The sequence below is a fragment of the Rhipicephalus microplus genome, chromosome 6, assembly GCF_043290135.1.
Source record: "Rhipicephalus microplus isolate Deutch F79 chromosome 6, USDA_Rmic, whole genome shotgun sequence".
Classification (NCBI taxonomy): domain Eukaryota; kingdom Metazoa; phylum Arthropoda; class Arachnida; order Ixodida; family Ixodidae; genus Rhipicephalus; species Rhipicephalus microplus.
In genome coordinates, this window is record NC_134705.1 from 174,147,135 (window position 1) to 174,703,781 (window position 556,647).

Sequence of the window (556,647 nt, forward strand, 5' to 3'; positions counted from 1 at the left end):
AGATTGCTACGCTCGATAGTCCTCCGCAACCCTCTCTGCCCAACCCAGGATGGCCTCCTGGACGTCGGGTTTCAAGCTGCGCATGGCAGCCTCCCACTGCTCCTCATTACTAATTAGTTTTCGAAGGGACGGTGGAGGGGGGTGCTTAGGGCACCCCCACATGATATGATTAAGATTTGCTTTCTGTGCGGAGCAATATTTACAGGAGGAGGACGGGTAAAGAGAAGGGTACATGAGGTGAAGAATGTAAGGAGAAGGAAAGGTGTGAGTCTGCAGCTGTCGCCACAGTACTTCGCGCCTTCGTATGGATTTCGACGTTAGCGGCGGTAAGGATAAACGACCAAGGCGGTAGTGACTACAGATGTCGTGAAATGTTAAAAGGCGATCCCGCGCAGCAAACGGTGCCGTTGTCGAAACGGGGCCTGGCTCTTCCAGCGCCTGCGCCCGGAACGTAAATCCTCGGGCGCTGGCGTGAGCCGCCTCGTTACCGGCAAGGCCCGCGTGCGCGGGAGTCCATATTAAAGCCGTGTCTTGTTGCGGGGGATGGGCCAAAAGGAGGGAGAGGGCTGTTTTGGACACCCTACCCGCTCCAAAATTGTAGATGGCAGTTTTTGAATCACTAATAATAAGTGAATAATTTGGAACTGTAAGGGCCAGAGCTATGGCTGCTTCTTCCGCCTCCTCAGAAGAGGAAGCAGAAATAGAAGCAGCAGCAGATATCTGACCTAGCGAATTCACAACTGAGAGGGCGAAAAAAGGACGAGTACTGTATTCGGCAGCGTCAACGTAGAGCACTTCTTTAGAAGTAGAAAATCGTTTTTCGAGAGTTTTTGCACGCTGTCGTCGACGTTGCTCGTGGTGCACAGGGTGCATGTTTTTAGGGAGCGGCGGAATGAGTAGATTCTTGTGTATTTCACGCGGAATAGTGTGTTTGGCGTTAGTGGTTGGAGTTGGCCTGATACTGAGGGTATCGAGTATGTATCTTCCGGTCTGTGTGTTGGAAAGACGAGCATATTGTGAAGTTAAGTGTGCTTCAATAAGTTCAGTTAAGGTGTTCAATGTGCCTGTCTCCATGAGCCGTGCGGTGGACGTTCGAATGGGGACTCCGAGAGCGAATTTGTAGATTTTACGTAACAAAGTGTCTACGTTATTTTGTTCTCTTCTCAGAAGGAACAGATAAGGGAGAGAATAAGTCACTTTATTGAGGACGAAGGCTTGGATGAGGCGGAGGAGCTCTGCCTCTCGTAGCCCGCCATGCTTATTAGATATCCTGCCTATAAGGCGTAGAGTGTGGTCCACAGTTGTTTGAAGTGCTTTAATGGTGTGTGTGTTTAGTCGATTTCGTTGTATGTGTAGTCCAAGCACCCTGAGTCTGTCAACTTTAGGCACGGGTGTATTGTTCAGTGTTATTTGTATATCAGAGATGTGCTTTTCAGAGCCCCGATGGGCAGGAAGGAGGAGCAGTTCAGATTTAGTGGGTGAACAGGTCAGATTCATGTTACCCGCACAAACCACCACCCTGTCAGCAGCAGTCTGCAGAGTTTCCTGAATGTGACCATCGGAGCCGCCTGTCATCCAGAGGGTAATATCATCTGCATAAAGTGAAAATTTGAGATCTGATATGGATCTCAGCGTTCGAGCCAGCGGCATCATCGCGATGTTAAAAAGGAAAGGTGATAACACTGATCCTTGAGGTGTGCCGAAACTCCCCAAGGAGTAAGAACAAGAGTGTTCAGACCCAATGTAAATAGTTGCCGTACGGTTCGAAAGGAACGCAGATATGTAATCATGAATCTTTTTACCAACGCCTATAGCGCTCAGTTCACTCAATATGGCAGTGTGGCTGACGTTGTTAAAAGCCCCATGGAGATCGAGACTGAGAATTGCTTGAGTATCGAGGCTAGAGTTAGGGATAATGATGTCATGCTTCAGTCGAAGCATGACATCTTGACTGGAAAGGGATTTACGGAAGCCTATCATTTCGTGAGGGTATAAGTTGTGGTCTTCTATAAATTTGCTAAGGCGGTTGAGGATTACATGTTCAAGTGTTTTTCCGATGCATGAAGTGAGGGAAATCGGACGTAGGTTGGCTGTGTTTATGGGCTTACCAGGTTTTGGTATGAAAATAACTCTGGCGTCCTTCCACGCAGCCGGCAAGGTAGAAGTGTCGAAGCAGTGGTTAAAAAATTTAGTGAGGGCTATAATTGAGTTTTCATCTAAGTTGCGGAGAAGTTTATTATTGACGAGGTCAGGGCCTGGTGCAGATGAGGTGCGAAGGTTCGCAAGCGCGTGTCTAACCTCAGCCTCCGTTATGGGGCTACTGAGATCATCATTTGGTTGTCCGATATAGTCAGGTGCATCGTATCGATACGCGCTGGGTAGGTGTTTGTCACGAAGATCATTAAAAAGAGTGTTTAAGTTACCTTTGTGCGAGTGAAGTAGTTTGTTAATGTGATGATTATTTGCGGTACGTGATATGGTAGGGTCTAATAAATGCCGCAGGAGCTGCCATGTCATCTTGCTGTCTAGGTGGCCATGCATGCTTTCGCATTTCTGGGTCCATTGTTGACAAGCAAGCTGTATGGCATAGTCCTGAATTTGCAAATCGAGTCTCGCAATTCTCAGTCTCAGTCGGCGATTGTGTCGCCTCTTCTTCCAGCGTTTGAGGAGAGATTGCTTAGCTTCCCACATGTGAAGAAGTCGGGTGTCAACTATTGTAAAAGGCGTATCAGGTGGTAACATGGTGGTATGCGTTTTTGTGTCAGTGTGCAATTGCTGTACCCATTCCGAGATATCATCTATCTCAGTAGGCGCCGAGCAGTGACGGGCCTCGCGAAACTTGTTCCAGTTAATAAGGCTCAGGCGCTTGGGAGCTAAAGGTTTGTGTCGGAAGTGTATGGTAGTTTGAATAATGTAGTGGTCACTACCGAAGTTAATGTTCAGGTTGGTCCATGTGACAAAGTGAACGCGATGGCTGAGTGTAAGATCGGGAGATGTATCTTTAGCTACACTATTACCTAATCTAGTGGGCATGTCTATATTGTTGTGGAGGGTGAGGCGGTGATCCTGTATGTGAACCCACAAAGCCCTACCCTTGGGTGTAGAAACAGAGTGGCCCCATACTTGATTTGGTGCATTAAAATCACCAAGTATTAGGAGAGGGTGATGTTTCGCGGCCGCAATGGCTCGGGCAAAGAGAGTATTGAAGCGATGTTTCGCCTGTGGCCTACTATAGACGTTTAATACGTATAAAGGCGATTCTTGAGTTTTACAAGGAAGGACCTCCAAAAAGTTGTGCTCCACATCGACGCCGTCGAAATTAGAGTGAGTTACCGTCAAATGTTTTTGCGTTAATATTGCAGTATCGGGAGAATTTAGAGATTTAGTTTGGTGTACACTGTAACCGGGAAAAGTTATGTTTCCGTGGGTCTCTTGTAGGGCAATGACTGCAGGGGGTTTGGGGCAGGAGGCCAAATATTGTTGAAGAGTCGCTTTCTTTTTGCGGAACCCCCTGCAGTTCCATTGCCATACTACAAAGTTCGAGCGATTAGGGTTTGCAGCCATTGTCGGGAGGGGGTGTAGGAGAGAAGGCGGGTACGGCTATATTTGGATTATTGGCCGTGACGGCCGCAATCCATGCAGTGGTCTGCTGCATTTGAGTTTGTACAAAATCTAGAAACTTGTCAAGTTTGTCATTTATGGCAGCTTGGCCCGTCTCCTGAGCTGTGAATCTGCTCTCTATGTGAGAAATCTTACTTTCAATGACGGCGAATTTCTTCTGTGTTTTATTTTCGAGGGCGTTTATCCTATCGTTAAGAGTTAGAACTGTGTCGCTGAGAGATTCTTCTTCGCGTGGTGTGGCAGGGGTTTTGCGCTTATTTGAGGGTGGCAGCTGGGAGGTGTCTCGAGGCATTGTAGTGTCCATGTCAGTAGGAGGAAGAGGTATCGTGGGTTCAACAGCAGGGGGCGATTGAGCAGGAATGAAAGATCGTGGTTCGGAATGCTGCGAAAGATTGCTAAGGGGCATTCGGGATTGTAGCTCGAGCTTTAACTTTTGAATTTCTGCCTTGAGGCTAGCGTTTTCAGCTAGAACTTTTTCTAGGCTAATGTTTTGAGATAAGGAGCAGTTAGAGGAAGCTGCCTGTGCCCAGCTTACCTTTAATGGGTTTGGCAGATGACTGGTGGAATGGGGGTTCGTTGACTGGGTCGGGAAGTCAAGTTCTTTGGGAGTCGAGTTTGGGCCCCGCCTCTTGCTCTTGCTGCGACCCCGCTGTGGGCCACGCTCTTGCGAGCGATTAAGGCTCGGTGTCCGGGATGATGGAACTTCTGAGGGCTTAGGTGTCTGGTATTTAGGTGTCTTAGTCTTGTAACGCTGTTTGCACAATGGGGAACCGGTGATGTGAGCTCCACCACACACGACACAGACGGGTTCACATTCATGGTCCATTGAGGAATCCTTCAGTCCGCACTTGTGACAGATTGCATCGGGAGTAGAGGGGCAGACATCCTGGCGATGTCCAATTTTTCGGCAACGGGTGCAGGCTTCCACCTTCAGTCGGAATGGGCGGCAGCGAAGCGTGCAGCCTTCGTAGTTGATGTAAAAAGGGACGTGCGTGCCACGGAAAACAACCAAGATGGTTTCGGTGGTGCTCAGTCGGCGAGCGGCCCCAATGGTCATGGCTGGATTACATCTTTGGAGGGTTGGAAGGATTTCCTCGTCAGCGTAATCCAGAGGGAGATGAAACCTTCCACGACAAGAATCTACAGGGTCGGCAACGTGGGTGACGACTTCGTAGGGGACTCCGTTGAACTTTAAGGTCCGGATGTTGTGGTATAAATCTGCTCGGTCCATGCTTGACGTACTCACGAGCACTGTGTGACTGGTGGGATTGACCCTGATTTGATCAGGGCTGCTGATGGGAAGTCCAACTGCTTTGAGAACGAGTTGTCGTAAGACACAGGGGTGCAACTTGGTACAGTCGAGACCCCCGCGTATCCGAAGAATCACCTTGTAGTCCGCATCGGGCAGTGGTGGAGGTTTAGGCTCCCATGAAGATGGTTTCTTCAGATCCGCTGCGCAGGTGTCAGCCGATGAACCAGTGGGACGAAGGTCAGCATGTAGAGCACGCCATGAGCGAGCGGCGTCGCCTCCAGCAGCGACGCCCGCTGCGACGCTGGCCGCGTCGCGCTGGGCGCCTCCACTCATACTAGGCCGGCGGTTAGGCCTAGCGCGGAAGCGGTCGAGCTGAACAATAAACAGTCAGCACTGTTCTCAAGGAGCATTATCACATCCCAACAAGGTGTCGAATGGGTGCCAGGTCCACTTACAGTTGGTGTGATGTGTGATCCAGGGTCCAAGGACCTGAAGAGGTGGTCATAACACGGTAAGTAGCCGGAGCCAAACGTACACACGTCAGCGTTTGATCGGGCTGAATGAATTAATCTTTTTAGCTGTAATACCTATTGTGTGACGCTAACATGCTGGAGAGATAAAATTTGGCTGCTGCAAGCTGTATAGGAAAGACACCCTCTATACCCAATGAGACAGATTCTCAAGGGAGGATGAAGGCTTAAGGTGATGAAATTTAACTAGGGTTGTAGCTGGAACCAACGTTTCGACAAAAGGACTTGCATTTCTCCTTGCAAACACAAGCCTTCCTGCCGAAATGTCGGCTCCAGTGACATCCCGTGTTCTGTTTTCTAATTGTACCCCTATATACTTATACGATTAAGCATGCAGCTCAAGGTGGTCCTGCCGTGTTTTTCTTCCTGTGCTTGGTTCTTCCAGATCGCTAAGGAGTTCATGATGTAGCACTCTTGACAGGAAACTGGCAGGCACAGAGTTGGCCTTGATATTGCTACTGTTAATGATTATTGAACAGCTACTTACAGTTATCAACATAATGAATTCATGTTGACAGTATCAGTGGGAAAGGACAGCTTATTAAGTTTGTCACATGCAGGTGCTACCTCGTAAACTTTAAGGATGAAGTTGGTCCCACCTTCTCACCCACATAAAAAAAAAGAAAACGGGCAAAAGAAAATTTTGGCAGGCACAGTGTGGATGGAAATAAACATAAACAATGTGGCATCTACATTCGCTGCCATTTCGCTTCCTTTTCACACGGTTGTTGCCAGAATGTTAATGAAAAGCGCCTAGAGTCATCCATGATACAATCGAAAACCATTCTGGCATCTTTTTATTGCCACAAAGGTCAGACCTTGATGAAGAAAGCACTCTATGCTGTCCACACTTCTTCCCACTCCTCTTGTATGTGTTGCACATCTGACTGTAATACAAGAAACTAGAGTTGTTGCACTTACGTAAGGCAAGATGAGAAATAATGAGCGGCAGGATACATATATGTCTGGCCCCAAAGAGGCCCTTTCGAACGCCTAGTGCGAGACCTTTTTCGTGTTTTGCACGAGTTTTGCGCCTTTCGCTCATTGCGTCTGTCGTCGTGCCACGTCAACTTCCAAACCGAACCTCCTGGGAGGCTGCCACGCGCAGCACGGAACTTGACAACCAACTCCTGGCTGTTCATAGCAACGTTGGTCCAGAGGGCCCGGGACATCGCCGAGAGACTCCAGCTCCCGGCACCATCCTGGGCGGAGCAACCCAGCTGGCTGAGCTAGCGCCTCCGGTCCTGTCCAGTCTCTGTCGCCTTTGGACTCACTCGCTCGCTTCTGGTTCAGGACCCCTTGTCTTCAGCATCGTGCTCGCGTACAGAACAGAAACGTGAGCAGCGGCAAGCGCTTCTTCCCGTAGACGCGCGGCCGTCACCGCGTGCTTAAAGGACGTGCCAGCTCTTTGCGCGCCTGGTCAAGCCTGATCACACGTACCCGTTGCAGGGTGTCAGAGCGTAGCTTTCTGAAGCGGCGCCATCTCCCTATGAAGAGAGAGGGCGCGCGGCTTCCAGAAGCTGTGCTTCCACAGAACACCTAAATACTACTCTTTCTCTACGCTGTGAGAAGCCCCGTCAAAAAAGTCAAAAGCCCCGTCAAAAAAGTCAAGCGCTCACGGGCTGCACAACTTATCTAGGTGGTGTTGGCTGCACCCTCTCTTCCATGAGGAGCCGGCATGATCGAGGCGAGGGCCCCCACGCATAGCTTTTTTTTTTTTTTTTTTTGCAGCTGTGTTCGCACTCGGAGGGTCTTGTCCGAGTGCATTTCGCGTCCTCCAGAACGCATGCTCTCGGAAGGGACCTACAGCAGAATCCTTATAGCTTTCGCTTTCGTTATTGCTTCAATGCTGCGCATCTTTGGATTATTCTACTCGTTGCAATCGCAATGAGAACAGTGCCAAATCTACGCCTTCGGCCCGTAACACCATTTGCGCGAACAAGCTAGCTTGCCAGTCAACTAAACAAAGCAAAACTCGCTGTCTAATTCGTTGCAAACGCTATCTGCTGCTTGCCTTATGCGTTGATGTTCGTGTTATCGCTTATCTCCGATCTGTTCAAGTTTGTATAGTCAGCTGTGGCCTGGTACGATTCACGAAGACGACGGCATTTTCTCTTAAAAAGCGGTTGAATTCGTGCCCGCGCTAGTAGCCGATCGCTGACGTCACGTACCGGATGGCCAGTGACTCGGTACTATTTCTTTGATCGGAGTCGGGCATCCCGACGGGGCTTCTAGCGTGCCTTCTGAAGTGTGCGAAGGTGCAGGCGGGCGCGTGCGCTGAAGCTGCTGCGTCATTACATAGACGCAGCAAAAAAAAACCATCATATCCGCGTCTCAGGGCCGATCCACTTGCAAGTGCGACGAAATTTGAGCCTGCACGCGTTCATTCTACGCCTGTCACATCCACGCAGAGATGCAAGTTGGGCTGGTGCGAAAAACCAAAAAGAGTAACGGAAAAGATGAAGACAACAGACGGCACCGCATTAAGCAGAAGGTATGTTTGTTTGGTACGCTATATAGTTTCCTGTGACAGCTTTTCGGCAGTGATCATCCGACATGCGCCGCATTATACATATAGGCCTCCGTGTGAAAGTTCGAGAAAAGTTATACTTTTACAGCGTATAAACGCGCGCACATCACGCAGAGCACGTGTACTTGGCAACGTCATCCGAGTTCTGGCCATGTGCTTCTGCAGGATTTCGTCTTGAGAGGCCCAAATAACCATGTTTCATCTCGACTGGCGGAAAAAGTGGAGAACTGGTGTAGCTTGGGTAGGGGACGTGCCGATGTGGTTTGAGTTTTGCAACTCGCTGCCGACGCCCATTGTTTTGGCACTGCAGCTGCGAAGTGCGGAAAGCTTGAGCATGTACAGGTTCCGTAAGCACCCGATCGATACACTCGAGCTTCTTGTGTTCGTGCCCATGACACCGGTTGGCGTTTCATTGCCCCCACAATAATGCTCATCGAGCCTTGGTAGCTCTTTCTGGTAAGACTCGGCGCTTTCCTGTCAAAAATGCGCACTTCACGTTCATATCACGGTACCATCGTCCGGGGGCTTCGCTAAGGTGGGGGCGGGCTGGGGGGTCCAAACCTCCCTTTTTTTCCAATTTATACACAATTAAGCATACGCACAAACATGCATAAAGTATGGTTGAACCCTCCCCCCCCCCCCAAAAAAAAAAAAATTCTGGCGACGCCCCCGCTGTCGTCTTATTCCCGAAAGTGTCGGTCACGAGGCCTGGAAGCAAGGAAAAAAACTTGGAGGACGCCCTTGAGCTTTGCCTGCAAGAGTGGTGCGCGATAGTGTAATCGGGCCCTGTGCGTCTGCTCAATCGACAGCATCGCCCACGACCGCTTGCAGCTGCAGTCTAGCCCGACCGTGCTGTGATAGAAACACCGTCTTAGTCCTTGTTACACAGGCAGCTTAGAGGACACCCGACACCAAATTTGGAAACGCGAGATGCTTGTGCTGTTTGATAGTCCTGCTTGCGCGGCCACCTGTGGCCGATTATTAGTGGCAAGCGTAGCCTAGAATATATTTTAATTCGGTTTTAAAGTAAGACTGCGTGCTCTTCCGAGTAGTCAGGTGCAATCGACATTTTCCGTGGTTTTACGTAGACCGGTACTTCCCTTGTGACGTTGCAGGGTCAGCATTTGAGGGGCGCGCACAAAACCCCGATTGACACCCGGCGAGAACTATTGTTCGTCACCCCTCCCACTCTGTTGTCGGGCTGCTCTCAAGGTGATTTTCGCTTCTTAGTGCTTACGTCAGGAATGCTTTTCTTTTTTCTGGGGGGGGGGGGGGGACATGCTCAACTCACATCGTTTCATTCTTCCCCCTATTTGAAAACAGTCTCAGACGCAGCTCTGCTGTGGGGCGCTAGTTTCTTACGGTAGCTGCCTTAACAAAGGACGCTCTTGCGCTGTGTAACATCGGTGAGCGGGTGGTTGGCGCTAACCGTGGTTAACCATGGTCGTACCTTCGGTTTAACTTTACCTTACTTAGCTACACCACGGACGGTCGTGAGCTACCGCCGGCACTGCCACGTGAGCAGACGCTCCGCAAATCAAATGCGAAACTTTACAACCTGAGTCCGGCTGTAAGCACGTTTCGCGCTATTAGTCTACTGGAATTCAGTGCTGACCTTCCGCGACAGTTCAAAATGTCTACAGCTCGTGCATTGCATGCTGTGGGAGCAACTTCATCAGGTACGTACAATCGCGATTGAAAGAAACGCGAACAGCGGAAAGCCTTGCTTTCGATTCAGTCGAACTGCGGCATGCCTTGGCTGTGGCAAGACATAATTTGTGAACCGGCGTCAACGTAGAGCTAGAATCTCACTCAAACTTGAAACTTGCGCTCATGCACCGCATGTGTTAATTATTTGTCAATCATGCTGGGCACTCAGAATAAACACGCGTTGCGAAAGTGCCAGCGAAAACAAGATTTTATAAGGCTACGGTGAGGCTGGCTGAAAGCACAGATTCACCTATAGTGACAGTCAAGGCACGTAGCAGTCTGACTGTGTCGAAAGCCACGCTTTCGGTAACGTTCACATCTCTTTACATCGCAATAGCGCGCCGTTACAATTGTGTAAAACGCGCGCAGTGCGTGCATCCACGCGTGAGTCCTAATATATCCCATTAGATGCGAAGCAGCTATTTCACTAGCCTGTGTAACGATGTCCCTCCGTCCGCACCGCTCCCCTCGCTGCAGGTGTTGGAGCGGTGCCAAGTAGCTCACGCCCTCCTAGCAGTGCGCGGAGACGCCTTTCCCTCACCTGCCGCGTGTCGGCTCTCTCTCGTTTCACCCTCTCCACCGCTCGAGCCCACTCTTCCCGTGGGCATCATCTCGCATCATCTCACCCAACGTTGATCTCACCCACGCCACATACCTCCATCTGTCGGCGAGAAGCTGTGAGCCAGCAGGTGCCCGCGCCTCGAGAATCTCGCGGCGCCGACTATGTGGACAGTGCGCCGCTGCTTGCCGCGTGATCGCGCCGTTGAGCACGATGCCGACGCGGCATGCTTCCCGCTAGGGTGCGCGTACCTTTCCCGGCTGTCGCCTGCGTTGCGAGGGTTAGCGAAGCCGATCGCGTGAACGAATGACGATGTCAACACCGACGAGGTGCGAGTCAAGAAGCCGAACGCAAGCGTCGGCAGTGGAAGACCAGCGACACCGATGAGGAGGGAGTCAAAAACACTGATTGCGTTCGAGAATACAGACGTCGCGCGGATAACACCGACGAGACGCGGGCCAAGGAAGCCTAGCGCAAGCGTCTTCAACGCGTACGTCCCGCCTCCCGTGTATATAGCGTTTTAAACAAACGTTTACTCGAGTAAACGCTACACTGAGTTTCGCTTCAAACCGTTCTTCCGACACCCACGTCGACGCCCGTTTCAACCGTGTCAACGCCGTGCACACCGCTGCTGCTTCGCATCCCAGCAAGGTTCCCTTGAGGGGAGATGGTACATGGTTTTTATTGGCATGCGGCCTGCGAAAGAGCACGGCAATGATTTCGTGCCGCATACGACAGACATACTGCACGCAAATAGCTGCTGTAAAGCGGGACAGCTAGCGCCACGCTTGAATAAACGCAATAGGCACCGTTCAGTCAAGTTTTTTCAGTCGGACTGCAGCGCCAGAATACATAGCCTAGCGGATAAGCGGAGCCTAGCGTCTCGCGCCCTGCATCTGTTGGCGGTGTTGCGAAGCGCGCCTCCGACGACGTTACGAAGGGCGCCACGAATCTCAACGCTGCAACCACTGTTTCGAAAGACGGCGACGCCAACACGGTCCCGAAGGCGCCACTGCTTCGAACTTCGCCGGGAAGGTCAACAGCCGTTTGGTAGCGTAGGTTTCTCAGCTCGCGACTGCTTCTGCGCAGAGCTGATAGACGAGCGGACGAGACGACGGTGAATTAAACAAGGCTTATGTACAGCATATATACGGAGGCGTTACAAATTCGGCACTGGGGCCCTATAGCTCAGAGACTCGGCCAGCCGAGCTCTCTCCTCTCTAACACATAGCTCTACTCGCGACGCGCCGCAGGGCTTCCTTTATATGCACAGGGTGGATTCTTTGAGTAACCAAACGTCCAACCAGAAGCGGCGCTGGTCGTGAGGTCAGAATCCCCCAATGGAGTCGCTGCTGGGCCGCGCCATTCTCATCGAAGCTGGAGCCGCTACGTTGCACGTGGCTGCACCCAAGGACGAGTGACGTCGCCCTCGCTGGCTGAGGCACTGTGCGTGCGCGGCAGAGAGGCACCGCCGCGTGATGACGCCGTTGAGTTGTTCGCGTCAGACGGGCTCGCGGGCTGGCCTTGACACAGATTGACTTTTTCAGAGGCCGTTCGCTGTGGACTCGCGGGCAGAACAGCGGATTGTGCCCGGGATACACTGGGGACGCGAACACGTGTCTGTTTTTTTGCGTGCTCCTAACGGCGAATGCCAAAGACTTTGAGACGGGGCAGTGTGAGCAACGCAGCTCCCTCTGGTCAGTGTGCGGTGCCTGTAAGTATACTTATTCGTACACTTTCACCGGGGCTAGTTGTTCTCGGTGTTTTTCATTGCGCATGGAAATCTGTGCGATCGAAAAACACTGCACCGGCACGATTCCCGCGTTGTGTTGTAATCGTAGCAGAGAGCGCAGAATAACATCTTGCGCCGGTGGTTTTTCGCATCTATAGAGACGGCGCAGTACGTGGAGCCTAGACGACATCTTGAAGCTGGTAGCGGCGTGAATCGGGCGCATTCTCGTATCCTAAAGTACCGGAGACGCCGCTTGCCGTGTTGATTCGGGGCCCCGGATTATAGTGCTTAGAATATTCTTGGCCCAGGCACACGTTTTGGCAGTTCGGGCGTCTCGGTGCGAGAGTGCACCGGCAGCGTATAGGCGTCTGGGTGCAAGATAGACGTGCTTAGAATTTCGTTTCGTTCAGAGGCAAACGCGGGGATGTATGCAGCTCTTTGCTGGTTGCTTTTCGTTACACCATGCAGTCTCAACAGTGCATGGGATGCGCCAGCTTTTTTTTAAAGTGTTTTCAAGCAATGTTGTCTCCCTGTGGTAGAGCACCTGCTCAATATGCAGAAGGCCTGGGTTCAGTTCTCACTGGAACTGAATATAACAGCTTCCGCTGTTATTCGATCATAACTCGGGTCACGCGCAGTTGTCCGCCGCCGCCGGTGTCCGTAACCACGATAGAAAAAAAAAAAAAAGAAAGTTAGCACCGATGACACAGTGAGGCTCGAACCCGGAAACGCTGGGTGCCAGCCGAGTAGTCTATCACTGAGCAACGCCGGAGTTTTTTTTTTCCCTTCATTACACTTTCAATACATTTTATACATATATATATATACATATGCCACGCATCACCCACCAGCGTGCGTAAGGGTGGCTGTATTCACGTATGAGCGTTAACGCTTTCAACAAATAAACTACGCGTTTCATCGCTTGCCCCTCCGTGTTCCAGCACTTTTCTTAGCTTCGTTACGTGTTTAACAAAAAGGGCGCTAACCGATCACGCTTGGGGCTCAGCATTTTGTACATACATACGTGACCTCCATATGCTATGAAGACCTAGAAGCATGAAGAGGTCATACGGGACACAATTTCCTTGAACAGGCAGAAAACGAATACCGTAGGCGTCGATTGGTAGCTCCTTCTTCAAAGTTCTCTGCAGTACATCCCAGTAGTAGTAGTAGTAGTATCCAAATAAAATACAGCGTTCCAACAGTCAATAAAAACGTGTTCTACAGTTTATGGTTTGTTACATAAAATACAGTTCACTCCCCACGGCACAAACATACCTCGTTGTTCAAGCCATGTTTTCACAGGTAGTGTGCCCGTGTGAAGTTTAAATAAAAATGTTTTAACCCCAGGTTGGACTAACATCTTTTTGACGTGTTTCAGGCATATGCATATCAGCCAATGGAACATGGGGGGCACCAGCCCCCCCACTGAGAAAAGTTGGGGCGGCTGAGCCCCCCCCCCCCCCCCCCCATTTGATAGTGGCAACTCTTGTTGTGCGCTGGGGAGGGGAAACCAACAAGTAAAGTGAACTTTTCCGTCACAACAGTAGTCGCTCAATTATGTTCTTACAGGAGAATGAAAATATTACGAGGCAATGTTACGAGATAGGAAAATTTTGCCAACATTTCCTCTGTGATGATTTTCCTTGTGAGCTCTTTGCGGTGCGGGTCGCCTATGCGACGTCTTTGTGTCTTGTGCTGTAGTATTGCAGAGCAGGCAAGCGCTGATCAGGGCCCTATAATATTACATCACTTGTTCATGCTTTTATTCTGCCGTGACTTATTGATGAAGTTACGGGTGGGAACGAGCAAACTATTCAAAGGCTGGTCAAAGCATTTGCTGCTTCCGGATAATAATTTTCTTCAAAAAGAATATATCGTCACCGCTGCTCTGTCGAAAATGTTGCAAGCCGATCATTGTGATGAATAGTTTTGGATGCGGAAATCGTGCCAAGGGCGCCATTTCTCAGTTAAAATGTGATTGAACTTTGTGGTACCTAGGAAAGTGAGTCGTGTCACCACCGTATATGCAAATTAATACCAAATTGTGAGCGCATCTTGAAGCTCTTTCTTGCATCTTTCTGTAGTCGTTTACTGGGCACGTTGCTTAAATATTGCATAAAAAAATCTACTTATTAGAAACCTATAGGAATACCTCGCATAAAAAGCGCGATACTTCATAAGGACCGTTGTCCATAGTGGAGACAACGAATCCTGAATAGCTCCCGGTAACATAACATGAATTATTGTACGAATGAAAGGATCTTGCTGATCTCTTAAGAACAAGAATCTACTGATCACCTGTTTCAAGAACAGGTGACTTAACCCCAGCCGACCTTCTCTGACAATATACGAAAAGATTGGTCCTAGACGTTCGCTCATACGTCGTCATCCAGACAAATGTTGCGAAAATCCTATGAAACCGCTGAATATTACTTCTTGTGCAGTAAAGAACCCGGAGAACCTACCATATTTTAGCTGCCACAAAAACGTTACATACCGTGGATCTCGCGAATATTGACAAATCCCGCCCACCTCAGCATGAAGTCACGGATGACATTTCATTCGCCTTGTCTCTTCAAAACTACGTATTCTCCCTATATCTATCTAGAGGTACTCCTAAAGGTATTTGTTGGGTACAGTGCTCCGCTGCAGTTTCTGAAAGACAGTAGGAGTCTGCTGCCACGAGCCATGCCATAACCCAGAGCTTTTGTCTCTATTCAATAAACTGCCAGTTTGGTCACAATACCTCTGCGTGATCTGCAGTGCTGTTCTCACACTTTCCTTGTCAGTACATATAAATGCAACATCATCAGCATAGGCAAGCACTCATACATCACAGGATTGCAGCTGGAAACCTCTCAATTGATGACTGTTAACCCTATACAGGGGCTCTAAAACAAAGCAAAAAGCAATGATGACATATCTGGCATCCCTGTCGCACAGATGATTTAACATCAATGCACTCTGTTAGTTCCCCATTTATAACCAAACTGCTGGTACAGTTCTGATATGCCATTCGAACCCCTTTGCATAGAATAGAATCGAGGCCAGCATGTTCTAATATATCAAAAAGTATGACGTGACACACCATATCGAAGGCTTTTGAAAAATCAACTTGTATCATCACTACTCTTCTTAAATCAACACCACAGTATTCTAGAATACTCCTCGCTGCATGTATGTTTGTAAATTTCTACCTTTAATTCCACAGTTCTAATGTGGTCCTACTTAATCCTTAATTACACTTTTTCCGATGGAGGCGGAAAAATTGTAGGCCTGTGTGCTCAAATTTGGGTGCACGTTAAAGAACCCCAGGTGGTCGAAATTTCCGGAGCCCTCCACTACGGCGTCTCTCATAATCATATGGTGGTTTTGGGACATTAAACCCCACATATCAATCATCAATCACACTTTGCACCCTACTAGCCAAGACTTTCATAAAAACTTTGTAATCCACACTTGTTAATGTTTAGGCTCCGTTCACTGTTTTACGCTGTGTTTCATCAGTAGACTTCGGAATCGGCTCCGTGTGTGCTCGTGCAAAAGAAGGTGGTAAGCGCCCCCTTCGAAAAGCCTCGGCAAATACTTGTTGCAGAATTACAGCATAGTGCGGCTTAAATGCTTTATAAAAGACAGCTGTTAAGCCGTCTGGACCGGGAGACTTCCCGGGTTTCGGGTCATCTATAGCTTTCACCACTTCTTTCATGGTAATTTCTCTTTCTAATAAATCCATTTGTTCGCTTTCCAGTTGTGGTACTTCAGGTAAAAAATCATGCAGAAAGTTCGAATTGCACGGTTTGTGCAAAGTGAAGAGCTTTCTATAGTAATCTACGAACCCTAGTTTGATTGCATTTTGGTTCCTCGCTATAGCGCCCGCATACTCTATTTAACCTATTTCTTTACTACGCGCATAAGTCTTCTCGTCTGAGAGGGCACGATTGTTTGGCACCTGTCCTACAAGAAGTTTCTCAGATCCAGCGCAAACCATCGCTCCTTCCAAATTTTCGTGTTTTATAGCTTTCAATTTTGTCTTGGTTTCCCTTATTTCGCTTATGAACCCAGGACTACTTGTTTCTTCAAGTATTAAACTGTCTAGATGTGATTGCAAACATCTTTATTCCCTACGCGTCTGAAACTTTATTTGGCTTCCTCTTTCTATTGCTTCGATTTTAATGCATTGTTTGAAGCTTTCCCATTCTTCGAACTTATCCTGCTCCCTTTAAGCAACGAAATATTTGCTTTTACCCTTCAAGAGTTAAATGAATTCTTTATCATGTAACAGCTTTTCATTAAACTTCCAAAGTTCCCACTCAACTTTCTTTTTAGTCTTGGTCCCTATCTCGAACATGACCAAACTGTGATCAGTATACAATATTTGTTTCACCATGTAGTTTCTGCAGCTGGATGCTAGGTCTGAGGTCACATATAAGCTCGGTCAAGCCGAGCATGACTGCTACCTTGGAAGTGAGTGAAGTCTCCCACCGACAGCTGTGTAAGCCACATCGACCATAGCAACATTGCCAATTAAATACACTGCACCGGCATCACTTACGCGTGTTACAGTAGAACAGTCATCGGCTTCAAACACACAATTGAAGTCCCCAAGCAGTATTGTTGCTCTATCAAAGTCTAACATGGGCGAGATATCTTGAAAGAACTGCAAGCGTTCCTTTGGCAACGTAGGTGCATAAACACGCACCACAGGGAAGGCACACCCGGCAAACTTGAAATCACAACTCACAGATCTACTGTGGTCACAAGACACCACTTTTTCTAGCGTAATGCCGATCGAGTTCTTCAGGAGGAGAGAACATCCAGCGGAGGAGCCAACAGCATGACTCACGCACACATAGTAGTAGGCACAGAAAGGAGCAAGCATTCTGTCAGTATTACTCTCACTCTCAACCTTTGTTTCCTGAACCGCGAGCACATCTAAGTCCAGATCAAGCGCCAGACGCTTTAGCTGATACTGCCTGCGTCTAGCCCATAATCCTCGGACATTCAGAGCGGCCACACGAATGAATTGATCAGGCGCTCTCATTTGTGTTTTGAAATAACGCCGGGAGCCTAGCGCATACCGACGACGCTGACAGGCAGTATTCTTCCCTCGCCAGAGCATGCCGTGAGTTTGCGATGCTGCTTGGGTGCGGGAAACGTACTTCCCCTTCTTGCCAGTTGCCTTCTTCCATTCGCAGTAAAGCGGTCGCTCCTCGCATTCGTATCTTCTTCACGACATCTCTTCACAAGTGCTGGGTCCACATCCGTTTTGCAGAAGCGCTATGATTTCCTCCACAGCTGCCCTCTTTGCTCTGATCCATGTCTTTTTTCTGTTCAGGCGCTTCTGTTGATGTAGTGCCTCCTACCTTTGGGTTATCGTTGTTCTTGACTGATGCGCCTCGATGCGCTGCTCGCTGAAGCAGCGACGAACGCGTCTCCGAGAATCCATCCGAAGGCACATCAGCTTTAGGTTTAGCGCTCTCCTTTTTGGGCACCGGTTTTAGGCCTCCTGCGGCGCCGTTAGCATTCCTGCTGCACAACTGCTACCCTGGCTTGCTTTGGTAATTTTTTTGGTTGATGGCGAAGCCAGCTCTTCCGCTTCTACTTCATCCATTAAGTCATCAAAATCATGTCGGTTTGGCGTGGCACCTATTCGGTCATTTCAGCGACGCAGGTGGCGCCATGCAGCCGTGCTCCGAAGCTGTCACATGGTGATGATTTGCGACGCAATTGGGTCTCTCAGTTAGTCATGAACCTATGATTGCGTTTTCACGCTCTGCGACGCAGACGTGCACGCTTGCGAGATCACCGTCTCGTCCGTCATTCCGACGCACTGTTGCGCCGTCTATAGTCGCTGGAATGGTAAAATCACTGTAGCATAGGTGCGTACACAATCTTGCCGTTCGTGACTGTCACAAACGACTCCAACTTTAGGATCATTCGCGGGTCCCATCTTCCAAGGAAGGGCGCTCTTGTGTTGGGGGGACGACATCCTGCGACTAACGACCCAGCGTGGTGCCGGCTCGTCTTCCCTGCACCTGTACCGAAAGGGGCACGGGCGGTCTAGAAAAAGAAAATTACCTCTAAATGGGACGGGAGCACGCGTACGCCTTTGAAAAGGTTCGGACTGCATCGGAATAGGCAGTTGACGTACAGCCAGCAAGAAGTGCGGTCGTCGGTGTCGCGAGTCTCGCGTAGGCGGTGAGCATGGAGTGACCCGCGCAACGTATTGAGATGGCTGCGATTCCGGGCACCCTCGTCGTCTACCAAGCCGGCGAGATCTTCAGCGACACCCCGTCAACTCCCCTACGTGCACCAAGAGCTGGCCTGGTATGGAACTTTTTATTGTGACTTTTTTTAGCTGTTAATTAATTATAACCAGCCTTTTTTAAATATTTGTATAATTGTGAGCGCTGCGTCGCACGTAGAAATTCAAAAGCGCGACCGTAATCTTTTTTATGTAATTTCTTTTGTATCTCCTTTGATTTCTATCATGTAATTAGATTATTAACATTTCACGTATTTGTGTTTTTTTGCACCTCTTGTAGTGTTCGTTCAGAACATAGTTTGTTACATAGCTGTTCTTTCCATCGCGCATCAGTGTTATTTCTCTCTGTTATTTTTGTCAAGTCCTGCCTTTGCCCTCGTTTCAATTAAATACTTGTTTGTCTATAATCAAATCTCCGTGTCTATTCTGAGTGCGTCGGTCAGGCCCACATATCACCACACGTGCAACCCCGCACTGGTCGACCAACCTGCAAACAAATTTGAAATGTACCACTTCGAGGCCTTTCAGGCATCGCAGGCCGAAGCGTAAAGTGGAAGCCTGCGAGTCTGCCGCACGTCAATGTTGGATCGGCGGGGCCTCACCCGAAGTATGTGACAGTGACCGAACGCGCGGCTTATGGTACACCGCGGCGTCCTGCAATCACGTCAGATATGCCCTTTCATTCGACAGCGTATACAGGTGGGTGCTCTGCCGGGCACCACAACCAAAACTGCTCTACCTTGAAACTTGAAAAGGTGCGGCAACTCGTCTGCAGCGATACCCTCAGGAAGGGTCATATGAGCGACGCAGGTTGTCATTCAGCCTGTTCAAATCCTGGTACGCTCCACTCCTCTAGCTTGAATTCTTTCAGGTCACCATACTCGCTCAAAACCTTTTAGATAGCCTTGTTAGGCACGTCGAAAGATACCCAGAGCACCTTCACTGTTATCTCCTGCTTCACAGGGTCAATCATCGAACAGTAGCGGCCTTTCACATGAATCACACTAGTGCTCAAAAGCATGTTTTTCGCTTCTGAAGTACGTAGCTTGAGCGTCGAAAAGTGACTCATCTGGTTAGGCCCAATGCCACTTACTGCTTTGATGACACCCAGCTTTCCAGTAGTGCTCAGAAATCCTCAATCCTGTAGGATCCTCCTTTGACGTCACAACGCAGAAAAACACATGGTTTCGTTGTTTCATCCTTTGGTAAAGTTGGCAGAACAAACTTGTAGCCCGCAGGCGAGCCAGAACATCGAACACCGCGGCCAGGTTAGTTATAACTAAATTTAGTTATAACTAAACTAGCTATAACAAACTTTCACTGCTTTTGCAGAGAAAGATTGAGGCAATGCACGGAAACAATGATCATGGGTCGAGTGGTGGTCGTTTGTTAACGCACTTGTACCACAGGACAGACAGAAGCCTCCGAATTCAGCGAAGCAGCAGCAAACTTGTCTGCTAATGGTCTCCAAATTGGCCAACTTTCAAAAGCCCATTGGCTGGTTTGATGCTGTGCCTGATTGGGCTTCTCGCCACTGTGCAGTAGAAGCGATAGCATGAAAAGCAACTTCCTCCCACTTGAGAACAAGGGTGGCATCTTTCGAGATCATCGGGGAAAGAAAGGATCGTGCCGCTGCGGTTGTGGGATATCGCACAGCTAACTTTCTGTTATTATCGTGCAAATTGAAAAAGAAGCTATTTTGAAGCATGTCCCGTAATTAAAAATATGGGGACTATCGTTTGAGCATAAGTGCTGCTTCTGCAATATGTTTCACTTTGAAGCAGCTGACCAATTTTACTGGTCTAGTTGCATGATTGGCATCGACTCAAAAAATTCGGCTCAATCAACACGTAAAGGCAACTGTAAATAACAAAGCTGTAATGAAGAACGCCATGATGCATGTTGGCATCTTGAGACCATGTTAAACATCACACTTGAAATATTTTGCAGAAGCACTCTCACCTTCCTTATTTCCCTTATGTTGGAGTGCTCTGTGAACACAGGTGAAATTAGGTGGTAAAGGTACACATACTGTCATATTTACACACACTCAATTCGTATCTACCTCTAATATGCTGATGAGAAATCGCTCTGTTGATAATTCTGCACCAATTCCCTTTCAGTACATCCGACGCTAACACATTTATCATCCAGTGGTAACACTTTCTGTCAGAGGTACTTATTACAGGCTTCATATGCCAGCTGCAGAACTTAAATACAATAATTAAAAACCAACTAGTCCTAAGTATTTTGGAAGTTGCATTTCTTCTACAGTAGGCCCTGCGTTCTGTTCACCCTCTTCTGTCCTTTCTTGGTAGTTACCATAGAGTTTCCTTAAATTAACTAGAGGGCACTCTGGCGCTGCAATTGTTCAGCGACCATGGGAATGATGGGCAGTACACACATTTGCCTAGTCTTCGTACTTGCAGGTGGCAAATCGTACTTATGGCTTCGTTTATTGCTGTTTCGGTTTTGTTTTGAAAGAAAGATTCAACCCTTTTGAACTTTGTGACCCGATTTGGAAAGGTAAGTCTAAGAGAATAAGATGGTGAAGCGCAACCGCTGAACATTTGCTAATATTTGTTTCGTAAGAAAGCAACTCCAAGCCACACGAACACACACGGAGCCAAAAGCAGGCCAGAAGTACGAGTATTAGACAACTGTGTGTACTATCCATCATTCCCATGCTCGCCGAAGCGCGGTGCGTTGCAGCTCCCGTAGACACTAGCGCCAGAGTTCCCTCTAGTGTATATTAGAAAACTCTATGGTAGTTACGAGTCTTTCATTCCAGTAAACATGTACTAGATAGACCAGTTACGAGTATTACTACATTAACTCTCTTTTATAGTGGGCCCTTACCTTACTTTCCATTTTTTCTAATGACATACTGTTCTGTTTTTTTATTTTGACCCGTGCTTTTATGGTTACACATCTTTGTCTTCCAATTTCTATTAAAAAGTATGGCCAAGCTACACGTCTCTGTAAGCTGATGCTGCCTTCCGTTCCCCCTTCACTAATGACACCCTTTTCTGTCCATCTTTCCCTCACTGATGGTTACGCATAATCTTGTATTCCGGTATTACTAAGTGATATCTCTCCCGGAGTTATAGTTGGGTACAACTCGAGAAGGCATTTTTATTTCTCGGGAGGATGCCGACAAGCTTGCACCAATCGGCGCACCCTCTAATCTGCGTTCTTAAAGTGTATGGTCGATGACCTTGCTGTCGGAAGACATCGTCAAGCACACTCAAACCTCAGTATAGCAAACACGGACTCAAAAAAATTTCGGTTGTAACAAAGTAAATGAGAAACAGTCTTGCAATACAGTGCTAGAAATAAATTTTGTAACTAATTTTTGGATATAACAAACTTTTTCTTGCAAGATGCAACTTCGTTATAATGAGATTTGAGTGTACACAAGGGTGACTACTTCTCGAGTGTCGCGGGCAACAGGCTGCTGCGCTTCGGTCACCTACGTGAAGCCTCTCCTGCCTTTATCAGCAGCATCTGATCATATAACTCGGGAAAGCACACGCACGCTTCCACAACTACGCAAAAAGTCGACACTCCACCACAATGGGTACATCAGGTAACTTTACCATTTTATTTAGAAACAGCGCAGAACCAAGGACAGAAGCAAAAAAAGAATGGCATGACTGAAACATGTTCTGCTACAAGGCTACATATAGTAGCAAATAAACAAGAAAGGGTGGGGAGAGGAGAACATTTGAAATATGCAGTTCCATACTGTTCAGGCACAAATACATTGAAGCAGAACTGCTAGCCGTCCTAGTCGGAACATATTCATCTTTTAGCCGCTAAGTGCGAAGTAAGCAAGGGCAAATGAAGGAATAGACATGGACAAGTGCAATCTAAGGACTGGTTTATTTTTCAAAATGCACGTGCTCAAGTACCCAACATAATCTGAGCTATCGAGTAGAAAAAAAAAAAAATCCCTCGCGTGTATAACAATAACCTGTGATTACAACATCTCAGGTTAGCGCGTCCACATTGTTTGCTAGATGTGCATGCGACATATTCTATAGCCGCAGGCACATTGGTCCGAACATTATAATTGCACGTGACTGTTATACGTGCGAATGATGTGTCTCTTTAACAAGATCGCACTTGTGGTGTTGTGTACTTGAGCAGATGCACTTTCAACAATAAAGCAGTCGTTGGATTGCGCTCAACCATGTGTACTCCTTCTTTCGTCCTCCTTTCTTTCGTGCAAAGTGGCCAAAAAAAACACACCTTCAAATGCAAGACAAATGGAATTTACACTTATGCGCTGTCTAAAGTGATCGCTCACTTAAAAACAATGCAAAAATGAATTTTTGCACAGAAACACTAGCCAATGCCAGTATGAGCGTAATCCCATTCACAGCATCTTGTCAGGGACTTTCTTCGCAACAATGCAGGAGGTAGTTGTAGTTTTCAGCAGCATGCATAAAAATTATAGAGGAAAAGCCGAGGATGATTCCTATGCGCAGAAGCTACCTGAAACATAATCTGGGCCTACAGCTAAATCTCGGTCATGTGAACAGATATTGACATGAGAAAGCCGACCATGTCATTACAAAAGCGCGCGCTGAATTTTTGCCAAGGCACTCCCGTGGAGTAAGTTTCTGTATACCTGCATTTGTTGCATTAGAGTTTAGATGCACAAGAATTGCAGCAATGGACGATTACGGGGTGCCTTGACTATCTGCTACACCATATGATAACTGCACCACACAGAATGCTGTGTTAATGCTGTGTTGCATGGTTGCCGATTACAGTAAACATCTGGTGATCTATTTCGGATGTAATGGTTACCGTGAAAAACACATTGACCACACTCGAGCACTGTGAAGTCAAATTCTACACTTTCGCAGAAACAATGGTAGTAGGAACTCCTTCGGACAACATTTTCAGTGCTCTTAAATGTCCAACAGTTTAAATACTAGACAAACCGTTAACACTGAGTACAGTACTGAACAAGGTCACAACAGGGACCCTTCATTGAAGGTTCGTTAACCTCCACACTGTTGTGGCTTCGCTCCAAAAGGAACCAAAAAAGAAAGCAACACAAAGGAAGGACAGTATAAGAAGGATGCTACGCACGCAAACATATATGCTTGAGGGGAGATGTGTACATGGCAAGGTGGTCAGGAACACATGCCTACGTATATTCGCAGTAATTAAAAAATAGCGTACAGAGCTTATTCAGCAAGCAAAAGAAAAAATGCAGCTCCCGACGTTATCTTTTACAACCCAAAAATTTTTGCCAACTGGCCTTGCTCTTCACAAAATTCGTAACATGCAACCCCCTCAGGATAAAAAATGGAGGGCTAGTTGTTAACTATCAATGTGGGCTAGTATGTAATATGAGTCTTCAGTCGTAGCTTACATACCTTATTCCCAGCCACACACTTGCTACACCACACAGTTATTCGCAAATTTACTTCGCTAGGCTTGAAACCATGGTATTTGTGGATTAGATTAGTTGTGCACATCCTACCATTATCAAATCTACTTTTCAGATCAAGCACAACAACTGGTTTCTTATAATGGTACACTTATTGGCTCAAATGCTTAGAAGAAGAACGAGCCAACAAGTACACATGTGGCTATGCTATAATAATGTCAATAGAGCAACTGCGCATGAAGCAGTTACAAAGACGTTTCTTACAAAAGGTGGCAGGCTGTTTTCCTGTCGTCCACCCTGTGCTCTCTTGAGCAGTAAATTTTTCGACAGACAATGCCCTGCTCTGCTTTCACGAACAAGCATGCAGCTCAGTGTGGCTGGCCTGACATCTAAGACACTGTCGTCACACGACATCATACGACACTTTGGAGCGCCGAGTCAACAGCATGCCAATCAACACTAGCATGCAGTGGGCAAAAGTGGCTAGCCTCGTTTTCTGTGCTGAAAAAAAAGCTCAGCACTACGTTCGGCTATCTACGCTGATAGGACCACGGACCATTCAATATTTCTCCGGCCTCCTGCGTGTTGCCATTCCCGTCCGTCGCGGCCTTTCTACCTCCACTGTAGCCTTATCTTTGCAGTGGCGCTTCCGACTAGGTTCCACGTCCGGTAAGGCAACGTGTCCATTCCGACGCTTGCTGCTGGGAGCGGTGGTATCCCTAGCGGCGTTATTACCCTTTCTGCCGCATCGAGGTCGCGTCATCTTTTGAAGCGCGTCCGCTCCGTCGGACTGGTTGAGTTCGCCGTCTCCGCCACTCGAAGAACTGCTTGCCACCTGCTCTCGGAGGCGACTAACTTCCTCCAGCACGTCGGCGAACTCACGGTGCTGCTCCAGCAGCTTGCGGTCTTGCTCGGCGAGACGGCTACCATGTTCCGCAATCAGCTGTGCCTGGTCATGCATCCGTTTCTCCTGATCGCACAGCTTTTTAGATTGCGCGGTCAGCTGCGGGTGGAGGACAAAACAAGTATCGACTAAGTCCATTCATTTATTCTTTGTCCTCCCTTTTTTTTTTCTATTCAAAAGTTTGTCAGTTTTCTTTTACTTATTTTTTTAACAGAAAACCAATAGGGTCAGGACTAAAGGCACTGGCCTGCATCTGGCTGAGGCCCTGACTCCTGTACGATCTGTACTTCGGTGAAGCAACATAACAAAACAAAAGAACAGCATGAGTACACACTTGAATATGATCGTTCTGGGTAATAGTAAAAATATATCTGAATATTCAAAATTTCAAATATTTTTTTTCTAATAGTGCATGCTGTTAAATTCGATTCGCACTGGAATTTCGCTATTTGAACTTCTTGAAGACAATCCGCCCTTTTCACGATGCCACGGCGGATGCACCCTTCTCTAGCATCTCCTCGTTTTAGAGGCTTTTGTTCTAGCAATACAGTTTCTCCCAGTCCCTACCAAATCTCTACCAATACGGCAGAAGGCAGCCTAGGAAAATGGAAAAGGCAGATTTCATCCGGTTGGCAGTGAGTGGCCCCTTCAGATTTTCAATGTGCTTCACACAATCACACACAGATATTGCGGCAAAGCTGTCTTTTAGGCTCTACTATGATCTAATGTATTGGCTGAAGAAAACGCTGGTTGAAACACGGAGATGATAGAGGTGGGGCTAAATTAATGTCATTTTGGACCTGAAATTTGGGCAGCAAGTCCAAAAAATTGAACTCCAATGATTTTTAGCATCCGAAATTTCAGATGTTCTTATATACTGACACCTATGAGGCAGATATGGAGCTCTGTACTCAAAAGGAGCACACCCTTGTCCACCACATGAGTCGGACTCCGCAAAAGTTAAATGAGGAGGAGAGGCCGCAGAGACTGTGTCTGCTTTTGACGTGTAAAGTGTTGTCGGCAACACTTTCATTACACGGAAGCATGCACATAAGTACGATTCGGTACATAAATACATCGCCTCATTCTTGATAAGGCAACTATGAAGCGCCACTCTGCCAGTGCCTCATCAATCGAGCCAAAAGAGACACTTTCATGTAGCTATCTCATATGAGTATGCTTAGAAATCCTCTCAAATTTTTTTTTCTGCTGTTCCGCTTCGTAGTATTCGACAAATATCCTATCCGATTTGATTCACACTAGAAATATTACCATTTGCCCGACTCTACACATTAGTCTATAGACAAAAGTATCGGGCATTCATTTATTTACTTGCAGAAGTACTCAGGCCGCATGTCTCAAGCAGGAGGAAGAGTATGCAAGCATGACAAACGACAATGCACAGTGAAAGTGAAACAAATGGCAACAATAACAGATTTGAAAATGACAAAGAAGATCACAAAAAAAAAAGAAAGAAAAAGGTACCATGACTGAGTGAAAATACAGAAACAGAGAACATGTTATGAAGTGAACTGAAACATCTCAAGTTCTAATTAGACAGGAAAAAAAAAAATTGAGTACAGAAAGGTTTAAAGAGGAGTGTTGAATAGTGTTGTGAACAGCAAACAGTAGGCGACAGATTATTAAGGCAATGGCCCTAGATGCCTATTCAAACTGGTTGCCCGTGAAGGTATCAATACGATGTGATGAGAGAAATCGGCCATTAGGCGATGGTGTCCTCATATGACGCCACAGGATGCCAAATTATGTGACATCACTGCAACATCACTCGCTGCTCAAAAGGTGTTTAATTTTCTGGCTGCGATGTTTCGAGAAGAGGTGACAATCTGCTGCTGAAGGGTTTCACGTTTGAACTATGACTTTCGCTTTTGTTGTGAACAGACTGGATAGCGACCTCTCGCATTATAACCGTGATCAATTTACAATCGAGTGAACGCCTTAAAACCTACTATCTGAGAGTACAGTCCCTCCTCACCTTGGACTTCAACTCGGTCAGAGACTTGCGAAGGCTCAAGTTGGCTGCGCGTGCTTGTTTCAGCTCCTCTGTCAAGCTCGAGTGTGCTGCCGCATGCACACATGGCTTCTGCACCCGCCCCAGGATGGAGGTTGCAGCTGCTGTACAAAATGAGAGGAGACCCGCCGTTTGCGTTTATGAGGCAACACTGTCATTTACAATATATGCAGTGTTACAAAAATGTAGAATTCCTCTGGGGCGCAATCTTGTACACATTCTCTGCTGGAATGTTCTAGCACACCATGCAATGGGCCCAGAACAGACGGAGGCACTGTTCCGTCCATTAGAATAAATATGGAACGGTCACCGAACGACTTCGATAGGATCAACGCAGAACTGTTCTAGCCGGAGAAGTGAATGATACTGCTTTGTGTCTGGCCTCATCCCACGCAATAGTTAGTGAAAATGGCCACCAGCGAATGTCCCGTGAAATCTGAACGCCACCTGGAGCTAAATCAAAAAATCAACACAAATAATTTGTTGAAATCACTGCACCCCTTAATTTCAAGCTTTGAAAAACAATGCATTAAATTTTGATACTCAGCCATAATTCTACAGTCCTGTATGTGTTGAAAACATGAATTTTTTACGTGGTCTCCAGCATCTACTCAAAGCATTAAACATCCTTCTGTGGCACTTCCCCTTCACCTATTAGCTGCATGCCCCCCCCCCCCCACCCCCTCAATTCGTGACATTGCTTTCCATACCGCCACGGAAAATGTACGAGATTGTGCCCCTTGTGAGTGAATATTGCGAAGTGTCCGATGCAAAAGTGTGCTCTGGTAGACAGCTTCAAGTGCGATGTGAAAAGCCTAGTCTTCAAGATTCTGCCAGACTGTTCCCTCCCCTTTTCCAATAAGGCCTGCATTGGAGGAAAGTACAGCACTAAGCATGGGGCATTTATTTCAACGATCAGTCACACAAGTATTTGCATTCACAATTGATGTTTTTCTTGGGGTGAAGTTAAAGGGCCAGTAACCAGCCTCACTGTCCAAAATCTCTAATGAATAAATAACTGTGCACTTTTACAATGAGAACATGCTGCTGCAAGAACATTTGCGAATAAGTGCTGTAATAAGAAAGTTACAAGGTCTAGAATGATCAGACATGACTGGTTTCAGTTTCTTACTCGCCCTTTCCACTCTTTTCTCGTAGCGGAGAGGAGTAGGGGAAGCCTTTTGTCGCGACTACACCTACTTCGGCAACGTAATGTGATGTCGGCGACACGTCGTCAAAGTGCAGCCAACGACCAAATCGGGCTTTCTTCACGTGTCATAGCAGCGCTGGGAGGAAGCGTGTTGCGAGGAGTACAAGGCACTGGTCAGGTATGCACCTTTCCCTTAGCAGTAAAGTAGCAAGACAGCTTTTCAACTCAGAGGCTCTCGGCAGACTCTGACTCTACAAAACGGAAGAGGTCAGGGCAGGAAAATGAAAATGCGGACTTTGTGATCAAAACTGCATCACCGCAGGGGCAAAGGATCAATAGAGAAGCTCAGCGGTGCGTTATGTTGCCCATGGCCAATATTTTGTCACTGTGTGCACGTGCAGGATCGGACCAAGAAAGAAAGCACTCGCAGCATTTCCCAATTGGCAGATGAAGCCTGCCAAGCAAGTCAGTCAAAAGCTTGCCAATAGTAAGGCTTCAGGTGGGTGGGGTGTATATTGACGCTATAATGTTAAAGAGCTCGTTTCAGAGGAATTGTGGTGTCGGTGCTGACTGTGATAAAAAGAAAAATCGGTGTTGCCCATGGGCAAAAACTCAAGCTGGATGCAAATAAATAAATAAATAGTAAGAAACTTTCTATCCAGAAAACGTTCGAACCCAGGCTTTCGGCATGGCAAACAGGTGTTCTACCAGGGAGGCACAGCAATTCTTGAAACTGGCCGATAAAAAAAATGGTATGAGAATGTCGTGTACTGATAGGGGTCTCCTTAAGCGTGCAATATTGCATGGCACAATCGCACGAGTGGGTAACTTAAAGCCGCCCACCCATTACAAAGGGTGCAGCTGTGACAGGACACCTTTACAGACATGTAGCAGGTTGGTACTTCACTGATTTGCAAAAGGTGTAGGGCCCTTTGCAACCCTACTTGCTGAAAGCAATCCAGAATAAAGATAGATTTACCGGCGCTAGAAAAGACAGAACATTTAGGAAGGACAAGCACACACAAAGTGCTGGTAAATCTATCTTAAGGGGAGATGCTACTCGACGACACTTTTTTTTTAATATTCACCCAGAACTATGAAACTTGAGCTATTTATGGAGCTTTTTATGCTGATTTCAAATATATAATTAGTTTTCTTGCAAGTTGCACACTTTTAGCTCTGCAACATGAGAAAGCGAAAACCTTAACCCTTTTGCCCCCCCCCCCCCTCTTTTCATCTCTAAACTTCTGTAATATTTTATCATTCATAGTTCATAATACTTCAAATAAAGTGTAGAGTGCAAATAACTAGTTAGGAAGCACATACAAAATATGTAAAATGCGTGAAAAATAATAGACGTAAAAAGTCCATATTTCACCTACCCTAGTAAAGGTATACATACAATTTTCATTATACAATAAAATATTGAAATTTAAACCAGATAATTGCATTTTTCATACTTTCAGAAAAACTTGCGCAAAATTTCATGCACATCCGAGCACTAGAAGTGCTTAAAAAAGGAGGGGCACATTGGAAAAAAATGGCAAAATTTGTGTTTTGAGAAAAATGAGTTTTAAAGTTAAAATTGAGTTTTTACTTATGAAAGATATCATTAAATCAGATGAAATTTGCACACCAAAAAGAACGATCCTTCTTGTTGTGGCCACTGCGACAAAAATGCGCCAGCACCACGAGTTTGTCCCTCTCAGCTTTTTCGAGCCGACTCTTCGCAGACATTTCGCTCATAGACGGCCATGAAACGCTTGCCAAACTTCGCTTCATCTGGCAGAGCCTTGTGCCAACTGCAAGCTAGGAAGAAGTTTGACAGGACTGCGAAATCCAAACTAAGTCCAGTGTCATGCCATTTTGCAGCCATGTTTGTGCCACATACCGTCGTACATAATGGCAATGTCGTCCCTGCTAAGTTCTCTCACTGTGAGCTCTTCCGACCTCTCAAGATTGGCGCTGACGTCATCCATTGCCGCATCACGAACTTTCCGGCTGACGAGTGTGAATGACTTTTGATGCATTGGCTTTTGCAAGCCAAAAACTCCCGCAAATCTGACCAGCTGCTCGTAGCCTATTCCTACAGAGCACGCGCACAACGGCTTTCACTTGCGAGCAATGCCTTTTTTCATTCATAACGGAGATAATTACACGAGAAAAGCATTGTTCAGCTGCACTGCTCAACAAGACATGGACCCCGCAAATAGGTTTACAGCGCAGGCGCGCAGCGGCCAATGGCGGTTTCCGATTCGTACCATGTGATGAGCCAGTCGCGGCGCTCGAAAAACGCGCAGAAGAGTGCTTTTTTTTTTATTTCTTGCTCTGCATCAGCAAGAGAAACTGTTGGTATTTGAAGAGTGAGGCTCGACTCTTTTCGACTCATGCGATCGACAATGGCGAGCGGCGTCGCGCATTATTGGCGGCAAGGTGCTCGAAGACTGCACACTCTGGACCTTTTAACAGGCACCTTGTGCCTTGTGCTCTTTAGATGCAATTTTAAAGCGTTTACAGTTAATTCTCGGCCTGTATTATTTTTTTCATAACAGTAGAGGTACTAATCTTATCAAAACAGGCGAAAATAAAAAATCGGTAATTTTGAAAAAAAAAAAGCTCGCGTTTTTCGACCCGAATCTCCCCTTAATCATAAACCAACTCGCTTAAGCAACAGTCTAGCGATGTTTAATTCCAGGATAGTTTGAAACGACCAACGGCCAACGCACAAATGTTCCTTTCCTTGCCACACAATTGAAGTCAATGTGCACAGTGCCCCTAATTAGGCGAGCTCGAGCGTCCTCCATGTTTCTTTGCTCGAGTTTTCCGAACTGTTTGTAAAGTGCGATAATAGCAAGAAGAGGGAAAGTTGCAGTCAGAGTTGAACTGGCAACGCAAAGCTGTTGCTTCTGGAACTGCAGTCAAACCCGCACATACTGAACTTGCAAAGAAAAAAAAAAAGAAAGTTGTTACAGTTTCACCACAAGGCTGAAGCCATGACTGCGACCGCAAGAAATTGGAATGTCACACGAAGATTTACAAGCAGTTCAAAACTGGCAGCGCACCGCTAAAGCACAAAGGACACTCAAAAGAACGCAGAGGCATGCACAGGACAAGCAAGAACTAACAACTGTCACATTTGTGACGCGAAAGTGCACCGCAAGCATCGACTATGCAGAGCCCGACACTCCTGAACATTTTTCTTTTGAACAGCAGCATGTAGAGTGACCCCACCGAATGTCATGCCACACGGCGACGCCTTGCGTAAGGTGTGCCCGGCACTTCTTTTTTTCTTTCTATCTTTTTCTGCATCACCAGTAGGGTACAAAAAGGAGCCGGTTTTGCGTGCACGTCTAATGGCAGGGATGTCCCGACGACACCTGACATCCCCGACATTAAGGTTTGTTGAAGAAAGAAAATTGAAAAAAAAAATGCAAAAGAAGTATATTGCAAAGAGATTTTATTTCTCATGTGTGCACCATTTGGAAAACTTGAGCGATTAAGGACAGACTGGTGAATGTAACAGTTACACAAGTGGAAAGCGGGCTTGTAGACTCCTTCAGACCAGACCGGATCTCAAGTTGAAGTGTGGAGCGCCAATAAGAATCCATCCTTAATTAACGGGGCGAAAGCTTTCGTGGGCCTGTCACAGTGTTGACGTTTAGAACAAGGTCAGTGAAAAGTGCCGAAAGACCCAAATGGAGTTGAAAACAACTTGGGACCGCAGAGGAGGAATAAACCAGCTGTTGAGTTGGCTGAGCCTGGACCTCCCGCGCGGGGACGTTGAGGTCCTGCTTCTCCGTCACCTCGTGGGCTTGGTAACCCTAAGTTGGTCGTCGAGTTGAGAGCTGCGCAGTGTGACATGCCATCTCGATGAAAGTGTCTCAACTTCAATGGGATGGTATTGGGATTTACATTACCATAGCATGTGTGATAGTGAGGCTACCGGGGTCTTCAAAAAAAAAAAAAAAAAAGATTTTGGGGCCTGTGTGGTGCTAACAAGGCATCGCATCAAGTGCCTTCGTGCTTTACAGAGTAACTCATGAGTGATATACAGAAAATTCCAGGAGCCTCGGCCCGACCAAAAAAGTCGGAGCAAGCGAAGCGTGGCATGTCCGTGCCCAACCTACCACTTTTCTTACTGTCATAGAGATGTTCCTTCCTAACCTTTTTCTTCCTCTATGCCGGGAAGAGGACTTTCATCCACGTGAAGCAACAGTTCGGTTGCTAGAGGCAACGACGACGGCCACGCGTCCGAATCCAGGCAGCAATGAGAACATGACCACGTGAAATGACCAGTGGCCCTGGTAAATGATCAGATTGCCATATCAGATATGGCTGACTGCCAACGAGCCCACCGTTCGAGATTGGAGAAAGGCGCACCTTTCAGAGCCACATTTTTCTACACTTGCCAGTATCGGGTCTTCCGCACATGCTGCTGCCATCATAGTAATTTGCAACTCATAACCAGCTCCGCTTAAAAAAAGAAAAAAACTCCTTAAACACTGCAATCCATGAAAGATGAGAGTGTTCTGCGCAAAGGTAAAGGAAAATATCAAGGTGTGTTATAGTGCTGTGAGAAGGAAGTCTTAGGGGCAATAAAAAAAAAATGAAAACAGACTCAAGGAGGAATAAAAATAGGACGTCTGTGCGATGAGAAATAAACTTAATCAAAGAACTGTAGCTCGATGACACGACGGTCAAGAGGCTCAAATTAATTCAAGTACCTTGTTTCAACGGCAGACGAAGGCAGCGAGGAAAGTGAGATGACCAGCAGAACCCAGGCAGGATGCAAGAGTTGGAAAGATGTTTCAGGAGTTCTGTGCGACAAGAAGATGGGAGCCGTGTCGAGAGGGTAGGTTTGCAAGGAAGCTGAACGACCAACAGCGCTGACTCCAGCGTGGTCTAATGCGCAGTAGAATCTCGATGATACGATTGCGGTTGATGCGAATTTCGCGATGATAGAAATTTTAAGGTTGTTTTGGATGGACTATATTATATAAAATACACCGTGATTCGGTGTTATACGAATGGTTTCCCCAGCCATGCTGCGAGGCCGGCGCGAAAAAAATCGGTGCGAGACCAATTTTTTCGTCACGCAATAGCATAGTATCACCTTTTTGCTTCACGGCTTTGGCTTCATTGGCTGCTCTATCGCTCTATCTCTCAAACCACGTGATGTCAACAACCAGAACCAGCCACAAATCAACATGGCAGCGAAGGCATCGGCGGTAGGTGGTGTCGGCGCTATCGCGAACTACCCGCGTGGCCATAGAGTTAAGCGGCACATCAAAGCTCACAACCTTGACAAGGACGCGGTCGTCGAGAGCCTGGTTTGGATTACGATCGCTGATAACACCAGAAGTAGAAGAAGGCGCAGCAGCCGCGAGTCTGCTTGCCCAAACTTGTCTTGCTTTTGCACTGCCGGCTGAATTCGTCGCCGCTGCTGTGTCCGCTTGTGTCATTTCGGCTGGCTAGTCTTCCGAAATAACGTTAGTAAAGGTGTGAACTGTTTCTTTTCAGTGCTTTGTATGAATAATTATAACTCGGTACGAACTTCAGTGCTCAGGAAACGGGCAAAACGGAATGAATTCTCAAGTGGCGATGGCGGCGGCGCGGGTGGCATGTATACGAGGGGCAGAACCAATGTGAACGCTTTTGGCAGGCGCGGACGTGGTTTTCCGGCCGCGCTGGCATTCTCGCTTCAATTCGAAAATGCGAATTCTTCAAAACTCATTTTTTGTGTCGACTTCGCGGCGCGGTTTTCCGGCTGCTAAAGCGAGAAAGCAAGTGAATTTCCGATGAGTTTGGCCACTTTCGCTCGCTCAGATGTCAACTGTGAATGCGCTGCGCCAGCAGCATGAGCGAGGAAACCACGGCACTTAATTAGGAGACTGTGAAGGCAGGAAAGCTAAATCACAGACTTTTTTCAGCAAGGTGTAGTTGCCAATAAACTTCTTGTTCATTATTTTTATCAGTTTCAAGTTGTTTTTGGATCACACGAATTCGAACTGATACGAATATTCTGCGCGCTCCCTTTGAATTCGTATCATCCAGATTCTACTGTAGTTGATCCTAGTTACAATGGACCATAATACTACCCGCGGAAATGGTTTACTTATATTCAAGGTTTGCTCTATGCAATGACACATTTCGAAATGGTGGAACTTCGCATGCACTGTTGTCTCTACTGTTCGACTTACGGGATGTGGGGCCGATTTCAAAAACTTCACAATAATTTGATATTAAAAAGCCTCTAAGCCACCTAGAGGTGGGAAGTGTGCACGAACCCATAACAATTACGTAGACGTGCGAATTCGCTGCAATAACGTAAATCGCCGCAATAATAGCATTACAAGCATTTCATGAACGATATGTGGCCCTTTGCTTGTTTAGCTTTCTCTCGCTACGCTCTGTTCGTTGGTTCGTCTCCTCCTTGCTGAGCATGCAAGGAAGATAAGCAGGGAGTGCGCGTAGGCGACTAACAAGTTCTTTCTGCTGCTGATGTGACCAGATTCTCGGGGTGGCATCACAGCCAACGCTGAGGCGATACTGAAAAGCCTGGAGAGGAGTGCGAGATGTTTTTTCCAATTTCATTTTGTGCTTGACACTGCCGATTGAAACAGAACTCTGCACACGTGTACATGACATGCAATATATATATATATCGCAGGTAGTTCAGGCCCCCTTAGGACGAATAAATATCTAAATACAGATTCCAAGGGTATTTTCAAGCACTAAAAGTTCATGCTGGAGCCCAGCTGTCCACAGTTTTTCGGGCTCTGGCTGCTAGGAAACTGGCAGGTCACAGTAATTCACACAGCCCTGTTCGCATTTCTTTCTATCCCCCCCTGCCCACTTCATGTATTTATATAGCCAGTCAATGATAATGCATGTTGCAAAGGGTTATGCGAGTAGCATTTCTATCAACTTCCATGCCAAACACTGGTCAAGAAGAACTGCTGTGGCCACCGCCCAAACGGTTGGTGGCTCACCCAGCTCCGAGCTGCGTGGTACTGTTGCGGTGACAGCACATGGTCCGTGGTGTCCAGCACCGATGAAACTGAGGGTGGGCTTCATGGGCCCCACGTGGAGCTTGAGCCCCGGAGCGATGCGCTCATCAAAGTGTTCCATGGCCATGGACGAGATATCGCGCAACTCCTGCAGGATCTCGTGCGCACGCGGAGGTGTCGTCGTGCACCCATGACCGGCCCCTTTCACCAGGCGCAAAACCCTGAAGATCTCGTCGATTACCTGTTGCGAGAAACACAAGATGGGCAACGGTTAGGTATCACGATGTGATGCAGCAGTTATACTCTGTATGGCTAGAAATCAGCAAACAGCAAATGCTGATATGAAATGATGCAGGCTGCTTAATTTTTTTTTAGGCTGCCTTATTCTGAAACCCATTTAAAGTTTAGTCCCTTTATAAGAGGCATGCTCCGGGCAGCAATTATTGTCGTTTATATCGGATGCCTCTTATAAGCAGGGTACCTCATAAGCATTTTTTTATCAACCTGTATTTTACTGTAGACACACTGATGTCTCTTATACCCAATTTGTCTCTTATATCAGTGTCTCTTATAAGGGGGTTCTATTGTAACTAATTAACATCCGGGGTTTTACGTCCCACAACCATGATACGATTAAGAGGGGTGCCGTAGTGGAGGGCTCCAGAAATCTCGACTATTTGGGGTTCTTTAACATGCACTGACGTTACACAGCCCATTGGCCTATAGCACTTCACCTCCATTTAAAATGCAGGTGTCGCTGTCGAGACTGAACCTATGACCTTTATGTCAGCAGCCGAGCGCCATAAACGCAACACCACCACGGCGGACTATTCGGAAACTTATGGGAACGTCACTTAACATGTAGAGTGTCCCATGCGTAATTCGGTATTTATCGGCCTCTGCTGCCACGTCTTTCCAGGCCTCAATCTCTATTCCACTATAGAAACAAGCAGCCAACTCTTAAAAGGGCAAGAAAGAAAAGGCTAAATATAACGCATATGCAGCCACACTTTGCTTCTCCGCACTATATTATATATTTTTTTTATCTACCTTTTTCCCATTTGTTTTAACTTTTACACCCTCCCTGTTCTGGCTTATGCTCAGAATCACATGTGTTGAGTCTTGCCTTCACAGCCACCGGCGAAAGAATGTGGCTCACAGACTGTGTTTTCGAGACCTCTTTTTTATTTGTTTCTTGGCAGATTTATTATGCTGGAAATGGGCAGATTACGGTTTTCCCCTGCCTTTTGGTACCTAGCAGATTTCGCAAAACTGATACACGGGTGCCCCGAAGTCCTTTAGACAAGGGGACATGTTTCAAAAAGGCGTTTGGGCGCAGTGACACATGACAAAAAAATAACTCCTTTCCGGCAAAGATCCTTTTCAGTAAAGCGAATCCCGCATCGACTTTTCGGTCCGGAAAGGAGTACTCTCAAACGCCCACATGACGTCACTAGCACCGCATTGGCAGCGGCAGTTGCCGTGTCTGGTGCCGTGCGTCATCAAGGCAACTCCTTTCTGTAAATGGTCCCTTTTGGCGACAAAAGAGGTTTACATCAAAGTGCTTTACTTTTTCCTGTGTGTAACGGGTATAATTTGCTAAACACGCCTTTCATTCTTTCAGAGAGGGAAAGTACTAGGGTGCTTGGCAGGAAGGTTCACCTTGCCAGGGATGAAGCAGCACAAGTTCATGTCCATGTACTTCATGAACGTCATGCTGAGTAGGGATAGACGCGTCTCGATGCTGGTCAGTATCTCGCAGTGGCGTGCGAGTGGGTGAGTGCGGCGCTCGGACTCTCGCCGTGGAAGCTGTTTCTTGACGGCTTTGAGACACTGCGCGTGGAACCGCTCGGCCCGGAAGAATCCCTGGTTCAACAGCCTCTGGCAGCAGCTGTTGAAGTGGCGGCTCACCTGTGTGGGACGACATTTGCCCGACACTGGTTAGCGCTTCACACACAGCTGCACACCTTAAGAACAATATCGCACGAGTGCCAACCCCAGGACATGGTAGTCTCCAATATCACTGAAAAGCAATGAGACCAGCGACACAACGATTGGCCTCACACTGGCTTTTTGAAGAAATCATCACGTTGATAAGGCTGGCAGTGCGCATGCACCATTATGTGAACAGTGGTGCTCGTGCACAAGTATGCTCTCTGCATTTGAGCGAACCTCAGTAATTCTTGCATATATTAGATGCTACTGTGTCCAGGTGTCAACACTTGCGTGACGTTATTAAGGAACTGCAGAGGTACACATATACAAGAAAACTGACCACTGATGGAGGGACCTCCTGTGCGAGTAAAATGCGTACAAGAACAGCAATTAAATAAACATGCTTTATACATGTTATGTCTACGGTAGCTGGAATAAGAAGCGTACATAAAAACATAAAATGGGGTGTATTATCAAAAGGAAGGCACTTGCGTGTGGCACGGTCCAAGCAATGTTGCCCGTTAAAGCGCTGCCTATCGAGTCCCCTGAGAACCATAAACGGGGAGTGGATCACTAAGGAGCAGGCGCTGAGGGTCGGGTGGCCTGTGCGCGGTGTCAAGAGTCCGGCAGCACACAAAGAGACAAGGGGGCCAGCCAAGCGCATCTTTGCCATTGACTGTAAGGTGGGAATATGCAGTCTACACACATTGTAAAACGTAACTCCTGTCTACAGTGCTCTGTTAGACATAGCAATTTTATCCCCCCTAGTTTCGCACTTGGTAATGTTCTGAAGGGTGTCGCAGCTTCGTTGACTTTCGCTGGGCAGGTCCCGTATTGTCTAGATGAGCAGGAAGTGTTGGTTCACTGGCATTTTGTTCGTTTGTCAATAGCCAGGCCGTGCTGAAGAACGCGAGAAATGGTACCGTTGAACTATCCAAGATTGCAGGCCAACCTGCTTTTTACGATGGCTGGGACCACTCGGGCTTCTTTTGAAACTAGTGAGCGAGCCCTGGTTGCCCTTTGTGGAGTTTCCAGCAATGCAGGGCGTCTTCATTATCTCGTGTGTCTTTTGTAGATGGTTCTGGCAGAACGGCTGATATGTGTGTTCGCAACTTGTGAGAAAACGTAAGCTTTGTTGTTGTCTGCCCTGTTATATTGTGCACTGTTGTGTGTTGTTTGAAAAGAAAGCGTGCAATGCGCCGCTGTAATGACCCTGAAGCCCCTTGCCAAAGCACGTTCTAGATCCCCCTCGTAGCGTACAGCCTGTCCGATTGTAGCTGGGTGGTATGGAGCAGACGTTATCATTGTGATGCAGCTGTCAATAGATTATTTGTATTTCGTCTGACACAAAAGCTGTTACGTTGTCTGAAACAACTTTGTGGAACAACCTGAAGGTTGTGAACGCTAACGCAGGGCATCGATGACAACTGCCCTTGTCTATGCTCAGGCATACATACGTTTGCACTCGCTGGTTGTTCGAGTATCAGTTCTGGCGAGTAACATGTTCTTTGCTGGTGCGCCACTGATGATAATGTCATATAAGTCGACGCACCTTTGGAATATGGCCAAGGCTGCTGCTACACCAAAGGGTAGAAGGCTGTACAGTCCTTTTGTATTAAGTGTGAGCACCTCAGAAGTTTTGCCGCTCACCTTCAATTGTTAATATGCCTGCATGAGGTGCAGGGGGCTGAATATTTTTCTGCCCCGTAGTGTACTGAAAACTTCCTGCAGTGTTGGCAGAGGGTACGAAGACGATTTTGTCGCCAAGTTCACGGTGAACTGGTAGTCTCCACAAAGATGTAGGCCTCCGTTCTTCTTCCTCCTTGCAACCAGAAGTGTGGCCCAGTCTGAATGCTGTGTGGGCGCCATAATGCCTTGTCGCTCCAGCTTGTCGAGCTCCTTCTCGTAAGCAGGTCGCAAGGCAAACAGCACTGACCTTCAATGCACTCAAATTTCTCTTGTCTGACATCAAGGTTACAAAAAGTGCTTGGAGAGTTATTTTATTCGTATGAGTTTTCGCCCACCAGACAGATCTCTGTTGAAGATGTTTACCTTTAAAACAGCATAAATCACTTTATATGCTAGGTTTCATACCTGTGAATGTGGATATCCGTGTAAATATAAAATGAGGCTGTTGCCACTATTCCACGCAAATCGGCAATATATATGATGCACTTTGTCCACAATATGTATGTGTTTGTCGATTTGTTGTTTTCCTCACATACTAAAATACTGATATGATTGATATGTGAGGTTTAACATTCCCAAACCACCATATGATTATGAGAGATGCCGTAGTGGAGAGCTCCGGAAATTTTGACCACCTGGGGTTCTTTAATGTACACGTAAATCTGAGCACACAGGCCTACAGCATTTTCGCCTCCATCGAAAATGCGTACTAAAATACTGTCCGACAATAGATTCTTACTTGGAACTTGTGAATCTGAAACTGCCACTGTTATGTAATGTAAATGCTTTGTGTGGTGGTCAAGATGGACGAATGAAAGCTACAAAGAAGTATGTACGTTTATGGGCCAGAAGGTACTTACTTCATAGCATGCAGTGCAGCACGTCTGTCTGCTATCATTCTAAGGTGGTAGCTCACATGTCACTGCAACCATAGCTGTCTGCAGAGTGGGTAAAATGAGTATTGTTGAGACAACTGCAATGACTATGCAGACAAGGCTGTCAAACACCACATGAAGACTGCTACATTTCAATTCTACTGCGTGATAGGCACTGCGCAGTAGCTTGATTGCCTGACTTGTGCACTCAATTTGTATCTGTAGTAACCTCAACCTAACTTCTCGACATGCAACTCCAAATCGGCCGTGGCTTGAGGTTGTCTTCATGAAAACTTGTGCGTCAATAAATTGCATAAATGACAGTTTTAAGTCCGCAACTGCACAGAGAGTGTTGGCTGGCCACTCATTATGTAACTGTCGTAGATTTGACAGAAAAAGTTGAATACTGAAAGGAATCTACAGTCATGCAGTTCCAATTTGGACAAAAATCATTGATGTGACCATCAAGGCAGTAAAGGCACTTTTGCTCTTTCAAACTCAACTCACTTGGACAACATATAGCACCACGCGTGCAAGAGATTTCGCTTCCTCTCGGCTGTATAGTTATTCCTGTAACTCCCCTTCAGCTTTTTATGATGAAATGAAGATGCTATAAGGAAAACTTCTATGATAGTTCTCATGTGAAGAACAGTAAAGACCAACATTACGCTTCATCTTAAACACACCAGTAATACAGCCTATGCCATAGCACAAAATTTGTTTTGAAGCATTACAAGAGTTAACAGGATCACGTGGCCTAGCATATGCTTCACTCGACTAGACAGCCATATTTCAACAAGCTTATTAGCCATTTGGTTTCTCACGTAGCATTGAACGAACTCTCCTGGAGGAGGTCAATTTGGAGGGGGGGGGGGGGAGATAGAAAATTTATGAGAATGGCGTCGAGAACTCAAGCCTTCAGCTCTCCAAGGAGCATGAACTCGAAGGCACCATTTCCAATTTGAAAATTGCAGGTGATATTGAAGAAACGATCAACGATGGAGGGGTACTGTTTTCGATTATTTCTGGAAAACACCACACATAAAAAAAATCGTAAGGAATTGAATCTGAGCATCGTCAAAACAGATCTCTGGGACATTCAAAGGGGTGTGCTTCACTATTCTTAATGAAAGACGCGCTCTTTCGCCCACGAGAGTGTTTTCTTGCCTGCGCGTTCCTCTACACAAGGGCTTTTGGACACATGGTGCTGCTGCTGCTATCTCCATTCTAGCGCATGTCCAGAGACAACAGGGACCTAGGCCGACCGCGATCTTATCTGAAATCGGGCTGCCGTGTCCACACGACAAAAACAGCAAGCAAACACTACAAATAAGCCGAGATTTGTTCACGCCTACATAGCGACGAAACACTCCAATCACGCATATGCGACGAAAAGCGTCGCAGAAGGAATCGCGTCCCTTCGTAAGCAGTTCGTAGCAAGAACAATGGCTATCCGATGCATCGCAGTGTGCAACACGATGACGGGACACCCGAGAACACTTCACGTAGGCTACGCGTTTCAAGCCACTGGAATGTGTTCCAGTGGCTTGAACTAACTTGCACCCCCGCCCCACGCCTTCCAACACAAAATGCTGCAAAAAAAAAAGGGGGGGGGGGGAGGCAAGACGAGAATGAGCTCACCCTTCGATAGACACTGATCTCGTCGTAAGACAAGTAGCCCAGAATGTGGTCCATGATCTCGACCGGTAGGCTTTCCACCGTGAAAGATTGGTCGCGACGGGAAGGTTCTGGCTCCATCTTGGTCCCGCGGCGCTGCCTCTTTGGCCGGACCGAATCTGTGCTCGCGTCTATCGTGCCCGCTGCTGTCTCAGTACATGCTCCGTTTCCTATCGGAAGGAGAGCGTGGCCGGTGTGTGCACGACGACGACGGCGTCGTTCGCCCACAGATGCGGACGATGCAGCGACGGCGACGAAAGCCTCGCAAGCTCTCGCTGGCCGCACGCCCGATGCGGAGGCCACCGCTGCTACGGGTACAAGCGGTGGCGAGAGGCTGCTAGAGGAAATCGTGGGAACCGAAAGCAAAGGGGAGAGCGGCACGGCTGAAACAACCTTTGACGCGCTTAGCCCGAAAATTTAACCCCTGAAATGTCACAATCGCTTGCGTATTGTTGCATCATATATTAATTATTTAATTATTAATTATTAATCTATCAATAAATAATTTTATTTTTGTGAAAATTGTTTTTATGAAAATCATCAGTTTTACTAGAGCTTTACTATGCTGCCTAAGTAACGTAAACACTGATTGTTTTCGAAACGTTTTTGACATCGAAAATTGTTAAAAATTGTAGATACTATGCATAGATGTATGAAAAAATAACTTTTTTGGATGGATGGATGGATTGATATGGCTGTACCCTTTAGACTGGGTGACGAGTCGACTAGTCTGACGCGGGGAGTTTTGCAACTTACCTAGTCTAGAAACGTGCATTTTACGGACTAATGATGTAACAGTTGGACTGAAAAGCTATGAGTTTTATACTCTTAACTCTAAAGTAAAACTTTGAATTACTAAAACACATCCGTGGTCTTGACTGTTTTTACACGCTTAGCTTGTTCAAAACTGAAGGCAGGCCAACTCTGCTGGGAGCGCGAGCCATTCCTCAGGCATCTTTCCAGAGGAGTACAGTGTACCTATTCTAGTACACTGTACAGAGGAGTACAGTGTATTCTAGTACACTGTACAGAGGAGTACAGTGAATTCTAGTACACTGTACAGAGGAGGCGTTGCCTAACAACGCCTCCTAGATTTCCTGTGCCTGCCGGATTATCGGCGGTCACTTGGGAAGTGGCGGTCGTCGGAACTACGGTAGTGGCGCCACTCAAGTAGCGGTGTCTTCAAATAAATTTTTACGTTTTTGGAGCTTATATGCAACAAAAATAACGTTAAAAAGTTTTAAAAAGGCGTAAACGTAATTTTGATTAACCCTACGCAAGTCACGCTGCGATTCAGCAAGCAGCTTTTTAATTACAAGGTATCCTCTGAAATTATAATTCACTACTGCATGTACCAAACGCCAAAACTGCCAATATCCAAAGCCAAGTACAAAAACCTTACTCCTACGTAGGCAGCGCCGCCACAGTCGACTGCTGTTTCGCGCTTATCCGGCAGGCACACAAAATCTAGAAGGCTTTCCATAAAATCACAAAAAATTGCGCGTTTCGAGGCTTAATAATTGATCACATGACCTTTAAGATTAGCAACCAAAGCATCATCTCGTACTTAAAGCAACGAATGACAAAGGTACTTTTGCGTGAACATTATGATTAAATCTAACACGAAGTCCAAGTACACTTTAGCGAAGTTTTTGTTTAAGTGTAATAGTGCAAGGGTAGCGTCTGTGATCGAGAGTTAGCAAAACGCGTCCGGGCGCGCAGCGCGCGTTTTGTTAAAACTTCGCGATGTTTCCACGGCAGAGACGCGTGCGGAAAAGTGACCATGGTGAGCTCTTCTTTCCTTCCAAAACTGCTCGCTTAGCTCGTTTAACCAAAGCGAAAGCACTCTCACGCATTGGTTAGTCTGTCTTGCTTTACAGTTCGCTAGTTTTGCGTACTTTTCATCTGATGTCAACTGCCAAGATGGCGGCGGCGTGCGCACTCTTTTGAAAAAAGTTTCTTTTTCTTCAGTGCGTGTAACACAGACAGCTGTTTTAATCACGTTCCTTTTGTCTAACCTTCACCGCTTGCGTTTTGCGTAGCCGACTCACAATGGTCACACCTGTTGCAAGGCTAGCTTCGGCCGGAAACTCGTCCCGTAAGTTGCGGTTCTCTACCGAAGATGCGTTGAAACTCGATTTCAGTCACTTGGAAGTGTGGCAGCTTAGGCTAGTTGGTATGGCATGACGATAGTTATAGCGCGAGAATAAAACGACGACACAGAGACAAGAAGGACACGAAAGACACGAACGCTTGCGTCTTTCGTGTCCTTCTTGTCTCTGTGTCGTCGTTTTGTTCTCGCGCTATAACTATCGTCGATTTCAATCACGTACCTCAACACGGTAACGATTCGTTTTTTTTTTTTTTTGCGACGCCGATTCCGCAATGCAACTCCCACTTCGAAATTGACTCTATAGCCGCGGTCTTCTTCCGTTTCTCTACGTAGAGCCTAAGTGACGCAGGCAAGGAAAGCTGTAGGATTCGCTTCGCAACGAATGTTGGAGACATATGAATTACGTATCGTATGTTGCCGTACTTGCTTCGTTCTTCGCACCGAACGAGACAATGCTCGATTCGTTAGGCAAAAGCTCGATACGGTCTCCGAATCAAATAGTTGCATTCGTTTATACGGGCACTTTTTTTCCCCTGTGGTTTATAAATGTTTCAAATTATCAAATGCGACCGATCGCGCATTTGTTAAATGTGTCATAGGTTTCATTGACGGCGCCTACGAAAAGGCGCGCAGTGTAGCACTTGCTGTGTTGTCCGGGGAGCTTTTCGTCAGAACTGCTACTGTACACACTCGTCTTGAGTTTTGAAGCCGCAATCAAATGGTTTTCATTCATTTATTATTATTATTATTATTTGCACCTGACACTTCGTTTGTGTACATTACACCACAAAATATAATTGCAACAACCTGTGAGTGTTGAAACACTGCAATGACCGTCTAACAAATTAACAGAATTTATTTAGGCACCATTTCATTGAACTTCTGTGGCTCATTGTGTACTTTGTTTAAGAACAAAGTATCATCAATGACGTCCACATGCCGTACACATACGGCAAGTATATAAAAAAGGGGGGGGGGGTGCATCTTTTACTCGCTCTTTCTGTGGTCTCGGTAGTCTGCACGAAGTACAGTCAAGCTTTTGCAATCAAATAATCTTTATAACAGAGGCATCCTTACTTCCCAGTTGTATTGTACACATGCAACCTCAACATTGGAGGGATTTGCCGGAGGGAGTATCTTGAAGGTTCAAGGGCCTTTTCTTGTTGTATAGGAGGGTTGCACATGGGCGTGGCCCACGAGATGGCGCCAGCGTCAATAAGGCAGCGTATCCATCTTTGTGGTCTCTTTCCTGGCCGCCGCCCGCAAGCAGTTGCAGAAAGTACACTCATGGGTGTCTGTGCGAGATTCCTGGGGTCATAATGGTAAACTGTGCCATATTTGGTTGCTACAATCACTCGAGTAAACCTGGTCATGAGAATGCATGTGATGTCGGCTTTTTTTCCATACCTAAAGGGATTGTAAACTAATCAAAAAGGTTTGGATGGCTCAGCCACACACTATACTGTGTGTGCGTTAATTCATTTCATTTTCGGTAAGTCTTCAGAGCCTATGCAACATCATGGAGGTTTGCTTTTGTGGGGAAAATCTTTGGTTTTCGCAACGTGCTATGAAGCTTTGTTTAAGCAGCAGGAGACGAGCGCGCACTACGTCCGTGATCGCTGCTTATCAGCGGTATCATTCAGGTGGGTGCGGGGTGTTACTGATTTGGGTGCGTTAAGAAACAGTCAGCGACGCAGTGCAGGCATGCCGCAGTGTATTCTCGTTTACCCATGCTTTGACGAGAGCGCACTGCATCGCATACTGTTTGAGAGAATGGTCAGCTAAGCACATAAACGGTGATATCACATTAACGTCGATCAGTTACAATGATAACCGTATGTAATCTCTGGGTTACAACTGCCCGACACGCGTCGTTGGACCCTGCAGAAAAAATCATTTTTGATCGCAAGTGGCTTGGACTCAACCACGAACGAACTATGCCAATTGTATCCCATAACATGCCCTTGCAAACGGTGAAGCCCTTCCACACAAAGAATTCATGAAGCGGCACCACCGCGGTGACCAAAATTATTCGTCCAAGCACAGAGCAAAGGAAACCAGTCACGTTGCCGACGACGACGCGATGGCTGTCTCCGAGGTCTCTAACTCGGTGCTGTTCAATCCATCCGCTAGTCACATATTTGTGGACGTTCATCAATTTATGGGGTTTTAGCTTGTCCCTTGTTGCGAAGCTTGTGCCTGCAAACAAGGTGATAGCTTGTGCCGTCAACAAGGTGGTCCTTAATGTTCTTGAGCACAATGCGGGAATAACACTACACATCACACAGCTTTATCACTGCTGAAGTCTAACGGGTCGATATCCACCGCAAAGATGAACCTTATGTTCGTAGCGAAGTTTCGCCGGACCTCTGAAGTCACGCGCGTAAGCACTCACTCACATTTCACCACGTTGGTACCGTACGCAGCGGCACGCTCACAGCCTCTCGCTGCCGGTTGCTGCGTCAAAAAGGGCGCGCCCAGACCACGGACGTAGCGGTTGAGGCAAATGCCGCTAGTGCCTCAAGTGGATTAAGTCACGTGCAACCCTCCTATAGGCATGCCACTGTAATTGAGAACTTGCCTAATTTAATTAGAGTTCTGCGTGTTACCTGTAGAATGTACAGTCGTCGTACAGAATGTGAAGTCGGCCCCCACACGTTGACGTAATAGAGAGGAAGTGCGCTGTGACGAACTTTTGTCGCCCCTAAAGGGGAAACCTGCGCACGCCTGCGCTCAAGACAAATCTGCTCGGACGTCGCTACAACTTTCATTGCCCTTCCTATAAAGCTACATCTGATCTGGAGGCGCTTGCGATGGGCTTCGGTCTTGAGATTGCGCGTTTAGGTACACGTCGGAAGCGAATGAAACTATATTCTAAATGTATGCCGTGTCCGACCATTTGTGCAGAGTGTCCTAGCATACAGAGGAATCCCAAAAGAAGTTTGTCATATATAGCCTCGAAATTTGGTGACTGTACTTTGTCAGCATTCATGCATTATCAGTACTCCTATGAGCTTCATTAGTCTTAGGCTAATGTAATTTGTGGAAGCAGAGTGCTGTATTTTATTGTTGAAGTGCATATTCAAATTTTTTTTTAAAGGAAATCCTCAGAGGAAGATTCTTGGCGACATTGAGAACACCATATCCAACGAGGCAAGTATTGTAAATATTGTGAGTTGGTTCTCCTGTATTCAGTTTTACTTTTATAAGCATCGAATGTCTGCACTTGCCAAGACCTTTTTGGTGTGTCGAAGGAAGCTGTACTGGGAATTGTTGTGAATGAAGCGCAAGCATTCAAACGAGGAGGAAGGGTAGTGGACATTGCTAGCAGCGGCATTGCAGTACCACATTGTAGATTGGTCGTATAACATTTTTTGGATATCTAATTGCATTTCTCTACACTCGATCTTGTGTTATGTTACCATTTCATCAAGGCTTATGAAAGGCACTTGCCTGCCTAATAGACAAACGATTTTTTAACGTTCCCATTTAATTCTGAACAACCTTTGAATGATATAACTTCTATTACTATGCTGGTCTGTATTTTTTCCTAGTTTCAAACTTTGCCTAGTTGTTAACGATGTTTTTGTATATGCCTGCAGTATAACGATTTGTATTTTCCTACTGTGTTTAACCTTGTTAGTAATCGTATCGTCCTACATTTCGGTGCTTGGATATCGCGAAGTCCCTGTGACTACTCTGTATATTTCATTAGTGAAACTAATTGTTATGGCATTTGAATTAAGTTCAGTTGTGATCATACATATGTAAGGCACTTTGATACTATTTCATACTGGTGTTATTGCACTTTTGAGGAGGACCCTTTAGCAGTTGATTTATTTAAAAGATTTTCTGTGTTCATACACGCATAAAAACTATCTACTGTCATGAGGTCTCCTATCGTGCTGTTGAATGAAACACATTTCCCAAGGCCCGTGTGCTCAGATTTGGGCGCACGTTAAAGAACCCCAGGTGGTCAAAATTTCCGGAGCCCTCCACTACGGCGTCTCTCATAATCATATGGTGGTTTTGGGACGTTAAACCCCACAAATCAATCAATCAAACACATTTCCCAGACCACAGGAGTTCAGGTGTGCCGATCCAAGGGTTTTCGATTATGATATTTCTTGAGTTGATTTATGTTTCTAGTATAGACCAATATGCAGCAGGTTGAAAATGTTGAACCATTTTGCTCATTGTGATTTGTTCACAGATAGGTGCCTGTCAGTAATTTGTAGTTTTCTGCCAAATTTAACAATCATTTGCACAGTGGTCTGTCTGACCAATGTCCAACTGTTGTCAGGAAAGTCCAAGGACAAAGGTCGTACAAAAACAGAAAATTGTACATACCAAGTATTGATCCTAGCTTCCATCAAAGCAGTCACCAAGGCTATCTAGGTATACGCAATTGCGAATATTTCCTGAGGTCTTGGAAAGAAGCAAGAAAATCTAAATGTGTTGCTTGTGTGCTCCTTTGATGCCTGCGATGTTTTGATGAAGCTTTTCTTTCAGTTGCCTTCTCACTGGCAGAAAGAAAAAAAAACATAGCTTTTTTATTTGTCTTGCCTGGACCTCAAGGGTTTTCTCAAGCATAAAGGAACTGATAACTACCCAGAACTATAAATGAGATGACTCTGCTGATTGAAAAATTGTTTGTCGCACTGACTCAAACCAACCCTATTTTTTTTCTTTAGAGGTTGATTTAAATTTTTATTCCTTCATTGAAAGTCGCGAAAAACGATCTATGGTGCCTCTGGTGGAAAATACCCGACCGATTCAATGTACCTGTCCACGTGACCGTTGAATCCTGTGCGCGGTCGAAGATTATTTTGTTAGTACTGAAATAGTGTTGCTTTCCCTATATTACAAGCTATTGCTCCATAAAAATTTACATGGAGGTCTGAGTTCATATTATGCATTAGTTAAAGTGGTGCTGGCTTCACATGACGTAATGATCCCATGCTCATCAACACATCTTGATCAACTTTTCAGCATCCTCATTCAATTGCGAGCGCAGTTTCAAGGTCGCTAAGATATTGGAGCTACATAGTTTTGATACCAACACTTTGCTCAGAAATGGCGTGCACTGCTACTCAGCATGACTGCACATACTATGCGTATTGACATTTTCGTTGACTTGACTTGGCTCGTGTATCGAAAGAGTAACGACGCCGGGGTAAGCTACCCGAGACTCAGGTGCAGAGAACCTTGGATGCAGGCACATGCAACATGGTACAGATACAGGGAAGGTCTACAATGCCACATCATCTCATTGTAACAGCTTGTTATTTTCACGAATAGTTGAAAATCTCAAAATAAGGATGGTCAAGCACAGTCACAGGAACTCCTGCGAAAGCAGGACGACAACTGCTGCCACGAATTGCGAGAAGGGCCGGTGGCGTCGCTGATTGTCAACGTAGCTGGAGGAAGAGTACATCTGTGTCTAGGGCCTTTAAAATAGATAAATACTGCTTGTAAAATGCCTATGTACTGTTTTAACTACTGCAGCTACGAGCACTAAGAAGGGTGACCTTTCTGTCGCGCAGTACTAAAAATGGGTTGATTAAAAAAGTCTTTAGTCAGTCCCTTTAACACAGAATACAATGCCCACTTTTTGCTCACAATTGGGATCCATTGTGTGACTGACCTTAACTCACGTGACAATGACCCAGACAATGCGTTGCGAAGCACAGCCCTGCAACATAGTTAGCCCGGAAACATAACTAAAGTCATGTCAAGTAAGAACACATACCAAGTAACGTAACGTTTGTTTGTTTTTACTGTTTTAAACGTGGAAAATAAACCATTGCCCTGATAGTTTTTTGACAAAGGTTGTATTGACGCCTGCACTTGTCACGTACATTTCAGCTGATAACGGTCTGCCATGGTGGCGTAGCGTTTACGGTGCTTAGCTGCCGACTTGAGGGTCAGAGGTTCGAACCCAGCCGTGGCGGTCGAATTTCTGTGGAAGCGAAATGCTAGAGGCCCGCGTACTGGCCGATGCAAGCACACGTCAAAGAATGCCAGGTGGTCAGAATTTCCGGAGCCCTCCACTACAGCGTCCCTCGATGATACCTTGGTTTTGGTTATAAAAAACCCGGATATTTGAACTATTAACGGTGCTTCATGGGTGCAGCCTGCAAAGAGAAGGACCAGCAGCAGACATCAGATGCAGGGAAAACCAGCGGCGGCGGTGGCCACCCCGTCTGTGCAACCAGCTCCAGGGATGCCGGAACTGGGGGTGAGCCCCATCAAGAGACGTTCCTCGGGTCGGTCTGGGAAAAGGCCCAGCAGTGCTGCCTCGGCACATGTTGTCACGTCGACTCCCGGCCACATGCCGTCCCAGCCAATGCTTCCAGGTAAGTCGGGCCTTAACTTGACATTTCAATTTATGCCATTTCAAAAAGCCATACAGTTTTAGATACATGTTTTCTTCAGAGGGATGCTGTCTTCTCCTCGGAAATTTTGTAGGGGTGGACGTTTTGAGCGAGGCAAAAATATCAAGTTTAATATGGAGCAGAAAGGTTGGCAAGTTGGAAGTGACGCGCGCTTCGAAAATCGGTGTGAACACGGCAGATACGCTAGTACTGACTTCAATAGAAGCACTGGACAAGGGCACAGTGCGAGCTCTGGCTAACAATTGAAGTTTGTTGAAGCAAAAATGAAATTGTGAAAAACTGACACCATGCATGCACTGGAGCTTTGGGTCGTGTTGAAAAATGGCCAAGCATGAGTTTTTTTTTTTCCATAGAACAGTCATTATGTTACAGTAAAAGCTCGTTAATTCGACACCTGTTAATTCGGATAATTCGGACGGCTTTATTGGTCCCGGCCAAAGTGCATGTTAATCTATGGGACCAAACCTTCGTTATTTCGTCGGAATTCGGCTCCGAACCGCTTAATTCAGACAAATGCTGATGGCTGCTGCTACACAAAAGTGTGATAAAGCAGTGCTGGCACCACTGGAGTGAAACCGAAACCTGAGTGGCATCGCCATCATCATCAACTAGTGGGGGCGATCGCAGCGTCGCCGAATGTCGGCGTCTTCTTTCTTCTCCACTCAGCGCCTCCGACGCCATTTTCCCTTGTGTTGTCGTGTCGGAACCATCTCTTCTTGCGGAGTTCTCTTTTTCTTCCATTGTGGCCGTATTTGCATGCCACCACCATCGTGTGCTACAGTGATGGCAACGCCGAAGAAGCGGCAGAACTACGACGCGAAGCACTTGGCGACTAAAGTGGAAATTTTGGAAGCACTGAAGAACGGCGAATCGCGACAGCAGGTTATGACCAAGTACAACGTGAAGTGGAGCACGTTGGGAACGTACGGAAAAATGAACAACAGATTCGACAAGCCTTCGAAAGCGAGAAGTTTCATGCCTCTAGAAAGCGGTTACGAACAGCAGCTCATCCCCAGCTCGAAGAAGCTTTGCTCTGGTGGATTACTGACTGTCGCAACGCGCATCTTCCTTTGAGCGGACCTCTCATCATGGCGCAAGGTGAGAAGTACGTTGCAATGATAAACATTGAATCGTTCAAAGCGTCAGAAGGGTGGTTTGCGAGGTTTCGAGAGAGACGCGAACTTGTCTTCAGGAGTGTGTGCGGCGAAAAGGCCAGTGTTGACGAAAGCGTGACCACCAAGTGGAGAAATGTGAAGCTGCTGGAGCACGTCGCCGCATATGAACCACGTGACGTGTTCAATGCAGATGAAACTGCTCTATTTTTCAGAGCTCTGCCCGACAAGACGGTGACTTTCAAAGGGGACGCGTGCATTGGTGGCAAGAAGTGCAAGCAAAGGATAACTGTGCTTCTTGCCGCCAATATGACTGGCACGGAGCGCTTGCCACTACTTGTCGTCGGGAAGGCGCTTAAGCCACGTTGTTTTAAGAACGTCAAAAGCCTTCCTGTCGAGTACACAGTGAACAGGAAGGCATGAATGACATCGGACATTTTTCGCGGCTGGCTGCAGCAGTTGGACCGGCACTTCACGTCGAAGGACCGCAAGATAATTTTGGTTGTTGACAACTGCAGTGCCCATAACTGTACAGTCGAACTGAAGAGCATCAAAGTAGTTTTTTTGCCCCCCAACACTACGTCTGCTCTTCAGCCGATGGACCAGGGTATCATTCATTCACTCTGTGTAGTCAAAGTACCGCAAGCACCTGCTAGAGCGAATGATCCTATGCTCAGAAGCTGGAAAGTTGTATCAAGTGGACTTACTCGGCGCAGTGCACATCATCGCCCACGTGTGGAAAAACACTCCGCCGCAAGTCATCGCCAACTGTTTTTGGCACAGCGGTTTTGTGAGGCCCGAGCATGCAGCAGTAGCTGACGATGGCATCGAGGAGGTGTCAGCCGAGTCCACCGACAATGACTGCCAGACTTTCGATGCTGTCCTTCCCACAGATGTGACCTTTCAGGACTACATCGCGATTGATCATGGTGTCGCCACGAGTGGTCTCCTGACCGATCAAGAGATTATTAATGATGTCACGGGCGCACATGAAGACCATGATTCCGACGAAGAATCATGCGAGGAGACACAGCCCCGACCTCATCGCACCTCACGGGAAGTCTCGGAGGCGCTGTTAATATTAGATGACGCTTGCCTGAACACTCCCGACAGCTTGCGTGCTGTTGGCCATTTGGAACAGGTAAGAAAAATTGTGATGTCAGCCGGAATCTGTGCGAAAATGCAGACGACAATTACAAAATACTTCAATAAATAAAAGTATGCTTCTGCAGCTTGATTTTAAATGTTGTTTTCCCTGTTCATTTATTAATTCGGCATTCGGTTAATTCGGAGAGTTTTTCCGGTCTCGTGAAATCTGAATTAACGAGCTTTTACTGTATAGTGCGAAGACAAAAAGGCTCATGAACTTTGGAAACTGTTCTACGTCCAAGTGTTGGACGATTATTTGCATATGTATCTGTCTGTCTGCCTGCTAGATTATAAGGTACGCACGGTTTGTGACTTGATTCACATGACACTAAAATATCGCATGATTTCCCTGTAACCACCTTGATTTAAGCACCTGACGATTTTCATTTTTTAATAGCGAAGTTGTGTAGCACATCATCTTGATGGGTATGTGCCACTGTGTGGCCTACCAAAATAGTATCGTCATCATAACTAGTATATGCCACAAGGTAAATTCCACTATACATGAATACGGTAAAAGTTGGCCCAACAAATGGTTGTGAAGTTACTGCAGTCAGCCGAGGACCTCTAGTGCGCAGAATGAGAGAATTCTCGAGAACGGGAAAGGCAACGGTGGCTGTTGGAAGGATTTGTTGCGATGGAAGACCTACACCAATGAAAACCTGCCTGCAGATCTATGAAAGGTGTGAACGCTTGGCTTCAGCGCTACTTTCTGTCTCGAGTTTGGACAACTCTCTTTTGACTGTCTGCGAATCAAACCTCTGTGCGCTGAGAATCAAACAGCCTAGCATTGCCTAGCTGAAGCCTCGCAACAACCTATATGCACCCTAGAACCTTTGTCACATCATTATCATCAGCCTGACTATGTCCACTGCAGGACAAAGGCCTCTCTCATGTTCTGCCAGTCAACTCGGTCCTGTGCTTGCTGCTGCCAATATATACCCGCAGACTTCTTAATCTCATCCGCCCACCTAACCTTCTGTCTCCCCCTAACCCGATTGCCTTCTCTGGGAATCCAGTTATTTACCCTTAATGACCAGCGGTTATCCTTTCTACGCGCTACATGCTCGGCCCATGTCCATTTTCTCTTCTTAATTTCAGCTACGATATCCTTAACCCCCGTTTGTTCCCTAATCCACTCTGCTCTCTTCTTGTCTCTTAAGGTTACGCCTACCATTTTTCTTTCCATTGCTCGCTGCGTCGTCCTCAATTCAAGCTGAACCCTCTTTGTAAGTCTCCAGGTTTCTGCTCCGTAGCTAAGCACAGGCAAGATACAGCTGTTATATACCTTCCTCTTGAGGGATAGCGGCAATCTACCTGTCATAATTTGAGAGTGCTTGCCAAATGTGCTTTTGATCTCGTGGTTCGGCTCCGCAGTTATTACCTGCCCTAAGTAGACATAGTCTCTTACAACTTGAAGTGGACTATTACTTATCTCGAAGTGCTGCTCTCTTTTGAGGTTGTTGTAAATTACTTTCGTTTTCTGCAGATTAATTTTAAGACCCACCTTTCTGCTCTCCTTGTCCAACTCTGTAATCATGAGTTGCAATTCGTCGCCTGAGTTACTCAGCAATGCAATGTCATTGGCGAAGCGCAGGTTACTAAGGTACTCTCCATTAACTCTTATCCCTAACTGTTCCCATTCTAGGCTTCTGTAAACCTCCTATAAGCACGCGGTAAATAGCATTGGGGAGATTGTGTCCCCCTGCCTTATACCCTTCTTGATTGGTATTCTGTTGTTGTCTTTATGAAGCACTATGGTAGCAGTTGATCCACTATAGATTTCTTCCAGGATGTTTATATATTCTTCATCGACACCCTGATACCGAAGTGTCGCATAGTTAAAGCCTATAAGCAGTGAGTGCGTGTGATCATGATGATTGAAAAGCGATGTTGCCTATATATATATGGTTAATTTTTTCTGGAATAAACATTGTTGCAAGTTAGCGGCTGTCCCATCTTTCTCTGTCTGTGTTTTTCATGCGCTAGAAAACTACAGTCAGGCGTACCAAGACGCCCAAAATTCCACGTTACTATGCTTCATTTCTATTTCATCGGGACCCTTTCTATGTCTTCCTCGGGAGCCAGCGGCAAGCATTGCGTTCATCGCTGCTGCAGTTTGCAAATCCCTGTGTCGGAAGAAGATTCTGCCGCAGGATGTTAAAGCATTGTTTGAGGGTTTCTTGCCTTCTGCGAACCATGGAATTCGCTTATGCAAGATCCAAAAGTCTGAATGGCGTCGTCTGGCCCGTCTGCATAGAAAACTTCTAATAGCACAAGCGAGCACCACAGGGGATCATTCTATAATCGGTAGTCGACTTCGAGAGTGTTCAAAGCAGATTGACCGCATGACTGAATCCTTGTGGGAGTTCCAGCTCCGGCAACTTAGACGACTACTACCTTCACTACTTTCAACTGGGAAGTTCCTTCAGGATGCACAGCACACCCTTGCGTCGGAGCCAAGCTTCACTGTAGAGAAGAGCATTGCTTCAAAACTTCTCACGCTCATCAGACAGGACGCGGTGTATTGTGTGTTGGATGGTGTCGATGCCTTGAAATTGAATATGCCCCCTGTACCAAAGGTGTCTATCCGTAAAACGTGTAGCTTCTTTTTTGAAAAACAACCACCTCTGCATATTTTGTGCTGACAATGAAGGTGGTCTTGCAGTTCTGACTCGAGGTTCCTTTAGCACAAAAGCCCTTGATGCTGTCATGAAAGTTTTTAAACCATGTAAAAATTTGTAGATTCCGAAAGGAAAAGTTAAGAAGCTCTGTAAAGGGCTTCGTTTAGACAGTATCTTTAAAGATACAAGTGCTAGTAAAAGCGATTGCCTTGACGTGTTCTTTAGCGTGAAAATACACTAGGTAGACAGGCGCACCTTTCCAGGCCATTGTGTCGGAAAACAGCACCTGGAAAAAGTGTATTGCCTTCTTCCTCCAAAAAATGCGAAACGTGTCAACAGTTGACGATCCGTTCCTTGTTAAAAATGCTGATGTTCTGGATTACCTCAGATCGTCATCCCATAAGTACATTAGTGCTTTTTCTGTAGACACTGCAGATATGTTCTGTTCCCTGCCACTCGCTAGTCTGCTTTCTTGCGTTGATTGGTATTGATCGCTTCAGAATTGATTCTTTCATGAACATTACCAGAATGAAAGACAGGGAATTTTTAGAAATTTTTCGTTTTTATCTACGGTCCAGTTTTATCCTATGGGAAGGGCAACGTTACATACTGAAGCACAAAATATGCATCAGCTCCTGTATTGCCCCGATTCTCAGCGATTTATTGTTAGCGGAACTTGACAAGAACTTGTGTCACCGACTCGCAGATTTTAAGACGAAAACTTTTTCGGTATGTCGATGATCTTTAAAATTTTTTTACTTCAGTGTTGACTCTTTTGATTCCTTAGCAACTAACGCGTTTTCCTTCATACGCGAGGGCTTATCCCTTCTAGTTGTATCACGAATTGCAGCGGGACCGCAGTATTCGCTCTCTGGAAATCGGGCTTTTATTTCCTGACAAAGGCGTCCACTGGAGTTGCGACCCTCGCGCCAAAAAGCCACTGCTTCCATATCAGTCGGTAGTCTAAGTTGCTGAAGGGGGGAATAGGGAAGACTTGTTTGCTCAGTGCCCTACCCAAGTCATGTCCCGAGTGCATGAGCGAAAGTTTCAACGAACGAATCGGCCGTCTTCAGTCCGCAGGTTACCCTACGCATGTGCTCGTCAGCGTAGCGGAGGTTTTCTCAATTTTAGCTTATCAAAAAACACTCGCGGCAGACAGTTCTTGGCTGATGCGAGAAAAGTCGCAGTCACACCGTATATCCACGGGTTACCACGCGGATATACGAACGTAGCGTTTTCCACTCCCAAAAAAATTGCGGAGTCTGTAGAGACTAACCAGACCTGCCTCATCGAACAAGCAGGAATGCAAAATGAAGCATAAAAATAGGTTTATAGAGTGCATTGGTGCAGTGTGTACAAGCTTCCATTGACATGTGATGAAAATTATGTGGGTCAAAATGGGCGGCACATGAATGAATGTTTAAAGAAACACCGCTACTATGTAAAAGAAAAAAACAAAAGATGTGTTTAGAAACAAAACAAAAGGTGTTTTTACAGTGCAAGTGATGTCCCTATCATGTGCATGCCGATTTTTCATGAGTGGTCAATTGTCGATACGAGCAGAGGTCGGCTGACCCGCGAAATAATCGAGACTGAAATGATTGATAGGCTGGCAGATAACAGTATTTATAAACCGTCGATTGCCCTTTGGTGTAAGAAGTTCGTTTACCTACGTAAGGATATGTCAATTTGCAAAATACATGTCTTCGTGGTGATTAAAATGCAATGTTGCCTATATATATGGTTACCTTTTTCTGGAATAAGCATTGCTGCAAGTTAGTGCCTGTTTTGTCTTTCTCTGTCGGTGTTTTTTCGTGTGCTAGAACATACTACAGTCGATACAAATCTTTAATTAACGGGGGGGATTAACCCATTGATAGTACTACTTGCAGTATTGCTGCCATGTGCGTCTGAATGGGTGACCAAGCAGGCAAAATATGACCTAATTTGAGAATCAAATTTGCTTTGTTATTTATTTACAACAATGCTGATTTGTTTGAACTCTAGGCTCCATTCCACGGAAGTTGGGCCTAGACAAATTTTATTCTTTTTTTGCGTGTGTGTTAGTGGAATTGCCTGTGTGTGACATGATGGAAAACTTCACACTAATTTGTTCTTGAATTGTTGTTTTACCAGAGTAAATGATGGGCATCTGCAATCACAGGGATGTCGCTCGTTCGCTTTTGATTCTCGCATACTTTCCCGTTGTAAACGGCCATGGTTTCATTTTGTCTTGTTGCAGTGACACGGCCAGAAGAGCCAGCACCCGACGACGGTTCACTTGATCTAGGTTGCAGTGCTGATGCATGCTCACACCTGTTTGACACGACCATGGCATCGAGCCGGGAGTCGCGCACAAGCTCTTCACCACCACGAAGCCGCCGGGTATGTGCATTATTTCACAAGTGAATGGCAAACATGTACTCTCTGGAACCTGCTTTTCGTACGAAACAACGAAACGCACATTAGACCCTTTTGGTACTGTGCACATGTGCTGCCTCGCGCTCATAACTTTTTGCACGTTGCCCAGATGTACTGTACACGTGGATCGAAACAGGGCAATTTAGAGCTAAGTAATGCACGTACTCTGAAACCTCGCTATAAAAAATATATATATATAGTAACGAAGTAGATGTGGAATAGCCTTGCAAGAGATATAGTGTAAAGAATATACCTTTATAAAAAATTTTCAAATATAGCAAGCTTATATTTGTGTAATATGCAACTTCGTTATAATGAGGTTTGAGTGTTTCCACATATATATGGTGGTTTCGGGACGTTAAACCCTACAAATCAATCAAGTGTTTCCACTGTCCTCAGTTCATGAAATATCAGAGTAATTTTGACTCGGAGCGCATAGGTCAGAGCGGAAAATATCTTTAGTTTTTATAAAACTAATTTTGGACAACATGTTGGGGTAATGTTGACAAATTGCGCATACCAGCCCTGATGAGCTCAAAATTTGGGTGTCGCATTTGAATCCGTGAGTACTGTACCTTCTCCCAACCAGTGGCAACACCTAGCTGTTGTGCTTCGAGTGGAGGGGGCGGACATAGTTGCATGTGCAGGGGCTTGTCTTTTACGCGTGTTCACTTTGAGAGCGCCGAGTCTGCGTTTTCTGCGTCTTGGCGCAAGCAAACTGCGCTTGGACACGTCGTTTGCAGAAGTGACTAGCTGACATCAGTTGGGCTATTTGCGCTGCAGGAAAGCTAGCCTTACAGTTTCGAAAAGGGGCTTTCGAGGTGGCCATTCCAAGTGAGGCGATGGAATGGATACCAAGGGATGGGATATGTAGTCGTAGATGGAGTGACTAAATCAGAAAGATTGCATTTTGCAGTCACAAAATGGAACCAGCGTGCACAGGATATATCAAATTGGGGACACGAAAATAGGCTGAAAATGACGATGATGAAGATGAAAATGATATAACAGACATGGAATTCAGAACTTGAGGTTATGATTGGTTTGTTGTCCAAACCTACGTACCTAATCTCCTCAATATGGTATCCTAGAGAGAACAGTGTCGGAGCGTGCAGTAAATTGTCGAGCTAATTGTTGAAACGTCTGGGGAAAGCGCCATGCTGGGAAAAAAAAGCTGGCGAAGTTTACAGGAATCGCTCATTAGTAGGATGTTTACGCTTTTCATTGCTGGGCGAGTGTTTTTGGCACTGTTGCACACTCTATTGGTTTTATGTATTTTTGTGGAGCTGTGCGAATAGCAAAATTTTGGGTGCGAAGTGAATCGGATATTGAAATGGGAGTGCAAATCGAATATTTAAAATATATTTTTAGACTATTTTTTAAAATATTTTTGAGTGAAAAACAGAAACAAGGTTGCAGGGGATCCCTAAGCATATTGTTACGAGGCTGGTCTGATGAAGCACTGGAAAGGTGCTGCTAAATCATGTTCTCTAGATGTCCTATAAAGGACGTGAAGATGTGGAGCTCCATTTCGCGGTAGCCTTTTACTGATTCTCATATATTTATCGCACACAATGAAAAAGAAAAAAATAACAAAGGTCCGAGTATGCAGGCCCTGTGCCAGGCAGCCGAGTTCTCTACCACTGAGCCTGTGCTTGAAATTCCCCCCGGCTCTACACACGTGTCACTCTGGGCAAAGAGTCGGGTGAACAGATGCAATACAGCGCGGTCAAAGAGCAACATAACAACCAGGCATCGCACAACGATAATTGCCTAACGAGTGAGGTGGTTAGTAGAGCTTCCCACTCATTACACTGGGTTCAGCCATAATTCGTCGTCATCCTCAGTCACAGCATGACGCCTTACGCATCGGCACATGATGCCTTACAGGCGCGCAGTGGGTACCTCGCTTTTCTGTCGAACGATGAACCATTTCTCAATGCGTAGAAAATTGCAATAAATGGTGCTGAGGGTACCTTGCAAGTGTAACCACAGTAACAGTTGTTGCCCCTGGAGAGTTTCCCACAGGCTATCGAATTAAAAGCTGGTCTTCAAGCTTTCACTGTGACTGTGATGTGTGTTCTGCGCAGGCCTGGAATGTTTTCACATGCGGGGCATGTTATACTAGGGGCTAGTCATGCGCCGTCGCCGTCCGCAGCCTCCCCTCCTTCTCTCAACACAGCGCGCCCTGCGCTTGCTTCTCCCCTCCGCGTGCCGCGCGACCTTTAGTTTTACATGCGCCAGCTCTATGCTAACGGGCGCAGGCCGGATCCGGCGCTCGCTATAAGTATCCGAGTGCGCGCCGCCCTTCGTCGGTTGGTTTGTGTGGGCGCTCCACGTCCGATGTCGCTGGTGAAAATGTATGCTGCTGGCAATTGCGAGCGATGTCGGACGAGGGCCGGTTATCGTGTGAAATACGCCGAGGTATATGTCATGTCGATGTACCTCGCGCCCAACCCATCGCGTGCCGCCGTGGAGAAGTATGTCGACGAAGCCGTGGAAGAATACCTGAAACAATGACCGCAACGACGACCCTTCGTGATAGTTGGAGACTTCAACTTCGACGTTATCGAGGTCGACTACATAGAGTCGCGGCACTCGCTGAAACGAGCAACGCACGACGGCAAACATCATCCGACCACTGTTTGCGGGTCGTGTATCGACCACGTCTTTGCAAATTTCGACCTTGGACCGCTGCAACCAGACCCACTCACCCTTCACTTTACGGACCATAAACCCATCTTGCTCAAAATACCCAAAGCGTCTCATCAATAAACATCGTCTTTTGCAGCATACGTGCGTGCGTGTTCACTCGTGTTCACTCATAACACGCATGTCGCAAATTACAAACCACATTTATCGCAGTTCAACATATATGCTCCGCATGCTAACCAGTGTTCCCACTCGAAACTGCGGTCATTTTTTCTCTTTTCTCTTTTTTGAAGTAAATTCGCTTTTGCAATACATTGCCAATGGTCCTTCTTTGTGAGGACTGGATGTAGTATTCTGACGTGTTGGTTCAATCTTTCACAGGGTATGCGACATGTTGACAGCCCCGAGCTGTCGGTCCAGAAAGTCAGGCGAACGTACTCCCGCGGGGAAAGGCCTGCAAGGATTGCCGTCAGGCTGTTCGAAGACCCGGACGTCTCCGACCGCACAGAAGAAGACCAAGAGAACTTCTTTGAGCTGCTCGAAGAGCCACCGGTCAAGAAGACCAGGGCACCCAAGCCTAAGGCTCAGAAAGAGAATAATGTAAGTGGGTCATGTGGTGCAGGTGCTGTTTTACCTGCTCCTAAAATAGCCTATAATGTTTCTGAAAAACAGTGTAGGAATTACACACAGAATCAGAGGCACGGAAAAGGCACCCTTGAAAGCAACTGTCTTTACTTTGAATGACAGAATGCTGAGCTGGTTGGTACAGATTCATGATGAAATAATTTGCTTCTTTTATCTCCTATGCATTCCTTGTGAGACGGCGAAAAAATTCAACATTTTAAATAATGCGGTAGCCAAGAAATGTGTCCCTGAATGATCACACAGAGCTCTACCTCGGAAGAGTTCGTTCACGAACACGAAAGAGAAACTATGGCTTGTTTTAGATGGACAGACTGCACTCTCAGAACTCAAATGCTATAAGTTTTATTATCACAAGTTCATTATTACCAGAGAAAATGAAAGTTAAAAGTCTCATTTAGGAATTTCGTGGGAAAATGTTCGCGCATGACATCGAAAGTTTCAAAACGTACCTTTTGTATTTCCATGACATTGACTCAATGAAATTTTTTGAAACTTCGTATGCCATGTCTATGGCACCCACAGATGACAATGTATTTTATGTTTATCGATTAGAAGCTACATACTCATCAAAATATATGGCCTCACAGTGTTTGGTGCGGAAATCTAAAGTCGGCGTCTCGACTCGCCTTTGCTTTTCGCGCCTCTTCTAACTTGCAAACCGTCGTGTGGTGGCAAGAGTGGTGTTTTTGGGATTGTGAAAACTGTGCTTTACTCATACGCGAAAAATGGTTTTGCTTTTTAGTGTCCTTTTAAAGACTTACGGTCCGTAATGGAAGTCTAGCATTCCCCTTTGCACCCACGCCAGAACGAGACACTTTACAAACTCCTTGGTGGCCCTGTGGCAATTCACCTAGGAAAACTCGACGTACAGTCGGGTCTAATACGAGTTGCAACGTGTTGCCCGTGCTCAAAGTGGCGCCAACACTGCAATGTGGCATCGACGCAGGGAAAATTACTGAAGTAGACGCTGCTTTAGTTACTAGTATTTTATAAACCAATTTAAGATTCGCCGCTGTAATTGTTGAGGCCTGGGGCCTCTAACATCGCCCCCCCATGTTGCAACTCCTATTGAGCCCAACTGTACCTTCTTGGCATTTACCGTAGTGTCAGTTTGCAGCATATGGGGCAAGGATGTTGCGAGACCAACACAAGAAAAGGGGATTCTGATACAAAGCTGTCTGTATATTCCTTGTCGGGACTGGACAGCACAAACAGTAGTTGTGTAAAAACGTATAAGCATGTTTGTACTAAGCAACCTTGTCAACAATGACAGCAACTACCTTACTTGACGCCGTCTTCTTGTAGCAAAGAGTTGAGCTGGCAATCGTGCATCAAAGTAAACTTGGTAAGATCAGGGAGATGTAGATTACCTCGTGAGTGCCAGTGATGAACAAGCAAGTGCTTCGCGAATTATGATGAAAATCAACTTCTGCCGCCTGTGCGAGGGAAGTGTTGATAAAAATAACAATCAAGTTTCGCGTGCCTTCATTGCAATCGCATGGCAAAACCAAAACCACGAAGGGCTGTTGCCTGTTGCATTAACGCTATAAATCAGTTCTGTTTATCTGTTTTAGAAAGTAGCACAATCATTTTGAATGCCTCTCGTAAGCCCTAGTAGGTGTTGGCACCTCTCAGTAGGCATACATTGTCATTACGACGCAAATTTCATACGAACAATACCGCGGGACTGCAATCTGTCACTGTACATGTACGGCAAAAACACTTGATACCGCCACTGTACCCTATACCATCTGTCAACACAAACTTTGGAACATAGTTGCCATTGTATCCAGAAGCTGTAGACTTCTTTTGACCAGCTCGGAATCTTTCGACGCGAATTTGAGTTTCAGTCCAGGAGAATCTTTGCATTGTGCTTTCATTGAAATACGGTACTTCCACCCCATAAATCAAGCGTCGGCCGTTTGTTTTTATCTCTTGTCTCATATATGTTCATCATTTGGCTGGGTCAAACTTTAGCTGGTTATCTCGAGTTCTGACTCCCCCTCCCCCTCTCTGTCTATCTCTCAAATCTTCACCTCGTGCAAAGTAGTCACGAAAACCGGCCTGATCCTTGTCACTGTTTTCCACCATACACTCAGATGCATGTTCAGATGTCCTGCTCCTAACAAAAGACTTGTTCTTTCTGCTTTTTTTTTATTCTTTCCAGAAGGAGTTCGAGGAGTGGGCAGACAAGATGGCGGCGGAGTTCGAGGAAATCGAAAAGTTCGAGTTGTGTTTCAACTAATACTCGCCACTGTCACAGCTGCACCCGGTTCATTGGGTTGTTTGCGCGAGACGTGCGGAAGGGAGGAAGCGAGGTACTGGGCAACACAGGTGCAAACTCTCAACTGGCATTTTCATCGAAATTCGCGGCCATTTTCGAGCATTTTCTGCTGCGAAAAGCAAGAAATGGGACAAAGACAGAAAATTTAACGAAGGCATACTTATTTATCACTGCCTTTTCCCGCAAACGAACTCCGCGAAGTGTACTACGCAGAGGCTCATCATTATTTTTCTGTCGCTGAAGTTGACAGCTGACCAGAGAAGGCATCTGGGGTAGTTCTGTTATTTATTTTATTTACTTATTTATGGTACCTTATAGACCTCGGATTAGTCTGCAAGGAGGCAGTACAAACACGGAATTTTGCTACCTGATATGCATAAACAGCAGTGTAATCTAGAGTGAATAATAGTAAGTGCAGCCCTAAAGTTAATAATTAGTTAAATTAGCATTAGTAAAAACAAGAACACAAAAGGCACAACGTTTAATAAGTGATTATTCACACAAGGTATTTTCTGCAAAGTTGTGTAGTTTAGCTATTATGAAATGTTATGCACTGTTACAGTTTACATGAGGAAAATAAAAAAAAAGGCTGTTGATACAACGGTGCTACGAGTTATCAGTGTAGGAATAAAAACATTACAATAAGACAGAGAGCACACTGTGATGATGGCAATAAGTTACACGGTAAAACGTCTTGGTTGAGTGCTCGTTTCTCTTAAGAAAATGCAAGTGTCCGGCAACATTAGTCAGCGCCTGTAATGCTGACATACCCTACCGAAGTATGCTGCGTGCGCTAAGGATAGTTCAGGCTCTTGGAATCTATTATTCGTGTGTTCCATCATTCTGGGCAACACAACTTTCCATAGCCCTTGCCGGTCAGCTGCCAGTGTTGTCAAAACAAAACAATGCGTAGTTGCATCTTTGTAGCACATGTCGCCGAACTGACTGATGGGAACATGCAGGTGCGCGGCATATTTTTGGTGAAGAGGTTTTGTTGCATGTCGCGTCATCCATACGAGAAACAATGTAGACAAAAACGGCCTTGGATTAAATCTGCTCAGACAAGCGGTAAACGAAGGCTTGTATTATTTGTGATGCGAGACCAGGGAAGGTGAAGAAAATGTTTTAAGTGTTTGTAACATTCTCTGGCCTGTTATCACGCAACCAAAGGTGAGGGCTGATAATAAACTCTTAAGAAAAAATTGCAGTTATTAAATCGGTGGCACTTTTTACCGTTCCATTTCAAAATGGATGCTAATTAAGTGCATTCGTTTGTCTAAACTGATGTCCCATTTAATGAACATATCAATGTTGAAACTTTTATGAACATTCACTGGTCTGTTAACATGAACCGAAGGTGAAAGCTGATAATAAACTTGGAACAGAAGTAGCAATAATCTCATTGGTGGCATTTATTACTTCTCTGTTTCAAAAGGTATGCTAATTATGTTCATTTGAGCGTACAAATCCATATGCCTTTGATTGGAACTACCAGCTGAAAGTTTGCACTTGTTATGACAGTGCCCTACTTTATTGTGAGAGTTCCTCCAGCAACATGCAGGAATTCATGAGAAAGTGTTCATTGACAGAGGCAGGTACATAACACATTAATTTTAATTGCCTTCAGCACTGTCACATAAATGTACACCAAATGCATGTATTTTTTTTTTGTCGATTGGTCACACAAGATATAACTGTTTTTGTGCGAATTGCAATGTGGCCACAAACTGTAGTATTTATTACTTCATTTACGTGTATTAAGGCAATACTTTGTGTTTTTATTGCTCGTGTAGAATGAAAGTTCCACAACTATGGGTCTTCCTGCATTTACAGTTTTTTTCAATTGTTGTACATACATTAGAGGGAATAATTTATATTTTTTATATAACTGACGAAGAGTCAGTCTGTGTTGTCTCTTTTGCCGGACATTGATGCAGATGAGTCATTAGAAAAATGCATATCGCACTGGCAAGTACGCCGCTCGTTGTATTGTGTGTGTTCGTTCTCTGAATGGGAAGTAATAAAACGTTTTGACCATGTGCTACTACTACTAACGGCGTGCGTAAGGGTGAGTCATTCATTCATAACGATCGCGCAACAACTTTCCAGAATGCGTGCAAACCGTCGGAACGTTGTGAGGCAAGTGCCGTTCCAGTGGCGCACCGATTGATCCTTGTCTCTGCTAAGAAATTTGCGGCGCGAGTTCCGAGAAGTAGCGAATACACACGCCGCAACTCTTTCCTGTGGCCTTCGCAGGCCTTGGCCCGCTGCTCTCCCCGTGCGATGGGCCGAACCAACTCTAAACCACTCCCCTCGGAACCGGCCAGAACCCTCCCCGCTTCTCGGTAACGCCTGTAAGGTTCCCACGAAACGCAGCGTCGACGGCACGTTTCGGTGACGTCGCGACGTGATTCATAGCGCGCCTTTTATGGGCATGGACGCGGGAACGCGCTCGTAAAGACTGATAAAGTCTCGCGATCGAGAGTTTTTGAGCACGCGGTATAACCTTGCCAAATATTAGCTTATCTAGAGTCTCCAACGTAGTGTTAAAACGGTGCCTTGATTAAACCGGTAAAAATTAAGTGCGAAACTGTCAAATCTTCGTATAAATGCGCGCAACAAAATCTGATGATGCGTGTTGCGTCAACGCAAGTTTCGGTGACGAGAGTGGTAAAAGTTGGTCACGTGGCATTACGCGTTTCGTTTTGGTTTATTTTTAGGTGAGCGGATGATGTCACCGCTTGGTCAGAATTTCGGCAGGGCTTCCCTCAACCTTCGGGCAGTGTGGATGACTCATCCTTTCGTTTGGTGCCACAGCGGGAACACCACGAGCGACTTGGCTCCGTAGTCGTCGTCTGCTTGCGCCCGCCCACGAACGCTAGCACGCATCCAGCAGCTATTCAATCGTGGTCTGTGTCGAAGGTGTCGTCGCCATGTACTGCGCGACGAGCGAGTCGGCCGATCTGCGGCTCTCGGTCGCCGATATCCTGTCGTCGATGGCCAATGGAGTACCCGAACCACCGGCAACGACTACGGTGAGTGATAGGACGGCGATAGGCCGCTCCGTGTGTAGCGGATACGCGCGCTCGTGCGCCCGTCGATGTCGTTACTTTCACCGTCTGCTACGGGCGCTAGGGCTAAGCGAAGCGCGCCGTCGACTACGGGACTTGTTTGTTGCGTGCGCGTGCTGCAACGCCCAGCGCGGCATCTCGCACGCCCTAGATTGGAGGTTGCCGATTCGGCGGGCTTGTGCTCGCTGCCCCGCAACGACCGATTCTCGTCGGGAAACGGCGCTTTCGTTTCGCGGGGCTTGACGTGAAGACGCGTCTGTGACCTTATGACACGGAAGTCTCCTTTCGAGAGACGAGCGCGCTTTTTGGGTGTTGGTCGCCGTGTCTCGAGTGGGCAGGTCCGTACCTGTTTGGTGCGGCTCGTCGGCTTGCTGCGCTCCGTGTGTGCATTAGTGCCGCTAAGTAACGCTTGTGTGAAGTCCGTTTTCCCTGCTCTTTTCCCTGTCATGTGTGGCGCCCCGACGCGTGGACACTTGATTGGTATTTGGGGTCTGTGTTTTGGTTACCGTTCGTCATCCGTCATATGCTTGCGTTGTATGTACGTACGTAAGTACCCGACATACAGCCACTTCGCGTTCCGACTCGTCTGAAACGTTGTCTTGCGTGACTGCGCGTGTGCGTTCGAGCGCGTGCGGATATAGAAATTTATGCTTATCCGTACTTTCGCATAGCTCAGCTGGTGGCATGCAGTTTTCGCGTTGGCCGCAAAGCGCTTTCGAGTCGCCTTGCATTTGTACCCTTGACATTTCGTGACGTGCGCGAAATTCAATTGATCATTTTTTGTTCGCACTTCGTGCCTGGCTCGTTGACATTTGGATTTCTCGTTTTTTTTGACGTTTAACGGAACGGTTTTTGAGCTCCTTCTGCGCGATGTTTCAGAATAGGGCGAAGGCGAATATCACGCCTGGAGTCTGCTAGCTTCGCGCTTGGCTGCACCGATGATCTTGAAGACATTTGCTGGCTGTCATTGCAAAGCGAATTTATGGTGATCACATCTCCGTTACGTCACTCTGTGTGATTTCGCCCTTGCGATGGCACAAACGTGATGACTCCTTGGCACACAACTAATTACTGGGCATAATAAGCGGGCATCCTAATTACTGGGCATAATAAGAGAATATGGGTATTATCCACTCATAGGTTGTGTATGCATGTACCAATTTTGATAATTCCAGGTCGTTTTGAGATCTTCTTGATGACTACTGCTGCCTAGGTTCTCTGGTTGAATGTTTCTCCTCTCTTTAGTGGTTTTCACCTCGTGGCTTACGGGGAGATTAAGCACACATTTTCTTCCGGACTTCTCGGTATATACTGTGCCATTTTCTAAAAAATAGTGTGTTGTCATCTCCCCACCGGTTTTACACGCTAGACACAACTCATCTTGGATAAACCTTTTTTCTACTGCGGTATTAAACAACTATCTTCCGGGTTACTGTACAACTCTTCTTGCTTTATTTATTTATGAGCCTTCCTTTATATTTTTTTCATTGTTTATCTTTTTTTGTCTTTAATTAATAAGTACCTGTCTAATTGAAGCTCTCCTCATTTCTTTTTCTTTCTTGGTATCGATGCCCACATTGAGTATAATTAAGTTTCCTGCCAGCGGGAAACCACATTTTCCCCATATAAACACTTCTGCACCTTTGCATCTCGCCAGCCTGCCATCTTTTTTTGTGTTTATCAGTCCATGTCTCGTATTTCACTGGTACCACAGACTCCCCTGAACACGTAAACAGCCTAAAAGACCAACACGAAAGCTCTCTCTGCTTGCTTCCCATGCTTCTCCTTAAACTTTGCGCTTTCGTGGTAGGGCCATTCGATTCTACCTTTCACCTACCGCATGCCCGCCTGTCATCCTTGTGACCAAACTCCACGTTTCACTTTATATGTCAGGCGTTGACATCGGCAATCTATTAATGAGCTTGAATATTGCGATAACAAATGATGAACATCTGTACTACGCCTGAAATACACACGTACTTTATTGATAAGTAAAGATTACTTTATGTTTTGGGAAAAAAGATCACAGGCACGACCTCTTGAGCTTTAAGAAAGTGTACGTGCAAAATGTCAGCTTCACTAATGGACATTCTTCAAAGAACAATGACATTGTGTTTCTTGAATGCAAACAATACTGCAAACTAAACAACACAAGTCAGTGTTTTAAACATCTGCAACACCAAACTAGCATACTTTGGGTGTGAAATTAAACATAAGCGTTGCCTTTAATTTGTGCTCATATTTTTATTTCACACTTAGAAAAACATAAAAAACGAGCTTGTTTATCGCTATACTCGGCGTCAACTTTTCTTGGCATCGGAGCGAAGGCTACAGAGCCAAATCGCGGTCGTCCTACCGCCAGAAAATGTAGTTTTTGCGGTCATCCTACCGCCAGAAATGTAGTGAAATATTGAAGTTCCCCCTTTTATTTTCTACGTGGAGCTATTAGACACTGGACGCAGCTGCCACCATTAAGATAGTCGTATTTATTTACTTCAATTTATTCGTTGTGTCCTCGCGTTTTTTGAACGCGCGAGAAAGTTCCGCCTTTTTACGTGCGCCTCAAACGCTAAGCCGTGTCTGCGTCTATGAAACGCTGATGGTGCGTCCCCGTCACTTCTCATAGCGTTACGAGACGCGCGCCAAAACGGACTGCTTCGCGTAGTGCTTGCCACATGTGCTGAAGCTCCGCCTTCGTAGCTTTCCCTTCAGTGCCAAGAAAAGTTGTCGCCGAGTATAACTGTACCAAGCACAACTCAAGTGAGACTAAAGAACAACAACAACAACAACAAAAAAAAACAAGTGCAACATGAATATTGTCATTAGACTCATTACTAGTGTAGCTGCTGGGTCAGTCACGCATGATGTCATTCTTAGTAGCCAACCTTTTCTGACCAAATATAAATAGGAGCTCTAATAATTTACAGGCCAACTTAGTACCAGTGTTCAGTGACTCACGAAAGGTGCAGGTGACCATTATACAAGCCAGACTGGATTGCAAACAGCGAAGCAGTGGTGGCATTAAGTTTATGCTTTGTTCAAGTGAATGAAAGCATGGCAATTGGTACATAATAATAAGTGTTCGATCACGAGAGGAACAAGAAGGGCAGAACAACTGCTGACCAAAAAGATGCCAGCATATGCAACTTTAAGTTGTTACGAACACCACATACGTAACCATTATGTCCCGCTCAACCATTATGTTTTTTGTTCTTTTTTAATGCTACACCAGACATATGTTGTGAGAAAGGTTGTGTAAAAACAGTTACACAACATGCTCATGAGTGCGTGTGGGCTCACGAGTTCAACTAGCCGTTTTGCCAGTGTCTTCAAAACATTGTACACTAGCCCCTTGTACATTATGAAAAATTATTCATTTAACTATACCTAAGGCGAACCTACAAAGAGAACCTACAAAGAGTTCCCTCAACTCAACCTTGCTTGATATTCGAGGTACCGTCATGGCATAAGTTGCTCAGTGGGATTTCTAACAACCTTAATCTCATTTGGAGCCTATTTCAGAAGCGTAAACTTGTGTGTTTTTGTGTTTGTGCCTATGTTTATAAACCAAAACAGCTGAACTAGATCGTTGATTTCATGAGCACAGTTGCATTGGTCAATAAAGCATGTTAATGCCCAGTTCTAGAAACTACGCTTTCATTCGCCTGTGCCATTTTGGATGTGTGCAACTGTTCAAGTAATTAATCGAATAGCGTTCCGTCCGATTTGGTACTCGGATCAAATTGTGAATGTTGAAAATGCTGAACATTTCTCAAATAATGTGCACCGATGTAAATAATCTCAACGGAACGAAACTTTGGAACATGGAAAGGTAACATTTCATATTTTAACGAACCATTTACCGAGATGCACTCAGCCCGAAGCTTTGCGCTACTTTCAACGCTACATCGATGAAAGATTGGAGGCGTTTTGCTAAACAAATCCAGTGCCGCCGAAGCGACAGAATCGTCGATTCACTATACTCATCACGCCATTTAAGATAACTCTGACTAATGATTATTGCTTATTATTTATATATCAATTTTATTTTAATTCTCCTGTCGAAATGCTAAATTCACTGCTGTATTTCAATCTGCTGTTACAAAATATTTCTGAGGCTCTGGTTACTGCCTATGAGCTTGCACTGGTTTGTGTAAATGGGGTATTATTTAATCAATTAAAAGTAAATAAAAATAATACATATTTGTGAAACTGGTAAGTGCATGAAGACGATAATGCTGACGAATGAATATTGCTTATTATATTATTTATGTCAGTTTTTTTCTGAATGCTTCTGACGAAATGCCAAATTCACTGCTGTTTCAATCTGCAGTTACCAAATATTTCTAAGACTGTAGTTGTTACTGTGTATGAGCTCACCTTAGTTTTGTCTAAAAATGTGGTGTTTTTTTATCAGTTATAAGTAAATAAAAGTCGCATATATTTATGAAGCTGACAAGTGCATGAAGACGGGAACAAGAAGACGGCACACAGAGTACAGACCCTATAGCTTGGAGCCAGCCTCTGATTCAGGAATACATGTTTCTTTCTGAAAACTTCTCAATATTTGTTTAGAATGAAGGGTGGAATTCTCGGGCGCTCTTGAACATGCTTGCATCGCTGTTTTGGGGCTGCTTTGGTTGCCTTACTATTCAATTCGGTTTTTCAAATTCCCTATTCGCACACACCTACCATAAAATGCCGAGAATAGGATAGGATAACCCAACAAGATTATCCTATTCTCCTATCCCTCGTCTACCCTACGGTGAAAGATAATCCGACAAGATTTGGGGGGGGGGGGGGGGGGGGAATGCTTGCTGGGTCCCGGACCGGTCATTGGTGCTTATTTGGCGCTTATTTCAGATCTCCCGGAAAAGCGGGGGGGGGGGGGGGGGCACTTGCTTGGCATTTTACAGTAGTCCAATTCTTTCTCGGCGGCAGTTTTCACCATCGAAACACAATCTGTGTTACCTTGTAGAACTGTAGACATGTAGAACTTTTGGGCAGTGTTTTAAGGAGTTAGGCCGATTTTTAAAGCATAAAGAGAAGAAGCCTTAGGTGTAGCTACTTTTTGAAGGTGTTCGTATTTCGATTGCAAGACTGCCTATATGTTTACAAGTATTGTCGCTGTCATCCTCTGCTTAAATTTTTAATTTTTAATGGTACTCATTCTCATTCATAATACTCGTTCTACAGTATGATGCATCACTTGACTTGTGCACCAGTGTTAGCATGGCTCGCTTTCCAGGCTGAAACTAGCAGTGACCCAAATATTCAAAGCTCAAGCGAGTCTCCAGTTGTGACGCATGGAACATAGGTGCACACTCAAGCAGTGCCACCGCAATGTGTGTTTGTCTAAATATTCTGGATAGCGAATCGAATAATAACCACATTTTTGATGAAAAAAATATTTCAAGGCGTCATATCCACAGAAATGAATGCAAAATTGATGCACGGTATTGGCATGGTATGCGACAGAGAAAAACTGAGAGCTTGCATATTGCAGCCGGCTGCGTTGTTCTGCGAAAACACTCTTTACCGGCTGTGATGCGACCATTCGCACTCTCGAACGAGCTACGCGTTTGCATGAAATCTGCTTGTTTTGTTCCTATAGTGCTCCCATTTGTGGCTGTAATGCTGAAGTTGACCGGTTTTTAAAGAATACGAGAATCTTGGGAGTGTTAACTGCATTGAAGCGCGGTTCGGTGTTTGAAAAGAATTCCATCTGCTTCTGGCATTGTTAGATGCCTGTTAAGCTTTTATCTCGACTCTCTATCTCTGTGCAAGATCAACACAAGATCGAACATCGTTTTACTGCAGCAGGGGAGGGCTACTGATCAGGGGTTCGTTTTCTGTACCTGATCAAACAAACAGGCACTGAAGCCTAGGAAAGTGTGGGATCATTACTTGTGCTGTTTAGTTCTAGTGTGGTAGTTATATTATAAATTAAAAGACGTTTAAGTACGGTGAGACAACTTGCCGCAGATATATTGGGACCGAATCTGCAACCTTCGGATAACGCGTCCGATGCTCTCTCTACCAAAGCCCGATCGTGCTCTTTATTCGGTATTTCAGGACACGTAAAACCCGCTAACCGGCAGCAGCAGTACTATACGAACTTTCACCGCACTCGGATATATGCTATACAGCAAGCAACGTTTTTGTTTTCCAGCAGCCTCAAGTTAGCGTCCGCTACGACGCCGATTCAGACGGGCCCATTCTTTTCGGGGTTTGGGGTGCACCGGGCCGGTCGCGTCGGGTGGGTTGATTGGGAGAGGAGGAAAGAAGCGACGCGACGACGCGGGGTCTCTTTGGAGCCCAGCGTCGGGCGGTGGCTCGGCCACCGGGGTTGTTGGGGCGCCGTTATAAAGTGGGTGGAGAGAAGAGGGGAGAGTTGGCCTCGAAACTATAGTCGGGCCGTGTGCCACCGTCCGGGGTCGGTCGGTCGGTCGCCAGCCTCGCCCCCCCCCTTTCCTCTCCCTTTGAGCGAGTTAGGAGGGAAAGGGGATGGATGGTGAAGCGTCGTGGGTCGGGGCGACACCCCACCGAAATTTGCCTCTCAGCTGGCGTTGCTATTTAGGGGGTTCATCCTCTCTCTCTCTCTCCTGGGCCGAGCCTGAACGCCTGCGCCACCACCACTACCACCACCGAGCTAGCGACAGAATTCTAGCCGTCCCGTCCCGAACTCTGTTTGGGTGGGAGAGAAGAGGGGTAACGGGAGGCCTTGCGGAAAAGGACGCTGTTGGATAAGGCGGGGGGGAGATATTATTGATGGGGGAAGGCGCTAAGGAGACGCTAACGGGAGAGAAGGGTAGCGGGTCCCGTGCCGGGCTTTCTGCCGCCGCTGCTTAGCGTTACTTTGTCCGCGCTTTTTTCGGTGTCGTTTATTTCTTCTCTTCCTTGCTTTCTCTGGCGCTCTGCTCCGCGATGGCTTCCCGAGCCGTCCGGCCTCCTCTTCCACTCTCTCTCTCTCTTTATTATTCTCATCTCTCTCTCTCTCTCTCGCTTTATTACCATACTCTTTTATTTCCACGCGTCGCCAGTGTTTGGATGTTCGGGCGGCGGGGGTTCCGCTAGGAAGGAGCTCGCGCGCATGCATCATGGATTAGCCGCTGTCTCGATGCATGTGTGTGCGCGCGCGCTGGGTGGGTGAAGACCCGTTTGGAATGTGGAGCTTTTTGTCGGCGGCGACGGGCTGAATACGACTCGTACAGAAAAAAGAAAAAGTGTAAACGAAACAAGTACAGGAACGATAAACGATTCTTTCTCGTTTTTTTCTTCTTCCTTTTTTTTCTTTTTAAATTCAGAAGGGATTTCTGTAGGGTGTCTGGTGGCGTGGACCGTTAACCCAGGCGCTGTGGAAGGATGGCAGGGGGAAGGGGGGGGGGGGTTAGAGAGAGGCGGCCACTGGTCCGTGTCGCGCGGTGAGAGGTTGTTCCCCTGGCCGCGTTCTCGTTGGGACGCCGAGAACGAGATGGCGTGCGCTTAGAAGAGGGCCTCCCCCCCCCCCCCCTTCTCATACCCCATCTTGATCGTAAAGGCCCTCGGGGAGCGGGCTAGGGGTCAGAATTGAGGGGAAGGGCAGGGCGACTGCGGTGAAATTTGCCCCGTCTCAATCCCCCACCCCCCTCCCTAATGTAAAGCGCCCTGCTCGCGCCTGTTTGTGTGTTTGTGCGTGTTGCTGCAACGTGCCATCGACGACGAGAAAGGGTGCATGGTGTCCTTCGATGATCGCTTGGGAGAGAGAGAGAGACGCACTCTTTCTCCTTCGCCGTGCGACGTTAATTAGTACGGCAGTTTCGCTCGTTAACGTTGTTTCCTGCGTGAAATTGCCTGCCTCAGCGTCCAGTCCCCGATTCGAACAAGCCGGCTTCCCCTGCGCCGCTAGACTTAGGGAGCACAAGGTTGCGCTGTTTTCGGTGCCGGATGGCGCGTTAGTTACCGCGCTTGAGTACTATTTAGCGTAGTTCAATTCCTTTGCTCTAATGACCCAGAATAGGGCACTACACGGCGGAAAGGAAAGGGCAAGTAACAACGCCGTGTTCGTTGAATCACCAGTTAAGAAAGAGCATGATCATTACTTCCTTCCAAAATTGAAAGCAGATCCTGTGCGTCTGTCGCAGTGCGAAGGAGTGATAGTGCGATGCAGTGGTGCAGGATGGAACTGCAGCACTGTTCGGAGTGCATAGGACAAATATACGTAACGGTTGTGACCGAAATACATGAAATGTTGTACGACAGATTCGTGCCACGCCCTCCTCTGCGCGCGCGCAACGCGGACCTTTCAGGCGGTAAGGCTCCCCGTGGAGCACATCAAGCACCGACAACTCTTCCTTGGTTAGGACCCGAGTCTAGCCGCCCGTATTCTAGAACTTTCCTTCACTCAACGCTTCACCTTCTCTTCGCCTTCGCGGCGAGTCACTGCATATCAGCAATAATAGGGTGCTGCGATTCTTGAGTAGCGCAGCGTCATTTTCAGCCGAGTGGTGGCGCAGTGGTCAACTCTGTCAAGTGAAGGGTGAAAGTCGAGTAGAGGAGCGTTTGTGAATACGGGGTCAGTCGCAAAAAAAAAAAAAAAAGACGGTGTCGTACACAAACCTAAGTTGGCGGGCGATGCATGAAGGATCTTGTAAAGTGGTCTATGCAGGTGTCTTATTTTACGTGAGACCCACGGGGCACCGCCTTCCTGGGCTGATACGCGGTATTTGTTTTCTTACTTTTGTATGTCGTGGCGTGGATTGATAAGGTCACGAAACGTCGAAAGCACCGGCCCACTTGTTTTCATGCGTCCACCGTAGCAGTGTTTGTTTAGTTTCTAAAGAAGGCTAACATGCACATACAGTTCAGTACGAAGGCACCGAAACCCGTCTGTAGAATAGTCTATACAACAGGTTCCTAGCCAGTATTTCTTTTCCAGGAAAAAAAAAAGGGGGGGGGGGGGGGGTCGGGTGGCACTTGTTGAACGCTTTTAAAAGCGCCTATTGTTATTATTTGCTCTCGGAAAAACAGTCTCCTCCATCCGAATGACGGGGGGGGGGGGGGGTTAAGGTGCCCCCCCTCCTTTTTCCTCGATACGGGCCTGCTATTGACTATTTTACGGATGGATTTCAGTGCTGCTGTTTGGGCCGCTAAACTACTTTGTGCTCTGCATCTTTAGACAGTTACCGTGATACCGGAATCGAAGTGCGCATGCGCAGATACGTACGTTACCCGTACCGCTTATCGTACGCGCGGTATTTTTCAGATTTATCGTTACCGTGGTAGCGTAGGTGTACGTAAACATGGCGGTGCTCTCGGACGCCCAGTTCGAAGTGATTTTTGGCGTAGTTGTTGAAAGAATTCACCTTTTTTTCAAAAACGACCGTTCGAAGTGGCTTCGCTTGCCTTCAGTTAGCTTTGACGACCGATTACTACAGATAAGTTGGCGTAGTTTTTTGTGATAGCTTCCCATTTTGAACGCGTCTAGGCCTAACTACAAGATCGATGTAAACAAATGGGCAACCTAACTTTTTTTCGCGTTTGGTGCGTGGTTCATATTTATTTGCTTTTATTAGTAGTAAAATAAACTTGTTACAATGCTTCGTGCGGCGGCGTAGGCAAACATTCTCGTTTTCTTTTTCTTTTCACTGTCTTTAACTTATTAACCATCCGATAGGTGGCTTCACCGGCCCAGCTATAGGGCACGTAAACCACGTAAACGCTATGGCGCTGTCCACAACGAACGTCTGCTGCACGGTAACGCCATTCCCTTAACCTACGCTATCACGCTAACCGTAAACTCTAACTGTATATTAACAGCAAAACGAACGGTGTTACGGTAGACGCGTACGCATGAAAACGGTAGGGTTGGTGCGCGCGACCTTTCATGGCCTTGTCATAATTACACGTCGCGATGTACAAAAACGAGAAAAAACCTCGGCTTGACGGCACAAGATGGCGGTGCCCATACCATGCAGGTGAAATCGTCTAGACGGTCCCTAAAATACGCAGCGCACTGCGGTCAGGTGGTGTGCGTCGCGTAAAACTCTTGCAGACCTGCGGCAGTTTCCTATATATATATGTACTGGTCCAGTGTTCATTGTTCACGATCAAGCCGGATGCCTCCTCTCTATTTATCCAGCTGCGTTTAACCGAGGCCACCTGGAAAACTGCGACGAAATCCGTGACGTCAAGTGGCTGCTCCGGCGCGAAGAATCTCAATTACCATATCGCACCGTCCTGGTGCAACTGTTTAGTAGATAATCTTTTAAAGGTGCATGCCCTGTGGTTACATTGCTGGCGCGTTTTTTCTTTTCTTTTCAATCCTTTCTTTGGCCTCACAACTGTTACAAACTGTTAGTTTTTGCAAGGTATCGGAACAGACTAATAACTGTACCCATTGTTCGAGTAACGGTGCGAATGTTTACATTCGTACCCGTTTCAATACAATCGAGATATGAAATACAATTAAGCAAAGACGTACGGCCTCGAAGGAGCGCACGGGGCACGCGAGAAATGCATCGTCGACGTTATTTACAAAGTCCATTTGGTGGCGCTGTATAATGAATTGGAATGGATGATAGATGTGTCGCCATCAAATGCCGATGGCCTCGAGTGTTCTTTAGCTTAACATCTGCCTGAACCACACGTGAGAACCACGAACGGTGCTTGCCCTCAACGTCGTGAAATACAGGCCTTTTTGAAGGATTCTCTAGTGTGAAACTCTCAATTCCGCGATCATTTTGTAGCGATGGGCGTAATGGTGGCGCATGTATTTGTGTTTGCCGCTTTAAACGTTCGCATAATTCGTGGTTGCTTCAGACAATATTTTTGCGTGTTTTTTTTTTATTTTTACGCTGCATTATCGGGGGTTCTGGAGCAGTGTTCCCCTTCACCTCGCCATCTCGTGGGCTAGAATTGGGTGGGGGAGAGGGAAATATTCTGGAGATATTAGGACATGATGATGAAATGAACACGGTGGTTTGAGTCGCAATTGCAAGCTTCTTAAAGGGTCCTGCAACGCTTATTCAGCGTGGTCGGTAAATGTGGCCGACCGGTAGTCGAGGCTCTCTCGAGAGCACGCGAGCCAAACATTATACATAGCGCAAAACGCGACATGAAATTTGTGATTAGTTCTCAATCAGCTGGAAATCACTCCCTCTTCTCTCTGTAAAAGATGTCATACACGCACATTAGCGCGCCATAAGCGCATTCCGCGGCCATTGGCTGATTTGGGCGTCGAGAGTTCCATAGTTATTGAGGCCGCCGCGGGGTGTCACCGCGTGTTAGTGCGCTCTAGAGTTACTGTATGTGCTACTTTTAGCTAGAGGTAGCATATAAAGTAGCTCTAGTGCGCTCTAGAGTGCCTTTATGCCCCCTCGCTCGCGATCGCACTTGAAGCGTCGGCCGTTCGAAGGAAAGAAAAAAAAAGTGCTCAAGGGCATGACGCGTGCTGACGAAAGGATGTAGCTCCTTGCCCTCTTTATACCCCACCCCCCGTCCTCCCTGCTTAGCTTTTTTGTGCGTTTGCATGGTACAGAAGGGGACAGAAAGTGCTCGAAGTGCGCAACAACTCTGCTAGTGCTTGACGTATTCTGAACATTTTTGCGACGGCCCACTCGTGAGGTGATGCGCTGCTTTATCGAAGGCATTCGACGACTGTTTGGAAAAGTGTTGCTTTGCGTCCCTTTGAGGCGCCCGGAACGTCGCGAACACCTAGTGACCCGAGGCTCCCAAACAACACTAATAACACTTACCACACGTACACCTTACCAAAACATTACCACGCGCACGACACAATTAAAGGTATTTCGTTTAGTAAAGGCTTGGGAGTGTTTTGTGGCGATTTTTCGGCAGCCTCTATGTCTTCCGTTGGCGCGACCCGGTTTCGCCGCAGAAGTGGCATTGCGTGGAAAATCGAGTGAGGGCTATATGCGATGATCTCGGGAGAGATCGTGGGTTGGGTGTGTGAATGTATTGTCGTGTAGAGCCCGAAGTAATCTATCCCGCTCTCTAGGTTGTCACTTTTGTGCGGGAGGATATATTAGCGCATGCGGATTGCCACGTGAAACGGCGCATCAATGCGAAATATACGATAGAGCGTTAATTTCGGATGGAGATTATACAGCTTTCGTGAAGCAAATGAGCTTCCGTATTTCCGTAGTCTTCTCTAAATGCCACGACTGTATAGCTAACGTTGGTATACTGTTCACTGATACTTTTCCGCCGCGGTAGCAGTTAAAGGTCCTGACCCAAAAGTTGTGGGTTGGATCCCGGTTATGGGTTTTCTTTTTGATGGACACGGAATGCTATAGAACTGTGCGATGCCAGTGCACCGTATGGTCATAATTTTCGGAGCCCTCCACTACGGCGTCAATCCTAATCATATCGTGTTTTGGGAACATAAAACATCCATTATTATTATTATTATTATTATTATTATTATTATTATTATTATTATTATTATTATTATTATTATTATTATTATTATCGGCTGAGACAAGAAATTTATAGCCAATAGTTTTATAACGAACATGGTATTGTGTTGGTGGTGGTAGTAAACATTTAATAAGCCGATATTTACTAAGAGCTTTTGAGGGAAACCAGCCCCTATTGGGTCACTGCCCTTACAATACAATTTGGAGTTGCTCGTGGCCGCCGTCCTAGCATTCCGGACCATATATGACTTGCTGGGTCTGAAGATCCCAGCAGCTGAGCAGGGCCGCCTCCCATCGAAGTTGATGTGACGCCCTGAATGTTTTTTTTTCTAGGGGGGAGGGAGGTGAGGTTGCGGAAGGGGTTGACGTATTACGCGTAGAGACTTGTGATCCGGAAAACTCTATAGCGTACTAACTACAACTCTAATCTCTTTTTTTTTTCGCCGGTTCATGTGAGCGTTGCCGGACAGATTTCGTGTATATATATATACATAGAGTAACTGTATTATGATCCGACAGTTACTCTGTATATGTATACATATACAAGCGTCACCTGCCAGTCATGCGAGGTGTGTTTACACCTGCAAGACCGCTTCCTGGTAACGCGGGGTCGGTGTTCTTCGCCTGCCAGGTACGTGACTTCGTTCGGCACGCGTTTATAATTACGAGACGACAAAAAGTTTGATTCGTCCTGCTGACGGGAGTATATAGTTTTGGGTCGGCGGACGCTCGTCGTTTGGGATGACGGGTACGATTTATCGCCCGACTCTATCTACGCTTTGGTACTACACCGTTCGTTCCTATATATACCGGGTGTTCAAAATTAAGCTTTATGATTTTTTTAAAATTAGGCGCTCGAAGGCACGTGAGAACCACTTGTGCAAATAAGTTAAGCGGCCAGGGGGACAGAAAGTTAGATGATAATTATCGCTGTCAGCAGCCCAATTAACTAAAATTTAATAATTAACTTTTTACTGGCTGCGGTAAGTTGGCATGTTTATATTGAAAAAATGTAGGCAGTGGTGTTTGTACACAGTTTCAGTTGGAAGATTTTTTCTAGCACGCCTGTGTTCCGAGATATCCGGCTCCAAAGTTTAATTGTCTTTCGCACGATTACGCATGCAAGAGGGTGAGGGTCCGCGCAAAGCTCCTCCCTAAAGTGACGCATCTGTTGCGTGTGGTGTTTAGTGTGTGAAGAGGGTGGAAGCGTAGGCATAGGTGATAGCAATTACCCTTGCCCTCTTCGGCCGGCGAAATCAAAATGTGACAGCGCGGTGCGCCATGAGCCTTACGCATGATCCTGATGAACGCGATAACAGGAGACCATTTTTCGCGACGTTTTTTCGTGACTTTAGATCACACTGAGACATCTTCTTGTGAACGCGTTAGCAGGACCGTCCTGCACTAGGGTGCCTCCGGTTAGAGCACAGCGTCTCTGCATTGAAGGTCTACCAAGGAAATCCACGTGGAGTCCTTTCGAGCTAATATGGCTGCTTCTGGCGTGAGGTATTCTACCAAAGTAAAAGTAGACGTGGTGCTTGCAATGGCTGAAATGAATGGCAACGCTTCGTTAGCAATGGAGCTTTACGCGTCTCGCCACCCACACCGTCCCCTTCCAACAAGGCCCACTTTCACAAACCTGTTTCGACGCTTCTGCACAACAGGCTCTGTCCACCTTCCGAGACGGACCAGGAAGGCAATCGTCGATGAAGACTTTGAAATCGACGTTGTCGCGTGCGTAACCTCGATGCCAGAGCTCAGCATCCGACAGATTGCCGATCAGTGCGGTCGCAGCATCGGAACAGTCACAAATGTTTTAAGAAAGCACAAGTTCCATCCATATCACGTTTACCTTCATCAGGACCTAAATGAGGCGGACTTTGAAAGGCGAGTTGACTTCTGCAATTGGGGCCTCATCAAAACTGATCAAGAAAATGACTTTTTGCACAGAATAATTTGGACTGATGAAGCTCGGTTTTGCCGAAATGGAAGTGTTAATCTTCACAACGCCCATTATTGGGCACAAGAAAACCCACACTGGCTGAGGCAGCACAAGCATCAAGTTCGCTGGAGTGTGAATGTGTGGTGCGGCATACTCGGGGACAGGATCATCGGACCTCACTTTTTTGAGGACAACTTGAACGGAAAGATGTACACAGAAGAAATATTAGGTGTTGTCATTGATGATCTTGTCTGCAGTCTTTCCCTGAATGACCTGCGCCAAGTATGGTTTCAGCACGATGGAGCACCACCACATTTTTCTACCAGGGCGAAGAACTGGTTGGACAGACGTTTTCCACAACAGTGGATTGGGCGCGCAGGAGCGATGTTTTGGCCACCAAGATCACCTGACCTTTCTCCGCTCGACTTTTTCCTTTGGGGCTACGTTAAAGATCGAGTTTACGTAACAGAGCCCAGCGATGTTAATGACATGAAGGACAGGATAACATCTGCCTGTGCGAGTATTCCTGCAGAAGTACTGCGCCGAGTCATCGAGTCGACGCGACAGCGGTTCATGCTTTGCGTTGCTGCCGAAGGCAGGCATTTTGAACACTTTTTGGGGCATTGACGTCTTGAGAGGTGAAGAGTTTCGATGAGATTTGTGCATGACCGAAATATGCTTATGTAGCAGCAGGAAATATGCGTTAGCAAGGATAAAACTGTTTCAGTTATTATTGGTGGAGTTGTTGCTCTTGTTTCAATAAAAGTTACAGTACTCGGACATCAGCAGTCACGCTATTCGCGTAGCCCAGGCAACGACCACGCATGCTTCTCTAGTGATTATTACGCACGCGCACTGGCATCCAGATTCTCCGCTCGCACCATTATCTCGGCATGGTATCTGCCACTATCGTTAGAGGCTCTGCAGTTGCGTGTTACGACACTGGTTGCAAGCGTTCTTCGATTTTTGATTTCGCCGGCCGAAGAGGGCAAGGGTAATTGCTATCACCTATGCCTACGCTTCCACCCTCTTCACACACTAAACACCACACGCAACAGATGCGTCACTTTAGGGAGGAGCTTTGCGCGGACCCTCACCCTCTTGCATGCGTAATCGTGCGAAAGACAATTAAACTTTGGAGCCGGATATCTCGGAACACAGGCGTGCTAGAAAAAATCTTCCAACTGAAACTGTGTACAAACACCACTGCCTACATTTTTTCAATATAAACATGCCAACTTACCGCAGCCAGTAAAAAGTTAATTATTAAATTTTAGTTAATTGGGCTGCTGACAGCGATAATTATCATCTAACTTTCTGTCCCCCTGGCCGCTTAACTTATTTGCACAAGTGGTTCTCACGTGCCTTCGAGCGCCTAATTTTAAAAAAATCATAAAGCTTAATTTTGAACACCCGGTATATATATATATATATATATATATATATATATATATATATATATATATATATATATATATATATATATATATATATATATATATTGACGCAAGGTGAACGCAGTATTCAAACTACGCGCACTAGTTCATGCGCCCCTCCAAGAGATCAGCGGCTTTATGATCAAACAAGAAAAGGCCGTGACGGCGCGCGCTTCCTCAGCACGGGATTTTGATGAAGAAGTGGACCACCACTCGAGGGTTTTTCTCTCTCGGAGATTGATCCCTTTTTGCTTATCGCCTGTTACAGACGCCGCTACTTTTCGGGCACAAGTTCGTCCCAATAAACAGTTATTCGTACACCATTTGGATTGTACGTAACAATATATATATATATATATATATATATATATATATATTCGTTGCTCATTATTTTAAGCGTATACGCACCCTGGCGCTTTCGACTGTGGGATTGTTGAACTCCTGATGAGTTTCGTGCCAAATGTTTTCAAAAGTTGCGTCTGTCGCACGGACATTCCTCGGCCAAGCGCGACGACCTGCCGGGGGTGCTTGACCGATCCGGATCGCTAGGGACTCGAACCCTTGCGTAATTTTATTTATTTACTTTATTTATTTACAGTATACTGCGGTCACAATGGACCATGCAGGTGGGAAAATATACAGTTTCAAATTTTTACAAGCACAAATGGAGGCACACAAGCTCACAGAAAAGGGAAACAAATCAATCTTATACGGCATATCTAGAATTATTACCAGCGCAGCCTGTCAGGATCAGGACGGACCGGACAGTGACATCGGAGCGGTATTCTGTTTCGAAATTTCCTGGAAGGCAGGGTCGATTACTATACAGTCTGCGGTGTCCGTCAGTGACATTTGACCGCGATGACCCCACGGGGATGAAATGGGGGTGCTAGAATTCGACCACGTTGTCAAACTTCTTTAGCCGGGGAAATTTTTAACCAGTCAGAGCGGCAGCCTTTTGGGCCATTCAGAGTTGACCAGTGGCGTGGAATCGGACGATGTCCCGGATTGAGAATAAACGAAGGCATCATTGGGTGTTGAAGTTGCTTCAATTACAGTAAACTTATTTCAATAAGTCAATCGATTGGCTGTGGTCAAGTGCTCGTCGCATATATACGTAAAAAAATGGGCAAATAATCGTACACCGGTCATTTCCAGCGTCGTTACAGTTTAGCTAGCACACTCTGTTCCAGTTTTCACGTAGCCGTCAGAATGGACAGGTCAGGGAAGACAGCTTTGGAAACGAATACGATGCTGGCTGTACAGTTCGGTCTGCTGTTGAAGGGAACACGTCAATATTTTTGAACAACAATATATATGAACAACGTCAATATTTTTGGCCTTCTAACAGCCGAGTGTATAGGAAAACAATCTTAGGGCACGTCTCTATAGTCTGTCGAGATGAGTGAAAAGTGTCAACCACCGGTAGCCCTGTGCAAATCTTCGTCACTGTCCTTCTGCAAGAGAGCGAAATTCAAACGTGCTGAGCACGCTGGTGTTCTCTTTAACAGTGAACCCGTCTGTACATCGCCGTCCGAACGAGACGGCGCTTCTGAGTGGAATATTGAATTTCGCCTATCTAAATGGTAGTCTGCCAAGGGGCAGACGCTTTCTTACGCTCTTAATGGAAGTTGCGGTATGCTTCTCTTAGGGTTGCCCGCTAAAGAAGTCGAGAAGCTGCAGTTGTCTTTGTTTTGTCTTGGCTTTCTCTTGTCGAAGAGAACTGGCGCAGCTTTGCACAGACGTAAAGGTCATTCGGATGTGTTATATTCAGGAGACGTGATCCTGATCCTATATCTTCTATGCTGTCAGCGTAGACGTCGGTGTCTACGATGTTGATCGGCACCGCAATTTCGCCCGCTGTTGTTGAATTCGGTCGGAGACATGTCGTGTGGCTATATATACGTCGCATTCCGTTGTATACGAAATTTGTGGAAGAAATCGGGGCTTCGAAGGACACCCGTCTGGTCGGGAAGATTTGTTGAATAAAGAGGCGAGATTGCCGACCACAAGAAGGAAATGTGCTGGGAAGTTTCGGCCCCCGGTCATTGTATAATCTCTTGATTGTGAACAAAGTCGCCGTACCCTAGACCGAAACGGCAATACATTTTTCTCTTGTGGTCGGCGTCCTCCGTCTCGTTATTCTAAGTTTGTGAAAAGGGACCCGCGAAAACTGTGCATTCCAATCGCATCGTTTCGTTTGATCGCAGATTAGGCGAAATGATGAAAGTCGACAAGTTTTCGAAGGTACGACGTTTTTCTCTGAAGATGCGACAGGCCAGAAGAACAATTTCCATGGACCGTGCATTTATCTCGTGGTCACAGTGGGGCTTGTAGTACAGACAAGATCCCATTAGCGGCTCTGACAGCGTACTGAATAGTCAAGTAGATCGTCCGTGAGAACGGTAACAACGGAAGAGTTTTTATTTTTTTTTTCCGACAGTTTAGGCCAGAGTCTGACCCTCGTCAGATATATATATATATATATATTGCGTGTTTGGCACACTATTAATGAGATCTAACAGACAATAATGCCAAGGAAAGCATAAGGGAAGCATGTTAGACTGAATTGTAATGCATATTGTAGATTTGAAGAATGTGGGTGAAAAGATAACTTGCCGTGGGCAGGAACCGAACCTGCGACCTTCGAGTGACGCTTCCGACGCTACGCCAAGTGTCTGGCTGGTTTAGAACATGACGCAACATTCACGCCTATATCAACTACGAATCGTCTGCGTACCAGCAGAAGCTATCGAAAAATACGACGTCAAGATGGCAGCGCCACCTGTGTCAACTTCGCGCGTACCGATGCGCCCCATCTTAAGTGATGAGTGGTTATTTTGGTGTTGCAGGGGAGAAATTTACTATTTCAAGCTGAAATCAGTTATGTCTGTACGACGTTCCTTTAAAGCAGTACAGTTTTTTTTTTTTTTACAGAAGTTGACACGGGTAGTGCTGCTGTCTTGACGTCGCATTTTTTTCGATAGCTTCTGTTGGTACGCACAGGATTCATTAGTGATAAGCGTGAATTGCGTCATGTTCTAAACCAGCAAGACACTGGGCGTAGATATATTAAGCTTCGGAACTGTTCGAGCCAGCGCGATCTAGAACTCGAAAAATAAAAAAAAAATAAAAAAAAGCCGCGGCGTCTTTTGAAGTTTGGGCACGAAGTTCAAGAAATGCTTTGACCTTAATTTTCTCTTCGATAATGAACTTTGGCGAATGAACTAGAACTCTCGAAGAGTAATTTACCAATGCGAAACGATCCAGTGTGTAGCTTTAGCGTTTATTTTTAAAGCAGCGTTCAACTTGATATTTTCGTTTTTTTTATTCGAATTTGTATCGCCGCATTTAATACCCATGCCTTTTAACGACTACGATTCTCTCCGCTTCGTTTCCGTAAATACTTGAAAATGTCATTAACCTACTTTGACACCTCCGTACCAATTAGCGCTTCCGCAAGCTCTTTATCGCAAAGCTCCTAGAAGGTTACCGTTTTCCTGTGCGGGTCTTCGGTGTTTACGTTGGAATTATTCCAATGCGACGTATATTATGGCCGCAGCAGGCGCGCAGCTGGCCTTATTGAGAATATTGTGCTCCCGTGATGTTTTTGTCCACTTGCCAGCAGTCACGGGTCTTTCGCGTTAGTGGCGCCACCTTGCGGCGCTGCGCTACACCTCACTGCGGGCTAGACGTAACCTCCGAGATTGCGGGCGCGCGGCAGCATACAAGTCACTTATACAACGGTTCATTGTGGGTGAGAGCCCTTTTTCCAAGGCTCCACTGGCTCGGCGGTCCTCCAGTTGGCTCCCCCAAGGTCCAAGCGGGGCAATCGTGCCTGCCACGACCACGTTTGTATTGGGCGCGTCTGTCCTGTAACCTGTGGCGGGTCGCTCGGGTCAGCGGTAGGTTTTATGTGCATCAGTGTTGCTGGAATATCTCAACACCGTGGGCACGCGTTGGGATATCGCTCCGGTTATGTGACCCGAACCTAATGCTGATTCGGAAATGTATTGTTCTGCAGGTGGCGCCAGTCTCGCGCTTGGTGTCTGTCAGAATTTCTTGTGGGAAGGCGCCCCGATGCGGCGATTTATTCTTTGTGACGACTGAATGGCGAAGGCCATCTTTTTTTTTTTTTTTTCTCGGTCGTAGTGTCACAAGCTGTAGCTATAGGCCGTTCGCAGAAATTTTTTTGCGGGGGCTGTTTGTGTACAACGGCTAACTTCAGAAACTGGTGGTCGATGTGAAAGCGTATACATACTTTAATATCAATCGAAAACATTTAGCATGAACAAATTTCGGGTTCTGTTAGAACCGCCCTCAACTCCCCCCTACAGTTACGGGCCTTGCGATACAGTGCCCAGCACAGGGGGATTAGGCAGAAATTTTTTTTCGGGAGTAGGTGGGGGGGGGGGGGGTGCGGACTTCTAATCTGAAGTGGGTCGAGGCAGGCATACGTGTTCGAGTGTCATATCAGGGTCTGCATGCCGTGCCAAAACAAAAACAAAAAAAAATCGGTTGTGGGGCACTGGTGTGTGGTGTACCACACCCTGGCTGCGCCAATGGTTCCGGCGAGCTTATTCTGTTCACCGGTCGAATCGTTACGTCTATACGTTTTAGTTGCTTCCAGACTCGCCATTTGCGTGGGAAACGACGGCTCCCGTCGGGCCGTGTCGTAGTCGTCTCTCTCTGCCTTACTGATACCCGAGCCACCGGTTGGGGCGCCTCGAGTCGGATATCGTCGCGGTCGAGGAACGTTACACCTTTGGTTCCGCGCTTCGTTTTTCATTCTTCGGATGTGTATATTCGCCGAATCTAAGCCCGACGTGACTCAGCCGTCGTGCTATGCCTGACATCTATACTGCGGCACGAGGTTGGCTCGAGCTTGCTTTCGTATGGGGCCTCCTTATATGGCAGTCAAGCCGATCGAGTCTCGGTTTAAAGGGACACTACAGAGGAACTTGGCAGTGGCTTCCTTTAGACTGACAAACTGCACTCTGAGAACTCTGACGGCACATGTTTGACTATCATAAGTTCATTATGAGCGAATGAAATAATTGAGGTTTCATTTTTTCAGTTCCGCGCGTGACGTAAAAAAAACTTCAAAATGTATTTTCGTGGCGCTGGCTAGATGAAATGTTCTGAAACTTCGTATGCTAAGTCTATGGTACCCACAGAATAGAGTGTACTACATTTTATCAATTGCAAGCCACGTATAGGACCAAGTGGACGCTTTTGAAATCTCCGACGTCACGGTGTTCGGTGCGGGAATCTCACGGTGGCGTCGCCACACTCACTTTTCTTTGCGCGCGTTTTTGTCGTTTCCTGAGCGTCGTGTCGTGATAAGAATGGTGTTTTCGGGTTTTTGAAGTCGTACTTTACTTGTACTCGGAAAATCGTTTCTCTCTTTAGTGTCTCTTCAAGCAACACCGCTCCTGACCTGCCTGTCGAAGTCATTCCGTATTTATCGAATCTCCCTGTTTCACTATACAGTCGTGTTCACTTTTATGGAACGTTCTTGGGGGGCGGTGCCGGAATGTCTGTACAGTAAGAAGGGAAATGATGCTTAGCGCTCGCCGTTAGAAGGGGCAAAGTTTCGTTAGACCCCCTACTCCCCCTCCCCACTTTTTTTTGTCGAGTCCGAAGGACACGCTACGCAATCGGGTGGGATGTGGGGAGCTTACAGCACTTCATTCGTTTGTCTCGCCCTTTCCAGTGTTGCCCGCCCACTGGCCTCGTGGTTTCGCCTCCTTACGTTCTTTCCATGGCCGCTTTCGTCTATACCGGATGTTGCTGCGTGCCTGTTCACAAAAAAAAATCACAGTGATTATGTCTGAGCAGTTCGTTAAGACACGCACGTTGAGTAAGGTCCACGCTCAACTCCTGTGCCACCGATAGACGAACGTGAACCCGCGCATAGCTTGGTAGTTTGCTTTTTTTCCTCGGTAATTTATTTTGTAGAACATTAGGTCTATCTATATCCGCTTCACCCGACGGCCTGTTCTGTCCGGCACGCGAGATCTTCGGGAGATCTCGCCGGGCAGCGTTCCAAGTCGCCTCGTTCTCGTGGACCTTTCTTCATTAGTCGGCGACGCTGTCGTGTCCTCGAGCCACATAGTAGGTCGATTCATTCATGTTTTCGACCGAGTCGCAACGGACGCAAACGACGTGTGGTGCAGTCCACACGATTACGCCTTGGGCTATGGTGTATATAAGTGGCGCCTGTATATAAAGAAAGAAAGAAAGAAAGAAAGAAAGAAAGAAAGAAAGAAAGAAAGAAAGAAAAAAAAGTCGCGATTTACGATCTGAGCAGCTTTCGAGACATCCTTTCCGGCAAGCATATTCCTGTCCGTATAGCCTATACCACTCGCACGCTGCGAAGTCCCGTAGATCGAGTATGGAGAGCGGCCTGTGCGTAGCCTTGTTTGACCAGCTAGCTGACAACCGGAAATGAGACTTCGTGCAGTGCCAATTATAATTCGCGGTTCACAAGTAGAACGTCACGCCCTTAATCTGCATAACACGGTGCGCGTGCTGTGCAAGGACGTGAAAGTGATGAAGTGCTTAACTGTGTACTCTCTGGAACACACGTGTTCTATATAGTTCGCTAGTCTAAATGTATAGGGAAGATGTGGTGCGACGTGGTACAGACTGTGCGACGTCAGTGCGTGGCGATGAACAACACCGACGCTTTTATTTATTTATTTATTTATTTATTTATTTATTTATTTATTTATTTATTTATTTATCACATACTGCGGACCAAGTATGGTCCATGCAGGAGAGGACAATACAGTTCAAAATTCTTCTACATACATACACTTCCGCTGCAGTATACATTCACTGCAGAACAAAATTCATGTACATTAAGAATTCGCGAAAAACAAGGGACAAATACAGGCAAAGAAGCAGACTTAAGCGACAAGAAAAGGGTATAGTTTCATCTAGGCGTGTCGAGCATAGGGGAATCATGGGGCAGAGCATTCCAATCAGAGACAGTTCTCGGGAAAAATGAATACTTGTAAATGTTAGTGCGTGCAAATATAGGAGTAATGCTACGACTATAACTTCCTCGCACACTTCCAACGCCTCCTAAATTTCCCGTGCCTGCCGGATAAGCGCAAAACGCCGGTCATCTATGGCGGCGCTGCCTGCGTAGGAATAAGGGTTTTTTGTGCTTAGCCTTTGAGATCGGCAATTTTGGCGTTTGCTACTGATTTCAGAGGATGCCTTCTATTAAAGTTGCTTGTTGAATAACGTCACTTACGTAGGGTTAACTATAATTACGTTTACGCTTTTTAAAACTTTCTTATGTTATTTCTGTTGCATATAAGCTCCGAAAACGTAAAAACCTATTTGAAGACACCCCCCACTTGAGTGGCGCCACCACCGTAGTTCCGACGGCCGCCGCTTCCCAAGTGACCGCCGATAATCCGGCAGGCACGGGAAATCTAGGAGGCGTTCACACTGTATACACAGCGAATGCAGCGTTCGCACCGCCTCGAAAGCACAGCTGTGCCTCTGGCGGTGGCCGCTGGCTTCATTATGAAACTGAGGCGCTGAGTTTTCGGGACCAGTTCATTTATTTATTTTATTTCATTTATTCAACCTTAAGGGCCCGAAGGCATTACATAAGGGGGGGTTGTACATCCAGGTTGTAAGTTCCTAAGCAATGGAACAATATGAGGGTACGCACTGATTACAATGAATGAGCAAATAAAGAACACAAGCGGAATACAACACGCATAACAAAACATAAAAAATATAATAGGCGATAAATAACTTCTGGAAGTTCAGTAGAACAATTATAAGCGCAATAGTCAATGTGCTGTTAGGACATCGTATTTGGGATTTTGGAAAAGAGTTAGTTTTTCGCCAAATGTTGAGCGGTCCCTGCAAGAAACAATGTTATCCATAAGAAGCATCGAATGAATCTTGACTTGAGCAAAGTTTGTCTCGCTTCTTCAAGCGAATTTATGCGACTTCGTCGAGATTATCTTCGACCGATTTGTCGCTTTACGAATTCAGTGATTTATTTATTTTATTTATTTATTTACATAATACTGCAGGCCCAGTGAAGGGCCCAAGCAGGAGGGACGTATTTACAAAGCTCATAATAAGGACAACAGAAGATCAAGAACATGAAAAGCGCGAAGAATAAGGACATAACTCAAACAATGAATAAGAAAGACATTTAACAATTTAACAATACAGGTCAAGATACAATATGTTCAATTGAGTCTATGCTATTTATGAATAATGCTGGTAATTGATTCCATTCGGTTACGGTGCGCGGGAAAGGGGAGAACTTGAAAATGTTAGGTTCTAGCATTGAATGGCGTTAGATGAGGTGGCACGACCGTCGGCGGGATCTTGTTTTGGGGTGTGCAAAAGCCAAGTATACTCCTTTTGCACCCCTCTACCGACACCCACGTGAGGTGTGCCGCTACGGGCTCTGCTGCGTTTGATGGATGAGGGTTTACCTATGTAGAATACGTTTTTGGCCGACAGAGGCCGGTATAAAACGCAGTAAAGCAAAAAAAAAAAAGCCGCATTAACGTCCGAATCAGGTTTGCCAACCTTCCCGTTTTGCTCGCTACGAGCGACCAAGGCGTTGTACTGCGCGGCACGAGAACGCGGGGGTTCGATTCCTGCGGCTTATAAGGCGGCTGTATTTCGAGGCAGGGCAGCGCGCGAAAACGCCCACAGACCTATATGTATTTCAGCTGAATGTTAAGCACTTCTCGGGTTGAAATGTGTGGGTGAGCTGCTTTTAAAAAGCTCGTGTTCGCCATTCCTCACCAGTTATATCCGCACTCCAGTGTTGCTCGTCCTCCTTCCTCACCAGGGTCAAATTTACTGCGATGCGTGTGCCCCCCCGCTACTGCGCGTGTCGCAATCATATATTTATCTTCAGTGCGTAAAACTCTCGTTTTAGTGTTTAATGATTGATTTGTGGGGTTTAACGTCCCAAAAGCACCATACGATTATGAGAGACGCCGTAGTGGAGGGCTCCGGAAATTTCGGCCACCTGGGGTTCTTTAACGTGCACCCAAATCTGAGCACACGGGCCTACAACATTTCCGCCTCCATCGGAAATGCAGCCGCCGCAGCCGGGATTTGTACCCGCCACCTGCGGGTCAGCAGCCGAGTACCTTAGCCACTAGACCACCTCGGCGGGGCGTTTTAGTGTTTAATCACTCAATTTTAACCATTACTCCAAAGGGAAAGCACACAATCGCCACACCAAAGTTCCCTCTGTATCGTGTAAAATTTGGTGAGCAAACTATACGCACTCGCCTTTCCTCCAACGAGTGCCCGGAGGGAGGAGAACCGTTGGAACGTGTCATTTCTTTGGTATGTATATAGTACGTATAGTACAGCCTATAAAGTTACACGCGCGCAGATTTGCCAGCTCATGCTAGAGGAGCCTCTCTTGGCAGCGTTCCCGAGTTCGTTGTGTTTCTTCTTTGTTTTTGTTTTTTTTTTGCGTGACATATAGCAAGCATCGGAAGAAGGGGGGAGGGGGGGGGGGGGGGCTCGAGTAACTTTCATTCATGCTGCGGGGGTACCATTAAGGAAAAAAGACCGCTCCCATAGCTCTCCCGTGTGTACTCGTAGAGAAAAAAATAAACAACTATCGCTGAAGAAAGTCGCACGCACCCATTTTTCGGCGTCCGACACGCCTCTCCACGGCACTCCCCTTTCCTGCCGCCGTATGAAAGCTACATAGGTTTCACCTCGGTGCCTTGAGAACCGTGCGCGTAAGTTACGCTCGGCGTTCCTATTGGATGTTGTCACGACTGTAACGCGTAGGCCTAGCGCATCTGCTGGGCTCTGCACTAAACGCGTAGCTCGTTACACACGACACTCCCACGCGCATGCGCACGTGTGGCCGCGCGCGCTTTTCGAACGCTTATGTCGCGGAAGATGGAGAGAAGGAAAGAGTTGTGCATGAGGTGTGTGTGTGTTAACGGTGTGACTAAGTCACTAGAGAAGCAGATGTGCCTCGGAAGGCGAGTAACGGACGAACCCCCCCCCCCCTTCTCGACCTCCTCCTCCTCCTTGTTGTTCTCACTGGTGACTAAGCCTGAGTGTCCCCCCTCAAGTGGCTACCACATGCCCGTGTAACACTCACCCCCCCCCCCCTTTCCCCACCTTCACTTCTATATACGCGACGCCTCCTCCTCCCGTTTCAGCGGCGGCTGCTTCCTGTGTATTGCGCGCGTCGTAGTCACCATTCCTGAGTCACTCGCGAGGCCTTGTTCGAGGAGGCTGTGTGGATGGTGACTTCTCGGAAATCGCCGAGAAAAGCCTGAAATCTCTTCTTCGCGGTGGCCGCCTTCTCCGTCTTCGTGTGGCGCCGTCGCCGCACAATCGCCTGCCTGCACGAGAGCCACTTCCTGTCCTCGGCGTCGACGCCGAGGTCCCGACTCCGCGGCGCCTTCCGGGGTTGAGTCGACGACGCGGCGTTATAGCTCTGTACGCTGCGCGAGGATGCGGTGCTGTGTGTCTCGTGACCGTGTTGCACCGCCTCTGCTCTTTCTTTTTTTTTTCTTTTTTGGTTCGAGGAATGTAACCCGTTATCTACTTTTTTATGTTTTTTTTTATCCGAACAAGAACTTGGTCTTTGAGCATCCGCATCCCGTCAGATCATATGGTACTTTGACCTTGGTACATCGAAGGATGCTTCAGATGAGTCTGTTCTGCATGACGCACTCCTGTTTTATGGCTATCGTCAGCCATATCGTCTGTATTTAAATGTGATTCCTAATTATCTCCTATTCTCTTTTCCTAATTTTCTTGCCTTTTTCTTGATTTTTTAAATATTTTCATTAGGCTTTTTCTGATTCGTTTAATGCGCTCGTAAACCAGCATTCGATTTGCGGAGTTGCTACGAGATTATTATTATTATTATTATTATTATTATTATTATTATTATTATTATTATTATTATTATTATTATTATTATTATTATTATTATTATTGTTGTTGTTGTTGTTGTTGTTGTTGTTGTTGTTATTATTATTATTGTTATTATTATTATTGTTATTATTATTATTATATTGTTGTTGTTGTGGTTATAATATGGTTGCACCATGACCCCTACACGTGGCGCATTCTTTGTTTGAAGTCCGGGTGGCTCGCTACTACAGTCGCGCGCGACAGCTGAGCCAAAAGGTCGTGGGTTCGACTCCAGCTGCGGCGGTCGCAATACGATGGACTGAGCTAAATGAATAGAGGTGCGTTTACAGTGCGATATTAGTGCACGTCAAAGGAACACCAGATGGCCGAAGTTCTCCGGAGCCCTCCACTATACCGCGTCTTTCATAATCGTGCCGTGTGTGGTTTCGGGACCGTATATAGACTCCAGACATTATTATTATTACTGCCATGCCTTCTTCGCGGAATACATCCTCCCATCAGCCCCGCCGCCACGGTGGTATAGTGGCTAAAGTACTCGGCTGCCGACCCGCAGGTCGCGGGTTTGAATCCCGGCTGCGGCGGCTGCATTTCCGATGGAGGTGGAAATGTTGTAGGCCCATGTGCTCAGATTTTGGGTGCACGGCAAAAAGAACCCCAGGTGGTCGAAATTTCCGGAGACTCCTCCACTACGGCGTCTCTCATAATCATATGGTGGCTTTGGGACGTTAAACCCCACATGTAGATCAATCATTACATCATCCCCTGTCTCGTGACGTCATATCCTCAACAGTGTGGCCTGTAGAGCGTCCAATTGTCTACTTTACTCGGGTTGTTTACGACGCCTGTTAAACGTGTGACGACTACTAAACTAACGCCCGCCCACTCGGAGTTGGTGTGGCACGCTTCGTAATTGGGATCGGCCTGTATATGAGTGCGTATATGAGTCATCGCTGTCGTCTGCTCTCTTGGATGTCAAGTAGTCTTCTGTGTGGTCTGGTTTAAACGCCAGACAGTTAAAGTATAGTTCACTACTGACGCGCTAAAGTGTCGGGGTTGTAGTATACGCATTCGGGAAGCGTCGTTCGTCGTTCGCCTCGGTGGCTGATTCGGCACTGGAACGATCTTCTGCGAGACGTGATGCATGCCCGTTTGAATAAGTGTTTCAAACAGGCGGTCCGCATTCGTCTCGGCCCGCTCACGACTGTATTCGTCCCTTATTTTTTATTTCTTTAATATAAGCATGTTGACTAGCTACATAGCCACATACAAGGAGGAGGCATAAACTTTATTCAAAACCAACAATTTCAATAGCCCGGCTTCCCACGCGAGGATGTCGAAGTCTTGCCTCTGCGCAGTTTTTACTTTTCGTGGGCCGCGTCCCGTATGGTCATCAAGTGCAATGTTTTTTTTTTTCTAAGAGAACCCATGGGGACATAGAGTGGGCAGGTACAGATGTGGTCGAGTGTCATTTTGTGTTTTGTATACCTATAGGCCAACTCTACAATGATCAACTCTATATTTCAGAATCTGCTTCCAGGTTTCAGCAAATCTGGAAGTCAGTATCGATGCCAGGGATGTGGTGGAGGATGGGCAATGCACCGCCGTCATACCTCCTCTTAATTTTCATTGCATTTCCGTTTATCTTTTGAGAACAATTACTATTTGCAGCCTCCTTATCGACATTTTCTTTTACGCCGCTTGTTTCTTCCTTTTATTTCTCTCTCTCTCTATTCTATATATATAAGGAAAACAAGTGTATACTTAAGGGCTCGTTTTTGCGTGTTTTGACACAATAATAATATTAATGAGATCTAACAGATTGGTTCCTGCCCACGGCAAGTATATATATATATATATATATATATATATATATATATATATATATATATATATATATATATATATGAGACACACAAAGTGCAGAACGCCTGTGGAATGGGGTATATACGTAAATAGCGATCCCCCAACAATCGTAAATAAGTTTCAATTGTTCTCCCGTTTGATTCGACAGCGAAAGTGTGCACCTGTGTGCGGAAACGACGTGCACGCCTTTCTCTAGGCTAAAACGAATCGCCTCTGCAACAGATGGCGTTATTGCGGCTGTGTGTTGCTGTATATAAGAAGCGGCGTATACATATATCGCCATAACAAAACGCAAAGTTTTTTGTTTCTTTTTTTTTGTTTTCGTCCGCGTTAAAATGCGGTCATCACGACCCCCCGAATCGAACCCGCGACCTCGGGCACTGCCAACTTCCGGGCCGGGTTCCCATTCCCGAAGTTACGCAATCGGGATGAATGGCGGCCGCGCATGAGACGAATTGTTTGTAAATAACTCGGTCCTTTGTGTATTCGCCTTGCACGACTCGAAGACCAGAGCCACCTTTTGCTTCTCGATCGACGTATTCGGCCTCCTCCTCCTCCCGATTTAAGTCCTCTGCAACTCGGGGAGCGATTTTCGATCAATCAATCAATCAATCAATCATTTTATTTCCTTTAGATAAGGTGGAGGACAGGACTAAAAGCTCAAGAGCTTGACGAGGTCCTGACCCCGTTCACAAGTTGACAAAGCAGCAGGAATGGCAATCGTGCACAACAAATATGAAATAAACATATAAGTATAACATCACAAAATGAAACACAAAGTTTATGAAAACAGTGCTAAGATAAAAAGAAAGTAGTTCAAATGTATGGTCATGAAGTGGTATGAACATGAAAAGCAATGATAAAAAGGAAAGAATGGACATAAATTCTGAGAGATGTATCATTGAGGATAATGTATCGATTCGCGGTGTCCATCTAGTGGACGTGTCCACTTCGGCGGAAGTGCGTTCGGTTACACTCGACAAAGTGGCCAGCCGTGACGTCATGCCACTCTTCACCACGTCGACGCACCGAATCCGCCTGCAGCACAATCTCAGCGCCAGTGTAGAATGAAAGTGGGCGAAATGTATACTATCAACAGCAGAAGTTTTGCAGGACGTGAAATGTTCGATAAAGCTGCATTGATGCTTTGTCTGGCAATGTAATTTCGAAATAAATGTTTCATACTGCACTCCGCGATCCGACCTATTCGGTGACCACCAGCTTGATTAGCAGCATTAAGCGCTGATGTAGCAGAAATTCGCATTTGCCCCGCCGCGGTGGCCTAGTGGCTAAGGTACTCGGCTGCTGACCCGGGATCGAGTCCCGGCTGCGGCGGCTGCATTTCTCGATGGAGGCGGAAATGTTGTAGGCCCGCCTGCTCAGATTTGGGTGCACGTTAAAGAACCCTGCAGGTGGTCGAAATTTCCGGAGTCCCTCACTACGGAGCCCTCTGATGAACGCAGCGCGCGCGACACCGCCCTCGCGATGCAGTGCGTACGTTCCGCGAGATTAGATTAGATTTGTGAGGTTTAACGTCCCAAAACCACCATATGATTATGAGAGACGCCGTAGTGGAGGGCTCCGGAAATTTCGACCACCTGGGGTTCTTTAACGGGCGCCCAAATCTGAGCACACGGGCCTACAACATTTCCGCCTCCATCGGAAATGCAGCCGCCGCAGCCGGGATTTGAACCCGCGACCTGCGGGTCAGCAGCCGAGTACCTTAGCCACTAGACCACCGCGGCGGGGCAACGTTCCGCGAGAGGCCATGCGCAAAGATATGTGCGGCGGTGTCACGACGCCTTTTCTTATCGCCAAACGGCGTCTTTGCCTTTCTGTCTCTTTTTTTTACCCCTGAAGTCCTGAGTGTGTCGTAAGCGTGGCAAGCGGCACGTATGTATCGGACGCCAACTTTCCTCGAGAGAAATCGCGCTTTCCTGAAGTATATAAGAATGGCGTTTATACAAATGTAATCGGGTCATCAGGTATGTTCTTATCAGAATGAGACGTGCGTTAAATGTATCGTCTCTGCGGACGCTTTCCGTCTTCTATTTCATTCGTGCTCGTTCACCACGGTGTTCCAGTGGTTGCGGCTTGCAGTATTGGGCTGCTGACCCGAAGGTCTCGGGATCGAATGCCGGCCACGGCAGCCGGATTTCGATGGAAGCGAAGTGCTCGAGATCCGTCCTAGACTTAGGTGTGCGTTAAAGTCGAAGCTTCCGGAGCCCTTCACTATACGGCGTTCCTCATAATCATATCGCGGATCTGGAACGTAAAACCCCAACATTTATCATTATCGTTGCCGTTTCAGACGTTTTCGAAGACTGTCCTTTCACGCTGACATGAAATAGACCCTTTTCAAAATTCTGCGCAGCCGTTAAAGAACCGCAGCTGGTCGAAATTTCCGGAGCTCTCCACTACGGCGTCTCTCATAATCATATGGTGGTTTTGGGACGTTAAACCACACATATCAATCAAAATTCAGCGCCGCCTATCGAACGAACCCGGAAACACCTTTTTTCCGCCCTTCTCGAAAATCGATCGTTCCGAACGAAATGAATGTGTTAAGTTCGCTGTTTGTTGTTCCTTGCTGTGTGTGTGTGTGTGTGTGTGTGTGTGTGTGTGTGTGTGTGTGTGTGTGTGTGTGTGTGTGTGTGTGTGTGTGTGTGTGTGTGTGTGTGTGTGCTCGGTATTGCGTGCGTGTGTATAGACTCCGTTGTTGCTGCCCTTTTCTGTTATACGTATACCGTCTGCGTCGCAGCTGAATCTTCCGTATATCTCACCGTGCTCCGGGCGTCAAATATCGGCGCCTCTGCGTCGATTATTGTCGAGCTTTTCGGCGTGTGAGAACCTCGACGCCGCGAGATTTGAGCGCGCGCGGGATGCGGCGTTCTCTCGCCGCGGAGCTTTTTATATTCTCCATTGCTTTGATCGAGGAATTGGGTTCTCACGGGTCCGCCGTGGTCTTCACCAGAGAAGAACGTAGGAGCGCCGGAGAAGGAGTCGAGTCCGGCCGTGTTTCCGCCTTGTCTTGTTCACCCAATGGACGCTCATTGGCGTATACCGTCCAAACGCGGTGCACGTCCTGCAGGAAGGCAAGTGGTGTCCGTGTGCGCTACAGGGAGCGCTCATCGGCGTCGCTGGGACATACAGGGCCCGCCAGGGGTGCTATTCTGGACGCTGTACGATTCCGCTATATTGTCAAATTTTGTAATGGCGGCATTTTAACCCAATCAGAGACGTTGTAGCAGCTCATTTGGCCAATTAGCATCGACCAATGACGTAACCTGACAACATGGAGGAATTCGACAATGTCCAGAATAGCACCACTGCTTGCACGAGTGGACAAGATATGGCGGAAAATCCATGTTGCCAGACTGAATTTTTCTAATGCTTCTATTGTTCACATTTAGTGTCTCCTCGACGTCTCAATTCTCTACGAATTCTTTGTTTTATTAATTAATTTATTTATTATATCGTTGAACAGATGTCCCTTGTTTACCAGTCTGTCTGTGTCAACGTGGGCCAGTTGTTATTAGCGTGCCAGTTGATAATCGTTGTCCCTTATCTTTCATCCATTGTTCGTTGATCGACCCCGCGTGGCCTTTTCCCGGTGTACATTATCGCGATCCTAATCGCTGCATTGTTTTGCTTTTAATTAAAAAAAAACGATCCTCGTGTCGTGCGTTACATCCAGTACACGCAGAAACACCGTTGCAGTGTTAAATACGAAGATGACTTGGCTGATGTCGCTGAAGCCGCCATGTTAAGGTGCCGACCTGACGGAGCGCGCAGCTTGTGACGTCACGTTAAATGTTGTGCGGGAAATTTCGTGCTGGTTACGTCGTTATAAATGCATCTGAAGGCCGGGCACGTTCTATAGCGGCATCGTATCACTGAATAATGATTAACCGTCACGTGACTTCACCTGCCCGGACGTCATTCAAGCCGCTATGTTGGAGCGCCACCACGTTAAGAACCTTCGTTCATGTCGTCACGTGAAGGCTGTCAATAGAACGTCGAAATCCGTTGAAGAAAAGGTTGGCTGTGTATGTGTGTGCTTCTCTGCAAATGTCGAAAGACGATAGTCTTCTCTATGGAGGCGCTGCATGCGTCAGATATGGACGCCATCTGGCAATAATGTCGGTAAACGAAAGCAGCTTTTTGTAAAACGCAGAGCCACTGGTAGGTGGCAGCACCGTATCGTCTTAGCAAAGTGTAGGAAACACCCGATCTTTCTTGCATAGCGCCGCAATGTAAGCGCAGCTTAAAAAAAAAAACACTAGTCTTTAGAATTACGCATCCATGTATTTTCTAGTAAAGGAACAGACCATTTATTACATATTGATGTTGCGCCTATGCGTAATATATGTTTTTTGATCTACAATGTTCACAAGTGTGAACGCAGCCACCAGGTCAAGATAACTGGGCGTTGAGCAAAGGATTATCGAGTGACAGACAGACAGATAGACAGACCAAAGCTTTTGCATTCAAGTAAATGCCACTGAAGACTATATCGTATTTAGAAAACGCCCGCCTTTAGAACTTCTTGCTTATTTTGCAGTCACCGACCCTATTCTATTGTCTGCTGTTGTGTGTGCGCGCGCGCTATTCTTCAAACCCGCTTTACCAGTTTGCTAACGTTTTACGGTCGTCTTGGCGCTCGACTTGGCTTGTCACGTCAAGTTTAGCCAGCCCAGGAGTTGGCTGGTGTGATACAATGAAAATATAACGGAACCTAAATCATTGTCTTCGTGTAAGAAAAGTGATCCATTTAAAGGCGCGCCGCTAGAATTTATTTATTTTTTTTTGCGATGGCAACGTGCTGCAGCGGCTATATCTGCGTTGCGTTTACGTTGCGGTCAAGACTGAAATCTGCAGGCAAGGTGGCCGCTAAGAATGACGTGCGAGTTCACAAACAGCGCCAGTTTGTTGACTTCCCTCCGTGCTGGTGTTTTGTTCTCTGATTTAGATAAGAATAGTCTTGTGCGTCTTCGCAAGAACTATCTAGAGTTTTACGTGTGGCTTCGCATGTGTGTTATTTATTTATTTTTCATTTATTTATTTATTTATTTATTTTGAAACTCTTTGCCCTCAAGGAGACTATAGGCGCAAACAAACAAACGTGCCTCTAATTGTGGTTGCACGAAGCGTCGCAAGATGTCGGTACCGTCGACCAATAACCCGGCGTTATACCACACAAGCTAAAGGCTGCATGCGCTACATGAACTGTTTTTTGCATCACCGACCGTGGCACGTTATTTGTCCAACAAGAAAAGTGCCCCGCCGTGGTGGTCTAGTGGCTAAGGTACTCGGCTGCTGACCCGCAGGTCGCGGGATCGAATCCCGGCTGCGGCGGCTGCATTTCCGATGGAGGCGGAAATGTTGTAGGCCCGTGTGCTCAGATTTAGGTGCACGTTAAAGAACCCCAGGTGGTCTAAATTTTCGGAGCCCTCCACTACGGCGTCTCTCATAATCATATAGTGGTTTTGGGACGTTAAACCCAACATATCAGAAAAACGCGCAATAAATCTGTCACTCTAGGAAATGCATCGCGAAGCAGTAGCAGCGTAAGAGAAGGAAGATCAAAAAAAAAAAAAAAGTGTAGAAGAGAAGAGGGCGATAGAGGGAGAGAGTACGTCACGGAAACGTTACGTGGTTTCCTCGGTTTACGGGGAGGACGGTGGAAGTGACTCCTCTTGCTGACACACGCTTGCTGGCTGGCGCGGAAAGGGGGCGTTAGTTGTGGCGTTATTGCAGTGAAGCTCGTCTCCTGGAGGTTTGAAACACGGGGCTGCTCCGTTGATCGATGTACCTATTCGAAGGTTTGGTTATATGTGGGTGGGTGGGAGGGGGGGGGGGATTTTAGCGGGCGCTTTGCGTCTTCCGGTGGAGTCGCGCTGTCCCGTATGAATTCTCCTGAGACTACTACTCCGAGGCGAAAGACCAGTTCTTTTCGACTGCTGACTTCAAGTAGCGCGTTCGATCCTGCGATGGTCTCATCTCTATTTAGGCAAAAAGCTGAAGACCCGTGTGGTGTGTGAAGTCGGTACACGCTAAACGACTCAACATAGTCAAAATCTCCGGGGCCTTTCAGTAACTATATATGGCGCCTGTCCTAATCATAGCGTGGTTTTGACACGTAAAACTACAGTGAATATTCTTCGTAGCAGCAGCAGCAGCAGCAGCAGCAGTAGTAGTAGTAGTAGTAGTAGTAGTAGTAGTAGTAGTAGTATCAGCAGCAGTGATAGTAGTAGTAGTGTGACATGTTCTTCTCCCTCCATCAGTCGATTGCTTGGTTCCGCCTCCCCAACCCCGACGATTGATTTCTGTGACTAATGTGGTTTCGCACTGCTTCCAGGATCAGTTGACCAGGCGATGACGTTGATCATACGATCACATGATATCTCGTAGCGTAGTGTGTAGCGATAAATTATGGTGATCTGTGACGTCATACGATGACGTCACGCATGATATTTCGAATCGCGTCGCGTCCATCCTGACGGCTTCTTTTCGCATTTTCATGACGCACCTTGAGTTTTCGTTTCATTCACACTTGCGCTACCGCAAAAAGAGGAATATGCCAATTAGCGGATTTAAATGTTCGACAGAGACTGCTGCGGCGCACGAGCCACCCCCACACAGAAAGGGCTGCTGCGCCGCACGGAAGTGACGTCATGCATTTTCCGGTTAGGCGCTTTGTTTGAATAGTTGGGAGTGTTTTGCGGTACGTCTAGACGTAACGATAGAAGCAGTAAATGTTACGTCCAAATGTAAAAGTAAAAAAAAATGTTAGGTGCAGCGTGACAACAATACAAAGCCGGCTTGTTAGTCGTTCCGAACTGATTGGCAGCTATGGCGTAGTACTAAATATTTGTATAACTTTTTACGCGAAACCGTACTGAGGTATTCCAATGAAAAACGCGTTTTTAGAAAGAGGCATGAATCAACAACTTCTTTTAAGAAACCTCTAATACTTGCCTTCATGTGACCAGATGCTACCACAAATTCTGGCAACCGTCTTCCAAGCCTAAGCTGTATAACAGTACGTATGAATGGGTCTCGATTATTTCGGAAAAACATAAACCGATTAACTAACTGACGAAGGTACAAATGACACAGACCAAGTCCTCCAGAGCGAACCCGTCTGAATAAGTTAGTTCTATTTGTTCGCTCCCAAGAAGAACCCCACAAGAAAACAGCAAATATTCGATGAAGCTTCTGTAAATTCACTCGTGAACAATGCATTACCTGAAGGACATACGAGAGCTTACTGACTAAAAATACGTTACAAAATGTCGCTCTGGCGAAAATTGATAGCTGGAAACCTATATAGAGCATTATACCGTGTAGGCCCAGGCCAAAATGTCTTAAGCCTTGTAAAAAAAATGGAGGTAACACCTGGAGCGAAATCCATTTTCTTTAAGTTGCACACTGGGACCTTGCCCGTGAAAACATGGATGCAAGAAAAAGGCTTATTCGTTCTTTGGGGTGTTGATTGCCTTCTCTGCAAAAAGCCGGAAACAATTGAACATGTTTTCCTGGACTGCGGGGATGCAGTGTTTTTCTGGGATGTTCTCCAAAGGACTTTGAAAAAGGATCTGCCTCTCGATGCCTACGGCATCAGATTTCTACCAGCATCAAATGAAGAAGGAATACCTTTCGACCTAGTTATGTTACTGGGCCTGCACGGTATATGGCAATCTATAATGGCGGTGCGCCATGATGATGTTAATGCACGTCTGGTTAGGCAATATTTCTTTCAATCTGTCTGTTCGTTCGTGGAAGCACAAAAGGTTCAACAAGAGGTGCCCGAATGGCTTCATCAAGTAGAAAGCCTTCTACAGATGAAGGAATTTTAAAAAGCCTGTTAAATATGATGCTTTTTACCTCTTTTTTGTTTCATGTTTCTACTTTGTTTGATGTATATATGTTTGTGAATGTTGTATGTAAACAGGCAATAAAGAAAGAAAAAAGGCAGCTATGGCGTAGTAGTTTAAAGCAGCGCAACAAGAATTGACGAGGTCGGTGGTTCGAGCCTTATTGCAGTCTTTATTGGAACCAAGCAATCTTTTTTTTTTTTTGTTCGCGCATGTATTGTTTTAGCATTTGTGCATCCTCATCGGCCTCCCGTCAGCCTGACTTGCTGCTGGTGGTGTTCCTATCCACATGCCCTTTAATATTGGATGTTTCATGACTCCCGCAGAATTGGCTATATTTATGATAAAGTGCTTTGCAAATTGTTGCTCTTAATCGGCGAGATGCAAAAGGACACGAAAAACTCAAATGCAGCTGGCTGCATTGGTTTCTCCGGCGCACGTGTCAGGAATGTTGATTCCATGGTTTATCAAAGTTTTGATGACAGAAAGGCGCTCTGCAACATAGTCTTAGGAAATTTTTTTTTATCTCGCTCAGTGTACCATCACCTGGCAAGGTAACCGGCAGGCCGCTTCAAAATACTGACGTGCCACCGCAATGGTCTAGGCGATCAGCACTAGTTAAACGATGCCCAAGGGGAAGTGCCGACGGCGTTAGCCCAACTAACTATACAAAACAGCTTGTCTGCCTTGCTGAATAACACGCACGGGCTGTGACAGCACGGGATCATTTACGTAGCAACGAATGAGAACGGCCGTACGTGTTCGCGCTTGAAAAAAAAAAGAAGCCGGCAATGCAGTAGCTTTGGCCTTCGGAGATCACAGGCTTTGTAAGAACACTACAATAAAGTTGTTCCCATCCTTCGTAAGAACGCTTCGCAGACGCACTGTGGTTTCATGCATGTGCGTCCGGTCAGTCACACGTGAACTGTGTAAAAAACATTTATTTCATCGCCGACCTTGCCCTTCGCGACCAGCAAAACTCGGACGCAAGGACAATTCCCCCTTTGACAACACCGCGCTTGGCATTGCAATCTAGAAAATGCAGTACGTCCAACAGCAATAATCCGCACTTCATACTGAGAAACTTCATGGCGCACACACTCAGATGAAGCTGCGGCGCGGTGGACGGCCGTGCTAGGTCCAATCTCCAAGTTCAACTATAGGCATCCAGCGATCACATGAAGCATCGAAGACACAGTGTCTCCGGTCCTCCTTGGGGACCGGCCTAAGCCATGGCCACGATTTTGTCGGAGTTTTCACCACCAACACACATCGCAGGCAGCTACCATCTCGCACTGTTCACCTTTCGCAGGCGCAGCGCCAATGGCGCCCTCTGTATTTAAAAAAAAACTTGTAATATGTGTTTAATTGACAGATATAGATTGATTGACTTGCCAAACACCTCCTAAGTAAAATTTTTGTAGGTTTAGCACGTTATAAATTAATAATTTATACATTTAAATAGCTTTAGATAACATTTTTTTTAAAGTGACGTCACTTACATGCGACGCAGAAGCCACTTCTGTGTGGGGCTGGCTCTAGGGCTGGCTGCTTCGCCGCGCGGCGCAGGAGACGCTGCCTTTTTTTTTTTCGCTCAATTTGTGCAGCTTTTTTTTTTTGAATAAAAAGTTATCATTCTTTCAAACTATAGAGTGGATATATTTTATTACCTTCCGCAAAAAAGAGATAGCTTAAAGTTCGTTTCACTGTCTTCTGAAAAGATAATCAGAGAGGATAATAAAATGAAAGCTGAAACACAAATGTCACAGCGCTAACATGTGTAGCCATCTAACGTCAAGTACCGCAACTACCATCAGTATAGCATTGCCTCCGAGATGGCGCGCCGGTGCAATCTGAGGCCATGAGATTACCAGTAGTTGCCGTTGGTTCCTTGCGAAGGCAATTTTTAAGAGCGAAGCGCCTTAGGCCGTCGGTCGTTCCCTCCTCCGTATATATGTATGTATGTAGCCACCTCCAGATTATGACTTCTTCAATAGATGACGTTGTGTGTATACGTCCTTGGGAATAGTATTACTAGATGGCGTTAGTGGTTTTCACAACAAGGTGACGTCACAACATACCCACGGAGTGAATAATTTGGGCGAAGCGCCCGTCCGTTTGTCCGTCCGTCTGTTGGTGCATGCTTCCATCCGTCCGTCCGTGCATCTGTCCGTCCGGACTGATGGATGGACGGATGGACACACGAACGGACGGACGCTTCACCCCACTCATCATCATTCACGTCGTGGATATTGTGTGGTTTTTCATTAATGACGAGTGTAGTTGTCACCGATAATTTTGGTACAAAACTTTATGACTGCTGTATTTGGGATTGCTATATTGAATCCCGGCCGCGACGCCGGCAGTTTCAATGGAGGCGAGAATGATCGAGGCCAGTGTGCTCTTAAGATTTAGGTCACGTTAAATAATCCTAAATAGTCAAATTTGCTTGAGTGCTCTTCTACGACGTTCCTTGTAATAGTGTCGTGGTTATGGCCCGTAAAACCATAGATATTATCTGCATGTTATACCGCCATTTCCCAGTTTTTGTTTTTTTTTTCATTCCTCCTGCAATACGACGTTGAATTTACATGCACGCTCGATAAAGAAGACGATTGGGGAACGCGTGTTTGCCAAGCTGTTCAAAGGGAGAAGACGATGACGTTGGCATGTCGCGCGCGCCACGTTCCAGAAGCGTCTTCGTCATCAACCACGCAGATCGCCGCTTTTCGAATCCTCGTCCCGCAGTGACACGACGAGGTCTCGGAAGAAGCGTTGCATGTCCTACTTGACCCAGTGTTTCTTCTGCGTATACTTCTCGACGAAGAATGGCTACGACGGACGTGGCGATGGCGTCCCGTACCACCGTCGATGTTCCAGTGGCATTCGCTGCCGAGGAACTGTGCCTCAGAGAGGGGGCCGGTCGTTTCTCTACCTTCCTTGGCTGCTCACCGTGGTTGTGGTGGAACTTGCACGGTGGTGGCTGCGGTCTCTCTCGTGGCCACCCCGTCCAGTCCTTCCCCGGCTCTTCGCCATCTCGCCACCACGATCGCCGCTGCCGAGGGAGTCGCATTCGCGACCAACGACAGTGCTTCGATGTCCCGTCCACCGTGTCCAGTCCGCCAGGAGTGCCCCGACCTTCCCCTGCTGCCTTACATCTGGGCGCGATGGCTGCTGCAGCCACGGGGTATGCACCCGCGACCTATGGACCACGCGTCTGTTCTGGCAGCGGCAAGACGGCCATCGAATGCGCCGGGAACATTACGGTCGAGTCATCCTGCTCGCCCTTGGAGCCTCGAGTGCGGGGCCCCTTGCAGGTGGTTGGGACGAAGAAGCAGTTATCTGATGGCGATTCATCGAAGGCCCCTTTCGGTCCTATAGAGGGTAAGGCGGTGCCATTTCTCCAGGATCGACGGTCGACTTCTTGGAGGACCTTCATCGGCGTTCGGTGGTACTTCATCGGAGGCCTTCATGGTTTTAGCGGAGGGCCCTTCAAGGTGGCGGTGGACCTTCTGGTGGTCGAGACAGTCTAGTCTTCCTGCTCGCCCTTGGAGCCTCAAGTTCGGGGGCTTCTTGCAGGTGGTCAGAGTTGTCGTCTAACGATCGTCCGTCCAAGGTCTCTTTCTGCCCTGCGGTAAGACGGGGCCATTTCTGCAGAATAACGGTCGCCTTTTTGATGGACTTCAGTCGGTGTCCGGTGGCAGTTCATATCGCAGGCCTTCCAGGTCTCCGCGGAGAGCCCTTCAACGTGGCGGAGGACCTCCTGGTGGACATTGACGCGAACGTTAGCTAGCGGTAGCCTGTTCGTGATAGATTTTCGCCACCTGACATCAACTGGCGCCCCCCACCCGCCGGGTCTTTCATAATCGACGTTTATTCTCTGATTTCTTTATTTTTCCTTCTTAATTTATTTGTGCTGTATTATCGAAATATACTTAAACTGCGAGCGAACGCTTGTCTTGCATCTTTTTTTTTTTCATGCACAGTACTGTCTCATAGTTTTGGCGCTTCACCATACTGAAAATCTCCTTAAATTTAAAGCTCTGGTAATATATTTAGCAAAAGTGGTGTCGCCACCCGGGTAATTCGTTTGAAGTGCCTCGCTGTGTTCCTCGCTACTATTCGGAAATTTATTGCGAACATCGCCATAAAGAATGGTAACATTATATAGCAGTGTTCGTAATTGTCCGCCCCTTTTTGAGTCTTAATCCCGTTTGAAGACTACAGTTATGCTTACTGCTACAGGTAATTTTTTTCAGTAACTAAGGACAGGACCATACTTTTCAACTTTTCCGATCGTGCACCGATTAGATTTTCTATTTATTAGAGAGTATGAGAATGGGGGGGGGTGGGGGGGGGTCAAGCCACGTGGTCCTCTAGCTGCGTTGCCGAACTATATGTGTCCCTGGTGTTCGGATCATTTTTTTTTCGTTATGTCAGATGCCAGCTTGCACCAGATAGCCCAAAATGCTTCGCTAATGCGCATTGGCGTATATCATAGGGGTGGAGGGCCGGGGGGTCCGGACTTTCCCTGTGTTCGTGCAGGGAGGACACCCCTTGCATGTGCCCCCCCCCCCTGCCGCCTGAGATTTAGCTTCGAGCGTCATATATTTCTCTTCACAGTTCGCTACAGCGCATTCGACTTTTTAAAACGGGTTAAAATAGAACAATGCAATTGTTCGGTCTTGGAGCTCATGTTCATTTTTAAAATTTTTGTTTCAAGACATCGTAGAAAAAGTAGAGGAGGATGCATATAACCAGTATTTAAAAAAAACTAAATGGGCATCCGCGATCAATTTGTATCACAAGAAAGCCATGCGGATTCAGGCCACTGCTAATGCGTTCACTAAGTGAACATTCGTTGAGTATACGCGAATCATGTATACGAACGTTCACAATAATGTTTCGTGCCACTTAGTATATGCATACTGGTATGACACTGTGTTTTCTTCAGCAAATGGTCGATCTTGTAACAAACGGTGGGCAGTGTAGCGCGTGACCCGTGATCGGTGTATACGCGTATAAAGTCGCCGTTGCATTGTGTATTGTCTCGAAGTATAGCTCGAGACGCATGCAGGCGGTGGTGGCATGGCAGCTTGGAAACAGGCGACGCACGAGCGAGTAAGTGCGTGTCACGACGCTGTCTGCGATAGCTGCACAGCCTTTACAGAGTAAATAGTGAATTGTTTGCCCCCCCCCCCCTCCGCCCCTTCCACGGTGCCCGACCTTTCTCGGGGATATGTAACAATAGCGCCGGTGGCAATGCTCGCGGCTCCTTTTGAGAAACGACAAATCTCGATATACAAGGTGCACGGTCGGTTGCCTTCGATGATAGTGCGTTGCACCTCATTGCGTGTATAGTATGTTATGCGGTTGCGCCAAGCGATAGCGCCCAACCTGCCGCCACGTGCGCGCAAGCATGTTCCACGCGGCGCGGGGCCGTTATACTATCTATCTATCTATCTATCTATCTATCTATCTATCTATCTATCTATCTATCTATCTATCTATCTATCTATCTATCTATCTATTTGTCTCTGTCCGTCTATCTATCTATCTATCTATCTATCTATCTATTTGTCTCTGTCCGTCTATCTATCTATCTATCTATCTATCTATCTATTTGTCTCTATCTATCTATCTATCTATCTATCTATCTATCTATCTATCTATCTATCTATCTATATATCTATCTGTCTGTCTGTCTGTCTGTCTCTCTCTGTGTGTCTAATTTATCGAATCTATCTGTCTAATTTTACAGATATTGCCTAATATACGAATACGCTCAACTTGCATGGCGAAGAAGAATGGCGATTTGGGCTAGTTGGTTTGAATTCATAGTAATAAGGGCTACAGCGCGAGCACGAATGCCTCGACTTTGTCTGTTTCTTCTAGCACATTCGTGCTCGCGCTGTAGCCCTTATTGCATGGCGAAGTTTTGCAAGGAAATGCTTCTAATTGAGAAACAGGTCACATCTTTGACGCAAAGGCGAAACAATGAATGCGATAGCAACCAACTTGAATGTCACGTGAAGAATGACAGATCGAAACATACCCCGCGTTGCTCACACACAAAGGACTCGCGAACCATACGCGCATGTACGAATGAACGCGAATAGGTGTCTCAGTTGTTACTTCGGTGTGTCTGAAAAGCGCACCATTCTGGCTAACGGAGAGTGTGCAGTGAGTGCAGTGACCTTTGTGCGCCCGGTAACTACTGCAGAATCGTTCCGGTGAAAGCCCAAGGCGTACGATTCTCCCCACGGCGAGATAAGCGCGCGCACGCCTGAGCGTATACCCCTCTCCTCTCCGCGGGGTAAAGTACCCTTGAGAGAGGAACGCATCAGCGCGCGTCGCCGCGTCGTGACGATCTGGCGACGCGTGCTCATTGCGCCATCTCGCTGCTTATGCGGGAAACGTGATAGTTCCTCCGAGATCATCATCGCCAGCGGTAAGTGGTAAATATAAATAGGTTGCCATTTCAACGTTGAAAGAGGTACTTCATTGTGGCAGTGGCTAACGCCACGCACTCACAAATCAGATTTCGATCGTTCGATTGGATCTGCACGCCGATGTCTTTTTCTGGATTATTTTTCTTTCTTGCGTCTTCATATATATATATATATATATATATATATATATATATATATATATATATGCCTAAGGGCTCGTTTTTCCATGTTTTGGCACAATATTATTGAGATCTAACAGACAATAATGCCAAGGAATGTATAGGGGAAGTTATTAGAACAATTGGAATGTAAATAAGAAGAAAGAAAAGTGGGTGAAGAAATAACCAGCCGTGAGCAGGAATCGAGCCTACGACCTTCGAATAACGCGTTCGATGCTCTAACCACTGAGCTATCACAGCGGCCTTCCCTCCACCCACTTTTTTTGGAGTTTATATGTGAATTTAGAAGTGGGAGTGGGAGTCAGCGCCCTCTGTAGCCAAGCGGCGAGTGTGTAACACCCTTTTATGCGCATGGGTGGCGTCACGTAGCACGTGAACTTATTACGAGCTGGCAGCCGACCAATAGTCCCTCGTATACAACCTAATGACACCAAGTCTGCCAGTACGAGACTCTCGTTAATGAATAAGGGAAAGAAGTGTATACCTAAGGGCTCGTTTTTCCGTGTTATGGCACAATATTAATGAGATCTAACAGACAATAATGCCAAGGAATGTATAGGGGAAGTTATTAGAACAATTGGAATGTAAATAAGAAGAATAGTGGGTGAAAAAATAACCAGCCGTCAGCAGGAATCGAACCTACGACCTTCGAATAAGGCGTTCGAATATATATATATATATATATATATATATATATATATATATATATATATATATATATATATATATATATATATATATATATATATATATATATATATATATATATATATATACGGTGAATGACAGCAGTCCCCAACGTCGACGCCGGCGGCAAAGTTCAGTCCAGAGTGTCCACACATGCTATCTCAATAAAAACAAAAAGGTCGACCCTTTGTGCAACACCTTCAGCATCAGTTTTGAGCGCCACAAACCGCCGACATTGCACGAGAGGAAACTGGCAGGTATATCTCCACAAAGGGATGCCCTTTGCATCATAATCGAGGAAGTGCTTTGTCGCAGTGTAAAATTCGTCATGGGTCGGGGACTCTGAGAAGAGTATACCTATCAGACATAAGTTTTGTTTAATTAAAAACGGTCATCAGAATACAAACAGTTAAATAACAAAGAAAGCGTCTGCAGCCCCTTGTGTATTATTCTACTTTGACAGCTACCACTCGTGATCCACAGCAGGCCTGCTTCCGTCATTCTGTCGACTTCGTCATGCACCTTATCACTAGAAGTTACGCAACTAAGGAAGTTTCGCTTGACGCGTTGTCGCGTGATATACTGTCGATGTTGTACATTCTACCTAAAGGTATAGCATCTACAGTAACTCTAATGTCACCAAATCATGGACATGCGGGCAAATGTACAGGGACTACCACACGTCACTTCCCATCCATCTCCCCATGCATCTCTCCTCTATACAAACGACGTAATCACAGGCACCCACACTATCGTAAAACATCGCAAACGATCGCAAGGAAAACACGGGAGAACCTCGATACCGCTGTTTGTGCATATTTCACTCTGGGTGTAAGAAACGGATGTTTCCTTTTTTTAATTTTTTTTCTAATCGCCGTATTCTTTTTTATTATTATTATTATTATTATTATTATTATTATTATTATTATTATTATTATTATTATTATTATTATTATTATTATTATTATTATTATTATTAATTTCCTGATGTATTGGTGACCGGCTTCGGCGGCCGTCGCTCTTTTGGGGGCCATGCTTTTCCTGTCGTGTTTACACTCGCCACATACCATGACGGCGGTGGGTTGGTATATTTGCTTCGCCTTGCCACGGTCTTCTTGTTGGTCGCCGCTGTGATATTCGAAGAGGACGTTGCCCCGCCGATAGCATTCGCGCGCCGTATACTCCGCGTGTTTTCACCGCCTGTGTTCTCGTGGGTCCGGTATGGTTCTTGCGATGGCCCGAAGGGGGCGCTACGCTCGCTATACATGCGCGACTCGTTGCCGAAGGTAACGACACCACCTCTATATTCATCATCGCGATTACCTCAGCCGCCTTCATCTTAACGCTCTTCATCTTGTACGTGGACGCTATTATAGGCGTTGTCGAATTTCGCCATTGTGGTCGATTCTGTTTGGCTCTCAAGGAATTCTACATAGTCTCTTGCATGGGTTTTGAAATTTGGGCAATATGCCGTAATTTGAATTGACAGCTTCCACTATAGGTTGCAGGTGAAAACACCAGTCAGAGAGGTGACGGTGATTTGGTACTTTTACTCCTTGGATGGGCAGCTGTAGTGAAACGCTAGCGCGTACAAAAAAAAAAAAAAAAACACCGTAAAACAAGAACTCACGAGTATTGAGAACTGGGGGGGGGGGGGAGGGGTAACCTCATCAATGTGCACATGCGAGCACTTATGGCATATCAGTGAGCATGTTGTAGAAGAGACGAGAAAAAAAAAAGAGATAAATGCATTTGGCTGTCACCGAACCGTGCTCCAGTCGTCCGAGATGAACCTCCCAAGGCTGATGTCGGACGATTGGAGCATGGTTCGGTAAACGCGACACCCACACCACCTCGCGGATGCTGCTCGCGAGGTGTCGCCACAGAACACCAACGTGTGGTGTCGCGTTTACACCGGCTACCCTTTCTTTCTTTTTTCTGTCTCTCTCTCTTTCCGCGAAATCGAATTCGCCCGCGTCTGGCCATTTATCTTTTGCATGTTTGCTTTCTTCTTCTTCTGCCAGAATGCCGTACGGTGTAATACGATGCGGCTAACTTTTTTTTCTTTCTCATTTAATGCTTTGCTCGTCCGCACTGGTTCTGGTCGACCGGAGCCTCGTTTCGTTCCCTCGCGTCGCTGATGATGCAATGACGTCGCGATGCTCTGAAAGTAATAATAATAGTGAAGAGGACGACACGATACACACTAAGCGCGGGCTGCAGGGATCATCGGACGCGAGGTATACCGCGCACGTGATGTCGAGCTGCTGCAAGCGGTCGAGCTTCGCCGTCTCGCCTGCAGCTGACAGCTGCTGCGCCGTCCACCACCGCTTCTTTTGTCTCTTGTTATGACGCGTTTTGTTTTCTCTATTTGGCTTTTCGTGCGTATATATACTTTTTTCTTTTTCGTCCATCCTTTGTCTATATGCCTCGGAACGTTCAGGTAACCCGAAGAAAAGGACTCGGCCGCAGTTGCCGAGTGGGCCGCCCGGTTCGGATTCGACATGTTTTGATCGTTTCGATTTTTTTTTTTTTTACGGAATATACTTTCGGGGAAAAAAAAAAGTTGAGATCCGGTGCATTGGAGAAGGTGTTCGGCTATTATATAGCCCGGTTGTTTGTCTCTCTGTGGCCTGGCAGGTCGTGTGTCTCAGCCTGCCAGTCTTCCTCCTCCTCCTCCTCCTCCTCCTCCTCCTCCTCCTCCTCCTCCACTTTTGTTTTGAGCGAGATTCACGTGCACGCTAGCTGGAAGCTTCCTTCTACTGCGAGCCATCGGCTCTGACACCTGCGGTTGTTTTTGTCACCCTCCTTCGCCCCCCCCCCCCCCTCCCCGCGCCTTTCAGCCAGTGTCCGGTGCAACGCTCCCTGCGTCGTGTCTAGTGTCGCGCACATCGTGCACGGGATGAGGAGTGAGGAGAGTCGTCTGCGTGTTTGACTCCCTACTCGAGTCATTACACCCCTTAATTCTATGCAACGCGCGAAAACATAAAAGTGAAGATCGACAACGTTGCTGCTTGAATACTGCCGTGTTTTTTTTTTCTTGTTTCGCCAGGTATTTTTTTTTTCATCAAAAATACCGCAAATGATTTTGCAGTTACAGCTCGTTCAGAAAAAAAAAAGGCAATGACATTCCGGTACCTGTGCGCTGTACAATATGAAACGGAACATTCAAATTGTCTTCGAAGAGCTGTAGTGACTGGCATGCCCCTCACCTTCCTTTTGTTTTTAATTTTTATGATGTCAGCTTATTGGATCACGATTCCATAAGAAACCTCTCTCAACAATACAAGGTTTAAAAACGGTTTCAATGATTTTCATCATCATCATCATCAGACCCACTACGCTCACTGCAGGGCAAATGCCTCTCCCATGATCCGCCAATCAACCCCGTCTTGTGCTTTCCATTGCCATGTTATGCCTGCAAACTTTTCAATCTCATCTGCCCACGTAACTTTCTGTCTCCCCTTCGTGCGTTTGCCTTTCCTGGGAAACCAGTCAGTCACCCTTAACGACCAGCAGTTATCCTTCCTTCATTCTACGTGCCCGGCCCATTCTTATATAGCATATCTAACTCAGTTGCCCGTGTACGAATGCAGGTCCTCCTCTTGAAAACGTTGGCTTCAGCGGTATTTCCATGTTCATCGATTTTCTTCGGCAAGGCCTGTGTTCTCAGATTTGGGTGCACGTAAAAGAACCCCAGGTGGTCGAAATTTCCGGAGCCCTCCACTACGGCGTCTCTCATAATCATCAGTGGTTTTGGGACGTTAAACCCCACATATCAATCAATCATTTTCTTCGGCAACGTTGAAAGGCACACCTATGCCCTATTACCGTTGCCTGTGACTGGCCGCCTTGCCGATGACGCACCCTCAGCTTCGAGGGAAGAAGACTCTGCGAACGTTGCCTGTTAATTGCGCAACCTTGGCGTAGAATTGCGCCATATATCGCTAACGATCGCCCATTGTTCTTTTTTCCACGGACGCTGTACAGTTGCTGGGGAAAAAAAAAACAAAGAAAGTGGTACAAGTGGCCGACGGTGGCTTATTAGTTATATCGCAATGTGCAGTGTTCCTTGGCGAGACAAAGCGCGCCTTGGTACTCTCTGAATGCAGCGGTATTGTTGCTGCGCTGGCGCAGACAGTAGTTGAAAGCCGGGTTACCTACCTATCTACCTACTTGCCTACCTGCCTGCCTGTGCCTACCTACCTACCCACCTACATATACCTAACTGCCGGTGCCTACTTACCTACCTTCCTACCCCGTATCTGCCTTTGCCTACCTACCCACCTACCTAGCCCCGCCGTGGTGGTCTAGTGGCTAAGGCACTCGGCTGCTGACCCGCAGGTCGCGGGTTCGAATGCCGGCTGCGGCGGCTGCATTTCCGATGGAGGCGGAAATGTTGTACGCCCGTGTGCTCAGATTTGGGTGCACGTTAAAGAACCCCAGGTGGTCAAAATTTCCGGAGTCCTCCACTACGGCGTCTCTCATAATCATATGGTGGTTTTGGGACATTAAACCTCACATATCAATCAATCAATCAATCAACCTACCTACCTACCTACCTACCTACCTACCTACCTACCTACCTACCTACCTACCTACCTACCTACCCACCCACCCACCCACCCACCCACCCTAGTATTACGGCCAGCGATTTTGTTCCATGGTGAGCAGCTCCTGTTACAGCTTTATACAGCTTGACACTGAAAATTGAAAGATACGATATGCCGCAGCTGAAACTGATAGAAGACCACGGCCTTACTCCACGAAGCACATTACGTCACCCACGCCATGGCAAATTGGCGGCTGCCAGCGGTGGACTGAGTCCGTAACTGGCGACTTTTAGAGCCTATTTTGGAATGAAATATTATTTTACAGTCCTTTTGTCATATATTTACAGATACAACAGATTCTCTATACTTCTATATATTTCGCAGAAAACCGCAATTTGGTATGTGACCGTGGCACGACCTCTTTCAGAGGCTGATAAATGAAGTGACGACCGTGGAAATTTCTCGGCGTATACAACGCCTCCGGCTGTTATATCGCATTCTTAAAAAAAAGTTTCCCTCTGTTCCAAAATCCGAGCGCCCTGCGATACGTAATAACTTCGCGGGCGTCTTTGACATGATTCACTTTAAAAAACAGCGCCAATAACGAGGGACAAGAGAAAGAAGGAGACAGACAGCGGCACTGCTGCTGTCTCCTTCTTTCTCTTGTCCCTCGTTATCGGCGCTGTTTTTTTAAAGTGAATCATGTCGTACCAACTCGCCCAAGCAACCACGGTTAGCGTCTTTGACAGCCATATCGCGGCGCAGTTGCAGGCGCTGCCTCAGAGTCGCCCGTCATTCGTATACATAGGAAGAGCTCGGCTAACGATCTCGCACCGTCATCGTCGTCAGGCCCCTTTGTCGCGGGGTCAGCGAAACGCGAGCTGACGTTCTCTAGACGGACCGCCAAATAAACACCGTGGTGTGCACTTGTTTCGCGGCACGCTGGTGCTAAAAGGCTCGTGTTTCGAAGGTATGCGTACATAGCGTCAATGTATACCTATATAATGTGTAGCCGATGTAGCAGCAGGACAATGCCTAATATATATATATATATATATATATATATATATATATATATATATATATATATATATATATATATATATATATATATATATATATATATATATATATATATATATATATATATCCATGTGGCCACCATTGTTTCAAGCCGTGCACGAGCCTCAGGTCTCTCACGACGTCGTCTCTTCTTCACTGTTTTTGGCGTTCGACGAAGGAGCTTTCCGTTACGTGACCACGTGACACGGATGGCAGAGAAAACACGTGCCTCACTTTTCTTTTTTTTATTACGAGAAGCGTGACATGAAGAGGGTGTTGCGGTTTAGATCCTATAGATGTACCTGTTGCTTTACGACGCAGGTGACTGAGATATCCACAGGACGGGATAGGTATATCCATAGGACGATCTTCTACTTCTCGTGTGCCAAATAGCGCGCGTATATATATAGGATTCTCCTTTGAAGGGGCTCATGACACGGTCAGCCAACAATTTGTGCTTTTTTAGCGAGAACTAGAAGTAGATGCTCTATTATGCGTCCACAGATATGAAAAGGCCAGCGTGAAAGATTAATTCGTTGAAAAAGAGGCGTACACCTGCCGTTATCCGGCGACCTCGGTGAAGTCACGTGCCCCGCCGCGGTGGTCTAGTGGCTAAGGTACTCGGCTGCTGACCCGCAGGTCGTGGGATCAAATCCCGGCTGTGGCGGCTGCATTTCCAATGAAGGCGGGTATTTTGTAGGCCCGTGTACTCAGATTCAAGTGGGTGCACGTTAAAGAACCCAAGGTGGTCGAAATTTCCGGAGCCCTCCACTACGGTGTCTCTCATAATCATATAGTGGTTTTGGGACGTTAAACCCCACAAGTCAATCAATCAATCAATCAATCGGTGAAGTCACGTGCAGCAAGGAGCGCTGCTGTCGTTTTCTACCGTTGTTTCAGCCGTCTGCGAATCGTTCACTTTCGGTGCCAAGCTGGAAAAAGATCAAATGTCTCGATTTCACGCGCTGTGAACCACGGAACAATATGTACAAAGAAAAAAAAGTCAGTTTCGCCGCAAGGGTGGAAGCAATTAATGCGATTGTAACATCTTTGGAATGTAACGCTGATAACGGCAAGCAGATCAAAACGGGCAGCGCGCTGCTTACGCACAAATTACGCACGGAAACGACACAAACGTGACGAGAGCTAACGAACAACGTTTAACAGCTCGACACTTAACGCGCTGTTTAAACAAAAAAAAAAAACGACGCACCAGACGTAATCACAGATACGGGTATAAGTGCAAACTAACAAAGTGTCCCAGTCGTTACTTCGCGGTGTTTGAAAAGCGCGCTCTTTTAGAACACGGAGCCTGTGCAGCGAGTAAAGTGATCTTTGGGTGGGTGCCCCGCAGCCTAACGCAATCGTTCTGGGGAAAGTCAAAGGCGCGCGATTCTCCCCCACCACAGGATGAGTGCGCGGATAAGGCCTTCAGCGGCGCAATAAAGCACGCGTGGAAGATGAGCGCGCATCGCGACGAGCTTTACGACGAGCTTTACTTCCCGAACTTTACTTCCCGAACTTTACTTCCCGAACTTTACTTCCCGAACTTTACTTCCCGAACTTTACTTCCCGAACTTTACTTCCCGAACTTTACTTCCCGAACTTTACTTCCCGAGCTTTACTTCCCGAGCTTTACTTCCCGAACTTTACGTCGAACTTTACGTCGAACTTTACGTCGAACTTTACGTCGAACTTTACGTCGAACTTTACGTCGAACTTTACGTCGAACTTTACGTCGAACTTCACGTCGAACTGTACGTCGAACTGTACGTCGAACTGTACGCCGAACTTCACGCCGAACTTCACGCCGAACTTCACGCGAACTTCACGCCGAGCTAGGGTCCCTAGATAAAACAAGTTGTTTTCATCAAGGAACCTTACGCCGTGCGCGCTCATCGTGCAGTCTCGCAGGTAATGCTGAAAACACGCTATTTCCCCCGAGATATAGCTTGCCGTTTTCGAAGTGGAAGGAGGTGCTCCTTCTTGGCTCGGTGGCTAGCGCCGTGCGCTCAGGAACGAAAGGTTGGACGTTCGATTCTGCGCGCCGGAATCGTTTTTTGGATTATTTTTCTTCCTTGCGTTTTCATATACGTAGATAGGTGAACGTATACGGTGTATGACGCCGGTCATCGACTCCGGCGTGGAAAATTGGGGCAGCTTCGCCCAAGTGCTGCCGAGCCGGAAGGAAGTGCAAAGCTGCAGGACAGCCCTCTTTGCTTCTCTTCGGATTTCTCTCTGCTACATCCTCTTTCTTTTTGCATTTCCCAATGTTTTTTTCTTATTTTATTTATATTTTCCTTCTACTTTTATTCATTTTTCTCTCTCTTTCTCGCTCGCTCCTTCTTTCAATTTTATGCGTGGTTTGTGTTGCGTTCCCTAACCATAGTCCGCACTTGATATCATCATCAATGCGCTCGCAGAACAAAAGCAATACCTGTTTGCCGCAAGCGCGCGATCGATATTCAACAGCTGGTTGTGCGATATTCAACAGCCTCACCGCACTTGAAATTTATTTTTTTTTTTGGAAAGAATTTGCACCCCTTCCACTATTAAGTTGGGGGGAGGGGTGAAGGGGATAGAGGGTCACTGCTACCTCGCAGCCCTGCTCCCACTGTTTGCGAACAGCGAAAACTGACGCCATGCATCTTTGCGACTTCGCATTTGATGATGATGATGCTGAACCTTCATCTCTGCTGGTACTCGTCCACAAAGGGGGATCGGCCAAGAACCGGGCGGCAGGATCATCAAGTGTGCTAAGTCAGGCATTCAGGTAGTCTCGTAGCCGTAGATAATAACAATAGGCTAAGAGGGTAATCTCTTTGTTGCCCTTATGTACTCGCACACAGCAGAGAAAACCTGCCTGTGGCTATAACCTAATGTAATTCCTCCGAAGGATAAAATTAGTTCCACGTTTATCTCCTTTGTCTCTCTGTACGCGCGGTTGTCCTTGTTAGCGCGATGTGCCACCCTCGCGAGCGAGGCTGTCGGCCTCCTCTTCGGTTGCGTGGGCGCGCGTTCGTTATTCGTCACGGTCTTCTTTTTCCTCCTCTTCTTCGAACGTCGTCGCCCTTTGAGCCACGTGCGTGGGCAGTTTCGCTCGAGCGGTCTTGTTTACAAGAACCCCGCAAGTCCTTTGCCTCGCCCGTGCGTTGTGGTATTATTATACACGGTCGGTCGCGTTGTGCAGTATACACGTACACTGTCGCATGGGGCGGATGGGGTACGACGACGAGTTACTGCGGCGGGAGATGCATCGAAGGAGGCGGCGATCGTCGGGACGACCTTTTCCGATGATCATGATGAAAAACATTTATTTTAAAAGAGAGAGGTACGGGGCCAAAGCATGACCCCGCTACATGGTCGGCGTCCTTAGTCCGGGATGACGAGGCCCCACCTTTTCCGACGTTCCGCGGTCATGGGATTCAGAGGCGGACGAGTCTCTCGCTTCGTTCGGCTCGACGGCTTCGTTCGTTCGTTCACCCTGGATTCGTATACCTGTCAGCTGGATGCGCCGCTCTTTCTTTTTCTCTTCTTTTCTTTATTGAAAGAGCGTCGAACTCTCGTCAAAACACGACCGCGAAATGAGTGCGTTGGCCGACGAGCCTTACGTGCTTCATCTCTCGCGTGTTTTTTTTTTTTTTTTTCGAGCGAAATCTTGTTACGAGTTAGATTTTGGGCGGTGCCGCGTTGCACGCGAATGTAAACTTGTCGCCGGATGACTGTTCAAAAGAAAATTTGGCCCATGCATGCGTATCTGCATGCGCCCTCCAGCAATTATCGATGCCCCCCCCCCCCCTCGATCGTTGGGGTTCCCGGCGATTGACCGCTTCTGATACGTCATTTCCATCGTTTTAGTTGAAGTCGCCCGTCATTATGCGTTGTTACACTACATTGTCGCCTACTGCGTTCGTGCACGTCGGTTATTGCTCGTAGAAGATGAAGTGGTTCCTTCCTTGCTAAGCACTGGGAAGGAAACGGTTAGGAAGGAGCATTCTGTGCAGAGAAAAATAATATCCCCCCGTTTTCCCCCACAAGGCAACGCCCCACCGCGGTGGTCTAGTGGCTAAGGTATACTCGGATGCTTACCCGCAGGTCGCGGGATCAAATCCCGGCTGTGGCAGCTGCACTTCCGATGGAGGCGGAAATGTTGTAGGCCCGAGGTGCACGTTAAAGAACCCCAGGTGGTCGAAATTTCCGGAGCCCTCCACTACGGCGTCTCTCGTGATCATATGGTGGTTTTGGGACGTTAAACCCCCCCCATATCAATCAATCATCAATCGCACAGGGCAAGGACTCGTGATTTCGTTATTCGTTTTTTAGCATAAAAAAGCTACACTGGCTGAAGTTCAGCAGTTTCGCGCGGCTTATATCGAGACCCGTTCTGCGCATGCGCGAGGGACAGTGACGTCACACGGCGCACAGCTGGCACGCTGGTAGCAGCTCCGGACAAGGCATTGGAAGCCGAGGAGTGACGTCACTTGTGGGAGGGCGCTTCAATCGCGCGAGCTCGCTTGCTGATTCGTCCGTCCGTCCGTCCGTCCGTCCGTCCGTCCGTAGCTTACGCCACATATATCCTGTCATGCCGAGCTAAGCCACTGCTGTTTTTTTTGTGTGTGTGTGTGTACTTGGAATTCATGAAATTCTGGTACATCCAAAACTGAAAAAAAAAAATCCCTGTAGATATAGTTTGTGGAAAGCTTCAGGCTACGAACAGGTGGGTGACAAGTTTTTCCCGTTTCGTAATAGCGCGATTCGACACGATTGCTCGTTAGTTGAATCTCTGAGGCCACGCGCTTTCGCCCTGCTTTTTTTTTTTTTTTTTGAAGTGACAGCGATCGTGCAACCGCGTATATAGAAACGCGGCAGCAACAGTGCCGTTCCAAACAAAGCGGCGACGTTTGTTGGCCGGGACTGACGCAAGTGACGAGCAACTGCAGGTTCCGGGAAGCGTTGTGCAGCCGCAGTATAAATCAACCGACAGCGGCACCCCGCGGCTTACTCTCGGTGAAATCCAATCATTTATTTTAGGGGCGAAGCTCCTTAGGGCGTGGGCTGTGCGTCCCCTGTATGTAGCCACCTCTAGTTTAGTTCTTGCAGTGTTCACTAGATGGCGGTACCGTCTCCTGTATGTAGCCACCTCTAGTTTAGTTCTTGCAGTGTTCACTAGATGGCGGTACCGTCTCCTGTATGTAGCCACCTCTCGTTTAGTTCTTGTAGTGTTTACTAGATGGTGGTACTTGTAGCTGATGATGAAAAGATGCAAGATGTTATAAACTAGAAAGCGGTACTTGTAGTTGATGATGAAAGACGCGAGATCTTATAAAATAGGAATGATGTCACATATGGCGCGTGTCATTGGTTGAAGGCAATCGTTCGATTTAGTGCGGTGACGTACGCTAGGGGGAGCGATGTAATAAAATCGAGTGGGCAAAATGTACAGAGGATTCATGGTTTACCAGGTTTACCTCCGGAGCTTCGCCCACTCATCATCATTCACTTCGTGGATATGGCGGAATTTTTTTTTAATCGTTTGAAAATTTTCCACGTTCTCTAAGTGGCGTCTGCCTGTATCTATACAGTAATCACGGTCCGTGTTGGGGAAAAGAAAAAAAGGGGGGTGGGGGTCCGGCAAGGTGGCGATTGAAACGTGAAAACCTTCACCCTACGAATTGTTTTCATTTTCCATGTATACATGAAACGCGCATGTATAAAAAACGCGTGCATGCACGAACATACGTAAAGTACGGTTGAATCCCACTTGAATAAAAAGAATTCTGGCGTCTCAACCTTGGTAGTGCTTCAGTTGTTGAGATGTCAAGTTGTTTCAGTAAGCGTTAAACTAGTAGGCAGTCTTAAAAGCGCACTAAAGAGCGAAAAAAAAAACGATTTTTCGTAAAATAATGAAGTACGATACCACAATCACGCAAACACTACTCTTATCGCAGCACGATGCTTAGTAGATGATGAAAGGCGCGAAAAGAAGATGCTTAGTAGATTATGAAAGGCGCGAAAAGAAAATGTCGGTGGCGACGCCATGACCGTCACATTCCCGCACTGAACACCGTGACGTAGAACACTTCGACGGTGTCTACTTGGTTTTTCCGTAGCTTTCAACCGATAAAAATGAAGTACATTGTCATCGGGGGGTGCCACAGACTTAGCGCGCGAGGTGTCAGAAAGTTTCATCCAGCCAATGGTACGAAAATACCAAAAATACAATTTGAAATTTCTGACGTCACGCGCGGGGATTCCGGGCGCGAAATTTAAGAATGAAAATTCCACCTTTGATTTTTCTCCGCTAATAACGAACTCATCGTAGTGAAACGTATGGAATTAGAGTTGTCAGAGTGCAGTCTGGCGATTTGAACCAAGTCATTGTTTCTACTTAGTGTCTTTTAAAGTAATACATTAATGCGTTAAGGTAGTCTAATTTGCATTCAGGCGGTTTCGGTGGCCCTGAAACTTGATTCGCGAGGCAGTCGGCAAAAATACTACCTGTGCCTCCTTTCTTGGGGTTTTGGCATGCAGGCATGCCATGTCATTGCAAATGACGCCGATCGCGGGGGGCGCATGTTTAAAGTAAAGAAAGTTACCGCGCGTAACCTCGACAGCCATTGTTGTATTTAGGTGGATCCTGCCTTAATTTTCCTTCGAAAAAAAAAATTTTAGTCCTGGAATTTGGCGCGCTCGCCCGTTCATTTGCCCGTAGGTTTGTTTTCCATTTATACTTACATTGTGGAACTCCCTTCGCGACGGGACCGCGCTGCAGATGTGCGGTTGACGCGCCATTTTCCTTGTGCTCACCTGCAGTTCCTGCAGCAACAGGTGGACGTGAATTTTCTTCTTTCGTTGTTTTGTTTCTTTTCTATTCCGAAGGAGAGAAAGAAAAGGGCATATTTATAGCTGCATTCGAGTCCGGATCGGGAGATATGAAGCGACTGCTGTCGTGGGGGCATCCGGGATCGAGATATGCAGTATCCTGGAAAACGTTTTGCGAACAGCTTTCTTTCTTTTTTTTCTAAAAAAAGAAAAAAAGGAGAAAAATTTATTGTATAAAAAGGGGCGGAAAGTTGGGGCACAAGAGAAGGCGCAGCTGATTGTAGATATTGGACGATTTATTGCCGCGATCAGTTGCCACTTCCACTTCTGTCTTTTTCTTTTTATTTCAGCTCACTTCGACACTCGATTGATTCGGCTTTTATCCATTACGGTGAAACCGTGTGTATATACCTAGGGGAAACCAAAATTAATAGACGCGCGCAATGTTCCCCACCGTGGGGAGGGGGGGGGGGCAAAGATTCATAGAAACACACCCCTTTTTCTATTAAGTCAATGTACGGGGCAGACTTGCACCCCCACTTAGGAGGGTAGGAATGTCGCCCCCCCCCCCTTTTTGTCCTCCTCGTGCGCGCATTTATGCCAAAATCTCGTCATTTCTCGCGAGCAAGCACTCCTGGTGCGTTTTTGCCTAAAAAAAATAGGGCAAGCCACACTATACGTGTTGATTGATACGTGGGGTTTAACGTCCCAAACCCACCATGTGATCAGCTACACTACATATTCACCACTGGTGCACTAAAAATGGAGGTAATTAACCCACGGATGACAGACACTAATTAAAAAAGTACTTTATTAATGCACCCGTCAGAATTTAGCGATATATATAAAGGAGCACACTTACGAAAATTTGTGAGTAAACAATTATCAAATTTTCGTAAGTGTGCTCCTTTATTACTAATTATATTTGCACCGGACCCACAGAATTTATTTTTTTGAATCATATATATATATATATATAATATGGCTCGTTTTTTGTGTTTTGACGCAATATTAATGAAATGTAACAGACAATAATGCCAATAACGGAAGTTATCAGACCGAATCGTAAAGTAAATATGAAGAAAGAGAAGTGCGTGAAGAAATAACTTGCCGGGGGCAGGAACCGATTCCTGAATTGGTTCCTCCTGCCCACGGCAAGTTATCTTTCACCCATATATAGCCGAAATTTGTGGAGTGCCCTCCATGGCGTCTCTCGTAATCATATATGGTATAGTTTTAAGACGTTACACCCTGGATATCATTATCAAGGTACGTACTACATGCGACGAACCCGGTATTCTATTACCACCGAATTGTGTACAAAACTGGGGCAGGCGATGTAAGAAAAAACACGCAAAAAAACACCGCGCGATTATCTCATTATGTATTCGCGCTCATTACGAATTACCCGATAGCTTCGAAGCGTATACTTGCGCTGCTAACTCGCCGCCCGCATATTTTCGCAGTCAATTTATTGCATATTGATTGATTGATTGATATGTGGGGTTTCACGTCCCAAAACCATGATATGATTATGAGAGACGCCGTAGTGGAGGGCTCCGGAGCTATCGGCCACCAGGGGTTCTTCAACGTGCACCCAAATCTGAGCACACGGGCCTACAACATTTCCGCCTCCATCGGAAATGCAGCCGCCGCAGCCGGGATTCGAACCCGCGGCCTGCGGGTCAGCAGCCGAGTACCTTAGCCACTAGACCACCGCGGCGGGGCAATTCATTGTATGTCTCTTGTAACTTCTACCTATCCGACATTTTTTTTTTTCGCTATATGTTATCGCGGGCACGAATGGCTTTGTCTCCATGTGGCGCACATTTCAGCTGCGTTCGCAGCTGTTGCTATGGGTATAAATTCGGAGAATGCCGTCCCTCACCCCCGCCCTTTCTCTCTCTCTCTTGTCGTCCAGATATGATCACGTCATGGAAGTTTTTTTTTTTTTTTCGCGCGCCTATACTCCCGTGACGTCATGGCGTGCGCATGACCGCCCAATTGTACTTCTACATCGACAAGTGCGCGCCATTTGTTGCCTCGCGAATTGCGATACAATGCTAAAGAAAGTAAAGAAGAAGGAAAACTAAACGAGATTGAACTTCCCGTCACAGCTGGGTGTGTCGCTGCTGTCGAAAGCAACTGCGCAATCGAGCCCGCTATACGTAGATAGACGCCGGGATATTTCATGTCCGACTATACTCCATGGTGGAAGTCGCCGCGATCCGCCGCACGGTGGTCTGCGGTGCCAGTGTCGCACTTCCAGTATTCTAAGTTCCGTGTTTCCGGTGTTTCCTTCTTTCGGCCCTAGTGTCGGTACTATGCACGTAGGCGTGCGCGCTTCGATGTAGAGAGGGTAGAATGGGGGGGGGGGAGGGGGCAGCAGAGCTTCTTTAAAGGGACCCTGCAACACGTTTTCAGCATGGTCAGAAAACTCTGCCGATCGGTAGTTAAGGCTCCCGACAACACGCGAGCCAAATATTATAGCGCAGCACGCGGCCTGGAATTCACAATAAATTATCAAAGTTAGCTAAAAATCTATTTCTCTTCTCTCGACAAATGACGTAAGACGCTCAGAAACCACTCCAAGAAAGCCCATCTATCAGCCATTGGCTGGTTTGAACATGGCTCGCTCTCGGTGATTACAGAGATCGCCGCGGGAGGCCGCGACTTGTCCACGTGTGGGCGCGCTGTAATCTCACTGAGAAAGCCGCGCATTCGAAGAAAAAGTGCTCAAGGTCACGAGGCGTGCCTGACGCATTTTTTTTTTTTTTTTGCGCCTGCCATCCCTCCCTGCTTAGCTTCCAGCGCTTTCGTCGGGACGAGAGAATGCAATCGCTGCATGCGACAAAGCTTTGTAACTGCACGCGCACTGGACGGATTCTTGACATTTTAGCGGCGTTGAGTTCGTGCAACAATAAGCTCTTCCAAGTGATCCCATGGTTACTTGAAAAAAGTGTTTTAGGGTCGCTTTAATGACCTCGAAGCATGCAAGGACAACTTGATTCCTGCCGAATTCGAAAAACAATGTGTATTTTGTAAAAAGTGAATGCAGATAACACTTTTTTGACAAAAGAAGAGAGACTGCTGCCGCATGGCTTCTTGAAATGTTTAACGAACGCGGTGACGTCACGCTTAACGCGCTATTTGCAGCAGGATCACTGCTGTAGCGTGGCCTTGTATAAACTGGCCAGGGCTCGTGGCACTGCTACTACGAGCCTGACACAAATCTATGTGTGTATATGGGGTGTATAATCATGCAGCAGCAACGGTGACCGTGAATTGGTATCTTAATTGTTCTTTTAGGGGCGGAGTTCCTTACGGTGTGGGTAGTTTCCTACTCTGTATTAGTAATAGCAGTATTAGTATGTAGCCACTTCTCGTTAGTTTTCAGAATTGCTCGCTACATGGCGCTGTATGTATATGTCCTTGAAAATGATATCACCAGGTGGCGCTAGTAGTTTTCGTATAGTTGAGGATTTCGCACAGTTGGACGGACGCTTCGCCCCGCTCGTCATCATTCACTCCGGGGATATGCAGTAATTTTTTTTTTCGTTTTGACCAAACTCTAATCATGTTCGATTGTCGCGCCCACGGCCATTTGACTCGTGCGTGCGCTGTCACAAAACGTTGGCTATCACCGTCAGAGCGCAAAATTATAGGTGAAAGAAAGGACATTTTTTTGGTTCGATTACGTTGGGCACTCGTTTCGTTGAAGTGTCTTCGAACTTGGTGCGTGCGAACTTTCTGCACCAGCTGGTGTGTGTGTAGCGACGATAAAGAGTTGCTCTTCCCCCTAACCCCGCAAGGTCACTGCTCCACAACAACCTAATCTTTGTCGCAGACTCGTCTTCGTCGTCGTGCGAGTGGCATCCGCGGAGGCTAATCAGCGGCGCGCAATGTGTGCGTTTCTGCGCGGACTGCAAAGCGGCGAGCTTCCGCGTGCGCAAGCACCGCTTCTCCGTTCCGGAATGCTCTACTATCGCGCTCTTGGCGTGCCTTCGGAAGCCGAGAAGCGAACATGTGCTCGGAACTGATACAGCGTGTATGTCAAGGACCGGGGCGGGGGATTCCTCTTTTGCACCGTCGTTCTATATAGGCACCCGTCTCTGTTCTATGCCGTTCCAGCCGGGTTTTTTCCCCCTAGATCGCAAGAAGCGCGTCTGATTGGCATAAACGGTGAACAAAGCGTTGCCATAGAATGCGTTAAGCGACTGTGTTTTCGTTTGAGGTCACTGCTCTGGTATGGCAAGTCAGACGAAGCATGCTGGCAAGATACAGTGGCAGACATGCGGATGGCCAGACTAAGCGTGCTGGCAAGCCAGACTAGACATTCTGGCAAGCCAGACTAGGCATTCTGGCAAGACACTCTGGCCGACATGCTGGACAAGACGGGCTGGCAATACACTCCGGCAGACATTCCGACAATCACTAGACCGTCAGATTGTGCTCTGCTCCTCAGGACACGGCGTGTTTTTATACAAGCCGGCCTTTGTTTTTCTTTCTCATCCAAATGAAGCAGTGGCGCACCAAATGAACAAACAGAAAGACGGATGGAAGAGGATATAGCTCACGTAGCAGGATTTCCTGCGTGCGTCTGCGTTTCTACCGGGGGTTTCATGTCTGCCCGTTGTGCATACATACGTATACGTCGTTTCGGCATGGCTGCGCAATGTTCTTCACTGTCAACGCGTGCGGTGGCTTCCGCATTGGTTTCATGCCGCAGATATAGATATTGCGAATTTAATTGACGTTCCACAGGTGGCGCTAGGTCGGGCAATGAATGGCGAAAGTGTCACTGTATACGCGGACGTGCACGGTTGCTGTGGTGCTGGGCTTTGCCGCTATGTGGCGTTGCGCTGCATTATGTGCAAGGTTGCGGGTTCGATTCTCGCGCTGCCATGCGTGGCGGCCGCATTCCGATTGAGGACGCCAATCGCGAACTGTTGGCGGGAAGCTCCGTATATATATATACCGGACAGTTTTCGGACGGATCACTTAAGTGTATTTTGCTTCCATCGCTTGGCGAACGCGTGGGCTACATCTGGCTAACTTCATCCATCACTAGGCCAATTTTATAGCCATCGGTTTCCTACATGCTCTGTAGCCGTCATATCGTCGCCGTCACCCAGGGCTATAGACACGGACGTAGTATACTGGCCCTCGATTTCCCTAGGGTAGTTTCCCTAGGGTAGATTCCCTAGGGTAGTTTTCCTAGGGTAGTTTCCCAAAGGGTAGTTTCCCAAAGGTAGTTTCCCAAGGGTAGTTTTCCAAAGGTAGTTTCCTAAGGGTGGTTCCCAAGGTTAGTTTCCCAAGGGTAATTTTTTCATGCTCATGCATAAAAAAAACACGTGTCCTTGCAATATGTGCTCATGTCAAGAAAGCCTACAGGTGGTCAAAATTAGACGTGTTCCCCAATACACCGTGCGTTGCATTAGCATCGTATACTTTGTGCGAAAAAAGAAAATACTCCTATAACTGGCAAGCTTCCTCCGTTTCGCTAATTGATAAGGTAATAGACTAACGTCCACAAGGTTCGTGATGACGATAAAGCTCTCCCCCCCCCCCTCCGTAATGGGGGATTAACCTTGCGCACGCCTATATGGATGTGTGTGTGTATGTGTATACACTGTGGTGTACTTGCGTATAGCTCGACATAATATATGATACGTCAGTTCTTCGTTGTCGCCCACGTATACTACGTGCACAAAGTTCGTCGGTCTTTGACGTTTAGACAAGGGTCGCATGCAGTTGGCGTTCTTCTCTAATCTGTCCGTCGTTGTTTGTGCCAACAACACTCTTTTACAGATTTTTCTTTCCTTTCGTCTCGTTACTTCGCATAGCTGTCGTCTTATCTTTGTCACGCCCGAGATATGCATGTTCCGTGCACTTTGTTTAGCTCGCTTCGCGTTCCCTCGTAGATATTCGGCGGTGTGTGTTTCGTTGTCGATAAGGCAGAGGCTATATAGCTTGTCGTCTTCGGCCAAAGTGCTTGTGTTGCTGTGCGCGTTTCGTGTTGACGTTCGTCCATTCCTGGGAAATCGAGAAATCAATCGCATATAGAACACTCTGTCCGTAATTAATCTTGGACTTCCGCACATAAAAAAAAAATGTATACTGACTCAGTCGTCGGTTTATTTTCAACTGGTGTTTATAGCAAATGGGCGACTCGGTCATTGGTTCACTTTTGAGTAGGGTGTCTATATATATAGAATAGCTGACGGACAGTTCATTTTGAACTGCAATTGTCAATGGAAAATGGCGTATCACTGGTCGGAAAAGCTGAAGACTGCATAGAGATGGTAATGGTGCCTTAACAGAGCTGACATAAACAGTCATGTTCATACATAACATAACCAGTTCCACTACCGCATTCCTTAGTGCTTCGTGGCCGCTCTCATCCACGGCGTGCGCTGTAGCGTCATCTGAGTCTCCTGCACGCGCTATTAAAAGAACCTACATCGTCGAGTATGAAACGGGATAGAATGAAAAGCACTATACGTAGGTTTGTACCAGAGGTCTGTAAAATAGCACCTGCTTCGACTCGCTCATTGAGACTGCCTGAGTCTGAATGAGTAGTGTTTTCGCGAGGTTGAGTTCGAGTGAGTTGGGTTGAGTGGGTGCGTGAGTGGATGAGTGGATGAGTAAGTGGGTGAGGGAGGGAGTTAGTGAGGGAGTGGGTGAGTGTGCGAGTGAGTGGTTGAGTGAGGGAGTGGGTTGGTGAGGCAAGGAGTGAGTGAGTGGGTAGGTTGGTGAGCGGGTTGGTGGGTGAGTGGGTTGATGGGTGAGTGAGTGAGTGGGTTGATGGGTGAGCGGGTTGATGGGTGAGTGAGTGGGTGAGTGAGTGAGTGATACTTTTTGTCCTTAATAAGCGCCGAGAAAAGGATTTAGTGAGTTCGAGTGAACCCTATAGGAGCAAAGCATATTTCTCAAGTCGGTCCCATGGTGAGCTCCATATTTTTGCCGACCTATGATATCTACACAAAGCGCAATCACACACGTGTCCAAACGCGCACGCCGTTCGGAAGTTTAGTTTTGAACACGATGTGATTGATGCGTCTGTGCCGAGGGATCAACGTGAATACATCAAAAACAGACGTGATTAACACATGTGCGGCCTCTATTGAATTTGACGGACTGCGAGTATTGTTCGGCATGGATCGACGTACCCTTTTCTATCTCAAGCAACAGTCGGGCTATCGAACGTCTCGCGCACGTATTGGCGAGATAAAAGTACGTGTATGGCTCGGGTATCTCATGGCGGAGTCAAGGTTCGCGTCAGGCGGGGGCTTATATAGATGTTTGCGACTTCAGTCGTCTTTACACAGACGATCGGCACGAACCCAGCAGCATCGCACGACTGAATATTGAGTGCAGTCTCGATCTTTTAAGGCCGCTTCTTAGTTCAACAAAAAAAAAATCGCAACATATCCTCGGAGTGAATGATGATGAGTGGGGCGAAGCGTCCGTCCGTGCTTCTGTCTGTCCGTCCGTCCATTCATCCATCTAGTTAACACTCCAAGTACCGCATCTCGCATCTTTTCATCATGTATTCATCATATACAAGTATCGCCATCCAGCGGACAAATTCAAAGGTTTAAATGAGTGGTAGGTGGCCACTTGGCAACTAGAAACACGGGACGGACAGCACACGGTGTAAGGAATCTTCGCTCCTAAATAAGAAAGTTCGCGTTAGTCGTTTCTGTTAGCCTTGACTTGCCACGTAGGTGACTCTCTTTAAGGAGACATGTTAGAACTTACTTTGGGGCCCGCGACTCTTCTAAGCGATTATATAATGATATCCAATATGAGCTTACACTCTAGGGAAAGATCGAGTGTATAAAGGGCGTCTTTCTCTCCCACAATAACTGATTGACTTATACCGCTGCGCTCGCGGCAGTTTCAGATCAAGAACTACGTGCGCATTATCAACGAGACATGGTATTCTCGACAGGAAAGTGGTCAGCGCCGACTTTTCAAGAAAGGAGGCGCAGGCAAGCCGGATGATGATTGCGTTGCGGGATAAAAATACACCCATTTTACTCGGTCGTTTTCTTTTTTCCTTTTTTAGAGGGAGTGTCGCACGCTGGGCAAGTCGGGCCTCGGATGTAATAGCGGGATTCTTACCCCCGTATTCACAAACGCTCCTCGACTCGACTTTCACCCTTTACTTGGCAGAGTTGAGCATTGCGCCACCTCTCGGCTGAAAATGACGCTGCGCTACTCAAGAGTCGCATCAGATTGTCGATAATATGCAGTGACTTGCCGTGCCTAGAGACGGCGCTCCCATCGGCTTTCTCAAGTGGAGGTGAAGCGTTGAACGAAGGGACGTTCTAGAATACCGGGGGTTAGAGTGCACGACCTTTACCGTCACTCCACTTTCTGTAACGATTTTGTCTGCAACCACTTCGCTGAATTCAACTTTCCTCGAGCAGACGTCTTGCCTATATAGCCATAGTTTTGACCGGAAGTTAAATGTATAGATCTAAAGTAGGTCAAGGGCGGACTTCGGTGCTGCGGACTGCGGTTAGTCTCATGATAATGTCGTGGATTTGACTCTTATACAATAATAAAAAAACAAGCTCAGTATTTAATGAACTTCATTTGCATTACTAAAACGGCTAGTGTGTAATGTGCAGTATCTTTTCGCGCACTGTAGAGCGACGTGCAACGTGGCAAGACGTACCCGTCTTGCATGCCTCCCCTCGGCATTCCTGAACGCTCAGCGGGGGTCGTAACTGTGTATGTGTACGTGTGTATAAAAAAAAGTTATCTTATAACTCCCGCGCGAGTCCGGTGTTGGTGGACCACGGCGGAAGCAACCCCACGGCGTTGGTTGTTGCGCCGCTTCGCGAAAAATTTCGTAAAGCAGTTGCGGTAATCACGCCGCCATTTTTTTTTTTAAAGCTCATCCTCTTTTTTTCGTTTCACACGTATACGTCTTGGTCCGTGTGTGTTCTTTCTTTTTGAAGCACTTCGCAGCTTCGTTATTCCTTTTTTTGTTTTTAAATCCTCAGTTTCGTATCTTCGTTTAGTTTTTATTCGAGCGGTGCGACTTCCTTCGTGTTTTCTCTCTCCCTCTTTCTTGTGCGGGTGATATATATATATATAACCTAGAGTGCGTGTGTGGTGGGGAAAAGGCGCGCAGTTGCAGCGCGTGTTACGTATTTCCCGTGCAATCTCTTTTTTTTTTTCCCCTCCGCAAGGGCGAAGCAGTGCCACACTCTGCCCCATAGATGTTGACTCTTGCTCGCCCGCTTGCTCGCTTTGCAGCTGGGTTACTTACGGCGCTTTCTTTTCATCTTTTTTTTTTTGTTGTTGTTGTTCTCGCGCGTCTCTCTCGATTGCCTCTTGAAGGCGCGCGCGTTTTGATCCACGTCGGAGCTATTCGCCCAAACAAGACCCTTCCCGTCATTCTCTCCTGCTCCGAGTCGCGAAAAGTCAAGGCCGGACGGCCGCGCCTCTGTTAGCCTCCTTGACTGACTGTTGGCTATTCACCCTTCCTCCCACTCCCTCTCCACCATCTCTCTTCTTTTTCTGTTACTCAGTTCTTTAGTCCTGCCACATTCGTGCTGTGCGCCCGAGTCGGAGTATAAAGCACAAACCGTTTAGACGTCGTGGCATTTTTTTTTTTTTTTCGTTCACGGCTTTTCCCTTCCGTTCCGGGAACAGGCGCGACATAGGTGTTAAGAATTCGTGCGTCGAAAGAAAAACAATATGTGGTGGCTCTTATAGTTACCGGCTCTCGTAGTTTAGCGCTTTATAGTAAGGTCGCTTAAAATAAACTCTGCATTGAAAAAAAAAAGAAAACGTTCCAGGCTGTGAAAACCGTTGGTGCTCCTAAGCTGTAATGATGATGACGATGGTTTTCAATAAAAAAAAGCCATCATTCATTTGTTTCTTTATCTAACCCCCCCCCCTTCTTTCAGGGTTCGTCTGCTAATAGAAAAACCCTGACTAACCACACTTGCTGTCGACTGTGACAATCGGACTAACTCGTTAAACCCCACATGTCAATCAATCAATTGGACTAACGCGCGACGTGTCACCAAAACGCGTAAGTTAGCACCGTTATTCAACGACATAACTAATGCGTTCGAGATCTACCGTTTATTTCGCAGAATAGTCGCGGAATGTAGTACGCGATAATGTTCACCTGACACATTGCACATAACATGCCTCGGATATTACGTACGGTGAGTTCCTCGCTAGCCACCCCGAGGAGTTGTACAATTTCTGTGTTCGTTTTTTTTTTTTTTGTTAAATCTTATTTGTTGCCTACCCTGCATAGACTCGCCTGGGACCTGCAGTTCGTAACGAAGAAAATAAACAGACAAAAAACCGCTGCGTTTTCGTCGAGGTAAGATGCATGTAGGCGCAGGTGGTCCTATTCGTTTCGACTTCAACATTGTTTTTTTTTTTAATATTTCACGGGTCGAGTGTCATGTGTTCGTCTCGCTTGCTCGCTCCACCCCCCGCGTATTTCTTTCTCTCCCAAATTCGAGTCGGCCAACCAGCCGGTGGTCTAACCGCGACGAGAATATCGTTGAACCAATAGCGTTGCGCGTTTCGTGCCCCCACCCCCTCTCTTTTTCACACTCTCTCTCTCTTTCTCTGTAACGTCCTGTAACTGTAACGCACGCACAACGTGGCAGTGAAGAGCCCTCCCCGAAACCCTCTTTAGCCTCAAATTGTTTTTCCGAGGTAGCCAATGACATTGCGATGTTTAGTGGGAGGGGCCAAGTGTTGTGCAATATGGCGTAACCGTGGCTGGCCACTTACACTTGCCTCCGCGAAACTTGACTCCGACCGGAAATTGTAGGAGCAGTTTCCCTTTCTTTCTTTCTTTCTTTCTTTCTTTCTTTCTTTCTTTCTTTCTTTCTTTCTTTCTTTCTTTCTTTCTTTGCGCGCCGTTTTCCCTCCCGCGTGAACATGTGCACAAACTGTGGAAAAAAAAAAAAAAAAAACGTGTACGTTGGACCATGCGGCTACGGGGTGTTTAAGTGGTTTCCTGTAGAGATCGCGAGATATGTTATTGTCATTATCTTCGCACCTATCGCCCGTAAGTTCGATCATCCTGGCAATATAACCCTCGTTTATTGTAATCACCCAATGGTCCTCGAAATGTGTCGGTAGGCGGCGCCACAGGAACGGGCAAGTTCATGGCCAAACTATGGGCCCTACAATTATGTGTATTTTTATTTTATTTACGCTACAGTTTACCATGGGGTCGTTACAAGGTGGGTCGTAAAGCATCGCAACAAATTGGACATTAAAATAGGTTAAAAAAATGTAAACTGTATGTTACAACAAGAATAACACCGTTAGAATGTCGAATATAAAAATACAGGTATACTCGAAACTCAAATAGTTGAAATTTGAAGCGAATGTCGCGAAATGAAAGTACTCAAATTCGGCGTCAGTCAAATGAAGCGATCAGTCCACTCTTGAGAAGCAACGTAACGCTTCGGCCGTCAATATTCTGCTTTTTAAGTTACGACCAATCAAGTACATAATGTGGTGAATACATGCTACGTGCAAAGGTTTTTCTTTTTTTCAAAGTGCACATGTTTAATGTAGAGAAATAAAGCAAACATTAGCACTCAGGTCTGTGCTATCGCTGTTATAGGTTTTCCTTGCTATTTTTTTTTTCATGCTCTTACGTGTTTATGTATGCCGTTAAACTGTTCAAGAAGGCGTGTACAGTTTCAAAAGACACGATATCGCAAGGTTGATTCTCTGCGGAAGTAGCCCGGTATTGATGGGCCAATAATTTAGCCGCTGCTCATATACGCATAAGCCTGAGGTGGGTTTGAGATAGATCTCTTCAAGGGTTCCTCACACATATCTTCGAAGCTGTATTTACTTCGTCATACAAGCCTTCTGTGTACATGTGAGCAAGTAAGTGTTGAGCTCCATAAATGCTTATAACATGTTTTATTTTGACGTCGACGTGAATCTTCGCATGACGCACCCACTGACATCGACACCATACGTGACCTCGGGCTGCATGGTCAGTTCTGGTTATGTCGCGCACTCGTATGGCTGGTTGTGATGACGTCGTCAATACCAAAGCATACAATACGGCGGCTCGCGCGTCGTCGAAAACGTACAAAATGGCCGCTATAGCGCTTCAGCAACGGAGCCACGCGGCGTATAGTAACCGTGGAAACGTCACGTGACTCGAAACTCGTACTGTGTCGTGACGTCAGGATACCATAAGAAACCGAAACTAAGTTTTGAAGACATTATTTCAATTCTACCGGCTTCATGCTTATACCGGTATGTTTTCTATAAGCTATATACGCATTTGGTTTTTCAGTCGGCGCTGAAGAGCTACGTTTTCGTGGCAGTATACCCTAATTATGTGCGCGGCGTCCGTGCTGGGACGGCAAACTGCACTCGTTCGTGACGTAATAGTTGACCGACCTGTCGAAATTAATATGCCCGTAGTGTTTAACGAACGTAGACTTCGTGCAAATATTGGCCGGATCCTATATGTTCAGCTCCGATAGCGACGGCTTGCCTTTTCGTAATCTCAGCGGGGTTTTTTCGCACGTGGCGATAAATTGCTCTTATCGGGCAGGGTTCCGTCAGTGTACGCGCACTGCTTCGCGCTCGCCTTGGTCGTCGTGCCATATTACTTGCAAATATGTATACCTATCTATATGTTTATGAAACCGAAGAAAAAAAATAACCCAGAAAAAGACTCCCGCGAAAAAGACCTCTTGCTTGTGAGTGCGTGGCATTAGCCACTGAGCCACGAAAGACCTTCTGCTTGAAGGTTGAAACGGCAAGCTATTTATATCTACCACTTAAAGAACCCCAGGTGGTCTAAATTTCCGGAGCCCTCCACTACGGCGTCTCTCATAATCATATGGTGGTTTTGGGACGTTAAACCCCACATATCAATCATTATATCTACCACTTACCGCCTGCGATGCCGATCTCGGGAGCATTGTTGTCTTTTCAGCACCACCGGTGAGATGGCTCAATGAGCGCACGTCGTCAGATCGTCACGACGCGCGCTGATGCGTTCATTTCTCACGCGTACTTTGCCCCGCGGAAGAGGGGGGGGGGAGGTAAACGTTCATGCGTGCGCGCGCTTATCTGGCGGTGGAGAGAATCGTATGCCTTGGGCTTTCACCGGAACGATTCTGTTGTAGTTACCGGGCGCACAAAGGTCACTGCACTTGCTGCACAGTCTCCGTTTGCTAAAAGGGCGCGCTTTTCAGACACAGCGAAGTAACAACTGTGATACACTTATTTGCGTTCGTCTGTACGCATGTGAGGACGTTTCGTGCCTCATTTGAGCGTGAGCAACGCGGGGCACGTTTCGATCTGCTCGCCATTTTTCGAGTGTCATTCCAATTTGTTGCTATCGCATTCATTGCTTCGCCTTTGCGGCAAAGCTGTGACTTTTTCAATAGATGATGCGCCTCATTATACTAGTATATTAAACAGAGCTGTACATCGGGTGATTTTAGAAGTAAAACTAATCATTCATTTTCATCTTGTAGTTGGGCATGCTACGTACGGGGGGGAATCCATCTTCAAAAAGAAACACGTCTTGTTTAGTTTTGCCGTCTTGAATACTGACGAACTCCTTGTAATATTTAAGCGTTTGGTTGATTCTAAACAACAATTTCTTGGTTTTTTCGTCCCAAAATTATGAACGACGCCGTATATTGGTGTGCTCAGAAGATTCCAACCATCTGGTGCTCTTCAACGCGCACCTAAATCTAAGTTCACGCGTGTCTCTAGCGTGTTCGCCTTCGTCGAAATGTGGCCGCTGCGGAAGGGATTCGACTCCGCGACCTTGGGAACACTGGTGGAGTGCCATAGCTGCGCTAGACCTCCGGGGCAGGAGACCGTAATCCTTTCTTTTTATTTGGTGAATGCTCGAACTGTCGTATGCCGTGTTCGCTTGTCGTAGCCCGGGCAAAACCCCGCATAAAAATAGAAGGAAAAAGCGAGAAATAGAGAAAGAAAGGGGGATAATAAAAAGAATAATAGAAATAACGGAACGGAATGATAAAAAAAAAAGGCGGCAAGAAAGAGAGAACCGAACGGAAACAAAGATGGCTGCTCAGCTTCGTGCCTACTTCGCGCTTAGCACCCCTGATGTGAACCTGCCTTAAATTTTGTTGTTGTTGTTGTTGACGTTTCATCGAGATGTAATATTTTCCACAGTTCGACGCTTTTTGTGTGTGTGTGTGTGTGTTCACCGCATGCACTGCGTGCTGTTTGCTCGATGTTGTGCCTCGCCCAAGTTCCACGTGGTCTTCGCGGCCTGCTGGCACCTGGCAGCTGTTGATGAGTCAACCCTGCACCGGGACGGCGACGGACGCGGACAATCGGGAAAAACCACGTCGCCGGCTCCTCTTGACACAAAAGTCGTTGGCCAAGCTTTTGTCAGCCGCCGAGAGCAACACTCCGAAGCAGCGTCGACCCAGCAGCTGTACGGGGTATTCTGCCTTGCTTGAGTCAACCTGGCTGCATCAGGGAGCGACTTTGCGCATGGGATTCCACGTCATCTCACTGTGGTGCCACGCTGGCGCGTGGGGTCTCCCTCACCAAACAGCGAACTGGGCATGCCTTGCCCCCTTTCCTAGGTTCAGAGGGAGGCGGTGTTTGGCTTTCCCTCTTCGGGGCCGGAGAGGAAGACGACGATCTCATTGGAGTATCCTGCGCATAAATTATCTTTGCAAGGGATCTTGGGAAGGCGGACGATGTATAAAAACGCTAGCGCAGAGGCGCTCGTGTGTGATTCTCTTTTCATGTTGTACCACGCTACCATGTAAATACTGTATATAAACATTTTTTTCTCCTTCTCCGGCTTCTCTACTCGTCCTCTCCGGGGACTCGGATGGCCCGAGTCCGCACCACGCTACACAAAGGCGCAACAGTGGTGGCAGCGGTGGGATTCGCCTGCGTCGGCTGCATCGAAGTGGTGAGTGCCGCGTGTTTGCTCTTCTTTTCGCCAGACTCGTTAGCGCAGATGGTCGGTAACGTGGTAGGGTGATTGTGGTAAATTTTGATTCGCAGACCAAGAATTGGGTGGCTCGTGGGCAAAATTACCCTAGAAGAGAAACGGTGTGCATATCTAAGATGGAGAAGTTTAAGGTCCAAGAACTCCTCGAAATTTGTCAGGAGCTGAATATTTCGGTCGGCTCGGTTAAAAGAAAACAACAAATTTTGGAGCACTTGGGAAAAGAGGAAGTGAGTTTAGAAGAGGCCATTGAGGCCAGAGAAACCATTTTGGCAAAGAAAGAGGAGCGTGAGCGCTTAGCCCGTGAACAGAGAGAGGAGGAAATAAGGAGGGATCGCGAGGATAAAGAACATGAAATCCGTCTGAAAGAACTGGAGCTTCGTATGTCCGTGGGAAATCGAAATTCAGGGGGTGGAGAATCAAAGATAAAGGATCTAATCCACACCTTCAAGGCGGGTGACGACATTGCATTATACCTCGTGCATTTTGAGCGAGCATGCGAAAATGCAGGGTTTAGTAGGGAGACTTGGCCACAAAAACTGATATGCGTACTACCAGGCGAAGTGTCCGATGTTATCGCAAGAATGAATAAAGAGGACTCCGAGGTGTATGACAGGGTAAAGGCTGCATTGCTACGAAAATGTCGCCTATCGACAGAGGCTTTCCGCCTGCGGTTCAGGCACTCTAAGAGGGGCAACGAATCTCATTCAGACTATGCCTACCAAATTAGAGCCAACTTTGAAGAATGGCTCAAAAGCGCGCAAGTCTATGGCAACCATGACAAGGTCATTGAGTTGATGGTACTTGAGCAGTTTTACCGGGGAATTCCCGAGGAGGTAAGGCTGTGGGTGCAGGATAGGATGAAAGACGTAGACATGAACAGGGCAGCAGAACTCGCCGAAGATTACTGCTCACGCCGTAGTCTCCGCAGTACACCACGAACTTCGGAAAAAAATGAAAAGGTAGAAAGCTGGTCGGGAAACCAGGGACGCAAGAGGTTTGCAAGAAATAACTGGAAACCCGAGAATTCCAAGTTATTAGACAGTCAGCAGGGAAAGGACAGTGAGGGGACTAAGGCGGCACCTTCATCAGGTTCAAAGGCGCCGGGTGACATAGCGCATGCGTTAGAAGCGCGGAAGCCAGTTGTTTGCTACAGCTGCGGAGAAAAGGGCCACATGGCCAGGAGCTGTAAGAGGCACATGGCATTTGCCACAATTCAGGAGTCAGAGGATAGCTTAAAGCTGTTGAAGCCTTACATGAGGACACTCTCAGTGAACGGCCGAATGTGTAGGGTATTGAGGGACTCGGCGGCCACAATGGATGTAGCGCATCCAAGTTGCGTATCTTCCGAAGACTATATAGGAGAGTGTGCCTGGATTCGGCAAGTGGCAGAAAAGCAAAGCGTCTGCCTACCGATAGCGAGGGTTGTAATCGAGGGCCCTTTCGGCCAATTGTGTACGGAAGCAGCAATTTCAGCCAACCTTCCGGAGCACTTCCCTTACCTATTTTCAAATAAGTCTGAGGAAATGTTAAAAACACGTGGAGAATCATTTGCCACCGAAATAGCTTGCATGGCCCTTACCCGTTCGAAGGCGCGCGAGCTGACGCAACAGCTGAGCAGCTCAACCTCTGGGGAACAGACGTCCGAGGGCAGTGTAGGAAAACCTGAGGTAGTTGCGACGGAAAATGAGTCTGCCATGCGAGTTGTCGAGACGGAAACTGGGGCTATGGTCGGCAACAGCGAGGAAATATCTCTAACGCCCGAAAACGAGGACTTGGTGACAGGCTCGGTGTTAACACCCGCGTCCACCAGTTGGTGTCAGCTAGCCAGAACCGACCGTGCAACGCTAGTGGTCGATCAAAAGGCGGATCTCGCACTCTCTATGCTGCTAGATGCCATACATAAGGAAGGTAACTCTAGAAAGAACGTTTCGTTCTACACCCAAAACGAGGTGTTGCATCGCAGGTATGAGAACGCTAAAGGGCGGGTCTACAACCAAGTGGTAGTTCCACTAAAATACCGGCGGAACATTCTCGACCTGGCCCACAGCAACGCCTGGGCGGGCCACTTAGGTATAAAGAAAACGAAAGCTAAGCTGGCTCAGGAGTTCTACTGGCCCGGGTGCTGGAAGGATGTAGAGATGTTTGTCCGTGAATGCGACACTTGTCAGCGGATAGGAAAATCAACAGACAAATGGAAGGCACCAATGAAACTAGTGCCAATAATCACAGAACCCTTCCGTCGGCTCGTGATTGACATCGTGGGGCCTCTGCCTCCATCTAAATCAGGATATCGGTACGTCCTGACCGCGCTGTGCGTTGCCACCAAGTTCCCGGAGGCAATCGCACTGAAAGAGTTGAGTTCAGTATGCGTGGTGGACGCATTGTTGTCTATTTTTTCTCGGGTGGGTTTTCCCTCGGAGATACAGTGTGACAACGGAAGTGTGTTCACAAGCTGCCTTACGACTACATTCCTAGAACGCTGCGGGATAAAAATCGCGCATAGCTCTATTCACCATCCACAGTCGAACCCTGTGGAACGCATGCACTCGGTCATGAAACGCGTTTTGCGAGCTTTGTGCTTTGAGCATAAAAGTGACTGGGAGGGGTGTATACCAGCTGCGATGTTTTCTCTGAGGTCGGCCCCACACGAGAGTACGGGTTTTAGTCCGGCTGAACTTGTCTACGGCAGGAACTTGAGAGGTCCGCTGCACTTGATACGAGAGTCATGGACTGGATATGGGGAGGACCCTAATGTGGTTTCCTATGTACTGGATTTATTGGGGCGACTGGGGACTACACGCGAAGTGGTGGAGAGCAACATGCGCGCAGCACAGGCGCTTTCCAAGGCCCGTTACGATAAGTCAGCTCGAAAGCGAGTCTTTAGAGTGGGCGATGAGGTGATGCTGTTGTGCCCTTCAAGAAAAAACAAGCTGGACGTACAATGGGAGGGACCAGCGACAGTGATGTCAGTGCTTTCAGACACCAACTACGAGGTAAAGTGGGGCCGGAAATGCCCCAAAGTGTATCACAGTAACCTAATGAAACCCTACATGCGACGAAAAGCAGTAGTAAACCTTGCACTCAATGTTCCTGAGGACGAGGGCGCGGAAATCCTTTGTCTTTCCGATGGCACGGTCAGCAGCACATTGTCAGATAGGGTAGACACAGGGAACACCCTAAGTAAGGCTCAAGAGGAAGATTTAGAGCTTTTAGTACAGGAATTCGCTACCGTTTTCTCCGAGAAGCCAGGCAAAACGGATGTGATTAAGCACGACATTGAGCTGACGGTTAACAAGCCGATCAGCTGTAAGCCGTATCGGGTGTCACCTAGACAGAGAGAGATACTAGAGGCCGAAATTCGCCGCATGATCGACCTAGGTGTTATCATCGAAGCAGACAGTGATTTCACCTCGCCTTTGATTTTGGTTGAGATTCCGGGCCGTGATCCAAGGCCATGCGTGGACTATCGCCGCCTGAACTCTGTAACAATCGACCAGACTTACCCTATTCCTAACATTGAAGAGAGGGTAGAGACAGTGTCTAAGGCGAAATACATTTCTACGCTAGACCTTGTTAGGGGGTATTGGCAGGTCCCTTTGACAGAGCGCGCGAGTCGATACGCTGCTTTTATCTCACCCCTGGGCACTTTTCGTCCTTTGATGATGAGCTTTGGGCTCAAGAACGCGCCGTATTGTTTCAGCCGCCTGATGGATAAGGTTCTCCACGGGCTCGAGAAATTTGCGCTGCCTTACCTAGACGATGTGGCGATATTTTCGGACAAATGGGAAGACCATGTTGAACACCTTCGGATGGTTTTGGAACGGATCAAAAATGCAGGTCTTACGGTAAAGAGAGAGAAATGTCATTTGGGCTGTGCTGAAGTAAGCTATTTAGGGCACATTGTAGGAAATGGGCGTCGTCGTCCGTCCGAACTCAAGGTAGCCGCGGTGGTCGGTTATCGTCGTCCCAGCACTAAGACCGAGATGAGAGCATTCCTCGGCCTCACAGGTTACTATCAGCATTACGTCCCGAATTACTCCGAGATTGCCAGCCCTTTGACAGATAGTTTACGCAAGACCGAACCTGTGAACATTCAATGGGACTCTAAAAAGGAAGACGCTTTTCAGAAGCTGAAGCACGCATTGAGTGAGAAACCCGTCTTGAGGGCACCGGATTTTGCAAAACCTTTCACTATTCAGTGTGATGCAAGCGAACGCGGTTTAGGAGCAGTGCTATGTCAGACGGACCAGAGTGGAGAGGAGCGGCCGGTTTTGTATTTGAGTCGCAAATTGAGCAGCAGGGAAGAGGCTTATAGCACTTCGGAAAAAGAATGTGCTTGCATTGTTTGGGCCGTACAAAAACTAGGCTGCTATGTTGCTGGCTCTAAGTTTATTATAGAAACTGATCACTCTCCACTAACCTGGTTACACCAAATGTCACCTAAGAATGGTCGTTTGCTCAGATGGAGCATAGCACTGCAGCAGCACAATTTCGAGGTGCGCTACAAGAGAGGTGGCCTTCATACAAATGCAGACGCCCTAAGTCGAGCGTTTTGACTCGTCAAAAGACGCGGAAGGTTTGTTTGATTTTTTTTGTTTACCTTTACCTAGTTAATGTGTACTTTTTTTTTTCAATGTGTTACAGTGAGGGCATAGAGAAATTTTTTACTGACTCCCTCGTTGTCCCGAGATCTACAGTTTGCTTGTTTAGCTTGATTATAATGTTATCTCGATTCCAAATGAAATTACGTATGAAAGAGTTACTGGACACTTGTCCCGATTGGTATGCACATTGTTTCCTTGAGCTTAAGTTATTAAGATAAGATGTTTGCTTTGTAAAATCTGAGGCCTGGCGATGAGAGTGGCGTGCACGCGGTGCTTGTCGCATTGTGTGTGGCTGACAAAGGTCGTTTCTTGGAGCTTGTCACCCACTTTTCACCGAAGCGGGGCGCAGAGGCCAGCTCTTGGAGCATTCCAGTTTGACCAGGCCCTTCGAGAAAGCAAGAGCCTTGCCGGAACGTCGCCGACATCGACCCGGCCGAGCTGCATGGAACAACTCGACCTCCCGATGTATCATCTGGCGGCGGGGGTGCTGTTGTGCCTCGCCCAAGTTCCACGTGGTCTTCGCGGCCTGCTGGCACCTGGCAGCTGTTGATGAGTCAACCCTGCACCGGGACGGCGACGGACGCGGACAATCGGGAAAAACCACGTCGCCGGCTCCTCTTGACACAAAAGTCGTTGGCCAAGCTTTTGTCAGCCGCCGAGAGCAACACTCCGAAGCAGCGTCGACCCAGCAGCTGTACGGGGTATTCTGCCTTGCTTGAGTCAACCTGGCTGCATCAGGGAGCGACTTTGCGCATGGGATTCCACGTCATCTCACTGTGGTGCCACGCTGGCGCGTGGGGTCTCCCTCACCAAACAGCGAACTGGGCATGCCTTGCCCCCTTTCCTAGGTTCAGAGGGAGGCGGTGTTTGGCTTTCCCTCTTCGGGGCCGGAGAGGAAGACGACGATCTCATTGGAGTATCCTGCGCATAAATTATCTTTGCAAGGGATCTTGGGAAGGCGGACGATGTATAAAAACGCTAGCGCAGAGGCGCTCGTGTGTGATTCTCTTTTCATGTTGTACCACGCTACCATGTAAATACTGTATATAAACATTTTTTTCTCCTTCTCCGGCTTCTCTACTCGTCCTCTCCGGGGACTCGGATGGCCCGAGTCCGCACCACGCTACACAAAGGCGCAACATCGAACGGCGACCTTGCGACATGTCGCTGTACGTGTGTACCTGCATGCACGCTGGAGAGAGACAATCTTCTCACACGTGATCTACTGCAGGAGCATAATGGCCGCCGCCGCGCCTGTTTGGCCGTTGCCGTCATGGTTGCCGCGATTCGCAGCGACTAGAAATGGCAGCCGCGCCTTGTTTGTTCGTTGCCGCGATTCGCAGCGACACATGTACGTATATACGCTCCGCGATAAGAAAGAACTCCGCCGCCGCTACGACCGAGTGTGGAATTTCCAGCTCCGGAAGGGCTTGCCTCGCTTTTTTCATTACTTTTTTTTTATTTTACCGCCCGATTCTCCGAAAGCGCGCGCTCTAGAGCGAAAGCGTTCAGTCCCGCGAAGCGATTGGCTGCAGCGTACGCGCGCGCGCAATGTAACGCGTAGCAGACGACTTTTTTTTTCCTGTCGTCTGTTTCTCTCTTCGCGTCGTCTGCAATCGGGTCGTGTCGTCTGCTCCATCCCCGTAACCTGCGTACGTGCGTGTGTTGTTGCTATCTTGCATCCCGATTAGCCGCGCAATCTAGCGGTTCGTGTCGTAAACGAGGGACATATATGGGGTCACTGGTGACGCCTTGTTTCTTTTATCGGGTGCTTCTAGTACGAGTGTTTGTTCGCTGTGTCAATTGGGAGCGACGTACGGACGTCAGTGCTTTCTGCTGCAAAAGCCTGCTTGTGAGTTCCTTCTCCTCTTTTCGAAGTGCACTCGGCGTCATAATTATAAACCGCGAGACTCGAGAAGAAAACGGTACGTCCCCGCTGCTTTGGCAGACAGTCTTGGACTTCGATTTACGGCGTGCTATCAAACACGTCATTAAGGTCATCAAGCTGGTCATTAAGGGTAACAACTGGATTCCCAGAGAAGGGAAGCGGGTTAGGGGGAGACAGAAGGTTAGATGGGCAGACGAGATTAAGAAGTTTGCGGGTATAAATTGGCAGCAGCAAGCACAGGACCGGGTTAACTGGCGGAACATGGGAGAGGCCTTTGTCCTGCAGTGGACGTAGTCAGGCTGGTGATGATGATGATGATGATGATGATGATGATGATGATGATCAAACACGTTAACAATAGGTTCGACCGGATGATTACAAAGGCTGCTGTGGAATGGCTATTCTAAGACTGGAAGTGATCTCTTAAACTTCGGGCACCGGCTGTACATCACTTTCTTTCTATAAAGCGTTGGCTCGGAGTTGTCAGATTGATTAACGGTTGTTGCGTCAGTTTTGAGCGTATTGGACGAACCAGCTTGCGTCGTGCAACGAATGTGATGCCAGGAGGATATGTGCCAATGACTTGTTATCTAAAGTTCAAGAAAACGGAGCAGGTGGTTTTTTTTTGTGTGCTGGCTCCTTTTTGTATTATTTAACGTATTGTTTTGTAGTATTCAACCCGTTCTGCACGTTACCAAATCGCTGCTCGATATGCGCACAAATTAAGGTACGCAGTGATGTTGCACCGTGGCAGCGATCAGAACCTCGTCACAAATACAATGCAGGCATAATACATGACACGTTCTTTTCTTGGGAAAAAAACAGTAATTCAGAAGTGCTCAAAGGTTTTTTTTTTTCCTTGGTTGTATTAAGTGTAGGCGCGCGTACACAAACGTCTGACGTTTCGACCGGGGTTCGATTTTCTCCGGTCGAAACGTCGAATAAATGCCTTGTTTGTACGAGCGCCTGCGGTCGAAGGTCGGGTCACCGTGGGCAACGTTTGTTAATCAGTTGTCTTATTCGTGTGTATGTGTTCATTTTCAAATATTTGTTCGTGTACAGCATATTCTTTCTCGTCGTATATATAATAGACGTGTTGTCACGTGTCTAGTTCCTTCCTTTTCTTTTTTTTTATTTCGCGCATTCTTGATGTTAGCGCAGCTATTATCAGCGCTCGATGCGTCAGGTCCGCGTAATCTATTTTGCGGGCGGGTACGGCGACGACACATGTGCGCGCAGGTCTTTTCCTGCCATATATGGGCATGGCGATATATCTTACGCCCGCCGGCGGCGTCGCATGACGTCGCGATAAGAGCCTGTCCGAAGTGGTGGACGTGATTGGGACATATCCGCGCAACGAGATAGGCGCACGATAAGCGGTCCGTTCTTTGCTTGTTTCGTACGGTTCGCCGACATGTTGTAATCTCTCTCTCTCTTGCTTGTAGTGATCTCTCTCTCTCTCTCTCTCTCTCTCTCTAACCGTGACCGTAGAACTGTGCACTCGTTGCAAAGGAAGTGGATATGCTATACTCCCATAGGGGAGGGGTGGGTCTGCTAATCTTCCCCCTCTCCTGCTCCCTTCTCTCTCTGAAGGTTGGTGAGCGATGCGCGTGTTGGAACGAAACTGGGACATCTGTTGGAACGAAACTGGGAAAGAGGGAGAGGGGGTTCTGCTAGATCATTGCAGAAGCGGGCGTGTTCGTCGTGTGTATTCTCGAGCAAACGGCCGGCCTTCGCTTGTGTATGCATTGCGAAAAGAAAGAAAAAAAAACCTTCCTGCGCGGTACGTGGAGTTTTGCAGCAGGTGTCTCCGTTATTGTGTGACCGATCATCTATCTAATACCCCTGTCACACGGGCACCCGTGAAGACCGTTCAACTCCCTCGTCTTTGCGACAACGAAGATGCGGTCGGTGTCACACGGCCACCCTTACGCAAACGAAGGTGAACGGAGCATTTCGCAAAGGACGTTCAACGATCTCCCTTCGCAGCGAAACGAGGTACTCTCGTCCTCAGCAGTCTAGAGGTCAGAGAAAAATTTCGAGCACTAAGTGGCCGCAGTGAAAGAATAATACATTTTAGCAATATTAAACGTTCTTTCGTTGTAGTACTCATTCACAACGCGTGTTTGTTTACATATATTTACGCCCGCCAGAGTTCACTTACTCTCAACACCGATACCCTACACACCGTGCCTCGCGAATCGGGCCGGCCGGCGCCAGCCGATCAACGTCATTACCAGCGCAAAATCGCACCACTTCCTCACGTCGTCCGCTGTGTCACTCATGGCTGAAGAACACAAAATGTGCGCTCACGAGGCAAGGAAGCATAAGAACTTTCGTACCGGGCATGTACACAGACAACAAAACAACTAAAAGCACAATGTGGCCAGCGTCACTAGCAGCATCGCTACATTTAGCAAATGCGTTTTTATTTGAAATTATTTTTAATGGTTTGTTAGTCGCATACCTACTTAATAGTGCTTTTTGTAAAAACTGCATAACGAGGATTCTCAAAAAATATCAATAGAGATGAAATTAGAATACTTTTCCGAAAATCAAACAGCGCTAGCTGATCCCCCTCGCGGCAACTGTTACAACCTTGTCATTGCCGTGTGACACTGCCACAACTCCTTCTCCGTCGAACCCCCTAGGGGAGATTTACGTTGACGGTGTTTAACGGAGTTTGGTGGTGGCCGTGTGACAAGGGTATTAGCCTGCTCTCTCTTGCGTCGCCTTTTTCGCTCTCTCATTGGCGCGCTATTTGCGAACGGCCGTTAGCGCTGGGTGATTATTGTTGGGCAGAAAAAAAAGAGGGCGAGAAAAAAAGGCAGGTTAACCAGAGGCACGTTCGATTTGCTACCCTGCACTGAGTGCAAGGGGAATTGGGAATAATAATGTGATAGGGAGACAGAACGAAGAGCGATGATTCGAATGACGTAGCGCAGAACTAGTTGGCAGGGAACGGGGCGTCCGAACACAGACGCTGGACATTGTGGTGTCTCGACTGATTCTCCCGTGTTCGTGTTCGCGTGATCTGTCCCTTAAACAGCTCAACAGTGACACCCCCCCCCCCCCCCCAGTTCATATGAACGTTAGTTTGTCAATGAAGCGGGGTTTGAGGTCAGTTGCTGAATTTGACGCGTGAGTTTTAGGCATGGTGCTGGGATTCTAGTGGAGAACTTATGCGAGGTTCCAGAAGGTATCGTCGAAGGCTTTGTGATGATGTGGACGCCGCCCGTCAAATAATGCATAAAGGCGTGCACTAGTTCTTGACAGCATCGGTGGACAACAGTCGTATTAAAGCTGATATAGCTCGGGATGGCAGCCGGTCCTGGGAAGATTTTCGGATCGCAGGCTCTCGCATGTGCGGGGAAAAGGGTGTGGTAGGGGGGAGCAAGGTGGACGCCCGTCCAGTCTCCCAAGAAAGAGGGGAGGGGGGCCAGAAATGTAAATTGACAAAATGTTGTATTTCCTCGCATATAACCAGCCCCTGAATATAAACAGCATGCCCACTTTACAGGCACAATTTTCTTGGTGTGTGTATGTGAGGGAGTGAGACAGAGAGACAGAGAGATTCGCAAGAATTGCGGGCATCTGGACGTGGCGCCATCTCTGGGCCGCAGAAATGGAAGCCTGCCATAACTGAATGGGGAAATTAAAAAAAAATCTAGTTATCAAAAACGACGCCTGGTTGTATGTAGCAGAGACCCACTTGTACATTTTGGTAAAAGTGTACGAAGCGCGTGGCCTCGCAGGACAATTGAACACGTCCCATAGAAACACATGAGCTCCAATTGTTAAATAATAAACTCTGCGAAGCCACGTGGTTCGTAGTGCGGCGCTGTAATTTTGCCAGCGTGTTCAAATAAGTCTCTACTGTACAGAACCGGGAGTCTTTTTTTTTTGATAACTAGCTTTTTTCGTCAGATATTACTATTTTTTCGCCTATTTCCCATTCAGTTATAGCACCGCTGTGACGGACAGATGGCGCTGCATACAGATGTAGAGATCTGTCGAACTTTTAGGCAGGAAATTGCCAAGGAAAGGATGAATGATAGTACTCTGGGTAGTTCTCTACTGTTTGAGGCCAGGACGGGAGTATTGCGAAATCGGGCCAAACGCGAAGGGGTAGACACGGTATGCAGTGCATGGGGAGAGGAGTGAACTTCCTAACACTTTTTTCAAAGTTTTTTCAAAGCACTGGTATTTAGGGACAGGGAGGGCAAAATAGACTTTGAGCTGGTAGAAATAGCTATAGAAGGAGGTTATCTGATTGGTGGCTACAATCAAGGCACGAGTGAAAATTCAATTCTTCACTGCAAATTCCAGTCTTTAACTTCACAATTTAAAGGAGGGGTGGATAGAAATGAGATAATAATTTTTTGTTCACTCAGAATTACGAATAAGTGGCGTTACCCGCTGCCCGGTCTAAAGGGTACAGCCTTGTCAATCAATTTATCCAACCCAAGTTCTGGTCATGAAAAAAAAAATACGGTATATTTTGTGACAGAAGAGGTTGACGATTTATTTATTTTTTTTGTCACCGCGTGAAAGGAGCTGTAATTTTTTTGTTAATTAATAATTTGAACACAGTCCGGCAAACAATATTTCCGCTTCGACGTACGGTTCCTGTTTGGTGTGCTAACACCAGCCTGACTGTTTATTACATCGTTTATTTGGAAAATAAAAAACTTTATATTCTAAGTAAAAAAAAGACATAAAAAACGTAGATATTGTGGGCACTCGACGCGTTGCCGCTTTTCGGCGCAATGGCGGAACGCGCGGATATTGAAAGATAAGGATTAGGATTATTGAAAGATAAGGATAAGGACACGCAGCTGCACAGCGGACGCGAAAGCGTGCTGCTTCGTTCGATGAGATAAACGTTATCTGCATTCTGTAGCGTTCCGTTCGCACGCATTCCATTGTTTCGGTACCGTGTACAAATCGGCTGATTAGACATTGTGTTCCCTAATTGCCTATAGTCGACATAGTGCGTTGCATAGTGGCCGATGAACTATGCGATTCTGAAAGCGGAAACGCTTGTCGATCGTTACGGATATAACGGATCGTTTGAATCGTATGAATTGCAGTATAGAAGCGCTATGTTTCGCGTGAAAAAAACGGCGCGCTTAATTGGCCGCAATTCGACAGCGTTCTGCGATCAGGTTCGGAAACTTGGGGGTTTCGGACCGAGTGGGCTTCTATAATTGCAGACACTTACGGCAGTTTCAGATTGCTGGCGCGACGTGTTGCGATATGATTTTGTGGATTATTAAAACCCTGTATTGCGCCCACGGCATCGTATTTCGATAACTCGACAAGATAATAAAGATTTTGCAGAGTTGCATTGAAATTTAGTGATAGCGTATAAGCATAAAGTGGGTTACGTATTTCAAATAAGTGCGAACTAAACAAATCATTAGTAGTTGCGTCATGCCTGAAATACAATTTTCATGTATTTGCTTCTTAAAATGAATTCTACGTGGGCAGAGACACTTCGTGCTCACCGCATTTTGAGCATTTTTGAACCGCGGGATCGAATCGCGGAGTCGGCGGCAGCACCTTCGATAGAGGCGACAATGTTGTAGGCCCTCGTGTACTCAGATTTGGGCGCACGGCAAAGAACCCCAGGGGGTCGGAACTTCAGGAGCCCTCCACCACGGCGTCTCTTATAATCACATGGTGGTTTTTGGCACGTTAATCCCCACATATAAATCAATCAATCAATCGAGCATTTTTGAACGGCTTTTCTGAAGGCAGTACTGCTTGTGGGGACTATATATAGGTTCAAGTAGGTTTCTACCAATTACATCAACGGTGTGAAATTTACGAGAAAAAAAAGTGTGTACACGCATGAAAAGGGGAGAAGGGGAGGGTACGTTGGCTTTTATTTCTTTTGCATTATTTCGCATAACTTGTCATTGGCGTGCGCATGCGCATGGCAGGCGCATTCGCTTTCACGTTCACACCCTAAACGTCATCGGGAGCATCGGTTATCAAACATGTTTCCGCGTCGAAGTTTGTACGCGGAAATGTAAACTATCCACTCCTAAAACATCGACGCTTCGTTCAATCACAATAGTGTTTTCGCGGATGCGCAGACAACCATAAATTAGTTCTGATCTATTTAGTATTGGCGAAAGCCTATTAGGATACGAAATGTTCGCCCGGATTTCCTCGTAGCCCGGTGCTGTAAGCGGACTGAGGGAAATTCGGTTCCCTTTAAACACGTACTGTGTCTGCTTGCGCAATTGCAAACGCAGAAAACGAAGCGAAATCAGTTTTATCGCGCGCGATTGTCGTCGACGAGACAAGGTGGAACGGACGTGTACGGTTGCGTGGCAAGGGCCGTTGCACGCGCTTCCCGCACAGCCGCAAAGCATGTGCCGGGACCCTTGCCGCACAGGCACTGCGCCGTGCTCCCGACCGGGTTGCAGAAATTAGGTGCCTTTTCTCATCTTCTAACCACCACCACCACCCCTGCCGCACGCAAGCGGGGGACAAAATAAGCCAATTGGCGACGCTCTTTCACCCTCCGCTTGGGTGCGGCAAGTGTGCCGGCACGTGCGTTGCGGCTGTGCGGGAAGCGCGTGCAACGGCCCTAAGGCAGGATACGCGGCAGTTCAGCGCGGACATCTCTTGTATATCGACCAATCGAGGGGTTATTTCAATCCTGACGCCACGAATTCAGCCGCAAGGGCTGCAAAACGCCGGGAGAGAATGGCGCGCTCGTTGTTCGCGTTTTCAGCGGCAGTTTAGTAAGCCATCAAGGCAAGGCTGATTGTCGGAACGTTGCTTCCAGAGGCACCCACTGTTCAAGAATTTTTCATCTCTGCATTGTAACATCCCTGCAGCGGGGTAGGAGGGGGGCATTGACTTAGCCAGCTTTGTCATTGTTTTTAATGCTCTCATGACATGGCGGGTATTTACACTGTTTCTCAAACAGCGAACTACAACAACAAATCCAGACTCCCTGCTCCCGCTTCACCCAAATCGACAGGGACACTTTCTCTCGCCCCCTACGGCGGTCCGCTACAGGTTCTTGTCGGTTCCACGTAAAAACCCCGATCGTTGCGTGGCGTCGAGGGGAGGCGGACTGGCGGTGGCCCAGTTTCTTCTCTCCGCTTCCACTTCCTTCGAGGAAAGCGGCCCGTTACAAACTTGGCCCCCTTCTTGGCACTCACGCCGAGACTCTCTTTCTCTTTCCATAGGCTTCGGGCCCTTTTGCGCCAGCATAATTCGCCTAGCGTGCCCTCTCTCTCTCTCTCTAACCTTAGCGTCGCTTGTTGTTGTTGTGCGATGGAGGACGCTGATGCGGAGGGGAAAGGCGCGGCGTCCGGGGATTTCCCGCTGCTCAGCGGCGGCGGCATCGATTTGGAGCGAGTCCGGTTCCTCGCGGTGGGCTTGCGCGGTGGCTGTAGTCGAGATTTTTTTGTTTGTTCTATTTATTGTGCGCGGGTTGTGCCTCGCAGTGAATCCCCCCCTCCCCCCCTCCGCTGCAGCGTCCGTTTTTCGGAAAGCTGTGCAGGCCCACCATTGAGGCGCGTGTATGTATATATATATACTGTATATACAAGGGTGCTTTATCCCAGTTTTATGGAGTGCGTGTGCTTTCTCGCGTTGCACGGGATTGATGCTGGCGCGTGTAACACTGTGGATTTGGGGGCCCCCGTTTCAAGCGTGGTTCACACGTATGTGTGAAATCCACCTTAATACAGTATAGGCAGGCGTTGTATCCCTCTACGTGGCAGTTGTCAGCTTGCCCTCCCTTTTTTCTGCGTGTCTGTGTTAATAATAATAATAATAATAATAATAATAATAATAATAATAATAATAATAATAATAATAATAATAATAATAACTTCCTTGTATTACTTAAGGTTGAGGAGGAACGTTAACTTGTCCCCCCAGTGCACATTAACTGCTGCTGTATGTATGTGAGAGGGAGACACAGGCATAGCAAAAATGGAAGAACAAAAATAAGGCCGCCTACAAAGCAGCATACAATTGAGATCCGCTTCTTCAGGTGCCTCAACCACCCCAGCTGCTAGCCAGTCTGCTCTTTCGGTGTGCTCATTCAATTAGGTCATTAATTATTCCAACATTTAATCATAAACCAGCATAAACCGACCTTAAGTAGGTTTATGCTGCGGCGTCTTGTGTATCCAACTTCAACCTTAATCAGAACCATCGATGTCGTGCCAGTTTAATTAAGCCGACCGTAAAAAAAAACTCTGTAAGTACAGGAAGCTTGCGTGTACAAAATACTTATCATCGTCGTCGACAGGTCTGTGCCAGGCAAATTACTCGTCGCTGGTCCACTAAAAGGAGGCAACAGACGGGCGGCGAACACCAATCAAGATTTCTATAGATAGACGTAACCAGTAATCGAGAAAAACAAAAGCTTCAATAACCCGAGCGATAGTTAACCCAGCGATAAACACACTGGCCGCATAGTATACAGCCTCGCTGATGCATCTGTACGGGGTGCTTCGGTGGAATACGTAAGACGATGGACACTCGGAAATAGCTAAAGCTACGGCGGCTGCGAAAAGACCCCGAAGTGGTGGAAGGCCGGCGCCACCGACGTGACCGTATAGATCTGTTGGAGGTACACACGCTTGGTTTCGACGCGAGTTCCTGTCTTTCCGACATAACAAGCACACCGCATGAAAGGGGGGGGGGGGGGGGTCCTATAGACAACTTCCCGGGAGCAGGCCGCATACCTGTTTCTATGTTGAACTCTGCATTCCGTTGATGACTGCGTTTTCGGGGGGTTTGTATATTTGGTGAGGCTGATTAATTTGAACGGTGCCGAGAACAGGACACGATATCCAACACGTTTTCCGATATTCTTGAGCCTGTGTGATATCTGGTGTTTGTATGGAATCACGTGTCCTGTTCTCGGCACGGTTCAAATTAATCATCCTGTCTGGAGCTGGGACGTCCGTGTCGTGTCCGTGAGTGCTTTCTTTATGTCGAACCTCTCTGCGTTCAGAACCAACCAAAAAAAAGAAACAGCCTAACATCGCCTATCAACAACGTAGAAGCAACTTGGCGGCACCTAATTATAGCTAAAGCCTGAAAAACGCTGCAGGCCCGTGTGCTCGGATTTGAGCGTTCGTTAAAGAACCTCAGGTGATTGAAGTTTCCGGAACCCTCCACTACGGCGTCTCTCATAGTCATATGGTGGTTCTGGCACTTTAAGCCCCACATATCAATCAATCAAGCAATCAACCAACCAACCAATAAATTAGCTAAAACCCTAGCAACAACCATATAGAAGCAACCGGATTATAGACTTCGGATGATCGTCCAGATTCACTGTTCCATGTCAGTCAATCAATCGATTAGCTAAAAGCCTGACCATATAAAAGCAACCGGATTATAGACTTCTGATGATCGTCCGGACTCGCTGTTCCATGACCGTCATGGAACAGCGAATCATGGAATGGTCATGAAACAGCGAATCTGGACGATCATCTGAAGTCTATAATCCGGTTGATTCTATATGGTTGTTGCTAGGCTTTTAGCTAATTGATTGGTTGGTTGAGTCCCGCGACTTATAGTGCAGGCTTAGCCGTTTCTCTTTACGAGACATTTTTTTTTTAATATCCTCGAATGGGAAGTAAGTTCTAGACCGGAAGTGCTTCGAAAGCAAACGGGAGTTTCGCTCGTTGGTCGTTGCCGCTATAGTTAGTAATCAGTTAATCCTGAACCGACGCGTGTTACTCAGCGTTCAACGTTCGTTCGTAGACCGGTTTCATGCCTCGACGAGCATTCGATATCGACAATCTCCCACCCATCGCTAATTCGCTATGCACCCGATAAATCAGGTTCCGATAGCTTAGTACGGAATTTATGAGTCACGCAGATAGATTTCTTATACTCCCTCTGTTGACTTTCTTTTTCCTTTTTTCCCTTAAGATACCACCATCCAGATTAGTTAACGACATATAATGCCTTTGGTTCCTACACTGCTTTCTTTTTTTTTCCCCCTTTTTTGAAATATATAGTGGGGAAACGCGATATGAAAACTTGTTCGATGTCGCCTTGGTATACCGCATTTCTCGGGGCACCTTATCGTCCCCGATAACGGCGGAACGCTCGATAACGGCGGTCGGCCATGTCGACCACGTTGCAGCTGTGCCGGGTGCTTGAAAACGAAAACAAAGGCTGTCTGATAACAACACCCGCGTTCCTGTCTCTTTTTCTCGCCTTTGCCGTCCCTCGATCCTTCGTCTTGTGGTTGGTTTGGAGTTTGCGCTGTTTCGCCTTCGTTTGCGCCCGCGAGGCAGCTGCAGCCCAATCATCAGCTCTGGTGTATTCACTACAAACTATAATAATAGTAATAGTAAAAACATAATATCTGGGGTTTACCGTCCCCAAACCACCATATGATGGAGAGACATAGATGAGGGCTCTGAAAAGTTTGACCTCCTGGAGTCCTTTGACGTGCACCTAAGCACGCGGCCCTCAAGTATTTTCGCCGCCATCAAAAATGCAGCCGCCGCAGCCGGGATTTGATACCGTGACCTTCGGGTACACTATACAAACTATAAACACTGCACTACAAACTATAGATGTACGAGCGAACGAAAGTTAAGGGCTCGTCTCCATTTGTTACAGTACCGTACTGACACGAAATTTAAATGTTTTCTACTTGTTGTTCTAAATAAAAACACGTCCATGTCGAGAACACTACAAACATTTTTCTAGTGCTTGGGAATGCATTGGATATATCTTTAAAAAAAGCACTTTCGGTTTTAGGTGTCGAAATATACGGTGGTCTCGCGTTGACGTGTCGTCAGAGTTCTGACGTCACGGTGAAAGACTGCAACGCGCGAAATAGTTGCGCCGCCTTTGTAATTTGTCAAGTCAGTCGATCGCATCTGTGTCGTGTCACACGTGGTTCACGTATGAAGCAACGATTGGGGAATTCTCGCCCTCCCGACTCGGGACAGGGATTTCTGCGATTCAGACCGCGCGCGGGACGCTGTTGACTCGTCGTGGGCAATGTTATACAGTGCGGCTAATTGTTAAAGGGAACACTCGGGTGAGCATCCTTTGCAGAGTGGAAGCCCCCCCCTAACGGCAAGTGGAGGTGGCGGAAACGTTGGTCGTGTATACGTCGCTGTTCTGGTTGAAGAGTGACGGCTCTCAACCACCAGTATTATTATATTTATTATTCGAATCTGAGCCACTATACGTTTTTGCGAGAGAGCAATGCCCAAACGTGCCCTGCAAGCAAGCGTTCCCATTAACGCTACATCTGTCTGCACGTTCTGGTCGGGCTGGCTCGCAGATGCCGGGTACCGGAAACTTGAAGATCGAAGTGAAATGCTTTATACGTGTTGTCATGGCTCTGGTGTGTGGAGATCGCTGACAGTTCATGCCACAAAAACGAACAAAAAAAACTGTCCCTTTTGAGTCGCCTCGAAGTCTTCTCGGTATACTGCTTTGAAGGGACACTATATTGAAAACAATTGCGCGGGTCAGGCTGATTAATTGTACTGTGAAAACTGTAATGTTAACTTCATCGTCATGTGTTGATTAATAAAGATCACGGTCAATGTCTCGCTTTTAGATTTCGCGCCTAAATCTTCGCGGCGCGTGACGTCAAGATTTTCGAATACCTTTCGTATACCTTTCGTATCACGGCCGCATTGGCTGAACGGAATTTCATGAAACTAGATATGTCAAGTCTGTGGTCCCCTCAGAGGACGATTTACTGGACTTTTACCAATTAACGTATGACCATGTATAGACGCCGTCGAAGTCTGACCTCACGTTTGGAATGGTGGCGTGCATATCGCCACTATTTTCGCAGCAATAGTGGCGATCTCGTTATTCTGAAAATTTCAATTTTGCTAATACGCGAAAGATAAACTCTCTCAAGCGTCCCTTCTAAAGCAGTGTACTGACGCAAAATTTCGAATGCGAGATAGCTTGTGGGATAAGGTTTGCGTGGATACGCAAGCGTCATCTACGAAGTATCAACGAATAATAACGTAACCTGAACATATTTAAAGTATCAATTTTAAAGTGCGTGTCGCGCCACTGCGTGTGAAACGCGCCTTTCGTTCCCTACTGAAACGTTCCGTATGTGAATCCAATAATTCCATGTTTCCATACGGAATCCATGTTTCCCGTATATTTTTCATATGTTTTTCATATAGTTCCGTAAGATTCTTACGGAAACAAACGGAATTATTGGACATCGCATACGGAACGTTTCAGTAGGGTTGTTAGCGTAAACAACCAACCGCCGCCTACGTCACGAGCTCGTGTTGGCCGTCACGGTCCTTGCAAAGTGCTTCTCTCCTGGGCGACCTTCTCGACGGAAAGAGGAGACAGACTTGCACGCGAGTGCAAATGCTGATGTTTTTGCCGGGGCAGTGCATTGAAGGATGGGCGTTTGGGGAAGGGGGGGGGGGGGGGGGTCACACATATTTGTACAGTGCCCCGAAGGGAAAATATAGGAAGCCTTGGTGGCAAAGAGATTAAGGTTGCACGGTGGGCCTGTTGGCCATTCATGTTGGTATAGCGCATCTAGGACAGGACAGAGAAGAAGACAGAGAACACGTACACGGCGCTAACTTTCAACAATGTGGTTTAATCCGAGAAACAGTAATATACTTATACCAAAACGTGGCGCGACACAACCACGTGCTATAGAACCAGAAAATTGTGATCTACTGCAACTCATGCGACAGCCAAATTGATTGATATGCGGGGTTTAACGTCCCAAAACCACCATATGATTATGAGGGACGCCGTAGTGGAGGGCTCCGGAAATTTTGACCACCTGGGGTTCTTTAACGTGCACCCAAATCTGAGCACACCGGCCTACAACATTTCGGCTTCATCGGAAATGCAGCCGCCGCAGCCGGGATACGAACCCGCGCCCTGCGGGTCAGCAGCCGAGTACCTTAGCCACTAGACCACCGCGGCGGGGCATGCGACAGCCAAATAATGCAAATTTTTTCAATGATAATGATACCGATGGCTTGCTTATACGTGCGTCCCCAAAGTTATAGCAGCGCCGTGTATGTGTTCTGTGTCTTCTTCTCTGTCTCGTCCTAAATGCGCTTATTCCTCGAACGGCAAGGAGATGTCGACGCTATGCTCGGTTTGGGTGTATACTCGTGGATCCCGCCTCACGCGGCGCTCTCTGAAAACCCGTTGTGCGAATGGCCCCGCCGCGGTGGTCTAGTGGCTAAGGTACTCGGCTGCTGACCCGCAGGTCGCGGGATCGAATCCCGGCGGCTGCATTTCCGATGGAGACGGAAATGTTGTAGGCCCGTGTGCTCAGATTTGGGTGCACGTTAAAGAACCCCAGGTGGTCGAAATTTCCGGAGCCTTCCACTACACGGCGTCTCTCATAATCATATGGTGGTTTTGGGACGTTGAACCCCACGCATCAATCAATCAACCGTTGTGCGAATGGGTGCTGTGAATGCCTCCCAATAATTAACCCGTCGTGCTCGAGGTAGCGCGTTTTGCAGCCGCGATGAGTGGGTAGATATCTGCATATTGTAACATTAAAAAAAACAAAAAAACAATGAAAGTCAATTGACATTTTAGCGAAGAGGGGCGTAGGGGACGTTGTTCTTTTTTATTCATTAGTGCACTAATTATGCTTATATTATGCTTATATGCGCATCTTCGTTTCAATATATATATATATATATATATATATATATATATATATATATATATATATATATATATATATATATATAAGGGAAAGAAGTGTATACCTAAGGGCTTGTTTTTCCGTGTTTTAACACAATATTAATGAGATATAACAGACAGTAATGCCAAGGAATGTACAGGGGAAGTTATTAGAACCAATGGAATGTAAATAAGAAGAAAGAAGAAAGAAAAGTGGATGAAAAAATTACCAACTGTGAGCAGGAATCGAACCTACGACGTCGTAGGTTCGATTCCTGCTCACAGTTGGTAATTTTTTCATCCACTTTTCTTTCTTCTTATGTACATTCCATTGGTTCTAATAACTTCCCCTGTACATTCCTTGGCATTACTGTCTGTTATACCTATATATATATATATATATATATATATATATATATATATATATATATATATATATATATATATATATATATATATAGCATGGCTGACGTCAACAGACAACTAATAACTCGCGCCGAGGCTCGGCATTTGAGACGGCCTTTGATATGAGTGGCCTGGACCCTTGTCTCTCCGCCAGTTCCGCATGCCCTTGCGATTAGACCGCGATATATAGGAACCGGTCAACAGAAAAGAAAAAGCGTTTCTTTTTAGCGGTCACGCTCGTTATACCGCTAATTTCGTTGACCTTCTTTTTAGATCGCGTATATAATCTTCTTAACAAAATGTCTCATCGCATGTTATCCGAGACCATCCATGTGAGCCTGCCGGTTTCTAGTATTCGCCGAACGAACGCGTTTCTATTGATTTTTTTATTTATTTACTGCACTTGGAAGCCAAAGACACTTCAGAGTGGTGTGACCATAGCGTACAAAGTACATGCATGAAAAATTGCGTTCAGATCTCGCCGACGGAGAGTGTGGTTTTTCGTCAACTTTAATTATACAATTTAAGTGGCATTCATTACTTTACAGTTAAGCAACCACAATTAACGTCCGTGTATGCTTTCCTTTAACTTCGTAGTTTGTGAATTTACTCATGTTTGTATAACAGAGAAGACCAACGAGCGCTTAGGGCGATTCCCTGTATTTCGTGTGACATGCACGAGAAAATGAGTTTGAAAGTATACAGTTGTACAGGCATTGTTGCGTTTTATTACATTGTAGAACTTGTGTCACAGTAAGCTGAACAGATGGTTAAAAAAGACAAAAAGCAAATAAAGTGACGCACAATCTATCGTCGTCAGTATATGTTTTAATTTTAGCCAGAGAAAGACGTCTGGGTAACACTATACATGTTCTAGCTAAACGACGAAACACTTGGTTATCATCTACGCGTACAATAGCTTTTGTGTGCCAGACGAGACAAATCTACGTCTGAGCAGTTCGTATGGGTTTATTGCGCGAGACTTGCAAAATGCAGTGTGCTTTGCAGACACGAATTCATCTTCGAAGGTTAACTCATGTGCGCACAGACGGAGAACGCGTATTAAAAAAAAAATCATTCTCAGCGTGGCGTACTGGCTTCTTGCGACACTTGAAATAGCAATCTCTCCATTTTACCCCGTTATTCTTTTTTTTTCTTCATTGTTTCAGATGGCAGGGTGAGGAAAAGGTTCTGATGCTCAGAAATTATAGTTCGCATAACTTTCCTCTTTCGTTGTTAAGAAACGTGCAGTTTAGGTGTGTGCGAGTGGTAGGAATTGCGAGACAGTGCTTACGTGCCCACCAACAGAGCAGCCATTTAAAGGAGGTGCGGCAACTGATAGCCCGTCACGTACACAGCCTTAAGGGCCGTTCCACGCGCTTTCCGCACAGCCGCAATGCACGTGCCGGGACCCCTACCGCATGCAAAGCGGGGGACAAATAAGCCAATTGGCGACGCTGCCGAGGGTGAAAGAGCGTCGCCAATTGGCTTATTTGTCCCCCGCTTTGCGTGCGGTAGTGGTCCCGGCACGTGCGTTGCGGCTGTGCGAAAAGCGCGTGGAACGGCCCTAACCGTGGCGAAGCAGGAGAAGACAAGGGGAACGAATCGACACTGCCGCGGAGGTGTAGCAGGTCGTAACCTCGCAACTTGACGAGAATGCGCACCCAAACGTCTTTGCTCGCCACATTAAAACCTGCACGCGATTTCATCGGCTTGCTCAACTGGGGCTAACTGAGCATATCTTTATACTGCGGTTCATGCACTGTCAACCACTGTTAAGCGTAACCGCAGTTAACGCAGTGTATATACGTGCGGCTCGGGTATAACCCGGAGAAAGTGTCTATAGAAGTGGGACAGATCGCTTTAGAGACCACCGTAGATGGACAACATTGACCATATTCGGTCGCGCTGCTCATGCACACGTTTGTGCATGCTACAACAAGCACGAAATCATAATTTCAATTCCGCCCGTGGTAGGAGCTTTTTTTTTTTCTTTTGCCTCGTGGTATCTAAACTTTTTAACGCTATAACCGTACAATTAGCGTAAAATCTCATGTTTGGCATTTACGTTCCAAAAGTGCGATATGATTATGAGCGGAGTGCGGGGCTCCGGGGAAACATCGAGCATCTCGCGTTCCTTATCGGGTCTCCCGCCCGCGTTTTGTCTCCCTATAGGAACGCGGCCGCTGCTCTTGGGGATTCGATCCAGCGACCTTCGTGGCTGCAGTCGTGGCACCGGAACTTATAGTATAGCGACTGCGGTTGGAGATAACCGCGTCATATCTCTGGTCTGACTGAAGGGCTCCGATGCACGCTTGACCTAAACTTAATATCGTAAAAAAGGAAAGTACGAGCGTTACTTAGCCCTAAATTCGAGCCCTGTGTATATATTGTATACATTTTCGTGTTGTTGGCGACATCGCATATTTTTTTTAAATTTAGCAGCTGTGGAAACACACATTTTGTCGTCGTTGTTTGCGAGCTCGACGGTGTCGTGGCTTGTGCTCGGAACACCTGTCGTATTGTTGGGGTTTTTCCTACATAGCGCGAAAGAACAAATAGACAAGGGGCGAAATGGTGCGTGTGTGTGTGTGATGTATAACAGTGTGAGAAGTACACTGTCTAACTTTGCCGCTGCTGCAAAACGTTTATTGAAGTTATCGGGGCGTTGTGTTTCTGCGATTCTCGAAACGCCATCGAATGCGAATCGAACCCCGGCACGGCGAATGAAATTGTTTCAGAAAATATCTAATGGCTATTGCTTTTGCCCAGTTAATCTAAATACGACAGAGACGCACGTATGAGTGTTCTTTTTAGCAGTGTACGGCACTGTACATCAAGAGCGTAGCCAGCAGTCTTCTATGGGGAAGGAAAAGGGGGGGGGGGGATTTCGAGCCCTCTTTACATAAGTCATGTTCATATGCGTGCGTGTTAGGAATGGGGTGTCCACCGCTGGCCACGGCAGGTGCGACCACGTCTAGAGCAGTCATGAGAACCGTGTACGTGGAAGACGGGAAATGGTCTTCTTGAACAGGCACGGCGCTCTTCGGTGAATTTTGGGAGTCCACCCCACCTCACATCCCACATTCATCTCTCTACGCGCTGGCAAAAAGTTCAAAAGGCGCTGGGTATCCAGGCATGGCGGCCACCGTGACAATTTTTTATCTCATTAAAGAGTGTCAGTGCAGGGTAGGACAGGCAGTCGTTCGGTTTTTTTTTTTGTGTGTGTAGCGCCGCGTACGAAAGTCGTAAGAAAGAAATTGCGAACCGTACCCGGCGCTATACCAACAAAAAAAAACTTGCAATGGCAAACCAGTTAGCCAGCCTATAGACACCCTTGTTCACTGGTTGGGTCCCCGCGTTCTTTTGTGCCCCCCCCCCCCCTCCTCCGCTTTCTTCTTTAGTTAAACGTTGTTGGCTTGTGCATGTTAGTTTTTTTCTTGTAACTGCTTTCTTCTGTTCGCCAGCCGCGCCAAGGGACGGCACAAAGGAACGCTGGGGGCACCGGCGCTAATCTCGATGCCACAGTTTCTTGCTCCACGCTTTCGAGCAAGGGTGCATGTCAACTGCAGGTGTTGGCAGGTCGTGTCTCAGTCAGCTGCTACCCAGACGTAGTATAACCACTGTATATGCCTTGCCGGTCCTCTGTATATAGCCACTGTATATGCCTTGCCGGTCCATTAGGACCGGCAAGGCAGCGGCACAACAGTGCAAGTCCGATGGTAGCGCCAAAACACACAGCCTAGCGAGTAGACACAGCAAAACCGGGCCCGCCAATGCGTAGCCTAGCCAGTAGACGCAGCAAAAGCGGACTTGCCGGGGTACATTTTTTTTTTCCAGTTGTCAACAGGGGGGGGGGGGGGGGTCACGCGTGATTATGGAAGCACCCAGGAAGCGTTCTTTGAAAACGTGCCAAAAAGGGCGCTCACACTTCAGCACGTCGATGTGTTCAGCCAGAGTTTCATTTGCACGGTATCCCTTGCGGTCGGTAACAACAATGCTGAGGTGGCCCAAGAGAGCTCCGTCGCGCCCTCTGGTCCAGTGTCGGGTACAGTGTTTAGTGTCCAGTGTCGGGTATTCTAGGAGGCGCTGGTCGGGTACAATACAAAAACTTCCAGGAATGCGGAAGCATTCGCGTACCTCCCAAAAAAATGTACGTACCTTCCAAAAAAATTACAGATTGTCGAAAGTAATTCAGAATTGAATTAAAAAATTGACGCGGAAGTGCCCACTGGAACGTGCCCTTGGGAGTGCGTTCCATCCGTGAGCCGCCTGTGTGGGTGGGAAGAGCAAATCCTCCTTTTGATTCCCGCGTCAAAGGTATTTAGTTGCGCACTTCTTTGTTTCGTTGTGGTACGAGGTTTATCGTCGTGAAACCGATAGGTGAAGATGCATGCGGTTGTTTTATCAGCAGCGGATTGATCATTTATCGAATATAGAAACTATCGTATCTTGCTGTAACCCCTTCACGCAAGATTTTCGTACATTTTTGTCGCTAATGAGACGTTGTGGGCCCGTGTGCTCAGATTTGGGTGCACGTTAAAGAACCCCAGGTGGTCGAAATTTCCGGAGCCCTCCACTACGGCGTCTCTCATAATCATAAGGTGGTTTTGGGACGTTAAACCCCATATATCAATCATATATCAATCGTGGCTATAGTGAGAGTTCATCTAAAGTTATGCTGGTATTGTGTTTCAACGTGTAGCGCATAGCCTCAACCCAGCGACACTTTCACCCTGTCCTTGTTGTTTCCTTCGACAGGTTCCGAAATAGTACCCAGTTTAATTTTTTTCCAATGTTAATAAAAAATTATATTGTTGAAGTTGCACGCGCTCAGTCAACGATAGGATTACTACGGACGCTGTGGTGAAGGGGCCCCGGAAAATTGTTTACCATCTGAGGGTTCTTGTACCTCAATCTGGTTTCGCGGGCCTGAAGTATTTCGCCTCCCTCGAAATTCCGCGGCCGGGATCCGGTCGCACGACATTCGGGCCGGCATGTCGAGTATCGTATAACCGTTAGGCCACCGTGAAATACGGGTACCCGTGGCACACGGTCCACCGCTTCTCTCTTTTTTTTTTTTTTTTTAGGGGCGAAGCTCCTTAAAGCGGCACCCGTTCGTCCCTCGTAGTAGTGCGTAAGATGTCTTACGCTCCTGTCTCTCATTCCCAATTAGCAGCCATTGGCATGTACATTGAGCACTATCTGACAAGAAAGGGTTGCTAGGTTATACTCGCTGGGCGTAGCCTCCTTGGTTTTAGAAAGGTTTAGCGAGCGTTGGGCCGCAGTTCTATTAATACAGTGAACTAGTATATACCATGAACTCGAGGTGGTTAAAGGTGGGAAGTAGACACGAAGCGCAAGCCGTAAGAAAGTGTGCCACTTCTCGTTTAGTCCTTGGAATGTCCGCTGGATGGCGGTGCTTCTATATGCGGAATAGTATTGGTGGCAGAAAATTAGAAAGGACAAAAATAAATATTGGAAAAATAAAATATGGACAGTGTGCCGTAAATGGCAGAGAACTTAAGCTGAAAATTTACCTTTTTTTTCCATTAAGATAGAATTTATCGAAGTAGAGGCATTAGGCCAACATAAAAAGAAAAAAAGGTTTTTTTTTTTTTCGAGCCTGGTGGCATACTTGTCACCACCCCGTTATAAAGGGGACGCTCATAGCATCCATCCATCCAATATATGATAAAAATGTGCGAGATGGTGGTATTTGGAGTGTTGACTAGATTGACGAGCGGACACACAGACAGTTGCATGGACGGACGCATGGATGGCTGCACGGATAGATGAACGCATAGACGGATGCAGGGATGGACGCACGGGCGGCCACACAGACCAGCGCCTCCTAGAATTGCTGACTCCTAGAAGCCATCTAGAACCTGTTCTCGGTGGCTTTGCACAGACGCGCGCATGGACGGACGGAAGCAAGAACGAATGGACGGACGGATGCTTCGTCCCACTCTTCATCATTCACCCCGTGGATATGCTGCCATTTTTTTTTTTAACTGCGGTTGTGCCTGAGCGTTGTTCAGGGCTCTTATATTTGACGCACGGAGCGAGGTTTGCCGAGAGTAATTCTAATCCTCGACAGTATAGACGAAAAGCATTGTCCACGCGTAGTAAGGTTGATGCTTCCAGCTGTCTTGAACGGACGTGAACGTGGCCTCGCCTTGCTACACGTGTTTATCGTGTGGTCAGCAAAAAAAGTTTGGACACTTGCTAGGCAAGTTTGGTGGTAGGACACAGCTATACAGTGTATTGATTCGTTCCATCTTCGACTACTAGGTATTCAGTGTTTGACGGCTCCAGCAGGCGAGGAGACACGAACAGTGTGAGAGGAAATTTTATTTAAAAAAAAACGTGTGGGGATACTCTTTCGCAGATCTCTTCTAGGAATACGGTGTCTTGGCCGGTGGGGAGACGAGATATTGCTGAATGGCATCTCTGGTGACCCTGGTGCATGCCGCTGACTCCTTGATAGCACCCGTCGCACCTGGGCGGGACAGGGCCGTTCTGACGAGGAGCTTTATTTTTTCTCAACCGCTCAGGAATGCAGCTTTAGCAGTCTCCGAAAAGCGTATAGACCAGGACTGGCGTGGGTGGTCAGGGCTGGCTGACAGTCTATAAAGAGTGTTGAGCGGCGGAGGGTTCTGCAGGGGTCGGCGAGGTCACGTCTTTTTCGCAGAGCACGAAATAAGCGTGATTGCTCGCCCTTCTACGGCGAAACTACAGTTTTCCGCGAGTTTTTGATTATTCTTCGCCGGCGGGAGTCGCGTTCCGCGAAAAAATCATCAAAACAACGCGAAGCTGCCGATTAACTTGCGCTGGGTCGCGGCCGGCCTGAATCTTGTCCGCCCATCTTGTCAGCTTGTCCGTTTCTGATTGCGATAAGTTGTCTGCCGGTGTATCTATACCCTTATTATGTCCCTAGATCTTCGCCTCTTCTTTCTTACTCCTCTCCTTTTCTGTCTGTTTTCGTTCTATTATTTCCCCTTTCTCCCCACCCCAAGTGTAGGGTAGCCAACCGCGCCAAGATTGGTCTCGTCGGGTAACGCTCGTTTTCGGTAGCCATGTTCTTCCCAGCTATTTTTTTTTTCGGCGCCTAGTGAAAGAACGGCGGATTTTCGCTAAAAGTTGCGTGGCTCGTGTACTTAAACGTACGTGGCTTTGTGAACGTTCGAAGTTAGGGAGAAAATGGCGGCAGACGCCGGCTGCGCTTGAGGGAGGGACGGGATATAGGCAGTTATCCAGTACTCGGGGTATACCGACCGCCAGGGATACTACGAAAATGAAACGCTCGCTTAACACAGTGACACGCTGAAATGGCAGTGCTCTTTTTGGCACGTTTTCAAAGAACGCTTCCTGGGCGCTTACATAATCAGCTGATACCCCCCTTCTTTGCTCACAACTAAGAAATAAAATGATATGCACGTGCAAGTCCGATTTTGGTGCGTCTACTCGCTAGGCTACGCATTGGAAGACTCGGTTTTTATTGATTGATTGATTGATTGATTGATTGATATGTGGGGTTTAACGTCCCAAAACCACCATATGATTACGAGAGACGCCGTAGTGGAGGGCTCCGGAAATTTAGACCACCTGGGGTTCTTTAACGTGCGCCCAATCTGAGCACACGGGCATACAGCATTTCCGCCTCCATCGGAAATGCAGTCGGGATTCGAGCCCGCGCCCTGTGGGTCAGCAGCCGAGTACCTTAGCCACTAGACCACCGCGGCGGGGCAAGAGTCGGTTTTGCTGCGCCTACTCGCTATAGGCTGTGTGTTCTGGCGCTACCATCAGATCTCGTAAACTGAACTGCCGGGTGGCCCATAGACACTTGAGCTACCCCTAACCGCGGTTGAGGCATTCCGCGTGACACTCTTATTTCGCTCAGTCCCTGCGTCATGTCCTGTGCAAGATGTTGAAAGAGAAACGCCGTTTTGTTTAGTCAGAAGTGGCAAAACTTTAGCGAGAAGCTAATCACTCGAGCCAGCAGAATATGCGGGAGGCATAGCTGCAGCGTTTGATGGCCGCGCCACGTGGCTGACAACTTGCGGGTGAAGACAACTTCGCCAACTCCATTCCTCCTCTTTGCAGTTTAATGTGGGCAGCGCCGTGTACCCATCAATCATTCCGGTGCCACGCAGGAAACGAGCCGCTTGCTAATAGATACTTAAACGCTTTGATCGCGTATGTGTATAGCGCGCTGCTGGCGTGTTTTTTCGCTTCACTTCAAAAGCAGCCGCTTTTTTTTTTCCCCTTAGTTTCTCCCGTTATTTTCTCTCCTTGTTTTTGTGCTTTGTTTTGAAACTCTCGCGAGCTTGTTTACCAGTTCTAGAAAAAGCAACCGCGACGAGCGGCGGTCTGTTTTTTTTTTTTTTTTTTGTATAAAAGAAAGAGGCTCGGCATGTCCGAAGCCACTTAGCGAGCAGTGTACGCTTTATAGAACGTCGCCGATGTGTTGTGGTCAACACAGCCTGAATTTTTTTTTTTTTTTCGCCTCGGGCCACCTTGTGTTTCTTTGGGAGCACCGTCGTCGATTTCCGGCGGCACAACCTCTTTCTTTGCATGGCTGCGTATGGCGGCACGTCTTTGAGGTGATGATGATGATGGCGAGGCTATGGACCACCTCGGGAGGTGCAATCTTCTTCCTCTTTTGTCTTTATAACTCGTTTTCTAAAAACGACCCAGCGGTTGCGACGAAGGCCGGTCCTTAATCAATGGGCGGCCGAAGTGTGCCGCACTTTGGGAAAGAAGAAAGCGCCAGCAACTTCCTGCCGTTCTCGGAAAGAACGCCACGTTGCTTTTACTATGGTATGCAGTTACGCGACGTACCCCCCCCCCCCCCTGCTCTTTTTTTTTCTTGTTTTTTATCTTTTTGTCCCCGGTCGCTTCAGGTTTCAGCGAATAACAACAATAAAAGTAACTTCGGAGTATAGTGCCGCGTCTGGCCAAACTTCGCTTGTAATGCGACGTGCATGTAGTGTTGGACAGAGGCACACGGTTGGCGTTGTGGCGCAGGGTATACCGGTTCTACTGCCGGCGGTGCATGCAAATGCTCTAGGAGTTTTATTTGAACGGCTGCCAACTTGCGGTGCTATGCGAGCTACTGGAGCGACGGCGCGTTATGAATGTGCAAGAAGCCGGTGTGCGCACAGTTGTGCGTTCGTAGTTTAGGCGTATACCGTTTACGTACTTATCGTAACTTGCTGTGTTTAGTTAACTACGTCGAATATCATTATCCCGGGGAGGGGGGGGGGGCAGTGAACTTCAGTGAACTTCGTGGGTGCACTGGGGAGAATAAACAGAGAGCAGCCTAACAGATTTGCGGTGTCTCTGTTATACGGCCAGGAAATATCAAAGTGAGAACCAAGCGAATGTCACAACGCTTAGACAAAATTATTGGTACTCCCAGTGAAATCGCTTTTCTTTTGTTTTTCCTGGTGCAATAATTTGATTGACTGTGTACGTCTGGTATTAATTGGTTTGCTTATGTAAAGTTTAACATGATACACGCCTGATACGTACACGCATATGTCTTTGACGCAATGTTTGGAATAGAACTGCGGATTCAAGATGGCACCGTCAGTTTTTTCCTTGCCCAATTATTTGTTCGTGTATGTTACCAGACCCGTGTTCTTTTTTTTTTCTTGTCACGGCGCGTCCGCAACCTACAAAATATTCGTTTCTATCAATAAAACGTTAGTGGGATGACGACGGAACATCGGGTGCTATGCCTCCGCAGACTGTCGAAATAGGCGTTTTGCTGAATTTTTTTAAAGCGTATCTGCGAACTCCCACGTGTGGTAATTGAGCGACAATTATTGAGCCGCAACGACCTGATAACTTGATACCGATAACTTAACACTGACTACTTCCCAAGTACAAGCGTGATAAGCTGGGGAGTTTGGCAGTGGCTGATTGACAGTTACTGATCGTTAATAGACAACGCTTCTCTGCGTGTGTGTGTCTTTCCCCTCTTTGGTGTTTTGTCTTTTATTTTTGTTCGCTGTTCCGTAATGAACTTCCCACAGCGTTCTCTTATACACGCGTGGTTTGAAGTTTGACCGATCAAGTTGGCGCGTGACAGTTCGAGTACCACGCATAAAGCGGTACAAGGCACTGCTCTGAAAAAAAAAAAAAAACCTACGAGATATGCGAGAGGAGACTGCGGCTTAGGCCTCGTTCTCACAGCCGTCAAATGACCCGTGGCGTTATGTCATGTTAAAAAAAATACGAAAAACAAGACGTAGATATTACGCGACGCAGCCTGTGTATGGACAGACGACGGTGGTTGCAAGGCCGACAGCAGCACATATTTTGTACACGATAATCCCTTTTTTCATGACCATGCAAACCACCCAGTCGTTCTATCCACGCGTTCTTTTGTGCTTTCGGCGATTTCTTCTGTTCGTCAGGCAAACTTGGTGCATTGCTTGCTCTACGTCGCCGTCACCCCGTTTTAAGAGAAAACGGGCTGGAAATCCTCAGCCCGGACAAAAATCGGTGACGCGACGGGTCCATTGACGGCTGTGAGAACGAGCCCTTCCTATATATATATGTTCATCAAACATTTGCATGGCATAACATTGCCTGCACGGCCGCTCCATTGCTACATGTAGCAATCTCTCGCAGACGTATAGTGGTCGGACGTCGCGGCGAGAAACGTCACAGGCTGCGGGAGAGAGAGTTTAAGTTGAGAGAGAGAGAAATGTGGAAAGGACGCACCGCCGTTTCTTCCTTCCACGAAAAGATGGGACGGCGGCGGAGCACGTGTCACGAGAGGGACAGCCAAAGGAAAGCCTCGCTCGGGTGTGACGTTGACGCGACGTCATCGATTCGGGCGCCGACGTACGGCGAACGAGAGAGCGGGTGAAAGTGGGGGGAGGGGGAGGAATCCGCCGCTGTTCTTGAAAAGCAACGCGGCCGCTGGCTGCCGTCAGTCGACTGTATGCTCTTCCGTGCGACGAGATGCTTACGTGCGGCATGAACGGGTCGTGGCCCACCTCATCTGTGGAGTTCATGGAAGACGACGAGTTGCTCTTCTACGGCGACGGATACTCGAAGAACGATTATCCGAGCGGCGGCGGCCACGACACTCCCAGTGTCGTGATTGACAGGATCAACGTGAGTCATACCGTTGATTTTTGTTTTTTCTTAGACACGCCAAGAGAACCAACCGCGCCGGCTTCATCGTTTGGGCGTAGGTGTGTTTGCGAGCGGTAAACAAGCGGTTCTGGCCTCCAGGAGGGTAATCACCGAGCGTGTGTGTTGCAGCCGGGTGTTGAAACTTCCCGCCAAAGCCTCGGTTCGGTTTGTGTTATTCCGCACGTATGTTTTTTCGAGTTGCTACGCGTCTAGCGCACGGGAGTGTTACCTACCGCTGCTATAGTTCGGCGCGTGGCATTGCATCACTTTCCGCTGTGCCTCGCCGCTCTGTCGTCGCGGTTGGGGGTTGCCTTCAACGCCGGGGAGGTCTTCCTCAGAACTGCGCCGGCGTTGCCAAAGTCGTAGCGCTTCGGATCGAGCCCTGCACTGTTTCTCCGTGGAGTCCGGACTCGTACCACTAAATAGAAAACCTCGCCAGCTAGCCGCCGACGTTCAGCCTTCGTTATTTAGTTTGCGTGCTTGCCGCAAGTGACCCGCGTGCAGCATCTGAGAACCGCAGTTGTGGTCCAGTGTTTAGGACGGTGCACCAGTTATGCGCGATGTACTTTTAGGGTACTCATTTCTCGAGAAAGTGGTCTTTCTCCTATGTTTTTTTTTTTTTGAACCCCTGCCTGCTCTAAGCCGTAGTCCATTGGGAGTTGCGGAAATACGCAAATATGCTGTGACTGGCGTGTGTATAAAGTTAGTACATTCGCGACACCATGTAGTGTCTTTTTAGACTTCATTTGGTCTGTGCTTGGCTGTGCGTGCAGTCGTATAGAAATAGGCTCCCTTATTATTCTCAAACCATTGTCTACTTTCTTGGAAAGATTTTCAGCTTGGCGCCAGCCGATGTCTTCAACCGTTTTTTTTTTTTTTTTTTTGAGGGACGAAGCTTCTTATGGTCTAGGGCAGTCCCTCGTCCTTCCGGCGTACCCAGTAGCGTTTCCCTTATCATACGATAGATGACGCTGTGCAATAAAGATGGACGGACGGACGCTTCGCCCCACTCATCATCATTCACTCTGAAAATACGCTGTTATTTCTTTTTGTTCTTTTTTTTTCATTACCAAAGTAGTGTCATTCACTATGGTGAATCGCGCTGTTTTCCTCCTGCCGTAACGCGATTATTTTCCTTTTTTTTTTTTGGCATCCCCTTATCTCGTATTTTTTTCTCATCTCTTTTCCTTTTCACCTTATTTTACTTAACTCTAACTTACCCTTCAACCTCGTTCCCCCACTGGTGTATCAATAGAGGTGTCCTCACTTGAGACAGTGATCGGGCACTGCACACCCCAATTTCTGACCTTTCCAACTTTCCCTAAAAAAAAAAATCACCCCCCCCCCTCTTCTCCGGTTGACTTCTCGTGCGGATAATTACGTTGTACAGAGGTTAATGGATGGCTCAATCCTACGATCCCTTCATATTGCCAAAGACATTCTTGGTACCTATTGTATAAACCTTTTCACCGGAGAAAAAGTTGACATGCTGGGCTGGGGCACGGTGTGTACGAAGGACCGACGTCAGTGTTCCGCCAGTGCGTTTTGCGCGGATCACGCCTGATTTGGAGCACAGAGGATTATGGCGGCCCCCAGGGAGCCCTATTCACGGAAGGCTCCCCGGGCTATGTCAAATCGGCGTGGCTCCGTGAAAAAAAAAATGCACTTCCAAGACATTGACGTCGCCCTTTGTACTCCCCAGCCCAGCTTTGTGGTGTTTTTTTTTTTTCTCTCCTACTACTCCCCAGCCCAGCTTTGTGGTGTTTTTTTTTTTTTCTCCTACGAAAAGGCTTATGAAACATGACAGTTTCCAGAGCGCGACCTTTTCTATAATCGTTTTCCAGAGTGTGCTGAAAGTGAAAAAGCCCCGGATCCTTGGAATTTGCAGAGCAAGGGGTAGGAGGGGGGTTATCGACCGCCTCCTACCCATTGCTTTTGAATTGCCAATTGCGGCATTAGCCTACATATCTTCGCGTTCCGAAGCTCTTGTAGTCGCTATTTGCGGTTCCGCTCGGGCGGCGTTTGCATTCTGTAGGGGGGGGGGGGGGGGGGGTAAACAACAAGAAAGAAGGCAGGGAGGTTAACCAGGCACATGCCCGGTTTGCTACCCTACGCTGGGGGAATAGGAAGGGGGCATAAAGATGAGAGAAAGGGGAAAGAGAAGAGAAAGAGAGAGTTGCCTGTTATTGTAATACAGGTGCATAGTGGAATGATTGGTCGTAAGGGATTGCAGGGGATCGGCACTTGACGGATCGTGTCTAACTAAGCACGTTTCTCCCGCGTCGCGATTGGTAGCCTCCACGACGAACGCATCGAGGGTCGTCGATCCCTGCGTTTGGCGAGGACGATGTCGAAATTGGTGGTGGCGGCCAACCTCGCGCAGGGCGGACGACGCCCTCCTATAATGATCCAACACCCACGCCTGGGTACGGTGTCTGGGCACGCGTGCCTGCCACTTTGAGGTTAGGGATTTTTAATACAACCTCTCGAGTGGCTCGGCCGTCGGCAGCGCCCTTGAAATATATAAAGCCGTGTTCTCATTCCCCCGCTTGGGTGTCTGGCGGCAACCGGTGGGTGGTCTCGCGTCCGTCGCTGTTCGGAATCGCGTGCGTGCGTCGGAGCCTTTCGCTCGAACGCTTTTCGCGACGTGTCGCGCGCGTCCGCCAAGGTCGCTTTGCACCGCTCGTCTCTGCTGTCCGTCCTCTTGTTTTTATTTGATTGTTTCCCGTTTCATTCGCCCTGTTTCGTCATTCCCTTTGTCTCGATGCACCTGCGTAGTGTACGCGACCATCTCTTTTTAATTCCCCGTTGTTTCGGACGCGCTGTTACTACCCGCATTTTCGAATGTGCCGATTCGGAAAAAAGTTCAAACGCAGTTGCTGTGCTACATCGCTCCCAGGGAGATAAATTCCTCGTGACGTAGTGGCTCCCCTGCCGTAGGGTAACGGGACGGGAATAACGCGCACTTTGGAATGTCTTTGTCGCATCGCGTTATCTTTCTCCTCGTTGTTCGACGCTATGATTGGCTTAAATGAAGTAGGCGCGTTTGCAGCGTGTGTATTTGGTCGCTGTGTAATAGGAACTCGGCTGGAGTACTGGTGTGCTGCTGTAACAATGCAGTTTAGACCTTCTCCCAATTTGTGAACGTTTTCCGCAAAAACTTCCGCGGACGTCACAGTGGGAACAAAATGATCAGTTGGGAGATATGATCCCGATCGCGCATGTTTTGTATGACACGCGTACTATGGATGGCGATTTGTCTGTTGTTTTCTCAATAGGAGGAAATTTATCTCACAGGCGCCCTTTTAAAACTTATTTCGTAGATCTCGCTGCCCGTTTCATTTCAGGAGCTTTGCTGGCGTCGGTTTAGCATTTTTGGTACCTTTTCCGAACAAACTACTGTAGTGGCGTCATGGTCAGAGAAACTTGGGATTTTCGGCAGGGGGCTGCAAAAAAGGCAATCAACCATTTACGCTCCCCCCCCCCCCCCCCATTTCATCCAAAGCCGATGAGGCTTTCAGCCTAACAACGCGCTGTGCATAGTTGCAGCTCCGTTGTGCGCTAGCGCCACCTGCAGTGATTTTTCGCAAGGCCAACCGCCTAAAAGGTAGGGTGTGGCACCTGTCACGGCATTCCTACAACCCCTACAGGGTAGGCCGCACACTTTGGAAGACTCTTGCCGTGCCTGCAATAACCTACGCAGGTGACACATTGGCGTACTCTACCCAAACAGTGCGATGTTTGGACCGCCACCAAAATGAACTGGGGCGCTGGCTACTGGGAGGCAGCTTTGCAACAGCAAACGCAGCAGTAACAGGGGAGTTGGCCTGGTCAACTTTCGAAGCACGCGAAGCAAGGTCAAAAATACAATATGCGGGCCGGCTAAAGTTTCTACCAGAAACAAATTACAGCCAGCGCATATACCTACACCTTCGATACAGGGGCATAAAAACACAGTGGATGAAACGACTGGCTTCTCTGGAAAATAAATTCGGCCATAACACAAAACTGGAAGAAGCAAAATCGGAACGAGAATGGCGTATAATAACAAAAAACACTATAACCGAAGCCAGCACAGAGATGTGGCGCACGTCGGCGGCAAAGAAAAGGAGCCTACAGTTATACCTCGAATACAAGCAGGCTCCAGACCGTGAGCCATTTTACAGGGGCGACCGGGAAAGCGCACTCCTGTTCCAAGCCAGGACGGGGTCACTGCCCACGCGGAAGCGGCATTGGGAACTGGTCGACACGGACCCGTCGTGCCGCCTATGCGGGGCCACGGAAGAAACCATCCAACATATCCTGATGGATTGCCCGCGACTCGGAGCGAGGGACCTACCCAAGATAAACCTGGCGGAATATCTGGGTCTCCCAGATGATCCCGTCGACACCCGAGTCGAACACACCGAGAGTGCCAAGCGACGTCTAAAACTCTGGGACAGACTGTGCTGGCAGGTGGACAAACACCCCGACAGTGTCCAGCGCAACGAAGGGCCGACAGAAAATATCTAAACGACGCCGACGCCACTGGATAGACTTGGCCGAGGGCACGTTTCCCCTGGTGGCGAAACTGGCAATTTACTACCAGACCTTTCTTTCTTCGAACAGTAAAGTGGAAAACGTGTGAGTGCGTGTTCGCGTGAAGTGCGTGTAAAACACAAAATGTTTTTTTTTTTTGACGGTGGCGCGGCAAGCGCCTGACTGGTGATGTGTGTGTGCGTGTGTATGGATGTGCGTTGAAGCGCACAACTTTGTCCTGTGGCGCTGCTGGCGCCTGCCCTGTGCCAAAAGGGATTAGGAGCACCTACTTACTTACTTACTTACTTACTAAGGCAAACTTCCTCGATCTCGGCGGGGCGCGGTCAACTTCTACGTGTGCAGGCATGTATGTGCACACAACCTGCGCCTCTGGCTCGAAGTATGTCGTTTTGTATGCGGATCACGGCGTCGTTTGACGCTGTCGTTAAAATGCGCGTGAGCGTATACCCGTATATCTGTCTGCGCTGTCGTCGGCATATACGTTTTACCGCCGCTACACACTTTTCTTCCTCCACTGGGCGGCTTTTTCTACACTGAATAGAAAGAACTAAAAAAAAACGTGGTTTCGAAACAACAGCGGCGCAGGTTGCTGCGAAGAATGAGTTTGGCCTCCAAACTGGATTCGCGCCGAAGAAGCTGTCTGCGAGTGGCCCGCCGGCTGGTGCGTTTGCCAAGGCTTCAGTTTCACGAAACAAAAAACCCCGTGCTAGGAGGATGTGTTGCTGGCCGCGCGAATAAGCTACGTACAGCCGTCGTATTAGTCGTGGAAAGTGGTTTATATCGTCACTCAATGGAGCCATTTTGATTGGGCAAGTTTCTTAGCGGGCTTGCAGCATTAGACCCCATAGTATACGTTGACCTTCCAGGTGCCTCCATGGCCCGCTATCGTCAAGGGACATTCTCTCCCCCCCCCCCCCCCTTGTGCTGGAACACGGGTTAGTAACGCAGTGGACAAAACCTTGTCAAATAGGTGGAAATCCGTTTGTGTCACACACAATAATCACCAGTTTCATATGTAACACGAATTGAAGGGGGGAAAAAGTATTATTGTTCAGTGATAAGTTCGCAGCATTGTGCGCCTTTAGTGCAGCTGTGGTTAGAGGCAACCCGACACTTCGAAACCGAAACTATGCGTTTCGTACCATCCTAAAGTTGACGGGAAGATGATGGCCGCACGCACTGACATCGTTATCGCTTTCTCCGTTAGTCCGCACGCGAACCAGGCGAGTCTGCAACTGTTCCACGGCTACGAAAAAGATAACAGCCCTCACCCGTATCAGTAGTTAAGTGCCATGGACCCAAGGGGGCTTGATTTTATGTGTACTCTTCTTGGATGTGGCTGTGGAAAAATGGAAAGCGGGTAACATGTACAATGAAACGCGGGGACATAACAGCTTGGGCTACCCGGCACTAAAACTCTCAATTTTATGCTTTGCTGTACTTTGCAGTGTACTGTCTTCAGCCAACCTCAAGCGGCTGTTGCAAATAGAAACACTTCGGTGGCAACAATAGGTATAGAAAGAGAGCTTCGTTTCGTTAACCCTTTCACCGAAGCCGCGGTACCACTTATAATGGAGCTGTCAGCAGCGATGATCGGTACACGTAGAAAAGTTGATTGGGGTAGGTGGGTGGGGGCGGCAAATGAATAGAGGTTTACAGTGAAGAACCCAGAGTGGTAGTCACGTGCACTGGGTTTCCTTGTCCTTCGCCCGCACAGGGGTTGGTATCATTGTTGCGAAGGGCGCTTCAGCTGTCGCACGGTGACGCCGACAATGCTACACTGTCCGGGGAGGCCCTTCCAGGTCTGCGGTACGTGTTTCACATTGTCGTGACATTCGGACATGTGACGCAGGTGCGGAGTGTCTGAGTGTTACATCACCATTGAAATTGATAGATAGGTAGAGAGGGGTTTTCTTTGCGCCCCCCCCCTCTTAAAAAAAGTTTGTATTAGCACATGTACTCGCACGTGCACACACGTACACGGTAGATTTTGGAACTCACTGCTTGCAGACAGTTCTGCATGATGAAAAATTACAGCAGTAATGTTTTTTTTTTCTGGTCATTTACAAGGAAACAAAATAACCCTGCTAAATGCCATTTAACCGTGACATAAATGGTACAGCAATTAATTAATCAAATCACATAACCAAATCTGTCACTGAAACATTATTACAGGCTTAAAGCGTTGTTTTCGGAAGCATGGGGACACTGCCCTTCGTGTCAAAGTGAGTGGGCGTTGTATGCGGGCCCGAAATCGCGTAGGTTACCGTTTATATGGTTTCATTCTAGTACGAAACAATATACGACCCCCCAGTTCGTCGCCGGAAGTTGGTTAGAGTCAAACCGACCGGAGCTGCGGTTTATGTCGCGCACAGGATCCATATCGGTGCTTATGCCTAGCTGCCGCAGCTTAACAGCGGATGCCTATCAAGCTTTTTTTTTTTTTTTGGAAGGGGGGATCTGACATTGCCATGCTACTAAAGCTAAACCGGTTATTTTCTTATTTTATTTTTAAACTTCACCTCGCCAGTCATTAAACGCTCACTACCGAAGAGCAGTCATTTTCGCGTGTTATCTCGATGGCGACCTGCCTTACAGCCAACCAGCCGACAGGCGGCGCTAGAAACGGTAACGCCACAAAGTATGGTAGATTCTGGCTGCTACACCATTGGGGGGGGGGGGGGGGGGCTGCTCAAAAACTTCATTGATAACCCTTCCATCATTGGCTGCGGATAACATGAAATAATTTCAGACAAGTTGGTGCCTCGTTGTGCTACGGGCACTAAATTCATATCGCGAAAAATTGACCTGAGGTGGCACAGGTCAGCTCTATCGCGACGACAGTTCCATATATCTACGTAATACCTCTCGTAGTGTCGTTTGAGTCTTGTTGCTGGTCTCCTCCTTTGCGATGTTGTTAAAGGACCATGCATTTCAACTTACTCGCTTAGTCTGCCATCCTACATCAGAGTATGAAGTTCCCTCTGATGTCTTGAGAGGCCCAATGTCGTTCTACGTACGTCTCACCTTGGCGTCAGTCGTCTTGACAATCAAAACAGCTGGCCTTCACCCGCATGTAAAACAATGCAAAGTAAACTCGGATAATATACACAGGTCTAGCGCTGTCTGTGTTTGACCGTGGACGCAATATACGCAGGACTTTAGTGCTGTGCCGACTGTCTGTGTCTACTTGTCCTTGTTTACTTTGCATTGTTCTACCTATGGATACGTACCGACTGGCTCTCGGTCACAGGATGTTTATGGTCTTTCACTGCCACTATCGTTACCTTTTCACTATCCTAACTTCGTCCCATAAATAAGTGTGTACGGCCGCCCACGACATACACTGCTTGCTTTTGAACGAGGCATTTACTGCTCTACTCGCCGGCGTTCGTGTAGTGTAGTGGCAGGAACAACGTTTCCGTATTTTGTGTAGAGTTCGCCTCCTCCACCCCTGCACGTTTCGTCGAGACCGACCATCTCGACCGGGGAAAAAAAAAAAAGCCTGCATCTACTGGCAAGGCGAAATGCGGGGGAAGCGAATCGGAAAACGAGGTCTGGCGTTGGTACGTTTCCGCGTCGTTCTTAACGTCCCTGGTGGCGGAGGAAAAAAAAAACGAGGGTTTTCCGCCGTTTCGGCGGGGGGTGAGGGGGGTCGCCCGAGGGCCGCCGGACGGTCGGCCGTGTGCGTACGTAGCAGACTGCGGGCGCACCCTTGACCCGATTTGTGTACGTGGTTGGCGGTGCCTGGTCGCGACGCGCCCCCCTCCCTCGCAGTGTGGTGTTTACGTGCAAACGGCCACTGCCGTGCTTTGCCGGCGTGGAAATCTACGGTGTGTACGGGCACGCTTTTTCCGCTGGCCCTGTTGAGTCTGGGGGTGCAAGAGCGACACCTAGGTGCTTTCGTTGCTGCGGGCCACCACACGGCCCGGACGACCATTTCCGTTTGGCGTTGCCTTGGAAACTGTGCTAGGGATAGGCGTGCGTGCGCAAGAAGAGCGGTAGCCCCGCCCCCTTTCCTCGACTTTTATTTGGGGGTTGGGTGGGGGGCAAAGTCTGCTTTTACTGGTACCTATGGCTTGGACCAGTCTTGTTGAAAGAACGGGGTTGTGGCTACGCCCGTTTTTTTTTTCTTTTTTTTTTTTTTGCTAATGGTGGGGGTCCCTCATGCCGAATTCCAAGAGGTGTTCGCTTCCCGTCTTACTCTCCCCGTAAAAAAAAAAAAAAAAAGCCACGGATCATCATCAAGCCTTTGTGAGCAGCAGAACGCCGCTTGATTTTAATATTTTCATCCATTGGGACCTACGGAGGGAAAAAAGGTTCAGTGATGCCCTTTTCTTTTTATGGGGAACCTCGCGCATGCATGGCGCCCCCCTGGCACACGTACTTGCACGCCTACAGGTGAGGTAACAAACATCTTCCTGAAAAGCGTTCACGCGGAAATGACGCAAGGCGGCGCTCGTTGCGTTTTCACCTCGGGAGGACTTGAAGCACGCTCACGGCAAAGTTCCTGTGCTACAGTAGTTTCTCGCATCTACTTTTCGAACATCTACTTTTCCAACACACAACGGGCAGCACTCATCATTATCGCTATCTCCTCTGGGCGTTGTAACTCTACATAACCCCCCCCCCCCCCCGCGAAAAAAATAGTGCTGCCGGACTGGATTCGATTTTGCTGCTTCATCTCGCTAGACCGTGTTCCGGCATTACTTCCGTGTCTCGAAACCCTCCATGACGGCTAAGGCCTCTTTAACAGTGGTGGGCAAAGAGCGCCACGGCGGCTTCGAATTGAAACACGGCCGCCGTGCACGCGTCTCTCCATTCGCTGCATGTGGGCCAAGATTAAACGGTCGTGAGGCAAGGCCGTCCGATCGATCAGAGGCGCGCCGCATTTCCCACGAAAATGAATCCTCGTCGTTTTCTGAGAAAATGCCCGAACGTTTTTTTTTTACCCGGAAAAAAAAAAAACGCGAAAGGCCGGCCGGCCACCCAGTGTTCATCAAGCGACGCGACAGTCGGCCTCCGCGCTGTCGCGCCGTTCCCACAATCGATGGCGCCACAGGTCTGGGGGCGCTGTCGTTTTGGAAAGCGACGGCGCCAGCTGTGATTATACACCTTCCAAAACCCCGGGGTCGTGTGCCCTCTTCGTCGGTGACGGGTAGGAAAATTCGGGACCGCCTTGCTAGACTCTGATGCATCGGACAACATTCGGGTGTTGAGAGGCCCACATCCCCCCCCCCCCCATTCGCATGTGTATGTACATATAGGTATACATACAAACGCAGGCATGAACTACATAACGTAGTGTTGAGCCCCCGAAAAAAAAAATTGCTGGCTACTTCATCCCCCCTGCTTCTGGGAGCGGTGGTGATGTTTATAATAATAATAGCCACTTAAAGAAAGCGCGCCATTTCGTTCGCGAGTGCCAAATTTACCATAATCATATTTTCTTACTTATTTTATTTGATTTTCTCTTTAGTGGACCAGGTTTTTTAGTGATTGAAAACTAAGCTTCTAAAGGCATATTTCAGTTGGAGCATATCAATATATATTCATCCATGTTTTGCAATGGTCATACTGATTTCAAGATGATCTGCAGGAAAAACAATGTTCTGGAGCCTATTTCTTTCACATTTAAAGTCATTCCCAGATGAACTTTGTCATCCAGGTGGCATTTTGGCCAAATGCCCGATCAGACTATCTCTCGCCATTGGCTGTAAATATTGTAGCCCATCGATTCCGTTGCTGGATTGACAGTGCACGTTTTTCTGCGTTTCTGATCTTTCTGTTTGTGCAGTGTGTCTAAAGTTTTGTTGTTGGCTTTGTTTTGCAGTATTCCTCCTTTTCGGGTGTCACTGGGATCCCCACGCGCACGACTGCCACACTAACTCCTACCACCCTGAAGAACATAGAGGAGACGTTCCTGGAGTACCAGAGGTTCCCCCCCGCACCAGTGGAGCATGTACACCAGGCCGGCTTTGTGCCTCCCGTAGTCAACATTGCTCCGTACCAGCAGCAGCAACAGGTTAGTCTCGACTCATTGTTGCACAGTTGTGAGTGAATCCTAACTTGAAAAAAATATCGCAGCATATCTACAGAGTGAATGATGATGAGCGAGGTGAAGCTTCGGTCCGTACATGCGTCCGATCGCGTTCGAGAATGCAGATGGCGCGCTGTTAACACTGGGGAGACGCGAGCCAAAGAAGCCAAGCATAGGCGTCTTCGACGCACCCGCCACTCTGTCTTGTCCATGCCCCCCCCCCCAAAGATCCAAGTACGACTATCCAGGAGACTGAGTGACACTCGGACAAAGCGCGCGCAGCAGCCAGTCGGAGAGTAGCGGCAGAGTAACGGAAATGAGACGAGAAATGGTCATTCATTTTTTTTTTCCTTTTCTTTCTCGTCTTATCTGCTCTCGGTTATACATGACAAGTGACAAGGTTCGACTAAGGGAGCTTCGTCCCTAAAAAAAAAATGCAATGCTTAAAATGTTCCCACCCATAGTCCAGAAGCAAAGTCATCTGCATCTTATTATGCTCCGCGTTATCTTTGCAACATCAGTTTGGTGGTATAATTTTAATTTGAAGAGGTACTGGCACAAGTTTTCGGTTGTCATTTCCTTGCGCCACGTGAAATACCAAGCCTTTGAGAGCCTAAAAAATGTGCGGGTAAGCCTGAGTGTGCCTGGGGAAATAATTACGTCATGTTTTAAAAGCTAGTTTCAACTGCCACTGTGCCCTAATGTCACAACGCGTACGGTATGAGCTCGTCACGTTGATATTCTTCGGTCACTCATTGGTGATGCACCAGCGGGCAATATTCATGTTTTGGTACCTGGCATTACAACTAGCCTTACTGGTGTGTGAAGTCACCAGAATTTAGCTTATAGCCTGTTGTCAATCTAGCATCAGTGTAAGTAGGTGTGCGATGCCAAAAATCGCTAATCGGAATACACTCGCACCTCTTTATAAGTTGCATCCTACATAAAAATAAGTTTGTTGTATCTGATAATTTGTTATCAAGGTATATTCCTAACACTATATTGCAAGACTATTTTTCATTCACTTTATTATAACTGATATTTCATTATATCCGGGCTTCTTATATCAATGTTTGAGTGTATGGCAGCGTAAACTAAACTTTGAACATTTGTGTCAATATCCCTTTAATATGGCACACATGTTCTCTGCTTGTCATCCCAATGCTATAACTGTAATGTGTTGGCTGTGAAGCTAAATTCATTACATGTAATAACCAGCCAGCTGTCTTATTGACCCATCAATGCATGACAGTGTTAACAGTGGCGCCGTCGTCCTCCACGGTGTTTGTTGTGCTCAAGCCGATCAGGCTTCCCCTTTCTGGTCACAGCAGCAGCAGCCCGGGATGGTGGCGATCAAGCAGGAGGTGGACGACGACTGGCTTCCCCCCAGCACTACCCCACAGCAGCTGGAGCAGCAAATGCAGCAAATTTCTCGGGAGATTAACAACGCACCCACACCATCCCCACCGCTGCCTCCCAAGCCAGCCCGCACCGGTGGGGGCAGGAGGCCCAACAGGAATGAAAAGGTGAGCTTTGCGCATGCTGCCCAAGGTACACAAAGCGTGGCCTTGCACTCTCTTCAGCTAGTTGCTTTACTCATGAGGGCATCATCTGACCTTTTTTAGCACTAGCTTTTACATACAAATCAATTTACATACAAATCAATCAATTATAGTTTATGATCAATGAACTGCTTCGTTTGTGCTGTCATGCAGCTGCTGCTTGCTCGCAATCCTACAAATATACACTCGAACCTCATTGTAACAAACTTGCATCTTACATGAAAACAAGTTCGTTATATTCAAAAATTTTTAAGAGATTTATTCTTAACACTAAATCTATTCTGAGACTATCTTTCATTTACTTTGTTATAACTGATATTTTGTTATATCCGGATTCGTTATAACGAGGTTTGAGTGTACAACAATCTGTTCAAAAGTGTATAAAGTAACACTGTTTCGGCGGAGCAGTCAAGTCTTTGAAGGGGAATTTCGATGGTATCATAATCTTTTTTCCCTCAAAGGAATACTGAACAAAAGTACAGTTTTTTAACTGCAGACCATTGCTACTATCTAAGCATTTGCTAATAATTGCTATTTTTGTCTGCTCCACAGCTCAGCCCTGAAGAGGAAGAGCGACGACGGATCAGGAGGGAGCGAAACAAATTGGCAGCAGCACGTTGTCGGAAGCGGCGGATGGACCACACAAACAGCCTCATAAAGGTCAGTATCAGGCATGTTCACGCAGTAAAGGGCAAACTTTTGTGCATTGATAAAACGCATATTGGCTGCCTTGCTTGCGCGACTTTGGCTGTCGTGTTCAAGATGGAAATTCCCGCACAGAACATGATGTGACGCTTGTATTTTCACAGGAAACGGAAGAACTCGAAGAAGCCAAGAACAAACTTCAACAAGAGATGGCTGCTCTGCGAAGCGAAAAGGAGAACCTAGAGTTCCTCCTCGAAGCCCACAAGGCAAGCTGCAAGATTCCGCATGTGAAGTGCGCTACCACCACCGCTTCGACAATGAGCACACTCCCGCAGCAGCGCCCTCAGCATCTTCCCATCGTCACCTCTGCCGATTCGGGCCACGTCCGCAACAACCACAAGCTGCCAAATGCTCCCAGCCGAGCCCCCAAGTTCTCGCGGCCCAACTCGCTCGCGGTTACCTCAGTGTTTACAAACTCGGTTGGGGGCAGTGCCCTGAACAACGGCAGCAGTGTTCCGGCGTCGTGTCCCTCACTGTTGACCGAAGTCGCCGGTGTGCCAATCCAGACCCCTTCGGACGGCATTTTCAGTTTTGACTCCATCGTCGAAGGCACCGGGGCTACGCCCACTGGAACGACGCCGCTCACGTTCTCACCAGTGACCTGTGCCGGACAGCAACGCAACAGTAATGGGGACCTGTCCAGCCCCGAAACCATGAACCCCCCCAAACTGGTGTCGCTCTGACCCCAACAGCGTTAAGCACTGTGCGTCTCTGGGAGAGTTGTGACCTAGCTTCTCGTTGTGGCAGTGTGGCACCACTGGTTCTCTCTCTCCAAGTGATTTCGCCCAGAACTGGTCATGGTGCAACATGTGCCGTGCGCGCAACATTGTCATTCTCGCATGCTGGGACGTGTTGTCCTCTATGTTCATTTGCTACGAGCAGGACACGTTTGATGTGATGCACCTATGGGGAACTGGCTGCTCTGTTTGATTTCTTCTCTAGGCACTTAACGATGACAGTGTTTATTGCCTTCATTTGTACCAGATTAAAAAAAGTATTGCTGGCTCCCGGAGCATAACTTGCTGCTGCATGCCTCGCTGTCACACACTGCCTGTGCCTTAAAAAGCAGTTTCCGCCTTTATTTCTTTTGTCAGCCTGAAGTGATTTCTATCTTTGAGGTTGCTTACTGAGATTGTATCTTGCGTATAATTAACTGTTTCTTTCCATGCCTGAGTGACATTACAGACTTCCAACCGAGAATTTTTTTCTGTGCAATGTTTCATTTGGAGATGTGTGTATATTCTGAACCTTTTTACAGTACGGAGTCAATTGCTCACTTCACTGTCCAAGCCTTTCTGGATCATCAAATTCTCTCTGCCAATACAGTTCCGCACCATATGCAAGAGTGTCAAGTACAGGGCTGCGTGCACACATGCCACACTCTCTCAAGCATAGATTGTTTTTCGGTGCTTTGCCGTGGCATTTTGCCAGCACCTTCGAACATTGCTTCCTCATAGAGCGGTTAGTTCCCTTGTGCTAGCCTGTGGGGCAGTATAATTCTCGGCAGATTTTTTGAAATGTTTGTTGGCAGTGCATTGTTAGACCAAGCTGTTGCTGTAAAAGGGAGTCTGTACAGTTGCTCCAGTCAAACACCATTCCTCAAGTGTCGTATGTAGGCACAGGTCACCCTTAGTTGGACTGGTTGTGAAGTTTGGGGATTGGGGTACACTCAAACCTCAATATAATGAATCTGGATATAACGAAATTTTGATCATAATGAAGTAGTCTCAGTAGATTTAGTGTTGAGAATAAACCTTTATAACGAATTTTGGGATACAACAAAGTTATTTTTATGTAATATGCAAGTTTGTTATACTGTCGTTCGAGTGTACTACGAGTTTCAAACAGCTGTGGAGTTCAAGTGTGATTATTTTTTCGAAGCCATTTAGGAACTGTACGCTAGGCTGCAAGTTTTGAATTTGCTCAACAAGTGTATTCTTGTCGTCCCCTCAAATGTGCCATGCTAGAGTGGTCTCGTCACTGTTGGGTTTCGGAAGATAATCTCATTTTTGGCGTGTTATGAAGGCTGCTTCCAGTTTGTCAGTTGCTTGTAGCATGCTTGGGCAGTTACAGCTGAACTACAGTAGTAGTATTCTGCAACAATGCGAAGAGTTGCCGACAAGTTTTGAGCTGTAGCTAAGGACATTGGGCGTCGAAAGTTTATGGGCATTGACATTGGTACCATTTGGTAGGGCTTGCTCTGACTGCGCAGACTAAACGTCGGCTGCTGTGCACATGTCGACACTGTTTCGACGCGATGCAAAAATGAAAAAGATGTGCACGCTTTTGTCTTTCACTATTTCAACTTCGACTGTGAGAGAATGCAGGAGAACGTAGTGCGGCTGCTACCTGAAATGAATGAATATGAGAAGGTTTTATTCGTAAAGCCTATGAAAGAAGGTTGTTAGCAATGGAAAAAAACAAGGTTTCCAGATAATATCGCGAGTCGCGCCAGCAGCTGTAGTCTCGGCATGGCATGTGCGAGTGTTGCGTCCAATGCATAATGCCAAAACATATTCACATAATCGCAGCCACAGGTTGAGCATTTCGAATCATTTGTGCGATGCGATGTGATTCTATCGCCAAGCACCTAGTCTTGTTTTTAGTGCAGTTCATTGTGTGAGTGAAGGGGTGTGTACTCATCACAATTTCAGCAATATGGGGAAGATCGTTCCATCACATTTGTGAATGCAAGCAATTGAATATTTTTAGATGAGCACGATTCTCAACATCGGTAAGGAAACCTGTCTAACGTGGATGCAATAAAAAAATAAGCTGTGTAAAACCAATTGAGTGTCTCGTACGATAGGTCACCTATTGAAATGTTTCCAGTAAGTTCTGGTGCAAGCCGACTGAGGCCACATGTTGCACTGATTAGACAACCAGAAAGCGATTGTCTATGTTAAACAGGTTTCGTTGTACTTAACATTTCTTGAGAACATTGCGCTTCTTTGTTTACTAATACTAGCATATGTGATGAATGAGATCCATTGTACGAGCATCCGTGAGTGCATGTGATGACTGGGTTTCCAGCGACTGATCTTCAGGGGGGGGGGGGGTGGGGGGGATAGGGATTAATTTTATTGTGGTGTCATATTACTGGCTTTTAAGTGCATTATTGTTTCATGCGATATCATGTGCATTTCTGCTCGCGCAGTGGGTGCTGCAAGCGGTTCTGTTTCTACGCGACACCCCCGTGAATCTCGTAAAGTGTTGAGTATCCGGCCATGTTGGTGGCACAGTCTGTCGAGGTGTTTCTTAAGATTGTACGCAGCTTGTATGCATAATGGAGGTTGCCTATGCATGCATTCTTGCATGTGTGTTACGCCCATGAAAGATTATAGCAGCAAATCCTTGGACTTGCATGCTTACCTAGCCAATGCAAGTACCATTCGTCTAAAAGTGCCAGATGCTTGTGCATGGTCGTATAGTCTATATTTTCTATACAAAACTTATAATAATGATTACAATAATATATTATAACATATAATGCTATTTTAGATGACACAGCAATAATGTCGTTTTATAACTGCACATTAGCGAATGTGACGCGTGTTTGTAGTTCTCCGTCACTGCAGAACACAATGCTCACAACTCTCAAATTATGCACTTTGGTGAGAATGTTGACGAAGGTGTGTTTCGCCTGCTTGTATCTGCAGCTCTGATTGTACCAAAGACTGCTTGTGCCGAACGGAACCATTCATTTGCCTTTTGTTTTGTTTGAGTTGTTACATCCGGAGTCATTCACTCCGCTGTGTTTTAGTTAGTTTTTTGTTATAGGTTATTTATTAGCCCCAGAACTGATGTTCTCGGCTGCCTTGTTTCTTTCGTTGAGCTTAGACTTTTTTTTTCATGGTTCTGAAATGGCACACAGCAATGGAGTGTTTGAGGATCATGTTCTGCCATACATTTTATTGTTTTAGTTACATATTGTCTTTCATGTTGCATTTAAAAGTGAAGAGATTCATGGTGTGTGTGTGTGTGCCCGCTTTATCGCTTATAAAGCCGAAATAAAAAATGTTTCATATTTTTATACCTGCAACATAGCGTACGAATTTTTCAATGTGAAACTGAAACGAAACTCGTAAACGCGACTGTATTGGCACATGTCCAGTGCGATACAGACGCAACTCGTGGGTATCATATAAGGGCCTGCCCGACATTTGCACTTTTGGGCAGGGAGTTTTTGTTGTTTGGGTGACGGCCATAGTTCGCAGTACTGCACGAATTGGCAGTGTCGGCTTCCTTCACTTCAACAAACAACTGAAAAGTCTTCACGTGACCAGAGTCAATTGTTAATCCTTTGATTGAATACATTAATCCAATTGCCACATTTATTATACATCAAGGTCGCAATGCTTTTTTGGCCGCTTGCCAAACAAGGATCGGAAATGCTTACAGCTTGGGCAATTGAACCAACATTCAGGAAAGCAAATTATTCAAAATGGAATCTGGAGGCAATTCTAGCGTAGTTACTAGAAGTTGCACTGGGATGCTAATATATTATTCAGCTGCGCTAGTCGAGAGGAATTCGCATATCTTAAGTGCAACCGCTGTATATGTTTACGATTTCTTACTTAAATCTTGAAGAGGACTTCAAAGTGACATTACTTTCAAAGCAAGATTATCAGTGCAATTCAGGCTTGTCCTGCATTACTGCAGCCGTAATATTTTAATTTTGGGGATTTTAATTCATCTGTCTACCTCGTTGACTATATTAAACTTTCCTGCTCTGCGAGAAACTGTTGCTGGACTACTCGTCAGGTAAGTAGTGATTATAGAAACTCTCGCAGATAAAATTAACGCTGTTCCATTTTTCATACTCTAGTGCTATCGTGCACCGTAGGCCATAGCGTACGGTTCGTTGTAAATATATTAATAAATGTTTACCGCCACCACAGTGCTGATATGGCGTACAATGTGCAAAGCGATCGCAAGCAATGCACCTGTGCCTTAACATCTCCGCATTCGGGGTTAGCGAATGAGCTCCAGATTGTTGGACTGTGTGTCAGCGACTGTTCTTTATCCGAATAACAGGCACGATCGTGCTTTGTGATGAATCGCTGCACATAATGTCGCGAACAAATGACATCCCTGCTTGGCGCCCGAACTTGGCATCACTGTCGACGTCGCATTCGACCTATCGGTTTGGAAAAGAAGAAAAAAAAAACAGTTGAAACCGAGGAAATGCAATCGTGCCCTTCGCTCTAGACGTGCTACAGGGCACCACAAAACCGCATTCAATCAAGGGCTTCTGAGAGCCAGCGCTGCCTAGAGTAGATGTTGTGGACACAGTTTGCTTTTACTATTGTACGCAAGATGACGCCACAGTGCAGTGAAGTGAGAAAAGGCGGAACGGATTGGTTCACAAGTTCGGTACTGTTAGCCAACAGTTGAGAATGTGATATCAGCGTACGTTGAAGAAAAACTGGCTGAGTTGTTCCTTGCTGAAGCTGAAGTGTTGCCATATGGAGAGAAACTGTATCTCTCACGAGTCACTGCCACCAGTCGCCGCTCTATGGTGGCTCCTTACACGGCCTTTGAGATTGGCTGTCGTTTTTTTCGTTGCATGATGGCAGACGAAAGTGGGTGCATTATCGTTATGCTCGAGACGGTAATAAATGCGATCGTATTGGGCAGATTCTATAACTTATGATAGTACCATCATGTAGGCTGTCGAGTTGCAGCTTATTTTGCCACCAAAAGCATTGCCTTCGAGATTTGTTTTAAGCATCCCATGGTGAATTCAAGATTTAACAGTAAAAGTATAAATGGTATTTTTTTAGTTTACTTCTGCATAAAAATTTTTTAGGTAAAGCTTATTTTGAAGGTTATCTAGTTCAAATTACGTCATAAACGCCATGTTTAAAATAATTAACTTGGCTTGGCTATTATAAGCTGGGTTTGTGCTTGGCTCGCCGTGAATATACGCAAACGTGTAGAATCGACGCCTTCCTCATAATATGTTGCGCCAAACGCGCCTAAGCGACGCGGATTTCAAGTTTTAACGCGGAAGCTCGGCGTTTTCGCCGAAGTTAGCGCATTTACATCGCCGCAGAAGAAAGGACGATGGATTTCACCGAAGTTTGGAACAACACCCGGTCTACGGTGAGCGTCGCGATCGCCTGTTCGGACGTGGTGGCTTTGAAAGAATTGATTGTCAGCGGCAAACCCGTTGATGTGCAAGACAACCGCGGTTGGCGGCCACTTCACGATGCAGTCGAAGCGGGATGCAGCGTCGAAGTGCTTGACCTCCTGCTTGCCCACGGTCAGTTTTTAAAGACGATAGTTGTTTTCACTTAATATGTACCAACTAGCCCAACATAACGTACTGTTAAGACGACAGTATTTCTTGGGGACCTTCGAAGAAAAAAAAAATTTGGTCTGTCTGTCTGTACGTTTGTCTGTCCGCCCTAAGGATACCTCAAACTGCCAACCCTATCCGCAGCGCCGATCAATATTGCTCAAGGTTTAGCGTTCATATTTGTGCGATGGTCAATTAAAAAAGCAAATATTGCGCATATCTGAGGCGCCATAACAACATGGTTATGTTTTGTATGTCTGCCTTTATACTAGAAGAAGCACACACTAGTAACTCTAAGGACTGTAGCGTTTAACGCGCTACGCTGACAGTGCAACGCGATGCTCAAGAAGGTGTTTGCAACGCTTTGCTACGACGTCATGGTGGTGGCACCTGCCCGTCGCTTTGCATTCTACACCTTATCACCTCCGTGACTGGCGCGCATCTTTCTCCGCGGTCGCGCACGCATTCGTTTTTGAAGATAACTGCCAGATGGCGCTCGTGTCTAACGTGTCTAGATGCGCTTGTTCGCCTCCGTTACACGTGTGGCGGCTTGGGCTAGTCCTTCGTCTCCTTCTTGTCTCTGGCGTCGTTTTGTTCTCGCGCTATAACTGTCGTCCTTTACACGCTCGAGGCACTCTAACGCAGCGCCTTCAAAATACCATTCACAGATTTTCTTACGCAGAACATCAAATAAACGTTTTGTTCACTCTCTCCAGACGCAAGACTATTGTCTTTCGACGACATTTACAGTGTAACATGTAGATTCGGGCCAATTTTTTTCTGGCGGACACTGTCGAACATTTTTCATTACTTCTTGGATCGTGAACTGCATGAGAAATAATGATAGAGGACGAGGAGAATGGATTTGTTGTCATGCTGATCATGTTAAATAAAAAAGCATATATACATTATTAGGCCAGGCATAGCTTGCACTAGTAGCGCAATGTTGAAGGCACATCGGAGCTGATGATGAGTTCATAGCTGAACCTAGTCTTACGAAGCGAAATGTTAAGTTCCAGTCGCGTCTGGCACTGTCGCCTCTCGCCGTTAGGGCCGTACTACTTCGTAGACTACACATGTCGAGTTCAGCAGTCTAGCTTGGCAGTGTGCCATGATTCCCTCTAAACGGCTTCTTTATCGGCAGTGCGAACCTTCAACGCTCTGTCCCCTCCCCCCTTCACGTCAATGTCTGGCGCCCACCAGAACGGAGGGGCGCATGCGCAGTTGGCCGTGACGTCATGCATGGCGCGACTGAGCGGTTGCGCGCAGTGTCCAGGCAGGCGGCTGGTGGAGGAGTAGTGGATGGGCTATCGAAGCATGCGCACAGCTGTGCAACCGGTTGCTACACTCAACAACTTTTCTTAGCATTGAAGCGAAGGCTACAGAGCCAAATCATGTGCATTCTTCAACCATTGAATATAGTTTCACGATAACATCCGGACTTTCAATGTGAAATATAAAAGTTCCTCCTTTACGGGAAACTATTTGAGACAGGACGTAGCACACTCCAGATTTATTTAACTTTACAGCGTTTCGGATGCGCAAGTCCCACCTTTTTACATTCACCTCAAATGCTAAGCGGCATCTGCGTCTGCATGAAATGCTAGTAGTGTGCCTCTGTCACTTTCCACAGCGTTACGAGACACATGCCAAATCAGACTACTTCGCTTAGGGCTACATCTGCAGGAGCTCTGCTCCGGTAGCTTTCCCTTCAATTCCAAGTTTTCGCGGAGTATGGGCAAAGTGAGGTGATGTCATTGCAGCGCAGAGTTCTTTCTTTTTTATTCGTGTTGGACAGATTTCGTCCAGCTTAACCAGCAGTGTTCAAAGCTTTTCTAAAGTATTGATGTGGTTAGCTTATGTCTAGCATTATGTGCCTTCCTATCTACTCTGTTCACCAGTAGAATGTTTTTACAGTATTCACGGTGAGTATGGCTGTGTCCATCACTGAGGGTTTGGAATGGTAAAATAATCTGAAGGCGGCACACAAGTTGTGTAGTGAGTGTTTGGTTGTGCTTACTCCTTGCTTGCCAGGAATCGTTTGCTTTGCAGTAGTTTGTAGTGGTCTTTAACCCTTTCGGTCCTGGCGGTGTCAATTGACACCACCGCACAATATTTCCCCTAGTATCTTGTAAACGTAACCAATACTGCTCATTCTTGGGGCCATAGTTCTTCAATGATCCCCACTGCAATTGACATCAATATTGAAGCACGTTTGTGGAGGTAGCATCCACAAAGAAGAAGAAGCGCGACCGAGGCCTTTCGTGAAGCCGAGGCGCGTAAGTTGAGGCGGGTAAGTGCCATTTTCGGGACGACGTACCGAGGCTCTTTCAGTGAGTGTTAGGCTGAAAAGTAAGGCGTTGGTTTTCATTTTGTGTACATTATTGTTTGGCAGAAAAAAAGAAGCAACTTTTTTCATTTCCCAATCACTGGGCTCTAATTACATAATTTGATGTTATGTTAATTAATCCATGACTCAATTTTTAATTAACCAGTGGCTCAATTTTTTGTTTGTGGTCTTCTGAGGTCCTAACTATGAGAAAAGTACGTACAAAAGGTGTATCCGACCAAAGTAAAGAACCCAGGGCTGAAAGGGTTAAGTAATAATTTTGTAAGCTTCATTCAGCATTCTACTCTTTCAACCAGACATTCTGACCTCTGTCCAAATGTTTGCACTTAAGCCTTATTTTACTGCCTTGTTTCAATGCAAGCGGACACGGATGTCAACTGGTGCACCTTTGAAGGCGAGACAGCACTGCTGCTTGCATGTAAACGGCTGAAAGGAAAGACACTGCTGGACATTGTCAACAAACTAATCGGAAGTGGTGCGGACGCCAACATTGCTGATCACGAAGGCGACTCGCCGCTGCTGGCAGGTGAGTGTTTGCAGTGTCAACTGCTTACTAGGGCTGATAAACCTTATTCAAGCAGAAACTCAGCAGAATAATCTGATGCTCTCTCATTTATTATCCACATTTCTGCAGAACAGGCGCTTGAGTGTGCCCGTACTCGTCGTCATTTTCCAATGTTCCCTTTCATACTCACTGAAAGATTTTGTTGCTGAGCTAGTTGGTTCATAATTATAAACTGCAAAGTGTAAATCAGGTATGGACAAAAACAAACCCGCACACCCGCCCCGCCACAATGGTCTAGTGGCTAAGGTACTCGGCTGCTGACCCGCAGGTCGCGGAATCAAATCCCGGCTGTGGCGGCTGCATTTCCGATGTAGGCGGAAATGGTGTAGGCCCGTGTACTCAGATTTGAATGCACGTTAAAGAACCCCAGGTGGTCGAAATTTCCAGAGCCCTCCACTACGGCGTCTCTCATAATCATATGGTGGTTTTGGGACGTTAAACCCCACAAATCAATCAATCAAACACACAAACCCCTGTACAAATGCTAACTACTTCTGTGCATTTGTCGTGTGCTGTGTGTTCTTTAATGTCCTGTGTGCAGTTTACCGTACTCACCAGGGTTCGCATACTTTGAAACTTTGTTCCACCTGCACTTTTCGGTGTGCACTCATTCTTGTGTTCATTCCTGCCAACTGGAATTTGCCCACATGCGTACTCCTAAAAGGAAAACCATCACCCTCTATTTTGTGGTATAAAGTGTTGTAGCAGATCAATTAATCAATACGAATTGCGCAGCAGCTGCAAGTGTGGGCTTCTGTTGTCAAAATTTCACCCTTATGCTGCAATCTACTACACTCGGTGACAACTTATCTTGACCTTGAAGCGAAGGCTGCAGAGGTAGGGCTTCTGCGCATTCGTGGTGCTTCGCAAGTACTATGTCAGCATGCGGTTGGTTTCGGTTTTCCTCTCTTATATCGTTAAGGTGTTTAAAGAACAAGAACTACAAAATTATGAACGTGATAAACATTTTCATTGTTCACTGTACATTTTAGTGACCTATTATGAGCATATTTTTCTTGGAGAACCAAACAGTGTGTTGCGGCTGGGCACTGACATCACGGATGATGAGAGGGGACCGGCCCAGAGGTCGGTTACTTTGGACAACGGCGGGCTGAAAAGGTGGTGCTGTCTAAAAAATAAAAACAAGAGAAAAACATTATTGTAACTTGCAAAGTGAAAGGTGGCTGTATTTTACCTCTAACTTGCAGCAATTGTTTCAGTCTCATGATAAGTGAAGCAGTATTTACTTCAGCAATGCAAATGAGAAAATGGTCAGTAAACTTGAGTACAATTGTTTTGGCCCGTTAGCAAACGTACGCTTTGGTTCCATAGCTTCCACACGGTTGTTAAGAAAAGTTGTCAAGTAAAGTTGTCGCCGAGTGTTGTCTCCCGTTTAGCTTATATTAGAGCAACAGCCCTAGAAAGGCGTCGGTTCTGGGTTGGAAAATTCTGAACCAGGATGAATTTTTCTTCCACTCTTGTTTTGGGATTCAAAACAGGAGTATTAAACAAATCCTTGAACAGGGAATGTAAGCGGAGCCAATCTTTAATTCATTGCCCCGACAAAGATGAGTCTACTTGTAAAAACTTTGGCTCCAGCAAATGTCAGAGTTCAAGGATTTTTCCATCTCTCCGAACCAACTTCAAGCAATGTAGGAAATTATTCTCGATGATCAGTTATCAGTATCTCTAACTTACTTGCATAAATTAATTAGGTGTACTTCAGTATGTTTTCTGTTTGTTATTAATCGTGGCATTTTGTAGACCACCATGCTGTTGTGTTCTGGACTTAATTTGTCATTTTTATTTTTGACTCTGGACCAAAAACTAGTCTTTCTCAATTATTGGTCCTGACATATGTCAAACCATGATTATGTAAACAAAAAGGAAGCTCTTGGGCATGCAGACAAAATAGATGAAGAGAAAGAACAAAGCAGCCAGTTTTTGTGCCATGAAAACCATCAGACGACAAAACTGTAAGTGTGCGACTGTATGTGATCGAGCATCATCATCATTGCGAGCATCACCACCATGTAGCATAATATTGCAACAGGTATAAGCCGAGCAAGAAGTAGAGGAAAAGGACATGAGTTGGGCAGCCTGCCTATGCCATCATTGCCTGGAGTTCAACCTCGGCCTGTAAATAAACACCATTCAGCTTCAACCGTAACAGTTTTGTGGTGGAGGTGCTGGGTAGTAAACGCGATATTCCGGATGCCGATCAGTGATAGCCACACGAGTGCGTCGATCATATGTCAAGTTGTCTGGAAAAGTCAAGTCGTTTCGGGCTAAGGAACGTCGTTGCTCTCGCTGCTGATCGGATCGATAGTCCGCACCACCAGACAAGGTCGACTATGAGGACACAGCCGATGCAGGCTCATGGGGTTGGTTAAAATCGCAATCATGCCGCTCGACACCTATCAATGTGATGTGTCAGCCGAGCTCCTCGCGGACAAATTGCCTTACAGTTGCTGCAAGGTCTAATTGAAAACTGTAGCTGTCTGCAACACTTGCCACCGTTGCGACGTTCGCTGACCTTCCAAACTTTGGCATGACGTGGCGCAGCTTCCTCAGCAATACCTTTCAGCAAGTGCCCAACTTTGTCCTTTTCGGACATTTGGGGATTCACAGTCCTGCATAACTTGAAGATTGTCTCTATGCACATTGTACAGGTCTCACCAGGCACTTGAGCAAGCTGAAGCAAAGTCTGCTCCGCTCTCTTCCTTCTTGCAGAGGAATCTACGCAGCACTGCGTGATTTCCGTAGTGAAGTGGTCCCAGGTTGTTGATGGTTCTTCGTGGTTCTCGAACCACACCAGTGCAGTGTCAGTCAGAAAGACAGCGACATGCTCTATCTGAGCCGCGGCGTTCCAGCCGTTGCACTTACTCTTACTGATGTGCTTGTAGTGGCCGAGCCGCTCCTCCACGTTCTCGCCAGGTTTTTCTGAGAATGGGGATGGCTTCATATGATGGATCCAGGCACTGATTGTGTACGACAGAGGAGTTGTAGATGGCTGTTGTTCGCCGTTGTTAAACATAGGGAAATCCGGTACTGTTGGAGGCAGTAAGTGAGGCGTCGACTTCGGCAGCGGCTCCGTCGTTTTGGTCGAACTACCCAGCGCCTCTGCCACCCACAAAACTGTTACGGTTGCGGTTGAACGACATTTATTTACAGGGCGAGGTTGACCTCCAGGCAATGATTGCGTTGGCAGGCTGCCCAACTGACGTCCTGTCCTTCTACTTCTTGCTTGGCTCATACCTGTTGCATTCGTAAAAATATCATCATCATTTAACTTTATTTCTCACTCGTCCTCTAGTCACATGACCTGACTGATGACTATTACTACTATTACTGTTACTACTAATACTACTACTACGATGACGACACCGGCACAGGGTAGACTATACTCCACCTCAGAAGTTTCCTTCAGCACTGTGGATGCTACAGGGCCCCTCCGCCAATAGAAAGGGCGATTAGACTCTTCACGTGTATTCATCCCCACTGCGTCATCTGCTAAGTGTCTCCCTGGAACTCACACGTTCAGCGAGCAGACAGCAGCACCTAAAGGATAGAACATGGCTCTATACCACAACGCTGGTGCCCTCTGGCTCCAGTTTATCACGTCGCCGTTGTGCACTCTGTGGGCAAGTTCTAAAGAGACGCTTGATATATGTCATGGTGCTTGATATATGTCATGGTGAATACATTGCCTGGCAGCAATGTATTCATGACTATATTGGGCTATTTCCATGAACAGCTATCAAATTCTTGGCGCATTAGGCTTAGCAGGCGTGAAAAAAAAAAAGAGCTTATCTAATCAACAGAGACCGATCCTACTTGATACTTTGTTCTGGTCATGAGATGGCACTAAGAGATAGCACTAGCTTATTATGTCATTCATTTTTGCTGTGAGCGTCAAGGGCAAGTTCGGGTCGAAGTAGACATTGAGTCAACATGGGCACTACCATGGTGATTTTTTACCTCAGTTACTGACGCTTATTGATACAACACTTGGGAAATGCAATGTGAATGCGATGAAGAATAAACATATTACTTATTGATGTGTAGCAGCAGATGCCAAACAAGGGAAATGTCTCAGCCTTGCCTGTTGAAAAGTAGTTTATCTCTGGAATGTTTTCTTGCACAAGCATTCACAAAAGGCTTGCTTACACCTTGTAGCTTTGGCAGTGCTGAATAGGGATAGTGAGATAGAGAATAAGACAGCTTCATTATGGAAACATGGCAGCATAAGCAAATAGAACATGGAAGGAGCGTTACACAGGCTGTGTCCTGTTTGTTATCACTGCCAAAATTCTATAATGAATTTATGTCGACGTCAACTAGCCCACCTTTCCAACCTTCTGCAAGACAGTTTCCATCTACCTTGACACTTGCAGCGACCCGTGCCGGGGAGACTGACGTCGTGCGCCAGCTTCTGTGCGTCGGCAGGGCAAACGTGAACGTAGGTGACTGTGGTTTCTGGTACCCGTTGCACGCGGCGGCCGAGCGTGGTGACCTGGCCACCCTCAAGTGTCTGGTTGAGCACGGGCGCCTCACCGATCTGGGCGTGCGTGACGAGTGTCGCATAACGCCCATATTTGTCGCTGCTCAGTATGGCCACCTTGACTGCCTCGAGTATCTTCTCCGTGCTGCGACGGCCCAAGGTATGCACATCGCCCACCTCAGGGGTCTTTTGGTTACGGTGCTCCTTGTTAACCCAAGGTTCATGGGATTGAAGACCGGCAGCGGTGGCCACGTTTCGATAGAGACAAAGTGCTAAAGGCCTGTTTGCTTACATTTTTAAGTGCACATTAAGAATCTCAGATGGTCCGTGGCTTTTTTTCAACTCGAGCCAGATTTTGATGCTCAGTTATGCAAAGTCATCGACAAATGTGCCATTAGTGAACAACAAACGCAACACAGCCGAACCCCTTTATAAATGACCCTGATTGTGAAAGACAAGTGTGCCTACTTTGCATCGATACGAAAGGGGTACCCTGCTTATGAGGAACACCTCTCATAAAACACAAGAACTGCTCCTCAGTACATGTCTTTTTTGGAGAGTTTCAACTGTATTAGTGAATGTGATGGGTGTTAAATTAACTATATTTGCTATATTGCAATTAACTGTATTGAAAAATGTGAATGAGCCCCAAAAAATGCATCAGGCCATCATAAAACTTTAAAAGTACTCCTGTAAAAAAAATAATAAGCTTAAGCGTTCCTACAAACATAACTGGCAACTCTGTTACTATAATTGAAAAAGATCGCCACTGTTTGCCCGTCTTGTTTTTTTTTTTTTTTTCCATTTCGTGTGCTTTGTTTTTTCTGCACTCTTCAGGAGAGGACAGACTGATTGATCGCGGCGCCATGGATAAGGCAACGCCTTTGATGATTGCTGCTCAGAATGGCCACCACGAGTGTGTGGAGTTGCTTCTCCGCTACGGTGCCGACCCGAACCGAACCACGAGCGACAACAACACTGGAGTGCATCTTGCTTCACAGTCCAACAGCATCCTGTATGTGTCTCAAGGCGCTCAGATTCAACTGACCCCTTTATTTGTTGAAAATTGGAGACATGCACAGGTGCAGAGTACCCAAGCTAATCGCAGTTAGTGTTTAAAAATATGGCGATGGGCCCTATGATGATGTGGTTGATTATGTGGTGTTGACGACTGTGCAGAGGAAGTCACACTAGTTTTGTGTGCTGATCGATTGCCGAATTAGGTAAGCTTAATTAGCAAACTTTTCAAGCAATGAAGCTAGGCAAAAAAATTCCACTGAGAAAGTTGAAGATTGGTACGCAAAATGTCCAATGGGGCAGTCTTTAACTTTCTGTCTGTCAAAGGGGCCCTGAAACACTTTTTCAAGTAACCATAGAATGAATTCACTAGAATGGCTTGTTGCCTCACGAATTCAACGCCGCAAAAATTTAAGAATCTGACCAGTACGAGCGGAGGTACAAAAATTTGTCGCACGCTGCAATCACATTTTCTCTTTTCTCGTCCCGATGAAAGCACTGGAGGCTAAGCAGGGAGGGATAACACGGGCAAAGAAAATACGTCACGCATGCCTTGTGGCCTTGAGCACTCTTTTTTTTGTTCGAATACGCGGCTTTTTTAATGTGATCGCACGCGCATGTGTGGACAAGTTGTGGCGTCCCTCGGCGATCCCTGTAATGACAGAACGCGCCATGTCCAAATCAGCCAATGGCTCATAGAAGCGCTCTTAGGACTGATTTTTGAGCTTCTTCCATCATTTGTTGAGAGAAGAGAAAGCAATTTTTAGCTGACTTTGATCATTTATTTGTGAATTCCAGGCTGCGTGCTGCTCTATAATATTTGGCTGGCGTGTTCTTGGGAGTGTCTACTACCTGCTGACAGCGTTTTCTGACCATGCTCAAAAAGTGTTGCAGGGCCCCTTACAGGACCACTCACCAGGCTCCATAACAAATTATAGTTAGACCGTGGCAGCTTTTGTGTGTCCGACGAAGAGCATTGTGCGATAAAAAAAAACTTTCGTTTGGTTTAATATGAGCTGAGAAAACTTCTAGTTTGAAGCGGTGCAAAGAATGATTTGACGAGGCGAGCTCGAAACCCTTGCCGCTCGCCCCGTGTGGCCTTTGCAAGCCAGATAGATCTCTTCCTTATTCTCTTCGGCATCCAAGCAAACGTTCCTGTGCACATGACGTCCCCGAGCAAACCGAACCCCTGAAAACGGGAGTAGTGTTTTGTTGACCAGCGTTATTTTGCGGTCTACTGCCCGTTTCTGAGGGATGGATGTCTCAGCGCGCGTTCATTTGGAAACCCTGTCTTAGATGCAGTAAAATAGATGAGCGTATTGAGGGCTCGAACGCGCAGGACCATTCATTTCGTTTCCAGGGCTGGTGTCTACTCGATGGGCTAACCACGAGGACACGAATGCATGCGAATTGCAGGCACATTCGCCCTGCATCTCCTTGCAATTTACGGGAGGGGGGGGGAGAATTAACAGGACGCACACATTCTCTTTGTATCTGTAAATATTTATCTCAAGTTTTATTCATCAATTCAAGAAACAAATTACACAAACTATTCATGTCATATGAAATAATTTTTGCCATGTCACATGCTACTGGCGGCCACGTCAGAGTACAATTGTCTATGTAGACGATGCATGTCACAGCACTGCCATTTACGCAGGGCAATTCCTTTGTCTACGTCATGTTCTCGTTCTCTGGGTGCGTACCCGTGAAAGCAAAAGAAAGCAGCTTTCATCTTGAAATTCGACCCATTTCCACAGTGCGCAGCGTTGCGAATTTTGGCGGACGTGATTGTGAATGCCCCATGTATGCATTGCGCTCGTTAGCTCAAAATTGTCAAACCTAGCGCGTGGTCCTTTAAGCTCTACAGGTGCCCCGCCGCGGTGGTCTAGTGGCTAAGGTACTCGGCTGCTGACCCGCAGGTCGCGGGTTCAAATCCCGGCTGCGGCGGCTGCATTTCCGATGGAGGCGGAAATGTTGTAGGCCCGTGTGCTCAGATTTGGGTGCACGTTAAAGAACCCCAGGTGGTCGAAATTTCCGGAGCCCTCCACTACGGCGTCTCTCATAATCATATGGTGGTTTTGGGACGTTACACCCCACATCAATCAAATCAAGCTCTACAGGTGCCCGGGAAGTACGAAAACATACCATGTGACATGCCTGCTTGCGTGCCGCAATTGCAGCACCCTCTTGCTTGCTAATCTTGCCAGCACATTATCGTGCCTCACAAATGTTTCTCAGTTGACATCTCTAGTGAGTGTCTGTTGATGCTGGCTTCCATACACTATAGGGCTGTCTCAGGCTGCGATGTTTTTCTTACAGCTGCCTGAGGCTTCTGCTTGGTGCCATAGACGTGAAAAGGCTCCTCGAGAATTGTTTGCAGCCCTTCCAGAGGGAGAATGCTGCCTCATCCAATGGAGCCAATGAATATGAGCCCATGATTTCTCCTCTGCACATAGCCATCGAATGGTCCAGGTAAGTTAAGGCGCACCTTGTCAGTTGATAAAGGAAGCTCTTGTTTTAGGAGCACATTTCTTCTTTTAGAGTGGATTTTCACAAATCTTTCACAGCTTATGCATATTTACGTGTTGATTCTAAATGTGCAGATATTTTGCTAATAGAACAATAGAATAATAGAATAATTAGGAGAAAAAAATTTTTTTAGCTTTTATATTTACGAGGCCAATCGGCGTATCACAGCAATCTAGAATGTAAACTGCGTATTTAAGCAAGAATAGAGCCTCTAAGTCAGTTTGAACGAAAGTTATGTCATGTTGAATTCAAGTCAGTGAAATTCCAGCTTCACATCGACTCACTCGCATATGGTCAACTTTGGCCAACTTTTGGCCGAATGGGTTGTCATAGTATATGGTGCGCGCGGGTTGAAATGTGCAAAAACAAAACAGTACGCCGTGCGGTGGCGACTTGTGTGGCCTTTTGAATGTGTGCGCCGTGCGGGGGCGGATCACGTATGTGCCGTGCGGTGGCGAAGAGGACGGCGATCGTGTGTGCGGCATGTCTCGAGACAGCGTGGGCCGTGCACGAGAGTCGGAATTGCAAGGCTGGGCTCTCCTTCGCTGGGCGTCCGGTCCATCGGAGAACCCGAAGCCCTACCTCCTGCTGCCTCGACTTAGAGCGCTCCCGCCTGTTCCGCTACGAGGAGGTCGGGCCAGGGAACGTGCACGAAGGCGGGCCAAGGTCTTGACGCTGTGGGCAGACGGGCGCACTCGGGGTTCGGCCCACGAGCACACACAGGCCGAGGGCGTCCACCGTGGAGCGGGTCCCTTGGGCGCAGAGTCCCGGCATCAACAGCCACAGAATGGACCTTCTTGACTTCACGGGGCCAGACCAAACACCGAGCTATGGCATCGGACAGATGGTCTACGCACGGCGCTTTCAACTCGGCAACTTCATCAACTCCGACAACAAACTGTACGCTACTGCTTGACTATTTCGCGTAACAGCCCTCATGTCAAATTTAACTGTTTTTCTCTATTCGTTGAGTCCTGTCGTGTCTGTAAAGGTGTCTTACGCGTGTTTTTCCACCTGCATGCTGCGTTATTCTTTCTGGAGCGAATCTTGAACCCACGTTAACATCACACTTGTTTCACCGCATACATTTATCGTACCAGATCATAGTGATATATGTACTGATTTGTTTTGCAACTCTTGCAGTTCAGAAGAAAGTCTTGCCCAAACAAGATAAGATGGTTTTTATATTTTAAGAACTGTATATTGTACTATAAATACATACTATACTAGAAAAATAATTGCACATTCAGAATCAGCACAGAACAATACACTAATTCTTAAAGGTTCATGAAGATCTACCAAGAGACAAAAAAACATGTTTCTGATCAAAGTCTCTCCTCAATGTTGAAACTGACAAGACTTTGGGAGCAAGCCTTATTCAGGCTTGGTTATGTCAACACAATGTGGTTTGATAACATTGCAAAGAATGCTGGTCTCACTGTTTAACAGCCGCTGACAAAAAGCTGCTCAAAGTGCATCTAGTGTTCCCTCTCGCGCAGCCACGACTGCCTGCGGGAGTTGATCAAAGTTGGCTTCGACCCGAACACCTACCTGCTGCGAGTGACTGAACCAATCGAACAGCTGCATCGGCAGTCGCATCCGCGGTACCACTCTGCCCTGTCATACGCGGCATTGCAGGGTTTCACGGCTACCGTCCGGATTCTCCTTGAAGCAGGCGCTAGTCCCAACCACATCAGCAACAAGTGTGTCAGCCCCCTCGCATGTGGTATGATGGCGGCGTGGCTACGTTACGTTTTGAATCAGTCGAGTGGTGTTTGGTAGTGTCGGATGGTCGATTTCAATGTGATATCACGAAGGTTCCTTAAGTAATGGGAGGAGTCATTTCAGTTTTGCAATCTTTTACTTCAGAGACATTCGAAGCATTTTAGCTAACGTGGGCGAATATTTTATTCGAATATACTTCGGTACAAGCTTTGACAGCCAAAAATGTATTAAAGTTGAGCCCCCTCAAGTGCTCGTAAATGAAATGTCAATGAAATCTACTGTGACAGGACATCATGATTCACTGACTCGATCCGTTCCGTAGCAGCCCCTTGTGGAGTGAGCCAGAAGGAACAATTGCCAGTGCGATAGCTGCATCTAATAATTTTAATGGCATTCATTAGAGCTGCAGCTACAGCTCTGAAAAAACAATAAATAAACATTCACACAAGCTTTTTTTTTTTTTGACACCCCTTCCTTCCCTTCGCCCCCCACCACTTTATGAATGTTTCGCTTGCAGCCGCAAGTTCGCAGGTATGCATATTTGATTGTTTCATGACAACAGAAGTTAGTACGTTGCACAGAGTCATATTTATGAGAACTTTTGATAATTCAAATAAAATCTTCATCTCCCATTGAGTTTCAATTATTGAGAGCCTACTGTGTTTCTCACTCATGTTGCTGTCGCATGACTGCATGTCGATTTTATCATTTATGGTTAGCTTTGACGATAGCACTACAGGCAAAGTGACTAGCATTTTTAAATGCGAGTCTGTGTCTGCAATCGGATAAGGCTGCCTTCGCTATCTGTGAAATGTGACCGACGTCAGCGCGAACTTTGTTGCAGTCATCCTTTAGTCGGTTGACGGTTATCTATTTGCAGCTCTGCTGGTGCCAAGTTCGCAACTTATGAGAGTCCTCATTGATGCTGGTGGCGACCTGAATCGTCTCAACCACACCGTCAGCCGAGGGAACCCATGCCTGCAGGTGGCCGTCAGTGGTGAAGACATGCTTCTACGAGTCTTGCGAATGGGACTCGATCCAGTTCTGGGCTTGTGTGACGAAACCAGCTATTTTAAGTTGGCTTGGTAAGATGTGTGATTCACGTCCTAGACATTCTGTCCGAGAGTTAGTACTTTTGTTGGCAATTGTTGCTGGCTAGATGTATCTCTAAAACTTCTAGAATCTTGTTAAGTGAAACCTCAAGGGACAAGAAGAAAAGCGCTTTTATTTTAGAATTACGTATAGAGTTGCAGCATTATCTGGCGTAAACTCTCTTAACATTTCTATATATCAAGCGTAAAGAATTAAATGTCTCGGGTAGCATGACCCGTCGTATGGGGCCTGCTTGATGGCTTCTGAATAGATTGCGCCTTCCAATTTTGTTTCAAGGAGAGGCTTGTGCTGTATTTAAAAAAAAGTCACAGTTTTGCCACTGGGGTGAAGCGATAAATGCGATAGCAAGAAATTAGAATACCACATGAAAAGTAACAAGCAGCTCGATACTTTTAGCATGCCGCCGCAGCACACAGAAGGACGCTAGAAAAGAATGCATAGGTACACACAAGACGAGTGCGAAATGAGAACTGTCATAGTTAAATGTGTTTGTGTTTGAGGAACGCGCTGTAAATGTCCGCAATGCAGACGCCGTCGCTGTTTTATTTTCATTTTCTATCGAACTGTGGCGAGTCGAGTGACCCCTCTGCGTCTCCAGCCACACAATGGCGTCTCATGCCAAGTGGGCTCCGTGTTCTTCTTTTTTCTCTTCTATGTCGCGAGTGGCACAGAAGGGGGCCACTTTTCTCGTGCACGTCTCAAGGGTAGTTTTCGATTCGAAAGAAAATGTTAAAAGTGGCGATTATAGAAAATACGCTCAAGTTGTTCCGAGGTCTGCGTTGTATCACCTACGCAACGATGGCGCGTGGACATTTTGGCCAGCGCAGCCGGCTGTGCTGCAAGGGGTCACTTGTTTGAATCCCCGATATGTTGCTTTAGAATTGCTTTAGAATTTTTTCTGCTGATCTATTTTTTATGCCTTTTTTTCACTTATCTAAGCATGTCTGCATATCCGGGACACAATGGCGATGGCAGAAAACGGCCGAGAGTGTCCATATAATTGCTAATGCAATAAAAAAAGATTGCAGCTCTTATTGTTTCATTCAGTGGCCACTGGCCATATAACATGCAGTCGTGCAGGGCAAGTCTCCATCACAGTATATCAGAGTCAGCTTTATAGCTAAGAGACTGGTGTCAAAGGAATATACTTCAGTTCGTTTTTATTTTGGGACAAATGTTTTAAATATTGCTTCTCTCGTTTCCTTCACAGAGAGCTGAAAGATTTTCAGTTCCAATAGGCAAAAGTTTAGTTTGATATTTATACACATCATCTCTGGCCTCACCATTTGTAAAATAGTTAAATTTTTTTTTCTTGCAGCTGCATTTTTCACTATAAGAAGACGGAACAACATGCGCTGAATGTTCTAGAAACAATGCGTTACTTCGTGACAAGTCCATCAGTACTACAGAACCTTGTCAAGAGTTGCATCAACGTTGGCCCTCTGTGGTGCCCGCTAAACGAGGAACGTTGGTCAGCCATGGTAGAATCTTTAGGCAAGTATATTTCCAAGATTAAGAATGTGTAATTGCTCACACAGAAGTATCTTGTGTACAAATTTACTTTTAAACCAAAGCTTTTGTTCATTTTTTGTGTTGAGGTTGTGCAAAATGAGGTGGCGCATGGCCATCTGGTCATGCATCAGGTCACTGACTAACGATTAGTTTCTACAGCATGTACAGTACTCATAAAATGAAACACGAAATTTTAGAGCTGAGCAACGCTCGTGCTGTTATTCAGAGCATTTCCGGTTCATGCCATACCGGGGTGATTTTGACTATAATACACACGTCAGAACCAACATTACCTTTAGCGGTAAGATTTGCAGTGATATTACTTGGTTGTCAAGAGCGATTGCTCAAAGATGTTTACCAACAAAATGATGACTGGTTTCAATTCGTGAGTACAGTATAAAGTGGAGTTGAAGTGGGGATCAGATTTGAGAGGGCATTACGTACACTAACTTCGTGGGTGCTGGCTGCTCACTGCTGTGATGCTTGATAATCTAGTATCCTATAAACATTACGACCGAGGACACCAGAGAATGTTATGTTACAATGAGTGCATGTGTTAATACGTATACAAATACAACAAAGCCAAGGCAGCTACTTAGTTAAGAAAAGATAACAAAACGTGTTTTGACTAGAACAGGACGTTCCTGAGTATGCTGAAGGTGCTGTTTAGGATGCGAGTGCTTATTGGGTCATAAACACAAAGTGGAGCTGTGTCAACTGGTATTGAGGAGCATGTTAAGAGTGCAGTGAAGGTTTCCCAACAGGCACAGCTTGGAGAAGCATGTTTACAAACTTAGGAATAAGTTGGGAGGCACTCTGCCTCCATATTGAATTACGATTGGTAATGGGAAACATAAATGTCGCACCTTTAATATCTCTGCTTGAAGTAGTTTTCTTTTTTAATTATTGCAGTGTTATATTTCTCAGAAGCCCTTTACTCATTACAAGGCATTTTCGTGACAATGAGCCGAAGATAATCTAGGTTGTCTTTTAATCAAAGTGCTGATGCCAACGATGAAGCTTATCCATAATCCTTTGTTAAAGTGAAGGTGCAAAAACTATGCGAGTTCTGAGAAACAAAAAGTGGTAAACTGGATAGGAGAGAAGAGGGAAAAGCGGCCTTTGTTCTTCCATTTTCCGGCTGTCGGTGACTGCTACCCACAGGGAGAGTGACTAATGAAACTAAATGAATCACTTGTTAATTTATTATTAAGTGTGAAGAACTTTAAGGGCCTGACTTGTCATCCATCTTGAGATCTCATGTTAAGTGGGACCATGCTCGTAATTAAGTAGTCGATACATACCTTAAACAGGGCTAGCGACGCTCAAAACTGGGTGAAACCAGAACAAGCGAAGTCTAAAATAATACAATTAGCAGAATAACTAAACAGTAATCAATTTTTAACTTGAAATTGCCAAAAGTGATTCAAAAACATGTGTTTGACTCCTGAAACGCGCGAGGGAGAGTGCCACCGCCTTGAAGAAATGGAGCTTGAAAAGCTCCATTTCTTCTCCTGCCGTTGCTTCTCCAATGCCTTTGTCGCTACATCCAAAGGGGAACGCAACCTTGCGGAACTCGCTGCGGACGACACGTATGTCAACTTCCGTAACAAGCAGGAAGTCGACAAAGTGCAACAATAGGTAGCGCGCACGTTGTGCGTCGAGCTTGTGAACCTCCCCAAATAGATTCTGCTTGTGGGGGGGGGGGGGGGGGGGGGGAACTACCTATTCACTTCACAGATGGGCGTCATCGAGGGATCTGTAAACGGAGCAGTGGTAACCCTATGAATGGAAACTGCTGGATGCCCGTGCTACAGACTTCCTCAGGTTTCACAGGGATGGAGTGGCATTTAGTGTAGGATTCAAAAACTACACCAATCGTTACAAAAGTTTTTTCTTGATCGGCAATTGCTACTAATGATTAATGGATGGTACGATCACTCTAGGCATTGTCAGATGTAACAGTGCAAGGCTTCTTGTGCATAATACTGCACGAGCTCTCACATTACCGCTTCACATTATAAAGGAAACTGCAGCTTTTTTTTGTATATTCTGTTACAATAAAAAAAAAAGTCATAGCTCGGGCCGTGGAACTGCGGCGAACTTGCCCTTCACCGGTTAACAACGGTTGTGCTGGCTGGTTTCCACTTGAACCATGTTTTTTTTTCCCAGTTACTATCAACACTTCGTGTTGAGAGAGTAATAGTCCATCGTTACAACATCAGACATTACATCAGGCTGAGTATCAATGTCAGAATCTCTGGTGAAATTTACCAGGACAGCTTGAAACCAGCGACACTAACATGTGTTTGTATGGGAAGGTTAACCATCTGAAACACTCTAGAAGTGCTTCGCATCACAGAAATCAGTAAGCGCTTCTGGATGGAGCAGTTACGCAATTTCTCTGTGAAACAGACGGTGATGGCTGTTTGCCGAACTGGCGTATTTCCTTGGGGTGTAATTGACTATAGTGTGCAGGCACATCAATGTCGTGAGCCTAATCACTGGTCACGTCTCTTTTCGACAGAGTCCCCTTTGAAGTTGAAGTGCCTCTGTCGAGTGGCCCTGCGCAAATGGATGCACAACATTCACGGTCACTACTTTGAGGAGCGTATTCCAGAGATGAACATTCCACCGGCCATGCTGAACTTTATTTTGTACAGGGACATGTGGGACATAGATTCTGCTCTATTCTAGATTCAGAGCTTTATTTTTTACAGAGACCTGGGGAGCATAGATTCTGCTCTATTGTAGATTACATGTTTTGTAATAATGTAAGATTGTATTTATGTATATGCGCAATAAATGTTGTGCACATAATATTTTGTTTTCCCTATGCATCTCAAGCTGTTCTTGATGCAAATGACATTTTTGCGCAATAAAAAGAATGTCTAAATGTACCTCGCATAAGGCACACTTACCCTACAGCATTGAACCGTTCGTCATATAAAAGGTCACAGCAGAAAATTCAAGGACTGATGTTTTAAGAAATTTTGCTTCAAAAATATTCAATAAATTTAGGAATGGAAGAAAAATGGCCATTACAGCATGGTAATCTGCGTACTGCTTACTGTAAAGAAAGGTAAGTCTAAAATCACAAGTGTGGAAACGCTGAAGGAATAGAAACTTAGAAAAGAGCCGATGGCGATGTAACCATGAATGCAATAAAGGCAAGTTGACGCACTTCTTCAGCTTCCTTGATTGCACTGTAGTTCTTAGCAGACTTCCATAACACTGTCCTCAATCATTCTTTCCCCCTTAAAAGCTGCTTCTTATTTCCATTATGCGATTTCCTAATCACACCTTGGTTCAGTTAGAAAACTTCCAGGTGCACAATGCAGTCTTCATTTAAGCATTTTGTAATGTTATTTTCACCTCTGTGCCTATGCAAGTGTGCGTACTGGCCGTCGCAGCCAATTCGGACCAAGATTATTAAAAACCACACGCTCTAGGGAATTTCTACCTGTTGTTTATCAATTGTAGTCATCCATGCTTTCCACCTGTACTACTTAACTCAATTAGCAATTTGTGTCATGTGACAGAAGGATGGACAGGCACACAGTCCTCCCATTGAGAGGGCACAGAAAGTTCAAAGGTTAAGCCAGCTTCAAACTACAGTAGTGCCAAGCTACTGAGCTGGGCAGCTTGCCTTGTTTCTCTTTATTTCTGCCTTATTATTACTTTTAATTTTTTTCTATTTCTTCTTTATTTATTATATCTTTATTTATATATGTTGTTTCTTATGTTTGTTGTCTTCTTTTTCGACTGCGTTTCCTTCCGTAACTCAGTCTTTTTTGTGTGTCTCTTTATCCCTGTCTACCTCTGCATTTTTTCTATTTCTCCGTTTGTGTACTTGTTCGATGTCCATCAAAGTTAATGCATTCTACGGCAGAAAAAAAAATTGGTACGTTTTCTTCGAGCGAAGCAGATGAGGGTGAAGAGAGCGCGTGCCGATTCACGATGGTGATCATTTTTGTTTTCAGCTAACAAAGTTTATTGGCGGGGCATCTTACACCTTTCCAGAATTATCCAGCGTCCCGAATGTTCCCATGGAAGGCGCGCTTCATCAACAAGGAGACGCCTGTTTCACAACAATGGGATACTGAACAAGATGTCGATATCCACGTGTCTGCTCTCTGTTTCTACTGCTCTGCTTTTTCCGATTTCGACATTTTGTGGCTTTTGTAGTTAACTAAGTACCAACTTGCCCAACAAGCAACTCTCCTGAACTGAACAAAATGTTTTCCACCTATACTTTTCTCCAAATTGAAAGACTGGGTGTTAAAACCGATAAATACAACCTCCATTTCGAGCGGAAACTATAGGAAATAAGAAACTTGGCCAGTTTTTCACAAACCGTCGCGTCTAGCGGCCCCGCTGTGAACTAAACGAGGAGACGTTACTCTCGCCGGAAGCGGGCATCGCAACCATGCCAGCCGTCGCCTGCGTCTCTCGACGCGCGCTCAGCTCCCACTACGTTTTCCAGACTGCGAACAATGCTGTTCGGTGTGAAGTAGGGATCGGAGGCGCTCACATGAAGGCTTCCTAAAGGCCTGACCACAAGTGCGCGTTGCAGCGTGTCGGCGCGTGCACATGGCCTTCTGATGCGGCCCCGCGCCCTGTCACTATGGAGAAGGGGGGCGCGAGGCTACGCGAGACTGCGCTACCCTCTCCCTCCGCAGTGAGAGGCCGCGGCGCTGTAGGTCAAAAGGCCAAGCGCTGACAGGCTGCAACACGTGCGCGCCAGGGCTTTTCTGTAAGAGTATAAAACGAGAGGTAGAGAAAAAGAAGAGCAGGAACACGTTGCACCCTGCAAACGCGCCTGGGAGAATTTGACGTCACTGCCCGCGCGCCGCCGCTGTGCGCTGACAATCCACCAAAACTACAAGCAACTGTTGAAAATTCGGGAAGTCGAGCCTGTTTAATCGGAACAGTGCCGTCTTCCGAGTAGAGTTCTGATGCCTTCATCAGCTTTTTTTTCTTTTCAATTATTTGTTCAGTACACCTTCGAGTTTTTACTTCCCTTTCCCGCCCCCTTGCTACACTACAAGCCTATTGTACTCTATGCAACTGTGCCCAGGTAGCCTAGTGGGTAGGACGTTCGCCATGTGACCGAGAGTTCACGGGTTCGAATCACGCCTCGTGAAGAATGTCATTCTGGTAGGATATGGGCAGGCCTTTCTCTTTTACAACTTTCCCGTCTTTCTCCCTCACTCTGCACTTCCTATCTCGCCGATTACGTTATGACAGGCCACGCCGTCGTACGCTTTGCTCAATTTCTGTGCCACACTCCCCTGTACAATGATAGTTTCGTGGCAGGGTCGACGTAGGTTCAACATTTGCGTCACACCTTGCAACCTGGCAATAAAGGGAAAGCTACGGGGGCGGAGCTATTGCACGTGTACTCCGCCGCGAAGTAGCCCGGTTCGGCTCGCGTTTCGAATGACGGCTGTGTTCGAATAATGCCGCCGCATAGAATTTGCTACGTCTGCTTACACATTGTGAGTGAAATTCGTCAAGCTCATTTGGTGAGCCGTCTAAAATAGCTGAAGGGCGATGACCGCTCACGTATAAGGCCAAGACGATGTTTTGACTGGGGTGAAGGTATAAATCGCGCCCCACCCATAAATGCGAAATGACAGTTTATAAAATAAAGCAAATAAATATCTTCTTGGTGTGTGCGTCTCAGCATCTCGCAAAAAATTGTTGTTTTTATGATGTTCAAGCGGAGAACTCGGACTCAATTGTGGGACTATATTATTCAGCGGTGGCACACGCCCGCTTTGGCTCCGTAGCTTTCTCTTCATAGCCAAGAAAGGTTGCCCTGTCCGCGAGTACAGTATGCGTATTTTCCGAGCTAAAGGTTTCCTGGTAAGTTGGCTTCACCACTACGAATGCCGGAAAGCAGTCGAAAAAGTTGGGGCCCTTATCACCCATGATAAGGCTTAACTTTTGTCTGACGTCACACCCTGCAAAGAGGCGCTCTCTATACGCATTTTCCGAGCTAAAGGTTTCCTGCTAAGTTGGCTTCACCACAACGAATGCCGAATAGCGGTAAAAAAAATTGGGGCCCTTATCACCAATGATAAGGCTCAACTTAATTTTGTCTGACGTCATACCGTGCAAAGAGGTGCCCTATATGCGCAATTTTCCGAGCTAATGGTTCCCCGATAAGTTGGCTTCACCGCTACGAAGGCCGGAAAGCAGTCGAAAAAGTTGAGGCCCTTATCACCTGTGATAAGGCCCAAGTTTTATCTGACGTCACACCCTGCAAAGACGCGCCTTCTATGCGTATTTTCCGAGCTAAAGGTTCCCTGATAAGCTGGCTTCACCGCAGTAGATGGTCGGAACTAGCGAAAAAAGTTGAAGCCCTTATCATCGCTGATAAGGCTCAACTTTTGTCTGACGTCACACCTTGCAACGATGTGCCCAGTTTGCGTGTTCCCGAGCTAAAGTTTCCCTGAAAAGTTGGTTTTCCCGCAGTGGATGTTCGACACCACCGAAAAAAGTTGAGGCACTTATCACCCCTGATAAGGCTTAACTTTAGTGTGACGTCACCCCTCGCCATGGTGTAACCATTGCGGGGAAGCCAACGCACCAGGGGCATTTTAGGTCAAAACAAACGCATAGGACGCCCCCTTGGCAAAATGTGACGTCAGACAAAAGTCGAGCCTTATCAGGAGTGATAAAGGCCCCAACTTTTCGACGGCTTTTCTACATTCGTTGGGGTGAAGCCAATTTTTCAGGGAACCTTTAGCACGAGAAATACTCATACGGGGTGCATCGTTGCGAGGACTGACGTCAGACAAAAGCTGAGCCTTATCAGCGATGATAAGGGCTTCAACTTTTTTCGCTAGTTTCTACCATCTACTGCGGTGAAGCCAACTTATCAGAGAATCTTTAGCTCAGAAAATACGCATAGAAGGCGCCTCTTTGCAGGGTGTGACGTCAGACAAAACTTGGTCCTTATCACAGGCGATAAGGGCCTTAACTTTTCCGACTGCTTTCCGGCCTTCCTAGCGTAGAAGGCAACCTACCGGGGGAACCGTTAGCTCGGAAAACACGCATATAGGACACCTCTTTGCACTGTTGACGTCAGACAAAAGTTGAGCCTTATCATGGGTGATAAGGGCCCCAACTTTTTTTACCGCTTTTCGGCATTCGTTGCGGTGAAGGCAACTTAGCAGGAAACTTTTAGATTGGAAAATACGCATAGAGGGCGCCTCTTCGCAGGGTGTAACGTCAGACAAAACTTGAGCCTTATCATGGGTGATAAGGGCCCAAACTTTTTTTACCGCTTTTCGGCAATCGTTGCGGTGAAGCCAACTTACCAGGAAACCTTTGGCTCGGAAAATAGCGTTCTATACTTGCGGACTACTTTTCTAGGCAATGAAGGGAAGGCTACGGAACCAAAGCGGCCTGTGCCACCGCTGATTAAGCCCCTCAATTGCATCCGTGTTTTTCGCGTGATCATATAGCAAAACATAATTTTCTACGAGATGCTGTTTAAAAAAAGACGCACGCGCAAAGGAAATATTCATATTTGTTTTACCTTATATAGTGTCATTTCGCGTTTTTGGAGGTCGGACATTTTACGTGCACCACACTGTCAAAATGACACCTTCGTCTATAGGTGAGAGCTTGTCGCACTCCAGCTAATTAGATGACTCACCGAAGGAGCTTGTGACTAATTTCACTCACAAATGGCTGAGTAAGCAGAGGCAGCAGATTATATGCAGTAGCATTATTCGAACACGGCCGTCATTAGAAACGCGAGCTGAAACGTAGCAGAGGAGTACACGTGCAGTAGCTCCTATGCCCTCGTAGCTTTCCGTTCATTGCCAGCTTGGAAGGTGTGACGACAAAAGTCAAACTATTATTTTATTATGGGTGATAAGGACATGGACTTGCCGGTCGTAAAGCGTCCACACTGCCACGAAACTATCATGCCACAGAATTCAGGCGAATCCTACTACTAACAGCTGCGGCGTAGTCTGAAGTAACCTAATGAGCGAGAGAATGAATGCAGAGAGAGTGAGGGAGTGACAAGCTGAAACAGAAATATATAAATTCGGCTATCCAGACAGTTACAGAGGATAGCATGGCTTGTATATTACAGGGTAGCAAGCAGGTGAGAAAGGGAAGAGGTTAAGGAGGAGATATGATGGTGATGTGGAGGGACAGGAGTAAGCACTTGGAGAGAGAGAAACAAACCTGTTGCGCCAGCTGTGGCTGCTGCACGTTTCCCATGATGTCGCAATTTAGCTGGGCATAGAGGAGATTGGCCGTAGTGACGACACCGTGGTAAATTTGGGCTCACTTCCAGGTCACTATGATGTTTATGTGGCGAGATGCAGCATATGGTGCTGCCAGCTCTATTGGGCACGCAAACCTCAACATTCACATAAATTACTTTCCAAACTGTATTCACTGTTTAGACCTAGTAGTTATGAGCGAATTAACAAGAATCGATCCCACAGGCTGTCTCAGCCGCTCAATTTTGTGTCTGTACCCCTTCAAGCAAGAAATGTACTGTTTGGTTCACGAAGACATACTGATAAGTTAACCAGTACGGTATCATCTACACTGCAAGAAAAAACACATGCGGCTCCATGTCTTGTCTTTTCTCATTGACCACAAGTCAATGATCTTTGTTGATTCACTCATAACTACTAGATCTGATGGGTAAATACAGTGTACGTGACCATTGCCAGCCAATAACAGATTCGCCATTAATGGCGTTTTGTTTTATCCAGCCAACGAAAACTAAATGCCATTGATCGCGAATGCTTCCTCAGCACCCCTTTAACAAGCAACAATAGACAAGGCAATAATAGTTCTACGAAGTTGAGCAGAGCATCCACCTGCAAACAATCGCAAAATTGTACCCTAAAGCAGTTTACGAGCTATCGAGAGCATTAAGTCGGACAGTGTCGTGAATGAGCACCAGAAGGAAGAAAGAGAGAGACATTGCTTACATACTTAAATTTTTATTAAACTTCAGGAAACAGGCTTATAACTTCTATTCCGCACCAGCAAGAAGAATCACTCAGGGGCGACTGTTAGGACCAGAAAACGCTTTCTTGGCAAGTGTGGTGGCTTTTCTTTACATGATGTCCTGCTGCAGTAGAGGCATTGAATACAGACCAAAGGAAAAGAAAACAATCTGCACAGTGTAGTCGATAGTGACCATGATGATCACATAACATGCAAAAACATGCCGCATATAGGATGCGCACTGAAATAAGGCTTCAAGGAAAAAAAAAAGCTCCTTTTAGCAGCAGGTCACAGTCCCGAAGTTGTAGACTTCTGCAACATCCTTAAACAAAACCTATTTTCTATTTTTCACTAAAGTGCCAGTTGTCCACACAATACATTTTCCTCTCCCCCTATGCAGACCTTCCAGTCAAGCAAAAAAATTAAAAACCTGCCTCAGTCAAGCATAATGTAGAATAATGTAGAACCTACTGCTTACAACTAAGTGCTTTGCTCCCATATTTACAAAAAAAAAAAGGCTCTGAACCAATATTTCCATGACATCAGCATAACGTAAGCCAATTGGAACAGATTCAAGAAAACGAGGTATTCTTTTCAGCAACGAACCTGAATTTACATTATAGTCGGCAGAGATTTATCAGTTCACAATGATCTCCTCTTGTTGGAAGGGTGAAATGGCATTGAGCGATCCTGTTGTAGCTTTCAGCCAACTTACAGAGCATGATACAAAACATGTTTTAAACTGGGTGCTAAACTGAAATGCTGAAGCTTTAATGCGTCAACCTGTTTTCCTCGTCCTCAACCACAAATGAACAGATCGGCAGGATTGTTTATGAAAGTGTCAAAGAAACTTATTGTCATGATGACAGCTTTATTGTCACGATTTTCGTCTTAACAGCTATTCACTAGCCAGTATGAAAGCAACAAATTCTTTTAAAGAAACTTATTGTCATGATGGCAGCCTTATTGTCATGATTTTCGTCTTAACAGCTATCCACTAGCCAGTATGAAAGCAACTAATTCTTTTAGACACCCAAGCTGCCCTTACTAGTTTCAGTCTTCATGAGCTGGACTCCTGCTTCAGTATAAGCTTCTTTTTCAGTGCTAGATTCTCGCTAAACCTCAAAATAAACAAGAATGCCCTAACTTTTCGAAAACAATAACAACAACAACAAAAGGCTGACTTGACACACCATTCTCGAACTGGTAGGCTCTTTTCAATTTCTTGGAAAGTGGCAAAACCTCGCAAATGGGAGCATTCGGCAGTCGACTCATTCACGAGCGTGAAGCTAGGAGAAAAAGGAAACAAAACACAACATGAAGAAAGAGAACGGCCATCCTAAACTGCACTAAACAGGTGGTGAAGAAGCGGTCAGTTTCTGCACTAGGCGTCTTTCGGAGCAGTCTTCACCATTCGCCGTTTTCCCCCCCTTTCTTTCTCTTCTCACCCCCGTAGTCACTGTCGCCACACCACTTGCACATCATAGCAGCCAGAGCTTGAGCCTCAGGGCATCAACCCCATTCAGGTAGTATCGGAAGAGCCTCTTGTCACGAACGAAGCCCAGGTTCTCGTACAATCGAAGTGCCGGTTTGTTGGTTATCTCGGTCTCCAGCACCACCTGGCAGGCAAGGTGAGGGGAAAACAATTTCAGCCATGACACAGCAATGGTTGCTAGAAAAATGCATTTGCATTACCTTTAAGAGGAAACTCCGGCAATGTTTCTATGTTCACTGTTCTCAAGTTATTAATGATATGTTCAATTTGATACCATGATATGTGCCAAACAATAAGACTGCAAATCATTTAGTTTTCCTGAAAGTGTATTTTAGAATGGTGGCACATTCCAAAATTACACTTTTGAATGTGGGTCACCTTGTATTTGTGACGTTTGTATGCTACACTTTTCTCACCACACTTCGCATAGCAGTAGGTCAAAACAAACAGCAATCCTTGAGTTCTCGAATAGTCACTGAAATAATTGCTAAGTTTAGAAAGGCTGGCACAGCTCGATCCAGTGTCAGGTCCGATTACCCAATTCCATTTTCTAGTGACAGAATCACGTGGCCTATGTTTGGATTATGGTGAGGTATAACTATATAGATATTGTATTATGTAGCTGCCCATTTTAGTTTCGACACATCCTTTCAGGGTTATTTAAAGTTACTAAAACGTCTCTGAGCGAATTGAATCACTCAAGTTGCTACAAGACTTTAAATACTGTTTGAAAACAGCAATATTCTAACATGGTAAAAATATGCTGTAATTCCCCTTTAAGTAATTACCTCTCATACCGTACAATTACCTTAAAGGGCCACTCACCAGGTTTGACAATTTTGAGCTGACAAGTGCAATACGTAGACGAGGCGTTCATGATCACGTCTGCCAAAATTTGCAACGCTACGCGCCGTGGAAATGGGTCAAATTTCAAGATGAAAGCTGCTCCCCCTCCCCTCTGTCGGCGCACGCGTAGAGAATGAGGGCATGACGTGGGCGTAGGAATTGGCCCTACGTACACGGCAATGCAGTGACGTTGGTCCTCTACGTAGACGACTCTGCTCTGACGTTGTCAACAGTATACCACGTGACATGGCAAAAATTATTTAACACAACATGCGTAGTATATGTATTTGTTACCTTAAGAGATGAATAAAACTTGAAATAAATAATGAGGTGCAATAAAAAATTGTGCGCGTTTTTCTTACATTTTTTCCCGTGAAATGCTACGAGATGTGGGGCCAATGTGCCAACGCTTCGCATGCGTTCAGGTCCCCGTGGTCAGCGCATTGAGCAGACGACCACCGTGGAACGCTCCTACGCGTTCGCGCACTCATTGTGCTCATCTACTCTACCGCGTCTAAGCCAGCGTTTCCAAACAATCCCGCAGAAAAAGGCAGAACCACAAAATAATGCTGGTCAACAAAGCAACGCTGCTCGCGTGCACGGGGGCTGGGCTTGTTCGGGCACGTCATGCGCACGTCCCCTCTTGGTCAGATGCCGGAGAGGGTCAGAAAGAGATTTACCTTGCGAAGGCTACGCGGAGAAGCGGCAAGGGTTTCGAGCTCGCCTCCTCTCCCACTCGTTTCGCACCGCTTCAAAAAATCTGTTTTCTCCGCTGGTAATAAGCTGATTCGAAAAAAAAAAAAAAAAAAAGTTCCTAATCGGACACCCAACAACTTCCGCTGTTTAACTAAAATTCGGTATGAGGCCTGGTGAGTGGCCCTTTAAAACCCGAAGTTAGGCAATGCAGGTGCTATCAAAAGAGTAACTACGGAATACATCAAACAATGGGCTTCAGAGAGAGAGAGAGAGAGAGAGAGAAAGAGAGAGAGAGAAAGAGAGAGAGAGAGAGAGAGAGAGAGAGAGAGAGAGAGAGAGAGAGAGAGAGAGAGAGAGAGAGAGAGAGAAAGCCTTATTTATATATAAAACAGTCAGTCAAAAACGTCAGAAAAACTATGCACGCTGCTTGCGGAATGATATCTGTGAACTGAAGGCTATGTACTTCCCATACTTTTGTGTCCACCATCTTTAGTTTGTGATGCATCAGCGTAATATTGTGTCACACATTCATATCAGAGCTCACGTTACTTACAGAGGCCAGATTTATTTAGAGCAATTGACTATACCAGTTGTCATACCTACATTTTTACGATGTTGCCTCTCATCCCACAGTGCTGTACAGATAATCTTTTTTTTTATATTGCCCCTTGTTATGCTCATGCATAAAAAAGGGACTCCGCAAACAAAGTATTTGCTTGTAAAGCGGCACTACAATATGTGACATCAGTGATCAAAATGTCAGACTGGATTGAACGAACAGATGAAATAATCAATGAAACAACAACTTGTCTAATAAATAAACTTACGCTGTGTGGGCAGGCCCACACTACGTGGTGTCCCTTCATCCGTAAAGACATTTGTGCTAGCTAGTTTCGCCGAACCACAACTACTTTTTGTCCGCTAATCTAAGCACCGAGAATTTTAAGAAATAAAGGTTTCCTGTTATTGCCTAAAATCTTCCAATTATATACCTGTCACACGGTAAATCTAATGTCATTTACAACAAATGACATTCTAAAATGACAACTATGCCTCAGCCCCCCTGAGCCTTGAGCTTGGGAGAAATAAAAATCTATGAAAACTTGCATGTGATATTTGTTTAGCTCCGAAAATAACCTTTTTTTTTATCATTGGAAGGTACTCTTAGAATATAAATCATTGGAAGGTGCTCCTAGAATATAAACGCAGCCACTTTACACAACTTGCGACAGCTGGAAGCTACAAACGAGGTCAAGCCAAGAGCTAGTCAATAAACAACATGGCCGACGACAGACTCCCTGGCCAGAAAAATGAGACTGCAGCAGCAATTTCGTGTAGTCACCGCCTCAATCACCACGACACAGGTAACCTGACGATCAACATGCGCAATACAGGCTGCGACAACAGACCACGAATGAAACATGGCCAGTATCAGGCCGCTGTAGATGAGAGTAGCTTTAGTAGCTTTCCCTTAGAAATTTTCGGGTGTGCTATTATATAATCAAACCACTAATAACCTAGCCTAGTAAAGAATAAAATATCTATGAATTAGAAGAGTTACATATACATAAGTTAACAGCTACATCTCTTAAAAGGTCCCTCATGTCGAGACTACGCACTTGGTCCAAGATCGAATGATACTGTGTTTCGTGAACTAATTCGACGAGAAATGCCGTTTTCATTGAATAACATTAGTTCCCCATGTGATAACAAACAAACAACATTCGCTGTAAATGACATTAGATTTGTCTTGTTACAAAGGTATCAATTGAGCAGCGATGTTAGAATGACGCAAAAAAATTTACCAGGACATTCAGGCTTCCTACCAGTGACACAAAAGTGTGTTTGTATGGGAAAGCCAACCATCTGAAACATTCTGCATGTACTTGATGTCACAAGTATGGGTAAGTACTATTGGATAGAGCATTTATGCGAATGTTTGCTGCGAGGGACAATGACAGCTATGGGTGGAGCTAACATTTTTTAAAGGTTGTAGCTCCTTACTGAATAACGAATGCAAATACTGCTTTTATCTCACACGTGTAAAACTCTACGGTGTTATTTCGATGAGCGAAAATCATGCAGCAATGTCTAAACGTAGACTTCAAAGCAGTAATCTAAAAAAATGCAAACTTACTTCATCAGCATCATCATTTATCATGGCCCGTATCGCCTTTAGCACCAGTGTAGAACCTAGCAGAAAAAAGAGTATGAAAAGTTTGACACATTAAGTTTAATAACAAGCCTGAGATTTTAGTAAATTTGGCAGGCTGCTAAAGGTGCCAAGCATAAAACTAAAGGACATACAGTGCATGAACAAACACATATGTATGGCCTGTACACACATCGACATATGCAGATGTCCGTGCCAAGACATGTAGATCAAAGAATAATAACAGTACCACTGTAGTCTGGAACCTTTTGTTCACACAGGCATGAGTTAGAATGCAAGCGGTGCATGGCTTCTAGATAGAATCTACCGGACGAGAAATGACTGCAATCACACAACATCGCATGTGGCAAGGCAGATGAGTTCAACACTGCACACTGTCGTGTATAGCCCGCACTAAATATATGGAAAATTCAGAGCGCATGTTGACTTCATGGTAATGCAAAGAAGACAGCTCCACGGAAATGCGCAGGGATCGTCCTTTTCTTTCTTCAAACTATTTTTCCTGTATGTGAGAAGATATGGTGCACATGTTCAAGTTACTGTAACAGAATGCAGGCATACTTTATATTATAACACTGAGAGTGATAGAAATATGTTTTAAAAACAGGAAGAACCACACAGCCTCCTTGCAATGTTTGTTGTCACTCGGCTTTCTGAGGACTAGCGTCGCAAGAGGGCAGCTTGCGCTGCTGTTGCCACAAGCTGGAACGATTGCCTTCGTTCACAACAAGCAGAAGACGTAACCAATGAAGTGCACTAACTGCACTTCATTCTGTATGATCGGCAATGAAGGATCTCTTAACCACCTTCGGTTATTTTTCAGCATTTCAAGCTCAGAATGCTGTCACAAACGATGTCGAATACGGCAGCGATACGAGCCGCGAAATCCAAGAAAAAAAATCTCTTCTCCTCGATGAACCTTTCGAAAATCCTCAGCATTGACTGTGCTGTCAACATTTAAGTCTCGACATGCCATTCACCTTACCACTATACATAGCCTTCATAGATTATGAGAAGGCATTTGATTCAGTAGAGATACCAGCAGTCATGTAGACACTGCAGAATCAGGGCGTCGACGAAGCATATATAAACATCCTGAAAGGATAACACTCAAGAAGGGTGTAAGTCAAGGGGATACGATCTCCCAGATGCTATTCAACCGCATTCTCACAGGAGGTTTTCAGAGGCCTAGAATGGGAAGAGTTAGGAACAAGGGTTAATGTACAGTACCTCAGTAACCTGCACTTCGCAGACGACATTGCATTGCAGAGTAACTTGGGGGACAAATTGCAATCCATGATTACTGAATTAGACAAGGAGAACAGAAAGGTAGGTTTTAATCAGCAGAAAACGAAAGTAATGTACAACAACATCGGAAGAGAACAGCGCTTTGAAATAGGTAGCAGTGCACTTGAAGTTGTAAATGAGTATGTCTACTTAGGACATCTAGTAACACCTAGAAACAGAAAACTGAAGTTGCTAGAAGAATAAGAATGCAGTGGAACGCATTTGGCAAGCATTCTGAAATCGTGACTGGTGGATCACTGCTGTCTCTCCAGAGGAAGGTATATAACAGCTGCATCTTGCCGGTACTTACTAACGGAACAGAAACTTGGAGGCTTACTAAGGGGGCTCAGCTTGATTTGAGGACGACGCAGCGAGCGACGAAAAAAAAAAAAAATTTATAGGGGTAACCTTAAGTGACAAGAAGAGAGCAGAGTGGGTCAGGGAACAAACAGGGTTTAAGGGGTGGTGCCACCAAATTTGTGGCTTGCGTGTTCTTTGCTGCAAGCATTTCCTTCGGCTCCAGGAAGCATGATACACGCCCCAAGATTCGTGTATTTTCGCTAAAAAATTTAATAGTGCTCTACTTATGTGGACCATTTTCGGTTTTGGTTTCGCGGCGCTGAGTTGGCAAGTGACGTCGATGCATAGGTGGCTTGGTCACGTGACCACACAAGGCTGTGACGTACATCGTGCAGAGTTTCGTCTGTGTGCCACACAAGCACCAGCAAAAGAAACGCGCTGACAGTCGTCGTGACCACCTGCAGTAGCATCCAGGCACTGGCAAGGCAAAAGGCAGCCAGAAGGAAACAAAGCGTTTATATTTACAACGTATGTACAGTACGCAGAAGGAGGAGGGGCAGCCCTGCTGTTGGACGCGCGCGGCGTCACTGACGGATGCCTTTGTTGTCCGTAAAGGACGCGTAGAGTGTCTCTTCGAAAACACCCAGTGTCCTCGAGCGACGCGAACAGTCTATCTGCAAGGGACGCCAGCACGCTCGTAACAGTAGCCTCATTTCGGAGATGGTGGAGGTCACTCACGTCACTACAAAACTGGTGTGACGTCACGACAACTGCCGCTGCTTCGCCTATTCTGAAACGTCAGTGTTCCTGTGCAAGCGATGGGACTAGATCGCGAGAGTGAGCATTCAGGTACACTTTTAGAAGTGAATTAAAATATATTTTACGCGTCTGTCGTGTCCGACCCTTCGTGTGGAGAGTCCTTGCATACAGAGGAAACCCACAAAAGGCTTGGGGTAGCCTCAAAATTTGGTAGCACCACCCCTTTAAGGATATCATAGTTAAAATCAAGAAGAAATAGACATGGGCTGGGCACTAAGCGTGTAAAGGCAGGATAACTGCTGGTCATCAAGGATAACTGACTAGATTCTCAGAGAAGGCGAGGGGAAGACAAAGTTAGGAGGGCTGATGAGATTAGGAAGCTTGCAGGAATAAAGTGGCAGCAGCAAACACAGGACCGAGTTGACTGGCAGGACATGGGAGAGGCCTTTGTCCTGCAGAGGGCGTAGTCAGGCTGATGACGATGATGATTCCATCCAGAAAAAGAACCCGTTCCTTTCTAGGTACCCACACTCGCTACTCTTTCCCCTCGCAGAGCGTGGAGGGGCCCTCGCTCAGGAGAAGAAACGAGCCAACGAATGGAGCACAGCAAAGGAAAGGGGCGAAATGAACAGGGGATCATCAAACTTTTGGATCATCAAAAGTATATAGCTCAGCAATTAGGGCATCATTAAAATATTCTCGTGGCTGCATGTTTGTTCAAGACTCTCGCATAACTTTAGCACCATAACTAAATTTTCCCCTCTGGCACTTAGGGGGCACATTAAAGAACCTTTGTCCCATCTACAAAAGGCACAACCTTAATGCAAAGAAAAGCAGAATTATATGAAACTTTTCTCGTTTAGAAAGTATGGACACAAAGCACAAAAGCCAAAAGGCATGAAACAATGCCCCTTTGAAAACCCCACACTTTCCCACCTTCACTCCATGGGCTTTGACGTCAAGCCCTAATATTCATCAGCAAGGGTGGACGAGCTTCTAATCTACGCTGCAAGTGTCTTAAACCTCACATTTTGAAAACTTACAGCACAAAATAAACAAAGTTCAAGAAATTAAGCGAAATATATTACATCCAACTGACATAAGTGGCACAGCAAGAGGGCAAAAAAATATGAAGATGTTTTATGTTTTGCTTCACCCAAGTAATTTTATGAGGTGATGAGCTGGAACAAAAGTTATAAGAGACGACAGCCACGCAGCAACACAGGCAGGAACTGTCGAAATTGACAAGCAAGCATGCCTACGCTAACATACAGGGAAATGCAACACTTTCCCAAGTAATCCTCAAACGGCTTCATTAAAGGAGCTCATTGCCTCACGAACTTACTGCAGCAAAAACGTTGGTAATCCGCAAGCGTGAATGTAGTTACAAAGTTTTCTCTCGTTCCATAGAAGAGAGCGCACCGATACCTAGGCCCGGCTGACAAGGGGACAAGAAGATGCAACCGTTCGTCAGCATGTGTATTTCGTTTTTTTTTTTCTTCAAGTGCGTGGCTTACTTTTAATGTTATCGTGAGTGCGCTTGTCGGAATATCGTCGTACCTTGCAGCAGCCATGCCAACTATGCCACCCACAATACTCAAATCAGCCAATGGCCACGGACTTCCGGTTTATGGTGCGGTCATCTGGGTCTGTGGCATAATTTGTCGAGAGAAGACTGAACGGTTTGCAGCCGACTTTGAGAATTAGTTTTAAATTACAGGTCGCGTGCTGCGCCACAATGCTCGGCTCGCACGTCTCCTGCCCGCGCTGAAAAAGTGTTGCGAGGCCACTACGAGAAGTCACGAACCTCACGCACCATGCACTGGAACAAAACGTGTGTTATTGTTATTTAAGCGAAAGGAAGAACAAGTGGGAGTAGCCAACATTCTATCTAACATTAAGAAGAAGAAGCGGACCTAAGAAGGTCATGAAATATGAAGGACAGATAGCTCATAATCTGTTAGGGCAACAGAACAGATACCATGAGACTGTTAATGTAGCCAATGATGGCAGAGGCTTAGGTGGAGTGACGAAATGATGTTCGCTGGCATAAAATAGAATAAGTTCACTTGAGATGGGGTCAATCGGAGATCACTGTGAGAAGTGTTCGTGCTGCAGTGGACGGAATATACGCTGAAAATGATGAAACGGTACGGTAGCAAGCCAGTACTCACCTATCTTCCTCTTGCGGTACTTGGAGTCTACAGCCAGCATTGCAATGTAGCCCCGCTTGACCAACTTCTTGTGAACGTCCAGCTTGCAAACAATGGCGCCGACACATGTCTCCCCATCCATTGCCTGCGGAGCAGTGGGGACACCGTGTTATTTCTGCACAAAGAGCCCGCAAAATGTCTAGTACATAGAACATATAGTCTGTTAACAAACAAGAATAAATACAGGTTCTGCTCCTTGTACTGTGGGGCGCCCGTGATTCATCCTAGCTGGTTTTCAGTCTAACGTTGAGTACTTCTTCACTGTAATGTAAATACTACGTACATTAGGAATGAAAAATTTGTCATACCCTGTTAAAATGTTATGTTTGGTTGAGAATTAAGTTGGAATTTATGCTGCGAATTTGCCACACAGTGTGGAGCTTACGAGAGAGAACTAGTGACACGAATATGTGACTGTTTGGAAAAGTCACATGAAATGAGAGAGGTATTTGACATTGCGTAAATAAGCAATCACAACTAGAGGGAGACATTTATGGAAATTCATTCTGGATGGAACAGTGACAGTTGCAGCAAAGCTTACGTTTATTATAAGGTTGCAACTGAATATGGTGGAACTGAATTGCTGGGACAAGTGCATCAGTGCAACAGAGTGCCTCAAAAGGGATTTAAGTAAGGTCAGCTGCTTCAGTGTGGTCTTACAAGGTGTCAAATTATCGCCCTTAGCATGAGGAGCAGCACTAGGTTAATCGAGAAAAGTTCTGAAAATGAAAAAAGGAAGCAAAAACCACGGTAATATTCTGACCAGTGCACTATGATGCCATAAATTGTGACAGCGTTGGCTTAAACCTAGTTAAATTATATTTTTGTAAAAGAAAAAAACTATACCACATTCAACTGCAAAGAATCAATTGGGCAAGTTTCGGGAACATTCACTGTGCAATGAAAGCCCCAAGTTATAATAATAATAATAATAATAATATTAATAATAATAATAATAATAAAGACCACTAGAAGGTTGGCATGTTGGTGATAAGTTTTTAGCATGAAATTCAAAAAATGAATGTCTGAATATTTTCTCTTCCAGTAATAAACCTTATGTAAGAAGTCATAATGTAATGTTTTGAAAGAGTGTTTTATTTAGTTTTACAAGATCCAACATTTCTCAGGTCTACAATTTGGCTGTGTAATATAGATTTTCGGTTAATTTTCTTTAAGCTTACGAACCTGCTTTCGTAAGCAGCAATCTTTTTGTGCAAAATGTTCGCAATGCCAATTGATAAACTTGTGAGAATAAAAACTTGAGCACCCCTAACGGGGCACATTATTTTTAGCAACTTTCCAAGGAGTGAGACGACGTTAAAATTGGAAGCAAGGGTATTTGTTTGAACACCAGAAAGGCAACCTCTTCTAAACAGCCCATTTTCTTGCAGATGGAAACACTTTTTAACACAGACGTCAGCCAGCGCAACGAAAACAAAGTCCACGAAGGAACTCCGCTTATTTCGAGAGAGCCTGGCAACCCTTTGAAGAAACAAAGAGCACAGGGCAGGGAAACTGCATCCCAAACGAGCAGGTGTGCGAACACTACGTCAACGCCCCACAATTACCAGGCGCCGGGCACGCGACGAGATGGTGACGTCACACAATGCCTAAATGGTGGTGGCATCTGCTAGGGATGCCTGGCTTTGCTTCCAGAAATAGCTTCGCGATGACCCAACTTTCTGCGCGTCTATTTTCAAAGTCGGGCATCTGTTTGGGGTGGGGGGTGGTCCACCTTTCGACCTGGGGCCCCGCATCGCACCGCCGCTTTCCAATGCCAAAGCCACCGTGGAAGGGTGCCAGCGACCGACCATGATCTCTGCTCCATGCAACAGACTCGGAGATTTATGTTTAGGCTCGACATTTGCCAAGGAGAACAACGAGGTTACCGAACAGCACCAGTTGCTGAGGAATGCTTATTCTATTACTTCATCTAGCCCAGCTTATCTCTTCTCAAGGGCAATATTAAAGAAGATAAAGAAAAATAAAAGTATTTGGAACAGACATTATACTCAACGCAAGTGCTCCGTCTCGAGCAGTATGAACTAGAACACCCAAACTGCTTTCAAGTGCTCCCATGTAGGATTTTTCAAGAGTAAAGGTACTCGTATATCGCCCAAACATTATGTCTCACGACTACCTACCATTTATCTGCAATATTAGTAATCCCCACACTGTCTCTAGACAGCGAAACAGAAAAATATTTAATGAATGTAGGTAGTCTAGCCACTTCCCTGTCTTCTTGTCCATTTCCTGTGTTAGTTCTCATTTTGGCTGGATATATTTTCTCGATGAAACTATAAGTTGAAAAGCTCGCATCGCACACAAATTTAACATTATTTCTCGTAATATTAGCAACTGTGCACTTAAGTAGTTAACCTTTTCTTTATTGCTTCGAAATTCCCAAGGTGCACTTTTGTATGCCAACCAAGCAGCCGTAACGTGGTTCTCGGAGGCCGTTAACTGTTGGTCATAAGAAGGCCAAACTGTGTATACCTACAAACTACTGTACAAGCTTTTACACTGTAACAGAAGACAGCAAGGCAAGTAATGCATTCAATCAAAGACCGAGGACAGCAGTTAAATTCAAACCTTCTTGAAATGGCAATAGCTGCGACTTCCAACAGACACAGTTGCCAAAGGTGGTAAAAATTTTCCTGGAACAGCACCGACACAAAGTTTACTGCAGTTTTTCATTTAGCCCCTTACATTTGCTGCACTCCCAGCAGCGCCAGAATGCCAAACAGCTTGTCACCATTCCTTTTGGTTTTCGATTTGCAGTTACGACATTGATAGTAAGAGAGTGATACCTTGCGTGAATTCACTGCCGGACGCAGCAAGTTTTGAGAGAGGCACATTAATATGCAAGAAAGACAACCACACAATTTTAGCATTGTTTGAAGCGAAGCTAATTCGCATATGCTTAAAGCATTTGCAGTGTATTGGGCCATAATAAAAAGCAGGAGAGCACAACATTAAAAGCTATAGTAACTCTCAGCTAATCTCGGGAAGGTAGTTGTTTTATCCATTGAAATAGTCACCAAAGTCACAAACATGTTCATCATTTATAATGACCACATGTGTTGACAGTGGAGTGAAAATATGAGCTGACATAAGCTTATTGCATTTGGGAATAGAAAAGTTAGAGCTGTACTTCTTCATACTAGACATTTTCATGGTCTCAAAGCATTTCATTCTGGCAAGGAAAACAAAGGCGTAATTGCAAGTATACAAACTACATTAGCCATGCACAGTTTTTGCGAAAATGTCTTTATACACAAAGAAACCATCATACAGTAATAAATGTTCCTTAATCTCCAAACATAAATATGCAGGGCTTCCAAAATAGCACCCCGCGACGCAAACCTAGGGGGTATTATTCCCAGTATACTGTTGTAGTCATTGCTAACTTCTTGTTAATTAGGCTAATTAATTAGTTCTAATTATGTGCATAACTTGACAAGTACTCACATAAATCATCAAAATGTCAGTGAGGCATATGTAGGCCCGTTTAAATAATATCTCACTGGGCTCTTTTCAACACCACACTAATTAATAGTGACATGCAACTGCGAAGTGCATCAGAAAGCAGCACGTTCAAACAGGCTCACAGTGAGGCAACAAGTCAAGAAAAATGTATGGATCACCCTATCTGCACTGCCCCAGTTGATCAAATGTGCCGCTCGGGTCCCGAGTCAGCCATAATCTGATGAGTGCCACAGCTGCGTTAGCGGTCAGAAACACCGTCCGTGAGATACAGATGATAAGGCACACAATTGAGTGCAGAAAGCTGTTTCTGGCAACTGGCAAAACGAAAAGCGATTGCTTGCAGTTTGAAGGTGCTGCATTCTTTTATGGGTGGGAGCATAGTCCCGTGTTATCGTTTATATTTCATGGGCTTTCTTTATTAAGTGGACAAAATGAGCGTGTAATTAGTATATTGTTGAAAATAGCGCAGTTATATGTCACTTGAGTATGCCTACATACACCTCACAGACATTTTGATAACTAGCCGAGTATTCGTTGAGCTAGAAACATAATTATGACTAATTAGTGAAACTTATTAACAAGAAATAGTAGTGGATATTACTGTATACTGGAAGCAGTATGTGTTATGTTTGCTTCGCATAAAGCCGTTCCTCTCTTTTTTAAAAATGTGCTGCGTGATAGTTGGGACACTCCGCATTTTTTTTTTTATTGGGCCGACAACTGATTGATATGTGGAATTTAACATTCCAAAACCACCATATGATTATGAAAGACGCCGAAGTGGAGGGCTCCGGAAATTTCGACCACCTGGGGGTCTTTTACGTGCACCCAAATCTGAGTACACGGGCCTACAACATTTCCGCCTCCATCGGAAATGCAGCCGCCGCAGCCGTGATTTGATCTCGCAACCTGCGGGTCAGCAGCCAAGTACCTTAGCCACTAGACCACTGCGGCGGGGCATTGGGCCTGCAAGTAGCCTTCGGCTATGGGTCTAATACGTTCCGAATCTAAATGAAGCTCCGCCCACACAGTGAAGAAGTTTGGGAGGAAAAGCATGACTTGCGAGTAGGGCAACCTATAATCAACTATAGCTTCCTTGACACAAGATACTTTACTTAGAATTATGGCACTAATGAACTAGTCTAGTTGTAGCCTAACTGCTTACATAATTTAAAACATTCCAGGGACTGTTTCACATAGTCACAGAACCTTCTGCAATCTATGTAGCTGAGTATTCGTTGAGCTACAAACATAATTATGACTAATTAGTCAAACTTATTAACAAGAAATAGTAGTGGACACTACTGTATACTGGAAGCAGTATGTGTTACATTTGCTTCGCATAAAGCCGTTCTTCTAGCACTAGAAGATGAAACAGTCAATGTACAATGCACAATAACCCTTATTGCATTGTATTGTGTCGTCATAATGCGACTGCTCTTGTCATGGACCAAACCCATGAGGCTATTTTGCTGAATGGCACAGCCATCAGACCACAACAGTGGCCCGTTAATTCCAATCGCAAGACTCTCTCCACGATGAGCCCTGCTAGCTATTCTAATAAGTGCACATACCGGCAAGCCACTTTATATCTCACAAATTAATTTTCAAACTTTTTGCACTGAAGATGTTACAGGAAATATACACAACACATCTAGCTGCCTACTTTAACACTCTCAAGTAGTGTGATCACGTTCCTACAAGCCAACTGAGGGGCACGCTTACCGAGGAAAGGACGGGAAGGGCATTTACACTGCATTGTGCGAAGTTAACTACGATAACTTATTTTTTAGGTTCCAGCAAGAGATTTTTTACTTGAATGAGTTGTCATCTTTGAAAAAAGGAAATAAAGTAATACACGTTAAAGTTCAGGTACCTATCTGTTCAGGTATGTATCTGTTGAAGTTCAGGTACCTCCCACCCCCAACTAGACAATTTCAGAATTTCAAAAACAGTCACTCACAAAATCAGTGACTTAGTTTCCACATGTTACCGGTTAAAAGCCTGGGAGGTATTCGATGCAGCTTGTTTTACCTTCTTGAAGTCATATTTCCGCAGCTGATGTCGGGAGCATTCGCTGCCACCACGAATCGCACAGCTAGCCGACTTTTTCAGGAGCTAGGAGTGCTCGTAGCTAACGCGTCCTAAAACAGGGCGGTCCGATGAAGCTGAAATTACAGTGCTGCCAAAGAATGAAATAGGGTGCGAAATGAGGGAAATTTTTCAAAGATTTCTGTGCTTCTTGCAGGACACGGGTCCATAGCCCTTAATGCGGGACTTGCAGGACTGGCGAGATGAGAATGACGCGATGAGAATATAACCATGCCTAATGCCGAGAGAGATGAGTACTATAATGGATGTGCCATTAACAGAGCAGTAGATTAAGCGTTAATCTTTCATAGTAAGCAATTAACTGTTAAAGTAAGTTATTAATGGTAAATACTCTTTGGCGACAAGATGAGCCTTAAAGAAGTACTTATAAAAGAATTTTGAAGATGGAGATAACCTTTGAGATATATTTGTGTGGACACACTGTTTACAAAAACGCCTGCAGCAAACATGGCGGAGGTACTCAACATTGATTTTAAGGAGTATGCCATGCAACTGAGCGCAGCATGGAGCACATCATCACAATACCATACATATAATAATCAGTCACCAACTAGTTCAGCTCTCAACCATATGGAGCACCTCACAACGTCGATTTGGTTTTAACCCTTTACTGCAGAGTGTCGCGAACCCGCGGCATACCAAAAAAAACTTCAAGCAAGCAAGTCACGAAATGCATGCCGCCTTTATTGCCCGCTGTCAAGTACTCATAACGATCGTTGCTTTTCAGCTTAAAAAATGTAGTGTCATCTCGTATAAGGTATTTTATGCTAGAACCAACTGTCTTGTAGCTGATGACGAAGAGTGCGAAGTGCATGCAACAGCCCTCACTTTTTTGTTTTTTTCCTCGCCTGGGTGACCCAAGTTCTATCTTCAATATTTTGTTTACTTGGTGTGTGCGATGCACCCAAGAGGTGACACATGGCATGTCACGTAGTTCTGAATTATGTTTTTGTTGAAAGGTCCTCGCATCTGCGGTATACGGAGGATTTCCGACATACTTGTAGGTATGCATTAGATTTGCATTTTAAAGAATTTAAGTGCAGAAAATGAAAGCTGGAAAATGAAAACAATTTTTTTTTCAGCAGTTTCACAATTCAGGCTTAAAGGGTTAATGTGAATGACCAAACACCACCTAAGCCATGAGCTTGTGTTCAGTGACGCATTCCTTGGGTGCTGCGCTCCCTGTCGCAGTTATGCGACGCTCGCCTGCACACGCGGCTATGCGCAGTGCATGTCACTTTTTTTGAAATCTCACGTGCTCAGCTATGATTAGAGAAAAAATAGAAAAAAAAGGTACCACCTCTTTCAATACATTATGAAATCAAAAGTGCACCTGGGTGCTACGAAAACTCTGAGTAATCATCCATCACGTGCTTTATAGCAAACTAGGTTTCCGGCTGTTAATGTACCACTAGCTTTTTACAACAACAACAACAACAACAAAAAAAAAACAAAGTAAATTCTCGCATCAGTATTCCTTTAAAAAATAGTTTCAGTGATTAGAATCATAAGGGGCTTGCTTTGACCGTTCCTCATTGTGGTGGGTGAGGCGCTATTAAGCCAACGGGAAAGTGGCCAAATTTATTTAGACAGGGACAAAATGCAAACACTCATACGTACACTTCAATTTTCACGGTGCACACTAAAGGCCCCCCATGTTTCAAAATTAAAACGAAATCACTCACTACAGTGTACCTAACAAACATGTCTCTGTTTCGAGCAGTTAAATCTCCGAAATTTCATCTTTGTTTTCGACCAGCAAAGAAGTACATAAATAATATGAGTTATCTCTGCAGAAATTTTTGCATAGCCATTCCTTTCATATGCAAATAGCACAAATTTCTACCAGAACTGTGGCCACGAGGGAAGTCAATAACATGGACGGGAAGAACTCGTCCACCTATTTGCAGCATGACGCTTTGAATCGCTCGAGGAGGAACCTCTACAGATGACGATAAATCTGAGCTGGTTCGTGATGACAAACTTCCGTAAAATGGAAAAAAAGCTTCCTATCGGATTCCCTGCAGGGCTTTGTGCTACAGACGGATGAATGACAGTTTTTCCCCCTCAAAGAACTTTGCCTCATCTTGCAATGCTAACTCTCTGGCTCACTTAGAAGGCAACGCACTTCATTTTTAATAATTAGGAACCATGTAAGCCTTAGTAGATGCCTATGATGTCATGGCAACTGATATAACAGCTGATGTAATAACTCCAAAACTGTTGTTGCCACCTGGATTTTCATTTTGGGCATCGTTTCACTTACCAAGTGTCTTCCCCACAGCAAGCGTGGCGTTTCTGGCATCGCGAAAGAGTAATTAACAAATATTAAATGAAATAGTTTCTTTTTAGAGTCCCTTCAAAAGCAACACAGCCCAGAGCCAGTTTCATCTCAAGCAGGCACATAAATGTGCACTGTTGAACACAAGCATAGGCAAACATGCCACGTTTAGTTGTATAGACCGTTTCAAAGGGTGAAGGGGAACACCTCTCTGGAGTGCAGTTTTGGGGGTTTCACGCATATTTTACACTACCCTGAGGGGATTATGGCAGCACCGATTGAGCTACCCTTGGAAATGTGTATACAGCTGCAATACTGAGGCCAAAGAATGGGAAATGTGGGAGGCTTTAGGTCGAACGACGTCTGACCTTAACCCTTCGAGGCGAGAAACCTTGCACTTCGGGAAAGACGGCACCGACAGGGTCTAGATACCCAAACAGGCCCGAGCACGACACGCTACCCATTGCGTGATAAAGGAAGCAACGCTCTGCATAAAACGGCCAGCTGCTTTGTATGGCTTGTTCAGAGACGCCGAGTAAGACACGAGCATGGCTCATAGCAACAACAAGAAGACCCCCTTTATTCCCAACTGCCCCCCTGCTATATACCCCACATGAGGTGGCGCGCGCATGCCGACAGCGCCATCCATTAGAGGATTAACATAGCACTCAGCGTCCACTACATCTTCCCTCCCGGGATAGTTACATGTTCAACCTGCGCGGCGGTTTCACGGCACGGCCAGAACGCGTACGCTTAGGTTCATCACACTGAGGCGCACTTGCTTGCACAGGTAGCGTCTGCACTTCAGGCGAGGGAGGCATCTTCACAGGCGGCACAGGTGATGCGCACGAAGCACTTGAAGCACTTGGAGACAATGATTCCGACGCTGAGGTCGAGGCTGAGTCTCTTGGCGGATTTGATGACAAGGTTCCATGCGTCGGTGATGAAGCCATTGATGCTTGCTGTTGGACATTTTGGTCATCTACAAACGGCACCAGATGGCAACGGTTCCTCTGGACAACACCGCTTTGAGTCTCGACCACATATGACCTTGGTCGCTGAGCTGGGCTGAGGACACGACCGCTGCAACCTAAATCCTTTATCCACACATCCTCCCCCATACTGAGAGAAATCAGAGGAGTAGTACTGTGACGGCTATTGTAGTCCTTCGCCTGTTTCAACTTCGCCGCAGTATCCTGTGCTTGAAATTCCTCGTGATTGGGTAAGGCCGGAAGAAGTCGTTCAGGCAGAACCGGAAGACGAGTTTGTAGTCTCCTTCCCATGAGTAACTGAGCTGGAGAGACGCCCGAAACTCCAGGTGTGTCTCGGTATGCGAGTAGAGCGAGGTACGGATCCGGGCTTTTCTTCAGCAAATCTTTCACGGTACGCACCATGCGCTCTACCTCTCCGTTACTCTGAGGGTATCGAGGGCTGCTGGTCTCGTGGCAGAATCGATACGCCGTTGCAAAGTCGGCGAACTCCTTGGACGAGAATTGAGGTCCATTGTCCGTCCGCACAACGTCTGGTATCCCAAAACGGGCAAAACAACTCTTGACCGCAGCAACAACCGCTTTTGCTGATGAAGTTCCCAGTGTGACTATTTCTGGAAATCGGGAGTAGTAGTCGACAATGAGGACGTAGTCGCGTCCTTCCAGGTGGAACAAGTCGATTCCCAGGCGTTGCCATGGTCGTTCCGGTGTTGGCGTTGGTGACAGTGGCTCAGAACGCAAGGTTCGCGTCTCAGCACACTTAGCACATTGAGCCACAAGGTCCTCAATATGCTGGCTGCAATGGGGCCACCAAACGCACTCGCGGGCGCGCACTTGACAGCGGCGGACACCTTGATGTCCTTCGTGCAGTAGTGCGAGAATGTCCTTGCGTTGGGCTGACGGGATGACAATGCGGCGATCCAGTAAGAGTAACCCATCGTACACACTCAGTCTTTCTCGCTCCTTCCAGTATGGTGCTAAATGGGTCGGAACTCTCTTCTTGGACGGCCAGCCTTTCTCACAATAAGTCATAATAGAAGAACACTCGCTATCTTGAGCTTGAAGACGACGGATCTCGTCTAGCTGATTTTCCAGTTGTAAAGGTAGCTCCTTGAGAACTTCCCCTATATAGACTTCCAAGCTGCTGACTGCTTTAGAAGTTGGCAAGTCGCAGGGTGCTCTTGATAGTGTGTCCGCTGTGGCTAGCAGTTTTCCAGGAACATACTTGACGGCGAACTGATAGCGCATCAGTTTTATTCGCATACGTTGAATTCGAGGTGGCAAGATGTCCAGATCTTTACTTGACAGGAGAGCTACAAACGGAAGGTGATCGGATTCGACCTCAAAGCTTAGTCCACGTAGGTATTGATCGAACCTGGTGACAGCCCATGTGACAGCCAGAGACTCCTTTTCCGTTTGACTGTAGCGTCCTTCTGTAGTAGTGAGAGATCTGGAAGCATAGGCAACTGCTCGTCGAATTCCTGACGGTTGATCTTGGAGTAAAACGGCACCAAGGCCATGAGAGCTTGCGTCAGCCGATACTATAGTTGGGTAATGGGGATTGTACATAGCCATACATGTGTCGGAGCTGAGCAAAGACTTTATCTTCTTGAACGCTTCCTCTTGGTTGTAACTCCAGCTCCACGCGTTATTCTTGTTGAGGAGTGCACGAATAGGTGCGGAGATCTCAGACAGTTTTGGAATGAATCGAGCCACATGGTTTACCATTCCAAGTAATCGGCGAACACCACTAACATCGATTGGTGGTGGGAGATCCATGATAGCCTTGACTTTGTCCGGGTCTGGACTAATTCCTTGCTGGCTGACGACAACTCCTAAGAACTTGACAGAAGAGACCCTGAACTGACACTTCTTTTCATTAAGAGTGACACCCGCTTGAGTCAACCGTGCCAAGACGTCAGCTAGACGCTGGTCGTGCTCTTGATGGTTCCTACCAAAGACGAGTATGTCGTCTATCATGTTGACGACTCCGGTGATGCCTTCGAGCAGTCTCGACATGAAGCGTTGGAAATACTCGGGTGCTGTCGCAATGCCAAAGGGAAGACGCTTGTAGCAATATCGGCCAAAAGGTGTGATGAATGTCGTCAGTTCTTCACTCTCACGAGTTAGTTTTATTTGGTGGAAGCTGGATCTTGCATCGAGCTTGGAAAAAATTTGTGCCCCACCAAGCTGACCTAAGATGTCTTCAACTGTCGGCAGAATGTAGCGTTCCCGCTGGATAACCTTGTTAAGCTTCGTCAAGTCGACACAGAGCCTGTACCCGCCCGACGACTTCGGCACGACGACGAGGCCTGAACACCATGCGGTAGGCGTGTCAACCTTGCGAATGACTCCTTGGGTTTCCATTTCATCCAATTCCTTCTTCACATGCTCTAGCAGAGGCAGAGGTATTCGTCGAGGAACACTTAATGAAAAGGGACGAGCATCTTGAGCGACGCGGATGTGGTATTCCTCCTGCACTTCGCCAAGCCCACGAAAAATTTTTGATTGAGATGACGGAACACCATCCACAGAGTCCAAAAACTGAACGATGCCCAAGTCTTCAATTGCTGGTAATCCCAGGAGGTGTGTCGTCTGGTTCTTGATAACATACAGTCTTTGCACAGACACTTTGTTACGCCACTGCAAGGTAGCAGTGAAAGATCCCAGAACGTGCAGCCTTTGATTTCCAGGACCGGATACCTCGGCGTCCACTTTATCCAAAACAGTAGGTAATGCCGGAAAAGAAGGTGAAACCACCGTTATTTCGGCCCCTGAGTCTATCTTGAAGTGTGCGAGGTGACCATTCACGTGAATGTCGGCATATCGTGCCCGACGCGTACTGAGCGCGTGAAGTTCCACTGAGCCTAACAGCTCTTTCCGATGCTTGGCCCGGCAAACAGCAATAAAATGACCTTGCTTCTTGCAGAAATTGCATGTGGCTTTGCGAGCTGGGCATTCTTTTCGAGAGTGGTGACCACGGCCGCAGTAATCGCAAGTAGACTGAGTTGGCTGCACAGATTTGCTGCGACGCGATGAAGCGTTCTTCGCGCGTTGCGCCGCGTCCACGTTTAAGCTGTCAAAGGCCCCGTTCTCGCTGGGAGTTTCACGGGATAGACGCTCTTTTTCGGCTTCTTCATGAACACGCGCTTGGCACAACGCTTCCTCAGCTGTAAGTTTCGTACATCGGCACAACTGATCCGATAGCTTCTCATTCCGCAATCCAACGACAAACTTGTCTCGCACAAGGCGGTCTTCGATCTCGGCGTTGTTGTACCCACAACGCTTGACAAGATTCCTGAGCGCGGTGAAAAATTCATCAACCGGCTCCCCAAGTTGTTGCACTCGGCGGTGAAATCGGCGGCTCTCGTAAATCTCATTGATAGGGTGGACAAAATGCGAAGTGAGCTTAGCCTTGACTTCCGCAAACGGGCGGTTTTCCGGAGCAGACAGTCCTAGCGACGACAAGACGCTACGTGCTTGGGAACCCATGCAATATAAAAGAGTTCGCACCTGCACCTCGTCGGTGGCTGTGTTGATACCGGCCGCGAAGGCGTAATCTTCGTACCTCGTTATCCATGTTGTCCATTCCCCAGGGCTGGTGAAGTTGAAAGGCGACGGAGGCTGAAGTCCCGGTGTACCGACGTGAATGAAGTTGAGCTGAGAAGGTCCGGCGTCTGTCTCCTCCATAACTCCGCGTTAGACGCCCACTTCTGACACCATGTTCAGAGACGCCGAGTAAGACACGAGCATGGCTCATAGCAACAACAAGAAGACCCCCTTTATTCCCAACTGCCCCCCTGCTATATACCCCACATGAGGTGGCGCGCGCATGCCGACAGCGCCATCCATTAGAGGATTAACATAGCACTCAGCGTCCACTACATGGCTGACATTAACCCGAGAGCGAAACACCGTAACAGTGTGATCGGCAGAAAGCTGTTGGCCTTCCGGCCGATAGTAGTGCAAGCCTGAACGCTGCCGGCCTTGATTTTTTTTTTCTCTCCCTCTCGCACGTCACGTGGTCCTTGTTTCGAAACTACCGCCAGCTATCGGGCCCTTGGACGTAAACGAAGGTTGGTGCAGCAGGGCGCACCACAAGCGACGGTAGAGCGTCGATCGCTCCGCCGAAAAACTTTGGAAGTATTCCAGCGAGCGTGCACACATACGCAACCATGGCTTCGTTCGTGCGGCGACAGAAAAAAAAAAAAAAAAGAAAAAACGCGTCGCAGCGTTCCGTGTCGTCTGCGCTTTTGACCCTGAGCTGCTGCCTCTGGCCGTACCGCACGATTTTTTACCGTGCGCAAGCCAGACTACGATAGAGACGCTTTGGGCTACACACGGTCGAATGAGAGACGCGACGCAACAGCATCGCCAGAATAAATGTGTGCGCCGAGCACGACAGCACATGTGTGAACTACCAAGGTGGGCACGGAGCCCGAGAAAAGCGTGGCGGCGCTTGCTTACCAGAAAGCACAATCGTGGCCAATTGTGTATGAAGTACCGGTACGTGTATATGGAGTAAGGTTCTGAGAGGTCCTTCTGAAACAGGCGCATAATGTCCGGCATCTGCCTCTCGGATTCGTACGCGACGTAGGAGATTCCGTCGACGACGACGGCGGCACACGGCGGGCTCGGAGGCGCGCGCACACCTTCACGGCTGCCGCCGGCCAACCGAACATCACTGGACGGGCTAGGAGGTCGTTGACGGGTCGGTTGCGGCAACGGACTACCGCCGTCGTCGTTGGTGTGCCAGTGCACGACACCGTTGAGCTTGTCCGACGGCCCGACGACGGAGCACCCGTTGGGAGCCGCATCACGGCGACTCAGGCTAAGCGTCTTCTTGATATGCGCCGCGAGGAGTTCGTCCGACACCTTCCAGAAGTCGTGGTCCGCATCTTCGCCGGCGGCTGGGCCGTCAGCTGGCCCGGAACCGCCGCTGTTGCATCCTGCCGTGTGATCGCCGTAACTTTCTAAGCCTACTGGGTCCGCACGGTCGGGATCTTCCATCGCTCATGGACACGAGCTCGGCAGCTCCGGCTCATACTTCGTTCTCCACCCGACGGCCACACACTCCATCCAACGACAGACGCGCACCACTGCTACATCGCACGGCCTGCCGTTAGCGATCGGCGAGCTACACAAACTCGAATAAACGCCTTCACTTACTATCAATCGAACAGCGCGAGCGACGCGGGTTCGCTCATCTCAGCACGGAGGCAGACCCGTGACGCATGCTCATTACGGCGATGTGTTAATGTAACGCTCCGCGCCACTAGACTTGTGACGAAATCGCGTAAGAATGAAAAGCGCGCGAAGTGAACGAAACGAGCAATGCCAGACGCTTCTCGCCTCTTCAATCTGGCTCCGGCTGCAACAATCCTCGAATTTCAACCAGTCGAGAGAGTCGCGAAAAACAACCGCAATCACCCACGTTCACTCTTGTCGCGGATGTTTTCTTTTGTGTTGTTGGCGTTAACGGGTTGTGGACCATTTCCGGTTCCTGCAGCCGGCAGAGGGCGAGTGCGAAGGGTTTTCGAAACCAGCAGCAGCCCCGTGCTCGCAGCGACCCAAGTGCCCCTTCATTCTTAGACCTTCGGAGACGAAGGATCGCAATCGTCTCAAATGGTCGATCGCGGTTCGTTGTTTGGGCAACTAACCTAGCCCGACAAACTCCCGTCTCGGTGTATCGACTTCAGCGACGTAATCAAGTAAGCGTGACCGCTAAAATCCACGTGCTTGCTTCTACTGCTACTACGAGTGCAGTGTGATCAAAATGTCTCACCTTTAACAACCGCTATTCCGGAATGGACCTTCTTAAGTCGTATCCCTGCTTAGCAGGCGTTTGCTGTATCTTGCTGTGTGCTTGCTGTAGCTTACGTTCGTGATCGAAACGATCTGATCTTGCATTACAGCGCGCGGGAGACCGCAATGTCTTTCCCGAACAAGGAACAGCGTCAGAAGTGTTGGGATTCTCGAGATCGCTACTGGGAGTGCCTTGACAGCAATGCTGATGATGCAAAACGCTGCGCGGAAATGAAGTCCTTGTACGAGACCCTTTGCCCGAGCCAGTGGGTAAGCAGGTTGTTGTGCTTTGATTGGCGCGTGTTATGTATATGTGCATGTCTCTTACACTACAGTGCGTTTATTAGTACGATGCACGACAGCTGGCACATGCAGCCTTCGATTTTGTACGTCAACGCATAGTAATTTGGCAATTTTCGCGGGATATTCAGTCTGGTTTGCTGTTAAAGGGAAGTCTGCCATTAACGGAACTCGCACGCAACTAATAATTTGTTCACCCCCATTGGTAGCACGCCCTTGGTATGTTCAACAATTCACCTTCTTCTGTCCTTCCTCCTTCGATCCTCCTCCTCCTCCTCATATTCTTCTGTCTTCACTTTGCATCATAGCTACATGATAGTTGTTGCTCGAATCGAATGGTGTTCCTTTTAACTATAGACTTTACTGTACATTGTCTCCTACCAGAGGTTTCATCTGCGCCACTCTACTGACAACTGTTGTTGCTGAAGAAGTTAACACGTAGACCTACGAGTTGTGGTTTACCAAGTGGAAGCACGTAACATTTCAGTCGCTTGGGCAGGGCTCGTGTGGAATACTAGACCACCTCTGCAGAAGTTTTGATTGCATTTCATGTGTTACTAACTGACCGTGGGACATTTGGGACAAACTATAGCTGCTTGAAGTGGACTATTACCTATCTCGAAGCACTGCTCTCTTCCGAGGTTGTTGTAAATTGCTTTCGTTTTCTGCAGATTAATTTTAAGACCCACCTTTCTGCTCTTCTTGTCTAACTCCGTAATCATGAGTTGCAATTCGTCCCCTGAGTTACTCAGCAATGCAATGTCATCGGCGAAGCACAGGTTACTAAGGTACTCTTCATTAACTCTTATCCCTAACTGTTTCCATTCTAGGCCTCTGAAAACCTCCTGTAAGCATGCGGTAAATAGCATTGGGGAGATTGTATCCCCCTGCCTTACACCCTTCTTGATTGGTATTTTGTTGCTTTCTTTATGAAGCACTATGGTAGCAGTTGATTCTCTGTAGATTTCTTCCAGGGTGTTTATATGTTTCATTGATGCCCTGATTCCGCAGTGTCTGCACGACTGTTGATATTTCTACTGAATCAAATGCGTTCTCGTAATCTATGAAGTTGTAAAAGACTATGTCTACTTAGGGCAGGTAATAACCGCAGAGCTGAACCATGAGATTGAAGTAACTAGAAGAATAAGAATGGGATGGAGCACATTTGGCAAGCACTCTCAAATTATAACAGGTAGATTGCCACTATCCCTCAAGAGGAAGGTATATAACAGCTGTATCTTGCCGGTACTTAGCTACGGAGCAGAAACCTGGAGACTTACATAGAGGGTTCAGCTTAAATTGAGGACAACGCTGCAAGCAATGAAAAGAAAAAAACTGTAGGTGTAACCTTAAGAGACAAGAAGAGAGCAGAGTGGATTAGGGAACAAATGGGGGTTAAGCGTATCATAGTTGAAATCAAGAAGAGGAAATGGACATTGGCCTGGCATTTAGCGCAAAGACAGGGTAACCGCTGGTCATTAAGGGTAACTAACTGGATTCCCAGAGAAGGCAAACGGGTTAGGGGGAGACAGAAGGTTAAGTTGGCAGATGAGATTAAGACGTTTGCTGGTATAAATTGGCAGCAGCAAGCACAGGACAGAGTTAACTGGCGGAACATGGGAGAGGCCTTTGTCCTGCAGTGGACGTAGTCAGGCTGATGATGATGATAGATGCTTTGGTCAAGGAAGAATCTGTACAGAACTTTTGTACAAAGTGTCTGAAAATGAAACCAAGAAACAAACATGTCATAAAACGTTGTAGTCTCAGTGCATGCTGTAAAAAACAATGTTATGAAAAACTCTAGTGTTCAGGCAGCCTTAGTAGCGTTTTACTGGAGAAACAAAGTGGGCCCGCCTAGCAAGGAGTGCCCTTGCACTGAAAACCCTATCGCATCTGGCAGTGGGTGCTGATACCTGTGTGTAATGTAATGGTCTCAACAGCAGTTGCAATGAAACGAGGGCAAAATGCAAAGAAGCTCTTACACATACTGCTCTCTTATACTAAGCTTTGGGTGAACAGTGAAGGTGCACATGTTGCCAGAGTTAATCCTGAACTTTTCAGTGTTGCACCTCCCAATCCCCCCCACCCTTTAGGTGTAGATGTACCAAGTGATGTTCAACCCCAACATTCAGCCTCTATTATGAAAGACTGCACCAAAATCTAAATACATGGGTATTTACACCGTTCACCTTCATTGAAATGTAGGTGCACCGTAGCCTGTAATCGAACGCGCATCCCCTGTCTAGCTGTGCAACACATTACCTGCTGAGCCGTCATGGCAGGTACTTCCGAATCTTGTGTTTGCGTAACTCAGGATTGGCACGGTTTCTTTTCCAACTTCCAGGTGAAGCACTTTGACCGCAAGAGGGAATACCTGAAGTTCAAGGACAAGATTGAGAAAGACGGGTACGAACCACTCGATGACACGAATACCAGGGCAAAAAGCTGAGGCACTTTGTTGTCTGGCAAGGAACTCTCAATCCTTGAAACAGTTTTGACTAAGTCGGAGAAGGCTGCGAGTGCGCGCCACAGCCAGGCACCAGATCCATTCGCAAGGACACTCACGTGCTGCTCGGAATGCATAATTAATTCGTCATTATGGGCATTAGATTTAAAAGGAGGTGCCATTCTTGGCACGTGATGGGACATTTCGTCATAACAAAATAACGATTAGGAGTAGAGTACGAATGTAGAAGCATGAGCATTCATAGATGTTCGCATGCGTGTGGCTGCTTGTCTGGCCGAAGTGCTGTTTGTTTTCCATGTTGTAATAAAGCATTTTCGCTGGACACACGTTTTCGAATGCTGCTGTTAGTCTTTTTTTTTCCTAGTCTCCTCTGAATGGGCAGATCAGCTTGCTGTTGCTTGTCTGTCGCACATCTGCATGCTTCTGTGAATTCTGAAGCTGGTGTACAGCTAATAATGTAGCACTCGGTTCAAGTATGTTCGAGAGCTTGTTGCGATCTTTAGCAGAGATCGAGTTTAAGTGGGGTCAATATTTTAATGAAAAGCGAACTACAAAAAGGCGAGATATTCATGTTGAGCCTGAATTGGAGTTGTCAGAAAAAGGGATTCATCTCTCTGGAAAATGAATGAATGAAACAACTTTATTGTGAAATCCAGCTAGTTGCTGGTCTGGGCCAGGCTGCTCTGGAAAGGTAATATTTTTTTATAAAAGGAGTGTTGAGTAGCTGGAAAACCTTAAAATTTTTTTCTTGTGTTAGTGTTAAATGTAAGAGAAAAAGCTATTAGGGCTGTGGTATTGTCATACAATGAAGTTTCCTATGCAGTTGTGATTTATCTGAATTTTATTGTAAAGAGTACGTATAAAAGAATCTTGGTAAGGGTATGTTACAGGTTTTTTTCTGATGAATGTGTCACAGTGGATGACATGAATGTTCCATGCCAGTATCCCTTGTGATCAGCGGCTTTATCCTTGCAGCATTAGTAGGTTAAAAGTCCTCGTTAAGGTCTGCAGTTGACTGTTGTAATGTTAATCACTTAATGTGCGGAACTATTTACGGCTTATAAGAGAGCGTTTGCAACAACTTATAAGTACAATCTAGGAAGTCGTCGATAACTCTAAGCCAAATTATTTCCAATGACTTGCCTTCACTTGTGGCTGTCAGTTGTGTGGATGGTACAAGTCTCTGATGAATCAACAACTTCAAGATGTCCCAATAAATTCGTGTGATGGAGGTTATACTGTGCACACTGCATTTGCTTGGTCGTAACGTTTGTCACATTTTTTATGGCCAGAAACGCGAAGTGCACTACCATAAATTGTGATCCCCAATCTTGATTTTTGTAAGTTAAGAAATGCCATACCATTGATTATTTCTTTTAACATACTTTATGGCAATAAAGGGAAGTAACAGATCATTTCAAAAAGGAAATTTACTACAGTAGAGCCACAGTGTACTAGGTGACGCTAGCCGTCCCTGTATCTGAGGTGCGATTTAAGGTATGTGGTCAAAGGCTGGGTTTGGACACCATACACTACAGTTTGTTTCACACTGTAATCAAAGACATGGGTCTCAAGCTCACTTCAACCGGCCGACCGCAATAACGCAATTTAGTTCCGCATGGGTCAAAGACGTGAATAACTTAAAAACAAGGGGGGGGGGGGGATATAAATTGTTGGCAAACACTCCTCTATTTGAACAAAAACCTTTCCCATGATTTATATATGGATCTTTTCAAGAAGATTTGTGCCAGCATTCCAACAACATATCAATACCGATCTCAGAAATTAGTAAAATCTAAGTGCAGATTCTGAAATGTATTGTTTCACGATTATGTTTGAACACATGGTGACCACACAGGATGGCTTACGAAAACAAGCAATGTGTAGCTCACAAAAATACTCATAAAAAAAATGGGCAAATACAGTCATGTGTGGGCCTCGGGTTGCGCGTTTTAGACCTCTGCTCCGATTCAAATGTCATGTTTTAGAACACTTTCCTCGAAGACCATGTACAACGATGTAATTAAGGTGAACAATACTTCTATCTGTGCTGCCTTTCCAATCCACTGTGTTCAAGTTGGCTAGATTAAGTGAAAGAACGGGAGCAAAACAGGTAAAGTACCATGTTGGTATGCCAGCTCAATCTATTCACTTTCCCGGCGTTTCTAGACGCTTGCCTGTACTGAGCATGCTACATGCCAAGTGGAACTGTTCTGAGCACCTTGCTCCTGTCGGCATGAGTTTTCGTCGTCTTAACCGCTTAGTCTAGTAATCAACGACCGTGCTCGCTCATGAATGCTGGATGAAGTTCTCCCCTTGTGCCGTTTAGACTGACAAGGCCTCGAGAGCAATCATTCATTGGTCAAGTGTTGGCCTGGTAATTTTCTTATGGTGTCTAGATTCAGGGGTAAGCCATTCATGTGAGGAGCTTTACTTTTTTTTTCTCTAAATTTTCGAAAAAATGCTTTTCGCATGGCACCACAAATGTTCGAGTGAGAATCGGCTGTCCAGGTTCACTACTGATCGCTGGATAGAAGGCAGAATGGAACATTTCGCTTTCGTGCACAAAATGGCACAAGGTCCTCGTACTTTCAAGTACACTAATGCACAATTTACATGCCATTTGTCTGCGTTAATTTTATTTTAGCATAACCAATGCACCATCTCGTCGTAGCCTTCTTCATTGCACAGCTCCAGCTTTACATACAGAAGTAGAATGCGACATAAATGATCATACCTTATGTTAAAAAGGGGAACTACTTGGTGAATTTATAAAAATTAATAGGTGCTTCAGCATTGTAATTATCTCTTTCATGCCTATTTTTTAATGGCCAAAGCAGCATCGTTGGCTGCTATACTACAAACTGTGGACCAGTTTTATGCTCTTTTTCTTACATTCATTTGAACTTCTAATCTCGCTTTTCTTGTATCAATGTGTACAGTAATGCCATGAATATAAATTGAGCCTTAATGTAATGAATCGGTAGATGTAATTACCTTTAAAATTATTCCCGCTGTTATAGGCAACAGTGGGATCTGCAGCAATCTGTAGAGAATTTAGCCTTATATTGTGCAGCAGAACTGAAATTTCAAATTAATCGGGTGTTTTTACATAACAGTTTAGCAACAGCAAATTGCAAATGCTTCAAAGTACCTGCACTGGCACTCCTGGCCTTGCATTTCAATAGTGTCTGCTCTGTTTTAGTTCATACCTTATTTAGCAAGAAGCGTCACATTGAATGTTGAAAGGAATTAATTCAGCAAGTTTAGACTTATTTTGTGCCAAAACAGCCTAGACATGACAAAATAAACCACATCAAATATTTTCAATCGCATACCAATGTACTGGTACTGTGGTTTCTATGCAAAGTTTAGGCATAGGAAGCCTAGTCTTATTTTCTACACTAGTAATAAACTCCCTGCCACATGAAAAACAAGAAGAGCACAGCTTTTAAGCAATGAAACTATTGGACTACTGCTTTAAAAGAATTTTGTCACTAGGATTTTTTTTGGTGTCACAATATCGCTAAAATTTTTAGTGCTTGAAAAGGGGATCTGAGAGGGTTGACTGCACAGCAGATAATGGTGACGATATGCTGTGTCAATCGATAAGTGCCATACGCATAATTGTGCTGCCACTTTGTTTCTAGGCGAGCCGCTGGGAGGCCAACCATCGTATTCGTAGACACCACTGGCCATCGCGACCGCGCCAAGTTCAGAGCAGTCACCTGACTACTTGTCAGTCCCATAGACTTTAAGAGGCCAGCTTGCGTCTCAGCTAGAGCACCACGCAGTGACAAAACAGCAAAATAAAGTATATTCCTGTACTGTTGCCACTCTTTCATAGCTTGTACACAGGCGAACTAGTTTACGAGTAGTTTATTTTGTACATTGTGATCATGTGTCATGGGCAGTGTGACACATGGGCAGTAAGTGGGGCTAGCATTGAACCAAGGATCTGACTTTAAAAGTATAGCTTGCCATTACTCCTGCAAGTAAAATAATGACGTGTACCCAAGGCAAATAATTGGTAGTCTTTTGCCACACTGCGCGAGAAAAGTGTTTACTCAATGGAAGCGAGACTGCTTGCAGGGCTTTGTCAGAGTAGCGCACGGCAACAAGTGGTTCAACACTGACACCAGTGTTGCACAACGAACACGTAAAAAAAAAGCATTCTAGCCACATACCATAAGAGCAAGAGCATAGTTTCTGCCTTTGAATACTGCTCTAACGCTTCTTTTTATATTCTTCTGAAATACTGTTGGTGTGTCGCTGCATAATAACAATCAAAGCATCAAAACAAAACACACCAGCTTTTGTGATTGCCACCTATATTTTGCGTACCAAGCCGACGTTCACCAAAAGAATGAAGCCGTGCATTTCCTCGCATTTTTTATTGCACGCTGAACCACACATACAAGACAGATGTGGCTTGCTTTGAAAGCACTTGTTAATTTCCATTTTTTTTTACTTTTCACTTTAATTCATGACGTATTAACACCGCAGTGCAGGCCACCCCGTTAAGTTATAAAATAAGCCTCATGAAATTACAAAAAAAAATGTGAGCAAGCCCACGAGTGCACATATTTTATGTACAATCTTGATTTTTATGCATATGTCATCCGTCTATCTCACACGCATTCACAGAACACCTAAAGAACACAATCCCGATTTCCTTCTCTCAGCCATAAAGCTCGACAAAGATCTCGCGTTCATTCGATGGCACAGTATCTGTTTCCCCAAGGTGGCGCAAAAGTATTGAACTCTTGAAAGTAACACAATGAAATTCCACGGATCCTCAGCTACAAGTAATGAGATATCATCCAATGAGACTTTCAAAGCTAACAAAATCAGCTGTCATGATCACGACACAAATGTGCGGAACACCAATAACACTGTGCTGTTTGTGCACTGTTCATGCCAGCGGGCAGTCCTGCTTCTGAACTTAGATTGTTAATTCATTACTGTTGAGAATTAATTGTAGACAGGTGAATAAAAAGTAACAAAAATGGCTGGAAGCCTCAGCTTTAACAGTACAAGAAATGCAGACATTTATTTACACACGGCACTAGTTGAGAGCTTCCAAGAGTCGTCTGCATCAGGTCGCAAATTGCATGTGACGGCCTTTCATTCTTACCTCGAAAAGGCCATGTTCAATAAAACACACACTTCCCCCAAAAGATCACGTGAAGAATTCGCGTGGTTCCTTATATTCAACACAATACTTCGGCCCGCACAAGTCTTTGCACTTGCAGTAAAAGTCGCAATGTTCGCAATGTCGAAACTTGCAGTAAGTTATGTACATTTGTAACTGATACAGCACCTTGTTTGCACTATATGCGACGTCTCGACGTGGGATATGCTGGCAAGCAGATTGCAATTGCAAGACAGGTACAAAACAAAACAAAAAACCTCTTCCAATCTCAAGTGTTATCGGATTCCTTATTCTGGAAGTTCCCACAACACGGCCAGTTATAGGAACACAAGATTGGGGGCGATGTTTTAAACGTACTCGCGTCACGGTTCGGCCACTCGAAGTGCATTACAAAGAAACTGGGAAACGTTACGCGGTCTTTAAAGTGTGCATTTACATTATGTACAAGGACACAGTGCCGATATCGGGCCATCGATGATGCATCCGCTTCGAGCGAGTTGTGACGTGGCATTAGTTTAAGTACAATGATTGAGAGCATGCCGAGAAATGCTTGCATACGATTTAAGACAGTCTGTGCGACGCGAGCGTCGTTTCATTCGAAGAGCGACGCAGCTAACACTCGATCATCCGTTGCCGTCGATGAAAAAATGGGTGGCTAGACGCTGCTGGCAAGCACTTCGAGACGCTGTTGTGTGTAAGCTAAGCGTGTGTGTGTGTAGTACTGTGTGTTTGCGCAAGCTTGGCCCCTGTTTCATCTAGAGTAAGAGTTGCACATACATGCCACATAGAACCACGTGCACAAACACTTCTCAACGTGTCAGCCTATTTACATGGCACTAATACAACGCTAAAACATGTCAGAATGCTGCCCCGTTAGAAATGCCAATGCTACGAAACACTTCCTAGGAAATCATTCGCGAAACCGCCACCTCAAATCTTGGACACAGTATGACTAAAAAAAACTAATACTATAACGAGACTTTGCAAACCACGAGTGAACGTGCAGATAGGTGCAGTACATATTTCGATAGGGGTTACCTTGACAAAAAGCAACAGCTTTAACGTGTTACCTGGATAACTCAGCTATAAACTTATCAGCAAAACTGAAGTGAATAGTAAAGAAATAAGTAACTCCTTGTCAAAGCTTTTTGTTTAATGATGATGTTAAAATGAAAGCTACGAAATGTTTTTTTCTACCACGTGTTCATTCTAATGCAAGCACGACATATTGAATATGTTCAAGTACAAGCACAATAGGGGGGGGGGGGAAAGGGGGTAAAACTAGGGACAGTAATGAGAGTTCAATGCAAAATTCATTGAAGCCCAGCTCATACACTGATGCTTTGTCAAGACAGCATGCCAGAGAAAAATGAAAGAAACGAGGGATTCAATACAACATTTGAGGAATATTAAAGCCAGCAACAATAGCAGCCTTGCTGTTGCTTGTTGCCCAGTGCATTGTGAACCCAATTACTCTATGTCTCATTAACGAGTTCTATCATGAAGCTTTGTCAGGAAAGAATAAACTTATGCAATGAAGCAAAAAGCTTGTTTTTTCTATGCCTGAATAGCTTGTTAGCTTATACCTTGTACGGAAACTTCACTTGAGAAAGCACACTTTACAACCCGAAAAAGACCTGAAAGGGGGCTTTTATATTCATGAGCATGAATTCAAAAGATTGCACATTCGTGTGTCCGTTTAAAACAAATGTTTCTTGCCCTAAGATGCACAAATGAAGGCTAGCTAGCACTTTGATCTATGGAAGACATTTCGAACTTTCGCTGCCTTCACATCGTAATGGCGAGCTGCAACGCACAAGGAGTCGAGAGATGCACTTGACAGCACGGTTGCTGTCATTATGAAGACACTTCCCCCCCCAGACGAAAACACTAGCAACATCATCAGTCACTCGACCGCTGCTCATTTCCGCAATGGCATTTCCCGACGTAGCTAGTGAAAAGTGACAGAAAAGTTCCGATGTTTCGTAACGTCTTGTGGCACAGTTGAACCTCTTTGTATTGAACACTGATATAACGTATTGTTGGTTATCGTGAACTAAATCTGAGTTTCGGTTAGAAATTCTCCATTTCTGTGATGTTTGTTATTCTTATGAGGAAACAGAAAATGCGAGAGCCATCGCGACTTCGGTTGTAGCGAGTAAACATGTATGCACGAGTGTCGAAACTTGAAAGATTGCATAAAAAGCAAAGTAAGTATTGAAAGACCAATTCACAACCACATTTTCGCATCCTTTTTCAACCGCAGATCACATCCTTATTTAAACATAAAAGCAGGCCTATTTTATCTAATGAACTTCAATCTATTGCAATTTTATTCTTCCACATCCTGGTCTATTTTGAAGTGCCACAAGGTAACAGGTAAGGGTTACCTTGTTCAGAGGGGTATTGCAGGCTAGTCTTTTTGTATTCATGACTTTCGTGTGAGCCACATTGATGACCTATTAGAGCCAAATTTTATCTCTACTATAGCAATGAGTATCAATTATAACAAACTAATTTACGGTCTCAGTGCTATTTTGCTATAACGAGGTTCAACTGTACTACCTCTTGTGACAAACACACGCTACTGACCATGCCTGCGCAACTTCGCAAACTACGCTTGTCCGAGACCTTTGAACAAGCGTGCCATGTCGCTGTAACCATCTCCCCGGTTGATGTAAAAGAAGAATGATATAAACGTTATAAAAAGAAAGAAAACATTAATGAATGCTCAATCACAGCGAATCCCCAAGGTGCCAAGATCAATTATGAGAGCAATGCATTTTCCCGGCGCAGCAAGCATGTTTCTGCAAAGCATACAAATTCTCCATGGATGCAATGGCCAGTTCATTCACCATCAGCTTCCTTTCGCGCCGTCTGCCATAATCGCTCTAAAAAAGTTCACGAAACCTGCCTCCCATTCAAGAGTTTCGGAGCACAGTACACATTCCTCGCCAGGCGGTAACAAGAGCACACGACTGCCGACAGCATAAACATCGCGTCCCATAGCGAATCTAGGGGTGCTCATCAGAACAACAGGTCACTTGCGTCATAAATGTATGTATGTATATATATATATATATATCTATGTATATAAAACATATAATAGGCAATAATAATAATAACAGTAACAGAAAAGAGGTGGTCGAGAGAAGCTGAAATCACCGGACTGCCGGCGGGAAAAACAAAGCGAGAAAAAACAACGTCTGGGACCCGCATCAGTTGGGCACAGGTGCTGAACTGTGGCTCTGTGAAGCTGGAATGGCGTGGTGCTCTGGAACATGAAAACAGAAAAAAAGAAAGAAGCACAAAGTGTCAGTGAGGCACATAAAGAAATATGCCGATCACCACGTAACATTCAGTATAAGCTCTGTTGCCATACATTATTCGGCAAATTGTGTTTGAACGGCATCAATGAGGAGTGTGGGTACTCCCGCACCCGAGTATTTGGAAAGTAACACTTACAGAGTCAGTGCAATAGGACTTTGGATGTCCTACTGCCCCTAGAAACTTAAAACAAAAGCCTCTATGGAAATTCAAAGCTGATAAGGATTACTCGTGCAACCAATTGTTTATGTTCTCAGGCCTCACAAGACACATGGCAAAACCGTTCTTGGCTATTCCTGCCATTGCATACAGTCACAGCAGCTGGCAGCGTACCTTCACGAGAGCTTACACACAAGTTGAACAGAAACTCAAGGCATTTGTCAATGTTAGGCACACAAAATGCATAGTCTGTGTGTGTGTATGTGACACGGCCTGCTTCAGTGGTGGTTTTTCTCTGAACTTGGGACCAGCCAACTCCCGATCGCATCACTGATACGACCCGCACCTTAACCATTGGACGACTGGTGGTGCTGCAGATATTGCTGCCAAGTTTTTCTATACGATCGAATGACGTCATAGGAGACACTGATATAAGACACAAATGGCTATAAAAGACACCAGTGTGCCTGCAGTAAAATACGGGTTCAAAAGAAAATTCATACGAGGTACCCTGCTTATCAGAGACATCTCATACGAAATACAAGGATCGCTGCCTGGAGCATGCGTCTAACAAAAAGGTTCAACAGTAGTGGCGTCCAACATAAAGCTCCGTACACGTCCTGCCACCTCCCAAGCAAGTGACTCACCTCTGAAAGAGAACGAACCCTGGTCGCCGGCCGAACTGGACACAGTGGCCGGCCGTGGGCGAGGGTGGTGGTGCTGCATCGAGGATGAGCCGCTGTCGCTGTCCAGCAGTGCAGCGGCTAACGTTGACCCCAGCTGAGGCGAGCCTCCCTCCGATCCAGACGGGCCAGCTGCGTTGGAACAACACGACAGAAAATATTAACCAAGGCCAGTTCGGTACATAACTTTTTAAAGCCTTAGGTGTCTCACCAAATCAAAGAACGATCATTGGCGGCGTAAATACTAGCCATGCGAAACTTATCATCATGTGATAACGCCACACGATGATATCATCGAGACGTCACCGGTCGCTAAAATTTCTCATATTATCACACAGTGTTTGTTCTCAATAGTTCAACAGAAGGCCAGTTCCAAAGGCACTGAAAGGCCATGTAGGGTACAGAAAGCTCTCAGGAGGGGACAGGAAAATCAATACAATCAACTGAGAAGAAAAAGAAAGGGGCTTTCACCTTTAAGTCATCTTAGGCAAATGCATAAAAAACAGTCCGAGCTTTATTTTAAATACATGCAGATAAGCAAGACAACAGTATGAGAGCTCTACTTGTTGTTTAATCCTTATGGCTTGTCGTTTGTTTTGATGTTTATTTCCTCTATTCCCCTCCATCCTCCAAACTTACGCTCAAAGCAATGTCATCTGACGTCATCCTGTAACTACTTTGCAATGCACACCCTAGTAGCATAATTGTAATAAAATCAATACTACATAGTACATTTAATAACACACATCTGAGGAGAGGCTTCTCCAAATATTGCTGAACTGCAGCGCATACTAAGGAGACCACCGACTCATGCAAAACACCCCATTTTCTTCTGAAGTGATGTCCACACCCTCGGTGGAGCTTTAGCGAGATTTCGAAGTCGGCTTTCCTACACGGTGAAAAAATTCTTACACAACTACAGTGAAACCTCGATTATACGACTTTCAGGGGACCACGCAAAACCGTCGTATAATGCGGGCGTCGTATAATCCAAAAACTAAGGATATATAAGCAGTGACGATCATTGCTGCCCCACAACAGTCAGTACATAATGCCTGAGCAAGTCCGCAACGCAATACGGCGATACTCCGGTAAACGTAGATTAAATTACTTGAAAAAATGACAACCACGCATTTTATCGGAGGCGTGAACGAACCTTTATTCTCACCTCTTAAAAAAATCTGTAATTTTTTTCTGCGAGTTGGCCCAGCCACGACGCATCAGTTTCCTTTCGAGAGCTGCGACATCTTGCAGCAAGTCGCCGACCTCGTCGTATGCGCACGCAAACCGCCGAATGTTGTCGACGTAATCCAACACGTCCGTGTAAGTCGGTACGGAAGCGCTTGCCTCTGCGGTATCGTCCATCTCTTCTTCGTCGGAAGTTTCCGCAGAGTCGGGACGCACAGTTTCAATAATGTCATCCAGCGACACTGCACTGCACACAGCGACATCGTCGTCGGCACCAACATAGTCCGCGAACGATCCAGGCAGCTCCAGGCGCCCAAACTCGGGTTCGTCATCATCAAGCACTGCAGCCTCACTGAAACAGCCGCCACTTCTCGTAAAACCGCAGTGTCTGAAGGAGTTGGCGATAGTTTCCTGCGTGACCGCGTCCCATGCACTAGCGATGTAGTGCATTGCATCGAGCACAGAGAGCTTCGTGGCCATCTGCTTGCGTTCCATGCCCGCTAGCCGACGCTGAACCAGAAACTTCCTGTATTTCTGCTTCATGCATTTGATGACGCCGGCGTCAAGTGGCTGCAGCTGACTTGTGCAATTCGGGGGCAGAAATGCGACTTTTACATTCCTCAAATGCGACGTATCCGTTGGATGGCACGGCGCATTGTCCAGCAGAAGAAGAATTTTTCTGTCTTTAGCCCCCATTCTCGAGTCTAGCTGCTGCAGATATGCAGCAAACTTGGCAGCAGTCATCCAGGCTTTGCGGTTAAACGTGTATTGGCACGGCAGCCTTTTCAAATTTTTGAAGCATCGCGGCTTCTCAAACTTGCCAATCACGAGGGCAGGAAGCTTTTCCGAGCCGTCTTCATTAGCGCAAAGCAACACAGTAAGACGCTCTTTGCTCCGCTTACCGCCGTGACAACCCTCTCCTTTGAACGTCAAAGTCTGGTCTGGCTGCATATTGTAAAATAATCCAGTTTCGTCTGCGTTGAATACGTCGCAAGGCTTGTACTGCCGTATCAGTTCCGGCAGCAATGCGGTCCATTGTTCAACAGTGGAGGAGCTGACAGACGAGCTCTCTCCGCAGCAGCGGCTGTAAACAACTCCATTTCGTTTTTTAAAACGATCTAACCAGCCGTTGGAGGCTTTAAAGTCGTCAATGCCGCAGCGCAACGCAATCATGTCTGCCTTCTCCTTCAAAATTGCGCCATCCACGGCAATAGCTGCACTGCGTGCCTGACGCAACCACTCTACGAGGGCCTTCTCCATGGCAGCGTATTTGCCATCTTTCGCGGCCTTCCTGTTCAGGCCGAACTTTGACGCATTCAGCAGGATGCTGTCCTTCTTCGCGAGGATCGTTTTCAGCGACGACTCGGGAATGTTCAGGTCGCGGGCAATGCTGGCCTTTGTTGATCCGGTCCGCTTCTCCGCCTCCTCAATAACTCGAAGCTTTTCGCCGAGCGTCAGCGGTTTTCGGTTTCGCGACATCGCGAGACGCAGAAGTCACAACCAAGAGTACTAATGTCAGAATGCACAAATGTGGCACGTGGACTCAGCAGCTGCGGCGCACAATCTATCAACGATGCACACACGTGAAGGAATGGCCACAGAACACCCACCAGTTTGAATGGCAAAATGGCAGTGGGCCTATTCAATTTTTGCAAGCGCATACCTCAGCGCAAGCTTTGACCAATCGCGTGTGGTTAAAACGCCCCAGCCCTCTAGTAGATAAACACCATGGCCGGTTCCCGTGGCTGTCAACAATCGCCGATCAACATGTCTGGTGCAACCCGTGCAACAATGCGAAATCTAGTGAACGTTATCGCACGCTCGAAAGTGATCGCGAAATTATCTGCCTTGTTACCTGCTCAATCACTCCCGAACCACAAAAAAAAAGAGGGGGAAAGAAAAACAAAACAAGACCGCAACAAAAGTGCGCAGTGCACTGCGACAAAATGAATGCGCTCCGGCTGGCTTTGGCCGACGTTGGCTTTGGCTAGCTAGCCTAGGCCGACCGCGACTGCGTTGCGTGCCGAAAAATTGAAGCGGCTCCGTGAATGCAGCGCCGCGGAAAGAGAATGCAGCATGGAATGCAGAAACGAGCTCGGTTTCTCGACTTTAATCCGGCCGCGCTGCCGGAGTGTGCCTGCGTGGCAGTCTGCGTCGTCGTCTCTGTTTTTTTTTTTACTCGGTCAGTCCAGGGAAGCGTCGTACGAGGCGGGGCCGGCGTAAAATTGTGTCGTACAATTGAGGTTTTTAATACATTGCTTCTATGGGAGTTTTGCCGGGACCGAGCCAATTCGTCGTAAAACACGGGTCGTCGTAGGACCGGGGGACGTATAATCGAAGTTCCACTGTACCATATTGTGTTGCCTGAAGAGAACACTGGTGATGCGTGTTACATCAACTGTGGCTTTAAGAACTGCAAGTGCACTTTAAAAGAACACCACTACGCACGTGTTACAAAAATCTAGACAGCCTATTTCGATCATTGATGAGGTGTACACTTAGCTTAATGTAATGTGTACAGTTGAGGAAATCTTGCATCAAATATTGTGCAGATTTATGACATGGCTGCATGATGCCGCTTCATAAACGTTCACTTACCCGATCGACGGAGCACGAGGGGGCTTTTGGCAGGCGCTGGGGCCATAACCTTGGAGGCAAAATCTTCAAACGTTGTGAGCTCTTTGTAGTTCTGCACAATTGTCTCTAATGCCTGCGCTCGCTGCTCGTAGCTGATACGCACATCAGGATAATATTAGCATTGAACCACGTTTACAGCAATCTGTATGCGATAGCATGGGCGAGCTCACTGCATCCAAACTGTTATTATGCTCGGCGACAACTTTCTGTGGCAGCACGGCCAAAGCTATGTGGACGGAGCTTATACACATGTGTTACTACGCAAAGTAGTCCATTTTCGGGTGACTTAGGTTTCGGTTTTGCAAGCGCAATCAACAGCACGAGCACCATACAATAAATGTTAAAATTTGGGGAGGAAATCAATAAAATTTAAATTTTTAAGGAAAAGAACAAGAATTAAGCTTTAGTGAGGAGTTCCAATTTATTTGAGAAAAACAAAAGGCATGGCCAGGTAGAAACTGGGTGATGGGAAAACCAAGAAACCATTTCCTGAACTTCAATGCATACTGGGCCGGAATCGTTGTTTTCCTTCTTTTGGAGACTCAAAAACTTTCGGGAGACGCTCACGTTATCTTTTCAGGGCACGCGAAGAAATCTCGGCCATGAGCGGGCATCTCACGTTCGTGAATACAAGTGGATGAAATGCTGTTTTTGCACAGTCAACAGTACACATACACACGAGCGCGTATGTTGCCCAGCGAAGCTTTGCGCTGGTAATTTTATTCTTGTAAGTCGCTGTCATCACAAAGCGCAAAGAATCACTCCCTCTGTGTAGACGCCGACGGGTGCGGTGTTACAGTACGTGATCTTCAGCGTGATCGTATCAACTATATTAGGCAATCGAAATGCCGACCAAGTATGCAATGCAATTTAGCAAAAGAGTCATTGCTTTTACCTACAGTTACCATCGCCACTTTTGCTTCCAAGCAGGTGGTGTTGCTGAAGACTGGCAGGTTGCCGGTTTCACTTTAAAGGTGGTTACACCGACTAGAGTCCCACATAAATAGATGATATCCCTCACACGTCTTCTTTCTAGGCGATTACACATGCGGCAAACGAAATATTTCACGACGCCTCACTGTCTTCGTTTCTCCCTGCGCGATTAACAAAGATCACCTATCGAACACACACTCATGCTCGCTCACATGCTTTGCTGTGAACATTCTGCAACTGAGCAACGCCATCATTGTTTACCGGGGCGGGAAAAAAGGTGAAATGACACGAGAAAACCAGGAAACTAGAAAATGAAAAGAATGAAAATCCTGCACGGATTAATATTTCTAATGACAATGCAAACAATCTTTAACATAATATTTATATATTTTCTTTTTATCATTTCCTTTATGCTATGCAGTATACAAAAGTTAGCGTTCGTAGACTACATACAGCAGCGTAGTAGAAAAGGGCGTGCGTGGGCTTCGTAGCATTGGCTGTGCTGCCACAGAAAGTTGTCGCCGAGTATAGATTCATTGTAAGACCCCAAACCAGGTTTTTTTTTTTTCATGTGTAGGAAAACAAGGTTTACTGACAACAAATTAGAAAAAGAAAGGCTAATGAATGTGACATTGACTTTAGTTCATAAAGTTAGCTCAAACATCACTGCTGTAGTCATGTGTTTCCATGTAAGCCCTTCTGCCAGAAAACCTTGAGTTTACGAAGAAATTTACAAAGAAGCAGTCTTTCTAATTGCAAAAACAAAAAAGTAGCGAGAGATTCAAAATTTATTTATACATTAAATATTCCTAATTTTGATATGTTCATACTAGATGGCAACTGCCTGTGATGTGACTGATTGGTAACTAACTGAAACAATACAACGGTAGGTACATATTTTTAAAAAAGAAGGGAAATCAGTGATCCTAAGAATTGCAAAAAAGAAAGAAAGCAGGACAACATACAAAAGGATACTATGCACGGAACATAGGTTTGAGCGAATTGACGGCCCTCCCGGCATTGATGGCGGTCGCTCGAACCAGCCTCGGCAGAACCAGGTGGTCCACAATGGCACCATCAAACAAAGGCCCAAAGAATGGCACCTGGCGAGTGCGAGTGGCAAGCGCACACGTCAAGAACATCTGTTCGGAGATAACCGTCTGGGCCTAGTTGGTAATGGGTACTGACTATAAAGAACAGGAGAAAATCAACTGGCGGATAAAAATTAACACTTTGGACAAGTGACAGAACAGCACTTGTCCCATCCAGTAGCTTTTCATTACTGTTAGTTTTGTGCTGTTTAATTCACTAGCAGGAGCCTACGGCTGCAACCACGTCAATGGCATCATCTGCATCCTAGCGTGAACTGCGTGCAGTTCTGTGACCGACCTGTAAAGCCATTTGCCTGTGATGCGTGCTAAAGCAATACTAAGACATTGCAAGCAGCCAGTGCTGTTCTGTGTCATCCATCAAATTAGACTCAGCTGGAAAAAGAGAAAAAGGTGCTTATATTATCAGAAGTTGGAAGTGTCACTATCTAACCACCTCGCATGCTACCTTCATTGCTGGGTGATAATTATACTGTTTTATCACTCACTCACTCGCTCACTCTGAAACACAGTCACATATGAGACATATAGACTACTATATCTAAAAAGTTTCGCAAAGGCTTTAGCATTAAGTGCCCGGTAGGCACCAACTAAAATGGTCGCAATGGAAGGAAAGACCCCGAGAAAGACATTCGTAGAAGAAGCGACAGCTGAAAGAATCACCAACCTCTGGCTTTGGGTTTATCTGGACACGGTAGAGCCAGTTTCCCAGTGGGTAGATGACAATGAGCACGTCGCAGAACTCCGTCGGGATGATGCCGCGCCGATAGTCTCGCGTGTGCTCCGACCACACGATGTGGACTTCGTCATTGCCCAGGTGACGCAACTGTGAAGCAACAGAGGAGTGCCACACTTGAAATTTGCTGACCACTTGTTTTTCTGGGTTGTACTGCACTGGGGTCAGACAGTTGAATCACTGCACGATACATTTGCTTCCAATCTCGGTATACCAAGTTACGAGAGACTGTACTTCGTTCTCAGCTGTGCAACGATGTTATGCCGCAGCATGATTATTATAAACATCGCAATATACGTGATAACTGTTCTGTTGCCTGCAAGTGTAGCAGGGTAGCTGATAGGTCCTGGCTGACACAGTGGGCACCAGAAGGGAAGGTGACGTAGCAGCACTAGTCCTTACTGATAAGTGTCTTGCTTGCGGTGAGGTGAGGCAAAGTAAGTCAAAATTCACACTTTCTTGCTTCAAGCTGTGAACGAAACTAAGATGTTGCTGCATAAACAGTTCACCAACAAACACTTTAGTTTCGTATTCACAAGAGAACAAACATATAAATCATCACAGGTTCATAGTTCAAAGGTTCAAAGGAAATAGTACATAAACCTACATCACGCATTGACACACAGCTATTCAATCTCACAAAATGCTCCCAGACTTGCAGTGAAAGATCTCCAAAATTACTGAAGGATGAATTATCACACAATGACAGCAAGAATAACCAGGACAATGACGAAAAGAGTTGCAACAAGTACCTTTTTTGTGATGGAGTCCTTCTCGACAGCCGGAATTCGTGTAGAGACATGGAATAGAACCTCCATGAACGAGGTAGCGTAATATGGTGCAGTGCTACCCGTGCTCTTGTTGGTCTCGAGACCACCATTGTAACCAGTGTGCACCTCCAGATCAACCTGGGTCGGAAAAGCAGAACATCACATGCGTGTGCAACAGCTCTCGATTGCCACGGCTAAATGAATGTATGAGAGTGGTGGGTCTCCTTGACCTGTTGCGCCAGACTTGTCCGAGTACCAGAGTACACAAACGTACGCCGACTGAAAGTAGCACCTCTGGCAGTCTGAGATGACAAATCAGACACCTAGTGCTTTGACTTGAAGCTAGCTTTTAAAAAACCAACCCTAATGCATGAATTGGGCATGTCGAGAGGACACTTGCACCAGCTCCAACCCTATTAGATTACGTTTTTGGTGTTTGTGTATCGCACACTGCCGAAGTCGCATCATTCAAATCTGATCCGTAAGGTGCCACAACGAGCCCTGTTTTACTCAACGGGATAGCGTTGGAGAGCTCGTTTCCCAGAAGTTCCGAAGTCGGCTTTGGCATCGTTGGTTACGAGTGAAAAATCGTCATCTTATGCTTGACAGAAAAATTGAGAACGACGCAAATGAAATAAATGATAAAAAAATCCTGGGTCAGAGTGGAGACCGAACCAGGGTCGTCTGCGTTGCAAGCGGATGTTCTACCACACGGCCACGTGTCTGCTTGTGAATACAGTGAAAAGAACTTCTGCTTGAAAATGCAGTGAAAGTAGCTTTCAGGCTTTACGGATACACGCATTTCGTATACATGCTTCACAATGCAACATGAAATATTGCAGTAGTAAAGCGTGGTACAAGCGCCCATTGCCAGCAGACGTCAGAACATGTAATTATCGTAATCGCTTCATGGTTTAAAGCGGGTCAGCTACTACAAAAGGCACACACGCTACTGCGCCTTTTTTAAGGCCACATAGTGGGTGCATAGCAAGCTTGGAAAGGTTTCATGCACCAAGTATTTAAAGTACACACTAGGAACAAGATATCGCTATCGCTTTCAACTTCTAAACACGATGCTTTAGAGTCCCCTATCTTTTTTTCATGCATTATATGACCTCCAATTTTAACATATGATGCACATTAATGTCCACTCTATCATATACAGCCTTTAACTAATTTGACCCATATTTTATGTGCATACATTTTTGTTCAGGATTTTTGGACAACTTTCACTGGTGCTAACAGGGTGGTGTGAAAGATAGCAAAAAGTGCCACTCGGTGCTCCTGCCCTAAAAAGCTGGTCTTTTTTTTTATTTGTACGGTAAGCTGAAAGACTACTAAAGTAGTGGCTTACCTCCCAACCAAGACCTGCAACGAACTCTTCAAAGGCACGGCTCCCGCTACTATTCATGAATATAGAGTTCTTGTCCTCCTGGCCTTCTGCCACGTAGATCACAGCTATTTTGTGCGTTTCACGGCTGCAATGACAAACGGCATGACTATGTCAGGCCACAAGCTCTGCGTGTCTTGGAAATTTGTGTGTTCAGATACCACCGGCCAAAAGGGTGATTTTTTGTCAACTGTAATTCATTTCAATTCACGTCACATACACCACAGGTAAAGACGGCCCCCTGAACTTTCAATTGTCTGTTAGAATTCATTTGTTTGTGTCCAACAATAACAGCAACAAAAAAACAAGCCTCTCAAAAAATTACCCTTCTTTGATTTAACCCTTTCAGATGCCACCAATGAATAATTAATTGTCTGTAGGTGCATCAGACTGACACATTATTTCACTCGGTATTTTATTGAAACAAAGATGGTTTCATAACACACCGATTTATGTGTTTCAAAGTGATTAAATATTTAATTACAATGAGGCCATTGATGTTTTACTTTTGCATGAATAGAATTACACTTCAGGCTAGAAATATAGTGCAAATTCTTTTTTGGTTTTGTTCCTTTAGGGAAAGAAAAATTATACAATTGAAGTAACTCAAGGGAAGCAACCCATCGAACAGCTCGTCAAAGGACGAGTCGCACATGGTACCGCCTTCAGAAAAGTGATCGTGTGCAACAGAACACAGCGAAATGAAGCTACGCGAAGACAGATTTATTAGGCAGGAGGTTTAATTCATCCAAACATTAGCATATTTTGCTCTTTTTTTACTCGCAAGTCTACACAAATAACAAAAACAAGTGATATACACAATTGTGCACAAAGTAATCGTAAGGGCTAAACACAAAAGAGGTTCACAAAATGATCATGGCTTGTCAAGCAAAGGCATCAAACATCTTTCTCACATGTTTCTTAGGTGCAAGAACAAAACAGAAAACTGTAAGCTAGAAATGCCCTGACCAAATAAAAACAGTATACCTAAAAAACTTATATTAAGTGTTACATTCAGAACATGGGTGACAAAAGCTGACTAAATCAGAGTTTGTTAGTGCAAACGTGTCCCGAGGAGTGGAAGAAAGAAATAATGAAAAAAAACGCACCACATTTGGTTGTCGAGGTTCCGCAGCTCTCGCAGCAGCTTCTCGTTCTTCTTCACAAGGTCAAATTTCGGCCTGCGACAACAAAAGAAGAGTGCAAACACCGCAGGTAAGCTGGGTAAACGATCGTGCATACAATGAGCTATAAGACATAACAAACGTACACGTAATGTTAAAGCAGCTTGCAAGAGATAAAGAAGCAGGCTAGGACTCGCAGGCAACGACGCCAGTAACATCAAGTGTGCAGAAATGAAAACAAAGAAGGCTACACTAAAAGAGACTTGAGACTTAAAACAAAACCACACGACTACTGAGTTGCTTTTACGTCTTGATGAGGACATTGATCAAACAGCTGTTTCGGTGAACATTCCGAGTAAAAAAAAAAGAGAAACATCAATAATAACACTGCACAATTATGGGGCAACCAGACTGACATGGTCGGGCAACACTCCAGCTTGATAATGCAAATATTTCAAAGTAGTTCGTACGAATTTTGTGGACTAGCTTTACACGTGAAAGATAGCAGTGAATGAAAACTTGCACACTGCCAATGCTCTCCAGGCCTTTCTGTCACAGTAGAAGTATTAGAAAAATTTTGAAAAGAAGAAAAAATGCGGCATGCCCAAGTGCTACTGTCCTGCCGCATCCAGAAAATGGGATGTGGCTTAAGAGTAATACACAATCTACAGAGACAAAAAAAGCCAGAATAACTAAAAATACCCTAACGTGCCAAAAAAGAAAAGTGAAGGAAAAGATTGAGACTTGAAGTAAACCAAATTTTACCTCAATTTAGTACTCACAGAATGAAACTTTAAAATTTAGGGCTAAGCCATGCACATACTCTCATTTTCAGTGTCTACAGTTCGTGCAATGTCAGCTTAATTTTGACTTGTACACCTATGGCAAAGCCAACATTACCATTAGCAACTGTATTTGTGGTCACATGATGTGGTTATCATGAGCAACTGCTCACAACAGTAGTTATACTAAAAAAAAAGTAAAACGATGCTGTGTTTGAATCTGTGAGTACTGTACATGAGAGGTTCAAGAAAAAAGTAAGCAGTACAAGTATCAAAGCTTTTGAACACAGCTCAGCGACCACTGTCTATGAGGTCTCTAACCTCTTTTCCCATGCGAAGAAGTTGAAGTTTTCCAGAAGCAGCCGTGAGTACTGGAACGGCGACAGTGGCTCGGCTGGATTTGGAGGGGTGGCGGCCTTTGCCAGCATCCTGCATAGCAGTGCAACGAATCTAGGAAATGAGCGCGTTCCGGTAGATATTTCACACGTCACCAACAGTGTGATGGCCGAACTGAACATTGTCACAATGTAGACTCGAAACAGCAATTGCATCAAGGCATTTTTTTTTTAAATTTTGGAAGCAATCCTAAGTCTTGATTTAGGTGGCTGGTAAGTGGCACTTCGATGTCAGTGTTCTGTGGCCTGGTGTATCTCTTGGATGAACTTTGTGCTCAATGCGCTGTTGAAGCGGATCTCAGAGGCCGAATAAAAAATGCACTTGGTTCTCATCTGCTCCACCGGGTGCTGCTATGATGCCCGCTGCTCACAAGAAAAATGTCTGCTCTTTCAATGAACTCACTTTATCTTTATTTTTTAACCTGACAGCTTATTTTTAACCTGGCCCCTACGTAAACTTATGCTTAAATATAGTATGTATCAACCATGAACTTTAACTAGAACCATCAATTTATCACCAGTTTCATCTTTTAAAACATTTTTTGAATATTCAGAAAATGTACTTTACTGTAGTTCTTGGAAGAGAAACAGGAGTGTCAGTCGTTGCTTGCGCTACAAAAAAAGCTGTGATAACAGTGCACAAATGTGATGGCTGGATAAAAGGCAAGAGTAATTGAGTGGTAAACAAAGATGATATACTTACCTAACAATGCTGTACAATTTCATGGTCACAGAGGCAACATACAGAAAGTTCAATATTGTCAAAAGATAAGTAAGGCCTATTGTATCACTGGTTTATCTAAAAGGGCATAATGATACCAAGAATATATAAAAAAATTAACAAAAATAACCCCAGCCTCGTTTTTACACACTATTGCTGACGTTTTATTGGACATTCATCAAAAGATCTTCAATTAGTCTTTCATGTTGTTCATCAACTCCCCTCACACCATTTGATGAAGTGAATCATAAAATCATAAAAGCTGTCTGCCAGAGGCCAAAGCCTATGCAACTTCTTTATATACCGTATTTACTCGCATAATCGGCGCACTCGCATAATAGGCGCACCCCTAGTTTGGTCGCGGAAAATTCGATTTTTTTAAATTCCGCGCATAATAGGCGCACCCTGAACTTGGCCGTGATCAGAAACGATTCTACCCCCCAGCGGTACAGTTGGAACGCGGTCCCCGTAACCTGAAGAAAAAAAGAAGGCAAATCGATGAGCAAATAAAAAAAATTCGAAGTGCAACGACCTAACCAACGTGTTTGTCGAAATAAAACTTGAAAAAAAAAAAAAAACGTCCATGAGCGAAAAAAAAAAAAAATGGCTGTTCCATCAATTACTGATACCCCCCAAATCGCCGCGCTTTTTGGAGGTCACGTGTACAACGCCGGGGGCTCGATCGCCATCACCATCATCAGAGAAAAAGAAAGAAACGCCATTTTGCAAGCGGTGTGCGTATGTTGTGGTCGTGTATTGAACTTTGGTTCCACCATGGGGAAGTACGCGAGCTACACGGCTGGGTTTAAACTGAAGGCAGTGCAGTACGCGCTGGAGCACGGCAACCAGGCTGCAAGCAGGCATTTCGGCGTTGGAGAAACCAGTATTCGGTACTGGAGGAACCAAGAAGAAAAACTTAAGGCGACGAAGAAGACACGACGGGCTTTCCGCGGTGCCAAGACCGGCAGGTATCCGAACGTCGAAGAGCAACTGGTCCGGCATATCGGGAGCTACGACAAGACGGCTGTGCTGTGTTGTTGGATATTGTGCAGACTGAGGCGCGCAGAATAGCCCGAGCGCAGGGCATCGAAGCAAAAGAGTTCAAAGCCAGCTCTGGATGGACAACTCGTTTCATGCGGCGCCATGACCTCGCACTGGGAAGGCGGACCACCTTGTGCCAGCGCTTGCCCGCAGCATATGAGGACAAAGTGGTGGACTTCCACAGTTTTGTTATAAAGCTCCGACAGCAGAAAGACTTCATTTTGTCCCAGATCGGCAACGCTGATCAGACCCCCCTTTGCTTTGATATGCCGTGGAACACGACAGTAGAGGAGAAAGGTGCACGGAGCGTCATCGTCAGAACGTCTGGCGCTGATAAACAACGATGCACCGTAATGCTGGCGGTGACAGCGGATGGGCGTAAGCTACCGCCTTACGTTATTTTTAAACGTAAGACACTCCCAAAGGCAAAATTCCCTCAAGGCATCTACGTCAGAGTCCAGGAAAAAGGCTGGATGAGCGCGGAACTCATGGTGGATTGGGTGAAAACAGTCTGGGGTCGTCGGCCGGGTGGTCTGTTGTTGCCGTCCATGCTTGTCCTGGACAGTTTTCGTGGGCACCTAGTAGACCGCGTACGAGATGAGCTAAAGGAGCTGCGCACAGATCTGGCAGTGATTCCAGGTGGCCTCACATCGATACTGCAGCCTTTGGACGTGTCCTTGAATAAACCTTTCAAGGACAATGTTCGAAGGCTGTACACCACCTGGATGGCTGGAGGACAACATCAGCTGACTCCAGGTGGTAAAATTAAAAGGCTGCCTGTGGGAATGCTGTGCGCTTGGATTGTGGAAGCGTGGCAGGCGATCTCCGACGAAGTAGTCAGGAAAAGCTTCAAGAAGACGGGTATCTCGAACGCACTGGATGCGAGTGAGGATGACATGTTGTGGGGTGCGGATGATTCGGACACCGAAAACGAATCCCCCCTCGGCGAGGATGAATGTGCGATCTCCGACTCGGACTCCGAATAGGGAAAAGGAGGAACAGCTACGACTTTTGTGTAAATAAATTTTACGTGTGTGTGTGTGCAGTTGACGGCTCTCTCTTGTTCATTAAAAGGTATGTAGGTATGTTTGTTTTATGCTGAATTAATTGGTAAACGATAAAGTCGCCTTTTACTTGACAAGTGTGCAGATTTAAAGCGCGAGAATCGAGCTGAAAAAATTTTCGAAAATTTTACCCCGCGTAATTGGCGCACCCCTAACTTCGAGCCGGATTTTCTGAAAAAAAAAAAAAAAAAGTGCGCCTATTATGCGAGTAAATACGGTAGTTATCATAAGTGGATGAAACATGTTTTATGCGTGTAACAAGTACGTGACACTATAAGTCATAGATGGTGTCATTACATACAGTCATATATAGAATAAAATTTTTATATCTTGAGTGCCCAAGATAGAATTTGTTCTTAAAAAGTGCTACTGTTCTAAGATCACAATCTTCCAAAAAAAACAGTCACATTAAAGCTAATCTGCATAGCATAAACCACAGCAACTGGCTTGTTTTATAGAACAAACAATTAGAAACTGAGTGCAAAAATCATCTTCTGAATATTATTCACCATTTAGCAACAACTTTTACAAAATTACTGGAAATTCAATGCCAGTGGCTAAAGTCCCCATGCATTTTAGAGAGACTGGGGATGCTGTACATATTTACCGTGTCTAAAAATGCACCGAATTATTAGTTGACCAAGTCGGTTGTACTTGACGTGACCAGGACTAACCCAGGTTTGGTCAGAGATGACTCGACCAAGTTGACTCAGACTAAATCTGGGTCCGCCCTAACCAAGTTCAATTTGACTTGTTTGCCTCTAGATGAAGTAATGCCCCACATTAGCATGCCCGCAATGTACTGGGCATACTGTACTTCACTGAACACATTCATCAGAGGCCTTGCATTGTTTCTAAGCATTCAAATCAAGACACTCCGACTGAACCTGGGTCAACCCTGACCAAGTCAACTCTGACCAACTTCTGACCAAATCCATTTGACTTAGTCAAGTATGGACAAATTGATGATGATGATGATGATGATGGTGATACGTGGTGCTTAATGGTGCAGAGGCCATTTGATGGCCAAAGAGCGCCATTTCATGACACAAGGGATATGGACAATGATTACGGTAGGCGGCTGTATAGGGGTCTTAAAATTCTATGCATCAAGGCCGATAAAAGCGTAGAAGTATTAAAATCACGACAGTGACGTGAAATGCATACAGTGAGAATGGATGGCAGAAGGTCGTGATAATAAAACTGTGCTGGTATATGGCACCAGCACAAGTGCCTTTGTACAACCTTGTATACAAGGATCTGGAGGTAGTATGTGCTCTGTTTATTGTAATCATCGTAGCAGCAACCTCTTTTCAGAGGTCGTGCCACAAATTTCCTAAGTCCGAACAAGGTAGTGCCTGGTATTAGCACATCCAGGACACTTTTTGAGATTCACTGGAGGTACTTATCGAATGCATGGCTGTGATGCGAAGCATTCAAGTTGAGCAATAGCTTCGGGCAACATTCCCGGAGAAAGGCTTAAGTATGCTTACAACATAGCCAAGCAAGCACTCACTCGGGACTGTAGGCGGCCTGCGCGGTGTGCTGGACCTCCTGGGTGTGCTGGTTAAGCAGCAGGTGTACGGTCTCGGCCTCGCGAATGCCCGCCAATTCGTCGGTCGCCTTGGGTGCCGAGTTGAGCCGCTGGCAGGGCAGCTGCAAACACTCTGGGCTCGTGTGCCCAATGTACTGCAGCAGCTGCAGAGAAGGCACGGCAAAAAGCACACAACCGCTTAGCGATGCTACAGCAATGTGCTGCGCAGTGGTGTGAAAGATTGGCATCAGACATGTTATCATGCAATTTGTTCATTCAAAAAGCATTTGAAGTATTGCGCCAGGAACAACATGTTTAACGAACATAGGCACCAACTCGCCCAGAAACGAGTTTTTCGAGAGCATCAATGCTTTTTTTCTTCTTCAAGAGAAATTTGCAACGCTCACATCATCCAGGTTGTCGTAGTTGTCTTGCGTGTTTTCTAGCATGGGCAGCTGGTCGGGCGGCCGATGGAGGGGACTCCGGCGCCCCGACTCTCGAGCAGCAGCGTCGGCCTGGCAGCGCTGCTGCTCCTGAAGGTCTTGGCTTCGGCCACGGTGAGTCGTGTAGTGAAGGCACGGGTCGGGGACGGGGCCTGCATGATACAGCAAAAAAGCAACGATCAAGGAGAACTCGATGACTTGTTTTTAAAGAGACATTAAAAGCAAATATTAAGTCAATGTTGATTGCAATAAATAGTGTTCAAGAAACCTCGTGACGGCACTTTTGTGCCAAGGACGTGATTTTATTTTAGAATAAGCACTTATTTTGAAACGAAATCATGTCCTGGTGGTCCGCATCGCATTAGTGCACTCGAAATCACCCGCCCGAAGGTGATCTTTCGGACATAATTGTTGTCGTGCCCAACGTTGCCTGCCTTCACTGTGCGGCCACTGGCAACAGTAGCAGCAGAGCAAAAGTTGCAGGAGCCACAGCTGCAATAACAGCCATTGAAGAATTTTCTGCTTGCTTGATTCAACTGAGCTCCGCTAGATGGCACCATTTATCCAGCCCAACCAGGCGAAAACAGAATTCTTGAACCACTCGTGCTATTCCCTATAGCAACGCCAGGCGTTTTCTTTTTTTATAAATCAAACAGAAGAGGACAAGCAGCATTTCATCCCGTCTCTTCATGCACGGATGGTTATTTATTTTTTTTGTTGCAGCTAGCTTGATTTTTAGCGATTAATTGTAGACAGACACCACCACGTCATCGAGATCATTTCACAAATGTCCCACGCGTGGCACACATCGTGTGGTACATTAAGCTTAACTTCTCGGTAAACAGGGCACTTCTGTTGATAATATTGCCATTTCAGATGTCGTCATACATTGAGCTTTCACTGTGACGTAAATTGTTATTTGCCTTTAGTGTCCCGTCCCTTTAAGTATACGCGAAAGCACACGGACTCCTGACCCATGTTATAGCACAAACAATTTTTGTGGTTTCCATGTCTTTATTAAAGGTACACTAAAGAGCACACCAATATTTTACGTATTAGTAAAGCACGATTTCACAATTCCGACAACACCCCTCTTACTGTGGCACGACACTTGGCAAGCGAGAAAACGCGCAAAAGGAACCTGCGAACGGAGATGCCACCTTGAGATTCCCGCACTAGACACCGCGTTGTAATAGATTTTGAAGGTGTCTACTGGGCCCTACATAGCTTCTAGTCGATAAAAATCAAGTACATTGTGATCTGTGGGTGCCATAGACCCAAATTACAAAGTTTTAGAAAATTTCATTGAGCCAATGCCATGAAAATACAGAAAAACATCTTGAAATTTTCAACGTCACGCGTGGAGGTTTAGGCGATCTATTTCAAAATGAAATGGTAACCTTGACTTCCTCCACTAACATTAAGCTTATGACAGTGAAACGATTGGGATTAGAGTTCTCAGAGTGCAGTTTTTCAATTTAAACCAACCAATTGTTTCTTTTTATAGTCCCTTTAAACAATGCTGTAAATATAGTTCAATGCTGACATTAGCCAACGTTATCCAGCATTAGCCAACACTTACCATCATTTAGTCAATGCTAGCCTATATTAGCAGTCATCCAGCCATGCTAATTCATCATTACACAGTGCTAAGCAGTGCTTGGGTGAAACCTTGTACACTTTCAAGACATTTAGCACAAATAGGTTGGCAAATTCATCACTCTATGAAATCTCAAGCTTTGACTTAATGTCCGCAAACTTTGATGTTTAGTTATATTATTTCGTCAACCGTCAAAGACATTTCTGACTTTAATATACAGTTCCCTCAGCAGACGATCAAGATGTGACGCATTCATCCAAGCAGAGTTGCCAGATCCTCAAAGAAAAAAAAAGAGCCACAAAATTAGCCAAACAGGATTTCAGTTTAGTTGAATTATCACCAGATGCTGGCACTTAGAAGTACAAAAATACACATCACAGCAATGTTTATCACATAAAATAGAGTAAAATAAAGATCAGTTGACTTCCTGAAGGAGGCATTAAGGCTAGAAAATTGGCAATTAATCTTGTTCTGGCAGTCAAGTGTACAGTACCGTCCACTGTTAAAGGAAACACTACAATGAGCACCGTTCAAATCGCAAGACCTCAAGTAAATAAGGAAACAATGCTTAAGCGGGGCACTAGTCTGTCAAAAGGAGCCAGAACAACCAGTCACCGCAAGTTTTGTGGATATCTAAGCCACTGTGCTTTTGCAAGAGAATGAAATACAAATGAGCTGCATACTCAAGTGTTTCCTTTAAAGGTGGACCCAAGTGTACATAATCGAGTTCAATTTTGCCAGCAAGCCCCGCTGCGCTGTTAATGTATCCAGTGAGCAAAGTTTTTCAATCATGTTAATGTAGAGTAGAGTGACTTGTTGGGCGAGTTAGTTTATTCTTACGGTAGCTTTTAGCGCGAAATAAAGATGAGAGACGTACAAGCACCTTGCGTTCCTTGAAGTACGCACAGATAACAAGCACGAACAGCCAGTTGCAACTGAAGCAAGAATCGGGGGTGCTAACATATTGCAGAAATAGTCCCGATCTTTTCTGGGCGACAAGCGACCTTTTTCTAGTTTTCCCAGAAACATGCGACGTGATGGCAATGAATGGCCCTTCGCGACAACCACAGCGACAGCAAATCCTGTTGTCGTCACTAGAAAATTGCATGCATGTGGGTGGGCCTTAAGGTTTCATATTTGCAAGAAGCGACCGTCGGTTGGTACGGGCGATTTCGTGACCTTCGCTCACTGTGTGCTGGTCAGCTGCAATGTCTCTACACACGCACTGTTCGTGAATCCCGCAGTGGTGCGTACATAATTAAGAGAGACTGGGGACGTCGCACACGCATAGATAGAAAAAACAATATGGCGCGTGGCAGCTGGCGAAGAAGGGGGGGGGGGGGGGGAGGAAGCCGAGGTGTGTAGGCATAATCATAAATCAATGGAAGAGATCCAACAAGCAAGGAGGCGCCAGGTGTCGGTTAGCGGGACTGCAGCGGATGATTGTAGGGGGTGCATTTATTACATGGGAAAAAGAAACAAACAAATTTTGACAACTGAAGTTGGGGGTGTGTTTATTATGCGGGTGCATTCATTACGCGAGCAAATACGGTATCTCTCTCCTCTCTCTTCTTTTTCCTTTTTTTTTTCTAGGAGGAAAAAGTGAGTTTCTCACCAGGTGGATAGGAGCCTGCGCGGCAGCCGTGAGGTCCGTACAGTGTCAGACAGTCCCAGGAAAATTTGCCACTCAGGTCGCGCACGATGGCCCGCACTTGGGACTTGCCTGTTGTCAGACCCACGCTTGCGGCACCTCCCGAAGTTTCCTAGGAGCAGAAACCAGCAGTTACAGGCACTTCAACGTAATCTGCTCAGTTTCTAACCACTTGGGCTTTTCTACAGACAAGAGCACTTTAATGAATGTAACTAACTGTCCAAAGAGATCACTGATGAGAATAGAAAAAGGCAAAAAATTAACTTTTTTTCCAGTAAAAGATTTCTGGTGAAACCAATAGTTCAGCTGGATACCACAAGTTCATAGACAGTGTTTTCAGGCCATTCGGCTTTAATCACTGTTAGTAAGAAAAAAGGCAGCACTTGTCAATTCCAGCCCTGCAGAGAAAGTCACTGTAAAGCAGCAGATTTGAGGCAGCACATTCGTCGCTCAATCGAGAAACTGCCAAAAATCAGCCGACTTATTTTTATTTTTTTTCATTCTATTACAAGAGGTAATGGTATGTACACTTTATTCAGTTGGGCAATAAAAACACATGCATGAGCAGTGAAATACACGAGCAGACACTCCAAATGAAATTAAAAAGCTGCCAAACAAAAACGAGTGACATCAGCAACATCATAGATGAATTAAATCTTTCCAAGTTTCCACAAGTCAGTATTACAGTATTCTAGCGACAATTAACAACTGCGCCTAAGTTCAATATTTAGTAGCTGAAAAAAAAGCTCCAATCTAGAAGCAAGAAGTGAAATACTATGCCCTACCGCTACCGCTGTTGTGAAGGTAGTGTTGTTGTAGACAGGTCTACGTACAGAAAATTGGAAACAGGTGCACTGAATAATTTTTCTTTTCTTTTTAGAACAAGAACAATTCTTATTTATTAGGTTATAACAAAGTCAGGATCTGTCGATGATTTCCTTGTCCCGATTTCTCTTGTGGATTAGAACTTTCAAGCTGCTGCTTTCAAATTTCATCCCTTCGATGCGTTCCGTAATCCTGTTCCAAACATCTTACTAGCGAACACACTACATTACATACAGCATGAATTTTTTTTAACAACAAAGCAACGATTCCTTGCAGTTCAGTGCTGATGCCTGCACCTTTTCTTGTTTTGCTTTTAAACAGCAACAATTAACTGTAACCAGACTTCAGTTATGACCTCAGCAAAAAAAAAAAAAAGCTCTATCGCAACGGCAAGTGCTCCACTTACCTCGGCAGGAATCTCGACGAGCGACAGAATGGACATGTTGTTGAGAACAAAGAGCTGTATGTTTGGCGCGGAGAAGACCTCCTTGGACAACTCGCTGTCGCGGAGGGCAGGCACGTCATCTTGCTCTGCCACCAGGCTGGTGAGCTGAGCCGCACCCAGGCCCATCGGAAAGTGGCCGAGTTGATGGAGTAAGTGACTCAACACCTGAAACGAGCAAGAACTGTCAACGCAAGCTCTTCGGGACTGAGAAACTACCCCAGCTTGTTACACGCATAAATGGACTGAAAGACATAGAGTCAGTGCTGTACACAGTGCCATACCCTCCTCTGTCTCAAGACTGCCCCCAACGAAAAAATCTTTTGCAAAACTGTATTATTTGACTCCTTGTCCTTAAAAACAAACACAGAAAAATTATGAATTTGCAAAATTGAACAGCGGTCTCAAAATATGATCGTACCCATTTGCGTACTTCTTATCGTTTGAAGTCTCTAAGATTGAGTGCAACAAAAATATCATACCGAAATGACTTTCAGTATGATCTACAAGACGTCCACAGTTAAAGGAATGTACTATAGATGTCTTTCACGCTATTACTAATAGAAAAAGCTTTCTCTTATCACGAGAACGCAGCCAAGCGCTCGTGCGGTACTCAGTCATTTTCGTTCGCTCGTTTTGCGAATATGACTAGACACATGGTGCCGCTTCTCAGGGCTTCGTGAAAGGAACTCATCCTTATTGTGCCAAGACAAATTTGGACACATGGATATCGAATTGTGATGATTTGTAGCCTTTAAAGTAACGGAATACAATTGGGTACCCAGGGACCGAAGAGGATACATTGTGCTGAGCACCTTGCCATACATTTTGCCATACACTGCGTGAAAAAGATTCTCCTTATGAACAATCAAGAGACGTAGAAAAAAAGGCTAACCATTCTCGCTGCAAGCTTCACGTTGCCACTCTTCCGAAAATCGCTCTGAAGCACAGCCGGCGGCACAAAACTTGCGATGGAACGGGCAATCTTGCCACCACCTGGTAGGTGTGCCAAGGAACTGGAGTGTGGGGGCTTGGCGTGGCCTTCACCCGGCTGTGCTTCGATGTCCCCGAGGACAATGCTCGGGCAGAGTGCTTGCAGAAGGGATAGGACATCCGGCCGCAGCAGTGGGCTCTTGCCCGCCAGGATGTGGTCCAACACCTGCCACAAAACAAGAACGTTCATTGGGTCAATTCTTTCTCGTTCCGTTCACTTGCAACAGCGCAGGTGCATGGAACCTGGAGTGAAAAACTTAATAAGATTTGACCTTTCAACTACAAATAAAGAGATCTGTGGCAAAGCTAAAGAATGAAGCTTAGTTCCTTTTCTTTTTTAGATTAGTCAGTGACCTATTACACTTTGAGGAGGAGAAGGAAGAATAAGCCTCTATAGTACGAAACGGTTCCGCTTGTACCCTAGCTGCGAGGTCTCCTCATTCCAGGAACGCTCTGGCCTATGCTGCCTCCTTGGCCCTGGCAACGAGACGTTGTTGTTGGTCTAGGTCTTTCGAGGAGAGCTTGGCCTCCAACATTTCGAGAAGGTGTTTGTTTCTTTGAACAGTGTCACAGGTATTTGGCGGCGGCAACAGGTCAATATGTGTGTTGCATGGGCACTTGAGGATCATGTGGGCCAATGTGTCCGGTACGTTGCAAATCAAGCAAAGATATTCGTGTAATCTTGGGTGCTGTCTGTGCATCAGTATACAATGTGTGTAATTGTTGCTTTGAAGACTCCTTAGTAAGGTGCTGTCTTCTTTAATAAGCTTCGAGTGTGGTGGTGGATACTCTCTCCGTGCCAGCCTATGGCGCTGCAGTATTGCGGAGTAGGTAATACTTACGGTCTCAGCCTCCGTGGAAGCAGTCCTGGCGTCTAGAATGCGGGTCGTGGCATGAGCCAACTCGTTCCCCTCCAGCCCTTCGTGCCCAGGAACCCATGTCACGCAGGTGCACGGCATCGAAGTGCTGCAGCGCTTCGATATCTGGAGTGCTTCGGTAGACACTTGACCTTTGCAATAATTTCACATGGCTGCTTGAGAATCTGTGAAGACCACAGCTGCATCTAAGCATGCAGTGGTAGCTGGTGCGATTGCAGCTTCTTCTGCAGTTTCTGGGCTTCGGGCACAAACTGTGGCAGATGTGAGCTCTATGCCTCGAGAATCAACAACGCTCTAAGCGTTGGCGTCTCTACCGGGATACTTGGCTGCGTCTGTATATGTGGCGTCCGGATCTTGGCTGTGATTTCGCCATAGAGCATTCATTCGTGCCTGCCTTCTTTCCTGGAGATGCGTGGGGTGCATATTGCACGGGTTTTGTGCAATGCAGAAAGATTTGCAGATGTTTGGCGGAATCCAATCTTTTCGATCCGTGTCTGTGTCGGCTATAAAGGTTTCGCTATAGTTCAGTCGTTGTAGCACTGACCTTCCAGTGGGTGAGAGCCTTAGCTGTTCTAGTTGACTAGCCTTGTGTGCTTCAGCTAGTTCCTTCCAGGTATTGCGCACGCCCACCTTCAGAAGTTTCGCAGTGGAAGCAGTGGATGAGAGCCCTAAAGCGATTTTGGTGGCCTTACGAATGATGATGTTCAGCTTCTCTACCTCTGTGTTCTTCAGGGCGAGGTAGAGAGTGCCATAGGTTATTCGACTGCTAAGGAGAACTTGCATCACACGCAGCGTGTCTTCCTCTCTAAGGCCGCTTCAACGGTTAGCGATTCCCCTCACGAGATGCGTTAACCGAGATAGCGTGCACTGTAGTCGAGGAAGTGCGGCAGCCCCGGACCAATCTCTGTGGATGTGGAGCCCCGGTACTCGTAATGTTTCCACTTTCTTGATAGGCGTTCCATTGAGGGTGACACTGAGATCGGGTTCATTGTGGGCAGCTGGCTGCCCTCTCGTTCTGCACTTCAGTATGAGGTGTTCCGACTCCTCGGAAGCACGTTTTAAAATTTTTAAAGTCATGTAAGGCAAGGACACCATATTAGATAAGCATCTAAAACTGTATTACCACATTTTATCATTTTATCTGACAAACAACACACAACTGCACCACATTACAACATTAATAAGTTCCATCCCATAAAATCCATCCCCCAGGGAGTGGCTACTAATGGTTACTCATTGATGGGTTAGTGAGTTGGCAACCGTGATATTCATCAAGAATTTATCATTCTTTATTATCCCCAGCCAGCAACCTTACTAAGCATTTGAATCACAAGTTCCAACTACATTCAACTCTGTTCTAATAATGGGGGTTTTATGTACCAAAACTACATTATGAGTACGAGGGATGGTGCCGTGGAAGGCTCTGGAAATTTTGAACATCTGATCTTCTTTAACATGCACCTAAATCTAAGCAGATGGGCCTCCAGCATTCCACTTCCATCTAAATGCAGCCGCCACTGCCGGGATTCAATCTCACGACCTTCAGGTCAGCAGTCACGACCTATAACCACTGTGTTGGGTTTAAACTATGTTCCCTTATCGTTCACTACCTCCTCTGAATAAGCCACCAGACTAACACAACTTTAGATTAAACCATTGTAAACAACGTCTGATGAAAACTACAAGTCTTACGTTTAGTGTGGATAGCAACGGAGAGCAGCCGTCGGCCTGCGGTGTTGTCAGGGCACGCAGCGGAATGTTCATGCACCAGTCGGCCAGGCAGAACAGAAGCGACAACACCAGCTGAAACGTAGGAACATTGCGCTTCGACTGTTACTGAAATCGGCAAGTACCGCAGCTGCCAGAAAAAACAATGGCAGATGTATCACGAGTCAGCTTGGCACCCTTTAGCACGAATTTTACAAAATCATAGTTATGTGTAAGCATTTGAATTAGTGGTAACACTCTCAAAACAGTGGCATATTGCTTAAAAAAAAGTTATAGTCCTGTTGTACTGAAACCCACTGCCTTGTGCATCTGCTTTACAATTTTACAAGACAGTAATTTATCCATTGGTGATGCTACAGGTTGTCACCATTATCGATTGGCCAATCCTTATTATCATCAATCAATCCATCCTTATGCATAAAATCAAAGCACTAAGAGCAGTGACAGGCAATAAATACAGTACAAGTGACATAAGTGCCTAAGAAGAAGACCAAGACAGCTCTGCCAGATTTAGGGTTAACGTAAGATAGAAAGGTGCAGAAACTAGAGGACAGGCCTCCGCGAATAAGTGCTTTGAATAATTCAACAACTATTACAGCATTTGAACTTGTTTCAACACAGTCTTAGGTTCTGTAATTTTGAAATGACCGAATAAACTATTGCGCATAACTTACCCGAAAAACCGTTTTGCCATGAAATCACTTACTCGAGAAATCTGCACCACCGCAACGCCAGGCGTCTGGGTTGAGCACGCATACTAAGTGCACACCAATCAATTTTTCATGTTAAGTTTGAATGGGTGCTGTACAGTGTTGGATATGCTAAGTATGGCAAGTTTTAAAGCCTAACGTATTTTGCTGCTTTGAACTAGAATTCCACTACTATTAAAGCTCAGTTCAAAAAATTATTCAGAAAACACTATCATAAATTTCAACTTTGAAACCAGAAGTTTATATAATCAAACAAGCTTACCACATAGTACAAGCTGTTTGTAAGCTTTGTGCTTATGAAAGCAGCACACTCGAACCTCATTATACCAAAGTTGCATCTTACACTAAAATCAATTCGTTATATCCAAAAACTCGTTATAAAAGTTTATTCCTAACTCTACATCTACTGCAAGACTATTATTCATTTACTTCATTATAACCAATATGTTGTTATATCTTGGTTTGTTATATTGAGGTTTGATTGTACATCCGTCAGAACTTCACTAAATGTGGTTCGTTCTGACCAGATCACACTTTATTTTGCAAATAATACCCAACACAACAATAAGTTCATGAACTAGCTGGGAGAGAACCAAGAAACAACATGGGTATTCACCTTTTTGTTCTCGTCCTTAACATCAGAATCATCGCTGGGGAGAAGGTTGTGGATCGTAGATGCTACCACCTGAGCGTGCAGATGGGAAAAAAAAAAAAAAAAGATTATAGCCTGAAATCCTATCTGAGGTCTTATGTAGAAAGAACCAGTGTACACAGAAAGGGCACAACTTCTAGAAAGTCACCGTAGAATGTAGAAATTCACGGTGAATGTATTGAAAACAAAGATGTGCTCAGAATTTGTTCACAGTGAATGCGTCTTCGAATTCCCTGAGTTACAATTTGCACAATGCAATTAATTGCAATGTGCGGCATATAGCTAAAGGATAAAGGGGCTAGATTAGTGAGTCTTCATTAACTAAGTCAATTATGTATTTCACTTCGCTAGCAAGTAATCTCAGGTTTTTAAGATTTTTAGGATCTTTAAGAGCTATGTGTACTCTAGAAAAAGAGAAAACTCTGGTAACGTAAAAAACTGTTTTCTCAAGACTAAGCTAAGGCTATGACAGCCATATAAAGTTAACAAATAATGATAATATAATAATTTCTGGCATTTTACTTGCAAAAGTCAAGATATGACTGTGGGGATTGCTGTAATGGGGGACTCGCAGAATTGCAAGAATCTGGTGTTTTTTAACATATACTGACATCATGTGGCATGCCCAATTAATAACCAAGACAAGGATAGAGGATGCTGTATGTAGCCTCAAGAAAAGATTCGAATTGAAAAAAAAAATTCTGCATTAATCTGTAGCCTAGGTCAATGAAATATCTGCAGCATATATAGGCATATATATGCTGATTTCAAATGTTTAATTAGTTTTACAGTAAGTTCTACAGCTTTTAGTTTTATGCCATGACGATGTGTGACGTATAGCTGGTTTTGGAAAAACTTTTTATGCCACTAAACATTCATGGTTCTCAGCTGTTAATGGCTCATATTGCTTTGCATTAACTCTAGAATGCAGATAACTAACAAAAGAAAATGTGTTTAAGACATCTTAAAGGACAAGAAAAATTGCAATGTGAGAATGCTTAGAATCCTCAGCGCATACTGATTGTGCACTTTAAGTTGGCAATATACTTATACAGGCGATCTAAAGCTTTAAGGAGACACTTGCACCCTTTACAGGTTTAAGTACTATGTGGGCAAAATTTCATCCCAATTTCTCTATTAGAAGTACTAAAAACATGATGTCCAAACTCAAGAAGTTGTCCAAAATTGCATCTCGGGAAAATTGCATTTTAAATGTGTAAGCGAAAGCTCATCAATGCGGAAAATATACGTTTTTCAAGATGATTTCTTCCATCATGAGAGCTCGGCAATCATAGCTATTTGGAGCATGAGGCTTTAGTGGATTCCTCATGCAAAATGTATTGGTAAGTAGCCAGGTAAAAATATTCAGTGAACTCTAGGCAATGAGCTCCTTTTAGTTTTAGTAGCCACCTTGTGCTCTTCAAAAGCAATTTTAACCTACTTCAAGGTAAGTAGCAATATTCAGTATTTTTGTTGTGAAAGTAAAGAAACTATACTTGTCAAAGAAAATAAAAACGAAAAATATGTAATTTTGAAAAAAAAAGTTCAGTTTTTTCGACTCGCATCTCCCCTTAACTCATTGGCTTCCGCGGCCGGCGATCAGCCGGCAGGGTCGACGAGGCGCTTTGATTGGCGAATCGCCGACCACTTACAAAATGTTTGTTTTTGAAACTGTTTCGTAGATGGCAGCACCGTATTTTGAGTTTGCCTTTTGCTTGGTATATTATCAGCAAGATGGACTTAGTTGTTCATACTTGTTACCTGTCTGTAAGTGTGTTTTTTTTTTCTTTAGCGGCAAAGAGTGCACCATCCTGGCTTTTTCGAAACGTAGGGCCGTGTAAGGAAACATGGTTTTGCGGATGAAGAAATTCCAAATCGCGTGTTCGACAGTGACCCAGAGTGCGACGTTTGTGATGATGACAGTGTTTCGTTAGACAATGGGGACTGCCAAACTGATGAATGAATGAATGAAAGCACATTTATTACACTTTGTTCATGCCGAGGGTGCTGCGGTGGACCGTCACAGGGCACTATAGCAAAGGGATGGGGTGAAGCTGCCTCCGTTTTATTAACAGACATCACAGAGACAGCTAAGTGGGGGCCGCTTGGATGAAAGTGGTGTGGTAGCAGATTACAACAGAGGCAAGGGAGGAGTTGACAGACCAACAACTCGCTTCCCTTCCCATCATCTTCTTTTCTGTTACGGACATCACTGTTTATAGCAGCCATGCTTTATTTGCAAAAGCAATTTGCAAGCGGCTCCAATGCACTGAATGGACGGTCAGTCTCGCTGATGCCATTTTTGAAGAGGCCACTTTGCCCCTTTATCATGATCGAAGAAACCCGCTAGTCGCGACCTCACCAATGCGCCTACAAGCCGCCGAGTGAGCTAATTTTTCTCACCACATCCTGGCAAAACAAAGTCAAGCAGAATCCACCAAGACTTTGCTTAGTTGGTGAGGCACAGGGCAAAAAGTCCGAGAGCCGATGGGGGTGTGAAAAATTTGAAGTTGCTCTTCACAAGCCCATGTAATTTAAACTTTTTCACAGACGAAAATCATACAGAAGCGTGTGATGCAGTCAAGCATTGTTAAGCGAATAAAACAACGTTTTGTTATTCTATGTCGTTTGTTGCAGATTTTATTGCGGTTTAGATGCATCGACCCATGCCGCAAGTGGGCGCGCAAGTTTTTTGGCGAAACGTGTACCAGGCGAGAACGGCCGCAGCGAGTGCAGAAGCTAATGGGTTAACTGAAGCAAAAAAATCGTAAGCTAAGGACAAATAAAACTGGACAAAAAAAAGCAAGCAAGTTGTCGAGAAAAACACCGTTGTCGTATAGGACTTACTTCGACAATTATGGCTGGAACCTGGTCCATCTGTCCAGTGAGGTGGGCGGCATGGTCGCACAGCAATCGCAGCATGTCGCCAGCAACTTGCGCGATAATGCGGTTGTGATGCTGCATGGAAGACACGAGAGCAGCACATGAAACCGAAATGAGAAGCCTAGCCTGGCACAGCACATGTGTGCGAAAAAAAAGCCCCGTTGTTTGGCCACTATGCTTTGTACACTCCCGGCTTTTTTTTTTTTTTTTTTTTTTTTTCGCCGCCCGTGCCAAGGGAGAAACAAGAGGATTTGGGCCTGAAAGATGCTTGGAGGCACTGGCACCAATCTGTTGTGCGGTCTTGCACGTATTCTAAATAAGCATGCTGGCATTAAGTCCTATCGAGCCGCACGCAACTGGGCAGAAAACGTCGTTGCACTCGTCACAGCTCTCATAGGCCAATCACATGTGGCTCGATAGAATGGAACGCTTCCGTGCTTGTCTAGAATGTGTACAAGATCGTACTGCTGATGGAAAGCCGTCACCATTTCTTGCTCCAGATGTTCAAGCAAGAGTTCACACAGCCTCTCGAACAGCTGGTACCTCAATATGTCGACCACGGTGACGTCAATGCAAGCTATGCATGTTTGGCTCGATTGGCGTAAGAACTTGGCCCGGCCCATCTGGTAAAAAGAGTATTCCGCACCTGGCCCAGGCCCGAGGCAAGATGACGTCGGCCTACACAGAGCTCCAGAAGCCTCTAGTATGAAGTGCGTGATTGCTACTACTGGTGGTTCAGTTTCTTGTCCCAACAGGATCGGCAACAACCGAGCTTACCCTTATGGACAGCAGGAGCACCCCAATGGCCTCCCGGGCCTTGGGATGGCCGGTCTGATGGGACAGTTCCTCGTAAGCAAACATCCCCAGGGCACATATCGCTGTGCACCTGCGTTTCAAACACCAGAGACCAGGATACATTACTTACGCGCAAGTTCTATTACATAACTAGAAGTACAACTCCAGATCATCAATGACATATCAACCCTGCTGGCTTAGACTTCTTGACCGACGCCATTCATAGGAATGTGATGTCCCTTATATGAGATGTCTCTTATAAGTAGAGTACCACGTATGCATTCTCTTATCACCCCCGTATCTCATCAACCTGGCACACTGGCGTCTTTTATACCCGTTTGTCACTTATATCAGTCTCTCTCATAAAGTAGTTTGACTGTACTTGAACAACGGAATAGAAAGCTTGACCCTTCAGCTTTTCAGTTCTTTGTTCATGCTCTCCTTTTTTGAAAATTGATAACGGTGCAGCAATATTTTTAAAATGTTACCGATTACGATAGTAAGATTTTCAGTGCCCAACTCACAGAGATACAATATTTATCAAACTAAGAGACAATGCTGCCAAGAAAAGTGTCTAGGGAATGTTACTGTGTAGGAGTAAATTTAAGTCTGAAGAAAAAAATGTGGAAGATAATAAAGCTGTGTCCTTCGAATAACGCGTCCGGTGCGCTGCTACTTAGCTACAACGGTGGTCACCCTCCATCCACTTTATAAAGCAGTTCTGATTAATACTGTGTCCAGCAGAGAAAATGAGCCCTTAAATTTACACTTCTTTCCTAAATTCACGAAGAACACTTCAGCCTGCACTGTCTTCACAAGAAATCAACCACTTCCTATTGTCGAAAATAAAGTAAGTATAGTGGTTTGAAACAACAACATGCATTTAAACTAGGTTTGTGCAAACAATGAATTTTAGGTTTGAAGCGAATTCAAAGCGAACATCGAACATATACACTGCATGTTGTAAAAAAAATGGGCTTATTTCTTATGACCAGACTAACCTGCACAATCTTTTTTTTTGAAATTGAAACAGGGCCTAAGCAAATGCCATTTTTTGCATCAGAGGAAGTGAAAACAACTTTGAATAGTAGCAAGATTTGACTTCTGGTAGAATGCGAGTGATAGCTTGTAAAATATATCAAGCTTAAAAACTTTCTGAACGAAGAGCATATAAGCTTTTAAACTTAAAAAGCTTTTAAGCTTCAAAAAGCTTTTAAACTTAAAAGATGAATCGATGTGAGGGTAATATCTTCATTTACCCTTGAAGTGAGGCTTCGCAGTAGTGATGATTTCCCCTGAATGCAAGTTTTCATGGCTGAGCATTTCATCACTGCTGTGAAACTATTTTTACAAGAAGTTACATACTAATGTATGCATAAATAGGTGCTTTCACGGCTTAGCATTTATTCATTGCAGTGAAACTATTTTTACAAGGAGTTACATGCAAATTAATATACACATGAATAAATGCTTTCATGGCTTAGCACTGCTTCACTACAATGGAGCCATGCACTTATTCGCTCATTTGAATTAATTCAAAAATTTTAGTAATTTAAATTCAATTCCAAGCAAGTTTAAATACTGCATTATTCGTTAGAATATTTGAGGTATTAGAATGTTCGCACAAGCCTAATTTAAACGTTTATCTTTTATTGTGTATTATATTGTTTAGAGATCACCTACACAGCTGAGCAGTTAACCAGCAACATAAACAAATCCTTGAATACCGCAGTTTGGGAAACACACATATCTCTAGCTTACCTTGCCACTCCATCTGGGTCTGACTTCCCTGCTTTCAGCAGCAAGTCTACAATGAGTTCCTAAAGATTGAAAAAAAAAAAAGTCGCATCAAGTAAGCTCCACAATTCATTAGCAAGTGTAAATAATATGATATCTCAAAAGCTTGTGTTCCTCCGAAATGTATTACAGTGAAATTAAAGAAGCACAAGCGAACGGTTCTGCCAAAGCACTCCAATTTGCATAAGCAGACGAGCCTTTGCTGACAACAGGTGTTGCAAGAATTCAGACTTAATTTTCACAACTCTGTAAAATGGCCCGCAATTGCTTCTAACAGATTCGACCAGCAATACTCACCTCGTTTCCTTTCTTCTAAAAATGAAAGATCAGAAAAAACGTCGCTATAATCGTTACTGCCACCAGTGCCTCCTTAATTGTTTTAGATGTGCCCGATCCAGCAATTTACTATTCTCTCCTTTAGCCCTTTCCTTCTCTCTTCTGTCAGTCAGCCTTCGTGTCTGCTTCAAGGTTCGTGGGGAGTGCCCTTTAGGTGGTGCCTCGCAACAGAACTGAGATGAGGTAATCTTTTGTTCACTTGTGTTCAGATCCGGCAGGGTGACGTCTTGCATTCCTCACGATCACCATGGTGACCGTCACAGTGGCTCTCTTAGAGACGCGGTGTCTCGAGATGGCACGCCTGTTTGTGGCGCCACTAACAGGTACACATCTCTGTGAGACTGCTGTATGCGCTGCCTGTAAGAGATCTGCTGTGCCATGCGACGAAACAATTCCTGCTGCTCACAAGTAAAGCATCTGCTCTTCTATTGAACTCATTATGTTAATTTTCATTAATTATCCAAGCAGTTAATTGGCTCTTATCAGGAGTAAACTTATGATCTAATATCACATGTATGCAATGAAATGTTTAACTAGAGCCAGAACCATCAGTGTCATACCAGTTTTATTTTTTTAAACACTTTTTCTGGATATTCGGAAAATCAGAATGAAGTGCTAGACCGGATATACTAAACAAAAAAAAACAACAAGAGTGTCACTCACTGTATGTGCCACTTATAAAATTATTTGGTACCTTGATGCTGGCAGCTGCTGCCAGTTGTGGCGGCTCAGACTGCGTGCACTGCAGCACCTGCAGCTCATTGTAGACGTTCGGGAAGCACACGAGACTGCCCAGTAGCGTCACTGCCTCGACCCGTGGCATCTGCAGAGAAAAAGTGTCCCGGCGATTATGATACTGCCCAATGTGAATTCAGAGAACAGCTGTACAGGTGTTTTGATTGTGTGATAAGTTGAGGCAAGACTGCTTCGCTAACCAGGAGACCACGGAAGGCAGAGCGTGGGTGCGTTCCACAACAGTTACTGCCGATTTCAGTAGTATACGGTATCCGCAGACACCCTCACCACATACCTTAGTGACTGACCTCATTGGCGGCCACACGATGGTCGGCATTCCCGTACAATGTGCTTGGGATTCCCATAAAACGTGAAATCCCCAGCATCCAAACAAGAGCAGAAGATTAAGAAAATGATGTCGGAGACAAATGGGAAACCACGAAAGGCTGGCCACAATTTTAGACGTTGAGTACGTCATTGAGAAAGACCCTTTAACTGTGTTAAGCCAAGTTTTTTTTTTTTGCTACCTATTTATCTATTACACTCAAACCTCATTATAACTAAGTTCCGTCATGCATGAAAATAAGTTTCTCATACCCGAAAATTTGTTACATCCTGCACAAGAAGAAGTTTATGATACCCAAAAATTCATTACGAAGGTTTAACCTAACACTATATTTATTGCAAGACTATATTTAATTTACTTTGTTATAACCGATATTTCGTTATATCGACATTTGGGTGTAGTACAGAGTTCTATAGTTTCTTTATCTACAATGTTTGGTTTAAGTTCATTGTACCCCTCATGTGGACAATAAATTAGCAGTATTCTAAGAGAACTTGTTGTTGGGCTAGTTGGTAAAGCATTTCGAAAAGTTAATTTGAGCGCAAAAACTTGACACGATCACTCACACACGCACACACCCATGCATCAAATACACAGCGCTCACTTCCAACTGATTTATTCATAGCTCGAAGGCTTGAATATATACAGGACACATTGTGCGCACACACACCAAAGAAGGCCAACAGCATATATTATCAAAACGTACAGTTAATCAATGTCATAGCCTTGGAGCGATAAACCGAAGTTCGCTTGGTAACAACGAAATTGAAGGGGCGCTTACACAGTGATCTTTATTTTTTTCAATGAAAAAGGCCTCTAACACTTCACGTGCAGTTTTACTTGCGCTTCTGCCTAGAATCTTCGTCTCAGAAAATCGTGTGTCCTGTATATGTTCAAGCCTTCGAGCTATGAATAAATCAGTTGTAAGTGAGCGCTGTGTGTTTGATGCATGGGTGTGTGTGCGTGTGTGAGTGATCGTGTCAAGTTTTCGTGCTCGAATTAACTTTTCGAAATAAATTAGCAGCTTTTCCAGTAAAGATTTGGTGTGACTACAGTGTATTGTGTGTATCAGCACGGGTAAAAAACCATAATAGAAAGCTAAGAAAGGACACTGTGCATGGTAAAAGCAAATATACAAAGAATAAGAAACACAAAACAAACAATATGAGCACTTTGAGACGGCAAACGCCACCTTCATAGCCAATAACGCTGTCCCGACAGCTTCAAGACCACACAGCAGTGTCTATGGAGCCACTTGCACTGATATCAGCCATAATCAGCATCCGAAAATACTAGTACTCTGAAAGGAAATGATTCTTAGGCTAGTCCGAAGTGCTGGGGTGTATTTTTTCATGCAGAAGAAGCAACAAATGTCATACAAAAGCTAGAGAATCGCTTTGAATTATCTGTAAAAACCGCGCTTTGGTCTTTCAGTCATTGTAGAAAGAAAGAGGCAAGACGCACTCTTGACTTCCTCGTACAACTTTAAACCACAGTAGAGATGGAAGTGAACTTAGACTGAAGCAAACTAAACAGACAATAAAAATTGGCAGCAATGCTATTACGTAATTAGCCAAAGCTTAGAGCAAGACGACTAAGAGGAAAGTGCTTTGGCACATCAAAGGAACATGCCCGCAATCCATTGCAATGACGACATTTGCAATTTGAACAGAGTGAAGCTTCCCTAGGCGTGAGCAAGCTCACTCACCCCTTTGATAGAATTGGAAGTTACAATGGTGCTGGCACCATGGATGAAGTTGAGCAGGAGCACGGTGTGGCCGGGGAGCCTGCTTGCAAAAAACTTGGTCCCGCAGTACTTGACAATGGCATTGATAGCTTTCTGCAAACGATACAAAAAAAAAAAAAAGAATAATTTCAGCTGGCTCTTGCGACGCTCATACAGTGGCGACTCTGTTGGGGAAGCTCATTATTCAGATTACATGGTTGGCATAGCGGTACACAAACACCAAAGACGAAACTGACCAGCAAACGCGATGCTTGTAGGCATACTCGTTTCGTCGTTGGGTGTCAATGTTTTGACAACAATCATGTCTGTCTACAGGTCGTTAAGTGAATTTTTTTTCTCCCCAACACCTTTAAGCAGGATCTAAAGGAGCTGATACAGGTTGCAATACCCAAGTGGGAAGCTCAAGCTACTGCTAAGACTCGTTCACATTGGCGACCAGGACAGTTGAAAACTGCCACTTCGGTCACAAAGCAACTGCTTAGGCCCCGTCGGTCGTTGCTCGAATTCTCAGATGCACAACAGCAGTGCAAAACCAATGGACCAATGACATGTGCAGGAATTAACTCAGCTTATCTTACAAGGCAATGGCAACATGAGCCATGTGTGGGCAGACGTCAGTTCTGTGCGGTGACTGGTACAAGTTGCACACGCAGGTCTGAACATCGCTCGCCTTGAGATGCTTACTCGTCTCTAGTCGCAAATGGTTGCACAACGGGTGCATGTCACATGTATGAATGAGCCTTTAGTCCAACAGGGGATTTAATCATTTTAGTAACTAACTGTACCATTAAGCTGAATTCTTTTAGGCTGTTAAACTATCTAGTAATTAGTTTAAAATGAAATAATGACAACCGAATGTCAAAATGCAATTGTTTCTTTGGTACATATATCTATGTACACCACTGACAGATTGAAACACGACAGTTTCTTCAGTATAATGACTGCCATAAGCAACAGCTTGCGATAACCGCACCATGTCGATGGAAAACTGGCCGCTAAAGGTAATTCGCTCTAACGGAAGTGTTTGAATCGAAATTACGCCGACGTGTCATCAACTGTGGATGCCAGAAACAAAAGTATGAGCATTACTTAAGGCAAGCCTGAAGGCCAACTCAAGGCACCAACTCAAGGCGCCAACTCAAGGGCCAACTCAAGGCGAGCCTTTAGTTTTCACATTTAATTCTGTCAGTATTCTAGATTTGACACATAGATATATATATAATAAAGAAACAATTGGAGGCCGTCAAAGTACGTTTTCCGTTTAAAAAAAAACAGCATTCAAGAGTTTCTGCCTGTCAAAAACTTACCTGGTCTTCCCCCAGCAAGCCGGCATGCAGCACCCGGTAGAAGCGAGCGAGGTAGTCGAAGGAGAGGGGAATGTCGTGGCGCCTCACTGTCAGCCAGCACAGAAGCCGCAAAGCCAGCTGCTTTCCCTTATCAAAGCCCTCGGGAAGACCCATCGCCTGAATTGCACACGCATCACACAGTGAGGATTGCTAAGCCGGAGCTGGGCTTGTGGCATGCAACTGAATGTCGCGCAACAATGCGAGTGTCACAGCCTTCATTACTGACGCCACAAGAAAACACTCAAGACAATGAAATGCAGGGATGAGATAAATACTACAGGTATATCAGACGTATCTAAAAATCTAAAGCTCGATCTTGCATTTCTAAAAAAGAAATTGTCTTCACAAGCTTTTGTTATGTGAAAACGTCTCTCAAATATATATGTGTATCACTTATTATCGTGGTGTGTACCATTCCTTTGTTTCAATACTAAGTCATGCAATGAACCAGAATGATAGTACAATGCGTGGTAAACTCTGACAACGTTGGCAGTTTTTTGGGGAAAGGTCTGTGATAAACGTATTGTTACGAGGACCTCAAATTCGCATTCATTCCAAGTTCTTAAAGAGAACAGGTTTCGGCACAGGGTTGTGGCAATGATGCTAGGTAACTGAACCCCGTACATTGCCAATTATAAGTTGACTCCGATTATAAGTTGAACCCTTAACTTGCAACCCCTTCTAAGCAAAAAAAAAAAAAAAGTTGACTTTGCGAACACAGCCTCGTGCTGCTGTGGCCAAAGCACACCAGTGAGTCTTTCAGAAAAGGGAGTGATGCAGAGGAACATTCATTTGACCGTGAAACATCGCTTGCGACTCGTCATCACTTGAGAGAAGAATGCAGCAGTCACGGTCATTGCCATCGTGTGAGCTACTGCTGGTGGTACTGAGATGCTGCACGTAGAAAAAACCCCGCGAACCATGTCGACTGGCAGTCCATACCAGGCATCATTAACCCATTGTGCCACTTCACTCAAAGTGCTCGGTTTGAACTCTGTTAGTGGGATGGTCATATCCTTCGCAACAGCACGTGCTTTTGCTTGAATATCATCGTAGCAAACACTCGGGCTTTTGCTTGTCTGGTCGTGAACCCAATCTCAAACCGCCTCAACGGCAGGGACTTCGGTCCGCATGTCGCAGCGCACAGAAAGATCTTGGTCTTTTGTTTTTCTCCATTCCCTCATGCACTTTTCCGACACATCGAACTTCTGCCCTGCTTCAACGTTGCTTTCTGACTGCGCGTAGAGGATCTCTTAGCCCTTAAAAGCAGCGCTGTATTGTTGCCAGTGTTGTGGTAGCATCTTGAGGTCGTTGAGCAGCTTCGCAAATCACACATGTTACTGTTCGCAAGCGAGGCGAAATGTAGAAATGGCGAACGGGCATGAGCACATGAAAAACAAGAGAATCACACGTGAAGGGTGATGTGGTTTAGTTCCCCGCAAAGTGTTGCCAGCCCACACAACTTTTCCATGCAATGTCCAAGGTGCTTCGCGGGAAGTTTGAATTTTTTAATTGCCTATTCGGCAAGCGCTATTAGGGCACGCTGTCCACTAAAACGAGAGACGCATGTCACATCTTTCGTGAATGATAAACATCACGTTTTTTCCGAGCGAGAGATGCATGTCAAGTTTTTCACTACAGGTAAACGTGTGTCGCATTGTTAGCGAGCGACAAACGCATGTTGCGTTTCTTCGTGAGCCAAATGCACTGTGATATCCATATCCGGCAAGTGTTGGTGTTGTTGCCGATCTCGCCCAAAAGACGCACTGATGTGTTGGTGCTACCATTGATACCGTGATGCCGTCGGCAACGCATCATGAAAAAAATGCTGTATCTCCGATGCGCCGTTGCTGACACCTCCTACTCTAGCCACCATAGCTATACCGTAGTTACGCCACTGTTGCGGCATATTGTAAAAATGTCTGGCTCCAGATTTTGCACGCACGCTTCAGAAGATAGCAGTTCTTGCAACTCCATTGCCTTTGTGGCTGATGTTATCGATCTATCGGATAGGAGTAAATTCGAGGACAACGACCGCTCGTCGGACCCCTCAGGAATCTACATTAAGATACCACGTATAGCTTTAGAAGGCCATTTCATGAAAAAAGACGTCGACTTATAACCAGCAATATATGGTAGCCTAGTAATACATAACTGCCACAATGTTTTTCTTTCGCGCAATCCACATAACCATACCATCATATACAATTATTACAAGCATTACCGATTCTTTCAATCGCAGGGATTTGCAAAGCTGAAAAAGCCAACTCCTCTGTCATTTCAGTTGGGCGGCGTGCAAATTTTTAGAACCAAAAATAAGCTACCAACAGGTTGAGAAAGTCGCCTCACCTCAAAGAGCCACGGCGCAATCAGCAGAAGCGGAGGAATGAGCGTCGGAGGGGGAGGAGTCGTCATGTTGTCTTCTGTAATTCCAAGATTGTCACGCATCTGATGCAAATGGAGGGAGAAAAGAACAGGCAAGGCCACCATGAAGATGTGTGAAGGTACAATGACCCCGAGAACACACTGACTACTCTACAAGTTAGCAAATTATTGCTGCTATAGGGACAAAAGCATATACAGGCTCGTGCAATTCGTATGACACCGCGTATTGTATTAGCATTCACAATTGTGCAGACTGATTGATATGTGGGGTTTAACGTTCCGAAACCACCTTATGATTATGAGAAACGCCGTAGTGGAGGGCTTCGAAAATCCTGACCACCTGAGGTTCTTTAACATGCACCCAAATCTGAGCACACGGACCTACAACATTTTCACCACCCTCGAAAATGCAGCCGCCGCAGCCGGGATTAGATCCCATGACCAGCGGGTCAGACAATTGTGCAGATTATGTGCATATCCTCCTCCATCCTATAATCCTGCCAGAGTGAATATGGGTTTTTGTAATGCATAAGCAAGCAAATAAGCAGCTAAATGAGCAGTGCATTGTTCCAGTGTCACTACAGATCAACGCCTTTTTAACAAAGTGCCCAATGACCTTCAGAAAAAGATTTTTGTAAAACCACACACACATAGAGCTTGCAAAATGCCTCTGACATAAGCTATCTTCCATCATACAGGTCATCTCGCAGCAAAGGCGCTCATGGATATGATGTGGTTATATAAAAGCCTAAATATCATTGTGCACTGTATTAAACATATGAATGGTACTAATATAATAGCCACGATTTAATAATAATAGGTGATGTTTCACGTCCCAAAACCACTATATGATTACGAGGGACACTGTTTTTTAACATGCACCGACATCACAGTGTACAAACCTCTACCATTTTGCCTCCACCAAAATGTGACCACCCGCGACCTTCAGATCAGCAGCCGAACAATGTAACCACTGATCCACCGTGGCGTACACCATGATTTGTGATAAGGAAATAAAAATATATGCAATGAAACAATGATAGCACAGTCAACTACACCAGTGTCACCTGCACTGTTGACTCGGCTAGGCATTTGAAAGCAACGACGGGTAGGATCGTTCCCTGCACTACACTACCATTAAAACACTGCCCACTGCTACACGAAATCTTACAGGACACACGGTTACAAAACCGAGAGTTCGGCGTAGCGCACTCAATGCAAACGCCGCTCTACTGACCTTAATGAGCGTCTCAGTGAGGTCGATGAGGTGCTCCATGACCTGGGCGTGGATGGCCGGGTCGCGGATCGCGTTCACATTGCCCAAGGCCCCCAGCATCCGCCGCCACAAGACAACAGCCACCTCGGGAAGCCAGCCTTTCACGCTGCCGCCAGCCAGGACACTGCGTCGGTCGGTGCCCGGACCTACGTCTGATGGCCACAGAGCAGTTGGCGAACTCTCACTACACCAGGGTCGGTTACAACCGAACAAAAAACATAAGCTCCAGCCACAGTCGTTTCTGTCCCACCTAGCGGCAATCGGCATCGATGCCCCTATCTAATCGTGTTTGCTCATTTCCATGATATCAAACACCTATTGCGATTCGAGGTTTGCTATACAGACACTTACTCGTGTAGACGGCTCATGGTTTAAAAACTTGAAAGTTCCACCAAATTTTGGCAAGGATTTGGTCACCGCAGCTCAATTACAGGAAATATTTTTAAGAAAGGACGACAAGCCTTCAATTCACAACATGCGTAGTATGTACATTAGCAGTGAATGAGCCCTGGTGGCCAGAATAAAAAATGGCAGTGGCTTAGCTCAGCTATGCCAGGATATATGTAGCGTTATCAAAGGTTCAGCTGATTATTCTTAACTTTCCAAATATCACGCTTATAGCTGTTCCAATGACACACACACGGTATACGTATTATGTGGCACATATATATTTATTTTGCCGGGCAACTACTTCGGGATCCGATGAGTTAAGCTTCTCCGCTCTACTGCACCGTTGAACAGCATTTGCACTCTCCTTCTCCATGGCTATACCACAGTGGCAAACGCCAGTCAGAGGCGCTATCAAGCGGCTCCAGCGCAGTGTCAGACGGCGACTGCACAGGGAAGGCGCGCGCGTCGGCGTCCATATGTCTACCAAGGCTATGACGGCACCACTCTGGAAAGCGCACACCAACGGCGGCGGCGAGTCGCGCGCGGCCGCGGCCCAGTGTGAGAGAAGTGCCGGCTCCAGTGCGCGACACCACTGATCGTCTGCGCAGCACATCGAATTACGCGCGCACACCGGCGGCGGAGTATCATTGCGCATGCGCAGACCAGTGCCACGCGAAATTGGCTCAGCGAGGCCAGTGTAGCTAACGCTACAAAACCACCTAGCGCAACTCTCTCACAAAGACCAATGGCAGGTGTGCCTCAGTTCTCAGGGCGGAGCTTGTAGTTATTCTTAATAACCAATATTAATTGTTATAATTTTACATCCTGAAGCCATTATATGATTACGAAGAATGCCGTTGTGGAGGGCTACAAAAATTTCCACCTCCCAGGGTTCTTTGACGTGCACCTAAATCTAAGTACACAGGCCTCAAGCCTTTTTGCCTCCATCAGAAATGCGGCTGCCGCGGCCGGGATAAGATCCCGCAACTTCCGGGCGAGCACTCGGGCACCATAACCAATAGACCTCCACAGTGAGTCTGCATTACAGGTGGTAAAGCCACTGAACTATTTCTGCAACTATCATCAATCCTTCCTTGCAGTGGTACGTTGTAAGCCCACAAACTTCATTCCGCCAAACCATATCCCACATATCATGGAAGGCAGCACAGAAAGAAGGTATCTAAGATCACGCAGAAACCTATTACATTGACAGCAACTTTCACTTGAAGATCAGAAAGTGGATGGAGTGCCCAGTGACAGAATAGTTTACGCTCAGGATAGCCTACTCAACATACAAAGATACTCGTAAGCTACTCGTAACAATATGTAAGCCACTAGCTGTTCATTTTGTTGACAAATAAAATGCATTACTATGCGTTTTTTTTTTTTCGATGGTGGACGTTAATGATAAAAATGTACCTGCCTACTGCACCATGGACATATATACCGGGTGTCCTAGCTATCTTTAGCCAAGGGTTTAAAATACAATGTTAGAGGCAGCTGAGTGAAATCATTTGCATATTGCTGACAGCCACCTTGTGCACTACAGACAATTTTTCGTTTTGTAGTTAAATAATTTATAATAAAAATTTATTTTACTAAATTGCTAAATATTGACCTTAGGTACGATATGCGACTTGCAAAGTTCAAAAGCGTCTTCAGAAACCCCTATTGCATTATTTGCAATAAAGTCTAGGTACACCATTTTTTCCGAGCTGCAAAGAAAGGTCCCGAAATGCAAAGAGAGCCACCTGACTAGGGCATTTGTGCACCGCGAATGTGCTGCTCTCAGTCGTAGTTTGAATGAATGAAATTAGCTGTGGCCCCATCACTATACTCAGTTTAATACATCAGGTCTCATATGATGGACGCCTTTCCAAGTAGCACTCAACTATATATATATATATATATATATATATATATATATATATATATTGCAATAGTGCTATTTTTAATCGACAGAGACTGCCTAATGCGGTCCTCAAGGCACTCATGTCTCTATAAGTCAGTCTTTCCGCACTATTCTCACATCCCTTGACGTTCAGCTTTTCCACGCAACATATGTGCAACAGCCGGAGCAAAATTGGTTGTCACACAATTATGGCATAAGATGTCACAACAGACAAATTGACTCTGACTACCTATCCTTATAAAAATTTTATGCTAGCATTCGCATAAAACTGTCAAGAAAATAAACTTAGAGATGACAGACAGAGTGCTGCACCCTCTCAAGTTTTCTCGAACAATTATCATTGGTGCGGTCTCAAGCACGAAACACAATGACGGAGAAACCGGACTAGGCTGAAATGTTACAAGAAATTTTTTTTTAACAGAATGTGACTCACCTTTCCTTTTCCTTTCTGACAGACCTGCTAAGCAACAAGAACAAACTTGTGACTCTGCCCACAAAACAAATTTGTGAATAGTGTGGAAACCAGAAGATGCATACTAGAGTTATCAAGAGCCAACTGAGCAAGTTGGCATTAATTTGTGCAGAAACATTCGGTGCTGGAAAACAGACACAAATGTAAGAAAGAGAACACGACACAAGTGCTACTACCAGCTGGAGGCTAATTTCACAACAAGGATAATTTGAGGGCTTTACATGCCAAAACCACAGCAAGATTAAGAGGTATGCGAAAGAGGGGTGCTCCGGATATTTTAGCCATCCGATGTTTCAACATGCACTGACATCGCGCACTGAACGGGCTTCTAGAATCTCGCCTCATTGAAATGCGACTGCCATGGTCGGGATCAAACGTGTGACCTTCGAGTAAGCAGGTCAGCATCGTGGCCGTTCTACCACTGTGGTGACTGGAAGAATACTACAAAAAAGATGGGTTTTCATACATACTGAAAAAGTTGTGCGAGTGCTTAGCACAAGTAGAGAAAAAGTTCTACGCAGCAAGAGCCACAAAATCATGTCAGGATCATCGATGACAAGTAGAGAAAAAGTTCTACGCAGCAAGAGCCACAAAATCATGTCAGGATTATCGATGACTCAAACGTGAATTGGTACAAAATATCTACCAGAAGGTAGATCGATAAAGATTAGCTTGTATAGCAATTCCAAGCCTAAATACCTAAACCAACCAACCATGATGGCAGCACATATGCTATGTTATCTTTGTCGCATCCGTCTATCTTTTAGCACAAACTCTTTTAACAGAACATAAACTTGTGCAGGCACACACTCGGGCACGCACCGGCTGCGTTGCAGGTGGTTTCGCTGCTTGTCACGATGACCTCGATTTGGATGGGAGAGTCCTTGATGCTAGTGCTCTCCAAGCCACTAGATGGCGTGGGCGACGGCGAACGACTTCGGTACTCTGACGCGTGGGACATGCAGGGCGACTCCACTGCACAGAAACGGCATTGACATCGAAACACACAAAGCAAGGCCAAACTGGCCACCGTCAACCGAAAAATGAGCTTCTCAACATTCTGACCACAAGCCAAAGCAATGATTCTCTCTGAGAGTTAGAGACACCAGTATTGGATACAGACATCAGATATAGTATATCAAATACAAGGCGTATAACATTTGCATGCCAAGAAGTTATTAGCATTAAGGAGCAACAATGAATCCTTCACATATGTGCCCGAGAAGACTGCCTTACAGGGGAACCAAACAAGAATGTTTTACACATGCTAAAAAGGAGGCACAACACAATGAGATTACAGTTAACATCCCTTCCAATATCATGCAATTTGCTGTCACCAAGTGATAGCGATTTAAATGTTAGCACATTTAGAGCATGCTCAAACTAACTTCCTGAGGATTAGTATGATAGATGTTAGCACATTAAAGCATGCTCAAACTTGAGCAAACAAACCGTGAATTAATGTTAGCCTGCGAAAACTTAGACTTGGTTTATTTGTGTTACGTTTAGTCTGAAAACAGCACAGCATGATAAAACCTAACCTTGATTTTTCAAGCCAGTTCTAAAAAGAGAGAATTTCGTTCAACCTGTCAGCTCAAAACAATCGTTTTGTTCAAGACTGAAATTAAAGGCTGACACATCAGCCTTCGGTCAGCCTCACACAAACTTAAATATGGTGAAGAGGTCTCCTACTGAAACGTTCACTACTGTGTACTGTGTACTGTGTAACACTACTGTGTAACAAAATCGCATGGATGTGCGATTAGTCAGGCATGCGCCACAAGGACAGTCAGACAAAGGTGCGAAATTAGAATAAGTAAGGAAAAAGAATTAAAACGCAAAGAATGTTAGCAAATGTGTATAGCCATGCAGGTTATGCAATACATAACGTGTAGTAAGTTTCAACAAAAAATGCAGACGCCATGAAGACACAATAAAAGGGAAGCAAATTATAACTTACAAAACAAGATCAGTAGAAAGGGACACTAAAACGAAACATTACATCACTTATGACTGGTATGTAGTTCTCCAATCGTTCTCCTTTTTCTTTTTTTGCCATAATATGTTGATTATGCAATATCACTTATTAACTTTACACACGCAGTTACAAAAAAAAATCTTACGAAAGTTGTTAAATTCATTAGGATTTTATATGCTCATAATCCTTTAGTGTTACCATTCAACAAATACCATGATCCAAGATATCCATGAGCCTACATCCATGATATTGTGAGCAGTTTGGACAGAATCTTCATGGTAGCTCAGGAATTCATCTATTAAATTTGCGTCCCTTCTAGTTTAATGAGGCTCTGCTCTAAATACAATTGCTTATTTGGTGTTTCAAAAGTGCAATCTAACCATCTGCCCGGAGTGTCATTTCCTTTTAGTGCCCCTGTAAGTCGGACACGAAATATTTACTGTTACTACATTACACAGGACAACAACTCTCACTAGACTATAAAGAAAAAGCAGGGGATTTCTATGCATGAAAAAGGACTACAGCCTTTCCTAGACATTGCTTAGTGTGTCAACCTCGGCCCACTTTTCAATGAAGCTTACGCAAAAGAAAAAGGAAAGCAAACTCTGCTATACTTCTAAATCACACAGGAGATCTGTAAAATGAGCCTAGTCATCCACTCCTTCCTTTTGATCGTCTGTAGAAACTTTATGCTTGATCCACACAGCCATTTTTCCACTCCCAAACTTTGCCAACCATATTTTTCATTATGCTAAGTTACTGCTCCTTTAATAGCCTTTTTACCCGCCACAGAGCAGTGTGTCAAAATATCCCCCATTAATCTTTACCCCATACCGTACCTATCAATACATGATCTGTGCCCCATGCACGCCCGCACTACAATGATGTAGTGGCTAAAGCACTCTGGTGCCGACCCGCATATGGCGGGATAGAATCCTGGCCGCAGCGGCAGCGTTTCCAATAAAGGCGAAAATGCTTGAGGCCCGTGTACTTAGATTAAAGTGCACGTTAAAGAACCCTGGGTGGTCAAAATTTTCATAGCCCTCCACTACGGCGTCTCTCATAATCATATGGTGCTTTTCGGATGTTAAAATCCCAACAATTATTATTAATTATTGCTTTATACATAAAATATGAATTACACTCAACACTAATTACAGTGAAGTTGTATCTTACACGAAAATTAGTTTGTTATATTCAAAAATTCATTTTATTTGTTCATTACTAACAATCCATCTATTGCAAGACAATTTTTTATTTGCTTTGTTATAACCAATATTTTGTTATATCTGGGGTTCGTTATATTGAGGTTTGAGTATACAATGAAACCTAGCTAGAAAAAGCACAAAATATTCTTATTGCAATTCAGAATAGTACAGCACTATCTACATTTCTCACTCTAGCCACGCTTGCTTTCTGGTCCCAGCCTTAGTCCTGTCCTGAACTCAGCTGCTGCTATTTTGTTCGGTATGACAAGTGGAGTTGCAATAATGATTCAACATCAGATGTGGATGCCCAAATCCAGTGCTCACGTATATTAATCAGTAATAATTTGGAGTTTCATGTCCCACAACCAGAACAAGGTTATGAGGGATGCTGTAGTTGAGGGCTCCACAAATTTCAACCACCTGGGGTTGTTTACACGCACTTACAACTATGTACAGGAGCCTCTAGTACTCTGCCCCCATCGAAATGTGGCTGTCATCGCAGGGATTCAATCACATGACTCTCGAGCCGGCAGTCGAGCCAAGCATGTTAATTGGGACAAAATAGTTTATGATACATGACATTAGTGAGAGAGCAGAACATATTTGCATTCTGATGCTAGAACATTCATTCTGCAATAGTATACTTTTCTTGTTTCATGGTTTGTGAAATGACATACAAGCGGTCAACTTCCATATGCATTTGGGCTTGTATATTGAAAGCCCCCCATTAGGAACACGGCCTCTGGTGACACACTAGGCAATGCCGCATTCGTAAGACATCGACGACATTGAACTTCGAGAGCCTCACCTCTTAGGGACAAGTAATCCGCAGACTTGCTCCGGCCGAACGGGCACACCCGGCCATCCGACTGAATGTTCGTGTCGGAAGACACTAGTGGTTGGGTGGGGAAGAAAAAAAGAAGAAAGAAAGAGAGAGAAAGAGAAAAGGAAAAGAAAGGAGAGAGCAAAGAAAGAAGGGACAGCTCAGAACAAAACACTAAAGGGCAAAACTAAACAAGCACAAAACGAAAGGCACTGAAACGATGATGTGCCACAGAAACGCCGCAGCACACATCCGTTGCACATAAGTGACGACTTCTTGAGCGGAGACCGAGCGTAGCGAGTTTGTGCCTAAACGACGAAAACGTGAGCAGAACAGCGGTGGCCATTGCCATGCACAAAAGCAAGGTACTACAGACTACGACAGCTTGCGATAAGGTGCCCGTGGCTGCACGTTCATGTCACAGAACAGAGTGGCGCGTGTGAAAACACAAAAGCACAACCATGCCTACCTGACGTAATGTCAAACCTGTCCTGAGCAGGAGCAGCGTGTGCCCTCCTCATGCGCCGCAGTCGTTCAACTGAAACACAGCGGAGGAAAAACAATGTTGGCAAATATCAACGGTCTGAAAAACGTCTCTATTTTGTGTACTGCTACAATAAATTTGAAAGTTGAAAACTTGCAAATTGAGATAAAGCACAGGTTCTGCACCTACTTAGCAGTGAGGACACTCATTGAAGCAGTACTAAGCTCCAGTGTCACCTCACCAATCCTAGCACTATCGAAAATATGACAATGACTAATAAACCAATTATAGCAGACTGTTGTTAAAAAAAAAATATCTTTTTATATGGAATTGTTGATTAAGAACAACTGCCTCTAGTATGACTGGTTTTGTATTTCTCAGGAAATGCAACTCCTGCTAAACAGCACAAACTTTCCTGGTCCTTTCAGTTTCTGTCTAATGAGAGTCTACTGTAGATTTGTGTTAGAAAAACTCGCATGAAATGATCTAATGAGGCCGATCGACTTAGCCAAAACAACTAGAACTTTATTTATCATGCCTCTCCTTCATTTACGTCTCCAAACTACTGCTAGGACTTTTAATAGGCAAAGATGTGACTAAGGTGACCAAGTGCTGTTTAAACTTACTAAAGTTCTTGTTCAGCTACATATACCAAGGAGAACGAACCGGAACAGATCAGAGACTGACCTTTGTGTAGGAGGAGGTGGCCGTCAGAGTAACACCGCACGACAGGTGGCGGCTTCTCCGAAGCCCTGTCACCCTGGTGGCTTGGTAAGGAACTATCACCGCTGTTGCATCGAGCTCGGTCTGAATTTCTGTCATCATCTGTAAGAGAGCAACATGTTAATGCGCTTACTGCACAAGCAGTCAGTCAGAATTCTCTTTAATTGTAGACAGTCGTAGAGTAATGTCTGTAAGCTAACATCAATGTACTATACACGTAAAGAAATGACATTATCTTCACAGTCACTTTTGAAATTTCCTATAAGTGTATTGATGTTACAATTAAGACCCCCCCCCCAACTGCTTGACACATAGTTGAGAAAACTTTAAGAACCCTGAATTTCGTATCGTGGCTTTAAAGCAGCCTATCTCAAAAGCAATTCTAAACAAACAATTTCTGATGATTTTTCTCATCATAAGTACCCATTACAAGGCAAATGCTTCTCTCTTGTTAGCCTGGTCATGTGCTTCCTGCAATTGCGCTGTCCCTGCAAGCTTCTTAATCTCATCTGTCCACTTAATTAACTTTCTGCCTCCCCATGGCATACTTGCCTACTCTTGAAATCTGGTCTGTTAGACATCATGACCAGCGGTTGCATTGCCTTCAAGCTACATGCTCTGCCCCCACACATTTTATCTTCTTGATTTCAACTAAAATGTCCTGAACGCATGTTTGTTCTCTGGCCCACTCTCCTCTCTTCGCGTCTCTTAATGTTGCACATATCATTTTCCTTTCTACCTATCGCTGCATTGTCTTCGATTTAAGTTTCTGACGAGAAATTTTAGGTTTTTGAGTGAGTCAGCTTACGAATGATTAGCATGAGCACGTACAACTCAGGAGCGCCTCCTCACCATCGATTCTGCTGAGCTGCCTGCCCATGCTCGCGGTGCGCAGTCGAGGAGACAGTGGCACGCCCGTTTCGCGGTTCCCGTCTCGCGATTCTGTCAGACTCGGCGAGGTACGCAGCGACGGTACCGCTGTGCCTCCCGCAACGGTGCGGTTGGCGCTGCTCATTGCCGACGTCCCCTCGTTTGCGGAGCCGCCGCCCGGCGTCGGGTCGTCCCCTTTGCCTGCGCCGTTTCTCGTCCGTGCGGTGGCTCCGCCACCCTGCGCGTTGCCCGCGTTGTGCTTGAGTCCTCGCCGCCTCTTGTTCTGTTGCTCCCTCTGCAGCGGCAGGTCCGAGAGGTTCAGCCGGTACACGTGCTGTGCCAGAATCCTGGTGAGCGTTTCCATCGTTTTCTGTTGCAGAAAGCGCCAGAAAAAAACAGCAGAAATTAAGGGGGTGTCGGCCTTGAAAAATGTTTGTAAATTTCTTTTCGATTGAGATTAAAGTTGCTGAGCTTATGTATGTTGTAGCAGAGATCTTAAACAAGCAATCATTTTTCTAGTACAGAATGCAGTTATTGAAGTATCAAATTCTTTCTATGCTTTTTGGAAGTGGGAGTTTGCCTAAACTGAGAGAGTAACAAAGTAAATAAGCACATCAGAATAATTTTGATTAAGAATGGATGTTCATGATGATGATACGTGGGGTTTAAAGTGCGAAAACCACCATGTGATTATGAGAGACGCCGTAGTGGAGGGCTCCGGAAATTTCGACCACCTGGGATTCTTTAACATGCACCCAAATCTGAGCACACAATCCTACAGCATTTTCACCTCCATCGAAAATGCAGCCGCCGCAGCCGGGATTCAATCCCGCAACCCGCGGGTCAGCAGCCGAGTACCAGAGCCACTAGACCACAGCGGCGGGGCATAAGAGTGGATGTTCTAAACCTATTTGAAGAAAGGTATTGGTGTGTTGAACTTTGGCATTTTTGATATACAGGATGTGAGAAGGGCTAGAGTGCCTACCTGCACAACTGATGTATCACAGGTATTTTTTATATACACAAGTTTCAGTACTAAGCCTATCTACAAGTTTCAGTACTAAGCTGTCTCCCTACGTGTCTTATTGAAAGTGGTCTACATTGCTCATTCCTAGGTCGTTCAAGCACGAGAAAACACAAGAAACCTGCCGTAACTTTGCGGCGAAACGCAGAATGTTAGTGCTCTCCAGGTATAACTTGGTCTAGCTTACCGCCCATTCGTGGATCAGCTCCTCCCACTGCGTTAGTGAGGACAACACCCCCAGGAAACCATCCCAGAGGTCCAGAGAGATGGTGGCATGGAGGTTCGCTTTGATCCACGTGACAATCAGGGTCTGGAATAGTTGCGGGCATGCGGCAACGTTTCTTATACGTGAAGCAATGCGCGGTGCTCAATGTTCTTTTATTCGAAATGCTGTCACTGTTCACCATACTTGAAATTGTCACTTAGATGAAAATCCAACTTTCATACAAGCCACAGTTTACGCTCTGAGACGCAGTTTTAGCTCTGAGCTGAAAGCTGAAAGGTGTAGAACACAAGGCAACAGGTAGGTGCCACCACCGTGTTGTCTTAGCAAAGTGTTCAAAACACTCGCCTTTTCGTGCAAACGTTGCATGGTCAGTGCAGCGTGATAAACGCTACCGTCCTTAGAATTACTTATGTATGCCTTTTCTAGTAAAAGAAGCACATACAGAATATATACGTGTTGTTGTGGTGCCTCAGATATGCTCATTCACATGTTCGCTGAAGCGCCATGCATTGCAGTGCCCATAGACACTAGCGCTGGAGTTGCCTCTAGTGTGTATTAGGAAACTCTATGCTCTCTAGTTAATTTTAGGAAACTCTATGGCCGATATGATGAAGAATGAAGCTGGTGGAAACAAAAACACATGCATCACTTAATTTATACAGTTTCCATCTGCGAGTGCCGTAGCTGACAACTTATCACAATAAACGCCCTACTCACCTGGAAGAGCGCAGGGGCCAGCCTGCCTCCCAAGACATCTTCCTTGCGTGCCGGCGGAGTCGTCTTGAGCACAAGCGAGGTGACGCGCAGAAGAACCACCAACAGCTGCTCCCTGACAATGTATAGTCGCAGTATTTTTGTTTTAAACATGCAAACGCAGAAAAGCACACCTACTTACCACGTCGCCTTCTCCATGTGCCTTTTCATGACCATGTATCGGTAAATGTTCATGACTCGCTTGCATAGCTCCACCTGATTGAAAGAGTAATGGCATATGATTGAACATTCAGATAAAGGCTCACCGATTTACTCTCTAGATTTCAAAACAGAGCGAGCTACGCAAAAGTACCTAGCAACTAGTGTTGGCTGATGAATGTGACGGTTCCTCAGTAAAAAATTTTGGACGCGGTGGCCTCTAGCAGAACAGAGTTAAAGGCTCATCTTGTAATTTCGATCAAAAGTGCAACTTTGCGTGGACATGTAGAAAAAGACACAAGTTTAAATATACTTTGTCTCATAAGTGAACCCATGCGCACATGATAAAATCAGTACATTATGACAAAATATTTATATAAAAGCCATCAATTAATAACTCTGGTTGTTTAAAACTAATAACACTGACTGTTTCAGTTTAGCAAGACTGAGTGTTTCAGTTTGCACAAAGCCATATGGCACACATGCCCTAACTAGAAAAATCGGCATCGGTCTGACAGCAACCGGCAATATGAAGGCATGGAAAGAGAGCAAGGAAAGAAATGTATTAAAAAAATGAAGAAGAAGGCTCGAGGGGGTTGCTCAAGGAGTACATTGGTCACTTGACTGATTGACAAAATGTCCCTCAATTATCGTCCCGATAGCACTTAAAAATGCAAAACAAAACAACGCCAGTAGCAGTTGGGAAACAATGGCTGCCAACCTGCTCATCAAGATAAGACTTCTCGTCGGGACCAACTTCGAGAAGAAACACATTTGCGGCGTTGGTGATGAACACTTGGTACATGTTCTGAACTCCAGCAAAGACGCTTTCCTTCTTCACTGGAGTTGTTCCACTTGTACTCTGGCTCATCTGGCAAAGAAGCAAAGAGAGCTATGTTAGCTTTTTATTTTCATACCTTCTTTGCTCTCATAGTGCCCTGCACAAACATGGTTCTACGGATAGTACACGTAAATTCGCTTAAGGCATTTGGCAGAACTAAGGAAGAGACTATCTGAAAAAGTAGGTGTTAGTTAAATATAAAATATAAACAAAAAATGTGCCTAACTACATAAATAGCACATAAGGCACAGAGTGACTATGCGAGCACAGAAAACTACAGTTCAAAGGACACAAACAATGTTCACCACTGCACCAAACACCCAAATGCGCTAAGTAAAGCTTCGATTCTTGGTACTGCTGTTATTGGAAAGTCGCTAGCTGTCCACAAGTGCATCCACTCTGATTTGCATAACCATCATAGCTGTATATCAAACACACAAGCCAAATCCATAAGTTAGTATGTCGCTGAAGTCAGTCCTCAATGCCAACAAGGACTATGCAAATTTGACTAATTACGCTCTCTACAGAATTAGTTCAATGCATAACAAAGGTGAGAAATTCGCTCAAACATTGAATGCCGTGGACAATAGATTCACCTAGTGCATGAAAGAATCTGTAAGATCCTCAGAAGCATCAACCATGGCATCAAAATGCAGAAGTGACATTAGGCAAGACATTCATGCAGGTATGTTGCATTACATCATGTTATTGTTTCACTAGTTCAAATTTGCAAAGTTTTCAATTACCACATAATACCCGAACTACATACCGACTGCATAACCGAGCATTATCACAGTTCATGCCTACGCAAACGTGTTAAAATATTTTTTAAGCTGTGCGACAAGAGTCTTGAAAATGCATGAAATGCTCATGCTCTGCCATTTGACTTTTTTGTACATTACTGACCCCAACTAAAGCACTGTGTGGGAGTGCATATAAAGTACCTTCTAATTTTATATCCCTTTCAGGCTACTAATGTGTCAGCACACAAACCCCCTCATATTCTAAATTACATTACTGGCTCAGAGAGCAAGCTAACATTTTACTACTTTAGCAGTGGCCTGCCTCTTCAAAAATTAACTTGCAATGTCACGATAGTTCGTCTCTTCAATGCTGCCCACATTGGCTGAGAACAAGCTAGAGTGCATGTCCTACCTCTGATACTTCAGTGCGATTGTCTTCTTTGCCATTCTTCCCTTCGGGGTCGACCAGAAAAGGTGGCATGTCTGGGGACTGTAAAAAAAAATTAATATGAAAAAATAAAGCAAATGTCAACATGCCCTTCAAACATGACTGCAATCGATGCGGCCAAAACATGCCATGTGAGATTAGAAACACAATAAACAGAAAAACGATTTTACTTGTATAAGTAATGTATTCTTCTACAATACATTAAAGCACAACCCTTGCAGTGAAAATATATTTGATAAGAGAGAACACACTAAAAAAAATACAGGTACTGAGCTTTGAAGTTACCGCACCAAGTTGCACTGAAGTCCTAGACTTTGATGGCATTTGCTACAGCCTGTGTCGTAGTTTACCTATTAAAAAAAAAAATTGAAATATGCAGTGTTCTAATGGAGCCACACTTTTATAGCATGGGAAGTTTCAGGAATTCTCGTAGGGCCATTGGTCATAGTACAAAAAAAGGACTTTTGACATCAGCGACATTACGCTGACAATCACGTGCCGTAGTTACGGCGTGGGAGTCAAGATCAAGACTTTGACCTTTCCTTTCTCTTTTATTAATAAATATATGACCGCAGAATCTATATAGCGTTCAAGAAATACCTTATCGCTTTAACTAACAGAGCAACTGTCCTTGTCTGCTTGATGCTTTAGCACCTATTTTATTTGCACTAACTAAACATTTTCATAATTACCATACCGCATTAGGGTTCCTTCAACAATAATCCTTAAGGTTATACGTTCCAAAGCTGCCATGCGATTTTTGGAGATGCTATAGTTGAGGGCTTGGAAAATTTCAATCACAATCAGCTTTTCAGCGTGCACGACGACCACTAGACCACCACGGCGGGTACTTTGAGTTCCCTCATAAAAAGCCTAATGCAGTTTTCAAGCCATTAATTTGGCCTCATCAAATGCAGCCTAATACCGCAAGGGCAGAACCGCGGCAGCCACATACAACGTACCGCCATCTGTATCCAGTCCCTGTAGGTGCAGATGACACTCTTAGTGGTATGCGCCTGTGAAAAGGGAGCCAGAAAAGCTTGTCGCAGGACCTCGTGGACCAGGTTCACATTTTCGCGCTTCGAGTAAAGCACGTTCCGAACCACTTGAACCTGAAGAAAAAACATTAAGACAAGGAATAGGCTGCTTCATTGGGCCGAGTCCACTAGAGCTACAGACGCAACACCAAATGCAGCTCACTCAAGTTCACTCCCACTCGCACAAATTTTTCGCAACCACAACCTTTTCTGTGCACTGCCAGAAAGCTTCCACGTGATAGCTCGCTTCTTGCATTGTAGCAGTGTTCATGTGCATTCTATTGTTAAAGCACCTTCTAGTTAAACCAACATGGTATGTTCTGCATGATAACGTAAACTTGCACACAACATGAAACACACCACAACAAACGTCTTCTTATCACGGATTGAGAAAGCCCGGTTTTTAGAGAACTGATCCTGCAAGGCTCCCCTGACATGAATGTTTGCCTTCTAAGCTGCTTCTTCCACGTTGTGGGAGAGCATGCACGGGGACTTGAACTTCGTTGATCCCTCAGTCTCTCACAGAGGAACCGTGAACCTTTAAGATTTAGCTTTGGATAAGTTCTTTCTGCTTTATCACTATACCTGCATGCGGTACAAGAAGTGGTCATACTAGTCATATTTTGTGTTTTTGTAACTTGACACTTGCTGGTGACACTGTATTATTCTTTGTAAGTATACCTGCCAAACTCTGAACTTCAGCATTTGTGTTATATTTATGCACAAGTTAAAAAAGAAAACAGTATATGCTTCACATTAACAATTAGGCACAATGATATTACGACTTAGGTGCAACAATCAAGCAGTAAGAAATATACTATTAAAGAATAAAGACCAGCAGTGTCATGATTGGCTGTTCCTTATTAACACCTGCTTTGGGAATTCTTCTGTACCAACTTTTTCTAAGTATGACTCACGCTTCTTTTTAACAACCAGATTATTGATATGTGAGGTTTAACGCCCGAAAACCACCATATGGTTATGAGAGACGCCGTAGCGGAGGGCTCCGGAAATTTCGACCACCCGAGGTGCTTTAACATGCACCCAAATCTGAGCACGCGGCCTACAGCATTTTTTTTACAAACAGAACACTTTCAACAAAAGAATCAGGGGCTGTGCTAAACTTATTCATGTACACAATACATTTTTAATAAATGCTGATGCAGCAATCTTTAAACAAGCTCCAGACATATACTAAGCATTATGAAAAATTTGGGTGTGTTGGCAGGTATGTGTATGCACATCAGCTACACAAATGTTTTCATGTTGCTAAACAGAAGCAAAAAAAAATGCCGTTTTTTTTATGCGTTGACTACACCGCGATAAGCCCCTATAACCAAGAGCACTTGAAAACTCAGATGTCTAAAGGACGAATACCCACCTGCCGCAGACTTCCGTGGCCGCTTTCCGCTGGTGACTGCTGCGTCTGCTGAAACTGGCTTTCGGAGTCTCGCTCTGCGAGACTGCCAATAGCGAGCGATGGTGCCATGGACGACCCAGAGGGCACCGAGTGGCTTTCGTGGACATTCTGCGACGTGCCGCCAGAGCCCCCAGACGGTGCCGAGGTCCTCTCCACACCAGACTCGGTGTGGTCTTGCTTTCTGGGCACGACAAATAGTTGGGCAGAACAGCAAGTCACAAGCTGCAAATGATGCATAGGTGTTGGGTAATATTCATTATGAAGAAAAAAATTAGGACAGCTTCCCACTCGTGGTGCCAAGCTGGACGGCCTTCATATGCACGCCAGCCAAGCCTGGTCTAAAGATAGCCAATTATGCCTGGATATGGCCGCATGAGCATAGAGAGAGGCACGGTTAACCCTTTCAGATGCCACCTATGAAGAACTGCCTGTAAATACACCCAATCGTCACAGCGAAATTTCAAGGCCCTCTATATATTCTAGTGCAACAATAATAATTTTATAATAGATTGATTTATGCATTTTATAGCAGTTAATTAAAATTAAGCTTTCTTTAAATATGTACTTATCTTGAAGACATTCATGTTTGGTTCTTGTATATACAGAATCAAATCTCAGACTAGAAATATAGTACAAATTGGTTTCTGGTTTTGTTGCTACTGAGAAAAGAAAAAATATATATTTCGACGCGGCTCCAGGAAAGCGCCACGTCGAACGATTCATCGACTATGTTAGTGCATTTAGAAAAGTGATTATACGGGACAGTACGGACAAAACTGAAGTTAAGTGAAGACCTGTTTATTAAGGAGGAGGTTCATTTCCTCTAAACCTCATCGCATGTTGCACTTTTTTAGCCCCTAGTTGACACAACTAGCAAAAACAAGTGATGTACACAATTGTGTACAAAGCGTCTGAAAGGGTTGAGTTTAGGAATTCTGATTTCAGCCACTATTTCTTGTTCTCTCTCTCTCTCTTTTCTCTGACCCTTCTTTTACTATGTTTCCATCCCTCTCTCTTTTTCTCATTCTCTTGTCTATAGGAACACATTCACATGGCTCCCATAAATGCTTGTCCAGCATGTGCGCCTGAATAGTCAAGTGGTTACAATGCTCTCCTTCGGACCCAGGTGTGTACCGCGCCTTTCCAAAAGATTTCACTTCATTTTGTTTACTCTGCTCGCTCGCCTTCCTCCTTCCTAGCTCCTTGCCTCAGCACTCCTCGTTTTATGATAATAATATCTGGGGTTTAACGTCCTAAAGCCACTATATGATTATGAAAAATGCCGTAGTGGAGGGCTCTGGAAATTTCAACCATCTGGGGTTCCTTAAAGGGGCCCTGAAACACTTTTTCAAGTAACTATGGAATGAATTCTCTCGAAGAGCTCATTGCCTCACGAATTCAACTCCGCAAAAATTTTAAGAATACGTCGAGTACGAGCAGAGTTACAAAGGTTTGCCACACGCTGCAATCGCATTCTCTTTTCTCTCATCCCGACGAAAGCGCTGGAAGCCAAGCAGGGAGGGACGGCAGGGCCACAGAAAAACGTCACGTGGGCCTTGTGACTTCGAGCATTTTTTTTCTTTTTTTCTAATGCGGGGCTTTTTCAGTGTGATCGCATGCGCACGCGAGGACAACTAGCGGTCTCCCGCAGCGATCTCTGTTAACGAGCGAGTGTGCCATGTTCAAATCGGCCAATGGCTGATAAATGGGCTCACTACGTGTGATATCTGGGCATATGCCGTGATTTGTCAAGAGAAGAGAAATCAATTTTCAGCCGACTTTGATAATTTATTGTGAATTCAAGGTCGCGTGCTGTGCTATGATATTTGGCTTGCGCGTTGTCGGGAACCTCTACTACCAATCGGCTGCGTTCTCTGAACGTGCTCAAAAAGTGTTGCAGGGCCCCTTTCCAAGTGAACAGACAACGCACAGTACATGGGCCTCAACCATTTCGCCTCTATCAAAATGCAACCGCTTCCGACGAGACCAAACGCGTGATCTTCGGGTCCACAGCTGAGCATCGTAGCTGCTACACCACCACGGCAGACACTCGTTTTACTAGGCTTACTCTCTCGCACCCCAAGCTACCCTTCCCCCGCTGCTTTTTCTAACTCTGCTTTGCTTTGCTCAGCTCTCTCCCTCCACTGCTTTTAATTTCCCTCGCACCAGCTGTACTCGATGGCGGAGCGTGCCCAATTTCTGTGGGACATACCTTAATACCAAGTTATTGCGGACACCAAAGTTCCACCAAGCTTACTTAAACTGCTCTGCTACCAACAAGCGAAAACATGGCCAGCATACTGGAGCTATTTGTTCATGAAAGACTGTTTCCAGCTCACTGGATTCAAGACACACACACAAATAGAGCTCACCAATATGCATCCAGATTGGCTTATTCCTTAACGTCCTGGGCAACCGAACATCCTAGGCAATGCAAAGTCTTTAAAGGGACACTTAAGTGAAACAATAAATTAATTTAAACCAACAAATTATTCTCAAAAACCTTAATGTTATTAATTTCACCCCAATAAGTCTATTAATATATGGGCAAAATTAGCGTCAAAAGTTTCCCGTTTACTTCTGGAACCTACGAAGATAATGTCCCAAATCTCAAAGTTACGAAGATGATGTCCCAAATCTCAAAGTGTTCTCGCATATTCTGCTTATATTGACACAAAAAAATTTTCTGAAACTTGGTATGTTGAGTGTCTGGTGCCCCTAGAAGACAATGTACTTTGTTTTCACCGATTAAGAAATACACAGGCCCTATACGACAGCATCAAAATCTGACATCACAGTGACTAGTTTGGGAATGTAAAATTGCCACTGCCACGCGTTTTTTCCCCCTGCGTTTTGTCGAGAAATACAAAAAAAAAATGTTCTTTTATCTTTCCTGCTCCTTTAACAACCTAGGCAACCTTGTTTCTTGCTGTCTCCATACCTGACTTGGTGCGCGTCAGTTGGCCGTGTGGCCGCAGCAGCGTCTTCCTTGCGCAGCTTTGCCGGTTGCGTGTGGCTGACCACCCACTGCACCACGACACTGCGACACAGCGCTGCAACCGCGGCAGCATTGGAATCGGCAGTGGCAGGCTTCTTGTCCTTGCGGAGCGAAGGCAGCTCTAGAGAAGTGCACACCCAGTGATAACCTTCAGACACTGGGACATCGGAGACACACACGCGCGATGCAGGTGTTCAAGTGGGGGGAGCACATGGCAGTGGGCAGGAGATGCAGACAGCGGCCACATCCATGTGCGGTTGTATTTATTTGGGTGCAATTGTGTTCGTTTACGTGCAGTTGCATATATATGGGTGTGGTTTCATGCATGCGGGTGTAGTTGCGAACGTACAAGTGCATGTGCATACATATGGGTGCAGTGTGGCACATTGTGGTGCGATGTGCATTCAGGTGCAGCGGTGCAGAATGTGAACAGAGCAACAGGAAGTTGGCACAAACGAAAGATCACAATAGCGTTGTATGAATTGTGGATGAAATCGACATGCAGTCATGCAGTGTACACACATGATTGCACAGTAAAGACATTCGTAGGAAGCATTGAGCATCAAACACACAGGATTTGCAATGTCGACATCGATTTGCAATAGAGCCAAAATTTGCCGCAGAACACAAATATTCGTAGCATGACAAGTTGCGGGACATTCAAGCACATAAATGCACACAGTTGGCATAAAATATGGGACACACATGTCCATGTGACAGAATGAAAATGAGTGTGCCACGAAAAAAAAAAAAAAAACAGCCCGACAATTGGCCATGTCACACCGCAAGTGTTCATGTGCAGTGGCCAAAAACAGCGTGCGCAGCGGAAGAAGTTGCAGGGTGCAGCCATTCCAGTGCCGCAACGCACATCCATTTCAGCAAGACAGGCGAAGGCAGTGGTGGCGAAGTTGGAGCGAGGGTAGGCACAGGAGGTGTGGTTGCATTGCGGAAGTTGCAAGTGCAGTGTGCAGGGCAAGAAAAAAAAGGAAAGCAAAAAATGAAAAGGCAACAGAGGAGAGAATCCACACAAAGTGAGCTGTGCAGGAAAAGTCAGACCACAAGGGTCGCAGAAGATTTCACATATTTTTTGAAAATGCGTATTACCAATTATAGAACACCAAGTTACAGGAGATGCCCTCAAGACTGAATGGCAATGCTGGTGGTGTCAAGCTATGACGCCAAAAAACACGTTAATTTCGAGATGAAAAATGACTAAACAAGGGATGTCGCCAGAGCTAACTTTCCGAAAAGCGGTCTTGCCTTCTTTACTCGCAGCCTTGAAAACGACGAAACGGCTTGTCGAAACGTTGGCTTCGGCGACACCGTGTGTTCGAGCCACTAATTTCTCCTAACTTGTGCCTTGTTTGAAAACTTGTCAAGGCGGCACAACAAATGCATTTTCAAATATAAAAAGACACTGCTGTACTCTCAGAGGCGAAGTGTACAATCTATCGTGAACACAGCTGTTACCCTCAAAGGCTACACTTGCAAGCAAAGTGATCCTTGAGCTGGGATCATCTCACCTAGGTTAGGCTTGTAGATGCTGTTTGAGTAGCAGAAGTCGGGAAAGATGTGCGGCAGAAAGTGCTTCTTGAACTTCTCAAAAAGGAACTCGAAGCACCGGTGATGGTGGTCGTCCTGGGCCTCCGACCACTGAACTTTTGTCGCCTGGTGCGGGATACAAAAACAATACAGTTAAACCTCGTTATAACGAGACGGTCTATAACGAAATAATGGATATAACGAGCAAATCCTAATTCCCCTTGAAAGTCCCCATACAAACCAATGTATTCAAAACCTCGTTTTAACGAGGCAAAATTTGCCTGTTATGGGATATAACGAACAAGTTTTGTTAGGAAGTAAAATTTTGAGCCGATGTCACGACAGTGCACAACGCGAATTTGAGACGGCGCGCAACGCGAGAACTGTATTTAGCAGTTCAAAACTCCCGCAACGCGCCCTCCAGCAACGCGCGCAAAGCAGACGGCACGCGCTGTTTCCGGAGGAGAGTTCGCTGCACGTACGCCGCTTGGCTACCACCGACAGCGGAGCGCTCCGCAAACGTCTCGCCCTTTTCTTTTCTTTTGTGTCTTCTTTATATTCTCCCTCTCCCCTTTCTCAATGCGCTGAGGCGCGCTTCCTAATCTTACATACCCCCTTCCCCTTGAGTAACCGGTTCCTAGAGGGCAGCGCAAAAGAGCGCCCCTTCCTCTTCACAGTCACTTTCTCTGCAAGTGTTGTCGCTCGCCGACGTGAGCCGCGTTGCTTTTGCGTGCGTGTTTCTTCTCTTTTTCGACCGCTTCCGCCTTTTCTTTCATCGTGCTGCGCTTGTGATTCCAGCTCCTGCTCAACATGAGGATGAAGCGAGACACCGATGTTGACTTGTACGCTGCGCTCGAAATGCTTCAGGCGGCGTGGATGAGTGTGACGGTGACCACGATCGCAAACTGCTTTCGACACGCCTCATTTGCCGCCGCACCAGGCACCAGCGATAAGCCATCAGACGAGCCCACTGTGCCGGACGGTTTGGCCACATCAAACGAAGTCGCTGCATCATGGACGGCACTTCGTGACGCCGATGTCGTGCCTGACAGCGAGTCGTTTTGCGACTATGTGCGTGCGGACTCTGAAGTGGTGGCAACGGAGCAGCTCCTGGATGACGATATTGTGCGCGCTGTCAGTGATCGTAATGAAACCAGTGACGATGACTCTGTCGACAAACAGGAGACAAACGTGCCGACGGCGTCGGAGGCATTAGACGCGGTGGACGTATTGCGCCGCTACTTCGGCGCTCACGAGGGCGGCGAAGATGGCGTGAACATTGCGGCCGCAGCTGAGAGAGCCATCGTTCGCATCAGGAAGATGCATCAACGTCCAATTACGGACTTCTTTGCAGCTAAGTCTGCCTGAAATGCAAGCTGTGTATTTTACAGTGCATTAAAACAGGTGCATGACTTTTTTCCTTTTCATTTGGGAATGCGGTTATTTTGTTGCATACCACCGTGCGGCGGGATGCTATTTCGCCCGCTATTTTTTGGGGGTAAGTACAGTGCATAATATTTGCGGTGAATGCCCGCTACGGCTATAACGAAATATTGGTTATAACGAGCAAATAGCGGCGGCCCTCCAATTTCGTTATAACGAGGTTTAACTGTATGCACGGCTGTTAGGGTCTTGTGTTTCAAAGCCGTGATATGATTATGAGAGGCTCCATAGTCGAGGGCTTTGAAAATTTCAACCACCTCGGGCTCCTTCAGGTGCGCATAAATATATACAAATGGACCTCTAGCGTGTCGCCTCCATCGAAATGTTGTGTGGCCAGCACTTGATCTCTTGCCCTTCAGAGGAGCTATTCTTGATGTATCCACCTAGCAAAAATATCCACTTCGGCAGAGAGCATTCGGTCAGTTGAAAAAGCGGCGATTCGCAATGTCACAGCACTCTTGACCACGTCGATACACCGAACCCGCCAACCGATTCCCAACATAAAGAGAAAGAAAGTGGACGAAATGTACAGTAACGGGACACCTAAACAAACTTGACAAGTCTGACCTTGCGCTTGAACGTATTGACATGTTTGGGAATGATGCAGAGAATACACGGCCTCTGAGATGTGCGTTCAAAAGCAGATCTCCAAGGACAGCCTTCGCTGCAGGGAGATGCAATCCATCCCTCTTACTTGTATCGAATGCTGTGAAAGCTTTGCGATGTTAAAATTATGTCGCGGAAAAAGGAACTGAAATTAGGTGCACTGCTCGCCGAGCTCCTGCAAATGAGTTGGGGCTGAAGTGGATAATTTACAAGGTGGATACATTGAGAATCGCGCCCTAAGTCACCAGATGAGCAACATAACCCCAAGGCCACAATGGTGGGTGTGAGAGACTAGAGGAGGCCTTGTGTCTACCCCTTCCCCTCTAAGCACTAATGATAATATTTAAAGTTTCTTAAATGCACACTAGAGAGAACTCTGGCACTAATGTTTATGGGAGCTGCAGCGCGTGCCGCTTCAGCGAGCATGGGAATTATGGGTAGTTCACGAATTTGCCTAGTCTTCGACCTTAACGTTCCTTCTGGCTTCGAGTGGCTTGAAGCTTCTTCGTCACGAAATAACAATCAGCAAATGTTTAACAGTTGCGCTTCCTCAGCTTAATCCTCTAGGCTTACATATAAAATCAGGTCACAAAGTTCAAAAGGGTTCGTTCTTTCCTTCAAAACAAAACCACATCAATAAACAAAGTCAAAAGTGCATTCGCCACCCGCGAGAACGAAGATTAGGCAAATTCATGTCATACCCCTAATTCTCTTGATCGCTAAACTATCGCAGTGCCAGAGTCCCCTCTAGTTAATTTTAGGAAACTCTATGGTATCTACAAAGGCTCGAGTATATGCCTACAACTGCACAGGCAAAGATTAAACAATATAATGCCGAAAATAATTTAGCAATTCAAAATGACGAATAAATGTTCTTGCACCTTTCTCGAAGTGCAAGAGCTTGACAGTTGTGACAGATAACAAATGTGACGAATGACCGATGTGACGTCGAGAGCACTCCATAGCGTTTGAAGCTGAATGTGCTAGCTGGATGTGCCGTTATGTCCCGGCTTCCACACATGGAATGACTGAATGGTGACACTTACCTGCGTGACCATGTACTCCATGAGAAACTCCAGAAATGTGACGGTTGGATTCTCCGGCTGCACCTCACCGCTCTGCGGAGGCATCAGGGGTCCGAAATCGTAGGGAACGATCGGGCCAGAGTCAACCTCCACTGACGTGTAGAATGTGGAATCCTGTTTCAAGAAAAGCAAGACAAGTGGTATACTAGCTGAGTAAATGTACCACTACACCGTTTCCTCAACTAAACCTCACTGGACTCATCTAAGAAAGGTATAAGGGATATTATTTGTAGTCTTCTAAGAGTAGGGTAGTACAATTAAAGTGAACGGAACATGCAAATTTTTTACAACACGAGAATGTGTTGCAGGTAGCAGGCAGTCTTTGTGCCCACTTCAATTGCGCTACATTTCCATCATAATTACTGCACTGCAGTTAGAAGATTACAATTAATTCATAGTCTGTTGGTTTTATTAGGTTTTGTCAAAAAGAAAAGAAGCCCTGGATCCATTGCCCTTCTTTCATGCATTCTAAGACTGTGCTTGCATAAATGCTACTTATAATGCAAACATTGATTTATTTGCGCCTGAAATATGACCTGGTTATCAAGTACAACAACCCCCTTTGCAGCTTAATTTGCTTTTTATGGCTGTCTATTCTTGCATTTTTCTAGCACGCATAAGTAACAGCCGTTGCAACATTTCAGCCCGATTCGATACTTCTGTCTATACATGCGCTACAGAGACATGAACAAAAACAATTGTGAGCCATTCTACTCTGTACAAAAAAACAACAAAAAATAAAATAAAAAAATACGAGCACAGCCTATTCCTAAGGTTCCTATTAAAGTTTAGTTTAGCCAAGAGCTTAAGCTTAACTTTTTGCTACATCAAGTATCAACAATACACAGAAAGTAATCACTTGTATAATAAGATAAAAAAAAAAGACCGGTATGTCCTGTTTCTAAGGTTCCTATTAGAGTTTAGCCACGGATTTCTTCATAACGTTTTGCGTCCCTTTCTTTCACAACATAATGTATCAACAGTCTGCAAAAATAAATCATTTGTAAATAAATCTTTTATAACTACGCTTCCTGTCATTAACATTATACAAATACACACTGTCTTGCCTTCTTTGTTAATGCAGTTGTTGGCTTTTGCACACATAATAAACAGTCGAACCAGCATATATTGAATTTGAAAAAGATCAAAAAAATGTCTTATGCATAGGTGATTCGATATATAGAATATTTTATATGCTGAAAATATTTCGAGTGGATTTTACAACTATATGAGATCCACAATAATTCCTTATATAGGGTTTCGATATATATGGGCTCAATTGCACTATTTGATGTTATTACACGACATTTGAGTTTGTACTGTGAGCGCCTAAACTCCATCAGGCAGAGTACACCAGCCAGAGTACTTTTGCATGCGTATGAAGACATTAACTGTATCGGTAGAAAGTAAGAAATACATAAATAAATGAAAAATTGGATGTAATAACGCAATTTGATGTCACTCCCCTGTTATTCACCAACGATTACGTTAACAATCAACGCGGAGTCAAGATGAGAATGCATCGCAGGTGGGCTGCCAGTACACTTGTCACAGTGCCAGGGTGACGTGCCACCCTCTTGGCAGCACTTGACCGCCAAAAAATTTGCCTCCCAGGGTGCCAAGCATCTCAGCGCATGAACGCTGCAAGGGCAGGCGTTTAATAATAGCGCGCCAACAGACAGCATTGTTGCAGCGTGGATGAGCCTGAGATAAACTAAGGGCGCAGAGAAAAGCATCAAACAGAGCAGAAGCTGTGACTGTCAAACGACAGGACGATGAAGAAAGCAACAACACGCATTTTTCATTGTCTGGGAGAGTTTTACGGTTTTTCATTTATTATTAGCACGGTATAAATAGGCTTACACGTTAACCACTCACACATTTTCCCACCATGCGGCATCTGGTGCCAGCAAAAAATGTACATTTAGGATAAATGCCGTTAGGGCCTGTGGGTATAAGTTCATAACTACAAAAGCACAACTAGAATGCAGAGTAAGAGAACACAGGACAAAGCACTTACTAGCCACCGAACATTTTTTTTATTCTGAAAAAGAAAAAAACAGACATTTTGAAGAAAAAAACTGCATGGAATAAATAAACGTCAGCTGAAGCAGATATAAAATATGATTCCATGAATAAAACTGAGAAGGAAACAATTACATAAAATCACAATGCGCACACGTAAATCTTGAAAATCAAGAACACTCCCTCACATCATCTAAAAGAAGCCAACCAGAAGAATTTGATAGCACTACATGTGGCTAGCTGACATATCTCAGACCTTCTTGAGGAAAGATGTGGGTCGAAAAACGCGCTTTCTCATAAATGACCTATTTTTCATTTTCGTTTGCTTTCACAAGTTTGGTTTCTCTGCTTTCACAACAGAAAAAAAAAACTGAATATTGTAAATAAGCTCGGAGTAGGTTAAAATTGCTTTTAAAGAGCGCAGGGTGGCTAATGAAGACTAAAAAGAGGTCATTGTCTCATCTCTCCTGGAAATTGTCACCTGGCTGCTTGCCAATGCATTTCCCCAAAGGAGTACAATAAGCCCTATGCTCGAAATAACAATGAGTGCCAAGCTCTCATGATGAAAGAAACTATTTTAAAAACATATCTTTGCCGCATGGATGAGCTTTGACTTATACCTCCAAAATGCATTTTTCTCAAGATACATTTTTGGCCAAGTTCTTGAGCTTAGACATCACGTTATTAATACTTCCGATAGCCAGATCTGGATGAAATTTTGCCCAGATATTCCTTAACATGTAAAGGGTGCAAGTATCTCTTTTAAAACTTGATATCGCCTGTATAATTATTACGAACCTAGAGCAAACAACTAGTATGGGCTGAGGATTCTAAGAATTGTCACATTATATTTTTTCTTGCCTATTAAAATGTCTTACACACTCTTTCTTGATTGTTATTTGCATTCCACAATTAATGTGGAGCAATATGAGCCATTGACAGCTCAGAACTGTAAAAGTCTAATGGCATAAAAAGTTTGTCGAAAACCAACTATATGCTACGCATTGTCATGACATCAAACTAAAGCTGCACAACTTACATAAATTTAATTACATATTTAAAATCAGCATAACAACCTTCATATACAGCCAAAATTTCATTTTTCTAGAATACAGATTAATGCAACTTTTTTTGAAATCATAAATCTGTAAACACATGCGCAATAGTGGGAGCTAGCCAAGCTGCTCTAGAGCAGCTTTCGATTCCCATCATCCTTCGTGTACGACACATGACAGTAAAGATTTCATTAAATTCTATTAGAGAAAGAAGCGCACGTGCAATATGAACCGTCACACATTCCCACCTGGTACGCTTCCGGAAACCTGCCCGAGCCAGCGACAGGCACTGGCGGTGGTGAGCCCGGAAGCAGCCCAGGCACTAGGTGCAGAAACATGGCATGGACCTCGGACGGCGCCCTCTCAGCCAGGATCTGGTACCACAGCAGGAAGAAACGCACGCCATCCCTGCGCAGCTGCCATAGGAGGCAATCATGTCAAGTTGATTGGCAGATCAGAACGGTAACAGTATTTATTGAAGGACCTTTTTTAACAACGGAGCTTTAAGCTCGGTTTTAACAGCGCAGCTATTTAAGCTCTGCTTCAACGGCAGGGCTGTTTAAGCTTGGTTTTAACAGTGGGGATGTTCAAGCTCCGAAACTATATTGGTGGTGTACAAAAATTATCGTCGTCATGAAGGCAATAACACGGCCAGCATAGCCCTCTTCAGCGTCATCATCGTCTGCTTCACTGCCAAAACGCACGTGCTGATTTGTCCAGCGTGAGATGCATTAATAAAAATGCGTACAAAAAGAGAAAGAGAGAGAAAAAAGATAAAGAGAGAACTCGAGACGAAGAAAGGGAATAGAGACGTAGTAAGATAGAAAGAGAGAGAAAGATGTAGACAGGGAGAGAACAATATGAAAAAAAAAAAACTGACACAGAAAAACAATGGAAAAGCGAGAGAGCAAGACAGAAGGAGAAAAAAAGAGAATTAGAGAAAATCAAAGAAACAGCAAAAAATATACAGATAGAAAAAGAAACAAAGAGCAAGTGAGAAATGAAAAGTTATAGACAGAAAAAAAAATAGGAGTGAGGAATAGGAATGAATAGTTAGAAGTAGAAATAGAAATAAACTGATGCAAAGGAAAGATAGAAAAACAGACAGAGAAAGAGAGGAAGAAATAAAGAGACAAAGAGAAACAAAGAGGGTTGCTCAGCTTCGCAGCTTTTTTGGACTACTAGTCCGAAGCTGCCCTAAGTTTTTTGTTGTTAGGCGTCACCGTATGAACTAGAGTACTCACTCGGGACAGTTTGTACAAGTCCATAGAAAACAAGAGATAGCACTAACAACTGGACCGAGGCGGACTAAACGCCGAGGATGTGATCAAGAGCACAACAGTTTAATGTTGGCACGCATCACACAGTACTTCCGTTAATGGAACTACACAAACTGAAGAATACTATGAAACGCCATCGTTTACACGAAAGACGTGCCAGTTCTTGGGTGAGAAGCGCCATCGAAGGCACGCTCACGCACGTATCACCTTCTTTGTCGATGCAATATGGCTTGCACATTTCAGATGCATGCGGGTCACCGTAGTACTTTGTCTCTGTTCTGCCATCCTTTTGTTCACGCTACTTCTATGAAATGTATTAATCCAGCCTATAATGTAGCCTATAATGTTCAGAGTTTAATTAAAATTTTGGAATGTGGGATAATGAGAAGTGAAAGAAAATGCTCCCTTTAATGTCATTTTATGTTGACTGATTGATTGATTGGTGGGGTTTAACGTCCCAAAACCACCATATGATTATGAGAGACGCCGTAGTGGTGGACTCCGGAAATTTTGACCACCTGGGGTTCTTTAACGTGCACCTAAATCTGAGCACATGGGCCTACGACATTTCCGCCTCCATCGGAAATACAGCCGCCGCAGCCGGGATTTGAACCCGCGACCTGCGGGTCAGCAGCCGAGTACCTTAGCCACTAGACCACCGCGGCGGGGCGATTTCATTTTATGTAATCATTATCAAATTTCTATTAAAATTATATATAACGGTCACTACGCTTCATTTGGCTTGATTATATCTTACCTTCATGACACTAGTTTACCTCAAGCATGTATCTTATAAGCCCGGCCCTTCCATATCTATGATCATTATCATTAGCCTGACTACGTCCACTGCAGGACAAAGGCCTCTCCCATGTTCCCCCAGTTAACTCGGTCCTGTACTTTCTGCTGCCAATTGATACCTGCAAACATCTTAATCTCATCTGCCCACCTAACCTTCTGTCTCCGCCTAACCCGCTTGCCTTCTCTGGGAATCCAGTTAGTTACCCTTAATGACCAGCGGTTACCCTGTCTACGCGCTAAATGGCCGCCCAATGTCCATTTCCTCTTCTTGATTTCAACTATGATATGCTTAACTCCCATTTGTTCCTTAATCCACTCTGCTCTCTTCTTGTCTCTTAAGGTTACACCTACAATTTTTTCTTTACATTGCTTGCAGCGTCGTCCTCAATTTAAGCTGCACCATCTTTGTAAGCCTCCACATTTCTGCTCCGTAACTAGGTGCCGGCAACATACAGCTGTTATATACCTTCCTCTTGAGGGATAGTGGCAATCTACCTGTCATAATTTGAGAGTGCTAGCCAAATGTACTCCACCCATTCTTACTCTTCTAGTTACTTCAATCTCGTGGTTCATCTCCGCGGTTATTACCTGCCCTAAGTAGACACAGTCTTTTACAGCTTGAAGTGGACTATTACCTATCTAGAAGTGCTGCTCTCTTCCGAGGTTGTTGTACATCACTTTCGTTTTCTGCTGATTAATTTTAAGACCCACCTTTCTGCTCTCCTTGTCTAACTCCGTAATCATGAGTTGCGATTCGGCCCCTGAGTTACTCAGCAATGCAATGTCATCGGCGAAGCGCAGGTTATAAGGTACTCTTCATTAACTCTTATCCCTAACTGTTCCCGTTCTAGGCCTCTGAAAACCTCCTGTAAGCATGTGGTAAATAACATTGGGGACATTGTATCCCCCTGCTTTACACCCTTCTTGATTGGTATTATGTTGCTTTCTTTATGAAGCACCATGGTAGCAGTTGATCCCCTGTAGATTTGTTCCAGGATGTTTATATATGCTTCATCAAGGTTCTGATTCCGCAGTGTCTGCATGACTGCTGATATTTCTGCCGAATCAAATGCCTTCTCGTAGTCTATGAACGCTATGTATAGTGGTTGGCTGTATTCTGAGCATTTCTCTATTACCTGATTGATAGTATGAATGTGGTCGATTGTTGAGTAGCCTGTTTGAAATTCTGCTTGTTCCGCTGGTTGATTGAATTCTAATATTTTCTTAACTCTGTTAGCAATTACCATTGTAAATAGCTTGTATACTATGGAGAGCAAGCTGATCGGCCTGTAATTCTTCAAGTCCTTGTCATCTCCTTTCTTATGTACTGCTACGTGGCGCCACGGATAACTTGAAACTCGATAAGGAAGAAGACGATGTCAGAGCTCTCGTGCAGACTGGGTTCCATCTTGTATGCCTGCTTATTAAATCGATAGTAAGCATATTTCTCCGACGCCTTTTCCCCGTAACATTTTGGTGGAGAGTGCGGGTCCTCCCAGAACCAACATCCACGACGATTCTACGAAGCGGGCGTTCCTTGGCTGCTTCTACAATGGCTGATGACGAGAATGAGGATTCGTCGGTACCTTCCCCAAGCATGCCTCGTCAGACCGCGCAGCGTCCAACAGCGTCGCATCCAGTCGTCACGAACCGCATCGTCGTTCTGATGACTCCACATGACCCAGGCACCTTTTTCGGCAACGACAAGAATGTCGAAAAATGGCTTCAGCGATACGAACGGGTGAGTACACTATACAACAGGGACCTGACGCTCATGTTGGCCAATATTTTACCTTGAGGGCACGGCCAAAGTCTGGTCTTCTAACCATGAAGAAGAAATCACGAGTTGGGATATTTGCAAACACAAACTCATCAACCTCTTTGGCAAGCCCATTACATGTCGTCGTTCGGCGCAGAAAGAACTCGCGTGCCGACTGCAGTCCTGCACCGAGTCATACGTGACATACATTCAGGATGTGCTCGCCCTCTGCCACATGGTCGCCGACATCCGAAAAGGTTGCGCACATCCTCAAAGGAATTGCGGATGATGCCTTCACTCCGCTTGAGTTCCGCAACTCTTAGACAGTGGACGACGTCACTAATGAACGTCGACGCTTTGAAGAAGCGAAAAGTCGTCGTATTACTCCCCGTAACAGTATTCCCCGTAACAGTATTCCCCCTAACAGTATTAAGATGATGTTAGCATTCTTCCAAGACTCTGGTACTCTTCCCGTCAGGAGACACCTCGTAAACAGGGTTGCTAGTTTTTCCAACACAATCTGTCCTCCATATTTCAGCAGATCTGTGTCTTCCATATCTATAGCATATGTTATAGCAATCTATGATGGAGAGTCGGAAATACTGTGCAAGAAACTTTGATGATCTCGGCAGTAAAATTCACACAATTTTTTTTTTCACTAAGAGTCCCAGTCACATTTTACGACACAAAAATGGAACCCACCATTCGTCAAAACCATTACAATCTAACTCTCGCTAAAGCCCATGAATTTGAAGCACTCCTTCTGAGAAGCTATTTAGGACAGTCTGAAACAATAACAGATACAAGAGCAGCACCTTACTGTGTCCCTTGCTGCTAGTTTATGTATAATGTGCGACAGGCAGACAAAAAAAAAATAAGGTGCTTAACTGCACAACAGAGGCAGTTGAATGCTTGCTGCGCTACGAAAAACTGACAACCAAGATTAAAGAATTAGGGCAGAACTGGGAGCAGTGAAATTAAAAGCTTGCTCTTGTATTGAAAGGCACATACTAACACGTAACGCACTGTTCACTAAAAAAAAACTAACTGCACTGTGAAGCAATACAGTTCCAACCCCCTTTCCTCTTCTGAGCTGGACAACAATGTTCGAGAACCACCAGTCATACATGCTTCATGCACACAACACTAACCAGACAAGCTTAAAGTGCATCTGCAAGAATGCTCAAAAGCAGCCAGCCAAATGTATTATTTTTATTATAGCTACAGCAGCATATTGGAAAAGCACATACCCTCAAGGAGTTTCCCGAGTGAAGGAATTTTCGAATGATGGCGCGTATGCTGTGCCACTGCCATCGCTGAGCCAGCAGTTCAGGAAGCAGCACCAGAATTCGCTGAAAGGATTAAACAATCGATGCTAGTTCAGTCTTCTATAAAAAACTTGGCAGTGACAATGATTGGCTCCTGAACACCTGTTTCCAAACCACCTAACCCACCCAACCTTTTGTTTTCCCGACCAGGCGCTTTTATTTTACCGACTAAATGAAAAGTTTCAGGATTACCTGTGGCCAATGGTGTGATTCTATGCCTAAACCTAGACTGCTCAAGGAGGAGTATTATTTTTGCAAGAAGCTTAAATGCTAACTTTTACTAATTGAAGTTTTAACTTCGTGGTTGTAAAGTTATAAAAACTAACAATATCAATAAGTACGGAGGAAGCTAGTTACGTCTATGCTCCCTCCCCATTTACCTGTATATGCTGTCTTTGAATAATTAAAACACAGAGATTAAGTATGACCACTACTCAGACGTGATCATGTTTTTGATTGTTATCTGTAGCCGATTCCAGCATAATAAGTATGGCCACCGCATGCAGAACTGCGGCAAATTTATGATTCATTCGTTCAAGAGACTTGTGCTAGGTAGTTTCCGTTCAAACAATAAGTATCCGGTGAGTTCGACGTCACAACAATAAGTATCCAGTTTCCAGTGAGTTTGACGTCACCCACCGTCACATCCCCTAGTTCATGGTGCTGCTGCTAGACGCGACAGTTTGTGAAAAACGCATTCAATTCATTAATTTCCTGTAGTTTCTGCTTGGAATGAAGGTTGTCTCTATCTATTTGAGGATCTAATCAATCGATCTGGCCAAAAATATTGACGGCAAAAAGTTTGTTCAGTATCCATTTAATTACGCACGAGTTGCTTAGCATCATGTAAATAAACAATTGTAACTGGACGGGACCATTTATGTAAACTCTGTTTGGATGAGACAGCAAAGTATGAGGGAGGAGCTTTCATTTTGTTCTCAGGTTGTAAGTAACGATAGAACAATTGTATAGGTGACACTGCTTAATTCAGCTAGTTTTTCGTGCTCCAGGGCCAGCTGTTGTGTGATTACAGAAATTGCAACTGAGCACTATGTACCAATTTGAACTACATTGAACCACATTGAACCACATCACCAAAACGCATGTTTAAATAGCAACACACACGTATAACTGGATTCCGCGCTCAACGTGAACCAGGGCACAATAGGTGCAAGATCTGTTTGACACAACTAAGTTCGTAGAAAGCACTTTCGCCACTCATACCTCAAATATGTATTTCACATTGTCCAGCTCTTCTTTTTGAGTCTTGTGCACTGTTAAGAAAGGAGGAAACGAAATGTCAAGATTTCGAACAGGTCAGGATTGAAACACTCATCCAGAGAAATAAGTCGGGAATTCCACAAACCTCTCTGTCTAAGCGTCCCCTCCAGCGAGGTAAAGACATCGTGAAAGACGCAGTAGATGTGACTGTAGTTGATTTCAAAGAATGTCTTCGCCTCAGCGGTTTCGACATTGTCTGCAAGTGAACAATTCAACACTGTCTTTCAAAAACTGACAATTGGCGTTACGGTCACTGCAATAACAATATAACTGGGGGAGGGGGGGGCAACATTTGTTGGAAAGTATAAGCCGGTCGTTGTAGGAGCGTGTTAACATTTGAAAATCCTGAATGACAAATTTACCCATATCCCTTTTGATTTATCTTTCTAACTGAGTAGTCACTACTTGTAAACATGAGTTTTTCTGTAACAGCATCAAAAATTTGAAACTGATACCTGTGCACAAAAAACCCAGTATCGTAGAAAAAAGTGTGACATATTTCGTTATGGCAAGTCACTATAAAAATATTACAGCGTAGCAATTACAGCGCAGCAATCATACACATTTAATTCAGGGATTTTACATGCAAAAACCACAATACAATTACAATTCAATGATGAGGGTTCGCTGGATTAATTTTGACCTGCGTGATTTTTTCAACTTAAAGATAAATTACATGGCCGGTCCTGGAATTCACCTTAATCAAAATGTGGCCCCCATGGCTGGAAAATTCGAATCGGCCGCTTCATGCTAAGCAACGTGATGCCAGAGCCACTAAACTATCACGGCAAATACAGTAAAGCACATCAAGTCGCTCATAAACCCCATACCTAGCTAAACCACAACAAGCAAATAGTGTTAAATGAATCGTGCCAAATACGCCAATGAACCGCTTATTTGTTCTTAATGCTTCACTTGTGCTTTTAATAGGCAACAGTTCAAGGCGTGCAATGTAGTGACCTTTGCAAACATACTAAGACGTGGAGACTGCTTTGACGGTGGAACAACTGTTCAGTTTTTAAAGCTTCATGAAGACTACTCGACATTAAATTGGGTCTTGGTGCTCCTCGATTTTAGTACGGTCACAGAAATGACAATATCTTGCACACTGCTAGCACTGCAAGTGCCGTTTTTTATTATCACATATGTGTTGCCGGCTTATTGCCCATGTCGTGTCAACGTATATCGAGTTCACGGACACAACGTGCTTTAAAGAGACGTTCACAAGTACAGGCAGTTTTTTTTTTTCTCCTTCTTTTTTTGCACAGGTATGATTCCTCGCCAGGTGACTGTTCGTCAAACGCTTGATTGTAAGTAAAGGCATTACAGTATACATGCCGCTTTCCATTTGAGGTTAGGAACGTTTGTACGTATGTGCGAGCACATTTGTTCAATTATAGAGCAAGTATACATTTATGTATACATCACACACGAGAAAAAATGATCCGCTATCGCACGAACGAAAAAGAGAAAAAAAAAACGCGAAAGACGACAGATGCGTGCGTGCTTACAACACCACGGGAAAAGCAGCAATCCAATTGCGCTGATTAAGCAATGATGGCCGGGCGTATTTACATGCACAACCGCTCGCACGCTCGCGAATCAAATGGCATGACAACGTACACTAGGTTGCTATCTGCTTAAGCGGAAACATACCGCGCGGTGGTAAACTACCCGTGAGGCAGTTCCCATCGCGGTCCCAACGCGCGAAACACGCTCCCGCAAATGTACGCCCAGAGACAACTGACTTCGTGCACCGTTTGAAACACGACCCGAGCGACGAAGCCGACCCGTGCGATGAATCTGTAATCGGCTCGACGCGTGATCCGCACTTACCACTGCACGTTCCCGATGTTAAAACCTGTTGACACGCGCCCGATTCCAACAAGACAGGTGCCCACCACGCCGAAATGTTGCTTTTTTAGTTGTTTGCTCGTAAGAATTGCTCGTGCGGACACGCTAGCGCAATTACAGACAGCAAAACAAACGAAAAAAAAAAAGCTTCTGGTCGCGGAGGCACGCAATCTGCCGGCCGAAAGGAACACGAAACGAAGACCCACTCGCGCCCAGCGGACCAGGAAAAGCGCTGAATCCAGGTTACTAACCTCCCCTTCCGATCCGCTAGTGCGATACCTCCCTTCGTTTTTTATTTTATTCGTTTGAATCGCAACACTAAATTTACTCGAACCTCGGTGACAACGCAAGCTTCAGCGGGGAAGCACTGCGAAAAGTGTGTGCAGCAAGCGCAACGTCGGCCGATCAGCGAAAGTTCCACGTTTCTACGCGAAGGGGGCCCGCCGCGATGCAGCGAATCCGCCCACTTCGGCACGCGATAAACAACCCGCCGGACGGGTCAGGGTGGCATCTGCGAAGGGTTTCGAAAGTCGGATCGCACTTGGTCTGGCCATCGATTAGACACGATCTGATCGACGGTACGGCAGAAACAGGGTCGTCTTCGCGAGCGGCGTTTGACAGCCATACGGGCCATTTTAAGCCTGACCGCCCATCGCGCCAGGCGAAACTTCGCTGCAGGCACCACCAGCGCGGTTGCTTTCCGATCAACTGCTGCTAAATAGCCACCGACAAAGGTGCACCATACGTACGAATGATTTGCGCTTCTCGCGAAAATCATCTAGCGCGCAAATCTCCGGAAAGCGAAAGAGAAAACACGAGTTACCTAGGTAGACCCGAAGGTGTTTGAGTCGACTCAAGGAGTCTCGCTTCGGTTCGAGCACCTTTTGCGCCGACTTCCTGACGTCAATGTGCTGTTTCTTAATGAACATGGTTCACCGCACTCGCTGCCGACACTGCTCTAAAATGGGCCGGGCAAGCACACATCGTCCCGTTAGCAAGAGCAGCAGATCGCATCCAACAACAGCATGGAACAGCCCGCAACGATTCCCCGCACAGCAAACTTCACCACCACGCATACCAGGCTTAGCCTGGAAACCAGGGGCGCTTCCAATCAGATGTTTCTCGACATTCGTGCTTGGCTTTTGGCTACGGCTGCCCGCTGTTGATGCTTCTAGGCGCGTTCTCGTTTGTAATAAAATTGTAAAACTGCTCCAGTTGAAAGTGGCAGCACCGTTCAGCACAAAATGTCGCGCATCGATTACGCAATTGTAGCAGAGAACACTCATACTACAGCACCGATAAGCATTGGTCAGAGCGAGCTCCAATCTATCAGTTTATAACTTCGAGCGTTTTGCGTATCAGTGCATGCCAGAGAAACTGGGCGGTTGTCCAGTTGCCAAACAACTGTATAAATTGATGGGGCGAAAAGCAGCTTGCGCCGCCGAGAAAGAATGAACTGTTATTTCGAGAGTTATGGAAAATTGCGGCCTCAACAAAATACCCTTGTGATGAGCCCACACCTACATTTGCTCGCGCTTTATCTCAACTGTCACACATGTGATGCACGACGAACCTATAGCTTCTAAAGTAAAAAAAAAAAAAAAGCTACAAAATACTAGTCTTATGACAGTTCGAGTATGCATGGTGATTTGCTACGTTACTCAAGTTAATAAACTAAACTGCAAATTATGAAACACGATACATGTGATCGAACATCTTCGTTGTATTGCTAGTTTGTCCCTTCATAACTTAATCCCACGCACGTGGCGCACGGGTTCAGTGGAGAATCCGTATTGATTTTGTTTCTTCCAGCGCGCATACCAACAGCTCGGAGAGACATGGGCGGGCTGGCTGGCACAAAATTACACGATAAAATTCGACGGGAGCGCACGCCGTATTAACACGCTAAGGTAAATTTTTCGGCCAGTCTGAACATTAAATTTCGCTTGAAAAGGCCCGAATGTGATGCAATCGCGCAGTTTCACGGGCTTACAATCGTTTCAGATAATGTTTAAAAAAAACATGAATAGCTTTACTTGGAATAATTCCCATTCTTAATATGTAACATCAGAACAGCCATGCCAACGAACAATAATTAACCATTCTAACAAAAGTGGCTTCACGGCAACAATTTACGTAGCGCGGCGAAACCCACTTTAATCTGGGTGGCAAGTTTGCTTCTCCTCGTAAGAACAATTAATGCAGAAAAGCCACAGGTTCAGGCAAACGTTTTCCGCGGGCATTTCTCGTGAATATCGGATGTCACTGGAGACGGATATCTGAAATATCCCAGAAGAAACGTAAACTGTAAAGTTCGACGGAAACTTAAGTGCCAGTGTAACGCAGCTCGCTTCTTCTTAACCGAGGCGCATTTCTTCTATGTTCGCAGATAAAGATGCCTCTGTTGCTACTCGGAACTGCTGTCTTGGAACTCATATGCCTGGGGACGATTGTAGATTCTGCTATCATTCGTGAGTATAGATTTTTTTTTCGAAGAAGCTTTCAGCCGCGAAGTTTATGATTGTATACGTACACGGAAATAAGGAGGGCTCGACAGAGGACCGTATGATAAGCTGCATGTTGTACATGGCGGTTTGCTACGAGATAAACTTTCCACGAACAGTCTATAAGTGCTGCCTACCTTGCCGTTCGATTGCTACCATGCGGAAGCAAAAGGTTTAAAGACCACTCCCAAGCAATATCTGTGCTCTTTAAGCAAGCAGTGCAGGTGTAATGGCTTTGTGCACTACACATGGCATGATTATTTCGCAAATGAGTGATAATAGGTTGCTTTCTGAAGCGCCAGAAAAAAGTAGTCAGAACCTGCATTCATCAGCGATCATTGAGGTCATAAAACGTACTTGACGAAAATATGCCGAGTGGACGGCATACAAGGTATGTCGTTTCTATTAGCCCTAGCTTTTAATACAAAGACTCCGTGCAGACCCCAATTCTGCGTAGTGTCATCCCTGAACTATAAATGTCACCTATAGCGCCACCTTTTTTTTTACTTTTCCTCAGAAAAGCGCCTCATCGGAACCGCCTGCAACACGACGGTGCAATGCCAGGCATTGCTTCCGAAAAGCCAATGCATATATTCGAGCTGCTTTTGTATCGGAGGCCACTATTACAGCTGGAAAAATAACAGCTGCGTTCCACGTAAGTATTTTTTTCTATGATTCAAGTGTACACACGTGACAACGAACAGAAGACACGTGAACACAATGCATATAAACGTTGACTAATATATATCTGCTGCCTGAGTTTCAACTACGATATTCCATTGAGGATGCCAATGTTATAGAGAATACCAATGTGAGTTATATATAAAACCATGCTCCTCGGCATAGAACCGATATACTAAAATATTGTGTGGAACAAAGCAAGCATGAAATGTTATTTGGCAATTTCAAGATGTTACAAATACACCTGTTATATTAACAAAAATATGGTTTTGAATATAAAAAATTATAGGATGTAATGTTGCAAACGTGAAATATTTTATGCCTCTAAAAAAATTGTGAATAATGTATGCTTATGGCAAATGTAAAATATAATGAATGTATTTTCATATATGAAGAAATTTAATGTTGTGCAGCACGAGCTTATATAGTATTACAAAAGCATAGTGTTTTTGCATGCTGCTTGATGCACTAAACATAACAATGTTTCATTAGGATTACCAAATGCAGAGGTTAACTAGTCTATATTATAAACTTCTTTCAGTCTACTTCTGCTTTGAACCCCAGTGACCGTCACATTACTTTTGGATGTCATAATGAACCATGACAGGATAAATGTTTTCCTGAACAACAGGCAAGCTATGATAGCTATTCCAAGGTGCCTTTGGAAAATGATCAGACATAGATCTAAATGAATTTTCACGGACAGGAAAGACGCGAAAGGCAATGTTCTATTCCTAAGAGATGCAGCTCGTAATTCATAGAATGAGCAGCATGACATGTGTAGAGAATCATTGTTTATGCGAGTCAGATAATCATGAAAAGTTTTTGTCATGGCGACAATAGAGATCATTGCATAAGCACTTCCAGTTCCAGTCTAAGCAAAGAAACATGAGTTGTGCTAACTGCTGCTTTGTTTTCTAGAAGTTTATAAGCGGTACCACATTATTTCTTCGACAATATCCAATATGACAGCTATTATCACTGTTTGAATGTTTCACGAGGAAAACAAAAGATTGTCAACGTATTGACATCTTGCAAAGTAGTGTTTGCAATCAATTGATTTATCGATCCTGCCTATTCGCATGTGTGCTCCACCGTGGCCTCGCGTCGATGAACAGTCATGCTCCTTGGCGAGAACTGCACGCACGACAACGAATGCAGCTCGCACCTCATGTGTAGCACCCAGCGGTGCACCTGCATGCCGGGATACAAACAGGTCAAGGATTGGTGCGAACCCACACGGATGCAAGATGGTAAGCGTGCGAACATTTGTCTTACCTTTTTGTATAAATTCAGTGCTTTATATTTCGCTCACCAATTATACACGGGAGCCGTCACAAGAAGCTACTACAGTGAGTACTGCCTTCTCAAAAAATAAATTAACATCACACCTTGTTTAAGGCTCTATTGTTGCCTGAGATGCAGAAGTATCCACCATTCATTTCTGAGGATGGTATTTATAAAGGGAAATGCCTCATAGCGACAGCTAACAACAATGTCATCAGGTGAAAGAAGAGCTGAAAGAATGCCTTATACTTAAGGTATCTGCACTTGCTTGCTTGTGCCTATGGTATCTGCACAGGTGTACAGCGCTCCTTGACTGAATACCAACATAAGTACTACACTCGAACCTCATTATAAGAAACTTACATCTAACCTGAAAATAAGTTTGTTATATCCGAAAATTTGTTGTAAAGGTTTATTCTTAGCACAAAATTTATTGCGAGACTATTTTTCATTTACTTCATTATGACAGATATTCCGTTATATCTGGATTTGTTATATCGAAGTTTGAGTGAATTAGTACAATGTCTGATTTGTGCAACTGCATAGCCACATCACATCACCACGAAACTGGCCCCTATAGGTAACGTTAACTTTGATACAAGTGTTTTAGTCAAAGCTATGCCGAAGTGACGTGACCTGAAAATGGTAGAAATGTCACACTCCAATCTGTGAACACTTTACATTGGTCACAACAATTTATCCCTCAAATGCTTAAGCGAACCAGTAAATGCACATCATTAGTATATCAGTTAATAGTGCACTACAAAATTAACTGCATTATCTTTCAGTAAACATCTCACTGATGAAAATTTTTAAAAAAGTGATGGCCTGAGCTGTCGTGCTTCAAGCGGTCACATGCTTTCAAATTATTGTACTACCACGTGCACAGTGTAAAGTGAATTCCCGCTAAAGACTGTGACGCTTGTGACTTGGAATTGCAATTGATCCTATTGTAGCGAAGGTGATGATGGTGGCAATGGTTCATGTGTCCATATTCCACTGCAGATACAGAGAGGTTTATGGAGTTCCCACAGGAACAACCCAATCTGCTTGTTGTCATACTCAAGGGGCTTGGGATCATTGCCCTCAAGGTGTCACTATTTTACCTGTTGGCGAAGTGAGTACCTCGTGGCAAACGTGGTAGGCTTTACCTGATATGGCATTTTTTTGTTATGCAATAACAGGCATTGAAACCAAGTTGTATTATTCCTTAGCAAAAAAGCAATCAACTTCATAATGTTCACATAGACATTTGTGCCACAAACTAAGAGAGATGAATAGCGAGAAAAAGTTCACTTCAAATAAAGCAAAAAGAGAGGGAGATAAAACTAATTCTTCCAGGGTTTCTGCCAAGGCCTGCTGAAAGCTGCACTGTAATGATACTGCTGCTTTAAAATCTGTAGAAGCCTCTAGACGTTCACACGTATTTACATAAGACATAACTAGTAGTTTGAGCTTCCAGAGTTAACACGGATATGATCCAAAGAAGGAAATCAAACCAGAAGAAATATTATGTATTGTCTGTTTGATCTCATTCCGTTTAAATTGAACCTCAAGGTTTCACTCACACTAAAATAGTTCTTTTTTCAGTTTTCCATTCTACTTCTGGTTTGATAACCTGAACTTGTGCAACTACGGACAATTGTTACGTATATAGTGAACAACCATAAAACATAAATCTGATTACAAGTTTGACTGGTTGACTGATTGCTTGGCATTCGTGTGCCAGTACAGTATATGGGAGTGAAACAGGTTACAATGCAAAAATATTAGGAAGTTTTGACCACCTATACCTTCTTTACCACATGCCTTTTCGTCTATTTTGAACTGAGTCACCATAAACTAACATCCACAAAAATATTGGTGTATATGGTTCTCACTCAATCACCTAGGTGTGAAGTTTCCACTACCCACAAAGCAGAGCCATAACGTTTAGCAATGCTTATGCACATTTCAGAGTGATGTGTTTCTCTTGCAACCACATGGTGAGTCAGCAAGAATATACAGCCGGAGAAATCTACAGCCCACCCACCAAGCCCTGTAAGACATGTCCACTTCATACTATGCAAACAGTTTTGTCTTGAATTCCTTATGTAATTCTGTGCAAAATCACACAGCAAGCGATACGCACCTAAGGCAGTGAATGGGAATTAAAGTCTTTTCTGCTATGGATGTAGGCATCAAGATAGAGTAGGTGTTGTTAATAGCGCATGTTTCTCGTTTTGTTGACGAGGGCTCGGCAACAAGGCTATTTTCTGTTACGCCGCTTTAGTGAGCCTGTTCGGGGAAAGAGAGGTAGCTACGGAGGGAAAAGGCGCGCTCCGGGGAGACTAGCGGCGGCGGAGTGTGTTAGTCGAAAATAAAGAGCGGTAAGTATAAAGACGTATGAACGGTCACTCAGATGTTTTCCTTGTGATTTTCAGAAGTGCCTTTTTTAGTACCTGTCAATAGCGTAAATAAATTCAGTGTACTCTTATCGAACTGTGCTTTCCCTGATCGACATCGTATAGAAGGCATTCACTACAACATGAGTAAGCCCAGACAAGTTGGCGAGTCCAAGTCAGTTTAAAGCAAAAAAAAATTGTTTTCTGACTGAGTCTGGGTAATTTCTATTGAATTTTGATAACCTATTAAGTATACCTATAGCTCTACTATTTGAAATAAATTTCACAAAGGCACTCGTGCTGTAAGATGCTTGTTAATTATGGGAAATTGATGAATACAAGTTCAAACATATCTAAGTTTGAAGAACTGGTATTCTAAAAAAGGTTCTTTTTTTGTCCTTCTTTCACCTCTGAGACGAAATGTATATCCCTCGTTAATCACTTCTAGTAATGCCGTAAATTGATCTAGTTGAAACACAATCACGACGATCAGCATAAATGGGGCTTTCTCGTATTTAATGCTCTGTTTGTGCTTCTGGTAGCTATCTTCCTGTCACTGATATGTTCTGCACATAGACCACAACAACAAACGATGCAAAAGCAATGATTCACGGCACAACAGTCCTGCAACGGCACACGAAATAAACTTGAAAGAACCGAGCTTGTGTTTTACTTGAACACACATAGCAGCTCAAGGATTGTGCTATACTAACAAGAACAGGATAGGGCGAGTGCATGCACCTCCATTTACTTGTCTTATCCTCTTTGAGTACTCTTTGCCTGTCAATGCATATTGCCAACTGTGTTTACATGTGCAGGTACACAGGAACCGTTGGCAGGCAGCATGCCATACCCTTCTACAATCACAACCGGTGCGCAGTACCAGGTGCCACTCTATATAGACCAAGCGGTAAGACACTGACAAGTAGCAAACTAAAGAAATCTGGTCATGCAATGTAGGGTGTGCTGCAAAATCGGGACACAAAAATGATATGAGACACAGTTGCACAGTGACTGACCAGAAAGTGAGTGGGCCTGTTTAGAAAGTGTTAATGATTCACTATTTCATCTAGAAAAGCCTAAACTTACACGACATGCCATTTGTAAATAATAACATCAGGTTCACTTTCACAAATTATATTTAGTTATATTCTTCCTTTTTTCTCCCTTCTCGTCTCAAATCTTTTATTCTCATTGCCCATCCTTATAAAATGTAACATGCGAGCGATTATACATGCATCGACAAAAATCTGTTTTTCTACTAAAAAGTTTTTCTCTTTATATTATGACAACACAGTGGTCTGTCTTTTTATATTTTTGTCCGCAGTGTCATCTTGTAATCACAACCAGAAGATTTTATTATTTTTTTCATATGAGTCAGCTTATTAGTGCATTGTTTTTGTGAATTACTTCTCAACTTGCCAACTTGAAAATCATCATAGAACATCAGGGAGAATTGAATTTTGAATGCATAACATTCCTTACACACGGTGCGTATGCTTTGCTTACCCCCGTGGGTGGATAGGTGTGTTTCTTCATGCAGTTTCTTAATAATGATGTCTGAGATTTTCCATGCCAAAACCATGAGGTGATCGTGAGGCATGCCAAAGTGGACAGCTCCAGAAATTTGGCTATGTGGTATTCTTTAACATGAGCACTGACATCTCACAGTACATACGCCTCCAGTCACGTAGTTTCTTCAGATTTGTTCGACTTAGATACCAGCCACAGTAGAAGCTGAACAGAGTGTAGTGATTAGACTTCTCAGTGCAAAGGTGCTTTAAGGCAAAGCTACCTTCGTTTCCCCCAACACTTGCAGATGTCGAACGTCTTGTTGCATAAATGTAAACAGACCCTCACACAAGCTGCCACTTAATAAAAAAAAAACATCATTCGGTGATGACATCTGCACCAGTTTCCCAGAATAATTGAGAGATGAATTATTCGCACGAGTGGATATTACGGCCTCGGCAATCTTTCTTCCTCGCAATACTTCACTGTTTTCAAGATGGCCTATTCTTTTTTTTTTTCACTGTTTTTAGTGTTTGCCCAGGTTGAAAGAGAGCAGGTTGTAGCACACTTTTGCCGTATTACAACAAGCTAGTCATCATGCCTTTTTCACATAACTTGCCAAAATGCCATATCTGTGTTGTTGGCACTATTTTGTCGTCAGACACGCCATTGCTTGCTTTTCACAGGAATGCAGTGTCATGTAGGAAAATCCTTGTCAGTGAACAGGCAGGATGAGCCCATTCCATAGCTTATAAATTCCACACATGGCAAATGAATCTAACGAAATTGGGCTCATGATAGCATCACAGGTCTGTGGCGAAAGCAAAACTAAACACAGCGACACTGAGTGACGGCCTTTCTGAGATCAATGTTAAAGCCAGAAGTTTTCTCTTTCAGGTGCAGTTCCCCAAGGAGCAGACAGCCAACTACACCGGAGAACAGCATACTACGCCTCAGCCCGCTTTTCCAGCTTAAGCCCACACGAGCACATTGTGCAAAGCTGCTCTACAACCAACTTGCTGCAACTAAAGCTTTGAACTGCTGATTAACCTTTTTCACTAAAGCTGCATGATTTAAGAATCATTTGTGACCAGCAGAGGAAGCAGATATTTTACGTCTTCCAATTTGTGCTTCTTTCATGCCCTCATCTATATGCAAGGCAACATACATTTTTTTGTAGAGTGATTAATCAGCTCATACGAAACATATAACGAAGTCACATGCACTGTGCTACTGTTGTATCTCAAAAGTAGTTGAATGCATCATGGCAGGGATGAATAGTAATAATTATTGCGGCAGTTACAATTCAACAAACCTAAGCTGCAAGCTATGATGATCAGTAGTAATCTCTAGATTAGTTTGATTCTGTTACTTTGTAAGGTGCAATGTCCTAAATTAATGAGAAATAGCAAAGTAAGTTCTCAGTTTGATTATGACTGCTGACAGTGTTTTGAGATGTAACAACATGTTAGCATTAGTGGCTTTGCATTCCGCAGCAATCAATACACGCTAACCACGGCCGAGATAAGAAAATCCTACCATGTCCGAGTGCAGTGGTCCACAGCTGAATCGCTATAGTGGGTCCACCCTGCTACTGCTAACACGGCCAGAGGATGCAAATGCACATCACGTGTGTTTTCATCCAGTGGCCACACTACTACTAAGCAAACACTTTCTCATTTTAATTTTTTTCTCTAACAATCTGCTAACATTGTAAACGTGCCAACTACAACTGTGAACAAAGCCCTTTGCACGTGACTCTAAAATATCAAAGCCATTACAGCAGATAACCGGCAGTGTGCTGCACTATCAGGAAAATGACCGGCAATCGCCAGAAGGCATGCTGAACAAAGCTTGTCCTTTGTCTAGAAAGTGTTTACGCAACTTGCAAGTCCCATCCTAAAAAAGTGCGGGCAAGTTGAGTACCCAAGGTCAGCCAACAACCTTTAACTATTGAATTAGAGACACTATTAGGGCATTACCTGTATGCAAACTTTATGAGAAAAAATAAGAAACGGCAGTAATTAACACAAAATAAACTGCCTATAAATTTAAGGCACAAATAACAGTGCAGTCACACAAGTTTTGGTTATTGCAAGCTTGTAGTTTTGCAAAGGAACATTCAGCTGCTATTGGCAGCAAGCCCAGATAGCTAAAAAATCATGCCTACCATAATAGCATATTTTCTGTTGCAAACAATTGCCAATGAGTAAAACTCTTTTTGACAACCAGTCACGCTTGTATGATATCACTTTCGCCATTCTCTTCTTATGTGCCAGCATTTTGTAAAGCAACTCTTCCAGCTTGGGCTTAAATACGTTTTGCACTCATATTTGTAAACCTCAACAAAAGGGAAAATAAAAGACGAATAAAAATATACTCGGCTGTAGTGTGTTAATCAATAGTAAATGTAGTGATGATGCCATAATGAATATGATGTATTTATTTACAAGAGAGCTCCAGACATTACGACACACGACTGGAGGCCTCGCGCAAATTTGAGGTTTGTAATTCAAAGTTCTATGAGGGCTTTCCATGTTTTTTTTTTACAACTTGCATGAAGTGGGGTACGTACTTGATTCGAACCGAGCCACTGCCATACACAAATACTCATGGCAGGCCTGAGTCTTGTACCACATTGGAATGAAGAAACCACAAGAACAGCTTTAAGAGATAATAAGTACAGTGCTTAATTCTGCAATGTAAAACAAAAAGAGACACAAATAGCAAGCACATACAATACTACTTTGAGCAGCACTAGATGGTCGATTGTGGTTTTCCACAATGCTCAGATGCCCCTAACAGGTTATAAAAACAAGTCACACTTAGAAACCAGGTTGCATGACCACAATTAGTACCCTACACACACAGCATGAGACACGATTTATATATTATTTATTTATATTTTAGGTGTAATGTGCCCGTCATGTTCTCAGAAGTTCACTCGAATCTCGTGTGCATCCTCATTGCATTGTTCCCGTAAACAAGCACCAACCAGCAAAACATTTTTCTTCCAATACACGCAGTGGCTCACCTCAACTCAACTCACCTTTAAGCAACGGTAAGTGAAATTGAACACGCAATAGAGCCGTGGGTGACATATGGTCATAGAACTGGCATATAATCGGCGACGCAGCATGCTATATGTGACCAATTAAGAGCACGCAAGTAAAATAATCATGCGCTTAAGGACCCCCCCTCTCAACCAATGAGCTAAAATATACACACAGTTTTTACACTTTTGTATCAGTCAGTCAAAATCGATACCCCTCTTGGTCGGGATTTTCCTACTTCTGGGGTTTAACAGGCTCATGCCTTCCTTCTCCACCGGCGCAGCTTCCTTGCGAGACTTGCTCCTTTTAGCTGGAGCGAACAACATTGCATCATTATCGACAGAATCCACCAGCGTTTTGAGATCTCCGGCGTCGGCTACGGCTACTAGAAGGTCCAGACGTTCTATCGCAGCACTCATACCGGTGGCTTTCTTAAACTTGAGCTCGTAGGTCTTCCCGGGAGGCACGAGCGTGACTGACAGTTCATCCGCGTCGTCGCAAGATTCGAGTCTGCAGTTGCCGACGCGCCTTCTGTAAAAAGGCCATCAATGAGCAGCGTGTCAAGTGCTACGAGTCATCCGTTACAAAGAGCCCTTTATTTCAGCTTTTGTTACCGTTTCGATCGAGCACTTACATTAAATGCTTCACGTTTTCTTCGCGACGGGAATTCAGCGATCCGCAAGACTCCTCGAAGCTTGTCGTCGCTTTCCAAACGCCGTTACCATCCGTAATGAACAGGTTCAGCTTGGACAGCCTCGCGTCACCTTCCTCCGTTAACAGAACGAGAAAAAAGCGACCCTTGGAGTCGTCAAACACTTTGCTGTGTTTCAAAAAGCGAGGCATTTTACCACAGTTCCGCCAGTTTCGCGCTGAACTGCAATCCTGCAACCAGCACGTTGGCTTTGCTTCGGCTCCGGTTGGCTTTTCGATGACTATTCTGCTCTGGTTGGCTAATGAATCGAGCAGACGACGCTGATCCAGAAGCGAAACCGGCGAAACATGGCCGCTCAATACAAGCTGTGTTGGCACGACCAGGTCGTTTACAAGTTCAAACTCACATGGTGAGATTCTGACGACAACTGCGTCATTTTGCCGTCTTTGCACTTACTAAAACGCATTGCTCTAACCACTTTTTTTTTTCTTTCTCCGCTCATAGGCCACCCGGCAGCGTCGACGTTCTAAACCACGAACGGGTTGTCTCTATATTCGTCCATACCCTTCGCCCGCATAATTTACTGACACTTATTTCCCTTCACAGGACCTTATCACCACAATTTTAACGGCTGTGAGCGAGGACGAGTACCCTCCGAATCTTTCCAACCACGAGTTTACCGCCGACATAGGTATCCTTTTCTTTGAAGTGTTACATTTGTCTGTCTTTACTTAGGTTGCTCAAGGCTCTAACCTGTACGCAATCAACGCAGAATATCGTAAATGGAACTACAGCGGTGAACTGGTTTTCGAGAAGGACGGCACAATGTACGAATTGTACCGCTACCACTTCTACGTGCGCGTCCGGAAAAACAATATCGTCGCGCGCTCAGCCAACGTCAGCCGCCGTCGCCACTACGACGAAGGTGGTAAACTTCATCGACGATTTTTTTTCCCTTTCATATTCGTGGTTGGTCAATCGCTCCCCCCCCCCTTCATTTGTGCTTTCGCAGATAGCTCATCTGACGAGGCTCCCTTGGTGCCAGTGAAACAAAAATGGTCATCACGTAGAGAGAAACGCAAGATCAGGCTGCCTGCGATGTACCATTACAGGGGAACTCCAGCTTCTCACGCTGTGGCTCGCAGACAATACAGGCGCGACCTGGAGCGAGCGCTGCCATTCTCAGTACAAGACTGCCTGCGTTACGTGGTAAACCCACGGCACCTTTTACCAAATCTGGGATTAGTGCAATGATAACATGCACGCACATTTTTTAAAGCTTTTCGTTATGCCACTTCTGTCACCAGAAAATTATCTTAATCAGAAAGCACGCATTCCAAGACGAATTTCCAATGAGGCTAGTGAAGCCAAGCTCATGAAGGTACTACTACCGAGTAGAGCCTATGTAAGCCTAACTACACTCAATGATGTCAAAGACTAAACCTGATTAAGTTGTGTGTTGTAGAACCAAGTACACCCGAGATACTCACGTTTCATGCGGCCTAATTATGCTAATTAAACCTGACTGTGCCAAGCCGGGTCTAGCTAGGAGACCACCAGCTCTGCTCTTACTCAGCCTTCCTCTTTTAGTGCAATTCGCCCACCATTTCTTTTTTTCTTTTTTCAGAAGCCTAAAGATGCCAGACAGGATCTTGTTGTGAGGCAGTACTTCGTACCTGACATGATCTACCGAACGCTTCAGTACTACGCACATATCCCAGAAGCCCAGAACGACGACAGTGCTATTGTTTTCCTCAACAACGACGTGTCCTTCGAAGTCCGTGAACCGCGAGCCATTCAGTTTGGCCAGAGCAGCGAACCGGCACCAAGCACTGGGCTGTTTCAAAGCCTGAAAAGGTGATTCATTCAGTAAAACAAACACTGCAAAGCAGTCTTCTTATAAATTCCCATGCTTATATAGGCTTGAAACTCTGTTATAAAATTTTCAGTGGCTGCACACTACTCACGTTAAATTCTGAATGCACATAGAGTAATATAAAAGCACAGCCACAGTGGCAAGTCTCGATTGGAACGACGTTTAATAGATATCTACAATCAACATTTGGTCAGGTACCGACAAAGTTCACAATTTACTATTCTATTTTGCAGCTGAAAGCAAGATAAGAATACAAAACGGCATCACAAGTAATAATACTCATCATACACGTGGTCCTAGTTGACATAAAACCTGAGACCATAAGTGTAAATTCGTAATTCACCGGAAGGTCTGACAAACTACGGGGCAGGCCAACTGATTGGAAATCCACAATTTGTGGACAATAATAAAACACACTCACCAGCACTTCAGTAGTCAAGTGCATATTTTGTGTAATGGAGCACTCTCTTGAAAACACTTTCTGAAGCAGCGCTATGACGCAGCATGTTCAAGCAGAGCAAAGGTCACTCCGGTCTACACTGTTGCATGGGCGTGAGTTACAATACAAATTGAGCTTTCATTTCATCAATTTCAGTTCTTTTCAAATGACACATACAAATGAGTGCCAAAAATAAGTCATATAAAAAAATGTAAAAATGTCAGAATGAATGCAATAATCCTGGCTAAGTAATCCAACCTAGATTTAAATGGCATAGTCGGAACAAAAGTAGACTGACATGACTATATTAACTACACTCAAATCTCATTATAACAAAGTTACACTTTGCAAAAAAATAAGTTCCTTATATCCGAAAATTTGTTATAAAAGTTATTCCTAGCACACTATCTATTGCAAAGCCATTCTTCGTTTACTTCACTATAACTGATATTTTGTTATATGTATCTGTGTTCGTTATATAGAGGTTTGGGTGTATCTCATCATAAGAGCTACAGCAAAATTACAAGACGAAATCTTCCAGAGTTGAAAAAAAAAATACAACAAAAAGTCAGTTCAGATGCCCAGTAACCCTTTCCAGCTGATTTATAATGCGAGACCGACAAAAGGTGGTCTTTTGATAACAGATTATTTATTCTGTTATGGAAAGAGCCCCCTCCCTTATTTTGTAATTAACTAAAAGGGGTGCCACATCTGCTTTTTGCTTAGGTGGCATAGTCAAGCCAAAGTTTCAAGTAGATAGCTTTTTGCAATAATGGCGGCACAGAACCCGTGATGTTCCATTCCAAAAACTGTGCAGGTTCCACCTTCACTGCCCGGGGTCCAAAGGGAGGCCGTTGTGAAAAGCATGCTATTGCTTGTACTCCTTGCAGAGCTTTTTTTTTTTTTCTTTTTCTTTAGGACTCAACCAATCAGAGCACAGGGGGAGGGGGGTAGTAAAATGTTGCACACACTAGTGGATCAACAACCCAGTGTATTTCGCTGTGCTGAAACACTACCAGCCACTGTGCACAGAAAATTTTGTAGGAAAACAAAATGACAATGTTGAGGTTCCGCTTAAAACAACCTCGTGGGCTAGACGTGAACGCTACACAAGGCATGAACATAACGAGCGAAAGAGTGCAAGTATACGTTATTGGATTAACAAGGTGCCATATACAGGCCATAAATAAAACATTGCTCTCTCATAGTTCTCGAGTCCACAATATTATCTATTCATCGCTATGTCTGTGTAAGTGCACTTTTTAAGCACAAGCCTTTTCGATATATTTGCGCAATAGAGTTTCCTTTCTTTTCTTTTTTTTTTCTTTTTCAGGGGTGTCGTGACAGTTTTCAGCAAAATGTCCAAGTGGATAGTGTGACAAGTAGCAACACCTTTGTTGGACAGACAAGGGTCAGCCAGTTATGCAAAGTTTGCAATTAAAAAAAAATGCACCAAACACGACTTTCGTTTTCTCCTTATTCACATCACGCAACCAAGACTAGGAATTCAACGAGTAGGCAGCTGGGGCACAACATTTCACAACACAATGGTAAGCTTTCAAGTGATACAATAAATTAAAATACTGAGCACTGGTTCGGAAGTAACAACCTGGTAAAATATGTACACAAGCATATGCCAAGTTACGCCATCTTACAGAAATAACGCCTACCGTCATCGACCCTTCTTTTAAAATTGGGGGTTGGTCGTCACAAGGATATGCTCTCGCACCACGTACAGTCACATGGTGCGGTAAATGTGGCATCCCGCTTTCTTTTCGCACTAAACAAATGGGCATACTAACTGCACTGCCGACAAATGAAACCTCTTGCCGTGCCTCTGTTGCAGTCTACTTGCCATTTCAGTAATGCATTATCACCGGATTGGCCCGCTAGATAAATGCATAATCTCTAAATGGAAGCACTCCAACGCTTCACAAGGCTAGGATGACGATGAATAAAACACTCATGAAATTCTGGTATTACTCCCTAAAAGTAATGCATCAACCAGAATGAGGCAAAAACTTTTGCTGTCTGCAGCGAATTCTGTAGGCCGGAATTTAAGTCCATGTCATAATCGATTACACCAAGCTGCGCAGGCCTGTAGCCAGCATTTCTTTCCGGGAAGGGGGCAGGCCCTAGGCCAATCTCCTGTCTACGGGCATAAAGCTGTGTGTGTTGAATGCTCATGAGACATACAAAGGCTGCCAACAAATTAATCAGATGAATCAGTCTTGATGCTTTGCCAATATTATTTCATTAACATTAACACAACACATTTCTAATGTGCTTTCTTTTTTCAAATGTATAACATTCTCATGCTGTCCTTCTTTGAATATATTAAACTGTGTTGAATGCAAGCTCTTTATGGGCACAATAAAGACGTGTAGCTTCACCAAAGTGAAATTTTGTTGCAGTCAGTTCTTAAGTTTGAAAATTACAGTAATGTCAGCAAAAGTAAGTTGGCATATAAAAACATTGAAACCAGCCTCTTCCTTGAATCATCATTTGAAAATTCTGTGATGTTTATAAAGAAACCTCAAATCTAAAAACAAAATACGTCCAGACACCCCTGCTGACATTGTCTACACACTTCGGCAGCATCTTTAGTGTTCCCTTAAAACGATGTACGGTGCCGACGGATTGAAACAGGAAAATTTAGGGCTACGCAACGTACATATTTTCGTTCCCACTGTCTACAAATTGGGTCATATCGGCGTAATTTAGACTTGAATGCATAGATAAAAGCCAACATTTTCTTCAGAGACCAGACTCATCGCTGCAAGAGGTAGTTATGTCGAGAAATGGTGCATACCAATCATTTTACTGAAAAGATTGATGGCGCTTTTGAATCTGTGGGTAATGTGCAGTAATACCTTGTACATGCGCTCTTGAAAAACAAAAATATTGGGACACCCTTGCCCAATCGAGCATAGCGGGGCAAGCGAAACTCTGCGTCTGCATGCCTCATGCGCTTTGCTTGCCTCACACGCTGCAACTTCTTTTTATTGAATCATACAATGCTCTCTTATAACTGTTTCCTTCCTCCATGCTGGGAACTGGACTTGAAACCCACGTGCTTAGGGAGCACAACACTTTTGCTGCTATGGGCAACAATGATGGCTGTGCATTCACACTCAGGCAAAAATGAAATTGGGAAATGCAAAATGATAAGCGACCTCAATAACACATCAGATTGCCTTATCGGAAACGGCTGATAGCTGACAAGCCCACCATCGAGGGAGCATCGATTATTAGAAAAAGGTGTTTGCAAATATGCGATTGCAACCGACATACCCTCGAGCGCCGAATTTCTGTATGCTGGTCAGCGCTGGGTTTTTCGTGTATGACACTGTCACTGAAATTTGCGATCGATAGATGTATCACTTGAAAAATAAAAAAAAGAGACAGAAAGAAGTGGACTATCTGGAGAAAGATAAAACACAAACTCTTGGAAAACGTCACCCAGTTTCACTTGATAATGAAATATCACATATTTGCACCGAGAATTTGTACGAAATTGGACCGTACCAATGAGGTTGTACATCACATGAGTGCTTTCACATTTTGTACCCAGTCCAGCTACTTACTACTTTTAAGTTGCACTAACAGTGAATTTTATTGGCAGGTTCAGAGCGCTTCCAATAGCAGTTTTTCTGCTCCACGCAGAGCAAGTCTGTTCATTAGACCGAATGAGAGTGATCCCTGTATGTTTCATTAGCAGATCTGGAGAATCTTTGCCGCCAGATCCCCTCCACTGAGCAGCTCTCATTACCCTGTGAAGAGCGGCGAATTTGACAGAAAGTCGCGAGCACCCTGCACGCGCGCGGAGCGTGGCATACTACGTCGCTTATGTAATGCGCTACCCGAGCACACCCATTTTTGCTGCACGTGCCCACAAAAGCGAAAACGGCGCAAAAGGCGAGAAATGGCAGGCCCTTCCAGAAGTGGATGTGCGCTAGCGCCCCCTTCCATTTGCTCTGGCGGGTGTGCCTGTGTTCCAGTGGCAGATTTCCTTTGGTTGCCTCTCCAGCACAGAGTTCGTCGGCCACTCCGAATCTACCATTGGAATCCACAATAAGGCCGTTTAAAGAGTGCCGAGTACTTCAAAATGACATCTTGCTGCATCAAATGACATGCTACGACAGCCTGCTTTCCTTTGGCAGTGCAGAGAATGCGAATGCAAAAGCTGTGACATTGAAAGTGGTACATCATGTGCGATGAGACATCATAATCATCAAAGACTACACAGTCACAAATGTCTCTGTCACGTGAAACAATGCATTTGTGCATTGAAACTCCTTGGTTAACAAACATGTTATATACATATACAGATGTATAAAGAAAAAAATGTATCGCAGTCAATAATACGACAGCATGGCGCATGATATGCACCGAGTTACAAAGCACAAAACTTGATATTAGTATTAGTATAAAAAAAAGGTCCTGCAACACCTTCCTAAGGTACCGTTGAAAGGCCCTACAATGTCAGTATTCATGTTTAAAATTACCCTGCACCTGTCGCACCTGTTTGCACTCCGTGCTGCGTAGCTACGACAATGTGGTTGAGGCAAGCACAAGCGTTTTTTTTTTTACTGTTTTTGATGACACATTTTAAACTCCCAGTGCAAGAGTATATGGCCAAGATATTCAATGGAGCCTCAATTGGAAGCATTTTTTTACCCACATAATCAGTGTTGCAGAGTCTCGTAATGTTAAAGGTTTTTATAGCTATGAGCAATTATTAAAACTTTGTACATTTTAAATGGCAAGCTGAGGCAGCTCTTCCATGACAAGGTTTAAGCATACACACGCAGGAGATATGTAGTTGAAGTTTTCTTTCAGACAGAAAATGCCTGCAAACATCTCTAGTTGACTACATAAACAGCTAGACTAAAAACTTGGCAAGTTCACAACTCTAAAAGGGTAGGCTTTTTTTTATAAATAAGTAAATAATAAGGATGGGATGTCACTGATCATGAGGGGCATCTAGGATGTCCACAATGAACAGTGCTGCCCAAAAATGGTAAAAACAATCACCATGTAAGTCAGTATGGCAAGTGGTTGTAAGACACCGACAGACTTGGTCAACGGCGAGTCATTAACAACAACAAAAAATTACGGTGATGGTGGCAGTTCTAGTTACTGCCCACGTGCATGGCTTCACTGCTGCAGACTCCAAGAGGTGTCGTGGATGCCACGGTAAACCATCTTCAGAGCGTCCAGCCTCGGCATGGTGTTCTGTAGGTGTGCAAAACAATAACAACATAACTGTCGAGATTTTATGCCCCGACACTGCAATACGAGAGGGCCATAGTGGAGGGCTCCGGAGATTTCAACCAGCTGGCGTTCTTAAAAGTGCACTTAAATCAAAGCATAAAAGACTACAGCATTTGGTGTCCATAAAAATGTGGCCACAGAGGCCGAAATTTCATACCGCGATTTTCGGGCGAACAGTTTATCACCATTGCCCCTAACCACCATGACGGGTGGGCATGCAAAGTTGAGGATGTTGAAGAGATAGAAGAGCTTTTTCCGGTTTTCTGTGATACCTAAGCTTGAGCAAATGTCACTGTTCTGATTCAAGGCAAACCAAATAAAAGTTCGAATAATTTCCAAGCAAATTCAATTGATAGCAGAATTTTAGCAGTAAAAACAGCTGTGAGCCATAAGTGAAAAAAATATGTCAAGTATAAAAATTTTGCCGAATTTAACCTCTATAAGCTCGTATCGTATAACATGCTTCTAAACTTTTTAAAAATGTTAATCGGGGTGCAGGTAATGTGTACATTTAACTGTGAAGTGTGGCTTTGTGGCAGCGTGGATTTCTCCTGAACAGGTTGTTTTCCTGCAGTGTTTTGCTGTGCAGTGAAACTGTCTCTTTTGGGAAAATCTGCACAACTGTTAATCACCACTTCATGGTTAAATGTGGATATTATCTGCACCCCGATTATTATTTCTTTGTTGAAGTTTAACAGAGTGCTATACTAGCTTGGGTGAGTTAAGTCTGGTAAAAATCTTGAAGGTAAAATATTTTACTGCTTTAGCTTGAACAAGTCCTGTTGCTCCATTTCAAGGCCTGTTACTAGTATTTGCTTCAAAGTTATTTACTACTTACTACCATTAATTTTAAACCATTACAGCAACGTTTGCACATGCCTGATGATTTGCATAGTTGAAAAAAGCACATTATAGGACTGGATTCAAACAAAAGTTTCTTTCCAAACTATATACCAAATCGTAGCAGAAATAAAAATCATAAGCAATTGCACTTATTTATTTAGTTTACAGACGAGACACCATTTCACATCAGCGTACAGTTTCCTTGTTATACAGGTGTAGTTTATTGATAAGGAGTTCCTACAGGGCAATTGTTTGAGATGAACTTGGATTTTGAACTTGGTAAGTGGACAGAGATAGCCGTATTTATCCGTTCACACTTGACAATTACCCATATCTCATCAGACTCTGAACCTAATGTCAGTGATAATTCTCTAGCTTTATGTTTAACCTTAGGCCACTGTGATTCATAAAGAAAGGCCCAAAAGTAATGTGCTAGGTCTTCCAATAATTATGTTTTTGACAGTCGCCAATTAACTTTGTCAGTCCGGTCTCTCAGGATTATACTGTTCATGCTGCTTGTATGCACAGTCAGCATAAAAAATTACAGACCATGAGACAAAACAAAAAAAACTGAGTATTCCCACTGCCTTGGCTGACAGCCCTGAATTTAGATTCGTGGCCTCTTCTAACACATGCTGACAACATGTACTGGGCAGCTCGACGAAACACAGTCATAAATTACTGAGACATTCAAAATTTTCCTAGACTTAATGGTCTCTAAACTTATGATGCCAAATGTACATGCATACAGATACATGTGGCTTGTAATACAGACATAATGTGGCAGAGATCATTTTGTGAGCAATATCTCGGGACTCACTTGAAATAAAGGCACCAAGCTGGGAACCTTGGAATCTACGTTGTGCAGCAATATGACCAGGTAAAAGATGACACTGTGCTGTATGGATGGAAGAGCAATGAATCAGCAAGCTGCCTTCGTTAAGTACTACACAAACGAGAACAGGTTCTACTAGACTCCGGTAAAAATTATTGAGAACTCTCTGCGCAGACATGCGTTTTTCTACCACTTTGGTGTTTATCGGCAATAATATCGCAAAGCGTGAGGTTCACAGACCGCTTAGTCAGTCAACGAAAAAAAAAGACATGGTTTACATTAAATTCCACAGCACATTTGAGTGACTATTGCTGAAACACTACAGAGTACTGTGATACGAGAAGGTGTATGCTATAAAACATTTACCCATGCAATGTGGTTCCTATTTTACCATAGTGTATGATGCTTTCCAGCACTTAAAAAGTGCCGCCATATCCACGAAGTGAATGATGATGAGTGGGCGAAGCTCCGGAGCTAAACCTGGTAAACCATGAATCCTCCATACATTTTGCCCACTCGATTTTATTACAATGCTCCCTCTAGCATACCTCGCCACACTAAATCAAACGACTGCTTTCTACCAATGACACGCGCCATATGTGACATCATTCCTGTTTTATAACATCTCATGATCAACTACAAGTCTAACATCTTTCATGATCAGAACATGAAAGTATAACATCTTTCATGATCAACTACAAATACCGCCGTCTAGTTTATAACATCTTGCATCTTTTCATCATCAGCTACAAGTACCGCAATCTAGTGAACACTGCAAAAACTAAATAAGAGGTGGCTACATAAAGGGAATGGTAACGCCATCTAGTGAACACTACAAGAACTAAATGAAGGGTGGCTACATACAGGGGACGCAGAGCCCACTCCTTAAGAAGCTTCACCCCTAAAAATTATAATCTGGGGTGTAACGCGCCAAAGCCAACTACCCCGTAACATTATGTTATGAGGCTTGCACGAGTAGGGGGCTCAAGGGCTAATTTTAACCAGATTGGTTTCTTGGCCAAATTTGAGAACATGGCTGTTATCGTATTTTGTCCCCATCCAAATGTGGCCGCTGTAACTTCGAGTAGAACGAGCCCTCTCTAGCTTATCCCAGCTGCAACAACTCGGCCGCTAAGATACCACAATCGGTTCTCTGAATGATTGCAAGTGATTTCGAGAGAGTTAGTGAGATTCAGCTGGCATTTGGCAGGGGATGTGGCAGAAAAGATGTAGTAAACTCAAACCTCATTATTACAAAGTTGCACCTTGGATGAAATGAAGTTCGTTATGCCCTAAAATTTATTATAAAGGTTTATTTCGAATACTATACCTATTGAAAGACTATTTTTCATTTACTTCGTTATAACTGATATTTCTTATATCGAGATTTAGGTGCAGTTAAATATTTACATGATGGCTCAGAAAAAGTGTTCGGGGAATTGCATTGGCCTCAGGGTGGTACCATGTAATTTATCACAAAAAAGAGCTACTTTTCCATCTTATCCATGTATACAATCTGGAACACACACAAACAGTAACACAGTTGTGGAACTGGCATTCAGTAGATACACCTACAGAACTTGACCACCTGCTTCCTGCGTGATATCACAGTAAAGTTTGAATAACACTCGTCTAAAGTGGATATGTGCAATCTCTGGATGCTGGCTCCGTCCGCAGGTGCTATTTTTCATGGGCAACAAGCTTCTGTTTACGCTTAAATTGTAGCACAAACTCCCAGTGTGTGGTAAGAACATCTTTGGTATCACCTAAGAAAATCTTAGAACAATACTTATGCACCAGAATTTGATGTTTGGCATTTCTCACCTTATTTGTGCTTGTAGTACTGTTAGTAATAAGTTTACTTTCTCTCTTACTGTTTTTTCATGTTTTCTTTTTTTTTCTTTGTGAAAGACAATATTTCGTGATTCTTTCATTGTCTGTTGCACTGTTCCTGCTTAAATATTTGGTTTTACATTCCATTTTACATAATATTATTCACACGATATTTGCTTGCTTTCTATATATCTTATGTTTGTGAGTTCAATTTTATTTTCTGCATTAATTGATGGGTTACCTTGTCAAGATGTAATTTGTACATTTATTTGTATATGCTTTTGCTCTACTGCTCCCCCCCCCCTCTTCTCTATGCCCTCACTCAAGCGCTAAGTAAGATACTGATAAATAAATATGTAAACGTACGCCATTGTCCTTTGTATACTTTAGCAAAATTTGAGGGTGGTCGCCCTAAACAAGTGTGATCCAAAATGCACAGCAGCATAGAGAAAGGAACCTTCTCCAGCCAAACGCTCGCGCAGAAAGCGCTCTAATGTGAACAGGCGTAGCCTTCCAAGACGGCGTCATGGAACGTTATAGTTACCATGGATATTGCTTCCGAAATCACGACGTCTTCAATGTTTTCCTTGTTGATGAACCTCGACTCCTGCCTCCCGGTTACGAATGTCGTCGTGGTCTGTAGACCCAAAGACCTCATAACCAGGAGCGACTCTGCGAGAACGACGATGCATTGAACCGGTACGAACGCATCTGTCTCTCGCGACAAGGGTTCAAGTAAGCCGGCAGCTTACCCTCTTTGACGCGCCGCCGAAGTTTCACAACCAGGAGAAGACACAGTACGATTAGGGATAAGCCAAGGATGTCGACTCCCTGGTGAAGACCAGGCGCATCGAGTTAGGTCAAATCAAGGCTGAGTGGAGCTAACATCGAAACCAAGCGTTACACAAGATGCGCAACAGTAGCTTGCTGGTAACTGTGCGTCATTTCACACTCGTCATACTTACGATTATTGCTTATGTTGCCACAGACACAATGTTCTACCACAATCTGCCCTTAAGAGGAGGTATCGATACAGTCATCGACTTTGGGACCTCCTAGTGTATGCTAACACAAGTAACATCAATAAAAACATTCCGAATAAAATAGCGCTATAAATGACGCATTTTTCTCTATCATACAACGCCCTTGCGGGCTTTTAGACAGTGCCATTTTAGGATCAAGGGTAGAACTGCAACTTACCCTCGTATGGAGACCGCAGCGAAGAAAACAGGCGAGAAATAGAGGCGTCAAGACGAGCCATCGCTTAGTGTTGAAGGCTTGGTGCCGGAATATGTACTCCTGGACTAAGTTCTTGCCGTAATTGACGGCGCAGAAGTCCAGGGGCTCGCCCCGGACGTTTTCGCACGGGAGTTTCGACGAGGACCGAACGGCATTTCCGTTGCATGCAGGCTTCGCGGCGGCAGATTTCTTGCCAGCGTTGCTTCTCCCGCCTTGAGTCATCGCTGCAGATTATGTTGGGGTGCGCGCACACGGCGAGCCGAGCATAGTTCGAAGTGATCGAAAAATTCAAGCAGTAAGGTTGGCAAAAGAGCTACAGGACGCCGCCATCTTGGTTGGGCTGAATGTGGTGCATAGTAGTTGTCGTATCGAGATCTCTAATAAAATACTCGTTGTGTTGTGTAATTTACATAACCAATAAAATACTTCTAACGTGTATCAATAATTGAAAAAAAGTTTTTGTTATTACTTTATTATACGCGACTATTACATGCCTTTTTTATACAAAGTTTCGGTTTCGGTTTACTTTTAGGGGATTTTCAATTTGAAAGTTGTTTTTTACCAAGTCGGCAACACCATTTGCATAGTTTTCAGGTTTGCGCTCAAGTGGACAATAACGTCTTGACTTTCTAGAGCGCGCATTATTCGACAAAGCTCTGGAAACTGTTGGGAGCGGCTGCTGCTACGTGCAGTTTTCCGACCACTCCGTTCCATTGATTAGCACGTGTAGAAAAGTGGCCATCTGTGGATCGGCCATGAGCAAATGAGTTGTCATAGCAACACACAATGTTTGCACACAGCGTGCCAGTTCTATCGCACCGCAAGCGCGATGTCTTCGGACGACGACGAAACGTCCTGGGTTTTCGAGTCCCTGGTCGGCTACCTGCGCGGTCCCGCGTGGAACATTCCGATCATAACTTTCATCGAACAGAAATCGATCGGTAAGCGATTGATACACAATTTCCCGCTATATCCTCGCTTATCACGGGCGATGTTGGTATATACGATATGTCGCAAATGCCTTCACCTTCACGTAATTTGCAGTGTTCGAACCAGGATGCGACAACGAAGAATACCGAAAGATACACAACGAATACAAGAACCTGGTGAGATAAAAGTGACCTTCGTGGTAGTTAGCTTCCATGCCTCGCAGAAAAACGTCCGGGGTAAACGCGTATTCAAATGTTTCAGGTTGACTTTATGCTAGGAAGTCACATGGAAGACATGGGGATAACGCCTGAACAGTTTGAGAAAGTCTGCGGTAAACCAAATAGGGGCATAGCTGCCAAATTTCATCAGGTATGCATATTGTTCATGAGGTTAATTTGTTGTGTGCTTAGCAGCGATAGCACCACGTAGCTATGCATGCATGTATTCATTATATGTATGTATGTATGTACACTCGAACCTCATTTTAAGTCACACCTCCCACGAAAATACTTTGGTACATCTGAAAATTTGTTATATACATATATTTGCTGCACTGTATCTATGACAGAGCTATTCTTCATATACTTCGTTATAACCAATAATTCGTTATATCGGGGTTCGTTATATTGAGGTATGAGTAATGTGTGTGTGTGTGTGTGTATGTGGCAAGACACGTAACAGGGTACATTTTACTTTTTAGGGTCTCTTTGAGCAGGTCTGGGCAGCAGATGATTATGAAATATTCAAGCGTATGATGACTCAGAAGAACATTGATCTTCAGCTTCAGGCACTAGAGATCATGGCTCAGCGATATGGTCTCCTGCCAGACTCATTCCAGGGTGAACCACAGGGTGTGACCGAAGACGCTGAGAAGGCTGATGAGAAGAACAGCAAAGATGACGAGGAGGCTCTCATGGCTCACGTCATGAAGTATGACTTGACTGTTTTACAGCAAAAGCTGTTTTGAGATCGTAACGAAGGTCGCATGCGGAGCTGTAGTTGCCCGCTGCCGCTGGTATCCCTAACCACTATTGCACAAAATAAGAAAAAATAAAAACGTTAAGGACACAGTGGGATTTGAACCCGGGTCCCCTGCATGCCAGAGCCTGGCATGCAGGGCAACTCTATTAAAAACTTGCCTTAGGCAGGCTTGATGTCGGGAAAGAAATTGTGTCAGTATGAGTAATAAAGCATTTTGTAACAGCAAAGGAACAACCAGGCATCACACAATGCAAGTTGCGTAATAAGCGGTTCGCTAAATGCTCCAACCCATTGAAAAAGCTTGTTCTTGATCACCTATTAACTGTGGCACATACCCACTTCAGGCATAATTCTACATCATCGTGAGCCACTGCATAGGAAATTTTCACAAAACCACTTGCAAGTGTGTAGCAGGTACCATACTTCTCTGAATAAGAGAATAGCATAGCCAATGTCGACCTACTGCACAAAAATTAAAATTATTTATGGTGTAGCAGGTACCCCACAAGTGCGCTTGTAGCAGTTACCCAACGAGTGTTTAGAAAAGGCTCTGAAAGGCCGCTCTTCCAAGCTTTTGCTGTGCTACGCGTTCCGTGCAGGCCTGGCGGTTTTTTTATCTGTTAATTGAAACTGCTATTTCTAGCCATTGCATATATCTCGCTAAGCTTTGTAAAAATGTCGACTGGACCGAGTTATGCTTGAGTGGCAAGCAGCTTGTACCAGGGACTCTGTACAAGTGCTCTTGCTGGATGACCACTTGACGACGACACTAAGTACTTCTCTTATTATTTCACATGTCTGTATACATGTCAAAGATTTTGCAATGTAATAAGCCAAAAAGTTTGACATTTCTTTATGAACGACAAACACTGCATTCAAAACTTTGATGTGGCCAGCCGTGATCAGTGCTACATTTTGGTAATAAACGCTTACTTATGCTTTTTCTCACGCTCACATGCAACACATTTAATACAATGAACTAACAAATGTACACCTAACCAGAAAAAATGTTCATGAGGCAGGATTGAAAAACATTTTTTTGGGCCTGTATATAGACAATCCCACATATAAATTAAAGGTTCTATGTGTTCTACCTGGCAAGAACCAACAATTCAGCAGTAAAATGACTAAATTGCAACAAAATATTGCTTATTTGTGGCTCCGCAGTCTGAGAACTTTCACTGGTACCATAAATGATATCCCTAGTAGTGCTATCAGGTACCACTGTAAGTGCACTAAATTGCAGCACACTAGCAACTTTTCTTCAGTATTTCCAGTTTTGTTCCATGTCTATCTGGTTCTCTCATATCTATTTTGCACATTTTTTGTAACTTTCCTCTCCCATATATTATTTTCCAATAACTGCAGACAGGTCAGGCGCCTTCTAGGACGGGAAGTGACATGCTTACGATCCTTTTCTACTACTACTACAGATCAGGATCTTAAAGTAAGAACATGCCCATGCGGTGAGTATACAGTAGTGGTGTCATTTTGCAGGAAGTCACTGGAAGAAGAGGCAACAGCGAAGGAACAAGAGACGATGGAAGAGAAGCTCATTCAGGAAGCCATTCAGGCCACTCTTCTGGAAAAACAGCGCCTTGAAGCAGAAAGTAGCAAGGAGAAAGAACTCTTGGACAAGGTACAAACTGGTGCTGCACTAACACTCTAAAAGAATTTAATTATGAAAAGCCTATTGCATTGCTTAGTTAGGCTCTTAAATTGCATAGTCACCATCCAAATATTAAAAAGCTATTCTCTGTATACTTCACCAAGTTGACTCTAGATGATCGAACATGAAATTGAAGCAGAAGCACTGGAATGTTTTTTCCACATCAATACTAGTTCGCGGTGTCGCTCAAGCAGCTAGACCTTTCACATAATGCAATGTTTAAACTAGTAAATTTTTAACAGAAACTGTCATTGAAAAGATTGATCCTAGGGCCAGAAAGCCGACATGCTTACATCAGAAATCCTGTCGCTGCGATTTCTCTTGCAAGACCCCAATTCACGCTCACAACGGTACAGTTTCCAGCACCGTAAACAGAAACTAAGCTGCAACGTGTTAAACTCTGCAGGCTCTCAAGTTGTCCTTAGCGGAGTCGCCACAACCTCCCGCCGAGAATGAAGAAACTGTGCCCAAGGAAAAACCGAGCGGTGAAGCGGGATATGAGCAACAAAATACTGCCATGGAGGTACAAATTATTCTTAGACAACTACTAGTTAACGATAACCTGTGAATTTTTTTTCAGGGCACCTTTGATCGTAGTAGTTGCTTTTTCATTCTAGTTGGTTGCGATTGTTACAGCGTTAGTTTATATGCATTATCGACAATGTTATGCTGTTGTAGCTACTAACATGCATGTCTAACATATAACAATATTTTATAGATGATAAATGAAATAGGACAAAAGAAAAAAGCGATGAATAAAGAGAGAATGTGTATATTTATCACACAAAACGAGCAATATGTATGTCTTGAATCTAAATAAAAATAAAATGGGTTATTTGTATTTAGGACGCTGTAATTGCTGTTCTTGCAGTTCTAAGAATAATGACGGCACTCAATCTTTTTGACTAAAACTGTAACAAGTTCGTATAGTCTTTTAACAGTAATTAGGTCACTTTTCTGCTTTAGGTGACATTAACTGTGATGCTGTAACTTTTTTTGTTGGTACACGCTCAAGACTGGTACAAACTTTCACTAACATTCTTAGTGGCTCTTTTCATGTCAACTTTTTCACCAACTTTTGTTCAGGATGACGAACTGGCATGGCGGCACCGAGCGACTACGGAGGAAGTGAACCAGCGCCGAGAATACCTACGCAACCAGCGGGACAAGCTGGTGGCGCTGAAACGCGTGGAGCGCGAGAAGCAGCTCAACAGCTCGCTCGAGCGAGACGAGCCGCAGCGCCCTCGCTCTGCCAGGGCTGCCAGGGCCGCCCTCGGGGGCACCGTCACGCTCGAGGCGCCAAATGTGGCCGATCAGGGGAACCTTGCCTTCCGCAAATCGCTGGCTGCCCGCCTCAAAGCCGAAGTCATAGGTATGCACACCTGCATAGTCTCCCCATTTAGTACGGAGCACTTCAAGGGCTAGGCTGTCATATACTGTCATCACATGCTGTTGTAACTTGGCGTTATGTCGGCAAAGCCAGAACAGCATAGCCATCAGTAGCATATTGAGCGCGCACTTGCACCAAGAAGTCTTCTTTTTCTTTGAGTGCCTTGATGATGATAAGCGTGGTTCACTTTAGGGGCCTGAGCTGTCATTGCTTGACGTAATGCAGGCAAAACCACAGCACACAAGACGCGCAGCCTTGCGTGCCATGGAGTCGGTGTTTTCACGTGTGGGAGAGCAAAGTCATTTTCAACCCTTTGAGACGCAATGTACACCACTCGTTCTTGCTATTTGCATCAAATAGAGGCTAGAAAATAAAAAGACATATCGTACATTGGATGAGTTGAACCTCCTACATCATCAATTTGTCTTCGTTTAACCTCATTGTGCAGTGTACTGATACATATGATCCCTTTTCCGAGAGTACTACCACGCTCGATGAGTCGTGCTGCTTCCTGTGCGAGCAATGCGAAAATAACATTTTTTTTCTTTTGCTCAAAATGGACGAAACCAAAAATGAATCTGCATTATATTCCTAGCCTGCTACTTTCATTATATTTGTGCAAAAAGTAAGCATCTATGATTTTATGGTGTAGAGATATTTAATTACTTCATCAGGATGAGTTGCTAATAACTCTCCTAAATTCAAGAATGATCTCATTATTATTGTTGGAATAGAATATTGAGTGCCTCTAAGTAACGTTGTTGCAATGTGACACATTTACAGACAGTTCTTCGTAGGTGGCATCTGAAAGGGTTAATTTAGACAAACACTGCAGGAGGGACATTCGCATCAGCTGTCGTGTTTTGTTCGTTTTCAAGCATTGCCATTTCACAGTGGCAAGTGCCGTTTACTAAGAATTTGACAAATCTCCATTGTTGTTAGTATGTAAAGGACTTGCCATTCATTTTTTTTTTTTTTTCAGATTCATAGAGGCCTTGTCCTGCCTTTGCCTGTGGCAACTCCAAATCTCTCAAGTACTGCTTGCGATGAAGCTTACGACATTACTGCAAGTGGCTTGCAAATTTTCTTGCGACAAAGAGCTTTTAATCAGAATTACCATCATTTTGCAGAGCGCAAGCAAGCAGCCTTCCTAGAAGATTGTATTGAACATCGATGAGCAATTGCGTTGCTTACTGTTAAATGCGTATCCCCAGAAAAAGGCATAATAAACATGCATTGTTTGTTGTTCCAACATCCAAAGCACTTCGGATTTTTATTGTATGGCGTTAAAACATACTGCAAGATCTGTACGATGCAAACGTCAAGAGGCAGTTAAACTGGTGTCCAACCTGAAATAAAGCTCTAAGAAAATTAAATACAAGATCACTTTTGCAGTATATGCACAGTTGCATATAAATCTTGCTTACTGTATAAAATACTGTACTATATAAAAGCTTGCTTACTGATCACAGTCAACAACTAATCGTCAGATTTTACTATAGTACGTGTTTGTGATAAACGGTGTTGAAGAGGCCAACGAAGCCATGTTTTTTCAACGCAAAAGCATTTTTTTGGCTAGGTTGGCAAAAATGCACAGCTGACTGGCATCCACGAAAACCATGACCAGAAAGCATGCAACTTCTTCTAGAAGAACTGATGCCAATGTACCCATGTGTGCATGCACCACTGTGCTGCTGCAACATATGAGAGGGGAATCCCCACAGCAGAATGGAAGTCGAGACTCGTAGGGGAGAAGCCATGCACATAGGAATTGTTTGCACACTTTGTGTGCAACGCTTTTGTCATCTCATCTCATAGCACACTGAAGACTTTTTAAAAATTATTCGACACTTTGCAGTTTCTGTAACACAAATCGTTGTTACGATACTTTATAAAAATGTTATAAATCATTGTTATGATAGTGTGCCTACATTTAGACTTACAGTTGCCTGAAATGCTTAGCTTAGGACTCGACACTTATCTAGTGCGATATGACGATTATAATTGCAGAATTGCTGCACCTGCAGCACAGAATGCCCTTTGCCCCAGGCAAGGTTTGCCAATAGAGTGACACACTATGGGCTTTAGATGCACAGCTGAAACAACTGGTTTTTATTATAATAAAAAGAAAATCAACACCAAAGAAGGAATATACTCTACAGAGACATGACTTCTCTGTCCGACTCAGCATGGCAGGAAGTGGCGTCTTTATGGGCTTGGGGGAAAAAAATGAAGAGGGAGGGGCACGAGGAAAAAAAAAAAAAACCAATGTCATGTTGGTCAGTGAATTGCCAGCCGCAGCAGTCACTTGGCAGTCAAATCTGTCGCAAATAAAAAAAGCAAAAGAAAACCTTGTTTTGCACTGGCAATGCGAGAACTATGGCCCTTTGCGCACACACCACTGAGATGAGGCTTTTTCTTTCTTCTTCCACACCTTGTAGTTCTCACTTCCTTTTTTTTTTTTTGGATCCCTTGTTTTCCTCCACGAAGACGAAGACGCACATGCTTCGGTTCTTTGACACACGTGACCAGCCCGCGAGGAGGTTAGAAGCTCGGCTTTTGCCATCTCTGCACAACTTGTTCATTCTTCTTGCAAACCACTTGTTTCCTGAACATTCTCTTTGCTTTGGGAGAAAGGGGGGAGGGGAGGGAGATTGTAGCTGGTCTTTTGGGCAAAGACAGAACATTTTATTCTTCCCCTCGAAAGCAAATCAAAGCCACAGAATCAATTTCCATATTCCCCATCCCGATTTGGGATGGAAATCAACAAAACAAAAAAACGCAAGCAGGCTTGCTTGCTATAATTTTTTTTAAAGTTTTTCTTGTTTTGGAGAAAGGAAATGCATTCTAGACATACAACTAGGCACGGTGAGGCACCCATGAATAGATAAATGTATGAGAAACAAGGGGAGGGGGAGAGACAGTCTACGCAAAATGAACTACGAGGAGAAGGCGAGATGAGGATGAACTAATTTAACGAAGCTCGGCAGAGGCTATGAAAAAACAAAAACACTAAGGAAAGGTACCGCTACTGCACAAGGTTGCAAACGTTGCAAAATTGAAGCACACGGCGACGCTAGATGACGAGTTGCCCGGGAACGAAATCCCGGACGGAGGCAAGAGATACAACCGAGAGACTCGCGCGATACAGCATGGTGTGAAAAATGATGAATCACCAGTGACTTCCCAGAGCGTGGGCTTCACGCCGCAGTGTCCTTCATGAGAACTCAAGAAAAAAAAGTTCATTGCTACAAACATTCATTTCACCACTTTGTTCCAGGCTGCCAGCGCATACTACGGTCGTTGCATTTTTTTTTTTACAATTTCCCAAGCTTAAAGGTTCAGTTGATGTTTTTTGATACACACCCTTTATATATATTTATAATATATATATAAATTTGTGTATGTATACACACATATATATATGTATGCATGTACGGTGCTTATGTGTACACATATATATCACTATTGTTTATGTATAACTATGTACAGAGAAGGTAGAATGCAGATGGCAGGTGCTGGGTAATGGTCTCGAGAAAGAACAACGACGGTGATGCGAACGTCTCGGAGGCGAAACGAATTAAGGGGGGGGGGGGGGGACAAAACAAAACAAACAAGATGGAGAGAAAAGGGGGGGGGAGACAGGAGAAGAGATCTTCAAACGCAGAGGCAGCAGCACAATGCCGCAACATAAGATAGTGGCACTACTATTTGTCCTTCACACGCTTCTCCTCCCCTTGAAGCACATCTTCCACTGTGCGAGGTCTATAGAAATAGAAAGATGTCGCTGCATGGACACTGAACGAAGGGAGGGAGGGGAAAAACAACTGGATGTCGTGCGTCGCCAAACTGTCACTTTTGTGGTTGTCACGACTGGCATGTCAGCCGCTAAAGCAGCGTCTCGCGGCTGCGCTGTTTCTTGCGTCCGCCCAGGGCAGCAAGCATTGATGACGGGGGGCAAGGCCTGCGGCCTCATCATTGTTACTCCCCAAGCGATGAAGACGATGGCGACATTCGCTGTGTCGAAAGGTGATCGTGCTACCGCTTAGCAGGATGGGGGGGGGCGCTTCGTGGTGAAGGGATGGATGGACGAGAAGATGCATGCATGCGTGCACCGCTGTCTGGGGGCGGGTCACCATCGGTGGGCGCTAAGATGACAGCCGTGCTCGCTTGGGTGAAGGAAGACCGCCCGTGGTCAAGCTGTCGTCGTCCTCCTCTTCTTCTTCCTCGTCGGAGTCTTCGTCGGGGTAGTCGACGAGGCCACCCTGCGAGAACACCCGAGAGATCTATAGTTTCTATACTATTTACCTAAGACACTGCTAGCTGTAGCACTTTCATGCAACAGCTTCACTTTTGAGAGTAGAACGCCATAGCATAACGGTGCACCAATCAAATCTCCCTTCTCAATAGCTAACCTGGTTTCACTTTTCAATCGAAACCTCACCTGCGAGGATAACATTGGCCATTTCAAGCTATCCTAGAAAGACTAGCAAAAGTACAGTTGCAAGTGCACCTCTATATGTCTGTTAGACGGAACATTCAGCAGCATTGTTGATTTCGTTGCTGCTGCTGCTGCTAATTAATTAGGCCCAAGTGCTTCATAATGGGTGGGCCTTTAAACCACACACACATTGCGCAAAACCACAAGGTGTGACGCTTAGTGTGATGCTATGCAATACTACGAGTCAATCAGGCATGACTTTACAGGGTTCCTTTCCGAATCAGTTTCAACCACTAGCATGGGGAAAACACCTGTTTTCTGTTCAGAAGGACCAGGTTTGATTCGACTCAGACCCACGATTTTTAGTTTGCATCCATCGCAATTTTTCACCACCAGCCGACGCCGCCGATATCAACGCTGGTATTTCTGCAAAACAACCTCTTTCACACTATCATTTGATAGTTGTCAGTAGCGCTCATCTCGCATTCTTGCCTTGTGTGTGCTCAGGTGTTACTTCAAGCGCACAAACATGAGATGGGAACACACGCGCCTCAACACTTGGTGGCGACAGAGAGCAATGTGCAAAAAAAAAAAAAAAAAAAAAAACTTTACAAACAAGACCTCTCATGCACAGTGATTCAAGTGAAAGACGGGAACAGATATGGACTGACCTTTCGCTGCTGTAGGGGTCCCGTGGGAGATTTGACCTCCACCACCGTAGTGGGGCTCAGAGGTCCTGCTGGATTAGAGGGGCTCCGCCGTCCAGCGCTGTTGTTCAGAACGGGCGACCCCGACCGGTTCAAGGTGCGCACATTCTCTTTGCCCTCTCTCTCTTGTGCTGCACACAAAAAGAAGAGGCATGCTCTGTTTTCTGTTCCCCTTGCATATAGACACCACAAGGTATCCCAGTAAAAAAAAAAAAAAGGAAAAAAAGTGAACCATATTACCGCTACGGAAAACAAGCCTTGCAGTTTACACACACCCTAGAAATTTCTAGCAAAAAAGAGAGAGAGAGAGGCTAAAGCAATGATTGTGATAGCAACTAGAGGGAGAAGGAAATAAGTGTGCATCCGGGCTCGTTTTTCCTTGTTAGGCACAATATAAATGAGTTGTAACACACAATCATGTTGACAAAGGTATAGGAGGCGTTGTTGCAAGTACTAATTGTAATGTAAATGCGAGGAAAAAAAAAAAAACGGACGAAAAGATGACCGAACCTGCGACCTTCTAGCACGAAGGTCGCCGGTTGGGTCCCCAGGGCAAGTTATCTTTTCGTTCAATTTTCTGTCTTCACATTTACATCACAAAGTAAGGTCGCAGGTTCGGCCCCTGCCCACGGCAAGTAATCGTTTCATCCACTTTTTTTTCTTCACGCTTATATTACAATTAATTCTAATAACGTCCTCTATACAATCCTCGACATGATGGCCTGTTGGAACTCATTATTATTGCCACTAGAGGGATGTCACGTAAAGAACAGCAAACAGCTTGAAACTAGCAGCTGGCTGCTTAAGCACAAAGGATGCATGAAAAGAACATACACAGGACGAGCACGAACTAAAATTTGTGCCAGCTCTACACTAGCGTCACGCTGCTCAACTCAAAGATAAAGAACGACACACAAAAAGAATGCCAATGTACAGGACAAATGAATACTAGCAGTTGTCACAGTTATCACTTCTTTGTTCCACAAAGCAATATGTTGGACAAGTTGGTTTCTAGCTTCCATAACTAAAGAGTGAGATAACACCGCACAGAAGAAGGCACATAAGACACTTCAGTGTGGTGCCATCTTATGCTGTAATTCTTTGTGCGTGAGCGGGAGCCAGCAGCATGTATCGACTATGCACAACCAAGTAGCCCCTACTGTGGCTCTTCTAGCTAGCAACTCTCTCCCTATTCAAATACAGTAAAATCTCGTTAATTCAACCCATGTTCATTTGGAACTTTGGGTAATTTGGCCACGACATCTGGTCCCGTCCAAAATGTATTATTCTACAACTGAAAACTCTCATTAATTCGAACTTCGGCCGCGCTTTGGTTAATTAACGCCCGACCGCGGTCGAGTCACGACGAGGAAGCAGCAGCGGATTCTGCTGGCCAAATTCACGGCGCACCTAAACAACTTTGGCATCGGATTGCGGCCTCTGAGATTCAAAATTTCGTCCATGGGTAGTACATCTCAGAGGCACCCTCTTCCCCCCAAACCACATGATGGTTTAAACAACCAAGATAGAAGGCAGTGGATCGCTACTGTCATCAGCAACGGGCAACCTACGGATTCACCTTTACTTTTTTCTTGTGCGTCGAACACGTTTGCGTGGCGGTTGCGTTGAATTGCTCACCTCTAGTGCACTTTAAATCATTTATATGTACGTGATCAGTGCCATCTGCAGTCTTACTGTTTGCTGTTTTTTGAAAGTTCGCCGGTTTTTATTTCATTTTTATCACCGTGCGTTTTTTTGTGTGTGTTTGTGTTGTCGACTTCGTGCGCACGCGCATGACCACCGCGCAAGTGACACCGTGATGGCTTCCCCTTCGTCTCCTGCGGCCCCAATCGCCCCAACTCCCGCAGCGAAGAGGGCAAAGTACGAAGCAAAGGAGAAAATATTGAAGGCGTTGCAAGCGGGAGCATCTCGAAAAGAAGTGATGGAAAAGTTCAATATGAAGAAAAGCACGCTGAACACTTACGTGAAGAACGAAGAGCAAATTATGCAAGGGTATGACGGGGACATGTTTGGAGACCAAAAGAAGAGGCTTCAAACGGCAGCGCATCCCGAGCTAGAAGAAGCGCTGTTGCGCGGGATTGTGATTTCGCGCCATGCGCGTTTGCCCTTGAGCGGCCCCCTTATCTGCGCAGAAGCAGAGAAAATGGCGGTGACCGTGAACATTGACTCCTTCAATGTGTCGGAAGGCTGGTTCGACTGCTTCAAGAAGCGACACAAGCTGGTGTTCTGCAACGTGTGTGGTGAAGAGGTGCGGTTGACGAGAAAGTGTTGTGCAGGACTGGTGGTATAGACTATCCGCACGCCTTTCTACATACGAGCCGTGCCTGACAAGACAATCGGGTTTAAGGAGGACCCGTGCATCGGTGGAAAACGAAGTAAAGAGCGCATGACAGTTCTTCTGGCTGCTAACATGATCGGCACAGAGCGGCTTTTGCTGCTGATGATCGGGAAGGCTGCGAAGCCAAGATGTTTTAAGAATATTAAGAAGCTGCCTGTCGACTACTGGTTCGATAAAAAGGCTTGGATGACTGCCGAACTCTTTCAAGCCTGGCTGTGTCAGCTCGACCGCCGCTTTGTGGCCAAGGCTCGGAAGGTGTTCGTGCTAGGCAACTGTAGTGCAAACACGAAGGTGTCCGGGCTCGAGAACATTGAATCGCTATTCCTGCCTCCGGACACAACGAATTCCCTGCAGCCGATGGACCAGGGAATCATGCAGTTTGTGAAAAGCCGCTATCGACGGCAAGTACTCAAGCGGATGTTGCTCTGCATGGAGTCAGGCAAGCAGTACGAAGTAAGCCTGCTAAGCGCAACCCACATGCTGACATACATATGGAACAACACACCGCTTGCAGGAGTCGCAAACTGCTTTAGGCATAGCGGCTTCGTGCTCGACGCTGCTGATCCGGGGGTGGTGGCTGATGAGGAAACCGGCAAAGAGCAAGACGTCCGCTATGTGAGCATCATGCCAGCTCATGTGCCCGTGGGCGATTACTTCGCAATTGACAGCGATGTTGACCGACAGGGATATCGTCGCCGAAGTCTCAGGACAGCGAAGGGGAATCGGTTGACGAGGACATAAGTAATGCTGACGAGCATCCACGCCACACTATGACAGAGGCTGTGCATGCGTTGGCTGTTTTGGGGGACATATGCATGCTTTCCTCGGACAGTGTGTGTGGACTAAGCCACCTGCAGGAACTTCGCAAAATTGTGACTTCGTCGCACATCGAGTCCGTGAAGCAAACCGCGATCACAGACTTTAAGAAATAAAGGTCTGGTGGTGTAGGAGACATTCTTCAAGTGTTTTGTTCGTACTCGCGATAATTCGTACCCTCGGTTAATTTGGACATTCTCTCCGGTCTTGGGAAGTCCGAATTTAACGGGGTTTTACTGTACAGCAGCTGCAGCGAGCAATGTCATCTATAGCTTCAATGCAAGCTTTGTGGTGAAAGCACAGTACACACAAACTTGCCCTTTCACAAGATAAGCGCACGAGCACCATTTACCATCAGCAATAAATAGTTTACATAAATAGCTCGCTTTAGTGTGCTGAAGAACGTAAGCGTCCTAATGAAGCTGTGTAACGTGGCGTGCTGCAGAGAGAGGTCGCAGGTCACAATTCTCGGTCATGCGTTAAGGAAAATACAGTAGAACTCCGCTGATACGTTTTTCACGGGACCGGGGAAAAAAAAAAAAAAAAAAAAAACACCGTAGAAGCCACAAACGCAAGAGCCGAGAAACGCGAAAAATTGAGAAATAAGAGTAGTGGTGAACTGCACATAGTTTTATTTTAATTCTTTCGCTTGAAAAAATCATGCAGCGTTGCCTGGCGCATCTTCTCGCGCACGACAAGCACAAGGCATTTTTCAAGCACCTGTAGTGCCATGTGGCTCTCGCCATGGTCACTGGTGCGCACATATCTTCGGAATAAATCCAGTGCCTCTATGGCCGATGAGGACGTTCGCTCCGGTATCCGCTCCACCTCCTCTTCAACTTCCTCGTCACTGGCGCACGGATCGGCGCACTCAGCCACGATGTCGTCGACGGATAACATCACGGAGGTGACAACGGCGTCGTCAACAGAAGCGTAGTCACTGTACGCGATTCCACTGGCACCAACAGTCTCCATGGCAGTGTTCAGTTCATCGCAGTCTGCGACGAACTGTAAAGGCACTATGCTGGAAGTGTAAAGGCACTATGCTGCACGCTCGTATAACCTGCGCAACGACCGACACGAAACAAAGGCAATGCGAGAAGACCGCAGCAAGCACGGGTAGCACGGGCACACATGGGCGATAGTGATGGCGATCGGGCTATACCCTTTGAATCGGGCCGCCTGTGCAAGTTCGCGTGCTGACATCGGGCCACGAAAAAACTAGAGTGACGGCAATGCTCTGTTGCACGTCAGATGGTCACAAGCTTCCCCCGTACCTGATATTTAAGCGAAAGACGCTTCCGAAAGGAGTCGTTTCCCGAGTGGTGTGATCGTGCAGGCCAACGAGAAAGGTTGGATGACGACGGACCTGGTCTCCCATTGGATCCATCACGTCTGGGGGAAGCGGCCTGGCGCCGATTTGGGCCTGCGAGCAATGCTCGTGCTCGACGCGTTCAGGTGCTATCTCGACCAGCAGATCAAGGACAAGCTCGCTGCGTGCAATACGGACCTCGTAGTAATACCTGGCGGCATGAGGTCACAACTTCAACCGCTAGATGTCTGCCTGAACCACAGAGAAGGTCGTGGCCTGAACAAGTTGGTGTAAGACGAAATTCGGGAGCTTTACACCGACTGGCTGATCAATGGACGACATGATATCACGCCAGGCAACAGGATGAAGCGTGCCTCTCTGCAAGACTTCGCTGCGTGGGTGAAGGACGCGTGATGTGCAATACCATCAGCCATGGTCATCAAGGCATTCAAGAAATGTGGCGTCTCGAATGCCATGGATGGTCCCGAGGATGAGATGCTTTGGGCCGTTGACAGCGATAAGGAGTTGTCCGACAGTGACGAGGACGCGACTCGTAACGCCGCCGTAGTGGTCACAGTTATAGCCGCACGGCCGGCTGTTTTACTTTGTGTTTTATCTTTTGAACTTCAGTGCATCAAAACCTTTGTTCTCAATGCCCGAAGGTTGACTCCTATGGACTTTTTTTGTTTTTCTTTCCTCTTCTGTCGCGGAAAACGGGGGCAAGTTACAATTGATGTCTTTTTTTTTCCCCGTCATGGAAACTGGGTGCGCGTTACAATCGAGGGCGTGGTAGAATCGAGTAAATACGGTATGTGTTTTTCTGCTGTTTTGCTTGCACTAAAAACACTCACAATGTAGCAACTAGCTTTTTGCAAGATTCTTTGGGCTGATTTATTTTTATATTTCTGACTTGACAACAAACAAAAAATTTACCTTTCTTGTCGAGAATCTTTCCCAGCTGGTCGAACTCAGCATCCAGGCGACGGCTGAAACTGTCGGCCGGTGCCACTGCTCCAGGGGGCCCTTCCAGCTCTTCTTCTTCTTCCTCCTCTTCGTTGAACCACATCTCCTCGTCCTCTTCAAGCTGCCGTGGGTCGCGCCGGAACCGGGCTGCCGCCCCGAGGGCGCCCGCTCCCACCACAGCTGGACTCAGGGCCGCTCCGGGCATGCCCCCGCCACCACCGCCCGCTCCACGGAGGATGCTGCCTTCCAGGGAAGGCCCCCGTTCACGAAGCCTTTCTTGATGCTGTTCATAGCGGAGCCGCAGAGACTTGAAAGTCTGAACGTAGTCCACCTTGTCGAGGACTTTGCCGTAACGTTCTACCACGTGTAGGCACAGGGACTTCACGTCGTCCTGCACGACAATGATGAGCGGGCAACTGAAGCTAGCTTATGCTTTTTGTTCACGGAATACCACACCCAAGCTACATGCAGTCTTGTCATTATCATCGCGATAACTTCTCAACATAGTGAGAACTCAACACACACTGCATCAATGCACGGTTTCATCTTTCTGCGATGTGCCATGCTCGGTTACGACCTAAAAAAAAAAAGGTCAGCTCTTCCCACAGCATATGCTTTCCCTCCCCCAGAGAAATCGCATAAGTGCTTCATCCAATAGGTCCCGAGTCATGTTTGCAAAGTCTCCCTGTCCTTGAATAATTGAGTATAAGAACAGCACACCAGACAAGGACTAACAAACATAGCACACCCAGAGCTGACTTTCAAGAAGGATTTTAATAGCTGTTAAATCCAGCTATTAAATCTTTGTCGAAAGAGCGATGCGAGTGTTATTTTTAATCACTCTTAGTCCGAGCTGTTCTTATGTTCAATTATGTCGCACCAACTTGCCCAAGTTTTCACGGTTCATAACTGCCACTGTGTTTCAGATAAATGACTCTCACATAGACACATTTTTGTGTCCTTGCTTTTAAGCAGCAAACTGGAACGGTCTGATAAATTTCGCCGTGAAAACTTGCATCCTGGCTGAGCTAAACATAATGCTTTAAGTAAAAATGACGAGCCTTGCATAAGCCCACTTTAACAGAGAAAAAGTACTTACAGCTGTACAGTGAAAACTCGGTAGAACGAACCCCACATTAACAAACTTTTCAGATTAACGAACTTATAAAACAATCTCGCCCCAACTGCTAATAGTTTCAATGTAAAATTATTTCACTACTACGTACTTCAGAATACCGAACTTTTCAGAATAACGAGCATTAATTTAGTTGTGCATTATATTAACAACGCCTCAGTACTACGAACTTATGTTCTGAAATTCATCGCGACCACCAGACCGGTACGCAAGCACATGACACAGCGAACGGACGCCTTGCTTCTCGGAAGACGCGCAACGAAGTGGAGGAAAAAAAAAACCGAAAGCGTGTCTTTCTTTTTTTTTTATGTTGAAACGCCGACGCTGCAGGCATGGCCACTGGATGAGAAAGACCATGCCGCAGGTTTACAAGTGGGCACAGGGGCGAGGGCTACAAGGGAGGGCAAGGTCAGCGAGACAGAGTGGAAGTTGCGGAGCAGGAAGCATGGGCACGGAAAACCTAAGACAGCGAGAGAGCAGAAAATGAAACACGAGAAATCCTTTTTTAGCCCCCCCCCCCCCCCTTTTTTTTTCTTTGAAAGAGGTGATGACAGCTGTGACGCTTCGGGTTTTTTCTTTGGAGGCCTTGTTTTTTCAGTCGTGTTCATCTCTTTTCGGTGATTACTTATCGCGTCCGCAAAGCAAGTCAGCGTTCGTGCTGCGGTGATACTACAAATGAGTTCATCTTTGCTTGCGACAAAGAATCGGAAGCAGTTTTCGCTAAGCAAGAAAATGAATATTTTTTGGCAACTGGAAGGCAAAAAGCAGGTTGTTGTGACCAAAGAACCGAATCGCACCACAGGAATGTGGATGAGCTGGAGCACTTCGCGCTGCAAAGTTTGTGCTGCTCGTGTTAAAAAAAAAAAAAAGACTTGTTCGAAGCAAACAAGCATTTTTTTGGCGTTTACTTGTGCATTTGTTTTTCTTCTCGTTAAAACTGAGTTCAAGGACCCACAGCTGTAAAGGCAAGTCGTTTTGGTCAGTGAAAAATAAGTATTTATAGTTAATTTTCGAGCTTTCACTATAATGACCTTTCATAACAACGAACAAATTTCCGTGGTCCCCTGAAGTTCGTTATACCTAGATTTCACTGTAATGGGAACCAGCTAGCACGGCCGTTTCTCACAGGTAAAAAAGGGGCAAGCGCGCCGCACATTCTGTGGGCAATGCTGCTATTTTTTCTTAGGTTGTAACCAAGAATAGTTCAATGCAGGATGTGCCAGAACACTTCCCCATCTACACTCACCACTCGGATGAACTCGAACAGCTCGAGCACGGCCGAGTCCAGGAGGTTGTAGCGACCATTGTTTTGCCGGAAGGCGTCAACCACAGGCCCGAAGAGGTTCCCGTTGATGATGTAACGGTTGTAGAACTCGTCCTTCAGGCCCACAATGCGCCGCATGAAGCGCAGTGCGCACAGCACCAGGAACGTAAACCTGTGCAGGACAAGGACAGGGTCAGTTTAGCGCATGTTTGCAGCACTTTGTGGGCGTGCTATCCCCTTCTGTAAGCGATTCGCCTGTACTAAGCGGCAGTCAGTGTGGGCTACGAAAAGAGTAAGTTTGAATGTGTCGTAAGATCGCGGCCTATGCTCTCTTGAATTTTCCACTGAGCGAAGGGTAGACATGCATTCCATTTTTAAAGATACTTATGACATCAGTGCCTCACCATGGAAAACCGGGTCCGAGGGATCAGTCTTCTGGTTTGTTAAGACCTTGAGCTACGTAGAGCGTTTAGTGAGCGAGTTGGCAACACAGCACCCCAAGGAAGACGGCTTCATGGCAATACGCAGAAATCTTATTCTGCTTTTCTGGTGGTGTCACACCCATCCCCTGGAGGGGAAGTCGCAAAACACTGCGGCTGGGTCTCCAATCTCGAATGCTTTTGGAGAGCCCAGTTGTTCCAGGCCACCCTGCAAAGCTCTGCCCTCCTACTAAAATGGTATACGGCAGCAAAGAAAGGTGAAAAATACGGATTGTTATTTCTTCTGCGGTGTATACAGTCGACTCCCATCAATACAAAGTTCACGAGAGCCGCAATAAACTTCGAATTAAACGAACTTCTACTTGAATAAAATCAACAAGAAATTGCACTGTTACTGTTTCGAACCTGACAGTTTTCAGAGAAAATAGTCCGTCACCTTCTCTTGCCACACCTGGCTGCAGCTAGCAAGTTTTCCAAGCACTACATGTCATAGTGCTTATTCAGCATTGTCTTCTTGGACAAAGCATAAAAACCACAGCGCAAGAGCAAGAACCGCCGCGAAATCAACAGTCCCCGGCGGCGGTTCGTTTCTATGTCGTTGTCCATTAGCCGAACCATCTGCACAATTTTTCAGTTCATTGGTGCATGACATGTATGGACGCTGCTGCCCATGGCAACGAATTTTCCAAAACGAAAGTCACTGAGCGGCCCCAAAACTACCATCGTGGAGTTCACCTGTATGGAAATTTGAGAGCGAGTAGACAACGCTGTACTTTCGTGCAATATGTTGCATGGCCGTGCCTTCCTGGTCAATCAAGACTTTCAACTTTCGTTGCCAGGTCAAGCATTCGGTAGGGGCCGGGAGTAGCCATTATCAGACGTTGCCCCCACAACACTCAAAATCAGCCATGGAAACACGTGCAGAATCAACTCTCAGTGCGTTGGTGGTCTAGTTGGTTTATTATGCTGAGCTTGAGCAGTGCAACTGTGCGTGAAGGAACAGAACCTTGACCAACCCAGGCAAGGTTCACAAAGCGCTGTGTGTGTGTTTGAGCGTTCTTTTCCACCATTGTCTAGTCACGCTGTTCTAAATTTAACCAGACTTCAACCCAAAAGCGACTGAAGCACTCGACACATCACAACGAAAAACCTAGTTAGCTGATGCGATCAATGCGATGCCCCCGCGTTCTGAACAAGAAGGCTGCTTCACGAACCGTGGCCCAGCGGGCAGTGGCAACAATAGCGTGGTTTGACAGCTGTCTTGGCACATGAAAAAAAAATCTCATTTGAGTGTAAACACACCACACATTCACGCACACATATATCCAAGCATCAAACACACACAGCGCTGTGCATGTTTGACGCGCCTGGGTGTGTGTGTGTGTGTGAATGTATGATGTGTTTGCACTCAAATTAGTTTTTTGAAATGTTCTACTAACTAGCCCAACAACAAGTTCTTGGGCACATGAAAAATTCCCCATTTTACTGAAAAACTATAGTAACCTTCAGGCTCTCGGCTGAAACATAACTTCTAGTTAACCAACCTTATGCACTTTTAACTTAAGGGGGGGACACGGGGATTATATCGCGAAAAAGAAAAATCGACGTTTGGTAATCACTCATTTCGGCATCTGCGGTGCCTATTCTATGCCGTACCAAACCGATTTGGCTGAAAACCATCCTGAAATGCCCTCCCAAAAAAAGTTTGTCAGCGCGATTGGCGAGAAAGAGGCTCAAAATCGCACAAAAACACCCGATGTTCACAAAGCAAGTGTTCACCACTCGCGCCACCGATCGCCGCCATCTTGGTATCCTTCGAAACGTCGACGCTTCGCCTTCCCGCTTTCACACAATCCAAACGTCACCGGCAAAGAAGAAACGCGCAAAAAGCAAAGAAAAGCACGTGGTTATACGAGCAATCCGAGGGCCGTTTTATGAAATAAAGCCTCCGATTGGCTGGCGCGCTGCAAGGAGGCTCCGCATTGGGTGCTGTGACAATAGAGGAGGAGCTGCAGCGGTCGTCTGCATCGAAAACCACGTTTCGTGCCTGCTTTTTGACACTTGTTGCATGCACGCCGTTATGGAATCTCGCTCGTTCAAAAAGAAGTTTTCGACAACTCATACATTTGGAAAACGAAAGCGAAAGCCTCCTACGACGAAAAAAAGACGGTGGTTAGCAGAAGCAGCAGAATATCCAACAACTGTTCTGGAATCAACGGGACACGTGAATGACATACCAAGTTGCCCTGCACCTCGTCACCCCCAAGAACCCAGTGGTGAATCTAACAGTCGCACTGTGACAACATCGATAACGCGTCGTCTGGTGATCGTCATGGAACACGGGCAACGAAGGAAGGATCCGATGCTTCCCCGAGTACAACGACCCTCAACGCGCAGGCGCTCGCGCTCGCTCGCATAGCCGACATGGAATCGCCGACTACCGTTCGGATGAAAGGTCGCCCGTTATCTACGAGCGATCTTCGTCCGTCAACAAGCTTCGACGTGAACGATGATTCACCAAGTGCGCTCGCTTCAAGTTGCTCAACGCCATCGACGGAGCGCCGAGATGAAATCACCGACAGCCGCTGGGATCAAAGGCCGCCGGCAAAGCCTGCAGAAGCGCGCCTCTTATCAGGGAGCGTTCCTCGCGCGTCGACGAGAACTTTGATTCATCGTGTGCCAGTGGTTCGAAAACCTACGTGTCGTCAAACGAATATCGCACCATTCAGACGCACTTGAAGACTCGCTACGTATCAGCGGGAGCGGTGGAGGTGCAAGCATCGAGCGTTCGCGACTATTCGCACGGTCCTCACCATGAGCTATGCCCCCTTGGTCCTACAAGCTAGTGTACACACAGAGTTGCAGAGGCACAAGGACATGCACAACCAGTCCACAAGTACAAGCTTTCCAGCAGAGTTGCCAAAGCGCTGTTGCCAGTGTATGAACGCCTTGCAGACACACAGCTGCTTGAGCGGTGTAAAGGAGGGAAAACAGAATGCAGCTGAGAGCTTGCATTCTGTGATTTGGTCTCTACTATTCAAGGCACAACATGCCTCCTTTTTTGCTGTAGAGACAGCGGTAAACGAGGCAGTAATGAAATATAATTCAGGATGCGTGTGTATGTAATCGGAAATGTGTGTTACATTGGGTGTGCATCCTGGTTCTATGGATGCCCCCCAGAGGGCTCAAGAAAAAGACTGCCTGCGTCTCAAAAAAGTGCGTAAAAGTGAAACCAAGGGACAGAGGTCTAAGAAGATGCCTCTTCACAGAGATGCCAAAGACGATAGTCCTGGGGCATTTTAATAATGGTGCAACATCTGCAAAACTTTAAAAGCCATTTTCTGTGATGTTTTTTTTGCCATCCACCTTGCTCGTGGAAAGCATTGCGCGACTATGGCCGGACCGATTTTCATTCTGTTTGTTTTATTGTAACTCGTAGACTGCCATAACTGAAGGCAGTCTTCAAATATTAGTTTAGGCTTGCATTCTTTTTCAAATTTCAGAATTACTGAAAGGCAGGACTTGATGAAGCACATGCATATGCAAATAATCTTCAGCAGAATATTGTTAGGGCATTAAAAAAAAAACAAAAAAACCTGGCACTGTCTTCGGCTACAAGCAATATGTACACATACATTAAAAGTTGTTCCAGCACTTAAGCAAGTTTCCTTGCTGTGCCAGACTCACCACGAGCGACAAATTCAATTTTTTATAAAATGAGAACTAGTAAAGATATCTTTGTGAAAATTTGCATTCATCTCTTTAATGTGATTTTTAGTGTGTATACCAAATTTCATGAACCTAGGCCAAGAAACAAAAAGTTACAAATGATCCCCACATCCCCCCTTAAAATTATTGAGCATCTTTTTTTTCCTAGAGGTGTGCATGCAAAATTGATAGGACCCCCCCACCCCCACCCACTAGTGGACTTCCAATTCTAATTACAAAATTCCAATTAAGCGACTTCAAATAATCGGGACCTGACCGTAGCTACAGGTGCAAATTATGTGCCACGTCAGGTTATATGCAAGAAAATACGATGTTATCTACAGAAATGTCATTTTCCCCTCAGCTATCAGCACAGGCAACAAACAACAAGCCAAGAGAGAGGATGGGGAACCCACTTGGAGCGCATGAGGACGAGCACCCTTCGAAGCAGGTCCTTGTGCAGTACGTAGTTCTTGATGTGGTACGAGTGGTGCTCCACGCAAAACGACAGCAGCTCTACTATCAGGCTCAGCAGCTGCGCCGTTTGGCTAGTCTCTGCGAGTAGGAGAAAGGAAGTCATCTGATGCCACAAGTGCAACCACAGTTGCATCCAACTTTTTCAGCTAAACTATGCAAGCTTTCGGAGCTCAGGAGAGAACGATCTGGGGGGGGGGGGGGGTGTTGGAATGTTTTTTTCCCCCAGCAGAGCACAAGAGAAAAGAAGCATCGGAGATCTCACATGGTACTCATACGGCAATGTAGTCAGCAAAAGTGAAGTGTCTAAGATCTGCGTACTCTACTTTAGAGCTGTTGTGTTGCTTATTTATAGGTTCTTCCATTCCATGCTTCCTGTGGTCTGGCTGCATTGCCTTTGTGTTTTCTGCGTTTGTAAGGGATCTATGTAATGCCCTGTGCCACGAATGGGAGTCTGTGCACTCAGTCCTTTCTTTCACTGATGTCCGGCCTTAGCTGTTGTCATCTCGACTTTCGGTGAAGCATCATTAATTACGATTTGCGTCACACACGGCACGAAAATTGACTGCACTAAGATATGAAAACAAAACACTGAACACTTGCAACACAGTGACAGAGGAGCAGTGAAATCTAAACAGAATGAGTCAACGGCCACTTGGAAAGGTCGAGAACGGAGTTGAAGAGATGCGTACCTTTGCTTGGCGCATCACCGGTGGTATTGGCAAGTACTGGAGCTATTAGCACATGCATACAGTGCTTGTAGAAGAAGTTCAGAAACTCAGACTTCTGGACAGGATGGGGCAAAATGGAGGAGAAAAGAAAGACATCACCATTTTTACAAGGAAAGCACTTCCGAGAGAATAGTGCCATTGAAACAGAGCGTTTGTAAGAGCAAACGGCACTTCCTCTACGGTGCTGCTGTTTTCAGTGCACAGCACTCACGGATTCAAATGTGACGTCAAATTTTTTAGTATGAACACTGGTGTAGGCAACTGCTCGAGATAACCAAATCATGTCATGACAAATCTTGTCTCTCTAAAAATAATGTTGGCTCTGTTCCAAGTATATGAGTCAAAATTGCGCTAATATGAAATGAACTGAGGGTTATAGGAATAAAAGTTGTGCACCTTACTTGGCCCTAAATTGCTCTGCTTCAACCCTTGAGTAGTGTACCTGCTGCACGCTTACAAAAAGCAAAACAAGCTTTAGTTCTCTGGTGCAACTTTAATGACAAAGTGTAGGCAAGAAGGGGCAGCTTACACATTTCAATGCTGTATCAGAAAACAAAAGAAGGATTAACACTTGTCCCCGCAGGGAACATTTTCAAGAAAGCACACCATGTACTGCAATATTCCCTTGCCCTTATTCTCAAAAAACTTTTGAAAATTACGTAGCCAACAGCAGGGATGCACAAAAAGAAATATGCTCCTTCGACAGCTACAAATTTCTACACACTACATTTGCAATTAAATATACAGTTTAACTCCTTTATAAGAAGTACACTGGGAAGCAATTTTTGTCTTATATAGAAGGTGTCAGCCAGGCACCCTAAATGCATTTTCTTATGAACCCCTACTTTAATAAGCACGTGGATGTCTCTTATACCCATGTTACATCAGTGTCTCTCGTAAAGGGGTTCAACTGTCTGATACTTCTACTCGTTCTTAAATTTAAGGATGCTCTGCTCAGCCATGTACAGGCTATTGCTAGTTTAAGTTAAGCAAAATTAGCGAAAATTGTTCCCATGCACTTGCAGGCATGCGGAGTTAATCATAGTATGAACAACATATTTGTGGTTTAATTAGTACAGTAACTAATGAGTCATCACCTTCATTGCTGAGCCACCTGCAACTAAGCTCTAAGGAATCAAAAAGTAGTACTATAGCCTTGCAGCAAGTTTTTTAGTGCCTAAATGGCAATTCTGCACATTGTAATAGCATGGTTTGTCAGGTTCAACTGGGCTAAGCAATCTTTGCTTTCCAGTAAAAAGCGTACGTAGGTCTATCATCGAATTCGTCGAACGAAACGGCTTATGAAGATGCGTAGAAGAACTCACAGTGTCGAGGGAAAGCATGTTCTCGGGGTCAAGCAATAACCGCAAGATGCCTGAAAGTTGCACCGCACCACCTAGGTCTGCAAGAATGTCGGGGAGGAAGAAAAAGAAAGCAACACAGCATGAGCCCTCCGCCTGAGCTGCTGCAATCAACACTATAAATGTAGGACAAGACGGTGACAGTGCCTCGAAGCTTCCGTGTCAGCAAGCAAGTAAAATAAAGAATTTACAGGGACTGCAAGGGATGACAGCATCTGCTTGGGTTTAGCTGAATTCTCATCAATGTGGCTGGACTGCATTACATACTAAGGCATGTAATAGCTGTTGCCACATTTAACCATTCTGTTCCTAGTGATTACAACTGGTATTACCAATTCTTCGAGGTTCGTCAGCAACCACTAGGTAGAAAAAAGAGGCAGTCCTTCTGCGATAGCTCATATTTGGCGTTTTTTTGCTGGTGTCCAAATCTACTGACTTTCTGTAAGAAATGACCGCAAAAACTGCTACTTTTTCAGTGTCGAGTTAGATTTGATGAGGTGATAAAAGAGAGAAGAGGGGAAGCCACCAGCTCACTCAAATTACTTAGAGAAATAATTACTTGGAAGGCGTTAGCGAGTGCATTTTTCCACACAAACAACTCGGACAACTGAATAGCAGAAAAAGAAACTTGACACCTTTGGGACACCAGCAATCTCGGAGTCATTATTTTCACTGCTTCATGAAAGCTATGGTACTCTACTGTATATTGCTAATACCAGCGTTGAATTTGTGATGCAAAAACTAAGTGTAAAGACTAAAGTTTAAAACATACAGATTTCAACTGATATTCTACGACAAAATCTGCTGCCATATTTCCAAGTGCCGGGGCAACACTGCATACACTGCCAACCTGGTGGGCTCAAGATGTCGTGTGTGAAATCACAGATGTGCTTGCACTGTTGCCCCAATTTGCTGGGCAGTATTTTTTTCGCCCTGCTGAGGCATAGCATTTATTTGAGTTAGGTATAGGAAATTTCGAACTTTGGTTACAGAATGATGCCTTGTACCATCGCATTATTTAGTATTAAATCAATGAATTACATTATAAACATTGTAATATGGTGATTTATTAAATTATTTTATCACTCGTGTGCTACTAGTTATTTTTGGTTCATAAGTGAGAGCAGAGATTTTTAAAAATATTTTTCAGACTACCAGGATCATGCGCATCTCGAACTGTAAAGACCAGTTGAATACATTAAACTTGGACCTGAATCGCAAAGTTACAGAGTTACAACAGCTGAAATACGAGAATATGACAAAAAATCACGTCACACTGAGGTATCTGCACCTACCGTATTTACTCGCGTAATGAACCCACCTTTTTTTTCAGAAAAGTTGATGCCAATTTAGGGGGAGGGTTCATTACGCGGAAAAAAAAAGTCATGAGAGTTATAACAGCGAAAATTTCAGGGTGACGACTTTGCTTGTTTTGACCTGTGAAATGTGCAACAAATTTTTTTTTCAGTTCGACGCTCTTTTTGTTTCATCCCGTAGTGAAAGTGCATGGATCGACGCAGAAGTGTCGTCCAGCCACTCGGTTCCAATTCTCCAGCGCATGCTGTCAGTAACCAGCCGTGTAGCTAGCGCACCGGCCGAACGTGCCCTGCGCAGCAGGTGTCCCAACTAAGTTCACAACGACAAACCCAACAATGAAAACACAGCGTCGGATGGCGGCACACAGACGTTGCGGATGCACACCGCGCCGTCGGTGCGGTTGTGCTTTGAGTAGGTCCAAGATGGGGAGCGCGCGGCGTGTTCCATGAAGCATCGCGAGCACCATTTTGGACGCGAGCAGCAAAAAGGTTTCTCCTGCATTCGACAGATGGCGCTTTGCTGTACAAGGCGTGACTTTCAATTTTTAATTGACGTCGTCCATGCTCGCAACTGTTTAGCATGATTGTATACTGTCTTTTGTTCTCATTGCATTGTTATTTTGTCATATAATGGCTTGATTTAACGTTGTTTCAATCATTAACAGTACTGGCTATCATACTGAAATAAAGTGAACAGATACATCTAAAAATTCCCCCCCCCCCCCCTTTTCGTGGATCAAGGTGGGGGTGGGTTCATTATGTGAGTAAATACAGTATATTGCAGCAATAAACCAAACAATGCACTGGCTTGATTTTCTTTTCCAGCAACCAACTGATTACTGTGAAATTAATGTACACAGTTTTATAAACAAATACTTCGGCAATTTGAAGTAATTTATTATCTTCTCTTTGGTACCCCTCGAAACAGATCATGAGGAGATTTTTGTACGCACCTGGGTCTGGATCACAGATCATCTGTTCAATGATGATGTTGATCAGTAGTTGATCCTGCATGAGAGACATACGATGAGAAAATCACGACAAGACACAGCTTTTGTATTGAACAACAGCACGCACACATCCCGGTATTTACAAATTTGTGGTAATGACAGTTTCAAGCATTTTGTGATATAGTAATATAATATTCCCTGAGGTTTTACATCCCCCAAACCACAATATGATCATGAGAGCTGCTACAGTTGAGAGGGTTCTGGAAATTTTGACCATCTGGTGACCCCCCAAACTTGAGAGTCATAGGCACTGAGGTGAAGTTGAGAGAGTGTTATACTTTTTACGCTACCTCAGTGCTCCATCAGATTCTCAGAACTGAATGTAAACTGCACGCTCATTTGCTCCAATTGGGAAGGTAGGAGAGGTTTCCAAGAACTGAATGCTACACTACGTTTGCGTGAAAAGTCTGAAATTCAACACCACTGTGCAGAAGGTGCACATGTCGACAGTGGATAAACGGCACTCACGTCGTCCTGCACGTTGGACTGCTGGAATGCGTACTCGCGCACCATGGACGGACTGTAGTCCACTAAGTAGGAGAGGATGTCGATGGAGGCCGTTTTGATCACTATGTCCTCCATGCCCTGCACACGCATAAATAAGTGCAGGTTGGTGAGAGCATGTTGTATAGTAAGAGTTCACTTAAACATGCTAATGTATTTAGGGGACATACTGGTCTTAAGACATTTTTTTGTTTATTTCATCAGTGATCTTGATCAAACTGCACAGGATTATGCAGGATTTTTGCTCATTTCAAATATTTAACTAGTTTTCGTGTAACTTATCTTGTTCCTGAGATAAGTTTACCCCCTATTGTTTAAGGCCACCATAGGAAAAAAAAAAAGTGCTTAATTAAAAGTTATATTTAAAATATGCCAACATAGACTAATGACTACAGATTGAAAGTATGTAAGTTTTTGTTTTTAAGCCTTTCTTGGTTATTTTACAGCAAAATGAACTATCCGTTTTCAAAAGAAGTTGGAATTGTGTTACAATTTTGATGAGTAATTAATTAAAAAGGCTTGTGCTCTTAATTTTGCTCCCATACTTGCATTCTACACACTTACAGCTTTCCATTGCAAAATGAATTACAGTTGAGCCCACATACAACGGCCCCACTTAAAACGAACTTTCGCTTAAAACAAACAATATCTGCGTGACCGTGAAAATATACATTGGTTCAATGGCACAAAATCGCACTTACAATAAACGTCTCCGAGCGCCGCTGATCGGTTACAGCGAACGGAGTCAGCGGTCTGCCGACTTCCCGGGAAACCAATTTCGACCACCGATCAAGCATCGGCCCCATTTACCCCGTTTTTGATCGTTGGTACTGTCGTTGACACCGCCGGCCTGGAGTGCCCAGACCATTTGCCAGCATCGTCGGCGACCGACTGTATCCGATAGTCTGCGTCTAGTGCCTGCGCATACGCTACCTCACCGACTCTGATAATTTGCGATTCGTTTCGTGTTTAGGACGTGTTCTCGTTCACTTCGCACTTGACTCAGCTTGCCTTCTGCGCACGTGCGGCAGCGCGAAAACGGCTGTTAGTATGCACGGAATGATTCGAGAAATATCGAAGTTCGTGAGGCCATACATACCCGCCGGTGCAACAAAACGAGTTTGCGATCCCATCCGCTGATTCTTCGAACATCGCCGCGTGCACCGATTCAGGCGGCCATGCACTCTTTCCAAGTTTTTCTACGTGCGAGTTTCGCGGACCTTTCAAGCAAGCTACCCAACCTGCCTCCTTTCGGTGTGTTTTGGTTTTCAAGGTCACCCTACTGCCGTATCCTCCCTTCTCTTTATCGCAACTCCTTGCCCTTCTCTCGCAAGTCTGCTCTCTTCTTTTGATCACAACCCCTTCGCCTGTCCCCACCGCTCCGCGACGCCTGCCACGCTTGCTCGAATTAGTTTCGTTTTCCGACTCGAAACGGGCCCAGAGTTGTTCCACGCGTTCTGGCATGTGTGTCGCGCGTGTGCGTCTTGCTCGCTCTTGGTGTGCGTGTGTAATCAAGATGGCAGACAGGAGGACTAGCACGCTTTTTTTCCTGCCGCTCAACAAAACGTCGAAAGCGTGACCGCTTGGCTTGAGCGTAATCCGCGCATTAGGTGCCGCGTTGCGGAGCGCTTGCGCATAGCTGTTGACCACCTGGCAGCCAACTTGCCGCTTCGGGCGTCCCGGTATTCAGGTGTGGAGATTGTGAATATTTCGTGGGCGGCGGTGACGGCTACATGCGCTCGAAACTGTCGGGTCCGAGGCTGAGCCTGAAGCTTCCAAACAGGACCACTGCGGCAACGATTTGTGGCCGCGTGTCGTCGACTCCGACCTGGGAGAGCGGGTGGGACATCTGTTGCGATGGTTTAGTTACGGCCAATGATGATGCCGACACTGCGGAACCACGCACGGATTAGGGCATAGTGAATGAAGTACGTAGCGAGAGCGATTTGGAGGAATCGGATTGCGAGAACGACGAAACTTTGAAGTCAGTGCCTCATGCAGCTTATGCCACGGGCCTCGGCGAACGAGCACCCTGCCGTTTTAAGGGGGGATGCTACACCTTCCAAAAACTCTTTTATTTTTGCGAGTACCTCAGTCAAATTTGGAGAGCCTATGTAGATTTTACTGCTGATTTCAAAAATCTAATTCTTTTTTTTCTGTGACAATTAGTTTTAAAGATATAATGAACTGCGACTTTTTCAATTAAGGCCTAATTAGCTAATTAACTGTAACTTGGATATTGATGTGCAACCTATAGAACCAATTCGGTATGTTCACAGTGTGCAATAAAGTATAAATCATTGTTCTGGGCTATTTCGAAGCAAAGTTGTGGGATGTTGAATATGACATGAAAAATTTCCCCATCTACACTTGAAACAAAAGATCCATTTAGAGAATTTTCTCCAAAAATTATTACAATAAAACTTACTTTACGACACATCCCCTGCATTTATCTTCGAAACAAAAAAGAAATCGTAATGATAACCCAGATAGGACAAGAGATATTGCTCCGGCATAATGGGAAGCACATGAAAATTGTCGTTTTGAGAAATCGAGAAAAAACGTGGGCACACATTTTTATTGCAGAAGATGCAACAAGACAACCTCAAAACGCACCAGAAGCATAGTCTGAATGCATTCTGTGCTCATGCCTCCTCTTCACTAGCTTCTGGAGTTCCAATGAGGCTGTTCTTTTCTTGTTGGAGACAATGCTGCGACGGTGGTCTTTTTCTCTCGCTCTCCTGGCACCAGTACTTGTCGCATTCATGTCCATTTCACCTAAGATTGCCGTTGCAGAATTCAAATTGCCCGTGTTGAAGCGCAGCACTGCTTCTGCAACAGCTGCTTCAACAGCGAACAGGGACGCATGGTGCTCCTTGGGGGCCAAACTCCAGATTACCGAATGTAGGCTCTCGTTGGAGTTCTGCGTTTTGCCACGTTCGCACCTCTGAAGCAGGGCTCTTTCCGAAAGCCGGGTATAAACCGGTAGTAATGCCTCTGCCACGTCTTTCGGTAGATTGTAGGCATGCCTGGGGTCGGGCTCACCCTTTGCTTTTGCGGCATTGTGCCGACACCATGAAGTTTCACCAGCTGGGCACAGACTGTGGTCCGAGCATTCATCAGTGGAGGTGACGTGGCGGTATGTGGCCATCACAGCCTTTTCACGTCTCGCCCACGTCACCTTCATGCGATTTCAGAGCCCGGCCATAATATGTGCTCAGCCTGGTGATCAGCTCACCTGTGAGCCTGCCTTTCCCACCAAGGCCTCTTTTCCCATCGCACTTTTGTTTCTGCACCAGGTTTCTCAATGCGGTGCCCATCCGTTTCTGTACATGATTAATACAGTCTTCCTTCTGCACGTCAATGTAACCATACACCTTGGCGTCTTGTATGGCGCAAAATGTCCTAGAGTCTCCATCAGACAGCATAGTTGTGTAGCGCAGGTCATGGCGTTCAAGCGACCTCTGAAATAGAATTAGAGCCGCCTCCACTTCCATTTGCCCCGCTTTGCTGTTCGTATTTTTTTGGCATTTGTGGTTAGCCTTCCATTCTTGATAGCCCTCACTACTAGGCTTTGGGCCCACCTCGCAGCCTAGGCAAAAGTTGGAAAGAACGACGTAGTCCAACACGTAGCCACTAAATAATTCGATAACTGTGCCCACGCCGATGTGGGAAGAATGGCCTCGCGTCTTCCACGTGCCGTCGTAGCTAACGGCAATATTGCCCCGGTGGCCGAAGCACAAGTCATCATAAATTGTTCTAACCTTTTCCGCACATTCGCTCATAGCGGACTCAGCCGCTCGCGTTGCAGCGGGTGCCAGCGTGTTCTTCAAATGCCGCTGAAACGTCTTGTGGTGCATACCGCGGTGTGAGATGCCCATTGTTGCGAAAATATTGTTCATTTTCGTTTGGCCGTTGACGGTAGCCACCATCGCCCTCGAAGCGAGAAGATTTACTTCAAACGGATTGCACGTTTTCGTGCCGTTCGCGCGGGGCGAAGTCCATTCATTCGTGATCTCGCCGCACCTTTCACACTGCACTAGCACTTTCACGGCAAGTCCGTAGTCCCGATCCCCTCTGACGATCGTAGCCGGTCCGTGGCAGGCTTTGCAACACAAGGCACCCATTATCGCGTTTAGGATATCTAGATGCATAAGCAGATAAGGAGCAGCGTGGTCCGAGTCCTGTGCGGTTGCCTCGCTACAACTCGCGGTGAAAAAGTCAATTTTCCGTGCGGTTGCTGGCGCCGATGAAAGCCGGTCGAGCGTCGCTTTCTCCCGGGCATGATTTTCTTCAACTTCGGCGTTTGTCACCACCTTGGCATCGATTCGTAGTCGTCCGGAGTTCGCTTCACCGTCATCGTCGTCGGAGGCAACGCGCTCGGTCGCACCATCGCTGAACGGCCGCGGAGCGTCGACACATCGTTCGTCGGAGTCAACCAAGGGCTCTGATGACTTCGTAGACTTTCTCCCACGACCTTTGCGTTTCCTGCGACCAAATGCGTGCACGGTCCGATACTTTTTTGCGTTTCCAGGCATGGCGATACGATCAGAAGCTTCAGAGTGCTCTGCCGATTTCGAGGCGTCACAGCGGTAACCCTTTCAAAATGGCGTCGGGTCGCGTATGCAGGCGCAAGCCGCGAGCTTCCAGCCAACCGGAAAGCGCCATTTCAGTCACGTGCGCCGTTTAGCCAATGGCAGTGAGCGCGGCTCTTCGTCTTTGAGGCCCCGTTTTTCGAGCCGGGGAAACGCTCAATGTTGCTTACTGAATAAAAAAAAAACAGCTGAAAACGCGTTCTTTCAAACAAGACCAAAATGGCGCCGATCGAGCGCATAGTTCCCGCGTATCGTAGAGCCGAAACCTGCGCTATTCGCCCTCAATTTAAAGGGCAGGACGCCCGTTTTCGGTTTTTTAAAGTTGAATAACGATAAAAGTTGATGGTATTCCGCTATGAAATTTTGTAAATAGGTGCGCAATGATGTCGGGAACGCGAAAAGAAGGTCCGCGAAAACTCGATTTTTTGGCTGATTTTCGGTCCCGAAGTGCCGCGTCCCCCCTTAAATGAACTCGAGACTACCCTTATCACTTCTGTTCTTTGAAACACGTGCATCACGAACTTTTTGGGGCAAAAAAAGTTTGTTTTCACTAGCAACTTTTTTTAAAAGCTGTGTTTCATTTACTACGAACTTCGGGATACAGCGAACGGATGCCGCATCACGCTCGGGTTCGTTATAAGCGGGCTCGACTGTAATTGCTATTTTCCTTCATCACCATTGTCCACTTTCACACTGTTTGAATTAATCTTGACAACTTGCATCAACACTGATTGCTTCACAATAGGGAAAATAACAATTTGACAACACTGTGCCAAAACAATATTAAAAAATTCTGTAACTTTGTTTCGGCATGCACCAAATACGAGATCATGAAAAAAATAAGCAGGAAAGCTTCACTTACCAAAGTAATTTCCAATGCTTGTAGAATACCTAAACTTGATAGCGTCTGCAAGAAGAAGAAAAAAGTACAATCAATCACCTCCTGTTAAACCAAAGGCTTGTCTATCGATGACATTTTGAAAGAGTAAAAGATATAATTGACAGAGCCTACCACCATTATTTATACTCTGCCTGTAATGAAATTTTGTGTGGATATGTTACAAAAGGTGGCGGTTTAAACACAGCGAAGTCAAAGACTATTTAGTTGATCAAGTTCAGGTTACCTGCCTCGCATGACTTGAAGGTTATCAGGAAAACAAACAAAGATCAACAAACTGCTTTCAACATTTACACGAGCAAGCTGAATACACACACAAAAAATAAATGGAGAACGTACCTTAAAAAATGATTCTCTACACTGTGGCTGTAGCGTTTGTGAAAATGTACAAAACTCCTTGAGGAAAAGCACAAGGTCTCGTCGCTTGTCATCGTCGGTCGCCTCGTCCGTCAGCTGGGCAAAAAGTTCGCTTAGGAACTTTTCGTCCTCCTGCGATCACGTAAACAAACACGAACAGCCCACATCAACCTCACGTGAAAACACTTCTACAAAGCAATCGCATTCCAAAACTCGGAAACAAGAACTAGGCAAAAGAATTGAGACGGCTACATTTTCATGAGCCACAATTATAGTGACGAATAATGGAGCCCGAGAAGATACACTGAAAGTTAGGCGCCTTTCTTACATTAAACGTAAAAATTGTAAGGCAACCAGAAATTGAAAGATAGCCACAGGAAGTGGGAGAAGCGGGGCTGAAGGCATTACACTCAAACCTCAATATAACGAAGAAAATAAAAAATAATTTTGCAATTATTATACTGCTAGAAAAAACATTTTATAACAAATTTTTGGATATAACAAACTTATTTCAGTGTAAGATTCAACTTTGTTATAGTGAAGTTTGAGTGTATACTACGGTGTACAGCTTTGCTGTTACCTTTGAAATTGTCAGTCTGCTACTCGCAGCCAAAGCACAAACGACTGTATTTTGTCAGACAGAGCCTGCTGTCTCTCCCGCTCGTGCGCACGCATGCACCTAAAAACTTTAGGCGCGCAAGGCAGCTTCACGGAGGCGATTCACAGCTGCGCGAGTAAGCTAGCTTTCACAGCAATAGGCAAAAATCTTTTAGAAAAAAGATTTGCTGTTCAGTGTGCGAATTGTATGCAAGGATCTACAGTTCGTGAAACGCCCCCTCAAACCACAGGTCTCAGATTTACGTACTTTCTCTCAGTATATGATTACCCCGGTTAACACAAGCCACAGCAGCCGACAGCCAAGGTGATGTACTTAAAACGGTCTTTTACAGAGAGATGCAAGTCGAAAAAACGCATTTTTTGTGAGATTTCTCATATTTCTGGTTTTTATTGCATTGTAATCCTCAAACCTTTTTCATTTGTAAAAATTTCAGAACTAAATTCAAACAGCAAAATGCAAAAAAAAAAAACCGTGCATGAAGGCATTGCAATGGCTCGAAATTTCGTGAATTTGCGCTGATATTGGACATCTTTGACCACACGCTGCTCCCCGTTGCAGCGCCGCATGCCGTCGGTTGGGAAAGTTGCGTCCAGCCCAACGTTTTTAGCAACTGTCAGTTGGGTAAGCGCGCGCGGTCGCTGCAATGAGGAGCGGCCCCCTCCCATAGCCCGCACAGCAATGGCGCTGCTGTCGCTTTCTTTGAAAAAAAAAACAAATAACTTACATGAAAATAAATGACATACAGTCGAGCCCGCTTATAACGAACCTGAGCGTGACGCGGCATCCGTTCACTGTATCCCAAAGTTCGTAGTAAATGAAACACAGCTTTTAAAAAAAGTTGCGAGTGAAAACACAAACTTTTTTTGCCCCAAAAAGTCCGTGATGTAGGCGTTTCGAATAGCAGAAGCGATAAGGGCGGTCTTGAGTTCATTTAAAACAACAGTGCGCTCGTTCGCCGGGGTCCATGGCATAAGCTGCATAAGGCACTGACTCTAAAGTTTCATTGCTCTTGCAATCAGATTTCTCCAAGTCACTCTCGCCACGTACTTCGTTCACAATGCCCTAATCCGTGCAAGGTTCCGCAGTGTCGGCATTATCGGGCGTAATTAAACCATCGCAACAGATGTCCCACCTGCTCTCCCAGGTCGTAGTCGGCGACGCGCTGCCACAAATCGCTGCCGCAGTGGTCCTGTTCGGAAGCTTCAAGCTCGGCATCGGGCCCGACGTCAACGAAGTCGGCCTCGCGAAAACAGTTTCGCGCGCATGTAGCCGTCACTGCCGCCCACGAAATATTCACCATCTCCACAGCTGAATACACGGAACGTCTGAAGCGAAAAGTTGGCTGCCAGGTGGTCAACTTCTATGAGCAAGCGTTACGCAACGCGGCACCTAATGCGCGGATGACGCTCAAGCCAAGCGGTGACATTTTCGACGTTTTGTTGAGCGGCAGGAAAAAAAAAAGCGTGTTAGTCCTCCTGTCTGCCATCCTGATTACACACACACCTAGAGTGAGCAAGACGCGCACAGGCGACACACATGCCGGAACGCGTGGAACAGCTCTGGGCCCGTTTCCAGTCAGAAAACAAAACTGAAAGCTCTGGGCCCGTTTCCAGTCAGAAAACAAAACTAATTCGAGCCAGCATGGCGGGCGTCGTAGACTGGTAGGTGTTCTCTGGCGTCGCGATGCGGTGGAGACAGGGGAAGGGGTTGTGATCAAGAGAAGAGAGCAGACTTGCGAGAGAAGGGCAAGGAGTTGCGATAAGGAGAGATGAGGATGCGGCGAGAGGGCGACCTTGAAAACCAAAACACACGGGAAGGAGGCAGGAGGTAGCTTGCTTGAAAGGTCCGCGAAACGCGCACATAGAAAAACTTGGAAAGAGTGCATGGCCGCCTGAATAGGTGCCCGCGGCAGTGTTTGAAGAATTGGCAGCCGTGGGCAAAAAGTCATTTCGTTGCGCCGGCGGGTTTGCGTGGCCTCACGGACTTCGATATTTCGCGATTCGTTCCGTGCAAATTACCAGCCGTTTTCCCGCTTCCTCACGCGCGCGGAAGGCATGATGGGCCGAGTGCGAAGTGCCGAGTGCGAAACATGAAACGAATCTCGAATTATCAGCAGAGTCGGTGGGATAGCGTACGCGCGTGCACTAGACGCAGACTAATTGGATACAGTTGGTGGCTGAGGATGTTGGCAAATGGTCTGGTCACTCCAGGTCGGCGACGCCGACAGTACCAGCGATCAAAAACACGGGAGATGGCCGACCGGTCTTCAAAGATTGGTGGCAGTGTGAAAACACTGGCCTCGTCTGGCGATGCGGGGTGCTCAGAGTAGCGGGGGGACAAAGGACGGAGGGGTGCGTAACAAAAAATGGTCGGGGAGAGAGGCAACTAGAGGGGCGCGGAGGCAGGGTCGACATTTAACAATAAGAATGTATGGGCACCTCGCCGATGCCTGATCGGTGATAAACGATCAACGGCACTCGGGGACGTTTGTTGTAAGTGGGATTTTGTGCCTTTCCACAGTCACACAAATATTGTTCGTTTTTTAAGTGGGGCCGTGATATATGGGCTCGACTGTGTTTGAAAAGAGGAGGAAAAAACTCTATTGGCATACCAATTTTTGTTAAATTCACACTCCTATTAAGAGGGAACGCGGCTTTGGGATCGCGAAAAATGGCAAAAAATCGATTTTTTTAAACTGAAGTTTTCAGTTTCTGGAACCCTTTTTCTATCTGGTTCAAAATATCTATACTGAAAACCGCGCAGAATTGCTTCGGAAAATTCGTTTCACACACCTACCGTATAAACCGGACTATAGGTCGAGTGGGAATGTAGGTCGACCCCCCAAGTTCAGGTTACCGAAAAAAAAAAAAAAGGAAAACAACCCAAAACTGCTGAACCACATTTATTTGCGAATTGGGCGCACCCCATCCCGATCGTCGGAGCTCCCTTCTACCACCATCGCAACTGTCGCATTGTCGCACCAACTGTCACACCATCGCATTGTCTTGCGTTTGAAAATGACGAAGGGCGGAAGCTTTCAACCATCTGCCGTGCATGCCAGCATGACGGTGAAGCGCGAGTGCTCGTTGTCAGTGAACAGCAGCTTCACATCCTTGGTGCCGTGCTGCATGATCGTGGTCGACGAAGGCATGTCAAACCACACGGGGGTCTCATCGGCGTTGCCAATCTGCCCCATCATGTAGTCGTTCTGCTCCCGAAGCCAGTTTACGAAGTGCTAAAAGTTTATGAGCTTGTCCTCGAACTCCTCCGGCAACTTTTGACGCGCCGCTGGAGAGAAAATCCTTTGCCTCGCATGAATCGACGCACCCAAGAGTTCGGTGCACGAAACTCTTCTCTCGTGAGCCCAGCTTCCCGAGCGAGTTCCACGGCTTTCTTGCGAATGGTATCCACGGTCACTGGCAGCGAGCGCGCACGAACTTTCCGCACAAAGTCCGCTAGCTTATCCTTCAGCTGCGGATGAACGGCACTTTGTCCACGAAACGTCATTTTTCGAGGACTGCACATCTGCAGCTTCCCTTTCTGCGCCCTCCAATAGCGCACGCTTTTTTCTGATACACCAAAGCGGCGCTGAGCAGCCATATTTCCGTTCGCTTCTGCGAACTTAACAACATCTAGTTTAAACGCAGTTGAGTACTGCCTCCTCGCACCGCTAGACATATTCAGTGAACGAAAAAAAAAAAGGCCACAAAAAATGCAGCGCAATGTCAAGCGGAGCGAAAACTCTGAACAGATTGGAAGCAAATCACCAACACAAAGATAACAGACTGCGATTGGATTTGGATGTGGATATGGCCGCGTCTGGCTTCACAAGCACATGCAAGCCATATGTTGCCAGACAGCGTCGCACTTTCGGCTAGACACCGCTTTATAAGACGAGGGGCGACCTTAGCTTATTATTTTATTGAAAAAATTTCGACCTATATTCCGGTTTATACGGTAGGTAGCAAAACTTTTTCTGGAAATGGCGAGAAAACGGTGATTTTCAAAAAATTATAGCTTCGCGATGCTTTGGCTGGGAGCCGGCTTCTTGGGCTCATCGGAAAGAGCATTTCTCTGTGTTTAACTTTCCCGCTTCAGCTGGCTCCTCCCTTTAACAACAAGCGAGCAAAAAGCAAATGTTTGAGGGTCGTTTTGAGGCCCTTGATTGGCCGTGACCGCCATGTTGCCTCAGCTCGCCTCGCCATTGGCCCGATGCTCGCTCCGGGAGATCGTCGTCTGCTGCTTGTGCGTCACGAGGACATGGCTCTAGAAAATCGCCACTTCGTAACGTGTTCACGGCTTGATAATCACTTAAGATATAACTACGCTTTAGTTAGGAGCAGTAAGCAGATGCGTGATCAGGTTACTAAGAGTGGGAGCGCGGTCTACAAGCGCCGCGGTTCATCGGAGTGGTCTTTAGCCCTAACTCCGCTGACAGCGAGACTGCGGGCAGAAACGAACGACGCGCAAGCGCACTCTTGGCGACGTGCTTCTTCGCAAGGAATGTAGCACATCACTCGCTAGCTCCTCTGAATCACGTACGGGCATTTTACGCATCGTCAGCGGACAACACAGTCAAGCTCGTCACCCCCACCCTTCACTGCCAAGGATCGCTCGGAACAGCGGCTAGCAGTTTTGCCCGTCGTCATTCGAAAATGTGATGCCAAGTGCAGTGCGTGCCGATTTTTCGTCTTCGTAGTTTCACATTTTGCGCATCGTCATCGAACGCCGCCGGCAAGTGCATTACGCGCCGGCTGCACTGTCCACGCGGCCGCGCACCCCACGGTTATATGGAGTGCTGTCAATAAGCTTTTGTGATGCGATTCAGTCGTGCTTGGAGCCGTGCTTGATATCGCCACGAACGTCGATGAATGTTCCGAGGTTAATGAATTGCTGTAGATTAGAGTTTCTGCAACGGGCTGTATGATGATGCGTTTCACGGCTAGAGCGGCGAAAGAGCATGTATGAATCAGGGGCACGAATTTTTATATGCCCGTTTCGTGTCATTAATTATAATGCTAGAAAATCCCGTGCCACCAGTCTTCTGCCTATAACTTTGTTATTTAGAAAGAAGGCATAGGCCATCATGGTGTGATCCATTTTTCTGATGCAATTAACCTCTCTCCAAATAAAGAAAAGTTCAGTGAATATTTGTAATCAAGTACTTAATTATGCTAATTACAACTTCAGCACAAAAAAGTATGTGTAATAATTTCAGTATATGGTTTTATTCAATTACAATCTTTTCTGTCATACCTATCACACCACTCTTTCATACAAAGAAAACTTGGTTTGAAATCCATACTTGTTCTTTGTAAATCATGAAAAGAAGTCAAATATCACAAGACAAACCTGAGATCACAATTTTTAGAGACGTGAAGAAAAGTTGAAACTTTAAACGCAGCTTTCTCAATACTGTTTTTTTTTTTTTTTTGACATTATGCTCAGCCGCTCCACATGGATCAATGAAGAAATAATTTGTTTCTCGTAAAGTATTTGTGGTATCGCTTCAAAATTTTTATGGAAGCACTGCGAGGTCATTTTAAGTGTCTGTGCCAATTTTCATCAATATCCAACGAGAAACAAAAAAGTTCATTGAAAAAAGCCTGTCGAAAACTTCGACAGGCTTTTTCTCACAAGTGTGTTTTGGACATTGTGCATTGCTCGCGGAAAGAGTAGCACGGGAATGACTGGACAGATTTTGATTCTGTTTTTTTTTTTCCCTGAATCCCTGAACACTGCTTGTGGGTATAGCAATCTTCAATTTATTTTTAAGGCCCTGTTATTTTTCTAGACGATGATTTGTCCGTGCCACTGTTTCTGACAATGTGTGTCGGCAGCCATGATGATCTCTAAAAAAAAAAAGAACTTATGAAAAATTTCTGAGAATGCCATACCCTGTAGCTTTCTTTTGAGTAGAGATCAACACCATTCGCAGCTTCCTGGCATGTTTTGTTGCAGCGCTAGGCTTTCCACGAGCAGACCATGTAATTGGATCGTGTAGCATTATGTAACATGAGAACAACTGAAGCTATCATGATGAAACTGCATATTTCCCCATTCGAGACACTTATGAGTATGCATGCCAAATTTCATTGCTGTAGGTCAACAAATAAAGTTTGTTTTCAATGCCACCTCCCCCCTTAAAGGAAATCGTTTTTCGAATAGCATGTCCCCTCAACAACAGGTGTGCCATTTCATAAGAGCACTATTATATACAAACTAAAAAAATAGAAAGTATGAGGCAATTTACTTTTTTGAAGGGACATTAAAAAGCAAAACGATTTTTCGCATATCAGTGCGAAAGTGCAACTTCACAATCCTAAAAACACCACTCTTACCACGGCACGACGCGTGGTGAGCGAGAAAATGGGTGCAAAGAAAATACAGGTGGGGACGCCATCTTGAGATTCCCACAGCAAACACTGTGATATCAGATCTTGAAGGCATTCACCAGGTCCTACGTAGCTTTCAAGCGATAAAAATCAATACACTGTCATCTAAAGATGCCATACACCTAGTATACAAACTTCATAAAGCCAATGTCGTAAAAATACGAAAAATACATTTTGGAATTTGGACTTCCTGCGCAGAGATTCCGGCACGAAATTTAAAAATGAAACTTCCATCCTTCAATCTAAACCAAGCCATTATTTTTCTTTTGTGTCCATTTGAGGCATATAGCAATGCAATAATACATAAGCGTGGAGGCCTCAAATAATACATCACTATGGAGGCCTCCTAAATAGCATATTTACCCTGTCGCAACCCATTTCATTTCATTACAGTAGCAAAGTTTAAATGCATCCCCCCCCCCCCTTTTGCTCTCTCTATTCAACGGAAAACTAGGCAGAAGCCCTACAAAGCCACCCGGACTAGACTGATTGTCACACGTGCATCACCAAGCACCACTCGCCTGAAGCATAGAGACAATGTCGGCCTTGTTGAAGAAGATGAATGATGAGAGTGTGGAGAGCATGTTTTCCTCAAAGACTGATGGTGTGGGCAGCACCACATCCTGGATGTACTGCACCCGGTACGTCTGGTGGATCTTGGCCAGCAGCTCGGGGTTCCCCAGAGGGATCACCTCCCGAAATCGTGACACCTGCACCACATGCAGGCCCCAATGCGAGCGTCAAAAGGTCAGTAAAGAAAGACGACTGGAATAAAGAAAACATTTGTAGCTAGTTCCGCGCCGCGAAAACGGTCGGACAGTCGCGCTCTAAGCACGCTTGTGAACGTGGTCAGCTAGCGAGACCTCGTAGTGTCAAAAATTCGTCACTAGATTTAGAATATGCATGTCTACACATTTTAGGCATTGTAGTCATGATCACCATACCATCACCATAATTTCGAGCATCATCGTCATCATTTCGAGTATCATCATTCGCCGCTACGCTTGGAATGTGTGCTCACAATCTGAGCTCGATCACCGTCGTTCCCATCGTCTCTAGACCCCCATCATATTCTTGAGCACCATCGTGACAAATGCTATCAAATTATTCTGAGCTCAAGCACCACCATCATATTGCCACGAGGAATTGTTAAGGCGCAGTACAACGCAGACGTTGTTAAAAGAGGAACGCTGACGGCATCGCTACGACTCATGAAGCCCGCCGGAAGGCACGAGCCGGCCCAGCCTGTGCACGAGCTGCTACCGAGCAGCGGAAAAGAAGAGAAGAAGAGGACGACGAGCGTTCGCTGCTTTCTCCCAGCTACTGTGTAGTTCTTTTGGCTTTGGGCACAAGTTCGCCCTTATTAAACCTTGTAAATAGGACGTCCCGGTTGTGAGGTTGTTATATCCGTTACATTTTCTGGTGGAGGAGCCTGGGTACATGATTCCGAGCCCCACGCAAGAGCGAAGTCCAAGCACTGACCAGCCGCAACCAGTGGAGCTTACACCGGTGCACCAACGAGTCAGCCGCCGTATCCGAGGAGAGTTGCCAGAATTTGGGCCACTCCCTTCTGTATCAAGGGCATCGGTGACGGAGACAAGCGCCGCCACCACCATGACGAGCCAAGTTACGCCGGCACAACTCATCGTAAGCCAACCGGTCATCCCAAAGGTGTTTCATGGTGACCCATACGAGGACGCCGAAGACTGGTTAGAGCATTTCGAGAGAGTGGGAAATCTAAATCAGTGGAACGAGGAAGGCAAGCTGCGTAACGTCTACATTGCGTTGGAAGACTCTGCACGAGTGTGGTACGAAAACCACGAGGCATCTCTGACGTCGTGGCAAGAGTTTCGGCGGCAGCTACTGAGTACGTTCGCCAACAGTGATCGCCGGGAAAAGGCGGAAGCAGCTCTCCGCACACGGATTCAACGAACGAACGAAACTGTCGCGATGTACATCGAAGACATGTCCCGCCTTTTCAAGCGAGCTGATCCTGGCATGACGGAAGACAAGAAAGTGCGCCACCTCATGCACGGGGTAAAGCAAGAATTGTTCGCGGGACTCATCCGCAATCCGCCCCGTACTGTTGCTGAGTTTCGGTCGGAAGCAACAACCATCGAAACGACGCTTCAGCAGAGAGCCCGACAGTACAACCGCGACGTAGCCGGTGCATCCGCAGGAGTCTACTCAGCAGGCGTCGTGGATAATCTTGACACATTGCGCGAGCTCGTCCGGTCTGTTGTCAGGGAAGAATTAAGGAAACTGCAGTCACCTGATGTCACCCCCGAGCTGTCTCTTGCTGAAGTTGTCCGAGACGAAATTCGACAGGCCATGCGGGAGCCGCGGAGTGATGTGCCGGCGACACGACGGGCGGTAACGTACTCCGAGGTGCTCAGGCGACCTACTCTGCACTGTTCGCCGATCGAGACACCAAGTACTTATGTACAGACAATGCGCAGCCCGCCTGAAATCGTAGAGGCAACACGCACTCCACCTCGTGCGAGAGAGATGATGCCACGGAAGAGCGATGTGTGGCGAGATGCCACACGTAGGCCCTTGTGTTTCCACTGTGGAGAGGCTGGCCACCTGTACCGATTCTGCCGATATCGTCAAGCTGGTCTTAGGGGATTCGCCATCAATGCACCGTACCGTGTCCGCGAAACGGCGAAAGACCTTCCGAGATTGAAGAATACCTATGCTCACGTCGGGAATTTGACCCGCCTCGTCGTCATCAACCACGCTCACCATCCCCTATGCGCTACCGCTCGTCTAGCCCACGTCCCTTCCCAAGCACGTCTAGGCAGCGTTCGCCTAGCCCAAATCCGGGAAACTGAAGAGGGCGACCTGTGGAGGCGAGGCCGCTGGCGACTTGGGATATGAAGATCCTCCACTGCGGTACGAGCCTGATAACGACGACTGTTTCCAGGTAAAGGAGTGCAGTACAGAGAAAATTACTTCAGACTTGCCGTTGGTGATTGACGGACTAGAGCTCAATGCTTTGATCGATACTGGTGCGGATTATTCTGTGATAAGTTACGAATTAGCGAAGCGACTCAAGAAAGTTCTGACCGAATGGGGTGGACCTCAAGTACGTACTGCAGGTGGTCACCTCATAACCCCTTCCGGCCGATGTACCGCAAGGGTCATGATACGGGGCTTCACTTACGTCGGTGACTTTGTCGTCCTGCCTGTGTGCTCGAGGGAAGTGATACTGGGAATGGATTTCCTACAAGCTAATGGTGCGATTATCAATTTACAGAGGTCGAGCGTGTCCTTTTCGACGGAGCAAGCTTTAAAGGTAGCACGATCAGATGAACGATGTACCACTCCACTGCGCGTCGTCGACGATGATGTGACTGTACCGCCACGGAGCAGTATAATGGTTCTCGTGCATAATGATGCATTCAGCGACTACGAGGGTGTGGCGGAGAGCAACGTGGATGTTTTCTTGAAAAGAGGCGTTTGTGTGGCACGAGGGATTATCCAGCTGCGAAACGGGTGCACAGACATCCTCTTGACGAATTTCGGTAACGAATTCCAGCACATCGCAAAAGGGACGGCAATAGCGTTTCTTCATGAGTTCTGTGAAGTGACAGAAATATGCAGTCTTGAAACGACGTCACCGAATGTGAAACTTCCATCTGATGCCTGCGACACAATATACGTAAATCCTAATCTTTCAGAGATTCAACGTCAACAGCTATACGACCTCGTGCGGGAATTTGGCAGCTGTTTCTCCAACAGTTCAAAGGTACGGCGCACGAGCATTACAAAACACAGGATCATAACGGACGAGACAACCAGGCCGGTATGCCAGCACCCGTATCGTGTTTCCCCTAAGGAAAGGGAAGTCATCAAGAAGCAGGTACGAGAAATGCTTGAAGATGATGTTATCCAGCCTTCTAACAGCCCGTGGTCATCTCCCGTGGTGCTTGTCAAGAAGAAGGATAACACGCTACGGTTTTGTGTCGACTACAGGAAACTGAATGCTGTGACTAAACGGGATGTATATCCCCTTCCACGCATCGACGACACGTTAGATCGACTTCGGTGTGCCAAGTTCTTCTCATCACTAGATCTGAAAAGTGGATACTGGCAGATCGAGGTTGATGAACGTGATCGCGAAAAGACTGCTTTTGTTACCCCGGACGGACTTTACGAATTTAAGGCTCTCCCGTTTGGTCTCTGTTGTGCGCCGGCAACGTTCCAACGCATGATGGACACTGTGCTTTCCGGATTGAAGTGGCAGTGTTGCCTAGTGTACCTAGACGACGTGGTCATCTTCGCGGCTACATTTGAGGAGCACATCAAGCGCCTTCGGTCAGTGTTAGAGGCAATCCGTTCGGCAGATTTGACAATCAAGCCAGAGAAGTGCCGATTAGCTTTCGAAGAGCTTCGTTTTCTTGGGCATGTCGTCAGCGCCCAAGGTGTTCGCCCTGATCCTGATAAGACGGCCGCCGTCGCAAGGTTTCCGGTGCCAACAGACAAAAAGTCAGTACGGAGATTTCTAGGTCTATGTGCGTACTATAGACGATTTGTGAGAAATTTTTCAAAGATCGCAGAACCCTTAACGAGACTTACGAGAGAAGATGTGCCTTTCCAGTGGCAAAACGAGCAACAAAGCGCCTTCAACGAATTGAGAAAGAGGTTAGAAAACCCCCCGATTCTTTCTCACTTTGATGAGACAGCCGACACGGAAATACACACAGATGCCAGTAACATCGGCCTTGGATGCGTTCTAATACAGTGGCAGAAAGGTGAAGAAAAAGTGATAGCTTATGCCAGTCGGACTCTAACAAAAGCAGAGACAAACTATTCGGCCACGGAAAAAGAATGCCTTGCCGTCGTCTGGGCCATCAGTAAATTTCGGCCGTACCTATATGGTAGACCATTCAAGGCAGTCAGCGATCACCATGCGCTTTGCTGGCTGGCGAACATAAAGGAACCATCTGGACGACTAGCAAGGTGGAGCCTCAGACTGCAAGAATACGATATAACAGTGGTATACCGATCTGGCAAAAAACATACCGATGCCGACTGTTTGTCACGGGCTCCTACAGACACACCACTATCAGAAGAAGACGACTTTCCGTTCGTAGGAATTGTCGAGACCACTCAAATAGCCGAACTCCAACGTACAGACAAAGAATTACTCCCGCTTATCGAACACCTGCAAGGAATTGACGTACAAGTACCCCGTATATTTTCTCGAAGCCTCGCATTGTTCTGCCTCCGAGGAAACGTTCTCTACAAGAGAAACTTCAAGCCCAACCGCGAAAAGTTCCTGCTTGTCGTTCCAGCAACTATGCGACAAGAAATACTTCGAGCGTGTCACGATGAGCCCACATCTGGACATTTGGGTGTGACGCGAACGCTTGCAAGGATCAGTCTCCATTATTATTGGCCCAAGCTACTAGCTTCAGTGCAACACTACGTCAAAACATGCCGCGAGTGCCAAAGACGAAAAACACCACGTTCTAAACCAGCGGGCCTTCTACAACCTATAGATCCACCGAAAGCGCCTTTCCGCCAAGTTGGAATGGACCTCCTTGGACCCTTCCCGACATCTTTACTCGGCAAGAAATGGATCGTTGTGGCCACTGATTATTTAACTAGATACGCCGAAACAGACTCTTTGGAACGAGGAACGGCAGCAGAAGTGGCCCAATTCTTCGTACACAAAATAGTCCTGCGACATGGCGCTCCAACGGTTGTAATCACCGATCGCGGAACGGCTTTCACGGCGCAACTTTTGAAGTGCCTGCTCAACATGACTCACACTGTTCATAGGAAAACCACTGCATATCATCCTCAATGCAATGGCCTGACCGAACGCCTTAACAGAACTTTAGCGGACATGATATCCATGTATGTGGATGTCGAGCACAAAAAGTGGGACGAAATTTTACCATACGTCACTTTCGCCTACAATACGGCTGTGCAAGAGACCACCAAAATCACCCCATTTGAACTAGTTTACGGTCGTGCTGTTACCACAACACTGGATGCTATGTTACCAATAGACCAAGATGACTACCCCCCCGATCTTGACGACTTTCTACAAAGAGCGGAAGAAGCCCGCCAGTTAGCAAGATACCGAATACGCCACCAACACCGCATCGATGCCGACCGCTACAACCGAGGAAGACTTGACACGCGATATGACGTTGGCGACAAAGTGTGGATATGGACTCCAGTACGACGACGAGGCCTCTCCGAAAAACTCATTTCCCGGTATTTTGGCCCCTACGAGATCGTACAGCGACACAATGACCTCGTCTACGAAGTCAAGCCTGCAGGCCACCTGCATTCGAGGCGACGCAATCCCACGGAGCGTGTACACATTGTACGGATGAAACCGTACTACGACCGATTCCAAACCTAGCCACCCCAATACCTTGACGTACTGCAACCTCATTTTTACAAACTTGCACACACAAAAAAAAAACAGCCTCATCGCAAGCATCGGGGCGATGCCGCTTGAGAGGGGGGATAATGCCACGAGGAATTGTTAAGGCGCAGTACAACGCAGACGTTGTTAAAAGAGGAACGCTGACGGCATCGCTACGACTCATGAAGCCCGCCGGAAGGCACGAGCCGGCCCAGCCTGTGCACGAGCTGCTACCGAGCAGCGGAAAAGAAGAGAAGAAGAGGACGACGAGCGTTCGCTGCTTTCTCCCAGCTACTGTGTAGTTCTTTTGGCTTTGGGCACAAGTTCGCCCTTATTAAACCTTGTAAATAGGACGTCCCGGTTGTGAGGTTGTTATATCCGTTACAATATTCTTGAACATCACCATTTCATAGGCCATCACCATCATTTAGCAGCCCTGTATTATGATCATTTCGTTTCCTTAATTCTTTATTTTTATTTACTCATCTGGTCACATGACCAGTGTGACTACTACTACTACATTTACTCGAACTGATGCGAGCCATTTCTCAATTCTTATATCTAAAGTTGACTCTCAAGCTAAGATCAAGTACCGAAATATCAATTTTTACTTCCAGGACACAATGGAAGTCACCCCTCGTGTTACAATCGTGATCGTGTTACATTCGAGTACCGTAAAAACCGGACTATAGGTCGGACCGCAATATAGGACGACCCCCCAAAACTTCGAATCGTAAAAAAAGAAATTTAAAAAAATCGCAAAGTATCGCGGCACACCCTTACCTTGATAAAAACGCAACGCAACTAGCTGCACTGTGGTAACATTCATTTTTATTTAGACACTGTTCAATGCTAGGAGGTCACGAAGTTACTCGGACTCATCCGAACTCGAGTCGGATGATGTTTGTTTTTCACTAGCGATGTCCCAGAGTGCATCGTCCTCTGTGCCGTCTAACGCGTTGCTGATGCAGCATTTGCGGAAGGATTTGCGAACCATCTCTTCCGGGAGGGATTTCCAGGCTGACGACACCCAGCCACAAACGGTTGCGAGCGGTGGACGCCGTAGGCGGCCAGCGGGGGTCTTGGGATTGTCTCCCAGCATCCACTCACTGTAGAGCTCGCGCACGCGACCTTTAAACGGCTTGTTCAGCACAACGTCCAGTGGCTGGAGTATAGATGTCAGTCCCCCGGGGATGACAACAAGATCCGTCTTGCCATCGGACAGCGATCGCTTCACATCGGCCGTGAGGTGACCGCGATAAGAGTCGAGCACCAGCATGCTCGGTCGTTGAAAAAGGGCACCGGGTCGCCGGTTCCACACGAGCCGGATCCATTCAAGCATGAGGGATTCGTTCATGAACCCCTTCTCGCTTGCCCTCACGATCACATCCCGAGGGAAGTCCTCCTTCGGTAGCGTTTTCCTTTTAAAAATAATATAAGGAGGCAGCTTCTTTCCGTCTGCTGTACACGCGAGCATCACGGTAAACCGCGAATGCTCGTTGCCCGTTGTCAATAGCTTCACTTGCTTCGCTGCTTTCTCGGTCACAGTCGTGTTCGATGGCATATCGAACCAGACCGGAGTTTCGTCAGCGTTGCCCATGTGGCCCATCATGTAGCAACGCTGTCGACGAAGCTCGATGACGAAGCGCTGATACTCCACAAGCTTGTGCTCGAACTCTGCGGGTAGTTTTTGGCACACTGAAGTACGCCGCCGCAGAACAAGGCCCTTCCGCTTCATGAATCGGCGCACCCACGATGGCGAGCCCTTGAATTGCGCCCTCGTGAGCCCCGAGTCGCGCGCAATCTCGAGCGCTTTCACGCGGATGCACTCCGTTGTCACGGGTAGCGACCTTGCGCGCAGCTCCCGTACGAACTCGACGAGTGCCGTTTCCAGTTCGGGGTGAACTGCAGTCCGTCCACGAAACGACGTTTTCTTCTGGTTGCTGCAACTTATGATGCGCTGTTTCTGGCTCCTCCAGTATCGGATGCTCTTCTCCGTCGGGCCGAATTCTCGTTGTGCCGCCAGGTTGCCGTGGGCTTCCGCATATTCGATGACTTTTTTCTTGAAGCACATCGTGAACTGACGTCGGCTGCCACTCATATTGAAGGAGATAGCCTCAGATGGGGATAATGAAACAGCGCAAAACCACCGCAGCCACCCTTGCTTCGCAATCGGGACAAACAAAACGCAAAATGGGCGTCGCGGCCGCCCAACGATGCTGTTGCTGATGCTCACGATGGCAATGGAGCCTACCGACTTTTGTCAACCCATTGTTGCAAGACTTCCATAAGTTTTCTGCCAATGACCGGTATATAAGACGGGGGTCGACTTTTCATCGCGTCTCTTTGAAAAAAAATTCGACCTATATTCCGGTTTTTACGGTAAATGTGGTATATTAATAAACAGGGTAGTCTAAACCAGCTTCACTATAAAATCACCAGCAGTTTAAGACTATCGAATGCCTACGCTGACCTTTACCGACGACAGAACTACAAAAACTTCTAAGACTGCTTTCCCAGGTACACTGTAGGCCAAAGTTCTGTTGATTGCATCAACAAAGACAAAAGTGAAATGCTTTGATCAGAAAGATAAATTTCCTCGTAGAAATTGTAGTGTGAGTTAATTTAAAAAACAGTGATTCCTTTAAAAAAATTGGGCAACGAAAAAAGGAGGGCAAGGCTGAGAAGCAATCCTGCCAAGAGGGTCTAGGTAGACCAACCTGCCGAAGGTAGTCTCTATGCCGCCGCCTCTGGCCTGCAGGACACCCTGGTTCATACTCTAGAATGCCGACGACGTCTAGGATGGCGTCCTCGGCAAACATAGCGTCGAACAGTGCATTCTTGTTCAATAAGAAGATGCCCTTGAAGATGTCGTAAAGTTGGTACAAACCCTGTAAACGGAAAAAGCAAACATACGTTACCTATTACCAAGCGGCGATGTCATGTGATGAAGACATCATTATTTTTGATGATCTGGGACATCATTAGCTGACGCTACCAAAGGATTACGTTCCTTTTCTTGCGTCGCTCGCATTGACAATGACAGTCGCGTTCGTGTCTCATGAGGCCATTGCCTCAATTAGTCGCAACGAGCTGCGACAGACGACAGTACCTCCCGGTAGTCGAGGTCCTCGCAGGTGTGGAAGACTGGCAGCAGGCGCCGTATGTAGTCCTGCTCCTCAAGGGCGGTGGCCAGCTTGTCCCGTCGCACGGGTGAGGGCAGGCAGCTCTGCACCAGGCTGGCCAACTCGCCAAGCCGCTGGGTCTCGCACGGGGGAAGCTCCACAGGGGGCATGCCGTCCCCCACTTCCTCGAGGTGCTCGTCCTCGGACTCGACCACGTCCTGGGTGATGTCCACTGAAGGGTCCTTGCCCTGCACCTGAGCAAAGAAGGAGGGAAAGAGCAGCATTGAACAGGCGATATTTTTAACAACGAAGTTGTTGTGGGTCGATCGTTTGCCCGTGAACAGCGAACAGAAAATTATTGTTATGAACCAGCATGTGTGAAGTTCATATTCGTTCATTGAACTTGGAGTGCGGGAGCACGCAAAAGACTGAGGAGGAACCGCACAGCACGAGTGCTCACTAACAACTGGTTTATTTTCAAGTTTCGAAGGACACATTTATACATAAAAGTGCACATATCAACAATGGTATAACGACAGTACGAGCAGCATGTGCTCAACAGGAGTGGTATATAACATACCCCCCTCCCATATTGTCGCACGTACATTGGCCAAAACTGGCTGATGCGTGAATGTATGCCTCAGAGAACATAGAATTTCCTTGAAAAGCCACATTTAGCATCACATTGTGATTCGTGCAAATGCCAACCATTGTTCGATAAAGTAAGCGTTGTTTCCCAGCATCCACTTCAAACTATGCGTAAAATTTCTGAAGCGAGGAATGCAGATCAGTGTATCAGCCACTGATCAGTCCCTACAGAAGTGCCTTGATTATAAAAGAATCGCGGGCTACTTGTACTGTAGTCATAATCTCGTTGACATGTGCACCTAAATGCATAAATGGGTCTTTCGAATGTGAAAACAAACCAGTTGTTAGCGCTCGTACTGTGTGGTTCAACCTCTGTCTTCTGCGTTTCTCTGTACTCCCTGTTCGCTGAACGAATATTGTTCTAAGATACCTGCCGTAGTCTTTCCGTCCACTTTTCTTTCCACACGTTTGCCTAGTGGTTGCTTCGAATAACACCCTTTATACTTTATTTTGCATTGTTGCCTGTTGGTTCTCATTACCCTTGTGCATACACACTTGTTGTAGTTTGTTCAGTGCATCCCGAAATAAAAGTACAATAAAAGCACGTTTTCATAGTAAGCAATGTAGATACAAATGCACAAGAAAAGAAATGATGCTATGCTTGTGTGCCTTACTTTCTCATACAATAAATTCTTATGAAATATATTCACTTTCTGTAATTTCAACCATGCACTTAGACTGTGAGGGACATGCCACCTGAGTGCTTCCATAAAAGATTTGTTAGCGATAACAGAAGCTAGAGTTTAGCAAAGAGAACTTGAAAGCATACCTGGCAGATCTTTTCCCATATTTCGTCGCAGCCTGCCTTCTCCTGAAAGCTCAGTGCTAGGTCGTAATTGTCGCCTTCCGACCACACGATCAACGTCTCCTGTAAAAAAAAAAAGAAAAAAAAATCCCGCACACAGTTAATTGAAGGCGTAATCATCACAATACCGCAAGAAAGACTGCAACCAAATTCACGAGCGCTGCCCGTGAGAGTTTATATTGCATCTCCAAATGAGCATGCTGTATGGCAAAGGGAAAAAGTTTATCTAGGCATTTAGGTTGCTCAAGTGCATAAAGAAGGGTACAAAAAGCTTGTGCATAGTTATTTGAAGAGTTTCCAGGACTCCACAATCTTTTTCATTGGTCGCCATCAGCGCAGAAGCCCTTTGATAACGGCGCGTAAAGTGAAAGCATGTCCTTTGGTTTTCCTCGAAACTGTCACTGGATGCAAATTAGAAAATTAAAAAATAAAGGCATCCTCTGATGCTTATGAATCATTAATCTGCATCATCATAATCAGTTTACTGTATGTCCACTGCAGGACAGAGGCTTCTCGTAACAATCAACAGCTGATGCTATCTCGTGCAGAGCGATTCTATTATATGCCTGTGAAGTTGTTGAACTCGCCACCATGTCTAACTACTTGCCGTGTGCAGCTCAAAGAATTAAGCTGCTATCAAGCTTCCAAAGTTCGAAATTTTTTTTTAGGGCTTTACATGCGGAAAATTGTCACTGCCTGCACCGTGCATGCTGCCACATTGGCAAAACACGAAGAAGAGAAACATAAACGACGCCAGAACTTGAGGTTTCACGCGGAGGCTTAAAGCACTCAGTTTTGCACTCGCAATTTAAGCACACTGTTCAAGTTTTTGCGATAACCATGCTGCCACACCACTATGGTATGAAGTATCATTAGAAGAAAGAAAAAAAGGAAGAAATAAACAAAAACCGATACGCATCTTTAAAGCCACACTACTCCTATGAAAATGTGTCTCAAAAGGCAGTGCATTATCACTTCAAACAGCCAGACAAGTTGTGAGTCGACGGATCACAACTGTTAACCGAAACATGAATTGAGTGGAGCGAGTGAATAGCACGACGTGCTCCGTTATAAATGGCGTAGCATGCGGGCTAAGTGTGCAACAGCAGCAGGTGGAAGTAAGCATTTGTTTGTGGAGAAACTACAAACACACCACAGGCCATGGTCTATTCAAATGTTTGTGGTTGAGACAACCCCCCTTCCCCCCCCCCCTTTACTGCTTGCAGCTATTGTAAGGAAGGCAAGTTGTAATCATTCTCAGACAAAGGCAAGGAAAACGGAAGAACAGGTAGTGAAAAAGAGGAGTTATCAATGCGAGATAACAGAGGTACAGAACGGGCAGCAGTGCAGGCTAGAGGAAAGCCCCACCCCCATTATCTAGAAAAACACCCTGACAATCTGGCAAACACTGGCAGCCAGAGTTATAGACCAAGGTAGTCTTATCAGCGAGAGGGACAGACATGGCGAAACGCCTTCATATGTGCAAACCAAGGCGACGGCGTCAAGCAGTCTGGCATTGACGCCAAAAGGTGAACGCAAAGCAATTATCCGCACTGCACGGCGTTACGACATGGTGGTTATGAAAGTGGAGTTTGGGATGCAATGCCGTTTCGTGACGCACGCAACAACAAAACAGCTCAAATAAGCAAGGCACAGCTTACTAGAATTTGCGGCTGTGCCAGTGGTTCACAGGTCATTTCGAAAATGAGATTTCCCGATTCCCACAAGCACATACTCCCGACCACACCTCCCAAAGAGTGCTTAATAATGACTGTTTGTAAAAGAGCCCATTAGGTAAAAACGATGACGCACATGTGCAAGGGCTATCAATAGGAACAATAATAAGCTAAATATACTCATGAACTACAAAAAGCCAACAACCATAATAAGGTAAAGGTAAAACAGGCTGCCAGCACTCAAATTGGTGAGCTGGCCACCCTCTCTAGTCGGTCTGTCTACCACGCATTGCTCGTGGATGCCACTCGCTCTCGGAAGATGTTATTTGATCTGTTGATCAAGCTACTAATCGACACCTATGCCAGAGTTCAATAAACGCCGCGAAAAGCCGTCTCCTTTGGACACACTGATGATTCACTAACACATTAAACCGTGTACCTGCAAGAGTGAATGTATGTGTGAACGAGAGAGAGTCAAGTTTAGCCTAATCTTCAAAAACAGGGCCTAGCAGAGCTAACATATTCACAAACTCCAAGGCCTAGTGGTATGCTGTTCCCTAGTTAAATGATTATGAATGATGAGTCAAAGCGCTAAACATGAAAACAAAGCGCATAATATGCGGCTTACCGAAGCATATTACGCAGCCTCACTTAATGCTTACTGAAAATCAATGGCATCAGTTCTGCGTTATGAAAGGCTATCAATGTTGCCGAATAGATCTGACCTTTATGAAGAACTTCTATGTGATTGTGATGACACGTCTGATCATTCAATTGATGTAGGTGTGACCCCCACTACTAGAACACACACTTTTAAGGCAGCTCTGATGGGGAAAAAAAAGAGGGATTGTAGTAACATTGATCAATCTGCTGAGTTACTTTAATGAGTGAATAACAGACAATATACTAACACGATGGAGGCGGAAATGTCGTAGGCCCGTGTGCTCAGATTTGGGTGCACGTTAAAGAACCCCAGGTGGTCAAAATTTCCGGAGTCCTCCACTACGGCGTCTCTCATAATCATATGGTGGTTTTGGGACGTTAAAACCCACAAATCAATCATCAATCAAATCATCAATCAATATACTAACAGGCTACTGAATCGTAGCCCGCAGTTGAGTGTGCATACTATATTTGCTCCAAATCTGGAGCCCCCTTTTCGTGTAGGGGGTCGCAGCTAAACAAGTTGCGTCATGCACGAATCTCGCTTACTTGTTGCTTCTGGTAGGCGGTGTCCTGCTGTATTTTTGATTCCAAGAGTAACGAGCCTGCAAAGAAAAAAAAAGGCAAAAGAACGGAGGGCGAATCAGTCATACGAGGTAATCACACCGATCTTTGTCATGCGACGCCATCGGGTTCAGTCTTTTCACGAAACGTCACAATCTTTCAGCACCCGTGGGGACGCAATGAAGAAGCGAGCGCTGTTTTAACATCGCATCAGCGCCGATTTTTGGCGTGCTCCACGGGCGGGACGAATCAATAAGTAAAAACGGGAGGAAAGATAGAGGGGGGGGGGGAGAGGTTGAACATAGATATCAAACGAGCGTTGGTTCAGAACAAATCAGTGTAAGGAAAGAAACAGATGTAGAAACAAACACGACACGGCTAGTGAGTGCACACGCACAAATAAATACGTTCCCGAAGCCCAAACAACGTTATTTTGATCGCCTCGCGAACGCAAAACTTCGTGCTACGACGGAGGGGGGGGGGGGGGGGAAAGGCGGCAGACGATCCCCAGGAATGTAAACAATAGGGAAGCCCCGTTTTTAGGCCGTCTTGTTGACGTTTTGAAGAGACCGTGAAAGGCGCGCGACGTACGTACAACGCTGTTTAGAACGTGCAGGACGAAACGCGCGAGTGACGTCTGGACCGCGAGCATCACAGGTCAAGAGGAGGGGGGGTTGCACTCACCGTCAGACTCGGCCCGCACGAGAAGGGACATAGCCTTGAGCCGCTCGACGTACGAAGACGACACATGTCCGGTGCCGCGGTCATCCCACTGACGATCGGCGTTCAAGGCATACAACTTGACGCGTCTTCTTGTATCCGCCATGGTCGTCGTTGGTCACGACGTCGAGCGCCGCTTCTCCGCTCTTCGTCGCTGGAACTGTCGCGCCGCCGATCACATCCCGGTCGCTGGTCTCCTGCAGGACCGACCACGGCTCAACACAAAAGCCTGGCCTCCGGGTCTCACCACATTGACACGGAACGTCACGGAAAACACGATGCTCGCCCGGTCTGTCCGGCCGCTCCGCCGATGCAGGCCGCCAGGCGAAAAATTTAAATTGTTTTAGGGTTAAGTATGCACAGGCTTTTTAGGCTTAGCACGTATCTCGGAAAGATGCCCACTGTGCTAGCCTGGATTTAGGCTTCGAAAGAGTAACAAAACCACGGCGAAAAATGCATCCAAATATTGCACAGTGCGGCCGAGCACTTTTGCGAAGCACGCGCCGGCGTGCGCGATCCGGAAAAAGTTCACGAAGCCAAACAATAGCCGACGAACGCGTCCACAGAGTCCGATGACGAGGAAAAAACTTACCAATCGCTCACCTCACCTACTGGGTGAATACAACGCCATTTTGAAAATTGCCAAAGCACAACTAGAGTGTACTAGAATGGGGGAGTGGGTCCACTGAAGGCTCCACGCTGAGGCGTTTTTTTCGGAAAATCCAGGTGGCGCTACCATCGCCTTCACCTGAAGACTTAGCCGTGGTTGCCATGGTTACAAGTCCCCTTTGCCACGCGGTTCGCGACGGGTGGGTAGTCTGATAGTTCGCGCGGTTCGCGTGCTGCTCGCGCGTCTGGCGCAGTCTCGCAGCGTTGTTGCTTCGTTCGTGCGTGCGTGGCCGTGAACGGCGTCGCACCGTGCTTCCGCGCCAGTTCAACAAAATCTAAATGTTTATATTGCGAAACGCCCTGCTCGTATAGGTAGTCACGCACGCAAGTACCGTGATTTCCACGGTAATTGTTTACAATCAAGAGCGTAAGTTGAATTTGGCTTTTGCGAAAACGTACGCATCGAAAGTGTAATATGAGCATTAACTGCGATGCTTTTAAAAATGTCAATATAACTGGGATATATAAGTAAGTTTGCGTTTGGTGCAAATTTAGACTCACGGCAGCAAATTGAATATGATGCAAGACTAAAGTTACCAGCTGTTATCACGAGAATTAAAGCTAAAGTATGCGAACCCTTCTGCAAATTTGCAGCTATTCGTTAGGGACGCGTGATATTATTGAAAAACTGAACCAGTCCTGTTGCGATTACGTGAGGGTGTTGGCAAAGGAAGTTTAGTCACATCGGACGGCAACTGTGCTATTCGTAGGAAATGACTTATAGGGCGGACGCACGTCCGTCGCGGTGGTTTTATGATGAGTTTTTGTTCGGCATCTAGTGCTGGTATACGTTGTAGGTATTAATGAAATATGTTATATTTTACCTTTTCTCTTCGTGCCTGCGGTACGTGTCCATGCAAACATTTGCTCGAAACATGAACGTGTTTTCACCTATAGATAGGAAGTCTGAAAGACACCAATAAAGAAGTGATATGCGCAAAATATTTTATTTTAAATTGACTGCGCAAGCTTTTCGCATAAATATAAAAAACAAAATAAATATCATCGAAAGACTTCGACACCGTCGCTCAAGGAACGTCAGGCTCTATGTTGTCCTGCTAAGCTTTAAGTGTTTTGCTCTCGCTCGTTTCGAAGCGTTTTCCCTGTTCATTCCCTTCACTAAGAAGTGAAGGCGAGTGAGCACGTAGAACGAAACGAGCTTTGTGCTCACTGCATCTTTGTGGTCTGGACAGCCGACCGCTTTCGAGTTCAGAAAATTAGTTTTCACCAATGAAAGGATGTCAGAGATGCTATCTGTGTGCAACATGGAAACACTGAAACATTCAGTAAACAAGTTTTCAAGTGAGGCAATGAAATCATACAGCTGTCGTGAGGGGTACAGAAGTCCACCCCAGTCGCATTGCTCCGTGAATTGCGAAGGGAGCTGTTCAGCAACCGCGACAGCTTTCTCAAACAGAAGCACTTCTTTGCATTGTACGCATGCCAACTTCAATACACACTTTCTGGCCACGTACCCTGCTGTGTAGTAAATGAGTCTCGAGTCACTCTTCTCCAAAGTCACATCGATGTGGTCAGCAAACTTTTCTGGCATCGTGGCAATCGTGCTTTCGACCTCGCCAAGTTTTCCCTGTGATATAAGATCATCAATTTTTTTGTGCGTGACCTTTAGACCCTGTCTGTCATGCACAGTGACAAGAGCGTTTATCATGTCAGGGTTTGCGTTTGCGCTGTCCACACTGTGCGCCAAGTTATAAAAGGACAAGCAGTTGACGGTTATTAGAAACTCATCCGGAGAGGGGTGCGCGTTGCAGCCACTTGACTGGCGAACGATGCCGAAGAAATGTTCCACGGGATCGGTGCTAAGTCGAGATGTCATGAGATATTTGAATCCAACGCTCTCTGTCAGGTACTTCAGCAATGAAAGGGTATTTGCTATAGTGACCCTAAAACCTATGGCAGTGGACTCGCTGAGAAAGTGCCGCTTGTTGTCACTGAATGATTCCCAGTCATTCAGGAAGTCCAGAAAATTGGACAGGAATGCCACGTCTGTAGAAGCTGGTCTCAGCGCTTCGGCCCGAAACCTGGAAGTCATCACGGTGATCAGTCGTTGGATCTTCCTGCAAAATAAACAAAAAGAATGTATGTCAGAAGAGCGCTCATCATGCGTTTGAGATGTTTACGATTACACTTAATTCATTTGGAACGTAGGCGCAACTCACGAGAAGAACAGCTGAGTTGCCTCGATGCTGCCACACCTTCTCTCGATGTCCTCCTTGTAGAAGGCCAGGCCCCGTAGGACATATGGACCGAATAGTTGGAAGGCGAAAGGGGTTCTCATCTTCTCAAATGAGTTTGGTTCCAGATGCGTCTCGGTCAAATTGGGCATAACTTTCAGTGTCCTAACACTTCTGTCTAGAAGGTACGCCTCCCGAACCGGATGCACAGACACCTAGAAATATAGGTTGAGGTAATGCAATGTATGCAAAAAACACAATCTTTGTAAAATGTCAACCATGAATCTATACGTACCAATCCGTCTGGTGTTGCAAAGCCTTTCTGGAGAAGACCATTCCTGAGGCATTTTAGCAGATGCGGGAAATCGGAGATAAAGTGCAATTTCCTCATCTCGTCGACAGGATGCTGTATGGCGCCATTTATTTTCTTCGATGACGCCGACACCCCCGCTAGCTTCCACATTTTTCGATTCCAGGGGGCTCCGTCACAAGTGATGTGGTCGACGAACAAGCCCGCCTGTTCCACGAGGATGGTAGCTTCCATGAGAATTTTCAATAAAATGTCTCCTCTCACATTTCCTTTTGTCGCAAAAACGCCCACAATTTGGCTCCATTTTCCAGCGAAAGGCACAAACATGATGACCATGCCGTGATCACATTGCTGGTACTTGTCTTCGGGCTTCGTAAATTCTCCAAGGTCCACGAAGCCTTGAATCTGGCCAGACGCCGTCACATTGAAATGTTCTGACAATTTCATTTCGTCCACCAATAGTCCGCCGTGTCTTTCGAGGTCTGACATGCTCGCGGTTTTTTTCTTTAGAGTGTTCATTACTGCTTGATTAAAACCGAAGGCCGACTCGTATGACCTCAAGTATCTTTTCAAAGTAGTGTTGCTGGGCATCATGAGAATTTCGTTCTTTCTGATGTGCTGATAAAGCCGGGGACTCTTTAGTTTCATGAGTAAACACTCGAGGATCCACTCCTGATTGTAGCGCATGCCCTGCTTGCTGGTTTGTTTGGCAGCTTGAAAGCAAGCGCGAACACTTGCCTGCTGCTTTCGCGGTAGTGACGATATTTTATCCTCTAGTATTTTATCCGCGACATTCGCATTGTTTGCCCTCATCTCTTCGAGACGACCAGCAATGTCCAACAGCCTTGTCGCCATCCGCTTGTTTCTCTGACTCAGGACCCGCAGTTTGGTGGAGACTGAGTTTCTTCGCTCTTTTCGTTTTAGGTAGCTTTTTCTGGTGAGTATTACTTTCCTCACGTACTTGCATGAAATGCATGAAGAACCTGGAAGTATACGAGAAAAAAATTATGAAGAGCTTCCAGTTTTTTACCATGCATGTTTGAAACGCAATTTATGCACTTTCACTTTCTGTAGGCAAACTATTCTTTCGTAAATGTTAATGAGTACTACAAAAATTAGGGGCCACACAAATGTTCTAGCATTAAACAGGTTACTGATTGATTAATTGTACAATTACAAGTGACGTCTCAATAAACGTTTGCCGCACTCACCTTGTTGTTTAACCGCTCCTTTGCACGTGACACTGAAGACAAGGCCGTCGGAATGAGAGATTTGCTGCTCCAGTTTCTTCGTAAGAACGTCATAGGTGAAGTCCTTCGCCCTACCTGCTCCTCTGCAAGGGTGAAGAGATTCTGCGCAGTCCAGGACTTGTTTGGCATCTTCAAGGTTATAGGCGACCTTTTCGGAGATCAGCGTCTTCCGAACATATGTCCGACAAATCACTTCACTCCGGTCGGTACCGTAATTCATGAGCACAGTCTTTTCGATGCTTACGAGTTCACGACTTAGGGAGGCCGAAACATAAGCAATTCCGTCATAATGACGAAACTTGTGCATTGCCCAGTGGTCGTTTGGCCGGACAACGTCTTCAAGTTCAAATGCGTTGTCGCTTTGCCTCGCACTTTCGCAATCTTCAAATCTCAGTTGCGGCTCAACTGATTGCAGCGCAGTTCTTTTTGACGGCTGGTCTTCACAGGTTGGTGGTGAAGCCGCTCTCTTCTTCGTTGACTGCTCCGGTGTGGGCTGCTCGTCAGGACACTTCAGGAGATGAGGTATAATTATGGGTACAGCATCACTGCGAAGTTCCGGCTTTCCCCGCTCTATATATACTTCTCGGCCTTCGATAATATGTACATATTGCCTTAGTATGTATTTTTGCTCGAAGTGCAGCTCGCAAATGGCATCGGTGACTTGCAAGGGCCGATCAGCGCGGTTGAGATTCTGGTCCCATAGCCGGCGTCTTTCTTCGTCTTGAGGTACTCCAAAGAGTGAGAGCTTGGGCTGGTTTTTAACTCTGCTGTATCCGGTTTGGCAGCCTACGACACAACAGTAATTTCTACGCCTAGACGTGCTCATCCTCTAATCTTTTGAAGCAGCTTGGAACGCTCCGTTATGCAACCAGCAGACACATATCTGCGCACGCAAACGTGCCGTCTGCCGCGTATTCTTTGTCCAGACGGCTTTGCTCAAAGGGAAATACAAACCTACGCGTTCACGAAAAAAAGCATACATTTTATTTCATGTCACTTGTTTTTGTCTCTAATAATGTGTAAAAAAAGAACCAGGAGACAAATTGTGAAAACAGCGCACGAACGACGGTGCATCGAACAGACGACGGCGCGTCGAGCAGACGACAACATCGAGCGCTCAGCGTCCCCGCCAGCGCGTCGTGCGGCCCGAACCGCCGCACGACTCGCACGCTCCCGCCGAAACTGACGTCACTTCAGGAGAAGGCTACTGCAGCGCCACCAAATTTTCCGCCGTTTTTGCTTCACCCGCACCGCTTGCCGCCGGCCACAGTGGACCCACTCCCCCATTCTAGTACACTCTAGCACAACGGGGGCTTTCCTTGTGAAGCCAAGGTTGGCGCGAAATTTGAAGTCGTTGACGTCACGCAAGCGCTGCAACAGCTGATTCATTTCTTTCGAGGTTCGCACGCACGTTTTGTTGTTTACATGCGTCGCCCGTGCCTCGAAACTGAACGCGGGGACAATTTAGTCTACCCCTAGGCACAGACGCTCGATTGTGAGGCTTTCGGGAACGCCTTGAAGAAGCTTCCTATAAAAAACTACAAAATGAGCGATGCAAAATGGTGTTCTCCGATGCATTCACGTATTCAGCGAAGCCAGGTGATGCAGGGCGTTCAAATAATGGAAGGAAATCAATTTATTCGGGGATTTCAAGTGGCACGAGAAGTCTCACGCAGCTATTGCGTGTCGGAAAACGCGAAAGTCAGGCGTAAATGCACTACGCAGGTAAGATGCGAGCTTTTGAGAGAGGAACTGCTTAAACCAGGTTTCACGATTGATTGTGCACCTCATCAACAAAGTGGAGAGAAATGAGTGTGCGGTAATCATTGACCTGTTACATTCAGCTCACTTTAAGGTCGCGTGCCGCAGGAGAGCGTGAAATTCCGCGGCATGGTACTACGTCAAACACCACAGCTGACCGTAAAAAAAAAGCATTGAATGGAAGAACGGAAAGATTCCGTAACTAAAGCAACACCACTAGGAAGCGCAAGTGTACTAATAAATTTAGTTTATTAGCATTGTAAAATCATTTTTACAAAAAGAAAAAAATTACGTAATGTGCATAAATGTTCGTCGCAACAACGCAAGATAAGATTGGAGTTTTAAGAAGAACTTTAGTTTTTTTTTTTTTCATATCTACGATAGACGTGTGATGACGCCTACGTCGGGTGTAGAGTTGTTTTGGTTTGTGCGGGTGAAACATCCTTCGTGTTGAATCGCTGCTATAATTTGCACCCCGGACATTTTCCGGAGCCACCATGGCGTACTGGTTTCATCGAAACCCTCTAAAGGCCACAGGCGTCGTCAACTTCGATCTCAAGATGCTTGCCATGGACAGCCAAGCTCTGAAGCTCTGCAGGTTAGCTCTCGTCGCTGTGCATCCGGTGCTTCAGATCATCTGTGCTCGATCGTGGTCGAACCTCCGATATCTCTGAACGTGCTCGATTTCTAGAAAACGATGTCGTCTTCGAGGCGAGGTGACGCGGATTCCAATGCCGGCCGCACCAAATGAACGCTCCGATAAGCAAGTGGCGCAAGCGCGTCAGGCGCGACACTGCGTGAACTATCATTACGTGAACTATCATTATGCGTGAACAATCATTGGCGATAGGTGCTGTTCGTATTGCGGCCTACTGAGAGCCGCTGTCGGCAACGAAGTAATAGCAAACTGGCGATTAGGGAGCTCACTTGCTGTGACAACGGCCTGGTCGAGCTATCGGCCTTGGAAATTAGCCTCTATTCCAGGTTTAGTTCGGCCATCGCCTCCTCCCCAGTCTGGTTTATTTCAGCTTGTGATCGTCGTTAATCGACCTTGAAACCCACGCGATGGATTGAACAGTTGATTGACCACTGTGCAATCGGCAGTGCGTTTTGCGACACTATGTCGCTAGTTTGGCAACTCGGCGAGCGGTTTGAACGTAATCACCAGCTCGGCGTCGATGTTAGGTGGAACGACCGAGTCTCAGACGAGGCAGTTTTGAGTTAGTTTTGAGACCGAAACTAGACTGCGGGCTGTACAGTGACCAACAAACGTCACCGGAAAAACCACACGGGACAGAGAACGAGAACCGCTTCGTGTTCCTAACTCGGCGGTTACCTTTGCCAGTCATGAATAACCACCTGTCCTACACCCAGGTTACACTGATTGACACGCTCGGAAATGAACATACAAATTCTTAAATAAAATCAGTTCCGCTATAGCATTGTCATCTACGCCGAAGAAAACATTCAGAAGCGGTAGTACTGAATGTATCAGCAGTGGTATCGAGTGAAGGTGTTTGAAGGAAGTGATCCCAGCTTACAGGCTGCTTGTAGTGTCCATTCACAATGTAGTGTCCATTCACAAGAATGAAATTGTGAAAAATAAAAGGAGGGGGGGGGGGGTTGAAAGCGTGGGATGTGGAGAATAACAATAATATTCGGGGTTTTACATCCCAAAAACCATCATGTGATTATGAGGGACGCCGTGGTTCTAAAATTTCAGTTATCTGGTGTTCTTTAACGTGCACATGAATCTAAATACACAGACCTCAATCGTCATCAAGTTGGGGTTTTCACGGCCGTGATTTGATCCCGCAACCTTCCGGCTACAAGTCTGTTACCATAACCACTGAGCCACCGTAACCACTAAGCTATAGTTTGTGTGTTGCTTCACAGGCGGCAGAACTTGCTTGGCAATTCTTTTTATTTTGACCACTATTTTACATTGTTTCTGCGACTTGCGTTTCAAAAAATGTTTATGTAAGCAATGCATGTGTTGCTTGTGCATCATTGTGGAAAAGAAGCCTTTTGTCATCATTAAGCTGTTCAGGCGCTCTTTATTCAGATACGGAAGTTTACGTTGATTACTTGACGTGCTATGCTCACCGGTTTCCAGATGTGGACATAATTTTGCAAATCCTGAAAAACACTAAAGTATTACCGCTTCTGAATGTTTTCTTCGGCTTAGATGACAATAAACTTCATTATGCTAACTTGACTTAATATGCGCTTCAGTTTTTCTTTCATCAAAGCATGCTTCTTACAAGTAAAATATCTAATATGAAGTAAACGGAAAAAAAACTTTTTAGGCAAAAAAAAGAAACTCAATAAGCGAAGTAGTTAAGAAGTTAAAGCTAGTTTGCATTGCTAGCCTGCTGAAGACTAGCTTTTTTTTTAATGCGAGTCCTCCTTACCATTTAAACGTTTGGACTGGTGAATATGCAATGCTATCACGACTGCAGTGACCTGCGTTTGGCGAGGAACCATCTCCTCGACTTGCTGACAGACCCTCTGAATGACATCGGCACAATCGAAACGGCCCTGAACACTTACCTGGCGCTCTTCGCTGGCATGATCTTGGCCCCTGACGAGAAGGGGGGTGAGAGCAAGCTGAGATACACCACAAGGTTTCGCTGGACTCAGACCATGCTGGGACAGACACCTCTGTGAGTTTTTACAATCGTTGAGATTTTACATTCTAAAACTATGAAATAAATACGAGGGACGTTGTAGTGCAGGGCACCGGAAATTTCGACCATGCGGGTGTTCTTCAATGTGCACCTAAATCTAGTAAAGTTCATGGGCCTCAGGCTTATATGGTGTTCTAATGAACACTGAAGCTGATGCTAGCGATAGTGAAAAAACAAGGCCAGCTGTGTACAGGATGATTAGATTGTATTCTCGTGACCTTAGGCAATGTCCAGAAAAGCTCCAAGAACTTGTATTAGACAGGTCTCAGTGGCACTTGTATAATCATAGCCTCACTAGTGGCTCAACACCATGTAAAAGCGATATTGTTTTGTAGTGTGTGCTTATCTGTTTTTTACAGTATTGGCAACTTACAAGTAAAAAAGAATAATAAAGAAGCACTGGCAGCTGACACTGCAGGTTTGGTATTTTTAGTGTGCAGTTTGTTATGATGCAGTCAGATGAATATCGGTCGGTGTTTCCTGGCATTTGATACGACCAGGCTTGTTGTATTCAAGTTGAGCCATAGGCGAATCAGAAAGTGGGCTCATTTTGTGAACATTTGGAAAATTAGGACATTATAAAATAGCGGGTGCAAATGTAGTTCAAAGCAAAGCAGTGGCTCTTACATAACTCTAGCTCAACTACATGTTGCATTACAATTTATTCACAAACTTATGCGTACTGCGAAGTTACTAGGCTCATGAACGCGAGTGGGTGGGGCAGTGGCACCACCTAGCAGCATTGAACCCAACCAAACGAACACTGCTAATATTGCGGCAGCATAGTGCATCCAACTTTGCTGCAAGTGTGAATTATCAGCTTTAGCATGTATGCACACATGTTGCTTTGAAAACATTTCTGTAATGACACTTGCTTAACAAAAAACCAATAGTATAATTGTGGTTAACAAAGCCTGGCAAGCTGTCACAACAAGTGTCCAGTAACTTAATTGTAGTACGCAAAAGCTGTGATGCTTACTGCAATACTGGACATGCTAAACCTCTCTGTTATCAAATGTGCACTTTTTGCAAGTGTCATGTATGAAAATTATACTTGTGTTGACATTACAACAGTGCTTTTAAAATTTTTATGTTTATGAGATGTTGGTGTGTTGCACGATTGTGTGTTGCACGATTGTGTTGTCTCTTTCCTCTGCAGTGTGCAGTCAGACACAGTCTTTGAGCTGGTCTCAATCTGCCAGAATGTGGGGATCTGGCACATGAAGCATGCGTCGGCCATTGCCGCCAAGGAGGAGTAAGCCTGCCCTTTTTGTGCCGATTTCCGTGCTTCTTCAACTTCATTAAACGGACACTAAATTTAAGGAATAAGTCAGTTTAGACTGATAAATGGCCACTGAGGACTCTATTGATAATCATTAACATCAACATCATAAGTTCCTTACTGGAAGAATAAAAAAATGAGCATCAAAGTTTTCTTCTTGAACTTCTCTCCGAAATCTGAGCACTTGAGCATCATTGTGACATCAGATTTCAGTTTGTTCTTTGTAGTTTGGCCGCATTGGCCCAATAAAATTCTTAAAAACTTGCCGTGTTGTACCTCTGGCCCTTTTAGAACCCAACTTAATTCATTTTTACCAATACATAATTATGTAAGCCCTGGCAGGTGCCCTCGAAGTCTGACACAATAAGTTCGTGTGGCAGCCTCAAGGTGGCGACACGTGCTGTACTGTCTTTTGATGTCTCTGTTGTTGCTTACCAAATGTCTTCTCATAGCAAGGGTAGTGCTTTTGGCATTGTAGAAGGGTATTGTACAGACAACAAAAGTAGTTTGTCTTTTTAGTGTCTCTTTAGTGTTCAAATGTAAGAGGTTTTTTTTTGGTGTTGACAAGCTTAGACATTAGATGCACTCGTTCCAGCATCAGCATGGATGAAGCAAAGGACGTCCACACGTGTCTCAGGAAAGCTGCAGGCTACTTCTGTGCGATGAAGGTGACTAACATTTGCTCCTAACCTGTACAAAAACCTTGACGTGTTTGTGATCACAAATGCTAAGATCAGCTTGTGCGTATGAAGAACAAAACTATTCTGCAGAGTACTTGTGAGGAGTAGTGTCGTTTGGAGTACATTTCTTCTCTCTCTTTTTTTTTTTTTTTGCGCAGAACAAGTATGTCGGACAGTTGAGGGAGCAACCGGTACCGGGATCCGACATGGACTCGCGAGTGGCATCCGCCTACATCAACCAGTGCACTGCAGAAGCACAGGAAGGTGCTGCTACGCGCATATTTCACTAGAATTTTTCAAAGCGAAGCTTTTGTTGCCACCATGTATAGTCGGCATTGTTGGTGTGACCTCAGAAAAACCAGGCACCAGTGAGTGCAAAGAAATAAGGTCATCCAAGGTGCGCTAGTCACATGTGGTCTTTTTTGTGTGCTGTTTTTCAACTATTTATACTCTCGATCACGGACATGTCGTCTATCAGTTGTTTCTTATATGGCGATCTAACCTTTTGTCGAGGTTATTAATATGACTTGTAATTTCATTGTTGCCTAAATATGCATGCATCTTTTCTTGCCTGTATCAACAGAGGTGTTGCGATACTAAACAGGTGGATGATGGCCCAATGCCGGGAATGGAGGAAGGATAAAGTAGGGAAGGAGCATTGCACAATGTGCCAGAAGCAAAAAGGAGATTAGCACATCAGGCATGCACATGCCAAGCTCTACTTGCCCTCATTTTGCTGATAAGATAATGGCTCGTGAATTTCTTGTGGTCACAATGGAAATTTTCATTGCTTGCCAGTTACTCATCTCCAGATGCACCGTAGTATGCAAGGTGTTGATAAAGGAGTGTTGACACTGCCAAAATTTACCTAAAGGTGCCGGCACAGCCCTCTAAATCTCGGGGGGAAAAATATACTGTTGAGAATTACATTACCCTAGATAATTAACTCCAGTTTTTATTCTACAAGCGAGTATCAGTTTCAAAACACCATGCATCATGCTGCCAAAAGTACACCAATTTACTCTGTGTTATTACTGTGGCTTTGGTGCTTGACTGCTGGCCCGGAGGTCATGGGATTGAATCCCAGCTGCAGCATGTGCTTTTTGATGAAATGCCCGAGGCTTATGTGCTCAGATTTAGATTACACGTTCAAACTCCTGGTGGTCGAAGCTTTCGAAGCCCTCTGCTATCATGTCTCCCATGATCATATCGCGGTTTCGTGACATAAAACCCCAAAAATGATCATCATTGTTGCTGCGGTAGCTACATAACTTTGTTGCATCAAAGGCAGAAGCAGCGCTAGGCCTTTGAGATTGTGCTGAGGCTAAAATATGGCGCCTTTGTGATGGTGTTATTTGCAGTGACGATTGGCCGAGCCATTGAGATGAAGCACGCCCCTGGGCTCATTTCTGCTCTGGCCCATGAGACGTCAAAGATGTACACGTCTGCGGGTAAGACTGACACCATAAGTGACGCTGGTCGTCCCATTTGCTTTGAACAGCCCCTACAAGTGTTCTGTTGTTCTGTTTTTCGGGATGAACACTATATCAAGTTAGACTAAATGTCATTCTCCAGGAAGCCTGATGTTGGTAATGTCATGATCATAGATTAATCATGAGATAATCAAATGAAGGCTAAAGTACCATTCGGTTCATATAGAGTGAAAACAAACCATAATGCTGAAATATTTAAATGTGATACAAGGACTTCAGAGCAAATGGCAAGGTTGGCTCAATGAAAGTTTCTGAAACATGTCATGCTTGGTTTCTTACTACTTTTCAGCACAATTAAGATCGATTTCTGTAACAAAGGTTTATAAATGCAGTGGGAGGAAGCCTTCACAATCTGCGATGCTCAAGGAGGCATTGCCACATTTCTAGTTATAAAAGGTTGTGCACGACTGCCACTGATATGTCTCTTACTAATACATTAGTCGAGTACTCAAGGCCAGGAACATTGCTGTCAAAGTCGTTGATGCTGCAGTTTTTATTTCTCAGGGGGCTGGAAGTTGGTAGGAAGACTGAGTCAGCATGTCTTCTTATCTAATGAGGCAATATTTCTTTTTTTGCAGCGGACTCCCTCGCGAGCCTCGAAGCATCCAAGTTTGGACGCTGGAGGAAGTTTCTTATTCTCAAGGCTGTTTTTTATCTCTCCTATGTGAGTTCAACGAATGCAACCTTGTGCAATGTTTGTGTTTCAGGTTCAAATTAGCTGAGTAGGCAAGGACAAAAGACGAAAAAAAACAAAAACACCCCTCTAATTCAAAATGGGGAACATGAGATTTGCCTGATGTTTTATGCAGTTCTTCTTTTCCTGCCAAATACTTCTCTGTTCTCTTTCGTTTGTGAAATTTAGACTGTTTGTATGTTACTCGGTGCAAAATCTAAGTTGTTTTAAGCATACCAAGCAACTTTTGGTTAAAGACAAGTTGCGCCAAAAGTACATGTTGGTTCAATTTTGCTTCAAATGAGTAGTACCACCTATCACCAAAACTATGCTGGTGAGGCCACATGATTGGAAATAGAATAATTAACTTGTTAGCGTTCTTAGGGCAACATTCAGGTAAGCAAAGCACGCACTTAATGATTGTCATGGCAACGTACGTCTAAGCACGCCACATCTGGGATGTTTGAGCGCTCCTTTATATTGAAAGCTCAAGTCGGGTGCAATGCATTTTAGGTCATGCCCTTGGCATGCACGAATTCCAGCAAGCATGCACTGCGACATTTTCTTTCTGTATTCTCTCCTCAGTTTGGTATCAAAAGCAGCAATTTTTCATGGATTCTCCATGACGCACTCAGTTGTATTTAAAATGAAACACTTTGTGTGAAGGCATCCGCTTCCCGAATCTGCGCTTAACGTTTTGCTTTAAGATTGCTTTTTAAGCCTGCAAGAGTTGACGTGCTGAGAGTTTGCCCGTGTTTTTCTTGTTACAGATGAGTGCTAAGTGCGTGCTTTGAACGCTTTTGTCTCACAGGCCTACTGCTATGCGGGAGAAAACCTGTTGGCGCAGGAGAAGTGTGGAGATGCGATTAGAGCCCTGCAGGAAAGCCACAAGTGTAAGAGAATGAAGTTGATTGTGTGCCAACTCTGTCGCTTCTTCCGATAAACACAGTGCATAGAGGCAGCCGACATGCTAATCTCAATGCCATTGCAGGCTACCAAGACGCCGTGCAGATCTGCAGGCAGTACAGCACCATGAAGGGGCCCGGCTCTGCAGCTAAGATCGACCAGCACCTCTTCTTCCGCAAGCTTGCGCCTCTGGTCAAGCGGACCCTCGACAAGTGCGAGCGGGAGAACGGTTTCATGTAAGTGAACGAGGCCTTCTCGAAACTGTCGTAGCATTGTGACCAGAGAGCCCAAAATATTTCTTTTCGCATGCGCAGTCCGAATCACACTTGTCTAGAGCGGTCCAGTGTGCGGCTGTGCACGCTGACGCTCTCCACGGCCGTTTCCCTGCGTTAGCTGCAAGCCCCCGTTTGTGCTTGAATCATAGGAGAAGAATGTAGCATGCGGTAGGACTATGTTTGGCATCCTTTCCGCACGCATCTTTGCAGATGTTTGCAAAACGCAGCAGCTGAACTGGCTGCCAGGCCACTCCAGACAAGTGCGATTCAAGCCGTGCTATGTGCATGCAGAAAGAAATGTCTGTGCATTATGTTAGACGTGAAGTACTAATACAAGACATGTAATCTTTAGAAGATTGAGTTTTGTGTTGTCTCCAATGCTTCATTCAATGCACCTGTGTGTTGAAACAATGCTGCCTTCGAAAGTGAGAACTTCGTTTTAAGGGCTTATGCCTAAGCTGTTTTGTATACTCTTCTTGTCATGTGCATTGAAATTTCATATACAAAAAAAAATTTCGAGTTGCTTGGAATAACCGAAAGTGAATTACGGCTAAAAAATTGTGTTGAATAATAAAAAAATAAGTAGCTGGCCCATACTCCTTTTCAACCCATATTATAATGTTTTTCCTTGAGTATGATTAAATTATTTAAAAAATAAAAATTGTTCATTTCAGTGACGGAGCAGCAAAACTTATTTTAGCACAACTTTATTCTAGAGCAAACAGCCGAGCTATTTAATGTGACACTCACACCGTTGTGCAGCTTCCTTCATTTGCATAATGCAGATTTAAGCCATTAGTAGAAGTATTATCATAGCAGCAATATTGAAATTAAACCAGCACAATTTACAAACACATTCATTCCATCTCATTCAATTCATATAACAATAACAGCTTGTTTGGCACAACAACCACTTGTAATTGTTGCCCGACTGTGGAAATTTGATGTCATTGCAAAACATAATTTCTCAATAGAACTGCACTGCGCTTTGCACATATATTGAAACACTATAAAATGCATCACTTCACCTAATGAAATGCAAAAAACATCTTGTAAATGTAAGTGCAGTGTTGCACCTGCTATACCCTTGGCCATCAAACCTAAGAAACTACACTTTAGTGGGAGTGCTATGCGAAACTTTACTTAGTTACTCATGTGCAGATTGAATTACTTTGAGCCTCTTAAATTAACCCCAAGTCTTGTTGCTGTGCTATGGAAATCCTTGAATCATGCAATGACAGACCTGCACCGAGAATTCAGTGGAACTTTCACAGGATTTCAGCACACAGCTTCCAACTTTGTCAGTTTACGCACAGTTTAGAAAAACAAAAGCCAGTACACATTACAAACTTGTTTATACGTGTCACAAAAATCTCGGAAGAAAACATGCCATGAGGAGAGTTTGTACCATCCAACGTTGTCAAACATGATCAGTCTGAATCACCTGAAATGATGGCCGAAGACATCTTTTTTCCCCAGTCTTTCTGCATTTATTTCAACTTTGAATTACAGTATCAGAGGCATTGAAAGCTTTTGCATTTCACCTTGTGTTGCACTGCCTCTGTGATCAGCCCACATTTGATCATATGACAATGTCATGTGATCGTCACGTGGTTGTCATGTTATCACGTGATGTCTCGTTATCTGAGGTCACAGAGATGTTTCATGACGACGTCACATATTTCGGTGATGTGGTGTCATGATAAACCCGTCTCATGATTTTCATTTTTTGCATCACTCGCGTCGACCTCAGCAGTGAATTTTCATGCATGATAAGGCATCTAAGGCTTTCCGCCTTAATAAATTGTGCTGCTGGTACCATGTTTCTGCAGATTCCACCAAAAGGTGCCCAAGGATGCACCTGAACTGGAGCTGCGAGCCACGTATGGCCTGGTGAGTCCCGAGGAATTTCAGATGCCTGCTCACGACAAGGCCTGGACGCCGGTTGTCTACGCGGCTTTTTACGTACAGACCACTGGCACTCCCGACCCTGCAAACTCGGCAAGTCTTCATGTTCACTCTGTGGTACTCCGCACGTGCAAAGAAATGTTACTTCCTAGCCTTCTCAACGGTGTATAGTACTCGGTGACTGAAATGCGATGTTTGAAGCATGTGTGCTGCCGGCGAGGGTGAAAGCATTTGTGATGCACGGTGACTGCATCTCCTAGACAGCCCTTCAGTTAGTGGTTCTTTGTGGTGCTGGCGGAGTGCTGCTTACCATGTCTTCAAAACGCTGTGCTGATGTTTCGCGCCGCTCAATGTGGTTGGAAGCTGGCAGATGTGTGTCGCGAAGGCTTGCAGCATTTTGCCGGACCCACTGAGAACCGCAGACTGGAAGGCTCTACCAGAACACGGTCACTATGCGTCATAAATGCTTCTGTCCGATCGTCACGCTCGATGCCAGCAGCCACACACTTTATCAGATTTCAGTCACCTATCACTGTATATTGTTTGGAACCTAGCCATCTGATAAACACTCAGTGCAACAAATGCAGCTGTTGTAGCTGCTCTGTTTGGCTATCAAGGCATATTCTGTAAACCTGCTTTCATTTGCTCAGTGCCCTGTATCTTCTGTATCTGTCACACCCTTTGTTCGTGTTTTCATTGTGTTTCGTCTGGGTTAACATGCTAAGCAGATCACCGGCAAGCCTCTCTCGTATTCGTGGTGTGACATTGTCTTGACATTCCGGCGCCTGCTCACTTCAATGTCATAGATTTTGATTGTATGTCTGCTAGGCCGTGCCTAATTTTCTATCGATAAGAAAGAGGACGCCTGGCATGGCAATTTTCCAGAACTTTTGTCTAGCCATGTTGCCAAAATGCGAGAGAATACTCAAAATTACGTGTCTGCACGCTGGCGTACCACCCTTAAGTTTTCGACGTGAAATTCAAGATGATTTCTGCCATCCATTTTCCTCTCCTTATAATGAACCTATCGTGAAGTAAGTGACACTAGGCTTTTCAAGAGAAATTTGAATGCTGAACTGACCTGGTACTTTACTTTCGCTTTTCTCGCTGAGGTGTGCAATGAGTTTTAAGTTAGGTACGGTACTGTAGAATCCCGTCGATACTAACACAGCTGATAGGAATTCACGAAATTACCCGGCTGAATTTCATCGCGTCCCAATTGGCCAAAATTCAGATGCTCAGAAGACCTTTCCACGTTGAACGGGTAACACGAGCTGCACTTATTGCTCCCTTCACGTGACTGCCAGAAAGACGTGCAAGAGTTTCTTCGTGGGAAATAAATGTGGTGTGCATATATTGCGGTCTGAAAATCGACTTTGCTACTCCTTTGATTGTATGAAACTTCTGATGATGTGAATATTTTCACTCCGTCTTGAAAATCGTATCAGCGATAGTCTGCTGCATCTTTAATGCTTACGGTTCTTCATTACACAATCAATGCACAGAATGCAGACGAGAAAGCCCGTATATTTATATGCATGCGATTCTCGAAAAAAATTTTTTAGAGCCAACATTTTAACAAGGGGACTTCTCCACAAAGTCCTCCAGTCAGAACATTGGCTCCAGCGACATTCCTTTTTCAGTGCCTTTTCATCACATCACACCTTCACATTTCTCTCAAAGGAGCACTGACACAAAGAAGTTGCATGTTATTTTTCTTTGTTGCAATAGGTAGCTTATGACCCGCTTATCACGGCTGGAAACCTCGTTTGCACGAGTGTGCCACATTCATTTATTTAGAGATGTTTTCAGAGCGCTCAGTTTCAGCTTCGGAGAGCACCGAGCTAGGAAAGAGCAGTTCCGGGTGCAGGTAAACACAGCTGGCCACGTGACCATGCAAAACTGTGAAATGGGCGTCGCGTGCAAGTAGGCGCCGCACTGACAGCCAGCACATGCGAAGCCGCAGGCACGGAGGAGAAAATAAAATGTAGTGCAAGCCCAAGGCGTGTGCGAACAACCAGCCAACACAAACTTGTGACATAGGTTTATTTACATTGCCCCTGCGTTGATTTTGGTGTCGCGAGGAGCTTTGCATCAATTTAGTTGCGCGACGTGCACCTTAAAATTGATTTCAGATATGTTCTAGCCTATATCTGCCCTTGGTATTTACTAACATGTTCACATAAACATGTCTCGCTTGTTATCTTGCCTTCGAAATTTCGTGTCGGTGCTCTTTTAATATTGTGCCTAACACAAATGCATGCAAGTCACTGAAAAACCACCCCTTTTTCTTTTCCACGTACGGTAACAACAGAAGGCAGCCGTCAAGGCCGAAGGTGATCTCCCGGCAGTGCAGGAGAAGACCTCTTCCCATTCCACTGCCGACCCGAAGACGGAAAGCGGATGCATCTTGCAGTGAAGCAAGTCGTCTTTGCTACGTCCTGAAGATTCTTGGCCGCCCGGCAGTGCAATTGCTTGGCTTTTGTAAAATAGAGATCTTTAATATATACATGCACATCTCTGTAAATGAGTACCTTGAAGCAGAGGTGCTACTACTTTACGCAAGCATATGCACTACCCCCATTAGACAGCTCAATCGGTGCAATTCGTTGGTGTCATGCATCTAGAGCCCTTTGTCACTTTTTTTTTCGCTTTTTCCTACTTCTCACAAAAATCTTGTTCCTTAATTAAGAGTTACTGATTGTAAAAAGTAATACAAGGTGTAGAAGAAACATATGAAGACTTTGACCTAATTAGTCTTAAAGGGGCTATGACACAGAACTGCTGAAATAAGCAAAATATTGCACGTGCAAATTTTTATATCGCATTTGCACCGCTCAGTTTTCCAGCAATGCTGACGCGTCAGAAAATGTGGCACTCTTTGCGTTCCCAATGTTCCCGCATATTCGCAAAGCTCTGTTTCCATAAACATCTCTCAGTAGTAACCCCGAGATTGCTTTCCGTAGGCATTTGCTGGTTGGTGCTGTATTTTGTGCTATAGAAATGTCTGTAGCCCCAACATAATCGCACCGCTGGATGCAAAAAAAGTGCGGAACAAAAATGCTTTAAAACCTGGCGTTCGTACAATTTCTGAACGTTTCAGGGCAAGCCACCCAGCTTTGCATTTATCAAAACTGCACAAGCCATTAAGGGCTCGAGTGCGCCATATAAATTTTTAGGAATTTCAGGTGTAGAATGCATACTACATGGCTGGGTACTGGTGTAAGAACAATGGTTCCTCAGCTCTCGATTACGATGATCGGCAATAGCGTCATGGCCCTTTTAAGGAACATAAATTTCTTTACGGAGGACACATTTTTGTTGCATGTGCAAGTTTGCACGACGAAAGAGCACAATTTAGCATTTTTAGATCACACAGACGTATTAACTGTCGATGCAGGTTGTAGGCAAGGCCAACTAATTCACAATTCAGCTTAGTAATAGTTTTAATTACTAGGAGCACGCAAAGAGCCCAGCGCGTAACCAGGAGGGAACATGGTCATTTTCGCAAGCTTCTATGCAGCTGCGAGTTTACTTATATGTTGTTTTTCTTTTACACTTTTATTCTTACTGCTTAGGCTGTGATAAAATATGATCGTTCAGAATCTTCATGCTGTATCTACAAGATTTATACAATCGCTTTTTTTTTTACATCTAATGGAATCTTGTTCAACGTCCCGGTGTCTGCATTATATGATAAGAGCCCAACCAATGTGTGTGTATGTGTGTTCAGATGGGCATAATATTTACAGTTTGGCAATTTAATTGACATGCACTATGAGGTATTACACTTAACAGTTTGGAAATATGTTCAGCCAAAATGCGGATAAGGTTGCCAGATGGAATCTAGCTTGTGCGTTCATCTCAAACGACAAAAGCCTGGTTTCCTTTTAACAATTGTGTCACAGAAGGTAGGAGCTGTGCTGTAACTATTATGTCCTGCCACTCTTGACTGTACTGTACGCCATATTTTATGCACTAACTTTCCTGCACGACTTGCATTTCGGTGTTGTGAAAAAAAAAAAAAAAAGCAAGTCTTAGCTTTCAGCATTTACAACCTTACTGTCCGCGTGTGCTGTTAGGCTGTACCATACAAATACGGCTTTTGGCTTTTTCGAACTGTCGCACCTTCGTTTAGTGGAGCGCACTCTGCTTCGCTTTAAGTCGGCTTAGCTTAGCTCTAAAAGATGTCGAGCCTTCATTGTACGAGCAGGGTTTCCTCCGCGTCTGAATCGAGAATTTATTTTTCGGGCACCTCTCAGGCAGCTATCACTGTAATAGTTGGCTTGACAGCCATTTGCAGCATGTGTTTATAGAGTAGACGCCCATCTCGTCCCAGCATGCAATGCAGACGCTATTTTTGTACGTTGTGGCAAGCAATAAAAGGTGCTTTACCGCTTGTATCGTATGACTGAGTGTTTTGTTAGCAAGGCAAAAAAAAAAAAAAAAGCCTTAGCTGCTTCATCAATCGTGAGAATTGAAGTGTCTCATATCAGCAGTGTTGGCGCCAACATGAATGATTCTAAAAATCATCATCACATGGTAATGTCACCATATGATGTCATCATGATGTCACAGATGGAGAAAATTTGTAATAATAATTGTTCGGATTTAGCGTCTCAAACCACCATATGATTATGAGAGACGCCGTAGTGGAGGGCTCCGGAAATTTCGACTGCCTGGGGCTCTTTAATGTGCACCTAAATCTAGCACAATGGGCCTCAAGCATTTTCGCCTCCATCGAAAATGTGGCCACTGTGGCTGGGATTCGATCCGGCGATATGCTGGGTCAGCAGCTGACTGCCTTAGCCCCTAGACCACCATGGCGGGTTGGCCAAAATTTGTGACGTTATCATGACATCACTGCCACAGGCATAATCCTCGTTCGAGAGCGCTTTTTACGAGAACGAGCGCAGTTCAGGCGAACTCTCCCCCCCTCCCAGCGCCGCCTTCCACTCAGAAGGCGGCACCGTGCAGTTCCGGACAAAGCGTCGCCTCCTCCGCAGAGCCACCGAGCCGCTCCGGGGAATGCTTCACCTTCTCCTCCAGACACCGGGGAACTGGTCTCGTAGAAAAGACCAAAAACGTTATTTAAGGCCGTGCCGGCCCCATGTTTGAGGGATTTTGCCCCAGCCGACTTCGTCGTGCTGGCCGGCTTTGTACAAATGATAACCTGCTACAGTAAACGTTGCTACCTGTTGCTATTTTCACTATGATTGCCTCCCTATTCCGCCTCTGGGCGAAGGCTTCAGCGAAGTCCGTTCGACTGCTCACCGCTTTTGGCTACCGCTACCATTGCAACAAACAGAAAATCCTAACAGTGCTGGCAGCGGTGGGATGCCATCGAACCTGACTTCATAACACATGATGATGTCATCACATCAGTACTTGCTCAAAAGTGGGCTGATCATGGAGGCTATGCAAGAAAAAAAACAAGGTAAGATGCTCCCCATCCTAGAGGCACTGCTAAACCCCATTAAGTGCAGAAGGCCTTTGGTTGGTGGCAGGGCAGCATTAATACATAAATGAACAAGAAAAAGAATAGGGCTTTCATCTAAGGTGAATGCATAAGGCGCCCTGTGATTCTTGGATTTATATGAAGAACCATCAAGGAAAAAATTTGCTGAAAAATACACCGAAATCGACAAAAGAGGTGCTGCTTTGGTCAAGGTTTCACTCGGTTCTTTAGATATTGTTTTCGGAACATTCATTGATGGTTCTCTTCTATTGTAGGCTGTCATCTGGACAGCACACAATATGTGTGGCTCCGTCAGTAAAGCTGTAATATCGCATATCGTTTATTAACTAATAAAAAAATATAGCCAGTTCCAGACCGTGAAAACGATCGGTCAGATTCTGCCACCTCTTTCATTGGGCATTAAATTTTACTTCAAAGTTTCGAAGTAGCTTTCTCTGAGTATTTATCCTCAGGTTTAGCCATGTAGACCTTGTGCAGCATTCCAGTGTGACTGTGGCCTATTCAATCAATCCAGTCGCCAATACGCGTCTTGCCATCATGTTTGCATTGGAATGCAAGCAGTGTTACAAGCACTGCCGCTGTGGTTGACATGAATGGGCACGCTTGCAGTGTTCAGCTGCTGCCACGACTCTCGTACCCCTTCATCCACACTTCCTCTTTGCGGTAAATCTCTATGCCTCCTTCCCTTTCCCCTGTTCCCCAAGTCTTTTCACTCATACAGTTTTCTAAAATTAACCAGAGGGGACTCTGGTTAATTTCCGAACGCTCGCTTGTTCGTGTTGGCAGTAGTTGATATTAAAAACAGATTTATGCATGCACACTACGAATGCATGGGCATCAAGGAATAATGGGTGGTACACAAATTGGCCTAGTCTTCATGCTTGCGGGCTTCAAACGCACTTGTGGCTTTGTTTATTGTTGTGTTTTGGTTTGGTTACAAATAAAAGATCGAACTGTTAGTTAACTTCGTGACCCAATTTCAATCAGTGAGCCTAAATAGAAGTGCAACTGCTGAACATTTGCCGATTGTTGCTTCGGGACAAAGCAGCTCCAAGCCACGTGAAGCCAAATAGAGCCGAAAGTACGAAGATTACACAAATCTATGTACTACCCATCATTCCCATGATCGCTGAAGCGCCGTGCGTTGGAGTTCCTATTCGCGACTCCAACTTAGCGCTCGCCACCTAGCGGCTACGCCTGGAAACGGCGCTAACGGGTTCAACTTCGAAAGAAGATACGTTGCCACGTTGCGCGCGCTGAGAAGCGGCCGCATAATTCCTTTATTTTTGTCATGCCGCACGTACAAGCCCCCCCTCCCCCCCCAAAAAAAGAAAGAGATGTCCAAGGACTATTGCAATGTGCTGCAATGCGTAGCAAAGATAAAAACGTATCGCTCTGTCACTCCCCGAAGGATGCAGACGACGTGTGATGGAGAACAGCGCAAATCAGGAGCTTGCGCATCAGGAAAAAGCTTGGTGACAGACACTACAGTAGTTAATTCTAATAAATTCGCTCAAGACAACTTGATTCTCCTCGGTGAGCACACAATTATTTAGCGTGTGTGCATTCTTATCAATATTCGGGTTTCCCTAAGCACAGAGTATAGTTTCGTTTATATAAGCAAGTGCTTATATAAATTTGTTACATTACGTTTGTGACTGTATTTTTCGCATATGCTCGTTTTCTGCGGAAGCCGTAGTGCTACCCACTCTCAAATTAAGCCGCTGCAATCCTTCGCCCCGAACATTTTTTATTTCGAATGTGTGTATATATATGCACACAAACGTGCACACGATGGTCACGCATAGGTATTTATGTTTGTGCATATATACGCTATATAATGCCCATGCATTCGTAGCGTGTGTGCATATATCTGTTTTGAATATCAACTACTGCCAACACGAACAAGCGAGTGTTCGGAAACACACGACCTTATTCGTTAGAAACCTAATAACATGGATCGGCAAACAAAAAGAAAGGGTCACTCCTATAAAATTGAAATTATGACTAGCCTTATCTTATGACTAGCCCATGCTTATGACTAGCCCATGCATATGACTACCCACGCAATTATGACTAGTCCACGCATAGCTTCGTTCTGTAATCAAGTAAATGACATGTGTATGCAGCTTTTGACTCGACAGCAGAACTCGATAGAATACATGCAATCGGCAGCACAAGTCGCATTGTATAGGTACCTCGAAAACTGCTAAGGCCTTGCCTGTTGCAGTGTAGCAATGTAGCGCAAAAGAGCTACCACTTTTTGGCGAGGCCCTACTACACATGAGCAGTTGCCTTCTTCGACCCCGGGCTCGCAAGGCAGGCTCTCCAACTAGGAAGTAAATGTTATGCAGTTTGCCAAAAAAACTCCATGTTTGCGCACACAGCGCTACTATTTCCGCTCTTCGGGGAGTAAAATCCTTCATGCCGATGAAAATGAGGTGGTCTGCGTCCAGTTACATTACGAAGCAACGCGATCCGACTCCACAATCAAGAAACTTCAGCATAGCTTCAAGCGAAAGTGCCGTGTTGACCCTGTTCAGCGTCTGCTGGTAACACTTTTTTTCTACCAGTGTTACCAGCAGACAAAGTGTTTTCTGGAGTTGCAAATAGAGAATAGCACCAGAGTTCCCTCAAGTGTATCTTCCTATAGATACACTAGAGGGAATCTTGAGATACAATATGGGTGCGATGATCACATTTCCCTCTCTCAAATTAGCCACACTCTCGCCCCCCTTAGTCATGTGACTTGTGTGATGACTATCCTATACTATGATGACAACAGCACAGAGTAGACTAACAGCTTCACAGAAAAAAAAGAAAGTTTTTGAAAAGATGTTACAGTACACAACTTTATTATTCAAAGGTCAGCCGACTCCAGAGCTCTACAAAGCAAGCTTTCACGTGTGAAAGCTGAAAAGCTGCATTTGGTAGCAGCGACAGCTCACCGACCTCCTTACCTGGCCGCAACATTTCAGCGGTTGCACCAGGCCTTGGCTCCGCGATGAAGTGCGCGCAAGCCCATTCGACCAAATCTGTGCGGGCCCGTAATACCGCAATGGCGTGGTGCAGCTTGGGCCTCGCAAGAATCTCAAGGTTTGTGCCTGCAGGTGTACGTGCGATTTGTTGATATGCTCGTAGACTAGCTTAATGTAGGCATAAGCAAATATTGGAGCGCTTTAAATGTTTGAATGAATAATACAGTATTTGGATTTGCTTAAAAAAAAATTCAAATGATTTAGTGTTTTGAGGTATTTAAAATGAACGAGAAAACGTATATTTGAAGTCGTGTAGCACTCCTGTTAAGATGGTTTCGCAGAACCATAAAATACTATGTTGTGAGACCACCTATACAGGAAAAATCTGCACTGCCATGAGGCCATACATGGAAGGTAAATGTGCATGTGAGTACCCTGGATTAGAAGATTACTATTTTTTAAGTTTAGAAACTTGTTGTACAGGGATTACAAGGCTAATTATAATAAACTTTAAAAAATAACACATTATTACTTGTAGCACCCCACTGCTACTAAAATCTTGCTCCTCTTCAATCTTGCTTCCAGTTCACTTCGAGGCAAAAAAATGACATTTGTAGGCAAAAAAGTGACATTTGTACAACATGCCTAGTTCCAATTTTTAAATATTCTGTACAAGGTAGTTAAGTCCATGACAAAAGTACTATTTTCTTTAATAATGTGCAATACATACAGTTTGTGCAATACATACAGTTTGAAGTAATTGATTTGAAATTATTCAACCAAATCTAAATTCCCTTCGAACCTCAAATTTACTATTTGCCAGTGCCTAGTTTCCGGTCTACCCAGCTGTGTGCACTTTGATAAGTGCACGGGCACTGGCACTTGCGGTTACATCAGGAAAGCAAGCGGAATTTTCGAAGCCCTTTGAGTCGAACAAAGACAACAACTGCTTGAGGGGCAATAACTTACCAAGGGGTTTGTCCGTGAGCAGGGTGAATTCACCAATGGCTTGGGACACTGCCATAAGCTCGTCAGCTAGTCTCAAAGCTTCATCTAGGAGAAAGCTCATCATGTCATTGTTACTTTGGAGTGCTGCCTCGAGTGCCATCTGTAACAAGGAATTAACTTTTTGATTGATTTTTTTTTATAGTAATTCACAGAGCCTGTTCGTTGATTAATGAATAATTAAGAAAACAACTTTTTTCATCGTATCTTCAAACAACCGAGCATTAAAAGTCGCACACGCAATGGGGGGTAGAATGCAAGAAATCTGTGCTCTTCTTTTGATCCGAGTTCACAATAGGGAAGCCAAGCTGGTCAAAAACAGCAATCCCCTCACTGCTTAGCACCTCATAATCATGACATGATTTCTGCCACATAGAGCCCCAGGAATTAATTGAATCGAAAGTCTGATAAACAGAGGTGCATACAGTGCCTGAATGCAATGCAAATTTACGATTGCGAGTAACTTTCGAAATTTTGCCAATTACGTATCTGCAATACCTATGGGGCATTGAAGTGAGGCAGATACGCTCTATCCGGGCACATAGTGCTCCAAAGCAATTTACAAAGCTCACATTGACACCTAGCTGAATTTGGATTCATAACACAGTTTAAGTTCGAAACTTCAAATCGACGTGTGTTGTAACTCGGGAACATTTGTCACTCTGCGTGTTGTGCAGAAGTGTTAAGGACCAGATAATACAGAACATGAGACCTCATATCATGTGTGGGCAGACACGGTTCTGAAAGCCGCGATTTTATCTTTGAATGACAGCTTGTTACTGGCAACTAACACATATTTACTCACAAGCGTTGGCGTGGCTGTTTTTAATTGTGTTAATTTTATCCCCCCCCCCCTTTTTTTCCCTATTCTGCATCTAGTCTAATTTTAATGGAAACACCAACTCTTCAGTACACTGTCGCACGTTTTTTGTTCTGATTACTCCAGGTGTGAAAAAGCAATGAAATTACAGTAAGCCTAGCCCACATTTCTAAACCAAATGCATGATAAACACATTCATTCTAAAACTCCTTTACGAAAATGCCCTCTCACCTGAGTGCCTCGATGAAGCATATGAGAGACGACCATCGGCTCCATAAAAACACCACTTTCATCCTGCTCAAAGAGGCTCGCAACACTGGAACAAAAAACACTGTTAATCGGCACTTAGGGTTGGCTACAGGGCCTAACAAAAGAATGCATAATAAAGGAACAGATATTTTAACTGGAAGGTTATAGCTATGTAATAATATTGCTTAGAAAAGAAATTGGGAAGTAGTTTTGTGCTGGCAGTATATCTAGCTTGAGACATGTTTTTACTTGTCCAGCTACTCACTCGAAGTTGAACGAAGTGCCGAGTTGTGGACCTCGGCCATCACATCTGCCGCAAGCAACCAAGAAAAACTGGCAGTGACAGCAGACATCTTTCTAAACAGCCATCTGTCTACACAGCTTGCCTTATCAGTTGCTTTATCAGTTTGCACGCACCTGTCGTAGCAGTAGTGCACTTGTTATTTTGAAAATCAATGCCAATGTGTTGGCTTGCATAGATACAGGCGATGCACATTGCAATCAACGTGAACAAAAGTACACTGAAACCTTTATAATGAACTCGGATATAATGAACTATCGGTTATAACAAAATTATTTTTGTGTAAGAGGCAACTTCGTTGTAATGAGGTACTTGAATTATATATATAAAAAAAAGTTCGATTTGCACCATCCCGGAGGCTCTTCATTTTTTTTTTTTTTAGCTTCATGCCAAAAACAAGCGAATGACGTTCGTTTTTTTTTTTTTTTTTGCGCCATAGACTCAACTGCATTGCCAGAAATGCACACAAGTGAAAGTAGCAAGCACAACGCAATACACTCCAACCTTGATATAACAAACCTGGGTATAACAAAACATCGATTATAACAACGCAAATAAAAGATACTCCTGCAAAAGATATAGTGTTAGGAATAAACATTTATAATAAATTTTTGGATATAACGAACTTAATTCTGCGTAGGACGCAACTTCGTCATAACAAGGTTCGAGTGTATAAAAGCCGAAGCATGAAAGCAGAGATTATAGGTGCAAGTCGAAGGACTCACGTGGGCTTTGCGAGCTGCTGGAATTCGCACAGCGCGGATGGGCCGCTCCGGCAAAGCTCGCGCCACAGGAACTTGACCAACTGTGCGGTGTCACCCTCGAAAGCGAGCACCAGCTTTTTAAAGAGGTTCTGCGTTGGCCAAACAAGGTTGTTGGACGGTCAAGTTGAGCACCATTACAGCCGTTGACAGTTGGCAATGCATATAATACTTCCTTTCTACATTTTTTTTTTTTTTTTTTTTCAAATAAGGCAGACGTCTTCGGCGTACCACGGGTGAATGCAAAACTCTGTTCTGCAAGCAACAACACATTTAACTTAAAGGGAAAGACTGCATAAGAAAGATCTGTTCACTAACTGAGTGTTTATGTATTTATTCTAAGTCACTTGTTTCTATGTAAAGCAGTGAGTAGAGAAGAATCAGAGTGGAAAAATACAAATACAGCGACAAAAAATTGACACTCCGACATGACTGAACGCTGAAAATGAACGAATGGCCTAAAAAGATACTGTAGTGGAGGGTTTCGCGTTACTTTGATAATCTGACGTTTTTCTGTGGTTTGCATCTACTCCCAAAGGGATGCATTCGAACCCCCGATCTTTCTCTCAGACTGCCACAAAATCGAATCGTTCCAGCAAGTGCGCAAACGAAACAACTCCTAATACAGAACGGCGAAAAGGCACCGGGCGCCACAAAAGCTGCATCAGAGATCACTAGTAGTACAGGCATGCTCAATATGACTCGCAACACGGAAGCACATGGCCTCGCGAGTTTTAACTTGTTTGTGCATGGCTTCAGCTTGTTTTCATTTCAAGAACTAAATATTTTTTTTTTATCTCTGATCATACCCAAGCGAGAGAAGCGTGTTTAGGAATGGAAATAAGGGCTAGTGGAAGCCATGCGCCATCTTTGAACACGTGAAGGTACGCGCTCCCGCATTGAGCTTGACTGTGCATTACCCAGCAGAGTACCGTTATTACACGATACTTGGATATCGTATTAATAATAGGTCATACTATTCTTTTAATTCAATGCAACATGCTCAACAAAGAGACATTTAGATGTGATCAGGCTCATGCTTTTAGGCATATACAAAGAACTAATATAGTACTTACATCTGCTGCAATGTTTGGTTGGACAGGAAGTGACTGAAAAACAACAACAGGGACATCAACGAGACATGCACACTACAAAGGCATACACACGGAAGTAATGTGGCAAATGTTTTAGCGGATATTGTTGTTTAACACAATGACATACACTCAAACCTCATTATAACAAAGTTGCATATTACACAAAAGTAAGTACGTTATATCCAAGATTTGCTATAAACGTACATTCCTGACACTATATATATATTACAAGACTGTTTTTATTTACTTCGTTAAAACCAATATATCACTATATAAGGGTTCGTTATATCAAAAGTTTCAGTTGTGGGGGTGCTGACACCCCCTGTAAAGTTGTTTGCACCGCGTGGCGCACGTGTCTCGGCCAAACGCCGCATTTTGGGTTACAACTACCGGGCGGTAGGTGCCGTTGTGTTCACGAGCGTTGATCACCACTATGATCATCATCATTGTATAGCGCCGGCGGCGACGAGCGAGAAATAAGCTGGGCTTTTTCTCTGGTGGCGTTTGGCGCGAATGGTTGTCTCTCGCAATGTGTCCCCCGGTGCACGGCACCATAGGCCATCTGCCAGGGGGCACTGTGGTGAGTCAGGCGTTAGCGACGCCGCCTTGCGTTTGTTATGTTGTCGAGAGTTGTGTAATTATGTGTAAGATTGTTTAGCGTGTAGATCATAGTTGATGTTATATTAATTCGGGTGAGGATATCGTAGATCAAAAGTAGTTAAATAAATTTGTGTTTGGTTTGTTCCGACCGCGTCTGCTGTGTTCGTTCACTCCAAGAGCGTGGTGGCGATTACCACCTTCAGACCCCACAGAGTGTATCTAAAACAAATGACCACTGGACTTCAAATTATGTAGATTTTAAAGGCATGCTAAAGTATGCAAAAAAAGAAACACTTTTTACCAATTTTTAATACACTGTTAAGTGTTGCAGATCATGATCTAGACCTGAATTTTGTCAAAGTATACTGTGACGTCTGTGCTGTCAACCATATGAATGACCGAGTCTTAAATATCCCTGAAAAGCTATCCAAGGACTAATTTTATAATAATAAACAGAAGGTTTGGCGCGCACACGCACACACGCATGCACACGCACACACACACAACGTGAACACAAATAGCATAAACAAAATGATGTGGTCTAAGCTCAGCCCTGTAAATGTATGTAGCCAGAACTGCTTACTGTAAATACCAAGTATGCCCATTAGTGCTAAGAATTTGTAAATAACTACTAATACGGTCACTCATGAGTTACATTGGTTACACTTATTAAACAAACATTTATGAATGTAAAGTATTTTGTAAATCCGGTACAACCCCAATATAATATACACTGATTTGAGGGTATAAGAGAGAGCGGTGTCCTTACATAAAAATAGGGATCGATAAAAAATGTGAACGTGGTACCCTGATAAGAGACACCTCGTATAAGAGGCAGGAGCTGCTCCTCAGTGCATGTTTCTTATCAAGGGGTTCAACTGTAAATAAACAAAATAAATAAATACCTGTGGTCCAGCACTTCGAAGTGGCAGGGCACCAGCAGCTTCAGAGCGAACCTGGGGATCTTCATCTTGAAGAAGCGCTAGCGTTGCGCTGAACAAGCTGGACATAAATACTAACAACATGTCATGCATGTCCACACAGATAGTCTCCAAATGGTGTTCCATGCATGAGCATACTGTCTCTGTTTCAAAAACTTCATATAACTTCATAAGCCAATATTAAGGTTAACCACTTGTCAGACAAAGGCCTATACCACGCATCCACAGTTCACTGCACGATTCGCCGACTTCACTCTATGCCTGCAAATTTACCAAGTTGACCCTGCCAACTGGTTGCCTGGTTTTTCTGGACTGTTCACTTGTTATTTGTTCTGTTGTTCAAACAGACCGCTTTGACTACTCTCGAATTTAACCCTCTCTACTCCTGCGTGACCGTGTATATCTTATAATTATCACAATAATTTTCTTCCCATGTCTCGATACACGCATGATTCCTTGTTTCATCACTCACTGCATTTTTTTTAGCTTGTCGAGTTTTGTGAAGCTCTAAGTACCTACTTGCTCTGTCTGTCAGTACTGGTAGAATGTAATGACTTCACACTTTGGTTAAAAAATATAGAGGACAAACAACAAGTATATGGATGTTGGCATGCCAAGTAGTTACTGACACAGCCCACACAGGGTGGAGAGATGGAAAAGCATTATCTCATGCAAAATTACCTTTGAAGAAGCTTTGACTTTCGTGGCTTGCACTTGCAAGCGGCCCATGCAAACACAGAATCGCCGGCTACGCGAAGGGAACGGGCTGCGTGCATCCGACGGATGTCCGCGGTCGCTGCCAGCTTTTCTCGGTTGCTCACAGCAGACGTGATGGCCGAGGTCCACGACTCGGCACTTCGTTCAACTTCGGGCGAGTAGCTGGACAAGTGAAAACAGGTCTCAAGCTAGACATACTACCACCACAAAACTAGTTCTCAATTTTTTGCTTACCTGCCCACCTCTCCTCCCTTCCCAAAGAAAACACAGGCACAGAAGAAAATAAGAAGGTTTTGTCAATAATGTTTACCGATAGTAAGAAGTGTGAACTTAAGAAGCATGCTCAACAAATAGAATGAAAAATACAGAGAAGAAAAAAAATTATGCCAGGTTTACACTAGTGGCGCCAAGCCTGACGTAATAGCGCAACTTGGTGGCCTTTTTTGTTCCTCCTTACTTATTTTTATTTGTATTCTTTCTCTCTGTTTTTTTTGTCTGTTTTTTTAGTAGTGGGCCATGCCGAATTCTTGCGGCACACGCCTACCTGCGATTTTCCGCGGAACCCGAGCCTTCACAATGAAGTTTTGCACCAACCCGCCCGATAAAGCCCCTACGGCCAGCTTAAACAGCTATGCTGTTAAAAAAAAGACATTATATGTAGTGGTTGGGGTGTAGCAAACACTCTCAGATAGCGACCTTGTCAGTTTTAAAGGTCTCCAATCGATGGAACAAGCGACACTCGTCGCAACTGCCTATCATGCATTACTGGAACAATTCTGTGCCAACACTGATGAATGAAATCATTACTATGTGCATGAAAAAAGAAGGAAGAGGCCAAGCATTGCGCATTTTCTCAGCATTTTTCCTTTCTGGTACTTCAGTAAACTATTTTTGTGTTCCTGCTTGTGCCAAGATGCCTCAAACAATATCCCCAACTCTAGGTAAACTAATGCTACAAAATTGGTTCAGCTGAAATTTTCAGCATATTATAAAACTTTTGAAGTGTAGCGATTGCTTGCAAACAATAATATAAGAAAAAGAGATAGAAAAATGTTGTCTTTTGTCTTTGGCTTCAGTTGTTTAATACAGTGACAATGTCTGTGATTATCTAATGCAGGTTTTTAGTACTCACCATTCAGAGTTTTGTAAACAGTGCTTCAAACAGTGCGACCACACCACCAGAGACAGGGCTCTCACTGTAGTGCCTGCTACGGACGATTTCTCAACAGAGATGCGTTGAAACCTTGCCAACAAGCCGGGGTTCACACACTTGTTAGCCACTTCCCGTTTATTCAAGAGTATCCCCAGCAAATCTAGGACATCGGCAGATTGGTCTGGCAGACCTGAGGCACCATTCAAGTATGTCACAAGAGCTACCTGGAATGGTACAATAGGATGATATGAGACCAAGCTATTCTCACGAAAAGACCTCTTTAAAAAAACAGAAAAAAAAACAGTAAATCGAAGGCTTCCCCACACCATTGCACCAACTTGTCTTCAAAATAGTGTAAAATTTTTTTTTTGACAAATGGTGCGTAATATAACTGTTTCCAAAGCACACAAAATGTGAGTGTAGTGACATTTGCTACGCAACATCAAAATCTCAGTGCATGCAGGTTTATAATAAGGCCACTGACCAAAGCTATAAATTCTTGAACTGCTGAAAGTACTCTTTCTGTCAACTTATAGTATCAAGGAAAGAAGGATGTGATGATGAGAAGGCTGCTGAGATCCCCAAGCAGACCTGGAGCTCCGCTCTCGCAAGTTGGCCGAGAGACCACTGCGAAACATGACTGACGCCGTCGCCAACCAGCTCATCCCAGCCCAGCCAGCACCATCGGCTGCCCCATCTACTTACCCCGGCGCTACCCGCCAAAGGGACCCACCAATATTCAGTGGCAGTGGTGAGCAAGACGTCGAAGACTGGCTCTCCTTGTACGAACGCGTAAGTGCCAGCAACAAGTGGGACGACGACTCTAAGCTCGCCTACGTTATCTTTTACTTGGCAGACGTAGCTAAGCTTTGGTATACCAACCGCGAAACCGCCATCGCCAACTGGTCCTCCTTTAAGACCCTCGTGACTGAAGCGTTTGGTCAACCAGAGGTCCGCAAGCTCCGCGCTGACCAGTGTCTACGCCACCGAGCCCAGCAGCCTCAATGTAACTAGTTACATTGAGGATGTGCTCGACCTCTGCAGGCGTGTTAACCCCTCTATGCCTGAAGAAGAGAAAATTCGACAGATTATCAAGGGCATCGAGGATGGCGCATTCAAGATGTTGCTAGCGAAAAGCCTGACCACTGTGGCAATCCTCGTAAGCCTGTGCCAGAGCTTCGATGAATTGCGCCGTCAGCGTTCTATCGCCCGACAGAGTGTCCCACCACCAGATTCGATCTCGGCCATCGCACTTGCAAATGCCAACGTTCGCCAAGAAAGTCTGTCCAACCAGATCAAAGACTTCATTAGAGAGGAAGTCACCCGACAGCTCTCCCTGCTGCCGCATAGCGACGCGCAAGCCACAAGCCTGCCACAAGCCTGCCTTTGACACTTCAGCAGGCCATACGCACTGAAATTTGCGATGTCCTCCCTACAGTGCTGGCCCCTTACCCAGCACCTCCACCAAATGTGATGATGTTTATTCGAGCAGAGAAGTCGCAACGAGGTTGCAACAAAAGTGGCCGTACGGCAAGTCTGGCAAAGGCGGCACAGGCTCTCGCGCAATCAGAGCACGGAGATTTTTGTTCTCTTCCAAAGGCGCATACGCGTTGGTGCGTATGCTCCACTACAAGGGGAACTTTACGGGCTATTTTTTACTTGTTAGGTGCATATGCTCCACTACAACGGGAACTTTACGGGCTATTTTTTACTTGTTAGGCACACCATTAATTAGAATTAACAGACAAGCCAAGGAATGTATAGAGGATGTAATATTTAGTAAGTAATCGTAGTGTAAATGTGAAGAAATAAAAGTGGACGAAAAGGTAACTTCCCGCTAGCAGGGATCAAATAACGCGTCCGATGCTATACCAACTAAGCTACAGCGGCGGTCATCCTTCAATTCACTTCGTGAAGTAGGAATGTGCATTAAAAAAGGAAAACTCCCAATTATTCGAATGCATCGTTATCTACAACGGTTATTTCGTTTAATTTGAACTAAGAGCCCCCTGGCTTTCGTCCCTCCTCACAGAAATCGACCCGGAATGATCATGCAAATTACTAATCACTTTCATCTGTGTAAAAAAAAGTGTAGTGATCGATTTCCGTCTACGCCTTGATACTAGTTGTAAATGTCGTCTGTCTGCTGCTGCGGCTTCTATGGGTGGTACGGCCCAGCCAGGCAATGTTTGCCTTTAGCCGTGTCCCCTCGAAAGATTCCAATATTGTTCTAAAGCAACACAGAAAGAAAGAATTTAAATTTTGATTGCGTCAACTCTGCCATGCAAACGAACGTGCCCTGAAGCACAAAATGCGGTGTATATTTTAGCATTAAGGCTCAGTGCTCATGAGAGTGCAAGTTGCTGCTCGTTCCTGGCGCATCTCTGGCTGATCAATAAATTCTGTTTGCTATTAGAGCATGCGCTAAATTCACGAATTTACCTGCCACCAACGAGTAGTATCACCTAATTTGAAGGAGTGGGTCCAGAGGTGGCTTGTCCGCGTTCTCTCCGCCAATGTGGCATGATGTCTGCTCATTTTGGCGCCTGCTCTCCAGTTGGAACTCCACTTAATTCAAACCATTATATAGTTTCAATTCGAGTTCGATACCTTCCTTGGCTTTCTCGCCTGTTAGCTCTAGTTAACGGTGAGTTCTACTTATAGTATGAGACTTGAATAAAACAAATGCTTTGGCGAGTTGTTTCACACCTAAGACAAATTAAACAACACAAAAAAGACAAAACACACAGAAATACACACTGATACAGTGCTGCATCTGTGCCACATTATGTGTGTTCTGTCTGTCTTGCGTTTATTAATCTTCCTTGAATGAGACTCAAGTCAGGCTCTGCTGTAAGGCATTACACACAGCTTATAAACAAGCCGTTGAAGTACTAAGTACAGTGTAATGATGCAAAATTAAAATGCAAAAGAACTTACTGCCACTTCGCACCATAAATCTGGCGTGATTACACAGTCTGGTCGCAGTGCTTGAGGAATGAGAAATTCGAGAGCAGTTTCCATGACAACATCACATTCCTTTCCCTTCTGAACCACGGCGACAATTTCAGCGGGACACAGACAAGCAGCTCTTTTCAGGAACCGTTCCGTTTGCTTTTGTCTCCACGCAACACATCCAGGCAGCTGCAATTGGTTGCAATGCAATGGCGACGGTAATTTACTCATAAAAGTTGTAGAAAATTCTACAACACAAACACACAGAGCACTGTGCCAAAGCGCAACTGCAGGCACGAAAGTGTTATGGTCAGAGGAGAATAGGCACGTCTAAAACATTTGACATTTCGAGTGCTTTCTGTTCTAGCCTGTCACACGTGACACTGAGAAACTAATCTTGCAGCACGATTGGCTACGATGAAAACGCCCTTTAATGTACAAAACGCTGTGTTGCGCGATTTCATGTTTTTTTGTGGCGTTTAATGACATTTTCATGATATTAAAATTTGACACATTTATTGTACAAACCAGCGTAATCTGCAACTTACATGGTTTGGTGGCGTTTTATGACAATCAAGCAAATCTCTATCAATGGAAATTTTAAATTTGCTCGTCAAAGCAACATCATCGTAAGACACGCACAGGTAGGAGACTACAAAAAAAGTTTTCACAAAACTGCCATATTTTCTCACGTATACGCGCCTCTGTATATAACTCATGCCCCAAATACAAAATGCGAAAATCGTTGGGTATATCCGTTCAGCTGCCTCCCTTTAATTAAAGCAATGCACTAAAATGAAGGCAAATTGTGCAACTAAATTTGCACACACACCTTAGCTCCAAATTTTTTGTATATTTTGAGCGGGTAATACACGAGAAAATACAGTATTTCTGCATTTTACCACAGTCGAGATGTAGCGGTGTCTGTTATAAACTCTCAAGCTCAACAGCGTAATGCAACAATCACTAAATGGGCGAACAAAATAGAATATCTTGCCTTTTCAAGCCTGGCAGTGTCAGCAATGTCCAACAACAATGACTTTTGCAAATTCTCTTGGCTCTCGGTGTTGTCACCATTAACGGAAAGCAAATCCAGCAAGTCCAAAAACTCCATCCTCACAAAAAAGTTTGATGACAAAGTCCATGACAACCTGCTGAGGCTACCACTTTCTTGGAACCACTTGGCTATGTCCGGCACACTGCACAGAAAAGTCAAAACCCATTTACCCAATTACACTGTGTGTCAAGTCATCTACAATGAATTTTAATACACGCACCAATGCGTTGACGAACAATACTCATGGATTCAAACGAGATACACTCAAACCTTCATAATGAAATCTTACACAAAAACATCTTACACAAAATAAGTGCGTTATATCTGAGAATCCCTTATAAAAATATATCCCTAACATTATATCTATTTCAACACTGTTTTTCATTTACTTTGTGATAACCCAAATTTTGTTTTATCTCCATTCGTTACATCGCTGTTTGAGTGTATCAAATTTATTAGTATAATGACTGGTATCACTCGAGCTAATCACATAATATCTCGACAAATCTGGCCTGTAAAGATAATGTTGGCTCTGATCTATGTGTTCAAGTGAAAATTATGCCAATACGCCCCAAACTGAAGACGGTAGAAACGAAATTATGTGTGCTATTTAGCCCTAAATTGTTCTTTCACAATAAGCGAGTACGATATTCATCTAGATAATTTGGTGAGTAAAATAAATCTGACACTAAAGTAATTAATATTATTATACAATCAAACCTCGATGTAACGGACCCAGATATAATGAAGTAAATGAAAAATAGTCTTGCAATAGATACAGTGTTAGGAACATACCTATACAATGAATTTTCGGATATGGCAAACTTATTGTCGTGTAACGTGCAACTTTGTTATAATGAGCTTTGAGTGCATGAGTATTCATTTTATTCTTATGGGTAGCATTTAGCGGTCCATGGGCAACTAAGGTCCCTTTACATGTATAATCGAGAGAAAAAGTAAGCGTCGACACTGACCAGACAGTGTTGCTCCTCAGGAGACGATTGACAGCATGAAGGTGCGCGTGGGCACTGTTGTGAGAGTGAGCACCCTCGAGGGTTGCCACATTTCCTAGCAAAAGCACAACCTCTTTCTTCGTCCTTCGGCAGAAAGAAGACACACACTTGGCGGCTAGCAGGCGTAGCTTCCATGAACGACAGCACAGGTGGTTGCGTATGCATTGTTGAAATGGCACCAGAGATTTTCTGCAATAACAAAATACACACAAGTAACAGTGTGACTTATTAACTTCTGCCACGTTTTCCTATGCTCCGACATCAATTATTACACTACTGCTTGGTACTTTACCTATAAAACACACTTTTACAATATTTAACTACGTTAGCACACTCTCTACTTCATCAACAACAAACTTGCCTTACTTATTTAGAACTCTGAGTATACACTCAAACCTCATTATAACAAAGAACACCTGCCACTAAAGCATTCCATTATACCCGAAAATTTGTTATAAACATATACTCACAACACTGTATTCATTAAAAGAGTGTTTCTCCAATAATTTGTTATATCTGTTTGGTATAATGAGGTTTGAATGTTGTACTAAGCACCACATAACACTTCTTCACTGATGTTCGAACTTACACACAGGAGCATTTAATTCAGCACAATTGCATTAGATCAGTCCACAACAATGAATGTGCTAGACACCAGTCTCCATTACTAAAAGCATGAACTAATTATTGTTGATTTACGCTGAAATCTATAGATACGTTGAGTTAGAATAACCTGAGTTCTAATATTAAGTGTTTTTAATCCTTTTTTTTTTGCTTTTAAAAGAACAGGGTAAACAAAAATATTTTTAAAAAATAATTTTTTTGTGTTATTTGGAATCTGCAGCCTTTTCTAAACTAGAATTAGTCAATTGTCTTAGTACGATTACTTTCTCTAAAGATGACATACGTATTTCAAAACTTGCGCAGCGGCCTGCCATGCCCCCATTCTTACGTAGCAAGGGATTCCTTGCAGTTCAAGAATCATAGCGATATGGAGAAGTTACAGTTTGTAAGCTGGTGCGCATCTGGCACATTCAAAAAAGAACGTGGCCAGAACTGCGAAAACAAAAGAAAGCAGAGGCATCAAGCTTTCTGTTGTTGGGAAATCTATATTTGGTCAAGGATGTAGAAACGGGATACGTATCCGGTGGACATTGGCGTTGCCTTCGACCCCGTCGGTTGCTGTCACAGGTTGGCGAACTCACTCATGAGTCTGAGTAAAATCGCCTCGGCAAAATTTTGGTTGAGTCCGAGTGCGTCCAAAACGCAAAAGATAATTTTTGAGCGAGTCTGTGTTAGTCCCACTTTTTGCTTTTCCGACCTAAGGTCCTATTTAGTCATCTTCAGCATTGCTATGAGCTTTAACTCGATTCATGTTGATACTCGCGTCTACTCACAGGTATTCAAAGCAGTGTCGTTCATAAGAGTTTCAATGTTCATTAATTAGAGGTGTTAATCATGTCGCAAGGTGCCTTGATCTCTACTCCCCAGCTCTTATAGCAAATTTCTTGATTATTATATTTATGCTCTTAGCTCTTCTAAGAAAAATGACCTTACTGGTTTGGAAGCACTCTGAGCTCGTTTTTCAAGATACTAAGTCAAGCATCACAAGGAAAAGAACTGATTGCGTGAGATATTGGTCTTAAAGAGAATTGACACCAGGATCGAAGAAGCTAATTCTAGGCTATCGGCTGACTAGCCGACTCACTCGGACGCACGTAGACTCAGTTCGAGACGCGGGTCTGAATCTGGGTGAGTCCGGGTGAGTAATGCTATGGTGTGCTTGCATTTCGAGTGAGCCCGGCTGAAGAAAGTTTTTGTGAGTCTTGGTCCGAGTGACTCCAAAGCTCGAAATATATTTCATGAGCGAGTCTGACTGAGCTCCACAAGTTTTGCCGACGTACGGTTGCTACAGCAATGGTGCAGAAAGCGTTTTCTGTCTTTGAGCTGCGTCTTCCTGCCGATAGATGCCCGCTGCCATCGACGAACCAACGAATGCGCGCCGTTGTTACTTCATCAGGTCAATCGCGCCTAGCATGCAAGCGGAGAAGTATCCCCACCTAAAGCGTTTATATATCTTACACTGTGCACATAGCAACAGAAGATGAATATGATATGTTGTTTTCAATGGTATAAGTTCGAAGTGTGGCCAAAGAGAGCCATGACAGATAGTATGGTGTTAGTGGTGATCAATGATCTACAATGATATGGTGCAATATGGCTGCAAACTGGCTCAAAAACATGCATTAACTACGAATACCACTTGGAACAGACAACTGCTGCAACTCACATTCCTTGTTGGCCAATTGCAGGTGGTTTAAGTCTTGATAGGAAGTCAAGGACGAAGTACAAGTCATGGTTGTTTACGTTGGAGCCGTCAAGTTTCTTGAGAAAGAGGTCTTTTAGGTTCGGAAACTTTGCAAACAAGTCCAATGCAGTCATGGCGTCGTGCCCGACAAATTCTTCTCGCGTCTTTTTTAATCCCAAAACCCGTGGTGCTGTTGCACCTGAAATTAGAAAAAAAAAGGGGGGGGGGGGTGGAAGAAGGGAATTGCTTCAAACAAATAATATCATTACTGTGCACATATGCATACACAAATTAATGATTTTCTGAGTTGTAGAGGTGCAGTACTAACAACAAAATGCTAATGTTCATCTCTCCTTGGCTTAGCATTATGCAATTAGTCAAGCTTCATCAGTATGCTATAGTCGGAACAAAGAATAGAGCACAAATTGTGACACGCTAGCTCAAATCAAAAGGACAGTATGAAGGTGTGTTCACAAGTACTTAATCTCAATTTCATAACAATTAGGTCTAGTTCCTGCCTGCTGTACGTGAAAGAAAACAAAAAAAACAAGCAAATGATACCTCTTTCATGAGCGTGTTGGTAAAATATACTGGGTTTTTCAAAAAATGTGTTTAAAACTTTCAGAAATCAAGCAAGTGCTATATTTGCTCGCTGCCTATGCAATGACTTTTCTCGCTACGGCTGGCATCTTCAAATTAAAAATGCTAAATTAATTAAATTTTTGGCTCGTGGGGCTACGTGGTTCTGTGAAAACGGAGGATTGAAGCTCTTCGTGCAGCCTACCACAGCTTTAACTTATAGATAAATCACCCCCTGGCAGTCGACTCTCGTTAATTCAAACTCGAAGGAACCTCTGAATTTTGTTTGAATTATCAAGAAATTTGAATAATCAGGAGTTCTCAGATACATGGCTCTGGGCAAGGTGACACGTTGATTCTATCATATTTAAATTTTTTAAGCGTTTTTAAACCCTAACTGCACCCAATGAACAAAAAGCAGAGGTGTGTAAGGTTCACAAGTTTATTGGCCATTTATTACTGATCAGACCTTTTAAAGAAATTGTGAATTGCTAACTGCATCTTTGCTATATGTGCCTTAGCGCAAAGCTCTCTATACCAGTTGAGAACCATCATGGTTTACCTTGTGTGTGCTTCATTTACAACATTTGTTTTCTAGCAAAGCCTTTTTTCTTGAATGCCTGATGTGCTTATTTTTTATTTTTAGACTGTAAGGATTACATGGGCACACAAATTTTTAAATAGCAGTAGGAAAGCAGCAGATATTTTCCGATATATAACCTCAAAAAGTATGAATTAACCAAATGATTGAGTTTGAATTAACAGGCTTTTAAATACAATGAAAAAATAAGGAGCCAACCAAAAAAAATTGAATTTTGTTTAAATTAACCAAAAATATGAATTATCAGAGTTTGGATTATCGCAAGTCTACAGTATTCTGGTGTAATAAAGTTAAACAAAATTCAACGGGGAAACCAATACACTGATAAGAACACTGATAAGTGCAACAAGCAGAGGACAGGAATGACATCACTGTTCAAGGCAACAATCCCAGAAGCGGTGTTCTTCCACATTTGTTGACTTATAGTGCATTATCGTACTGCGTCTAGTGTTCCAAGCACAGAGGCGAGTAGATAAGAAACATATTCCGATTCAACGAACTGGTAAAGCTGTGTCGACGATCTACATGTCGATGATCTATTGCAGTCGGTCAAACCCCCAATGTAATTACTAATCAGGCATCATAAAAGTCCCGCAACTTCCCAAGTCAACGGCTAGGCCATACAGTAGATCAACTGTACTCCCTGAGGTCTTTGTTCTAAAGAATTAAGCCATGGTCACCTTGATAGAGACAGCTGTAGTCCAGTTCTCGACTTCTTCAAATGATGCTTTTACCTGCCTAGACCCAACATCTAGGAATAAGGATGTTAGAGCTAGTCGGTTAGAAACAATTATCGGGATCAAAATGCTGAAGTGACGTGGATAAAAAATACGACGAGGATGGGCACTAACACTAGCCCTTCTGTCTATGTTTCTGTTTTTTTCAGCACTTCAGCACCATGGTTCGAGTAATTACCTTCTATCTTCTCCCAGCACTTTTAACTGAATGAGCACCCAGATTTGCAATATTACACGCACGAGGCTCAGCTATAGGTTTCTTTCAAGTACCTTGCCACTTCACAAATGCCATGCATGACCTTAGTGAAAGTGCTGGGAGGAAACCTACCATACAGCTGGTGTGCCGCGTTCCTCACGAGCCAGAAAGGTGACGCCAAGCCTTCAAAGCAGAACCAAAGGATACGTCCGAGGTGCATCATCACTGCAGCCGTCAGAGAAGCGGAGCCAACGACGGCACACAAAATGTGCAGAGCTTCAGCTTGCGGCAGATCCACCGTGCACGCGGAGCTATCGCCCTGCTCTGCACACTCTCTGATGACAGAGCTCAAGTGGTCCACAGTCCATGACATGCTACGCTGAAAGGAGTACATAGGAGCAGCAAGAATGAACTTTGGCTGTAGTCACTTAATGTAATTAATTGCACAATTTAACTTGACCCTGCTGTGCCCAATGCAATACGTATTTACTACCTTTAGCTTAACATCTTTAAATGCTAAGTTTAGCCCGGGAAGCTTCACACAAAACCCATTGCCACTTTTTAAAACACATTATGGTGAAGTTTAGGCTGCTATGGCTACACCTTACAAGTGGCAACAAAAAGCAAAAGAATAACTATAGTTTGTTTAAAATTTTTGTTTCATCTATACATTTGTCAAAGAAATACAAAACTTCTTACACGTTTCAACACAGCAAGCATTCATTATTCTTGAAAATACGTTTGCATGTTTGATTGCACCCAGACTCACCTTCACATTTCTTGCTTCTCCCTCAAGGAGCGCTCTGATGAGTAAAGGGAGACCTGCTGACCGCCTCGTGACAGAGGAGGATTTTGACCTCGATGTCAGTGATGACAAAGCCTGAAATTTTTTCGACGGGGCACAAGTTGCTTAACTCAACACAAAACATAATGAGCAGCGTAGAGTGAACAGCATGTGCTACAGTATAGTAAAGTCACAATTACCTTAAAAGAAAAATCCAAGAAATAAACTGTTTAAGCTGTAGGAGACACTACGTTTACACAAATATGACGTGAAACAAGCATCACTTTATCATCAAACGAATGATCTGTGATAGAAAACCGGCCTATTTCTGCAGTCAGAAGACAACAAACATTTGTGAACGGCAGTGTGTGGCTGTAATAAAGCTGGCATTCCCAAGACTGCCGTATAATAATACTATAGTGAAATTTATTCAGACCTGAAACTCATTACCATAAACCTTCGTCACAGAAGCCTCATTGACTGGGATGGTTTATGGTTGTTTTATTATAGCAAGCAGAGAGCAAGCACTCCAAAGACAGAATGAGGTATACGACACAGTATTTTTACTTACAACCTCATGATTTCTCTTTACTGTGCTCTTGACGTTGCAGTCCACGGTTGTTTACAGCTCCGCATTTCGGCAGAAGTCTTACAAAGTGAGGTAAGAATATAAAGCTAGCAAACTAGATATTACCCTCGCTGACGGCCATGAAGACGGGAGGCAGGTACCAAAGGCGTGAGAAACTGTTCAAGTTACCATCCACTTGTTGACACTTGTTTCGACAATACCCCGATTTGACCTAGTTGGTCCGTCGTAACAGGAAACTTTATGGGTGCAAACAATAAAGATGGAACACACACAACAGGACTGCTGCTTTTCCTGTCGTATGTGTTTCGTCTTCGTCGTGTACGCTTTTGAAGTTTTCCCTAATGACTATTTCGACAAGTCCGCTTGTCAGGACATCGGCTCGAGCACATGATCCCTGTTCACAGGTTTCTTTATCCCAAGCTTCGATCTTTCTCTTCCAGCTGTTTTTAGTTCATTATCAGTATGAGTCATAATACTGGTTGAAGTTCGTGTAAGCAAGGCCATCGCAGTGTAAACAGTAATCATTTGCTTATTTCACCAAGATTCCTGATATAGAAAAAGAAATGAAAACTCACATAAATGCAACACTTGCAAGCACACTTGCTTATTTTCAAGACGTACCTTTTTTACAAAGTTGAATGGAATATCAGATATTTCTGTGGTTTCACAGCTGGAAAGAACTTGGCAAAGACTCTTCAGGGACTCACAGCAGCTTTCAATGGCTCCCTAAGGAAACAAAAAGTCAAAAACAGGTTTGAACGACAGAGAAAACTTTCTTTTTGGCATAGCAGAAAAAATCAGCAATGAGCGAAAATTCTTTTCTCTTCTTTCAAAGTCTAGGTTATGCTTAGTTCGAAGTTCTGGAAGTAATGGCAGTGCTCAAGGCTGCTACTGCAATGTGTTGGAAACAATACAATATCAACTGATCGACGTGCTGCCTTGTAACTGCAGTTGTACTGAGCCACATTTTGCTTTAATAATCTTCTTTCAGTTCTGTAATGAACATTTCATCTACTATTTTCAGAACAACTCATCTAAGATCTTCTCCCTAGACAGATATGCAACACTGATTCATGTGAATGACACTAAATAACCCAGAATTCCCAATGACCATAGGCATGTGCAGGGTTTCTCTACAGGGACAATGCCCCCCCCCCCCTCCCTATAATGTCAATGTATGAGGCTGACTTTGCACCCTCCCCTCTAAGGTGACTAAGGGTGTGCCCCTTTCCCCTTCCCATGTTTACACCTATGCCACTGACCAAACACACTTTTAGAAGGGGCGAAGTTGTAATAAACACATGAAATTTGAAATTCCAAAGTTCATGCAGTAACATGCCGTAACGATGAGTGTGTCATGTGTCCTTTTAGTGCACAGTGCCAACGAAATCAAACACATCGATTTAGCACTAAATCGATGTGTTTGCCCATACTTTTGTTTCCACTGTCTTCAGTTCGCGTCCCATCGGTGTAATACTGGCTTTTACACTTACATCAGAGCCAACATCAGCTTCAGTGGTCAGGCTCATAGCTACAGGACATGGTCATCGCAAGCAATTGGGCATACCAGTTAATATAATTGAAGTTATGAAGTCATGCTTTAATCAGTGAACAATGCACATCTGCTATTTAAAATATTTTCTTCCCCCGCAAAAACATGACCAGTCATCAGAGACTAACTCACTCGATGCCTGCATCCAGTCATGACTGCAACCAGAGCATCCACAATGTCATGGAGTGACCTGCCATCCAGTGAATACGACATTCCATTGTCCTTCAGTGAAATGGATACCACGAGGTCCAACAGAGAACACGAGTTCTGCAATGAAACAGTATAAAAAAAAGTCTTCTCAAGGGATCTTGCAGAGTACAAACAGAGAACAAGTAGCGAGATTCAGAACATCGTCAGCCTGACTACGCCCACAGCAGAGCAAAGGCCCCTCCCATGTTCCATCTGTAAGCAGTCTCGTGCTTTCTGCTGCCACGTTATACGTGCAGACTTCTTAACCTCCTCTTCCCAATCCCCTCGCACACGTGCGTTCTACAGTAATCCAATCTATTACTCTTAGCGAATTGTCTTGTCTTCGTGCTACGTGCCTTGCCCAAGCCGATTCGTTCTTTGTGATTTTCACTACGGCGTCCTCAACAACCAATTGCTCCCTGACCCACTCTACTCTCTTCTTGTCTCTTAAAGTTACACCTGTCATTTTTCTTTCCATGGCTCACTGTCGTCTCCAATTTAAGCTGAGCCCTTCTCATAAGCCTCTGGGTTTCCGGTTCATAGGTATCGGTGAGATTCAGTAGATAAGCTGCCGAGAGTGTTGAGCTGAGTTCATTCTGCCAATTCCATAAGAGAACTTAACAAGCTACTAGTTTACTGGTTTCTTGTTTCTCCAAACTGTGGCTGACAAAATGGCACGTGCGACTGTATTATGCGGTATTTGCATGAGGAAATAACCTCAAGTAATGAGTCACTCCTTGTGTAGCATTGTTTTTCCGTAGTACTCATTCTTTTGTTTGTGCTGCGAGTAGAGATGCAGATACCCCAATACGCCGAGTTAGCTGCTACAGACGAACCATGCTGCCGACTCGAGGAAGCTCGACTTACCAAGCCAAGACAACAAGTGACCGGGGTTTGCTTTTGACAAAAAACCACCCATGCATTCGCAAATGCAGCTCGACAGAGGAGGCAAGTTCGAGGAAACAGGAAGCTGTATGTGGAACAATTACACAAAAATGACAGCATGCATGTTGATCCCCATGCTAAAAAATAGAACAAGGCTCCCCTAGAGTCTGAGTAACCACTCTGTAAAGCGATTAAAAATTTGTGAACACAAGGCGTCGCTGGAGCTGATGTTTCAACAAGCGGACTCGTATTCTTCAATGCTGCAGCTCCAGCCTTCAAGAAGACAAGTTCACTTGTAAAAACGTCGGCTCGAGCAACACCCCTTGTTCACAAATTTTTCATCTTTTCAAGCTTCAATCTTACCCTAAACTTGTACTTTTTTTTAATTCAAGCTGTAAAAATAGCACCCCAGCAAAGACGCTTGCGCCACCTCTCATTCATTAAAAGAAGTACGCTAACCTTAGAGTGGCACATACATAAAGCCGGTAAATACAGCAGACTTGGGAGCCATGTGGAGCAAACAATTTTTGGGTGATGTGAGACAGCCAAGCGCTTCTGCCTAGCACGAATTTTTCTTCCATCAATACCTGCCCACTGATCTTGCAACTATCATTGACTCACAAGCATTCAAGCGGCTGATTGAAACCATCCTAACTTCTATGTTAGCCTTTTGATAACTCACCCCCTCATGCGATGCCTCAACCGAAGACTTTTGAAATGATAAAATCAATAAACGAAAACGAATCATAGAGTGCACAAGTTTTTAATGGAGCCAGAAGCCACTTTTATCACAATATTTACCTTGATGCAGTGCCAACAGAACGATGCGAGTCTTTCCTCGACTTGCTGCCGCTGTTCTGGTGTGAATCTGATCCTTTCAGCCATCTCATGGTCTCTAATGAGTTCTGTGAATGCCAGGTTTGTGTCCTCGAAGGAAGGTGCTACTCTGTCTGCTGAATTAGCAGACATTGCACCTGAAGAATACACATAAGCTGATATGTTAGGTACCTATGTCGACAGGCACATCAGAGGAACGACTTATGGCCACCATATCAATAATAAAAAAATATAATGTAAAAGTAAAACTTCAATGCTAACAGCCAAATGTTTATAGCAAACTGAGCACAATCGCAGAAGCTTGGCAAAAGACACTCCGGCCTTAGTACAGAGGAATATCACTAGTACGATTATTTATAATATGTTTCGTCACCTAATAGCTTTTCTTTTCATTCCCAGCAGATGTCCCTTGGAAGTAATGTAGAGTTGTGCAAATAGCAAAACTTTGGGTGCAAAGTGAATTCGAATGTTGAAGTGTGGATCGAATATTGCTAGAGTATTTCTCAAATACTTCTAGATTATTTTTCACATACTTCGAGGTAAAATTGCAAAAAAGAAAGTTAGTATTCCTAGGCATATTCTTATGAGATAGCAACATGAAAATGTTTCTTTTTGCTAGGCTGATGAAGTGCTGGTTGGGTGGTGTTTCACAGGCAATGCAGAGGCCATGTGTACGATTTGGTGGCAACCAAGGTGTTGCCGACAACACTGTACATATGAAAGTCAAAGATGCAGAGTAAATTTTCTCGGCCTCTCCTAGATGTTGATATGTAAGAACACCTAAAATTTTGAACGCTAAAAAATTTTGCCATCCTATTTATTGGACTTTCATTTCAAGTCCAAAACAGCATTAGATGAGCCCTCACGTCAGCCACATCTATTATCTCTACGTTGGAACCAGCATATTTTTTGAGCCAATACATTAGCGATTGTAGCAATGCCTGAAAAGCAGCTTTGCCACAATACGAGAGTGGAATGGGGTGAAACCTATTAAAAAAAACTTAAAAAAAAAACTTTAAAGGTCACTTTCAATTGGACGTTTACCGTTTTGTATTTGGGAAGTTTGTATAGTCAAATTCCACAGCAATTAAAATAAAATAGCAAGCATTATTAGAAATATATTAGAAATTTCAAATGTCTGCACGCCCCTAAAATAATGCATTTCACGCATTTAACACGATCACAGTAACCCGTAATTAAATCGTATGACCGCAAATGTGGATCTCGTATATCTTATGACTGCAAAAGCGAACTGACATATTTAGAAATTCTACGTTTATTCCTTGGTACACTGGCTCAAACCCTCTTTCGGCAAGCCACTGTCAGCATGTTGCAGGGCCACCGGGGCTGCAGCAGCTTTGGTATGTTGGTGAAAAGGTCACCTCGCAGTGGTTACAACTTAGAATTGCAGAGCAGTTGCAAGCCGTGCAAAGAGCTAACAGAGGTAACGTTGCTTTCCAAAAAGAGCAGAAAGGACTAACCGAGCGCGCGTTGCTTCTCCTTTGGCACCATGACAAAAAGGGAGTGAAAGAGGGAGCTCCTTGCAAGACACAACGCCCTGGTGAGAATGCCGCAAATTAAGTCTCTGTTCTTCCCATCGGCGCTGCATCTCTGCACGGCTGCCAATATGCACTTCACATCGCTCAGGCAGGTGACCAGCGTCAACAGCAAGCCTGCAATGAGATTAAGATCTAATGTACAACATAAATTCCGAACGTGTACAATTTTGCATAGTCCCTCTGGCTCGGCATCTGTTGTCTACTAAAGACCGCTTTCACAATCATGCATAATCCATTAGAAAAAAAAAAAAAGACCTCAGATCAGTGGTGGACACAGAGGTGGGAGGGGTAGCGGTGATTGCCTTCACCCCAGCCACTTTCTTCAGTGCTTATTGTCTACCTCCATCATATCACCAATTAGAACAAATGGATGGGACAGTATTTATGCTATGACGGGGTTTTCGTGTTACTAAATACAAAAAGAGTCAGGACCCCAACTTCCTCCTTCGGAGTTACATCAAGCGACATCCCCCTTCCCCCTAAAATGAGTCGCTGGATCTGGCCCTGCTTTGATTTCAAATAAGTTTGTGAAAGAGGACAATTTACATTGTGCTGAGTGGGATACATCATACCAGGTTGCCTATCTTTCTGTCCCAATTCTTGTAAAGGTCTTCCACAAATGGCAACTGAATGCCCCCTCCCCCACCTTCACACTCTCTCAAACACACACAAACACACACACAGGCACATGAACAATGTTTACCATGAAGTGGAAAACTCGCTGATGCAGACACTGGGTCACGCTGGAATTCCGAGAAGGAATTCTCACCCAAGCTACAGATTTCTTCTAGCTTTGCTGCAAGCTGCTTTGGCTCCTCTTTCAGGCTGGAATAAAGAAAAACAGAAACACAAAATAGCCACTGAATTAAATGCACCAGTTTTCATTTCTGATTTCTGTCCTATATTCGTTTTAAATTCAGATATTTTTCATCCTCCTACAATATCAATTAGGTCAAATGAATATTTTCATGAGACACATCAGGCATTATTTTTACATCTAACTAGTTCTGTAGTTTCAAATATTTCATTTTTGATATAGTATTGAAATGTTATCAGGGAAGTTTAGCTAGCTTATTTGCCCATATTTGTGTCTGGAGATACTTTAGTGCAGCAAACACGAATGGCAGTAAACTGGTGGCAGTGACATCTAGCGATGCTCTGTGCAATAAAATCCGTGCAACAATTTTGACCAACAAGTCTGCCATCTAAAGATGACAGACTTGTTGGTCAAAGCAATGTCAGACAATGTAAAAAAGAACACAGACAAGTAACCCGACGGGTAGGCGAGTGCCAAGGTGCTTACTTGGTGAGGTAAAGGTGCAGAAGTAGGGCACCAACAGCATTGTCCTGGGGCCTCGGACTAGCAAGGTATTTGTCGGCGGTGTCCTGCAGCACATCCTGAAGGCTGCTGCCACTTTCAAACACTGGGCAACCATGAGTGGTCAGGAGCCGAAATGCTGAAAGGCGAACCTGAACAAAGCGAGGGCCTCGGCTTGTGCAACGAGATGACTGTGTTCCCCCTTGTTATGTTCCCTACTCAGCAGGCTGTCTGACTACACTCAAAACTCGTTATGACAAAGTGACATCTGCCACAAAAATAGTTTGTTATAACCAAAAATTCGTTATACATGATTATTTGTAACACTGTATCTGTGGCAAAGCTACTGGTCATTTAGTTCGTTATAGCCAATAATTCGTTATATCCGAACTTTTTATATCAAGATTTGAGTCAGAAGAGCACCTCGCGAACAGCACCTTTTGAAAAGCACATACAGAATAGTACTGCCGATCCCTGACTGCCCTTTCTTACCACTGTGCCAGCTGAAGACTAATGAGATTTAAAAAGCCCCACGTCATTTAAAAAGCCCTTACAACAGGGTCTCTGTTTCTGACATTGCAAAATATTTTGCCGGGAAATTTTGCATGCACCATAAATATGAACACCTGGCACTGGTAAACGCAAAGCAAACATTTCGCGCACGGCCCAATTCAAATTGCCTGGTCATAATGCACAGAGAGTTTCAGAGCGAAGCGCAAAAACTGCCAATAGTTTAGCCGTTTCCCTTTGCGTTCAAAGATTACCCACATATTACAAGGACTGCTACAGTGCTACTTCCTATGTGAGACCAATGACCATAAGAAGCATCTGTTGAGTGAGCTTATATTAGAGTTCATCCATTTAAAAATTAAAACGGTAGAAGATTGCCACTGCGATGACTTCTATGCTGCACTTCCTTTGTGTACATGTCTCGACTTGGTTGACTATAACCCACACCATGCAAAAGGGGTTTGCTCGGTGCCGATACAACACTTGGGTCACTTCACCTAGGTTTGTTAATGAAACTAAAATGAATTTCTATAATACCACCCCAATAGCACTGCAATACAGTCACTACCTAGAGCACAAACCACATCCTGGAATTTTGAGAAATATATCTAAAAAGAGCAACAAAATGGGTTACTTTACCTCAAGTACGTTATGAAAAAGAGCCTTGAGAAAAGCTGACCTGATCCTCTTCTGCATTGGTCCCAGTTCAAAGCGGCTCGTCTCAGAAGCGAAGAACTTTTCCAAGATTTCTAAAAGACAGATGTTAAGAGCACATGAAAGCAATCTTAAAAGCAACCTAAAGAAACTCTTTCATATTACAAAATTCAAGCAAACAGGATAGAAAACACTGGTGTTAAACTGACATCAAGGACAGATATATGATACCATGCCTTTGTGCTGTAACTAACAAGAACAATGCCCTGAGAAATCAGTCTAGAATTATGTTTTCAACACTAGTTCTACAAAAGTTTTTCATGGCCTGATGGCATATCATCAATGTGCGATGACCGATTGAGCGAAGAGACACATTTCAGCAGTAATTAGAACCACACTTGCCTCTTTTGTGTGTTGATCTTTGTTTCCCAGATGGATCCACTCGAAAAATGTTTGCAACGCATTCAAGGACTGACAATGAAGTTATGGCTCTTTGGTAATTTGCGCCGGAAAATAGGTTTTCCACAGCCAATACCACAATCTCCTTGACGAAGCCTATGGATAAATGAAATGTAAGCAAAATGTCAATAACACTGGCCATCTAAGGCATGCTCTACAGAATGTGGCTCTTGTAAAAGATGTCCATGTAAGAACCTTTCTTCTTACTAAACTGCGGCCCTACTTGCCAATTTTTTCTAAACAATTATGTACAAAGTTTGCAAAAACACTAAGAAAACAAAACATAAAACATCCTTATCGAAAAAAATAAACTGCTGTGCAATATTCATATTACACAAAGAAAACCATTCAGGATTCTATTACCTCTGCAGTGTAAATGTTGTCCTTTAAGATGTACATTTGCAGAGATAATTTCATAGGTTACTTGTAGAACTTAACTATTGTTCTCGAGTGTTCTGCCAACGCCTTTTGAAAAGTTAAACGATGAACCCTGACAGCGAAAAATTACGTGTAAATCATAGAAGTCGGACCCACGGATTGATTATTTCCATCCCCAACTTGCAGAGCAAACACAATATTGCAGCCTTTCACGTCTCGAAACTGGACTTCCAGTTCTGATAAAAACTTCAGCAGAGGGGCTCTAGATTAATTACGGTCACGCGAAATATCGTAATGAGCAACCGAATGTGAACACATAAGTAGTTTTGCTATTGACTCTCATCAAAATGTGGTTGCCGTTGCCAGGAATCAGTGCCACGACTTTTGAGCTTACCCTGCTAAACTTGAAGATGTCGGCACAACTCCCGGCCATAGCAACTGCATCCCAATGGGGGTGAAATGAAAGAGCAACCGCGGGCTTTTACGAGGTGCACATTAAAGAACCCCAGGTATTCAAAGTTGATACGAAGTCTTGCACTACGGCTTGCCTCATCTTCATATTGTGGCTTTAGCGTGTAAAACTGCACAATTGCATATTTTTCTCAAAATTTCAAGCTTAGCGGCAGAACACCACAGCCATTAGATTAGGTCATCAAAGGTGAATCAGGCAACTTTACGAACGTGCTACCATGAATTCTAAGGTTCTTTTTTTTTTTTCATAGAAACTTGGAAAGGAATAACTTTGGAAGCGAGATACCTCTTTAAACAAAGTTATATGTCTAACGGGCGTGCAAGCAAATACCTACAGAAGGCTGACGTGTAATGGCTTTGTCCTGCACTTTTTCTGCTGCCTCTCTTCTTTTGGCGGGTTTCTCTGTTGAACTCTGACACGATGCTTTCTCGCAGAGCTAATAAGACATTTTCGAGCTGCACAAGAAGCCTCGACCGGAACCAGGAGTCGTCGACGTTCAAGTTGGCCATCACAAATTGGACTATCTTTGACATTTCAGCTTCTGGTTTTCCTGAAAGTTGAAAAAAATGAAGATCAGTCATCACGTGAGTGACATTTATTAAGGTCTGACTTGTGTGTATAAAATTTAATCTATAGAACATATAAAAGCAAACCATAAGGGCTTCGAGTGGCTTCCAAAGTAAGTGTAGACGCTCCATAGGAATAGTTACTTTTTGCTACATGGCAAAGTTTCAAAAGGAAAGCTTAGCGCCTCGTAAAGCGATCACAGTAAGCTTTGCCTAACAACTGAATTTCTAAACACATTAAAATGATGACACAAGCTTTTGCACAGACCAGTTTGTAGCATTAATGAACAAATTGTGCAAATGACATTACTGCAAACATGTTGAACATAAATTTTCACAAATAATTTTGTTACAAGTTAATGTATTTTTTAATAAAGTACAATAATACAGTGCAAACACAAAAATAAACATAATACAGAAGGAGATCCACAGTAAAATGCTATGAAGGAAATCTCTTGTTAGTGCATGCATAAAAAACATAAAACAAAGATTGGCACTAAAGCGAAAACAGCAAAAGTCTGAAAAAAAAAATTCAGAACAGCACAGCCAGGTTTGTCTTGGGTCAGTATGAAAAAAAGGTCACAGTTGTACTGAAACGAAAGAGGAATTTAAACTGGGAGTCACTTTCATCCCGACGTAAAAAGTTAACTATGGAGAGCTGTTACATAAAATATTTCACAACAAAACGAGAATTGACAGAGACATTTACTTAAAACAGCCAGCTTATATAATATATATGAACTATGCTTGCACCACGGTGATGCAACAAATTTATTGATGTAGACTGCTCAGGGCCGACTTCTTTAAATGAGACAGATTGTGTTTCTCTATTCTAGAAAAAACAAGCACATGTGTTCACAAGCAACGCTCCTTTGCGCTTTAGATTCATTCAGAACATGAAAAACAGTACATGGGAAATACAGTACTTTAAAAGATGAAAATACGAGGTAATGCCAACTCCCACAGAGTACATGCTTTTTTTTTTATGATTACTTATTTCAATGCATATGTTTAGACCGCCTCAGTGGAGCATTGGCTAGGGTGCTCGACTGCTGACCCAAAGTTCGTGGGTTCGATCTCGGCTGTGGCGGTCGCATTTCGATGGAGGCAAAGTGGCAGAGGCCCGTAAAGAACGCCAGATGGCCGAAATTTTTTAGGAGCCCTCCACTACGGCCTCTCTCATAATCACGTCGTCGTTTTGGGACATAAAACACCAGGCGTTATTATCAGTGCATATGTTTAGGAACTTCATTCTGTCGAGCCATTAATTTACAGCAATCAAAGCAAGAATGCTACAATTGAAATAGAGAGAAATAAAATACTAGAAAATAACCTCACAAATCTGATAGCTATGAATGACACTTTTTCTAGCGTAGGAAAGCTCTGTGCAAAGCCAGCGTATGAAGGCAGCAAGCTATTGAAAAAAAAAAAAAAGCGAGCGAACTGATGCAAATAAAAAAAGACATGATCCTTTGCTTAAATTGAGTGAATGTAAATAGAAATAAGAAAAAAAATGCAAAGCGCCTAATAAACAGCTGAGAACTTTAAAAAGAACTTGAAAGCTGCGATAGAAACAGCTCCTGCTGGCAACTTGCCTTCTCGCATTACTAAGGCACATATTTCTCCATTCACTACGGAGCAGTCAGTCCGAATAACGTCGGTGGCATCGAAACCTTTCTCGCACTCTCTCACGTTTTCAGAATCGAAGTTAAGTCCACCAGCTGCCTGTCACGCACATTTCCATTTGTCCTTTTCATTGCTGTTCTTCGTCAAACTAGACAGCTTTTTGATCGCACCTTCGTGGTTGGAGCGATAGCAAGGAACACAGCAAGTCTTTGGCATCATCGTTCACGTACAACATACAGTTCCGACAGCCGTCTGTCGCACAAACTTGGAAAAACGCGGTAAATTGAACGTCGATGCCGCCAGAGTCATCGGGTCCCCAGCTCTACGCACTCTTGGCGGAGCCTCGCGGCCACATAGCAAGCTCTACCCATTGCGTTACGGAGGAGTTCCATGACCAGAAAAGCATTGACGGATTCTGGTGAAAGTAAAAATATACCGATAATAGAACAGGAATATCATTAATTAACAACATTAATATCCCTAACATAACACATGCATATCAATATACAGTACAGTCTGCTTAAGCAGGTGCGGCAGATCATAGGTAAAAAAATTTTAAAAATCTGCAGGAAGCAAGCTGCTGCAATTAATGCAAACATTCTACTGAATGAGACAGCAAGATTTAAAAATTGCGTTAGCGACGTATAGCATCTCAGGCGTAAGAAACACTAGGTTATTTACATCTAAAAGCCATACCTGCATTAAGTATGTACGAAGAGCAACATAGGGTGAATGTTTCTATCCGTATTGCATTGGACTGGTGGACAAGACACTTTGCCATCAGTGGCTCCTGCAAAAATTATGATATCAAAGAACAAGTTAATAAATATACCTAATTAAGAAAGCTGTGCATGTTTATTTCTTTCTCAGAAAATCTTGTGGTTTGAGGTAATCAAATCATAAAAAAAAGATGTCACCAATGCTTTGAGCATGTGATACCCAAATTAATTCAACAATAAATAATAAATTCACTTCATAAACTCATTAGGAATGCATTACAGAATGATTTTTTGTTGTTTTGATTTTTAAACATAACAATCGAATTTAATTTTTACATGCAAACCGTGCAGGGCAGTACAGAACAGGAACAACAAAGGAGAACAATGACACAGTCCCTGTTGTGTACGGTGACCCATTTCTTCATTTAAAATGAATCATTAACAACAAGCCCAAATAACTGCTTTGCTACAACAGATCAAACTTCAAGTAGTGAAGCACGTGAATAACACTGACAAGACAATTAGGAAATTATAGAATTCTTATTGCTAAATCTGTTATTGTAGAAACTATTCACAATCAATTAGGACCATGAACAGTAGCTCAGGAAATCACCATGAAGGACAGAACGTAGTATGAATTGGCACACTCTGGACGCTGCATTAATGTTTAGTACATAGCTAATGTGACTGTACTGAAATAGAAACAAGCAGCTTGAAGCAGCTACCACATGTACAATAAATGCAAATCAGTCACAGCCTCAAGTGTCTGCCGCCTCTCCCTGCCACACTTTTCTTAGCATTCGTCCAATGGCCTCATTAAAGAGCTTAGTGACTCTCGAGCCGACTGCCGTAAAAACCTTTAGAATCCACAAAGTATGAGTGGTGTTGCCGGGATTTGTCACACATTTCAAGCGTTTTCCTTCTTCCTTTGTACTAGCGCGTACGCTGAAAGCTACAGAGAAGAGGTTTCTTGAGCGCATTACGTTTTCTTTTTTTCTTTGATCGTGCGACTTACTTTCAGCATGACCGCGCACGTTTGGGTATGTGGCGCCATCCTGCGGTGGCCGTGGTATTTATGCAGCTCACTATGCTCAAATCAGCCAACGGCTGTGGACTCGTGTATATGGCACAGTAATTTTGTTATGTGGCATCATATTTAGAGAGATGAGGTTCACCTCTAGGTGAATTTGAGAATTAACTGTGAATTCAAGTGGTGTGCTGCGCTATAGCCTCATGTGTTCTCGGGAACCTCAACTAACAATCGGCACCATTTTCTTACGGTGTTCAAGAAGTGTTGCAGAGTCTGTTTAAGGTCGCTAGTAAAAAAAAAACTGCAACAGGCCGATAAAAATAGGCCACATACTTTATAAGTCTTCGCTCCAGAGGCAGTCACAAAAGTAGTCACAAGAACAGTACTGAAAATTGCCAACAAAACGTATAAGTGAACTCGTGTCAAATTACAAACTTGCCTTTAGCACCCTGGATGTAAGCCCCGCCTGTAGACCAATACGACCCAGCGTTGCAAGGAAGGAAAGCGACATTTCATCCGACCCATGTGTCTTGAAGCTATCTGCAAGCTCTTCTAAGCTGCCCGGAATATTCTTCAGAGTCCAGGGTAGCAAGTGGGTGGTCATGTTTTGAAGACATGTTCTGCAGAAATGACACAAGAAAAAGTTTCCCAAAGCTGTGCCTTTGTTAGAGATGCAGACACTTTGGTTGGCGCAAGAAATGGCAGTGTGAAATCTGACAGGATGAAGCTACACATCTACTGTATTCACATTCAGCTCACGAATCTAGACTCACTAACTGAATCCAGAGAATTCGGCTTACCTCCCGTGAATTCCTCTTGAAAAAAGCTCATGAAGTTTTTGTTTCTTTTTAACCGTTGTATGGTCTTTGAGTCTAAGCTATAATACTTCTTGCTAAAAATTTTGCCTGCTTCTGTTCATTTCAATATAGACTTGACAAAAGGTTTGAACGAATCCACGAGCCTGTGTTTGGCAGCATCATGCCATTGCCACCTTGTCGCCATGTAATGAGATGTAGCAAGCATGACATCAAAAAAAGGGGCTGCTATAACTTATTCTGCTAAGAACAGGAAATCACACTGGCCTGAAGAGAAGTGGCCGGACCCTACAGAGCAAAACTTCAACATCAATTGGGCGAAAAAGCGGCTGGCCAAGCATTGCATTTTAATGGTTCAGAAAGTAAGATGGGACAGAAAGTCAACTGCTAGTACTTGTAGCTTGCATTGTGCATTGTGCAATAGGATGTTAGAAAGAATCAGCTTGCCCTTCAAGACACTCTAAAATGATTGCCATGTTTGTGCGTGCAATGCTCACACAACAGCGGATGGTAGTACACTGTCCTGTCTCGTTTGCATAGCCGATTGGATGCAGTGCGGTCTTGTTTCCACATGACTTTGTCATTTTCGCTGCCAAATGCTCCGAGCACTTCTGAAGACCTGGCCCTCTATGCACCGGCTGCTTGCATTGTAGGTGGTGCTAACGGTGAAAGTGTGTTGTGGATGTCCACATTATTTACATCATAACGAGTAGTAGTTACGTGACAGGGCAAATTGGGAGGTATTCAGTATGTTGTGTAGTGTGACTGTGGCCGCTAGGTTTGGCGGCAACAGGAAAGACAGCTACGAACATGTGATGTGTGGCCGCTCCACCTGGCGGCGTTGAAGTGGTCCTGAGTTGTTTTTGATACGCATGTTCTCAGTTGGTGTTTGCCGGCGGAGTGTGGCCTGGCGTAAATAAACGTTCGTGTTCCTCAACCCACAATCTGTAACACTGGCGACGAGGGTGGGATAGGTCGGCATGACGTCCAGCGCGACAATGGAGGACGGGCGGAATCCCGGACAACGGGAGGCCTCCAGCAATGGCTCCCTCGAGCAATTCAACTTGTCACAGCCGGACGAGTGGGAAGCGCAGGGCATTACGGACGCAGGGCTTCCTGGAGGCGCAGGGCATTACGGACGCTGGAAAGAAAAGGTCGACGTTTCTCAGCCGTTGCGGGGCCGCGACGTTCCAGTTGGCCAAGGCCCTCGTCGCGCCGGACCAGCTGAAAGATACGCCGTACGAGGACATCATCGCTGCCCTTCGAAATCATCTTTCGCCGAAACCACCGGAATTGGCGCGGCGATACGAGTTCCATCGCAGAGAGCAAGCAACCGGTGAGTCCGTCGCTGCATACCTCGCGGCTCTGCGAACGACTGCACAACACTGCAACTTCGTTGACCTTGATAAGGCACTCCGAGACTGTTTCGTTTTTGGCCTGAGGAACGTAAAGCTAAACGGCGCATTTTGGCGAAAAAAGAAGTGTCGCTCGCCTGCGCCGTCGAGGAAGCTACCGCCGCTGAGGCCATCGACCGTGAGGCCAGCCAGTCGCGACTAAACGCAACCGCGCCGCGTACCGAGCCAGTGCACCAGGGAACGGTCGCCGACTGTGGAGAGGACCAGGACGGCCTCGAGGAATGTGTTCGTCAGTTACGTGCAGACACCAGTCAACGCAGGGACGCAGTACTGGGGGGCGGATCTTGTGCCGGTTGTGGGGGGCCGCACGAGCGCCGGTTGTGTCGTTTCCGTGATGCCCAATGCCGAGGTTGCGGAAAAACAGGGCACATAGCCAAGGTCTGCTGGTCTCAACGGAAGCGGGACCGCCGTGCAAATTTTGAGACAAACGGCAGGACGGACAATTCGCGGACCACTCCGCGTGCGAGTACCTCGTACTGCGACAACCTCACGGAGACCGCCATCCACGATGTGCCCAAGCCCGGGACAAAGAAGATTCACGTTGCTGTCGAAATCGAAGGTGTGGAATGCGAGATGGAGGTGGACTCGGGATCCACGTTTTCGCTCATCTCCGAGGCTACGGCCAGGCAAATCTTCCCGAATGGGCGCATCCCGAAGTTGAAGCAACTCGACGTCGTTATGAAGGACTATCAGGGAAACTGCATAGCAGTGCAAGGGATGGCCACAGTTACAGTAAAATTCAGGGGTCTTGCTGGCCCACTGAAACTTGTCATTGTCAAAGGGCAGCGTCAAAGCGTCCTTGGACTAGACTGGTTTCCAGCATTAGGAATTAAGGTCACCGGAGTGCATCGCATGGACGAACTGGCCACGGCATTTGACAAGCTGTTTGAGGAGTTTGCTGTTGTCTTTGACGGGGGACTGGGGTGCTACAAGGGACCACCTGCGAAGTTGGCCTTGAACCCGGAGGTGGTGCCAGTCCGCCTAAAGGCAAGGAGGGTGCCCTTTGCACTGCGCCAAAAGATCGATGCCAAGCTTGACAAGCTGCTACAGCAGGGTGTTCTGGAGCCAGTGGACTGCGTGGAGTGGGAAACCCCTATTGTCACACCATTGAAGGGAAATGGAGACATCCGCATCTGTGCAGACTACAAGTGTACCATTAACAAGGCCCTCCAGCAGCATGCATATCCGGTGCCGGTGGTCAGCCACGTATTGGCTTCTCTCTCAGGCGGAACCATTTTTGCAAAGCTCGACTTGGCCCAGGCTTACCAGCAGCTGCCTGTCACCGATGAGTCTGCAGCAGCACAGACCATCGTAACGCATCGTGGGGCGTTCAGGGTACGCCGATTGCAGTTTGGTGTCAGTGTCGCACCTGGCATCTTTCAAAATCTAATGGAAACCCTCCTACGTGGAATACCAGGTGTAATTCCATATTTTGATGATGTGCTAATTGCAGGGGCGTCAGGTCAAGAATTGCTCTCTCGCCTTCGCGAGGTCCTTCGCCGTTTCCAGGATGCTGGGCTGAAGGTAAAAAGAGAGAAGTGCCAGCTGGGTGTCGCCCAAGTCGAGTTCTTGGGGTTTCGAATAGACGCCGAGGGCATCCATCCGACCCCAGAAAAAACACAGGCCATTCTTGGTGCACCTCGCCCGTCAAACAAGACCGAACTCCAGGCATTCCTGGGACTGGTGAACTTCTATCATGGGGCCGCTCCACCTGGCGGCGTTGAAGTGGTCCTGAGTTGTTTTTGATACGCATGTTCTCAGTTGGTGTTTGCCGGCGGAGTGTGGCCTGGCGTAAATAAACGTTCGTGTTCCTCAACCCACAATCTGTAACACAGTATACACAACGGCTCTGCCTATAAACAAAGTGTAGTTGACAGGAAAATAATGGTTGAAACAGACTCACCCATCATCACACCTGACGATATCTACGACTGGCACTTTCCAGTACAGAGACCACATTTCCTTGCTTGCTCTGCGAGTTGAACTAGACAAAAGTCAGAAAGAGAGAGAAATCAGATTCCAGATATTTTTTTTTGATGTACAGAAAACAACGGAAAATGAAGGCCTTTAAAAGACATGGTGTTGTGATGCAAGTAATATACAGGGAAAAAAACATTCACCTAGACTATACGTTAGGCTTGTGCGAATAGTAACCTTCAAGTTTGAAGCGAACTCGAAGTGAATAGTGATTTGGTTCGAACAAGTTCTAATCGAATTCCAATAGTACATATCAAATATTATAAAGAAAAAATGAACGTATTTGTCATGATGCAACTAACCAGCACACTATTCTTTAAAATTCAAAATAAGGCCTGAGCAAATCGTCATTATTTTTGGTTCAAAGGGGAGTGGAAGCAACTCTGATTTGCAGGAGGACTTGATTTTCTGTAGAATGCAAGTGGTAAACTGTAAAATATTTTAAATTTGAAGATTTACTATACTTAAGGCTTACCAGCCGTTATGACAAGCTTGAAAACCTAAAAAAAAAGAAGAATTAATGTGAGGGTAATATGTTCATTTAACATTGAAATAAAGCTTCCCAGCAGTGCCGATTTATCCTGGAAAGGTGTGTTCATGGTATAGCACCAGTCTAATGCAGTAAAACCACCTTTACAAAGAAAGTTACAGGCCGCAACTAATTAGTACACTTATTCGTTCGTTTTGCCAATAATTTAAATTATAACTAAAGCGAGTTCGAATGCGTTAATATACGTTCGAACATTCGCATAAGCCTACTATGTGTAGGCCTGGTGGCAATAGGAACGTGAAATGTAGTAACGTATGGTTGAAATATAAAAAGTTACAAAACAAGCAATACCCAAATGTCAAAGACGCTCTGTAGACATCCACAGTTGCCGATACGAGGTGGTTAGCCAGCAATCCACGAATGCAGTGCTTTGTAAAATCTGCATCAATTTTCAGGCACTGAAAAGAAATTACAATGAAAGAAAGAAGGTTGCTATGAATTTGCTATGCATCGAGAGTCAATACGTGAAAGCATCCAAAGTTTGTTTCCACAAAGGTGTTTCATACAGCATTTAACATATATAGCTGTTACATATGCTTTATTGATCTATGCTGAACAACTACTTGGTAAGGTACACATACGTGCTCAAACATTGTGTGTGTGTGTGTGTTTTTAAGCAGTGCTTTTTGCCAAGCATATTTAGTAGAAGTAATCTTAACAAGATTAGTTAGCCATGCACAGGTGGCCCCAAAAGCATTGCTATTGTAAACGAAAGACTGGTTGCATCTGTAAACAGACTAACATACTGCAAAAACCATCCATAAAAAATGAATAGCCCAAAGCATTAATAACAGCACTCTCACTTGCACACAAACTTTTTGCAGCATTTTCCCCTCTCACACAACCTCACTGCTAGAAAATGAACCACATCAACACTGCATGCTGAATCTCTTAGCAGATCACTGTGGGCACGTGTAATTTCCTCAAAATGTAAACCCCACTTGGCAACCTGAATGACAAGTGAGAATGGAAAACAGAAGGATAACCCAGTGGAGTATTGGTCACACCGTATCAGCTAAGTGTGTCTGTGGTACATAAACATCTGATAAAATATATTGTATAAACCATTTTTCACAAACTAGCATAATGGGGAAACACTATACTCACCGATTCAAAAGGCACAAACTGCAAGAGACACGCAAGGCTTAGATACTTGGGCTTTTCTTTCCAGTCAAGCTGCATTGTTCTTTCGAGCAAATACTTGTGAAACGGCCCGATGTGGGCCAGCTCCACCTCCAGCTTCACACTACTGTTTTCAATCGAGCACTGACTGTGTGTCACATTAAGAAAAGACTGGTAGATTTTCCTAATAAGGTCTGACACTCCGTTCGCGGACGACTCCCAGTTGGCATCGACTGCAGAGAGGACGAGTGATGTTGCATTCGATTCGGGAGTGAACAAGCTCTTCCCCAGGGATCCGACGGGAAACGCTTCACCATCTTCTTCTGACTCTGGCTTCCCGAGCAGTTGCTCCAGTATTTTGAACCACAGGTGCAGAGTGCTGACGCTGTGATACCGCGAGATGCTGTCGTCGTGCACAAGGCCGACAAGTGGGCGCAAAACCTCTGTGATCAAGGGATCTGCGGTTCCATCCCTTTGGCATGTTAGGAGGGAATGCGCATCAGGGCCAGCGCTCAGGACGCCATGAATGAGGCAAAGATGATAAAATGTGGGACTGTTCAAGGCGTTCACCGATGGCGAAGGTAAGCTCGGTGATGGTAGGAATGCATTGTGGCACAACTTCAGAGCTGAATCACGTGAAGGTGTGGCGAGAAGTTGCCGCACGGCATCGGAAGCAGCATCGAGTGTCAAAAATCGGCACAGAATGCGCACCACGCATGTCCCAGCGAGGAGGAGGGTGTCCGGTTTGGCACCCTGCGTAGAGAGCGTTGTAGTGAGCACTGATTCTATTTACGCGTGATGTGCAATGCAAAGCCTGCCCCACGCCCCCCCCCTCCCTCTTCCTACTTATGTATGTATGTATGCATGCATGCATGCATGCATGTATGTATGTATGTATGTATGTATGTATGTATGTATGTATGTATGAATGTATGGCAAGTCAGCGCGAAATAGGGGACACAGCGCTGCATCCTGTGTTCTCAGTTTCACATTTAGCGCTCTCCTGCCATAATGCTTATGAAACAATTGCCCACTTAAGAACTTTGTGCGAGCATGCACTGTTGGCTACTGCATTTCGCATTGCTGGGTGCAATGAACCGTGTGAGAATGTAGTTTTGATGCCTTGCACACAACGTATCATTCCAGAAAGACTAAGCAACATATCATACGTGATCATTCCAATAATTTTGTAACGGGCAAAGCATGCATGTTAAAATTACACAATACAGCCGCAGATGTACTACTAATCACGATTATCTTCGCGTGCGCATGCCAACAAACCTGGTCGGCGATATGTTTCAAGAGATCCACAAGAAGCGACGACACCGGTAACCATGGCAAACTCAGTTTCGGCTGCTTCGCAGTTTCATTGACGACAGACTGTTAAAAAAAAGAGAGAAATGTGCGGGAACAGTCACAATATGACCGTTGGTGAATCACGATAAAATGCCCACAAAGGAGCAGCCGGTCTGAGCGCATTTACCCGAATTTTCGTCTGAAGGCTTTCTATGCCACTTGCGGGACCGATTAAGACGTTGTGAAGGAAGTCCAAACAAACGCTGACGTCCGTTGTCTTCATAATAAACGTGGGCTTATCTGTACACGAGTTTTACATTACGAAAGTTCAGTATAAAGTATCCCGCGGTTTACACATGACGTAAACCACATGGGGATACGCGCACGAGTTTCAGTCGCGGGACATCAAAATGTTTATGTAGCAGTTTCGGAGAACTCCCAACCTGTTAATACTAACTACTCAGTTATTACAACACATCAGTATTTATGACAATAAATGGTGTGCGCGTAGTAAGGATGAGACAGTTTGCAATGTGTTGTGAAAGATGTATCCTTGACGTTTGTTTGTAATGCGACACTACATCTACGCTACATTTACACGCATGGCAAAAATAAATGGCGGCGTCCATAAGAGTTACTGCCGTAAGGCATCTCCGCAGGTTTCGGTATGTATTTTATCGGGGCGAGAAAGTTTAATGTCTCTTTTACATCGTTGCGAGGCAAAAGTGGGAAACTGGGAAGCTGTATAGTTACATCTAGTTAGCGTTATCGCTGTTAAAGTCATTTGACTTGCGGCGATTTCTTGCTCCAGTTGTTTTGGTAGCCTTCACAGTGCGCTAATCATTCACTGAATGAACTTTCTTGCAGATTGCCGGTTTCGAGCCTTAGCGACGCAGCGCGGGCGTTGGCTGTTGGTTATCCTGACCATCGCGGAGCTAGCCATGGGTGTTCGCTCTGCGGATCGCGTTTATTCAGCACTTCTTACTGGCGATGGGCGAGGAAGATGGAGAAACCGTTTGTACGTCGTTTTATTTTGCGCCGTTACGTTCGCTTTCGCGAGATCTCGCGATGTCGGCTTGTACGAGCTACATTTCTGGCCCGTTTGTCTGAGCGCGGTTGGCACAATGCGAGGCCGGTCTGACTGGTAGATGACCGAATTCGCGAAAGTGTCCGCGACAGTGATCTGTCGAGAATACCACCCTTGCAAGACCACAATTCTCTGCTCGCTACGCACATACCGAAATGCTTGCAGTCGTCTTTTTTTTTTTAATTTATACGGCAAGACATTGACCAATTAGCTTCACCAGAATTATGTCACCACCTTCACCAGAAACGTCGTTTTATGAAGAGCGGTGGCATTGGGCAGCTTGATTGGCCCACAACCCTTCGCACTCTTACCAATCTTGTTTGTAAATTTTTTTGTCAATAGTTCGGTAACAACGTAAAAAAATAAACATGAACCAACACACATGGTTCACCCTAAACTAAATCAAAAACGCAAAAAAACGATTAGGCAAAAAAAATGTTTATGAGACATGAGAAGGCACTGCGAACTAGTTAATAACTACGGCTGCAAATCGTACTTTCCATTACTTCATCAAGCTCTTTGTTCACGCGACTATATAGAAAAGTGTGTCATCCGAAAACTGGATTATGCCACTCAATGTATTTGTTTCAGGTTCCATCGAAAACAAAGCCCAAGAGTCCTGTCGTCAAGGTCTGGAAGAATATCACTCTTGCGGAGCTTGCCAAAGTAGTAGAACACCCGATAGGTAAGACATCAAATGCAACCACCGCATATGCAGTCAGTCAAATAATGTGTCACAGTAGGCCATTTGGTTCCAACGACATGATGGAAAACTTCGCTGCTAGCAGTACTATCGTTAGGTACGTAAAGCAGTCGGACATACAGCTATTACCGAGACATTGGCTGTGTTTATGTTTCCTAATGATAATTGTTGGGGTTCCCCCTCAAAAACCACGATATTATGAGGACTGCCATAGTGGAAGGCTCCAGAAATTTTGACCACCAGAGTTTAACGTGCACCTAAATCTAAGCGCATGTGCCTCTAGCATTTCCGCCTCTGAAATGCGGCCGCTGTGGCCAGGATTTGATTTCCTGACCTTCCGGTCAGCAACCAAGCGCCATTATCATGAGACCACAGCAGCAGGCGTGCATATTTCTCTTAATATTTGTATTGACAACAATGCTTGCAGCTTACTGTCCTGTCATGCCAGTTGAAAAAAAAAAAAAACAGAAGCCATATAATTGTGAATTCCACACTTTTTCTTCATTTCAGATGACATCTATGAAGCTATCTTGCTGGTTGAGAACGCCAGCCAGTATGACCATGACAATTGTGGTTAGTGTCAAGAGAAATATAGCAGCACTTCAGCGTTTCATGCATGGCGTCTCCGTTTACAGCGCTCATTCGCTCTTTGCCATACCCCGCTCTTTTCCAGCAATCGATGATATCGATATTCTCTTCCTGATCCTCAAGAAACTCGGCCTTCGTGGTCAGATCGTGGCTCCTCCTGAACAGCAATCGCCAAAGAAGGAGTTTCAGGATGCAGTCAGAAGGTCTGGAATTAATCGCCATGCTAGTAAATCTTGCACATTCTAATCTTTCTTGAAGTAATTATGCTTTTATTTCTGAATTGCCTGCACATAAATTAGAATTAAATTGTAGATGTGGAAACGGCTGAGTGAACCATGTTGTAATACTTGAAAGGCGAGCTCTCTTAACAAGAGTTTTCAGTAACGTCCAACCTTTAATTCAGGTCAGCACTTTCAGATTTTCATTAAATTCGCTGCCTCTCTCCTAATTTTTCTAATGTCTATATATTCAACAATCACCAAAAAAAAGTAATCTACAAACATGAGTATGTCTTCCACAACGTAATTATTAATAAGCTGCTTCTTCAAGCACTGTTTGTTTAGTATTTGTGTCTAGATTTTGGCCACCTTAAAAAATTTTAATTTCTTTGGCCTTACGTGCCATAACTGCAATTATGATCACATTGAAGGCAATAGTCGATTGCTTCTGACCTCTGACAGTTCTTCAATATTCATTTGAATCTATGTGCTTGAACGTTTTTGCATTTTGCCCCAGTGAAGTGTGGCTGCCATGACTTAAATTGGACGATGACAGATTAGTACCGAATGTATAAATGTGAAAAACAGTTTGGTATTGTACTGGTATTGTGCGACATTACACTGCAAGACAGTGCAATTGTCCTGGTACCCATTTGTGTCGTCTGTAGTCTGTGTATCACTCATGTGACACCTCGTAAACTCGAGTGCCTTTAAAAGTGATATTAGAACAGGTTGTAGTGACTAATGTGGAATCTCTTCTACGCAATGTCTCTGGGCACGTATAATTGTGATTACTACATAAACTGATGTCCACCCAAGCAGAGCGTATTGTAAAAGTTATGCGAGATGCTTTTTAAAATCTTTCACACTTGACGGTATCATTCAGGCCGCCTCCCGATCCCAGTGTGCTCGTCCCACGAGCACCAGTCATCACAATCATGGGACATGTTGACCATGGGAAGACCACGCTCTTAGACTCGCTTCGCAATACCAACGTAGTTGACCAGGAGTTTGGTGGCATCACGCAACACATTGGTGCTTTCACTGGTAAGCTTTGCAGTAATAAAGTATCCAGTGTCTTAAGGTTACCAAAATGAACTTGTCTTACTTGGATAACAAAATTAACTTGCCTGAGATATATGAAGAATGTCTGTGCGCTGCTCCACACTTGGTGAAAATTCACGGAGATGTCAAGAGAAGTATCGTCCAGCTGTCGTTACAGTACGGCGTGACTTTTCTGGTTGAAATCGGAATTACATAAAAGTGCAGGGGAAGATAAAATCTTGAAGCAATAAAAAATCCTTGGAACACATGGTGCTGTTTGAAAAGCCCATGGAACACACACAGGGTGCCACTGTAAAAAAATTCTTAGAACTTGGTTGTTTTTTGAAAAATCCTTAGAACATAAGATGAAAAATCCCATGTTCCTAGGATTTTTCCAGTTGAAGAATACTCAATCTTTGCAGCTGCCATTGGTGATTTTGTGACAAGTCTGGCTCAAAACGACGTTGAATGGTGCGAGTCTGCATCAACCAGCATAGTCCTATAACTTGCAGGAATGCTGTGTAAAAAAAAAATATTCTTTTAGTAAACGTGGTGGAGGCATAGTCTGTACCAAGAACGTGAAAATCTATGCACTGCAGCGAAATTTTTTCAGCTCCAAACAATAAAAGTAGTTCGTCCTTCACACTTTCAGTGAAGCTTCCTGGCAAAGACCGCATCACATTCCTGGACACGCCCGGGCATGCAGCTTTTTCGGCAATGCGCGAAAGGGGAGCCATGGCTACGGATATCGTCGTCTTGGTTGTTGCAGCGGATGATGGAGTCATGGAGCAAACTGTTGAATCCATTAGATATGCGCGTGAGGCCAATGGTAAGCAAAAAAACAAAACAAAAACCTGTTGCTTTACTTCTGTGTTTCCTTAAAGGTGCTAGTAGGAGCTTCTTTAATTGCTAATATACTTTCATATTTTATATACTTATGCTAATTTTATGTGCTACTTCTTTACAGGCACACTCTTCTGGGTAAGCTGTATTGTGAAAATTTCAATGTCTCGGTTTTATTTCAAGTACTAACAGTACCGCTTTCTGCCTAAAGGCAAAATCCTTTTCACAAAGTAAATGAGACTGAAGAAAGCACATTTTCATCTAGTTGCATTATGTTAAACGTGAGCCATGTTCATTCTGTGTAAAAATTGAGATAACCCAAGGCCAGTAATAGTTTGCTGAATAAATGTGCGATGCAGCTGTACTTATTTAATGTCCTTTATCCTCTTATTTCAGTGCCAATAATAGTTGCTATAAACAAGATGGACAAGCCTACAGCTGACATTGTGAGTGATACTGAGATCGCAGCATTTGTATGCAGTCTAAGAAGCCCGTGAATGAAGGTTCCCTTTTTTTACAGGAAAACGCCAAAAGGGGCCTAATGGTTCATGGAATACAGATGGACGACGAAGGTGGGGACACGCAGTACGTCTGCATCTCGGCACTGAAGGTTCGTAGCTCATTCAGAAGAAAAAGAAATGTATCTTTATATGTCACTCTTGTAGTTTCCATCTAATTGAAGTTGAAGTGCCTGTCAAACAACACTTTGGCAACACTTACACTTACACACTCTTGGAAATGGCACTATAGCCTAACCTCGATATAACGAACCCGGATATAACAAAATGTTTGTTATAAAAAATGCATTAAGAATAGCCTTACAATAGATACAGTGTTAGGAATATACCTTTATAACGAATTTTCTGTTATAGCGAAATTATTTTCGTGTAAAATGCAACTTTGTTATGATGAGGTTTGGGTGTACAACTGTCACACTCTTGTCTTGATAGGCATATCTGGGTGGTGGAAATTTTTGTCAACCGCATTTTACTTGCTGTGCAGGGCACTAACTTGGACAAGCTGACAGAAACTATTCTGACGCAAGCTGAGCTGATGGAGATCAAAGCAGACCCCAAGGGCCCCGTTGAAGGTGTTGTCATCGAATCGATGACCGACCGACACAGAGGGTGAGGCAGGAACGTGTTATCACAAGTTCATAGATGGCAATGATGGTCTCTTCTTTTCTACTGAAGGTCTTACTGCGATATCAGTTATATGGACACTCCTGACGGGTTTTCGCCATTGCTGTCATGTTCCTTATAGAGTCCAAGTCAATAAAATCACCCTTAGTATGTTCTACGTGTTAATAAAAGCGCAGGAGCACTGGCATTGAACATGAAATGAGCTTGCCATCTCTGTTGCATGAAGAGTGTATGCGATAACACTGCCCTACGTGCGAGCCCTGTCGCGTGCTCTTCAAGTGGAGAAAACGCCCTGCCTGTTTTTCGTCAGGCGAAAGACTATGAAGGGGTGCTGGTAGGGGGGTGCTTCATCGCTTGAGCAGTAACCGCGAACTTTTGATCGAAAGAGCACGGTCACGAGCACCATCTCGACTGACATCAGAAGAATGCTCTCATACCTGTGCACATGCTATGCTCCTGGCGTCGTGTTGAGACGGCACAGCATGACAACCACTGCTTTCCTGAAATCGCTGTTACACCAGCGTTTTGAGGAATTACGCGAGATTGAATGCAAAAGAGTTAGCTGCATGCCTCACTTTGTATGACATTACAATGTTGCTATTGCATTCATTGCTTCACCCTTGCAGCAATACTGTTCTTATTTTCTTTTCCCGCGAACACCGTTTGAAAAAGTTTAGCTGATCTTTTCGAGGAGTCGCTAGTAGACACAATCACTGAAATAGCATAGGTTACATGCAAAATCATGGCGCTTTTGGGTTTGTCAGCTGCACATGCGAGTGTTATGTTAACAAGATATTCCTGCGACATGCTTTTGCTACATAGTGTTTAATTTTAGATCAAATGAAGGGCCACTCTACTATGGCACAAGTTAATGTAGTATACACCTATTGCCCATGCTTGTTGTATGTGTTATGTACAGTGAACATAGCACACGCTAGAAGAGGGAAATAAGTCACGGCACGAGGATCTTGGTTATATTTCACTAGAATAAATGGCAGCATTGAGACGCACCGTTCTATCTCTTCAGGCGTATTGTCTAGAACGAAGTCTCTGGATTTTACAAGTATGCTTGTGAGTGAGCGTGCAAATCTGTGTGTGCAGGAAGCTGTCCACGGCTATTGTGCAGCGCGGCACATTAAGGAAAGGGGCATACCTAGTCGCTGGGCTGGCGTGGGCAAAGGTAAATTTTGTCAGAGACGTCTGTGATGTGGACAGTGCTGCTGCGGTTAGGGTGCAGTACTTCAGCGGCATTTACTCTGCTTTTACCAAGGTTCGTGGAATGTTTGATGAGTGGGGGAAGCCGGTACAGAGTGCACCGCCCGGAACACCAGTTCAAGTGATCGGCTGGCGGTCACTTCCGTCAGCTGGCGACGTCATCATTGAAGTCGAATCGGAGGTGAAGTTCTCTCATTTCCTGTTGTGGCCTGAATGTATGCCAATGTTTTCTGTCGCTCTGACCAAGCGCACTTTGAAATGGATGCCTGCAAGGCTAATTTAATTGAGCTGCATAGAATGGTCTCGGTGTTTGAAGCGCAGCTTTTAGATGAAAAGTTAGTTCAATGTAGACTTTTTGTTGCTCATTAAAATTAGGTTTGCACATTAACAAAACAATTTAAAAAGCCTGGACATATTCAAAACGTGTGTATGAGGCCATCAACGCTTGCATTTGGGATACTTGCGTTAAATTTGCAAACATTAATGTGGGCAGGTTAATGCACAAAAATAGACCTTTACAGCTGGTCCTCACAAGAAATGGGCAGAATTTGTCTTTCTGCTCACAAGCTAGAAAGTTTACGAGTGACAGGACAGACACATTTGATGCTGATCACATGGCTCTAACAAGTGGTAGGAGCAGTCGCAGAGTCAACCCTGCTTACATGCTACAGCAACAGGCATGCAGACTAGGTTTAATGTGAAACGAGACAACTGTACAGTGAGTATGTTCTGTCGTGGTCATGCGAGAAGTGCAACCTGAACAGCACGGGCCTATATAGATCATTCGTAAAGTTCACACTTAATACCTCTGTGAAGCAACAATCTTGGTACTTTGGTTTTTTTGGCATTGCCGGGCCTGTCCTGGCTCACCATCTCGCGCATGCTGCATTAATACTGGTATTTCAGTCAGTTCTTCTACTAAACCACTGCAGGGCACGCATTACTGACCTCCACGACGATGCGTCTTGCAGAAACGTGCGCAGCAGGTCGCCCACTGGCGCGAGTCCCAGATGCAAGCAGAGAAGGACATGGAAGAGTACAAAGCTATTCAACAGAAGGTGCAACGGCACTTGGAGCAGTACAAGGCTGAACTCGAGCAACGGCGTGCCATGGGCATCCGGAAAAAGAGAAAGCGCCTCACCAACCGCGAGAAGGAGTACACCGTCGACGACACTCCCTGTCTGCCCATAGTCGTCAAAGGTGGGAAACAACATTATTGTCCAAGTTGCCCAGACTTATGGAAGCTTTTTGGCACTACTGCTACATAGTTGTATTTGTGTGAAAAATTGTACGTTTAGTTTTTTCTTATCATGCCCTTGTGCACTGGTAATGTACACGAAAAAGCCACGTAGTGGTAATCACCAGAAGAAATATTATGTATGCTAAACCACAACAGGCTTCATTCCGACTGCAATATTAATGCAATGCCACACGCGAGTGCGAAGTCTATGCTCAGCATCTTATGCTCGAAGGACCCCTCGCCAGGTCTAACCATTACGAATGAACAGGAGTGGTATTTAGAAAACTCGTCGTTATGTAGCGACTGCCGTGTCCTCGTCCCCGGTCTAAAGTTTGCCACTTCATTATATGGTATAAGAATAAAGCTTAGCGATAATCGCATCAGTGTAGTGTGAAACGTTTTCATAGCATGAAAACAGTCGAAAATGCCCTTCGAAAGAGTGTGGGCACTGCATGCATGGATGTCTTACGTCGCAACTACTCCCTTGGAACCTAACAGGCTGTGGTCCACTGCAGAACATTGCAGATGTGCTATAAAGGAAAATATAAGGAAAAAAAATGAATGCTGTCTTTATCATAGGCGTAAACACATGGGAGAATGCACACAGGGTGCAATGCTTGCAGATAAAAGCTGACAATGGTCCCCTCCACCAATTTCACCAGATTTGCTGCGGGGCTGTCAAAAGTCTTCTAGTAATGAAAATATTTGAAAAAAATCATTTCAATATAACGCTCTCTACAACTACAAGCATGTAGTTGAAGCTCTCAGTGCAAGCGGGGGGGGGGGGAGTCATTACTATTTCTCTTCAGTCAATCTTGCAGTTCTCACATGCTAAAGTGCAGCGAATCCAGGTTACGTAACGTTTCTAACTAACTGCGAATTCGTTTTGTCTCCGTTTCCAGGTGATGTTGACGGTTCTGTGGAAGCTGTCCTGGATCTCTTGGATACTTACCACTCGCATCAGAAATGCCGTCTGGACATTATTCACTACGGAGTGGGACCTGTATCGGAGTCTGACGTTGAGTTGGCACAGCCATTCAATGGTAAGGCAACCTACAATCATCTCGTACTTCACAAGAAAACTGATGAGTTCAGTTCATTTCTTGAAAATCGCCTTGCAGATTAAGTGGGCGTTTCTGCTTTACCGTATAGTACGAGAGTGTCAGCAATTGTTCGCCGCTTGTGGTTAATGTAACACTATTGTGCCTATGTGCTTACATTTTGCACAGCAATATTGATAGCCAGTTTTAGCAACTGGCTACTTTGACCACACTACAATGTCAGCTTTCGCTTTTCGGCATACTTGTTTAGTACGTCCATAGGAATGTGCTTGAAAAGATGCAGACAACAGCTGTGAGTGCATTTTTACCTGTTGTTTACAACTTTCAAATGCATTCTCATTATCTTCATATCTTACATGTGTTAATACTTTTTTTTGTATATGAAACTACTGCATACACATTATAAATAACTCTTACAACCTGCAATCCTTTTACTAGCCAAAATTATATAGCTCTGTGCATAGTTTAATGCATTGAAATTTCACTAACTGTACATATAGAATAAATATGGCAAAGGTGCACACAAAAGAATGTTTATGAATGTTGAGTGCTACCTGAAAATCTAGGACTGAATGTATATTCAAAAATGTATGAGCAAATGCACTGAGTAGTCAAGCTTTGTAAAAAGCCACGACTTCTCTCGCAGGCATAGTCTACGCCTTTCACGTTCCAGTCTTGGGTGCAGCGGCATCGGCAGCAGAGGAGGGAAATGTCCACATTCGAAGTTACAATGTCATCTACCATCTCGTCGATGACATCAAGAAAGAACTCGGAAAGCGGCTGCCCCTCCTCGACGTGGATGAGGTTCACGGTTAGTTTTTCGCTGTCAACCTTCAGCTTAGCTACCTTAAATCATTTTCAACCTATTCAAAGGGGCCCTGCAACACCCAAGTAGCCATCGAATGAATTCTTAATGGAGCTTATTGCATCACGAATAGACCACAAGATTTTTGGAGTCCGTCCAGTACGAGCGGAGTCACTAAGATTTGTCGCGCACTGCAATGGCTTTCTCTCTTCTCTTGTTTCGACAAAAGCGCTAGAAGCTGAGCAGGGAGGGATGGCATGGGAGAAGTAACGTCACGCATGCCTCGTGACCTTGAACACTTTTTCTTTTTTTCAAATGCGTGACTTTCCAGTCCGATCGCACACGCACGTACAGGTCGCGACTTTTTAAAACGGCCCCGGTAACTCCCGAGTGCGCCTTGCTCAAATCAGCCAGTGGCATAATACTTTGGCCTATGATGCTATGATTTTTTAGTACTACAGTTGACTCCCATTAAAGGAAACTCTCTTAAATGAAATTGCTGCTTAAATGGAACAACTACCACTAATATGTTTGGTTCCTTACTTGAATATTGTACCCCTATAAATCTCTCGGTAAACGAAACTTCCCTTAAAGGAAACCCATTTTCCTGGTCCCTTCAAGTTTCGTTTAAAGGAGTCTACTGTATACAGCATCATTTGTCGAAAAAGAGAGGAAGCGATTGTAAGCCGACCTTAAGAATTTATTGTAAATTCCAGGCCACATGGTGCACTGTAATATTTCGCTGATGCATTCTCAGGAGCCTTGACTACCGATCGGAAGCATTTTCCGACCATGCTCCTTATTTCATTACTCCAGCGCTCTGCTTTTCTCGATTGCATTTCCCATCCCTTTCTGTCGCTTCGAGTGACCACCAGTTGTCCATCCTACGCAGCATGTGACCAGCCCAAGCCCATTTCTTTGCCTTGACGAGCTTAGAATTCAATAACTGATGTCGGGGAGGCTACGGGAACCAATGTACTTGTCTATCGTTCACCCCCAACTTTGCTCAGCAAAAAGATCAATTGTGTACCGCGAGCAAGGAGCAAAAAATTTAGTCCTGTTCCTAATCAGCCTCACAAGCATGTAACATAGGCATAGGTTTGTTGTGGACTGCCTCATTATGTATTTTTAAAACTTCCGCAGGGGAAGCTGTTGTGCAGCAGGAGTTTCTGGTCAGTGAAGGACGGAAGAAGATTCCTGTAGCGGGGTGCAAGTGCACGAAAGGAACACTGCGCAAGAACGCACTTTACAAGTTGGTGCGAAACACTGAAGTAATTCACAGTGGTAAGTTAAGATTTGTTGTTAAATTTCCTTCTGGGTCATTCCACGCCAAACGTCCCAGCCATTTCGGCGAACGTGTTCAAAAAAAAAAAAAAAATCGTGCTGATTTACTGCATTGAAAACAGTGAATTGCTAGAGTATTTCGGGGATAAAAAAGTTTCCTGCTCACGTGGGTGACCTCTGAACTTTCCAGAATGTTGTCTCCGTGTTGTTTGGGAAATAACGCAATTTTGAAAGTGCCGCTTTTTGTTTTTATACCAAATTTGGTTTAAGTATTAAGTGAAGGGGCTTCTAAAAGGTGTTTGAAGCTCAGTAAGATTAGCGCAATTTTTCTACCACGTTCACCTCCCGGAATTTAGCCAAAATGTGTTACGTTTGCATTTTTTCTGTTGCAATACTGTGCTTTCTATACTGTGCTGTAGGTCAACTGTATTACTTTGCTGTGCAACTCCAAGTATCTTTAACTGTAGCAAAAGAGGAACTTAGTGCATTTTGAGTGCACGTGCATATCTGTATATTTTGTTTAAATGCCAATCGTGCTCACAATATTGAACGATTGCTCCGAATATTAACGATAAAAAGCACATTTGCTATTGGCACTTCAAGCAAGTGCCAAAAGCAACATCAATGTGCCACCTTTTGCTGGTGCTGTTACCAGCGTATCTCATGCGTGCGTTCTTTTTGCATAAATTCAATTGTGCCTTTTATTTTCCAGCTGATTCTTATAGGTACAATTATTACGCACGCTCTATTTTCACCTTAGACGTGACTTCGTCACAGAGAGTGTCAACTGTGCTATGTTCTTTTTTTCTTCTCTGCGTTGAGAAATAACGTACGAGGTTGTCGCGGGAATCCCAACACTTTGCATTCACCTTTGCCGCAGGTCCGCTAGTGTCCATGAGGCATCTGAAGAACGAAGTCGAATCTATAAAGAAGGATGTCGAGTGTGGACTCATGTTTCAGGACGCCAACGTCCGGTTTCAGCACGGTGATGTTCTCGTGTGCTACAGCATCAAGCAGGTGCCGCAAGAGACAGACTGGGACCCTGGTTTCTGATCTACAGTGTGTTTGCGTGATTTTAGGAACTACATATAAACACAGGGCTAAATACGTGTTATGTGTTAAACAGGTTTATCTCGAAGCGATGAAGAGTAAGGCAGCCTAAAAAAAGATTTCAGCAGAGCGCTTCAAAAGCAAGGTGGGCTAAGGTATGCAAACATCAGTACTATTGAACTAAACAACTTCAAAATTTGCTAACATTTTTATCAATGCTGTCATGTCTGGGACTCAAGTCCATTCAAGAGCATTGAAAAAGTTTCTATACTTGAGTTGTTGACGAATGGCAAATTATAAACGTGAAAGTGTGAAACACAACTAAAATGAATGATTGTAGAGTTATTCTCGTTCTGGAAATCTGCAAACACAACTTAGCTTTCCTGTACAGTAGCTGAATTAAAGCGACGCGTCGAATGAAGTGGCTCGTTGCAGTTGTACAATAAAATGTCTGTTAAAAGAGAAAAGAATAAAACATTTATGTCACCAGCTTTTTTGTGTCGTTGCAGTAACTGTGAACACACACACCGCAGCGCACAGTCGGCAGCAAGACAAGGACATGTTGTGTCGTAACTTGTGTCGGTACGTTAAGATATTTATTCTTCACTATTTCACGGTCACAACTACCACACGCATCATCCCTGAAAGAGAGAAAGAAACGAAAGAGAGTCAAGACATATTAATTACTCTGGCAATGCGTGATGAACTAAAGCTAATGCATTCACTAATTGGCAATAGTAAGAGCAACCAAATATGCATGCTTTGTGTGATTCTGTATGTCCCAAAGATGATTAAAGAAAGACGGCGCCACATAGTGCATTGTGTACCATCCTTGTTCTGTGTTTTTTTTTTTTTTCTTTTTTGAGCTTCGCCTCAAATCCCCTTCCCCTATAAAAGTGGTTTCACTGTGTCATTGGCTGCCAGGCTGTGAAACCACCTATTCAGGGAAAATCCGCATGAACGCGAAGCCACGCACCAAGGTTATATGCACATATTAGCTCCACTGTCATTAATTATTCCTTAAAATCTTAAAAGTATTGGCCTTTATGCGCACTAAAGATAGCAAACTTTCAAACGTAACGTATTTTACCGCTTATAACTTACACTCTACTGCTATTCAAATCTTTCTGCTAGAGGAAGTGGCTTTAGCACACCCCCTGTTTTAATTCTTAAAAATAATGTGCAAGTATAAGTGGGGTTATGGCAAAAACGAAAGTTTTTGTTTATAATATGAAATGTACAGTATTCAAACTACTGAATTCGAAATTTTTGGACCATTTCACTATTTGTACATTCCCAATAATGTACAAAGCCAGCCTTAATTTTAAGGATGGCAGCGACTCACCCAAATTCACACGTCAAGCTCCTGCGATGCCGTGCTGCCATCTTCGGATGTGGACAGTCTGATCTTGGTGTTACTCGAAGGCCGCCAACTGTCCCTCTCCGAGCGACTGCCGCCGTAATCCCTCGAGTCTCTCGCTTCTCTAGAATCCCTCGATTCCCTAGATGAATCCCTCTATAACAAGGTGAGCAAAAGAAAAAGAAGGGGACGTATAGATGTCCAGGAGAGAGCAATGGACAATGACTGTTAAAGGGACGCTAAAGAGAAAAAGAATGATTCTGGCTGTATTAGTGAAGTAAATTACACTTCCACAAAATACTAAAAGCATAAATTGTGCCATGAGAAGGTGTCTGCAAAGCCAGAAGGTGCACAAGTGAAACACATGTGGCACTGCTGCTTTTGAATTGACCGTACCAACTTTCCACATCATTTTAGACAGCCATGCTACAACTTGCATGCACTATTCTTTACAACCAAAAATGCAGCGTTATAAGGAAGCAGAGAATTAACGTTACAAGTTTCAGGAAATATCGTTGAACCAACACGGTAGAAATATGAGAGAGAGAAAAAACTGGTGAGAAGTCACGGGGGGAAATGCCGCTCAAGGTATTGTTGCAAAAAGTAGTCTTGCCTTCAGCGAGGCAATGATATCGTTGACGAAAACACCCACTAGGCAACACATTGGCTCCAACAACGTTCCCCGGTAACTTTTCATTGCTCCGAGCTTTCATCTTAACACCTGAACTTCGACCATGTTTGAAAAAAAAAAAAAAAAGGTGCTGAGATTCATGAATTAATACTGACACACAGGTTTTGGGGTTCTGATGCAAAGTTAAAAAATGAAACCTGCACCTTCGTTTGACCTTCCAATAATGAAGCTATGATGGTTGACGTTAAAAAAAAGCACAGACGTTAACAAGCACAGAATGCATTGTCAGTTTTAGCTGATTTCATGTTTCACTTTAGAGTTCTTAAGGTAATGGTTTAGAAAAAATAGCATACTAACTTTCATCTTTAGGGCAATCTGTAATGGGAGAGGCAGAAAAGAGAAAGCAGAAGAGAAAAATGCATCCATGTTAGTAATGCACGAAGTGGCTACAATGCACAGAACCCAGAAAGCTCAAATACTGTTCTACAAGAAGCAAACTTATAATATTAATGCCTTTAATAATGGCCGTGAAGAGCACATTACTATAACTAAGGCCATTAAATGTTTCATGAGTACTATTTGGTCTAGCTGGTTAGTAGCACAGAGTTTCCCAATATACACTAGAGGGAACTCTGGCGCTAGTGTCTATGGAAGCTGCAAGGCACAGCGCTTCAGCGAGCATGTGAATGATGGGTAGTACACACATTTGTCTAAACTTCATACTTCTGGCCTGCTCTTGGCTCCGTGTGTGTTCGTGTGGCTTGAAGCTGTTTTCTCACGAAACAAAAATCAGCAAATGTTCAGCAATTGCGCTTCACCACCCAATTTTTTTTTCGAATTACCTTTCCAAATTGGGTCACGAAGTTCAAAAGGGTTGAATCTTTCTTTCAAAACAAAATCGAAACACAGCAGTAAACAAAGCCGCAAGTACGATTCGCCACTCGCAAGTACGAAGACTAGGCAAATGTGTGTACTACCCATCATTCCCATGGTCGCTGAACGATCGCAGCGCCTGAGTGCCCTCTAGTTAATTTTGAGAAACTGTATGGTTATTAGCACCGATTGAGGCCTTTACAATGAATTGACAAGTAGAAGAATGGGGACAGGACAGGTGGTAACTGCACATAACTGGATAAACACAGCTATGGAAGTCACTAAAAAGTCTACGAAAAAGAGCAAAGAATTCTATCTTTCTGTAAGCATGCGTGTTAAGGACGTTCGAATTCTTACAGATTCTTTCTGAGTTCGGGAAGCAAAAGATAATGTGTGAACATACGTGCGAGAATAAGCAACTACAGTAGTGAAAGTGTTGTAGCAGGCATGAATTTGTCAGAAGACTTTAGCACTAGTTCTCGTGATTTTTTTTTTTTTACTCAGCACGTGGAAAGTGCCGGTAAGATTTTTAATTTTTTATTTATTTATTTTATTTTAACATACTGCAGCCCCTCTTGGGGCTATAGCAGGAGTGGGTACATCGCACAAAACCACGCATCGAACAAGTTCAATAATGAAACAAAAGCAAAAAGAAAGAAAGAAAACACAGTAACGACGAAACCAGGTGTTCGAAAGTCAACATAGAAGGAAGTGTACAGTTTTAGCGGCATGGTAAAGGGTTACATAAAAACGACCTAATATACACATCTAAGTACAAAAGTGCACTCGTACAAAGGGGGAAAGGAAACAAAGCGGTATATGTACGTAGTTTACAATAGTTGTATTTTAGAAGGAAATGTAAGCAAGTCAAGAGAGCGCACGTGGCCAGGCAACAAATTCCAACGCTCAATTGTTCGCGGAAAAAAGCTATATTTGAACGTGCCTGTGCGGGGATGATACGGGGAAACGTTAAGGGTGTGATTGCTTCTGGTCTGAGTGGGGCTTGCATATGTGACATATTTGTTCGATGACAGGCGATATGAACAGTGAATGATGCGGTGAAAAAAGGTTAGTGATTCAATTTCACGACGGGCAGCTAAGGTGGTTAGCTCTAGAGATACGAGGGCTGTGGTTGGTGAAAAAGCGCAGTCATACCTGCGACAGATGAATCGGATGGCTTTCTTTTGAACAGCTTCAATTTTGTTAATTTCGCCTTTTCGGTAAGGGTTCCACACGGAGCATGCGTAGTCAAGTGTCGGTCGGATTAGTGTTTTATACATCAGGAGTTTGGTGTCTTTCGGTGCTTGGCTGAGTGTGCGTCGAAGATAACCCAGTTTCTTAAGTGACTTTGTGCATACATATTCGATGTGTTTCGACCAGGATAGGTTACTTGTGAAAATAATGCCAAGATACTTATATTCTGTAACTCTTTGGAGGTTTATGTCAGCGGATGAGTACGTGAAATTAGACAGGGAACGTTTGTGAGTAAAAGACATGGATACTGTTTTGCGGAAATTTACGGACATCTGCCACGTTTTACACCACGCGCAAAACCTAGAAAACGACTCGTTTAGTTTTTGGTGACACTGCGGTGTGCTAATGGTGTCATATAGTACGCAATCATCCGCATAAAAACGGATTTTAGAACTGATGTTGCCAGGCAGGTCGTTTATGTAGATCAGAAATAGCAGTGGTCCAAGGACCGAGCCCTGGCAAACTCCAGAAGTTACGTTAGATTTATTGGATACGAAATCATTAAATTCTACGAATTGCGCGCAATCTGAAAGAAAGTTTTCTATCCACTTGACCAAGACCGGGTTGTTTCATATGGCAGTTAGCTTGCATATCAGCTTAGCGTGAGATACCGTGTCGAATGCTTTGGAAAAATCGATGAAAACGGCGTCGACCTGCTCTCCGGAATCAAGATGAACTACTGGATGAAAGAACTTGGACAAGCATAGCTTTTCTAGTTTTTCTTTAGGAGGCTAAGGCGCGAGAACTGAAAAACTCCCCGAGAGTGTCACACATCCCTGCGTGCGTGTAGTTATGTATGGCGAGTTAGAAGTAAACAAAATAATTTTTTTTCGATGTAAAATCGAGATTTACTTTTTTTGACACAACACAAAAGCACAAGCATGAATCTCAATTCGCTGTGCCATGCAAATACTGCCTAAGTGGCATCTCATACGTAACCACGTGCAATATGCTCTATGGCACCCATGTAATGTATGGCAACTATTGTACAATACTAGTTCTACATGCTATCAAAATATGTCCCAGGACAGCACTGAAATGCCTCAGAATGAGAATTCACAAGCCTACGCTACACCGATAGTAATTACGCAGCAAGTTCCAAGCGTGGTGCAATTCGAACATACATGTAACTGTACTGTAACAGCGCTATTCATTAACCACTGTAACACAAGAACATGGTGCTAATGTTATGAATGACAGCAAAATTAAAATTTTCTTGTGAGCTATGACGAAGGCAATAAGCACACACCGTGAATTTAACGCAGTTAAATTTTTCACCTTCATGTGACACATGAAGGCACGGTGTTGTATCTCAAATGGAAAATGATGACACACACTGCATGCATGATGCACATCAGCTGACACTGTACTAGAACATAAAGATTTACCAAATGAAAGAAAAAAAAGGGAAAAAAAAGGAAAAAAAAGATTATGACGTTATTAGTTAGTATGACACTATTAGAGTGCATGCAAGTACAGCATAATATGCATAATAGAATTACATTAACAGCAGACTTGTCTGTAATAATGTTCAAGCTTGAAATTACCAGCGCCTCTGGCGACGAGATCACACTTGAGATACATAAAGCCCCGACGATGAATTTTATTGGGCTTACTTTAGTGCGTTACGATTATCTGGCTAGAGAAATGCTGTGCACTGCATACAACTGATCAGATTAGGTCTGCCAGTAGTATGCTGACAAGATTAGATATGTTGTACTGTAAATAATGGGCAGTGTAAATACCGCTTAGAAGGACGGAACGACGACAGTTTCGGTTAAAAAAGGCTTCGTTTCAGTGTTGGCCCACGCACAACCTTTCGCCGTTCGGCTCTGCCACTTCTAAGGAACTTGGCGACCCAAGATGCCTCTCAAAATTCGTTGGAGGGACTGGGTATCGATCCCCGTACCTCTTGCTCACATAACTCTCTCTGAAGTAACTGGCAAGCTTACATACATATTTGCAAGGCGCAGGTAAATGTAGAAAAAAAAGAAAAAAGAAAGAAAGAAAAAGAGAACGACTTGGTCGATCTAGTAAAGTAGGGGTGCTTATTTCGACCCTTCAACAAGAACAAATCTTCATTCAAGTGCTAAGCAATTTTTTTCAAAGCTTTATGCTACATCCGCACTGACACTTACTTTTACACTCATACCTTGATCTAATGAATTATCATTTATAATGAAATGAGTGAAGAACAGCTTTCTACTAGATAAAGTCACAAATGATCATTTAATACGAATTTCTGGATAGAATGAAGTATTTTAGAGGCAAGTGTGACCTTGTTATAATGATGTTCGAGTGTATTTTTACTAACATGTGCTCAGTGAATCGATGTTCCAGATTACTCTAGACAAATGTAAGCTGTTAGATTTCCATTTTTTCTCTCTCTTTTTTTTTTTTTTTTGTAGCCACGCAGAAAATACAGTAGACTTGGTATAAACAAAACCTGAAGGGACCAGGAAAATGTGTTTCCTTTAAGAGGAGTTTCGTTTACTGAGAGATATATAGGGGTACAATATTCAAGTAGGAAACCAAACATATATTAGTGGCAATTATTTCATTTAAGCAGCAATTTCATTTAAGAAAGTTTCCTTTATTGGGAGTCTACTGTAATGCCTTCTTGTCTTGTCTTGAAGCCTCCCTTTAGGAAAATAGTGAATTGCTGCAAATGTTTTGGATAAAAGTCCTCAAAGACGAACTTTCTTGACAAATGAACGATGTGTCGGTCATACTTACATCTTTATCTGCCGACTTTGACTTCTAAGAGGGAAAAGAAAAACCACAGAAAGCATGCTCTAAAATTCCATTATGCAGCTTCGAAAACACAAAACAGAAAGAAGCGACTGAGAGTGTTTACAGAGCAAACAAAAAAACGCTACAACTGATTGTGAATACAAGCAACATGCAAAATAATGTGCACAAGCTGAACCGCAAAACAATACTTCAAGACACACACATGCATGCAGGTTAATTACATTGTAACGGGCTTCAGCAGTCAGACCTCGTTAATACGTACCCGCTTTAGGCGTATTAATGGTTAAAACACAGTTGTGGCGAATTCTCCACCAAGTCTCAGAGATGCATTCGTGGACCGCTTAAGCCGTAATGTTCGGCTTATGCCTGCTGGTTAGTGCGTACTAAATGCGTACCGCACTAACATTTTGCGGCAGAAAATTTTACTGGGCCGCTGAAGTTGCAGATGCCACAATGTGCCGTGAACAGTTTTTCGTCATGTTGGTAAGTACGGAGATCAGCCAATCAGTTATTCCGACTTCCATGCAATTGCGGCGATAACATTGTGTGCAATCATCGGGAAAAAACGAAGATGAGGTGGCGACCACCAACAAACTCGCTGGTGTGACTTATCCCCGACGAAAATCTTTATCACAGTAAGCATATCTGGTTATCTGCTCGAGCACGCGTGTGATGTAGCGTCACTTTAGGCGTATACTGCACGCTTTCAGTAGGCGACTACCTGATCGTGCTCGGCCGCCGATCGCTGCCGCTTCGTTGTGCAGGACCGTCTTCAAGTGCGCACCGCTCTACAGAAACGCAAGCAGCTCACTGTCGCGGAGTTAAGTGGTGCCGGTCGTGTGCACCCGAGAAACCTTGCTGTATTATGCCAGCACGCGCACTGTGCATCAAGTGTGATGCTGTTGCAACCACGCTGCACGCTTTTATTCAGACGGCCCAAACGCACCTCAATCCACTGCCATAACTTCTGGAGCATCGCGGAGAGCACATTGCTTGTGGAAAGCTCGTCACCGCCGCGTTGACCTCGCAGGCTACTCACCGCATTTGTGCATGGTCTGAAGCCGAGTGAGCGTACTTTTCAGCAAGTCGATCAGCAGTCACGGTGTGCACCGAGTAGGCGAAGTGCTGCACGCTACTAGTCATGCAGTAAACGATTTGCCTCTCTGCAGCAGTACCGCATCCAAAAAAACACTACTGCGTCAGTTTCTGCTTAGAAGCAGACTGCGGAACAACTTTATAGTAGACAACCGATTGTGTTTGTTCTGTTGCTGTACCACTCTGCATATCCCGAACCCCGCAGTAGTTTCAAAATGCTCCTTGCCGTCACGACCACGTGCTATTGGGCGGGTGTGTGAGAGTCAAAATCTTCTTCTGCACTTTGACAAAAAGAAAGAAATGGCTTTGCAGTGGGCACTTTAGGCACTATTTCCTCTGACACTGAGTTTATTCCTGTGCTGGCAGCGATAGCACGTGCGAAGACATGCAAACTTGTAGCTGGTGGTTAATGCGCAAGGCGTTCAGTGCGTATTTATGCCACCGTCCTCGGCAGCTACGTATTAACGGGGTTTCGCTGTACAGAGGTTTTCTTTTTCTTTTTTTTTTTTTTTTTTTTTGTGGGGAGAGGGTAATGCCAGGCTGTGGTGGTGGCAGAAGAAAAGAGTACGAAGTTAGTGGCTGCTGTGGCCAAGAAAACAGTCAACTTCTTACAACAGTACCAGAATTTGTGTGATAATAGCATAAAAATAGAACGGAAAGTAACTTTTCCAACTAGTTGCCAAGCTGCGAATTCAGCTATTTGGTGGAGATTGGTGAAAAGTGGTACAGAAGACGACGACAGGAACCCGGAACCTTAGACTAAATTTGTCTTCAATGTGAGGAAATGGCGTACAGATAGAGGTTAGTAAGCCTGAGCAAGTATTCGACCACTATAAATATTCAACCAAACATGGCAGTTTTCAAACACACCTTGACACGAAATTCAGGTTCCCGAAATTTCGACACATTCTTTTCATGTGTGCCATGCACGAAAAGATGGTTTCACTGCTGCATGAAACCGCTACGCCATGAAACGGCCTGCTCAGGAGAAATATGCATCGTCTTGAAGCCGCATTTTATAATTAAGTGCACATAAGTGCTACTGAGTGCTATTTAAGATTATATTCCCTAGTGAACATCTGAACTATAAGTGCTTTCGCAATAAGTTACACTCAGACCTTGATATAACAAAATATCAGTTATAACAAAGTGAATGAAGAATAGTCTTGCAATAGGTACAGCATTACGAATAAACCTTTATAACAAATCATTGGATATAACAAACTTATTTTTGTGTAGGATGTAACTTTATCATAAGGAGGTTTGAGTGTACTCTGTTTACACACGGAAAATATACACTCGCAGAACACTCACATCACAGTCAGCCCTAGGCCTACTCAGGTTGAGCACCTCCAATATGGACTCCGGTATGTGTGCTCTCTGTGAAGGGAATGAAAAAAAAGCCATGAGGTATGAATTACTTAGCACGATACAACTTTGCATAGATTCCAACAGACGACCGATTTACATTTTATCAAGGAGTATCAGTGGTTAACTACTTATTAACAAACTTGCCAAGTCCCAACATGCTCCATTTTTACTGTAACAGTCATGAAGCAATGAATACAACAATACGAAAACGTATCGTGTATTAGTGCACTGCGTCTTCCTTTTAAGCGATGCAGCTTAGAACAATGTAGCAACAGTGAGAATAAAAACACGCTTAGTAACCAAGAGTTTTTACAGGGTATCAAAACCAAAGACTGAGTTGTGCAATAAAAGAGGCAATCCCTGTTGGCTCACTAATAAATAATATCTTAATCTTCTCAGATAAAGCTCACACACACTGGGATCTCATAGATGTTGCGCACAACCAATTGCGAATGGCCGGAAAGCAATTGCATCCGGTTAGTACCTCACTTCTCTGTTTTACAGCTGCACTAATTCAAAAAGCTGTTGAACTAATTATAATTAAATCAGCAGTGCCTATTTTAGGTAGCGATGATGTGAGCAGCATCAAATGCAAGACGTTTCGATGGTGCGACCACTATGATGCACTAGCCAGTATAAGTGCCAGTTGCTGCGAATTGCAACCTGGTTGCCAACGGCAGCAGTGTATGCGCAATACATTCCTGGATAAAAATGAAGGCACCCATCTGTGCTGAACTAAAAAGGGGTGAGGCATCGGACTTGACCAATGGTCAAAAGTGGGCAGATCTCTGAGGTAGTGATGCACATCGATGTGCGGTGTAAAAAGCTTTCTGTCTTTGTGAGGAGATCAATAGAACTTACCGAGAATAAAAATAAAAATAATAATAATAATAATAATAATAATAATAATAATAATAATAATAATAATAATAATAATAACAACAACAACAATAATAATAATATCTAGGGTTTGATGTCCAAAACCGTGATATGAGAGATGCCGTAATGGCGGGGTCCGGAAATTCTCGCCATCTGGTGTCGGTGCATTGACATCGCTCACATCTAAATGCAACCCCTGAAGTTGGGATAGAACCAGTGAACTAAAGAAGAAACAAAGAAAAAAGTAAAGGAAAAAAGAAAGGTGGCTTTTGCGTTCCAGACGTTTTGAGCAAATGCCTAAAGGGATCATGCGACTCTCCTGACAGAGAATCATGTGCACCAAAGAAAGCATACCTGGTGGTCGGTGAACCCACTGACGTGCTGCACCAGGGGCTGCTGGAGGTCGGGGCTGACCTGGAACACATTTCGCAGCTGCTCGGCGGGCAGCTGGAGAAGCACCTGCAGCGACTGTGGCTTGGTTCGTTGGCAGCACTTGATGAAGCCCTCCCACACTTTCTTCTGCTTCCACACCTGCGAGGTCCAATCAGCTGCTGAACCGAAACACAACACTCCAGGGATCGCATCATCAGCTGATTTCACCTAGTGGCTTTTCGATGACTGATGATAATGATTGTTGGGGTTTGATGTCCCAAAACCACGGTATGATTATGAGAGACGCAGTGGTGGAGGGCTCCGGAAATTTTAACCACCTGAGGTTATTTAACGTGCACGTAAATCTAAGTACACGGAGCCTCAAGCGTTTTCGCCTGCATCAAAAATGCGGCCGCTGCAGCCGCGATTCGATCCCACGACCTGCGGGTCAGCCGCTGAGTACTGTAGCCACTAGACCACTATGGCAGGTTTTTTGATAACAGTTAATTTTGTCAAAAATAGAGAATTCGAGAAAGTTTCATGAGAGCTCATTGGCATTGATTCACTTGGAAAAAAGTGCTGGAAACATGAATGAGAAAGGGAATATGAGCAGCAACTACGCTGTCTTTTCACTCTCAGCCGCATTTTCAATGCTGCTTTCTTCTAACAAATAGACGTCCGCATACTTGCCAACCTGGCAACAGAGAAATTCATAAAACCCCCTGAGCAGGGAAGGGGGGCAAGGGGTTACCGACTTGTTTTTAATTTTGTAGTAGTGACATATTTGGCTTTAGTGACGAGCATAATCATGTTCTGCTGCCATAAGTCAAATTGACGCTCTGTATTATTTCCCCCATTTTCAGCAACAAAATAAAAACAACAAAAACTTTGCGAAAAACAAAAGAAGGGCAACGGCGGCGTGGGGGGGGTCTCTAACGCAAGCGCAAACCGTCACGTCACGTTGCCGTCACGGTCTCACAATGGCTTGGAGGCACCGAACACACGAGGGTAGGGTTTCCTACTAAAGTGCGAGTCTCAAAGGGGGAGCGCGAATGCTCCCGAAATTTCGCGACATCAAAACAACAAGTAAAAAATCAATTTTCGTCAAAACAACTCGCATATGTCTTCACACGTGAATGAACGGGACAACGCAGCTGGCCGCCGCGAAAGCGCAGGTCATAGGTTTGGCTTTGCTTGCTACTAGATTCTTTGGACAGAAACGCCAAAATGATTCTTGTCTTTTTTACGTCTTTACTGTCTTTAATCTACCGCTGCATCAGCCACGTGTTCTCGGAGCTCGTAGATTGCTATCGGATCACCGCAATCGCGGTTTTGTGCGTGGCAGTTGGGGCAAACGGTAGTTTTGTTTTCCATCCACATGCCTTCAAAACTAAGTCTTCTTATGCTATCTATGATCGCAACTGCCACAGTTTTGTCCACAGATTTTGTTGAAAGCAGCGTTGCTTTGACTGGTCGAGCATTGGCCGTGTGCACACCTTCGGAGTTCTGTCATTAACGTGGTCGCCATACATGATCGCGTCGAACGACCGCGGTTGTGGCAACAACCACACGCACTGTAGAAGATAGTGCGTGCGCTGGTCGCACGCGTACTTCCGAAGCTTCGAGCACGCTGCTCTCGATCGGCCTTCGTTCGACGGTTTCGGTACTGAAGTTCATATTGCACGCCGCAATCAGGAAAAGTGTTCGAAACATTCAAATTTTAGCCCAATGGACACATAAATTTGGCTGGGAAATTCACGAATTCGTATGTGCCGCAGTTTCGCATCACTGAGACTCTACTGTACATTTAGATGAGGGCCTCTCAAGTTCGTTTATAATAAAATGCGGCAGGCTTGCAAAAAGCCTGGAACGAACTGACCTGCACTTTTGTCAATGCGGCCAGATCTCATACACAAACTTCGATTTCAGAGAGATTTTCATGGCAACCATACGAACGGGAGAAAGGGTCGTAATCCGGGATTCTCCCGGAAAATGCGGGACACTTGGCGGGTATGTGATGATGATAACACCAATACATATTGTTCTATCTTGATGGCGAAACATAGCACAATGCCGTTTCTGTGGTCTCTGCAACTAGCTACGGCAATGCGCCGTAGCCAATCGCGGAGGCCACGCTTTATTATTTTTTATCGGAAATGAAGTATTTATTGTAAAATTTCAGACAACATTCGTGAAATCGTAAGTGCGGTCAAAATTCGTACATTTTACGGGAAAATCGGAAGAGTTGGCTGGTATGCGTCCGTCGTGTTAACATATTTCCATGTTGTAATGCATTTTACGTTCATCCAGCTTTCTGACATGCACGTATTCGAACTGATATCAGCCAAATTGATGCCAGTTCAAACCATCTATTGTGCTTCTGATCTTGTTCTTGAATGTAACATGCATGCTAGCTTTCAGCAAACTTCATAGGAACAAAGCATGTGCTATAATTTATTAAACACAGCAAACACTGAAAACAAACCACACATGAGCTGTCATCACGAAACGATGGTCAGGACATGTGCAACTGGTAATGTGCTGAGTAAAACACAGAGACGGGGCAGAGTGCACTGTTCATATTACAGCAGCATTTTACACTTACAGATCATTACACTGCTTATAACGAACCTGCTTATAACGAATTCTTCGATATACCAAAGTTTTTCTATTCCCCGCCCGTTGCTCCATAGAATCACATGTATTTGCCACCTCTATGTAACAAAGTAACTGCGGGAGACAACCTTGATATAACGAATTTTCCCCACGGATAATCTAGAAATTTTGCTCCGCATTTTAGCATTTTGCTATGAGCATACACCTTCTGCAGCTGCCTCGCACTCCGGCGGCAAGCCTGCGGCCCGCGTCCGCGTGAGGCGGGCAGGCGGGCCTGCACGCTACGAGCAGGCGTTGCCCTCGTTCTCGCCGTCGCGATCGACATGCGCGTTTGTCTAATTTGGGCATTTATTTACCGAATTTTCACACCGAACCTGTGCATAACGAAATCCTCTTTATAAAAAATTTTCCGGGCATTTATTAATTTCGTTACATCCAGGTTATAACGAACCCCTATATAAAGAAGTATCAGTTATAATGATGTACATGAAAACTAGTCTTAAAATGAATATAGTGTTAGGAATACACTCAAACCTCCATATAACGAACTGTATATAAAGAAATACCGATTACAAAGAAGTACGTGAAAAGTAAGTCTTGCAATGAACATAGTGTTAGGAACATACCTTTATAACAAATTTTCGGATATAACAAACTTGTTTTCGTGCAAGACTCAACTTTGTTATAATGAGGTGCAAGAATAGTCCAGATTGAACCAAATTGTCTGCAAGCAGGTTTCACTAAACAAACACCGCACCTGCTTGATGATGAGCCTTTGCAAGATGTTCATGACGAATCCCAAAAGCCTCGGGTACAAGCTCAGGGACTGGATGACGGTGCGCATCAGCAAGGTGGGAAGGGGGCTCTGCTCCATCAGCTGCTGCATGACCACCGCCAGAACCTCTTGCGTGTAGATGTGCTTCTCCGCAAAGCACAGGGATGTGGCTGCAATTCAAGGTTAACGCATGCTGGCACACCCCCACACAGCAAGGGGATCATGCTAGAAAAGGAATATGACAAAGCCGGTCATACTTTGAATAAAACCACCATCTACTCAGAGACAATCACAATTCTACCCACTGGTCGAAAGCCACGTGATAGATTAGGGCCTCAAAAGGGTTAACAAGTTCAATTTCTATTAGGCATATCCATAACGTTACGCAGAAAAACAAAAGCTACCTCTCCCCTCCTCTTTGCATTGCTGTTAAAATAAGTCACTGCAACAGCCATGTAGTTGTGAGTATATACAGTGGGCTCCCAATAAACGAAACTCGCTTAAACGAAAATGCCTCATGGTCAGGTTTAAGGACTCCAAGCCATCACTCTGGAGTTCTTGCCAGCCTATCCAATGGCAGTGATCCAGCCGATAGATCAAGGGGTTATTTAGAACATTAAAGTTCATTATCGCAAACAATTGCTCCATCAAATGCTGCTTATAGCAGGCAGCGGAAAATAGTACAGCATAGATTTATTGGCAGCCATCCACATTTTGGCTTGTGCCTGGGAGCAAGTGAAGGCAACAAAAATACATAGATGCTTTTGCCATGCTGGCTTTCAAGTGCAACAAAGTAGTACCTGATGAAGAAGAAAGCCCTGCTGATGCTGACATCGAGACAGTATTCAATCAGGTCTTGCCCTCTGCCCCTTTCACACTGCAGGACTACGAATCGATTGACAAAAATGCTCGTACCTGTCGTGAAGAGATTGTCGAGGAAATGATTGCCGAAGTGCAAGATGAGAATCAACCTTCCAGCGATGAATGTGACGACAATACTGCCAGTGCAGTGGTGCCACCAGACCGACCAGCTAAAGAGGCTGTTGAACTTTTACAGCGCTATTTTGAGCATGAGACTTGTCCAGAATTTCTAGCTAGTTTATCAGGCATCGGTGCATACCTTGTGAAAAAGCAACTCAAGCTTGCCAAACAAACCACTCTTCACTCCTTTTTTTCTTCTACTCATCCTCATGAGTAAGGCGAGGTTTGTGAAATTTGAATAAGGTCTTGGTTCACTAAATAAGAGCACTTTGCTTAAATGAAACTTCTGATAAATGGAACAGTTTTATGGATTCCCTTCGAGTTCCGTTTAAGAGAAGTCGACTGTAAATGCAACCAAAAAACGTGACAGTTCCGCAGTACGACTTTTGCTTGCTCTTGCAAACTAATCTCTCTCTTCAGATATTCACACCAAGTGAGCAATACTGACCAATACAGGCAGCATAAAACATCATGGTGACACCATATGGTCACTTCAATCCTCCAAATTTGAGGCAACTAACATTGCACGAACTCTGGGTACAATTCTGGATGTGCCCTGTGTTGAGTGAACAGCCAGCTACTAAGACGAGGGAAACTTCAGGTCAGCTTAGTTTAGATCGTGTGAAGCATGGTAGCAATGGCAGTGTCTGTGAACGACAGGTCACCATAACCCCCATTAAGGAAACCAAAGTGCAACTAAAGGCATGTGCAGGGTTGGAACTTTTAAGGCTGGGGATAGGGGTACCAAAGACTGCTCTAAAGATGGGCTACCGGTAATGCAAGGAGTCTGAATGTTCCATTCTAGAATTAAGTTACTACGAATAGTGCACTGGTATGAGTATGACAAAATTAATTGTACCCACATAACGAGTCTGTCAATGAGGTTCTGCTATTTTCTATTTGAGTTTGAACTGCTTCATACGCGTATCATTAGGGCGCAATAAAACAGTACTTAAAAAGTGTCTTCTAGCAAGTTACGGATATACGGTACTGCGGTATTACTGTACTAGTCCTACTTTCCTGGTTGCCAACAACACAAAAACTCTTTCAAAAGTTACTGTGGGGTTGTCACGCCTCATTGTGGCCTATCAGCCTGCGCATTGTTAACCAGGGGGATGCACTTTCACTGGAAAGGAGGAGTGCTACCATATTGCCTTACCGTATTTGCGTACCATACTTCCGTAACTTGCTAAAAGACCCTAATCATATGGTGCTAAAACTGAAATGTTGAATACGCAGTACAAACCTTTGATGACCGTTTTGACGTCACACTTGGAAGGATCGATGTTGTGTAGGGCTACCAGCAGCTCAGCAGGAGACACTGGGCTTGTGAAGTTTGCGGTCGATTCCACTGCAAATAAAACAGTTGCGGAAACACGGTCAGATTCTTGCGACATTCGTATCTAGTTTGCGCGGCATTGAATCTGTCACACGACAGTGTTTCCTTACGACCTTTTGATCGACGTGCTGCGGAGAAACGACACAAGAAACTACGTCAGCTGGGCTCTACAAGGGCCATAGATAAACACGACCTGCAATACGGCGAATTCAGATGAAATGAAAGAAAGCATTGCTTCTTACCATGACTACCCAGGAGGCGATTAAAGACTTCCTTCACAACAATTGGATTCAGCTTGATGAGCTTGGGGAGCGCTGCAATCACTTCTTTCTGCAAGAATTGGAAACTTCAAACTTATTGCTGCCTATAAACGAAATCAATTTTGACTCGAGCCCTAGTTTAAGAAGTGATGGAATAGCCAATGTATCCTCAAAGGTGTTTTCAAAGCCTATAAAATGTCATGCCGATGTTCTCTTTATTAGCATTACCATTCACACAACACAGCACTAAATTAGACGATAATGAATCTGGTAGCAAGAGAGGTCATGGTAACAGAAACACGTTATTTTAAACTTCAGCAACAACAATGCGCTAGACATTCTTCAAACATAATGTATGGCAGTTCTTTTTCTTTTCAGAGTTGAAATTATGGATGTTAGGTTGAAGTCCTAACCCCTCAAGTGAAAGAATTTAATTAAGATAGTTCACTTTCTTGAGAATTACTGCTTCATCATAAGCACAATGTGAAAGTGAAGCAAGCATGGTGGTAGCATAACGCTGTCTAATTTGTGCACAAAGTACGAGAGGTCTGTTCCTGCAATGCACAATTGTAATCAAACTGAGGGAGAATCCACGCATACCTTCGAAAGGCCATTGAGCACTGGTATCAAGAACCGCACGTCAGACACGCGCTTGTGGTAAAGGTCTCGGACCCTGGCCACTAATTCTGATGATGGCGGAGCTGAAAACAAGTAAAGGAGTGGATGAACTTGCGTCTACGTCCAGCGATGACAACTCGTTTATGAGGGCCAGTGATAGTGGCACAGAAGAAACGGTACCTCACAAAAACCACCCGTACAGCTGACTCCACAAATAAATATATTATGCTTTACATTTACTATGGCTGCCGAGATGATAGGTACAGTTGATGATTAGAAGTAGTCAGAAACTTTTGTTCAATCAATTGGGACATTTGTTCGTTCAATCAGGATATTCGTAAAATTGGGTTTCGTTGACGAGTTTCAACTGTGCACAACGGATTAACAGCCATGTAAAAGGGTTGTTCATCTCCAAGCCACAAGGACTTCTAACCTGTTACCCCACAAAAACTGGCATTGCAGGTGCTAACAAGACTTAACTAGTGTCTGGTGCAAAAAACACGGTAAGATGCCTTGCTAGCCTCTGCAGCATTGACTGCTACATATGGAATGGAGATTCCATTTTTTTAGCTGGTGAGGTGATCGGTGCCGCGCATCGGCTGTGTAGGCACGACCTCTTCAAACTTTTTGGACCCGACTAGTATTACACTCAAACCTCGCTATCCCATAACAGGATATAACGAAATAATGGTTAGGACAAAGTGAACAAAGTTCCCCTTGAAAGCCCCATTGAGAGCTATGCATTTTAAACCTCATTGTAACAAAGTAAAATTGACCGGTAAATGGATATAACGAACTAAATTAGTCTATCAAATAGTTTATAAATAACAACGATTGTAGTGTGTCAAGTATATCGTTTTCTGCGGAGTTTGACGCTCGTTTGGCGCGTCTCTTTCAAAACTCCTGCGCCGACCTTACAGCCACGCCACGCGCGGCCGAGAGAGCCGTCCTTCTCACACAGCCAGTGGAGAGAGAGGATTGAGGGTGCGCTCAGCGGGTCACATGACCGAGAAGCTGCGCCACGGTGCAAAGCGATTTCCCTTTCCGCGCCTTAAAGACGACGGCAACGACTGTGTCTCTCCTGCTACCCCCTGCACCAAGAAAAGAGGACTCTCCGTGACAGCTTTATTTTATGTTTTCCTCTCTCTCCGCGCGTGGCCTTGAAAGAAGAAGGGTCTCTTTATGAAGAGACAGAAAAGGGAGAAGCGTGGCATAGGCACGTCACAGATCAGCATTTGAGAGAGAATGAACAATCTTTTCTTTTTCTTTTCCTTCTTCACGTGCAGTGTTGAGAGGTGCCGCCACGGGATTGGGCATGGTGCTGAGTGCATAGTCGGAGCGCGGTGTGTTCGAATTACTCGTGGCAAGTGCTTGCGCGTTCGAATTACAGGACATTTTCGCCCATTGGAATACACATGGCTTCGATGAGACCTCAGCGTGAGTTCGAATTAACCAGAAGTTCGAATTAAGCGTGTCCGATTTAATGAGGATCGACTGTGTTTATTTTCCGTCACCCACGTGGTCGTGTAGCGGTACATCGGGCCGCGAGGTGGTTTTCTTCTTTGCATGCTTATAGGTGTGCGCCCATCTGAGCATACATTGCCTTGAACTGTTATAATTGATATAACAAAATAATAGATATAACGAAATAACTATGGCTCCCATTCAACTTCGTTACAACGAGGTTTGAGTGTAGTACATTGCCAACGTACACACGGAGGGATGACTCACTTTTGTCGGTGAGAATGTGGATGATCCGAGTGACAAGCGTCTCTGCGCCTTTTGGGCAGTTCTCCACCAGCAGCAGCAGTTCGGGGGAGGACATGCCCATGCCTTTGACCTGCAATTTCACGAGCACCAAGCCTCAATGAAAGAAACACGACTAGCTTGGAATTGAGATGGCTAGCGTTTGTTGTTCGTAAAGTTGCTCTGATTACACAAAGCCAAATTGTTGCTGGGGTGACAAAAAAAGTACCCAATATCTCTTTCTCACTACGCTTCAAACATTAACACTGACGCCACAGAACTGAAGAAATGTTGAGAAAGAAAAAGAAATGGGAAAAACAGCATAGGCTCCACCTCTATGGCCAATTGTACGTCTGAATGGCAAATACGCCAATTTTCTCAATGCATAAAAAAAAATAGACGTGCTAATGGCTAATTAGTGGCCAAAAAAAAAGAGCAATTAGCAAGCAATAAAAACTACATCGAGGTTGGAATAAAATAGACAGTGCCATGAGCATCAGCAGGACTCTTTCAACCACTATTGCGTTATGGCTGGAAGAAGGGGAGAGCACTGCCATAGCTTGGGTGAAGCAAGTGCTGGTGTGGCTTGAAGGCGACAAGTGCCCCTTTGACACCCCCTTGCTGACGGCCATGGACAGTGCCCACAGTCGCAACAGCCAGAATTTCACACTCTTACGTTCGTTAAAAACTTCGCAACTTGTTGGTTGAATGCAGTCAATTCTCTTTGTGCGAATCTGTAAGAAGTACTGGACAAAGTGAGTTCTGTGCAAGGAAAGCTGGTAACGTTCCTTAACATGAACGCTGCAACCTTGATGAAAAGCGAAAAAAAAAACATCTAAGTACGTACCGGTCCTTCAAGACCACGCAGAATGGTCCTCTTGATTTCGGCAATGGCACCCACATAGACAACAGCGAGACTGGAAGGCACATGAAAACAAAAGATAAAGATGTTGTTATTCAGCTAGGAGGAGAAAAGTACAAACATGCACTAGAGTACAATGAAGACCTATACATGAAAACTGACATGTCAAAATTATGTCACAATGTCATTCAGACATGCTAAGTACTAGGTTACAACATCCAAGTCAAATATTCTAGCTAGTATATTTGTTTTCCAATTTATTTACCACTAAATACTACTTGCTTCAAACGAAAAGAACGAGATTTGTATAAGACCATATATAACAAATTGTATGAGACCATATATAACAAATTACAGTAGACTGTCAGTTAGCAGAACATGAAGGGACTAGGAAAGTATATTCCATTAAGGCTCGTTCACATCCAAGGAGAGGCGACCAAAGTGGCAAGGCGGCAACGCGGAAAGCGGGAAAAACCTTCTTTCCAGGCGGCAAAAGCGATCGCTCTCGGAGCATTTTTTTGCCGCCTAACGACTCTCACTTCTTTGTCGCAGCTAATCAGAACGTCACTCAGCGGAGGCGTGGTGGTGGCGCGGGTGTACATTTGGAAGAAGCACTGACACGTCATAGCGACACGTGTGCAAAAGCGCGAGATGCCCGCCTCTTCTGCCGCATGGCCAGCCGAAGGAGGCATGCGATCTGAATAGGTTGTGGTGTACACGTATCCCGAAGGAGTACGGCCACCAGCGTGGGTCCGGTCTTAGCGAGCCACAGGGCACGCGTTAACCGTCGCCGTGGCGAGAACACGGTACGGCTCAAAGTCGCAACACTTTATTGTGGCAAGAACAAACACAGTACAGCCCGTTGCAAAGGCGCGATGGGAAAGCAAATAGGCTTATCCACGCCACGGGCATAAAAGTACTACACAGGGTGCCACGAGCACGTCTCTGCGGTAAAGGTGATCCACGGAGACACCAGGAAAAAGGCCCGGTTGCTCGAGCGAGGGCAAAGGCGCTCGCATTGGCTTCGGAGGCAGAGGGGTCGGCGTAGCTAGGCCACGCACTAGGACACCGTACCGCCCTCCGGCCGTGCGTACGCAGTGGGGCAACAAAAAGTGAGCGTTCGCCTCGGGCGCGAGGCGCCGTCAGCGAAGTCCGACGAGCCCCGAGCGACGGGGGTCGACGGACAGAAAATATTGCGTGGCTCACCGTCTGCAGTCCCGGAGAGTATCTGTCTGTCCGCTCCCGACGCAGCGCGCGAAAACCTCTCTGGAGACTCCGCGCACAGCGCCACAGTCAACATCCGCTACCGGGTGAGGGGGTTAAATGCCACTCCGCTCCCCCAGCGCGGCAGACAGCAAAGGAGGGGAGACATGCCGGGACATGAGAACGGCAGAAAAGGCGGCAAAGCCCGCGCAAAGGCAGCAGGCCAGCCTCAATTCCCACAAGGTTCATGCACTCGCCGCCTCGGAGCTTCGAAAATCCCGCTTGGCCCCTTTGTCACGCCGCCTTTGGTGTGAATGAGCCTTTAAACAGGAGTTCTTTTTGCTGAGAGGTTAACATAGGTGCAGAATACAAGCCCGAAACCAAGCGGTGCAAAAGCAATAGTTCTGTTTAAGCAGTAGTTCCATTGAACAGATTTACGTTTACTGAGAGTCTACTGTATACATGACGTGGTAGAATAAAGAAAATTAAAAATGTTTTTCACTAATCGGAATGCAATGCATACTCTTACAACTAATATGAGATACAATGAAGGTATATCTGTGAGGAATACGGTTTTATGAAAGCTAGTTACCAATACAAAAAGAAAACAAACAAACCAAAATTGCAAATAACCAAATCAGAAGTCATCATTCATGATTCCGTTCATATTCAGCAAGAATAGAATGAGGTATAACTTCTCTGGCTTTACACACAGTCGCTAAACGCCTATTGTACACTGCATTCGAAAACTGCACACACGCGATCAGAGACCAATTCATACATAGCCCAAACATGTGAGCAGACTCACTCGTGGATCAGCTTGTGATTGACAGGCAGAAGGTTTATGTACAGTTGCATGCAGATCTTTGTGTTGTCTTCTGTCCACACTGCAGAAATTAAAACAAAAATTTCACAACAACCACGTGAATGATAAACGGTTAAACCGACGCAGTATCAGAGAGGTAATCTTCTTGACAATACTGCAAAGAAGACTATAACAGGGTAGTAATGTTCCTTTATTTTATTTTTTTGATGCTTCTCTTTATGCTTAGTCATTGGTCAGAACAACCCCTGGTTGTGTTATCAGCCTGCCATAACTTGAGGATAAAAGCAGCTAGGATCAATTGGAAGGCATTGCTACCATATCCTGGCGCGTGGCAGGCAAACCAATTACTTGGCCCAACCACATCTTATTTGCATATATGCAGCCAAACCAACAGGTTCGAAGTGCGCACGTTATAGCTCCAATGAGTACCACTTCCAATTTAGACCCCTTATTTAGGCAACATAAGAAAGAAAGGAAAGAAACCAAAAGGCACAAGGCATGGAGGTTACAATGCACTCAAACATTTGCATTGAATGACACGGCAATGTCTTTTTTCAACATGAAAGTTTTTTATGCTGGCCTTCGAGAATTCGCGTCATGTACACGCGCCACGCAAACAACAGGGCTCACATTCCTTGAAATTCCCTGCAAGACGGCACTACTCCACTATGTTTCACCAGTGAGATACATGTCAGTGGGAAGCCTGATGCATTCGCACACACAAGGCATGCTGTGCGCACAGTGCATGGTAGTTGTTACAAATCTTGGCAACCAGAGCTTGTAAGATCAAAGCACCGGCAACCTATACACACTCACACCTCGATATAATGATCCCGGATATAACGTAATATCGGTTATAATGAAGTAAATGAAGAATAGTCTTGCGATAGATACAGTGTTAGGAGTATGTCTTTATAACAAAGTTTCGGATACAACAAACTTATTTTCGTGTATGATGCAACTTGGTTATACAATGAAACCTCGTTAAACCGTAGTTGGCCGGAGCTCGGAAAAAGTACGTACTAAACGGTAGTACTGCTTAACCGAAATAGTGTCAGGTCGCTGACTTGCCTGTCAAAAAAAGAAACCTTCAGGGAGTGCGATGAAAGAACAAAAAACGTGCAGTAATTTATTAACTTCGCGTGACAAAGTCTGTAATCTTCATTTGATGACGCGGCGGCCTAGCAGCAACAACAGTGGCTTCAAATTCACTTATGCTGTGAACCAGCTTTTCCACCAGCCCCGTCTCTTTGGCAAATACACGCATGACGCTGACGCAATCCGCAGCTTCGGCCACTGTCGGACCTGGATCACCCGTGTTGTCGCTTTCCATGTCGTCCTCATCACTATCATTTGGCAACACTTCGACAACCGAGGCAACAATGGCTTCGTCGGGCATGTCTGGAGATGTCTGCACATCGCTGTCTGCGTCTCTGAAGTCGGGGAAGGAAATGCCTTCCGTAACGCCCTGCCGCTTCAGCACTTCAGCTAGCAGAGTTCTGCGAGCTTCGCCTACGATGTCCGAAGTCTGGTCAATGGTGTCACTGGTGTCATCTGCGTCGCCCGCACACACACTGAAGCCAGCACGCTTGAAGCAATTTTGAACTGTCGTTGCTTCAACCTGCCGCCACGAGTACTCGAGCAGGTGAATCGCGCCAATCAGGTCGATGGAGAAAAATTTGCAACATTCAATGGCGAGAAGAAATCTGTGCAGCAGATTCTTCTTGTAGAGCTGTTTTGCAGCTCGAATGATGCCTTGGTCCAAGGGCTGGGCAATCGCTGTTGTGTTTGGTGGCAGAAACGCCAACTTCACAGCCGTCAGGTTGTCCAGGGCGACGAGCGGCGAAGGGTTGTCTAAAATAATAACAACTCTTCTGTTCTTAGCCGCAAAACGACGATCGATGAGGCGCACGTACTCCTCAAAGAGTTTTGCCGTCATCCATGCTTTGATGTTGCTGCAATATACGACCCCTGAAGCAACCGGGCGCCTTTAAAACATTTAGGCTTCGCCGACTTTCCAATCAAGAGGAGCGGAGTTTTGTCGGTTCCAGTCATGTTTACGCAAAACGCCACTGATATTCTGTCTTTTGCATGCTTGCCGCCAGTGCACGTCTCGCCTTTGAACGCGAGCGTTTTGTCTGGTAGCAGCTTAAAGAATAGCGCTGATTCATCCATATTAAAGATGTCATCAGGTGCGTAGTCTTCCAAGACGTTCTTCAGCTGACCATTTTGCCACTGCTCTGTGCCAACCACGTCAGCAGCAGCACCTTCTCTCGAAACAGTCTTCGTGGTAATGCCGTGCCTCGCCTTAAATCTGGCCAGCCAGCCATTGCTGCACATGAAGTTGTCATGGTTGAGCTGCGAGGCAAAAACCAGGGCCTTCTCCACGAGCAGGGGTCCGCTGATAGGCAGATTTTTTGACCGTGCAGCTTTTAGCCACCTTACCAGCGCCTCCTCTACATCCGAAAACGCCGAACCGCATAGCCGGCACCTTTTCGCAGTTGCAGCAGCACTACCGAGCAACTTCTCTCTGGAATTCCAAATTCCACACACCATGGTTAACGGCAGGTCCTTTTCGCGTGCCAGCGCCGATTTTTTTCGTGCCACTTTCAATAGCACGAATTATGTCCAATTTCTCCTCTATTTTCAGCACTTGATGCTTTTGTCCCAGCTTCGGCATGACGCAAGTACGAAGCAGCACAAGCACACATACACAACACGTGAAAAACGACGCGAGAGCTGTACGGCACGGCTCAACCAGAGAACACCTATGCACGGCGCCAAAGGAACAAAGAAAGCAAAGCAAGCCCACACCGTGTTTGCGTGTTTGTGCAAAGCGCCATCGCGTGGACAACACCAGAAGCCTAGCCGGCCGAGTGCTTCTTGTTGCAGTAAAATCCAAGAGATCGCGCTCACCAATACAGCCGCTATCATCATCAACACAAACAAGCAAGGCGTGTTTCATTCTCTGGGGCTTGCTGTTCTGTCGGGACGCCCAGTGGGGGACGACATGCCGCGGCGAGTGCGCAACGAAAATTGGAAAAACTACTTATTAACCAATACATACGCGATACGCTGGTACGGCTTATGCGGATACAAAATGCATTATGTTCAATGGCCGCCGAGTCGGGGATTTGACTTCACTATTTTTAAAACGAAACTACTGTTTACGCGGGTACGGTTTAACGAGGTTTCACTGTAATGAGGTTTGGATGTATATAATCTGATATATAATATACGACAGCTTGTCTGAAAATTTTAGTTGCATCATGGATGCAAATGTCACGCAAGAAGCACAACATTTGCACCACCAAAATGGCAAGGTGGGTTGTTGTATGAGCACGGTATATTGTATGAGCACGGCATACCAGCACGGTATATTCTCATTAGATGTAACCTGAAGGGACCAGAAAAATATGATTTTCTGTTTAAGGGAAGTTCAGTTAACTAAGAGATAACCAGAGGATACAGAACACAAGTACGAAGCCTATAGTATTAAAGGCATTTATTTCTTGTAAGCAGCAACTCTGCTAAAGAATGTCCACTTACCAGGACAGCCGTGGAACAAATGCTGGGGAGGTGAAAGTTCCAGGAGATACCTCAGGTACATCAACGCGAAGTCCTGCCGAAGAATGAAACAACGTGTTGGACTGCTGCATCGAGGGCAGACCATCCTTGAAAGGGGATAATCACTTACCTCGATGATCGGCCTAAAATTGCCCCGTTCGTGAAGCTGCTTGGCATGCTTGGCTGCCTGGAGCCGCACTTCTTGATTCTGAGAGACGGTCAGCTCGAGTAGTTTCTGCAGGTAGTCGATTTGCCCTGGAGGTCGGTAGTCCACCAGCGACCTCAGGATTGACAGACCATTGGCCACTGTGGACTGGGCATGCAATGGAACAAATGGTATGTTGCAAGTGTACTCTGTACACTACGATGCACATATTTCGCATCAAGTACCTAAGGTTACATTTTCCTGTAATACTTCAGTAAACCTTGTTCTTTACCCAGTGGTAGCGCATAGTATGTGCACTCGCAAAGCCAGTCTATGCAAGACTAGGTCGATGGGCATAACCACTAGACGCAGGTAATGCGTCAAAGCAAGCACAACAGGTGGTAGTACACTAATGCCTCGAGATAATGAACCCAACTATAATAAAATATTGGTTATAACAAAGTTGTAATAGACATACTGTCAGAAATATATCTCTATAACGAATTTTCAAATAAAGCAAGCATATCTCTCTGTAATGTGCAACTTTGTTATAATAAGGTTTCAGTGTACTTACAGAGCTCGGAAACTAGTTGCTGCTCTACCGCGCATCCTGAGTGATTTGCATTTATTGATTGATGAGTGGGGTCTAACGTCCCAAAACCACCATATGATTATGACAGACGCTGTAGTAGAGGGCTTCCGAAATTTTGGCCACATGGGGTTCTTTAACATGCACTCAAATCTGATCGCACCGGCCTACAGCATTTTCGCCTCCATCCAAAATGCAGCCAAAGCAGACGGGATTCGATCCCGCAACCGGCGTGTCAGCAGCCGAGTAGCTTGGCAACTAGACCACCACGGTGGGGTTTGAGTGATATGCAGGGCAACCTGGTACCGCATTCACACAGCTCTTGGTGTTTGCTATACGTACCATACAATACGGGATAAGAAAGAACATTTCAGCTTACCTCGTTTTGGCAGTACTGCTTCAGAATTATGAGTGCCTCTGACGTGATGGATGGAATCTCCAGAAAGAATCGGCTGAACAACCTGATAAATAAAAAGAAGGACAAGAAGTGGAATTGGGTAAAAATGTGATGGCCTGCTCCTGTTCACTTGTTTAGTGTGAGAAGCATAATGAATGTGCAGCCTTCCTTGTTAATCTGTCGAGACAAACTTAAAAAACCGAACGAAATTGTGGGGTTTCAGGAGCCAGAACCACAAAAAGATTACGAAGCATATCATAGTGGAGGACGTATTGTTTCGACCTCCTGAGGTACTTTAACATGCATATAAACTTCTGTTATGGTTATTGCCTTAGCCGAAACATGGCCTGGTGGCCGGGAACCGAACCCATGCCCTCCTGCTTAGCAATGTGCATGTGGCAGCCAGTATGCCATCACAGTGGGCAAAACGAGTTTCTCCTTCGGGTCTCACTTTCAGTGCCGCTCTTTCTTTTTATGGCTTACATGTCAGTTCAATGTTACAAAAATAAACAATGCACTAAACACATTTTCGTGCAATTTGCACTTTGTTACGAGAGGGCTTTAAGTACTGAAACCGACATTTTGAGGGCCTAGTTGGTGTATACTGATAAAAAAAATTACTGAGTGCGAGAAAAATGCAACACACCAAGAAGATACGCGAGGGATGCTCATCCGTAGAGTATCTTCTGGGTATTTTGCGTTTTTTCTTGTACCAACAAATTTTTTATTTGTAAGCACTATTCGTGACAATGACAGAATCCACGCTTAAAACCCTAGAGGTGGGTGCAGGCTCCAATCCATCCTCTTTCACTTACTGCTTTAACAAGACAATATTACTTTGCTGAAATGTGTGGGTATGCTCTTCTTTTTTGCAAGCTCTGATTGATTGATTGATATGTGGAATAAACGTTCTAAAACCACCATATGATTATGACAGACACCGTAGTGGAGGGCTCCGGAAATTTCGACCACCATGGGTTCTTTAATGTGCACCCAAATCTAAGCACACGGCCCTACAGCATCTCTCAAAGTGATATTGTGGGCATTTAGTATACCAATCCTCTTTATCTGTACATTATCATCATTATCATGTGTTGCTCATGCATCCTCATCGTTGTCACGTAGCATCATCATCTTGGTTCGTTCATCTCAGCTGTCGGCTGCCGGTTCCTCGGGCCTAATACGTAAAGGTCTTTCAAACCAAGACTTCATACGTGGTGGAGCGTGCTGTTAGACCCCCGTCATCCTCTCGACCACTCTACCCCCTGGAGCTACGTTCAGGTCGCCGCTTGGGCCAGGTGTCCGGAAATATGTCGCACCAAGAAGAGGTCGGTGCTGCAGCCGTTCCCACTCCGCCACCGCGTGCCGCGCCTTTTCACGTCATTAACAGCCTCCAGCGTGAGCCCCATCCCTTCGCTGGTATGCGCGGGGAAGATGTGGAGGAATGGCTGGACGATTTCGAACGTGTCGGCGCTGCTAACCGGTGGGATAACACCTACAAACTCGCTCACGTGTCATTCTAACTCACGGGTGTCACGAAGACGTGGTTCCTCAACCACTTCATCGACATCCCCGACTGGTCAGCCTTTAAAGATCAGCTTCGCCATGTCTTTGGCACACCGGCTGTTCGTTCAGCTCTCGCAAAGAAAGCTCTCGCGACTCGGAAACAGCACATCGGGGAGTCGTATACATCCTACATCGAGGATGTCCTTTCACTTTGCCGCCGGGTTGACACCCCAATGACAGAGTCAGACAAGGTACAACAGCTTCTTAAGGGGATTGCACCCGTCGCATTCAATGCCCTTGCAATCCAGAATCCGGCTACCGTTGCTGATGTTGCGACAACCTGTCAGCGCCTCGAAGAACTTGAGTCTATGCGCCTACAACCGGACAGTGACGCGGCCCGTATTACGGCGGATCCAAACCTACGAGACACAATAAGGGTGATTATACGCGAAGAATTAGAATCAATGGGATTCACACTACGTTCAATGTGTCCCATTCAGTCTTCTTCAACGTCATTGCGGGATGTCATCAGGGAGGAGCTCACGTCCATGACCCACATGGCCCACCTGCAGCCCACTGTCGCTCGTACTCTCCCATCGTTCTCGCATGCCGTCGCCGCATTATCAGGCACCATCAGCTCGACGTCGCCGCCGCGAACGTACGCATCGGTTGCTGCCGCACCTCCCAGAAGCTTTCCCACGAGCTTTCCATCACCACCGCCTGAGCCATCATCTGTCTCTCTCACTGCTCTCTCTCCCGGTGCATCTAACACAAGCTACTACCCTCCTTATCGATCGACTCGCCCTACGTGCTATTATTGCGGCTATCGTGGTCACATTTCACGCTTTTGCCGCAAGCGCCAGCAAGATGAGCGCCAAGGTTACGACATACGCGAACGAGACTATACCGCAGGAGCCTTGTACCAGGGCCGTCGTTATTCGTCACCGCCGCGTCGGTCTCCATCTCTGCCAGCATTCGGTGAACTGCGCAGTAGTCATCGATCAACCCGACGCCGTTCATCATCGCCCTACCGTCGCTCCTCTTCTCCTCTTCAGCCTGCTTCCCTCGCTTCTGATCGGTGTCCGGAAAACTAAACGATGCAGTTATTGGAGGACAAACTGCATTCCAACACAGTACTCCAATTCCTCTAGCGCGCCCTTACAATATGATTGCAGTCATAGTTGAGGGAGTGGACGTTAATGCTTTGGTGGACACTGGGGCTGGGTTTTCTATTATTCGTGCTGATTTATGTACCCGTCTTCGAAAAGTCACGACGCCTTATGATGGACCAACACTGGTTGCAGCCCAGGAAACAATGATTCGCCCTTCCGCTTTCTGTACTGCCCGCGTGCTAATCGACGACATTCTTCATCATATACAATTCGCTGTGCTATCCCCGTGCTCCCACGAACTCATTTTAGGCTGGGACTTTCTTTCATCTGCTTCCGCGGCTATTTGTTGTGCACAACGTGTCGTCCATCTTACTGACACAGACCACTTGCTTAGTGACGAAACCTACAGGCCACTTCGACTCATCGCAGCTGTAGACATCGAGTTACCCCCAAACGAACATCAATTAGTCACAGATTTGACCAACGACGTCGACTCTGGTGACATTTTGGTCACTCCATCGCCCATTGCCTTAATAAAGGCATAGCTCTCGCATCAGGTGTGGCTCGCTTCAACAATGGATCAGCTGTCCTCGCTGCTACGAACACCACACCAGATAAAATTTTACTGCCGCGGGGCACTACTGTCGCCTGCGTTGCCAATCTGGAGCCTGTGTGCATCGTGCCTCTTACCCCTGCCTCCTCTAAAGGCCATCCTGGAGATCATGGTGCTTTCTCGGCCTTTACAGCAGCCATAAACAAGGACTTGACAGACTCGCAGAAGCAGCGGCTGCTTGATTTGTTGCAAAAGCATGCAAACTCTTTTGACGTTCATTCATCCAGCCTGGGTCAGACAACTGCTACAGCACATCGTATTCAGACTGACGGAACATCCATTGTGCATCGTCGTCCGTACCGCGTCTCCCTAGCCGAACGAAAAATCATTGAGGAAAACGTAGACTATATGCTGCAACGGGAGATAATCCGACCCTCAACCAGTCCTTGGTCATCTCCAGTGGTTCTGGTGCGTAAAAAAGACGGTTCCGTACGACTTTGCGTCGATTACCGAGCACTCAATAAGATCACTAGGAAGGACGTATACCCCATGCCACGTATCGACGACGCCCTCGATTTCTTACAAGGTGCTGAATTCTTTTCAAGCCTCGGCTTGCGTTCCAGCTATTGGCAAATCCCCATGCACGAAGATGACAAAGAAAAAACTGCGTTTGCAACCCCGGACGGCCTATAAGAATTCAATGTTATGCCGTTTGGTCTATGCAATGCGCCCGCAACTTTTGAGCGCTTGATTGACACCGTGCTGCGTGGCCTGAAACGGAAGACTTGCCTATGTTACCTCGATGACATTGTTGTCTTTTCATCGACGTTTCCTCAACATCCGCAACGCATGGACGAGGTCCTGACTTGCCTTGCGGGCGCTGGTCTTCAAATTAACACCAAGAAATGCCATTTCGCCAGCAGATCTATCAAGGTCCTCGGTCATATTGTGAGCAAGGACGGAGTTCGTCCAGACCCTGAGAAAACTGCTGCGGTGCTTCGCTTCCCTCGCCCTGACAAGCCGAAATATTTGCGAAGTTTCCTTGGTCTCGCCTTTTACTTTCGGCGATTCATACAAAACTTTGCCTCCATAGCCGCACCACTCCATAAGCTACTTGCTTCTGGTACGCCCTTTCAGTGGTCTCAAGAATGTGAATCGGCTTTCGACAGGTTCAAGAGTGCCCTCACGACCGATCCTGTACTTTTTCATTTTCACGATGGTGCACCAACCTTCCTCCATACAGACGCTAGCGTCCACGGTTTAGGAGCCGTGCTCCTCCAGCGCGACAACTTTTCGCGAGAGCGAGTCGTTGCGTACGTTAGCCGCGTCCTCTCCGCAGCCGAGAGCAACTACACGATCACCGAGAAGAAGTGCCTCGCCATCGCTTGGTCAGTGCAGAAATTTCGTCCCTATCTTGACGGCTGCCATTTCATCATTGTGACCGACCACCACGCTTTATGTTGGCTTTCGACACTCAAGAACTTGTCGGGACGCCTCGGCCGCTGGATTCTACGTCTACAAGAGTATGATTTTGACATCGTATACAAGTGTGGCAGAAAGCATAGCGACGCCGATGCTCTTTCTCGCTGCCCACTACCAGCGGCTCCCCTCAGCGTTTCCGCAATCACTTTGCACAACACACCCTCGGAGCCCACGTTTACGGCGGTTTCCTCTCTCGCCTCTATGGACCAGCTGCCTTCGGACGACCCGCACGATTTTTCTTCTCGACAGCTGGCTGACCCATACTTTCGACGTATTATAGGCTACTCACTGGCAGTTCCCGTCCACCTAATGCGAGGCTCCATCGCCAACTCTCGCAGTTTAAGCTGGACAACTCGGCCCTGTACCGCAAAATTTACCATCCTGACGGTCAGCGTTGGGTTCTCGTTCTACCCCGATCGCTTCGGTCCGAAGTCCTCAGAGCACTTCATGACCATCCGACGACTGGTCACCTTGGTTACCACAAAACCTACGATCGCCTTCGAAGTCGGTTTTATTGGCCAGGTATTACCACTAGTGTAGCTCGGTACGTTGGGTCCTGCACTACCTGCCAATGTAGAAAACTACCCACATCTGCTCCAGCCGGTACACTACAGCCTCTTCCGTGCCCAGCCACAGTTGTAGGCATCGATCTTTATGGCCCCCTTCCAGTCAGTGCTGCTGGAAACCGATGGATAGTAACAGCCGTTGACCATTTGACGCGCTACGCCGAGACGGCATCCGTCACTACCAGTTCAGCTTCTGAAATTGCCGATTTCATCCTCCGAGCCATTATACTGCGTCATGGTGCTCCACGTGTATTGCTCACTGACCGTGGAAGGGCCTTTCTTTCACAACTAGTGAACGAACTTCTTCGCACCTCTGGCACAACTCACAAGACTGCCTCTATTTATCACCCCCAAACTAACGGCCTCACTGAGCGATTCCACCGCACTCTTGCTGACATGATCGCCGCCTACATTCAACCAGACCACAAGAACTGGGATGTAGTTCTACCATTCGTCACTTTCGCCTACAATACGGCTATTCAGCGGACAACCGGCTACTCACCATTTTACCTAGTTTATGAACGCTCCCCTACTTCTTTCCTGGACGTCTCTATCTTTACCTGCCACGCGGATTCATCTCCATCCTCTTCAGAGGAATACGTTTTACGGCTCGCAGAGAGTCGCCAACGTGCTCGTATAAACACTGAACCCCGGCAGCAAGACAGAAAGCTGGTTTATGATGAATCGCATCGTGCTGTATCCTTTCAATCTGGATACGAAGTGCTCCTTTTGACGCCTATTCGCACATCTGGTTTGTGCGACAAATTCCAGCCACGGTTTATCAGGCCGTACACAGTTCTTGAAGAAACTTCACCAGTGAATTATCGCGTGACGCCACTTGTAGCCCCAGCAGATCGCCGTTATCGAACTACTGAGGTCGTCCATGTCTCCCGTATGAAGCCCTTCATGCGACGTTTTTTGTCCCCTTGACTTGCCGCGGCCAGGCTGGCCGCTTTGACGTGGGAGGAATTAGTGTGGGCATTTAGTATACCAATCCTCTTCATCTGTACATTATCATCATTATCATGTGTTGCTCATGCATCCTCATCATTGTCACGTAGCATCATCATCTTGGTTCGTTCATCTCAGCTGTCGGCTGCCGGTTCCTCGGGCCTAATAAAGGTCTTCCAAACCAAGACTTCATAATATCTTCTCCAGCATGACTCTCATGTATCCATCTCTTGTGCAACCATGCTCTCACAAAGCAGCGGGAGACAGCATGAGAGTGTTCTTGATTTTAGAACGTGGTCATTCTGGCCCAAAAGGAACAAGATTTCTCCTTTCTGACCCAAGGGGATCGTCACATGCATTTGCCTTTGCGCACTTCACAGAGTTTAGCAGTGTCCTCTTCATTAAATGTGCCTCTGTTTGCAAGACTTAAATCCAAGAGACATATGTGCAGGTTTCTGGCAGGAGCAACCATTTACTCGCTTGACATCCTGACGTGACCAGCCTAATACCCCCAATACCTCAACCCCGTGTTAAGTCCGCACTCTACAGTGCTCACACAATTCAACAAGCTGGACTAGAGTCCACAAGGCCTAATAAACGCCCTTTCGTCTGTGTCACCATGTACTGCATCCTTTGTTCCCAGAGCGCCAAGAGCATACTGTTCCTGGAGGACTGTTCGTCCAACTCACGTGTCTCGGTCCCGCGACTCGCACTTCTGTAGAATGTCCACGAGCAGGTTGGTCAGGCAGTGCACGTACGAGTCGTTGCTGCTGCTCCTCTCCAAGGGATTCCCAGTGCCACTCTGCAGGAAGCCCTGCAACTGCGCATACTCCTCGTACAGCCAGGCCAGGGCGATGTCTACATGCGAGCGAAGGTCTTCCAAGATGTAGTCCTTGAGCACTGCAGATGAGAAAATAGGAGACCACAATTTGTATCTTACCTTATTAACCAAAAAAATTTTGAACCATGCAGCCACTGCCGTAGTTCATATACCAATTTATCAGAGTTTTACTTGGGCTTACGCAGCAGCTCTCCACTGCACAGGTTATCAGCCATTTCTAATGACGGCCTCCAAGTACCGAGCTGCTGCAGATGCTCAACTGTAAGTGTCTATTATCTATAGCCCAACAGATTTAGCTTTTGAGCACACCTTACTATACTAGTCCTTGTTTTTCGTTCAGATTAAAATCTAATTTCTGACACTGGAAATGAAGAAAGTGGTTGTGACAACCAGCAATCCTCATGGCTAAATTAGTAGAGCATGAAATGCATTTACAGAGGTAGTATTTTAACTTTTGAAGAACAATGTAGCTGTAAATGAGCTGAAAAGAAGTGCAAACACCAACTTTTCTTCTATCAATCTTGACTCTCACAAAAAACCGTAGCTTACGTTTATTAGCGCTGAACTGTTGATTGCAGCTCAGCCTTCTATTTACTAGTTCATAAAACCTCAATAGGTACAAGAATGTAAAGAACGTTTTCAAAAAGGAAAAAAAAAGGGGGTCCATATGACTGGTAGCTTTTAAATGTTTTAAAAACCTTTACATGGATCGGATCAGCCTTAACTGAATACTACGAGCTGGTCCGTTGAAAACACCATGCTCCAGCACAGTGTGCTTGGAGGCGCTTTGGCCTGGGATAATAATAGAGTTATAATGCTTCTCTGGGCACGTGACCAATGAAATCTTTAATATCTGCATGGTGCCTTAAGTGGCGAGAACGTGAAGTTACTCCATGCTTAGTTACAGTGGAAGAAATTCTGACAAGTTTCCACTTCCAGATCTCGATCGCTTTGTCAAGCGGGTCTGCATTTCGTCTGTGGATGCTTACTCTCATCAGAATTGAGCTCTGCTTTGCTCAAGTCTGAACTTCTGGACAACCGTTACAACATCGAATAGGACTGTAGGGAGCATTTTAATGATTCAAATGCTCAAGCAAGACTGCAGAACTCAGAGGGCCCCTGAACCACCTGGAGGTTGAAATTCAGCAGGTCAAAATAGTTGACTGGGCGAGTTGGTGATCCATGACGGTTTGAAATACGAGCCCGATACGTAGACAGGGACAGGAAAGAGGCGGACAAGTGCTTACTACCAACGTAAGCACATACAATAAGACTAAAATCGTGAACTAACGTAACAAAATTGATAAAGTAGATATGTATATCAGCCCCACCTTACCAATGCCCCGAGGCCTTTGCTTTAGAGTGGTTCCTTAACACCTGCTGCATCTGCCACTGTCCAAAAAGGCAAACTCCTCATTGAACAGAGCTATTGACGATTCACTCGTGCCAAATTATCATGTGCTATGTTTGCATATTCAATAATAATCCTTGTGCACTCATCTTTGGGTTTATTAGCCACGACTGTGCTGTCAAACTGAACTTCACAGCCACATCTACTGACGAGTTGGGCCAGAAAACCATCGTTTCCGCTGCGAACGGTGCACGCATGCTCCTGCAATCTGTCGTAATTCAGGCATCTTCCAGTTTGTCCACTATAACAGGGGCCACACGAAAGCGGGATCTTGTAAACAATGTTGCTAATGCCATCGACAAGACGAGTTCTGTGCTTTGTTTCACACAGCTGTCTCTTGTGTCTGGCCCCATGTATCAGCCTAGCCAGCCGAGAAAGCTTGTGCGGTGCAGAGGAAACTACACGCACTCCTACGCGTTGCCCGACCTTTTTCAGGCGATGGGTGACCTGATGCGTGTAAAGGGCGACACCTATTCTTATTGCAGAAGCTGGCTTCCATTGAACGAACGCAAGAACGGTCGATTGCATCACCAAAACAGGTACTCACAATGCTTCTTTTGATAAACTTGCTATGAGCAGACATGTACGGGAACAGCAGTTTACCTGCGCCTGGCTCATACGCCCAGCAAGTATGTTTGGCACTAAACGTAAGCCTGAGGTCAAGAAACCTGATGGATGACTTTTCCGGCATTTCGCGAGCCAATATGAGCGGATCAATGTATTTCATAAAGAGCGACAGCAGATTAGTCGCCTGAGACAAACACAAAAAAAAATTATCAACAAACCTAAACACTTTCTTTACGGCAGTGTCCACTAATACTTGATTAACTGCCCTGTCCAACTTTGCCAACGACAAATCGCTCAGAAGTGGGGCCAGACACGACCCAATCGACACGCCCTTTTTCTGCAGATACACAATCGCCATTCCACCCTGCCTATGTGGAGTGGGAATACATGCCCAATAAATCTAGAAAACCACGTGCACTCATTCCCGTGCTGTTCTGAAATGACACTTCACCAAACTGGTCAATACATTCTTCAATACAAGTGACCAATGCATCATGAGCTAAAGAATAGTAAAGATCTTTTACATCAACAGAGAATGCCATGAGACAATTATGATACTGCTGTCGGAAAAACTGTATAACTTCATCCGACCTCTTGATTAAAAACAAGTCAATAATGATGAAAAGTTTCAGCTTATCTTGCGAATACACTCCTACAGTCTTTCGCCAAGAAGCACGCTCGGATATAATAACTCTAAGAGGAACGTCAGGCTTACGCGTCTTCCCCGAAAAAAAAAAAAAAAAAAGAAATCTAATGACTGTCTATCTCACTTATCTACTTTCTTTACTAAACCTAGCCAACAGTGTTCTCGGCATAGATCCCTTGCTCTTACTTTCACTTTTCACAAATCGATACCGGTGAACTTATCAAACGCGGAACTGTTGTTGAAATTTAGTTGTGGTGTCACCACCGCGCGCGAGTCTGCAACGAACACGTAGCCGTAAGAATTTTTCGAAACGGTGCTGTACTGGCGGAGTTATGTGCCTTTGATGATACAAAAGAGGCTCTAGCTTTCTTTGCTCTTTCCTTCACTTGTCTCATCTCTCCTCCTGGCGAGGAGGAAGAGAGGCGAGCGAACGCACCTCTGAGCAGGCAAACATGTTTGCAGACGGAGAGCCGATGACATGCTGATATAAGGGCTAATGCTTTAGGGAACAAACAATGCCTAAAGGACCGGAGAAAGCAATGTTTCTTGGAATTTGTGGGGTGCCCGCAGCTCGTGGCGCTGCCGTGTTCGGCATTTTTGATCGCGAAGGCATTCTGAACACGGCGAGCACATTTACTTGAAATGTTAAAACATTAGCGGAGGTGGTACAGGGGCCCTTTAACACACGCACTACCTCACACACATGTGCCCCGATTCCTCCCGCCACACACACAGATACAAAATAAACACATACTTGCGCTAATTTCTCCTCCGAACTGGGTGGCCAATCCAGCAAGAATCTTAACTTGGACCTATAGAAAAGTAAATGAGAAATTACGAGCCACACTCTTGAACATCAACTTCAAAAAACAAAGAGTGCTGAAGAGAAAGAGAGCTGCTGATGAGAAGAGAAGAAGACAATGCAAGCTGTTGCACTAGTTTATCAAAGCTGCAACATATCTCTTAAATGGACACTAAAGAGAAACATTGACTTGGTTTAGATTGATAAACTGCCCTCTGAGGACTCTAATGTCACAAGTCTCATTATCATAAGTCCATTATTGGCAGAGAAAACCAAGTGTACAGTTTCATTTATAAATTTAGCGCCGAAATCTCCGTGGGTGACTTAACAAATTTCATAATGTATTTTTCCAACCCTGACTCTATGAAATTTCTTTACACTTCGTATGCTAGGTCAATGGCACTTGCAGATGACAATGTAGTTCAATTTTATCGATTAGAAGCTGCGTAGGACCTAGTAGATGTCTTCAAAATGTATGACGTCACAATGTTTGGTGTGGGAATTTCAAGGTGGTGTCTCCGCCTGTACTTTATTTTCGCGCGTTTTCTCACTTGCCAAGCGTCGTCTCGCAGTAAGAGCGGTGTTTTCGGGATCGTTAAATAGTACTTCACCAATACACAAAAAATGGTTTTGCTCTTTGGTGCTCCTTTAATAAGTCAATATCTATCACTGCTACTGTACATTTTACTAGCCCTAATTTTACTAGAATGCCCAGAAAACATAGCAATTGCCCAAAGCCCACCTCCTTAGACTATGCAGTGATTATAAACTGGCTAACCTCCTTGTCCTCCGTTTATTTCTTTCCTCTTACCCTGTTTCAGTTAAAAACAGAGGTCTGCTTGAATACAAGCAAACGTTTGTTACATTTTACAAACTATCCTGTTACACTATAAAAGAGTCAAGTACAATTTTAACGAAACCTTGCAGGAGTATTTTGAAGCCAGCTTAGAAAATGGCTTCGCAATCATAATGAAAACAAACTCTCTTGCTAAAAAATGTAATCATAAAGAATGTGAGCATGCATGAGATGGGGCTAATGCAAGAACATCTAATTAATGCTAAATGCACTAAGTCAAATTGAAGTAGGCATGAAAAGGAAAAAATAGAAGAAAACGTACCGGTGATATGCTGGCGTTGAGTGCCTCTGTAATAGTGATAAAAGAAATAGAGCAATTAATGCAAGAAACATAAGAAACATAATTTAAGTAGGGGCATATGAATATCAGAGTTTTTAAATATGAATTAAATAATGAATGTAAGTGAATCTTTAAAAAGTTGTAAAACAAGAAGTAAGGATAACTTTCATTACTGTATTCAAATAATTTGATGCTTTAGCTTATTAGTGCATCAGTCAAATTCAGTTATTAGCAATGTTTTACTTCGAAGATAGGAATGAGTAACATTTGCATGTCATCACTTGTTCAGAGATTCAAATTTGCCCAAGTACCATGAGGTTGCAGATAGGTAAGTCTGGATTTTTTTCCTTGTTTTTATTATGTGAAATTTTAGCTGTAGACTATATGCGGATCCCAAGAATTTTCAGCCGAGAATTCACAGTTTTGGTTTTGGCATTGCACGGTGCTATCGTCATCATCATCATCATCAGACATCTGTATTACATAAGGCTGCATTAGTCCTACTTCCCAAGGGCCACGACTGTACGCTATGTGAGGACTGTAAAAGCAGCATTCAGCTGCCTTTAAAAGCACGGTGATCTTAGCTGCCAAAACCATCGGTAACTGTGCTGCGGGGCGGCTGTTTGGCGTAGATGAGCGAAGCGTTTGCGATCGGGGGAAACAGAAGGAAGCCCTTTTCGCATGCAGTGGCCTGGGAAGCTCCCGAAAGCCAAAAAATGGAGCATTTTTTTATGTACAACGTAAATTGATAGACTTTGTACGGGAGCAATTGCCGGGGCTCCCTTTGATACTAGCGCTCGAGGCGTCAGCTCCACGAAGCGGCTGGTGCACGACTCTTTCGTGCCAAGCTCGTCGTCGCCCCGGGAGGACATACCGGCTGCCGCCGCTTGATGCGTGCCTAAGTAAACTATCTAAGGACCACACTAGGCGCATGTATATGGAGTGGGTTATGTCTGAAAGTGACCACTGCCGGATGGCTGAAACGAGCCTCGCCAACGATGCTGAGCACATGGATCGCCGAACATTGTGTCTGCATTCCTGAAGCGCTCGTTCGTCGTGCCTACAAGAAGTGCTCAATTTTAAATAGCTGCTGTGTGAGGACATCTCTGATCAGGAAATTTCGCAATAGAGTGCATCAGATGACAATAAATATGTGTGTGAATAAATGTTTTTAGTTTCTATTTCGCTCGGTTGATATTAGGATGAAAACTTTTTCCCCCGTTTGCTATCACCAAAATACACCTCGGACTATATGCGGGTTCGGACTAATGATTGATTGATATGTGGAGTTTAACGTCCCAAAAGCACCATATGATTTTGAAAGACGCCGTAGTGGAGGGCTCCGGAAATTTCGACAACCTGGGGTTCTTTAACGTGCACCCAAATCTGAGCACACGGGCCTACAACATTTTCGCCTCCATCAAAAATGCAGCCTATGCAGCCGGGATTCAATGCCGCAACTTGCGGGTCAGCAGCCGAGTACCTTAGCCAATATAGACCACCGCGGCGGGGTGGCGTCCGAACTAGACGTGGGTTCTGCAATATCTGCTTCAGTTGTTTGGATGTCACTTGATAGTTACCGAATATTCGTCTGTTACCAACCAAATAATACTATATTATTTGGCTGCTACCAAATATTTGAGAGAATCCTAACACGCATTTTTAAAAATAGAATATGCTTTGAGTAAGAGAAATATTGCATTCATCTGCGAAATTTTGAATATTTGAACACCCTTAAATATAGGCAATGAGCAAGACGCAGTGATGAGCAGAGGCAACCCATACTCGATTCACGGCCAGCATCGAGAATCCTCCGAACCGTTGAGACGAGCATCTGCGTCATTTCTTCGTCGGAGAGGGGCCTCGTGATATCCGACAAGTTCAGCTGCCGGAGTCTTCGGCTTTTAGGCTGCGAAAATCAAGACGAGAGAAAAAATTCCATCACAATCCACCTCATACAATAATTATGTAAGTTTATTCAAGAGCTGTTCATATACTGCATTTACCTAATATTCCATCTGACAGGTTCTCCGTTGAGCTGCGCTGCTTTATTACTTATTAGACACAAGCATTGCACGTCTTTGACTGCTGGCAAGGAACTGAGCGTATGTGCTCCCTTATGAATTTATATAAGCAGCTTGCTTTCTTCCATATACACAGCTTTTGAGATTATCCGCAATATAAAAAATAGGGGGGGGGGGGGTGGCTGTTTTCACCAATTTGTAAGACAGCTCCTGCAACATTTGCAGAATTTGCTTGCCTTGCACTAAGTTCAATTCCACCACTTTAAAAATAAGAGGGGGGGGGGGGGGCGAAGTGACTTCTCCCACAATCCCTGAGAGGGTTCTGGGGTCTTTCCTGTATAATAATGGCCTGTCATTGTAAGTACTCCAAAGAAAAATTAATCGTTTGATTGATAGATTGATCGATTACTACAATGCTGCCCTGGGTTTGATTCCTGATAAGCTACAGACTTTCTCCATGTTTTTGGTGCAGTCACGCTTTTAAAGACAGACAGAGATACGTCGCGGTATTTAGTGACGGTAGAATTCACAGTATAGTAGTCAAGGTATTCAGGTATAGACGACAAGGTGCACCAAACTGAATAGGAGTAAGCATTTACAAAGCATTCACATTCACAAAAATATGTGAAAACATTCCGGGGATATTTTAGAGACAATGTTGGGTGCTGTGAATAGCAAATGGTGCAGGGGAACTACCTCAAAGCCTGTGGGAACAAGAATGGTATTCTTGGCATCTTTCTTCTTGGCATCCGCTGTGGTTCCACCTAGAAAAATGGCAAAGTGAAAAATAAAGAGTTGAGAAACTGAACTGCATTTCGAGGAGGTCTTAGGAATAGTATCTCAAGAAAATGTGGTCTACCTAGAAGAGTCTTAATAGTTTGCTTTGGCTGAGCTGCATCCTCTGTTTGCATGGCCTCCTGTTCCTTCTGCTGCTGCTCCTATAAAAAAAGGACGACGAAAAGAGAAGAGGAAAATCATAACAACAGAGCAACACTGTAACACACTGAAGTACAAACATGAAACTACAACACAAGTCTTGAGGCAACACGTCTTCAGGTAGTCAGTTACGATACTATAAGTAAAAAAAAACACACACACACACACCTTACCATATCCAGAAAAAGCACGATGACACGTGGGTGAAGCAATGGGGTCGTTCGGTGTTACCGTAAATCATAGTTTCCTAAATATACACTAGAGGGAACTCTGGCGGTAGTGTCTACGGGAGCTACAACCCATAGCGCTTTGGCGAGCGTGGTAATTCCAGTTATGGCATGAATTTGCCTAGTCTTCGTACTTCACGTTCGTTCTGGCTTCGTGTGGCTTGAAACTGCTTTGTCAAAAAACAACAATTAGCAAATGTTTAGGAAATGCGCTTCACAACCTTAAATTTTTAGGCTTATCACTTCAAATTGGGTCACGAAGAGAAAAACGGTTTGTTCTTTCCTTCGAAACAAAACCAAAACACGGCAATAAACGAAGCCACGAATGCGTTCGCTACCCGCAAGCATGAAGACTAGGCAAATCCATATCATACCCACAATTCCCATTATTGCCGAACGATCGCAGCACCAGTGTCTCCTCTAGTTAATTTTAGGAAACCTTATGCCGTAAATCACTCGCGACGTTGACCACTCACGCATATACCGTAATTACTCAAATCTAATGCGCACCTTTTTTCCGGTTAAGCGAGTTCATAAATCGCATGCGCGTTAGAATCGAGTACGAACAAAAAAATTACGGTCAATCTATTGCCATCGGCAAATCCAAAATAGCCGCCCCCACGTGCGTCAGCATGGCGCGTCGGCCATTTCTGCCTATGTGTTTCCCATGTGCGGCACTTCGTACGTGTGCTGAGGAGTTCGTCATCTAGTAGTGCCTTAGCATCGACGGCGTGGAAGGGCCGACTCCAAAAACCCGAGTGCACCACGATGCCGCTTTTAAAAGAAAAGTCATCGCGTGTGCAGAAACAGACGGAAATCGGGCCGCATCACGGTCGTTCGGAGTTCCCAAAACGTGCGTGCGGGACCGGCGGAAACAAAAGCAGAAAATTGTTGACAGCAAAGCTTCACGAAAAGGCTTCAGTGGACCACAGCAGGGTCGCTTTCCGCAAATTAAAGAGCCGCTCGGCGAGTATGTGCTTGAGCAGCGAGCGGCACAGCGGCCCGTGACGACAGAACTGCTCCAAGGGCGGGCAATGCAATTAGTCTTAGAAAAAGGTCTAATGCGGAGCCAGTTTAAAGCGAGCAGGTGCTGGCTAACTAACTTTATGAAGAGGAAAGGCTTTTCCCTCCGAAGGGGAACATGCATATGCGAAAACTTTTGCGGAGGAGTACGATGAAAAGCTTCACAGTTTTCAGAGGTTCGTCCTAAACTTGCGGCGCAACAACGGCTACCTGCTTGGGCAAATCGGGAATGCCGATCAGACGCCTCTTTACTTCGACGTGCCTGGCACCACAACCGTCGAGGAGAAGGAGGCGAAGCAAGTTCGCGTGCTGACATTGGTCCACGGTAAAACTACAGTGACGGCAATGCTCTGTTACACGTCAGATGGGCACAAGCTTCGCCCGTACCTCATATTTAAATGGAAGACGCTCCCGAAAGTAGTCGTTTTTTCGAGTGGTGTGATCGTGCGGGCCAGCGAGAAAAATGGGTACGCGTTGCGATCGACGTCTTACTTTTTTTTTTTTTTTCAAGGTGGAAATCAGGTGCGCGTTACAATCGAGGGCGCGGTAGAATCGAGTAAATACGGTAAATGAGTGCCAAGCGGTTTAAAGTTATACAAAATGTTAATTGGTCGTAACTGATATGATGTGTTGAGTTGTGTTTCCTTTTATTTTCATTGTCACTGCTATGTGGCATCGAATCTAGCCTGAAGTTGGCAAAGACAAGGTCTGGGCACGTTCCCCCGGTGGTTGTCATTTGTTTCCAGAAGTACGAAATGCATCGTAGAGCATATCGAGACGTCATCTACTGCACAAGCCAGTCGTTGTTCATGATCATCACCGTCATCATCTTCATGGTCATCCGCGTCATCGTCATGGCATATGGTTGGTACCTTGCATGTGCTGTGCCATGATGGCAGAAAAAGAATGTGTGGTCTGAAACGCTCTTGTTCTTCAACGGCGGCTACGGGGCACAACACCGACGCCAACGGACATGCCTCGACCATAGGGAGCTTGTAGGGGGTCCGTCCGTCCTATGTGTGGCTGACGCAGAAGCCTAGCTAATGTTCCAGCCGCACACAGCCATACCATGCACGATTAACGTTCCCTGTCCGTAGCTTTAGTCATTGCAGCTACATGCGTTCGGGCGAATAAGGCAACACGCTAGCTCCACAAATAACACTTTATTGCTATGCGTTGGCAGTAGCGCGTCAATGTAGCGTAGACTTCAGAAAACCAAAGTGTAGACGCTTATACCTGGGTCGTTGTCATTCTCGGCTCTCAGGGGGTTCCGGGCTCGACCTTCTTCTTCCTCGGCCGGTGTCAGAGAGAGCGTGCGGCCGTCTGCACGCTGGTTTTTTTCACCGTCCCAGTTTCCCTCTCCATGATGAAGGTTTGTTCCACCGCTGAGGGAGTGAAACCCATTCTGTGTGCCAGGAAAGGGGGAATCGCGTGCACTGGCCGTGGGGGTGCTCCAACCTTCGCAGGAGGCTTTATCGACTCGTGCCTAAAGGGACAGACATGTTCTCGCGACTAGGCTGTCGCACGGCCATAAAAGGGAAAGGGTGGCTGGGCGTTCGTGCTTCCCCACATTTCCCCCCCCCCCTTTAAGAAGGCCCCCGAATGACAGAGACTGCAATAAGAGAATACTTATTTTATTCGTCCTCCAAGAAAGCCATTAGATTTTTTTCGACATCTATGCTTTCCAGTCTGTTCGTCTCTGCTGCGGGCATCGCTGGAGCCCCCACCGCTCTCTCACCCAACTTCACTAGAATAAACTCAGTTTCAAAGCTCCGTGTCTCCGCCAGCGGAAGAGGATGGGCCAAACGATGATCGCGAGAACTAGCGGCGCTACAGTGTGATCTGGCGCTACTCTCGGCGCATTGCCCGCTACGGTGGCATGCCGAGGCGGTTCGCGGCGCTTTCCCTCGCGCCGGCTTCCCTGTTTTTATTATACTGTTTACTGTTACCGAACTTGAAAATTAATCATGCGCTTCCATCGACATTCTCGCGTCGCATTTTTGGACTGGACAAGGTCTCTTGTACAGATTGGCCCGGGTGTGTTGCTCATTGGAAGTTGGCTAAGGATTGATGCCCTGCCCATGTTTGAGCTGTCTGCATTCGGTTAAACCTCCAAGTACGAGAAATTCTACATGAATGAGCATTTTCAGCATACTTTTTATGACGACCGCTATCATTTTAACCAGAACCATCTTGCTTTGACGAAAAACAGCCCAAAATATCTGTAAAAGCCTCAAATAGGTTGACTTACTGGAATACGAAAATGCTCTAGAAAAACAGTGCTGATGTTTTCTACTAGTTACGAAAAAGACGTTCTCGAAAAAACAGTATCCATGCTATACACTGTTCACCAGACAAGTCTTCGCGACGGCTATCCATTGAGAGCAGAGTGCAAAATGTTACAACTACTTCACTTTTTTTTCTCGCATTTTATACCTTTTCAGAAAGCTTCTGGTTGCTTTTCTTGCAAAAAAATGAATAAATAAAAAATAACAGATATTCTCGTCATAATATGAAAAATTATTAGTCTAGCCACCATGTTCTCATCATGAGTGGTATAACTCAAAATATTCAGTGGCAACCACTGCAGCTTTTCAAGTACAATTCAAAAGAGGTCACCAACTATGGGGTTTTCATAAAATGCCGCTAGACAGCTTTCTCAATTGCTTTTACTGTCGAAGAAGGCCATGTAAGGGTTGATCTAAGCAGCCTTTTTGAAAAGACCTCATCTGAATGAGTGCACTTTTGTATGATTTGAGCGGCCTGCTCCAGGGGTACTTGTGCAAGGTGCTAGAGGCCCTCTTTGCAGGTTGTCACTTATTCAATTCTTTACGAAGGTACCCACAGATGCAGTACAGTCATGGTAGGCTACTTCCTGGTCCACTTCGCTGCACTGAGAAGCGAGATAGTTGGCAATTGATCAAATGTAACTATTAACAGCGTTGCTCATCCCGTGCCTTTCGTCTCGCTGTTCTGTTTCTGGCAGCTCCTCTAAACTGGGCACTGAGAATTTGAGAGGCGCCATGCATTTAGGGGAGGAGGGGGGGGGGGGAATTGGCGCATTGGTTATGAACTATTTGTCTCCAATATATATGGGGTGGAATCGCTGGGTACAAGCGCGGTCGGGTACCGGGTGCAAGCTCCCACTTTCCACGTGAGATCAAGACCCATTGTCCGGCAAGACATGAGGGTAGTGCGTTACGATGCCGTCATTCTTACACCGAATGTCATAGACTTTGCGTTTGGAGTGAGCTTTTTATCTTTGCGACGGAAAGCTTGGCACCACTTTCTGAATTGTGCCGAATTTCTTTGAAGGTCTGTCACGGTCAACATTAATTGATACCCTAACCAAGACTAATTGGTGGCATGCAATTGATTACTTTACTATGCCTGATTTAGAATTTGTACTATAGTAACATAGTCTTAAATTGTTTCGATCGCCTAGTCACTCTCCCAGGTTTATTTTTATTGGAGGTTAGAACTACCTTTCAGTGTGTGCTTTGATCATGCTCTCAAATTAAGTTGTAGGATAAACAACTGTCTCTTCACCTAAACTTATATTTATAATTTTTATGCATATTATTAGAACGTGATAGCTTTAACAAGCTCGTTTCACAGAAATTCCGGTGTTGGTGTCACTGTCAGCATCTCCGGTTTTGAGCGAAAAGACATCATCTTGTGTGTGACAAAAAAAAAAAAAAACAGAAAAACCTGCCAGTCAAAAAAAAAAAAAACTTCAGTACGAGTGAGAATTGAACCCAGGCTCTCTGCGTGGCAATCACGTGTTATACCACAGAGGCCCGCCAATGGTCGAAACTGATTCGGGAAAAAAAGACAATATGAATTTCATGTAGTAGAAGTTCTCATTGATATTGTGTCCAGCCAAAAAAGCGAGGCCTTATGTTTACATTTCTTTTGCTCATTTAGTAGAAGGAATTCCTTCGATCCATGCAATATTAAGTGGTAGAAGCGTAGAAGCGCGTCAGGCGTCTAACCATGCGAAATGTGCAATGAGGGGGCGTTAGAAAGGCCCAGCCGTTACAGGGTGCTCGAACTTATGTTCGCGTGTTGCTTTACGGACGCATAAAGGCCCCTTTGCTGATTCGCAAAAGGAACAATTATGGCACAGTGGGCACTTCGCAACTGTACTTGCAGTAGACAATCTAAGATGGCTTCAAACAACCAGTGTTACACGCACAGTAGTTTTCTACCTCACGGCATGATTGAGGCATACACCGAGACCGAAACTAGGCTAGTAATTTACACGGTGATTCGCACAGGGCCCAGTTGCGCTATTTCGGTCTACTCTTGAAAGCGAAGCTCAAGCGTCCTCCAACTTTTGTAATTGTTGTGTTTGTAACTGTTGTGTAATTGTTGTCACACAATATACATAGTACCCAACGGCGTCACCTCTGCCATATCTGCCAATTGCTACCGCGTGTAATATTACTACTACTAATAATATTAATATTAACAATAACAAAAATATCATTTTTATTTGCCCTACAATATGAATTTTCTTGGGTAAAGTGCAAGGATGGACAGCAAATTTGCTTACGATCATTCATCTGCTAGCCCGTTACCGCTGGGCGAAAGAGATCGAAGGCTACATATATGAGGTTCTCAAGCTGCTTATAGCAGCTTTCATGTTGGCCCACGCCACTGTGTAACCATGTTTACACAGAAAATGAATTAATGAATAAACAAACGAACAAGTTGCATGAAGGGGAGTCGTCATTGCAGTTGCCACTGTTGGAGCCCGGCACAAAGCTAGTACGCGTACCCCAATGTAGATAAATCTACTCCTCCTCACTGCGCCTCATATATGACGAACATGTTTCTGTACAAGAAACTACGCAGTGCCAAGAACAGTCCGAGAATTGACGTGGGACTACAGCGCATCTTTCGCGGTAGCCGTTTGCATGTCGTCACCACCGATCACAACACGCGTGTCCCGCGACGACGCTGGAACAAGATCGTACTGCAGTGCCACTAGTTCTCGTGACCGCCATGCGGCCCACCTCTCCGGCGGAGCTTTCAAACTGAGTTTAATCTAGTGACGTTACCCTTACCAGCCCCCAAGGTCACTGCTGCCACCTACGGCGTCGATGTGGTTGCCACCTGTGCCCCTCCTGGCATCGCCGCCTCCTCCCCCAAGGTAGCCGTCACCAGTAGCCGCCAAGATGGACTCGCGCCGGCCGCATGACTTGAGGCAACTCTCAGCAGCCACTGCACGAAGTCCGCCTCCCGGGTCGCCCACGCCAGCAGAGCCTGAGCCGTGGTGCTGGGGCGCTCCTGTGGTGAATCGCAGCTGGATGGCTGAGTATTCTGTGTGCGGCTCAGGTGCAACTTTCCTAATTCGTGGGAGCTATGGACCACCACGGCGTCGCAGTCGCAGAGCCACGTCCCTGCTGGCAACGGAAGGCAAGCCCCATTAGCCCTCCAGTCCGCGTCATACACACTGCGCCCCTGAAAAGGGCGGTACAGGTGCGCCAGTGCGACTCCAACGCGGGCCCTTTCCTGCCAGCACCAGGGCCTCCAGGAGACTAATGCCACCGGGGGGGTCAACTCTATCCTGGCTGGTCCAGGTCGCCACGTCCCGGTGGCTGCGGCTGTGAGGCGAAACGGACGGCTCACCGCGTTGGGCACCTGGTCTCGTGCCTTGTGAGCCGGACGGGTGTGATGGTGACAGTGAAGCCGAGGGGCGGTGGTCAGGTTGCAGCACACGTGGATTACATCTGCGGCGACGACCCGAGTTGCTCCGCGATGGTGTTCGCGGTGGAGCCTCAGTTGCGTAGGGCTGCCACTTGGATGTCGGGGAGGGTGGAGACTGGCCGTAAGGGGGAGGTCTGCTCTCCAAGCTGTTCCGGTGGTATTCTCTTCCCTTAAGGCACTCGATCTGTTCGGTGAGAGTCGACACAGAAAGAAAGGAAGGTTAACGATTGCACATGTGTTGCGCGCGAACCCTTGCACCTCGCGTCGAACATATCAAACGCTGCCTGCCGTGGAGAGTTGTCTCCGCCTGTTACGCAGAAAATAACACGGTTGTGTGCTCCTCCCTTGATGTCGAGTGATCTCACCCACTGCCTGCGGCATGGAGGGGGACGGGCTGTAGTCCTCGTGTTTCTCCCGTGACACATAGCGTTTCAAGTCGCATACATGCACCAGTCCGCCGCTCTGCTTGCCTTTCATGTCTGCAAACCGATAAACGAGCGAGAAAACTTTCTCTCGCACTCAGTACAACCCGGACCGTTTCGGTGCCAACGAGGCAGCAAACTGTTTGCTAGCACCGCTGCAAACATGATGGCGCCGCAGCACCAGATCGCCTACTTCGTAGCGTACGTTCCGATGTGTGCGGTCATACTGCGCCTTCTGCTGTGCCCTAGCAGTGCTGAAATTATGCCGTGTGTTACGGGGGTTTATTGAGGTACACAGCGACCAGGAGGATAGCAGCAACAGCTGGCAAAGCGTTGCCAGGGAGCAAACAGTCGAGCGAGCCTGGCGATGGCAATGCGCTTCTGCATGTGTCTATCTTCTTCCTCACAATAACCCCTGGTGTCGAGAGGTAGCCATCCTGGCGACCTAGAGAGAGGTCAGAGGGTCATAATACGGCTTGAGACGGTTAATGTGGACTGTTTCTCGCCCCCAACGATGAAGGTCGAAAGATGGCGTAACGGGTCGAACCACATAATGAACAGGAGAAGTAACAGAAAATACATGACCTCGATCACTGAGCAGTTCACGAGGGAAGCCATGGCGAAGAACAAAGTTGCGTAGAATAAACGAGGAGACGTCTTTGGCTGTTGCAGCAGGTAACGCAGAGGTTTCGGTGTGTCTTTTCAAGTGATCTACGGCGACGACAATCCAGCAGTTGCCAGCACCAGTCAACTAGTCAATGCTGACGCGATCAAATGGGTGGGCTGGGCAGGGAAGTGGTTGGGGAGTTGCTGTGGAGAGGTGCGAGACTGGTTTGCGTCGTTGGCAGGCGAGGCATGAGCGGACCTATTTGCAGACGAAGCTGTACATTCCGCGCCAATAATAGAGTAGGCGAAGGCGCCTGTACGTCTTGAACACACTGCCATGGCCACACTGAGGGTCATTGAGGAAAGTGGAGCATAAAGTGCGACGAAGATGGCGGGGCACAACCAATAACGATGTGCGGCCATCGTTGTGGTAGTTACAGCAATATAAAAGACCATCGCGTATAGCGTAATGCTGCCCCTAGCGGCGTAGCGCTCGTGAAGCCGGGGTGGTCAGGGAGCTTGACAAAAAGTTTAGAATTGTGGTGATCCATGGGCTGTTTCGTTGCTTCAAGGCCATGTCCAAGCTGACAAGTGGCGAAATATCGTGATTGTGACTAGATGCGTTGGCATCTGAAATGAATAGGAAACATGACAGGGCATCAGCAATGGAGTGCTGTTGGCCAGAACGATATACGACACGGATGTTATATTCCTTGAATTGGAGAGCCCAGCGAGCGAGGCGACCTGGCGAGTTCTTGAGGTTTGACAACCAACACAGGGCGTGGTTATCTGTTACGACGTCAAAAGGACGACCGTAAAGATAGGGGCGAAACTCCTGTAGAGCCCATATGATGGCCAGGCACTCTTTTTCTGTTACGGTGTAATTGTTCACAGGTTTTGTGAGTGCACGACTGGCATATGCAACCCCATATTCGGCGTTGGCATCGTCACGTTGTGCGAGCACAGCACCAAGGCTGACACCACTGGCATCAGTGTTGATTTCTGTGCATGCGCTCGGAGCGAAGTGACACAAAATTGGTGGAGATGTAAGCAGGCGTCGAAGGGTCATAAACGCATCGTCCCAAACTTCTGACCAGGTAGATAGTTCGTTGTCGCCTTGGAGAAGTGCATTGAGAGGTGTGATGACAGTAGCAAAATTTCGAACGAAGCACCAAAAATAGGAGCATAGGCTAATGAAGGTGCACAGTGCTTTCAAGTTAGTAGGCTTCGGGAACTCGGATATGGCGCAAAGTTTAGCAGGATCGGGAAGAATGCCTTCTTTGGAAACGATGTGGCCTAGTATAGTTAGTTTTCGAGCGGCGAATAGGCACTTTTTTAAATTAAGCTGGAGACCGGCATTTTGGACACAGGTCAGAACTTGATGCAACCGCTGTAGGTGGGTTGGGAAATCTGGAAAAAAGACGACAATATCATCTAAATAGCAGAGGCAAGTGTGCCACTTCAGGCCGAGTAAGATGCTGTCCATCATGCGTTCAAAGGTGGCGGGCGCGTTACAGAGACCGAATGGCATTACAGTAAATTCGTACAATCCATTTGGTGTTACAAATGCGGTTTTCGAGCGGTCAGTCTCGGCCATGAGCCAAGGGAAAGGATGGCTGGGCACACGTGCTCCCCCACAAGCTTCACCCCTAAAATTAAGCTCTGTCAACGGAATTGTGGTATGCCTGCCTTTTAACTCTGACAGAAAGCCGTACCAGTCCAGACTGCACGAAAGCAGTCTGTGTGGATGGGCAATTTTCGTTCAAATTAACAGTGGCGCAGGTTCTAAGTTCGGATCATGGAGAGTTTTGCTCGACTGAAATACATCTCACTTTGCCGGGGCTGCGCGTCAGTTCAAATTATTCGTCGGTTCAAGTTATGCGAGTACAAATGTATCCACCGTATGGCACAATCTGCTATCTTATACACACAAAAGTGTTTGATGCATAGAGGTGGGCAAATGTTGCTGGCTTGAGCGTTTATGAAAATTCTGTATTTCCCCACCCCAGCATGGCCATCAGGGCCAAGGTTCAGGGCTGCGATCTGCGGATTCCGACATTCTGTTTAGGTGGAACACCGAGCCTAACTTCTTCCTAAGATTGTACATAGCAAAATTTTAAATCGTTTCTGGGGAGAACAGTAGGAGCAATGCCGCATCAGAGAGACGTTTGCTGCCCAACTGTCTGCAAACAACATCTGGTGCTATCGCGCAGAAATGCGTTTCAGACAACGTCACTTCCGCACGATGTTGGTGATCTTGTTAATCGAATAATTTGTCACTGCAATCGATTTTCCGCTCGCTATTGCACTTCAAATGCAAGTGGGCACACTTCGTCCCGGTGTACTCACCTTGGCTTTTGCAATCATCTCCTCCACTCCCTTGCCCAATCCCAAGGCAGTCATTTGGGTTGAGATGAGTCTCGCCAGATGCTTGATCTGGGTCTCCGTGCCGGCCACAGCAATGGGAGTGTAGGACGCTTGGAAGTGCGCCGGCATTGCCTCCGGTAGTGACAGCTGACACAAAAGGCAAAAAAAAAATCACGTCAGCCCCTCAGTCAGTACACGAACTAAACGAGCAGTAACGAATTTATTCAGCTATAGAAAAAGAAAGCGAATAAGATATTGTCATGCGGTTGTAACGGTGAAGAAACTAGTAGCAAAATTGCCAAATTGTTTTACACTGAAACCTCGATACAACAAACCTAGATATAACAAACTATTGGTTATAACGAAGTAAATTAGGAATAGTCTTGCAATTAATAAAGTGTTAGGAAAATACTTATATAACGAATTTTCGGATATCACGAAGTTATTCTGTTGCAAGCTGCAACTTTGCCATAATGAGGTGTGTCTATCGGGCAAACAAGTGCTTGAAAAAATTAATAACCAAAGTACAGGCGAGCAGCCCTTCCAGTACAATGATAGGATTGAGTACTTCAGTACAATGATAGGATTGAGTACGGCTTTTGGTAAGCAACAATTTGATCTATGCTAAATGTGCTGGCTTTCATACATGAACCATTGTACTGTACAACAATATCACTATTGCTTGCGCAAGTTTAAGACTGTGCATAGCAGGCCACTGCTAGGGGGAACGTGAGAGTGTTTGGCAACTGCCCAATGCCGATGCCGGCTAATCGCTGCACCGAAATTCACACAGGCGCAGTAAGTGCTTGTGCAGTGCTTTTGACACTAGAACTATTCAGTTCGCAGCAGTTCGACGTGAGGCAGCAGTTGGTGACCGACGACGAAAGCGCGCTACTCGCAGCATGCACTGCGCCTGCACGATATCCGCTGCAGTCACCGAATGGTGCTGGTGCTGAGTGATTGCCCCATGCTCCGATTTCTCCTTAGCAGTGGTTTGGTGTTGTTCGGCACGGTATTGTTAGCGCTGACAAAAATCGAGCACTACGACTGGTAACCCTACGCCTATTCCCAAACATTGCACACACAATGAAAGCTCGAGTCATTACAAAAAAAAAAAAGGCCAGAACGCAAACACTCACCATGCTCACGAGGACAATGTCAGTGACGTTCACGGTCGTCAGCCGCGGCACCAGATCTTCGGCCGTGATGTCGATGGCCGTGTTGGTGGCCGACTTCGAAATCGGCGAGGTTTCCTCCTCCTCTTTCTCTTCTTCCTCTTCTTCAGCCTTTAGCGAGAGGAGGAAAATTGTGTAGCTCGATCGTGAAAATACACCACCCTTCTTTCATTTCTATAATGAGCCAGACCTGGGATCTTTCGTGATTAAAGTACTACTGTTCATGAAAATACTTTATGCGATGCTAACATGTACAGCTTGGCAGAGCTGTGAACACTTTAATTAAACTCATCCACCCTTCTAGGCTCACAGTGAACAAGAAAAGATAATTAAAAAAGGTACTCTCTTTTCTGCTATCGGTCTTTCATTAGAACAGTTTACCAAACGTAGCAGTGTGTTGCAATATCACCGATTCCTCAGTAAATTACATCTAGTGTACTATTTATTCAAATTGAATTAAATTTTGATCTTTAAATCCTGCTACTGCTGACCAATTCGAAAGGCTCCGTGCAATTATATCAAGCTAACTAACAAAGCCAGGTCATGGACAGTGGCGTATCTTTGCCATATGACTGAATTAAGTTTCAGTTGAATGGAAAAGTGTATGCCCATAAAGCCCATGTCCACGAAGCAATTTTTCGTAACTTCGTTCCATAATATGGCGCAGACAGGCAAAAAAGTGGTTGCTGCCCACAATAGCTAAAGTTTTCCCCTACTGCACCCACTCATGCACAGGCCAAAGAAAGCACACAGTGTTAAAGAAATATGCGGGGCAGGGAGGCACGTGAATTGGGTTATGTTTCAAAGCAGAAATCCAGGATGGATTCTGAGGCAAGAGGACCATAGCTGACACCAAGCTTGCCACAACCTACAGGCCTTCGCTCACCTCAAGTTTTATTCGCTTGACACTGGGTGGCGCTGAGGCGCTTCCCGGTGCGGCTGTTGCGCCTTCCTCTATAAGGCGTGCACGCTTTTTGATCTCATCCGGCTTGGGCATGCTCTTTGAGATCTGAAACGGTACGAATACAGGGCGACTGGAAAATACACCAATACACTTTGAATTTTGTTTTAGTGAACAGTTCACGTGTGTCGTTCATGTTTTAGCAGAGATGTTATTCTTTTTTGATAACCGCCTTGCACGTTTACTGTTCTCAGCATCCTATCTTTTTTTATTGAAAGATAGCCTCTGAAAAGCTGCACCATACAATCGCTGCCCACCACAAGTAGAGCACGATCATTCCATTCCAGCAAGTGCAAAATTGATGAGACTGTGCCATGTTCAAGTCTATTATGTCAACAACTGTTTTCCGAAGACAGGTTACATTAATGACCGGCAGAAAAGTGGAAATTCATTAAATAGCCGAAGCAAGCTTCAGAAAAGGCAGGGGAAAAAATCCCATCGGAATACACCGCAGCCAATTTGAAAAGTCGTTCCTGAAGAGTCATCAAAGCCTGTAGTTTATCAAGTGCAAGCTGGAGATTTCGGAACTAAAATTTGAGTTCATGCAGAGAACTGAATGAGCTTTCAAACAAAATGACGCACTTTTTATTCTATTCCTCTCTTGAAGAGTTAAAGGTGCTTTTAAGCATTACAGCATTTTCTGGTCCCCCTGTACACTGAGCAGTGCTAATGAGCGCGACTTCCGAGACAGTGGCAGTCTAGTTTAAAAAAAAAGTGGTACTAAAATTTACAAAGAATGCAGTCACCCCTTTCAGTGACAGCCGCCACGAAACTGTAACAATTAGTTCGTTGATTAATTTCACACATACATAAAAGAAAGAAACCTTGATCAAAAACATTAGAATGGTTACTGTACCTCCTGAGGTGTTGCTCCCAGGTCAGTTAGAAGTGTGCTAATTTGGCCGTGATAGTCGACAGCGACGGGGTGCTTCATGAGGATTAGTAATTGAAGCTGGAAATAAAAAAAAGACATACTCGAAGTTATCCCCCTGCTATATTTTTATTTTACTTAACAGTGAAGGTGCATCCATTAACACAACAGCTAAAACAATTACAATTGCCAGGCACTATTTGCAGTCTCGAAGACCTTTTATGGAAGAATAAGAAAGAATGTGCTATACTAAGCAGCAACTTTGTTGAACGTTTACAGTCTATGTCCAATTTCTCGGACGCTCGAAAATTCTGGACATGCCCGATTTTCCGGACTAATCTCTGGCACCGTCAAGTTCCCCATAAAGTCGATGTATTAAGAAGTTCGAAATTCCGGACGTTTATACCTTTCGACATTTGATTTTCCAGACTTTTTACCGCAGACTTGAAGTCACTTTCGACGACGCCCCTTTGGTTGTTTTCGTAACCTCGAAACCACCGCACCGCAGCTGCCGTGCCCTCGAAACCATAGTTTCCTAAAATTAACTAGAGGGGACTCTGGCTTGCAATCGTTCAGCGACCATGGGAATTATGGGTATGACATGCGTTTGCCTAGTCTTCGTGCTTGCGGGCGGCAGATCACACTTGTGGCTTCGTTTATTGCTGTGTTTTGGTTTTTTTTTCAAATGAAAGAACTAACCGATGTAAACTTCGAGGCCTGATTTGAAATGGTGATCCTAAAAGGTGAAGGTGGTGAAGCGTAACTGCCACACATTTCCCGATTGTTGTTTCGCTACAGAGCAGGTTCAAGCCACGCATACGAAGCCGGAAGGAATGTAAAGTATGAAGGCTAGCCAAATCCATGTACTACGCACAATTCCCATGCTCGCTGAAGTGCCATGTGTTGAAGCTCCCATAGACACTAGTTCCAGAGTTCCTACTAGAGTATATTTAGGAAACTCTATGCTTGAAACCGCAAATGGCACAATCCAGAGCACACCAATTCGTTGCCAGCTATAGCCATAGCAGGCCACAGCCACAATGTGCTGTGCAGTCTGTGCTCTGACAGCGAGAAAAGCTACGCTGCTGACCTATGGTCTGCTGTCGGCATGCTAGCAGACTCGTGGAAGGCGGTTACGCAACAGACCGTTTAGAACTGTTTTCACCTGGCGAGCTATATACTGCCAGCCGAGACGGCCGCTTTGCCCTGGGTGGACAGCGTGTGCGACGAAGTTCCACCCACGGAGGCTGCCTTTAACGATCTGCACGCTGCCGCTGTTTTGATTCCAGCCGGGATAACCTTTGAGGGCTTAGCCTACGCTGACGAAGAACACGAGCTGTGTGCAGAATTGACCGATGACAAAATTATTCGTCAGGTTACGGAGGATTCCGTCGACCCTGACACAGAGATTGGAGAGGCAGCGCTTAAACAGTCAACGAACTAGGAGTTGACGCGAGCACTGACATCCTCACTGGTGTACAGCGACAGCATGACGTTAGATGAAATTAAGACAGACATCATTGCACCCAAGTGGAAGGACGTACAAACGAAAATAAACTATGTTTTCTTTTTTTTTTGCGCCTCAGTGTTTACAAATGCGGTAGGACCGACCATATCAAATTTTTTCTTTTCTTTCTTAGCTTTTTTTTTTAAATATGTACTGCTTTTTTCAGACCACCAGAACAATGCATTAGCTGAATGGCAATGAGAATCCTGTACTTCAGCTGCGACACTCTTCGTCAGCGAAAAATACCTATCAAAAAGTGTGTTATCGCTTGCCTTCGTTTTTTTGCACTGCCCAATTTCTCGGACGTTTTCGCGGTTCCTTGAGAGTCCGAGAAATTAGACGCCGACTGTATTGCAACATTATGATGAAAACAACAGGAAGTCCAGTTTTAAATGAAGAGTGGGAGTAATCTTTTGTTACCTTGAGATGCTTTCGCACGCTGCTCACTTGAGACTTGGCCAGAGTCGGTGGTAGGTTAGCTGAAAGTCCGTAAATAAACATGTCGGTAAATAAGTGTCACCAGAAGAAGAATGTGCGTAGGCTGAGCTGTGCGATATAACAAAAACAAATGCATTACGGACTTCAAAAAGCACTCCGGTGCATTCAAACAGAATGCTGGTAGCCTCAATATTAAGAATTTCCGATGCTAACCTCTGCCTGCATTTACCAGAGTGTCCTAGCAATGAGTGGTTTAGCCTGTCAACTTAATGTAACCATTTCATTATAGAACTGTTCAAACCAGTTTAGCATGACACTGTAGGGTTACAAAGGGTCCAGCTTGAATTTATAGTAGTTACAAGGTTATCGATTAGGCCAATGTATGAAAGGCATCTTTGACTGCATGCCACTGCATGCTGCAGTGAAGTTAAGTAGTATTAGCAATCACTATGACCAGAAGCATTCGTTGCAAAAGTGGGCAGGGAAGCTGTAAGGCTTGAAAGCCATGGCAGCCTTAAATACCAGCTGCCTTTCCCTTACAAACATGTACACTGCTGAAATAAACTTTGCGAATAAGTAAAGTTGCAGATTTCGGAACAGATGACTGTTTTATTTTAGGCGCACCCTTCAATGCAGAGTTACCTTGACTTGCAACCCTTCGCCCCTAGCAGAAAAAGGGGAAGCCATGTCACTGTTTACAACATACACAGGCGTGCGCTAGGCTCTACATTACGAAGAGGGGGGAATGCAAGTCCCATCACAGCACAGCCGCTGCTTTTTCTGGTCCCCTGTCAATTAGCCCATTAGGACTAGAACGCGGTGCAAAGATGAGGCATCAGGGAGGTGGGCAGCCCCTCACCGAGTGCACGCCTATGCTGACAACTACTCTTAGGCAGTGCACATAAAATTGTGGCTCAACATGATGCGTACAACACTCACCGTGAAGTGATTCCAGTGCCTGGATGACTCTTGACATGAACTCCGACCTGTGCTTTGCGATGAGTACCAGAGCTTGCATACAAGTCATCAAGTTGATGCTGAAATATGGAATAAAGGAGTCCATGGTGCTCACGAATGATACTTTTGTCTTGAAAAGGCCATTCGCTTCTTAAATGAGATGCTCATTTTATACGGTAGAACCTTCGGCTTGCAAATTAGGCTGGATCATCTTAGTGCGACAAAATATGCATAGACCTGACAATACCAGTGCGCAGTTGATGTACATGAAACATGAGTGGCGTCAGTGTGCAGAAGAATGTGTCCATATAGTTTTACGGTAACTTGTAACGCGTACCAGAAAGGCATGTGAGTTGAAGCGAAGAGCTCCCAAGCTACCAATGTAGTAAAGTGCATAAAATGACCACACACAGTGCCCTTATTTCGAATTATCTGCATGATCAACCAATAATTAAACTATACTGCTGTCGGTTAATACAATTATCAGGGCCAATCTAATCGCACGGCATGAGGAGCCAGCAAACGAAATAAGTACTCTTTGTCTTGCATACCCGGTTAATGTTAACAAATAAATCGATTGACATTCTACCGCCTAACTGAACTAATGAAAGTCAACTGTGGCCCGTGGTGTACCCAAGCTGGCCGTGACTCATTCAAATTACCTTGAGATGTGCGGCGTCCCATGGAAGACGACAAGCGCGTCAAACACGCGCTTTGCCTCCTCCTCCAACTTCCGAGGCTTGATGAGCTTGAGCGTCAACGGAACATCGTCCAGGGCAAAGTCATTTCCCGTTTTCTTTGGACTGTCACCATCCTGCAACGTCGCAGTGAGGAAAAACAAACAACAGAAGCAATCTTCGGAGAGTCCAGGAACATGTTATCAATATTTGCAAAAATTACACCAGACATTACTCCGAGAGACGAAATTAGAAGTTGAAAAGCATCTTTTTTTTTTTAGGCATGGTTCAAACAAGGCACTTTCGGTGGGGCGTACATAGGAATTTAATTATTTATCATTCATGTACAACTTACCGGGTAAGTCTGCAGTATGACTAGCATTTCCATGAACTTTATGGTATGAGTCCGGATACTAAAATGGAAATATAACATGAGAAATGAGCTTTTCGCAGTTTCACAAGTGCAAAGATTTTCATGATATGGCCTTTCAAAACCATCGCTATGGGATCAGCTACAGAGACTCGGTAACTGTCATTCTGATACTGCGCAAAGTATCAGAATGACAGTATCACAAGTTTCAGACTGACAGTAAAGTATCAGAATGACAGTATCACAAATTTGGTTAATGACAGCTGCAATGTGTAGAATGCATAAGCAATATAATGATGGCAGTGGCTTCTACAAAAATTAAAGTAAGTGATTACAGCAGTAAGTCTTAATGGGGCCATGACACCAAGTTTTATCTCGTAATCTATGTAATGTGGGTTAACCCATGGGTGTTCACAAACAAGCGGGTGTTCAAAAATTTTAATGGTCTACAATAAAAACTTCTTTATAACATAGTGTCACAAGTCACTTCCAAAAATGTAATTTATTTCAATTTCCACGTGCAATCAGCTGTGAAAGAGTAGAAATGGGTTCGGAGTAGATGGTATATCAAGGAGATAAATGCCTTTCATTGCTGAGGCATCAACTACCAGAGGTGACGGAAGGAGTGCAAACAGGGCTAGTGTTATCATGGCTAACGTATCACAATAACTCAGTTTGAAATATGATCTGCCCCAAGTACTCTAAAGTTCTGCGACACACTAAAGGTGTAATGGTCAAACACAAAAGACAAATGATGACTTGCCCGTCATTATCACAATCCAAAAGAGACACAATTTCGTTCTTGAGGCTTCTGATGTACTCCCAAGATGTTTCCATGAGGTCATCAACTTCTTTGGCCTGGCATATCCACCGCAGTGCCACCTATAAGGGCATCGGCGTTACTGATATTGACAAAATCACAAGTTCTACACTGTAATAAACCAATGTGATTTCAATCAGAGAAATTCACCTTCATTTTCACAATGTCCACAGCATGAGTACTATCTAAAATTTTGTAGCGTCCTTAAATAAAACCATAAGGTGCAACCCCGATGAAACAGTTTATAATATTTAACACAAAGATGTGGATAAAGGAAAATATCTTCAAGGCCTGCTACTATGCAACTGACATGTGTCTTTGGACTTCGCAAGCATTCAGCGACACCCTCATCACCTAGCTTTCACTTTTTCACCAGAAACGTTCGTGCATAGTACATCACTTCAGAATCAGTGATTATAACACTGCTGCAAATGATTCTGTTCTCTCAAGTGAGTAGCCTCACTCACAGTCTAAAGCCTTAGGTGCTGCATTATGAAACGTCAAAAGTGATTGTCGGCATCAACACGAAATGGTGCGAAAGGCACCGCGCGACCGAAGATGACATGATCATGACGTCCTACAATCGAAAAATTTGTGATGTGACATCAAAGTTGATGTAATCATGTAACATCGTCGCTCAGTCAAAGGTAGGTTGATTCAGTAAAAAGAGCCACACCATGTGAGGTCAAGAATCGTTAAGTTCGAGGGGGTGTTCACAGTTGATGTTATCATGTAACATCGTCGCTCAGTCAAAGGTGGGTTGATTCAGTAAGAATAGCAACACCATGTGAGGTCAAGAATGCTTAAGTTCGAGGGGGTGTTCACGGTTGATGTTATCATGTAACATCGTCGCTCAGTCAAAGGTGGGTTGATTCAGTAAGAAGAGCAACACCATGTGAGGTCAAGAATGCTTAAGTTCGAGGGGGGGGGAAGTGAAGACAATTAGATGAGAGGAGACAGAAGATGGCCTTTCCTTTTGAGCCGTCTTACAGAAATGCACAAGAGACCGCACGACTTTTTTTTCAACAGCGGTGACAACTGCAACACAGAAGCTTCCACCTCAGCCCAGTAACTCACCGCAAGTCAGGAGAGTCGTGCAAAACTTACTTTGTACAGCTGCGTGGTTGCCTGAATGACCCTTTTCTGTACTGCAACTGCCTCGTCCCGAAACATCATACGCAGATTGACCAGGACCTTTGGGAAGATATCCGGATCTTTTTTGCTGAAGAGAAGTGAGCACAATCGGCACGAGCAACAACTCTGTGCCTCTCTCGCGCACATTTCACCTGCACGTCAGTGTGTGGTACTTACCATGCCTCCTCTATGAATCCGACGACAAACTTTCGGACCTCTGACGACCTGTCGTTTTGGAATGCGAGCATTTCCTAGAGAAGTAAGCAAAGAAAACGATGTCGGCCTTCAGACAATCACCATATTCACTTTCAGTCACTAGTGCCTAATTAGTCATTAGTCCTAAATGAAGTGCAAGTACTTGGAGAACTTAGAAAGTCCTCTACTAGCTTGCTCTTCACTCCTTTTGCAACTTCTACACTGAAGTCACAAGCGAAATAGTGCTACGTTGACGAAAGCTTCAAGGAGGTCTTATCTATAGGTCTCGAGCATTTTGTTGACTTTCATTTATTACTGCCGGCCCAACAAGCAGGCCTCAGACAAGAATGGGCATGTTTTTACAGATAATGTAAACAAACAAAAAAACATGCCTTCAATAAAAAGAAAGGGCCACTTATAGGCATCTCAAAACAGGCATTGAAGTAGCACTGCAAAATTGGAAGAATTACACATCACATTATCAGGATAAAATATCACAAAAATAGCTTAATTGCTTCCAGATCACTGCCCATAAGAAACAACAACAAAAACAGAGTAAGAACATGAACATTAAATCAGAAAAACTTATACATGTTTGGAGCACTGAATGGGCATGCTGCAGCGTAAATTAATTTTTATCTACATTGTTGGCTCATTCAATATATAGATACTGCAAAATGCTACATACATTATTACTGTCACGTGGTGATCATTTATGTTTGGCGGTGGATATAGCGCTGGCAACCGACATTCTATAAGTGCGAGTTTTTGTGCCGGCACTCTCGTCCAACGAACGCCGCTTCAGTGTCAGCGACGGTCGCGCCAGCGTGTGTCACTCAAACGCCCGACTCTAGCAGGATAAGAGCATAATCCCCTAACAGTAATGAAAGCGCGCATAAGTCGACCCTGCATTGATGTCGCAAATGGCTGCACGCACGATGATTTTGAATAATAAATGCCGTGTCTTAGAAAGTTCCGACTGTGGAGTGTTGTGGTGCAATGGGTTGACGCCTCATGCAATTCTCATAATTGAAGCGTGGGTAAATCGATGCACACTATCGCTACTTTTTTTTCTTTTTGTGTGTTGTGTTCTCAAGGCTGTTATATACCTTCCTCTTGCGGGATAGTGGCAATCTACCTGTCATAATTTGAGAGTGCTTGCCGAATGTGCTCCACCCAATTCTTATTCTTCTAGTTACTTCAATCTCGTGGTTCGGCTCTGCGGTTATTACCTGCCCTAAGTAGACATAGTCTTTTACAACTTCAAGTGCACTATTACCCATCTCGAAGCGCTGCTCCTTTCCGAGGTTGTTGTACATTACTTTCGTTTTCTGCAGATTAATTCTGAGACCCACCTTTCTGCTAGGAAGGTATATAACAGCTGTATCTTGCCGGTACTTAGCTACGGAGCAGAAACCTGATTGATCGATATGTGGGGTTTAACGTCCCAAAACCACTATATGATTATGAGAGACGCCGTAGCGAAGGGCTCCGGAAATTTAGACCACCTGGGGTTCTTTAACGTGCACCCAAATCTGAGCACACGGGCCTACAACATTTCCGCCTCCATTGGAAATGCAGCCGCCGCAGCCGGGATTCGAACCCGCGCCCTGCGGGTCAGCAGCCGAGTACCTTAGCAGAGCAGAAACCTGGGGACTTACAAAGAGGGTTCAGCTTAAATTGAGGACGATGCAGCAAGCAATGGAAAAAAAAATGGTAGGTGTAACCTTAAGAGACAAGAAGACAGCAGAGTGGATTAGGGAACAAACGGGGGTTAAGGATACCATAGCTGAAATAAAGAAGAGCAAATGAACATGGGCCGGGCATGTAGCGCGTAGACAGGATAACCGCTGGTCATGAAGGGTAACTAACTGGATTCCCAGAGAAGGGAAGCGGGTTATGGGGAGACAGAGGGTTAGGTGGGCAGATGAGATTAAGAAGTTTGCGGGTATAAATTGGCAGCAGCAAGCACAGGACCGGGTTAACTGGCGGAACATGGGAGAGGCCTTTGTCCTGCAGTGGACGTAGTCAGGCTGATGGTGATAATGATGATGTTTTCAAGGCATCGGAACTTTTTTCCGTTTTTTAATCACACGGGCAAACCACGTAGGATGATAAACACTGAGAATTGCGTTCGGCACGTTGTAGGTTCATGCATTTTACGTAGGTTGACGGCATTTTACCAATCCAAGATATTGTACCAGCATGGAGGAAGGAATCGGCTGCGACTTCGGAGCTGCTGCCAAGAATTTATTTATTTCTTACGTTTAGTTCTCGTGATTGAAAAACAAGATTATTTAATAATAGCCAGCAGGTCTTTCAAATGCTATGGGCTTACGTTTTAAAAAAAGTTTTGCCATCCACTCTCACTGGAGCTTGCCTACGGTACTACTGAATGCGCATCATTTGTCCGCATTTGTCTGAGCATGTGTGAGCGTAGAAGCACTGCGTACACATTGCACATGCACATACCTATCTCACGTGGGATTCAGGTGTGCTCACGAAGTCGTAGCGGCGCAAGCATAGGGGTGTTGTATGTGAACAATGTCAGACAAAGACTATTTTGTGCAGACGCCACCGTGGGTGGATCAGGCAGGGCCCTCATCACCGACACGGGGAACCCTCATCGGCAAAGGGAACAAAGGGAACCCTCATCGGCAACTTCTGTGCTCCGTTATGCCCGAGAACCAACTTCTCGCTTGGGCGACTAGTTTTTAAGTTTTGCTGAGCTCGAGAAAGCGATCGCGGCGTATAGTTCTGCAAACTTTGTGCAGCTGTGGAAGAGAGACACAAGCACAATTGAGGCTGCAAAAAAGCGAGTCGGGAAGATTGCCAACAAGATCTCGGAGGTGCTCAAGTATTAGAGCATCAAGTATTGCTGTGCACACGGAGAAAAGAAGTTCAAGACGAAGGCATCCTTATGAACATCTTCGTAAGTAAGAAATTGTGATAACTCTGCCTGGCATTACATTGTATAGAGAGCAGCTCCAGCAGTAAACCACTGGCTCTTAATGTACTGGATTCCTCTGTTGTTGCAAGTTGAGGAACAAAGTGCAGTTGCTTGATCGTAATTTGAGCTTGATCATAATTTGAAAGTTACTCATGTGACTAGCTCATATATTTATCTCGTAACAAGTTTTCAGATCGTAGTGAGCCTAAAATACAGTCATGAAATTCAGAAGAATGTTCGATAATTCCGAGTCAATGCCAATTGGATACACTAAAATATAGTTCGTAATATTGCCCCAATTCGTTCAGTCTAATTCACTCAGTTCTAACACCTATTATGTCTCATTGCAGGACTCTGAAGCAAGACTATGGCTTTTATATATACCTCTTAGCCACTCAAAATGGTAGAAGTCTGGAGATGCGAAGCTTATCTCTTGAGCACACCAACCATGCACCGTCGGAGCCACTCTTTTGTCATCTGTCTCAACAACGAAGACTGTCACCTGAGGAGCAAGCTGAGGCCATGGCTCTTCTTCAACATCGTCCAAACAAAAAACTTTTTAAAGAGCACTTGAAGAGCCGTACAAAAGAGATTGTGAGACTGTGGGACCTTTCAAACCTTGCAGCCAAATGTAAAAAGGACAACTCGAGAAATGATATGCAAGCTACAGTGAAAATGCTGCAGGACGATTACAATGCTCCGGTGAGACTCTAAACTGATGAAAGTAGTGAGCTAAAAGCAATGTTTTTTCAAGATGAAATAATGAAAAAATCTTTTGAAGAATATCCGGAACTCATCTTCATTGATGTGACATACAAACTACTTGAGACGCGGATGTCTTGTTTCCTGGTCATTATAGAAGGAGGCAATGACGAAAGTGAAATAGTTGCAGTAAGATTGTTTGCAAGCGAGAACAGCGACACCCTTCGCTGGTTCCTCAAGGTCTTCAAGGAACAGAGCAAGAACTGGAGCGCCATCAGAATTGTGATGGCAGACAAGGATTTAAAAGAGCAACAGGCCGTAAATAAGCTCCTTCCACAAGCTTCTCTGCACATATGTGCATTCCACACATTGCGAAAATTTCGGTGGGAGATCACCATGCGAAAGCTTACAATATCCAAAGCAGAGCAAGAAATTGCATTGGACCATTTGCAACGTATGGTGTATTCTCAAAATGAGGAAGAATATCAAGATTTGTATCAAGTTTTGAAGAGTCCTGTGCCGAAGCAAGTCTTGGACTACTTCAATTTGAATTGGCATAACATCTGCCAAGAGTGGGTCATAGGATTGCAATGGTCCTGCAGCAATTTTTTCCAATTCTACAAATAATTGGGCAGAAATCAATAAAAAAATCGAAGGCATTGTCATGAGGTATAGCTCTTTGGAAAATTTTGTAACAGATTTCTTCTGCTTAGAGCGCACAGCAAGAAAGGAACACAGCCACAATGCTGCTACACTGCTTCAGAAGAAAAGGGTGCTCATAACTGGTGATGAAGATTATAGGCTGTATTGCAATTTTTCGACACCTTCTGCTTTTTACCATGTTCAGCGTCTGCTTGACCTCTCTGCTGATCTGACTGTAGAAGCCAGAGATGGTACACTGATGACAGGTACCTATACAAGTGCGTTAAGGGTGGTGATGTTGCTACCATGCAGCCACGTATTTGCTGCACGACGTCAGCTGGGATTAAGCAAGTTTGACAGCAGTTTGTGTGCACCACGATGGTCACTTGAGCAGTGCATAAAAAGTCGGGAGATATCATCCGTGCAAGAAGAAAGGCACTGCTCAAGTGACCATCGTGTGCACCACGATGGTCACTTGAGCAGTACATAAAAAGCCGGGAGATATCATCCGTGCAAGAAGAAAGGCACGTACAAGCACTTTGTGTTGACAGAAGTGAACACCAGCCAGCCCTCTCAAGCCACCCAAAATTTCGCAAGGCGTCTGCACTCGTGGGTGGAATTGCTGGTGTCCTCTCTGAAGTGTCGACTCCCAAGTTTCATGACAGAATGATGATACTTGAAGATCTTCTGCAATGCTGGATGAATGACGAAAAAGTGCGTCTTGTTGAGGAGGTACATCTAGCTGCAGAAGAGTGCCCACTTTCCACGCAAGAAGAAACTAGTAGGGATGAAGCAAAAACTGGTAGGATCAACAGTGTTGTGGCTTGTGTGCCAGCACAAGTGCCTGAAAGTAGCGCTGGCTTGTCAAAAGCACACACCGCTGCGTCTCCCGCAACAGACACAACACATTGCACCGTTGCCAATAGTGAGTCTCACTGTCTGGTAGAGACTGAAGATGCATGCGGGACCACTTCAACCCTACCTTCACCTCTCGCTACATCATCTATTGATGATGTGAGCAACATCAAGCTGGTTCAACCCATGCGGAAATGTGGGCGCCCGAAAGGACACACCTTTGGCATTGTGCTGACATGGTTAGTGGTGTCAGCCACTACGTTTCATGCGATAAGTGGTAACACGATTGAGGAACACGAAGTGTAAATCGATCCAGCGCTGGTTCATTGTGGAGTTTTGGATCAGAACTTTGATATCAACATTGTCCAAAGCTATTTTTCCAAGGATGGATGGCTTGCTGTGTGTAACACAGTAAGCAGAAAAAAGTTGACTCATCAGCAGCAATGTGAAGTACGCCACAGGGATTTAGAAAAATATGACTCAACCCTGTGTGATTGGTGCCTTACTTGGAATCATCTGCCCAGTGTGTCACTGAAAAAAGCAGCCAAAGGCAAAACTGTGGCAATGTCCTAGTAGTTGCAAAGACATTTTGTGAAGCTTTTTCCTCACGAAGACCAAGTTAGGTCAAGGGGGTAATGCTGGTTTCATTTAAGCAGCATTCAAACGATCTGTCGAATAAAGTACTGTTTTGTCACCTCTTGTAAGTACTGTTATCCTATGAGCATACTGTTGCCTGCTGTGCAATTCTTTTCCCCAAACTTTAAGCTGATTCGCACAAGTATGTGACTCGGTATGCCTAGCGCAAGGCTGTGTTTTGGCCAGCAGCTATTGAATATGGGCATGAGCGTTCAATATTTTGTGTACCTTTTGCATGTGTTCAAAAAAACACGAAGCTTCAAGTGTCACCAGCTACGTCCATAAAGTGAATGACAGTGCATATGGCTGTCGCATGAAGCTAATGTTAACAAATAAGATAAAAAAAATATCTTGTGCAGCACTGGGGAGAAAACCTTACGATACGAGAGTGAGTGCCTTAACCACTGTGCTCCGGAACGAATGTCTGTACCTTTAGGTTTTTAAAGGGGCTTCTCAATTTCACCGTCACTATATTCCGCAATGTTGGCACAATATCCCCTAACCGTAAAATGCCGGCATGCTTGTCTGGTTGTAGCGACTGCTGGTGCAATATCGCGACGCTGTAAAATGCCGGCGTTTTCGCCTGAGTGGCCGTTACAGCTGCCGGCACACTATCTCGGCACAATAAATTGCCGGCACAATATACTCGGCCTTCATATTTTCCGTTCCTGCTCATCATGATCGTGCTGTCAAAAGGTGTGTAGGTGTATATTGATCAAACTCACATCGAGAAAGTTGTCGAGTAGGTCCGGCTCCTTGTAGACTATGAGCTCCTGGACCTGACGAAGATTGTTCACTTTGTGGTGGTCCTTAATGCTTTGATGCAACGCGGAAAAGTTGATGAGTTCGACAACCTGGAAAACAGACGGAAATGGAACAGACGTAAGTTGTCGCAAATACCGGCACTTGCCAGGAACCTCCGTGCATTTAGCGACGTTACTAGGCCGCGTTAAGTCGTCAATGCAATCCACAATTAAAACATGTTAAACCAGTAAGTTAGAATAAACAAAACGCGCTCGTGCAGCGCACCTTGGTCTCTTGATGCAAACACACGAATAAATGCATCGACGAGGTCTGTTCCAGTACAATGAGTAGTTATGTAAGCTTAGTAACGTTCGACTGCGACCTGCCATGACTTGGCTGAGAACTTTACCGCATTACTGTGTAAAAGACGTTGAAACTGCGGCACTCGTGAGACCACACGTTTAATCGTGTGTCCCCGATGCAACGTAGATCGCAGGACTCCAAATGTTAATACATGTTCCCCCGAGACCACTGTTCAATCTAACGAAAGAGCAAACGCGCAAGTGAATGCGAAATGCAGTCACCCGGTCGCTGGTGGATTTCTGTTCCACTTGTTCTTCGTCCATGAAGAATTGCGCCGCCGTGCTGCGGCGCATTTCGAGCGCCTTCTTCTTGGTCGCCATGCTTGGCTGTCAGAGGCGAGCGTTGAGAAAACGAGGCGAAACAAACGGCTACGCTCAAGCGAATCTACATTCCACACGCACACAACACACAGGGATGGCCATTACAAAACAACAGAGCGCGCCGCCATGACAGCTAGCGGAACAAGCACAGAAGCGCCCGGAAGTTCAATCAGTTGAATGTTTATGAAAGCACGGGCAACACCAGTGGCTGCACTCACTTACACTGTTCAATTAAAACGCTCGCACGAGTGCAATTCATAGTAAAAGTTTAAATTCTATTTAAAACTTTCCCATATGCAACAAAAAAATAAAATTAGGTTACTTTAAGCGTTTGTGGGTTTGGAGTTTACAATTTCATTAATTCACATAACTTTTTTTTCAAAAAGAAAGACAAAAAGAAAGAGTAACTTTGTACAAGAACATTGCATCATGATAGACAGCGCTGCCATCGCAAGCGACTCAAAATGGCAAAATGTTAATATGTTATTAAGGGGGAAAAAAAGCAAAATGTAGTCAAATAAGTTCGGTGAATCTGTTCTTTGAATGCAAGTAATAATGCGGGAAGAACGCTTTATGCTGTGTTCGAAGAATATTTAGTGCCTGTATGCACTGTGCCCAGACTGTACTTGTGCACGTTTTTCTCCTCTTTCTAACTTTTTCTTATTTTTTTTTTACACTGGTTCTACCAGTGGTGCGCCGCTGATGCTCTGCTGGTGTGCAATCAAGGAGGTCACGCTTGACACTAAAAGCTGCTACGCCTACAAGTTGTTCCCATTCACAGCGCAGGCGGCTTCTACGTACGGCACAACCAGAGATGTCACAATGGCCTAAAGGCCGTTTCACACGACACAAAAAAGTAGCGATTTTCAGGCTGCGAATGCGAATTCGCCCCCACCACAGTGGTCTCCGGCGAGCCAATAATCTAGGTAGCATTCTAGGTAGCATTCTAGGTAGCACTCTAATAATCTAGGTAGCACTCTGATCGCAGCGGCGGGATCGATTTTTGGTCGAGACCCGTTGAAATAGGCCCGGGCCGGTCAAGCCAGCCAGTGGCATCATGAAGGGAGGAAACAATTGCGTGCAAGTCGTGTGGTTATATTAGTTTACTGGCTCAGCCCTTTCTCTAGATTGTGTAAATTAACTCTGTGTGTCACAAAGCCCTGATGGTGCTACTCACAGAGTTTCCAAATAACACTATAGAATATGGATGGATGGATGAATTAATATGGCTGTACCCTTTAGATCGGGCGGCGGCTAACGTCATTTAGCCGTAATACTTAGTGAACCAAAAACTAGATTTATCTTTTTTTCCTTTAAATAGTAAAGTATAAGACTGGTACTTTGCAGTGAATGGTTTAATTTTCACTCGTGCCTTGACTTTGGCCACCAATCAGATAACCTCCTTCTAGTTAATTCTACCCGCTTAAACTCTATTTTGCCCTCCCTAGCTGTCTCTGAATCCCAGTGCTTTGAAAAACTCTGCGCCATAATCCTGAACTATAGGATGAAGCCCTTTACAGAACATTATCAAGTGTTCGGCAGTTTCCTCCTCATCTCTACACGCACTGCATATTGTGTCTACCCCTTCGTATTTTGCCCGATATGTCTTGGTTCATAAAACTCCCGTCCTGGCCTCAAACATTAGAGAATGACACTGAGTATTATCGTAGATCCTTTCCTTGGCAATTTCCTGCTTAAAAGTTCGATAGTTCTCTATATAGTGCGGACTTCTTAATCCTGCCAATTCTCCACATATTGGTCTCCATTTCCTTCACCTTCTTCTTAACCGACAGTTCTTTTTGGTTTGGCCCCCTGCTGTTTTCTAGGTATTTACCCGTGAATTTTCTGGTTCGCTTCCTCCATTTTGTATCGACATTCTTCATGTAAAAGTAGCTGGAAACCGTTCTATCCCAACGCTCCTCCCCCATTTCTCTTTCTCTCAATCGCTTCTCAAATATTGTAGCAAGCTATAGCACTACTAAACATATTTACGACTTTTAAAGCAGCTACTACAATACATGCAATGAGTATTGGAATAATGATCAAAAGGCTGCCGCATGGCTGGATAGATAGATGGATGGATTAATGGCTGTACTCTTTAGATCGGGCGGCGGCTAACGCCACCAAGCCGTAATATTAGTAAACCACCAACTAGATTTATCTTTTTTTTCTTTAAATAGTAAAGTATAAGACTGGTACTTTGCAGTGAATGGTTTAATTTTCACTCGTGCCTTGACTTTGGCCACCAATCAGATAACCTCCTTCTAGTTAATTCTACCCACTTAAAGTCTATTTTGCCCTCCCTGTCTCTAAACCCCAGTGCTTTGAAAAACTCTGCGCCATCATCATGAACTATAGGATGAAGCCCTTTACAGAACATTATCAAGTGTTTGGCAGTTTCCTCCTCCTCTCCGCATGCACTGCATACTGTGTCTACCCCTTCGTATTCGGCCCCATATGTCTTGGTTCGCAGTACTACTCGTGTGCTGGCCTCTAACAGTAGAGAACTACCCCGAGCATTATCATAGATCCTTTCCTTGGCAATTTCCTGCTTAAAAGTTCGACAGATCTCTAGTGCGGACTTCTTAATAATGCCAATTCTCCACATGTCAGTCTCCGTTTCCTTCACCTTCTTCTTAACTGATAGTTCTTTTTGGTTTGGCCCCCTGCTGTTTTCCAAGTATTTACCCGCCAATTTTCTGGTTCACTTCCTCCATTTTGTATCGACAATCTTCATGTACAAGTAGCTGAAAACCTTCCTAGCCAAACGCTTCTCCCCAATTTCTCTCAATCGCTTCTCAAATTTTATGTTAATTTGCTGCTAGCTTCCCTGCCCTCAAATGATGTCCATCCCATATCACCTTGTACTCCCTGATTTGGTGTATTCCCGTGAGCTCATAAAGCAAGCCTACCTATGCCACGATGCTTAGTTTCTAATCTTGCTTCAACTTCTGATCTCATGCACAAGACCGCCTTGCCGAACGTCAGACCCGGAACCATGACCCTTTTCCATATTCCTCTCACAACATCATACCTATTGTAATTCCACAGTGCCCTATTTTTCATCACTGCTGCATTCCTGTTACCTTTAGTCGTTACGTATATTTCGTGTTCCCTTACGTACTCGGTCCCATTGCTTATCCATACGCCCAGATATTTGTATTTATCTCTAGTGTGACCTCCTGTGTCCTAAGCTCACTACCTTCATTATCATTAAAAATCATGACTGCTGATTTTCCTTAATGAATCTGAAATCTAACCTATCTCCCTCATTACCGCAGATGTCCATCAATCTTTGGAAATCTTCCTTGTTGTCGGCCATTAGCACTATATCATCTGCGTACATCAATGCTGGTAGTGTCTGTTCAATGAGTTTTCCTTGTTTGACGAAAGAGAGGTTGAAGCCAAGTCCACTTCCCTCTAATTTGGCCTCTAATCCTTGTAGGTACATCATGAATAACAAGGGTGACAGTGGATACCCCTGCCTAAGTCCCTGTTTCACCTCTGTGGGCTTGGATACCTGTTTTTCCCACTTTATAACTACCTTGTTACTTTTATAGATATCCTTTAAAAGATTAGTGACTCCATCTTCCACACCTAGTGTGTCCAGTATTCCCCACAAATCCTCTTGAACCACGTTATCGTACGCTCCCTTGATATCCAAAAATGCTAGCCACAGGGGCCTGTGTTCCTTTTTTGATATAGTGAGAACAGATTGTCTTCCAATCTCCCGTGCTTTCGAAACCCATTCTGCAGTTCCCCCAGCGCCCCCTCATCCTCTATCCATGCTTGCAGTCTTTCCTTTATAACCTGCATTGCCACCTTGTAGATTACCGATGTCACTGTTATAGAACGGTAGTTGTTTATGTCAGCTTTGTCCCCCTTTCCTTTATAGATCAAGCTCATCCTGCTAAGTTTCCATCGATCGGGGACTTCACCATTGATTATTGTTTGGCTCACTGCCTCTCTCAAAGTCTGTTTAGACTTCGGACCCAATGTCTTTATCAGCATAATTGGAAAGCCATCTGGGCCTGTTGATGTACTACTTGGAACCCTCTTCTCAGCCCTTTCCCACTCTCGTTTTGAAAATGGAGACATTGCGCCACTTGATCCATGCTTGTCTATTGTGGTGCATAAGGCACATCTTTGTTGAAATTTTTCTGTCACCCTTGTTCTTATACATTCAATAGCTTTGCACCCTTCTAGCCTAGGATCTTGAGCTGTAGTTATAAACCTCTGTTCTAGGCTTGTCTCATTTTTTAGGGAGTTTAGATGCTTCCGAAATTTCGCAGCTGCCTTTCAATCCTTTTTATGTACTTCTGCCAGCCACCGAGTCCCCTTTCTTCTAATCTTTTCATTGATCAGAAGGGATGCTTCCCTTCTACAGTTTATAAAGATGTCCCATTTTCTTTCAATATCATCTGTCGGTTCACCCCTCTGCTTAGCATGTCTGTGTTCCCTAGAGGCTTCCCGACGTTTTGCTATGGCTCTCTCAATTTCCTCATTCCACCAACTCTTGGGTTTGTGTCTTCTTTTCCGGGGTGACTTATCACGTGCCTTAGCAAGCTCTAGCTCAATCTAATTGGATTCGTGTATGTCCACACTGTTTTACTATCCTCAGTGATTACTTTCTCAATTTGTTTAGTAGCTATTTCTATTTGCTTTTCTGAATAAAATTTTTCCTGTAGTTGCTCATCTTGTCTTCTTCCCACTTTCACTGCTCTTCCAAAACTTAGCTTGATACGTTTGTGATCACTGCCCAGACTTCTGGAGCCACATTCAACTATGTACATTCCCCTGAGCCTATCATACATGATCCTATGTGACATCAGTGCATAATCTATCGGCGACTGCCGCCTTCCTACCTCCCACGTTATTTGCCCTTCACACTTCTCAGTGCTGTTGCAAATAATCAAATCATGCCTTTCACACATCACCATGAACAATTTGCCTGTTGGGTCAGTATACCCATCTATATCTTCTGTGTGCGCATTCATATCTCCTAGTGTAATTATCTCACACTCTCCTAATTACTCAATGTTCTTTGATATACACTCCACCATTGCCTGGTTTTCCTCTCTGGCTTTTGCCCCCGTCCACAAGTACACCAAACCAAGGAGTGTCATCTGCCCAGCTACTTTCTCTCTTAACCATAAATGTTCCATGCATCCCTGCTTGACTCTTTGCCAACCCATACTCTTATGTATGAATGCATTATTTCCACCCCCCTTTTTGCTGCCTTCTGTTCTATTGTAATATTCCCATACGTAGTCCGGATTGCAAGGTGGTTGCTCCATGTCCCGAAGATGTGTCTCCACAACCCCATATACCATCAGCTCCTCCTGCCTTGACTGCTCTTCTATCTCTTCCCAGTTTAACCTATTCCTGCCACCCTGCATGTTAATATAGCCTAAGTCTGACTTAGCTCGGCCCTTGTGCTTACGTCGATTTCTTCTCCCACGGACTCTGTGTGGCTTGAATATTTGTGCCTCTTTAGAACCGTCTTTGGCTACACTGTTGGCCTCAGGGCTCTGGGTCCCCCTAAAAAAGTTGTGGCTTGACGACCCATTCTATTACCGACCCTCCTGCCCATCGCACCACTGTAATGAATGCCATCCTGTGCAAAAGGGCGAGCGCCGGGCTTGTACACGTCTTGGTTCACTTCCATTACGCTGTATCAGAGTTCCCGGCTCATACCCTTGATCACACAGTTGGCCTCCACTACCCTCCTTTCAATCCCACGAGACTGCCCCCAGACCTCTGGGACTGTGCATATGGTCACATGCACACTCCCAGAGGCTTCTCAGAGCTTACGCATCCCATCCTCTGTCTCTGAAGGTTCTGATCCATGCCCTTCAACACATCATTGAGCCCAGCACGAATAATGACGAGATTTTCGCCCTCCATGCTGTCCTCTACATCCTGAGCTTTGGCTGCAGTGCATCCACCATGCTCTTCCCGGACTAAGCCTCCACCCTCACTCGCCCATCTTCCTTCACTGTCGTGAAGACGCCATCCCTAGCCCTGGCCACGTTAGAGTCCCCCACCACTAGGACCTTTCTACGCTCCAATCGCAGGCTTCCTGTTTGTGATGGCGCCCCTGTTTGCTTCACCTGTTTCTCTCTCTGCCGTCTGTCCCATGTTTCTGCCCTGCTCGAAGACTGCCGCGCCACCGAGCTGTATGTTCTCAAAGCCTCCGTGCTGTGGCCAGACACTGCGGCCCCCTGACCTTCCTTATCACCTGTCGCCTTCTCCGCTACCCACGCCTTCCGTCTCACACCGCTCGGGGCCGGGGCAAAGCGCCATTAGCTCCTTTACCCGCTGCTCGAGCTTGGTTCACCCTTCCCCATCTTTCCTTCCTCCGTGACCTTTCCCGATGTCGCCCTTCATTTGCTCTAATAGGCTGGTGGTAGCCTCCTCCCGCTCACGCGACGCTCCGAGCTGTTTTTGGAGTTCTATCCTCTGATCCCGTTCCGCCCTAAGCTCCCCCTGAAGCCCCTCGATGCTAGCCTCCATGCACTGCACGGCCGCCTTTAGTGCCTCGCACAGCCTGCACACCAAGCTCGCCTTCTGCGCGTCGGCCAAACTCGAGAATTCTGTCTCGTCCAAGTAGCACCAGCACTTGCATTCTTCGCACTGCACCAGCTCACTCTCGCCCGTGGTTTTCCTAGACTCCTTAGCCATCGCCCACCCGACCATCGGACCAATTAAGCACCCGACAGCCCTAGGCTCAACCCTACTCCCGTTATCCAGCAGCCTCCGCTAACTCTCCTACCTCAACAACTGTTAGAAGCGGCCGCCTACACCACACACACACTTGTGTTCAATGTTGCTAGTAGACTCTCACTAGGTACGTCCCCTTCGTGTTCGGGTCTAGATGTCTAACAACTAACCGGGTGCCCCGAACTTCTTCAAAACAGCCACCTACCCTGTTCACGTGGTCAACGTCACTGCAACGTTGCCCTTGTCCCACACCTACAGTACTCGCAACTCAAGTTATTGATTAGGAGAGAAAAAATAATAATGGTGTTCACAAACACAAAGAAATAAAGGAAAACTTATCTCTCGTTGCGCGCTGCTCCTGCACCAACCGACCTGCTCGACCTTGCACGACCTGCGGCCACCTTGACTTTGCCTTGATCAAGGCGGCTACCTTGATTTTGCGCCACTCGCGCCATATTCAAACTATCGACGATGTTGCTTATATCCAGAAAGGGAATTCCTTTCTCCGTGCTTCTTTCAAAGCGTCCTCATTCCGAAGCAGCTTGATTCATTAGTCGCGACATTTTCAATCGAGAAATTAGTATACAAGGGCTGAACAGCCTAAGTATACAGCGCCCGGCCGTGCATGCATTTTTCTGCTCATTCCCAGGTAACATTACGCCATGGTGATGGCTAATTCCTTGCCAACATTACGCCATATGTTAAAGGAATCGGATCATTGCGAATCATCAGTGTTCCCAAAGTTCTCCACTGGAGGGGGCAACTGCCTCCCCGCTGAGCCCATTTTACAAGTCTTCCTTTTGGTTGCAGTCCAAAATAAGCCACCATAAATACATGAATGAAAATTGCGTTTTGACCTAAGCGTTTCTCACAAAGGCTTCGTTTTAATTCACTGCTCTTGATATAGCAATACAGAACTTGTGGGAGCAACAGTATACAAATTACTTACCAGGTCATGTACGACGACAGATACACAAAAGAGCTCTCATGAGTTGAGGGACCAGATTCCAACCATGTGTGCTGCTGTCGTGCCTTATAAAAGTGAAGTTGTTTTAAATAACTCTGGCACGCATTATTTTTTATGCAGACCATGGGATAAGACGAATGCAGAGTGTCAGTATGAAGATCAGGGGATCATAATATGTGCTTTGCATTAAGTTTAAACATATACGAATTTAATATTTTGGAATCTGTGGATCCTGACAATAGGAATCGCACAGTGAGATTGCTGTGAACTAGCATAAGTAATTAACTATCTTTTGCCAGCAGTCACAGGCTTAAGTTTTCTTCGTGGACATGAACTGGACTCCGCATAATGCAGTCAAGAGTTTATACCACCCGGAAGGGTTGCCTAAAAGCCCGTGTCGTGGCGATGCGGTTGGGCCTCCACGTCTCAATGTGGCTGCAGCACGCAGGGTTGCATTAAAAAAAGTAGCATCTTTTGGGACCCTCATTAAAGGGTCCCTGAAACTGTTTTTTCACATTCCATTTTTTATTTGACCACTATGGGATCAAATCATTGGCACCGGAGTTCAATCGACACACCCATTATTAACGGAGCTACAAGTACCAAAAAAGTACCCTCCTCCTTCGCTCCACCTTTCACCTTTAACTGCCCTCAACTCTTCCTTCGAGCGCTCGGGGCTAAGCTCCGCTTTCACGGCACCTGCGTCACGATGTGCGTGAAACCGCATCCGCGTACATCGCGCCGCCGATTCGATATCGGCAGTCTGTGATGCGCGTTCCACAGCCAATCAGATCAGCTGGAAAGAATGACGTCAGTGGGGCAGAGCGTGCCGCTTGGTGTATGGGCAGTTGAAAGCGCGTTTGGCCGAGTCGCAGCGATCTGGAGAGATTAGCAGCTTTAAAGCGTCGTAATAAATTACACAGTTTAGGCAGAGAGCTCAAATAGGTCTCTAAATTATTCTTGGGACTTGGTTTACCAGCCCAATGTGTTTGTAAAAAAACGTCAAAACCGTTTAAGGGTCCCTTTAAGTTCTGTGTATGTAGAGAAAATCCCCGCTCGGATAGTCGTGGTGCCAAAACACGCAAACTCATTATTTACAATTCAGCCCTGCCAGATATGATGTTAAGGATGAAATGCCACTAAAGTGGCCACGCAATTATCCCATGATTTTTTTCCTTTAGGATGAATTTATCACAAATGCTCTCCAATTTGTGCCTGTGGCTCAGTATGCATGTGCAGAAAAAAAAAATGTTTTCTTTTTTCATGACATACTTCATGGTCCAAGCTATGCAACCTAGTGAGCCGGATGTTTTCCGCTACTACTATGGCATATCTGACAGCTGTACTTCAATAAGAATCCGCAATGGTCAACTGCCTCTGCAGAGATGCCTCCATGGTCCAACTTCAAAGCATTAACTATGGTGTATTGTCTATCTATGAAAAAAAAAAAAGGCCACAATGGTGTCTGGTAACATTAAAAAGCTCTGTTATTCATCAGTGTGTGTCTACGTGGCATATTGTTACCCTTCAGTATGAGGTGTCTTTCCTCCATGATCTACGGTCTATGGTACCCAAGGACTGTGTCAGGATTCTTTTTTTTTACTGATGGCTACGGCACCGACGATAGCAGAGTTCCTTTAGGGGGCAGGGAGTTGGGCAATGTCTGCATTGTGTTTTGACTTTTCGCTCTTGGGGGAGGCAAAGGGGGCGGGCAAACGTTTCGGAGAGGCTTCAGCCCCACCGTGTCGCCCCTGATGGTGTTGCAGTACACCAAATGGCTGTAGACTGGAAACACCTCCGAGCGACGTCCTAATACTGCCTGTATTTCTTATAACCCAGACATCACTATACACTGTGGCTGCTATTCCTGTGAACAATCCAGGGCAGTAAAGCTGCTGCTTGAATAATTCTGCATTGCCAAATGGCTTGTCTAATGATTTGTTAAGAGGACAGTGACAACCAACGTTAACAATGTGTAAAAAACTAGCTGATCAGGAGCAGTTCTATGACAATGATTGTTACTAAAGACAACTCACAAGTGAAGTCGCACTTAATGACAGTAACAAAACTACACATCACAGCCAACATTAAATATAACAGCCCATGTTATGCTAAGGATTTCATACATATTTAGTACCACCAGCATTGAGATGTCCAGAATGTATAATATTGAACTCGCACCACAATTTATTTAGTGATGAAAAATACAGGAATGATCACATGAAAACCAGTTAATTGGTATGAAATAATCTCGTATACAAGACAGAAATGAAAATGTAAAAACATCATACAAATGGGCCATAGGAGAGAGCAGCGAAAATCTAATTTGTGGACATCATAGAAGCAACAAAACTACATACAAGCATAAAATGAAAACATCGCATCTTATAACAAACAAAGCAACAATGGAGACTGCAAAAGTAACAGAAAAGAAGAGGAGACCTAAGAAACGCACAGTGTCCAATGAAATGCAAAGCTACAAAAACCTTTGAGGGCACAAGCTACATTTGTATCGCCGCTCGACCATGTGGACATGCAGGTGAACAATCAATTCAGATTTATGAAGGAAGCTTTGAGTTCAGAGGTAGCATTTTGTACAACCGCTGTCCTGGGTGAATAGGCATGAACATTCAATGTGCTCTTTACTGAAAAGCTTTGTGGGCACAAGTGGCATTTATACAGCCACTCAGCCGTGTGGAGCAGCAGGTGAGCATTCAATTTGCCATTTACTATTTACTAAGATGCTTTCGGGGCACAAGTGACATTTACAGGGCCGCTCGCCGGTGTGGATACACATGTAAACATTAAATGTTGTGAAGAAGATGTGCCTGCAGCAAGCAGCATCGCCAACGCCCGGCTCTCTCGGCTCGTGCTTCGGTTCGTTGCTGTGCCGATCGCACCTCCTTCACCTCAGGCACATTTTGACTTGCTGACCAACGCTGGCATGCAGCTAAACCTGAAAAAATGCCGCTTCGCTGTACGCGAGCTCGTCATCCTAGGCCACATCGTGTCGAAGCACGGCGTATTACCTGACCCAGCAAAACTTCGAGCAGTCGCAGAATTTCCCAAGCCGACGACCATGAAGGAACTTCGCAGTTTTGTACGCCTACGCTCATATTTCCGGCGCTTTGTTCGCAATTTTGCATCCATCATGTCACCATTAACCCAGCTTCTTCGCGGTGACGTGAACCTCTCCTCCTGGTCCCCTGCATGTGACGTTGCCTTCACTACTCTGCGCCGTCTGCTCACCTCGCCACCTATTCTTCGCCACTTCGACCCGACGGCTTCTACCGAAGTGCACACCGACGCAAGCGGCGTCGGGCTAGGTGCTGTCCTCGCTCAACGAAAACCCGGCTATTCAGAATACGTTGTAGCCTACGCTAGCCGCACTCTGACGAAAGCCGAAACTAACTACAGCGTGACAGAAAAAGAGTGTTTGGCTCTGGTGTGGGCGCTTAGAAAGTTCTGGCCGTACTTATACGGCCGCCCGTTCGATCTAGTAACTGATCACCACGCGCTTTGCTGGCTCCCCATGCTGAAAGACCCTTCTGGCCTCCTTGCACGATGGGCACTCCGCATCCAGGAGTACGACATTCGCGTCGTATACCGCTGCGGACGCAAACACTCTGACGCTGACGCCCTGTCCCGCTCACCTTTGGCACCAGATCCGAGGTGCGGAAACACGTGCCTCCAGTCCTTGTCATCGTTAAATCTTGACTCAATTGCCACCGAACTTCGTGACCCGTGGATCACATCTCTTCTCGAATATCTATCCGGTACGCCCAACTTTCCGGTATCTCGATCCCTCTGACATCAAGCTTTCAATTTTGCCATGAACGATCAACTTCTCCATCGACGCAACTACTCTCCTGATGGCTGCCGGTGGCTACTTGTCATTCCACGCACTTTACGATCGCAGGTATGCGCCTTTCTTCACGAAGATCTACAATGTGGCCACGCAAGGTTTTTCAAAACATATGAACGCCTTCGTCATCGCTATTACTGGCGCGGCATGTACAATTTTGTACGCAAATTTATCAGTGCTGTCCTGACTGCCAGCGACGCAAATCAACACCACTACGTACGACTGGCGAATTGCAGCCTCTTCCGTGCCCTGCCAAGCCATTTGATCGCGTTGGCGTTGACCTCTACGGCCCCCTTCCATCGACACCAGATGGCAATCGGTGGATTATAGTGGCGGCCGACCATCTAACACGCTACGCCGAAACAGCCGCTTTACCGAGCGCTACCGCTCAGGTTGTCGCCTGTTTCATTTTACGTCAATTTATCCTTCGACATGGCGCACCTCGAGAGCTCCTTAGTGACAGAGGCCGCGCTTTCCTCTCCGAGGTCGTCGAAGCTCTGCTTTCGGAATGCCACGTCATTCATCGGAAAACGACAGCATACCACCCGCAGACTAATGGGCTAACGGAACGGTTTAACCGCACGCTGGGCGATATACTCTCAATGTACGTGGTATCTAATTATAGCAACTGGGACAGTGTTCTCCCATACGTCACATTCGCATACAATACTGCAATACAAACAACCACGGGATTTTCACCTTTCTTTCTTCTTTATGGACGTGACCCTTCCCATACAATTGATACTCTACTTCCCTACCGTCCTGATGCTTCCGAATGTCCACCTATCCCCGATGCTGCTCGCAAGCCGAAGAGTGCCGCCAGCTCGCCCGTGCATTCACCTCAGACGAGCAGCAACGCCAGAAAGAAAACCATTGCACCTCTCTTCCGGATCCCAACTATGCCCCAG

General features: G+C 45.4%; 18 protein-coding genes across 42 annotated transcripts; 9 read left to right on the forward strand and 9 right to left on the reverse strand.

Annotated features, from left to right (window-relative positions):
• Nucleotides 1–782: 782 nt before the first annotated feature.
• Nucleotides 783–5,423, reverse strand: LOC142765663 (uncharacterized). Its single transcript, XM_075867033.1, has 2 exons — nucleotides 5,329–5,423; nucleotides 783–5,245 (listed from the first exon to the last, which is right to left on the reverse strand). The coding sequence occupies exon 2, from the start codon at nucleotides 5,204–5,206 to the stop codon at nucleotides 3,548–3,550; it is 1,659 nt and encodes a 552-aa protein (XP_075723148.1). The 5' UTR covers nucleotides 5,207–5,245; nucleotides 5,329–5,423; the 3' UTR covers nucleotides 783–3,547.
• Nucleotides 5,424–21,783: 16,360 nt separating this feature from the next.
• Nucleotides 21,784–41,249, reverse strand: pall (F-box protein pallbearer). 3 transcript variants are annotated; one of them, XM_037418555.2, is made up of 6 exons: nucleotides 40,849–41,249; nucleotides 36,371–36,619; nucleotides 34,691–34,949; nucleotides 32,423–32,515; nucleotides 26,513–26,652; nucleotides 21,784–24,615 (listed from the first exon to the last, which is right to left on the reverse strand). In XM_037418555.2, the coding sequence occupies exons 1-6, from the start codon at nucleotides 40,963–40,965 to the stop codon at nucleotides 24,172–24,174; spliced, it is 1,302 nt and encodes a 433-aa protein (XP_037274452.2). In that variant the 5' UTR covers nucleotides 40,966–41,249; the 3' UTR covers nucleotides 21,784–24,171. The 3 variants fall into 3 exon arrangements, with proteins under 3 accessions (XP_037274452.2, XP_037274454.2, XP_037274453.2); XM_037418557.2 differs by lacking the exon at nucleotides 32,423–32,515 and having other exon boundaries at nucleotides 26,513–26,649; nucleotides 40,849–41,247; XM_037418556.2 differs by lacking the exon at nucleotides 32,423–32,515 and having other exon boundaries at nucleotides 40,849–41,246.
• Nucleotides 41,250–42,509: 1,260 nt separating this feature from the next.
• Nucleotides 42,510–64,336, forward strand: LOC119167127 (uncharacterized). Of its 7 annotated transcripts, none has more exons than XM_075867042.1 (6): nucleotides 42,510–42,670; nucleotides 46,098–46,168; nucleotides 49,134–49,356; nucleotides 56,523–56,665; nucleotides 59,735–59,953; nucleotides 62,166–64,336. In XM_075867042.1, exons 1-6 carry the CDS (start codon nucleotides 42,631–42,633, stop codon nucleotides 62,241–62,243), a joined length of 774 nt encoding a protein of 257 aa, XP_075723157.1. In that variant the 5' UTR covers nucleotides 42,510–42,630; the 3' UTR covers nucleotides 62,244–64,336. The 7 variants fall into 7 exon arrangements, with proteins under 7 accessions (XP_075723157.1, XP_037274449.2, XP_037274451.2 ...); XM_037418552.2 differs by having other exon boundaries at nucleotides 46,098–46,159; XM_037418554.2 differs by having other exon boundaries at nucleotides 42,511–42,670; nucleotides 46,098–46,150.
• A 651-nt stretch (nucleotides 64,337–64,987) lies between these two features.
• On the forward strand, nucleotides 64,988–185,191 carry LOC119167126 (transcription factor kayak-like). 5 transcript variants are annotated; one of them, XM_075867039.1, is made up of 5 exons: nucleotides 64,988–65,317; nucleotides 178,676–178,867; nucleotides 180,190–180,408; nucleotides 180,997–181,104; nucleotides 181,254–185,191. In XM_075867039.1, the coding sequence occupies exons 1-5, from the start codon at nucleotides 65,216–65,218 to the stop codon at nucleotides 181,830–181,832; spliced, it is 1,200 nt and encodes a 399-aa protein (XP_075723154.1). In that variant the 5' UTR covers nucleotides 64,988–65,215; the 3' UTR covers nucleotides 181,833–185,191. The 5 variants fall into 5 exon arrangements, with proteins under 5 accessions (XP_075723154.1, XP_075723153.1, XP_075723152.1 ...); XM_075867038.1 differs by lacking the exon at nucleotides 64,988–65,317 and adding an exon at nucleotides 142,880–143,025; XM_075867037.1 differs by lacking the exon at nucleotides 64,988–65,317 and adding an exon at nucleotides 168,085–168,282 and having other exon boundaries at nucleotides 180,214–180,408.
• A 1,878-nt stretch (nucleotides 185,192–187,069) lies between these two features.
• Nucleotides 187,070–205,591, forward strand: LOC119167125 (ankyrin repeat and SOCS box protein 3-like). Of its 2 annotated transcripts, XM_075867034.1 has the most exons (9): nucleotides 187,072–187,417; nucleotides 190,165–190,329; nucleotides 194,766–195,032; nucleotides 195,710–195,887; nucleotides 198,212–198,364; nucleotides 199,921–200,147; nucleotides 201,027–201,231; nucleotides 202,578–202,753; nucleotides 205,299–205,591. In XM_075867034.1, exons 1-9 carry the CDS (start codon nucleotides 187,219–187,221, stop codon nucleotides 205,466–205,468), a joined length of 1,740 nt encoding a protein of 579 aa, XP_075723149.1. In that variant the 5' UTR covers nucleotides 187,072–187,218; the 3' UTR covers nucleotides 205,469–205,591. The 2 variants fall into 2 exon arrangements, with proteins under 2 accessions (XP_075723150.1, XP_075723149.1); XM_075867035.1 differs by lacking the exon at nucleotides 194,766–195,032 and having other exon boundaries at nucleotides 187,070–187,417.
• Nucleotides 205,592–211,745: 6,154 nt separating this feature from the next.
• LOC119167123 (uncharacterized) lies at nucleotides 211,746–235,810 on the reverse strand. Its single transcript, XM_037418547.2, has 4 exons — nucleotides 234,876–235,810; nucleotides 221,499–221,622; nucleotides 216,943–216,998; nucleotides 211,746–213,387 (listed from the first exon to the last, which is right to left on the reverse strand). The coding sequence occupies exons 1-4, from the start codon at nucleotides 235,416–235,418 to the stop codon at nucleotides 213,250–213,252; spliced, it is 861 nt and encodes a 286-aa protein (XP_037274444.2). The 5' UTR covers nucleotides 235,419–235,810; the 3' UTR covers nucleotides 211,746–213,249.
• Nucleotides 235,811–235,953: 143 nt separating this feature from the next.
• Nucleotides 235,954–242,807, forward strand: LOC119167124 (cytochrome c oxidase assembly factor 6 homolog). Its single transcript, XM_037418548.2, has 4 exons — nucleotides 235,954–236,119; nucleotides 236,324–236,483; nucleotides 238,858–238,919; nucleotides 242,631–242,807. Exons 2-4 carry the CDS (start codon nucleotides 236,340–236,342, stop codon nucleotides 242,710–242,712), a joined length of 288 nt encoding a protein of 95 aa, XP_037274445.2. The 5' UTR covers nucleotides 235,954–236,119; nucleotides 236,324–236,339; the 3' UTR covers nucleotides 242,713–242,807.
• Nucleotides 242,808–243,359: 552 nt separating this feature from the next.
• On the reverse strand, nucleotides 243,360–322,977 carry LOC119167121 (ral GTPase-activating protein subunit alpha-1). Of its 5 annotated transcripts, none has more exons than XM_075867046.1 (45): nucleotides 322,685–322,977; nucleotides 320,093–320,203; nucleotides 319,951–320,000; nucleotides 318,649–318,750; nucleotides 313,810–313,977; nucleotides 312,502–312,525; nucleotides 310,443–310,595; nucleotides 307,329–307,473; nucleotides 305,749–305,962; nucleotides 302,769–302,988; nucleotides 301,313–301,462; nucleotides 300,315–300,392; nucleotides 299,040–299,189; nucleotides 298,302–298,375; nucleotides 298,124–298,235; nucleotides 297,368–297,490; nucleotides 296,139–296,526; nucleotides 295,251–295,388; nucleotides 294,549–294,617; nucleotides 294,065–294,148; nucleotides 290,893–291,045; nucleotides 287,258–287,448; nucleotides 285,985–286,083; nucleotides 283,597–283,752; nucleotides 282,251–282,382; nucleotides 280,156–280,284; nucleotides 279,090–279,148; nucleotides 277,311–277,419; nucleotides 276,498–276,608; nucleotides 273,615–273,683; nucleotides 272,253–272,363; nucleotides 269,585–269,848; nucleotides 268,654–268,857; nucleotides 267,387–267,534; nucleotides 264,136–264,323; nucleotides 263,711–263,892; nucleotides 259,295–259,402; nucleotides 258,177–258,248; nucleotides 257,032–257,155; nucleotides 255,660–255,815; nucleotides 254,839–254,997; nucleotides 254,038–254,165; nucleotides 252,091–252,221; nucleotides 248,269–248,436; nucleotides 243,360–247,409 (listed from the first exon to the last, which is right to left on the reverse strand). In XM_075867046.1, the coding sequence occupies exons 1-45, from the start codon at nucleotides 322,788–322,790 to the stop codon at nucleotides 247,354–247,356; spliced, it is 6,066 nt and encodes a 2,021-aa protein (XP_075723161.1). In that variant the 5' UTR covers nucleotides 322,791–322,977; the 3' UTR covers nucleotides 243,360–247,353. The 5 variants fall into 5 exon arrangements, with proteins under 5 accessions (XP_075723161.1, XP_075723162.1, XP_075723164.1 ...); XM_075867047.1 differs by having other exon boundaries at nucleotides 305,749–305,926; nucleotides 322,685–322,976; XM_075867049.1 differs by lacking the exon at nucleotides 294,065–294,148.
• A 676-nt stretch (nucleotides 322,978–323,653) lies between these two features.
• LOC119167118 (uncharacterized) lies at nucleotides 323,654–332,608 on the forward strand. The gene is made up of 8 exons (XM_037418543.2): nucleotides 323,654–323,771; nucleotides 324,251–324,332; nucleotides 324,883–325,020; nucleotides 326,165–326,299; nucleotides 327,339–327,450; nucleotides 328,291–328,373; nucleotides 329,536–329,627; nucleotides 331,127–332,608. The coding sequence occupies exons 2-8, from the start codon at nucleotides 324,257–324,259 to the stop codon at nucleotides 331,202–331,204; spliced, it is 714 nt and encodes a 237-aa protein (XP_037274440.2). The 5' UTR covers nucleotides 323,654–323,771; nucleotides 324,251–324,256; the 3' UTR covers nucleotides 331,205–332,608.
• Nucleotides 326,001–334,125, reverse strand: LOC119167120 (uncharacterized). Of its 2 annotated transcripts, XM_075867053.1 has the most exons (3): nucleotides 333,917–334,125; nucleotides 333,467–333,813; nucleotides 326,001–326,240 (listed from the first exon to the last, which is right to left on the reverse strand). In XM_075867053.1, the coding sequence occupies exons 1-2, from the start codon at nucleotides 334,123–334,125 to the stop codon at nucleotides 333,480–333,482; spliced, it is 543 nt and encodes a 180-aa protein (XP_075723168.1). In that variant the 3' UTR covers nucleotides 326,001–326,240; nucleotides 333,467–333,479. The 2 variants fall into 2 exon arrangements, with proteins under 2 accessions (XP_075723168.1, XP_037274442.2); XM_037418545.2 differs by lacking the exon at nucleotides 326,001–326,240 and having other exon boundaries at nucleotides 332,650–333,813.
• A 120-nt stretch (nucleotides 334,126–334,245) lies between these two features.
• On the forward strand, nucleotides 334,246–337,711 carry LOC119167117 (uncharacterized). 2 transcript variants are annotated; one of them, XM_075867052.1, is made up of 7 exons: nucleotides 334,246–334,343; nucleotides 334,439–334,475; nucleotides 334,541–334,625; nucleotides 334,707–334,862; nucleotides 334,947–335,143; nucleotides 335,562–335,791; nucleotides 337,583–337,711. In XM_075867052.1, the coding sequence occupies exons 1-7, from the start codon at nucleotides 334,282–334,284 to the stop codon at nucleotides 337,626–337,628; spliced, it is 813 nt and encodes a 270-aa protein (XP_075723167.1). In that variant the 5' UTR covers nucleotides 334,246–334,281; the 3' UTR covers nucleotides 337,629–337,711. The 2 variants fall into 2 exon arrangements, with proteins under 2 accessions (XP_075723167.1, XP_037274439.2); XM_037418542.2 differs by having other exon boundaries at nucleotides 334,707–334,859.
• On the reverse strand, nucleotides 335,955–346,630 carry PIG-H (Phosphatidylinositol glycan anchor biosynthesis class H). The gene is made up of 5 exons (XM_037418544.2): nucleotides 346,238–346,630; nucleotides 345,790–345,868; nucleotides 345,582–345,709; nucleotides 343,190–343,267; nucleotides 335,955–341,487 (listed from the first exon to the last, which is right to left on the reverse strand). Exons 1-5 carry the CDS (start codon nucleotides 346,496–346,498, stop codon nucleotides 341,410–341,412), a joined length of 624 nt encoding a protein of 207 aa, XP_037274441.2. The 5' UTR covers nucleotides 346,499–346,630; the 3' UTR covers nucleotides 335,955–341,409.
• A 211-nt stretch (nucleotides 346,631–346,841) lies between these two features.
• Nucleotides 346,842–352,500, forward strand: LOC119168302 (cilia- and flagella-associated protein 36-like). 2 transcript variants are annotated; one of them, XM_075867050.1, is made up of 8 exons: nucleotides 346,847–347,217; nucleotides 347,321–347,382; nucleotides 347,468–347,575; nucleotides 347,907–348,136; nucleotides 349,685–349,826; nucleotides 350,263–350,379; nucleotides 350,943–351,228; nucleotides 352,229–352,500. In XM_075867050.1, exons 1-8 carry the CDS (start codon nucleotides 347,040–347,042, stop codon nucleotides 352,234–352,236), a joined length of 1,131 nt encoding a protein of 376 aa, XP_075723165.1. In that variant the 5' UTR covers nucleotides 346,847–347,039; the 3' UTR covers nucleotides 352,237–352,500. The 2 variants fall into 2 exon arrangements, with proteins under 2 accessions (XP_075723166.1, XP_075723165.1); XM_075867051.1 differs by lacking the exon at nucleotides 347,468–347,575 and having other exon boundaries at nucleotides 346,842–347,217.
• Nucleotides 352,501–353,329: 829 nt separating this feature from the next.
• LOC119167116 (serine/threonine-protein phosphatase 4 regulatory subunit 3 flfl) lies at nucleotides 353,330–401,902 on the reverse strand. 2 transcript variants are annotated; one of them, XM_037418540.2, is made up of 18 exons: nucleotides 401,836–401,902; nucleotides 401,208–401,440; nucleotides 400,509–400,564; nucleotides 397,585–397,683; nucleotides 396,155–396,421; nucleotides 395,763–395,933; nucleotides 387,173–387,361; nucleotides 379,620–379,769; nucleotides 379,245–379,289; nucleotides 373,752–373,868; nucleotides 373,227–373,281; nucleotides 370,922–370,998; nucleotides 369,558–369,651; nucleotides 368,808–368,946; nucleotides 364,226–364,415; nucleotides 361,815–362,235; nucleotides 356,359–356,525; nucleotides 353,330–355,511 (listed from the first exon to the last, which is right to left on the reverse strand). In XM_037418540.2, exons 2-18 carry the CDS (start codon nucleotides 401,347–401,349, stop codon nucleotides 355,395–355,397), a joined length of 2,496 nt encoding a protein of 831 aa, XP_037274437.2. In that variant the 5' UTR covers nucleotides 401,350–401,440; nucleotides 401,836–401,902; the 3' UTR covers nucleotides 353,330–355,394. The 2 variants fall into 2 exon arrangements, with proteins under 2 accessions (XP_037274437.2, XP_037274438.2); XM_037418541.2 differs by having other exon boundaries at nucleotides 369,558–369,648; nucleotides 401,208–401,889.
• Nucleotides 401,903–407,813: 5,911 nt separating this feature from the next.
• Nucleotides 407,814–419,842, forward strand: LOC119167115 (BRO1 domain-containing protein BROX). Its single transcript, XM_037418539.2, has 11 exons — nucleotides 407,814–408,026; nucleotides 409,891–410,094; nucleotides 411,278–411,373; nucleotides 411,996–412,068; nucleotides 412,239–412,344; nucleotides 413,442–413,531; nucleotides 414,152–414,237; nucleotides 415,058–415,139; nucleotides 415,238–415,388; nucleotides 417,260–417,428; nucleotides 419,650–419,842. Exons 1-11 carry the CDS (start codon nucleotides 407,926–407,928, stop codon nucleotides 419,752–419,754), a joined length of 1,263 nt encoding a protein of 420 aa, XP_037274436.2. The 5' UTR covers nucleotides 407,814–407,925; the 3' UTR covers nucleotides 419,755–419,842.
• A 5,810-nt stretch (nucleotides 419,843–425,652) lies between these two features.
• On the reverse strand, nucleotides 425,653–464,575 carry LOC119168301 (tRNA (32-2'-O)-methyltransferase regulator THADA). Its single transcript, XM_075867918.1, has 30 exons — nucleotides 464,369–464,575; nucleotides 464,167–464,265; nucleotides 462,871–463,638; nucleotides 462,055–462,161; nucleotides 461,140–461,220; nucleotides 457,446–457,626; nucleotides 455,954–456,047; nucleotides 453,400–453,615; nucleotides 452,159–452,311; nucleotides 451,742–451,851; nucleotides 450,578–450,744; nucleotides 449,978–450,099; nucleotides 449,197–449,388; nucleotides 447,680–447,852; nucleotides 445,937–446,071; nucleotides 444,874–444,978; nucleotides 443,649–443,759; nucleotides 443,012–443,258; nucleotides 440,749–440,965; nucleotides 438,420–438,647; nucleotides 437,386–437,587; nucleotides 436,374–436,577; nucleotides 433,413–433,657; nucleotides 432,245–432,442; nucleotides 431,528–431,624; nucleotides 430,005–430,037; nucleotides 428,893–429,020; nucleotides 427,849–427,948; nucleotides 426,762–426,900; nucleotides 425,653–425,918 (listed from the first exon to the last, which is right to left on the reverse strand). Exons 1-30 carry the CDS (start codon nucleotides 464,462–464,464, stop codon nucleotides 425,671–425,673), a joined length of 5,196 nt encoding a protein of 1,731 aa, XP_075724033.1. The 5' UTR covers nucleotides 464,465–464,575; the 3' UTR covers nucleotides 425,653–425,670.
• A 164-nt stretch (nucleotides 464,576–464,739) lies between these two features.
• On the forward strand, nucleotides 464,740–476,796 carry mIF2 (mitochondrial translation initiation factor 2). The gene is made up of 17 exons (XM_037418538.2): nucleotides 464,740–464,846; nucleotides 465,049–465,199; nucleotides 465,860–465,953; nucleotides 466,482–466,544; nucleotides 466,645–466,762; nucleotides 467,664–467,824; nucleotides 468,474–468,650; nucleotides 469,061–469,110; nucleotides 469,185–469,274; nucleotides 469,667–469,791; nucleotides 470,908–470,986; nucleotides 471,077–471,202; nucleotides 471,993–472,221; nucleotides 473,164–473,304; nucleotides 473,969–474,133; nucleotides 475,271–475,411; nucleotides 476,292–476,796. Exons 1-17 carry the CDS (start codon nucleotides 464,797–464,799, stop codon nucleotides 476,462–476,464), a joined length of 2,133 nt encoding a protein of 710 aa, XP_037274435.2. The 5' UTR covers nucleotides 464,740–464,796; the 3' UTR covers nucleotides 476,465–476,796.
• Nucleotides 476,797–477,035: 239 nt separating this feature from the next.
• On the reverse strand, nucleotides 477,036–544,327 carry Sym (symplekin scaffold protein). 4 transcript variants are annotated; one of them, XM_037418534.2, is made up of 35 exons: nucleotides 544,086–544,327; nucleotides 543,483–543,611; nucleotides 536,955–537,028; nucleotides 536,751–536,865; nucleotides 535,587–535,705; nucleotides 534,809–534,866; nucleotides 534,439–534,590; nucleotides 533,759–533,856; nucleotides 532,802–532,860; nucleotides 530,860–530,955; nucleotides 529,929–530,051; nucleotides 529,007–529,153; nucleotides 527,850–528,014; nucleotides 517,431–517,509; nucleotides 517,268–517,335; nucleotides 516,333–516,456; nucleotides 514,530–514,555; nucleotides 513,364–513,421; nucleotides 509,834–510,044; nucleotides 502,957–503,038; nucleotides 501,974–502,156; nucleotides 501,826–501,898; nucleotides 498,259–498,337; nucleotides 496,233–496,302; nucleotides 495,371–495,479; nucleotides 493,622–493,722; nucleotides 493,004–493,091; nucleotides 492,669–492,773; nucleotides 490,424–490,611; nucleotides 487,033–487,209; nucleotides 485,743–485,808; nucleotides 483,316–483,339; nucleotides 478,810–478,827; nucleotides 477,807–477,977; nucleotides 477,036–477,102 (listed from the first exon to the last, which is right to left on the reverse strand). In XM_037418534.2, the coding sequence occupies exons 1-34, from the start codon at nucleotides 544,182–544,184 to the stop codon at nucleotides 477,813–477,815; spliced, it is 3,528 nt and encodes a 1,175-aa protein (XP_037274431.2). In that variant the 5' UTR covers nucleotides 544,185–544,327; the 3' UTR covers nucleotides 477,036–477,102; nucleotides 477,807–477,812. The 4 variants fall into 4 exon arrangements, with proteins under 4 accessions (XP_037274431.2, XP_037274433.2, XP_037274432.2 ...); XM_037418536.2 differs by lacking the exon at nucleotides 483,316–483,339; XM_037418535.2 differs by lacking the exon at nucleotides 478,810–478,827.
• Between the last annotated feature and the right edge of the window lie 12,320 nt (nucleotides 544,328–556,647).

Excerpts from the sequence above, each read along its gene's own strand:
- LOC142765663 (XM_075867033.1), bottom strand. The coding sequence starts at position 5,206 with ATGAGTGGAGGCGCCCAGCGCGACGCGGCCAGCGTCGCAGCGGGCGTC.
- pall (XM_037418555.2), bottom strand. The coding sequence starts at position 40,965 with ATGGAGCCAGAACCTTCCCGTCGCGACCAATCTTTCACGGTGGAAAGC. Across the intron at positions 34,950-36,370 it reads GCTGCTTCATCCCTGGCAAG|GTAATCGACGAGATCTTCAG; the intron begins GTGAACCTTCCT and ends TTCTCGCAACAG. Across the intron at positions 32,516-34,690 it reads ACCACGCAGCTCGGAGCTGG|AACTCCTGAAACATCTTTCC; the intron begins GTGAGCCACCAA and ends CTTGTCGCACAG.
- LOC119167127 (XM_075867040.1), top strand. The coding sequence starts at position 42,937 with ATGGTCACACCTGTTGCAAGGCTAGCTTCGGCCGGAAACTCGTCCC. Across the intron at positions 42,983-46,097 it reads TTCGGCCGGAAACTCGTCCC|GAAATCCTCAGAGGAAGATT; the intron begins GTAAGTTGCGGT and ends TTTTTTTTAAAG. Across the intron at positions 49,357-56,522 it reads GTCCCAGCCAATGCTTCCAG|TGACACGGCCAGAAGAGCCA; the intron begins GTAAGTCGGGCC and ends GTCTTGTTGCAG.
- LOC119167126 (XM_037418551.2), top strand. The coding sequence starts at position 168,127 with ATGCTTACGTGCGGCATGAACGGGTCGTGGCCCACCTCATCTGTGGAG. Across the intron at positions 168,283-178,675 it reads TCGTGATTGACAGGATCAAC|TATTCCTCCTTTTCGGGTGT; the intron begins GTGAGTCATACC and ends TTTGTTTTGCAG. Across the intron at positions 180,409-180,996 it reads GGCCCAACAGGAATGAAAAG|CTCAGCCCTGAAGAGGAAGA; the intron begins GTGAGCTTTGCG and ends TCTGCTCCACAG.
- LOC119167125 (XM_075867034.1), top strand. The coding sequence starts at position 187,219 with ATGGATTTCACCGAAGTTTGGAACAACACCCGGTCTACGGTGAGCGTC. Across the intron at positions 190,330-194,765 it reads CGACTCGCCGCTGCTGGCAG|CGACCCGTGCCGGGGAGACT; the intron begins GTGAGTGTTTGC and ends TGACACTTGCAG. Across the intron at positions 195,033-195,709 it reads CCGTGCTGCGACGGCCCAAG|GAGAGGACAGACTGATTGAT; the intron begins GTATGCACATCG and ends TGCACTCTTCAG.
- LOC119167123 (XM_037418547.2), bottom strand. The coding sequence starts at position 235,418 with ATGGAAGATCCCGACCGTGCGGACCCAGTAGGCTTAGAAAGTTACGGC. Across the intron at positions 221,623-234,875 it reads GGCCACGATTGTGCTTTCTG|GCAATGGATGGGGAGACATG; the intron begins GTAAGCAAGCGC and ends ACTGCTCCGCAG. Across the intron at positions 213,388-216,942 it reads TAAATGATGATGCTGATGAA|GTGGTGCTGGAGACCGAGAT; the intron begins GTAAGTTTGCAT and ends CTTGCCTGCCAG.
- LOC119167124 (XM_037418548.2), top strand. The coding sequence starts at position 236,340 with ATGTCTTTCCCGAACAAGGAACAGCGTCAGAAGTGTTGGGATTCTCGA. Across the intron at positions 236,484-238,857 it reads CCCTTTGCCCGAGCCAGTGG|GTGAAGCACTTTGACCGCAA; the intron begins GTAAGCAGGTTG and ends TCCAACTTCCAG. Across the intron at positions 238,920-242,630 it reads GACAAGATTGAGAAAGACGG|GCGAGCCGCTGGGAGGCCAA; the intron begins GTACGAACCACT and ends CTTTGTTTCTAG.
- LOC119167121 (XM_075867046.1), bottom strand. The coding sequence starts at position 322,790 with ATGTTCATTAAGAAACAGCACATTGACGTCAGGAAGTCGGCGCAAAAG. Across the intron at positions 307,474-310,442 it reads TGGAGTACATGGTCACGCAG|GCGACAAAAGTTCAGTGGTC; the intron begins GTAAGTGTCACC and ends ATCCCGCACCAG. Across the intron at positions 255,816-257,031 it reads TTGCAGGTCTTGGTTGGGAG|GTTGATCTGGAGGTGCACAC; the intron begins GTAAGCCACTAC and ends TTTCCGACCCAG.
- LOC119167118 (XM_037418543.2), top strand. The coding sequence starts at position 324,257 with ATGCCTCTGTTGCTACTCGGAACTGCTGTCTTGGAACTCATATGCCTG. Across the intron at positions 327,451-328,290 it reads CTATTTTACCTGTTGGCGAA|AGTGATGTGTTTCTCTTGCA; the intron begins GTGAGTACCTCG and ends TGCACATTTCAG. Across the intron at positions 328,374-329,535 it reads CAGCCCACCCACCAAGCCCT|GTACACAGGAACCGTTGGCA; the intron begins GTAAGACATGTC and ends TTACATGTGCAG.
- LOC119167120 (XM_075867053.1), bottom strand. The coding sequence starts at position 334,125 with ATGCCTCGCTTTTTGAAACACAGCAAAGTGTTTGACGACTCCAAGGGT. Across the intron at positions 333,814-333,916 it reads GAAAACGTGAAGCATTTAAT|AAGGCGCGTCGGCAACTGCA; the intron begins GTAAGTGCTCGA and ends GCCTTTTTACAG.
- LOC119167117 (XM_075867052.1), top strand. The coding sequence starts at position 334,282 with ATGGCCGCTCAATACAAGCTGTGTTGGCACGACCAGGTCGTTTACAAG. Across the intron at positions 334,344-334,438 it reads TACAAGTTCAAACTCACATG|GCCACCCGGCAGCGTCGACG; the intron begins GTGAGATTCTGA and ends CTCCGCTCATAG. Across the intron at positions 335,144-335,561 it reads AAGACTGCCTGCGTTACGTG|AAGCCTAAAGATGCCAGACA; the intron begins GTAAACCCACGG and ends TTCTTTTTTCAG.
- PIG-H (XM_037418544.2), bottom strand. The coding sequence starts at position 346,498 with ATGACTCAAGGCGGGAGAAGCAACGCTGGCAAGAAATCTGCCGCCGCG. Across the intron at positions 345,869-346,237 it reads GCTGCGGTCTCCATACGAGG|GGAGTCGACATCCTTGGCTT; the intron begins GTAAGTTGCAGT and ends GGTCTTCACCAG. Across the intron at positions 343,268-345,581 it reads TTTCGGAAGCAATATCCATG|CACAGTGTCATCTTTTACCT; the intron begins GTAACTATAACG and ends CCATCCATACAG.
- LOC119168302 (XM_075867050.1), top strand. The coding sequence starts at position 347,040 with ATGAGTTGTCATAGCAACACACAATGTTTGCACACAGCGTGCCAGTTC. Across the intron at positions 348,137-349,684 it reads CTCATGGCTCACGTCATGAA|GAAGTCACTGGAAGAAGAGG; the intron begins GTATGACTTGAC and ends GTCATTTTGCAG. Across the intron at positions 349,827-350,262 it reads AGAAAGAACTCTTGGACAAG|GCTCTCAAGTTGTCCTTAGC; the intron begins GTACAAACTGGT and ends TAAACTCTGCAG.
- LOC119167116 (XM_037418540.2), bottom strand. The coding sequence starts at position 401,349 with ATGGCGGATACAAGAAGACGCGTCAAGTTGTATGCCTTGAACGCCGAT. Across the intron at positions 368,947-369,557 it reads CGGTGATGCGCCAAGCAAAG|AGACTAGCCAAACGGCGCAG; the intron begins GTACGCATCTCT and ends TCCTACTCGCAG. Across the intron at positions 356,526-361,814 it reads AAAGATTCTCGACAAGAAAG|CACAAGAGAGAGAGGGCAAA; the intron begins GTAAATTTTTTG and ends TTTTGTGTGCAG.
- LOC119167115 (XM_037418539.2), top strand. The coding sequence starts at position 407,926 with ATGGCGTACTGGTTTCATCGAAACCCTCTAAAGGCCACAGGCGTCGTC. Across the intron at positions 412,069-412,238 it reads GCTACTTCTGTGCGATGAAG|AACAAGTATGTCGGACAGTT; the intron begins GTGACTAACATT and ends TTTTTTGCGCAG. Across the intron at positions 415,389-417,259 it reads GAGCGGGAGAACGGTTTCAT|ATTCCACCAAAAGGTGCCCA; the intron begins GTAAGTGAACGA and ends ATGTTTCTGCAG.
- LOC119168301 (XM_075867918.1), bottom strand. The coding sequence starts at position 464,464 with ATGAAGACAACGGACGTCAGCGTTTGTTTGGACTTCCTTCACAACGTC. Across the intron at positions 443,259-443,648 it reads GAGAAGCAAGAAATGTGAAG|CGTAGCATGTCATGGACTGT; the intron begins GTGAGTCTGGGT and ends TACTCCTTTCAG. Across the intron at positions 431,625-432,244 it reads AAGTCAAAGCTTCTTCAAAG|CTTGTTCAGCGCAACGCTAG; the intron begins GTAATTTTGCAT and ends ATTTATGTCCAG.
- mIF2 (XM_037418538.2), top strand. The coding sequence starts at position 464,797 with ATGGCGGCGTCCATAAGAGTTACTGCCGTAAGGCATCTCCGCAGGTTT. Across the intron at positions 470,987-471,076 it reads CTGGGCTGGCGTGGGCAAAG|GTTCGTGGAATGTTTGATGA; the intron begins GTAAATTTTGTC and ends GCTTTTACCAAG. Across the intron at positions 472,222-473,163 it reads TCTGCCCATAGTCGTCAAAG|GTGATGTTGACGGTTCTGTG; the intron begins GTGGGAAACAAC and ends CTCCGTTTCCAG.
- Sym (XM_037418534.2), bottom strand. The coding sequence starts at position 544,184 with ATGGCGACCAAGAAGAAGGCGCTCGAAATGCGCCGCAGCACGGCGGCG. Across the intron at positions 495,480-496,232 it reads TGCGTGGTCTTGAAGGACCG|GTCAAAGGCATGGGCATGTC; the intron begins GTACGTACTTAG and ends GTGAAATTGCAG. Across the intron at positions 493,092-493,621 it reads TGCTCAATGGCCTTTCGAAG|AAAGAAGTGATTGCAGCGCT; the intron begins GTATGCGTGGAT and ends CAATTCTTGCAG.